The 535,430-nt window shown below is 39.5% G+C and overlaps 10 protein-coding genes across 21 annotated transcripts; 6 read left to right on the plus strand and 4 right to left on the minus strand.

Annotated features, from left to right (window-relative positions):
* Positions 1 to 650: 650 nt before the first annotated feature.
* Positions 651 to 43,982, plus strand: SNX9 (sorting nexin 9). Of its 5 annotated transcripts, none has more exons than XM_083352774.1 (19): positions 651 to 951; positions 1,830 to 2,012; positions 17,607 to 17,693; positions 18,553 to 18,627; positions 20,205 to 20,318; positions 26,153 to 26,306; positions 27,558 to 27,711; positions 28,971 to 29,055; positions 29,626 to 29,751; positions 29,907 to 30,024; positions 34,507 to 34,637; positions 35,438 to 35,541; positions 36,691 to 36,794; positions 37,282 to 37,359; positions 39,104 to 39,180; positions 40,019 to 40,108; positions 40,710 to 40,824; positions 41,088 to 41,179; positions 42,252 to 43,982. In XM_083352774.1, the coding sequence occupies exons 3-19, from the start codon at positions 17,616 to 17,618 to the stop codon at positions 42,297 to 42,299; spliced, it is 1,743 nt and encodes a 580-aa protein (XP_083208900.1). In that variant the 5' UTR covers positions 651 to 951; positions 1,830 to 2,012; positions 17,607 to 17,615; the 3' UTR covers positions 42,300 to 43,982. The 5 variants fall into 5 exon arrangements, with proteins under 5 accessions (XP_083208900.1, XP_083208899.1, XP_083208901.1 ...); XM_083352775.1 differs by having other exon boundaries at positions 931 to 951; positions 1,854 to 2,012; XM_083352773.1 differs by lacking the exon at positions 1,830 to 2,012.
* A 12,742-nt stretch (positions 43,983 to 56,724) lies between these two features.
* On the plus strand, positions 56,725 to 115,283 carry SYNJ2 (synaptojanin 2). Of its 2 annotated transcripts, XM_083350044.1 has the most exons (27): positions 56,725 to 57,406; positions 68,003 to 68,089; positions 70,199 to 70,469; positions 71,860 to 72,085; positions 75,472 to 75,555; positions 76,137 to 76,198; positions 79,697 to 79,793; positions 84,918 to 85,081; positions 85,685 to 85,766; positions 85,913 to 86,062; positions 86,144 to 86,297; positions 86,949 to 87,140; positions 87,401 to 87,482; positions 89,301 to 89,441; positions 92,652 to 92,844; positions 97,130 to 97,288; positions 98,241 to 98,397; positions 99,771 to 99,888; positions 102,595 to 102,813; positions 103,229 to 103,307; positions 104,697 to 104,865; positions 105,073 to 105,252; positions 105,987 to 106,121; positions 106,525 to 106,637; positions 107,472 to 107,580; positions 109,304 to 109,506; positions 111,223 to 115,283. In XM_083350044.1, the coding sequence occupies exons 1-27, from the start codon at positions 57,286 to 57,288 to the stop codon at positions 111,976 to 111,978; spliced, it is 4,503 nt and encodes a 1,500-aa protein (XP_083206170.1). In that variant the 5' UTR covers positions 56,725 to 57,285; the 3' UTR covers positions 111,979 to 115,283. The 2 variants fall into 2 exon arrangements, with proteins under 2 accessions (XP_083206170.1, XP_083206171.1); XM_083350045.1 differs by lacking the exons at positions 56,725 to 57,406; positions 68,003 to 68,089; positions 70,199 to 70,469; ... (1 more) ...; positions 75,472 to 75,555; positions 76,137 to 76,198 and adding an exon at positions 77,279 to 77,488.
* Positions 115,284 to 115,514: 231 nt separating this feature from the next.
* Positions 115,515 to 142,541, minus strand: SERAC1 (serine active site containing 1). Of its 4 annotated transcripts, XM_083350047.1 has the most exons (18): positions 142,341 to 142,481; positions 141,602 to 141,691; positions 140,735 to 140,826; positions 138,796 to 138,832; positions 136,455 to 136,591; positions 135,316 to 135,405; positions 134,089 to 134,220; positions 133,272 to 133,393; positions 131,189 to 131,317; positions 130,362 to 130,475; positions 129,328 to 129,490; positions 128,506 to 128,656; positions 126,488 to 126,635; positions 125,133 to 125,233; positions 123,440 to 123,537; positions 120,848 to 121,030; positions 118,531 to 118,674; positions 115,515 to 116,714 (listed from the first exon to the last, which is right to left on the minus strand). In XM_083350047.1, exons 2-18 carry the CDS (start codon positions 141,637 to 141,639, stop codon positions 116,575 to 116,577), a joined length of 2,019 nt encoding a protein of 672 aa, XP_083206173.1. In that variant the 5' UTR covers positions 141,640 to 141,691; positions 142,341 to 142,481; the 3' UTR covers positions 115,515 to 116,574. The 4 variants fall into 4 exon arrangements, with proteins under 4 accessions (XP_083206173.1, XP_083206174.1, XP_083206175.1 ...); XM_083350048.1 differs by lacking the exon at positions 141,602 to 141,691 and having other exon boundaries at positions 142,475 to 142,541; XM_083350049.1 differs by lacking the exon at positions 141,602 to 141,691 and having other exon boundaries at positions 142,341 to 142,474.
* Positions 142,542 to 142,674: 133 nt separating this feature from the next.
* On the plus strand, positions 142,675 to 150,334 carry GTF2H5 (general transcription factor IIH subunit 5). 3 transcript variants are annotated; one of them, XR_014490925.1, is made up of 4 exons: positions 142,675 to 142,743; positions 143,786 to 143,841; positions 147,822 to 148,093; positions 150,129 to 150,334. XR_014490925.1 is itself a non-coding variant. In XM_083350324.1 (3 exons), exons 2-3 carry the CDS (start codon positions 143,807 to 143,809, stop codon positions 148,000 to 148,002), a joined length of 216 nt encoding a protein of 71 aa, XP_083206450.1. In that variant the 5' UTR covers positions 142,675 to 142,743; positions 143,786 to 143,806; the 3' UTR covers positions 148,003 to 150,086. The 3 variants fall into 3 exon arrangements, 2 of the variants coding, with proteins under 2 accessions (XP_083206450.1, XP_083206451.1); XM_083350324.1 differs by lacking the exon at positions 150,129 to 150,334 and having other exon boundaries at positions 147,822 to 150,086; XM_083350325.1 differs by lacking the exon at positions 150,129 to 150,334 and having other exon boundaries at positions 142,693 to 142,785; positions 147,822 to 150,086.
* A 7,020-nt stretch (positions 150,335 to 157,354) lies between these two features.
* On the plus strand, positions 157,355 to 242,775 carry TULP4 (TUB like protein 4). Its single transcript, XM_083371172.1, has 15 exons — positions 157,355 to 157,538; positions 193,715 to 195,971; positions 214,866 to 214,994; positions 216,534 to 216,695; positions 223,511 to 223,691; positions 226,486 to 226,620; positions 227,398 to 227,564; positions 228,330 to 228,554; positions 229,542 to 229,776; positions 230,610 to 230,754; positions 232,558 to 232,702; positions 233,460 to 233,553; positions 234,120 to 234,263; positions 237,038 to 239,661; positions 241,617 to 242,775. Exons 2-15 carry the CDS (start codon positions 195,720 to 195,722, stop codon positions 241,731 to 241,733), a joined length of 4,755 nt encoding a protein of 1,584 aa, XP_083227298.1. The 5' UTR covers positions 157,355 to 157,538; positions 193,715 to 195,719; the 3' UTR covers positions 241,734 to 242,775.
* Positions 242,776 to 254,008: 11,233 nt separating this feature from the next.
* On the plus strand, positions 254,009 to 290,669 carry TMEM181 (transmembrane protein 181). 2 transcript variants are annotated; one of them, XM_083371194.1, is made up of 17 exons: positions 254,009 to 254,261; positions 261,552 to 261,655; positions 265,066 to 265,121; positions 266,614 to 266,704; positions 268,976 to 269,103; positions 272,679 to 272,792; positions 274,585 to 274,665; positions 275,462 to 275,561; positions 277,223 to 277,353; positions 279,232 to 279,323; positions 279,613 to 279,670; positions 280,454 to 280,556; positions 280,666 to 280,717; positions 281,748 to 281,830; positions 283,071 to 283,160; positions 284,221 to 284,287; positions 285,249 to 290,669. In XM_083371194.1, the coding sequence occupies exons 1-17, from the start codon at positions 254,131 to 254,133 to the stop codon at positions 285,325 to 285,327; spliced, it is 1,560 nt and encodes a 519-aa protein (XP_083227320.1). In that variant the 5' UTR covers positions 254,009 to 254,130; the 3' UTR covers positions 285,328 to 290,669. The 2 variants fall into 2 exon arrangements, with proteins under 2 accessions (XP_083227320.1, XP_083227321.1); XM_083371195.1 differs by lacking the exon at positions 254,009 to 254,261 and adding an exon at positions 259,732 to 259,878.
* Positions 290,670 to 291,037: 368 nt separating this feature from the next.
* On the minus strand, positions 291,038 to 297,729 carry DYNLT1 (dynein light chain Tctex-type 1). The gene is made up of 5 exons (XM_083371228.1): positions 297,542 to 297,729; positions 296,233 to 296,274; positions 292,044 to 292,167; positions 291,766 to 291,843; positions 291,038 to 291,398 (listed from the first exon to the last, which is right to left on the minus strand). The coding sequence occupies exons 1-5, from the start codon at positions 297,566 to 297,568 to the stop codon at positions 291,328 to 291,330; spliced, it is 342 nt and encodes a 113-aa protein (XP_083227354.1). The 5' UTR covers positions 297,569 to 297,729; the 3' UTR covers positions 291,038 to 291,327.
* A 4,748-nt stretch (positions 297,730 to 302,477) lies between these two features.
* Positions 302,478 to 340,478, plus strand: SYTL3 (synaptotagmin like 3). Its single transcript, XM_083371223.1, has 12 exons — positions 302,478 to 302,719; positions 306,514 to 306,811; positions 310,007 to 310,222; positions 311,555 to 311,619; positions 325,339 to 325,390; positions 327,671 to 327,737; positions 330,644 to 330,710; positions 332,621 to 332,748; positions 333,267 to 333,389; positions 334,319 to 334,497; positions 337,232 to 337,334; positions 339,370 to 340,478. The coding sequence occupies exons 2-12, from the start codon at positions 306,702 to 306,704 to the stop codon at positions 339,547 to 339,549; spliced, it is 1,290 nt and encodes a 429-aa protein (XP_083227349.1). The 5' UTR covers positions 302,478 to 302,719; positions 306,514 to 306,701; the 3' UTR covers positions 339,550 to 340,478.
* Positions 340,479 to 346,109: 5,631 nt separating this feature from the next.
* Positions 346,110 to 386,061, minus strand: EZR (ezrin). The gene is made up of 14 exons (XM_083371183.1): positions 385,923 to 386,061; positions 384,199 to 384,295; positions 370,204 to 370,287; positions 365,493 to 365,588; positions 362,596 to 362,870; positions 361,536 to 361,619; positions 361,205 to 361,351; positions 356,394 to 356,490; positions 354,970 to 355,133; positions 354,391 to 354,521; positions 353,339 to 353,499; positions 352,334 to 352,426; positions 347,731 to 347,988; positions 346,110 to 346,707 (listed from the first exon to the last, which is right to left on the minus strand). The coding sequence occupies exons 2-14, from the start codon at positions 384,208 to 384,210 to the stop codon at positions 346,543 to 346,545; spliced, it is 1,767 nt and encodes a 588-aa protein (XP_083227309.1). The 5' UTR covers positions 384,211 to 384,295; positions 385,923 to 386,061; the 3' UTR covers positions 346,110 to 346,542.
* Positions 386,062 to 455,664: 69,603 nt separating this feature from the next.
* On the minus strand, positions 455,665 to 467,115 carry TAGAP (T cell activation RhoGTPase activating protein). Its single transcript, XM_083358803.1, has 10 exons — positions 466,961 to 467,115; positions 466,249 to 466,333; positions 466,089 to 466,142; positions 464,885 to 464,951; positions 463,282 to 463,433; positions 462,581 to 462,742; positions 462,178 to 462,287; positions 460,213 to 460,408; positions 458,360 to 458,465; positions 455,665 to 457,701 (listed from the first exon to the last, which is right to left on the minus strand). The coding sequence occupies exons 2-10, from the start codon at positions 466,273 to 466,275 to the stop codon at positions 456,473 to 456,475; spliced, it is 2,103 nt and encodes a 700-aa protein (XP_083214929.1). The 5' UTR covers positions 466,276 to 466,333; positions 466,961 to 467,115; the 3' UTR covers positions 455,665 to 456,472.
* Positions 467,116 to 535,430: the final 68,315 nt, after the last annotated feature.

The following is a 535,430-nucleotide window of genomic DNA, read 5'->3' on the forward strand; positions in this document are numbered from 1 at the left end:
TCTCCTACCGGATGGTAGGAGAGTAAAGAGATACCGTCCAGGGTGTGAGTCATCCCTGAGAATCTTCCTCGAACTATTAATTCAAAATGAACAGGGCTACTTCCTTCTGGCGCCATCCAAGAGCTTGGGACAACCGCTTCCCTCGCGCCTGTCCGCGGCGCCCGCGGGCAGGGACAGAGACGAGTCGGTGCCCTTTGCACCGGCCTAACGTTTTCCACACTGAGGGAATACTATTATTTCTAAGGCAGGCGGTGAGTTTTAGCGCAGCGTTTCCCAACCTTAGGAACTTGAAGATGCGTGGACTTCAACTCCCAGAATTCCCCAGCCAGCTATGCTGGCTGGGGAATTCTGGGAGTTGAAGTCCACGCATCTTCAAGTTCCTAAGGTTGGGAAACGCTGTTTTAGCGGATGAACGGCGGAGTCGGCGCTCGCGGGATGCCGAGGGGCGAGGAATTGGGAGGCAAGTTCCTTCCCCTCGGCTCCCGCTCCCTTCCTCCGCCAAACCAGCACACGTGCGCCCAGGCGATGCTGGGCTCTCGGCGAGACGGCTCGGGCTCTTTTTCTCCCCTTTTTTTTCCTGCTTTATGTTTCGGGACGCCTTCGTGGAAACCCCGCCCCTGGCTCTGGGCGAAGCGACCAGGAAGAGGCAGGAGGCGAGAGGAAGCGCAGGCGGTGCTGGCAGCCCGGATTCTGCCTGGCCGCCAGTTCGGGAGCTCCTCGCCTTCGGGTGGCTGGAAGTCCGGCGAAGGCAGGGAAGGGGAGGCGGCGGCTGGCCTGAAAACGGAGCAGGAGCCGTGCCGCCGCCGCTGCCGTTGCCGCCGCCGCCTTCCTCCTCCTCCCCCCTCAGCGCCGCCGCGGCCCAGTAGGAGGGAGCCTTAAAAGCAGAGTCGCCAGTCAGGCTCCCTCCGGAGGCGGGGAGACAAGCCGCCGAAGCCCACCATGGCCACTAAGGTGAGGAGACCCCGGCTGGCCTCTGGCCTGGGGAACGCTGGCTCGGCCGCCTCCGCCCACTCGTGGTTTTTTTTTTTTTGTGTGTGTGTGTGTGTCTTTGCGCTTTGAAACAACTCGGGCGTTACGCGGGCAAGTGGGGTGGGAGCGGGTGGGGACGCGGAGCGGTGGGGATGGGGGTTGGCGCCTCTCGAGCTGGGAGAGCGGCGGTTTGTGGCCGCGTCGCATCTCCCGCTCTCGGGCTGGGCGCCGTCCGGGACGGCAGCACGAGGGAGACTTGTCAGGAGGGGGGGGGGAGAGGCGTGTTGGAGGAACAGACCCTCGGCTGAACTGGCGGGGGGGGGGGGAGGAGGCGGTGCCTTGCCCGAGCTGTGCGTTTTATCTTGGCGCCTTTGGTGTACTCTGCCCCTTTGGCTATTCAACAGGGGTCGGCAACCTCGGCTCTTTTATGACTCGTGGACTTCAACTCCCAGAATTCCTGAGCCAGCGTAGCTGGCTCAGGAATTCTGGGAGTTGAAGTCCACGAGTCATAAAAGAGCCGAGGTTGCCGACCCCTGGGCTATTCCAAAGGCAGACCACCACCCCCTCCGCGTGGGCCTTAAGACCTGTTTTCCGGTTAGGGCCAGCCAACCAACCGAAGGCAGAACGCAAACTTTGAAATAGCGCTAGGAAAAAAAAAAGAGAGTTCTCTTCCCAACTAATAATAAGTTCATCAAGCTGGCAAATAGCGATGTGAGTTCTTTTGGGACGGCGGGGGGGGGGAGAGATGTTCGTTTTCCAGTTCAAAGGCTTCTGTGCCCTTTTCTTTATAAACTTAAGTTATTTTCCTACCTGGGCATTTCTCTCCTCTCCTCCCCCCTTCCCTCCCTCTCTCTCCCAAGTTCAGTTTTTTTTTTTTAATGCAGACCTAGGACACGTGAGCTTAAATGGACTCCAGAAGATGGTAGAGGACAGGAAGGCCTGGAGGAACATTGTCCATAGGGTCGCGATGGGTCAGACAGGACTTCGCAACTAACAACAACAAGGACAATATTAGAAGAGTTTAGGCTGGCTCTTGCCCTTTGGTAGGCGTGTTCACATTCAGCACACACCCTCCGTACTCTTCCTTATTTCCAGATGTAAAAATAAAAGGGTCTGTTCCATGCTGCAGTTGTGTCCATGATGCAGTACAAGGGTGTTGTTGTTGTTGTTGTTTTTTAAAAAATAATAAATCTAAAATTGTGGATGTTTACGTGAGAGTATCATTGGGCCTTGCTCGGCTAATGCTTTTAGGCCTGCGAATATTACTTGCAGGAAAACATTTTAATAACATTGCTGGAGATAAAAAGCATTAACGGATCTCAACAACTACAATTTTGATATGTTACTCAGGGGACTGGAAAATAACAGCAAGTTATATTTAAATTTGGCCGTTAAAACTATGTTTTGCTATATTTAATTCTTGAATACAACTGTAAAAACTTGTGAGTATTAGTGGAAGAAATCCTTGTTCTCTTGATCTATAGCATGGGTTCTCAACCAGGGGTGTGAAAATGTGGGTTTTCAAAATTATAGTGTATATGCATAATTCATTGCCGTTATTTTGAACTTCTGTAAGGGGTGCGAGAATATATCAAGCGTTCTAGGGGTGCGGGGTATAGAAAAGGTTGGGAACCACTGATCTATAGGCTTAAAACTGATAGAATTACCAGTGCATGTTTACAATAATTAAGATTTCCAAACTATGTTTGAAATAAAATATGTGTAATCACATGGATCTATTGTTTAGAATTGTAGTTAGTAAGAGCCTTGGTGGAGCAGTGGACTAATGCCTCCTTAAGTAACACCAGCTGCCTGCAATTAGTGCAGGTTCGCATCCCACCAGGCTCAAGGTTGACTCAGCCTTCCATCCTTCCGAGGTAGGTAAAATGAGGACCCAGATTGTTGGGGGCAATTAAGCTGGCTTTGTAATAATGCCGCTTGGGTGTGTGTGTGTGTGTGTGAAAGCCCTAATAAGCAGGCATATACATAGAATGAAGGCTACTGCTAAGCTTGTAAGCCGCCCTGAGTCTTCGGAGAAGGGCGGGATATAAATGGAATTTAAAAAAAAATGCTTTTACAGACTATATATTTTCCATGTTGGTTACTATTCTCCATTGTGATTGAGAAAGTGGTTGAAGTGAATAAACTTCAATGATCATATCATACTGATATTAGCAAAACTGAAGTATTACACCAAATATACATATACACTTATACATACATCAGCCTCAATTTGGTCTAGTGAAAGCATACTGGATTTTAAAGTATTGCCACTGACTACTGTTAATATTGACTGTTTTACACAAGAACAAACTAAAATCTATGTAAAATGGAAACAAATGTTTCTAATATCTCTCAGCTATGCTGAAGGAAAGACAAGAGCACAAGATTTGTTTGCGTATTTTCTGCTGAATGTGTACAAAATTCCTATTCTTTCTACTTCATTTCAAAACAGTTCACACACCCCAAAAATGGAGGCTCTGAGTTCATGTGATCTTTTCTGATAATTGGTTAATTTAACCAGTTTCTTTAGAACTGGATCAAGTTCTTTGAAATATGTCATTTTTCAGTGCTCAGCATTCTGGCAGGAAAGGAAAAAATGACTTAAGTCTTAAGTTTTTTTTAAAACAAATCACAAGGCATTGATGTTGACTAATGCTGTTACTTCATCTGTTGCTGTATAGCTTTTCTCCCTTCTGAAGTAGTTTTATATATAAATTAGAAAATTTGAAATTCAGTGAGAATTTTCAGAGTAGTGGTGAGATTGAATTTCCTTGTTTTCTTTCCCTTTCATTTTGAGACTGGTTATGATTATTTGTGGATCATAACAAACTGTGGCAAGTTCTTAAAGAGATGGGCGTACCAGACCATCTTATTTGTCTCTTGAGAAACCTATATGCGGGCCAAGAAACAACAGTGAGAACTGGACACGGAACCACTGATTGGTTCAAAATTGGGAAAGGAGTCCGGCAAGGCTGTATACTGTCGCCCTGCCTATTTAACTTATATGCAGAGCACATCATGAGAAAGGCAGGGCTTGACGAATCAAAAGTTGGAATTAAAATTGCCGGAAGAAATATCAACAACCGAAGATATGCAGATGATACCACTCTAATGGCAAAAAGTGAAGAGGAACTAAAGAGCCTCTTGTTGCGGGTGAAGAAGGAGAGTGCAAAACATGGGTTGAAACTTAACATTAAGAAAACCAAGATCATGGCATCCGGCCCTCTCAATTCCTGGCAAATAGATGGGGAAGACATGGAGGTAGTGACAGATTTTATTTTCCTGGGCTCCAAGATCACTGCAGATGGGGACTGTAGCCAAGAAATTAAAAGATGCTTGCTCCTTGGGAGGAGAGCCATGGCAAATCTAGACAGCACACTAAAAAGGAGAGACATCACCCTGTCAACAAAAGTGCGTATAGTCAAGGCTATGGTCTTCCCAGTTGCAAAGTATGGCAGTGAAAGTTGGACCATAAAAAAAGGCTGAGCACCAAAGAATTGAGGCTTTGAACTGTGGTGCTGGAGAAGACTCCTGCGAGTCCCTTGGACTGCAAGGCGATCAAACCAGTCAGTCCTAGAGGAGATCAACCCTGACTGCTCTTTAGAAGGCCAGATCCTGGCCTTCAAACTCAAATACTTTGGCCACCTAATGAGAAGGAAGGACTCACTGGAGAAGAGCCTAATGCTAGGAAAGGTTGAGGGCAAGAGAAGAAGGGGACGACAGAGAATGAGGTGGCTGGATGGAGTCACTGAAGCAGTAGGCGTGAGCTTAAATGGACTCCAGAAGATGGTAGAGGACAGGAAGGCCTGGAGGAATGTTGTCCATAGGGTCGCGATGGGTCGGACACGACTTCGCAGCTAACAACAACAACATGATTATTTACAGAAGCAACAGTTTGGAATACTCAGTTATTCTATTTTAGTTGTGAATAATTTGACTTCTGTGTTGCAGCTAAACTTTTTTTGATTACCCTATTGATTGGAGGTGGGTTTTTTTACCTTCAGCCAAATGTCCAAATATCCAAATATGTAATATTAGAGAAAAGAAACCAATTACAAAAATTAAAAGTATGTATTGCAATATTTTATTGTTCAGTAGTTGTGTGTGGCTTAATATGAAATATCCTAATGTATACATATGGAAGGAGATGCCTTTAAGGAGGAAATTATTTTTTGTCTTTATCAGCATTTACTGAAAATCCCTAGTCATACTCTACTGTTTTGCATTTATCATTTCTATTGAGTAAGACTTTTTCTGTCTATTGTTATATGCAGCAAGCAGCTCAAACTGGGCATGAGAGTGAAGATGGAAGAAACTAGTGCTGAAATCTTTGGGGCTCATCCCCTGTATACATACACACACACACACACACACACACACACAGAGAGAGAGAGAGAGAGAGAGAGAGAGAGAGAGAGATTTCTGTGCCCTCATTTACCAATTGGTGGGAATGCAGTTAGGGTAGACTTGGAACAGAAGGCAAAGTTTGAGGTGCATTTTATGCCTTATACCAGGGCTTTTCAACCTTTTCACCCACTGTACCACTTTTAGCATATGGCAACATCTGAGTAGCACCAGTTGCCTAGCAAGGTGTCAAAAACTTGATGACCCACCCCCCAAAAAGGAAAAAGGTGATGAAGTACAGGTAATCCTCGACTTACAACAGTTCACTTAGTGACTGTTCAAAGTTACAATGGCACTGAAAAAAGTGCCCCCCAAGCCACAGCTGAGCAAGATACCTGCCTGCCCATCTGGCGACACTCTTCCTCCTGTCCGAGGTTTTCATTGTGAGCATTTCTGTTGAGGATTGGCAGCGGGGGTGGGGTGGGTTGGTTTGGTTTTTATTCCCCCCCGTCTGCTGGGTAGTTGCAGCAAGTTTTGGTCACTTCACATGACCCTGGGACACTGTGAGCATCATAAATATGAATCAGTTGACAAGCATCTGAATGTAAATCACAAGGCCCGGGAGATGCTGCAACATTCCAGCTGATCGGTGCTTCTGGGCTCAGCAGAAGCACCAGTATCAGCGCCGAGCTCCAGCTGGAGGTTGGCGCTGATCCTGTCACTTCCGCTGAGCCTGACAGCCCCGAAGAAGCGCTGATCCTGGCTCATCCGCTGAGTCCTGACAGCCCTGCAGTTCCAGCCATCTCTCGCTCAGGCTTGTGCGGTGCTGCCTCTGCTTCAGCTCATTCCCCTCCCCCGCTGTCACTTTTCTAGGATGGTCGCATACCACCTGCCAGGTGCCAATGTACCACAGGTGGTACCCGTACCACTGGTTGAAAAGCCCTGCCTTATACATTCTGGACTCAGTCTTATTGAGCTGAAAATGATTTTTTTTATAAGCAATGACTTGCTTAGCTTTTTAAACCAAGCTTTTAAAAATACTCTGATTTTTTTTGAAAGAATATTAAATTTAACAAATTATTGTGATCATAAAAGTGCAATATTTAAATTGTGCAATAATTAAAGAAATATTTTTATTTCCAAAAGACATGACTTTATATACAAAAGATGAAGTGTATTGGTAATTTTTTATGCTTTACAAGATTCAGCTCTGGTATCACTTTGAACTATGTTTCTACGATGGTGCAATGTGAATTTTCTTTGCCAGCTGTTGGAAGCCAAAGCTATTGAAGAATTTTCCATTGAAACAATACTCCAATTAGGGCTGATTTCTGTATCTGGAATAGGCAACTACACAGTGTTCAAAGGAAGTGAAGGGTCATTGTCTCTGTGCCAATGAAATGCAATTTCATTCTGTAAACAGAGGCTTGTGGTATCTTTTATATAACTAGTTTTCTGGAGGGAAATGATAGGCTGGTTTGTTCTTTATTCATATAACATTTAACTGTAAATGATTGACTAAAATTATTCTGAAATTCTGAGGAGTGAGGAGTTTTAAAAACTGGGGAGTTTTGCTTTTATTTTCCAAACACTAGGTTTGAATCCTTGTTGATCCGTGGAATGAGAAAATGGCCCAGAAGTTCATAAACTTATTCCTAAAAATCCACTGCAGTGTTTGAGAACTTGGTGTTCTACGTTGTGTAGGTAATGTAGTAGATGAGTGGTATAAAATTTTGAATGTGAATAAATGTTGCCACTGAATAACCATATTAGGGTTTTATATGAAAAGTATATATTTATATGTTCATACAGGGAGTGCAGAATTATTAGGCAAGTTGTATTTTTGAGGATTAATTTTATTATTGAACAACAACCATGTTCTCAATGAACCCAAAAAACTCATTAATATCAAAGCTGAATATTTTTGGAAGTAGTTTTTAGTTTGTTTTTAGTTATAGCTATTTTAGGGGGATATCTGTGTGTGCAGGTGACTATTACTGTGCATAATTATTAGGCAACTTAACAAAAAACAAATATATACCCATTTCAATTATTTATTTTTACCAGTGAAACCAATATAACATCTCAACATTCACAAATATACATTTCTGACATTCAAAAACATAACAAAAACAAATCAGTGACCAATATAGCCACCTTTCTTTGCAAGGACACTCAAAAGCCTGCCATCCATGGATTCTGTCAGTGTTTTGATCTGTTCACCATCAACATTGCGTGCAGCAGCAACCACAGCCTCCCAGACACTGTTCAGAGAGGTGTACTGTTTTCCCTCCTTGTAAATCTCACATTTGATGATGGACCACAGGTTCTCAATGGGGTTCAGATCAGGTGAACAAGGAGGCCATGTCATTAGATTTCCTGCTTTTATACCCTTTCTTGCCAGCCACGCTGTGGAGTACTTGGACGCGTGTGATGGAGCATTGTCCTGCATGAAAATCATGTTTTTCTTGAGACTTCTTCCTGTACCACTGCTTGAAGAAGGTGTCTTCCAGAAACTGGCAGTAGGACTGGGAGTTGAGCTTGACTCCATCCTCAACCCGAAAAGGCCCCACAAGCTCATCTTTGATGATACCAGCCCAAACCAGTACTCCACCTCCACCTTGCTGGCGTCTGAGTCGGACTGGAGCTCTCTGCCCTTTACCAATCCAGCCACGGGCCCATCCATCTGGCCCATCAAGACTCACTCTCATTTCATCAGTCCATAAAACCTTAGAAAAATCAGTCTTGAGATATTTCTTGGCCCAGTCTTGACGTTTCAGCTTGTGTGTCTTGTTCAGTGGTGGTCGTCTTTCAGCCTTTCTTACCTTGGCCATGTCTCTGAGTATTGCACACCTTGTGCTTTTGGGCACTCCAGTGATGTTGCAGCTCTGAAATATGGCCAAACTGGTGGCAAGTGGCATCTTGGCAGCTGCACGCTTGACTTTTCTCAGTTCATGGGCAGTTATTTTGCGCCTTGGTTTCTCCACACGCTTCTTGCGACCCTGTTGACTATTTTGAATGAAACCCTTGATTGTTCGATGATCACGCTTCAGAAGCTTTGCAATTTTAAGAGTGCTGCATCCCTCTGCAAGATATCTCACTATTTTTGACTTTTCTGAGCCTGTCAAGTCCTTCTTTTGACCCATTTTGCCAAAGGAAAGGAAGTTGCCTAATAATTATGCACACCTGATACAGGGTGTTGATGTCATTAGACCACACCCCTTATCATTACAGAGATGCACATCACCTAATATGCTTAATTGGTAGTAGGCTTTCGAGCCTATACAGCTTGGAGTAAGACAACATGCATAAAGAGGATGATATGGTCAAAATACTCATTTGCCTAATAATTCTGCACTCCCTGTATTCACCTGAGGATATGCTGCAACACTGAGTACACAAGTGTAATATCTATTTTATTGCTAATCCTTCCAAAATGGAAGATCGGACATAAGTAAAGATGACAAAAGCCAGTTCTGCTATTGCTTTGGCAGTGTTTGTAGGATTGATATGGGATTGACTTTCTGCACTATTTGTCCTGCTGTTCAAAAGCAAAAGGTCGGATGATGGTGAATGCATTGTGCAAGTAAAGACATGGTTTAGTGGTTAAAGTTCCAGGCTAGAAACAGGCCACGATTCTAGACCTGCCTTAGACAGAATAGTCAGCCAGTCACTCTCTCAACCCTAAGAAGGAGACAGTGACAAACCACTTCTGAAAACCTTTCCAGTAAAATGGCAGGGATTTGTCCAGGCAATCACCAGGAGTCAACACTGATTGAACAGCTCTCCCCTTCCCCCAAAATAGTGAATAATAAAACAGCTTACACTAAGTGCAGGGATTTTGTCCACGCTCAGATCCTCGGTGTTTCATTTCTAAACTTATGGCACACCATGAAATATGAGGGGCTGAATCCAGTTCTCCCAAGTTTGATTTTCATTTTGGCAATTTGAGTACTTTTTAATTCAGTTCTTCAGATAAAATATCCCCATTTAGTACTTAAAATAATAACTTCCACTTTATGGGAGAAAAAAAAAGGGAAGAAGGCAATGAAAGTTTGGGCACCTACTTTTTGTTTTATTAGGCACACACTATGCATTTGGCTACCTTTTAAGTGCCATGGGTGACTGAAGAAATGGTGCAATGGAATTTTGGAAATAGTCATATCAAATGTATGTAAGGAAAACAATTCTCATTATATATTCAGGCCTATTTTTACCAGTTTTTAATAGTAACAAGCTACTTCTCCCAAATGATTTATTACCACATTAATCCTTTCAGCAACAGTTCCTGCACAGTTTATAGCACAAAAAGTCAACATGGTGCCCACAGATATCTCCCTTGGTATCTGCTAGTCGTCTTGTCAGCAGGGAACTCCCTCCACACACACACATGTATAGAGAGATATACCAATGTTAATTAAATTGGAAGCTGACACGTTCCACAGTAAAGCACAACCTCTAATATTATTTTTATTTGCAAGAATGCCTCTGGGATCTTATGGTCTCATAGACATTTTTCAGTAATAAAAATAAGGGCCCCACTGTTTTGTTTAGAAGTGCACCCACGTTCATCCCACCCCCCCAAAAGAGGGTAAAGTAGAGCAAAGATGCAGAGTTTACCAGTTTGCCTTCTTTATGACTAGCCAGACCCACTATTGACTAGATATATTGTCAGTGCTCAAAGTCAGCTTATGAAAAACTTCAACAGAGCTTGTGATGTATTTTCAAATCCAAAAAGTGGCCACATGCCCCAAATTCGTCTATCCTTTGTAAACTAAATGCTTAGTTTACAAACAACGTAATAAGTATCGGAGACAATAGAAGAGAAAGAACTGGAGAAAACCACAAAATACAAAGACCTGTAAATAGAACAACTGTGACAAAAGAAGTAAAAATAGTACCAATAGTAATAGGCACCTTAGGTTCAATCCAAAACATTTGGAACACTACTTGGACACTTAGCATTGACAAAAATCACAATCGGTCAGTTGTAAAAGGCAGTTTACATCCTGCAGTGATACCTTTAACAAAATAAAACAACTTTTGGGAGGGACTCAAAAGGTAGATAAAAATGATGTTTAGATCGGTCTAAACACCTGGCTGATTGCGTAGCCATGCATAATAATATAACATTAGCAATTCTTAGAGATGTATTATAAATAATATAGAGAAAATTACATTTTCAAAATGCTTTGCAGTTAAGAATTTATTGAAGAGTTATGTCTGCTTAGCAGTATTAGTAATTATTTACTGGATTGGCTTTTGTGTTTATTCCTGAAATTCTCAAGGAAATCTCTAGACAGTAATCAGACCAGTTTTATATGCTAATAATTAATTCCTTATCATTCTATGCTTGTACATTAATAAATATGTACTGTCCATAGAACACTTAAGCCTTTAATGAGGTTTGTGTAGCATTCAAGCAAGAAATGTTGACTGTATCAATTATGAAAAATGTAGGCCTAATTACAGTGTCTGATACTATCCTGCACTGAATATAAATAATATATAAAGAATACTAATTTATTTATTGTAGCAAGATGCCAATTTCAAAAAGTGAAAACCTAAAAGTCCTTTAAATACAGATATAATAGATTTAAAACTGAGATACAACCAAAAGAAAAAAGCTTAATTTATATTAATGCTGGATCAAATATTTCAGTAAAAGATAAAACATTTCTATTACCTTCTTTTAGCATTTTCCCGTATGATGTGCTGCTGGCAATAATTTCACATTGGTGTGTTAATTCTAGCAGTAGTGTACAGCAGAGGTATCAAACTGCCGGCCCGTGGGCCAGATGCGTCATGGCGAAACCATGCCCACACCACTGCCGGCAATGGAAAAAAAGTTGCGATACGTCATGACATGTCACGTGATGTTGCAAGTTTGATACCCCTGGTCTACAGCATACTATTAAGAAACCTATTTTCTAGAGCTTCGACAATTCTGCCAGTAGAGGCATGAAAATAGTATTCAGAAAATTACTAATGATTCCTTATCAAACTTTAGACAGTATTGAGTGGATTGTCATGTCAATCAGAATAGAGCTGGAAGGGACCTTGGAGGTCTTCTAGTCCAACCCCCTGCTCAAGCAGGAGACCCTATGCCATTTCAGATAGGTGGCTATCCAGTCATTTTTTAAAACTCCCCAATGATGAAGCTCCTACAGCATCTGAAGGCAAGGTGTTCCACTAGTTAACTGTCCTCGCTGTTAGGAAGTTTCTCCTTAATTCCAGGTTGCTTCTTTACTTGATTAATATCCATCCATTTTTTCTTGTCTTGCCTTCTGATGCTTTGGAAAATTAAGTTGACCTCTCTTCTTTGTGGCTGCCCCTCAAATATTGGAATACTGCTAGCGTGTCACCTCAGTCCTCCTTTTCTCTAGACCGGCCATACCTAATTCCTGCAACTGTTCTTCATATGTTTTTGTCTCTGGCCCCTTAATCATCTTGCTCTTCTTTGCACTTTTTCCCAAGTCTCAACATCTTTTTGTAATGTGGTGATCAAAATTGGATGTAGTATTCCAGGTGTGGTCTTCCTAAGGATTTATAAAGCAATGCTAATACTTCATGTGTTTTTGATTCTATGCCTCTGTTTATACAACCAAGGATTGTATTAGCTTTTTTGGCTGCTGCTGCATACTGCTGGCTCATGTTTAAGTGATCATCCACTAGGACTCCAAGGTCCGTCTCATAGTTACTGTTTTTGAGCCAGGTTTCGCCTAATCTGTACTCATACCCTTGGTTTTTCCTGCCTACGTTTAAAACCTTGCTTTTCTCCACATTAAATTTGATGTTGTTGGATAGGGCCCATTATTCCAGTCTGTCATGATCTTTTCGTTTCCTGAGCTTGTCTTCTGAGATGTTGGCTATTCCTGCCAGCTTAGTGTCATCTGCAAATCTGATGAGTTCCCGTTTTATTCCCTCATTGAAGTCATTTATGAAGATATTGAAGAATACTGGGCCTAAGACAAAACCATGTGGTACTCCAATACTTACTTCCATGTAGATGTAATATCATTAAGTACTATTCATTGAGTACGGTTTGTCAGCCAGTTAAAAATGCATCTGGTGGTGATGCTGTCTAACCCACATTTTCTAGTTTACCAAGAAGTAGGTTGTGGTCTACTTTGTTGAATGCCTTGCTGAAGTCTAAGTATATTATGTCCACAGCATTTCGCTGGTCTACTAATTTAGTCACTGCAAAGAATGAAATAAGATTGGTTTGGCATGATCTGTTTTTAACAAACCCATGCTGTCTACTGGCTATAACTTTATTTGTTTCTAGATGTTCCCAGATCTGTTTTTTGATTATTTTTTTCAGTATCTTCCCAGGTATTGATGTTAGGCTGATTGGTTTGTAGTTTCCTGGGTCTCTTTTTTCCCCCCTTTTTTGAAGATGGGGACCACATCAGCTCTTTTCCAATCCTGTGGTAGTTCCCTGGTTCTCCGGATTTTTTTAAAAATATATTAACAGTGGTTCTGAGGTAACATCTGGCAGCTCCTTCAGAACTCTGGGATGTAATCCATCAAGTCCTGGTGATTTGTATTCATCAAGATCAGATAGGTGGTCTCTCTAACCCAGACATGTCAAACTCATGATGTCATGTGACATCGCGCAATGTATCAGAGCTTTTTCGCCATTGCTGGCAATGGGATGGCTATGGTTTCCGATGACGCATCCAGCCCATGGGCCGGCAGTTTGACATCACTGCTGTAGCCATTTTCTTGCTTATTTTAATTTTTATTTCTACTCTGTTAATTTTTATTTCTACTCTACTCAGTTATGCTTTTGGTAGGTTGGGCTATAGTTTCTTTTTGCGTTAAGACTGATGCAAAAAATGAGTCAAGCAGCTCTATTTTCTCTCTACTGCCTGCTACTTTCTTGCCATCTTCTCTCTTTAGTGGACCAACTGTTTCCTTGACTTTTTTTCTTGTCATTTATATGTTGAAAGAAAGTTTTTTATTATTATCTTTGACTTTTGTTGCAAGTCTTTGTTCATTCTGAGCCTAATTTAAATGTTGATTATTCACTGTAACTCTTTAAGTTATAAGGTGGAGGGTTGAAGAGATAGGAGGAATGCTAATCAGATTTGTAGATGATACAAAATGTATGTGATAACTACAAGAGAAACTTCAATATGGCATTGATAAGTAAGAGAAATGGGCTGCAGGTAATTATTACATTCAACAGAGACAAAAGCTTAGGATAAGAAAATGCACAGTTATAGGATTTATGTACTTGGCTTGCTAATCATGTTTATGAAAACGTTATTGGAGTAAATTGTTAATTGCTATTCCTTTTGAGTTGTGATGTGGCTAAAAAAAAAGCAAATGTAATTTAAGCTTAGCACAAGCTTAGTTTCCAAATCTAGGAAAATATTTTGCTTTATACTGTATTATTTAGGCCATTTTTTGAGGATTGGATATTCTGAGAAGGATTCAAACAAATGAACAGCTTCAGGGATGGGTGATGAAGATGATCAAGAATACTGTATAGAAAGAGTGAAATAACTGGGGATGTCTAATCTTGAGAAGAGACGTGGTGGCTCAGTGGGTTAGGACACTGAGCTTGTTGATCAGAAGGTTGGCAGTTTGGTGGGTCGAATCCCGAGTGCCGCATAACAGAGTGAGCGCCTGTTACTCGTCCCAGCTTCTGCTAACCTAGCAGTTCAAAAGCACGTAAAAATGCAAGTAAAAAAAAAGGGACCACTACGGTGGGAAGGTAACAGCGTTCCGTGTGCCTTTGGCGTTTAGTCATGCCGGCCACATGACCACAGAAACGTCCTCGGACAAGTGCTGGCTCTTCGGCTTTGAAACGTAGATGAGCACCAGCCCCTAGACTTTGAAACGACTAGCACACGTGTGGGGGAACCTTTACCTTTTACCTTTAATCTTGAGAAGATCACAAAGGGATATGATAGGAATCCTTAAATATCTGAAGATATACTGCACAGAAGAGTCACTCCCTGTTCTGCATTGCTCTACACTTCAAGACACCCAATATTACACTTAAGCTACAGAAAGTCAGATTTTGAATGAATTGAAGAAAACATTTTCTAACAATGTTTGGTGGTAGAACCAATATTTAGAGAAATTGTGGGCTTCCCATTACTAGGATGTGTTCAGGTAAACAACAAGCAAACATCTGTCACTAATGTTTTAATTTGTATTCTTGAATATAGCACAAAGTTAATTTTAATGGCTTTAAATGGCACTTTCTACCAATGTCATTGTATCTTTGAAAATAATTTCCAAATGTCCATTTCCTTAGTCAAAACCTGGCTGGTTATCTATTATCTTCCATGAGTTCCAGTGAAAGATATTTACTTTAATTCTGTATTTGTCTTATTTATAACAGAGGTCCCCAACCTTTTGGGCACCAGGGACTGGTTCCGTGGAGAGAGGTTTTTCCATGGACCGGAGGGGACATGGTTTTGTGTACTGACTGCATCCCGTGGATGGGGCTTTCTTTGTTTGTGCAGACTGCTTGCTGGCATGCTGCAGCCTGGTACTAGTCCATGGACCATGGGTTGAGGACCCCTGATGTATAATAAAGTGCCTGTTTTTGTTTTTATCATGACTGAAACAAACTTTACTGTGCTTCGTTTGTAGCATCAGCATTTCAAAAGAAGATATTTGCTATCCTGCCACCTTTTAATGTGCACTTGAAGTATGAAATATGACTAATGATTACTGTATAACTTGTAGAGTGTGGCATAATTTTAATGTCGGGGAAAAGAAGCTATAATTAGAGCAGATGTTTTACTTAATATTTGGTCACATGCAACATCTAGAGGAAGGATATACATGGGTCGACTCAGAGTTAATTTATATCAGATTAAGTTGAGATTACTGCTAAATGGGTATTGCTGTGTTTGGTGAAATTTTATTGTGCGGTGGGGAAAATAGTTCATCTCTGAAGTGATTGAAATGTTGTTTATCATAATGAAATTCCACTTTAATAAAAATATTCTTATGCATCTAGCTAACAAAGATACAGCAGAAATAATGTTGAATGTGATATTGTAATTAGCTATTGAACGTCAATTTTGGTTCCCATTTTTCCACCTATAATTGTACCAGTAATTAAGCTTAAGCACATTGAAAGAATAACATGTACAGGAGCTGTACAAATCCAGATAAGAGTTAAATGGTGGTAAAGGAATTTGACTCCTCTGCTTCAACCAAGAGGCATATTTTATTTATTTTCATTTGTTTTTATTTTATTTTTTCCTTTTGTGTTAAATTTTGGATCAAAAGCTTCTGGGGCAGTGAGTTGTAAGGCACCATGTACAGTGACAGTAGGATGTAAATAGCGTGTAAATCAATGATCTAAAACACAATTCTTTTCAAATTATGTTTCGCAGAATATCAAGAATTTGATGGGTTTGCCATCTGTTCACTGCCTTGAGTTATATGTAAAACAGTAGGATATAATAATAATAAGACACTAAGAATAAAAAAAAATCAACATAAACAGAGCCATTTTTTTCAAACATTAAGCTTTGTCCCTTGATCAAGGTTCCAGGATTTTTAACTAAGCCTGAAAAGGTTTGAAAATAATATGCACTTATAGTATCTTTTAGAAGAAATAGTCTATTGATGGCTCAATAAATTCCACAGAAGTAATCTGAAAATCAGTATAATACAATGAAAAAAATGAGTGTTCAAATGGGGCTTGACCATGTTTGGAGAGGGGAAGAATAAGAATAGGAATAAAAATAAGAATAGAACAGAACAGAACAGGACCTTGGAGATCTTCTAGTCCAGCCCACCGCTCAAGCAGGAGAACCTATACTATCTCAGACAAACGACTGTCTACTCTCTTCTTAAAAAACCTCCAATGATGGAGTGCCCAACATTTTTGGAGGCAAGCTGTTCCACTGGTTAATTGTCCTGTCAGGAAGTTTCTCCTTAATTCTAGGTTGCTTCTTTCTTTGTTCAGTTTCCAACCATTGTTTCTTGTCCTGCCCTCTGGTGCTTTGGTGAATAATGTGACAGTAGAGTCCACTGTACTTGCATGTACATGGAGGTGGAATACAATTCAGTGTGTTTCTTAAAATATTAGCTTTGAAATATGTTTTAGGAAATTGGAATGGGAGATAAATAGTTTATATCATTGTTTCTTTGGTTTCTTAATTGCTATTTGATTGGGATATATCGGACCATTAAGAGCTCTCTTCTTTCAGTTATTCCTCCAGTATAAGTTTGTTGCTTTAGTATTATGACTTTCATTCATAAAGTATTAAAAGTGTCATTTGGGCAGATCCTGTTCGATCATCCTCTTAATGGATTTAATTTGGATAAGCATGTCAAATCTGGTATGTATTATCATGATCCGTGTTGATAACTAAAGAAAAGCTAATCTCTCATATTTTTGCCTGTTGGTTCTCTTTAGTACTTCTCAGTTGAAAGAGAAAGGTTGAGATGACTTTCTTCTCTCTTTATCCTGGCCAAGATCTGCTAAATGAATGTATAGAGCAGCAGAAAAGCTTCATTCAGAAAATGTATGTGTATTAGGCAGCTATTAAAGCCCTAAAGCAGAGGTCCACCACCTTTTGGACACCAAGGACTGGTTCCGTGGAGAAAAGTTTTTCCATAGACCAGAGGGGGTGTGGTTTTGCATGCTACCTGCATCCCACAGATGAGGCTTCACTTGTTTGCGTGGCCCAGTTTCTGGCATGCCGCAGCACAGTGCTGGTCCATGGACCGGGGTTGGTGACCCCTGCCCTAAAGCAAGAGTGGTGCTAGCATGAGTCATTGCGTGGGTCAGACTGTGGTAGCCTCCTGGAAGAAAAAAAAGGGCAGAGCTGGATTTCCTATTACTGAACCCAGTGATTTAATGAAATATCCATATGTAAAAGCAGGATGTCTCTGACCACCAAGTTCCTGTGAAAAAGAATTGATTTTATGCCCTGCTTGTGAGTCTTGGAAAGTAATAGCTGCATTATGTCATGCAGCATTTATTCTTCAAACGTAGAGGCTTGATAGACTTTTGTGTTTGATTCTACCAATTTAGTTTGTGCCATGTTTAATTATGCAAAGGAAAAAATAAATTTGATTTGATTTGATTAATTGCAGCCAAAAGGTTGGAGATATTGAGAATTGGTTCTTCAGACTTGCCTTACTCGATTCCATTTAAAATATTTTTGGAATTTGAATTTTATTTGGATTTTAGGTATTCATGTTTTCAAAATGCTAATCAATGAATTTCAGATTATGTTGTTTTTCCTCATAAGCTTGAGTTAAACAGGTCATTCACGTAGAATTTTTTGCATACCTTATAGGCTCGAGTGATGTATGACTTTGCTGCTGAACCAGGAAATAATGAGCTAACAGTTAATGAAGGAGAAATCATTACAATTACTAATCCGGTAAGGCACTTTAGTAGGCAAAAATATGTACTATAATATGTCCTAAATAATGTGTACTAATCGTTTTGAAATTTTAATTATGAAAATGTTCATTAATTTTATTGCAAAAAAACCCTAAAGCACATCTTTTTCTCATGCAGATTAATAACAATATGGGCTTTATTTGATATAGGTTTACATATATAAACAAGCTGACTGAGTTCCCTAGGGCAATTTGTTCAACGATTTCTCAAAGTTTCAAATATTTATTGATAAATAGAGTTAAGAAATAAAAAGAATTGGGTTATACCTGAATACCTGGGCTTAAGAGTGAGTCATTGGAATTGGTGGGAATTATTACCAAACAAGTAATAGGATTATTATAAAAATCTAAAGTATTCTATAGTTTTCTCTGTCATTTGATTATCTGTGTTATGAAAAATAGAGGAAATGGTAGGAAAACAAGGAGTTTGAAAGAAGATACTTTGTGGATATCCTATAAACTTCTGCAGGCAATTACAAATAAATAACCTGCAAGAAGCATTAGAGGTTTTATTGATTATGCTTTTTTCTTGTAATACAAATGTTTTGGTCAGAATTAACTATGAAAATATTATTTGCTATCCATGAAATTAGCCCATAAAATAATCTGATTTTATTTCTCGAATGATTCTAAGGGGAAAAAAAATAAGAAAAATACCATTGTGCTTTTCAGGAAGGAAGAAACTAAAATTGGCTATTGAAGGTATAACAATATGTAAAACATAGAGTGTAATTTTATTTTTGAAAATTGAAAATATAATTTCTTTTATAATTTAACTTTTATAATTTCTTTTATAATTCAAAATATGCTAACCCCATATTTTAAAAATTATTTTAGGATGTAGGTGGAGGCTGGCTGGAAGGCAAAAACAGCCAAGGAGAAAAAGGACTGGTTCCTACAGATTATGTTGAAGTAAGATATTATAATAAAACAATATTTATCAATATATAAAATGAAGCTGTCATATAATATATAAGTAGACTTATTGGCAATCTTATATACAGTATTTTATATGGTACACAATTCGGTTATCTAGACTAAACCAAATCACAAAATGTTGATCCTTAAATGTAAAATCATATGATCCCTGAAACAGAAAGTAATACTGTATAATTTATGGAACATACACAAACTGGGTGAGTCATATGTGTTCAGTAAAATTCTTTTTTTGCATATGAGTCTCGAGCTAGACTTTTGGTTAAAGAATCTGCTTTAGATTATTGACTAGGAAGATTTAAAAAATGCTAAATTGGTTACGTGAGAGTTTCATATAGACATCTAATTTTTTTTATTCTTTCCAGCTAAATGGAATTATGAAAATAAACTATGTTGAGAATGTCTATCCATTGGCCTGATTAAGCTCCAAAAAGTGAGCAGAAAAAAACAGCAGCCAAATTTGGTATGGATAGTAGAAATATTTGAAATTAGGGTGGATTGAGTTAGAGAGAAAGAAAATCAGGGCTTTTTTCTCATAGAACGCTCAGAACGGAGTTCCGGCACCTTTTTGGGATGGAACATTGTAGGGTAGGCAAGGCGGGTTGTATGATATGTGTCAGTTCCGGCACCTTTTTCTTTTACAAAAAAAAGCACTGAAGAAAATCCATAAAATTTTCCCTGTTGCAGCCATGGGTAAGCGATTGGGAATGTTGCCAGCTCCTCCATTTCAACTCCTCTGGCCTGGTCATATGACCCAGACAGAAGCTATTTTTAAAGACATAGAAAAATTCAGAACTAGGTTCTGCATGCTTTTCCTGCTTTGTTATTTTTTCTCAGGCCAACAGAATGTTGGAAATAGATTAGCTAAAAGGGATCAGAAAATCTGTTTACGAGCATATAACTCTCCAAAAATGGAATATAACAGGCCAAATTTGGCATAGGGAAAAACTGGCAAAAGAAAGATGGCGTGTCAAAAATGGGCCAGATCGGGTCGGAGGCTGTAGAGACAAAAGTTATAGGGAAAAAAATTCTCATTATATTATGAGAGTGAGTTGTGCGGTAATTCAGATGAATCTTCCATTCTAAGTCACATGACCCATAGTGGAATATATATAGTTCATCCTGGACTTTTCCAGTGAACATATATACACAGAGATGCAAGAGAAAAGGAAAGCAGAAACAGACACTCATATAGTCAGATGCAGCACATTAATTGGTTACACAGAAGCAAACACAGATGCCTTCTATGGGTTCTGCTGGATTAAAAACAAAACCAGAAGCCATGCTTTGCATGTTTTCCGACTTTGTACTGGTCTGTTTTTTCTTGCTGAATATCTGTAGGCATTCAGTTTGCACTCAGAACGCATAAAATAAAATGGAAACTTTTTTAAAAAGTTTTTTTAAAAAAAGTTTGATTAAGTTAGGCACCTGGTCTAAATGGAGAAGATGTATTCCTGAATGTATGTGCTCCATGAAGTTCAAAATTAGATCCTTAATAGAAATAATTATTCTTTGATTTTAGAATGTTTTTTCAGCAACCTTCTGCTTTTCAGATTATACATGAAAGCACCAGAGATGGAATTTTGGTAGCTGATCAAGCCTTTTTTGACAGCTTCTCCTCAAATGCTTCACAGACGAATTCGCAAGCCATGAAAAACAATAGCCAAGTATGTATTTTAATAGTATTCTTGAGTGCTAGAAGCATGGTGAATTGTATAGAATGAAGGAAACTTCATGAAGCCTTTTGAAGTGGGTTATCGAAACAACTATGGAATTATCTTTCCTAATGGGAAATATGTATATGTAAATATATATATTTGATCTGTACTGCTAATACACCTAATACATATCATGAAAAGAATTGATAGTTTTTTCTTTCCTTTTTAACTTTATTTTACTTTTTTGTATGCAAATGGAGACCTAACAGTTGGGAAGCACACTAATTTTTTATTATTATTTTGGTTCCACTGAATGTGATTGTAACTGGATGAACCTATAACTTTAGAACTATATGTTTCTTTGACCAGATTTTTGCAGTTTTCCTAGAATTCGATTAGCATGCTGAAATAGAATAAACGTTTTCTCATAATTTTGAGGTGGGAAATAACTTAAGTCCCGAAATAGTCTTGAAACAGTTTTTGGAATGAACTAAAAATACAACCTCACAAGGCCATTAATAAAGAAATTTGAATTTTAATCCCATAGAACAGAAAAAATCCAACCTGATGAAAAATTAAGTGTGCCTTCCTATGATATGAAACAGCTGCCTGTCTCTGATTTACACAAACAAGATAACTTTTCATGAACAATTGGGAATTTTATATTAGTTTTGCTGTGCCTCTAAACATTAAATCAAATTTTTTCACTAGTTCAGTTGCTAATGTGTAGCTAATGTATTTTACTATTGTGCAGGTAGAAGTTTCTGTGTCTTCTTTAAAATCTGTCGTCAGAATGATTCAATCAGTAGTAATTGCTTGTATATTAGTGATATAGGTATGCTATATCTAAATTATGATTTTTATTTTTGTCAGCCTAACCAGAGGGTTTTCTTTAATTCTTCAATTTATTACTCATTAAGGCCCACAAGTTTCTCTATGTATGTCTAACCCCCATCTGCAACATCAGGTACACTCCAAGATGTCCGTAAAAGCATGGATATTTGAAACATGTAAGTTTGGGTTTTAAAAGGAGAACAGTCCTATTGTATGCATATAAGGTTAAAGACCGGATTGGCTGTGACCTTGGCATAAAGAATATGTGAATTATAGTAAATGGGAATTTTAGACAGTGGAAAAACCTCACTTAAGCTCAGCTGGTGAGTCCCCACAGAGAGAGAGATATTTGGTTATTTCAAGAAAATATATACTCTTCATGCTATGAGTTCTTTTTTGTTCATTTTTTTCAAAGTTTTCTGATACTACCTTCTAGCTCCATTCCTTATTTTGTTTGCCGGATTTCAAGGAATTGTTGCATTAGAAAAAATTATAAGATGCTGATCTAGATAAACTTGTTTCTCTGGATCACTAATTTTTCCAAGGTTCAATAGCTTGTCAAATTTTCCAGATTTCTGTCCTCGCCTAGAAACTTTTTAGTTTTAGGGATCGAAAGAAACTCTGTACATTCAGAACCCAGTAGCAGGCAGGGGACATTTAGGGACTAGTCATTATAAAAATGATTTTTATCAGCTTTCCCATTTCCCTTTACTGCATATTGTAATGTAGATTTGTATCTGTACTGGTTTTATTTCACAATATTTAAATCTTTGTAGTCCATAGGTCAGTAAAGAGCCCCATTTGCTTTTTTGTTTTTTTGCATTAGTAAATACAAATCTATTTGCTCTTGCAAATAGCAAATGTAAAAAAAATGTAAAAAAGTATTGATTAAATACAATAGTACAATAATACAAAATAATTTGATAGCTCAAATTGCTTTGGGTTTTGATTTTATAGTAAGCAAAAACTTAATTAGCAACCATTTTATTAGTAAAAGTGGAGAATAAGATTTGTTCAAATCACTGTGCAGCCATGAAATTTTCCTAGCAATTTCCTATCACATAGGAAATAGGCTAGGTTTACTTGAAGATTAGTTAAAAAAAAAGGATGACATACGGTAGTTCCCGCAAGCACAGAAATTTGATAAGGGTCAGCTGAATTCTAATTTCTCTCCTTCCTCTCACTTATTATTGAGATAATTTGTAAGATGCTGAAAGAGAGGAGAATTAGAATTTTTGCAGACCTAAGGGGATTACTAAATATTGAGACCTATTACATTAAATATTAAATAGGTAATATTAAGTAGGTTTTGTCAAGAGGTACTCTTGACATTATCAAAAAAATATAGTCTGTCCCCCATTTAGAAATTCTCATCACCTTTGTAAACATCACTAATTACCTCATAAAGTATATACTAAGCCACCTTCTAAAATTTATATTTATTTCTTGACCATAAGTGAATTTGTATGTGTGCATGTTTCATAATTTTAATCAAAACCCTAGTCTTCCCTAGTGGAAATTCACTAGAGCACAGGTGTCAAACTCACCACGTCATGTGATGTGACGTATCGTGACTTTTTTTGAGTTGCCGAAGCTGGGGTGGGCATGGCCTCCATATGCTGCAATCGGCTCACAGGCCGGCAGTTTGACACCCCTGCATTAGAGTTTCCAAATGTGTCAGGTTAATACAAACTATTTTCAAAACTATGATCTAAAGATGATTTGTTTTAACAGATCATTACATGAGATTATAATAATCTAAAAACAGAAGTGAAAACTTCGAAATTCTTTACGGCTCACTGCAGTAGCTCATTCTCATAATGCAAAACTGTGGTTCAGTAGTATTTCCATTTGAGATCTTTGTGTAAATATTACATTGCTAATTCTGTTTCATTATATTCCATCTACAGTTAAGCTTTCTCTTTTATTAGTTCAGATTGATTATAGTATAGAACTTGACCATGCCAGTCGATTTTTCTTCAGTTGGCTTACTGTGTCCTCCAGTTAACAAAATCTCTGTAATTTTTGCATTGCTTCTACCATCTCAGTTTAAGCTTCTGGCAAACTGGAGAAACTCAAAAAAGTAATAAAGCTCTAGTAGAACTATGTAACTTTTATTTTATATACAGATAATATCTGCTTAACAGTCTTAGTTGGGACGAGAATTTCCATCGCTAAGCGAAGTAGTTATTAGGCAAAACATCACATGACTGCACCACTTACAAATGGCAGTTCCAGTAATCCTAGTTGCAGATGGTCGACATTGCAGTTGGTAGGCAAGGTACTCACACTACTCCTGTCTTGCCTTACTTGCTTAACCCCCAACTCTGCCTTTTTGGTTGCCCTGCACTCCACCACCACTGCCTGTCCCTGCCATCCCCTGCTGCCTCCCAGCTGACATTTGCTATATTCCTCCTCTCGCTGGGTTATGGGGAATGAGCATCTCTTCTTGTCGAATATTTCAATTGCCTTTAATACTAAGGTATCTTTCTGGGTAAACCAAGGATTATGCTGTGCTAGCTGCAGAGAATATGCTGCCCCTAAGTTACATTGACACCATCTCTCATTGATGTTAAGAATAATGTTAAGTGTTGTGAAGCACTTTTAGAATGATTCAGAATAAGGCATGACGTTAGCATTCCCTAATTTTTGGTACTCTATGCCAGTGCCTACTCAGTCTTAGCCTAAAGCCAGCCCTAGGAGCAATGGTTTTCCTCCTTTCTTAGAGACCAGTTTCTGTTGATTTAGGGAAGAGCTGGCATTCTTGAGATATCTGGTCTAGATTGTCATAGGGCTTGGCCATTCTTCTTCCCCTTCCCCACAGTTATCACTTAGAGGAGATAACTGGGAGAAGTTATCTGTTGGCATGAGGTGATATATTATCAGTCAATGGGTGATACTCAATTATCTCCACCACAGATTGGGCAGAAGATCTCAGTTCCTGGAGGCTCTTAGATTCTGGATGAGGGAAAACTGGCAATGTACAACCTAGAAGATTCACTATGATTAAAGGAATTTGGAGGCAGATCAAAACAATCCAACAAAGAAATTTCAATAAAATTAATAAAAGTTTGCAACTATGACAAACCAGATAGAATGAAGCAAATCTTTAACTCTCCTTTACGAAAGGCCTGGGTGAAGAGACAGATCTTCACAATTCTTCTAAAGAATAGCAGAGTAGGGGGGCCATCTGTATCTTTTTTTTAATTAGTTTTCCAATATTACAATAGTATCTTTAAATTGAAATAGATAGATGATAGATAGATAGATAGATAGATAGATAGATAGATAGATAGATAGATAGATAGATAGATAGATAAAAGCAACATGGTGTCTGGGTTACAATAGTTCCATTTCAGACAAATACATATTATTACAAATCTCCAAATTGTTGTAACCAATACTTCCTCTCTCTTGTTTCTTTTAATACATATTATCTCTTATCTAAATTAACATACTTCTCATTGCTATCCCTCAGTCATTTAATAGTTTTCTTATATTTGTCAATACTTTGGTATATTTTATATTTTAGCATTCTATCTTTAAGATATCAAACACCTTATATATTTTTCCAGCTTTAATTTTACATTGATATTAAAATTAAACGTTTAAAGTTTCTCATTTTCATATTTCTACATAACCTCCTTTCCCTTTATACAATTTTTTCTGATACCTAGTAATGTAAATATACTTCTTATTTATCTCATTTCCATATCAACAACTTAGTAGTACAAAATAAGAACGGTAGTCATTAGGATACCAATTGCAAGGAGGAGAAAGGAAGAGGACAATATAATATTCTTATTTCTCATTTATGGTTTCCACATATTGAAAATTAACCAAAATTTCTCCCGTTTCAACATTTAATACATCCTTTCATGTCACTACATCCAAGTATAATAGTTACATTGTATCATTCTTAACATATATACATCTTAATCCATTTCATTTAAAGAGCTCAATATTTCAATGTTAGTGTTCATAAATCTGTGTTTTGTTTTTTTAATTAGTATTTTTATCTACTCATCAAAACAATCGCTCGTAATCCAAGTACAATCCTGTCTATTTTGGTATTATCTATTTCAGGCCACTTAGGTATGTCCGTATTTCTTCAATCTTATTCTTGCTTTCTTCCTTTGCCATGTCATTTTTCGCTTCTTTGCCTCAGGGTCATCAAACCGGGCCATCTGTATCTTACCTTACAATTGTAGCAACTGTTTCTAATTGCAAATCTAATTTATTAAGACAAATATGTGTCACTAATTTTCCAATGCATTGCAACATTCTTGCCTTTCTCTACTGTAATTGAATCAGGAAGCATCCAATCATCAGTTTTTTCTGAACTGAGAAGTTCTCATTTTCAAGTTTGGAATAAAACAGGATCCTACACCATGATTTGAAGTTTGGTTAGGAAACTTTTTAACTAAGCACTTTCTGATTTAACTACAGTATATCTGTGTTGCAGAGGAGAATAAAGATATTCTGTATACATTAAAATACTTTTCTATGTTTTAGCTCAGTAAGTAAGATAGAATTTTCCATACCTACTATCTTCTTTTTAATTATCAGGAAAATTCTAATTTCTAATGTTGAATTTATGATGTTTTCAAAAATATTGAACTGAACACTGGTATTGCTTGAATTTGGTTATATTTTGAGAGAAATATTATAAACAACTTAATTGGACAATCATATTTTCAGAGTTTTTTAAAATTTTATACTAGCAAGTAAAACTTGCATGATATAATCAATTACATACATTTCTGTTATTACTAGAAATTTGCTTTTTTCCCAAACATACTTGATTTAAATACTAAGAGGAAGCAAAATTTCCAAATCTGTTATTCATTCTTATGTGTTATTTCCTTCTAGAATATAATTTTGATTGTTCTTTGAAAAAAATGTACTTTTAAAAAATGGTGTAGTTTTAAAATTAGTTCCAAATACTTTCACTTTTTTATTAATGCTATTCCCTTAGACTAATGGCTCCTTTATCTTCTTCGTCATAGGTTACCAGTAACGCAAATGATCCCTGGTCAAGTTGGGACAATACAACGGCTGGTGATGCCTGGTCAACAAAACCTGAAGCTAGGCAGAAAAATAGTGCGCCGAACAATTGGGAGGCAGCAGCATTTGGTCATCCTCAAGCTTATCAAGGTCCAGGTCAGTAGAGATTGTCATTGATAATAATTTTTAGGAATGGTGATTGGACTCTTAACTTTAACTTTTGATGAAATGCATAATTCAGAGTTTTCTAAGACTACGTATTAGAGAACCTGAGGCAGAATGTATATATGGTAATCTGTCACATTATATACTGTGTAGATCTATTACTTAAATTCAGTGATGGGCATGTCAGGGAAGATTGAACTATATGGGAAAACAAAAACAATCTTATGTTTTAATATATTTTACTGAAAAGTATTCTTCCATCTGATTAAATACAGAACCATATTTGAGATAGCCACCTAGTTCCCCTCATCTTCAAAACTATTTAGTATAAATAGTAGGGCCTGAAGACCTAACTCTTCCGATTGCCCTGGGGACCAAAAAGGGGAGTACATCAGTGGAGGTGGGTGCTAGATTAACTTGCTGACCCCACCTCTCCCCTGCACTTCCTGCTCCCCCTCCATTCATCTTTTTAACTCCGTATTATTGTACTTCCACTGTTTATTGTTTCATCCCTTTACTATTGTTATTTTTACATTTTTCTATCATTTTTCACTGTTTTATTGTTGTAAGCTGTCCAAAGTAGCCCCACGATCAGATGGGCAGCAGCAAATAAATTTGTCAAATAAATAAAAAATAATCTTTGGTATACATCTAATAAGGGACACGATGGCTCAGTGGGTTAGGACGCTGAGCTTGTCAATCAGAAGATCGGCAGTTTGGTGGGTCAAATCCCGAGTGCCGTGTAGCAGAGTGACCGCCTGTTACTCATCCCAGCTTCTGCCAACCTAGCAGTTTGAAAGCACGTAAAAGTGCAAGTAGAAAAATAGGGACCACTATGGTGGGAAGGTAACAGCGTTCCATGCGCCTTTGGCGTCTAGTCATGCTGGCCACATGACCACAGAGACGTCTTCGGACAAGCACTGGCTCTTCGGCTTTGAAACGGAGATGAGCACCGGCCCCTAGAGTTGGAAACGACTAGCACGCATGTGCGGGGGAACCTTTTTTTTATACATCTAAACTCTTTTAAAACTACAGATGTTTAATCCCCATTTCATTAAATTACAGATTACTGAGATGATAGTAGCTTATTTGCTTGACATTTGAGCAGTCCTTTCAGTTTTCCACAACATGCCACTATACTCTACAACTGTTAGGGGAAGCTAAGCTGGAAAATCCTAGTTAGTTATGTACACTCTTTTTAAAAATTAGCTGCTCACACAGTTGGTGTCCTTTGTTCTTTAGCAGCGGCTGAAGATGATGAGTGGGATGAAGAGTGGGATGAGCCAAAATCAGCAGCTACCCCCTATCCTGGTTATAAAGAGGCAGAACCCTCTGATTCAGCAGGGCTTCAACGTGGGAACAGCCGTGGAACTGCTATGAAATTGCCACTGAACAAGTAGGACATGTAGCATGGCACTATAATGAGAACAGAAATTAAAGAAATATGAATTCCTCTCTTAATAATAATCGCAATCAATAACTGATGCATCCTGTAATTTAAAAAAAAAAGTATGTTTTCTTCAGTTGAAAGGCCTAGCTAAGTACTGTAACAGCATCGAGCTGACTGCAAAAAGCCAAGGAGGAGTAGGCTTAATTGGTATTTGGATAGGAAAGCATCATGACATTCCTGGGCTCTAGGCTAGACTAGGAAGTTTTTTAAAAATCCAGAAGGTACTGGCAGTCTAATCTATTAACTAACTGGCCCAATAATGTAACAGGAATCAAATTCGACTCAAAGGAGATTTTATTTATTTTAGCTGAAGGAGATAGAAAAACGAGAATGGTATTTTCTAAACTTTTAGTCATGTTTTATTCTGAAATAAAAATGTAGAGAGATTCCTTTTTTAACAGTAAACTTACTGTGCCTCTCAGTTGAAATATTTGAATATTTGAAACTGAACAAATATTCAGATGGAATTCTGGCTCACTGGTTATATCATTTGTTCTTCTCATTTTCGGTTGATAACAATGCAGTTAGTTGTTTTAACAGGATAAATTTCATCTCCATTTAATAAATTATATCACTAGTTGACTCTAGCTGCTCTAAGGTTTTAATATTTATCAGTTTACATTCTGCTTGAATTGCTGAAATAACCCTAGGAGGCTTTATATCCTGACTGTCAATAGCTTTCTCTAGTTACCAAACATTGTGCTAAGACTGCTTTTTCATCACTGGAAATCAGTATTCAATAGAGACGTGTGGCTAGATGTAAATGTGGTCTGATTAGAAAGTAAGATGAAAATCCTGCTATAGACAAATCTTTTTCATGCGTTGGGAGTAGAGGTGAGAATCTGTTTGGGATTGGAACAGAGTCTGATTTATCGGAGAGCTGGTTTCCCAAGTGACAGAAGAGAATTCAAGAGCCCAATAGATGGTATTTTGGTGGCAGTTGGTACTAACTGCTGCTATCCACTGTTTGTTCTAATTGGAAGAATTCAGCCAATCACAGCTGGCTTAAAAGTGTATGTAGAGATAGACACTTCAGAGGCAGTTGTTAATTATGTTGAGACTAGATCATTTTGGGCTCAAATATTTTATTAAGAAGGCCATTTATCACACTCGAATGTCAAGCACCTATAAATCATGGCTGGCATTTCTGAATACAACAAAAATACTGTGAAAGAAGATTTGAGTCATTTTATTTCTCTGATTAGATTTCCTGGATTTGCAAAACCTGGAGTGGAACAGTATCTGCTGGCAAAGCAGCTAGTGAAACCCAAAGAGAAAATTCCTATAATTGTAAGTTAATACCAATCTATCTAAAATTTTAACTACTGCGTGAATCATTAAATACTTTAAAAATATGAACCACATTTAAGCAAAGTAGTAAATAGTTAGGGCAGCATGTGGGACAGTGAAACCTCAATTCTTTATTTCTGAAAATATGGAAGCCTATAATTTATTAATTCAGTATTGAACATGGACTTAAATTCTTCTTTAACATCCTATAGCATAATTGATGCCTCTTTTTAAGTTTTAGGGGATTTTTTCCCCCTTGAAATCAACTTTCATGCTGTCCAGTTGAAAGCATATTGCATACAGTACTTTGATTACTTTTTCCAAGTAATGAATAAGGAATCTTTGGGAAATAATTATTCAAGTTGCATTGTCTACCTACTTCAAATCAATATCCATTGTTATATATAATAGTATACCCTACTAAGTAACAGAAAAGTTATTGGAGTTTTATATTTACAAGAGCTAATTGCTTTTAGATAAATCTAGTAAATCATAACAGATCTGGGTAGATATATATAAAAGGTATGTATAGCATTCTTAGAATTAATATATAACTTTGTTATTCTGTAGATTGGAGATTATGGTCCAATGTGGGTTTATCCTACTTCTACATTTGACTGTGTTGTGGCTGATCCAAAAAAAGGTTCTAAAATGTATGGTTTGAAGAGCTACATCGAATATCAGCTTACATGTACAGTAAGTGCGTACCAGGACTCTTATCACAGGATATCTCAGTGTTCCAGTTTATTCAACCCTAAATTTAATAATATTGATTATATAACCCTTGTAATCATTACAGCTTTATGGAATTCATATATATATATAGTAGGTTTTTTTTGTCTGTTTTACAGAAAACCAACCGATCAGTCAATCACAGATATAAACATTTTGACTGGTTATATGAGCGCCTCTTAATTAAGTTTGGAACAGCCATTCCAATTCCATCTCTTCCAGATAAACAGGTTACAGGTAATTTTTTTTAAAATCAAAATCACATGTTTGGCTAATTGTTTATAGTTTATTTTTCAGAAATAGAGAAAGAGTGACTACATTTATTGAGAGTGTTTTCAAGTTACATCACATTAAAAATCCAGAAAAATAGAGAAATAAATTTCATATAATTGTGTGGATAACTGATAAAACTCTTAATTATAATTATTCTGTTTAGTTTTATATTTTATGAAAATATGTAATTATTTTGTTTTTACAGCATTCTGACAATGTCTTTTCATGGAATTTTTAATATGCTAGATTGGACTATCAATGCCATAGTCAAATAATTTTGTTTCTTGGTCTGCTGTTATAAAAATACAAGGAAAAGAAATTATGTCGGTAATTATAGCAATAGCACTTAGACTTATATACCACTTCACAGTGCTTTACAGCCCTCTCTAAGTGGTTTACACAGTCAGCATATTGCCCCTAGCAGTCTGGGTCCTCATTTTACTGATTTGGAAGGATGGAAAGCTGACTCAACCTTGAGCCGGTGAGAATTGAACTGCCAAACTGTTGGCAGAAATAGCCTGCAGTACTGCACTCTAACCACTGTGCTACCATGGCTCTTATAGAATCATTTTAGTCATTTATTGGAATTATAAACCTTTTTATGATGGTTTAAGGAGGGCTGCAACTTTTGCTCTAATTAACTGGCATTTTTCTCCAGTTGTCTTTCCTTGTTTTATTGTAATAATCTTTTAAATAGATAAATTTAAAACAGCCAATAGCAGAGCCAATGCTGTAGCTCTTTGTACTGTTCAAATTGTGAAAAGAAAACAGCGTGGACACACATTTATTTATTATTTAAACTTGTATACCGCCCTATTCCCGTAGGACTCAGGGCGGTTTACAGGGGAAAATTAAAAATACATAACATACAAAGTTAAAATCGATTAAAACTAAGATTAAATTAAGTCCCTGAATTTAAACTAAAACCCCATTAATAAATAATTAAAACCCCTCAGTCTGGGCCAGACAGCTCAAAAAACCAAGTTTTCAAGTCCCTGCGAAATGAGCGAAGGTCGGGGGCAGTTCTAAGCTCTGTGGGAAGTTGGTTCCAAAGGGCCGGCACGCCCACAGAGAACTCCCTTCCCCTGGGGATAACCCGCCGGCATTCCTTGACCGGCGGTACCCTAAGAAGGCCCTCCCTGTGGAAGCGCACTGGACGATGGGAAGTTGATGCCAGCAGCAGGTGTTCCCTTAGATCAGGGGTGTCAAACTCAATTTCACTGAGGGCCACATCAGCGTTATGGTTGCCCTCGGGGCCGGGTGGGCGTGGCCGGGTGGGCGTGGCCAGCTCAATGCTGCTCACTCAGCGCAGCTTACTCGAAATGCCTGGGTCAGGAGAGAACAAGTTGCACCAGCTAATTTGATGTGGGGACATCTCATTCCCCCACAAGCTCTTCACCTCCCCAAACATCTGCAGCCAAGCATGTGCAGAGGATGGAAAGGGCCTTCTTCCCAAGCCCAGGCATGATTGGTAGTTTGTTAGCTCAGATGTAGATAGCCTCCTAGTCTCCAAGCTTGGAGAGAGAGAGAGAGAGAGAGAGAGAGAGAGAGAGAGAGTGAGAGAGAGTGAGAGTGTGAGAGTGTTCCTTCTTCTGCCTTGACAGATCTCTGGAGAGCAAGAGGAGGCAGGGAGCAGCACTTCCCAGTCCTGCATGAGGGAGGCTGGCCCTTCTTGAAAGGGAATCCCCATTTCCACTCATGCGTGGAAAGGATGCTGGCTTGTTGGAGCAGCCTTCCCTCATGCAGCTTCCCTGCCACCTTATGCTCCTCTCCAGAGATCTTCCCTCAGCAGCCCGTGTGTGAAAGAAGCCCAGCAGAGGAGCCCGTGTGTGAAAGAAGCCCGGCAGAGGAGCCGGAGCGGTTCCACTGCTGGGGGCGCGTCTTGGCTGGGCCTTGCAGGATCTGGGCCAAGCACCTCTGCTCGCCCTCAGCAGCTCCCGGCAAAGTAGCTCACACATGAAACAAGCCCGGCAGAGGAGCCGGAGCGGCGAGCAAAGACGCCCGGCCTGGATCCTGCAAGGCCCGGCCGAGACGCGTCCCCAGCAGCGGAGCTGCTCCAGCTCCTCTGCCGGGCTTGTTTTGCATGCGAGCTACTTTGCCTGATGCTGCTGGGGGCGCGTCTCGGCCGGGGCCTTGCAGGATCCGGGCCAGGCACCTCTGCTTGCCCTCAGAAGCACCTGGCCCAGAATTGCATGCGAAAGAAGCCCGGCAGAGGAGCCGGAGCAGCTCTGCTGCTGGGGGTGCGTCTCGGCCGGGCCTTGCAGGATCCGGGCCAGGTGCCTCTGCTCGCCCTCAGCAGCTCCCGGCAAAGTAGCTTGCACATGAAACAAGGCCGGCAGAGGAGCCGGAGCGGCGAGCAAAGACGCCTGGCCTGGATCCTGCAAGGCCCGGCCAAGACGCGTCCCCAGCAGCGGAGCTGCTCCAGCTCCTCTGCCGGGCTTGTTTTGCATGCGAGCTACTTTGGCTGACGCTGCTGGGGGCGCGTCTCGGCCAGGGCCTTGCAGGATCCGGGCCGGCCACCTCTGCTCGCTGCTCTGGCTCCTCTGCCGGGCTTGTTTCGCGTGCGAGCTACTTTGCCGGGAGCTGCTGAGGGCAAGCAGAGGCGCCTGGCCCGGATCCTGCAAGGCCCAGCCAAGACGCGCCCCCAGCAGTGGAGCCGCTCCGGCTCCTCTGCCGGGCTTCTTTCACACACGGGCTCCTCTGCCGGGCTTCTTTCACACACGGGCTCCTCTGCTGGGCTTGTTTTGCGTGCGAGCTACTTTGCTTGGTGCTGCTGGGGGCGCGTTTCGGCCGGGCCTTGCAGGATCCGGGCCGGGCGCCTCTGTTCACCCTCAGCAGCCCCCGGCAAAGTAGCTCGCATGCGAAACAAGCCCGGCAGAGGAGCCGGAGTGGTGAGCAGAGGCGCCCGGCTCGGATCCTGGAAGGCCCCGGCCGAGACGCGCCCCCAGCAGCGGAGCCGCTCCAGCTCCTCTGCCGGGCTTCTTTCGTGTGCGAGCTACTTTGCCGGGCGCTGCTGAGGGCGAGCAGAGGCGCCTGGCCCGGATCCTGCAAGGCCCAGCCAAGATGTGCCCCCAGCAGTGGAGCCACTCCGGCTCCTCTGCCGGGCTTCTTTCACACACGGGCTCCTCTGCCGGGCTTCTTTCACACACGGGCTCCTCTGCTGGGCTTGTTTCTCGTGCGAGCTACTTTGCTTGGTGCTGCTGGGGGCGCGTTTTGGCCGGGCCTTGCAGGATCCAGGCCAGGCGCCTCTGCTCGCCCTCAGCAGCGCCCGGCAAAGTAGCTCGCACACGAAAGAAGCCCGGCAGAGGAGCCCGTGTGTGAAAGAAGCCCGGCAGAGAAACCGGAGTGGCTCCGCTGCTGGGGGCGCATCTCAGCCGGGCCTTGCAAGATCCGGGTCGGGCGCCTCTGCTCACTCTCAGCAGCGCCTGGCAAAGGAGCCCGTGTGCGAAAGAAGCCCGGCAGAGGAGCCATCTGTGGCTCTTTCTCCGGCTACCTCAAGTCTGCCTTCCTGCCTGGGCATCTCTCCCCCTCACCGGCTGGGTGTTGCTCGTCCTCCCCCCCTGCGTCCCACCTCACTCCCTCTTACCTCCTCCTCCTCCACTTTTTTTTTGGAGCCGCAGGAGACTAATGAGGAGACTAATGAGATGCAAATGGTGCTGGGTTCCACCAGCCCACGTGCACTTGCCTCCTACTGAGCAAGTGCTCAGCTGGGCCGGCGCCAAGGTGGTGGGGGCCGGACCTTTGTAATTTCTGGGAGAGTTGTGCGGGCCGGATTCAATCATGTGGCGGGCCGTTTGTGGCCCGCGGGCCTTGTGTTTGACATGTCTGCCTTATATAATCCGGACCCAAGCCATTTAGAGCTTTATAGGTCATTACCAGCACCTTGAATTACCACATACATTTCCGTAATGCTAAGGAAACTGAAAACAGAAAATGTATTTGTTTTCTTTAGCATTATCGAAAGGTATCCTTGGCTACCTGCTCTGCCATTTAAAAGGGATACAGTTATATTCCTAAATGAGGAGATTTAATTTCAAAAATCTGCTGGCTAGAGTATTAGAGAAAGGCAATATTTTTGAAAGGAAATCAAAAGGGAGCTGAGATGGTGAGACAGCTTAGAAGATGGATGGGCTTATTGTATGACCCATATTTGCCTATCGTTCACATACATCTTTTACTTTTTACCACTTCAACATTCTTAAGGGAAAACTAAATATTCTATGTCAGCAATCTTTTGCCTTAAGCTGAAAATACTTGCCATAAAAAATTAAACATTATACAAAATATATAAATTGAGTATTTTCAGTTTGAGGAAAAAAAGAGATAGACATTAGGTGAATTCATGAAATACGCATATTTTCTCAGGCTAGTCAAAATATTTAGTGATTGATCTAAAAAAATACCATCAAAACATGGATGATAGTAGCAGTCCTGTTTTGGCTGCAGGACGCTTTGAAGAAGAATTCATCAAAATGCGGATGGAGAGATTACAAGCTTGGCTGACCAGGATGTGTCGTCACCCAGTTATTTCAGAAAGTGACGTTTTTCAGCAATTCCTTAGTTTCCATGATGAAAAGGTAACATTTTACTTACGTTTTTTTTTGAATGAATTGGTGGATAACTCTTAATAGAAAAAAATGTAACATTTTTCTTGTACAATATTTCTTGTACAAAATGTTTGCTATGAACACTAGTCAACTTCTAAGCTATGCTTTATTTAGATTGTAGTTTAGGGAAGTAGTAAAATAGTGAAACCTGATAGCAAGCCATAATTCACAAACTCTCAAGTGTATCTGCAGAGATTTAAGAGCAGCTCTCTTTCAAATAGCTGCCTCTTAAGCTTCATTAAACCATTTTCTATAGCTCTTTTGTATATTTTTTATTTTTATTTATTTTAATCCCATTTATATCCCGCCCTTCTCCGAAGACTCAGGGCGGCTTACAATTTAAGCACAAACCAATCTGCTTAGCAATAGCCTTCATTCTATGTATATGCCTGCTTGTTAGGGCTTTCGTCCCCCCCCCCCAGCAGCATTATTACAAAGTCAGCTTAATTGCCCCCAACAATCTGGGTCCTCATTTTACCTACCTCGGAAGGATGGAAGGCTGAGTCAACCTTGAGCCTGGTGGGACTCGAACCTGCACTAATTGCAGGCAGCTGGTGTTACTTAAGGAGGCATTAGCCCACTGCTCCACCAAGGCTCTAATATATGGTAGATTGTAGATTATATGGCTCTTATGATCATGGTGATTAGGTATATTTGGTCTGCATATTAGCTGTGAAAGAGCCAGAAGAGCTTTCTAAGTTCCTGCCCTCATCAAGACCATGGGGAAGTGTTCAATACTAGAATGTGCATCCCTTATATCTCATATTTAGGAATGGAAAACTGGTAAAAGGAAGGCAGAAAAAGATGAGATTGTTGGTGTCATGGTATTTTCTACTATGGAACCGGAAGCTCCTGATTTGGATATGATAGAAATGTAAGTTACTGGATTTCCCCATCTCTGTTACAATAGAACAAAAGTGATGAAAAAAGTAGCAAAGTCATACAAGTGTATCTTTAATCTTGCTTTCACTGTTGCCAAACTCTTTTGCTATTTGTTGCGAGGCTCATTTAAACAGGTGTGTATACTAGCAAGCTAATTCTTATTATTTTCCATATTGAGAGCAAATTTTGGACTATTGCCAAAGGCATAAATAGATTTCTATGGGTCCCAAGGCCCTTCCATGAGTTGGGGTCCCCAGCAATGAAAGAGAATGGCAGCAATGAAGGACAGAGGTGAGAAATGGAAAGGGAGACTTGCAGTTGCTTTTTTCCTTACAGCAATTAGAGAAGAGTGAGTGTTCTCCCACTTTCTCAGTCACCCAAACTATCAACTCCCCTCCTGCTTGACCAACTCAGACAATGAGACTCCCTCTCTTCATCTTTGGCCGCCTGAAAGCCTTTTTTTCTCTTATGTCTAACATATCTAGTCTGTGGGAAAACATATTTAGCCTTAAACGTAATTAAGGATTATAAGAGCCAGGCATACTTAAGAGATTCATAATGCTTTTGCTTTACATACTCGCTATTCCTAGTCTCCTTTATGGTGTACTCTCTCTGCTTTCATCCATCGTTAAATATTTTATAGCATTAATTTTAAAAATGGATAATGCCAACTGGATTGTGTAGAATGTTCAGCTTGAACCAGACTGTCTTGTGGATGTTGTGTACAATTATAAAGCAAGCAAAGAGAATTTTTCATGAAAAAAAATGGAATAGTGAAGAGAGCATGCATTCTTCTCACCCATTTTAAAACTTTTCTCCATGCTGAATAATGGCAGCATTGTGACTGCACTGGGCCAAAAAGGCTAAAAAAGTGTTCTTTCTGAGCATGTTCTTTCTCCAAGCAGAATGGACAAATGTTTAATGATTTGAAATTGATTCTTAATGCCAGTAAGCTAATTTATTTATATATAATAGCTTGATAGTATATAATTAAAATTCACGCAGAATTTAAAACTATTTTCAGTGGACAATTGGCAAAAGAAGGGAGAGAGTGTAAATATATAGCCTGCTAGGCAACAGAGAAATTAAAGTTCTCCACTGTCTGATTCAGGATTTTTTTATTATTATTATTTCTACATAGCGAACAGAAGTGTGATGCAGTTGGCAGATTCACTAAAGCCATGGATGATGGAGTTAAGGAGTTGTTAACAGTAGGCCATGAACACTGGAAACGTTGTACAGGACGTAAGTGTTTGTATTTGCTTTAATGATTTAATTTTCATTAAATGAAAATGTATGTTTCACATGTAAACCTTATAACTATCAGTGCAATAATCATACATCAAATATAATGGCTTTGCAAAACATATTCACATAAATATTTGCCATATTAACACTTAAAAACTTAATTTTAGCAAGCTCTTGGGGAAAAGCTGATGGTTTTGTTTGTTATCTGGAATTCAAAATATATAGTTAGAATACATTTTGATCTACATTATATTTTTCTGTCTTGGGTGCTACTGCTAGCCAAAAATAAGCATTACAAACCTGGTAGCAAGAGATACTGAGGAAGTAAAACAAGATAAGGGAAATGAAATAGGGGGAGAATGTGCAAGACTTAAGAACTTTTGTCTTTACACCAATAGGATGTCCAGAAAGTATCTTGTATCTAGTTATTTACTGAAGATGTTTGCCTTTATTCAGATACATTGTAGATGTGTTTTTCTTCCAGCATTACCCAAGGAATATCAGAAAATAGGAAAAGCTTTACAGGGTTTGGCACTGGTTTTCAGTACTAGCAATTATCAAGGTATGTTTCAGTTTGATATATATGCATATTTTCAAAACAGCATTGACCTGTTTCCATTTTGAGCTTCACAAAAAAGTTTGTGTCATCTTTTTGTAATTACTTTAGCATGATTCTATTTGTAGGAATCAGATATCAGGTTCAGAAATTTAAGTCAATAATTGCTACCAGCATATTCTGTTTCAATAATCTAGATATTTCAGTTTACATTTGTGATGTCTACTTATCATAATAAATGCTATCATCAATATATAAAAAATGAATCAGATCACAACAAAATAGGTAACTCAGTAATTTCCATAATTTTGGATTTGGGGGCTAATAAACTTGCCCAAACAGTGAGAACTGGACACGGAACCACTGATTGGTTCAAAATTGGGAAAGGAGTCTGGCAAGGCTGTATACTGTCTCCCTGCCTATATAACATATATGCAGAGCACATCATGAGAAAGGCAGGGCTTGATGAATCAAAAGTTGGAATTAAAATTGCCGGAAGAAATATCAACAACCTAAGATATGCAGATGATACCACTCTAATAGCAGAAAGTGAAGAGGAACTAAAGGGCCTCTTGTTGCGGGTGAAGAAGGAGAGCGCAAAACTTGGGTTGAAACTTAACATTAAGAAAACCAAGATCATGGCATCCGGCCCTCTCAATTCCTGGCAAATAGATGGGGAAGAAATGGAGGTAGTGACAGATTTTATTTTCCTGGGCTCCAGGATCACTGCAGATGGGGACTGTAGCCAAGAAATTAAAAGACGCTTGCTCCTTGGGAGGAAAGCAATGGCAAATCTAGACAGCATACTAAAAAGCAGAGACATCACCCTGTCAACAAAAGTGCGTATAGTCAAGGCTATGGTCTTCCCAGTTGCAATGTATGGCAGTGAAAGTTGGACCATAAGAAAGGCTGAGCGCCAAAGAATTGAGGCCTTTGAACGGTGGTGCTGGAGAAGACTCCTGCGAGTCCCTTGGACTGCAAGGCGATCAAACCGGTCAGTCCTAGAGGAGATCAACCCTGACTGCTCTTTAGAAGGCCAGATCCTGAAGTTGAAACTCAAATACTTTGGCCACCTAATGAAAAGGAAGGACTCAACTGGAGAAGAGTCTAATGCTGGGAAAGATTGAGGGCAATAGAAGAAGGGGACAACAGAGAATGAGGTGGCTGGATGGAGTCACTGAAGCAGTAGGCGTGAACTTAAATGGACTCCAGAAGATGGTAGAGGACAGGAAGGCCTGGAGGAACGTTGTCCATAGGGTTGCGATGGGTCGGACACGACTTTGCAGCTAACAACAACAAAACTTGCCCAATAATAAATAATTGTGGTATTGTAATCTAATACATTTAAGAGGCTACTTATTGCTTATTCCTAAATTTCATGCGCTATAATAAATATACCGTAGCTGTTTTATATTTAATGGGCCCAATAATAAAAAAATGAAAATTACATTCTAATGTCATCATTTCTGATTAATTTTGCTATGTTGACAATTACCGAAATTATTGAAAGCAGATATTTTCCTTGCTGCCCGCATGTTCTACATCTTGACATTTCAATTAACTTATAAGTAGAAGTTTTTATTAAATATTGATGTAAGTTAATGAGTATTCAAAATCTTATTGAACATGATAATAGAAAATTACCCAAGAGCAAATATATCTTAAACTGTGTTTTTAAAATTAAATATTGTTAATAGTTGTCGACTATATAACAAAAAACCTTGCTGAAATATGTCATTGCTGTTTTTAGGAGAGTCTGACCTCAATGAAGCAATAACTGAAGCAGGAAAAACGTATGAAGAAATAGCCAGTCTTGTGGCAGAGCAGGTATATTCTGTCTTATTATGATGAGAAAACTATCTGTGTACACAAAGGGTGGTTTGTGTGCACGCGCTTGTCTTCAATTCCCCCCCCCCCCATTTATTTATCTATTTCTGACTGACTGACTGACTGACTGACTGACTGACTGACTGACTGACTGACTGACTGACTCACTCACTCACTCACTCACTCACTCACTCACGTCAGTTGCCTGGACTAGTCCCTGCAGTTTCCTATTTGCCATTGCTGCTTCCTAGGCTGAAAGAGAGTTACCCAGATGGCTTTGTGCCTAAGCAGGACTAGAACTCATGGTCTCTAGTTTCTAGTCTGATGCCCTAGCTCCTGCGTAAGTTAGTGTTACATAAATTGTTTATTGCTGTCTTTTCTGTTTATTTTTTCTTTACTCTGATGATTACCTTACTTTTTTTCAAGTGACATAACGCACAATGACTATCAGGTTAGCAAAACAGATTTAAAATATAACATGGAAATATTTTAACTTTAAAAGAAAAACAAGCTTCATGTTATTTTTTTAAATAAATACTCATTTAAGTGGTACCTTCCAAATAAAGTAGACTTAAATTCCTAGAATTAAGAGGGGTAGAGTTTCTTAAATATCTGAAGAAAATACATTTGGGAGAGATTGCAAATTATTTTTAAAGGAATACTATAATATGAAACTGTCCAATACATTACACAAATATTTATGCATATTTTGCATCTGGGTTGTCCTTTTGAGCTATCAATATTTAAAAAGTATTTTTCTCTATATTCTGTCATTTTACTTTAACTATGGACTTATTATGGCATGGTATTATAGAATTACTTACTATTTCTTTATTAGCCAAAGAAGGATCTTCATTTTCTGATGGAGACCAATCACGAATACAAAGGATTTCTTGGTTGCTTTCCAGATATAATAGGTGCTCATAAGGTGAGAGACTACGTAGTATGGGTTTTCTAAGAGTGAATGCTAGTTATTTTAGTATCGGTAGAAGTTTTAAAGTCACTCAGTATGAACCCATTCAGTTCAAAATGAGTTTATCAGACGTATTTTATTACAATTTATTTGTACTGACATTACATTTCAGAACAATAAAAAGTTACAAAATCATATTATGGCTTTATATTATGTATAACCTCATAATGAAATAAATACCTATTTGGTCATTTATCAATATCTGAAAAGCCTGTTTTTTTAAAGAAAGAAACGTCTGTTGACCAAACTGATCTTGTTTTAGCTATTTGCTAAGAACCAGAGTAGTTGATAGCTGGAAATGTTCAGATGGGTTGGATGGATAATAGATACTTCACATGTCACACATGCATAAGTATTTTAGTTAATATATGTTTGATTTTATTTATGGTTGCCTGGACCATGATATTTGAAAATATTCAGTATCATTACTGCTCACGCTTAATATCAGGTTTTGCAGGTTAAAACAGTTTTGAAACTACTCAGGGACTGAATAATATTATTGTAGCATTTGAAATAATTTTTTCAATGATGGTTCATGGTATATTTTTCTTAACAGGGGGCAATAGAAAAAGTGAAGGAAAGTGATAAACTGATTGCTACCAGCAAAATTACCCCCCAAGATAAACAAAACATGCTGACACGTGCAAGCACCATGTCTTATGCATTACAAGGTAATGTTTCAGACCAGATCGCAGCATCACAGCAAAATCTTCTGTGATTCTTGGAGTCTGAACAATTAAAAATAAGCACAATATAGGCCATGGCCAAATAATACTAATAATAATAATAATAATAATAATAATAATAATAATAATAATAATAATAATAATAAGCCTTGCACTAAAGTATCTTTTGATTAAATGTCTAAATAATGAATAAAACTGAAGGTTTTAAAAATCAGGATATAATAATGTCACTTGGCTTTCATTAACAGCGGAGATGAATCACTTCCACAGTAATCGAATTTATGATTATAATACTGTGATGCGTCTGTACCTGGAACAGCAGGCACAATTCTATGAAACGGTAAGCTGTACTGAATATAGTGCTCTTTTTATGTCCGTCAGCTACACAGTTACTTGTTCTTCTAAATAGAGTTGAGCTCTTTGTGCTCAAATTTGATTATATACACTTTAAATATTTAAATAGACAGTTAAGTGAATATTTATGGTTTTATCTATTGTTTCATAAATCACTTGTGAAAATCTTCACTTTAAAAATGTAGATGTGTAATTATTTCCCTTTGTTCCCTTAGAAAATGCTGCTTGGCACTGCTAATCCTTCCTGCATTGCACATTTTGCATGAGACTTTTGCAGCTGGCACTTTCTTTTTGGCTAGGATGCACATTGAATTAAACTTGGCAACTCATTAGCAATTCTTTCATTCGTTTCAGAGAAAGGGGAATGGTTAAGATACATGCAGTTATTCTACTTAATTCTCTGTAATTTTACCACCTGAACCCCATACCAAAGAGGCAGAGGAAATGTAGTTTAAATTGCATTTAACTCCTGTCCAAAAGCTACTGCCCATTTAGATGAATATATAATATATATATATATAAACAGACCTGAATAATATTGGTAGCTGGAGATTAATATTGCATTGTTGTTATCAATCAGCTTTTTAATCACCTGTTTGCAATGAACTGCCATTTTAGCCAGCTCTATTATGTCTTTTTTTTCATCTTTGAAATAAATTAGCCAACTTGCAAACTGGTTTTGAAGAACATAGTGAAATGTACCCAGGTTTTATTTTTGTTGTTGTTGTAAAATATATCACATGTCATGGATTTTAGTATCGCAGTCATTAAGTCATTTACAATTTAAAGCACATTGATTTGTGCTTTAAATTGTAAGCCGCCCTGAGTCTTCGGAGAAGGGCAGGATATAAATGGGATTAAAAAAAAAAGTGTGCTAAAGTATGCTTCTGAATAATTACGTTCTTTGAATTATTGTTTGGATTTGTTTCTGATGTCTATTTCATGCCACAGGAACAAATTGTGTAACATTCTTTCTTCCATGATATCAGATTGATGGGGGGGGAGGAATTCTAAGAGCATTCCAGGGTCCTAAGTTTTACATTCCCTGTGTGTTTCAGATTGCACAGAAACTGAGGCAGGCTCTCAGTCGCTTTCCTATGATGTAGCTGAAGGCAGATGAAGAACAACTCCAAAGTACTTTTTTGATTATTGATGGGGGAAGTGCAAATAAAGAAGTGGAAGATTTTGCCATCCAAAAAGCCTTTTTTTAAAAGATAATTTCTAAAAATGAACCTTAGAAAAGAAGAAAAACTTTACATGTTTACTTTGTTAGCCTTATAGCCCTGGATATTTATCATTATTTTTGACCCTACATGTTTTCCTTCTCTAGCTGTTATTGAAATGGAGCTGGAAAGTACTGTATTTGATGAGACTAAATTGCCAAAGTTGGTTTGCCAGATACTTTTTTAAAAAAGATATATTGTTCTAAACTGGAGTGGACAAACATGGATATCTGATTTTTTTTTTTAGTTTAACTACCTTGCCCATGTTAGGTAAGAGTTAAGCATCCTAATCTCTTCAAAAGCATAAAATGATCAGATCTTAAAAGGATAAGAAAGCCAATATTAGGATCTATAGATACATAATTGTTAAACTGCCTTCTAGCTTTCAGATAAGTTCTATGGAAAGGAGAGATTCATCCCATTTCTATTATAGCCATAACATTAATTTTCTGTAATATATATAAATATATATTTATATGGATTACTTCTCCTTAAGGGCTGTTCTTGTACCTCAGATGCCTTCTAAGGCTGTGATATTTTCCTTCCTGGGTTTATATACAGTAGATACAGATATTCTGAACATCTGGAAAAAACTGTTTCATCCAGTGGTCCAAACCATACACACTTAACTAATTATCAATTTATGTGTTAGGGTTCCCTCCCTTTTACATCCTTATATTTAGTAGCACATACCCAATCACAACCAACATGATAGGAAATTTTCTGAGCTCATTACTGTATGTTGAGTCCTTCTGTCATAACATGATATCTTGTACTGTTTTATCAGGAAAATTAAATCGTTCAGATTTAAAATATAGGTTAGGATTAACAGAATAATAGCTACTTAACAATGGACTCTGTGATGTTAGGTTCAATTCATAAATATCAATTTATATATGGGTTAAGATTGAGAAATAAAGAACTTTGCTTTTTTATTATCAAGCAAGTGCTATATGCATTCTAAAAGTTTATCTTAATATGGCATTGTCATTCTGTTCCAGTAATTATGAGATCAATGAAGTATTTGAGTCTGTCAAATGAATAGGCCTATCAAACCAAACGACATCAAACTAGAATGTAATCTTGACACAAATGCTGTTCTTTGTTGTTTTCACTGACATTTTTCCACAAACTTGTTCTATTTTTAATTTAGTTGCCTTCTAAAATTCTATAAAATGTTATATAGCCACTGAAATAAATGTACAAATTGTAAAGAATGTGTATAAATGTTTTACACCAAATGTAAAGATGATTTCATCTTGCATATAGAAACAATTTATAAGTTAACTGCAAAGCACATAGTGAACTTAAGGCACTTTCTTCACTGCACCATTTTTTTCAGCATTTGTATCTATCTTTGTAACTGGTTCTCTGGTGATTATTTTTCATGTGTCTGGGTTAATCCTGATGACAGAGGTTGCAGATTTAACATTTTTTAAACAGGCAAACCGGGCACAAAAGAGCACAAACAATTGTTTCATTGTGAAAACTATTTGGAATTGGCAGGTCTGTAAACTTTCTAGCAAATGAAGTCTTGAAATTGATAATAAATATTTATACAGGTGAGATGCTTTGCTTCCCCCCCCCGTGAGTAATTTACAACTCAATATAAAATCTATTATCTGCAAAAAGTGTTTTGTCTATATTCAGAATTTATTCATTTTTCATATTAAGGAATGTTCTTTCCAGAAAAATACAGAATAACCGTGTGACTGATATGCTATATTTGACTTAGAACCGAATTTTTTCATTTCTGAATTCCCTCTTAATTACTCCATCAAAGAACCTCGGGTCCACCAAATACCAAATTTACTTTCCCCCCCAACAGAAAATTAGGTGTATTGCATTCTCTTGTTATATATTAAACTTATAATAATGCCATTGATAGTTTTCACTGTAGCATATCTACTTGCCCTCCATAGGTCTGGCAGGAAAGGCATGCTGGGAGTCCTGCCTATAAAATATTTCCATCTGAAAGGAACTAAGAGGTGGGCCTTTTCTGCCATGACACCTGCCCTCTGGAACATTATCTTTCTGAACTGAGGTTAGCCCCAATCCTTATGGGGAAAAAAGCCCTCATAATATGTTTTTTTATTAAACCTGGGGATTCCTTTTAATAAGGAGCCTATCCTTTCATTATATTGTATATAAACATCTTTTTTGTTTTATCCTTGTTTATGGTTTTAATGGGTTTTCAAAGAGTTTAATTCCTGGTTTTATTGTATGACATGCAGAGTTACTTTAGGTGAGATATAAATTTGACAGATAAATAGAAATTTAAAAAATCATCATCAGAAAGTGCATGGTAATAATATTTATTACTGAGTAGCCTGGTTGTTACATTTTAATGACTGGCACCCCCACACTCCTAACCTAACCATTACCAAAATGCTGAGTGGATCCTCTACTTATGTCCTGCCAGCCACTTACATGTCTTTACCACTATCCAATACTCAGCTCTCTCCTGTGTGGACCAAAACAAGGTTGTAAGGCAGTGCATCTTCCCCAAAAGCTACACAACGGAAGCTCAGGTATTGTTCCTCATGTGGTATCCATGACCCACAAGCTAGCCTGCTTCCATGTACTTTGGGAAACATTACTTGACCTGTTCCGTTCTTTATTCCCCATACATACAGTGAGGGAAAACAATATTTGATCCCCTGCTGATTTTGTATGATTGCCCACTGACAAAGAAATGATCAGTCTATAATTGTAATGGTAGGTTTATTGTAAAAGGGAGAGACAGAATAACAAAAGTCCAGAAAACGCATTTCAAAAAAGTGATAAATTTTAATGAGTGAAATAAGTACCGGTATTTGCCCCCTTCACAAAACAAGACTTAGTACTTGGTGGCAAAACTCTTGTTGGCAGTCACAGAGGTCAGACGCTTCTTGTAACTGGCCAGCAGGTTTGCACATATCTCAGGAGGGATTTTGTCCCACTTCTCTTTACAGATCCTCTCCAAGTCATTAAGGTTTCAAGGCTGACGTTTGACAGCTTGAACCTTCAGCTCCCTCCACAGACTTTCTATGGAATTAAAGTCTGGAGACTGGCTAGACCACTTCAGGACCTTAATGTGCTGCTTCTTGAGCCACTCCTTTGTTGCCTTGGCCATGTGTTGTAGGTCATTGTCATGCTGGATTACTCATCCAAGATCCATTTTCAATGTCCTGGCTGAGGAAATGAGGTTTCACCTAAGATTTGACGGTACATGGCCCCATCCATCGTCCCTTTGACATGGTGAAGTTGTCTTGCCCCCTTAGCAGAAAAATACCCCATGTTCTGTCCCAGCCTATGTGAGTCCTTGTTGTACTCACAAGGATAAACTCCTCTTCCAAGAAATAGGCAGGAACCGCAAGAAAAACCAATCCCTTTTATTCTCACAGTCCTGGGTCAATGTCCAAGGCAAACAAACACAGTCCACAGACATTTGATCCTTAGCACAAACGGTTGCCTTTGCAACCAGCACCTCCCACACCTCCCCCTTTTATAATTCAGCCAAAGCGTGGCTTCCTAATGCCTTCTCCTTTGCCTTTGGAGCCACCCCATTGCATTCCTTTGTCCCACTCGCTTCTCCTGTCTGCGCATTCACGCATCCGGAATTTGTCCTAGCTGTTCCTCATTAGTGTCCAACTCAGGCTCCCAGCACAGCTGTGTCTCAGCCTGAGCGCAATTAGAGGGGACAGGCTCCTCGTCCGACCATAAGTCTTGGAGCTCTTCAGAGCCTTCCTCTGACTCTAATGTCACTCCAGGCCCCTCTTCCTCATCTGAGTCCTCAGACTCAGCTGCTGGGATCCACTGGCTGGCGAGGAATCACAACACCCCAAAGCATGTTTCCACCTCCATGTCTGACGGTGGGGAGGGTGTTCTTGGGGTCACAGGCAGCATTCCTCCTCCTAACACGGCGAGTTGAGTTGATGCCAAAGAGCTCGATTTTGTCTCATTTGACCACAACGCTTTCACCCAGTTCTCCTCTGAATCATTCAGATGTTCATTGGCAAACTTCAGACGGGCCTGTACATGTGCTTTCTTGAGCAGGGGGACCTTGTGGGCGCTACAGGATTTCAGTCCTTCACGGCGTACTGTGTTAGCAATTGTTTTCTTGGTGACTATGATCCCAGCTGAGATCATTGACAAGATCCTCCCATGTAGTTCTGGGCTGATTCCTCATCGTTCTCATGATCATTGAAACACCACAAGGTGAGATCTTGCATGGAGCCCCAGACCGACAGTTAGTCTCCGTTTCTTCCATTTGTGAATAATTGTCACTTTCTCGCCAATTGTAGCCCATTCCAGCCTTGTGTAGGTCTACAATCTTGTCCCTGACATCCTTGGACAACTCTTTGGTCCTGGTCATGGCGGAGAATTTGGAATCTGATTGCTTGCTTCTGTGGACAGGTGTCTTTTATACAGGTAACAAGCTGAGATTAGGAGCGCTCCTTTTAAGAGAGTGCTCCTAATCTCAGTTCGTTACCTGCATAAAAAACATCTGGGAGCCAGAAATCTTGCTGATTGATAGGGGATTAAATACTTATTTCACTCATTAAATTGCAAATCAATTTATAACTTTTTTGAAATGTGTTTGTTTTTCTGGATTTTTTTGTTGTTATTCTCTCTCTCACTGTTAAAATAAACCTACCATTAGAATTATAGACTGATCATTTCTTTGTCAGTGGGCAAATGTACAAAATCAGGATCAAATAATTTTTTCCCCTCACTGTACAGTAGGTGTGGAAAAGTCTGTTTCATGTCAGTTCTCTCCTTCTCCAGATTGTTCTGAATATCACCATGATATATATAGTAGCGGTTGAGAAACACAAATGCTATATGTGTACTTTGCCTCTACACAGAAAACACTGTTTTATGTTCTGATTGTAATGAATTATTAATTTAAACTGGTTGTATGAATATGTCTGAATCATTTTCGTAATGCTCACTCTTTAGCTTGTAAACATGAGGATCTATGTTGTTTAAGAATTCCAGCAAAGGAAGCATTATTTCCTTACCATGAGAATGAGTCACATTTTACAAGCTTTTTTTTGAAAAAGTTAAAAGTAGTTCCTACCATATGATAGATACTGCCTGTTTGATAAAGCTTGGGTCTTAAGGTTAGAACAGTTTTGCTGTATTCAGAACAGAAATATTTCTTCTTTTAATTCAGATGGAATACTGAAAGTGCTCTTTATACTGTCACATTGTGTGTGTTTGTGTAGTTCTATCCAGTCGCCCTGACTCTACCCCAAATTAAAAGATTAGTCAGAAAAAGGTAGATACACAGACACACACTCATTCTGAATTTAAAATTAATCAGCTTTATAAATCAACTAAAATATGAACTTTTTTGTCTTACTCTGTGCTTTATTTCAGAAAAGAAACAGCACCCTCTGCCCTTCAAAAAAAAAAAAAACAACAACACCTCTCCATCATATGATAACTCACCACAAATAATTAGGTACTGATGAAATCTTCCAGGGATATTTTATTTATTATTTACCATCAAATTTAGACACCATCCATTTTATTATCCAAGTTACTCTGGGCAGTTTACAAATATCTCCATAAAAACCATATGAAAGAGACATAAAAACACAATTAAAATAGAGGGACAGAGTAAAAACAGTTTAAAAAGTCTGGAACATACCCTTCCTGCCATGCCTTACCGTGTGAGATAGATTGATGTAGTGCAGGGGTGTCAAACTCCCAGCCTCTGGGCCGGGTGCATCATCTGAAAGCCAGGGCCACCCCATTGCTGGTAGTGGCAAAACTGTCCCGATACGTTGCGTGGTGTCACATGAGGTTGCGAGTTTGACGTGTGTGATGTAATGGAACAAGGTAGTTCCTCACGTAATCAAGCCTCATGCCATGAAGGGTTTTAAAGGTGATAGCCAACACCTTGAATTGGACCCAGAAGCAAATCGGTACTCAATTCAACTCACAGAGCAAACGTGTTACATGCGCAATCCTTGAGGTTTCCCCAACTGCTTATGTACCCACATTCTGCACCAGCTGCATCTTCCGGATCTAGAGTGCATTGCAATAGTCCATGTGGGGAGATGACCAGGGCACGAGTGACTGAGAGAAGACCCTCCTGATCTAGGAAGGAATGCAACTGGCACACAGCACAAAGTTGAGGAAAGGCCTTCCTAGCCATGACTGCCATCTGCTCCTTGAGCAGGAGTCATAAATCTAGCACAGGGGTAGGCAACCTTGGCTCTTTTATGACTCTGGACTTCAACTCCCAGAATTCCTGAGCCAGCTGGCTCAGGAATTCTGGGAGTTGAAGTCCACGAGTCATAAAAGAGCCAAGGTTGCCTACCCCTGGTCTAGCAGAACTCCCAGACTGAGCACTGGGTCCATCTGGGGCAGTGCAATCCCATCTAAGACCAAGAATGGTACATCCCCAGATAAAGATAAGCCTCCACCCATAGCCAATCTGTCTTACTTGGGTTCAGTTGAAGCCTGTTTGTCCCCAGCCAGACTCCCCCAGCCTCCAGACACCACAAAAGAACATCCAAAACATAAAAATGCTTAGTAATTTTTCATGCAAGTGTAGAGCACTAGCATGGAAACCTGCACACTTTGGTTTCAATAAAATAATTTGTTCTGAGTACCAGCAAGATTATATGATCCACAATAATGTAATACAATAGCTCATTTTGACCATTGCAGGAGGAAAGCGAGACTGCAGTGGTCTGCAGAGTGTCAGTGAATAGATACCTGCTCTTCTCTCACAATAACAGTTACATACATTCTAGTGTACAAAGAGAATTTTACTCTTTCAGTAGAATTGTAACACTGAAAGGGCCCAACCTCCTGCTCAGCATTAGAATAAAAATTAAAGCATTCCGACAAATGGCTGCTCAGCCTTTCCTGTAATACATTAATTAAAGCCTATCACTTCTCTGGACATTTGATTCCACTATTGAACTGCTCTTACAGATACAACCAAAATCCATTAATCCAAGTTCTGTGCTTTGTCAGACTCCTGACATTTTACGAGACATCCTTTCATATATTTAACACTTTAGTATCATATCAGCTCCGAATCAGCTCCACATAGATATCAGAAGTAATTCAGTGATGGGCATGTCATGTTCTACTTGCCAAGATTACTTCTTGAGGAATGTGCTCCATCTCTATACTAAGGTACTGATCAACCAAAGCTAACAATAACAGCCCATGTTCATAAATCTGACGTTCATGAAACACCTAGTGTACAATTCCATAAAGAGGATAAATACATTGATGAAACACAGTGGAAAACAATGTAAGTCTCGTGAGCTGTGCAGTAATAACTTTGTAATCCAGCAAGCAAATTTAAGGCCAAGGTAACAATTTTAATCAGATGCTACTTGGTTTAATTAATATTTTGGACTTTTTATTCGCAGGACCTATATAATGACTAGACAACTCACAACAATCCATAAAGCATAGTTTGGCACCAGATGAAACATCCTCACAGTTCAACCCTCATTCTACCCCAATGTTTGGGGTAAGAGCCAGGTCCTCACAGCCCTTCAGAAGGCTAAAAGGGTAGAGATTCCTCTGATCTCAAGGGAAGAGACTGTTCCAACGCCTGGTCTCCGAAAAAGCATGCCTCGAGGTTCCATTAAGCGGCAACATTTAAGTTACAATTCAGTGAGAGTTGAATAATAATAATAATAATAGAGCAATCTATTAACTAAACAAGAAAACTTTATTCTAACTTGAAGCTTTGCCATTTTGGATTTAATCTTTTCTCAGCACTTGCACCAATATGTACCCTTTTTTATTACTGCAAAAGATTTAGCTTGCTGCTTCGCTTATTGGGTTTTACAAAAACATAATGGCTGAGAATCAGTAAAAGGTTGATGCAAAGCTCTCAGGGATTCTCTGTGGAAGAATATTTCCTTCTCTCTTCACCTCCTCCCTAATCCCATGGTATAATAGTGCTACTTGCATCAGCTCTTGCTTATCTTGATGTTACAGTTAGTATATTCCTTTTGTTAACCAGGCTGCATTATTAAGCAGCCTATCTTTTTCTTCTCAACTCTGAGCATTCAGATTTAGAAAAGAGCAGTTAGGGGAACAAAGACAAAGAAATCCTGAATTGCTTAAAGGCTGTTTACTGGACATTTATTTAATGGAAGGATAACAGATAAGAGCACTATAAGTCCATTGAGATCCTATCTCAAAGACAGGACACAAAGATATTCCATCAAGAAAAGACAGCAAAAATCTGCAGACAAATAGTTTCTCAATATATTAATCTATGTACCCTTCTCTGAATTATTTTACATAAGTACCCATTTGAAAAAGAGGGAGTAGCCTCAGTTAGTCTCTGCTAGCAGGGACAGAATAGTCAGGAAGGGAAGCCAGTAAGTAAGTTTGCATTATAAATCAATCTGATGTTTGTTGAGAAGTCCTTCTGAGGTCTGTTCTTAATTATTTATATAATTTTTACATTGTTTACTACCACTGTTTATACAATTGGCTATTTAATTCTGTGCAATATACAAACATGGTCCTAAAAAAGGTACAATACAAATAGATATGTATATTCTAACATGGAATTTGTGCTTTTTAAAAAAATAGAAAACTTCATATAAGGAGTTACAGATATTGATAACATTCTTCAAAACTTTCCATCAGGACAGTATATAGACAGGACATGCCTTGTCATTTATTATTACAAAATTTGGAATCTGGAGGAAGATAAAAAAGCAAAGTTTGGTTGACTGGTCATTTTTGCTGCCTAAATAAATATGATATAACTCATTCATCTATGCATAGTTTTGCAGTGAAAGCACCTAAGCTCTAAAACAGCTGGTGCTAAAAATAATATTTTATAAGAGAAAAATTCACATCTGCCCCGGTGAATCTGTTTTTGCTAAAGAATTCTTCATGTATGGTATGAAGGAATGGGTGGCACTTTTCACAGTACTTTAGAAGCCAGGTAGAAGACATACATAAATAATTTGAGACACTTGCTTAAGAAATGAAGATTAACAAAAGAGATAACTGGACCATTCTTAACTTATCGTGCCTGTGCTTAAAATTCAACGCTGTTTTTCATTAAAAAAATATATTGGGAAAACTAATGGCTCAAATTTTCCAATTCTATTAAGCCAAGCCCTGTTTTCTCCATTTCATGATTACTCCTTCAAATTTTAGGAAGTCCTTTTCTACATAGTTTTACTGCCAAAAGTTGCAACCATATTGGCTTTGCAGCACAGTATTTATCAACATTTCCTTCTAGCATGTCAGTTTCACACCTGAAGTGGGTGGCATAAAGCCTGAAGGTTACAGTAGATAGGTTTGGGGGACACAGAATCATAGAAGTGGAAGAATCCAGAGAGAACATCAATGCAGGACCCATCAGACCATCTCTGACCCATACAGCTTTTGTTTGAAAACTTCTAGCAAAAGAAAACTCACTGCTTCATGTAAGAACCTTTTCCAATGGCTACAACTCATACAGTTGGCAAATTCCTCCTGGTAGATAGCTTAAACCAACTTCTTTGTGATTTAAATCCTCAGGGGCAATAGATAATAAATCAATTTCCTTTTCTGTGTGACAGCCCTTCTGTTATTTATCTATTATATTGATTTATATAGCCCACTAATCATGAGGCTGAGCAGCAAACACAATAATCCAATATTTTTTTAAAAAAAACTAAGATAACAATGGTAATACAATAACAACACATTGGCTCCTGAGGATAATCCAATCCAACTCATGTAGCAGCAATCATAACGGGACAAAAAAAATCACATTAATGACCTCATATAACCTCCAGGCCCAAGGGAACATCTAGGTCTTCAAGGATTTATTAAATGCCAGCAAGATCAGGACCAAGCAAATTGGGGGCTATGGTATTCTAAACAGCAAGTATTTTGCAATATTTGAAAATCACATATCTCTCTGCTCAGTGGTCTCTTCTGAAGGCTAAATTTCAACCCTAAGGCTTAGTTTACAGAGCTTTACTATCTTGGTAGATTTGTTCTGAAATGCTCCATCCATCCATCCACTCACTCATTCTGTACAGCCACTCACTCAATATATGACATTTACTCTGAGCAGTAAACAAGTAAAAAAAAGCAATAAAAACATTAACAAAGAACCCAAAACACCCTTGGATCCATATGCAGTGAGTCTGCACCTGGGCATTCTGATCCAAACCTGTTGACACGGTTTTTTTTATCCTAGTGGCAAAGAAGAGATCAACTGAATTGTGCCGGAGTTTCAAAAACAGCCCATGAGCAAAGACTTTATAGAGAACTCCAAGGCAATCAAAAAGAGAACTGACTATGACAAGGGATTAACATTTATTTCCCTCACATGCAGATCACACCACTAGTGCCTAAGACAAAAAGTAGATGTATCTGGGTCAGGTCACGCTAGTCCTGAACTAACTTGACACTGGTGGTTTTTGACCCAAAGAAGGCAGGTTGAAGTCGCTGGAAGTCTCTTGGAAACTACTGCTAGCTTGGTGACAGAATCAAGGAGTACAAGGAAGAAAGCTGCCGTGCAGCATGGATGCTGGTGCAGCAGTGGCATTCCTATCTCATCCCTAGAGTCCAATTTCACAAATAAGGTCTCACATCCAGTTATCCGCAGAGCAGCATCTCTGAAGACCACCAGAATCTCCCAAATGACTACAGCCATTGCACCACTCCTGGGTCACAACAGTGCCACACTTGAAACACATTTCTAAGAGAGAACCCCAACCTCCATGTCCAACCAGGGAGCAGATATGCAGCATCAACGTGACACAAAAATCTACCTCCCCCAAGTGTGAGTTGCCCCTTATCTTCCACTGCCTTGGTGGAGCAGTGGGCTAATGCTCCTTAAGTAACACCAGCTGCCTGCAATTAGTGCAGGTTCGCGTCCCACCAGGCTCAAGGTTGACTCAGCCTTCCATCCTTCCGAGGTAGGTAAAATGAGGACCCAGATTGTTGGGGGCAATTAAGCTGACTTTGTAATAATGCCGCTTGGGGTGTGTGTGAAAGCCCTAATAAGCAGGCATATACATAGAATGTAGGCTACTGCTAAGCTTGTAAGCCGCCCTGAGTCTTCGGAGAAGGGCGGGATATAAATGGAATAAAAATAAAAATAAATAAATATTTCTCTCTGTCGTCATCCTACTATCTTGTCTCCCTTTTTGAACAGTGATGTCCAAACCAGACACAGAGCTCCAAGTGGCAGGGCAGAGTAGAATGGAATAATTAATTATTGTGAATGACAGTGAAATATTCTTCATTTTGATGTGTTAGTATACACTTGTGGATTACTCTATCAGCGGGATTCTTGGTACAAATTAAAGCATAAATCCAGTTTCCAGGATTTAACAGTTAATCCTGTTACAGTCAGTGGGTCCTTAGGCATGCGTAAAAAAAAGGAATGCTACAAACAAATGATCTTCCTTTGTAGCTGTAACTAAATATTTCATCTACTTTAACCTCAATTACAGTAGCTTCAATTCTGCTTTGTTTCATCCTGCTGAAACTTCAGTGTATTGTGTAGGCTTACTAATGCATATCATGCACACTGAACGGTTTATACAGCCAAACTCAAGACTAGTTTGTCTTTTTTACATTCAGTAATTATGCAGCAAAAAGAATAGTGGTACTGTATTTTTTAATGACTATGAGTAGTGTTTAAAAGCTACTCAAAATACAGACCAAACGATACTACTGAAAAGCAACAGAAATTCAGATCTGGGGCTGTTTAAGAAATGCCCATGTGCCTGCTAGACTTGAGATCAAGACAGCAAATCTGAAGCAGAGGTTTTCTGAAGTCAGACTTTCCAAGCTATAATACTGGTGTTCCAGTTAAACAAGGGAAGCTAAGGAGCCTTAATAAGTCAGTGGTAATGGGAGTTGTGAAATAAAACTCACAACTATCTTGACTAAGAAAGTAAAGACTCCTTGGATTCAAACTCAATGCCAAGTGACATCATGGGCATATCTATGCAGTTTTCTCGGTAACAATATGGAAGAGGTTGATATTGTCGTCTTCTATAATTTTTTCCCCATTTTCCACCCTATTTTTGTCCGCCCCAGTATTTCCTGGTGGTTTCTCATCCAAGTGCTGACCAAACCTAATTCTGTTTGTTTTTCAAGATCACAGAATGATGGCTAAGTGGTGCCCCTTAACTGGGTGCTATCTTGGATGTGTGTGTGTATGTATGTATGTGCACTGGTGTGCTCTGAAGTCAACGTTGGTCCTTGGCAAGTGCCTGAACTTGTCCCAGCAGTTTTCTTGGCAAGGTTTTTCAGATGTAATTTGCCTAAGGCTGAGAGAGTAACTTGCCCAAGGTCACCCAGCTGGCTTTGTGCCTAGAACTCACCATCTTCTGACTGTCTCCAAATTTAAATGACCAACTTCCTTTATTTTCTCCTTCCATTCTCTTGCCACAGAATTCTCTAATCTCTACTCCATTCTTTCAATTAAAACACCCACTAAGGCAGGGGTCCCCAACCCCGGGTCCATGGACCAGTACCGGGCCGTGGCATGGCAGCAACCAGTCTGCACAAACAAACGAAGCCCCATCCATGGGCTGCACGCAGCACACAAAACTGCACCCCATCCGGTCTGCGGAAAAACCTGTCTCCACATAACCGGTCCCTGGTGCCCCAAAGGTTGGGGACCTCTGCACTAAGGAATAAAAATCTCAACATTATTTCTCGCCTAAAAAACATCAACCAATCCATTTCAACCATTAGGACCCAACCTGACCACCTATAAAGCCCTAAATGGCGAGGGCCCGGGATATTTGAGGGAACACCTGCTGCCAGCATCAAGTTCCCTTCGTCCAGTGCGCTCCCACAGGGAGGGTCTCCTCAGGGTGCCGCCGGTTAAAGATTGCCGGCGGGTAACACCCAGGGGTAGGGCCTTCTCAGTGGGTGCGCCTGCCCTGTGGAACCAGCTGCCTGCGGAGCTTAGGACTGCCCCCACCCTCCGTTCTTTCCGCCGGGACCTGAAGACCTGGCTCTTCAAGCTCTAGGGCCCAGGCTGAGAATATTTTTAATTGTAATTTTAACTGGGTTTTAATTTTCTCAGGGTTCTATTTAATTTCTTTTAATTTGTTTTAACGTTTGTATTGACTGTTTTTTAAATGCCCTGTAAACCGCCCTGAGTCCTTCGGGAAAGGGCGGTATATAAATCTAATAATAATAATAATCTTAACAACTGCAAAAGCACGTGAAATGACCTTAATTGAAGGCACTTTTTATTCTGCCTCAGAGGCAACATTAGCTTGTGCACTCTCTGTTGTGTTCTTTTGAATAAGATAAAAACATCAGAACTGTGCGAAGAAGTAAAAATCCAATTTGATTGTAAATTTGAACAAAATAACTACTACTACTCTATTGGAAATTCTAATAACTAATTATCCTCCTTTCTAATAGCTATTCCAAACGGACTTTTTTTGGGGGGGGCACGGGCGTGTTAATTTTTCCCTCCTCCCGTTCAATCGTGTTAAACATTTTTAACATGCCACGTGTTTCCGGGGAAAGACTGCAGTTTCTGGGCAGCCTTTTCCATCCAAATCTACAATCTGTCTGGTCGACCTCGACATAGAAGGAACTTTCCCACCAGGATCGCCCTACATATAAAACAGCCATATCCAGGCCAAATCCAACAATTGCTTGCAAAAGGCTTTTGGAAAAGCGAACAACGCCGCAAGGGAGGAATAATAATAATAATAATAATAATAATAATAATAATAATAATAATAATAATAATAATAATAATAATAATAATAATAATAATAATAATAATAATAATAATAATAATAATAATAATAATAATAATAAGGCCGATCCAGCTCTTCCCCACATCTCTTCTGGCCGGCCTTTCTGCCTCGGGAGCCCCTCGAGAAATACAGCCCCCCCTTCTCCTGGGGGAGGCGGGGAATTTAACCTCGCCACCCCCTGAGGGAGGGCGCTCACCTGTCCTCCCCCGAGGAGGCGAAAGAGGCGGCGACCCCATTTTGGAGTCCTCCAGAAAGTTTCTACTGTACAGGGGGGAGAAAAGAAAAACGAAGTCCCCGCCCTGGCCAGTCGCGGCAATGAACGCGCAGTTTTCCTATAAGGAACCAGAAAGTCCGGAAATTGTGCAAATACTTGCGAGAAGTGTGTGTGTGTGTAGGGCAGGGGTCGGCAACCTCGGCTCTTTTATGACTCGTGGACTTCAACTCCCAGAATTCCTGAGCCAGCATAGCTGGCTCAGGAATTCTGGGAGTTGAAGTCCACGAGTCATAAAAGAGCCGAGGTTGCCGACCCCTGGTGTAGGGGGAAGCCTTTGCAATTCCCCCTCCACCACCCTCCCGCCGGAGGAACATTCATTCCTTTCCTCCTCCGGGCCTTCCCGGCCGAGCTGGGGACGAGGAGCCAGGCAGGCGTCTGCGAAGGGGCCGATCGGCTGGAATTTAGCCTCGGAAAGGGCGCCGGGGGCAACGCGCCAGCCCCTACCCCCACCCCCACGAGAAGCGGGGCGGGATTGGAAGCCGTCGGCTCGGCCAGCCTTTCTTTTTCCATCGGGGTTATTCCCCGTTTCTTCTTCCTAACTTTTTGGGTTTGGTTTGGGTTTTAGATCAAGTTGAAAGGCGTCTGGCCCTTGCCCACCTTCGCAGCCCACTTCCAGCAGCCGAGGCGGCGGCGGCGGCGGTGGGGAGGTCGCAGTGCGCTTCAGGAACCGGCTGTTTGGCGAAACTTAAAGTTTTTTGTCAGGGCTGCGTGATTTTTATTATTATTATTATTAGTAGTAGTAGTAGTAGTATTTTTGGAGCGGGAGAGAGAACCTCGAAGTGGGGCAGCTGCTCTGGAGCACCTCGCCTCCGCGGGTTTGGCTTCCTCCTGCCCACCCGATGGGCACAAGCCTCCCATGGCTCTGAGCAAAGGGCTGAGGCTGCTGTGGAAGCAGGAACCCACTCCCAGCGCCCTACTGGAGGCCCGCGGCCGCCAGGACTGCCTGCTGCTGGAAGCCGGCACGACGGCCAACCTCAGTAAGTACCTCGCACCAAGGGTCTGTAGGTGTGTGTGTGTGTGTGTGTAGAGGTGTGCCCGAGTGGTTTTCATGGAGGCAACCACCCTTACAGTTGCTTTGCAGGGCACGGCAACTTCGAAGGCAGAAGGCGAGGTCTTAACAGACCAATGGTCCATCCTGTCTGCCTTCCAATTTTCAAGAGGGCCAACCGTGACAGAAGGATTTGGTTGGTTGGTTGGTTGGTTGGTTGGTTGGTTGGTTGGTTGGTTGGTTGGTTGGTAAATAAATCAAATGAGTGTCTGCTCTTATCGACCACATGGATGGGCTTCTTCCAGCATGCTCTGCTCAACCTGGCCTTTTCCATCTCTTGAGTGGCGCTTGGTTTGCTGTTGGTCCTCTTCTTTTTTCCCTCCATTTTTTGCCGACGTTATGGACTTCTCAAGGGAGCTGGGCCTTTGCACAATGTGAGCAAACAAGAGTTTGAGCTTGGTCATTTGTGCCTTGTATCAGAAGTCTGGTTTGATTTACTCTGTGATTTATTTATTTATTTTTTGTCTTTCTTAGTTGTCCACGGTCAGCTAAAAATCCTCTCCAATACCAACTTTCAAAAGTAGTAGCAGTCTTTCTGTCTTGCTTCAGTCCAATTGCAGAAGTCCAATTTTCACATCCACCCAATGTTGCACTGCCTGCACGATCCAATGTACAAACAAAGGTATAGATGTGCATTTGACTTATGCAAAGGCTTTTGTGGTTTTTCTACCAAGTACAGGTCTGTTGCACATTTCTTTCTTTTTATAAATTAATTGTTGGATATTTCTTGGCTGCTAGTTCCTGAACTTTTGATAGTCAATTCTGAAAGGCAAAATTTATCCCTTTCAGTGCCCCCCTGTTGTCATTAGTTTGATCTTCTTTATATTGAATCATAGTCCCATTTTCCCGTTGCTTTCATTACAGTAGGATGTTGTTGTTAGTTGCGAAGTCGTGTCCGACCCATCGCGACCCTATGGACAACGTTCCTCCAGGCCTTCCTGTCCTCTACCATCTTCTGGAGTCCATTTAAGCTCACGCCTACTGCTTCAGTGACTCCATCCAGCCACCTCATTCTCTGTCGTCCCCTTCTTCTCTTGCCCTCAACCTTTCCTAGCATTAGGCTCTTCTCCAGTGAGTCCTTCCTTCTCATTAGGTGGCCAAAGTATTTGAGTTTTAGCTTCAGGATCTGGCCTTCTAAAGAGCAGTCAGGGTTGATCTCCTCTAGGACTGACCGGTTTGATCGCCTTGCAGTCCAAGGGACTCGCAGGAGTCTTCTCCAGCACCACCGTTCAAAGGCCTCAATTCTTTGGTCCAACTTTCACTGCCATACATTGCAACTGGGAAGACCATAGCCTTGACTATACGCACTTTTGTTGACAGGGTGATGTCTCTGCTTTTTAGTATGCTGTCTAGATTTGCCATTGCTTTCCTCCCGAGGAGCAAGCATCTTTTAATTTCTTGGCTACAGTCCCCATCTGCAGTGATCTTGGAGCCCAGGAAAATAAAATCTGTCACTACCTCCATTTCTTCCCCATCTATTTGCGAGGGCCAGATGCCATGATCTTGGTTTTCTTAATGTTAAGTTTCAACCCAAGTTTTGCACTCTCCTTCTTCACTCGCAACAAGAGGCTCTTTAGTTCCTCTTCACTTTCTGCCATTAGAGTGGTATCATCTGCATATCTTAGGTTGTTGATGTTTCTTCCAGCAATCTTAATTCCAACATTTGATTCATCTAGCCCTGCCTTTCTCATGATGTGCTCTGCATATAAGTTAAATAGGCAAGGCGACAGTATACAGCCTTGCCGGACTCCTTTCCCAATTTTGAACCAATCAGTGGTTCCGTGTCCAGTTCTCACTGTTGCTTCTTGGCCCACATATAGGTTTCTCAAGAGACAAATAAGATGGTCTGGTACGCCCATCTCTTTAAGGACTTGCCACAGTTTGTTATGATCCACACAATCAAAGGCTTTAGCATGGTCAATGAAGCAGAAGTAGATGTTTTTCTGGAACTCTCTAGCTTTCTCCATCTCCACCTCAGTAGGATATGAAAGTATAATTTCCATTATTATCAGAAACTTAATTGATTCTTGATTCAATCGTCACTGATTTGGGAGGTTCTGTCAGTTGTATTTTTGGGCAATAGTTGGTGGCCAGTAGTTGTGGCCAGTGGTTGGTGGCCATCTTTTCAAACCATGTAAGCCATGATTACAATCATATCTTATTACAGGAGGAAAGGCTCCACACCTTTCAAGAATGAATAAGAACATATTTCTTCCTCCAGTTTCAGCAATGGTACATAGATACCGTAAGTTTGTACCAGTTCAGGAAATCTCATATGTACTCTTCATGGAGTAATCAACATTAGAAAATTAAATAACCAGTGCTTCAGGACAAACAGTATCAGTAGCCTGAAGCATCCACATTTCTTAATGAATAGCATAGTTCTTCCTTGCCATCATGCGTTTCATTAATTACAGAAGTTGTTTCACAATCCATAAAACGATAAGGTTAGATAGGTGTGAATTTAATATAAAAAGTGGCAGCTCGTCTTCAGAAATTCATTTGCACTATCCTCCCTACAACCAATATGAGAGATGCTGTAGATGCTTCAACTACTTCACACCTTCCTCTTTGATTCAACTGATTGTTGAAAATGAGGTCAACAAAACAAGCAATTAAAACTCTATGAGGCCCACTTACAGCCAGGTGCTAGATAATTCTCCCCTCACTCACTCTACAGCTCTGGCCCAAGGCCAAAACAATGCAAAGCAACATCTCCAGATTTTCATATGTGTTGCCTTTCACAAAGGTAAACAATTAAAATATCAGAATATTACATGACACATGAATTGCAAGGATTGCTACGATCAAAATGTCATATAAACACCTTGGCGTGCATAACTTTTACTTTTATAATGAATAAGATATCGATGATCTATTTTATCAATGAAGCATATATTATTTATATTTTAAAAACTGATATCCCTTTCCCCGGCTGTATATCTCAGGCTGCCCCCCCCCCGGTTCTGACCGCTGTGAGAGAACGGGGATTGTCCCGGGGTTACCCAGCTCTAGTGGCAGAAGAGCTGGGTTTGCAGTCTGGATACTTTCCTTCCATTTTTAAGATCCTCCCATTTATTTATTCGACCTGGGTCTGTTTTGCTGTATTACCCAATTTTACCATGGTCTTGAGGTACTCCAGCACGGTTTTACTTGCTCTCAGGGGTGCCCCCCCATCCTGGGAGCGACCCGCCTTACTTTTTAATCTGCCTCTTGATGACGGGTCCGATTGTTGGGACCCTGAGAGATGGCTGGGCAGAAACAGGGGCCTAAGACATAAATTTAACAAGAGGCCCCTGATTACTTTTTTAGCTAAATTTTTTGTAGGGTTAGGGAGGGGGGAGGGTTGTGGTTGGTTGGAGAGGGGGGGTAATCCGCCAACTGCTGTTCTGACCAGGCCTAGGATAGACCACGTTGAGGGGGAGCCGGGGTCGGTCATCTCTGGAGCTCTGGAGCGGGTCGTGGGATTGCCAATCCCCACGACGATAGGGAATGGCAGCAGGTGTAAGATCAGAGGGCCGTATCGACCTCTGGGAGGGCCTCTCCGCTATTTACAAGCGGTGAGGCGCTCCGACCCTCTGCCTTCGACCCAAGGTTCTGGGAGCGGGGATGTGCAGCCACCTGAGCTCCGACTGGTGTACCTAAATGCCAGGTCCGTTGCTAATAAGGCTCCCCTCGTCCGGGATCTAGTCGAGGGTGAGCAAGCGGACCTGGCTTGCATCACGGAAACCTGGTTGGGCCCAGATGGTGGTATCCCCCTGGTTGACCTTTGCCCACCAGGCTTCCGGGTGCTACACCGGCCTCGGACTCAGGGCAGGGGTGGGGGAGTGGCTGTGGTTATGAGGGAGACCTTATGTCCGCAGGAGGCCACCGTTCCTCAGATAGTCGGGTGTGAATCTCTCTTATTGAGGTTTGGTCCTAGGGCGCAGTTGGGCTTGCTGCTTGCGTACCTTTCGCCTAGTCGCGTAGCAGCAGCCCTGCCTGAGCTTCTCGATATCCTCTCGGGGCTGGTGATTGAGTTTCCCAAACTTATGGTTTTGGGAGACTTCAATCTACCATCCCTGGGAGGAGTATCTGAGTTAGCTCGGGAGTTCATGGCTTCCATGACGGCCATGGACCTGACGCAGGTAATTCATGGACCGACCCATGAGGGAGGTCACACCCTTGACTTGGTTTTCTTATCTGGTCGGTGGTTAGATGATCTTGGTGGGGGCTCCCCAATTGTTATGCCCCTGTCATGGACCGATCATCATCTCCTGCGGCTGGTCTTCCATTTTGCCACTCCCCACCGTGGGGTTGTTGAGCCAACTAGATGGTTCCGCCCTAGGCGCTTAATGGACCCTGAGAGGTTTCAGGCAGCGCTGGGGCCCCCACCTGCCTCCTCAGCTCACAACTCGGCAGATGCCTTAGTGGAAGCCTGGGAAAGGACGGCCACGGAGGCACTTGACCGAGTTGTACCCTTGCGGCCCCTGACCCGGCGCAGATCCCAATGGGCTCCATGGTTTTCCGCGGAGCTCCGGGAGATGAAGCGTCGGAGACGGGGCCTAGAGAGCGTCTGGAGGTCCACCCGATCTGAATCCGACCGATTGCGACTAAGAACCCATATTAGGTCTTATCTCGCTGCGATGAGGGTAGCGAGATCTAACTATTTCGCTGCCCTCATCGCGTCCGCAGATAATCGCCCGGCCGCCCTGTTTAGGGTGACCCGCTCCCTCCTCAACCAGGAGGTCAGTGGGGATCCCTTGCAGGGGCGTGCCGAGGAATTTAGTCAACATCTGTCGGACAAAATCGCTCGGATTCGGACCGGTTTGGACTCCGACTGGGTAGTATCGGACGATCAGGACACGAGTGATCTTGTCGATGTCATCTGGGAGGAGTTCGATCCTGTGACTCCAGAGGAAGTGGACAGGATCATGGGGAGGCTGAGCTCCACCACATGTTTATTGGACCCGTGCCCTTCCTGGCTGGTTTATGCAGCCCGGGAGGGGACACGAGGCTGGTTCCAGGCGGTTATAGCTGCTTCTTTGAGTGAGGGCAGTTTTCCCGCCGCCTTGAAGGAGGCGGTGGTGAGACCTCTCCTCAAGAAGCCTACCTTGGATCCGGCTGTTTTGAATAACTTTCGTCCGGTCTCCAACCTTCGCTTCCTTGCGAAGGTTGTCGAGAGTGTGGTGGCGCATCAGCTCCCTCTGGTCCTGGATGAAGCGGATTATCTAGACCCGTACCAATCGGGCTTCAGACCTGGGTACAGCACGGAGACGGCATTGGTCGCGCTGGTGAATGATCTCTGGAGGGCTCGGGACAGAGGATACTCCTCTGTCCTAGTCCTATTAGACCTCTCAGCGGCTTTCGATACCATCGACCATGGTATCTTGCTGCGGCGTCTCAGGGGATTGGGAGTGGGAGGCACGGTTCTTCAGTGGTTCTCCTCCTATCTCCTGGGACGTTCGCAGTCGGTGTTGACGGGGGGGCAGAGGTCGACCGCGAGGCCTCTCGCTTGTGGAGTCCCTCAGGGGTCGGTCCTCTCGCCCCTTCTGTTCAACATCTATATGAAACCGCTGGGTGAGATCATTCGTGGTTTTGGAGTTGGGTATCATCAGTATGCTGATGATACCCAACTTTTCATTTCGACCCCAAACCACCCCAGTGATGCCCTCGACGTGATGTCCCGGTGCCTGGAGGCGGTCCGGGTCTGGATGGGGAGGAACAGGCTTCGTCTCAACCCCGACAAGATGGAGTGGCTGTGCGTACCGGCATCCCGGGATATTCAGGATATTCCACCCCTCATTATGGGGGGTGAGTCATTACCTCCTGTAGATAGGGCTCGCAACTTGGGAGTCCTCCTAGATTCACAGCTCTCTTTAGAAGACCATATTGTAGCTGTAACTAGGGGGGCGTTCGCCCAGGTTCGCCTGGTGCGCCAGTTGCGGCCCTATCTAGACCGGGATGCCTTGCGCACGGTCACTCATGCGCTCGTGACCTCTCGTCTTGATTACTGCAACGCTCTCTACATGGGGCTACCCTTGAAGACCACTCGGAGGCTCCAGCTGGCACAGAATGCAGCCGCGAGAGTTGTGTCGGGGGTCTCCCGATACTCCCGTGTTACACCTTTGCTCCGCGAGCTGCATTGGTTGCCAGTTGTCTTCCGGGTGAGGTTCAAGGTGTTGGTAATGACCTACAAAGCCCTCCATGGCATGGGTCCAGAATACCTTGGGGAGCACCTGCAGCCGGCGTCAACTTCCCTCCGCCCAGTATGCTCCCACAGAGAGGGCCTCCTCAGGGTGCCGCCGGTCAAAGAATGCCGACTGGTGGCCCCCAGGGGGAGAGCGTTCTCTGTGGGCGCACCGGACTTATGGAATCATCTTCCGGTAGAGCTCCGGATGGCGCCCGACCTCCGCTCCTTCCGGCGCGACCTTAAAACCCATCTTTTTAAGGAAGCGGGCCTGGCCTGATGGGACGGGGTGGGTTTTGTTATTATGACGTTAATTTTAAATCTGTACTATGGGCATTGTTTAATCATGTTTTAATTAATTTTAACTTTTGTATCTGTTTTTTATGTATTGCCCTGTTAACCGCCCTGAGTCTCTTGAGAGAAGGGCGGTATATAAATTAAATAAATAAATAAATAAATAAATAAATAAGAAATTGAGAACATAAGAAAAGCTATGTTAGATTGAAAGCCTATTTATTCTAGCCTCCAGCACCCACAATAAACACCTAAATGCCCCTCACTGCATGGTTTAATGTCTCTTGCATGTGTTCCCCAGCAAACGGGCTCAAGATACTTCTTAAAATACTTTTTTGTTTCTTTGTCCTTCTCTTCCCTTTCTTGAATCCATCATGCTTCACTCTGGAGTCCCTGCAGAATTAGACTCCAATCTTGATTTGCAGCATCATGGTGTGTGTGTGTGTGTGTGTGTGTGTGTGTGTGTGTGTGTGTGTGTGTGTGTGTGGAGAGGAAGGGGTGTTTATCAAAAAAGTAATGATGGTAGCAAGTTCAAAACACCACTCCCTTTGTATACACAAAAGGGTAGGGCAGGCATCACTCCCACATATGATGAGGTAGGACTTCAATCTTGTTGCTATGATCGCTGTTTTGACTCTGTCCCACTTCCTGTGGACATCACTGATCTGCTTCGTTATTATTGCCTTCCTGATCTACTGAAGCTTAGTGTACTATGTTTATTTAGAGACATTAAGCTTTAAAAAGTATCTCAATATTTAGACATTCTTGCACTTTGCTACATCTTGGAAGATTTAAGATGATTTAAACTTCAATAATATAGTTCTATGCATATCTACTTAGAAATAAGCCTATCAGGAAAGTTGAATTCTAATCTGTCCTAACCTTCCTTTGCTAACATGAAGTAACTTTTTACAATTACAGTCCTGTATCATACCTCTGTAATGAGGTGTAATTTGTCATCTGCAACTAACAGTCAGAGAAGGAAATTCCAAATCTCCTTGGGCAGGAGATGTAACTATAGCATGTGTTCTCCCATCATATTAAGAAAGCAAAAACTATGTGAAAAGGTTATTTATAGAATTAATTTAGAGCACAAAAATATCTTTTTGACTTACTGGATAAACAGGAATATTCACCTTCAGTGGTGCTATGCTCCAAGGTATGAAGAAATTATGATGAATACATATTTTTTTTTAAAAAAATACTTATACCATATTTCTACCTATACTTGTTATTTACTTCCTAGTATGATCTGATGCCTGAAGCCAAGGTCTGCTTTCCTTTCTGTAAAATTCGCATTTTTTTCGTAAATTGAAACATTTTTAAAAAAGATTCTGGCTTGATTGGATCCAACACTTAGCTGATTGCTTCTCCCTTCTCTGGAGAACTAACTTAAGTTCACAAAAGATTAAAAATTCTTCCACCTTGTGCAAGATCTGTCATTTAGCCACATGCTAAAGGAAACATCTCTCAATCAGGGAAGCCTGGTTCAGATCTGGAGTTGTGCATTCCTTGGCTGAGAAGGAGATGTTCTTGAGAATGCCAGATAGCCTTATGTCACAAATTTCTTCTGAATTACCCCTTTCCCCTAACAATGGTACCTACAGTAATTTGCTACCCCTGAAACTGCTATTATGACCAGCACATTCATGAGCATCAAGCTTTTGTCTATTAACTGTAATCATATGAATTTTGCCTTGTTTGAAATGTATTTGCATTGGCTCTTCCATTATTTAAATCTTGGTGTTTGGCTTGTTGGTAACATATACTTTTCTTTCTGCAACCAGTGTCACGTTGTTTTAAATATATTTCTGTTTGCTAATGGCAGACTAGGAGAATGAACTTTGGACTCTCAATCCCTTTTCTTCATTAGTTGTGAAATGGCAGCGTTCGAAAATTACTTGCATTCTTAAACTTTGTTTACATTTCTCTAAGTCTGTCTTGCTCACCTTATTTGTACAGTTCCACTGTGGCCTGTGACTACAATAATTTCTTTGTCTAATGAAGAATTAAATATCTTGATTGTGTGATATCAATGTATGTCTGTTGAGTGCACTTTCACAAATATGAAACCTTGCACAGAATTAAAACAATTTATTCTATGAGCTTTGTATTATCTAGAAAGTCCTATTTTCCAGGAAATTCCCCGCTATTACTTTTTGCAGAATTTTTAATTTATCACAGTGAAACCTCAATTTACTGGACCATGGTGTAATGAACTTTGGATGCAACAGGACAAGTTTCCCGCACAATTTAATATCATTTATGTGAAGATGTAATTAATACAGAAACGGTGTGATGTTATCTACATTATGAGGTCATCATGCTAATGATATCATTTGTGTCATTCCAAAAATGACATAATTCACAATATTATACTTTTATATATAGTGGACTTTTGTGAATAACAGACTCTCTTTCTCCGCCCACTTCAAAATAGGGGCCCACTAACATTAGCTCTTTATTAAGTCTATAGTTAATATATCTTCCTAGTGACCCTTGTTAACACTTAAAATAACTAAGCAATTGGCAGAAATTAACAAAATACTGTAACAGAATAGAAGAATTGGAAGGGACCTTGGAGGTCTTCCAGTCCAACCCCCTGCTGAAGCAGGAGATCCTATACCATTCCTGACCAATGGCTGTTTAATCTCTTCTTAAAGGCCTCCAATGATGCAGCACCCACAACTTCTGAATGCAAGCCCTTTCCACTGATTAATTGTTCTCACTGTTAGGAGAATCTTAATTGTCTCTTAACAAATAAAAGAGTTCATCTGCTTGGTACTTGGATGGGAGACTCAGGAAATCCAAGTGCCATAAAAATACTCTAGGCAATTAGAAGAATATCCCCCAAAAAGCCTTTGATAAAACTAGTAATCCATTTTATTGTCCAAGTAGTCTCCTGGAATTGGGTTTAAGTCAAGGGAGTTAACCTTTAACTTTTTATATCCGTTAATGCAATTATTGCCTCTCTAGCATGACTCCCTGATTTTTTTAATTTACCATTAACATTCAACTTTTCAACTAGTGAAATTTCATACCTGGACATTTTGAATAGTTAATGTTCAACAAAATTAATCATTCTATTTATGGCTCTCTTCTCTGTTAAGCTTACTTATGGTTTTCAATATTTCTGTACACTCTTTTCATTTTCCAGTTAAATTCCATCCTTTTATTTGTGACCACAGTTTCTCTGCATTCTTTGAATTCCTAAAATTTAGCTATTCTACAAAAATAACTTCAAGTGATGGGTACTGTAAGACTGAATTTGCACATTGTACTAAGACTTATATGATTTATTTGATTATGTCCTAGTGATACATTTGATGCAGCTTAGTCAGCCAGTGGCTTGGTCATGGTTAATATGTTGATTGCTGTGTGTTTTGCATTTTTTTCTTGTTCTTTATATTTTATTTCTATATAATTTATAAGTTGCTTAGAGCCTTTGGGGAATTGGGTGGCCTACAAGTATCTGTAATAAATAAGTAAGAGACATTTTAATGTAATAGTTAAGCAACCAGGCTAGAAATCAGGAGACTATGTTTTCTAGTCCAACCTTAAGGCTGGAGCCAGTTGGATGAATTTGGGACAGTCATTCTCTGTCAGTGTTAGGAAGAAGACAATGGCAAACCACTTCTGAAAATGTTGCCAAGAAAAATGCAGAGACTTGCCCAGGCAATCCCAAGGAGTCAAAATTGACTCACAGATGTGCAGGCAGGCTGGCCAGCCAGCAAATAAATAAATAAATAACCAACCAAGCATAGGCTTCATTTGGTCTCTGAATCACTTGGAAGAGAGTTTTTGTTGTTTTAACATCACAAGCTAAATGCAACTCCTTGAAGTGCTAAAAGTTGAGCAGGACCAGTTTGAGGTTTTCCCCAAGTCATCTGAACTGGTATGTGCAAATCCAGAACTGTCAAGCAAAGCAAAGAGTGTTTCACTTGCATATTGCATCCCTTCTATTGATTTGCATAGCCCTAAATACAGTATATGCTGATTTTAGTTGGTTTATTACATTGCCATAAAGTGGAGCAAACATTGATGACTTTGTGATTTCCCCAGCATTTGAAGAAAAAGAAGAAATTAAAGGGCAATATGAGAAGCTTATGGATGCTTATGGATGCTTAGGCGAGCTCCAGTTAAAATCTGGTATGTAATCATTTAATTTAATATTGTGCAACAATCAGATCAAAAAGAACCATCAGTACTACTCATTGATGCATTATTACTAATGAAAATGTCAATGTTGTCCTTCGCTAGGTTAAAGAGAAATGATTACAGGTAGTCCTCAACTTACAACCATTCATTTAGTGACCATTCACTCACAGCAGTACTGGGGAAAAAGTGATGTACAGTATGACTATTTTTCACATTTACACCATAGTCATGTGATCAAAATTTGGGCACTTGGCAACAGGCATGTATTTAAAATAGTTGCACTGTTCCGGGGTCGGCTTCCAACAACACAGATTTGCTAAATGATTGCATGAATCCCTTAACAACTGTGGCAAAAATGGTAGTAAAATGGGGCAAAATTCACTTAACAACTGCCATGCTTAGCAATGTAAATTTTGGGCTCAGTGGTGGTTATTAGTCAAGGACTACCAGAGTACAGTATGGAATGATTATTTCATTTTTTTAAACATCAAATTTTCTAATATAAATTTGAAAATAAGATGTGTTTCACCAAAGTTACTGTAGCTTTTGTTTTTGTAACCTACTGCTTTAGCGGGAATAAATTAGAAGATCACCACATCGATGATCTCTCCGCTGTAATATAGCTCCTAGCCCTCTTCACTTATACTTTTGTTTTTATAAGCTCTCAAATGTGCATGTTTTGTTTCTTTTAATGATGTGATAGAAAATAGATGAAAACTCAGCAAGTAGTAGAGGAACACTCTTTGCCCAGGAATTATGAAATACACAGCTTTATAGTCAGAGGTTCCGTGTCTTGATAAAAAAAAGGCAACCCTTTTTCTCAGCATTTTAATGCAACATTGAAGAAATCTGTATTTTTCCATGTTAGTCCTCCATGTTTTTTAAAAGCATAAGACCTCTGCACATAAAATATGGCAAAGCTCAAGAACCTCCCTTCTTAGCCAAGAGCCAGCTGCCAGAAGCATTCTTTTTATGTGGCAGGTTTTATTAATTATAGGTCATAGTTATTGAAGACTTCAACTCTCATTTCAGAATGTGGGCAGCCTCAGGAATAATGACACAATGTCTGCTTTATTTGTCACTGGCATAAGCGACACAAGCATGTATCTGGCAACCTTGCATAGCACATTCTTTATCCTGAAATTTTGTCCTCTTATTGGCTAAGAGACTTAACTATTGCACCAAAAAAGTTTGTAAAATTGGGAGTGGTTACATGGTGACCTGCTTAACAACTGGTTACCATTATGGTGATAAGTTGAGGACTACCTATAAACGCTTGTATTGGAAAGCGTGTGAAAGCACCCTTCTAGTTCTCTGCTGGTTGCTGATTGGAAATGGTAGTAATTTCCACCCCTCCCATTTGATAAAACAGATTTCTAGTTACGTTTCAGACAAAGAGGAATGTTTACCTGATTATATCTTTTCATTTCCTATTGCACTTTGATCTTTGCAGCCTATTTTAATCTGCTTTTGAATGCCAGAAGGAAGAATGTGTGAAGGGAGGACTTGATTTACAATAGTATCTCTATCTTGGAGCTTCAGTGTGGAGTGTCAAATAAAATGAGAAATATGGCTACTAAACAATGACATTTTCAGCGAGAGTTACCTGGTTGGAAAAGGATTCCATTAGAGAGGCTTGTACAAAAATGTTTTCTAGATTTTTTTAGTTCTCTAAAATCCTGATTTTATTTTGGCTTCAGTGGCTGTCTCGAAAAGATTTTTGTTACATTTTATTATGCTATATCATGAAGATTCTGGTTAAGCTTTATTTTCAGTGTTCCTAGAAATGACTAGCTGTTAGAATAGACAGAATCTACTATGTCTATGCTTACAGATAAATGTTCTACTTCTAAAGATTTATAACTTTAATTATGTCTATGTATAATTCTCTCATACCTACAGAAACTTCCAGACAGATAAATATTTTAAATTTAGCCTCTGATTACTAGCCGAATAAGGACCCGTTGTCGTCTTCTGATAAATGTAATGAAAGCATGTAATGTAGGCTGCCTTTGTAGCTAAAAACTAAAGCAGCATAAGCAGATACGTTTGTGTGTTTGTGTGTATAAATATAACTATATTATAAATGTCATTTTGCAGGCAACTCCACTTTGCATTTCCTGGTTCTTGTGACAGGCTGTACATCAGTGGGAAAAATCCTTGATGCTGAAGTTTACAAGATCACAGCAACTGAATTTTTTGCTCTCCAAGAAGAAACTAAAGAAGAAGATCGTGTCTCTGCCTTGAAGAAACTTCTGAATTCTGGGGTTTTCTATTTTTCTTGGCCAAATTCAGGATCAAACTTTGATCTCACTATCCGAGCCCAGAAGAAAGATGATGATAGCTATCAGACTGGAAATTCATTTTTCTGGTTGGTACCAATCTTAGGAGTTTTGCCCAAGCCTTGATTTAAGATGTTTGGGTGGGTCTCTTTGAGTTGGGTTGATATAGTAGGATGTTATCTTGTCCCTCAGATAATTGTTGTTTGTATATAATGTTCCTTTGTCACTGGTGAAGCTGCCCAGAATTGCTAGGCAAGATGAATCTTTACTCCAATCCATCCAGGGTCTTCTTAGATTCTTATGATTTCACATATTGAGTAGCAGGTTTAAATGTATTTTGAATATGTCTAATAGAGACAATTTTCTTTGACTTGTTTACCACAAGTATATTGTACCCCAAGCTAAGTCCCATTGATTTAAACCAGAGAGGTTGAAATGTGTGGTTATATTGTCTCTACTGACTGTATTAAGAGAAAACAATAGGACTCATTAGGACTGATGTTGGTGGAATCTCCACCATTTCTGTGAATGCTGTGCCCTTCTTCCTATGTAAAGCTAGTGAATGAATTAATTATGCTGAATGATTAATAGTTTTCAATCAAAACGTATAAATACATATTCATAATAAAACAATATACAGGTTGAAGTACATATGCAAGGCTGTTATATCCACAGCATTATTTCATAATACTTTTTGCTTTAAATGGTGATGTGAACAGTTGTAGAATAAATACATTAATATAGTAATTGTGCCAAACTGAATACAAACCAGCAACAGTTGAATATTGATCAGAAGGCCCCCAAAACCTGTGTTAGCTGTTCTACCATTTGTGATGCAGAAACACTTAAGTACGTCCTAAATTTAGTTTATGGGTCACGTTACACAGATTTACTGCACCGTATAGGTAATTACAGGTAGTTTTGTGGCATTCATGAGATAATGTGTTATAGTTTAATGGTTCTAACTTAACACTGGTAAGAACCAGATTCCAGTGTCCTCTCAGCCTTGGAAACTCTGTTTCATAGCTCAGCTTACCTGAAAGAGTTATTGTGGGGAAGATTTTAAAGAAAATAGCTATAGCTCCTTGGGGTGGGGCAGCTAAACTATAACTAATGTAAATAAAATATTCTCAGTTTTTAATGCAGAAAAATAGTGAACAACAAACATTTGTAAAAGTTCAGGTCATAACCAACACTTTAAAATCATGCAGTTAAACTTCCTTCCTTTTGTGACTTTCTAACTATCTCTGTTTATCTGCAGTGTTGGGTGTTTTTTTTAGTCTGGTTAGGATATCATTTGTTACCTTATGTACTAGGCTTTAAAATGTGTAAATTGCACAGGGAAAAAACATACTAAAACTAATCTTTGCTAAAGAGAGATATCTAGATTTGGATATACAGATACAGTTATAGATATAAAATGTATAAACGTCTGTTGTACATACATGATCTTTCTTTCTGTCCTGCTGACTCTTACAGGAACCAGCTATTGCATGTCCCTTTTAAACACTATCAGGTGAACTGTTCAGAGTGGCTACTAAAAGTGATTTGTGGTGTGGTGGACATTCGTACTCTTTATGCCTCTCACAAGAAGGCAAAAGCCTGTCTCATCTCCCGGATTAGTTGTGAGCGAGCTGGTGCCCGCTTTCACATACGAGGAGTCAATGATGATGGTCATGTTTCTAACTTTGTTGAGACGGAGCAGGTAAGTGGCAGGAGAAGATCCGTGTCACTAAATAATTAAGTGTGAAATGAAGTATCTTTTAAAGCAGCAAGAGAGAGAAGAGAAGCATGGGCTCGTCAGAGGTTTTCTGACTTCTTGGTCCTTCTAATACAAAGCCCTGGCCAAAACTATTGGTATCCCTACATTTCCCTCTGAGAATCTCATTTGTAGGCGTTGAGTGAAACTTCTTCAATTATATTTTACTTAGTCACCTAAGTAGTCACCGATGGTAGGAATAATTAAGACTTCCATAAAACAAGCCGGCCTGGCCTGATGGGGGATGTGTTGGGGTTTTTATTGTGGTTTTTTTACACTATTATTTATTGTTTTAGCTCAGGCTTATATTTAATTCTCTTTTAACTTTTGTACTTTGTATTTTATATGCCCTTTGTATTTTATATGCCCTGTGCCCTGTTCACCACCCTGAGTCCCTCGGGAGAAGGGCGGTATACAAATATAATAAACTTAAATTTAAAATATGTTGGGCATTGGAAAAATGGTACTTATAACTTGTTCTAAGAGTTCTAGCCATTGTGGCATCCCTGTGGTCATATTTTTTGCGAATTCTGATATCCCCTGCCAGCTTCACACAAGCAAAGTCGATGGAGAAGCTGTCAGGATACGAGATCCTGACCTGGGTGGTCCTTGGGTTATGACTGTCAGAATTGCTGTTGCTAAGTGATGTTGTCATATGGCATTATATTTTACAACCACATTGCTTAGAAATGAAAATTCCAATCCCAGTTGCTCTCATAACTTGAGGACTACTTATATCCTTAGTAATAGATTTGAGGTGATACAAGCCATTGAGAATCACCAACTTAACATTAGCACCTTTCCCTTCTTTATAATAATACATATATAAAAATAGGATTTAACTTAAGAATGGGCTTGAATCCAATTATGTTTGGAATATAAAATATTAGGGCGGTAGAGAAAATGATTTTGCTTTGTTAGCTGACTTGCAGATAATTAGCAATGAAGTAATAACTTGACTGCTTCTAATACAGTGGAAAAAATAGTTCATCATATCATATTGGCTCTGCTCATTCATAAATTAACTATACCCCAGGATTCTAGATATCGTGACCCTCTTACACTGCATGGTTTCCCCTAGTTTAAGGAAGAAAATAAACAATTAGCTTTATCTCCTGGGAGCTCTTCCCGCTGAGGTACACTTTTGATACTTCAGTTTTTCTGTGACTCATTTTTCTCTCTCCCTCCCTCTCCCTCCCTCCTGATGACTCACTGCATAAGCAAAGAAAAACAAAACAATTTGAAGTTTCTTTGCTTTCTAAACTGAAGTCAGCTGTTGATCTTTTAGCTCATTTGCTACAAAAACAATTCAAAGAAGTGCTGGGGATCTGAACAAAATAGCATGCAGAGTGAAAAGTGGGGAGAAGGAATTTTGCAGCAGGAATGAAATTAAAACTTGCATCCCACACAGCTTAATTCTTCATTCAAAATGGCCTTGATACAGCAGTATTAGAACCAGCAGGAATCATCTGAGTTAGCTGTATAAAAATACCCATAATAAATTAATTTTCTTCAAATCAGTGTAATTTGTTTGGCAATCATATGGAAATAACATGATATTGCCTTCTTCTGGGATATTTGCTTAGCTTCCCTATCTAACCTACAGCCCTGAGATTCTTGATGGTTCCTATCCAACTGCTAACCATTTCTGATCCTACTTAGCTTTTTAGAGATCAGCTGATACAGGCTAGGGAATATAAGGCTGAAACTAAGGATGAGCAAAATGAAATATTTTTTTGGGGAAAATATTTTGTTTCTTCTTGGAACATTCTGTTTTTGTTTTTTGCTCCAGAACAGACCAGGCTTAATGTTCTTGGAGTGGGTAATATTTTTTATAATAAAAACTGGCAGTGACAGGGAAAATTGAACATTGCAGGTAAAAACAGCATCCTGGGAAATGTCTATGCAGCTTTGTGTGTGAAGACAACAAAAATCCAAAAGTATTCACCAAACTAGAAAATGGGACATAGAAATGACTAATTTCTTAATTAAGGCTGATTAGCCTTAATTAGTTAATTGAAGATTAGGCCTGGGTCTGGGACCTGAGTATATGCAGAGACTTGTTTCTTGATTACTCTAGCAGTTATGATGTATGACATACTTGGCTGCCATCGTTTTAATTTTTATGTCATTGTGTTTTTATTTTCTTCTGAATTTTGTTGAGATGAGAGAACATACAAACTGAATGAACTAATACATAAATCATATAGTCCAGCATAAGGTGGTATAAAGTATTATGCATTAGACAAAAATCGTATTATCTTTTTAACTAATAGAATAGGAAAGAAATGCTAGCATGATGTATTTATTTCACTTTATGGCACAATCATACTTAAAATATCCTGCACAGTTCTGGTTACTATATCTCAAAGTGACAGTTCTATACAGATTGTCGTTAGATACCAAGTATATATTCAACAGAAGTCAAACATAAAGGATGACACCTTGAAAATGTGATATATAGGCTGGCTCACATTTTTCTATTCTATAATTTATAAACAAAATAATTTTCGTATGAAGTGAGTGCATATCGTTATTGCATAAGTAGAAGTGAACCTGTGAAAAATGGTATATTGAATAAGTTAAGAGCCAAATGTGTTTTTAAAAATATTTTTTAAAGAATACATTTTCTAAGTCTAGTCAGCATCCTAAGCTGCTTAGTGGTGTTATATTAATTTGGTATTTATGAATTGTTATTTTGTGAATTTAAAAATATCTGATAATCCAGATAAATTGATCTCTAGTCAATGTTTAAAACAATTTAATATAGGCACTCTTCTCTTACTGATGGGAATTAAAACCAGGAACTCTGTCACTAAGTCAGGGGTAGGCAACCTTGGCTCTTTTATGACTCGTGGACTTCATCTTGAAGTCCACGAGTCATAAAAGAGCCAAGGTTGCCTACCCCTGCACTAAGTGATGCAGTCATGACAGCACATGACTACTCTGTCTTAGGACAGCAGTTTCAACAGTTCCCAGTTGCTGTTGTTAGGCAGCATCCCACAATGATGTGATCACCATATGTCACCTCCTTCCAGTTTCTCCATTAACTTTATTGGAAGATAGTAGTGAAGGGTACGAACAGAGATCACTTGACTGTGGGATACTGCAGTGTTGCAATTGCAAGCCAAGTCACCAAGCACCCAGATCACAATCACAAGATCATGGGAATATGTAACAGCCACAACTACAAAAACTGCTTGTAAGTAATCTCATTCAGGGGGCACCCGTCCTATTTTCAAAGGGTTGCTGAACCACCAGATGTTAAATGAGCACTACTTATAGTCAAACATTGCATTAATCTAAATATATGCTATTTTTTATCCTTTCAGACTATCTATTTGGACATGGATGTTTCTTCCTTTGTTCAGATCAGAGGTTCAGTTCCATTATTCTGGGAGCAACCTGGATTGCAGGTAATAAGCATAAATCATGAATGTCTAAAGCAATGTTTATCGCTATACTGAAAGCTTCCTTTACATTTGGCATGTAAGCATTCCTGGTGTTAAACTGTAAATAGGACAGGAATTTCCATTCTTTTTGGAGAGACTGATGTAACCTTTCACATGAAATGGATTTGTACATGTGCTTATTTGAGTTTGCACCGATTCAGGAATATAGAAATGGGGAGTGCGTTAGCTACCTTTATAAGTGGTTATATTGTAAATGCGATCATATGCCTTTATACTTTTGTTAATTAATTTTGTGTAATAAAAATTTTAAAATATATAAGCAAAACAATTTTAATCTTATAAAGAAATTGAAAAACATTGGAAAAAAGATTCTGGGCAGATTAATTAATTATGCATCATTATTTTTTCCTCATCCCCATTTTCTAATAACATCTGCCTCCTATGTTCTGTGGCATCATTTGTGGATGCCAAGATGGTTGCTAGGCTATAATAAAGAAACACTTTTCTCTAAATGAAGAAGGGAGACATCTAGTGATTCATGTTAAGAGTATCACTTCCTATTCTTTTTATTGTTATCTTTTTAGGTTGGTTCCCATCATCTGAAGCTTACCAGAGGCCTGGAGGCAAATGCTCCTGCTTTTGATAAGTAGGTTTCATAATTGCAAGATTGCTGATAACTTGCAGCCTAGAACTTGATGTTACAGCTTTCATTGTAGGGTGTTCTAGAATCTTTATGTGCAGCCATGTCTTTTGGTTTTCAAATCCATTTCGCTCTTTTGCATGAATATTCCTGTTTGTCATTTAGGACTACATCTGAAAAGGAAGAAATGTTGAAAGATAGGTGTATGTTTTTGAACAAAGCTGTACCTTTGGGCAATTGCTTTTTCTTAGCCAAATCTACCTCGCTAGGTGATTGTTGTGGGACAAAATGGGAGGACTATGCATGCTCCATTGAGCTCCTGGATGACAGGTGGGATATAAAACAAATAAACAAAGTATGAAAAACATACTATGATTTTTTATAAAAAAACACACACTTTTTCCCCCCCAATCATATGGCTCTAAACTAACGGGGTGGCATTTTGTTACCCATAACAGATAGGAAGGAGTAAACTTCGTTTAGGAGAATTGTCATGTTGTTGATACTGATTTTTAATTCACAAGCGAGAAAGCTGCACTCTAGGAAAGGAGAATTTGACAAGAGTAATAATAATAATAATAATTAATAATAATAATAATAATAATAATAATAATAATAATAATAAGTTGGAAGGGACCTTGGAGGTCATCTAGTCCAACCCCCTGCTCAGGCAGGAAACCCTATACCATTTCAGACAAATGGCTGGCCAGTCTCTTCTTAAAAACTTCCAGTGTTGGAGCATTCACCATTTCTGGAGGCAGGTTGTTCCACTGGTTAGTTCTAATTGTCAGGAAGTTTCTCCTTAGTTCTAGGTTGCTTCTCTCCTTGACTAGTTTCCATCCATTGCTTCTTGTCCTGCTTTCAGGTGCTTTGGAGAATAGCTTGGCTCCCTCTTCTTTGTGGCAGCCCCTGAGATATTGGAACACTGCTATCATGTCACCCCTCACCCTTCTCTTCATTAAACTATAGATACCCAATTCCAGCAACCGTTCCCTATATGTTTTAGCCTCCAGTCCCCCAATCATCTTTGTTGCTTTTCTCTGTACTCCTTCTAGAGTCTTGACATCTTTTTTATATCGTGGTGACCAAAACTGGATGCAGTATTCCAGGTGTGGCCTTACCAAGGCATTGTAAAGTGGTATTAGTACTTCACGTGATCTTGATTCTATCCCTCTGTTAATGCAGCCTAGCACTGTGTTGGCTTTTTTGGCAGCTGCAGCACACTGCTGGCTCATATTTAAGTGATTGTCCACTAGGACTACGAGATCTCTCTCACAGTTACTACTATTGAGCAAGGTACCACCTATACTATACCTGTACATTTGATTTTTCCTGCCTAAATGTAGAACCTTACTTTTTTCACCATTGAATTTCATTTTGTTAGATAGTGCCCAGTGTTCGAGTCTGTCCAGATCCTCCTGTATCTTAAGCCTATCTTCTGGCGTACACAACAGAAATTTCAGTTCCCTTCTATAGGTTTTCCCTCAGCTGGAGTATTTGAGTAGAGGTACCTAGAAAGGGATGCTGATAGCCCCTAGAACTGTAGTTTGATGAGACTTCAACACTAATGCTGAGTTGTTTGGATGTTAAGCTACTCAGAATTTTATAACCAAAAAAATTATATGATTGTTCTAACACGTGTGCAGCCGAATCTTAGGGCAGGACATATTCTGGATGGATTTATTTTATCTAGATGGAGGCTAATCTGAAATGGGAATTAACATCTCATTGTTCCTGTCAAATGCGTTTCTTTTGAAGTTTAGGGATAGCAATAGCTTTTTTTTACTCTGCAAGTGGAGTAATGGGGAATCTTTGAAAACAGTCCATTCTAAGGCCAATACATTCTGATGGATTATAATAATAATAATTTTATTTGTATACCGCCCTTCTCCCGAAGGACTCAGGGCGGTGAACAGGGCAAACATATAAAAATACAAGAATACAAATATTAAAAAAGATTAAACAAGGTGCCCAGAACTAACAACAATAAGTTAAAATGCACTAAAACAATATTATGAAGGGGGACTGGTGCTCTTATTGAAACTCCGCTAAAGTCATTATTTGGTCTTGTATGCTTAAATGCCCTCACCTTTTTAGCAGTCCTTAATTGCTTGAGGTCTCTGTGGTCATGTGGCCGGCATGACTAGACGCCAAAGGCGCACGGAACGCTGTTACCTTCCCACCGTTGTGGTCCCTATTTTTCGGCTTTGAAACGGAGATGAGCACCGGCCCCTAGAGTTGGAAACGACTAGCATGCATGTGCGGGGGAACCTTTACCTTTACCTTTTAATTGCTTGAGGAGAAAATAACTTAAAAAAGTGAGATGACAGCTGCAGAGTCTGCAGGAGGAAGACTCCTGCTGGCTCTGATGGAACACAGGTTAAGCCTAGTCTATGGGGTGTTAATAGTGGCAAACAAAAGAACTGTTTTCTAAAATCCTGAATCAGGTTAATTTCATGCAGCGTCATTATTTGAATTCTGTATTGATTCCTGAGCAATTTGCACTGTCTGGTAGATGTCTTAATATTTCATGTAATATTTGAAATAGCCAAGGAAAGAATCCATTTTCTGGTAAAACTGTAAAAATAAAATAAAATTGCATTTTCACAGCTGAGGGAAGCATCTTAATTTTCAAGATACTATTAAGGTATCTCAATTTGCTCCCTGAAATAAGTAATACTCTGAATCTATTATAATCTATATGAGATTCAAGGTTCTGGTAATGGTCTTTAAGTCCGTACATGGCATGGGTCCAGAGTACCTCGGGGACCACCTACTGCCGGCGTCAACTTCCCTCCGCCCTGTGCGTTCCCACAGAGAGGGCCTCCTCAGGGTGCCCCCGGTCAGAGAATGTCGGCTGGTGGCCCCCAGGGGGAGGGCCTTCTCTGTGGGCGCTCCGGCTCTATGGAACCAGCTGCCGGTTGAGCTCCGGACGGCACCGGACCTTCGCTCCTTCCGGCGCGGTCTGAAGACCCATTTATTTGAACAAGCTGGCCTGGCCTGATGGGGGAAGTTAGGGTTTTTAATTGGGTTTTTATATTGTTACTGTTTTATCTGGGCAATTATTTAATTCTTTTTTAAATTTTTGTATCCTCTATTTATATGTGCCCTGTTCACCGCCCTGAGTCCCTCGGGAGAAGGGCGGTATACAAATTTAATAAATACAAATACAAATAATAAACCAGTGTCCTGATAAACTAAATCACAATTTGTTTACCTATATAGTTTCAATTATTTACACTCCCAACCAGTAACCAATCCAAGTACATTATCAAATGGTGGTGTGTAAGATGTAGTGGTTGATTATTAAAATATGCAACGTGTATTCATTTGGAGCAAAACATAAATTGTAGTAAGGAATCAAGTTCTTCAACTGCTATTCTGAAAAAAAAAACTTGTGCAGTTAGAAGGCCATAACTAACATTGGTCACTTACAGTTTAAGAAGAATTCTAGGTAGCTTCTGTTATTTATGAAATCAAAGCAACCTATTCCTGCTTTTTCAGGCATATGATACTTCTGAAGGAGCAATATGGCAAACAAGTGATCGTTAATTTGCTGAGAAGCAGAGGGGGAGAGGAGGTCCTCAGTAGGGCTTTCAAGGTAAAAACAAAGATCAAAGCCTTTTTGCTAATTTTGTCTTTTTTCAGATTTTTGCTTCTTATGAAAGTAAGAAATACCTTATTAGATAGCCAGCACTCAGCCTGGGAAAAACAGAGATAGTAATTTTCCTTTTACAAATATGTTTTGAGTATCCCCAAATTGGTAAAATTTATATAAATGCTTTTTTTGACAGCCTACTGAAAACAATTGGGTTATAAGTAATTGTGAATACAACTGGATCATTTATCTGAAGTTGATCCCTGTTTCTTAGAGAAATAACTCCACTGAAAGCAAGAGGATGAGAGATTGTACCCCATGGATTTTCTTTTCTTAGAAAAAAATATGCCGTTGCTTTTCCAATAATGCTTATCGGAGGGGAAAAAAAAATAAAGATGTACGAGTGTACTGGAGTTAAGCCTGTAAAGCAGAGGTCCCCAACCTTTTGAGCACCAGAGACCGGTTCCGTGGAGAGGAGGTTTTTTGTGGACCAGAGAGGGCGTGGTTTCATGTAGTGCCTGCATCCCGCGGATGGGGCTTTACTTGTTTGCACGGACCAGTTTCTGGCATGCCGTGGCCTGGTGCCGATCCATGGATCGGGGGTTGGGGACCCCTGCTATAAAGGATATCAGATTTTGTAAAAATTCCTATATGTTGACAAAGAACATGATGAGTTGTGAGGAGCAGCATGTTAATAAATGTTTAGCAGGCAGCTCTGCCACCTCCCGTGCACTGCGCTGCACTGGGGAACTACCAAGTAGCAAATTCAGTGCATTAGGTCTTCTCAGTTATATTTTCTCAAGCTTGCACAAGCAAGTTCTGGCACACCATTAGTTGTAGGTGGCTCCTTCACTTACTGTTGACTTTAATTCTGTGGACTATTGGAGGGGGAGGATCATTAAGGCACCCAAGTGAGTTTGCTCCAAGTTTCAGGGAGACATTTGAAGATGAGGGAAAAACAGGATGGAACAGTGAATTCTGCTGTGATAGTGACAGTGATGTCAGGCACAGGTAACCAGGAACAGGAGCTGAATTCAAAGTAGTAGAAGTTTATTAAAAAGGTAAAGGTTCCCCCGCACATGCATGCTAGTCGTTTCCGACTCTAGGGGCCGGTGCTCATCTCCATTTCAAAGCCGAAGAGCCAGCGTTTGTCCGAGGATGTCTCCGTGGTCATGTGGCTGGCGTGACTAGATGCCAAAGGCGCACGGAACGCTGTTACCTTCCCACCGTAGTGGTCCCTATTTTTCTACTTGCATTTTTTACGTGCTTTCGAACTGCTAGGTTGGCAGAAGCTGGGACGGGTAACAGGCGCTCCTTCTGTTACGCGGCACTCGGGATTCGACCCGCTAAACTGCCGACCTTCTGATTGACAAGCTCGGCGTCCTAGCCCACTGAGCTTATTACATTCTACCTATACACAAAAATCTGACCTACTAAGGGTCAAGGCAAAGTGGTGCTAGATAAGAATTCATGGGTGGGGGAAGAGAGGGCTAGATTTCCATCTCTTGTTGGAATGTAGCAACTCCAAACTGATAGTGTGTTTGACCCTGCTTTAGGGTTCCCCTTGGCCATCTCCTACAAGTATCCAGCAAGGTTGCCTAATCAGGCAGTATTGGGAAGAGGGTTGTTCCATGCAGCCCTGCTTTCAGCTAAGGTGGCTCTTTCTATGGTTACTCGGATTAAAAATGGGGTCCTCCAGCATGTGAAGTAACTCTTCTTTCAGCCAGCTAGGCTTCTGCTGCTGTGTCTTGTGTTTCAGACATGGGACCTAAAATATAGGATGGGATGGAGCGGGGTAGCAGGAGATAAATGCTTACCAGATGGGGAGGAGCACAGTGGGTCACGTGGTTAGCACGCTGGGTTGGAGGTTAGCAAGTGCACATTTGAGACTGAGTGCTGCCACCCTTTGCTCCAGCTCCTGCTGGGGACATGAAAGGAACCTTCAACTGGGTGTCCCCTGGGCAATTGTGATGTCACTGGCTAATCCTTTCACCAGGAAGAGCCTCGGTTCTTCTGAATGAGTGTGATGCAACTGGATGGGGAATCGATGTCATGTATCACCAATCCTCCTAGCCTATAAGAGGGCTTTCTGTCATACCAGGTTAAAATTGTCATTTTTCTGGGCAGGAAACTACAAAGCATTTGCCTACACCCACCTTCCTTCTTTCTTAAAACCTCTTTATATTTAAAGAACCTAGAGGCTTTTGGGGAAACATCAGTAGTGTAGAGAGCATGCTGACTGCCCATTTATTCTCTTTTGAACAATTTAAATGGTCTTTTAAAAACAAAGTTGGGGAGAACAGAAGATCTGGGGCGTACCAAGGGCCCACTGCCCTTCTCAGTAGCATCATTTAGAGGCAATCACTGTGATTCCTCTGTGAGGCTAACAGTTAATACAGCTGCAGAATTGGATAGCATGCTTGGAACAATGACTCATGCTGGGCTGGTAGTGCTTCAGTCATTCCCAAGTAAACTATGAAGCACTGAGGCCTGTAAATAGACAAAGATATGTAGACAGTTAGCAAAGGAGCAGATCCAGTGGTATACACAAGCTGCTGTTGCTCACCTCTTCACCACTTACAGCCTTTACATACACAGTGATTTTTACTTAAATTTACTTTGGATCTTAGCCATTGGAAGTTTTGCAATGAGTTTGATCATATTGCTAGTGAGAGTGAGAAAAATTCCGTAGTAACTTAGCATTAGCACCCCTGCTGTCTGCATACAACACAAGCTTAAAGGGCAGGGTAGAAATTTTCGAAATAACAGCACTAAACAAACAAGCATACGGCTTTGTGAATGGGTGGAGAAATTTCCTACTCATATCACACCTGTTAGTCATGGTCATATTATGCAGTGCAGTTCAGCCAAAGCCAAAAAATTCACATATGGTAAAGGAGGTATGGAGGCAACATATAAGCAACCTTTTGGAGTGGGTAGTTTTCAAACACCATTTCCCCATATATGAGCATGTGTGAAGCCAGAGAGGCTATCTTAGTTATGTTCAACTTGTACTTGTGATCCATTTAATATACTTGTGGTGATACGCTGTCATAATGCATTACGTTACTCCAGTTGCACATTCATTTATGGAGACCTAGAAAACTATATTTTTGATTCAGTCTTCCCACCAAAGTCATGCTCCTGGTCTGCGCTGTTGTAAAACATCATTGAAAAGCCGAGGTGACAAGTGTAGATTGAAATGATAACTGATATATATTACAATATAAGAATATTATTTCTCTGCCTATTGTTCTTTTGATAATGTCTTCTTTTCACTGATTGGTTTTTGAATTGACTCTGCTGATAGAATATTCCATCACTAATTTTTATGATAGTAGCATATTTTGCATGCTAGCAGTCTATTGGGATTTCTGCCAAATTCTGTGGTCTCTTGGCTGGTATTTTTTCAATGTATGCCTCAAATATTCTACTGTAATAATTTATTACATGAGAAATAGATTTTACTATCTTAATGTTTCCAGGAACAAAACATAGTTTTGTTTTTATATATTTCTCTGCCTCCCAACCTGTAATGAAGTTAAATATTCAGACCATGAATACAATAAACAGGCTGCGGTACAGCTATGTCATAAGTATTAACTAGGTTTTCTCAACCTACCCCTTCTAAAGTTTTGGGTATCATTCATGTCATCCCCTACCAACATGATTGTTGGACTAATTCATGTAGAGAATCCTAAAGGATAGATAACTAAACCCAATTAGATCAGAACATGGTGAATCCCACTTTTTTATGATGCCATGTCACAGAAACTTAAGTATAGGTAGTCCTTGACTTAAGACCACAACTGAGTGTGTTTTGCCCCATTTTACAATTTTCTTGCCACAGTTATTAAGTGAATCACTGCAGTTGTTACGTTAGTAACATGGATGTTAAGGGAATCTGGCTTCCCCACTGACTTTGCTTATCAGAAGGTTGCAAAAGGGGATCACATGACCCAAAGACACTGCAACTGTCATAAATATGCAATCAGTTGCCAAGTGGCTGATTTTTGATCACGTAACTGTGGGACTGTTTCTTGTGAAAAACAGTCATACGTCACTTTTTTCAGTGCCATTGGAACTTTGAATGGTCATTAAACGAATGGCTGTAAGTCGAGGACTACCTGTATGCTCTTGATAAGAGGTGGGCATTCAAGTAATTGTATGCAAATATTTAGTTGATTTACTTCTGTTTAACTACACAACTGACTGCATTGTTAGACATACCGTGTTTCCCCGAAAGTAAGTCCCCCCCCCAGAAAGTAAGCCCTAATTTTGGGGCGAAGCACACACCTAAAAATCAAACTAGGGAGGGGGTAGAGGGAGTGATACATGCGCCCCGCACCTGCTTACCTTACCAGTAGGACTGCTACAGCCAGGCCTCCCACACCCCGACATTTGTCATGCTGTATGGCTCGTCATGCCAGTGCTGAGGTTGCACAGCACTTCGGACTGTTGCTACCGCTCGTGGTAAGAAGCTGCATGATGCTTCGGGCCATTTCCGCTGCTCATAGTGGGACGCTGCATAGTGCTTTGGGCCGTTTCCACTGCTTGCAGCAGGATGCTGCATGGCTTTTTGGGCATGGTGCTTCACACCATTGCCATTGTTTGCAACAGGACACTGTGTGACCTTCTGCCACGAGCGACGGCAATGACTTGAAGAGCCGCGCAGCTTCTTGCTGCGAGTGGCAGCAACAGCATGAAGCACCATGAAGGCGTCCTGCGAAGAGCAGCGGAAATGGGCCAAAGCACCATGCGGCTTCTTGCCACCAGCGGCAGCAACGGCATAAAGCACCATGCGACGTCCTGCCATGAGTAGCGGCAATGGCACAATGCGCCACATGGTGTCCAGCCACAAGTGGCGGCAAGTGGCCACTGAAGAAGTCAAGCAGCGGCACAACAGGTGTCGAGGTGTGGGAGACCTGGCTGTGATGGTCTCAAGGTAAGACACCCCCCAAAAAATAAGACCTAGTACCTCTTTTGGAGGCAAAAAAATTATAAGACGATGTCTTATTTTGGGGGAAACACGGTATATATATCATTCACCAGCAATTCACTACATGTTATCGGAAAGACTTTTACAAATGAAGTAACAAAAAAGATTATTCTCTGTTCTTTTATAAGAAATTGCTTTGGGCATCAACTCATGCAGTAGACACACCAATGATTAATTTTGATTACCATCATTTTGCAAAAGATGGGAAACTGGAGAATTTGCTGGGCCCCCAGCTAAAACTTCACTGGGAAGAATTGGGCATCTTTACAAAAAGTGAAAATGCAAGTTCCCGGTGAGTATGGTACTCCTTCGTCTGCAGGTGTTTGTGCTTTTTATTTAACAGTTTTTCATGCTCCAACTTTACATTTGTGGGTATTTTATGCTATCTTGGTTATAAACTATGGGATATTTTTGTGCAAGTGGAATTATTTATATAGCTTTTCATCACTTTTACATATGGAATAGTCTGGAAAGCTGGTGACACTTTTGGACAACTCATATCTATTGCTGATGTTTCAATCTCATCCATTTGCAAAGTAAATTAATATGAATCATGATTCCTGTAATAGTTACAATTAATTGTTCTTACGACGTTGTATGGGAATCAACGTGTAAAATGTGTAGTCTTGCCTTTCCACTCAGAGTTGGGCTATGGTTCTGAGGGAAAACTGATCTAGCCAAATCCAGCATTCCTGATGCAGATCCTTGATCAATTGTGGCAAAGGAGGCCAGCAATGAATAAATTAAATTGTTATAATTTGTGCCTCTGCTTTAAGTCTTGTGCTGTTGTCCGTAGAATCCAAACTTTTTGTGCTTGAATTTCTCAGTAGAATACTCAACCTATAGGGGGAGGCACAGTACTAATTCTTTTAGTTCTTTGACTTGTTTTTTGAAGTCAACAGATGGGTACCATTCGAATGAATTGTCTGGATTGTCTAAATCGAACTAATACTGTCCAAACCTTCATAGCACTTGAGGTGAGTGATAGAGCATTCAGCTTCTGAGAGTTTGAACAAAAGCTTTACAAGAGGAATTATGAGCAAACATTGGATATTATGTGGGTGGGAAATTTGATTGTTGTCCTGTCTCATTCTGCACTGTACTTTTCTTTTTTTCAAATCAGGTTCTCCAAAGTCAACTAGAAAGCCTGGGATTAAATACCAAACCTATAGTTGAACGTTTTTTGGAATCTTACAAAGCAATGTGGGCTCTCAATGGGCACAGTCTAAGCAGAATTTTTACAGGCAGCCGTGCTTTAGAAGGAAAAGCTAAGGTAAAGGAAAAAGTGAGCCTCAGTTATTCTGTGACATTTCAATAACTATGAAATTAAATTATTATTCCTATTTTTATGTAGGCTGGGAAATTCAAAGATGGTGCCCGGTCAGTATCACTGACCATTCAGTCAAACTTTTTTGATAGCGTGAAACAGGAAGCCATTGATTTACTGCTTATGGGTGATTTTTACAATGAAGAAGAGAGAATGCTGCTGGATCATACGGCATTACTGAGTAAGCAAGATCGTTTTATTTCAATAGCTCGGCAGTCTTATCTTTTCTTGTATATTTCTTGGGAGTAATCCACTTAAATAAGCTGCACAAGACTTCATATTAGGGAAAAAAATCAGCATTATGTTTGGGACTTCCCAGTAGGATACTCATCCACTCTCTTCACTGTATTCAAAATCAGTGTCTCACGAGTGAAAGGTTTCATCCGTTAGTGGGAGATTTTAATACAGCAATAGAATCCTACTGACAGAATAAAGGACTTGATGATCTCCACCATTTTTTATTCTTCATCCTCTAATCCATAACGCCAATTCAATCTTCTCTAGACAGTTGGATGATCTTTCAGAACACTGAAGGAGGGTGGAATCTGCAAATACCATGTCCCTATTTTTAAACTATGTACGTACCATCCAAAAATGTTCTCACACTATCCATGTGCCTACTTATGAACTCTCGCTAGTAAGAAACATTATTGCTGTAAGGGCTTCAATATAATTTAACATGCTTATCCTGTAATTAGAGAGTACTTATAAAGGAAATACTTGGAAGCATGATAGCAAAATAATTATAAAGAGATAATTTGTAATCACTGCCATGGCTCATAGTTTAAGGGAAAAAATAGCTTTCCTTCCTCTGTTTCCTCATCTCCATTAGTGACACCAAGCACTTTGAAAATCATGTCAGAGCGTCAATTTGAATTCACAAACTTCAAGAGAATTCGTGTTGCCATGGGGACCTGGAATGTAAATGGAGGCAAACAGTTTAAGAGTAATATCCTTGGTACCAGCGAATTAACAGATTGGTTACTTGATTCCCCTAAACTCTGTGGGGCTTCAGAGTTTCAAGGTAATAAAAAGTACTACAGGTGATATGATAAAAATATGCATCTGTGTGTATTTGTATGTATGCGTGAATATATGAGGATGACATTTGGGACTGCCCAATTCCACTGTAACAAAGTTAGATACTTCTAGTAGGAACTAATTATGTGCATTTGGGCAGGCGAGCTTCATATATTAGTGTTTATCTTCCTTCCTGAAATGGAATAATTAGATTAAGTTGCAAATCAATTCATATGTTTGATTTTTCCCTCCCCATCACAACAGATGATCATTGTCCTGCTGACATATTTGCTGTAGGATTTGAAGAAATGGTAGAATTAAATGCTGGCAATATTGTGAATGCAAGGTACGTTGACACTGAATTGTCGAACTGCATTGTTTCAATTCCTGTCTGAGAGGCTCATTGAATTCATGATAATTTCAGAACTATCATAAGTTTTGTTATTGTCAAAAGTATTTTTAGTTTCCTGAAATGAGTGCGTTCAGTATTTGTTAATTATCTTTTTTCATATGGATATTTTTATACCAGACATATTTATAGTCCAAATAGTTACTTGATGCTCTGTCATTAAAAGGTATTTTAATACTATATGGTATAAACTAGCTAGGGTATAATAATCTTCAGTGGTTTTATATAAACATAATAAATAAAATTACATATCTCTAGATTCTGATTCATACATGCATGTCTGTTAACCGTGGTGGCACAGTGGTTAGAATGCAGTATTGCAAGTGCTATTGCTGTTGCTAACCAGTGACTTGTGTAATCTTCAAGGACCTTCACAATAGACTTGTATCATCTGATACAAGTGCAATACAGGTAGTTCTTGATTTACAACAATTTGTTTAGTGAGTGTTCAAAGTTACGTCACTGAAAAAAGAGACCTGTGACCATTTTTTATATTTACGACAGTTGTAGCATCCCCACTTAACAACTGTGACAGGAAAGATTATAAAATGGGTGTGAAGTACACTTAACAACTGTCTCATTTAACAGCAGAAATTTTGGACTCAATTGTGGTCATAAATTGAGGACTATCAGTGCCTGTACATTTCAGTGGAAATAGTTCACATATTCAGCAGAAAGTTATCAGTTGATATTTACTCATATATGAACCAGTACATTAGAACTGACAATCTTTGTGACACAAAGACCACATTGATTGCTTAGTAATGGGCCAGTGGCTATGAGTGTGGTTATATACCGTGTTTCTCCGAAATAAGGCCTACACCAACAATAAGCCCTAGCTTGATTTTTGGGGTGGGACTAATATAAGCCCTATCCCAAAAATTTAAGCCCTAGTTTGGGGTGAGGCACACAAAAATCAAGCTGTGGTGGGGGTGTGGAGCTGTCCCACCTGCCCTGCACCCACTTACCTTGCAGCCAGGCCTCTCTTTGATGGCCCACTTCTTCTGAGGCCTCTTCTGCAGCCAGGCCTGCATTTCTGAGTCACAGGGCTTTCTGGAAGGCCTGTGGAACCAAGAATCAAGCTATGGATTCAATCTATAGCTCAGTTCTGCAAGACCTCAGCAGCCAAGCACTAAGCTATGGATTGAATCCATAGCTTGGTACTCAGCTGCTTAGGCCTTCTGGAAAGGCCTGACTGCAAAATGCAGACCCAAATGCAGCTGCAGAACTTCAGCCCCAGAAGAAGTGGACCAGCTGGTTGGGGCTGTCAGTGTTGGGGGTGAGATAAGGCCTACCCCAAAAATAAGACCTAGTGCCTTTTTTGGAGGCAAAAAATAAAATATAAGACCCAGTCTTACTTTCTGGGAAACACGGTATATATCATGCTCAGGTACCCACATCTCTCACTTTCAACATGTAGTAATAAAGAGCTTTCTTTCAGTTCACGGCTATAGAAAAAGCAATTATGCTCAACAGGATTGCTGAGAAAGAAGGAGAAGCAATCTTTAGTGACTTTGGTCAAGATTGCTGAGTGTGGGAGGGAAATTTAGTTTCAGTATGAATTTAGCTTCGTCATATAACTTCCAGAATGTCATATTGATTCATGTAATACACATAATTGAATAGTAGCGTACTACTTTAGTCCACATTGGGACTAAAAACCATTTTGCTCAAATCCATAGAATGCTTCATGGAATTTTGTTAAATTATCTGATCAAACAGTATGTTCAAAGACATATAACAATTTTTTTTTAGCACAACCAATAGGAAGATGTGGGGAGAACAGATTCAGAAGGCTCTTTCAAGAACACATCGATATATTCTGTTGACCTCAGCACAGCTTGTGGGTGTTTGCCTCTTCATTTTTGTAAGACCTTTCCATGTTCCCTATATAAGGTAGTTCTTCTTGCTTCTGTTTTTATGTGACATCTTTGTGGAGAGATCATGACCAATTGTACATTTTCTTTAATGGAAATAATAATTAAGGAACAACTCTGTTTATTTCTAATTCTGATTTAAATAGCCTGGAGGAAAATCAAAGTTAGTTGGTTTTGTTGGTTCTTCTCACCAAGGTGGACTGTGATAATTACGTTGTTTTTCAAAATGAAGTTTCTGTATTTCTCAGGTGAATTATAGTTTATCCCTCTCCCCCATTTCTTCAAATAGTTAGGAGCACTTCAAATATTAATTGTTTATGGAAGACAGTCAAATGTTCAGAGGTGGAAACAAGTAATGGTTTTTTATTCTTTTCTATTTTGCATCTGTTCCTGAGTATATATGTCTTGCTGGGAGAGCTGTACACTGTTTATCCATAAACAATAGATTATATGAATTAAGCCCACATTCATACCCTGGGATAATCATGACTATATGTTCATGTCATGGGTAAACCACACAGGCACAAATACTTACAATATTACTTAAGCACTTTTACATCCTCTCATTCTTTCATCAAAGACTCAGCAAAACCTAGGTGTTGATTTTTTTATTCAGAAAATTATATTAGGATTCATAAAAAGTTATTTTATAAAATTATTTTTAATATTTTTGATTGTTCATATTCTGTTGGTAGTGTTACTTTCATTTTATCCCAGGCTATTTTAATGCTTTTATCAGTTTAAGTAATTATTGTACATATATAGTTTCCAAAATACACCATTGCTATGCAATAAAAAAACTACAAGAAATGCCAGAAAGAAAGAGGAGCATGCTCAATAAATTCCTCTCTCTTTGAATTGCGTTCTGCTTGAATAATTCACACAATAAAATGAGTGGGTTTTGAGATCTTTTTTGCAATACACTGAGCCCTCCGTTACAAAACTGTATTTCAGGGCAAGCATAATTGCATGTTCCTTGAAAATAGCTGTCTGCATAGATTGATGTTGGCAGAGTGAAGAATGGCATGCAGAATATATAAAGTTGTTTCTCTCAAGTTGTGACAGCTTATATAACCTTGCAGGTTCAAAATGTTACGCCACACAAGATGTGTATGATATTCAGATCCAAAATAGGAAAAGTCCTTTAGATTTGCCATGGGCAGATTCTCCCTACCTGCTGGTAATTCTTGAAAGACATTTTGCACAGTATCCTCAAGATCCCAGCAAAATAAGTGTTTGAGTTAAGGAAGAAGCACCACCATGTGGACACCTGTACATGGCTTTTTATCACCTCCTTAACAATCCCTTTTAGGGATGCGGTGGCTCAGTGGGTTAAGATGCTGAGCTTGTCAATCAGATGGTCGGCAGTTTGGCAGTTTGAATCCTGAGTGCTGCGTAACAGAGTGAGCGCCTCTTACTCGTCCCAGTTTCTGCCAACCTAGCAGTTCGAAAGCACGTAAAAATGCAAGTAGAAAAATAGGGACCACTACGGTGAGAAGGTAACAGCGTTCTGTGCGCCTTTGGCGTCTAGTCATGCCGGCCACATGACCACGGAGACGTCCTCGGACAAGCGCTGGCTCTTCGGCTTTGAAACGGAGATGAGCACCGGCCCCTAGAGTCGGAAACGACTAGCACGCATGTGCGGGGGAACCTTTACCTTTACCTTTTTTAACAATCCCTTAAATTAAACATATATTTTCTTGGGGTCCCAAAACTACTGGATGAACCGAAGAGAAGATATCTTTTTTTTAGGGAGTCACCACCAAACAGAGTGAATGTGCTCAGGCCAGATCTTAAGCACCTTCTCACTTAAAATCTGAAGAGTACACATTTCTATTCAAAGCTAAACAGAAAATTTTCATTAATAAGGGTCTGTGGTTAACATCTCATATTCAGTTTCCTGGAGAAACTTCCACCAGAGACTTTTATGTGCCAGTTTTAGTTTGAGGATTGAACTGATATATCAAAAAGTAGGCAGAACAGGAAAAATGTGGCTTGTGTACTTTATTTATGAATTATTTTCCCACTCTTTTATCAATTTTAATAATTGCTATTTGGTGAAATGTTTTTTTTGGGGGGGGGCTCTTGAGGTACTCCAGAAGTGTTTGCTTTTATTGTTGCTGTTTTAAGAAAATGTAAGATGTGCACCTCTTGTTGACCAAAAATTACTCTGCAATTTTGCTGGGAGGTTTTTTGTTGCATGAGTTACTCAAATATCTTTCCTATCATGATATGATAAGAATCGATGTAAGGATAGTTTAGTAGTATTAAGTTACGGTCATATACAAATTAGTTAATGTCACTGAGTTCAGCACAAGCTTTCTATATTTCTCTCTTTTGGTATGGCTTGCACCTCAGACCATGTGGAGAGAGACCTGACTTTGATTAGATGATACATTTTTTTCCCCCTGTAAGTTACACCTGTGGTATCACTGAACAAATGATCTTCACAGTATAACACTGTTGTCTGCAATTAGGATTCTGGCTCTACAAGTGTATGCGTCCACATGAACTTAAACTCTTAAATGTAACAAGGAATGTCTGCTGCAGATAGCTGTTCTATACATGTCAATGACCAGATGTTTGTTGACATCTTCAGCATGGGGTTTTTTTGGGGGGGGCGGGGGCGGGAGGGGAAGACCAGCTCGCTGGGGTATTTAATTGGACACTTCTAGTGCTTGGCTTGTCTCAGTGGGGTTTTGCTGGTCTTTTGCTGGAAGGAGGAGATGCAATCTCCAATATCTATATAGGATTTATTTATTTTTTACCAAGAGCATTGCCAGTGCTGGGATAATGTCAATAGGCTGAGCACAACCAACCTTTGTGTTCCTTTTGGGGGCAATTGGAGGGCTTTAAAGGATGTAGTGGTTGTTTCTGCCCCTTAGTTTTGCAGAAAGACACATCACATTGTTGAAGATCAGCATTTTTGTTGTCAGACTTACGGTATATAATCAAGATGAAACCAGAAGCAACGAATGGGTTCTGGGGGACAATATGCAGCCTGCATGCCATAGATAGATTGATCACCTTTGCACCAGAGGCAATTGGAAATGAGAAAAAATGCCACTCGTTCTTCCATCAGGAATCTCCAATGGACCCACATTCCATCCATGAATGGAAATGCTCTGTTTAGAAAGAACTAAGACTAAAGCAAATCGCTTGTTCGGGATTTTCAAATTCTTCCTAAAAGTTTAATTTTTTGCTTTGGGTTTTATCACCTTCTGCCCAGGGATATAGCAGTGGACACAGTAAAGACCGGAATGAGAGGAAAAGCTGGAAACAAAGGAGCAGTTGCCATCCGCTTCCAATTTCATAGCACCAGCTTATGCTTTGTGTGTAGCCACTTGACAGCTGGTCAGTCTCAGATAAAAGAACGGAACGAAGACTATAAAGAGATCACTCAGAAACTGAGTTTTCCAATGGTAAGGTCTGGGGAAAGTTTCATTTACAGTGGTGCTGAATTGGCACATTTTTCAGAATTAAAAATACACATTGGGAAACACCTAAGTGCATGTGATTTTTATTTTACCCAAAGGTACCTTTTTACACTCAGTGTGTTCATGTAAGGTGTGTACCAATAACTTTTTTGCATAGGTCATTTGTTCATCAATTCATTCATTCATTCATTCATTCATTCATTCATTCATTCATTCATTCATTCGGTTCTTTAAAAATTTAGGTCCTGAACAACACATTTTAATAAATAGGTCAATTCCTTACCTACCAACCAGTAGCATAAAACGAATAGAGGCAGTAGGAAAGGTTAGGAATTGGGGGAAAAAGAAGAGAAAGTGTTCTAGAATGCAGCAGTTTAAGTAGCTATTCTTGCCAGTATGATTCCAGATGCAGTTCAAGGTGCTTGCTATCCCCTTTAAAGCACCTTGAGAACTTTTAAGATGTGTGGACTTCAATTCCCAGAATTCTCCACTCAGCATGCTAGATGGGGAGTTCTGGGAATTGAGGTTTACACATCTTAAAGTTGTCAAAATTGAAAAACACTGGTCTAGACATTTGGGGAACTACTTTCTCCCTTTCTGCCTACCTGTAAAAATTAAGAATGGTTCAACCCAGGCCCCTTCCTCTTAGGGAGTGTAATCTACAGCAGGGGTCCCCAACCTATAGGTCGTGGCCCTGGAGCCGGCCGTGGGGTCTTGGCCAGTGGGCTGCAGAAATGGCTGGCCGGTATGGGTAGGCGTGCATTCCCCCCCACTCGTGCTAGCGCCCGCAGCCCCATTTGTGCATGTACACAGGCACAAACCTGGCCGCTAGTGCCAGGCGGATGTGCACGGCCCATTTGCGCATGCTGCATGCATGAACGGGGATGCTAGTGCCACACCAGTGCATGTGGCCCCCTTTGCGTGTGTGTGCACACCAATTTTGAAGCTTCTCTCCTTCCTCCAGGCCACAAGCCCAGAAAGGTTGCAGACCTTTGATTTACAGGGACTTGGAAAGTATGCGTTTTCAGCTGCAGCCTCTTTCTTTGCAGTAGCTTGCCTGCTAACATTAAAATCTCCCTTTCCCTCCTGGTTTTCTGAAGACCCATTAAAATGGGGCTGTACCATCAGGACTGGAATGAAATTATTAGGAAGGATATTTTAATTTTTGATCCATTGATTATGGCATTCCTTTTTAAAAATATTTTTGGCTTTTTTTTTTGGCCATTATTTTATTGCTACTATTGATATTGCTATGTTTAAATCAATAAATGTGTGTTTGTAATTAGATATTTAATATTAATATTTGTATTTTACTGTTTTATTGTGTTGTTAGGTACAAATTTTGCAGTTATTTGTATTTTGCTACTGCTATTTGTATTATATTGTGACACTCAAACTTCATCTGAATTTATGAAGATGGGAATTTTGTACCATTCAGAGTCCACTTGAAAGGTTTATAATTCTTTTAAAATAAGAAATCAGTAATAAATCACGGGAAGGGATTTATGCACTTGGGCCAGGGTTTATACGGCAACTTCAGACTTTCAAGCATGTATTATAAATACATGCTGAGATATATAGAGAATACAGGCTTTGAAATACAGAGATAGTGATAGCAAAAGAGACAAAACATGAAATTAATACAATATGCACTGCCTTGTGTATGGTGCCCTTCTTTAATATTTTTTTACAAAGATTTTGCAGAAAATTAACTCAGAACATTTGATCTTGCCCTTTGTTAATTTGACCCCAGATCAGTTGCTAAATGTTTCATACATTCCTGCTGATTATATCCATAGTATTTGGAACCTGTCAAGATATCAAGAATTGTAAATTTTGGAGGAATGGGGATTAGCCAAAACTAAAATTAAATTACCACACAGCAGTGGAAGCAGAAATCAACACCTGATTTGATAACAGTTAATAATAATAATAATAATAATAATAATAATAATAATAATAATAATAATAATAATAATAATTTGGAAGGGACCTTGGAGGTCATCTAGTCCAACCCCCTGCTCAGGCAGGAAACCCTATACCATTTCAGTCAAATGGCTGGCCAGTCTCTTCTTAAAATCTTCCAGTGTTGGAGCATTCACCACTTCTGGAGGCAGGTTGTTCCACAGGTTAATTGTTCTAACTGTCAGGAAGTTTCTCCTTAGTTCTAGGTTGCTTCTCTCCTTGATTAGTTTCCATCCGTTGCTTCTTGTCCTGCTTTCAGGTGCTTTGGAGAATAGCTTGACTCCCTCAGCTTTGTGGCAGCCCCTTTGTTAACATCCCAATTAATCTTTTTTCAATGAGGCAGCAAAGGAGACTTTGAAGCAACACGATAAAGATTTTAGTGCTGTTTGGTAGAGAAGATGGTTTTGAGGCCTCCCGCTCCCTTAAAAGTGTTATGTTTATCAATGTTAATAATTTAATCCAGTAACGTAATAATGTACCTTTCATTTGTTGATTAACATAAACAAAATAAAACTGTAAAATAGATGCTGAAATTCTAACCATAAGGAGCAAATTACAGAAAACATTTGGTTTTCCTACAGAGCCGTGTTTCCTCTCCCCTCCCCCCAAACATTTTGTAGCGCTCAGAAAGAGGCTTCTTAAGATGATTGTGGCCAGCTGGGTCACAGAAGAAATTTGATAATGTCATTAAGTCAGGTGGTAATGAAAGAAGGAAGTGATGGCTTCATGGTTATGAAAGGAAGTCTACTAAGATTTGGGTTACTATCTTATTTCTCATTAAGCACTGTATATTCACTTGTATTTCTGAAGTCCCTAACTTGTTTTAGTGGTGGAAAGAATGCAGTATTTTTTATAAATTACAAATTTCTCCCATTTCCGCTGAGCATGCTTTTGCCACGCATTGTTATTAATTCTCGGAACTTAGAGCAATGCTATAACCCTTAGAACAGGGGTGTCAAACTCAATTTCATTGAGGGCCGCATCAGCATTGCGGTTGCCCTCAGGGGGCCGGGTGGGTATGGCCAGGGTGGGTGTGGCCTACTGGGTGGGCGTGGCCTACTGGGTGGGCGTGGCTAGAGTGCGTATGACCTACTGGGTGGGCGTGGCCAGCTCTACATCGTTGGCATCAAGGGTGCCTATGGGGGCCCGAGCAGGAGTGGGACAGATCTGAGGGTCTCCGGCAGAAGGAGGGTCTCTGGGCCAGGGCCAAGGCAGTGGGGGCCGTTCCCTCACTTTTTCCAGGATGGCTTTGTGGGCCACATGAAACCACTTCGCGGGCCGGATCTGGCCCCCGGGCCTTGTGTTTGACACGTCTGCCTTAGAACTTTAACATCTCTCTTTCTAAAAGATGACCCTTATCTTATGGCAAAGAAGAGGTTGATTTGCTATCATGACAAGTGGGTACTTCATTAGATTTTTGGTATCTGCACTTTTTCTTCTTCAAACATTTCTTTAAAGATTAAAAGATGTTAGTAGCTAGTGGTATTTTTCTCTGTTTCCAGGATTCAGAGTATAACTCAGACATTAATGTGCTAGAAACCTTAATGCCTTTAAAAGATGCTTTCAATTTTTGCAGAATAATTCTTGTAAATGTCCATACCAATCATTGCCTAATCAAGCAGTTTATATTTGCAAAATTACATTGGCAAATTCACTATTATTATATAGCAGCGCCCTCTAGTGATGCTTTGATTTAGAATTTATTTTCTTTATGGTACCTTTCCAATAATATATGCAGTATCTTTTAGGTTGTTTAGGGCTCTTAGTCTGAGATCACTTAGGGCAGGGGTAGGCAACCTCGGCTCTTTTATGACTCATGGACTTCAACTCCCAGAATTCCTGAGTCAGCATAGCATAGCTGACTCAGGAATTCTGGGAGTTGAAGTCCATGAGTCATAAAAGAGCCGAGGTTGCCTACCCCTGACTTAGGGGTTCATGGATTGATGCTAGAAGCCTATGAACTTGGATTTTAAAAAAAATCTAACTTTATTTCAGTTAACCTCTAACTAAAAAAAAATAGCCAGTTTGGTATAGTCATAGTGGTTAAAAAAAATCAAGCTGGAAATGAGGAGACCTTGAGTTCTAGTTCTAGTTTCTTAGACACAAAGCCAGCTGGGTGACCTTGGGCCAGTCACTTTCTCTCAGCCCTAGGAAGTAGGTAATGCCAAGCCACATTTGAAAAACCTTGCCAAGAAAACTGCAGGGACTTGTCCAGGCAGTGAATGGAAGAAAAAACAATTTATATATATCTGAGTTGATGAAGAATTTTAAAATCTTGTAGTTTAATGATTTTTTCCTCGAACAGGGAAGAAGTATGTTTTCTCATGACTATGTTTTCTGGTGTGGTGATTTCAACTATCGCATTGACTTGACTTACGAAGAAGTATTTTATTTTCTCAAACGACAAGACTGGAAGACTCTCCTGGAATTTGATCAACTGCAGCAACAGAAATCTAGTGGAAAGGTAGAGATGTCACACTTAAACCATGGTTGCAACATCCTGCAGTTATTTGATCAAGATTTGCGACCTTCCCTGCTGGCGTCCCACAAGCAGAATCAATGGGGAAGCCAGCAGGGAAGGTCACAAGTTGCTCAGGTAGTCTCCCCCCCCTGCACAACCTCCCTCTGGCCCTCTACGCTTCAGCCCTGCCTCACCAGCCACAATCACTCCCTTATGTACCTTTCTCAACCTTTCTGCACTCACTCTGCGCCTCCTCTGTACATCCCCCCCAAGCGTTGCTGTACCCGCCACTCACACATCCTCACACATTTTCCTGAACCTCTCTGTGGTTGCGCCATGCCTCCCCTGCCATACACATCCCATACCCAGCTGCAGCCACCTCAAACCCCAATGCACTCACCACCTGTGCACTCTGCCTGAGTTGTGTACTTACTCTACACCTCCCCAACCACTCGTGCCCCTTCCCCGTTGCATAGCAGACACTCTAAGCCCCACCATGTTCAAGCCATGGCTCCCTGGCCACCTGATTGTCATCACTAAGCAATATGACTGCATCACTTAGCAGTGGAAATTCCAGTTCCCATTGCTGTCATTACTTGAGGCAAATGAAAAACACTTGTATTATGGAAACTGAAATATGATCAATATCCACGCTGCTACTTTACAACAGTTTCTTTTCCAAGTTAACTAAAAATGGAAGTGTTTTGGAGGATCTTTAAAGTTTGAAACGATGCTTCTAATTTATTAGTTTGTATATATTACTGAAGTTGAGTTGTTTTTATTTATACTTATAGAGTTAACTATAGCATGTATGTTTTATTGTGCTGTTCTTTTTATGATTGTGCTGTAAACCATTGAAAGCCTTCCCGGTGGATACAGAATGAGATGAGATAAGATGATGTGCATGGCTAGCTCTATAAAACTTATTTTAGATTAACAATATTTTCTTCAATAGATTTTTAAGGACTTTTGTGAAGGAACTATTAATTTTGGTCCCACATATAAGTATGATGTTGGCTCTGAGGCTTATGATACAAGCGATAAATGTAGAACTCCAGCATGGACCGACAGAGTTCTTTGGTGGAGGAAGAAACTTCCAATTGATAAAACAGGTTGGTGGGATCCTTTTTACTCTTTCCTGGGGAATTCTTTAGCTTACAGGGAGGGCCTCCTCAGGGTGCTGCCGGTCAGGGAGTGCCGGCTGGCGGCCCCCAGGGGGAGAGCGTTCTCGGTGGGCGGGCCTGCCCTTTGGAATCAGCTGACTGTGGAACTCCGGATGGCCCCCAGCCTTCGCTCGTTTCAGCAGGACCTAAAAACTTGGCTATTCGAGCTTGCCGGCCTGGACTGAGGGTTTTGGGTTAAGGTTTTAATTTTCAATTATTTTGGGGCTATTTAATTTTATTTTATTTTAACCTGTATATATTGTACTGTTTTAATTTGCCCTGTAAACCGCCCTGAGTCCCTCGGGAAAAGGGCAGTATATAAATCGAAATAAATAAATAAATACATACATACATACATACATACATACATACATACATACATACATACATTAGTGCACACTGGCTGAGGAATTCTGGGAGTTGAAGTCCACAAGTCATAAAAGGGCCAGGTTTGAAGACCCCCTGCATTAGTGTTTCTCAATCTTGGCAGTTTTTAAGATGTTTGAACTTCAACCCCCAGAATTCCCCAGTCAGCATGTTGTTTATTATGTTCAACATAAAATCAGTGCTCAGTTCTGAAACTTCATAGTTTCAGAAGTTTTGCATAGTTTTGCAAAGAACACTTTTTGTTAATGGAATGTAGTTCACACCACTGAGAAAATATTCCTTGGGAAGAGGACATGATACTGATCTAAGAAATAATCCAGTGATTCTCTCATTACTTATAATATTTACTTGTGTGGAGAAAGTTTGATTCTGTAAGAATTTTACTTATTAACTTAAATACTAGGGATAGTTTTATTCTGGTTTCTATCAAACCAACAATTGATTTTTAGTTATATTTCATCCTCAGTTAGATTAAGCATTTTCTGTCCTTGATAATCCCAGAAGGCCTTTTTCTATAAACCCAGATTATTGCTTTAACTTCATGGTCATGTAAACTATGAACTTACAGAAATTGGTATTTATCATATTCTATTGTAACACATTCTATTACTTGTTCTGCTGCAAGACTCCTGTAATATAATTGTGTCAATTTACGTCCTTCCTGTCTATTTGATGCCATATGAATGATGAGCTATCATGTAGGCAACATAGCTAGTCAAAATAATGGTGAGTTTGTTTAGTTTTGATTTAGTGAATGGGTTCGTGCATCTCACATAGTTTTTTAAACCCTGGTTGATGGCTTAAATAAAAAAGAAACAACCTCAGCCATTGTGGTTTGCTGTTACATGTGAATCGGGCACATGGTTCTGGAGCAATGCTTGAAATTTTGCTTTAATTGTTCTTAATTCTAAATGTGTTATTTTGTTTTTTCACAGCAGGACAAGTCAGTCTTCTTGATAGTGATCTCAGCGTTGAAACCAACGTCAGACCCATTTGGTCTCCTGGTGCCTTGATGTATTATGGAAGAGCTGAGCTCCAAGCCAGTGACCACAGGTGCCATCTTCTTTTCTTGAGTGTCATGGAACACATGCTTTGCAGTTATAAATAGCAATAGCATTTAGATTTATATACTGCTTCACAGTGCTTTACAGCCCTCTCTAAGCGGTTTACAGAGTCAGCATATTGCCCCCAAGAATCTGGGTCCTCATTTTACCAACCTCAGAAATATGAAAGATTGAACTCCTGGAGTGAGCAGTGAGTTAGCCTGCATTACTAGATTCTAACCACTGTGCCACCACAGCTCTTAAAACCCAGACGTAAGAGATAGCTTCTCCATTTAAAGTGATCTCTTTTTATGACCCCAGAAAGTCACTACTGAGGAGCAGAATAAATAGAATTGGGCTAGTTGAACCAAAGATTGATTCATTATAAAGCAACTATAAATTATCACAAATATTGACCATTGCTGAGGCTAAAATAACTTCTGAAGTTATGATATTCTTTAGTTCGGATCAGGCTGATTCCTCCGCGAGCTGCATTGGCTACCAGTTGTCTTCCGGGTGAGATTCAAGATTTTGGTAATGGTTTTCAAGGCCCTACATGGCATGGGTCCGGACTACCTCGGGGATCACCTGCTGCCGGCGTCAACTTCCCTCCGCCCTGTGCGTTCCCAGGGTGTGTTCCTCAGGGTGCCACTGGTCAGAGAATGTCGGCTGGTGGCCCCCAGGGGGAGGGCCTTCTCTGTGGGCGCCCCGGCTTTATGGAATCAGCTGCCGGTTGAGCTCCGGATGGCACCTGACCTTCGCTCCTTCTGACGCGGTCTGAAGACCTATCTATTTGAACAAGCCGGCCTGGCCTGATGGGGGATGTGTTGGGGTTTTTATTGTGGATTTTTATATTACTATCTATTGTTTTAGCTCGGGCTCCTATTTAATTCTTTTTTAATTTTTGTACTCTGTATTTTTATATGTGCCCTGTTCACCACCCTGAGTCCTTCGGGAGAAGGGCGGTATACAAATATAATAAATAAATAAACAAACAAACAAATAAATAAATAAATAAATAAATAAATAAACATGACACTGACAGTGTAGATCTGAAGCCTATTTCCTCCACCCCCTTTTAAGTATAAAAATAAGCAAAAATGGTCAAACGTGCAGTGGATACCCCTGTTAAAATGCCAGGCTTTTGAGATATATATAAAAAAATCAAACAAAGATAAATAAATTACTTTAGATAAATTACTTTAGACTTTTTCTATCTTTAAAATAGCATATAAACTGTATGATTCAATTGAAAAACTGGAATATTTTATGGGGGGGGTGTCAAATAACAATTTAATATGCTATGTCAAAGATGGAAAAATTCTAAAGTGATTTATCTTGATCTGATTTTTTTGCATCTCAAAAACCTGACATTTTAACAGGGATGGGTAGATGTTTTTTATATCCCCTGTATATGATGATATCATGGCTTAAACACTGACTTTTTATACCGGTGACCTGACATTAGAAACACAAGGTCACGGGTTCATTGTGAAGTCACAACAACACATTTAATCATTTGTCACAGAGATATCTGTGTCCTCCCTAAACTGTTTATGTGGCTATCAAATTAACTAAAAGACAAGTACTAACAATAATGTGAACTCAATCGGTTATTCTTAGTGATTGTGTGAAGCTGGATAATCATGGATCTTCTGTGATAGATGTACTAGACAATTCTGAATCTATGTTTAGTCCTACTCTAGTTATGCTAGTGTGGTTTTTTTTATTATATGTCGGTAACACACGCCCCAAACCTGATAATTTAAATTCCAAAACAGTACCATCAAAATTGGCAGAGCTTATAGAAAAATAGTCTGTACACATGTTTATATATTTGTGAGGTGGGGCTGGACTCTGCCTTAACAGTTGAATTATCTGTTTAATCTCACAACAATATTGCCATGCTTTGCAACTTTAGAAGGAATTCCAGGGAAGATTCCCATGTTATCTCTTGCACAGTAGCATTCTGCCAAGTTCTTGGGACCATCAAGGCTTTTATAAATCTTATAGATAATGATGTTCCAACATTTCCATACCGCTTTGTGGAATCGCTATATAGAATATTCCTATATCAAAATTCATTTCTTGTTTCTTACGGAAGAAGTTTTGGAGCAGAAATGGTAGACCTGTCACACTGATAAGAGCTGCTGGAAGATTTAGCTAGCAATAGCTGGAGGGCCTAATCCTAACCTGCTGAATGTCATTCTTCATTCTTGTGTATGTATTTTAGTTGCATACGAACCTGGACATATGTAGACACAATCTGAGAACTGGGGGGAAAACTACATTGTATGCAACAAAATACCACTGCCAAATTAAATAATGGAGTAATTGTTAGGATTGTTTTAGCGTGTCTCTGGATTCCTGGAAATTGTGTGGAGTCAACTTGGGTAGATAAATGCGTGGATGTAATCAATAAATAATTTCAAGCCTCCCTGTGATTCATTGTCTTTTCCCCTATTAGGCAATTATTTATAGGATCAGCTATCTTTTCATTATTAAACAGAGATGTAATATGATACATAAATTATGTGGAAAAATAGTTTGAGAAGCCAATCAATCAATCAATAATATTAAGCAGATGTAAATGATTTCAAATAGTTTTGTTACACAACTAATTTTCAATAAACTGTCAGCATTTTATCTCCTGTCCTCTTATCTACTTTCTGTAATCCTTTTTAATTTTTTTTCTTCCCTTGCTATCTCTCTGTAGGCCTGTTTTAGCTATTGTGGAAGTGGAAATTCAAGAAGTTGATGTGTCTGCTAGGGATAATGTTTTCCAGGAAGTATCATCATTTCAGGGACCTCTAGATGCTACAGTGGTGGTGTCTCTATTGTACTGTTCTCCTGAAGAGAAAGATGAATTTCCTGAGGATTGTCAAATGGAGCTTATGCAGATCTTTGAGACTTATGGCACTGTTGTGCTTGTCAGGTAAAATATGACGCTCGTTTTAGAAAATAATCTTTGGATCTTAATTTTGAAGAGAGCTTCCCTCATGGAATGAGACTCTTCGTAAATAAGGAATTGTTCCATTAATATAATTCCAGAAGAAGAGTGGGTTATAAATCTATCAAGCAAACAATAAACTCTTCTTTTATTAATAGGATTTTCTTAAAATTGTGGAGTAAAAAGTTAGGGATCCATGCCAGCAAAATATAATGCTGTTAGAGAACATTGATGGCTGAAAACTTGTTAATGTAATAATAGTTCAATAATGATTAATGAATGTTCAATTATTAACCCACCATTTTTAAGAAGAAACAACTCAGCTTTCCTGTCTACTTATTTGATGGCTGATTAGAAATTACTTCTGTGAAGAGTTTATTTGATCTGTGTCTATTCTTAGGATCCATGGAGATCAAATGTTGGTTACATTTTCAGAAAGCAGATCTGCTCTTCACGTTCTTGATGTGGATGGCATCAAGGTAAGACAAACCAATTAAAGCTGCTTGTACTATTTGGAATATTTGAGTGACCAAGTAAATCCTCTCAAGGTGGCTATTTTGTTGAGAGAAAACCAGCCAACATTAACTGTTGGCCTTGCTGGTGCAAATACAGACATCTTTTTCTTATAGAATTAACATTTTCCTGAACCCCAGCTTGTAGTTTTAGGTGGATCAGCTTTTCAAAATGTTAGCTTTTAAAATGGTTTCCAAAGAATTGATCTGAAAATGTCAAGCTGTTAGACCAGAAAACACCTCTAACCAAGAAAATTCCTTTGAAACTTCAATGAATAAATTCATTTATAATGTAATGAACTTTTATATGGAGATCATGACATAATTTGTTACTTTTAATATGCCACCTTTTGCAGTTACTCCTCAAAAATCCATTTTTGTATTGTTTAGGGATTTGATAAAAACATCTGGAGGTTAATTTTTTTCAAACTACATACTAGGTAAATGGAACACTGTCCCTACTATACTAGAAACTAAATTAGCTGCCTTTTAAGGAGGATTTTATAAAATACAAATTGGGAAATAATTATTTGCTAATTGACCACTAGAGAGAACTTGGCAATTGCTGTCTATTTATAAGTGGTTTTTTTCCTGGCGCATAAGGAAACCTGTTATCCTTCTTCCATTATGAGTAATAATGATACAAATAGAAAAACAGAATTTTTTTTACATATAGAATCCAGGATATTTAGCTTAATTGCTTCCAGTTTTTTTTCTTTAAAAATTGGCATACGAATGAATGACACTGTTAAAACCAATTATTGATACAATAATATATCCCTGAAAAAGTCAAATATCTCTAATCTGCAATAGTACTAATGCTCTTTAAATATATATTAAAGTCTTTTGTCTTCAATTAACTGAACAGACTACAGGTATTCCTTGACTTAAAACAGTTCATTTAGTAACTGTCCAAAGTTACAAGGGCACTGGAAAAAGTGACTTAATGACTGTTTTTCACACTTACGAACATTGCAACATCCCCAGGGTCATGTGATCAAAATTAAGAAGCTTGGCAACTGACTCGAATTTATGACGGCTGCAGTGTCTCAGGGTCATGTGATCACCTTTTGCAACTTTTTTACGTGCAAAATCAGTGGGGAAGCCAGATTCACTTAATAACCATGTTACTAATTTAACAACTTCAGTGCTTCACTTAACAACTATAAGGTCGTAAAACGGGGCAGAATTCATTTAACCAATATTACACTTAGCAACAGAAATGTTGGGCTCAAATGTGGTCGTAAGTTGAGGACTACTCCCGTCGCTTTGCTTTGTGTTAATATCTGGGTCTTGCTTATGAGTAATAGTTCATTTTATTACAGGAAAAATAATGTATTGGGATTTTGTGTCTAGATTAAAGGCAGGATTGTGAAGATTTGTCCTAAAACCAAAGATTGGCTGAAAGGCCTTCAAGAGGAAATTGCTAGGAAACGCGACAGTATTGCTCCTATGTCACCCACAGCAAATTCCTATCTGCTGGAAGAAAATTTTGATTTTTCAAGTTTAGATTATGACTCAGAAGGTACGTGGCCTAAGATGTAGGTAAAAGTATAAGGTTTGGTCAGGAGGGCTCTTTCTCCATGGAGGCTGACTGAAATGGGTTGCTATTCTCTTTGCAGATCAAAATAATTTGTAAAAAAAACCCAATCCCCTTTGTTTTAGCTGAAATGTTGGAAGAAAACAACAATTCTTCAACTTCCTCATTCTGCTGTAACATTTTCCAATTTAGGTGACATCATAGATGAGGAAGATGATTATTTGGATGAAATGTTGCGTCCCGGACCATTTGAAACAGAAACAGTATCGACAATGGAAGAATTGGGAGATGGATCAGAATATGTGAGCATGGTGTCTACCATACATGCAAACAAGTCACATGTTGCTGGAAGAAAACCATGTCAGTATAAAGGTATCCATCCTTTCATGAAGAAAGACAAATGAAGCCATAGTCATAAAAATTGATTGGGTCATTCAAAGAAGGCTTTTTTTTAGTGGAATAAGTAAACCCAATTATGTAGACAAAGTTATCTCTATGTTAAAGCTATTCGGATAATTAATGATATAATAGGTTTTTCCGTTAATGACTGAGACTTTGTGGGACAGGGTGATGTTGCCCTGGAGATATATCGTAATTTAATTTGAGCTCTTCTTAAGGATTAATGAGCAAACTTGATTAGGGTGGTTTAGGTGTGTGAATGTCTATGCCATCCCTAACTTTTGCCTTTACTTCTTTGGGGGCATTTATACGCACTCATATCGGTTTTGGAAATCTCTGTTGTTATGTCAGTCATGTAGCTCAAACTTTGTGCCATCATTCATGGAGGATTAGCAAAACAGGCCAATTGATTTCTGACTAATTTCTGACTAATCTCCCTTATGACTAATTGTTTCACCACTAGGAATAACAGGAGGCAATGACTGGATCAGTTGCTTTAACTCTGATACATTGCTATTTGATAGATGTCAGTAATTGAATGTGGCTCATAGAATCCTTGGGAATTTTCCCCATGAGGCAAGCACATCTTAGGTGTTGTATGGTTATTTCTCAGTTTCCTTTCTTCCTGGTTAATTTCAGTGTCATCAGTTTTTCTCAGTTAGCATTTTGTTTTTCTGTTTTTCCATTCTTTTTGCCATGTTCGCTAGACGATGCTGACTGGGTTGAACTAAAACAAGAGTTTGAAGAAAGTGCAGAGTTCTGTCATCGCTCCCCAAGCAGGTCTCTATCTGTGCCCAGTAGGCCTCGGCAGCCTCAGCCTCCCCAGCGACCTCCCCCACCAGGTCAGAGTTTGTGTTTTTTCTCCAAGAAAGTCTACTCGACGGGGGGGGGGGGGAAATGTCAGGATTTTTGAAATGACACTCCTGAATACACGAGGAAAGCAAGGTTGCAAATACTGTGCACAAGAATATTTCTGCATCTGGTTTCTTCTAAATTCTTTGCCAAGAAAAGCTGAATTTGTGCCCTGTACAAAGAACCATTTCACACTATTGTCCAAATTGTGCTTAAGTGGCAAGGCATGAAATTGATTTGGTCGGTGATAGCTGCATCTGTTTCTATCTGACTTTCAGCTGAGCTGGCTGTTGCATCTGCTTGAACTACGTACAGGTGGTCCTTGATTTACAACCACAACTGAGCCTAAAATTTCCATTTCTAAGCAATGTATTTTATGTGTTTTTCCTACAGCTGCAGTGCCCATTAAAAAATCCCCATCATATGGTTCCATCTCTTCAGGAAGCTGCTCCTTGTCCTCCATCTTGGATACAGCAAAGCTTCTTCCAGGAGCACCACAGCACCCTGTGAGTAGTTCAGTACAATCATTTCAAGTACTGATAAGGGGGGAAAAATCACTTTACTCAGTATAATGTTAAGCTAAGATTCTCTTATGAGAAGCACCAAAGCTGCCTGCAATTAGTGCAGGTTCGCATCCCACCAGGCTCAAGGTTGACTCAGCCTTCCATCCTTCCGAGGTAGGTAAAATGAGGACCCAGATTGTTGGGGGCAATTAAGCTGACTTTCTAATAATGCCGCTTGGGTGTGTGTGTGTGAAAGCCCTAATAAGCAGGCATATACATAGAATGAAGGCTACTGCTAAGCTTGTAAGCCGCCCTGAGTCTTCGGAGAAGGGCGGGATATAAATGGAATTAAAATAAATAAAAATAAAAATACCAAGTTGGTCTTGAGCTCTAAATCACCACTGCCAGCACTCTAAATAGGATTTTTTTGGGGGGGAAATATAAGGCACCAAAACTTTTGGGATTATGTGGACTGCCGTAATCCCCAATGGCCATCTACCTGGGTTGATGGAAACTATAATCCATGTCCAGAGAGCACCAGGCTGGGGGACATTAATCCAATAGCTGCTCTGAATGTGCTTAAGTAGAAAGTAGACAAAGAGTATTTTAATTAATAAATACATGTTTGGTGGCAGCAACTAAGGAAAGGAAAGGAATATATAAGAGGAGATGATCCTCTATATGCCAAAAGTTAAGTTTCATGAAGACATATCCAGTAAAAAAAAAAAGATGATCCTCTGAAAAAAAAACCAAGGCTATTCTTATGTTTATATACTGCTTTATCTTCCCTCTAGACTCTCTTTTTATTTCTCTTTTGTTTTTACATTTTCCTGCAAGCCAAAATCACGAACTGGAATTAGCAAGCCATATAACGTAAAACAGATCAAAACCACCACCCCAGAAGAAGCCGAGGAAGCTATTCGGTGTCTGATGCAAGCAAAAGGAGGTATGGCTGGCTTTCTGTTAGAAGCTTTGATGATATTTTTACTTAGAAAACAAAACAAAAAAATCAAACCCACAAGTATCGGATAGGGGCTACGTAGTTTGGTAATTGTACATGTTGAAAAGATCTGGGAATAGTGATCTGGCTTCAAAAAAAGGCAAATGTAACTAGGTTAAATCAATAGAATCATGGGAATCGTTCCACTTTATTTGGCTTTGATCCATGTCGATTACTGTGTTTGGCTTAGGGCACTACAGTTAAGAAGGATTCAGAGAAATTGGGACAGGTTCAAAGAAAGCCAATGAGAATGGCCCAGGGACTAAAACCTTGGACATACAGAAAGAGATTGAAGAAGATGGTATGATTTAAAAGTGAGGAAGACGGCTGAGCAGGAATACGATAGCACTCTTCCAATATTTGAAAACATGTCACACAGAAGAAAATCACCATCTGTTCCCTCTCATTCAAAAGGCAGGATACAGAAAAATGGACTGGTTACAGATTTGCATTAGGAAAATTCTTATAGGAAGAGCAATTTATCAGCGGAACTTATTCCTCAAAGGACGTTCCTCTTCACTGAATGTGTTTAAATCAAAGCTGGATAGCCACCGTCTGGGATGCTTTGAATTGGAGTTTAAAAAGCTGAGAAGAAAGCCTTGGCATTGACAAGAAAGGGGCAAAATTGGAGTATCGGCTCTAACAGGACACCTACCGTAACTGAGCTCTTGTTGGAGGCACAGATGCTGGTGGAATGCTAGTGACACGCCCAAGTTCTAGCAACACAGTGTGTCCCAACTATGGTCAAGTTCAGAGCATCCCAGAACATTATTCATCACTAGTATTGGTAAAATTCTCAGGCGCTGGAAACTTTAGAAAATATGCCTGAAGACCTAGAGCTCCACCAAGCAGTAACAACAGTCAAGAAGAGACCACTTGAGTCCAGAATCAACCAGTCATAACAAGCCATTCAAAGGCAGAACAGAGAAGGAGAAGGATAGAGTTGTAAATCCGGAAAAAAGAGGCAAGTTAAGCAAAAGTTAAAGCATAATAGGTACACAAGCTTTATTAAAGAAAGTTGGCAAATAGTTTGTATAATGTAAAAAATTAGGATTAGAGAACAAAGTAGGAAATAAAAGGTAGAATAGTAAGGCTTCAAAGATAGTATAGACAAAAATACTCTTTTCCAACAAAATCTTTGCTAATAAATTCCATTTGCACAGGAACCACCATTCTTCCTGTCTCCGTCTGGTAGCATCTCACAATCCTTCTTTTCCTGAATTGAGTAATTAGGATGGATTCCAGATTTAACTGCACCTAACACATTACTTTTAAGTACTCTTTAGTAAAGGTTGATTGTCATTTTAACATGTTGATTTTATTTCACAATATACTGTAGATGTGAACACTTAAAAGTTAGGAACACCAACATATTTCCAACAAGAAAAGCTTTGCAAAACATTTCTTCACATTCTGAATTGAGAAGGAAGAAGCTGATGCTGAGAATGATTTTTCTATGGCAATAAAATGAATCAAAATTCAAACTGTTCTTTATCCTTCCTTGGTTTATCAATTAGTAAGGGTGGTAAAATTAATTTTCTTTGATGTGCATTTTTAGCTAGGTGTTGGCAGGTTTTATACAAGCAGTACTATGTATTGTTAAAAACACATGATACTTTGGATTTATTGAATGCATTAAAGAAACGGAATGCATGCTTTTGCATTTCAGTAACACCCCAGGAATCCTTGGCTTCCATTCCAGCAAGAACTCAGACTGTGACTAAACCTGAATTCATTCCCGGTGGCCCAAAGCCAGCACCTCTTCAAGGCCTCCAGCCGGCCCCAGTTCTCATACCACAGCGTCCCCCACCTAAAGTCCCAGCTGCAAAAAAACCTGCACCTTTGCAGAAGATGGGAGTCAAGCCAGGATGTGTAAGTGTCAGTGTAAGGCTCTTCCCTCTGCGCAGAAAGCGCCCCTTAATACAGATTGTATATTTAGTGTTTGCAAGTAAGTTAACAAGAACTTCAGGGTTTGGGGGTTTTATTTTTTTTTTTGTCTCTGAGATGTATTTGGAAAGACAAAGCTTTAATGTCTTCCCTATAGACCTCCTCTAAAACAAGTGTAAGAAATATGTGGTGCCTAACTGAGAACCGAGGAAAGAACTCTTCAAGTATTTCTTGTGATTTATGCAAGTGTGCATTTTGTTATAGTGAACCCTTAATAGATTGGGGGGGGGGGTGGAAATCTGATTCAAGTAGCGATATTCCAACTCTGGCTAAATCAAAATCTGAACTCTCCTGTGGCTTCATTGGTAATTTGAAATGTGGAGTGACAAGCAATACATTTTAGAAATTCAACATAAAACTCCTCCAGCGTTTGGAGAGGAGGAGAAAACAAGAGATTGTAGTTTATGATGGATTGTTGTAGCTTTGAACCAAGAACTCTCCAACACTGGGCTTTGCTGAAATGAATTTTGAAGTTATGCTAACTCTAACCCTCATGTGGCCAATGCTCTTAGCTTTATCTTTTGATCTCAGGAACGTTAAAATGAATATCTATGGGATTTGGAGGTCATCGCACATTTTGTGGAGGGTTTGGGGCTGTTGTTTTTTCTGAGTTGCACTGATGTGCTGTATTCCATTTACATATTGATTATGAACATTTGCTTGGGGGAGGAAAGGCAGAGGGGGAGAAATGGGAAGCAAATAACTCTCCACTTCCAAACTGTCAAGTCTTCCCTTCTATTAAAAAAAAGCCCATTGCACCTCTGCTCCTAAAATTCTGCAGCATTCTGCATGTCACGCTCCAACAATTGTAGATATAAGACAAAAGATTCTCAGGGTAAAGGAATGGTGTACCTTGGTACCTTTAAAGGTACCAAGCAACTCCTTCTCCAAGTCCTAAAAACATTACCCCAAAATGTCAACAAAAACGTTACAACTCTTTGGTGATTTCCAGGTAGAGATCTAAAGATTTGAATTTCTAATTGGGGGTGGGGGAAAGGAACAGAAGGTTAAAATAATAAGGTTTATTTAATATGAAAACAGTTCTATCAAATACGAGAAATTAATTTAGAAGATTTTCACCCACTTTCAAAAGTTCTTTGACTTACTCTTTGTGTTTTCTGTTTTGCTTACGTGTAGTGGTTTTGAAGGAGACCAAATGTCTGCTAATAAGATACAAATGCTGCGTGCAGAATTATGGTGAAAAAGCATGTGGTGGAGGATAAACAAAATTTGACAAATTAATCTGCCACCAAACAAGATTTGGAAGATTTTTAACTGGGAATTCTGCTTTGTAACATTAAACAGTAGGCTATATTGTAGGATTTTTGTAGCTATTTGTTCTCCATGCTATCCTTTGGCTTAAAAATGGTAAAAAATCCTGCAAAGGTTATCGCTACACATCAGAGGACTATTATGATTTCAAACCACATATATTAAATAGATTCTTCAGATGTATAGTATAGGAACAGCAAACTGCACTGGCATTTGTATTACACATAAACCCTGGAGAACAAGAGAAAAAGGTTTGTTTGCTTTATTAAATTTATGTGCTGCCCATCTGGCCCAGAGGCAACTCTGGGCAGCTTGCTGTTTCTAATGAGAGGTTGGTTGAAAAACAATTAATTATCTCTTTTTTCTCAGCCTCATTCTCCAGAAGAGCAGCTTGAACAAACCTTGGGTCACTTCTCCTCTGCGTCACCAGAATCGTGTCTCGAAACCGCAACTGTTAGTGGTTCTCTTAAGACTGTCCCCATTCCTAAACCAAGGACAATGCATCCTGGCAAAACTGTTGAGAGGAGCAGCAGCAGTGAAAGGCAACCAACCACCTTGTCTCTTTTCGAGGAAAGTTCTCATATTCCTTCTCTGAATTTGACTCAGGCGCCAAGAGTTCCCCCAAGGAGAAAGAAGTCGGCTCCTCCTGATTTTCACCTTCAAGTACTCCAGAACAGCAACAACCTGTTCCTAAAAGAGCTGACGTTCAATTCCAACAATAACAACTTTCCAGCACCGTACTTTTCCACAGTGCAGGATTCTGATGCATTTCCATCTTCTCTGAGTGAACCCTCGCTGCTTGCTACGACAGTGGTGATTAGCTCAAAAGACAATGATGCTAAGCTCTTGAGGCAGACCGATTTAGAATTAAGTGGTGACCAACAGCCAACTCCTCCTTTATGGATTCAGCAACAACAGCAAGCTTCAGACAATCGTTGTCCAATGGAAAACACCAATTTGTTAGATCTGGAAGTAGACTTTGTTGCTTGCCAGCCAGTGGTTCAGCCATTACCAGCGAATCCACCTCCTGCTTCACAAAATTTGAAACCCTCCTGTCCAAGGGATTTCAGCCATTGGGTCACATTTGGAGAAGAAGGCAACAGTAGTACTATATCTCAGGGTTAAGCTCTGATCTCAGTTTAAAATTATGAAGTTATTTTTGTACTTTTTACCTAGAAAAGCACATTCTTTTCTAAACTTTATTATAGAAGGAAGAAAGTTCAGCAAATCATGTACAGCAGTGGTCGCCAACCTTTGCGGCTTAGAGGCTGGGTTGGGGGAGAGGAGAACTGGGCCACACAAGCGGCGGTCCACCATGCACATTGACCCATCACTTGTGTGAATGGAGCTGTGCACGCATGTGCTGGTTCACCACGTACGTGAGTGGAGCTGCACATGTGTGCTGGCCCACCTCTCACATAGTCTGGTTCTAAATAGGCTACAGCCTGGTAGTGGGCCGTGGCACAGGGATTGGGGACCCCAGTTTATGGTATAGCACTCATCTTTCCTCACTCCTTGGTGATTTCTGGTTCAAGTTTAATAGTAAATTCAGTAACAAATATTTATCGTATGCATGTGTGCTATAACAAGGCCTGCTTCAATTACTCTTTACTTACACTGTGCTCATTTCTGAATTCCATGCAACAGGTGGTTGCTTGCCCTAGTTTTATACTGTAAAAAGATGGGACAGTTAATTCTGCTTTATATACTAAGAGGTACTCTGTCATTCTTGAGCCATCTGCATGCTTAGAACCATGGTTCACAGCCTTAAATTATTTTTATCCTTGTTATCAATGTATGCAAAGGAGGAACAAATTTGCATTTCAAAAAGACCTGTTGGTAAGAGCAAAAACGATAATTTGATTCTGTCTAGTAATAGCTGTCATCAATAATATACAGGGAAGCCCAAGGTGGTTTTAGAAGTGGCGTGGTAAACTTGGGGCCGCTCATATCCAAAATACCCATTCAAGTTTAATCTGTGATAGAAAACCTTCTTCTGGATATTAAGAGATATGCCTGTATGAAACATGGAAATATGTACTCTTGAGTAATGTGGTTATAGATCTAGCCTGTTTTGAATAGGAGCCTGAAGGGGTAAAGACAAGAGTTATTCCCTTACAGATCACCTCATTGTTAATTTTCTATTATATAGATAGATCTGATTTATTAATATGAATCTGGATTAATATGAGTAAGTGTATTTTCCATGGAAGAAACTACCTAAATATGATATAGGTAGGAAATAACACAGGTACATATATTCTCATTTTTAGTATTTAAATCTCGAGTATTCTTAGGCTAATGTCCAGTGGATTATTGGGGAAAAAAACACTAATTACTATATGCACTGAAAGGCTAATATTTTTATGCATAATCATTTTACATGATTATGCATGATCTAGCTTTACAGTTCAGGTGAGAAATGAAAATCTAGGATCTGATCTGTAATTTAATAGAGAAAGAATTATGTTTCTTTAGAACACTACTGTCGCAACATATTGTGACTTTTTGCATTGCCGGAGCTGGGGTCAGCACGGCCTCCGCATGATGCAACCGGCCTGTGGGCCGTCAGTTTGACACCCCTGCTTTAGAAGAAGCAACAAAGTTTATGATGTCCTTTCTTCCTGGGGAGGAATGAAACATGTATTCTTGGCTTTTTTTATTGTTAATATTAAAAATGTGGTTTATGAAAAACAAGTCTTGGCCTATTCCTATATAGGCACATATACTATGCATGGCTAAAGGTTAATTAGCTAACATGATGCTATTGTTTTTATTAAACGAACCTTAAAAAAATAAAGTGCCAGATCAGATAGGATATTGTGGTTTCCATTCCCCTGCATTAAGTCAACCATTACGCTATTCTAAGCAACATTTCTGCTGGAGAAGACTCCTGCGAGTCCCTTGGACTGCAAGGCGTTCAAACCCGTCAGTCCTAGAAGAGTTCAACCCTGACTGCTGTTTAGAAGGCCAGATCCTGAAGTTGAAACTCAAATACTTGGCCACCTAATGAGAAGGAAGGACTCACTGGAGAAGAGCCTAATCCTGGGAAAGATTGAGGGCAATAGAAGAAGGGGACGACAGAGAATGAGGTGGCTGGATGGAGTCACTGAAGCAGTAGGCGTGAGCCTAAATGGGATTCCAGAAGATGGTAGGGGACAGGAAGGCCTGGAGGAACTTTGTCCATGGGGTCGCAAAGGGTCGGACATGACTTCACAACTAACAACAAAGCAACATTTCAAAAAGTAAATCAAATAATGAAAAGAAGGGTATGTAGCAGTGACAATTGCTTACTAGAAGACATACTTTTATGCTCTCTAGATGGGTTGCCTGTAACTCCCGTGATCTCCCTCTGGTTGTTGCCTTTGGCATGGGGCAGCTGGTTAGGGAAGATTGCTCTAACCCTCCCCATTAATAAGGAAACCACAAGCGTCACTGGTTATTTATGGCTGGATGTTAAGATGAAAAATGAACACCTATTAAAAGGAAGCCTCGCGTACTGTTACCGACGATATTCTCTGCAACATAGATAATTTAACAGCTTTGTGGCAGGTCATTTACATGCTAATAAAAGCATTAGAAAGCAAGTCAATTTAAGTGACTTTATAAATTGCAAATGAGAGTTATTTTTATTGCTCTACTTGAAGTGGTATCCGGCTTTTGGCACTATATTGTATAACTTGCTGCCTAGCGAGATGCCTCATTAAAACTTGAATCTTTCTGGTAACATACTCTGTGCAATCAATTGCAATTTATGCCACTTACCCTGAGCAAAAATGAAACAGGCAAATGTTGCAATAAATAAGAAAGTCCTGAGCAGTTTTTAAAAACATTTCTTCCACTGAGTAAAATATAACCTCTGAAAATGTTTAATAAAAAATACTGGTTAAATATAGAAAGTCACGGGCAATGTTGGAAAGCAAAGCTGAGTTTCAATTACTTCAATTCAAGACCAAATCAGTCAGTCGACTCAACAGTAGTAGCTTTATGATGGTACTGAGTCATGTATCTATTTAGACACAGTATTCATAGATTTGATATCATGAATAATTCATATTGTTATGCATAAATTGCCTAGTGATAGGTAACTTGTTGGAAAGTTTTATTCTGGAAAAATAATTTATGGTGGTTTTTTAAAAAGCGTAATGTTATAACAGTAGGCAGCAATGTAATGATCATGTCTTTATTTTTTGTTTACGACATGCCCTTTTTTAATCAGTTGCATTAGTAAAAAAATAAAACAAAACAAGATTTGCCTAAAAAGTATACTCAAAATAGTATTTGGTTGATAATCACACACACAAAATATTGCAGTAGGTTAGACTATATGTTACCTGAGGTGGGTGGCAATGGGAATGTATACTTCAGATGGCTCTGACAGTTACAAATGTTTTTGACACAAGGAAATGCAGCCAAGTGAAACGGATAACCATTTCCCCTTTGTCTACAAAAGGAATCTGCTTTGCCGACAAATACAGTGGCTTAATTTATCATTCTATCTAAACCATAGCCAAGGTTTACCAAGGTTCCTTATAACCTCCACACCATGATTTGTAACAGCTGACAATATCAGTTGTGGCTTCCAACTCAAATAATTATGGCAACTGTTTTACCACTGGGATATTATTAAGCAAATGGAACATAAAACAGGACAAGCAATCTTCAGGAAGAATTTTTTTCATTTACATAAAAAAAATGAAGCCATAGTTTGGTTTCATGTTGGAACTGAACAACTACTTTATACATTATATTACTTAAGATTCAAAATACTTAAAATGGCAGCAGCCAAAGGGAAGACTTTCTACCCTCCTGGAGTGTTTCGCATTTTCAGTATTGCAATATATATTTGGCAGGCTATTCAGATTACATTGAGACTGAATTTTATCTTCTGAGTTTTACAAAAATTTAAGTGGTAAAGGCATAATTCTGATTCATCTCAAGTGAGTGCTCCCTTGACTAATCCAGCCTTTTATTACAGACTCAAGCAACAATTCTGAATATTTTTTACTTCATGAGGCATTTTGGTATAAGCTGACCACAGGAAAATCTGTCATGGAATTAAGAAATTGCTCCAGTTCTTTTAGAGTAAATAGTTAGGGGCTTGTACACTATACAATAGCACATTTACAGTATACCCTTGTTTTCCGTTTGCATCCAGCTGCAAATACAAGCTAGGGTGCAGATTCAATTGTCATTACACATATTTTCTATTATATTTAAAATATCAGAATGACCATAAAGAACTTGATATCATGCAATGTGGGTGTATAAGTACATCAGCATGGGAGAGTAGATTTATGGCATAAGTGCATTTGCTCTCCAGTATGCACGGTATATACAGGGTCAAGGGTCCCCGCCCACCTAGTGTCAATGACTGGGCAAAGTAGTATAGGATAATCATTAATGGCATAGCAGCTTGCTTTCTGTATTGAGCAGAGAATCAAGATCTTTTTAGGTAAAACACATGTTTGCAAAGCAGTGAAAAGACCTAGGAGCTCAGGTAACTGTTTCCTTGTTGTTGAGCATTAAATGGGACTCGAAACGAACAAAAATGCTTTGTACAATATACAACACCAGAAGTACACCCACGGTTTGCCATTAGGCGATGTTAAAAATCAGCTTGACTGTAATAAAACAGCTGCCCTGCCAGTAAGGGCTCGGATTCAAAGAAAAGTTGGTGAACTGTTCCACTAAAAGAACAAGTAGGCACAGTGTTGCCGTTCACTGATTTCCCAGCTCCTTTTTTAGAGAATCTTGAATAAACTTTAAGGTGTGTTGATACAGGAAAGAGTCTTTGTTCTTTGGTTTACAAATGTTGAGATGGCTAACTTCTACCTGAATGAGTTCTCCAATGCCTAAATCTGAAACAGACATGAAAACAAAGAGCATTAAAAAATCACAGAAAAGACACAAGTCACATATTTACATTCAAGGGATTTCCCCTGCTGTCTAGGATTTCTAGGTTTCTGACCTATCTCTGAATCACAATCAATAAGAAAAAATGATGTTTGAACCAAGTTCTACAATAAATGACGTAATGATTGCCTGGGGGAGAAATATTGGTCGCACTATAGAATTAGAAGAGTGGGAACAAATTTGGAAGAAAAATATAAAATTAACGTTAGCAACGGCATTTAAAGAAAATATGTACAAAATGTTGTATAGATGGTACTTAGCTCCCGCACGAATTTCAAAAATGTTTCCCAGTGCAAAAGACAAATGTTGGAAATGTGATTCTGCCAGGGGCACTTTCTACCATCAATGGTGGACTTGTCCAAAGGTTAGGCGTTACTGGACCAATATAAAAAATTGGTTACTTCCAATAACAGGATATGATCTTCAATTGGACCCAGCTATTTTCCTCTTGGGGATGAAGCCACAAGAAGTACCAAAAAATGTTTGGTATCTAGTAATACATATTATAACAGTGGCGCGTATGACTTATGCGCAATATTGGAAGACGAAGGAAATCCCAACAGACTATCAAGTAATAGAGAAAGTATTACTATGCGCAGAGTCAGATCGAATGACATATATTCTCAAAGGGAAAAGTGAATCACTTTTTAATAAAAGTTGGGACTCCTGGTATTCATGGTTACAAAATAGAATATTTAATCTCAACGGGGGAAATACCAGATGATTGTGTATTATTATTTGAGGTATAGAATCTGGAGATATATACAATTATAGATTTCTAATATTTGGTAATTAAAGGTTACTTAGCCTGGGATGCACGAGAAAAAGAAATTAGGGGTAGTATTACACTCCCCGGTCTTGTTTAATGTTGTTGTTGTTGTTTTTTGGTGTATAGGGTGTTTTGGTGTTTTTCTATTTGACGCACTTTTCAGTACTTTGTAATAATGTTCTTGTTGTTTTTTATTTAAAATTTGTTTAATAAAAATTAAAAAAAAAGAACCAAGTTCTAGACTGTATAAAAAACACCTAAAGTTTATTTTAGTTGCAGTAATCCATAAGCTGTTTCACAAGATGTCATATGTAATTTATGTCTTAGCTGTTTGGGGAATATGTGCACTGGTTTGAAATAACTATTTTTAAACCCTTTCTACACAATGCATATTAAAAGAAAAACTGCACCTTGTTTTCAGGCCAAACATACAATTACACAACAAAATACAGGTAGTTCTCAACTTATAACCATTCATTTAATGACCAAAAATGTGAAACTGAAAAATGTGAATTATGACAAGTTTTTCATGGTCATGTGATCATGAGACAGTTGGCAACTGGCTCATATTTATGACAGTTGCTGTGTTCTGGGCTGATGTGATCACCTCTTGTGACATTTTGACCAACAACCATCAATGGGGAAGCCAGATTCACTTAACAACCATACTAATTTAAACAACTGCAGTGAGCATATAAAGGAAAAAAAACATGAGATAGCAAGTTACCTTGGGACCTGAGGTGTAACTTCCAGTGTTCCTCAACTGGAAGTTAAATCATTGATTTCCTTGATTTTTTTTTACTTTTACATTAACTCATTTACTTTTCATTAAGATGTCTAATTTGGCCTTCCTTTAAAGACATGTGGACTTCAACTCCCAGAATTCTGAGAATTGAAGTCCACAGTCTTAAAAATTCCTGAAGTTAAGAAACCCTGCTATAAATGAGTAAAGCCAGATAAATTCCCGAAGGGGAATGCTGGGAATGTCAAACCTGCAGATTCCACTGGCACGACATGCAGACTCAGCATTCTGCCAACTCGTGTTGGCAAAGTTTCTGCAAAGCTTAATACTGGAAAGTTCTGATTCTTGGCAAATGAGATGAAGTCATCATTCAGTGCTTTAAGGGCAGGCGAATCTGGAAAAATACCGAAAAATGAAGTGTGGATTTCTTATTTTAGACATTGGATTTCAGGCCGAGGTACACATTTGCATGTATTGTTTTTCATACGGAAGATGGATTTCAGTTCAAAAAGGTGCATCTGCTGTTGAGCACTGATTTTAAAGACTGAGTGCCAGTCTGGTATATGCAAGCAAGCCTCTATTTGTTCTGGTGAAGTACATGTAGCCCTTAACTTAAACCAGGGGTCTTCAAATTTGGCAACTTAAGACTTGTGGACTTCAACTCCCAGAATTCTGGGAATTGAAGTCCACAAGTCTTAAAGTTGCCACGTTTGGAGCCCCCTGGCTTAAACCATTCATTTAGGGACCATTCAAAGTTACATCACTGAAAAGTGACTTACACCCGGTCCTTGCACTTAAAACCGCTGCAGCATCCCCGGTCACATGATCAAAATGTGGATGCTACCCAGCTGGCTTTTGACAAGCAGCCAGCATGCCTGGCTGAGGAATTCTGGGAATTGAAATCCACAAGTCATAAAAGGGCCAAGTTTGAAGACCCCTGAAGTAGATTATGGAGCTCTAGGGCAGAACTTCCTGTAGCCAACGGCGGGTGATGCAAAACCACAGCTGCTCAAAGTTGCCTTGAATTTAAATTTAAATTTAAATAACAGGTAAAGTGTTATGAAATGATTACAGTTCAGCTAAGTTGGAATTGAGGATATGTCTGAACTTAACTAAATTTCTCTTTTGCATTCCTATTTAACATCTCTTTCACACATTTCCTGATGTGGTCTGGGAGCAACTATTGGGGTATCTCAAATGTGAACTGGCAGGTCCTGAAAGTGATGCTGAGGGACTCTGTCAGAGGCTTTTATACTGGCCTCATTTATATTTACATGAACAACAGATTGGGAGTCTACTAGAATCAGATCATGGATGTCCGTCGTACTCTACCTCCCTCTTTCTATAGGAACACTGTAGAGGTTCTGAATGGTGGCTGGAGGCAATAATGACCTATGGGTAAATACGTTAAATTTAATTGAGAAGACTAAAGTGCTTCTCACTCTTGCATTAAAACTCGAGCAGTGCCAGATAGGGTAGAAATTGTCTTGAAAACGCAGTTTCAGAAATTGGAGTCTTCAGATGCCTAATTTTTAACCAGTTTCACATAAATTGGTCTTCATGCACTCACTCCTGTCTTTCTTACAGGCTTCACATTACAGAACTGGCTGTTACTTCACATCTGTGTGACAAGACTTTGGGCACTGTCATCTCCAAAGCACCTGAAAGCAGGACAAGAAGCCACGGATGGAAACTAATCAAGGAGAGAAGCAACCTAGAACTAAGGAGAAACTTCCTGACAGTTAGAACAATTAACCAGTGGAACAACCTGCCACCAGAAGCGGTGAATGCTCCAACACTGGAAGTTTATAAGAAGAGACTGGCCAGCCATTTGTCTGAAATGGTATAGGGTTTCCTGCCTGAGCCGGGGGTTGGACTAGATGACCTCCAAGGTCCCTTCCAAATAATAATAATAATAATAATAATAATAATAATAATAATAATAATAATAATAATAATAATAATAAAAAAGCCCTTTATTGGGATAGCTGAACTAATAAAGGGGTTCATGTTTATTTTTGAGTGAAGTGTACACTTTTCTTCTATATAAATCTGCCATTGCCAAGACTGTTGACAGAGACGTCATGCTATGTTACATAGTCACAGAAGATTACTTCGTTGGGATCAGGACTGAAGGGTTTTCATTTCTCACTGGAGCTCCTTCTCATCACTTGTTGATACAAACGTGTTCTGAATCCTTTTGGCCATTTATTCTACTGATAAAGATGCTGGACTAAAAACAGGCAAAGCTGAGCTGAGTCCTGGCTTAGGCACAAAAGCCAGCTCGGTGACCTTAAGTTCACCCCTTCTCAGTCCTAGGAAGAAAACCACTTCCAAAAATATTGTCTAGAAAACTGCATTTCCATTAAGCTCCATCAAAGGAATAAATAAAAATGAAGTTGTGTTCCTTTGATCAGTGTAAATAATTTGTTAATATTAATTTGTTAAATATTGTTAATATTTATACACACACAAACACACACACGCAGAAAGAGAGTTATAGAAAGCTATTTTTTAAATATACCCACATTCCAGAACTAGATAAAAATTATCCCAAAGAAACAAACCTTTGCTGAGCTCTTTGACTTCCACAGAAGGGAAGAGCAGAAATCGGATATTAACAGAATATTCAGCCAACCGGGAGCCATGGTGAGGAACACTATAAAATACAATTCCCCGGGTGCTGTCCACTATGGAAGCCATTTCAGGGTCCATGGAAGCATCCAGCAGCATTTTCTTGACTAGAAGGCCTGAAAAGAAAAGCAGCCAGGAAATGGGATCAATGCAGGGCTGTGATGCTTACTAGAGAGACACAAGATAGGAAATCACTCCCTCAGAGCTGACTGAAGAAAAAACCTCTGGTTTGCTTTCTTTACAGAAAAGGAGGGTCAGTCGATTTTTCCTCCTCTGCAAAAGGCCTCTTTCTACAAGCCCCAGACTACCCCTATCAAGTGCAAGAGACATCAAATTGACCATCAGCCCTGTTTAGTTATATGCATAGTACCCAGTGCTTTTTTTCTGGGGAAAAAAATGTGCCGGAACTCACACACTTCATACAACCTGCCTTGCCTACCCTACAAGGTTCCATCCAAAAAATGTGCCGGAACTCCGTTCTGGGCATTCTATGACCAAAAAAGCCCTGATAGTACCATACAGTTATTTAGAAGCCTCATATGACCGCCCATCTTAAAACAACTCTGGGCGGGTCAGAGCAACTTTAAAACTAATAAATAAAACAATCATAAAAGCAATAAAAACTGTGAAACAATAAAAACAAAAAAAAAACACTGCAACCTAAGTGTCTCCCACAGCAGGTTCAGCTACCCTTCTTTCATGCGTCCTATTATTACAATCCCAGCAATTCAGTAAAATGGGAGCTCCTTGAAGGAAATGGGAACAAGCCAACAAACAAGCCAAGTCTCAACAAACAAATAAACCAAGTCTTAACAGCCTTCTGAAAGGCTAGAAAGGTGGAGGGCCTGTTGAAACACCAGCAGGAGGGTATTCCACAGGGCAAGGGGCAGCCCTGGCAAAGGCGTGCCTCTGAGGTCCCACAAGATGGCAAGATTTCAGAGAAGGGATTCAGAATGTGCCCAACCCTATCTGATCTAGTGGAATGGGTGGATATTTTTAAAGAGAGGAGGTCCTGCAAATAACCAAATTCCGTGCCATACAAAGTTGATATAATATCTCTGGCACACGATGTATTCCATCTTCTTAAGGGAAGATGGACTATGTGTACAATTGTGATGACTTCTATATATCCCTTCCTGTAAACTGCGGAATGCCAGGAACTAGGATCTTAATATTTTAGGGTAACTCTAAAACGAATGCACTGTTATATACAGTATAGTCTTCTAAAGTGCAAAGGTCGAAGACTTCAATTCCTTGTAGAGAGGGTTCTGAAGGCCATAGAATAAAATCTGGCTCCCTAAATGAGTCCCAGTAAAATGAAATGGGTCACACCGTGTCTCCTGGAAATCAATGTAAGCAGTCACATTTAAAAATAATATAACTTTGTGAATCTCTCTGCTTGCCCTTCAGACAAGCAGATACAAAAGTGCAGAAACAGACTGAGGGGGATGGAGGCACTTTAGGTCACACTGAGAAAGCCAACTGGCACTGTGGAGATAATATGCCATTTTAGATAGAACTATTCCAAGTCAGTGCATGTGAAATTTTAGCTTCTCCATTCATTTTTCAGAGTTGTGGCTTAAAGGAAGAACAAGAGTTTGCTAGAGGGTGATGTCATGTTTTGACAGATATAGGGTGGATGCGTCCTGTGCCAAAAGATAGCGTCAAGGCCCAGAACTTGAAATGTCAAGACTCAGAAGAGTACAAACAAATACACTGAAAGAATTAGTGGGGAAAAGCCACTACTAAAAGTTTTCTCAATTTCCAATGGAATGGATGTGGGAACAAGCAGAGGTTATAGAGAGGTAAACAAATTATTATTTTATTCATTGGTTTATTAAATGGTCAAGGAGGAGCCTAGTTTCTAGATATTGTTTCCCAGTAAACAATAGAGCCCAAGGACACATTAATTCATCATCGCTTTCATTATGCCCCCAGCCCCCCAAAATTTCAGCAGACCCTTTGGAAACTAGAAGAAAGGGCTTAGAGGAGATGAGTAATCAAAGAGATGCTTACCATCCTGTTATGCTTGCAAAGGAAATCTACCAACAAGGTGTATTGGAACACATGAAGGGTCTAGGTTGTGTTAGCAGTGCAGTTAGGAAATAAAAGAGTGCCAAAAATTAAAGGAAGTTGGGCTCATTAAAGTTTGAATACAAACATGCTAAAGAGGCAGAGAGCAACAATGGTGAAGAAGGTCTGTAACTAGTCATCCACATAAGGTTTTTAAGACTGTTTTCTGTTTTCTCACAAGAGTGGCATCCAGAAAATCAGAATTTTCAGGAGGGAACTACTGAAAATCCACAAATAGCACATTGAAAATGCACTACTGGTTGAAAATGCACCACATCTAAACACATATACTATGCACCACCGTTATTATAAATCCACGTATTAGGGATTACTTTCTATGTACTACAATCCTATGAACACTGCCTTCAAATGAAACCAATGTACTATATTTACAGGACTAACAAGCTTGAAATAATTCATTTAAATGTTGATACAGAATACAATGAATTTACCGCCCATGCTATGTGACAGCCATATGAGAGGCCTGTCTCCAATGCCAGCAGCTCTTAGTTTCTTTAGAAGCTCAGTACTTCGATATGCAAGAGATTCTCTGCAGATGAGACAGCAAAGAAAGCATGAGGGGCAAATATAGGAAGGCAGCATATCCCGAAGAATTGTATTATTTCTTGACAGCTTTATTCAAATTTCCTTAAACTCAGCTTGTGTTCCATAGAGTAAGTTATTTTTCCCCATAGCATCCACTTGTTTCAAAATGTTGGAATGTTTTAGGGCAGCAATTCTGAAACTTTTCTTACAAGTGGATCAGTATGCCACATTACTGAAACCTTTAGAATAGTGTTTCCCAACCTTAGCAACTTTAAGACTGTGTTCAAGTTCTAAAATACATAACTATGGCCAGACTATTTGGGAATTCTGGGAGCTGAAGTCCACAGATCTTAAACTTACCAAGTTCAGGAAGTGCTCTTTCTTCTACTACTATCCCCACAAAAATTAGGCGTCAACAACTCATTGCCTAGTGGCACTACAGCGTACTTGAGCTTCCAAACAGAGATTTTATAATTTAATTAAAAACATAAACAATTACTATGGAATCACTAAATATCATCAGGTTTAATCATAGTCAGATTCGGGGTGGGAATGTCAAGATCTGATGAAATGTTATGCAAGAATATAAAAAAAAAACTTGAGAGATTCCACGATCTTGTAGATTCTGGCTGTACAAAATATTTTTTTAATCAAATCTTGCTTAAAACAGTGGTTAGCATCCAAATAATCAGATCAATATGCTGTATTTCATGCGACGTATATATCTTAGAACATGTTTTCTGGTACGCACAGGGAATTTTGGCTGATATGTAAAACAATGTTTAAAACTATGTCACAAACATGGGAAGTAATTATTTAATACTTTAGATCAGACATGTCAAACTCCTGACGTCACGTGACGTTGTGAGATGTATCGGGACTGTTTTGCCATTGCCGGCAATGGGGTGGGCGCGTCTTCCATATGATGAAACTAGCCCGTGGGCCGGCAGTTTGACACCCCTGCTTTAGATTAAGTATCTGTACACAGCTATTTAACATCTCTTTAGATTACTATGGATATCAAAGAATTTCTATTCCAAATACTAAATTAAGCAGCTGCAGTATTATCCAAATCAAATCTCCTTTTGGAGAGGAGGGAGCAAATTTGGCAGCACATAATCACATTAACTGGGACAAAATCACTGTTGCGGGAATATCAAGTTTCCCCACATATTCTTCAGGGAGCAACTACTATCTATGTATGGTTGCATTAGGAGTATATTGAAAATGGTTTGACCGGATAATATGAATTCTGCCAAAGTTTATTCAACATTGTTAAATCAGGTTACATTTTGTTCAACAAAGCATAGATTAATTCAATAACTGAACCCAGGTAAAATATTTTAAGACTGATCTTGATCAATTCTGGCAAGGCTCTTTTAGAGTTTACAGAATAGGATCAATCTGTTATTTTAATCAAATGCAGGTATGAATTTAGATTGTTCAAAACATATCAACATACATAAATGTAGTATTATTAGTGTTGAATATTAAGATCATAATGTGAATATATAAGCAATATATTCACTTCTAAAGTACACGAAATGATGTGTACAGAAACGTAACAGAGTTTCAAGTTTCTGCTCCCCCGTTCTTTACCTGTAGCTCTCTACGGGACATTTTGTTCTCCAGTCACTAAGGTGGGTATCATATTCCACAGAAATAATTCTAAGCGATGGGCAGTCAGATGCTAACCAAGTCTGAATTTAGAATACAAGAAAAACAAGACAGAAAACAATTGCATTCAGATAAGTGTTGAGGCTTCAGGTTATGCAATTAGGATCAGCAACATACTTTCAAGCGAGACGAGTGAATCAGAAGAATAAACTATGATTGCAGGGCATATCATCTGAAATGATTTGCTAGCAGGTTCTATCGGCTTAATTTCAGCAACCCAGCATTAGTCTTATAAACAACTCTTGTGCCTTAAATCCATAAATATAGGGCCAAAGTTTTCATTGGATTCTTCTAGGACATTAATGTTACTATCATTCTGATTGGTTGATCTCTACCAATTAATCAAAGCCTCTGCATTTGGATATGTTAGCAGCCTTCAGAACATTTTAGAAAAGACCAAGCTGTCACTTACGACTTGCTACACGTCTAAGCATAAAGCAGAAATCAAGGAAGTGATACCTTCTCTAGGTACAGGTATAGTAAAAGGAAAAAAGAAATTGCTTCATCAGGAGAGAATCTTGATGTACATGTACAGAAGCAAATAAGTCTGTTGTGGTGGTGATTACATAGGTGCCTCTGAATAAATAGATGTTCACACGAATGCTACTCTCTGTTATTTATGCGGAACAGAGCATAATGTAGAGGAACTGAAGAGGAACAACTGGAAAAGAAGTATGAAATACTGGGACTTACTAACTGAAGTTGAACGGTTATGGAAAAAGAAATGTATTGTTAAAGCAATCGTAATTGGAGCCCTCAGAGCAATATACCTAAAGGACTTTCTCGATATCTGGCAATATTGAATCTATGAAACCTGAATACCCTAACTTCACAAAAAAATACTCACCCTGCTTGAAACTACCTATAGCAGGGGTGTCAAACTCGCCATGTCACGTGACGTGTTGCAATGTATCGCAACTTTTTCCCCATTCTCGGAGCTGGGGTGAGCGTGGTTTCGGCATGACGCATCCGGCCCGCGGGCCAGCAGTTTGACACCCTTGGCCTATATGCTTATATGCAATTTTAATAATCCTTAGGTTCTTGGTTAGGACTTGAGTTATTAAGTTTCTTCCAGTCTTAGACTGTGAATTTAACCATAGATTACCCATACATCATCTAGGTAGTCCTGGGGTGTTAACAGCAACTGGTGACCAGGACTGCCCATTGCTACACTATGCAGTCATAAAAGGTGATGTCATGGGACCTTGCTGCTTAGCAACAGCAATCCTGACAGTCCTGGTTCGTACAATCCAAGAGATGTAGTTAATGATTCTTACTTTTGGCCAACATTCGCTGTAGTCGTCTTCTGCATCCATGTCTTTCTCATCTGTAGAGTGCTCAAGGTCCTGTTGTCTCCATGTTTTAAATGCTGCTCCCAAAAGGCCATGAACGAAAAGGACATCGGCTTTAATGGGCTCACTGGTACTGGAGAGAAGTCATAAAGAAAAATCTATTATTAACAAGAGCATCATTCTAGGGGCCAACGTGCTGGTTGGGAATTCCTGGAATTGTAGTGCACGCATCTTAAAGCTGCCAAGGTTGACAAACAGTAATCGAGGCAAAGGATTCTCTCTCAAATAAATACAATAATTCCTATCCCATCTCTACTTAAATTATTAGTAATGGTAGAGATCAAAACTGATGGAAGTATTCTAAGTTAAATTCCAAACCAGTGAGGAACCAAATGTTGGCTTATAACTCCTCACACACACCCAGTACTGATGACATCATTCTCTCTAATGATCTATTAGAAAGTTCCTTCCAAAAACCTCAGTTTCACTTTATTTTGTCCTCTGCTTTTTGCAAGCTTTTTCTGCAGGCTCCCTTAGCCAATTGAACTCTGGACTTCTTACTATCTATTGTCTGAAACTATTTTGCTGCCGGGAACGAATTCCCATTGCCCAGTACGCTCACACAGAGAAGGCCTCCTCAGGGTACCGTCAGCTAGGCAATGTCGGCTGGCGACCCCCAGGGGGAGGGCCTTCTCTGTGGGAGTGCCAGTCCTATGGAATCAGCTCCCCCCTGAGCTTCGGATGACCCAAAATCTCCAGTCCTTTCGCCGCGGCCTCAAAACACTCCTTTTCCGCCTGGCTGACCTGGACTGACAGGCATTTTAATTATATTTACAATTTTTAATTTATTTTTAATTTTTAATTTTAATTTATTGCACAGATGATTTTAATTTTATTTTTATCTTAATTTCTGTACTTATATGTTTTGTTGTTAGCCGGCCTGAGTCCTTCGGGAGATAGGGCGGGATATAAATCCCATTAATAAATAAATAAATAAATAAATAAATAAATAAATAAATATTTTGTGCCCCTTAGCAAGATGTTAACCTTAGGCAAATTTGCATCTTTCCCTTTTCTCGGTTACTAATTTTCAAAGGCTTAACTGCCACAAGATTGTATAGCCTAGGTCAGGGGTAGGCAACCTCGGCTCTTTTATGACTCATGGACTTCAACTCCCAGAATTCCTGAGTCAGCTATGCTGACTCAGGAATTCTGGGAGTTGAAGTCCATGAGTCATAAAAGAGCCGAGGTTGCCTAACCCTGGCCTAGGTCACTCACACCATACTACTGTCTCGAAGGCTTAAGCATTACGCATAATGTACAGTGTTACCATCCTAAGGCAGTGCACAATATTATAGGTAGTGCTCATTTAGAAACCACAATTAGAACTGGCAACTCGGTCACGAAGAGAAACCCTTGCTAAGTGAAACCACGTCTGGGCTTATGATATTGCTTTACAGATCTGTGAAAGTCGTCAAAATGTGAGGATCGGGTGTAAAGTTACTTTTTCATAAATGTATAATTGCGAACATTTGCTAAACAAGACAGTCACTAAACAAGAACTACTCGTGGTATGTTTATAATTTATAAGGCTACTGAGATTAATGCAAAAGATTGTATCCTGCTTTTAAATCATTTGATCCATGCTGTGCATACCAAGAGCCACCTAAGGTTGAAAACACCCGCTGTCTATGCAGCCAGGCAATATTGAAAATCTGACTCAGTTTATGACAGTTTCCTGAATTTTTTTCCCTTCCATTCAGAATACAGGAAAAGAAAAACTTATCCCTGCACAAATGATTCCTCAGGGCCAAACTGTTGAATATATGGTTACAGCAACGTCTGATGATTCATTGGTCCATTTTTTTACAACTGGATGTGTGAATCAACTCCACTACAAAGGACTGGCTATGTCAGCAAATTAAATCATGCTAAAACTATGGTTAGAAATAAACCTGAATTACAAAACAGGCTTAACGTAAAGAAGACAAGAGATTGCTTACTTGGTTCGATATTGTGGGTGTAAAATGTATACACCATCTGGATACTTTTCTTGCAGCACTTCCCTATCCAGATTAGCCAAGGCTCTTGCAGCATGAGAGGACTCCATGACGCGTGGAGACTTCATCATAGCTGCTAGTACAGAAACCCATCCTAGCATTGAATTAAATAAAACATTTGTATCATTATTACCTACTCATATGTTTTATAAAACAAGGGTATATTTAGTAAGTAATAAATATGTAGGAAACTACTATATACATTGACTGTTTTTCACCACATTTTTTCTGGCAATTCTCTGCAAAATTATTATTTGTTAGCAACTGGAAGTCTAAACATTTAATTTCTCCTGTTCATGTTTGAGAATATGGTGTAAGACTGATTATAACCAATAATTCATGCAGCAATATCAAGAGAGACAGACAGACCATGCCACCCTATAGGTAAAATGCATACTGTCTGCTCAAACCCTCCAGAAAGAAACTGCCATCCTGTCAGGAAAATCTTTTAGTCATTCATCTAGTTTATCCATTAATTCTTTCCCTTTTATAGAAAAATGCACTGCTTCGCAAACTGCAGACATATAAGAAATTTCTGATCAATTCCTTTACTCCAAAGATAAATTCAATTATACACCCACACTATGCTCAGCCAATGAGAAAATATATTTGACAAATTATATGAAATTGCCTGGAATATTAAATAATTAAATCTCAACTATAAAGTATTGATTTCCTAAACCCTATGACTCTTGCAAGGGAACATCACAAGACAAAACCTTTTAATAAATATTTTCAATTAACAACAAATGCATTTGCTACTACCTGCACGTATTATCGATGCATGAAGACGTTCCTCTAGTGCCATATTTCCAATTATGTGAATGATACTTCTTTGTATCTTGTGAGAATCTCTATGGAGGTGATACAGTTTTTGCAAGAGTTGAAGTCCCTTGTTTGCTTCAATTTTATTACAGTGGCTAGGAATCTGAAGTGATAGAGAAATTGCAGTAATCAGCTGTACTTTAACAGTGTGCAAATCAAGTATAAAATTATATCATGCACAGAGAGTCACGGGGGGGGGGGGGGGAGGGAAGGTTGACTATTTATTACCCAGACACCAAAAGAAAATTAAAAATGACTTGAGAATGCCTACACTGTGTACATTAATTAAGCATAGGCAGTACAGTCCTATTTCCTCATAACATGACTAAGTAGAATAGCACTTACACATGTTTTACAATCTATCTTGGGTTTGTAACAAGGCTTGAGCAGGTATTTTCTATTTATGTCTTTACCTTGGGTCTGAGAGGCCTACAAATGGCTGAGTTCAACAGTTTACAAAGTAGCGGCAAGTGTGGGTACAGGCAGAACCCAGAATATAATTGGAATTAATTGGTTTGATTAAAAGGACCGTTCATTTAACAGGAAAATATTTCTTTCATCTATTTTAAAATGAAAATCATATCCTTTTACCATGAAACATAGGAATCGTTTCTAACTCTACGTCTATATCAGGGGTAGGCAACCTTGGCTCTTTTATGACTTGTGGACTTCAACTCCCAGAATTCCTGAGTCAGCATAGCTGACTCAGGAATTCTGGGAGTTGAAGTCCACGAGTCATAAAAGAGCCGAGGTTGCCTACCCCTGGTCTATATTTTTTATTTTATTTTTATTTTAATCCCATTTATATCCCGCCCTTCTCCGAAGACTCAGGGCGGCTTACAATTTAAGCACAAACCAATGTGCTTAGCAATAGCCTTCATTCTATGTATATGCCTGCTTATATTGTTAGCTTGTTTGCGCTACTGAGATCCAAAGAGGGCTCCAGGCCCAGATTGGTGCCTCTGCTACATTACCTTGGAATGTTCCACCAAAGCTTGCAAACAAAAGAGTTCCACTGTCTTTGCAGGTATGGTACTGAGACTTTCACAGTATGGAAGCCCATTACCTCCAAAACACCACAAGCCTCCCTGGAAGAAAAAAAACCACGTTGGAAATTAATTTCAGAACAACAGAATGAACGACGTTAAGTTTGTTTTACGACAACATTTATGCAACAATGTGTAGAGTTTTCCATCTTTAAAAAAAATTAAGCATAAAGAGTACAGCGTAATCTAATGGGTCAAAGGAAACAAGAGACCACTTCCAGTAAGAATTTACTCTTCGTTATCAGTCAGCTCAAGGAACTGATATAACTCAGGGGTCTTCAAACTTGGCCCTTTTATGACTTGTGGACTTTCCCAGAATTCCTCAGCCAGGCATGCCTGGCTGAGGAATTCTGGGAGTTGAAGTCCACAAGTCATAAAAGGGCCAAGTGTGAAGACCCCTGATATAACTGAAATATGTAATCAGCTGGAAGCAAATATTTATTACCATCTTCTCATTTCTGCTGGTTCAGACCAGCCCTCTAAATTAGAAACTTATTGGCAAGACAAAATAACTTCAAATTTACTCACAGACTATGTCACTTTTTATATTGTGGATTTAATAGATTTATCTCTGGCTTCATAGGCCAACAAATCAAAAGACCCAACATGGTGTACAAAGTTAAGACACTGTAAAAATGCGAAGTAAAATGGGAACCAGAAATACAATACATTAAGGAGGAAACACACAAACAGAACACCAATTCTAAGTACCCAGTTGACTAGGATGTTGAACTCTTTAAGTTTTGAGAATATACCTTTTGGGCAGCGATGGTCTGGCTGCTTTCTCTTAAAGCTAAAGAAGTAAAATACTGTACACATTGATCGAGATCTGTTTGAGGTAAAGATGCCAGAAGCAGTCGAAGTTCATCTTCTAAGCAACAAGTCTGAAATATGAAATTACCAACATTTCTGTTACTGTACCTTGTTGATGAATGATTCACATCAAAAAACTAGGATTTGTAAATGTTTTTATGGTATAAAGCAGCAGGAATTTTAGTCTATAAAGTTCCAGATTAGGGATGCAATCCTTTTCTACTGAAACCATATTCCTTCAAGAATAATCTAATTAGGGAAGCACGCCTACGATGGCAGGGCAGAAACCAGAGGAGTACCAACATAAAGTAACTCCTAACAAGCACCTAGCTAACTATTTCTCTCTCTCTTTCTCAAAAATAAGTATTTTGGAAAGCAGCTGCAATCACAGACATGAACTGGGTTTATATTTCCAGTTGTTCCAGAGCACCTCCTCTGAGTTAAATCCAAAGTGTGGCACAGACTGATTGTAGAGGGTTTTCAGAAGGTGAATGGTAGAGCTTGCCTCTCAGTCTTTCATTCCTCCAAATATTGATCTCTTCTATTCCTATGGATGGGAAAGACAATAGTCCTGAGTCCTCCCACTGCAATTCCCATTCTTACACTCCACGAGGTGAAGTCTGGGCTTTTAAGATCATGACTTGTATTGTGTTGCCTCTGGTGCACGCCTCCCCTTCCAGTGACACCTCTGGGCTCTTCCTCACAGCCATATTCATGAGCTTTCCACCCATTCTTGAATCTGGAGGAAACTATACTGGCATACTATAACTTGCACTGCTCCCATAATATATCTCTTTCGCACATCACCAAGGAGGCCAGGCAGGGTCGCTGTCCTGAAATAAACTAGGGCAGGTTAGTTTCAAGACAGCAACTATTGGATGTCTTATGTTGTTTCCCCTCCCACCCAGCATGGGCTACTGGTGGAAAAAAAAACCCAGACACCAACTGCTTTCCTGAACATGTGGCTCTTTGGGGGCTAGAGTTTGGCTTGACTTTTATCCTTTACTTCTGACAGGAGTTATCAACATCCTATGTATTCTGTTCCAGCCTACGACCAGCCCTGTCTGTGTATCAGGGACAACCCCTTTTTCCTTTTTACAGTCAATAGGCTGGAAAAACCCAAACCAAATTTATTTACAGTTCAAAAAAAAGCAATAGAATAAATGAATCAAAATATCAAACAAGAGTTAAACAGAAGTAACAAGAACAGACCAGGACTCTCTCAGAATGTCTTCAAACGGATGCCTTCAGCCACCAGCCCCGCCCACACCTTCCCCTTTTATTATCAGTCCCAAGGCGTGGCTTCTCACTGCCTTCTCCTCCTCTCACTGAGTTGCCTCATTGATTTTCTCCGCTCTGCTCTGCTGGATTGCCTTCTGCTTCTAGCGTCTCTGAACAGATTCAGTTGTGACTCATCTAAATCCAACACCTCATGCTCACACAGCTGGGCCTCATGAGGAACATGACTGGAGGGGCCAGGCTGAGAGTCCTTCAGTGCATCAAAACCTCCCTCCAACACCAAAGGCTCTCCAAACCCCTCCTCCTCCTCCTCCTCCTCAGATTCATCGGACTCAGCTGCTGGGAGCACAGGCTGACACTGGATCACAACACTATGAAATGATTTCATGGCACCTAGAGGGCACTCCGATTACTCGTAGACTGATATACTTACGTAAAACAACCTAACAGTCTCGGGGACTGGCATTCAGAGATTGATCAGAGATACAGAGCAGAGAAGCCCAAATCAGAAGAGAGGCCTCTGGGTTATTGTGCCTCTGGATCTTTCTTGCCTTTCTCCCTCCTGAGGCCAATTTCCCTCAGGACTCCTTTCAGTCAGGCAAATCTTAGGATTTGATTGGGAAAGGTTGAATTTTAAAAAAAGGATTTTAAAAGAATGCCTGTCCATATGGATGCCTTCTGGCAACTGCATTATGCTACCTTGGTTAATTCCCAAGTATTAATTTTCAAGTACCTACATAACAGAAGCTCCCGCAATAAAGGTCGTTCAGATCTTATTATACATACATCTTTTGGTTTCAGTAAAAGATGAGGAGGCAGGAAAAATCGCAGATCAACATCTTTACTCCGAGCTAAAGCAATGGCAGTTCTCTGGTCGCTTGTTTGGGCAACAGTCCTGTATTGATAATCTGTACTAAAACAAATATAAAGTTAGAATTTTCACTAATCTGAAATATATTTTTAATAAAAACTATATAAACAAGCAACACATCTTTGCAATTACAAACACAATTGAGGCTAAGCTACCTGTTTGGAAAGGACTACATGCCTAGGGATGGCAGATATAAACAAATTCCCAATTTTGAAGAACAAAGACAGTGTGTGTGAGTGGGGGGGTTTCAGTTGTAACACTGTTAATAAAACTGTAACACCTGCAGTTTGTATTGTAAGACAAAAGTTGCCAGTTTAATTTCAGACTCCTTTGAATTGCAGTAGCATTCTTAAAGCACAGGTTTCCAATAGGAAGTCTGATTTCTCACTGTAAAACATCCACCCACTGGTTCTTGCTGAAGCAGAGGTCAGAACTGAAAGGATTCTGCTATTTCCAAATAATTGTGAGTATCAAGCACTAGCCCGTATCGTAATTGAAATTCAGCAAAGAAACAAAAACCCTGAGGGTCCTAATCAGTGAAAGGTTCTCCAATACAACTTCCAAGTAAAATGAATGGGTTCTTGTACCGTTCCTGTTAAGTCTGTGGAACTCGTATAAGAAAACTTTCTGATATATTGTGCTGCTATCAGTTGCCTCTCCTTTCCATGGTACTATGTAAGAGATAATAGCCGACAGCAAGAACTCTGTAGCTATCTTAATGGATACCATTACCATGCCAGTAACGATTGGCGGCCAATTCCTGCACAGCTTGTAATCGGACCATTTTATCATTTGATTGACTTCTTTTCACAAGCAGCCACAAGGCATAATCACGCTCTTCTGCATCAAGTGTACTGAAGCGTTCTTTACCAAACATAAAATAGGACAAGATTATTATAGTCACTTTATTCCCATCTTCGTATTATCAGCAGTACTGTAACTAAAGATAGTATTTTTAGAGTAACATTTTAAAGCATACTATTTCCTGGATCCACATTCAGATGACAATACCAAACTTATCTTGTCTAATCCAAAAAGCTAAGCAGGTAAATTCTTGGGATGACAGACCTCCAGAGAACACTAGAGCTATCGTCAAGACTGGGTTACAAAAACTCTCCAAGAATAAGGAAAAAATCTCCTTCAAATCAAACTTGATACTGATGTACAGTTTTCTTGACAACTTTACCAAAGTTGTTTACCAAACTTTGGTAAAGTTGTCAAGAAAACTGTACATCAGTATCAAGTTTGATTTGAAGGAGATTTTTTCTTAATATAAACGAATGACCATTCAATTAGTGTGCTTTGAATCTGGAAACTGGAGTTTAGCGGCCATAACCAATGATTAGGACTTGACTCTACACAAAGATTGTAAAGCAAGAATATATATGGAACTACATTTAAGTATCCAAAAGTCATTTTTGCATCCCAATGAGAACACTGCGCATTCCAGAGTAAGTTGACACTTCTTCAATGCAGGAATCCAAACTAAATCTTTCCTGCCAGATGGCAATCAAGTCTCTGCTTGAATGCATCCAGTGAAGCACATTATTTCACTGAATAATTGGCTCCTACTATTGCACTGATTTTAAGCCTAAATCTCTGAATAAACGCTTGCACAATATTTTATTTATAAAACAGCAATTGGCTTAAGAATAATAAAGCACTTAAGTGTAACTAGCATATTCAGAACCAATTCCAAACATTTAGTCACTGTTCCAGGTAACAAATCTGCCTTCTTAGCCAGATCATGGCACTTTGCATTTTAGTTATGTACATGACAGGCAGAAATTTATTGATTTTCCAATATGCAGAAACAGCAATGGGTGGAGGGAATGGAAAAATCTGCATCTGTTTAGTTTCTGCATGGTTATGAACTATTAAAGGTACAAAGTTTCTGCTTTTTTTAAAAAAAGGAACAGTTTAGATTACAGCGAGTCGACAACGACATTCCAAACCTACCATCAAAGGGCTTCTGGAAAATTCGAGCATGCATTTCTACAATTTTTTTGGCTGCTCGGTGAAGCTTCTTTCTCACTTGATATATGATTCCTACAAAAGCAACAGAGAGTTCATTTTGGTCAAATAATATATATTGTCAAATAATATACATTGTCAGTCCCACACGTAGGACTACGGAGCAGGAAACCAATTCTACAGGAAGAACATGAACTACCGTATTTTCCGGCGTATAAGACGACTGGGCGTATAAGACGACCCCCCAACTTTTGAGGTGATTTTCATGGGTTAAAAAGTCATCTTATACGCCGGAAAATACGGTACATTTTAGTGAGGTAAGCCATAGCAATCAACTTTGCAACTTTGCTTTTGGTTTCTCCTCCCACCCTTTTACGACCAGTCAATCAGGGAAGAGTCAGCCTAAGTCTCTTCTGAATACTGTACTATCTCCCTACCCAGGTAGGTATATAAGTTGGTATATAAGTTCCTGAATATTTGCTTCAAGGCCATCTCCCTGGCTCTCTCCATATATAAATTCCTGTTAGATTCAGCAGAAAGAGAATGTCACTTGCATCTTTCCTAATACTGTAGCCTCACCTTCCAAATAAAACCTTGAGGCCCTGATTGGGAAAAAGTGCACTACTAGCCAAACAGGAATGGTGCTGATACCAAACTAAATACTGATCACCAACTAGGGATTAAGTGTTGACCTGCTCTCAGAAATGTCTGAGGATCACTTAAAATGGGCTATTTGTGGGAACAGGAGAGATATCACCAAATCAAGTTTATGATAGGGATAGCCATACTCTACTAATACAATTTCTTAACAATAGACACAAAAAGGAGAAAAAAATGATTATTCAACTGGATTTAAAAAGAATATAGAAAACATCCTGGTCCCAGCCAAGTAAATTTCCAATAGAAGAGAATATAAAAAAATGAGAAAAATATTATGAGGGGGGGAAAAAAAGAGAAAATAGAAGGGAATATGAGTAAATTTCTTCCATAATCTCCATAGTGTAATGTTCTTCCTTAAACATCAGGATGAATATATCATTGTTCCAATTCTTATGTAGTATTTCTTACATTCAAACTGTGCTTCTAATTCCTTCTACTTTCAACAATAACCTAGTTTTTCTTACCTTGATAGTCACTTTGATCTAAAGAAACTGTTTGTAAGTAGATGTAGGATTTCAGTTTTTCTTGTTGTACCACTTGGGTATCAAAACTGAATAATTTTCTTAAAGTCAAAACTTCGTAAGTAGCAAATACACAACCACTTAAAAAAGCAGAAGACAGATATCAATGTAAGCATTAAAGTACAAGTTTAAACCTGACTGCAGTTACGTAGGAAACGAACCCATCTCTACGTACAGTTTTCTAAAAATTTTAACTTCTGATCCAAGCTGGAAATTCTTGTTCCATAATTTTATCAGCTGAAGAATTAGTGTTCCTCCCCCCCCCCTTGGTGGGGAAAATGTGGACCTCTACATATGCCATCCTGAATTCCTGATGAACATATCAGTCTAACAAACAAAAAGAAAGACCCATTTATTTGAACAAGCTGGCCTGGCCTGATGGGGAGTTACTTAGGGTTTTAATATTTATATATATTTTCTATTGTTTTTACTGTGGGCAATAATTTAATTCTTTTTTAACTTTTGTATTTTTGTAGTTTTATGATATGCCCTGTTCACCGCCCTGAGTCCTTCGGGAGAAGGGTGGTATAAAAATTTAATAAACCTAAACCTAAATGTTCCAAAGGAGGAGAATATTTGTAGCTCAGGGTTGAAATGAGGGATCCTGGGTGGTCTCTGAGCTTGGTTTGTTTTCTTGCAGATGCTTCATTACCAGGTAACATCATCAGTGTTAAGAAGAGAGCAGAGTTTGCTCTCATTTTATATATTATATATTTTACATATTATAAAATGAGCATATAAAAGTGAGAGCAAACCCTACCCCCTTCTAGCACTGATGTAATGAAACATCTGTAAGAAAACAGCTAAGCTCAGAGAGCATGAAGAAGAAATGTCCATTTGCTTCCTTTTGGCCTCTTTCTTCTCTCTCCCTCTCTCATAAGCAGAACTCTCTTTATTCCTCTTGATATCCAAACTAGGCAAATCGGGATATGGTTGTGGGATAGACTTTCCTTGCTACCTTCTAGCCGTGGTCTGTCCCCTAATCATATCCTGATACTAGAAAGTAGCAAGGAAAGAGTATTTCAGATCAGCGCAAGCCACTCAATTATCATCTCACAGTCTTTAATGCTTTACAAGTATAGGTAAAGGTTCCCCCGCACATGCGTGCTGGTCGTTTCCAACTCTAGGGGCTGGTGCTCATCTCCGTTTCAAAGCCGAAGAGCCAGTGCTTGTCCAAGGATGTCTCCGTGGTCATGTGGCCAGCATGACTAGACGCCAAAGGCGCACGGAGCGCTGTTACCTTCCCACCGTAGTGGTCCCTATTTTTCTACTTGCATTTTTACGTGCTTTCAAACTGCTAGGTTGGCAGAAGCTGGGACGAGTAACAGGCGCTCACTCTGTTACGCGGCACTCGGGATTCAACCCGCCAAACTGCCGACCTTCTGATCGACAAGCTCAGCCTCCTAACCCACTGAGCCACCACGTCCCTTTTTAACAGTATAGGTAGCAATAAATAAAACACATGAACTGAGCAGGCAACACAATCTGCTTCTAAATTTAAATTTGAAATAAGGAAAGGCAACACTTGTTTGTGGATTAAAAAACAAGAGAAAAGGAGAGGGAGGAGAGGGGAGGGGAGGGGAAAGGAGAGGAGGCCTGTCAATAGTTTCAAAACTCTCAGTTTCTAACATTTTCAGCAATGACAGATTCACATGGCTCATATTTAAGGCCCAAATTTTAAATGACAAAATAATGCAGGAACTGTTATTATAGACCAGACATGTCAAACACAAGGCCCGGGGGCCAGATCCGGCCCGCGAAGTGGTTTCATGCGGCCCGTGAAGCCATCCTGGAAACAGTGAGGGAACGGCCCCCACTGCCTTGGCCCTGGCCCAGAGACCCTCCTTCTGCCAGAGACCCTCAGATCTGTCCCACTCCTGCACAGGCCCCCATAGCCACCCTTGATGCGAACGATGTAGAGCTGGCCACGCCCACCCAGTAGGCCATACCCACTCTAGCCACGCCCACCCAGTAGGCCACGCCCACCCAGGCCATATCCACCCGGCCCCCTGAGGGCAACTGCAATGCTGATGCGGCCCTCAATGAAGTTGAGTTTGACACCCCTGTTATAGACTATGTAATATATTACATAGGGTCATTCTTAATTTTGCACCAGCTTTCAGTGATAATATTGTCAACATTACTATATACACAGCATTTAAACAGTTACAACATACTATACATATTCACAAGAACAGCTGAAAAAATAATACATTAAACACCTACAAAGTATACTTTATTTTCATGCTAGAAACAAAACTGATGTTTGCTAATAAAAACTTACCCCAGAATAAGTGAGCCAGTTAACTTCACAATTTTTCCTTAAAAATTAAAAGTTTAGTATCACTGCGTGTGCAAAGTATATATTTTAGTACAAACATTATATCAATAATTATATAGAGAGGTTAAGCTAACTGCACTTAAGTTATTATTAAAATAAATACGTGTGAGTCCATTTAACTTCCAATTTAAATATCGCTTATTTATTAACTGTTTTTTATGCCAATACAATAAAAAAAACACTCTTGGAAGTTCTCATAGAAAAATAATGGAATATAAAGCAAGTCCCATGCAAAAAATAAAAGTAATGCTGCAATAATTCAAAGAGAACAAAAAGATGGTAATGCTGAATTAAAATAAATCAGGGGAAGGCTCTAAAAACGAATCCAATCCTTACCAGCTCGTGGAAAATCAGCAAAGAGGGAATCAGACTGATCTCCAGAAAAGCATTGGCTCCTTAACAGTCCCCCTCCCCCCCCCCCCGCAAAGTTCCTGAAAGTGTGGAATGCATACCAGTTTCTCACTGCTACAGCTAGTTGGTTGGACCACAGATGTTGGAGAAAGTGGATCTGAATGTATCCAGGTAACAAGCCATGGAGGGTTTTGTAGATCAAAGCCAGCACCTTTAACTGGACCCCAAAATCAACTGGCAACCAATGCAGGGTCCATAACACTCCAAAAGCTCCCATATTTGGAGCCTAAAGGAGTACATTTTTTGAATATTTATAGCCTACTAGACAGATAAGAGCATGAGGTAGTGTTATCAAGCCTTTACGTCTCAGGTAAGGTCCCAAATAATTAATTGAATGATAATGTAATTAATTTCTATTCAAGGTTATGCAAAACTAAGTCCTACTTCATAGGGAGCAAGTGACAGCTCTGTGTATATGGGTCTAACCACTTAATTTTTTTTCCAGTTGGGAGTATGCCAACTCAATTTGATGAGATTATTTCTGGGAAGCATGCTTCAAATGAGAACACACAATTTGGCAAATTAACCTGGCAACAAACCTCAAGTTGTGAATTTAAAAGAATTTACTTCTGAATAAACTTGTATAAAATTAGATTTACAACATTGGTTTCTTCCATTAGCCTTTTATATATGTATGCTCTTCCTACCATCATCTTGAACAGTTTAAACTATGGAATACATATCATTGTATTCATTAAATATTCTAAACATATTTCATCATTGGAAATCATAGTTTCATTTATATTTATATATTTATATAATCTAAGACTACAGTATTAATTCTTACAGATGACCTTATCAACATTTTTCTATCTAAAATTTCAGTCAAATCTTTTTTAGATGGCTTTTCAACCTTGTGTTTAGGAAAATATTCAACTCATTCTTAAATATGGCATAAATATTTAAAATGTTATGCAGAACAATGTCACTAAGATCTTGCTCAGAGACCTTAACATCAGATAGGCTTTGAATTTTCCTTTGGTGTATATATTTTATAGGGAAAAAAACCCCCAATAAAGTTCTTCATCAGTCCTATGAAATGGTGATAAATATTTCTCCAAAGGCTACTTTCCTAACTGTCCCTAGGAAGAATATAATTTCCACTCCTTATGGACTTTTTGTATAAAAAACAAACAAAAATGATTTATGGTTTTGATGATTAGACAGAAAGACAAGTCAGGAGCTTAAATTTTAATTGTATTTATAACCAATGTGAAGAAAATCAGAAACAAACGCTTCATATCTTTATCCTTTTTTCTATTTTTTTTTGCATTTTAGCCTTTTCTTTTTCATTCTATTTTAGTTTGTATTACCTATTATTCTTAATAAAAAAAATCAAATAGGTATATATAACTTCCCAAGGTAGGCAAAGAAGAGATGTGCAGCAAGCTTCAAATGATGAATTTATCTGGGAAATCATTCAAATAAAATAATGATAGAGTCAGGCTTGTAAATACAAAATTGCACTTACTGATATGTTTCCATGATTGATCAACTTTCCATGTTGAACCTAAAGTTCCTATCTTTCTATAGCAAACCACACAATAAGTAGCCAGAGACATTCTGCAAAGGTACAAAAAACTGATTTAGCACATCAACAGGATTTTTAAAAATTATTTTATATATCAGTTATGCCCTATTTAATTCAGAGGGAGCATACCACTCTTTCCAAAAACATATATTGCAAGTTTAGTACAGGATTTCATGATTGTAAAAAAACCTTCCAGGACCCTTTCAAAGGAAAAATGAATTGTATCTTTTTCCAAACTTTTGACAGGGGAAGCCTTTCCTTTCTGAATTTAAATGAGGGGTGCAATTTGTTTCATAACCCAAAATAATATATTTTGCTTTACTGTATTTTTTATAAGGTAACTATTTTGGCTGTCCATCCTGGAAAAAGAGAGGTTCAGAGACACAATGAACATTTCACTGAAATCTAGTAATTTTGCTGCAACTATAGAATAGGATTGGAACCATAGAAAATTATTGGGTTTTAATGATATTATGTGCAGAGATTCAGTACAAGGAATATAGCAAAGAAACCAATCAAGCTTTTTGGGGGGGTAAGGTGTTCTACTGATATATCATTAATTTTTTTAAAAAAAATCCTGTTTCCTCCTGTTATACCACTAACTAACGCTGTCAATACTTTGCTGCTTATTCCATGGTTACCAGTTTACTCAACTAGCTCAATTTGGTTGGGGCTATATGTTACCCTTTACTAGTTTTGCTCAACAACCCAGGGTAAAATAAGGCAACATAGTCCTTAGTTCAGTAACCACAAAGAATACTACATGTTTGAAAAGAGCTGGGTTTTTTAAAAAAATAAATGACTCACTCAAAATGCCTAAAATGTGCCATATTTGAAGATAACATTTAACGGTATGTTCTAACTTTTTTTTTTCATACACAGTACAGCCGTGGGACCCTAAAAATAAACGGCAGTTGGTTAGCAAACGAAGCTTTTGTTTGTGAAAATGCCATCTGACTTCATGGAAAACAACAAAACTGCCCGACCCTTTCAGTTTTGCAGTGACTTGTAGCTCAACCTTCCAAACCTGATTAACTGCCTTGTAGAGGTTTCTGAAAACGGATCCAAGAGTGTGTGGGAGTGGTGACTAATTTCATAGCTGAATAACAACACACACACACACACACACACACACATATATATATATATATATATATATATACATATACACATACATATACATATATATACATATATACATTATATATATATATATATATATATATATATATATATATATATATATATATATATATATATATATATATATATATATATATATATATATATATTATTCAGAAAACCATTGCGCATCTCCTACCTACACACCTTGAAATAAAACATGCCACAAATTGCAGCAGCCCTGCCTTTAGCCAACGTACAACAGATCGCAAGTTGCAAACAGCACAGAAATGCCCCAGTTCTAATCGCAGGGGTGCGGCACAATAAAAGAGAGAGTACGCTCTAGGAAAACAGACTTGATGGACAGAGCCAAGTCTATCATTGCTGATCACAGCTATCATCATACAATGGACAAATGAGTTACACGAGCTCCGTCGCAATTGTTATTCCTTATTCGGGGATTTCTCCGGCTGGGCAAGGCTGTTCTCCAGCCCCGACTTCACAACCCACGCACCAGGTTGGCCCAAACAGCCGCTCTCCTCCAGCCTCCTCCCCTACCTGCCCATCTCGGATCCCCGTCCCACTGTCAACGACGAAGCCTTTCCGTACCGCCCACGCTCTGACGTCAACGTGAACCACCTTACCTTTCCCCAGAGCGCCGCCCTCGTAGGAGCAAGCCAATCCAAAAACAGGAGAGGAAAGGCGCCTGCGCAGTTGTGGACCTTACGTCCAAGTCGGCTACTCTTTCCGCTCCCACTTCTTCCGGTCGGGTGGGAGAATCAGGAGTAACCTGGTGTGTTCGTCGCCAGGGCAACGTTGCTGGACCGGTGAAGCACAACTCCGTGTTTTGTTTTGTTATCTTGAACTGAGTGGGTTGTGGGTTGTTGTTGTTGTTGTTTTCTTCTTGGAAGGTCTTTCTCTTTTTCCCCCAACTTCTCCCTCGTTTACACCTCGTATCTCTGGCATTAAGGGATTGCCTCTTCTGCAGGGCAATGTAGCCGTCAGGTTTTGCTAATTCCGGGCAGCGTGAATAGTTGCAGCTACTCTCTTTCAGCTTAGTTTTATCCAGGGTGGTTTGCACAGTAAACCTCATCAGTCTGGCCCTTGGGTGATGGGAAAGTACATTTGCAACCTGCCTGGAAGATACAGATAGTAGGGCTGCCAGATGCTTTGGTAAACCATACGGTTTCTTCCCCCCATTAGCCTGAATAGGCTTCTCCAGTGTAGGATTAGGGCAGGAGTAGGCAACCTCGGCTCTTTTATGACTCATGGACTTCAACTCCCAGAATTCCTGAGTCAGCTATGCTGACTCAGGAATTCTGGGAGTTGAAGTCCATGAGTCATAAAAGAGCCGAGGTTGCCTACCCCTGGATTAGGGCTACCAAATCTGGGCTGCAAAAATTCCGAGTACATGATGAGAGTTTTCTCTCTATCTTCGCTGCCATCTAGGCTGCTTGAAATGGTTGAACCCAGATCAACAAAGTGACTTTTGACAAAACACAAATTGACTTTTGAATGAAAGTGGATCTAGTTCTAAACAGGAAGTATAATAAACTAGATGTAAATATGTCAGATTCAAGATAGAAGTAATACATGTTATTGATAGGGTTTTTGTTTTCCTTTTTTTTAAAAAAAGAAATCATATTAAAATATTGAAGTGCATTCAGAATTATAGTGTGTAATTAATGTTAATTAACTGTACAGACCCATTCTCGTTTACTTGAAAATCAGTAAGCCTGAATTCAGCTTACCTTTTGCTCAATTGAGCTGGCTAGGATAGAAGCTTAACCATCACGATGTTTGTATTGATTTTGTTCAGTTTAAGATTGTATCATTTTCTACAAATAGTTTTCCTGTTTTATGTTTTAGGAATCTGACACTGTAAAGAAGATGGTGAATGTTTTGAAAGGAATACTTATAGAATGGTAAGCAAAAATATATTGGCAGTGCAAGTGCTACTCCAAGCTTGTAAGAAATTTGGCAGCGTGAGCAAGAAATGTTTTATGTTGTGACATGGTTACAAAAAACGGAGTTGTGGTTGTAATCAGCAAGTGAAATAGCAAAAATAGCCTACTCTTATTTTAAAAGAACACAATGTTACTGAAATGTAATATGGTGTATTATTCATGTAACCTGTAAACTATGAATATTTGTATGTCTAATTCATATTATAAGGATGGGGATTATTCTGCCAACAGCCTCATTTTCTTATTACACTTAAAATAAAATTTAACTGGCTTAAGTAGCTTGTCAATATTGCCCTTAACTAATTTCTAACTAGGGATGTGGTGGCTGAGTGCGTTAGGATGCTGAGCTTCTCGATCAGAAGGTCGGCAGTTTGGCGGGTCGAATCCCGAGTGCTGCGTAACAGAGTGAGCGCCTGTTACTCGTACCAGCTTCTGCCAACCTAGCAGTTCGAAAGCACGTAAAAATGCAAGTAGAAAAATAGGGACCACTACGGTGGGAAGGTAACAGCGTTCCGTGCGCCTTTGTCTTCTAGTCATGCCAGCCACATGACCACGGAGACGTCCTCGGACAAACGCTGGCTCTTCGGCTTTGAAACAGAGATGAGCACCGTCCCCTAGAGTTGGAAACGACTAGCACACATGTGCGGGGGAACCTTTACCTTTACCTTTAATTTCTAAAGGTGTTACTTGTTTAAATTCCAGATTGTAAAGAATTCACTTAACCAGCACAGAGTGGGCTGAGAGCAATTACTGTCTTCTGCTAGTACTTTCTCTTATGTAAACTGAACAATGCAAATACAGTTTAATATTAATTTTGTGAGCATATTACCAGATTAGAACCATGACAATATGATTCTAAAAATACCAAATCCAAGCTACAGAAATCCAGATAATCACTGGAGGGTAGCATCAAATTAAGGGTTTTTTTGCAACTCTTTGCTGCATCTAATGGTCATCTAAACTTTTTAATCCTGTTTAGGATTCATTAAGAATATACAGCAGCAAAAACAAAACAGAAAAAAATGGATAGGTACTAGGTTTTTTAAAAAGGGATTCGCTTTCAGAAAAAGCAGTGTGTGCATACAAATAATGAGGCAACTAAGATGGAAGTTAAATTTAGAGGGGGGGAAAAAGGCTTTGAAAGAAACCAGAAGCAGGCAATTGTTTTCAGCTCAATTAAATAAATGCCAAATGCAATTCTATCTAGTTACACCCTAGATATCTAAATCCAGGTTTGTTTTTTTCATGCATGTTGGAAAATTTCACTCCACAACTTGGATGAGAGGTTTACATTCCTTTACTTGCTTTCGTACAACCAGCTGCTGTAAGATTCCGGCAAACATCTCAGTTTCAAAGGAAAGGAAGTTGCTTTGGCTCAAAGATTTGGACAGCCATCCTTTTACTCTACTACAGATGGACGTGTATACAGTACAATAGTAGAAATATTCAGAGGATTTTTATGTTTACTATGTGGCTGTGACACAAAAATGAATATATTTCTTAGGCCAGTGATTGCAAAAAGAAATCAAAAGAGATTTCACAAAATGCATTAGCACAAACAATGCACTTTTCTTTGAAGTACTATAGCAGCTGTTTATGCATGTACAAATAGCACTTCTTTGGGGAACATAAGAAAAGTGGCTACACATGCGCATACAGGCAGAGACAAAAATGGACAGCTTTCAAAACAACCATGTGAGCCTTGTTAAGGGTGCAGCTGCCTTAACGCTTCAAAGAAAGAAAGAAAAATGGCTTGGTAGATTTACTTCTCCTTCCCCAGAATCTCTTCCAGATTGAAAAATGTTATTGGAAAAAAAATCTATTCTGAATTGAACTTACACTGAAAACTTTATATATTTGACCATCTATTTCTAAATTTAATTTGTATTTTGATTATATAAAATCTGTGATGAAGTTGGTGACTGTCACAACACAATCCTCTGATAGAATAAATAACATAAGTGAGTTCATCTTTTTTAATGCAATATTTTGGCCTAGTTTCAGAACTGCAAGTGACAAAATTGCCATAGTGAATGAATTTGTGCAATGAAAGGGACAATTGGAACATAGCCCTTGGATTCTTCTTGTGTACATAGTCCCATTTGATAATCATCTGTTGCTTTGCAAGGATTGGGATCCTAATATTAAATTCAAGCTGTTCCTGAAGGATAGGATCCAGAGGATAATACCTGTTGATATTTCTCCTGGGTTTATAGCCAATGGAATCTGCAAGATTCAGTTTTGTGCTTTGCAGTACAGGCAGTCCTAACCCCTTGCTCAGCAACCATTCAAAGTTATGATGGTGTTGAATGAGTGATACTTATAGCCTGACATCAGTTCTGTCAATTCCAGTACTAGCTTGCATTTACAATAGTTGCAGCATTCTGCAATCACATGTTTACTATTTGTAACTTTCCCTCTGGCTTCCCACAAGCAAATGGGAAGCCAGTAGGGAAAGCCAGTACAGAAGGTGGCAAGTCACTCTGGTAAGTCTACTGCACCCAAGAGTAGACAACCCCACACTGCCCTGCTTGCACAACACCAACTTTTTGTGCACCCTGCAGCAACTGCATCAAGTCCAGCTACATATCAGCCTTCCAGCTTGTTTGCAAGCTGGGAGTTGCAACTTGCTGCTGGTTTCTCCACTGATGTTGCTTGCACATCTTCACTTAGTAATCCACAAAATCTCTTGATGATGACAGTGGGGATTGCCTTTGCAAAACATGACTTCATGCTTTATAACTGCCTCGCTTAGTAACAGAGATTATAATCCCAATTACCTTAGTTAACTGAGGACTACCTGTTTTTCATGAAACTTGAAAATTGTGATTCAGACTGAGCTAAAAAGTCATCATTATGCCCTTGATACTTGTATATATGATCTTGAGGACATTGAAAACCACAGGCTATTGTTATCTGGTTGGATGAAACATCTGGTTTGAACATAATCCCAACAGTTTGCACTCAGTTCAAATAGGTTGGATATACTCATTCTATTTGATTGTGGTTTAATGGTTTTAGCCTTCCTTGGATAAGGCTGCATTCCTCTCAAAACATCACTTCTGAAGTTGGCAGTATTCCTTGGCTTGTATTCTCCTGCTGGAATATATCCATGAGAAGGAGCAATCTTTTCTGACCTTGTACTTTAGATTTAACTTGATGACAGGACTTTGTTGCAATTATTCATGGCTTAAATACTTCCTGGATAGAACGTCAGGTTATATACAAAGCTAACCTTGAAAAATATTAGAAATTGCAGTGACTGCAAAGTGTATGGACTAAATCAGGGGTGTCAAACAGCCAGCCCGCAGGCTGGATACATCGTAGCGAAACCGCGCCCACCCTATTGCCGGCAATGGCAAAAAAGTTGTGATATGTCGTGGTATGTCATGTGACGTTGCGAGTTTGACACCCCTGGACTAAAGTAAAATAACCAGAATATGTGCCTATTTTACTAAATTCAGTTGCTGCCAGTCTCTTTCCATCACTGATTAAATTTAACTTTTACAGCCTTAACAGTTTTGGTTTCTAGGAATCTTAACAATGCTACTTCAATGCATTTTGTCGTATGAACACCTGAGTTTTCATCTACCTAAAGCATAACAGATGTCTTTTGAAACATGGTAGCTGTGTATGAAATATCCTCCCAGCTGAAGGTTGCCAGGATGCACACAGTATAACTGGATATTTGGTCAGAATTGGATATTTGGGAGAATCTTGAAAATACTCGATCTCCGTAACATATTAGGATGTTTTCATAATAGTTGTCATTTTTTCAATCTCATCATGTTTTATGAATTTCTGCTTGGTTGCTTTATGACATTCAATGCATTTCATAAATGTGGTTTTATTGTATTGGCATTTGCACTGTAACTATTGCAGTTTAATTCATTGAAGTGTTATGTGAAATTACCATAATTTTATCCTTTTCCCCACAGTGACCCAGCCATGAAGCAGTTCCTGCTATACTTGGATGAATCAAATGCCCTGGGAAAGAAGTTCATCATACAAGACTTAGATGAAACACATGTCTTTGTGTTGGCTGAAATGGTTAACTTCTTGCAAGAGAGAGTGGGAGAATTAATGGACCAGAACTCTTTTCCTATTACACAGAAATAAAAAACGAGGCTGGATTTGGATACATATCGAACTGAAAGCCTGTAAATTTTTCTGTGAATTAATTTAAGGCAGATTGAAGTCACTAAGAGAAGTGAGCTACATACATATCAAGAATTCTCTTTTATTATTTTCAGTTTCATCCTGTCTTAAAAATGCAATTATGCTAATAGTTCATTAAGCCAGTGCAAATTACTATAGGATTGGAGATTCTTAAGATGTTCTTTGCAGAGGTGGGTGCAATGTTAATGCTGATATTCAGTTGCTCTCTGTAATATTCCTATAGAGAAAGCCACCTTAAAATACAGTATGTATGTTTTAATAGAATATGAAGGAGTTGTTTTTTTATATTTCCAAGGAAGACTATTAAATTTTGTAATTTGAGTACTCTTGAAAAAGCATACAGGTAGTCCTTGACTTGCAAGCACAATTGAGCCCAAAATTTCAGTTCTAAACAAGACAGTTAAGTGATTTTTGTCTCATTTTGCAACCTTCCTTGCCTCAGCTGTTAAATGAACCATTGCAGTTGTTAAGTTAGTAACATGGCTGTTAAGTGAATCTAGCTTCCCCATTGAGTTTGCAGGTCAGAAGGTCAAAAAATGTGATCACCTGACCCCAGGACACTGCAACTGTCATAAATATTAATCAGTTGACAAGCATCTGAATTTTGATCATGTGACCCTGGGGATGCTGCAATGGTCATCAGTGTGAAAAATTATTATTATTATTATTAATTTTATTTATATACCGCCCTTCTCCCGGTGGTTATAAATCACTACTGTCTCTGCCATTGTAACTTTGAACTATCCCTAAACAAACTACTGTAATGTGAGGACTACCTGTACATGAATAATGTGCAGACTACATGGTGAATAGAACTGTTTCATAGCCTAGTCATTTTTAATTCACAGTAGTATATTTCACTAGGTTCAGTGAGAATTATTCCTGAATTAACATGTGTAGGACCCAGTTCAATTCAGTTTATTCAATTTAGGCACTGCCCCATTGCAAATGGCTCTTACTAAACAGGACAAAGTAAATAATACAATAAAGATGAAGACAACAATATAGCAAATCTGAACAACAACCTTTAACCATATAAACTTTGCTAATGAGCCTCAGATCATTCAGCCCAAGGCCTGGAGAACAAAATATTTTAAAGGCTTGTTGGGATGCCAACAGGGTGGGAGCAACTCAAACCTCCAGGGGAAGCTGATTCCAGGATGGCAACTAGAATATCATTTTGAGCTGGGCTTTATTTTTAGGTTTTAACTAAATAGTAAAACTTCATAAAGTAAAACTTTAAAACAGTAAAATTTTAACTATTTCCTGTTCAACATTTTATATCATTACTATGAACCGTCTTGAATAAAAACAACTAATTTTAAAACATTCGTCAATGCATGACTGTTCAGACATGCAGTACTGTCCTATGCACACTTTTTCTGTACATCAATGTTATTATTCATGGAATGATACTTCTAAGTAAATTTCCATATGCTTGGATTGGAGATAATATAAATAAATGGCTATTACTTTGGAACTGGGCTAAGAGTTGCCCAAAGAATCTACAGAAATTGCTCTCCCATTTTCTATAGTGAGAGCATACATTCATAGAAAAACTAGTTTTAATCCTATCTTTGCAAATGGTTGGGAACTACTAGGGTATTTTCTGTACCCTTTTAAAAGTTTTAAGTAATTTTCCAAACGTATGTTGATATATAGACTGGATGAAATATTTAGATTTTATGCTTATACAGATGTTAATGTACTAATTTATTAAGTATATTGTTTTCTCTTTCAGTCCCAAAGGTGAAATATTTGTGACATGCAAAAAGGGTTAAATTGAAATAAACAAAAGTACCTGAAAATATATAATTCTGGACAGATGTTAAAATTGACTAATATTTAAAAGTGTTCATGGCCCATAATAACCAAATAATATTTGTAGCAAAGATTTAAAAATACTTGTCGAAGAGTTATAATGTGACATCATAGTTTGTTGTTAATAAATGTCGGGATGTTCAAAAGGTTGTGTATACTATATTACCTGTACATTATACAAAACTCTTAAGCCTTTGTTTCCCTACGTTACCCTTTTCTGTGTTATATGTCCGGCGGTCTCCAAGAACTGGACACGATTGAACTGAAGAAGAAAAAAGATACGGGAAACCTAAGTGAAAGTCCTTCAGCCATGCTGGCTGGTTGAGTAGCTTTAACTGAGGCACTTTTTTTTCACCCCAACCCAACCCAACCTGCAATAAGGGAAACATTCACAATCTGCAGTGTAAGACTCACTTGCAACCCCTCCACAGCAGAGCCTTTTCCAGAAGTTGTAAACAAATTGTAATTATTGTGTTTTTTTCCCCTATTCAGTCATTCTCAGAGACTGCCTGGACAAGTGCCTGCAAGTTTCTTGGCTAGCTTTTTCAGCAGTGCTTTGCCATTGCCTCCAAGGTCATCCAGCTGGCTTTGTGCCCAAGGGTTATTTCGTGTTAGATCATATATAGCTGATAGCACTTGAGCTAAAGGTTTACAAAAATGGTTTGATACAAAACAGATCAACTACAGTATGTCTCCCTTAAGATTGAAACCACAAATTATGATTTGGGATGTTATTTTTAAGGTCATAATTTGGAGTAGCACTTTGGAAAAAAAGCAAAATTCCCAAATTTGAACTGTCTACATGCCTGCAAAACACAGCAGTTTGCATATGGTTCTACACTTGGAAGCAAACCCTCAGACTTCCTATTTAATTCCATCCTAATAATTTGTTTTCTATCTGAACTTATCACCAGCATAATATCAGTTTATGTAAAATCCTCTAGTAGTGCATATTATTACTAAAAACCATAAACCATTGCGAGCTTATTCATTTCATTCTAAATATTCTGAAATAGTTTATGAAAGATAATTATACTCCTTTGTCTTCTCCACCAGGTGCTTGATTTGTTACCTTTAAGTATATTAATTGGCCAGAAATACTGAAAAATAACACTGTGAAAGTTTTGTTGAATGTTGAATTTAGACATAGCAGTTAAACCATAATGTAGTTTGTTTGATCTTGCTTTCCACATTCATGGTCTGTTGATTATAGCTGAATTTTATGAATGTCATATTTATACATTAGAACAAACAATGGATTAATGGAACGTGTGGCTATAAAGAGATAAAAAGGCCTCTAGTTTAAGTTTGCTACCTTTTACTAGAAGCCTACATACTGTTGCACAAAGAGAACCTGGCTGAGATCATTTGGTTTCTTTTAGAGAGGATAAACATTTTCCTGTGGTGATCAGTAGCATAGCACCTGGCACGTATGTTGGGGGTCAAGGGGTGTCCAAAGTTAAGTCTGTACATACAGAATCACTAAATTTCACACAGCCTCTTTTCACATAAGATTTTTAAATACTGTACATATATTTGGCCCTCACTGCATTTTATGTTGGAATTTGCTACCTAAAATTTTTGCTAAATTCTGCTATACCATTTGGAAGAGAGAAAAACTTGGACTCTGGAAACTATTGATTCCTGATTAGAATTATGCTATGTACATAATATCATCTGTGCTTAAACATTTTTAGTAAATCACATGGAATATTACACTGACCACTATATAGCTAATTCCTGAAATCTAAAAAACAACATTTTAAGCCGCTTCTGTAAGCGTAAAAAATATTTTTAAAAAAATTCTTCCACTGTGCCCAAAGATTTTCTTTTAATTTAAAAAGAACACCATTAATCAACTGATTATCATGATCGATTACAGTTCATAATTATAATGCATGAACCACTTTAATATGCTTTATTATCTTTAAGTTTTAGAACAATAACTTAGTCACAAGTGTCCCCATTTTATGGCTGGCAGTCTGAGATTCTGCACTGTGTGTAACTAGCAGCCTATTGGTGACAAGATATTTCAAATAGATTCAAGCCTCATTGCTCTGCTTAATGAATCACATTGCTATTTGCTCTCCTTCCTATAATTTTTCTTTACAATACTTCTGGTCATTTTTGCTTTCACTTCTTACCATGGTTGGAAGAAAAATGAATAACTCTTAAAAGAGAAAAAGAAAACTCTTTTTCTGATATTTGATTCCTTTTTGCTTTATATCCAATCTTTTACATCTGATGTAAGACCTATTTCTAGACATCTTTTAGCCTCAGTCTTGTCACAGGAAACTTACCAGGACAAAAAGCTCTTACCCAATTTATTAAAAGTCGCTGAATATCTGTGAGTCACACATTCATTCTTTTAAAACTCAGGTTATTAGCTGCTTTGGAATGAATGGCAATGTCTATGTAATGTCTATGTTTCTAGCACTATGTAATGCCCATGTTTCTAGTTCTGATAGTTGATTGAGCTGTTAGCATGTCTTTTCTTAACTTAGATAAATTTTGCTTCCAAAATACATGGCACAATAGAATTTGGAGGACAAATAATTTGGTATGAAGAGAGACTCCTTACTTATTATAGGAGAATTGTTTAAAATAGAGCTAGCCATATGATAGGTCATATTGTGGTATGGTATTTTTCCTAGGATTTCTAAATGAGCAATATCTACTTTCCTATCACCAAAGTTCAGGTTTTATTCCTTTGGGTTTTTTTTTCTCCTATGAATTTCTCCCATCTCTCTGTCCCCAAAACCATTTCCACATCTTGATTGGGTTCCGGCACCTATCATTAAAATTAAAATCACTTGCATTTATGAAAACCTCTTACCTCTGTACTGTATCAGATGTTATTAATTTCAAATTTAAATTATATAAATGTGTATCAATACGAGATAATACACCTATGCAAAAAACTACAAATCATTTGTTGCTCTGCCATTGCCACAGAAAAGATAGGAAACAATTGGAAAAGAATGAAAGTCATAGCCATATTCTGTAGCTTTGAAGGCAAAAATGTTTCAACACAAAAGTTTGACTAAAAGTGTTGATAACTTGTGTACATCTATAAAATGTTTCTTTCCTCAGAAGATAGAATCAGTTAACTTAATTGGAAAGTACTTACATTGGACAGTAATGAAATAAAAGATTTCATTTATATTATGCCTGTTTCGTGTTAGAAAATTAGTTAAGACATATATGCAGATTTCACTTAAGCACTTAAGCGTTTGTTTAAACTCTGTGTTTCAAACTTGATGTAATAACATTTAAAGGTAAAGTTTTCTCTGAGTCAAGCTGAATTGGTGACTTCATTTATACATCCATGTGAGTTTCTGGTCACCAATAAATGTTTGTCATCACCATTCAGCCTACTTCTCCTATGATAATTTGTGTAGGCCCTTCCTAAGCCTGATAGATTCAAAGTTTTTCACAAATGAACAAATACAGAAATTTTTAAGATTGTACATTACCTCCAAGAACTTGGTTCATCTCAGGAAGACTATCCATCAACTGGAATAGTATAGACAAGGAAGGAGAAAAGGTTGTGGAATCCATGGTGGCGGAATGCCAAGAAGATATGAAGAATGAAGATAGCATAGTAGTCAACTAGCAGAAAATGCATTCTGGGCAATTTCAACACAAAGTACCTAACTAGTTTGCAGCTCAATCCAATATAGTTATAACATATTCCAAATCCAGTACATAAGGCTATTTATAGATGATTGATTGTGGTATCTTTGATGGAATATCTCCAAGTTATTGCTTTTTACTAGCATATATTAGGTACATTTCTTTAATGCCCTCTTACCTCTAAAGCCAATTTTGCAGGTTTGTCGCAATTCAGGCAATCAATATCTTGTGGAAAAATAGATAAAAAAGACTAGAATAGCAGCATACTAGTGATATATATGTTGATGTAACTTTTAATGAAATAGTTTATTTAAAATATTTAAAATATTTAAATATTAAATACACACACACTGAGAAAAAAAACTGAAAGATGGGGAAACATCTGTTCTTTCAAATAAATAATTAAGGCAATTTTTTATTTCAAAAATGATGTCTTAAGAATACAATTCCCTTGCCTTGAGGAAGAGAGGAATAAGAATTGAAAGGTCTCTGCTATTTGTAGCAATTTCTTAATTTCATCTTTTCACTGTAGAATTCTGGAGGTGCAATCAGATTGGCGTTGGATGGATCCAAAATTACTCCATTTCTTCAGTTGGTCCCAGAATGGCTCCTTCTTACATGGGTCCTACCCCTTTATTCTCCCAGGTGAACACTAGACAGGTATAGCTAATTCTTCCACAAACACTCCTAATAATGAGAAGTATTTCTGAGGGTGGAGGGAATTTATTCATAGCCCTTCTGGATAAACCCCCACATTTTCCAATTTTCATTACAAAATGTACTAGTTTCTATGCTTCCAGAACCAAAGGAACGAAGAAAAACATAATTCTCCTTTGCCTGTTTGTAAGGGGGGAAAAATCTTCCTTTTCAATGAGTTTAAACAATCAATGAATAATTTTATCAATGATGGACATGCACAGTCGAAAGATTTTTAAAAACATGTTTCCTTCAGACAAATGATTGCTTAAAAAAATCCAGAGAGCTGTACATTTATTCCTAAATAAAAGGTAAGTGTATTCCTGATGCAGTTCTTTAAAACTGTTTTTTTGTTTCTGAAATTTTAATATTTTTCCTGTCAATGAAGATAACTATCACAACATCCTACTCATAGCATCGTAGTCCATGAAATGGCATTGTTTTGTCTCCTAGGCTGGTATGGGTGATGGTATGGGGTATGTTTGAGTGTGGTAAGGGTGCCTTTCTTTCTCCTCATCCATCCATCCATCCATCTTACTATATGTGATCTTTTGTGAAGTTAAGTTCTAGGGAACAGATTTATTTATTTGATTTATATACCAGTGTACAGGGCAATAAAAATAAGAATACAGGATACAAGATTTAAAATTAAATGATTGTGCCCGATGCAGTAAGTTAGTTAAAAACAATGTTAAAACTCCAAACCCATCAGACCAGGCCGGCTTGTTCGAATAGATAATGATAGATTTGCCGCTGTTGTAATTACCTTCCTGTTCATTTTATGGCAAGGTTACAGGTAGAATTTCCCAGGGTTATGCAACTGGGGTATTTTAACCTTTGATCTCCAGGTACAGAGTCTGAAGAGGCTCAGGAGTTCATGGTCATGAAGATTTTACCCTAGCCATCAAAAATCCAATACTTCAGGAGTCACACCTTAGGTGTGTTTTATCTTGGAGCACTATATGTAATGGACTGAACTTGGGAAATGTTAATGACTGTCCTCTATCATGGTCAGATCATTAACATAAGTACCTTGGGGAATTCCCTGATACTGTGTTACCCAATTTGACTCACTTGAAATGAGATGACATTGGCTTTCCATCGGACTAAGCTTGTGTGGCCCCCTCCTGTTCATTGATTTCAGGGGATTCCCTGATTTTCAGAATTTTTGGAAACAAAGCAACAGAAAAGATGCCTGGGGTATCGCTGGAGACAGAGAAGGAAATACTTAAAAGTCTATGTTAAGGACCAAATGGCAGCATTAAGAGCAGTAATCTGCAGAGTGCTGGCCAGCAGCCCTGTTCAAAGTGACCTGTCCCTGTTACAGAATGGTCAGAGGAATATCTGCAGGCTGCTGTGACAATTATTTTAGGCAATTGATAAGATAGGGGTCATTTGAATAGAGTTTGAGCTGAATCCGACTTTCATATCTTTTTGAGGTAAGTTGAAGCACTGTCTTGGACTACCCGGAAAAAGCTTTGAGTTTTTAAGTGTGGAGGACAAGTCTGGTACTGATGTGGCCACCAGTTTATTAGATCCAATATGCCTCCTGTGAAGCACTGATTTACTCAACAGCATTGGATAATTTCCAAACTATCTCCAATCTTTTCAGAGAGGATTATAGAGAAGATGGTCAAGGGGCAGCTAAAGGAAGCTCTAAAGGAAACAGATTAACATGATCCCTTTCAGTTGGGTTTCAATCCTGGGCATAGTACTGAGGTGCCATTGATTATACTTGTGGATGACTTCTGTCTGTCTGGTCTGGGATGGTTGTAGCACATTCAACTAAGCATTCTTGATCTCTCAAGTGATTTTGATTCTGATATTCTTCTGAATTGATCCTGGTATTCTGGATTGGCTCAGGTTGGGAATAGGAATGGTTAGTCCTAACCTTGCCGGTATCAATATGGCTCCAAATACCTGGTTCTAGATTCTGGCCCAGCTGTAAATTATATGAGTTGCGTATCTGGCTCACAACATAGTACATTTTATTTCATTGTGCTTTTATCATTTGATCACTTTTCTTTGCATTTAATGTTTTTAATCCTTGTTAGGTACTTAGAGTTGTCCGGTAAGTGGGCGGCTGTATAAACTGGGTGAATTGAGCAAACAATTAAAAAAAACATATATATCCTACCTTTCCTCCAGGATGGCACTCAGAATGACTATTACTTTGATCAGATTTCATCTGATTGATTGACTAAAAGCAACTAGGTCTGACTTAGCCTCCCACACTGCCCTGGAAAAAAAAAATTGTTCACCTACAGAAAACCAGACAGGTATGGAGTAGAATAATTCCATAGACTAGTTCCAGACCTACTGCACAATACAGCTTTGTTTTCCACCACCCATGATGAATTCTGGTGGACATGAATGGGTTCGGGAGCGTCTTAAATTTACTTTTTCCGCTCCTGGAAAAAAAAACACAACACAAGCCAGACTGCCCCCCAATAGCCCAAAAACGTAACGCAAAACTCATTATCTGGGATCTTAGGTGTTCAAGATAATAAACAAGGCTGAATCGCATCGTTTTTGAAGGGTTAATCTTCGATGCACCGATTCGCCATAAAGCAGGGGTCTTCAAACTTGGCCTTTTTATGACTTCTGGACTTCAACTCCCAGAATTCCTCAGCCAGGGATGCTGGCTGAGGAATTCTGGGAGTTGAAGTCCACAAGTCATAAAAGGGCCAAGTTTGAAGACCTCTGCCATAAAGCAACGAAACGGCCTTCTTTCATTTTCAAAACGAAATCGGGCATTCTGAAATGTCGTGCCAGGCACAGGCCTGGAAGGCCGAACCCGATGAGCCGGGCATACGGCCGCTCTCTAGCCCGCCAACCCCCCACGCCCATCACCCAAGCCCCCTCCAGGAAGCGTTTCATGGCGAAGGCCGAGGCAGGAAAACGGCCCCTCTGTACGGGCGTGCAAAAGCCATCGCCGGCCTTGGTGCTTCTGGTCTGAGCCACTGGCTGGCCTGGGAAGGGCACGGGCGTTTGGCTACGTCCGGCTTGCTAGCTCCTTTCTTCGCCTGCTGCAGAACAGGAGAGGAGGGGAGGGGAGAGAGCCGGAGTTGTGGGAGGAAGGGAGGGGGGGAGAAAATAACATGTTGGGTCATGTGGCTGCATCACGTGAAAGGGGTGTCAGGCCCAGCAGCAGCAGCAGCAGCAGCAGCGGCGGCGGCTGCACGACCTGAGCCTGAGACACAGACAGACGCTGGACGCTGGGCTTGCCGGGAGGAGCGACAGGCACGCAGGGAGGGCGGAAGCCTCACCGGACGAGTTCCAGCAGCTACTAGCTGGCGCTGCCTGTCTGGTCTGCTGGCGAGGTAAGGCATTCATTTCTTTCCCCCCCCACCCACCCACCCCCCATCACCACCACCACCAGCACCTTCATTGCAGCTGCCCACTCCTCTTCGGTGTTGCTATATAGGAACTGGGCTCTGTCGCGCTCCTTCCTTCCTTCCTTCCTTCCTTCCTTCCTTCCTTCCTTCCTTCCTTCCTTCCTTCCCTGCCTCTCTCTATCTCATTCCCATCTCCCTCCCTTCCTTCCTCCCTCCCTCCCTCCCTCCCTCCCTCCCTTCCTTCCTTCCTTCCTTCCTTCCTTCCTTCCTTCCTTCCTTCCTCCCTCCCTCCCTCCCTCCCTCCCTCCCTCCCTCCCTTCCTTCCTTCCTTCCTTCCTTCCTTCCTTCCTTCCTTCCTTCCATCCTCCCTCTTTCCCTTCCATTCATCTCATCGTCCCCTTCGGAGGATGCAGGATCCGTGCGTCTGGGCGGGAGACTCTCGGGTGGGAGCCGACGACTCCCCGTCTCCTAATCTTCCCCTCGCCTTTATGTCAGATGCTCCGGCTGTTGGCGAAGGAGGAGCGGCTGTTTTGCTTTCTTGCTTTTTATCGGTGTTTTCTCCCTTTACACCCCTCCCCTCCACCACCCACCACCCCCACGAACCCACGTAATGATTAGGGAAGCGATGTGGGGCAAAAGAGTCCGGGCTAGCGTGGAGTCTTGCAAACGCAGGCTGGCCGGGAGGAGTGGGTGGAAGAAGTGCCTGGGGTCCGGGAGTGGGGGTGGCAGGAAGGATGGGAGGGGGCACAGGTGGCGCGCAGGGAGTCTGGTAGTTTAGGATTTGTGTCCTTTTATGCTGATGGGCTGCCTGATCTCATTCTCCTCTCTTCCCCTCCCGCCCTGTGTGTGTGTGTGTGTGTGTTGTCTACACACCCGGGTCTATTCAATCAGGAGGATATGTTTTTATTTATTTATTTTATTTTAATTCCATTTATATCCCGCCTTCTCCGAAGACTCAGGGCGGCTTACAAGCTTAGCAGTAGCCTTCATTCTATGTATATGCCTGCTTATTAGGGCTTTCACACACACCCCAAGCGGCATTATTACAAAGTCAGCTTAATTGCCCCCAACAATCTGGGTCCTCATTTTACCTACCTCAGAAGGATGGAAGGCTGAGTCAATGTTGAAGAAAAGGCAGCATCTCTAATGGGCCCCCCTTTTTTGAACGGGGAAGGGAAAAGGAAATGAAGAGGGTGGGTGGGGAGAACAGGTTTGCAGCAGAATCCTCTCTTTCTGAAACACCTTGTCTCCGCCTCAGGAAGGTTGAGTCTTAAAACCTACTTTTGGATTTCAGCTTGAGGATGGACGTCCAGTATTGCAAAGTGCTATCTGGCCGCCACCGCTCAATGTATGGAAGTTAAGAGCTTTAGGTGATGTGGGGAGGTGGGGGGGAAAGAAAAGAAACACTTTTGTATCTTTTGTATCTCCTGCAACAGATTTACCCCAAAGCAAGTCATATTTAGATTTAGGTGTCTGTTTATACAGGTAGTCCTCCACTTACGACCACAATTGAGCCTAAAAGTTATGTTGCTAAGTGAAACATTTAAGTGAATTTTGCCCCCATTTTGCAACCTTCCTTGCCACAGTTGTTAAATGAATCGCTGCAGTTGTTAAGTTAGTTACCCGGTTGTTAAGTGAATCTGGCTTCCCCATTGACTTTGCTTGTCAGAGGGTTGCAAAAGTTGATCATATGACCCTGGGACACCACAGCCGTCATAAATATGAACCAGTTGCCAAGCTTCTGAATTTTGATCACATGGCGATCTTTTACTGGGCAGGCTTTTCCCCCCCTCCCTTCTCCCTGACTTTTGTTGTCTGGTGTATTTGCATTGGATCTGTTTTGCAGCCAATAGGAAGGAAAAGGTCATTCAGGGAGAATAGCTGTACTTTTTAGAGGAAAACCACTGTATTAAGCACACTTTTTTAAAAAAAACACACAAACCTGATTATAGCCACCCTCTGATTATAGCCACCGGTCCGTGGAGTGAAAAATCCAGACCGAAAGTTTGATAACATCTCTTTAGCACCAAGCACAATATCATAAGAGATTCTCCAGAATTTAAGCAGTATGATTTAGTTGGGTTAGGAAACTTTATTTTTACCATAATGAATCTTGTTTATTCCAGAAATGTCCTTTCTTGAGCCATATAAGTTTTCTTAAGTGCTTGTATAAGTCAGATTCAATACTCTCCAGATCCATTAGGATACCCTTTCAAAGTCTGACTCATTAAGATTTTAGATTACAAGAGCTTTATATCTCCTTACCCCATCACAGTGTCAGTCCCATTGTAGAATAATGTAAAATAAATAAAACACTTGTCACACTGAAAATGATTACAACATTTTTCTTTTAGCTGTGAAATAATTTGCTTTCCATCTCAGATTAATTTGAATAATAAGCACCTTTGCTAAGGACTTGAATGCTAATCCAGAAGTTTAATTGGTGACCTATGGTTTCTTGGCATTCTGGTATCTTGATTTTGAATTTTTTTTTAGAATACTTATTCTGACAGCTTAACCTTATGCAATTAAGTCCATACGGTTAAAATACTGTTAGCATGGCTGTTGGGAAATTGTAGTCTTTTGATGGTAGTGGTTTATCTGACTTGCTATAGACCTGATCTTCCTTGAAAGTATATATGTTTAGTCACTTAAAAAAAAGTGGCCCCATTTCTTTGATACAGGATTGGAAGCGAAAATGGCTAAAATGATGATGTAATCTTTCCAAATGCTAAGCCATATTTAGTCAAGGTGAACTTTCTTGAAGTTTAATGCATTTTTTCATGATTAGAGGGCAATGTTTCTTTTAATGATTTGAGTGATCTGAAGAACAAAGTCACATGCTGGGAAGCTGAGAAAAAGGCAATCTTTGCGAGATAAATTCTTAATCCCAAACATTACAGTTGAAATTTGGGCAAGAGCACCTTTTTATTTTTAATAGTTCATAAGTCAGCCTCATGTTCAGGCATGGCCAGTCAGCATGTTTTCTCTTTCATGGTGCCCATAAATACGAGAAGACACATTCATCTCTTCAGCCACTGGTTCTCTGCAGCTTCCCTCAACTGGGAGGTAACACTAATCTCAAAATTATTAGATCTTGCTAGACCTGTCCTTCATGAATTTATATATTCCGATCTTAAATGCAACCAAGTTGATGGCCAATCACCATATCTTATAGGAATGCATTCCCAAGGTTAATTATACTCTGTGTATACTTTTCTTATATTATTGGCATTTTATATTTTAACCCTTTCTTAAGGACTCCTATCATGAAGTCTACATTTTACACAATGTGGAATGTACTTAGTCAGCATCTCCACTGTGCTACCCACTGTGATCTAAAGATCTTTTTCCAGTTAATTATAACCTGCTCAGAAGCCATCACTGTATATGTCAAATTAGGTTTTGGGTCTTGGGGGTGGGAAGGACAATATGCTTCATTTTATATTTAACTGATTTTGGCTGCGTTAGCTATTTGGTTAACCATTCACCCAGTGTCAAGGGATGCTTCTAGACCTCTTTAAATAGTATAGTGTGGTCTGCCAATTCTCTGCTTACCCCAGATGAAGATAATTCACAAACATGTTAAAAATCATCTATACCAATTCTTGAGGAACTCTACTTCTTACTTCTATCTTATGAGAAAATAAAATTCATATCAACAAGAAAAACATCCAGTAGGGAGTATATATAGTATATAAATTGGAAATGTATCATGGATGTTCCACAAATTTGTATATCAGCATTTCTTCTGTACCATATAATTTGCTGCTTTATCACTTCCAATTGGGTTGCAACTAACATTTAGGAAAAAAATAACTGTAGCTGCAAAAGCTATTTAAGAATAATGATAATGATTGCAGTAAAGGAATTATGAAGAATAAAAATGAAATTTCTAGTTCTTAAGATCACATTTTTACTACACATTCAGTTATATGAATAGAGGAGAAATGATAAAATTTTCAGGGGCTAAGGGATAAGGTTCAGAAGCACTATTAGATCAAAATCCATCCCTATAATTTGTACAGTTATTAGATGCCTCATTTTTTAGATTTATAAGCCATTTCATAATTATGATACATAATTTCTCTGTGCAATAAATTGGCATGCACAGAAGTGCATATTTGTCCTTTGAGTGTGACACTACTATCAATAGTGTCCCTGGGGTTTTTCTTAGCATTTTCTGTCTAGTATTTTCTAATATCTTGATTTTTTAAAAAAAGATGAATAGTTTGGTTTAACCCTAAGATGAGAGATGGTAACAGCATGATTGAAAATGAGTTGAGCATGATATGAGATATGCTCAGTTCATATCTCACTTCAATCATGAAATCACTCAATAGCTTTAAATAAGTCTGTCACACTCTGAAGACAATATTGCGATCTAATATAGAATTATTGTTAGGATTATATTGGAGATTCTAGCACATAAGGAATTTATTGTATACATATGTTGTGTAAAGATTATCTTAGCAATATACTATAACGAAAAAGAAAGAGCAAAAATTGTTTTTTACATCCGCTTTTTCCACCTACCACCTTAAATCTCCTGAGATCTCTATCCCACAGACTAGGAGGCACAGCCCCATGATGTTCTTCTCACAGTGAGAAGGTGAAACTATAGGAAGTCCTTATTTATCTGAATTTAACCTTATGGCATGATGGAGATGATGGTGATGGTTGCTTTTTAAAAAAATTGATGTAGATAAGGGTTTTCCCCCCCTCAATCTGCATTCTTCAGATATGTTGGACTATAGCTCCCATAATCTCTAGCTGAAATAAATCATTGAACGCTGGATAGTTAAAGTGGAATTTTAGTCTAATCCATTTGGTAGATACAGTACTAGATTACGGAAAATTGATGTTAATACTGAACAGTCCTATTTGCATTTCCCCATACTGTGAGGATGAATTCATTTGAACTTGATCAATGTTGTTTTCAAAATCATGCTTAAATAGGTTTGAGATTAACACCATTTAAAAAGTAGAATCATACATTATGGTCAACTTTGGTTTATTCAGCCATGGTTTATTGAATCAACCACAGTTGGATGAGTTTTGCACAGTATTCTAATCCACACACTTTAATTTACAAGTTTCATTTCATGTAATAAACAAAAGAAAAGTGAAACAAATCTTATAAAGATATCCTGGATAAGATCCTAAAATGGGATTTCTTCCAAGGATGGGTATCCCCTGAGGACTATAAAGAAGGCAAATGCTGGAACACAAACTCAACCCTTTATGTTTAACTTTGTATGCAAATATGAAAGAGTTAAGCTTGTGTTGTTAATCACAACATCCTTCAGCATTAAGTAACCTCTGGGCTAGTTATGGACACATGACTTTTCCTTGGGTTTCTTTCTTGTAAAAGTAAATCCAAGGTGACATTTTCATTTTAAAAAAATCCAAGGAAGTTCAAGTTCCCGGGGTTGAGTAGCACTTTTTTCTCAGGCTTCCCCTGATGGTTCTCACACATGGAAGTCAAGAAAGTCTGCTGATGAAGACAGATGCACTTCTCTTATTTTTTACCCCAGGCTTCTGCTCTTGAATGTTTCTGCTCCTAGCATGTTAGCTGTCAAGTGGGTGTTAGGCAGGGTGTAACTACAAGGACGTTTTTCAGCAGCTGGGTTCCTGCAATTTATTCCACCAGTTGTGTTCTGTGGCAATTACTGTGTTTCCTTCCTTCCTTCCTTCCTTCCTTCCTTCCTTCCTTCCTTCCTTCCTTCCTTCCTTCCTTCTTTCTTTCCCAGCATTTGAACTTCCCACGGGGGTGTAAAGACCAGTGTTACCCAGAATCCACATTAAATTACCTCTGAGGCAGCACTTTCATCTGTGAAGCCATAGGCATCTTGTGTAGATAACCCATCTTGAATTGGTGAATTTTCTTCAACCTCCCTCTCCCAAATCTTTGTGTTACCCATTGGTGCTGAATATGCTGCTTCCATATAAGGCAATATAAAAGCCAATTAAAGTGATTTTTATGTGGGTAGGCTCATAATCTGTTGGTAAACCTGCCTAACTGGGCAGGTAGCCAGCAATTTGGAAAAGAATTTAAATCTTATTTCTGATTTGTTTTGTAAACATTTGGGACCAGACTTGAAATCTCACTTTTACTGATGATGTCAATAAAATATATAATTTATTCTGTGTCCTTGACTTATCATCTTTGTTAACCAACATTCCAAATCAATGGGGAAGCCAATTTTGCTTAACTATGTAATTTGCTTAAAAATTGTGGTGATTCACCATTGCAAAAAAGATAATAAAATCAGGTGTGATTTACTTAATGACTGCATTGCTTAGCAACAGAAGTTCTAGTCTCAATTGTGGTCATAAGTTGAGGACTACCTCTAATAATGGGTGTTTTTCATTTCATATGAAGCAATTTTGAATTGAACAAGTCAGAAAACAATTGGCATTATAGTCCAATTTAACTTCATATAGCTAAAGACATGAAAAAATAATGATAACTGATAATGTCCTTACACTAATTTTTTATGTTGGTTAATTTTTAAAACTGAAATAGAGAATACGTTGCAGTGAGTGTGAAAAAATCTCTGCGGTTTAGGGCCTTTCACTATGTCAAGGATTATATTTTTATCAGGAATCAGAGTTGGAAACAGGGCACACTTATTGCTTTAATTTATTTAGTTTTATATTAAGGTAGATTATACTGATTCTGGTCTTTAGTCTCTGAAACTCAAAACCAAGTGACTCTAAAGCAAGTTTGTTTTTCTTTGAAAACTACATTCAGTTTCTGAGAACATGCTGATGGTGAAATTCTAAAAAATGTTTGGGGGCCCAAAATTCTGTGGTGTAAAGTGGATAATGCATCCTTAATATATAATGTTAAATCTATATTTTACATGTACTTCACATCAACTAATCATTCATTAATGCAATCATTTAAAATTCCATTATAGACTTGAAAATGCATTGGATGTACTAATATTTTTCAATTAATTACACAAAAGTATAATAAATATATTTGTGCAATTAATCCCACATGACCACGGAGACGTCCTCGGACAAGCGCTGGCTCTTACAATTTTCTCTTCTGATTCCACCCGAAGATTATTAATATATTGAAAGAGGCAAACATCTCCATCACTGATTTCTCAACATTCTTAAGAAATTAACTTGCTTTCTATTTTTATGTTTGGCTTTGCCACAAACATATTTGCAAACATAGTGTATTAGCTTACCATTGGAGAATGCAAGACAGTTGTCTTAGGTAGCAAATATTGACCGACAATAGCGGAGTGTTGAGGATAAGAATTATGAGATATGCAGATTTCCTTGTGTGTTCTTCAAGCTACCATATTGTCTTCAGGTGAGGTTTTCCAAATGTGTCTATCTATCAATCATATATATAGCAATTTTATTGTTCTTTTTGTTGTTAACTGCCAAGACAACTCCTTGCAACACTTTTGGAAATGGCATGCCATTACATAAAGTTCTCTGTAAATTTCTCTCTGATGCAGAGAGGTATGTAGTTCTGTTCTGTTCATTAGCCAAATGTGCAGAGGATTTCAAATGAGAAAGGGTTTGTGCCTGTAACCTTGCTCATTATTTTTCCCTGTTCATCTGACCTCTGTATTCCCAGCTGGGAGTACAAAGTTTTGGGTTGAATGTTAATATACCTCCCTGCTCACTTTGAATCTGAATACTATACTTTTAGTGCTGCACGTCTGTAACAAAAACGAGTGTCTTGTCTTGTGGTATTTTAAAGACGAGCAAATTTATTGTATAATAATTAAATAAAGGCAAAGGTTCCCCCGCGCATGCGTGCTAGTCGTTTCCGACTGTAGGGGCCGGTGCTCATCGTTTCAAAGCCGAAGAGCCAGCGCTTGTCCGAGGACGTCTCCGTGGTCATGTGGCCGGCATGACTAGACGCCAAAGGTGCACAGAACGCTGTTACCTTCCCACCGTAGTGGTCCCTATTTTTCTACTTGCATTTTTACGTGCTTTCAAACTGCTAGGTTGGCAGAAGCTGGGACGAGTAACAGGCTCTCACTCTGTTACGCGGCACTCGGGATTCGACCCGCCAAACTGCCGACCTTCTGATCGACAAGCTCAGCGTCCTAACCCACTGAGCCACCACATCCCTTTTAATAATTAAGTAGCCCTTGCCAAATCTGTGATAGAACAGTTTTTCAAGTGGATTTCTCTCCTATAAGAATGGATAATAAAGATTCTCCTCTTTACCTGACCAGAAATAGCTAATGACTTGGAAATGAGATCAGAATTGGCGTGGCCTACTTTTTATATGGCAATTTCCCTCCTTCAGTTGGGGTGGTATTTGAACACATTAAATTAACTTTTTAGTTGTATTTTTAATTTCCAATAGCTTCCAATGTCCCAACAAAGTGTTCGTCAGCCTGAGATGCAAACATCTGTGGTCAAGAAGTTTCAAAATATAATTTTGGTTGGTTTCAAAACACTACTGTTCCAATAATGTGTGTAGCCCAGAACGGAATAAAAACAGTGTAAAGAGATTTATGTTTTCATTTTAATTGGCTGTTTACATATCTCTTCTCCTTGGAAGAAAATAGCTTGTGGTAAAGAGTACAAATATATTGAAGTATAATTTAAATATTAAATCCATTGTAAACAGCAATAACTGCAGCAGTATGCATTGTGTCTGCATGTTGTGCGTGTATAATAGATAAAGCTGGAGATAAAGCTGTGAAGCTTTAATGATCATACATGAAAACTTCCTTCACAGAACACATTGCACCAAAAATCAAGTGACCAACATTGTAGCATGAAGCAGAAAGCATTTATTTATGAAAAAAAATTATATGGCTGCCTATCTGTCAGAGTGATCTTAGGTAACGCATAGCAACCAGTACTTTGGCCACCTAATAAGAAGGAAGGACTCACTGGAGAAGAGCCTAATGCTGGGAAAGATTGAGGCAAACAGAAGAAGGGGATGACAGAGAATGAGGTGGCTGGATGGAGTCACTGAAGCAGTAGACGTGAGCCTAAATGGTCTCCAGAAGATGGTAGAGGACAGGAAGGCCTGGAGGAATGTTGTCCATGGGGTCGCGATGGGTCAGACACGACTTTGCAGCTAACAACAACAAGCAACCAGTAAAAGCACCAGCAGAAAATGCAACATACCCTCCCCACCAAGGCACCATAACAACTCACACAACTGACCCTTAGGGGAATCATCAGTTCAAGTTCAGCACCATGTTGTGGAAGACAACAGTATCTTGAGGATGGCATACAATTAATTGTCGGTTTCAAATTCTCAAGGGTTAATATGGCCGTAGGCAGTACAGTAATGGTAAATTGGAATCTTAGACTGACTGTAGTAAACATGGTTTACTCCACTGAGTCTTATCTTGTAGTCCTGGCAACACTTAGTTTGAGATAATTCACCTGCTTAGCTAACTTGTTTCTCCCTTGGCTTGCATTGTATGCAATTAAGAGTGTGTTTCTATGCTCTCTTTGAACCCCTACTGTTTGCAATAGAATTTGTGTGATGTAGAATTTTCTCTGGAGTCTGTTGTGTTGCACTTGGAAAACTAGCAGATATGTTATAAGCCAGGCAATCAAAGAAGCCAGGAGTGTCAGCCAAATGACCAAGCAAGCGTGAATCTCATCTTTTAACTTGTTTATTTTATCTAACAGGATAAATACTACAATGATCCTCATAAAGAATAAATGGATGTAAATTCATACTTTCTTTAAAAGGTAGCATTCAGAAAAGAAGGTGGAAAAACATGATAGTTCACTTTTCTTATTCTCTGTGCCTTAAGGTAATTTTCAAAGTCACCTTTCCAACAAATTTACTCCAGAGTTTATGAACACTTCTCAGAGAAATTGGCCTGGCAATAATACTTGTTTGTTCTCCGTGGTCTTTTAAACTCTTTAAATTTTTATTAAACACTTTTGTATTATATTTATATTTATCTTGATCTTTTATATTAACAGTATTAAATTCCTAATATATGTTAGAAACTTGGTATTTTATTAGACTGCTTGGTGATTATATTAGGTTTGTTTTTCACTTTTATATTATTAATGTGCTGATTTTATGTTTGACATTATACCATTTTACTTCTCTATATATGATGCTTAGAAAATTTGATTTTATAAGCATCCCACTACTATAGGTTTTCATATGTGTGTATGTATGTATATGTGTGTGTGTATATATATATATATATATATATATATATATATATATATATATGTGTGTGTGTGTGTGTGTGTGTGTGTGTGTGTGTGTGTGTGTGTGTGTGTTTAATAGATTCTTGGTTTTCTGAATTCAATTTCTTAGGTTTCCATCACACATTGAGCTATTCAGTAATCACATTAGTTGGATTTATATGACACAACATATCTTAATGGGGTTTTCCACTTTGTGATCCAGCATATCAAAACGCTGAAAGGCGAGGGTACAGGGTAACATAGGGTTGGTTAACCTTGTTGAGAATTCTGGGAGTTGTGGATTAATACCTCTGGAGGATGCTGGGTTAGGAAATGCTGAGTGCACAGTCATAAGAAATCCTTCATATATTTTATGTACTGGTATTAAAGAGGCAAGAAACAGAAGTTAGCCTGAGGTTAATGATCAGGCAGTTTTTGCCCGACCCCCAGCCCTCATGGTTACACAGCTTCTCTTGCAATCTTGGAAAGAATGACAATTGTTCAAGACAATCAGCATTCTAGTCTGGAGAAGTTAATAATAGCTAACTTCTTTGGATAATGTGTTGTGTGGGGAGATGGGCTAACAGTTTCTAAGTGTCATAAGCAAATTTAGAATCTTTGGTAAAATTGAAGCACCTTTCATTAATGTTCCAACTTTTCTGCAAAATTATCCATTCACCATCCGTTTATCACTACATTTTTAGCTAACTAGAACTCAGTCTCTTTTAAAATGCGAGTGAGTGTCTCGTTGTGAGGCTTCTCATTGCCAAAGACCCTTAGTAGGTTGCAAGTATCTGTATATGTGATTTTAGATAATTATACCTTTCTTGTGCAGCGGGGAAGAGGGGGAGAAAGGAAAAAAAATGACACGTTTCGATGTTTGCTTTGTGTTTTCTGGGTTGTGCAACTGCTTGATCTGATATTTCTTCCGGCAGGGAGAATGTTTGTGGATTACTAGAAAATGTAGCTCTGATTCAAAGTGAGCTTCTACTAGTAATGGATCCTAAAAAAAGGAAGGGTTTCTACTTTTACCTCTCAGGATTTCAGAAGCAAAAATTAAATGGGCAAAGAAGGGGAAAGCTGTATTCTGACGTGTGTGTGTGTGTGTGTGTGTGTGTGTGTGTGTGTGTGTGTGTGTACACATGCAGGGGCATACAAGAACAATAAGAAAGCAGATAGAAATGAAACTATACCTCGTATTATTTCATATTTAAAAAATTCTGCTTTCCTGGGAAGTAAATCACAGCATCCATTGTGACAAGCCCTAGAATTGCTCTTTTTACCAGATTATGGGATGATTTAGTTTAAAACCAAATATAGATGGAACTTGTGAATTTGATTGAAACTTACTCGAAACATATAACGCAGATCTGGATTTCAGATGCCAGTTATCTTTTAAAGTTCTCCCTTTCTTCTTTAGGTATTTTTAATTAACATTGTAACATATAGATAAATTGGTTCTTGTATGATTTGTTACAGAATCACTTTTACAATTACAATAGATTCTTTAAATTGGTAAAGGTATACAACATTTTAACTGTGAGATGAGATATGAATAATGTTGTTAATATTGTTATTTTCTTTGTAGGTATTTATTTTGTTTGTCGTATGGGCTCTTAATCTATAAAACTGCCTTCCCTAACTGGTGACCTTCAAACATTTTAGAATTCAATTACCGGTATCATTGATTGTATACATCTTCTTTAGTATCTGAATTACTTCTTTTTTGATAGAAAACAATGAAATACGGTTTCAGTTTCAGCTGCATATCAAAGTCATCTACAGATTGGACTTTTCCATGTCACAGTTAGGAATAATAGCTTACAAAGGGTGTTGTGCACTTTGCATAAAAAGTAGAAACTTATATAACCACAGTTTCGTCTAGTGGTTAAGGCACCTGGTTAGAAAGTGGATGGCCGTGAGTTCTAGTCTAGCCTTCGCCATGAAAGTCAACTGAGTGATCTTGGGCCAGTCAGTTTTTCTCAGCCCATCTTACTTCGCAGGGTTGTTGTTGTTGGGAAAATAGGAGGAGAAAAGTTGTTGGAGAAAAATAAACAGTTTATGATATACACAAAAAAGAGTGTAAAGTATCAGAATTTGTTGAGAGTAGCAGCTTATAATTGAACAAAGAACAGCTGGATGTACTGGGGGAAGATGGATTTAATCTACATTAAAATTTCAAAAAAAATAATTTTGGGTAGAACATTTAAAGCTTAAAATGGATGTCAGAGTAGAAAAGGTTACTATTGGCTAATGCAGATTAATACTTCAGCTTGTCTGTAACTGTAAACTGTTCACTGAAATACTGTATTCAAAATTTAAAAAGTTGTAATAATAACTTTTGTAGTAAAACCCCTGAGATATAAAATGCAAAAGCTGTATTAATTCTTATTAACTATTTTTTAGCAAAAGCTAGAAAGCTGCCTTTGTTGGCAAGTTCTCAATTATACCAAAGTTGGCAATATGTTTATTTATGTGTTCATACAGCCCATACTTACTACAGATTTGGGTTTAGAACAAAGCTCTATTTAAAAATAAACAAATATATTACATATTTTAAAATACCGATTGGCGATAATAAGATAGTATATTATTACAGTTCAAGTATCTAGTTCAGTCTAATTGATTATTTAAAGGATCACGCAGCATGCTAAACCATAATGTGATTTATTTGGTTTTAGCTTAACACATTGTATCAACCCAGCCTTTATGATATATAAACTCTGGGTTTTAGTTTCGTGTGAATAATAATAATAATAATAATAATAATAATAATAATAATAATAATAATAATAGTAGTAGTAGTAGTAGTAGTAGTTGGAAGGGACCTTGGAGGTCATCTAGTCCAACCCCCTGCTCAGGCAGGAAACCCTATACCATTTCAGACAAATGGCTGGCCAGTCTCTTCTTAAAAACTTCCAGTGTTGGAGCATTCACCACTTCTGGAGGCAGGTTGTTCCACTGGTTAATTGTTCTAACTGTCAGGAAGTTTCTCCTTAGTTCTAGGTTGCTTCTCTCCTTGACTAATTTCTATCCCTTGCTTCTTGTCCTGCTTTCAGGTGCTTTGGAGAATAGCTTGGCTCCCTCTTCTTTGTGGCAGCCCCTGAGATATTGGAACACTGCTATCATGTCACCCCTCGCCCTTCTCTTCGTTAAACTACACATACCCAATTCCAGCAACCGTTCCCTATATGTTTTAGCCTCTAGCCCCCTAATCATCTTTGTTGCTCTTCTCTGTACTCTTTCCAGAGTCTCAACATCTTTTTTACATCCTGGTGACTAAAACTGGATGCAGTATTCCAGGTGTGGCCTTACCAAGGCACTGTAAAGTGGTATTAGTACTTCACTTGATCTTGATTCTATCCCTCTGTTAATGCAGCCTAGCACTGTGTTGGCTTTTTTGGCAGCTGCAGCACACTGCTGGCTCATGTTGAAGTGATTGTCCACTAGGACTCTGAGATCCCTCTCACAGTTACTACTATTGAGCAAGGTACCACCTATACTGTACCTGTGCATTTGATTTTTCCTGTGTAAATGTAGAACCTTGCTTTTTTCACCATTGAATTTCATTTTGTTAGATAGCGCCCAGTGTTCGAGTCTGCCCAGATTCTCCTGTATCTTAAGCCTATCTTCTGGAGTATTGGCTATTCCTGCCAGCTTGGTGTCGTCTGCAAATTTGATGAGTTCCCCATCTATCCCCTCATCCAAATCGTTGATGAAGATGTTGAAGAGCACTGGGCCCAGAACAGAGCCCTGGGACACCCCACTGCACACTTCCTTCCATGTAGATGCAGTGCCATTGAGGACCACACGCTGAGTACGGCCTGTCAGCCAGCTACGAATCCATCTGGTGGTGATGCTATCTAACCCACATTTTTCTATCTTATCAATTAGTAGGTTGTGATCTACTTTATCAAATGCCTTACTGAAGTCCAAGTAAATTATATCTACAGCATTCCTCTGGTCCACTAATTTTGTCACTTGGTCAAAGAATGCAATAAGATTTGTCTGGCATGATCTGTTTTTGACAAACCCATGTTGGCTTTTAGTGATGACTTTGTTTGTATCAAGGTGTTCGCTGATTTGTTGTTTGATTATCTTTTCTAGAATCATCCCAGGTATTGAGGTCACACTAATAGGTCTGTAGTTTCCTGGATCTATTTTTTCCCCTTTTTTGAAGATGGGAACTACATCAGCTCTCTTCCAGTCCTCTGGTAGTTCCCCAGTGCTCCAGGATCTTTGAAAAATATAGTTCAGTGGTTCTGAGATCACATCTGCCAGTTCCTTGAGAACCTTGGAGTGTAATCCATCTGGTCCTGATGATTTGAACTCATCTAGGCTGGACAGGTGCTCACTTACCATTTTCTTGCCTATCTTAAATTTTGTTTCTATTCTGTTTTTTTTATGACACTGTTTTTTGGTAGGTTGGACTGTTTTTTCCCTTTGTGTAAAGACAGATGCAAAAAACAAGTTAAATAGTTCTGCTTTCTCCCTGTTGCTTGTCACCTTTTTGCCACTTTCCCCCACTAATGGACCAATCATTTCCTTAACTTTTTTTGGTTTTTATATGTTGAAAGAAGCTTTTTTGTTATTTTTGACTTTGGTCACAAGCCTTAGTTCATTTTGAGCCTTAGCTTCCCTCACTTCATCTTTGCAAGCAAGGGCTATTTGCTGATATTCTGCCTTAGTTATGTGCCCCTCTTTCCACTTCTTATACTTGTCTTTTTTATCTTTCAATTTGTTTGTTTATGTTTATGTTTATGTTTATGTTTATGTTTTATTTAATTTGTATACCGCCCTTCTCCCTAGGGACTCAGGGCGGTTCACAGGGCATATAAATAACAATACAATACAATACAAAAGTTAAAATAAAGATTAAATCAGTGCCCAGTTGAAAAACAATACTACAATCCTAAAACAACAATTTAAAACAACAATTTAAAACCCAACTCCCCCGTCAGGCCAGACCGGCTAATTCAAATAAATGGGTCTTCAGGCCACGACGGAAAGTTCGGAGGTCTGATGCCATCCGGAGCTCCACCGGCAGTTGGTTCCACAAAGCCGGGGCACCCACAGAGAAGGCTCTCCCCCTGGGGGCCGCCAGTCGGCATTCCCTGACCGGAGGCACCCTGAGGAAGCCCTCTCTGTGGGAACGCACAGGGCGGAGGGGAGTTGAAGCCGGCAGCAGGTGGTCCCCGAGGTAACCTGGACCCATGCCATGTAGGGACTTAAAGATCATAACTAAGACCTTGAACCTCACCCGGAAGACAACTGGTAACCAATGCAGCTCGCGGAGCAAAGGTGTAACATGGGAGTACCGGGAAACTCCCAAGACAACTCTCGCGGCCGCATTCTGTACCAGTTGGAGCCTCCGAGTGGTCTTCACGGGAAGCCCCATGTAGAGAGCATTACAGTAGTCAAGGCGAGAGGTCACGAGCGCATGAGTGACCGTGCACAGGGCATCCCGGTCCAGATAGGGCTGCAACTGGCGCACCAGGCGAACCTGGGCGAAAGCCCCCCTAGTCACGGCCACCACATGATCTTCCAGGGTAAGCCGTGAATCTAGGAGGACTCCCAAGTTGCGAGCCCTATCCACGGGGGGTAAGAGCTCACCCCCCATAGAAAGAGATGGAACATTTTGAATGTCCCGGGATGCCGGAATGCACAGCCACTCAGTCTTGTCAGGGTTGAGTTGAAGTCTGTTCCTCCCCATCCAGACCCGAACCGCCTCCAGGCAACGGGACATCACAGCGAGGGCATCACTGGGGTGGTTTGGGGTTGAAAAGAAAAGTTGGGTATCATCGGCATATTGATGATACCCAACTCCAAAACCACGAATGATCTCACCCAGCGGTTTCATATAGATGTTGAACAGGAGAGGCGAGAGAACTGACCCCTGAGGAACTCCACAAACGAGAGACCTAGGGGCCGATCTCTGCCCCCCTGCCAACACCGACTGCGAACGTCCCAGGAGATAGGAGGAGAACCACCGAAGAACTGTGCCTCCCACTCCCAATCCCCTGAGACGCCGCAGCAAGATACCATGGTCGATGGTATCGAAAGCCGCCGAGAGGTCTAATAGGACTAGGACAGAGGAATATCCCCTGTCCCGAGCCCTCCAGAGATCATTCACCAGAGCGACCAATGCCGTCTCCGTGCTGTACCCGGGCCTGAAACCCGATTGGTAGGGGTCCAAATAATCCGCTTCATCCAGGACCAGAGGGAGCTGATGCACCACCACACTCTCAACAACCTTCGCAAGAAAGCGAAGGTTGGAGACTGGACGAAAGTTGTTCAATACAGCTGGGTCCAAGGCAGGCTTCTTGAGGAGAGGTCTCACCACCGCCTCCTTCAAGACGGTGGGGAAATAACCCTCACTCAAAGAAGCAGATATAACCGCCTGGAGCCAGCCTCGTGTCCTCTCCCTAGCTGCATAAACCAGCCAGGAAGGGCACGGGTCCAACAAACATGTGGAGGAGCTCAGCCTCCCCATAATCCTGTCCACTTCATCAGGGGTCACAGAATCAAACTCTTCCCAGATAACATTGACAAGACCGCTCGTGTCCTGATCGCCAGACTCTGCCCAGTTGGAGTCCAAACCGGTCCGAATCCGAGCGATTTTATCCGACAGATGTTGACTAAATTCCTCGGCACGACCCTGCAAGGGATCCTCCCTCACCTCCTGATTAAGAAGTGAGCGAGTCACCCTAAACAAGGCGGCCGGGCGATTATCTGCGGACGCAATGAGAGAGTTATCAGAGAGTTCTTTATGCAGCCATGATAGTTTCTTTTGAGAGCTGTTATTTTTCTTCTTTGTTGGTATTGTGCTAGACTGGGTCTTTATTATCTCACTTTTCAAAAATTCCCAAGCTTCTTTAGTTGTTTTCCCCTTTAGGATTCTCATCCATGTAATTCTTCCCAAAGTCTCTCTAAGTTTATTGAAATTAGCTGTTTTAAAGTCCAAGACTCTAGTTTGACTGTGTTCTATTGCTTGTGCTTCCAGAATGTTGAATTCCAATATTGCATGATCACTTCCCCCCAAGGTTCCTGTGGCTTCGACACCTTCTATCATTTCATCTCTGTTAGTGAGAATTAAATCCAATATGGCTAATCCCCTAGTTCCCTTCTCTACTTTTTGGGAGAGAAAGTTGTCTACTAGGTTTGTCAGGAATCTGTTTGATCTTCCACTTGGTGCAGAGTTTGTCTCCCAGTTGATATCAGGGTAATTAAAGACCCACATTACTATTGTGATGTGCTTCCTACATACCTTAGTTAGCTGACTAGCAAAACATTCATCTATTTCCTCTGCTTGGTTGGGCGGCCTATAGTATACACCTATGGCAATGTCATTTTCCCCCCTTTTATATTGACCCAAATGCATTCAAGTTTACAGTTTTTGCCATTGTTGTGCTCTATTTCTGTAGAGATAAAGTTATTTCTTATATATAGAGCAACTCCACCTCCTCTTTTGTTTAGTCTGTTTCTTTTAAATAATTTAAATTACTCTAACTATTTGTGGGTTTTGTCCCACCATGTTTCCGTAATGGCAACAATATCATATCCGCCCTTATTTACCTGAATTTCTAGTTCACCCTGCTTACTGTTCATACTCTGTGCATTGGTGTATAGACATTTGAGTTCTTTATGACTGACCCTGTGTTCACTTGCTACATAACTTGTGTGGTGCCTGAGTTCCCCTATTTTCTTAGATTGCCAGGGACAGTGATGTTCTGTATCAATTAACTCACTGTCCCCGTTGTTTAGTTTAAATATTCCTCCAGAAAAGCTGTGAATTTATTGCCAAGTAACTCAGTCCCTTTCTTCAATGGATGCAGAACATCTCTTTTGTACATTTTTTCATTGGACCAGCTACAGACATCGTGACTAATATAACCAAAGCCTTCTCCTTTACACCACTCCTTTAGCCACATATTAAATTCTGCTATACACTGGCCTTTTCCATTTTGCTCCTTATACACTGGTAAGACCTCTGAAAAAGTGAGCCTACAGTCTATTCTGCTGAGTTCCTGCCCCAAGCTCTGGAAATCATTCTGCACACAGGGTACATCCTTTTGGGACAAATCGTTAGTGCCAAGATGTACAGTAACATCCACATCACAGTCATTGGTGGCATTGTTGAAAATATGCTTCTTATCCCTACTGGCAGTAGCACCTGGAAGACACCTGACCTCTTTTGAAACCTCTGTATCCTTTCCTAAATTTACATCCCTTATAATTGAATCACCAACCAGAAGGTGGCTTCTGTTTTGGGGTACCTTTCTTTTCTTGCATGACTGATGTATAATACCTGATTCACACTTCTCCCTGTCAAAAACAAGTTCATCTCGGACCATGGTCCCCTGCTTATTTGAGTTATCATCACAATTACCTTGACCTGTTTCTTTAATGTCCCTATTAAGGTCAGCAAGGGCACTGTATCTGTTATGCAGGGACACAGCGAAAGCTTTGGGTTTATGGTTCACAGCTCTCACCCTGCCAGATCCCACGGTTGTCCACACTGCCCTTCTCCTGCAGGATCTTTGCGGTAGAGGGAGTTGATAGCGCAGAGGCTCAGTAGAGTAGGAGGGCTGAACTGAACACCTAATTTCTGCCTGAAGAGCACAGATTACAGACCCTAGTTGAATAATCTGTCCTTGTAGAGTGATTTGTGTATAGATAGGACACTTTCCCAGTTTGAAAAGAGTGCTGCGAAAGATAGCTGCAAAACAAGTGTTGCACTGAACTAAGCCAGATATGCTGAGATGAAAGGAATCTCAGATGCACTTGCCCTGAATGTACCACCACTATTTTTGATTTTTAGCTATATGTAACGGTGCGCGGGTCGCTACTTTGCTCCTCCACCCACCTTCTCCTTAACTCACAGTATTGTAGCTTTTCCCAGCAGCCTCTGACAGTTTAAAAAGCAAAAAGGGTCCAATCAGCAAGGGCTTAGCTACTTTGCTCCTCCACCCACCTTCTCCTTAACTCACAGTATTAATAACTCACAATTATTCATAACCTAGCATAAAGTGTGAATTAAGTTTATATTTCAGCATTACAGGAGATGAACAGTTGATGAAATAAGTCCTGAGACAATAAGAATAGTCAATTGGACATCAAAAATGCCTAAAATGGAGAGCCTAGAAAAAGAAAAAGCTTAGGACAGGAAAATAATTTTAAAGATTAGACAAGATATTTAGGGCAGAGTTTGAACAAGAAAGGACAGCAGCAGAATTCTTCAAGAGTTGTAGGACCAGAAAACTATCTTATTAAACATACTATGTTTAATTCAGACTTCCTGATATAATGTCTTTCAATTATTTGTTTAATTTATAGGCTGCCTGATTCTCATAGATCTTTGGGGAGCTAACTACCAAAGTATACATAAAGACATATAAAAAATACAACAGGCAAAGAAGAGCAAAGTAATAAAAACTAGATCAAATTAGGACAAACAAAAGAACAAAAATAAAGTTCTACAATCAGCTTGTTCAAAAGGCCTGGGAGAACAACCAGGTCACTAGATTTCTTAATGCCATAAGGGTGAAGTAAGGTTGGATTTCAGATTCAGATAACATTGCCTCTGGTTATGATAGAGATTACAGAAACAGATCTAACATCAGGAGGTATCAGGATTAGAAAGGCTGCTTTATAAAACATCCTTGGCTGCAGAGATTCTAAATTTAACCAGTTTTCATATGGATTGATGTGTGGTTCTTTTAGGTGTCCTCCTTTGAATTGGTGCAGATTCTCAATTTCTCTCTTGTTCAGATGGGCTTTTTAGTCTGAAAAGCACCAGAAACATCTAGCTTGGCTTGGTAAGCCATGCTGAAAATGGTTGCCTCAAGCAGTGAATAGCCCAAAATTGGCATTAGTGTTCCATTTTTAATAGGATAGAAAGTAAAAAATAGGTACAGGTAATCCTTGATTAACAATGATAATAGGGACTGGGAATTCCATCACTAAGTGACAGGGTTATAAAGTGCGACATCACATGACTCTACCAACTTACGATTGCCGTGCCAGTTGAGGTTGTTAAATGAACCCTGTGCAGTCGTCAGGCCAATGTCATTTGATCACCCATTGTGACCTCCTGCCAGCTTCCCATTAACTTCCCTTTGGGAAGCCAGTAAAGAAGATCACAAACGGTAATCACATGACTGCATGATGCTATGGCCATTGTAACCGTGAACCAGTTACCAAGTGCCCAAATAGCGATTATGTGAACGTGGGGACACTAAGATGGCCGCAGCTTCAAGGACTGAGTATAAGTCTTTTCATTGGACACTTTTGTATCTAAATGGTCACTGAATGAATGGTTATTAACCATGGGCTACATATATATGAAGAGGAAGAATATTAAATGTAATAATAATCTTGTGAGCCATCCAGAGTTATGTAGTGGCACCTATATACATTTGCTTAATAAATAATAACTAATAAAATAACCATAATCCAGCCCTTTGGGCCTGCAGATGGGCTCTGCCTATATAAAGAGAGGTTGGCCTCAGCATACCATCCAAGTATTGTCCATTGCTCATGCACATAACCAGTTTTTCACCTTGCCATGACATTGGGTGAATAGTACTTTCTTGGTGGATGAGTAAGATATACAATCTACTTAGAAAACCGCAACAGATGTATATGATACCCTAGCAAAGTGTTTGATGAGCAATGGCAGAGCGATGTGGACTTGCTAGTTGTGTACTCTGAGCAAAAAAATAAAAAGCTTCATAGAGGGTTAATAGGCACTTCTTATCTCTCCCAAACACTTTGTACTGCTCATGTAAATGAAACTTGTCCCAGAATGTGGCCTCTGGGAGTTTTGTGCCCTGTAAAAAAGTGAATATGGGCTCTCCTGACTTCTCCTGAAGGGCTGCTACTGATTGTTATCATATCATTTATGTCAATCCTGGATCAATCCTTTTGATCCAATGGCAGAGTTGCTTTGAAACAGATAAACCTTTTGTTTATCTGTTTCAAAGCAACTCTGCCATTGGATCAAAAGTTTCTAAAGATCTGAGGAATCACTTGTCTTGATACCAACCTGACTGGGGACTGAGATCATCAGGAAAGTCCTCCTAAAGGTGCTTGGATTTCAAAAACCGATATATTAGGCATGCAAGAGAGGTTTTTTTTGCCCATGCACTCCCTCACAGTTGACATTAAAGGGCAAATGGTGGAGCAGTGGGCTAATGCCTCCTTAAGTAACACCAGCTGCCTGCAATTAGTGCAGGTTCGCATCCCACCAGGCTCAAGGTTGACTCAGCCTTCCATCCTTCCGAGGTAGGTAAAATGAGGACCCAGATTGTTGGGGGCAATTAAGCTGACTTTGTAATAATGCCGCTTGGGGGTTGTGTGAAAGCCCTAATAAGCAGGCATATACATAGAATGAAGGCTACTGCTAAGTTTGTAAGCCGCCCTGAGTCTTCGGAGAAGGGCGGGATATAAATGGAATTTAAAAAAAAAATTAAAATAATCCACTGATATGCATCCGTTTTTGAGAGCATTTTGATTATACTTTTCTCAAGCTGGATTTCGTTTTCCATGGAAGTCTTAGTAAAGAGATATAAAATATTTGCCCCAGAACCAATTGTAAAAGGAGGTGTAAACTCCTTTTACTTGATGAATTGGCTGGTCACCAACTTTCAAAAAGTTTTGGATTCCTGCATTGAGCAGAGGAATGGACAGTGGTCTTACTAGCTCCTTTCCAGTTATAGGAATTCTCATCAGCATTACAGAACTTTGAACTGAAAAAAATCATTGGTCTACTTGTGGTATTCAGGAATCATGGGAACATATATTGCTCTCCTTGCTTGCCAGTGGAAATGACAAAGAGCTTGTTATGTTAACAAACTCACATTGTCAGGAAGCATTCCTATTCTTTATCTTCTTTGCTCATGCAAAGAAGCTCTGCTAGCTTGAGATTTTGTTACAGATGACCGGATGGCTTATCAGCCACATATTGTATTCTTCAATCACCCAACTACTTTGTTTTCATATGCAACAGAAAAAGGAGGAGAACCCAGTTCACTGATTGTCTAGTAGCTACTCAATCTAATATACATTCTACCACGATTTCTAAAGAGAATAAAGTGCAAGATTAAGATGGAAAAACAGCTAAGCCAGTCATTATCTAGAGGCCAGGCCTTAGTATTTCTGTGATTATTGCAAACAATGGAGCTTTATTTCAGATTTATCATGAAACTTTGCTCCCCCCCAACATTATGACCACCTGTCTATTCTACCAATGATTAATCAGAACTTGCAAGGTTATAATACTTAAAAGAGTTTCTCAAATTTAGTTTTCACTGTTTATGAGTTGGGATCTTCAATAACTCTTTGCTGATCCAACAGAATGACCCTGGACCATTCTACTAGGGTGTAGATTTGTGCTTATTTGAAAAACATTTTGGGGTACCCCCCACTTAATAAAATGTTGAATTACTGGGAGGCAAATACTATGCTACGATAATCCTAAATAATCTTAGATAGTTATGTGTGGTACATTGTTGGCTGAGCTCCTTGTAAAGTTCATAGTGTGAGGATGGCAAAAGTTCTGACATCATCTGGACCACAGTAATGCCTGAATGATTCCAATAGAAGATGAAATCTTTTCAAGAACAGTTGATTGAAAAAGAGTCAGCCTCCACAGTTTGAAGGCACTATGACTACTGGTCAAAACTAAAAAGTGTGATTCATTTTGTTTATGACATGATAATATTATCATATCTAATTCATAATGTTTTGTATGGAACAAAAACAATATTTGAATCTATAACTTTATTGAAATATATTTTTCTGGATTTTTTTGTTGTTATTCTGTCTCTCCCTGTTAAAATAAACCTACCATTAAAATTATAGACTGATCATTTCTTTGTCAGTGGGCAAACATACAAAATCAGCAGGGGATCAAATAATTTTTCCCCTCACTATATCAAAGACAGGAGAATTAACAGACTGAAAATTATCATATAGCATCACAATTATCATATAGCAAAATAATGCTTATCCTATCAGAATCAGCATCATTCCCCACCATCCAGTCAGAGCTGAAGAAGCTTCTTGGATGAGAAGTGAAATGTTTTCAAAGAAAAACAAGAAAGTCCAGTTGCCTCGTAAAAAAAGCGCCTTGGGGAATCAGCAGTGTGTGTGAGACAAAGTCCACTGAAAGACCAAATTATCTTCTGGAAGTAATATTTTTCCCATTGTAAACTTTTCACATCTGCTATCTGAAAAATAACAGCACCAAATTTGCCATCTATTCTATGCAACATATTTCCATTAACTGATTACCTTATTATTAAGAAAATGTGGAAATGGGTCTGTGTAATCATGAGCATCAATAACAAATCAAGATTATACTAAAATGAAACTACATGCAGAATGATGCCATGAAACAAATGCCACCCATACATACCGGTACTTGCAGTCTGATGCAGATGCATAAGCAACAGTGTTTGTCACGATGCATGTTATATCACTTGTCCCCTGTGATAGTAATTTATGAAACTAAGCATGTCATTTAGAAAAAGTACCATATCTCAGGCATTCTGATTTAATTCCTGGTATGTTACTAGATAACCTTAACACACATGCAAATAGTTTCTCATATATTTTAAATATCTATTAGGGGTTTGCATCTCCTTCATATCATAACTTGATCTAAGAAACCTTATTGATTCTGAAGGTAGTTGCAGAAATAAACCAGGGAGCTTTGAACAAAATCAGTTCTGTGTGTCTAAGCAGTATTGTGAAGGTGTTTTTCATATTTGTTTATTTCAGTGGACAATAAAACAAACCAAGCTATAACATTTGTCACCACAAATTATTCACAGTCACCTTTCTAAGCCTTTGGAGTGAGGCATTTATAAATCTTGTAAACAGCAGTACAGAGCAGCTATTCATAAAAGCAATTCTTAACCCTTCTTTTATGCTTAAAATGTAAGAATTGGATTTGATGTATTTTATCATATGGCACTAGATCCAGACAAAGCAAGCCTCACGGGCCTTAGGCTGATTCATCCAAAGTAAATGTTGATAGTTAACATGTCCTGGAAGCTAGCATGCTAGTTATAGGTTCCAGCTGTTTGGGGGCAGTGAAGATAATTATTTTTCTGAACATAGGGTCATAAAGGTTGTTTCCTTTCAAAAATATTAATCAAAGGGAAAGTTCATAAACACTCTCCCCTTTCTGGCTTACCCAATTTGAAAAAATTAGCTAGAGGAATTTGATGAAGGGAAGACAATATAAAGGTTCTCTTTCTTTTGGATGCATTCAAAGTTCCCCCATTTTGCCTCTATATTTTTCTGAAAATCAGGCATAAGGGGTAGGGTATCTTTTCTTTTTTTCCTTTCTTTTTTTTAAGATCTTGAAGTATTTTCAAAATAAATAGGGTTTTCCTGCTGGGTTAGTTTGGAATGCCTTTGCTGGTCTTGAGTGATTCATTTAAGTTTTCTGAAACGCATAACAGAGAAACATGCTTCCCAGTAGATTCTGACTGGAATATTTCTCATACCGTTTTGTGTTTAGAGTGTTGTATCAAAAACTCTGCTGCTGAGTGCTTCTTTTATGATTGGAAAGTAACTGCTTTTTTAGTGCCCCCCAAAGTGGCATTAATTGTTTATCATGGGCAGATAAGGTCAAGTCTTTTAATCTTCTAAGTGTGAAGTACCTATTCAAATTATCATTAAAAATCCTTGTAATCTATTTGTATTTTAAATGTGCAAAGCCTCCCTTAATTGCTGCTATGGCTAGTCGTCAACTTACAACCATAATTGGGACTGGAAATCCAACTGTAAGTCGTTATGGTTGTAAGTCAAGGCACCCATGTGACCAGAAGTAATTTTCTGGCCTTTATCATGACAGTCATTCAGCAAATGCCATAGTCATTAAGCAAACTCATTCATTTGAAAGGATGGTGTTTTGTTTTGTTTTTTCCATCATAAATTCCAATAGTTGTAAAACAACCAGTTATAAGTCAAGAACTACCTATAATAGGGCCAGTGGGTTTTGTTTTTGTTTTGTTTTTTTAAAAAAATACCATTTTCATGATGGAAAGCTCCTCTTTTTTGGACAAGCAGAATGCATTTTTTATCCACTAGGAAATATGGTTCCCCAAATTCTAAGTTATTATGCTTGTTGGATGGACCAATGTCTTACTAGATATTGTTTATACAGATGGTTCCCTATTTTATGAACATTTGGTTTAAAAATAGTAGGTACTTTATTACTAGGGTAAGAGAATGTGGAATAGCAGTACAATTTTCTCTTATACAATCAGATGATTTGCTTAATACTTAAAGATTTAATGACAGGATATTGCCACAAAACATTATAGGGCTAATTATACTAGAGGTAATATTCTCTGTATCACCAGGACATCTTAGCTTACTAGAGGTTCTCCAGGCATTCTCAGTATTTGCATGGAGATGCTCTCATGGTGCAGTGATACTAAAAAGAAACCTGCTATCTTTGATGATGACATACAGGCCAGAGGGATTGATTAGAAGATTAATCAGCAGAAAGGATATTTCCTTGTCCTCAGGATTGATATCTAAATAATGGTGCTTTATTATCCATGTCATTATTTAAAATCCATAGTCTGCAACATATAATTTTTAACTGCATTTTCAACAAATAGCATAGTACTATTCATGGCTGAGAATATGCTGCATATAAATATGTCAGTTTTCAGTCTATGTAGTGTTGAAGGTTCACTCAGAATGTGGCAATAATTTCCCTCTAGAAACTCAGCTTAGGAGCTAACATTAGAAGAGTCAAGGACAAGACTTGGATAGATCTGTTGCTTTTATTGCAGGCACAAGAAGCCTTAATAATGGGGAAGATAATGAAGATGCTCTACCTCTGCAGAATGAAACAGCCAGGGCATTCTATTTATAACACCCCTAGGGTCTAAATCATATATCTTTTTCTCACTCGTATGTTATAATGGACTTCTTGCCACTCAGTTTAGTCTGGGATGTGCAGTGCACTTTGTAGCATCCAGTAGTTCAAATAGCATTTCCCCCAAACAGGCTGTTGGTTGAGAGACGAGATGATTGGGTACCGGTAGTTTGGGATTCTGAAAACTTGGTGAATAATGGATGGGCTGTCTCAAGTGCAATGGGGAAGGTTGCAACTGGGGATGAAACGAGACATTTAAGAAAAAGATGTACCATCAGTAATATGGTACCCAGGGGCTTGACAGGTAATTACAGTAATAAAGCTCAGAGAAATAATGTCCCAAGATACTTGTGGGGAGGAAAGAAGATGTAGCAGCCTGACCAGTTTGCTGATTAGAGGTTTGGTGCAGTGATGCATGTGGCAGGGAGAAGCAAAGGCCTTGATGTTTGTTCTAATGTGAGGCCATTATAAGTTGCAGAGTTTCAAGTACTTCGAAATGTCCCACTGCCAGCTCTTGTTCCAGAATTCCCTAGAGGGAAGAGGGATACAAAGCTATTGTGTTGTTGTGATGCAATATTCCCTCTTCTTAGGCAAATGGGAACAGGGCCCATAAGGGATTTCCTTGAAGACCATTTTGATGTCCATACATGAGCTTTTATTAAGTAGGCATTTGATCAGTTAGAGTGGGGATGGGGTAGGGGCAGAATGAAGGGAACAAACATTTAAAGTGAAATATTATTTTGCCATCACAGGCTGGGGATATGTTGTTGGTTTTTAAAATTAAAACAAAACAAAACCAAAAATCTATGTGAGGGTGAAGGTTCATTCTCTGAGCTTGTGGGTCGGTTTCTGAAAGTTTCATTACCAGGCTAGGTAACATCTTCAGCTGCATTTAGGAGATACCTTTTTCAGTACTCTTCTGCTGATAAGGGCTTCAGGTGTGGGTGTGTCAAATGAGGGTCTTGTGATGGGTCAGGTGTGAATCATCAGAGAGAGTCTTGGGATGGGGAAAACCTCTGTGTTCATTGAGGCTGGCCCTCTGTGAGGTTGTTAGTAGGTGATAAACCTACTCTTTCAGTCTCTTTGAAATGCATCTTTGATGGCTAAAAGTTCCTTTCTAAAAACATCCTTCTGCTTGGCCAGCAGAAGATGTTTAGAAAGTATGCACACTGGAGCAAGCTCTCTCTAAATTCTGGTATGGATTGTAACAATACAGAAATCAGAAGTTTAGACTTAAAATCTATTTGAGTAGGGGTGTCAAAATTCCTTTTAAAGAAGTCCCTTCTTGATAGGGTGACTGAGCAATCTGAAAAATGCAACAAAATTAGAGACAAAACGTATTAAAATTAGCAAACCCCAGGATATGTTCCATGTCCCGAGGAAATGTAGTAAACCCACTAGTTGAAGACAGGCAGACCATAAATTCGTTTTTTCTAACTTAGCACTGTATGGACAAAGTTAAATAATTGCCTTAAACTGTGCACTATAGATAGCAGGATCATCATACTACTGTAGATCAGTACTTTATCCCAACATATGATTAAAAACTTATTAAAAGGGCCATGAAAGGTAGAAATCATAAATCTTAGGAGAGATTCCAGACATGATGAATAACATGATGGCACAGCAAACCTTCCCATACCGGAAGTCAACTATTCTATACCCTCTGTCATGTGAGCCCGATTTAAGTTCCTCTGAAATCCAGATTTGTGAAAATAGGTGCTTTTTGCATCTATTTTGACAGTGCAGAAATGAGGGGAAGATTTAGTGATCCCTAAGAGTTACAGAACTCAGGAACATATAACAATGGATTCTGTACTACTGGTTAAAGATAGGTTTATTATTACTATTACTATTATTACTATTACTATTGTTGTTATTACATTTGTTTGTCACCCATTTCACAGTTCGAGGTGATTCTGAGAAGATGGTAGGAAACCTTTTTAGCAAAAAAAAAGTAGGAGCACTGTTTGGGGACATAGATAATTGGATGGTGCTCTCTGCAAGTCGTCATCAAGAATTTTTTTAGGCTAACTAATTCTGCTTCTGACGCAGCATTTTCCAGGAATCTGTCCCAGGTTTATGATGCAGTCAGAATTAAAAGCAGAATCTCCTCTCCTTTCCTTCCTAAACAAATCACCACAATCAGCATTCTAAGATGGGAATCCCATGTATGCTGAAATGAGCAGGAAAATGGGACTCCCAGCTGCATAAATTCAATATTTGAAGCTTCTACTGAATGGGCAGGAAGAAGAAGAAATTAATTATAATAGCAGCATTTCCTCTCTCGCATGTACTTTACCACAGTTCTTTGAGTCTTCCATTGATCCCCAAGTAGAATTGGATTAATGCAGTCTCTGAGGTCCTGTTTCATTTAATATCTCCTCTTTAAAGTAGTCAGTTAATCTTTTTTTAAAAAAAATCCAGCCGGCATCTTTAGCTAGCAACTGCAAGTCTAGAAAATATTCTCATGCAAAGTACTTAACCTGTTGTAGGTGACACATTTTGCAGTTGTCTGTCACACGTTTGATGAGATCGTCAAAATTAGAAGAAATTGGCATGGTTATCCAGGTTTGAGCTGTTCTGCGGCAGAGGAGGGATTGTCAGTTCTGCCGCTTCCTCTATCGAGGCCAATTATAAATCCTGCATGACATAGGAATATCCTCAGGTATTTGTGATATGTTCACATCACATTGAGCAAAGAAAGTGGTAAACACATCATGTTTGTCAGACAAGAAGTGTAATTGCTGCTGCCATTATGGCTGCTGGATCTGGAGCAGGGACACAGGAGCCACAGAATAAGTTCACTGGCTGCAAGAACCCACAATAATGAAAATTAGCTTCAGTTTAAAGCTTATGTTTATTTCTTCTACCCTTATATGTGAATGAACATCCTGCCACTCATTTTATAGACAAGGATTTGAAGGGCATCTACATCACACACACACACACACACACACACACACACACACACACTTTTTTTTAAATAACAATCTTTTCTGGTTTTAGGTCCTTGCTACCTTCAACTCTCATATGTGAGTTCCTTGGAGACCAAAACAGGCAACAACCACTTACAAACTGGTCTTTGAAAATAATGAAAGGTAGCTTGACGTAGGACAGCATGGGATAACTGAAATTATTCAGATACGCTCATTTTTTAAAAAATCTTTGATCTAAGTTATGAAGAAATTTTGATGACTAACTATATGGTACAAAATTTCTTCGAAACCTATGTCACGGCATTTTATAAATATGAGCAGGTCTGAAGAATTTCAAAGCTATCCCATCCTGTCTTCACCTTGAACTAGCATAAATAGGTAGGTACAGTGAAAGCTGAAGCTGCCATAATTAAAAATGAAGCAGACATATAAGCAGGTGAGGACAAAAAGCCAGGAATCTTGTCTAAAAGATCCCTTCAGGAGATAAATAAATAAGAAGGAGCTAAGTTGTTAAGGAAACACAGGAAAAAATGTCACTTGAACCAGACAAAAGAAGTTGACCCTAACACTTGGGAAAACCATCCCCAAATCCCATGAACATCTACCAGACTTGAAAACCAACAAGGCAAGAGTACCTGCCAATCTTGTGAATAATCAAAGCAAGGACTTTGGGGGAATAAAAGGGGCCTGGAAGCCTGCCCATTCTTTGAGTCTTTTTTTGAATCCAGACTTGGAGACTTCCATCCCTCTGGCTAGTGCCTGCCAGCCTAGTTGAGAAGGTTGTAGGTAAGTGTGGATGAGTGTGTGTGTGTGTGTGTGTGCGTGCGTGCGCGCGCATGTGTGTGTGCATGTAAAAAAGAGCAAATGTATATTGCAGCCAGTAAAATATTGCTGTTACTTTCAATTCACTGGGTCTCTGTGTATTCCAAAGAATTGGTTGTGCCTCAGTTTTGGTAGAAAGTGAATTAAGTGTGGCTGCTTTCCAGGGCTTTGAGTTTTTGAGACAGTGATCATAAGCCAAACCTGGAAGACCTGAACAGTATCCACCGAAGCAGAAGGGTTAGCTCTAGAATTGATATCAATCAATAATATAAGTGCAACTGGAGCCCCTGAGGTTTCTAAACATTTTCAAATGCTATACTGTATAGCGCATGTTACAGAATACCAACGGAAAGTGCACTATTATGGCTAGTTCTGAACCTCTAGGAATGGATGCGGTTGGCGTACTAAATTTATCAGGCCAGTGCTGAAACTTTAGCTTGCACACCAAGAGTGGACATTTCACTTAAGAAAAATTAAATCCTTATTTTTGTACCTGCTTTCTAGCTAATTTGGAGAACCAGCTGCTGATCATTAGATAGTAGTTTAGAATTAATTATTTTTCCTGGATTTAGATGAAAAGAGCATGTGAGAGAATATGTATGTTGGATGTAATCAATATGATAGCAGTACATGAAAAACCTACAGATGATTCCTCACAGTGTTTTCAGTGAGGGATAAATTGGTATCGAGCAGGACATATTGGGCCAATAGTCACATAAGGATATAAAACACCATATAAGATTTAGTTTTTATAAAAACTATAAAGGTCTTACGGCTTTTGAACCATTTTGAAATCTGTCTGTCTGTCTGTCTGTCTATCTACATCCATCCATCCATCCATCCATCCATCCACCCACCCATCCATCCATCCATTGATTCCATTTGTATAGCTATCCAAGTATGTGACTCTGGGCAGTTCACAGCAACTAAAATAGGAAGAACAATAAAAAAACCCAGTCTGACCACCATATTAAAACCAACATTAAAACTCAATTCAACTTTGTAATATAATCCATTATTTTCAAAATGGAAAAACTGTGTGGATTTTTTGTCCAGTTTCTTATGAGTCTGCCTTTGTTTCTTTTTCTTTTTTAAATTCAATAGAAGATAAGTAGCAACCACTTCTGTTACTTCTATAATGTGGAAAATAGTCTCTTCAGTTAAACCAACATTTATTTTCTATCAATATAATCATATACATATCTATTCTGAAGTAAATCCCATAGAGGTCAGTGCTTAAATGTGTGGCTCTAGAATTGCAACCTAGAACGCTACTATATATTCATCCAATGTTGTATATTAAGGGTAGTGGGATTTGCATCCTTGAACTTTAATAATGCCAATTTATAATAACAATTTATTAAACTTGTTTGCTGCTCAACTCTCAATAATTTCTGGGTGTTTATAACAAATTATTAACAAATGAGATCTCAAGTGCAAACACTGAATAATGTCTTGAATAAACAGTAAGATGTTCTTAAGAAACAATTACCTTTTGAGAAATTAATAAGAATAAGGCACCTGCATATTATTGTTGTGAATCTTTTGACTCCAGGGTAATTTCTAGTTTGCATTTGTGTGTAACTGAGCATGGAATAGGGCACAATACATGAAAGTAGTTAACATTAATATCACATACATTCTCTCCTGGATATCACTAGAGCCTCCCTGTTTATGTGGATTTTTTTTCCTTAGCTTTTGGAAAGAATATACTAGTAGTGGGAAGTACTAATACAATGCAGACACAGCTTTTATTTTGGTTCACATAAATCCCAAGGGCCGCCTGGCTGAGATTTAAGGGAATTGCAATATAAGGCACCTGGAAAGCCTTCCTTAAGACTTTAAAAAGTCTTAAATCTTTCTCAACCCACTTAAAATGTCTCTCTATATAGAGAGACATTTTAAGTGGGTTGAGAAAGATTTAAGACTTTTTAAAGTCTTAAGGAAATTACAGTATAGTTACATTGCCACGTGCCATTTTATGTTATTAGCCGCCTTCAAAATTTTAGGTAACTTTACTGTTACTTTATGTACTAGAATAATTCTTTTATGAATCTGCAGCATATAATGCTTCACATATAATGGTTTATAATGCAGTACCCAAAGAGGTATACTAAAATTCTTAGTAAGAAAGCGGGCGTCCTTCCAAAATCAGTACCTAGGTGTATACCTGATTACAGTGTTTCAAAAGTGCAACTCCAAGTAACATTGCTATTTTAACAGAGTCAGAGTTATTGATGTGCAAGCTTTGCAGCATATAAACTTGGCAATCATGCAAGCTGCCTGGGGAAATATAAAATATCAGTAAATAAGAATTTGGGGGCCGCTGTATAATATACATTGACAGAAGGAGTTAAAGCAAAATAAGAGTTGACTGAACAATGAGATATACGCTCATATTTCAGGACTAAGGATTAACGCTATATTTCTGGATCCTGCTAAAAGCTATTAAGGAAGGAAAAGGGGGATACGACAAGTGGAATTGTTGTAGAAGGCAGGGCACATGAATTTCTTTTGAATTTTTTAGGATCTGCCTCTGTCTGGAAAATCCAATGATTGATAGTCTCTATCTTCTGGGTCAAGAGTTTCCAGGAGATACAATTTGTATTGAATTACAAAGATCATAAGCCTCTCTGGGCTTCCACCATACTTGTCAGGCAAAGAATGAAGGGGATCATAAAATGGTGATTGAAATTGCTTTTGCCACCATTGTTGCTACAATTCCAGATAGAAATGGTGTGACAGTCAGTGGAAGCTAGCTATGATCCATCAGTTGAGCTAGGTCAGGGGTGTCAAACTCAATTTCACTGAGGGCCACATCAGCATTGCGGTTGCCCTCAAGGGGCCGGGTGGGTATGGCCAGGGTGGGCGTGACCTACTGGGTGGGCATGGCTAGAGTGCGTATGGCCTACTGGGTGGGCATGGCCAGCTCTACATTGTTCTCATCAAGGGTGCCTGTGGGGGCCTGGGCAGGAGTGGGACAGATCTGAGGGTCTCTGGCAGAAGGAGGGTCTCTGGGCCTGGGCCAGGGCCAAGGCAGTGGGGGCTGTTCCCTCACTGTTTCCAGGAAAGCTTCGCGGGCCACATAAAACCACTTCACGGGCTGGATCCGGCCCCCGGGCCTTGTGTTTGACATGTCTGAGCTAGGTGGTTCACCATCTGGTTTGATTGGTTCCTTTGTCACCTGGTTCTGGTGCTGTGCCAGTTGGTTTTGATACAGGACCAAGGAATTAGCAACCAGCTCTTAGTGATGCTTCAAAAAAAAGGAATTGCCTGAATCTAGAACCTTGGATTTGTTCCTTCCCCATAAAAGTGTTATTGCTGTAAAATGAAAACCATATTTATAATAGATGCAAGGAACAACACTTTGAGTGGTAGGACCACTGAACATGTGATTATTGCAGTGGATTAGTTTTATCTGTTTCTTTCTCACTTTACTGGAACTATCTCTCACAGTTTCTTGCACCATTAGTCTGCTAGGTGCACATGTATGTGTGTTGGGGATAAGGGACAGGGGTTTTCCAGATTTGTACACAGTTCTTCTAAATTATAGGGAAGTTTATTTGGTACAGTATTTTTAGGTAAATTGTTTGTGTTTATTTCTAATAACTACAGTGGCCTTAGCTATACAGACATCTCTATATTAAGCTTTTTACAGTTTCTTAACTGTCTTGATCCCCCTCTTTCCTCATTCACACTGGTGTTCCTTATCACAACTTTGATACCACTTCAATACTTTTGTATTGTGGGCTTGCCTTTAGCCTAGGGAGAAAAACAAACGGGGAAAACATGAATGCCATGAGCTTCTTGTAATTGTAGCACTCTGTCAAGCTGTCTTCCTTTTCTGAATTGTGCTGTCTGTCAACCATCTGGCTAGCAAACTCAAAATCAAGGAATCTGCAAGTGCCATTAAAGATAAACTTTGTTGATTTGGAACTGAAGAAGCAAAACCAGGTCTGGTGGTTGCCTAGTTAACAATAGTTTTCCTTAACCCACACCCACTGGGTGTTTACCTTGCCCAATCATATATCTTTGATTTGTTATGAAAATGGTCCACTTCTCCATCAGACCTGGATGAGGCTTTGCTTGTTTGTGCAGACCGATTGCTGGCATGCTGCAGCCAGGTACCGGTCCATGGACCCGGGGTTGGCGACCCCTGCTCTAATACCAAGCACATTTCAGCCAATGTATTTGCTGTAATAAAAACTGAGTAGTGTAAGCTACTAATATTGTACAGTCATGGCTGAAATTGTTGGCACCCCAGAAATTTTTCCAGAAAATCAAGTATTTCTCACAGAAAAGTATTGCAGGAACACATGTTTTGCTATACACAGGTTAATTCCCTTTGTGTGTATTGGAACACAACAAAAAAGGGAGGAAAAAAAGCAAATTGGACATAATGTCAAACAAAACTCCAAAAATGGGCCGGACAAAATTATTGGCACCCTTTCAAAATTGTGGGTAAACAAGATTGTTTCAAGCATGTGATGCTCCTTTAAACTCACCTGGGGCAAGTAACAGGTGTGGGCAATATAAAAATCACACCTGAAAGCAGATAAAAAGGACAGAAGTTCACTTAGTCTTTGCATTGTGTGTCTGTGTGTGCCACGCTAAGCATGGACAACAGAAAGAGGAGAAGAGAACTGTCTGAGAACTTGAGAACCAAAATTGTGGACAAATATCAACAATCTCAAGGTTACAAGTCCATCTCCAGAGATCTAGATTTGCCTTTGTCCACAGTACACAACATTATCAAGAAGTTTGCAACCCATGGCACTGTAGCGAATCTCCCTGGTCGTGGACAGAAGAGAAAAATTGATGAAAGGTTGCAATGCAGGATAGTCCGGATGGTGGATAAGCAGCCCCAAACAAGTTCCAAAGGAATGCAAGCTGTCCTGCAGGCTCAGGGAGCATCAGTGTCAGCGCAAACTATTCATCGACATTTAAATGAAATGAAATGCTATGGCAGGAGACCCAGGAGGACCCCACTGCTGACACAGAGACATAAAAAAGCAAGATTACAGTTTGCCAAAATGTACTTGAGTAAGCTAAAATCCTTCTGGGAAAACGTCTTGTGGACATATGAGACCAAGCTAGAGCTTTTTGGTAAAGCACATCATTCTACTGTTTACCGAAAATGAAATGAAGCCTACAAAGAAAAGAACACAGTACCTACAGTGAAATATGGTGGAGGTTCAATGATGTTTTGGGGTTGTTTTGCTGCCTCTGGCACTGGGTGCCTTGAATGTGTGCAAGGCATCATGAAATCTGAGGATTACCAAAGGATTTTGGGTTGCACTGTAGAGCCCAGTGTCAGAAAGCTGGGTTTGCATCCGAGATCTTGGGTCTTCCAGCAGGACAATGACCCCAAACATATGTCAAAAAGCACCCAGAAATGGATGGCAAGAAAGCGCTGGAGAGTTCTGAAGTGGCCAGCAATGAGTCCAGATCTGAATCCCATTGAACACCTGTGGAGACATCTTAAAATTGCTGTTGGGAAAAGGTGCCCTTCCAATAAGAGAGACCTGGAGCAGTTTGCAAAGGAAGAGTGGTCCAAAATTCCGGGTGAGAAGTGTAAGAAGCTTATTGATGGTTATAGGAAGCGACTGATTTCAGTTATTTTTTCCAAAGGTTGTGCAACCAAATATTAAGTTAAGGGTGCCAATAATTTTGTCCGGCCCATTTTTGGAGTTTTGTTTGACATTATGTCCAATTTGCTTTTTTTCCTCCCTTTTTTGTTGTGTTCCAATACACACAAAGGGAATAAACCTGTGTATAGCAAAACATGTGTTCCTGCAATACTTTTCTGTGAGAAATACTTGATTTTCTGGAAAAAATTTCTGGGGTGCCAACAATTTCGGCCATGACTGTATCTAAAGAATAGTTTACTCGATTTTCCAATATTATGCTTAAATTCAAATAATATGGAAATGATTTTAATATTTGGGGAGCTAATGATGAATTTTATGTTAGCAATTCCTCAAATGTATTTTGGAAGGATGGGGAGAAAAGACAAAAATAGGAACTTTTGACCTTTCTTAAATGTTGCATGTTTTTTGCCTAAAAATTATCTGAAAGCTAGTTATATTTCACTGCCTTCACTATTTAATCATACTCCATCCATCTTTCCTTATCCAAAAAAACCAAATTTATGCTCTTTTTTTGTTAAGTGTGTTTGCTATTTTTTGAAATCAGCATGAAATATTGGAGTCACAAAAATCCTAAATTTAGACCTGTGAATATGACTAATCGAGGACTTACTCGATTGGCATTGTCCCCTGATATTTTGACAGGCATGTAATTTATTTATTTATTTTATTTTACAGAATTGAAAGCATCCAGAGAATCCAGACCTTGAGTGAGAAATGACAACTGCCATAGTTAAATGGTGAAGCCAGATCTAGTCCAGTTACCAATTTGAAGGTGTGATTATAATAACATATGTGTCTCTGTGTGGGTCCTTATACACACCTACAAACCTATTGCTGCAACCATTCAAATTGGTTGTTGCAAACGTCAACATTTTTGCGATTTATGAAAGTGATCGCAAGCACCAGCATAGCAACCTGACAGCATGAGGACCAAAAATCCATGAAGTACCATCTGCTGCTAGTGGTCAGCCTCCCAAATGATCTGCAGCAAGTGAAGAAAAGAATTGCAAAAAGTAAACAGAGCTAAACAGTCTCTGAAGAGAGTTAATGGCACCAGAACACCTAAGAAAGTGATAAAGTTTGAGCAGCAAATAGAGTGATATTGTCATTCCCAGAGGAGGAATTATGTGAAATTATCACGTCTTTTGCTGTATTAGAATTGGAGTCACTTGGATTTAATACGTTTGCCAATTAAGAAGCGACAGATAATTTTACAGTAATGATTAAAGAAGAACAAGCTAAGGGGCAGTGGGAAGACTCTCAAGGTTGACCTTCGGTTTTCATGCTTGTATTAAATTTGACAATGGAGCATGCTAGTTTTCCTTATCTGTTCCTTGCTAACATGGTACAAATACAAATAAATATTTGATCATCAACATTACTCAAAGCTTTTGGAACACTTTAAAAATACACTCCACTGCCACAAATGCATTGGTTAGAATGATGCATTTGAGCCCCAAGGAAGCCCAATAAGGAAGGAGCCTGTTGAAGAACCAACGAAGCAACGTGGAGAAGGTTTTTTTTTATTAGCCCAACATTTATTCTGAACTGGCCATTTTGCCTTCTTTTTTTTTTAACACACGATCAGTAAACTAAACAATCTGCTTTTAATTCTGATTCGTGTTTTAGCATTGAGGATATAGACTTTCCATCAAAAGGAGAAAGTCAACAGCCCTCTGTCTTGGAGAAGGCTTCATAAGTCACCCAGGCCAACTTTCTTGCTTTAAAACCTTTAGAAAGGTTTAAAAAAGTTTTAAAAGAAAACACCTGCTAAATGAAAAGACACCTTTGCTTTTATGCCTGTGCGCGGCAACAATTTGTGAGAAAGCAGGCAAGGCAGCTTAATAAATTGGGTCACCTGCGAAGGTGGCAGGAATGCCACCGGCTGCCAAAGAAATGGGACTTCCTTCGGATTGCGAACGGTCTGGGCGGAACGGTGAGCAGCTGAGTTTAGAAAGGGCTTTTCCATCTGGCCTGGCACATTGCTAGCTGCACCGAATTCTGGCTTGTGGTCTTGCACAGTCTGTGTGCCTTTTCTCTCCCCTTTATGCAATCTTTCTCAGCTTTAGCAGCAGATGTTTTGGTCTGGTGGGAATAACATGCCAGAGGGTGGATTTGGGGAAAGATAAATGAATACGCACCATGTTTGCAAGTCCGACTGGAGGAAATCTTTTTAAAGCCTTAAGTTACTTGAAAACCTACACTTCTGCAAACTTTTGTCTCTGGAATTGTGTGATGCTATACTGGAAATCTCAGGCCGCATGGTGGTTCTGTCCAATTGAGCAAAAAGACGGCTCGCCATTTCTTTGAGCTCCTCTGCTGCGGTAGCTGTTTCTCCAAAGGACAAGTGTACCCCCTCACTCCACTGACTCCGAATCAAGATGAGCCTGACTGATTTTCATTTTTTTAAGTGTTACATTTTCTTAGCCAACTGTCATCATATTTTATAAGGAAATTTTTCACTATGCATTTGGTGGATATTTATAAAAACTGATCTTCTCTTCTGCTTCACACACACACACACACACACACACACACCGCCCTCACGTCCCAATTCTGATCTGTCTTAAAACATTTGGTCCTATCAGTAGAAACTACAACTACAAAGAGATCTATTTATATTTGCTGCACTAGACATAGTACTTTCTTAACGTCAAAAGGGAAAAAAATACAACAAAGCATGTACGCAGCAGTGGAACATGGGCCTGTTCTCTTCAGCGATTCCAACATCCTCTGCCTCTCATGGAAAGGCAGGGTTCCAAAAAGTGAAAAGGAGAAACCTGTATGCCGGAGGCGATATTACGAGGAAGGCTGGCTGGCCACAGGAAATGGCAGAGGAGTAGTAGGCGTTACCTTCACTTCCAGCCACTGCAGAAAGGACAGAAACACACCCCAACGAATCAACTTTAATTTAAGAGGCCACAACAGTGAGGTGAGTAAACTCTCAACTGCTAACGTTCAATCTAGGAAGTAGAACACTACCATCAAAAAACACAAGGTGGATAAAGGACAGCACTTGGAATGCCGTTAGGATAGTTACATGGGTTGATGGTTTTCTTTGGCTGTGTTCGCCCATTAAGAGTTATCCCTACATACGAAGTCAAGTACAATTAAATGGGTTCTACTCCTATATTTTTAGGTGTTATAACTTTCTTTTTTTTTTCCAAGAGGGCTGGTTGAAAAGTTAAACTACGTTTAACATTAGAGTAATTATTTAAAACAACTTAAGTTGAAAACCTATTTTCTGGAGTTGGCTTCTTTAACGTATCACGAAGGTTTGCAACACATTGAACTATAGTTAACTAAAAGTGCAAAGGAAATGTCCACTGTAAATGGGATAAGAAGCTGTTACTTGAATTACTGAAAAGTATGTTAAAAGAAGAGGCAACATGAATGAAACCTGGTTGGGTTTTAAGTAATGGAATTTTATTTTTATGGCAATAGGCATATGTTCAACATTCAGATGTGTTCAGACTGGAATTCCTAGGAATTCTGCAAGTTGATATTATAGCAAATCTCAAGGATAGCTAGATGGAAAACTAGAATAAATATGATTATGTGTGTCATGGTTCCGACAGATGAAACTCTTCAAAAGAACTTCAAGGCATTGTTTACCTTAAAGAATCTTTTATTAGAGAAATAACGTATTGCACTACATAGTCGAAACCAAAAACTAAATTCCCCTCCCCTGTATGAAAAGTATCAAAGCACAATTCCCTCCTCCAATAAACAGTCATAAATCACATTTCCCAATTAGCTTCAAGCGTGGGCTTTCTCCCCAGCTCTCTAGCCCGCCAAAACTCTTATCAACTCTGGGCCCAATGACCTTGGATTCCCACGGCTGAGTTATTATTGTTATGACTAGCTGGACTCTCATCCACATTCCCCCTCCCAGCATCAACTAACTCTAAAAGCAATAGAGAAAAACGGCTGCATTTCCATCTTTTGTCAAAGTAAGAACATGCAATGTTAACAGCGTTGACATCATGGTTATATAAGTAGATGTGATTTATATATATGGTTGGTTTAGAGCAGGGGTGTCAAACTTGCAATGTCACTTGACATGTTGCGATGTATCGCGATTTCCCCCCCATTGCCGGCAATGGGGTGGGCGCGGTTTCAGCTTGACGCATCCAGCCTATGGGCTGGCAGTTTGGACACTCCTGGTTTAGAGCTTTTAGTTTATATAGGACTATAGACCCTGCCCAGACATAATGGGAAGCATTGCTTCTTCACTATGTAATATGCACACCTTCTCCTTTCCTCTCAGGCATATCAGACATTTTTGCCTGAGCAGAATTCTAGTTTGTTTAAAACTTGAGACGCAGAAGAAGGGAAGAAACTGAAGCTCATTGTTGCGTATTGACAAAGCTGGCAAGTGGAAGGTGGTGATCTTTATTATATATATAAGATGATGGTTGCTTCGGATGGCAGATTGTCCATGATGCAAACACATTTTATTAATAAGAATGAATTGTAACTGTACAACATGACATTTGAGATTGCAGAAATGGCCAAAGGACAGCACACCGCCAGCGGGCAATTTTCATATAGTTCTGAGAAGCTTCTTTTTCCATTTGTCAGATTTTAACTTGCTTCTTATATCTGAACCTTTGGGCTCACACCCTTGCTGCTGCTTCTGTTAAAATCGCAGCTTGCTTCTGCTTCCTTTTTAAAGGCAAAAAGCGAACAAAAACCATGGTTGCTTGGACTGCTTAAAAAATTCTTGGGAAGAGCCACATTTAGAAAGGAAGTGTCAGATGTGGATGAACAAGGTTGAGTCAAATAAACAGAAGGCAATCAAAATAAGTATGTCAAATTGTAGTCCAGAACCATGGATAGCTCTGGTGAAGTTATATGTTGTATGTTTTCTTAGTAGGAAACAAAAGCCAAGTGGGCAGTTATACCTAATTGATAATAACACCTTATCCAATCCTTCTGGAGAAGCTGAATGATCTTTTAAAGCACCTTTGAATTTTCAGACTTCTAGGAAAGTGGCAAAGTGTGATCTCTATCTAGGATATTCTGCCATTCTTATTAAAGAGACTGGTCTGTGTCTATTGTTGTGAGAATCATGCCCTGCACTTGGAAAGGTATGAGATGCATAACAGCTTATAATACTTGAGAACCTCAGTCTGAAATTGGGCTAAATGGTAAGGATTATGAATTTAATTTAGAGGGACAAAGTTATGAGGAATTTGGTAAGGAAGGCTGAGAATGAGGATAGGTTAAAATGATGGCTGGTTACTCACTAGGGGTACTTGCATTGTGAATAAATAGATATTGTTTATATCTAGGGTTAGGAAGTGCTGGGGACTAGATCAAGAAGCAACATACTGCCTTGGGATGGCTAACTGCACTAGATATAGAGCCTGAACTGTCGTGTTTCAGTGTAATATTGATTTTGTATTAATCATGGTCTATAAGAAATATAATAATCAGGTTTTATAGTTGCTAATCATAGAGAGACTGTGGCATTCTTCTTAGATTTTGGGGGGGAGGGAAGCACATTTGTTTTTTAATATGCCATTTCCCACAATTTAACCACAGTTTTTGTTGATTTCTCTGTGCCTAGAAAATCAATCTGTCAGAGTAAAACGTAGTGTGGGGTTAGGCATATGTCTTCCCAGTGACTCCTGTCTACATGCAGCATATTTTCTAATTTCAGGAATTAAACCAAAATTGTTAGTGTGCTGAGTAAAACAGAAGAACTAATTTGCTTTTAACTTCTGTTCATTTGTTAAAATTGATTTCTGCAGCCATGACTTGGCATTCATTTCTGCAGGATACAATGAGATCCTGGAGAGAGCTAGTGAAGTCTAATTAGTTGGAAATCTGTTGTCTCTCTGTTATGTGTAACTTGTTTGAGATATATATCTTGTCATTTAATGGCAAACATGGAAGAATATAAAGGTCACCAGAATGTCAACTTTAGGTGAAAGTTTAGTACGAAAGCTGAATTTCTCATCTATGTTATATGGAATAGATATTGCCTTGATTAAACTGACTTACATTATAATACATCACTTGAATAGTTAAGGGCCCAAAAATGATTCGCAAAATAACTCCTCACAAACCTGGAATAAATTTATTTTCAGTCATAGGTGAATCTTTTTATAGGATAGGGGTGTGTGTGTGCGTGCGTGTGCGCCTTAGGAAGAAAAAATAAACAAAAAGGTCTTTTCATATTCTGTGTACAAGTAACAATTGGACACTTTGCTCATCTCTTAGGGAGTAACTGGGTGATGCTCGTAAAAGTATAGAAAACAGGATTTTTTTTAAAAAAAGTATGCTATTTCTAGTTCCTTAAAACATGCAGGTGATTTTTGTTTCATCCTGCACTTCCACTTGTGCTGATAGAATGTCCTTCGATTTTGCAAAACAGATTTTTTTTATTTTATAAGAAGATATGAGATACACATAACCATAAATTAGCTCATCTGTACTTCTAAACCTATGTATTTTCTTTAATGTTAAAATAGCAAGTTGACTGGTGTTTGTGTGTCTGTATGTGTGCAGGTATCTTTCCATTGTATTTTAAAACATAAAATAGAATAAAAACTGTGCTTTACAGATTTAAAGTCTAGATTCATACCATAGAAAGCAAATGGAATAAGGGATAAAGACAATAGTTTTGGCTTTGTTTAGTAATGTTATTTTTAACTGATTTTAATGATATCTGTTTTAGTGTTTTCTTGAATGCCAAACGCAGTACAGTTCTTTCAGATGTTTTGTTTTTGTTTTAATCTTTGATTGTTCAAAGATTTATATAGAGTATAAATCAAAAACTCATGGGATAGAGACTAGAGTAGAGTAGTGGAAAAGTAACCTTAAATCTATGCAGTATCTGTGTGATGCTACTTTGAAAACCTTTGTTTAATAGGAAATCACTGTTTACATACAGGCCTACTAGATCTTCTTCGATATAGGCCTATTAAATCTCTATAAAGAATACTCCTCATTTATAGAATATTTTTCCAAATTATTTAATTTTTCAATCATAAAACTCAAACCAAGTAATTGAACCTGTACTTCATTCTCTGTAAATCATAGTTATACTTCATCACAGGGGAAATGCATTAAAACAATGTATTACAAATCTTATTACAATTTAATATATGAAAACAATGTGGCATATTAAAAATCTTCCAAATAAAATAAATACTTTAAATTAAACAATCACCCAATTTCAAATGTAGAAGTGCAGTCTTTGATTTATTGCATATAATCCGGAGGGATATTTTTTTTGTTAAGCTGCTTCAAGAAGATGTTTAAAAATAGGATGAAATATTTTTAATAATGCCACATAAATTCAAATTATATTGGTTATTATTTTGTTTAACAGATTCCCAGTCTTACTGGACAAAAGCCAACATTAATTATTCACCTGCAAATGTTATCACCATAGAGAAATGTGGAAGGATTCAGATAAGTTTATTCAGGAGAGATATCATGAAACAAGATGCAAAACCTGAAAAGCAGACTTGGCTTGAAGGCCTTAGAATAAATTACTCTCAGTAATCCATCCAACACAATCTGGTTTTATAAAACAATATTAAGCATTGCATATTACTAATTAGATCTTTTGCAGCTGCCCCTCTTCAAAAGACTCTGGGTTCCTTGCAAAATATGATTTAAAAGAGTAGCTTTATTATTACCGCCTGCCCTTTCTTCTCCTGCCCTCAGTCTCCTTCCAGACCATAGAACCCATGCTTTCGCACACGCCTCCTAGTCTACCACCAACTCATGGAAGTCCACTCCATTAACCACACTTACTCTTCAGAGCAGATCTCAACACTTCCTCAACTGTTCCTTCCCCAAGTATTCGGGAGCCAGAAGAATGGTTCACCATATGCTACCCATAGCCTGAAGCCCATTTCCATTCCCAGATCCCAACAATTATGGACCCAAGTTCAAAGTAGGTGTCTGATCCCAGTGTGCCTTATGCCAAACTAAACAGAAATCCTAGCCACTGCAAGCTTTGCTGCACTACCCCAAACTCCAGATTAATTCCTTAGTTCTTCACTTCCTACTATACTTTAAAATACAAATATTAAAAATGTGTGCATGCGTGTGAGGGAGAGAGAGGGGAGGAGAGGAAGGGAAGGAGGGAGAGAGGGGGGGAGAGAGAGAGTTTTATCCACATTCTGGACCAAGAGTCTCAGCAAACAATGCCAACAGGAAATAGGTTTCAAAAGAAAGAGGATCTCTTATTTACCCCAAGTTCTGTCAATCTGAAGATTGCCTATACCCAGCAACCTACATCCAGATAAGCAAGGATGAACACCAGACAAACAATCAAGCAGAAAACAATACCCAAGGAACTACCAAGAAGAAAATCACATCCCCACCAACACTAGCAGGGAAAGCTACTGTAGCAGGGCAAGCTACAGGGAACAAACCTCATACTATTTAGCACTGGTGATACCTAGTCAGGTAATGAAATGTATGCAAGCAAACAACCAGGCCCAGAGAGCACCAAGGACTCTACAGACTCCCAATTTTCTTGGCATGTACAGTCCTATCATGGCCAAGCATGGCTTGAAATTCCTACTGGAATTTTTTGGCAGGTGTGTACACATGGCACACTTGGTTTCATGGGCATTTTGTTGTGATAAATTTAACTGCTCATTTTGTTTCTTTTTATTAATCCTAGCTGAAGAAATATTGAAGGATAGCATTTGATTTATGTCATGGAATACCTCTTTAACTTGTTTCACTGTCAGTTTTTCTTCCCTGGAGTTTGAAGAGTTGGAATTATTGATTCTTTTTCATTCTTTTTTTTTCTTTAATTAAATGATAAAAGCCTGCTCTGAAAACATGATTCATTCCATCATTCTATCTCCTATTAAGAATTCCTTTCACAGCTGTGTAGCACTTCAAACATACAGGTGGTCCTTGGCTTATGTCCATTTGTTCAGCAACCATTCAAAGTTATGATGGTGCTGAAAAAAATGGACATATGACTGGTTCCTGAAGTTCCAGCCACCATGGCATCCCTGTGGTCATATGATCACAATATGGGTACTGAGGTGCCTGGCTCACAATTACATCACATTTATTTGTATAACTCCTTTACAGGTTTCATTATGCTTCCATGGTGGCACAGCCATGTCTTTAAGGCCTTGCAAAAGGCCAGTAGAGTTTTGGCTAATTTGACATCTGGAGGGATGATATCCCACAGGGTGGGTATCATGATAGAAAAGGCTCTCTTCTGGATTCCACAGATGCCGTTCTATAGTTGATGGGACCTGAAGCATGTCTCTCCTCCTAAACCAGGGGTAGGCAACCTCAGCTCTTTATGACTCATGGACTTTAACTCCCAGAATTCCTGAGTCAGCTATGCTGACTCAGGAATTCTGGGAGTTAAAGTCCATGGGTCATAAAAGAGCCGAGGTTGCCTACCCCTGTCCTAGACCAAGGGCTCCCAACCTTTTCTATACCCTGCACCCCTAGAATGCTTCTGGTATATTCTCGCACCCCTTAACAAAAGTTGGAAATAACGGCAACAATTTATACATATACACTATAATTTTGAAAACTCAACTTTTCGCACTCCAGGGAACCCCTGTCCTAGAACAAATGCAGATTCTAATCCATTGCAAAGACAAGCATTAATTTTTTTCCATTGATTTTCTTATTTTCTGCATTTGCTCACAAGGCTAAGAAGCTAAGTGGTATGATGAATAATTATATATTTCACATACAATTCTCAATATGAAAAATTGACAAATTATATCCATTCATGTGGTTCAAAACTGCAAATGAAATATGGTAGAATGTGCAATAAAAGAAAAATGTGTTGGCAGAAACAAAACTATTGCAGAACTATTATGGTGTTTTTTTAAAAAAAATTCTTTTCTCATCAGTTTAATAGTAACTCCAGAGGGTAAGTTGATCTACCTTTGTTTCTCCTTTGGCTTGCAAAAGAAATATTAAGGTTTTCATACTATGATGTGGCATCTAACTCACAGTGGGAAACTTACTTTCTTTCACTTGCTAGATTAGTTATTGGATAATGGATTTCAGTTTGTGAATATTCAGGTGCCTAATCACAGAAGGAAATGTGATAAATTGATTAAAGTGAAGATGGACAAAAAGCATGATGTTTCTAACCAAAACTGAAGTGGCTAGAAATTGCAATGTTTCCCCATGATATTTGTTGTTGTTCAGTCACTAAGTCTTGTGCAATTCTTCATGACCTCGTGGACCATAACACGTCAGGCACCCCTGTTCTCCACTGTCTCCCGGCGTTTGCCCAAACTCATGTCCACTGTATCAATGACACTAATCATCTCATCCTCTGCTGTTCCCTTCTCCTTTTACCTTCAGTCTTTCCCAACATCAGGATCTTTTCCAATGAGTCCTTTCTTCTCATTGGATGGTCAGAGTATTTGAGTGTCAGCTTCAGTATCTGTCCTTCCAAAAGACAGCCAAAATCCCCTTTAGGATCCCCATGATATAGCCTTCACCAACTAATCGAGAGTAGAAATTCACAGAATAGGATATGGAAGTTCTGTGGTTAGATTTTTCCCCCATTTCCTTTCGGCTTAAAAACAACAAGGTGTCCCTGACTGAGGTTCCTATTAACGGGGGATACAAGGAGACATCAAACATATATTTTAACCCCCCCCCCACTCCCCAGCTAATAACAGATAGATTGGGAAAAGAGCACAGATATACGTAGGAGTAGCTTCATTCCTACTTGGGTTCCCCTTCATATCTCTTTTTTTTAAATGTACAAAAACATCTAATCACAACTATTCTACCTGACCTCTGGTTTTGTGCTTTCAAAGTTGATTACATATTGTTATTCCTACAGCAGTTGGCAGCACCTAGCTAGCCAATAGTGACTGATTTTGAAAAACTAAATAAGGGTCAGAATTTATTAGTATTTGGGTTAGAGACCAGTAGAAAATCTCAGGACTTCAGATTAGACTGGGAAATTATTATTAAAAAAATTCCAGAAGAAGGAAATGGTAAATAATTTCTTTATTGTTGTCAACCATATGGATGAGTCCATTTAGTCATTAGGAGGCAAACTCAATTCAAGAGAGGTTTGCCTTCATGATTACCTATTGTACTTGTTAGGATACCAAGGATCTAGTTAACTCATCTGGTTACTTGACAAAGGCATCAGATTCTGCTAGAAGGTCTGGTAATGTAGTCCTGCCTTATGTGGGAAAAAGCCAGAGAAGAAATAATTTGGGGAATATTAAAAAGGCAGAATATATTTCCCCAAAGGAATAATGGAGAAGATCTTAAACAAAGACAGAAACCAGCCCCCAGAAATCAGCCCCCAGCCACTAGGCAGAGGCCAGCTTTTAGAAATGCAAACTCAGTAATCCATTCAGGAAGGTTGGAGCCAGGAAGCTAGAAATTAGGAAGACAAAGGCACCTAAAATCCGTATAACCCCACCCAAATTCTATGGATAGGAGACATAATAGGATTAACTCACCAATACCAAAAGGGCACACTCAGACTCAGGTCAAAGTACATGACACAGGAAATACAAAGCCTCAAACAGAAACAGGAAACAACCTCAAGAGCCCCAGAAGGTATAAAAGCCCACCACTCTGCTCCATGTGGTCAGTCAGTTTTTCCAGAGCCATTTTTCTGTCTGGCTCTCCTCTTCAATAAACTACAACCTTCTTTCTAAAGCAGTCTCCATTTTGATTATTCCCGGCTTGGATTGGACCCTGGTGAAGATTTTTCTTCCAACACTTGTTTTTATTATTTTCTGAAATGTTCAGGGTGCTAGGAGTGATGGGAAGACAGCCACCTCTGATATGCCTGCTTCTGTGCTGGTCCAGATCCAGAAATGCTGTTAGATGTCACTTGGAACTTCTTTAGGGCAATGATATTCCCTATTCCTTCAAATGGAGTATCAGATGTGCTGAAACCATCTTGCTTCACACTTACACTATGTGGCTACAGAGGATTTGGTTTAGAAAACACACATGTTTTTCAAAAGCCCAGATGGATGATTACTGGAGTTGTTTGTTTATATTTTAGAGCAAATGGTTAAAGAGCTGCCAGAATCTCAGTCAACATTTGAGGGGGGTGGGTGGGATTATAGTTTAGCAAACAACAGCCATATGGTAGTTACCTCATTTTAGAGATGCTGAAGTATGACTCTTGAATCTAATACTAGTTTTACAAAAAACAGATAGCAAAAAGAAAACTACCCACAAGCAAGCCAGATCTTTTCAGCTGAAAAATTATATATTTGGAAGTTCATTTAGAATCAATTTAATTGCTTTGCTTTGCTTTGCTTTGCTTTGCTTTGCTTTGCTTTGCTTTGCTTTGCTTTGCTTTGCTTTGCTTTGCTTTGCTTTGCTTTGCTTTGCTTTGCTTTGCTTTGCTTTGCTTTGCTTTGCTTTGCTTTGCTTTGCTTTGCTTTGCTTTGCTTGTGGAGAGGCTGCAAGAGAATACACGTTCTATAGTTGTTGGGAAGCAGCATGTTAGTAATACAATTCATTTCCTATTCATTTACATGAAGTAATTAGTTGGACTTTCAACCATTTAAAGAAATCTTGATCAATTGGATTGGTTAGTTTTAGTACAGTTGCAAGAAAAAGTATGTGAACCCTTTGGGATTACATGGAGTTTTGCATGAATTGGCCATAAAATGCGCTCTAAATGTCATGTAAGTCACAACAATAGAAAAACACAGTCTGCTTAAAATAATACTACACAAACATTAGCTGTTGTCATGTATTAATTGAACATAAGACGGAAACATTCACAGTGCAGGGTGGAAAAAGTATGTGAACCTTTGGACTTAATAACTGGTTGACCCTCCTTTGGCAGCAATAACCTCAACCAAACGTTTCCTGTAGTTGCAGATCAGACCTGCACAACGATCTGGAGTAATTTTGGACCACTCCTCTTCACAAAACTGTTTCAGTGTAGCAATATTCTTCGGATGTCTGGTGTGAATCGCTGTCTTAAAGTCATGCCACAGCATTTCAATCGGGTTGAGGTCAGGACTCTGACTATGTCAGTCCAGAAGGCATATTCTGTTCTGTTGAAGCCATTGTTTTGTTGAATTACTTGTATGCTTTGGGTCATTGTCCTGTTGCATCACCCATCCTCTGCGGAGCTTCAGTTGGCGGACAGATGGTCGTACGTTTTCCTGCAAAATGTCCTGATAAATACTGGAATTCATTTTCCCATCAACAATCCGTCCAGGCCCTGAGGCAGCAAAGCAGCCCCAAACCATGATGCTCCCTCCACCATGTTTTGCAGTGGGGATGAGGTTTTGATGTTGGTGTGCTGTGCCTTTTTTTCTCCACACATAGTGTTGTGTGTTTTTCCCAAACAACTCAATTTTGGTTTCATCTGTCCACAGTATATTTTGCCAGTAGTGCTGTGGAACATCCAGGTGCTCTTTTGCAAACTTCAAACGTGCTGCAATATTTTTTTTGGACAGCAATGGCTTCCTCCGTGGTGTCCTCCCATGTACTCCATTCTTGTTTAATGTTTTCCTTATTGTAGATGTGTCAACAAAAATGTTAGCATGTGCCAGAGATTTCTGTAGGTCTTTAGCTGACACTCTAGGATTCTTCTTTACCTCATTTAGCATTATGCGCTGTGCTCTTGCAGTCATTTTTACTAGGGAGAGTAGCAACAGTGCTAAACTTTCTCCATTTGTAGACAGTCTGTCTTACCGTGGACACATGAACATCAAGGCTTTTGGAGATACTTTTGTAACCCTTTCCAGCTTCATGCAAGTCAACAATTCTTGATCGTAGGTCTTCTGAGAGCTCAGACAGTACTTCTTGAGACCAATAAACCCAAAACAGGTGTGTGTTTTTAAAGGGCAGGACAGCTGTCAGCAACACATCCAATATCATCACACTGATTGGACTCAAGGTTGGCTAACTCCTGACTCCAATTAGCTCTTGGACAAGTCATTAGGCTAAGGGTTCACATACTTTTTCCACCCTGCACTGTGAATGTTTCCATCTTATGTTCAATTAAAACATGACAACAGCTAATGTTTGTGTAGTATTATTTTAAGCAGACTGTGTTTTTCTATTGTTGTGACTTACATGACGTTTAGAGTGCATTTTATGGCCAATTTATGCAAAACTCCACGTAATCCCAAAGGGTTCACATACTTTTTCTTGCAACTGTATTCTTTACTCTACCTTCAGATATTCTCCCAATTAGTAGAAATGCTTCTGATTCGACTGAAATTCTGCCTATAACATGCAATTTGAGCTTCATATCTGCTGATTTTCTTTTATATAGCTGTTATTAGCTGCTTTATTATTTCCATGATACACAGACACACACGCACACACACACACACACACTCAAAGCACATAGGGAATATTTATTGTTATGTAAATAGTGCTTCTTCCTCCCTTTCCACCCCTGCCCTCCCCCCCAAAGTGGTTGATTTTTATAAAATAACCTCAATCTAGGTTTGCAGACTATCTTCAAAGCTACTACAAAGCATCAACACAACAAAAAGAAAGAATGATAAAGGCTTGGTCGGAAGCACATGATCAGTTCACTGATCTGTATTCTAACACAAAAAGGTCTAAAGGCTGTCTTTTTTTTTTTTTTTTTTTGAAACCAGTCAGGCATATGTAGGAAAATCATTGCAATATAACCCTGTATGCCCATCCTGAAGAGTTATCTCTAGAGAATCAGCTTTGTTAAGAATTTAACAGCCACTTACAAATATTAAAAGTATAGCTGCTTCTTTTCTTACGATGAAAAGTTAGTATATTTTTACACTAGTCAGTAATACCGTTCAAGAAAAAAATGGCTTGCCTTACACAGAAGTGCAATTAAGGTACTGCTTTGATAATGATGACATGCATTTTATATAATAAAAGCTGTATTTGACTGCACTGACATTTGAAAAAGCAAATAAATTCAGTAGGTTTTCTTGCTCTGGAAGATCATTATTGTAGTAAAAAAAACCTACTTGGCCTGGTTTGATTTTTTTCCCCTTCAAACATCCATACAGTAATAAAGCTGTGACTTCCTGCAGATACCTTTATCTTAAATATTTTCTATAGGTTAATGATTGGTGCTCTGGTAATAGCTTCTACTTCTGAGGGCAATTATCTACTCCACACTCCCTAGCGTAGCTGATGAGTAACATACAGTATAAGCTTACCATACTACCGGTAATGATTCCAGTTTTGAATGCTGCCACCTCCAGTTAAGGCTGGGAAACATGCTTTCTGTGATTCTTTTATAAATAAAAAGAGGCATTTCTGTTGGTGAAACATACAGGATAGGGATGGATGGCTAAAGCAGGGATTAAATTGGCCTCATTGTTTAAAGATATATCACGCAATAAAACTGTTCTGAGAATTTAAAAAAAAATGCAACAAGACATGACTTATACTTTTGTCAGGATTTGTCTGTGTTGCTTTTTAAAAGTCTTTATGAAACACTAACTTACGGACAACGAAAGGCTTAGCAGAATGAAAGAATTTTGCTCTAGGAAAGAGATTTGTGTTTTTGATGTAGCTTGAAATAGTATTCTAGACAATGTCATAAATAAACCCGGGATGTACTATATAAAATGATTATAGCTTAATTATTAATTTATTTAGTATTTTATGCATTTAGCCTTTCCTAGAAGAGGCTTGGGGTTATCTGCTTGGGATTCTCCCATGTTGCCTTAATAACAATAACAGATGGTAATTGCGGTGTTAGCGATGACCTTTATAATTAAAGAGCTCTTTAAATGTTGTTTAACCTTTATTCCTCTTTCTTTCTATAGTGCCACATTGGCTGCAAAATTGAACAGCTTCTGATTTATATTTAATAGATGTAGTAATCTTTACATTGTTGTGACTCAATGATGGTTTTTATAGTTTTCACTTCCTCATTCCACATCCTAGCAATAGGAGTGAGAAAATCTTAAAACACATTTTAAAGCCCATGCAACTTTTAAAAGGACAAGGTCAGTATTTCTCAACAAATAATTAATTTAGCATTTGACTGTAAAAACAAAATGTGCAAGAAGGATCACATGCTTCTGTTATGGTCAACCATGCGTTATGATGTGCCCTGAGTTATTTGTTAAGGAATATTTAATGGGTTAAGACAAAATTGTGTAAGAGTGACAGTAATACTTTTTTTTCCAATGTAATGACCAGAGACAGTAAATTCTTTTGTTTTTAGACTCCTGAAATATTGCATTATCTTTATTTCTTAAGCTGAACTTGCTACTCTGTATTAGAACACAATAGAATTGCCTGTTCCACTATTGAGGTTTCTAGGCTATATTTGGTTGTGTTTAGCACTGATTTTTTTTTCTTAGTCAAGGTAACCTTGAAATATTCCCGGGAGTTCACAAAAAAAGAATGAAAAACATGTGAACAGGTAAAGATGTACATGTGCCTCCCAAGATATTGTTAAGTAATAGCAATTCAATTACTGACAAAAAGCTAGTAAGAAATAGAAATGTCAAGTGTCTGCTCAAATCCATATGTCACAAGTGGGTTACAAGCCACTTGGACAAGTTACAAGCCCTGATAGATGTACCTTTGTTGCCAATGTGATGTGTCTGTACTTAATATTTTGACTAAATCAAACATAGCCTTTTTTCCAAGTAGTAGACTTCTTTTTCTTTCATAACTACAACTACCATCCCTGTGAATAATTAAGTCTGGAAAGATACATTCTTCTTTATCGGAGTTTTATATTTAATCTGCACATGTGAGTCAACACTCACAGCAGGTAACTCCACCTTGCCTTGCCTTGAAAAAAAAACCAAATAGGTTCATATCTGGTCTGCCTTTAGATTGGAGACTACAGCATCAAGAAAATCTTAGGCTAGACTAGAAACTGAAAACCATCATCCTGGTGAAAAGCGGCAGCAAAATGAATGAATGAACCTTTATTGTCAAAGTACAACCATGTATACATTGAGATTGGCCCCCACCCCCAACTTACAGTGACACAAACCCTCCATCTTATTACACCATGTGAGCTAATTGCACAACACACCGGCCTCGCAAGTCAATCATGCATAAAGTTTATAAAATTATTTCCCGTTCAAAAGCCTAACAGCCCATTGAAAGATGGATGTCTACATTAAGCCAAGTCCTAAGCTCAGCTCCAAGAAATTGTTTCCTTCAGAAAGGGAATCTTTAGGAAGTTACACTGGTTGAAACTGTTCTAGGAAGGCAACAGGAAACCTTGAAGAAAAGGAAAGTATTACTCAGCAGCACTGTTTAAAGTGACTAAAAACTGAGCAGGACAGTTGTCTGCTGGACCATAATGATGAATTTACCAAATACTCTACTGGGTAAAATAGCATACATTTGCTTGGGGTTGAATGTATGTATATAATTATAATGAAATATGGGATGATTTTATAAAAACAGTCTTGGTGGAAGGCAAAGGGGATAAACCTGCTCAAGAATATATGTTGTTTTGGAGGGGAAAAGGGCACAATTGAAATATAATATATATTGTTAGTTGTTATGTGAGAAGAAATATAGGCAATAAAAATGGTCTCCAGGGGTGTGGGTGCACTGTAGTAGTTGTACTTTTTTATACTGTTTTTTATACAGATTTATATGTGTTATGTTTGTATTATTTGTATTTGAATAAAATAATTTTGTTTAAAAAATGCCAGCTGGGCAAACCACGCTGAGATGACAGAGCCTTCATCCTGAGAAATTATCTGAGATTGGTTTGTGCCTGTGGATATTGAGGCAATCGATAGGGATCTCAGTGCTGTTAGCTCTGCTACCTAGAGGTTAGATGCCCTACTGATTGGTGAAAGTGGCCATAGAGCTGTCAGGAGTCTGGATGCAGGCAGAGGTAAATGCATTTTTGAGTGAGAGTGATGCTGTCAAGCCCAAAGGTGACAAACCCAAGGAACAACAATCACTCGGATTTCTGGAAAGAACAACGCTAGTAGGGTCATGCAACAGAATTTTGAAAGCCTGTCAAAGCAGTTCTTCAGCTCCCATTATATTTATATCAATTATAAGGCAGAATTGTTCTCTTTATCTGATTTCTCTCCCCTCCCTTGAACTAAAATCTGTAAACGATTAAAATCCCTCCAGTAACATTTTGCTCTCCCCTGCATGTTTTTATTTATTTAAAATGTTTATGTAGCTGCCCATCTTTCAGACAACTCTGGGTGGCTCCCAATAAAATCAAATTATACCCAGGTTATAGACATTCCATCACACTATCTTTCCTTCAGCCTCACCCCCCACCCACCCCCCGCACACCTCTAAAAGCACAGAGAGTGATATTGTCAGAATCCATTTATATCACATTTCATAAATGTCCTCTACTCCCCTGCAAATATGGGCCAGGTATCTCTGCAAGGTCAATAGACAAGTTTGAAATGGAAGACACCACCAAAGCTGGAATGTGGCCCACACTCCCCAGACTTATTTAAGTCTAAAGCAGCAAGTTGTGAGGCAGAGGAATGAGGAACCTTCTTCCTGTTGTTGGAAAGTCTGGCAGTTCAGGGAGACAAAGCTTCTGCAGAAATTTCAAGTGCAACTGGCAAACCACTTTGGGTATGTGTGTACATCTGCCTCTGTTTCACACAATCTCTGTCTAATCTCCTGCATCTAGAACCTAGGATATACCGTACTCCACTTTATATTCCTCTTCCCAATCCACCAGAACTGGGGGTAAGATGGGAGTTGATTAATGCAAGGGACAAGGAGGCCCTACCCATTCAAGGACAGAGTGGTGTACCATCAGTTGTATTTTCATAGAAGCAAGCAATTGTGCCTCAAAGCCCACCTGAATGGATGAAAGGAGAGTGACAGCTTCATGAAATTCTGCTGCCTTCTTGAGCATCAGTTGCCCATTTATATACAGCCTCAGCCAAATCCAGCAGCTCCTGTAACTGGAACTGTGCTCCCTGTCTCTTTTGGAGAAAATTGAGGCTTGAAATGAAATCTTTGTTCGTTTCATTCACTCTTACATCATAAAATCTTATTTCAAGACCCTTGTCGGTGATGAAATGGTTTTCAATTAGAAACATATTTTGGAACTGGCCCAGCGTGAAAACAAATCCCAACCCATGTGCTGGATTCTCCTCTTGCTACACAAGGTTTTTTCATGCTACTGTTGTAGATGCCCTGGATATATGCTGTCAGATTTGATCAAGCATTTCAAGCATTTCATCCAATGGGCAGAGACTGAGTAACACGGAAAAATTATGTTACATAAAGCAATCCAGCATTTGAACTTATTATATACAACTAGAATGGTTTTGTTCAGTCTGCATTTGCAGCCCACTTGCAGAACACTTCATAGGTATAAGGTGTTGCCATAGTTGGTTGGTTTCTCTTGAAAAGAAGGACAGATATAAGTCTGCATAGCTTTCAGTTTCTGACAATTTTGTGAAATCCAATTAATGATATAGCAGGAATACTTTAAGAGTTTTCAAATACAATAAAATGGGGTGGGGGTGTTGAATATGTCACTACATTGAGGCATGCTGTCTAATGCTCTTCAAGTAAAGACTGTGAAACATGAAAGAAGGTGAGGTGCTTGCGAAGTGACTTCTCTTTAAATTAATAACATTCCCCAAAACTCACAAGAAACTTTCCTAGTAAGATGTTAGTACTTTGTTATGAGGAATGCATGTTTGTCAAAGGATGTAAGTGTCAAAGGATATAAGTTTTACATTTCTGCACACACTTCCCCATCCACATCCTGACAGCCTCCAGACACTTGTTCATGTTTTTTCCCCAGCTCTCCCATCTGACCTGGGAAGGAGATGTGTAATTGAATATCATCTGCATATTGAAGATACTGCTTCCTGAATGAATGGATGACCAGGGAAAGGACTGGTCATCTGTAATGAAGTGCTTGTGGGTCTGATCTTCTGTCTTTGCCACAACCATCATCTAGTAATAGCAATAGCACCTAGACTTATATACCACTTCACAATGCTTTACAATCCTCTCTAAGTGGTTTACAGAGTCAGCATATTGTCCCCAGCAATCTGGGTTCTCATTTTACTGACCTTGGAAGGATGGATGGTTGAGTCAACCTTGAGCTGGTGAGAACTGAACTGCCAAACTGCTGGCAGTTGCCAATCAGCAGAATTAGCCTGCAATACTGCATTCTAACCTCTGTGCCACCACAGCTCTTAAATTAAGCTCTTAATCTAGACACACCTGTTCAAGTGGGAGCAATACCATCATTGCACAGTTATCACAGTCAGACTTGCAAGATTCAATTATTAAATTCAATCTCAATATAATAGTTTTCCTGTGGAGATGTTTTCTTGTTCTGGTCTACCTAAAGGGTAGATCCCTAAATGACTGCAACCAGGAGTGCTGGGATTGCAGTTGTTGAGCAGAGAAACTTAACCAAGATTCCAGTCCCAATTATGGTAGTTAAGTGTGGATTATTAATTTGTAAACAAATTAAAGGCCCAGACAAACTTGGAGTAATTGTCAGCTGTCCCGGTTAGGCCAGACGGGAAATACAACTAGATGAACTAATTCTACTTTATGGTAATGCTACATTAACAGAACCTTACAAGTTGGAACGTATAAACTCTCTATTAACACTTTTAAGTGTTTGATCTATTAGTGCAGATCCTTCCTAAGTTTCCTTTTGTACCATTAAGCCACCAGGGGATCTTGACTCTCTTATCTGTTTTCTAGGCAATATCTCTTCCCTGCTTTCCTCACCTTGCTTTACAAATGGAATATTAGGATTTTTGTCGATAGGATTTTGGAAATAATTATATAACTAACACCTTCATGGGAACCCATTTGTGTAGTCTATCCTAAGTCCAAACAGAAAGTTGATGATTTCAGAAATTGAACACTAGAGGGGACTGATGATTCCAGGCTGAAAGGGAAAGGAGAAAAAAATGAAAAGCCTGACGCTTGTCTTTGGTCAGCCTTGGAATTTGCAAAATGACACATTGACTTTTAAAATATTTCAGGAGATTTTTGAAGAATGGGGGACAAAAAACAGTAGCTTTAATCTTAGCAATAATGTATGCTTCTATGAATAGATTATGTCCAAATGATATTAAAGCAGAAATTAGTGATGTCCACGAGAACATCCTGGAAGATTTACAAGGTAAAGAGATAAAACAAATTTTGCCAGAATCAGAAATATCAGAACATAAAGAATTTGCAGAAGTAATGAAAAATGGACTCTGAAGCAGAAAACAACTAAATTGGAAATATGAATAACAAGCTAAGAAATTGACTTGGATAAGGAGCTTTTATTGGACTTAACAAAAGAAGTTGATTAAAGTTCTGAAGAAATAATTGAGATGAGAAAAAGCTACATATTAAAAAAGTTCTTTAGTTTCCATTTTAAAGTGTTGGAGAGAGTTGAACTATATTAAAGGTAAAGGTTCCCCCGCACATGCGTGCTAGTCGTTTCCGACTCTAGGGGCCGGTGCTCATCTCTGTTTCAAAGCCGAAGAGCCAGCGCTTGTCTGAGGACGTCTCTGTGGTCATGTGGACGGCATGACTAGACGCCAAAGGCGCATGGAACGCTGTTACCTTCCTGCCGTAGTGGTCCCTATTTTTCTACTTGCATTTTTACGTGCTTTTGAACTGCTAGGTTGGCAGAAGCTGGGACGAGTAACACACTTACTCTGTTACGCGGCACTCGGGATTCAAACTATATTACACTTGTGTTAATGAATATTCTTAGTTGCTTTTTCACTGGCAGAATTTTTATGGTGAAGATTTATAATTTTTGTAATCCTAATTTAAAACCTAATATTTATTTATTCTTCATAATAACTGAAATTCTAATAAAGTGTCTGTTGGCATCCAAAATAAAATTTGAGGGGGAAAAATGTGTTTTCTGAAATATTAGGTGGTTCTTGTTCGATGGAATGAACCATTCCAGAAGCTGGCAACTTGTGATGCTGATGGTGGAATATTTGTTTGGATTCAGTATGAAGGCAGATGGTCTGTGGAGCTTGTGAATGATCGTGGAGCACAGGTTAGTAAACACCACTTGGTTTGGCCTTGGGAATTGTCTTGACTTTGGGGGAAAAAATAAAGGGGAGAAAAACTGCTTGGAGAAAGTAGGAAAATGGAATTGTTCAGAGAAATGTTTTAACTGAAAAGCATGTAAAATTAGCATATTTTCTATAGCTTTCCCTGAGGCAAGTAGCAAAAGGACAGTATGCTATTTCTGGAATACAATTTGAAACAAATGCTTGTGGGTGAATTACCACAAGGACAAATGGAGCAAGAGACTGAGTGTACTGGAGTCTTATGCTATTTCCACTCTGTCTTTATGGATCTACCTACAAGTCATTGATAACTTTTCTCTAAACAATAATTCAAATGCCAATGAATCCTTTGTTACTTCAATTTTAAATAGTTACTATTCCAAGTAACATTACATGCAACTCTAATGCTAATCCTAGCATATGTTTGTGATTTCTTGGCCAGGAACATAGAGTGAGTTCATAAATTTTATTTCTCATTATGGTATTTAGGCTATAGATTCTAGCATAGTAGAACAACGACTAATTGGTAAACCAAGGCACTAATTATCACCATTTAAATTAATTTATTTATTAAACTTAGTTCTATACTGCCACAATCAAGACTCTCAGTGGCTTACACAGAATATATCATACACCTTAACACATCCATGCTACAATTTTATAATCCAATAATTATATAAATAGTAACAATAAAAGCAGAGCAACAAAACAATCATAATCATAGAAAATAAAAATAGATTCCTGCCTGAGCAGGGGGTGGGACTAGAAGATCTTCAAAGTCCCTTCCAACTCTGTTATTCTGTTATATACTGTTATAGATATAGCAACATCATTCAGCTCTCCAAAATAGTTCAATTTTCAGTAGTTGTTTTTTTAAAAAAACTCAACAATTTAAATAAATCTATGCCATGTAAACTCCCTGGATAAGATACCTATAACGTGAATATAACTGTAATACTTGCTCCCTGAAGGATATAGCGAAGAGCAGGATTTTAATTACCCACTTGAATAGGCTGATGCCCTGAGCTCAGAGCATTGCAGGGATACCTGTCATGTGTCTTGTTAAACCCCAATGTATTCAGTAAATTATGGTTAAACCATAGTTTAGTATAAAATTCAAATTTCATCTTCATTTGTTTAAAAAAGGTAAAGCAATCTAAAATACTTAAATGTTAATCATTTTTAAATCTCATAAATTTCAGTACGAAAGATTAAGTGCACACCTACATATTCTAGTTAGTTCAGATTTTATCTTTGATGAATTTAATCTGGAGAATATGGGTAGATTTTTTTAAAACTTGAATTATAAAATGATATAATATGTTGGCATTGCCAAAATTTTGGGCATTGAAGATCCTTACTTGTGGGGTTTTTTTTGAGAGAAATTTGATGATCTTGTGAACTAGAGATCTCAGAGAATATGGATGCTAATGGATTGAATCTGTATTTATTTTTCTGTGTTGTGCGCTTTTAAAAAAGGCAGAAATACACAGTCAAAATAATATCTAATCTTATATGTTAAGGTGAGCGATTTTACATGGAGCCATGATGGAACACAAGCACTTATATCCTACAGAGACGGATTTGTGCTGGTTGGATCGGTCAGTGGACAAAGACATTGGTCTTCAGAGATTAACCTGGAGAGTCAGATCACCTGTGGCATATGGACACCTGATGATCAACAGGTAATTTTCCCCTAAAAGCAAGAATAGCATCTGTCTTTTATTGTTAACTATTGATTTTTGCTATACATAACACAGGAAAGCATTGGATCTATTTGGGTTCCTCAGGTATATGAAAAAATATTTCGTGATAATACAAGTGGTGTGCTTATAAACCCCCCTGTATACATCAGCTCGATCTGCTTAGAATGTTGGAAGTTGCTTGAGATTTGTGAACATATTTAGTCAAGCCATGGCAATACTATCTTCTTCAGTGTGGCTGACAGTGCACTTCAACCCCTTTGAGCCGAGCAGATTATCTCATAGTTGTAGGCAAATTGGCAAATATATTGGTGGACTCAGACCAGGTGCTATTTTAAAGGCTTTGAAAATCAATTCATACATTCCAAAGTGTACTGTCTACAGTAGATAGCTTAAAGAAGTATAAATACAATACTAGTCATGGGAATCCACAGGGGCAACAAATATAAGGATGTAATGACATGTTTCAAATCCCATGGCTGACATTACAAAAAATGGTGTTAAGACTTTGGGAAAAGTGCAGAGAAGAACAACTCAGATGATCAAAGGCCTGGAGATTAAAACACATGAAGAATGGTTGCAGGATTTGAGTATGCCCAGTCTAGAGAAAAGAAAGATTAAGTTGGAACATGATAGTAGTATGCCAGTAGAGACTGCCACAAGGAAGAGGGGGTCAGTTTGTTTTCCAAAGCACCAAAAGGCAAGACAAGAAACAATGGATGGAACCTAATCAAGCAGAGAAGCAACCTGGAATTAAGAAGAAACTTCCTGACAGTGAGGACAATTAACCAGTGGAACAGCTGGTCTTCAGACATTGTGGGTGCTTCATCACTGGAGGTTTTTAAGAAAAGACAGGACAGCCACTTGTCTGAAATGGTAGAGGTTCTCCTGCTTGAGGAGGGGACGTTACTAGAAGACCTCCAAGGTCCCTTCCAGCTCTATTCTGATTGATTGTGTTCTGATTGATCACAACATAAGTATGTACAGGTAGTCCTCAATAACAGTTCATTTAGTGACAACAGCACTGAAAAAAAAAGTGACTTGTGATTGCTTTTCACACCATTGCAGCCTCCCCATGGTCACATGATCGAAATTCAGACACTTGGCAACTGGTTCATATTTATGACCCAGGGTCATGTGATTCCCTTTTGTGACCTTCTGACCAGCAAAGTCAATGGGGAAGCCAGATTGACTTAATGACCGTGTGAGTCACTTAATCACTGCAGTGATTCACTTAACAACTGTGGCAAGAATGGTCATAGGATGGGGCAAAACTCACTTAACAACTCTTTCCCTTATCAGCAAAAATTTTGGGCTCAATTATAGTCATAAGTCGAGAACCACCTATAATGGCAACAGTTTCATTATGTCTGCAAATGTCATCAAATATTATATTTATATCACTCTTAACAGAGGTATGTTAGCTTTTCACTTTGATGCTGAGACTGAGAAAAAAATTGTTCTCATTTCTTTGGCTGAACCAATTTGTATCTTGTTAGATACAAGATCAGAAAATTCTTGGTGACTTCAGACTTCTGTCTAGATTCAATTCTATCTAGCTCTCAATTGATTGAGAGTGTTAAGCTCAGAACACAAATTTGCTAGCTTGCTTTGGTATTAGTGTCAGATTTAATCAGTGAAATACATCCTTACTTCTCTGGCTCCTGTTACTTTTATACAATATTATCTCTTAAAAATGCGCTGCAGCCTGTATAAATGTAAGAGAAAATTGCTGTTGAAATTTTGACACAAAACCAGATACTTTAGAATAGCCTCTGTGCAACAGATGTTTCAACTTGATCATAGATTAAGGAGCAGTTGAAGATAGAGAAAATGTTATTTTGAGCACAACAGAATTTGGGAAGATTCAAAATGCAGAAGCAGAGTGTGTTGACTTTTCAGAGCTTTAATGAATGAGCAAACTGATGTCTCAATTTCTTAAAATATGTGTTATGTAAAATCTACTATGTCTAAATCGTATATGTAAAATCATTTAATTTTGTTGTTGTGCAAAGGAATGAGGGGTTGCTGTCTAATTTTCCTCATATATTTTCACTATAAGCTTCTCCTTGATAGAGCCTTTAAAATATCATGACCAGTAATATCAGCTAACTGTCCCAAACTTTATATTCCCTTGAGAGACTTTGGACCCTTTTTTGTACTGATAGTAGCAAGAAATGCTGGTTTTCTTCCTATGCTTAAAGCCAGTTTTTAAGCTGCAATTTCAAACATAGTATTTCTTCCAATGTAAATTACAGTGTTTTAATTGTTATGACATAGAATAGCAAATAAACATAGAATAGAAAAAAAGCATTTGTGATGAATTAGACAGTATGCTTAATATGTGTAGAACGGCAGCAAGAGTTTAATTGCTGTAGTAAAGAGCAGTTGTAATGACCAATAATGGATGTGTCTAGAAAGTTCAGTTTTAACAAAAAGACCAACCCACACATAATATTTTGAATTATTATAGAAAGCTTTTGTGTTGTTATCTGTGTCATTTTTCTTATTTCAATATAATGACTTCTGTTTGCTGATGTTCTTTTGTGCATGTATTATTCCAGTGTCTCCTTCTGGACTGGCTACAGGAAATGGTTTTCTTTGTATATTTAGAACGTCGAAACATTTTAACGCTGACTTTTAAATTGTTATGAATTATTGAAACAGAGAACACTCATTCCTTCCGTGCTTGATGTTTATGAGCTTGCACGTTATGATTAATGAAATGAAAAAGAAGTAAAGCTAGTCTAGAGTAGCTTTCTTTTTCCTTAACTGTTTACATTAAACTGTCATTTCTTCAGCTACAAATAGAAGGATGCTATCAGAATGTGAAAACCTCCCTCTATTCCAACTTATCTCAACCTAGTGTATTCCAGGTGTATTGAACTACAATTTGGTGTACTGTTTGAAGGGTGCCAGATTGGGGAATATTTTTATATATTTAGTCCCATTTTTTTCCAAGTAGGTCCTTCCTTCATCTAACTTTCGACGATGAGTGGAATGGCACAAATATACACTGAGTCATACCTGTGCACATTTACTGAGGAATAATTTGCTTGGAGCAGGGTTTCCACCTGAATGAATGTGCATAGCACTGGAGGGTGATTCCAGAAGAATGCTTCTTACTTAATAGACTTGCTCATTGGCCATCCACATTTGCCTGAATCAACAGGTACCCATGTTTGTTTGAAACTGCTGCTCGTTTCAAGTGCAAAATGTGAAGAAAAAGCAGTGGATTTTGAGAGACAGGGATGGCAAATGAGATATTGATAGATGCACTTGGATTGGAACCAGATAAAGCTTATAAAACTTTTTTCTGATCACAGGAGGACAACATTCTCTTGGCTGGGCAAGAACAAATTTAGCTTTTAAAATAATAGCAATTCCAAAATTTCACTGCTTAAGATACCAACATGGCTAGTGCACTTGTTAGTTCAGTAGTTTTCAAATTTCTCTGAGAAATGTTTTCAAGCCAAATAAATGGGTTAGACATATCAACTAATTTATCAAAGAACCACATACTGCAGAGATTTCTGGAATATACTGTAGGTGCACAGAATGGATCTATATTCTCTTGGATTATTGCATATACTAAATGTATCCTGGAATGTCCCACTGGATTATTGATTGAGTAGAGACTTGGAACAGGAAAACCGTCCTGTCCCAACTTTCAACCTGGGCCTTATCCTTTCAGCCACTCCGACTGAAGGAATGCTTTATCTTTTCCTCACCTCTTACTATGGATTTGTGAAATGTGTGAGGAGTCAAGGTTCTAATAAACACTCGGATGGTGAACTGAAGGAAATAGAGATTCCTCTGTAGCAGGGGTGTCAAACTGCCACTCTACGGGCTGGATGCATCCTAGCGAAACTGCGCCCGACCCATTGCCAGCAATGGCAAAAAAGTCGTGATACGTCACGTGACATGCCACGTGACGTTGCGAGTTTGACACCCCGTTCTATAGTTTTTGGCATAGTATCTGTAACCAAACAACAACACAAAAGAAAGGTAATTTAGTGTTTTTCACAAAAAGCCACTTCCCAAATAGAGTTTGATTATGAGCAAAAGCCTTTCTCCCAGCGGTCCTGAATGGGCTTTTCCCACCTCCCCTGGCAGCTGTACTGTACTTCCTGCCTCACATTTGGTGACTTTCTGAGTTAGTACAGTACAGTTAAAAATGATGATTAAAAACCTCTCATGAGTCAGTACCCCCAGTTTAGTGCAGAAGTCACTGAGAAAGTAGAAGCCTTGTTTGAATACACCTCTGTCTACCTATCAGGCTCAAAGAAAGGCAGTTACAATACTGCAAGCATGCTAATTATACAGTACCCTTGTAACAGGGTTAGATGACTCAGAAGGGAACAGAGATGTAGATCCAAAATTATACCTCTCAGGATTGATTCTGGCTAATACCTTTATTAGTTTCTTGCTTTCTAAGGTTGGATAAATGCACAGTGAAACATTTTGCATGTTTACCTAGAAGTAAACCCTATTATTATCACTCCTTCAGAATTACGAACAAGATTACAGTATGTCATTAGGATCGCCAAAATATGAAGTATTGCTTGTTCAAAACATTGCAATAAAACAATCCATCAAAACAATAAGAGCACACAAATCAAGCTAATAATAGCAACAACCAGTGCTTTTTTGTAAAAAAAAAAAAAAAAGGTGCCGGAACTCACACATGTGATACAACCAGCCTTGCCTACCCTACAAGGTCCCATCCAAAAAAGGTGCCGGAACTCCGTTCTGGGCGTTCTATGACAAAAAAAAGCCCTGGCAACAACTATTGATTGATAATTCTTTTTTCTGTGTGTGCCTTTGAGTCTAGGTACTAGCAACTGCCTAGACTAGTGCAGTTTTCTTGGCAAGGTTTTCCAGAAGTGGTTTGCCATTGCTTCTTTCTTAGGATGAGAGAGAGTAACTAGCCCAAGGTCACTCAGCTGACTTCATGCCTAAGATGGGACTAGAACTCATAGTCCCCTAGTTTCTAGCCCGATGCTTAACCACTATACCAGGTTGCCTTTCTAATAATTCTTTGGTGTTGTTAATTGAGCATTGCTAATGACATAACTGATCTTTGAAGAAACCTTCAGCATTTTTAGCAATAAATAATGAATGTTGCTTGTTCTACACTACAGGAAGTATTGAACAGTGTGTTACAATATAGAAGACAGAATACTATCCCTTTAGTTTCCTTGAACAGCCTCTGGAATATATTTAGGTTTCAAAATTCAGTATAACTGAAATCTATATTAGAACCTGTGAAAACTTCTATGAAAGCGGATGATGATGTGACTTAAGTTTGCCTGTGTATTTTTTCCACATGTGACCTCTCTTGTGCAGTATGTTATATATATTCTAAAATCAGTGAAAATGTGCAAATCATAGCTTTCTCAGTGCATTGGAAAACAAAAGAAGCTTGATGGGGACTGCCCCCAACCTCCGTTCATTCCGCCGGGACCTGAAGACCTGGCTCTTCGAGGTCTCTGGCCCAGGCTGAGAATTTTTTTTTAAATTTTAATTTTAACTGGGTTTTTAATTTTCTCAGGGTTTTATTTAATCTTTTTTAATTTATTTTAACGTTTGTATTGACTTTCTTTTAAATGCCCTGTAAACCGCCCTGAGTCCTTCGGGAAAGGGCGATATATACATCTAAATAAATAAATAAATAAATATTGTATGAGGCATGAGGCATATTAATTGCTTTTAAAAAACAAAATAAAAACTGCTTTATCCATTTAGTAACTGTGGATGGGAACTTTTCTTTCTTTATGATTGTTTAGCTTGTAGCTTTCCTATTCCATTCCAGTTTCACTTGATTATTTCCCATAAATTTTCCTGCAGGGAGATGCACAATTGGTTGCTAACTGGTCAAGTTTCTATTGTGCTTAAAAACCAGAATCTATTAATTGCTGCTAAATCAGACATCTTATGTCCAGTTACTTAATATTTTGTTATCAGGCCTCTATTTGCCTAAAGTGTTTAACTATCTTCAATGTAAAGGGATGGACTAAATGTTCAGAAGTACAGAAGCACCACAGAGTATGCCTTTATCTAACTGTTTTGGATTGTTAGATTTTAGATTCCATGCAGGAAGGCTTTTCCAAGTCAAAATGTGGCATCCTGGGAAAAAGGGTACAGGATGGCCAAATCTTGAAATGGAGAGAGAAATGGAACAAAAACAGGATGCTAAATATTGTAGAAACAGGGAGAGAGAAACTTTCTATGGGGAAGAAGACACTTGTGGGGACCTTGTACTAGCACTGATGATGTTACCCAGTGCTTTTTTTGTAAAAGAAAAAGGTGCCGGAACTCACCCATGTCATACAACCCGCCTTGCCTACCCTACAAGGTTCCATCCAAAAAAAGGTGCTGGAACTCCATTCTGAGCGTTCTATGAGAAAAAAAGCCCTGATGTTACCTAGTTTGGTAACATCAAAGTCTTATCTACAGATATTCTCTCCTGAAGGAGACAAACAGTAAAGAGGAAAAAGAATCTTCAGAAGGGGAAATATTAAATGTTTGTGGAAGAGAAATTATCTCTTGGCAACGCAAATTTGTTTATCATAGGATAGACTTGAGTGAGAATATGCATTTTTCAAGTGATGGGTTTATTTGAGGCCAATAAAGATGATTCTTGCAGCACTTCGTTTGAATCCATTAGGAATGTGGACTATTCAGCATTTTACAATCTAAAAATGATTTGAGCTATAAGATTGTCAAAAGTCATTCCAGCCTTTTAAACGTTGGTTCTTTTATACTTTTACTAATGATGGTATATTTTTTCCTAGGTCTTATTTGGTACTGCTGATGGTCAAGTTATTGTTATGGATTGCCATGGCCGAATGCTGGCACATGTTCTTCTTCATGAGTCCGATGGCATCCTTAGTATGTCCTGGAATTACCCAAGTTTCTTGGTGGAAGACAGTAGCGAGAGTGACACAGATTCAGATGATTATTCCCCACCACAAGGTCACTTTTTTTTTCAGTTCGGTATTTGTATATTTTTGTTCTGCTTCTCACTGAGATGGTAAAGCAATGTATTGAGTGCTCCAACATTTATATATTTATATTCACATCCTTGCTGGAGTATTCTCCAAATGCATCTCTTCTAAAGAATTTTTTACTGCAAGAATTGTTTAATTTTAAGTTGCCAATGATGCTAAATTACCATTACATTCTGTATGACTCATCTACCTCCTAGTTGCATATTGTAATGCATTTCTGATTATACAGTGGTATCTTATAGAACAGTCTTCTCCACCTTAATGCCCTCCAAATGTATTGGGACTGTAGTATGCTGGAAATGCTGGAAATTGTGTTTCAACCCTACCAGGAAAGTCCCAGGTTCGGGAAGATTTATAAATTAAAAGTATCTTCTCAAATTTTGCATGTTTGCTTTATCTCTTTCCCCTCCCATGCCTTCTGCAGACATATATACCAATACTTTTTGCACTCTGGCTTCAGTTATAATCCATGGTCACATAGTCAGAGATCAACAAAGCTGAAAAAAGAGATACTGTATAGACCTCTGATTTATTTTCAGGTGTCAACACATCTTCATAACAAGTGAAAAGGTTTCCAAATTCTGTAGAACTCCTTAAGTATATTAGATGAGAAATGTATAAACTATGGAATTTGCTTTCATAAGTATCATTGCCACTAATTTATATGAGTTTAAGGGGGAATAGAATAAACTTGGAGAAGATCAGATTATCAATAGTCACTAATTGGAATCATACTTCTTTGATTCCACCAGGATCAAAGGCTATATGCTGCTGAACATCAGTTACTGAGATATAACATGTAGAGAGTTATTCTTGTTTTTATATTTTTTAATGAAATTCTTACTTATAGTTCACATATCTTCTTATACTTTATATAGTAATATTTTGGCAATCTGATTCCTCTTCTAAATAACTCTAGTGATATAAAAACATTTTTGCATTATTTTTCAAACGAGCATTAAATGTTTTAAGACATCTGCAAACAGAATGGCATAATTTGTATGTTAACTAGATTTTTACATTTCTTCCACAACATTGCTGAGGATTGTATTTGCACATTGTACATTGCGTGCATACTTTGCTTAATTAGGCACATTTTCCAGTCAAAAGCACAAACCTAAGGAATTGTTTGTCTGAAGCTACTGAACAGTAGATTAACTCACATTATCAGTTCTTGCACGATTTTCTATTCTCAGAACCAAGACACAAGACAATAAGCATGAATTTCAAAAGGGCAAGTACTGTACTTATTTCATAAGCAAATCTGAAGCTTGACTGCTATTAATTACCAGATTTCCTTGTTTATCAAAAAGGAAGTAGAAAGAGATAATCTCTAGCTACCAGCCTTCCTTAGACTATTCCAACTTAGTTTCAACCAGGGAAGCAATTAAAGCTGGAGTACGTGCAGCCCCTGAAGCCATGGGTGTGGTCTCAGAATCCTAGCAAAAATTAATGAATAGCAAAATTTAGTCATTTTTAATGTAAGGGTTGGATGATATCATTAGATAGGTGGAAACAATTGTTAGATTCTGCCCCGACTACATGGTTGGTCTTAGCTGGGCTTAAGTTGTGACGTTCTTATCCTGAGAAAAATAGCATATTCCTCAGTTTAAAACAGTTTCTTACTCTTCCTGATACATTTATTTTAAAGGTACCCCAAAGAGGATCTTCCAAAATCTTTGGGACCTTTCTGAAATCAAAGTTTCTTGAGCGAATCATCCCCAGATTACTTTATATTTTGTCCCTTCCAGCTAAGAAGCTATGAGAGGTTATTTTAAGTAATTGCCTTTTAGTACTCAGAATTTTGAAGGGGGTTATATTTTAGCCTGAACCCCTGTCTCTCACCACTATAATAAAGATATCAATTGCATCCTGGTTATATGAATTGGAAAAAGGAGTTGATTGAAACCAAATTTAAAAGATGGCCCTTAGAACTATGCACTTTTTAGAAGAGGTCTACTGAAGTGTCTTGGCAAAATAGTATCCCACTTCTCTTGAGGGGAGGGGAACAAATGCTTCACTTCCATAAACAACAGAGGCTTCCATTTTGAGGTCAGAAGCCTTGTTAGCAAAACAAAGTGGCCAATCAAGACACATCCAATCCACCTCCATGAACTGTCAAGCTGAAAGGACTCTTTTCTGTAAATCAAGGTGCCTTATTTTGCCCATGCCCTATCCAGTAAAAGAAAACAACTTCTCTCCCAAGGCCAAAGAGAAAAAGCAAAACAGAAAAAAAATCCCAAGGATTTAGCTTTCATTTTGAGCATGCAAACTCCAATATTTATGGCATCGCCAGATGAATCTACGAAAACAGGCTTCTGCTCCCAACTTGGTTTGTTTCCCTTCATTGGAAAACTTCTGATTTATAATAAATCAGGACAGGAGGTTCATTCTGGGATTGCTTTACAGTGCCATTTGCCTGCCGTAGAAGAATAAAGCTGGCAAGTGTGTAAGTGATGCTGAGTCAGTCAGCAGTGGGTGAACTTGGTTCAAGCCTACTTCTATTGATTATGCTAATATGACACATTCTTATGAAGCCTTGTGTGTTCCATTGATCTGGTTTTGACTCACACAGAAGAGTAGGAGTAGGTTGCTTGAATTAGCTCCATAGAACAGTGCCAGTTCTATGATACTGGCTTTCAGATCTCCACAACTTAGCAGAATACATCTAGAGCAAGGTTTGAAATCCTATCAGGACTTTAATGTGGAACTGGAAATCTGGTTTCAACATCTGTTTTTCTTTCTAATTTGCCTTGCAGATGGTCCAGCGGTATATCCAGTCCTAGTTCAGAACACCAAACAGCTTCTCACTGTCAGCTTCACATCAGGAGATATTAGCTTAATGAACAACTATGATGACTTATCTCCTACCATCATCCGCTCAGGGTTAAAAGGTACTACAAAAGGGAAGCTTCTTGTTTGCTTTAACTTTGATTGCTTTGACAGCATCTATCCCATGAAGCTCAGCAGCTGTCTGCAAATTTTCTGCTACCGGTAGTGACACCTACCCTGTCAAAGGGAAAACTTAACAATGGGATTCTTTTTCAAGTAAAATGGTCGCTAGTTTTGTTATTGTTTGTACCCCCAACAGTCTGTTGGCTCAATATCCTGGACTCAGCGCAGTTATTCAGACTCTCAAAATCTTTGACTCTATTTTCCTCAGACTATCTAAAGTTGTTAACGAAGGAAATTTCAAAGTGTTAGAAGTGGGAAATATGCAGCTGGAGTATACTCAACATTAGCTGTTTTAATTAACTGTAACTAAGATGAAGTCAAATGTATATCTTTTCCATGATCCTTTTTCTTCATGCTAACATAAGGTCACAATGTGGGGGTGACCTAACCTGATTCATGAACCCAGCTATTGTAGTTTGCCAACCATGACTTATGAATTTGCATGATATCTACAGCCAGCCTTTCTGTCAAGTGAAATACTTTGAAAATTGTCCCACCGAGGCTGAAAGGCTTGCCCCAACACGTAGGATGAAACAGGAAGAATAATTAAGGAGGATGGACAGTTACTGTTATTTTCATAATGTTTATTCATATATTGCTTTGCTTATTTCTTAATTAGTGGCAACCCTATTAAACATTCCTATGGGGAAGAAGGGTCTATGTATGTACCTATGAGAGGAACTGTTTGCTAAATTTCTGCTGTTTTGTGCCTTTAGATGTAGTGGCTCAGTGGTGCACACAAGGAGACTTGCTGGCTGTAGCAGGCATGGAAAAACTAAGCCAACTAGCTGAACTTAACGCTGCTTCTTTTCTGAAAAGTGCACTCGTCAAGTTCTACAATATTCATGGAGAACACATCTACACTCTGGAGACCCCTGTACAGGTAAGAGTTATGCTGAAAAGCATGACATCAGGAAGGTGAAAAAACCCCAAGACATATATTCTCATATAGAAAAATTGCTAGCATGATAGTACAGATAGGAATGAATTCATATAGAATCACTGTGACTTATTTAACTATTGTTAATAAAATAGTGAAGAAAAGATTGAAATGATAAAAAGGCTTCCAGTAGCGGGCTAATATCCTATCCTAGCGACTGAAGATTGGTACAGTTAGGAGTAATAAGGTAAAGGTAAAGGTTCCCCCGCACACGCGTGTTAGTCGTTTCCAACTCTAGGGGCCGGTGCTCATCTCCATTTCAAAGCCGAAGAGCCAGCGCTTGTCCGAGGACGTCTCCATGGTCATGTGGCCGGCATGACTAGACACCAAAGGTGCACGGAACGCTGTTACCTTCCCACCGTAGTGGTCCCTATTTTTCTACTTGCATTTTTATGTGCTTTCGAACTGCTAGGTTGGCAGAAGCTGGGATGAGTAACAGGCGCTCACTCTGTTACGCGGCACTTAGGATTCGACCCGCCAAACTGCCGACCTTCTGATCGACAAGCTCAGCATCCTAACCCACTGAGCCACCGTGTCCCTTATTTAGGAGTAATAGAATCCTAGAAAAACATAGACACTTGAACATGCATCTCAGGCCTGAGTCATGTGGAAAGGCATGTGGATAATAAAATACTTCCTATTGAAAAATCTTTAAAATATGATTGATTGATACAGAAAAGTCTAAAAAATTTTTTTTTTTCCACACAGCGTCCCATAATCTCAATTTGCTGGGGTCATAGAGACTCACGTCTGCTCATGGCTTCTGGCCCTGCCCTTTATGTTGTCCGAATAGAGCACCGAGTGTCCAGTTTACAGCTTCTGTGCCAACAAACAATTGCCAGCTCTTTGCGGGATGACAAAGATATCAGTAAATTAATCCTCCCTCCTCGGCTTTGTTCATATCTAACCACTGCCTTTACACCAACAATCAAGGTAAACAAATGGTGGGGTGATAAACCTGTCAAAATTAGTATGTAGGATGCTTGGTGCGCTCTGAGCTGGGTTGTTTTCTTGCACTTGTTTCAATACTAGTCTAGGTAACATCATCAGTATTATAGTGTGTGTATAGTATAGTATGGAATGGAAGTATAGTATGGAGTGGAAGATAGGTAAAACTTAAACTATAGAAGGAGCTGACATTAAAAAATGAAGTACAGAATTACATTGTAAATTAAGGCAGCAATATTTGACAACACTGGTGGATGACCTACAACTTGTATGCATTTTCCAAGCGGCCATATTGTGACGCTCAGAGCACTCCTGCAATAAGGGGGATCTATTTTTTTTTTTACCTGTTTGCATGTCGGGGAAGGTTTTAAAAAATAATAACCAAGATCGGACTGATTTTTCCCCCCATGGTGTTCAAGTAGCAAGCAAAACTATTTTATGGCTTGAATGAAGACATTGGTTCTACCCCTTAAATGCCCTTTCCCCTCCCCTCCCCCCCAAAAAAAGAAAACAAAAAAACCAGACCAGAAAGTTGACATCCCTGTTATGCAGATATTGTGATGTTACTGGCCATGATTAAATTGCCACTTCTCTTCACTGCCTTTACTTGAGAGAAATTTCCATGAATTCATTGGCCTAGATTCGAAGTCTCATAAGAAGAAATCAAAGCAATGTTTAGTTCAGTAGCCTGCATAAACATTAATGTAGTTCATCTCTTAGCTGAATCATAAAACCTTTGTGCTTGGTTTTTACAGGAACTACTTTAAAAAACTCCACTTATCTAACATCACTGTTGCTTATTACACATAGGCATACAACAAAGCTTTCATTACAACTGAATAATGCTTAATCATATTAGTTTGAAGTACGTGCAAAATTCAGAGTAAAATTGAGCAGGTGTTCTTGGATGATAGATAGGTGGTGGGAGAATGATTGGTATGACTAGTTTTTTTTATTCTACATTTAATCCAGCCTCCTATTCCAGACCCTAACAACATGCGAGATTTTGTTAGCTACCCAACATCTGGCAATGAAAGGCTTCACTGTACAATGAAGCGGACAGAAGATGACCCGGAAGTTGGAGGTCCTTGCTATACATTGTATTTAGAATATTTAGGTGGTCTGGTGCCTATCTTGAAAGGACGTCGAATTAGTAAACTCAGGCCTGAGTTTGTCATCATGGATCCTAAGACAGATGGAAAAGCAGGTACAGAGTTATGAGTTGGCTGTTTTTGTACTCCAGTTCTACTTGATGTGCGACGTTGTGCATGGAAATAGGATAGGACAGGATAGAAACATTATTTGGCCAAATGTAATTAGACACACAAGGCATTTGTCTCTGGTGCATAAGGTCTCAGCGTATATACAAAACAATAATAACAAGTAATAATAATCACAATAGTGATACCAATAAGAGAAAGTAGTAAAAAAGATGAGAAGGATAATAATACAGTCACACCACATGGGAAAATATAAGATAATACTGTGGGATTTAGGTGTTCAGCCAAGTATTATGCAAATATCATGTATTGTATTAGAAATAGCTTGTTTTAAGATGCACAGTAGTTCTACAGTGGGTCTGCTATTGTCTACTACCAAAGAGCCTTAAACTTCATATCTTGTTCACAGAACAAATATTGAGATGTCATACAGAAAAGTGTCTTCTGCTAATCCATAAAACTAGTTCATCTGCTTAAGAATAGTCATGCTATTTATTTCTCCTATCAGCTATTTTAAATTAACTTAAGATAACTGTTATACTTCAATTTGTCTTTTAAATTGTAGTCTATTATAATATTCTATGACCTAACAGAAGGGGCAAGGGCATATCATTAACTGCTCAAAGCATTTTTTTTTTCAATTTTGAAGAGATACTTGCCAATTCAGATAACTGAACACTATTTGTTTGATTTCAGAGTGTTCCGTATTGCAGTTATATAGCAGTTACTACTTATAGAATAAGCTATAGATGACTGAGTTATATTTGTGATCTGATCTGTGAATGCTTCTGTCTTCCTTTTTTCCCCTTTTATATAATAGATGAAGTCTATGGTAACAGCTTGATTTCCACCATGATTGATAGCTGCAACTGCTCTGATTCCAGCGATATTGAACTGAGTGATGACTGGGCTGGGAAAAAATCTCCGAAAATCACTCGTGCTAGTAAATCACCCAAACTTCCCAGGTATTCTTTCTCCCAGCTGTGTATGAATTTTATGTATATGTATATGAATATATTATTCTTATTCATATGCATACGTATCCATCTGTATATGTATTATTATGTATATGAATATGCAAAGATGGTGTCCTATAAAATTAAAATAACAAGAAATATCCCTAGGACATAAGAAACTGGCCATTTAAAAAATGCTGGTTTTTTTTCATATAAAGCTTGCTAAGAACCTTAGAATTCTTTTCTGTGATTAACTACCAGAGTAAAATAGCCTTGATTCCCAGGTTTGTTATCAAACATTCATTAAATCAGTGCCAAGCCTTGCATAAAGTGAATACCAATTTTTTTCCTCTCTCTGATGTTTCAGATGCTTGATGAGACATAAAATGTGACAAGGGACTTGGGAAGTTTTCTGTTCTTTTTCAGACACGTTTCTTTTCTTTTTCTTCCTTTGCTCTTAATTTGACAGATTGATTGCCCACAGTTCATCGTCACTGCCAAAACAGTTTTTATTTCGCTGTTGGTTCCATTCTGTTCCTTGAATAATTTTCTGCCGTGAGAAATTTTCTCCTCTCTGCTTACTGAACTTTATAGTTTTGTTGATCTCTATTGGGCTGAACTGAGTGGTTCTTTGACTGGTTCCAGATCAATTATTTTGAAAAGGACGTTATCCTTCTTGAAAATTCAGTATTTCAGCCATAAAGTTCCTGTTACAGAACACTACCCTACCTAAACCTCTCCTAACCTCTGTTGACCTGAGAATAGTTTTCACAGAGTATTAAATCTGATGCTCATGTTTGATATGTAGAGATAAAACTGTTCTGCATTTGAACCTGAATGTTACCCAGCAAAGAAAAAAAATGCTGTTACGCTATAACTATTTTTTTCACATGAAAAACTCCTGCTAAAGCCAGTAGCACATAATGCAGATTAGCTAGTCCCTTAGGATGTCTGTAAGTAACCTTCCTCCATTTCTTACTGGATCCTGAAAACACATCCATATGTGTATAGAAGCACATGCACAACTTTTTTTCCACTGGAAAAATAAAATAACTGCCTTTTTGCTTCCTGCAGCACAAGGAATGCCCTCTTTTTTTTGGTCTTGAGAGGAACCGGGAAGTTTGGTCATTTTCCCATTCTTTCACTCACTATGGTTTTTCTTCTGTTAAAAGCAGTGAAAATGCACTGATTTTCAACCCCTCGTGCTGATAGAAAATGTGAATCTGTGCTTGTATCCTTTTGCTGGGAGAAAGGAAAGGAGAAAAGAGGAATTTTTGCCCTTCCTTTGCTCCCAGAGACAACTCTTTCCTTGTAACTTGCTGATCACATTAGCAGGCCATAGACCAACCTCCCATCGCCCAGTTCGCTCCCACAGAGTTGGCCTCCTCAGGGTTCTGTCGGCCAGGCAATGCCGGCTGGTGACCCCCAGGGGGAGAGCCTTATTTGTGGGCGCGCCGACCCTCTGGAATGAACTGCCTCTGGAGCTGCAGATGGCCCCTGACCTTCGGTCCTTCCGCCGTGACCTGAAGACATGGTTGTTCCAACAAGCGGGCCTGGACTGACCATGGTTTTTAATTTAGTTTTTATTGTGTTAAATTGTCCCGTATTTCTTATATTCATTGTTTAATTCTTTTTTAATTTTTGTATTTTATGTCTCTTAATTTTTATTGTTGTGAGCCGCCCTGAGTCCTTAGGGAGAAGGGCGGCATATAAATTTAATAAATCCTAATCCTAATCCATACTACTGTGTTGTAAAGAGACAGAGAGCATATCTGCTTGTGCATCAGTAACTTTTTGAAATTTTGTTTACAGAATTAATATAGAAGCTCGCAAGTCTCCAAAGTTGTCACGAGCTGCTCAGGAGATATCACGATCTCCCAGATTGCCAATAAGGAAGCCCTCCATAGGATCACCTAGCTTAACCCGTAGAGAATTTCCTTTGGAAGACATCACTCAGGTATTTCATAGCTTTTTATTACTTACAGCATTATGTCAGCCCAGAGTCCACTGGAGTTGGGTGGCCAATAAGTTAAAATGTTCCTCAAGAAGGCTTAATATTCTGGACTAGAAACAGGAAGACTGAAGTTCTATCCTTTCTTAAACATGGATGCTGGTTAGATGACTTTGGGCCAATCACAACTTTCTCTGGCCTAGACACGGAAGTCCAAAAGCATCTGTCAATCAGCTCAGACTGGGCTAATATGATAAATTAGTCAATAATCTTCCGTGAAGAACCCTGCATTCCCACAAAAAAATGTTCCTTGTTTTGAGCTAGGTCATAGCAGCTGAAATTTATATTTAGATAATGGTTCTAATCTGATATCTGATCTAAAATGTCTTCACCTTCAGTTTAAATAGTGGCCCCATTTTACATTCTGGAAATAATAATTCCAATCAGTCTTATAGGACTGATTGAAATAATTAAACCATTAACAACTGAAAGGCCACACACAACCAAGCACCACATAAATACTATGCATAGAACAACCCAGTGCACACATTTTGGAGTGAGAGGAGTTCTCTGAAGATGGGCTCCAGTACAGGTCCAAAAGCTTGGAAGAATAAATCTCTGATCGCAGTGACTGACTCAGATTGGATCCTGATTAAAATAATGTTTATAAATGCTCTAAAAATTATATATATATTTATTTATAATATAAATAAATAAATAAATATATAAAAATATATATATTTCTTATGTCTTTTCATTGCAGTACAATTACCTTGCTCAGGTCACATCAAATATCTGGGGAACCAAATTTAAAATTGTAGGCTTGGCTGCGTTCCTACCAACCAATCTCGGTGCAGGTAAAATTTAGTCTTGAACTTTTTCCTTCATTTCAGTTCTTTCTAACCATGCAGGTTGGTTGTTGGTGTTTTTTTTTTAGAAAAAACACATACATTTTTTTTTAGAAATAGTAAACGTCTAACTAATGGAACAGGCAACAAAAACATTTTAGAATAGAAGCATCTGGTTGCATTAAAAATTGATAACGTGTTGTCCAGATTTACTCAGGGATTTGTCATGTTCTGTCTTGTCTTATGGTTTGATGCCAGTTGCTATATCTTGGCAGGAAGGGATAATTCTGATAATCACATGTTAGGCGATGAAGTTACTATGAACAGATTTTCACTGTAGTTATTTGGGGAGATGACTAGTCTTGTGAATGATCTGAAATGATTCTTCAAAATCTCTAAAGGCTTCTGGGTGACACGTCAGTTCCTGTTGAATTGTTCACAGGACCGCTTCACCCACATCAGAAGTGTAGTGATTGTTAATTCATTGAGTCTATGGCCTGAAATTTTCAATTTTTTTTCCATCTTTGGGATTTTTGATTTTTATTTTCCTCCCTCTTTTGGTATCCTTTCTGCAGTTATCTATAAAACCAGCTTGTTGCATCTTCAGCCAAGGCAAATGACCATTTATCTCCCAGAAGTGCGGAAGATTTCCACTGATTATATCAACCTACCTGTTTTCAATCCCAATGTTTTTAGTGAAGATGAAGATGATTTGCCAGGTGAGATTGAACTTGAATATTTACCTCCTTTACAGAGTACACCAACTCTGGTTCTGCTGGAAATAAAGAGCTCGGGACACACGATTCTATTAACGTGATTTAAAGCATGCATAAAGGCAGTCATAAAGAGACATTGTGAGCACACTCCTTGCTTTAGAGCAGGGGTGTCAAACTCAATTTCCTTGAGGGCCGCATCAGCATTGTGGTTGCCCTCAGGGGGCCGGGTGGGTGTGGCCAGGGTGGGCATGGCCTACTGGGTGGGCGTGGCTACAGTGCATATGGCCTACTGGGTGGGGGCCTGGGCAGGATTGGGACAGATCTGAGGGTCTCTGGCAGAAGGAGGGTCTCTGGGCCAGGGCCAAGGTAGCGGGGGCCGTTCCCTCACTGTTTCCAGGATGGCTTCGCGGGCCGGATCCGGCCCCCGGGCCTTGTGTTTGACATGTCTGCTTTAGAGTTTGTAACAAGGCCATGGACTCCAAAACTGATAATCTATTTTAGTGCTTCCTTCAGGGACTTAACAGATCCTAAGAAGCCTTTACTGAATCCTGACCAGTGCAGATAATTCCTCCCACTATCAACCTGCTTTATGTTGCTTATTGGGCTGAGAGATCTGATGAAGGCTGAGTGAGGGAAGAGCCTCAGGAGCTGGATGATGTTGCACAAGGCATCTATCAATTATGGAATTTGATAGAATTTGGATTCTTGGCAGTGTCAGTTCTTTCTAGTTTGTCTTGCCAAGATCCTATAAGAAATGTAAAGCTGGAGATATATTCGATAGTGTGGTGGAGCTTCTAGTTCTTATAATATTCTGAAGAATAACATTAAGAACTAACCCAAGAGGGCAAAGAAAGGTTGGCAGGCTATACATGTAAACAAGAAAGTATAATTAATCTCTGTGTTATGTGGGTATGCTATTAATTAATTGATTTAGTTATTTATGCAGGAACTGGATTCCGATGAGATCCAACTATTGTTAATTAGGACTTTTGGGAACTTAACAGCGATTTTGGGAATTTAATCATCACTACTAGGATTACATCATTTGCAAATTTGCAAATTTTCTGAGGCTAGGTTTTAATATGAAACAAAGATTTGCAATAACAATTACTCAGACCTGGAAAAGTTAGTAGCATTTTTTAATGATAAAATCAGTATGCCTTGATTGAATACAACTCTTGCCAAATTATCCGGAGATTAAGCAACAATAATATTGCTAGGAAATTTTAGATTTTTGTGTGTTCATTTTATTTTTCCAAGTTTTAGGAAGACAGATGAATTCTTGCTTTTATAGAAAAATATTTATATGCTGTGTAAATTGGATACCCCATCATTTCAGGTTATTGAAGACCTTATCAAAATGAAACTGAGACTAGGAAGAAAACAAATCAGTATTTTTTTTTCAAATTATATTCAAGTGTCTTTAATGGTAGCATTTTTTCATGTCTAGTACAATTTTATTTTTTTAAAGATTATTGAGATTAAAGTGGTGGATAGGTGCATTTACAATCCTGAGGTTATATTATTATTGTGTTTTCATAATTGCTTGGCTCTAATAATATAAATTACAATTTATTATATGACTACTCACTTTACTAAATTTACAAATTTATCAAAAGAATGCTAAGACCCTAATTTTATCTAAACAGACTGTCTGGCTTCACACCTGCCTGATCTGTAAATCTTGGCTCTTTATTTTTTTTTAAATTCCATTTATATCCCGCCCTTCTTCGAAGACTCAGGGCGGCTTACAAGCTTAGCAGTAGCCTTCATTCTATGTATATGCCTGCTTATTATTAGGGCTTTCGGGGGGGGCCCAAGCGGCATTATTACAAAGTCAGCTTATTGCCCCCAACAATCTGGGTCCTCATTTTACCTACCTCGGAAGGATGGAAGGCTGAGTCAACCTTGAGCCTGGTGGGATGCGAACCAGCAATAATTGCAGGCAGCTGGTGTTACTTAAGGAGGCATTATCCCACTGCTCCACCAAGGCTCTTTAGTCACGTAAGCATTTATTCAAGAATTGGATTATTTGGCAGATGGCTCACAAACATGATTTAGTTTCTTTATTAGATAAATGGAAGCCTTAAACACGTAGATTTCTCCACAGCAGCTCATAGAAATCAAAGCCTTTATGGATGTTTACGCTCCAAGGTTTGAATACTAGAAAGTTTGGTCCCATGTTTATGAGTTGTTAAATACTTAGCATTCTTTTGATGGCTTGGGAAGAAGATATATTGTTTTATTGACATAATGGTTTGCTGCAGCCTGGGAACTACTCATTTCTAGTCAGATTCTTCTTTTCCCCCCCACACTATAAAAGAACAGTAGGTGATTGTTAATAAGGATTTATTTATATTCAGTTCTAGCCTTCTCCTTTGGGCAAATTCACATTATCCTTTTTTCAACCATACTAAGCAGTTAGTACCAAGGTTCAACTGAATTTTAGCCAACCAAGATTCCCTTTAGACCAGGATATTTGGGGGTAAATATGCTTTGCAGGAAGAATGTAAAGCATATTTGCCAGCTATTTGATTTGCCTCTCATGACAAGATGATAATATTACACAGATGCATTCATTTGAGTAACAATGTAAATTCAACGGTGGAGTAAATCAAAGTATTTGCTAAGTGGTAGATTAACAAAATGAATTCTAGAGATGGCAAGGATAGGTTAATCTGTAAACCATACTATAAATCTGATATTATAAGTCTAATATATTTATTGAGAAGAAACACTTTAATATCATAATCTAATACTATCTGTTTATATGACAGTGACTGGAGCATCAGGAGTTCCTGAGAATAATCCTCCTTGCACCGTAAACATCCCAATTGCTCCTATTCACAGTTCAGCACAAGCAATGTCACCAACTCAGAGCATAGGGTTGGTGCAGTCTTTGCTAGCTAATCAGAATGTGCAACTGGATGTCCTTGCAAATCAGACAACAGCTGTGGCAACAGCAGACCACATGGCTGATAATGCAGTCCATTATTCAGTCCCAAGCAGGTACTCAAGCCCAGGCCAAGTAATCTTTGGAGGAGTAGAAATGGGACGTATCCTCCAGGTCCCACCTCAGTTACCCTTGCCACCCCAGAATGCCATCCAGATGGCAATTGTGGACCACAGAGATGGGGACAGAGACCATGAACACTTCCAAAAAGCTAAGGCTTTGCGTCCCATTCCCCAGGTGGCTGAAGGAGACCCAGCTGTTTTCAGCACTGCCCAAGAAATTCAACTGAACAAAATAAACCCTCCTCCTCCGTATCCCGGAACCATACCTGCGGCTCCTACCACAGCTCCACCACCACCTCCTCCTCCAGTACCTCCACAACCTCCTGTAGATCTCTGTTTGAAAAAAGGTGATTTCTCTCTATATTCAGCAGCCCATTACCAGACCCCTCTTGGCTATGAGAGAATCACCACCTTTGACAGCAGTGGGAATGTCGAGGAGGTGTGCCGCCCTCGAACCCGGATGGTGTGTGCCCAGAACACATACACTTTGCCCGGGCCAGGCAGTTCTGCCACTTTGCGGATTACTTCATCAGAGAAGAAGATTCAGCAGCCATGTACTAGTGCCACCTTGAACAGGCTCACAGTTCCTCGTTACTCCATTCCAACAGGGGACCCACCCCCTTATCCAGAAATTGCAGCCCAGCTATCTCAAGGCCGGGGTATCACGCAGAGGTTGGACAATAGCATCATCCATGCTACACTGCGGAGAAATAGTAGGGAGGCAGCCCTGAAAATGGCTCAGTTGGTGGACAGCCAGAGGGCCACCTTGCAGTTCCCACTGAAACTGAAGAGCAACGTCGTGGGAGCCCAGTACCAGCAGCGAGTGCCAACTGCCCTGTACACATGCAGCCAGTGTAGCAGCAACACAAACAGTGGCACCAGCAACACGAACAATGGAAATGGGAACATCAGTAATATCAACGCAAGCAGTGGCACATCAGGCATCAGCACTATGAGGCCTGATGTAACCACAGGGAACAGCTCTCAGCACAATTCAGTCATTGCACACTCAGCCAGTACGTCACCTTTGGCCTCCCAATCCTCTTACAATTTACTGAACCCACTTGACAATTCTCGGGAGCGGACCGATTACGTAAACTCTGCCTTCATGGAGGATGAGGCTCTTTCTCAACACTGCCCCGTAGAGAAATCAGCACGCCACGCCCCTGTAGCCATGGCAGAACCTAACATTGCTGTAAAAAGGCCACCTCCGTATCAATGGGAACCTATGGTGAGCGAGGAGATATGGGTTCCTCAAGAAAGGATAGCTCATAATACTTTGCCCAACCCTGGTAAACCCAACCCTCTAGTCATTGGCCAAGCTCAACATTTGGATATATCCCGAGCAACCTTTGTTTCTCCCAAATCTCCAACCAGTCCCACTGCCACTTTCCAGATGAGTTATGGTGTTGGAGCACCATATTTGGGAAATTATAGTATTCCTCCACCACCACCTCCTCCTCTTCAAGGAATGCAGGTCACCTGTTCTCCCAAAGAAGCTCTGGCCCCATCTCAAATTGCACAACAGGAGCCATCTGTTGTTCTTCAGCCAGCCTATCCCTCAAACCTCTCATACTGCCCTTTGCCTCCCATGTATCCTGGAAATAGTACTTGCTCAAGTTTACAGCTGCCACCAATGGCCTTGCACCCATGGAATTCCTATAGCACATGCCCACCTTCTGTCCAGAGTACCCAGAATGCTCTGCCACCCAAGGCACTTCTTGTGGTGGACAAATCTGTAATGTCTCCACCACCGGTAGAGCCTCCAGGTCATGTGGGCTCTGATGTGATGGCAGAGACAGCAGATAACTTCCAAGAAGTGCTCTCCTTGACTGAAAGTCCCATTCCTCAGAGGACAGACAAGTTTGGGAAGAAGAATCGCAAGCGACTGGATAGCCGGGCAGAGGAAGGAAATATGCAGGCTATCACAGAGGGAAAAGTCAAAAAGGAGGCCAGGACCACATTGACTGACTTCAATTCACTGATAGCCAGCCCAAGATTGGGCAGGGAGAAGAAGAAACTCAAGAGTCAGAAAGATCAGCTGAAGTCAAAAAAACTGAACAAGATGAACGAATTTCAGGACAGCTCAGAAAGTGAGCCCGAATTGTTTATTAGTGGGGATGAACTGATGAATCAGAGCCAAGGCAGTAAAAAGGGATGGAAAACTAAAAGAAACTTGAGGACAGCCAGTGAACTGGATGAATTTAAGTGTCGGAAAGCAAATGAGAAGGAAGATGGGCGGCTGGGAAACCAGGGCTTTGTGTATGTGATGGCAAATAAACAGCCTTTGTGGAATGAGGCAACCCAGGTCTATCAGCTGGACTTTGGAGGGAGAGTGACTCAAGAATCTGCAAAGAATTTCCAAATTGAGCTGGAAGGAAGACAGGTAAGCTAACAAAGAGAAAATGCAAAATCTTTTTTGTGTTTGGTCTTAACATATATGTCAGGGTGAAGCTTCATATGACTGCTCTTGAACAGTTCACCTGTTTTCTTGCAAAGAATGAGACATGTGCACACACACATGTAATGCTGATCCTAGAGTGAGATTTGTACCAGAAGTTTAAGTCCTGATGGGAATAAGTGTGGATCATGGCTAGGGAACCTCTAGCCCTTTAAGATGTAACTGCACCTCAAATTCTGATATCCCTCATGATTAGCCTTGCTAATTAGGGCTACTAAGAATTGTAGTTTATTTATTTTATTAGACTTATATACCGCCCTTCTCCCGTAGGACTCAGGGCGGTTCACAAGGTTTTTTAAAAACAATACAGCAAATTACAAAAATTAAAAACAATTAAAATGATTACATTTACCTTGAAATAAAACCCCCAATTACAATTAAAAATACAATTAAAACCCCAGTTAATACTCTCAGTCCAGGCCAGAAAGCTCAAAGAGCCAGGTCTTCAGGTCTCGGCGGAATGAGCGAAGGTCAGGGGCAGTTCAGCAATAATTTCCCACCTTTACATTTCTGTTTGAGATACCTGCAATTTTTTGGTAGCATGGAAGTCTTAAAACTATTTAAATCTGTTTTGTTCCAGGAGGAGAGTGGAAGGTAAAATAACTGCTTATTTTTTCTGGATATTTTCCGTAATAGAAATTACTAAGCCAAATTACTAGAAACTATTATGGTCTCTGAGTAATACCACAGTGAAATGATAAGCATTGGGAGGAAGACCCTGTGACATCTCTTGCCTTATGATATCATCACACAAATGACATGAATCATGTCATTTGTGTCATATCATATTTATTGATAATACTCAGACTTTATTGTTGCTCCCCTCCAAGCAGAAATCTTTTTTTTTCAAGTAAGAAGATTAAAATAACAAAACATCCTCACATACACAACAGACCCTCATAGGAGCAAGCCAATTACAAAGGAAACTATGATTACTGAGCAATATTAAGCAACCAATCACAACCCATAATGGTGGCTCCCAATTTACAACTTATCTCCTTCCAGGAGTCTCTTTAAAAAGCCAATTGTTTACAGCTTTTCTATAACTCAACAGGAGACAATATGTGACTGATGCAAATTGCATAATTTACATAATGAAGACTTGACACCAGTCTGGCATATAAGCATTTCTGCTACAAAAAAACAACAGTGTGAACTGAAGTGTTAAGAAGGAAGTGTATGATTTGAAATTCTGACTGTTGTTTTTCATCACTTATAAGAGCTGCAATATTACATAATTTAGTAATCGAAAGTACATAAACACCGACACAAAGTGGTTTTCAAAATTAAGCCAGTTTTTTTTTTCTTAAGAGAGAGAAAAATCATACTCTGGCTTTTAAAATGAGTTTCACACTCGGCTGAAATAGAAAACTTTATTGTAAATAGCTTCAAGATTTAAGATTAAAACAAATGAATACAAATAAAATAACTAATATGGCTTGGTTGACTTTGGGCTAATGTGGTATGGGAATCCTGCCCACTTTCCTCATCCAGATATGTAGAATTCAACTCTCAGAATTCTTAGCAGAGGTCACATTGGCTGGGGCATTTCAAATCCACAATCTGGAGATTGGTGAACAATATTTTATGACTTACAAGTATGGATGGTTTGGGCCAATCACTTTTTCTCAGCCCAATCCATCTCATAGGGTTGCTGTCAGGGGAAAAATAGAAGGAGAAAGAAGGAGTATTAGGAATGTTTGCTGCTTCAAGTTACTTATAAACTAAGGCAGGGCAACAATTAAATAAAAATAAACATAATTCATGATAGAAGGCAAAGGATTGTGAGCTGCTTCTTCCTTTATCTGACTTATTTATTCTTTCTCTTTAGCCACTAATTTTATTCTTTTTCTCCTTCCTCCTCTCCCTCAATCTTTCAGGTCATGCAGTTTGGACGGATTGATGGCAATGCCTATATCTTGGACTTTCAATATCCATTTTCAGCGGTGCAGGCTTTTGCAGTAGCTTTGGCTAATGTGACTCAACGTCTGAAATGAAAAGAGAAAAACAGCCTAGAGAGGATTACAAAAAAAAAACACCAACAACACAAAAAAACCCACCCCACCCAATGGAGCTTTCTCATGAGGGCCAGTCCAGGAAATGTCAGAGTGGAGGTCTAATAGAGTTGCACAAAGGAATCTGGGAGGAAAGGTGGAAATGCAACTGGAAAAGTCTACAAGTGCCCGAAGGAAGGCATCATCTTTAAACAATTGGGGGGATGAGGTGGAGACCCTTTGGTTTGGGGTTAAATTTATTTGAATCAATATTTTGCTGATTTTGGGGGGCAAGGGAAGGATGAGATCTATTCAGTATTATGCTGAGAAAATGTGGCTTTTGACTTGTGATGGTTCTTCTGTGTTTGCTGCAAAAAAAATAGCTAATGTAAGATGATAGAGGGATTTTAAAAGATTTTCCTTCCTTCCTTCCTTCCTTCCTTCCTTCCTTCCTTCCTTCCTTCCTTCCTTCCTTCCTTCCTTCCTTCCCTCCCTCCCTCCCTCCCTCCCTGTTTTTTCTTTCTTTTATGCTGTTCTGTTCTGTCTAAAACAGAAATTATGCCCCCTCCCCATGTTGGACTAGTTGGTATTATTTACATCAAATATAACAGCAAAAAAGAACAAGAAAGCTATAATATACTTGAAAACATGTCTTTCTTCCCAGATAGCTGAGCACTGTAGGCATGAAGGAGATTTGTTGGAAATCCATATCTAATTTCTAAAATATTCTTCAAAAGAAAAGCTATTACTTTGAGGGTAGTTTGCAAAAATGCTGTGTTGAAGAAGCTAGTGGGTCCCCCCGCCCCCTTTTTCATTGTGATCTGTGATCTGGATTATGAGTCTGTACCAGACAGTAAAAACTAGGGGGGGGAGGCCAGGGAATGAGGCATGCAGATACATGTTGTTTTGAAATATTTGTATTGATTTTTTGTATGAATGTAGGATACATATGACTTGGTGTGGCATTTAAGTAAGAGCTACATCTGCTGATCCTCACTTAACAATGTTTACAAACTAAATAAATAAAAACGTAACTTTTCAGCAACTGCGAGTTCCACAACATTGTAGTACTAATCCAGAAGACTATTGGCAAAAACTGGAACTTTTTTTTTTGCCAATTATAGGCAATGAGTCAGATTGATTGTTTTGAGCTAATCAAAATCAGATCAGGATCCAGCGTTTGGATTGGGGTAGCTATGTGAGCGAGGGTTAGATTTAAGAATGGATGCACACAAGCAGACTGTAGAAAGGGGTTGTCTAGGGTTTCACTGGAGGAAGGCAAGCTGCGATAAATTAACAATCCAAACAATATTGTGATCACTGTTGAACTGTTACGGGCAAAACTTGATATCTACCAGGATAAGATCAAAGCTAGTGTATTACACTGGAGTAAATTTTCTCTTCTTTTGATATTCTTGCTGTATGAATTCGACTAAGGATGGATGTTAAATTGTAAATCAGAAGGTTCCTGGTTTATATCCAGCTGAATCTGTGCTGGTTGTTCCGCATTATCTCCAGCTTCTGCAGCTTTATCCAGTATTATTTCCATTTTAGAATGAAAAGGCTTAAAATTGCAAAAATAATAGTTCTAGGCTAAAGGGTCATTTCTCAGGATGCTGCATTCTCTACTTAATGCAACCATTTGGGATGATCAGAGTACACAAAAGTATAAATTGGTAACTTCCCATGTTGTACTAGACAATCATGGTATTTGCAAAGTTCTTGGGGAAAAGGTATTTGGAAGTAGTGGTGGTGGGGAATAAGCATATTTCTTTATTGGAACCACTCATTAGACAAAGAAGCAGAACAAAATGACCCAGGGGAAATTTTGCCCATTTCTTCTTTCTGGTACAGGTCCCTGGTGAAAGGGATCTTCTAATACCGGGAGCAGCTGTTCAAGACACAAGAGTGGCTGCATTCTTTGAGCAAAGATCCCAAAGAGATACTTTATTGAAGAATAAAGGTTTCACACGCTCAAATTTTATGTTTCAAGTTGTTCAAAGCTCAGAAGTAAGTCTGATAAAAGAAATAAATGAATGAAACAGTGATCCTCATTCTGACCAATCAAGAGGTTTATGTGTCTCTTCTAACAACTACGGTTTTGTTAGATGTCTGTAGAGCAGATGATTGTTGTTCTTGGAAAAGAGATTTTTTAATAAGGCTTCTGAGTCATATAAAAGTATTTTAGAATGCAATGATATCATAAAAGAATCTAATGATACCATAAGAGAATGTATGACTGTAGAAAGTCCATCTTTCTATATTCATAACTGTAAATAACACCAATTGCAAATCACACATTTTTATTAATAGGAAAACACCATCTTGGCAACAGGTTTTGGTGCAAGAACAGTTTTGTTTCCTAAATGATGGATATTTTTCCTCATATTTGGAGAGAGATTAAGTCAGTTCTCACAAACAATAAAGAGGTTAGTTAGGCAGACTGTAGGTCAGAAATCTATGGTGTATCCAACACTATTAGAATCCAAATCTTATGAATCAGTAAGCAGGATTACCAGTTAAGAATGAAAGACAAGATCCAATAGAAGTTGGAGAGCTGCAGGTTTCATCGCTTTGCTGTCCTGCTCCACTCCCATTTGATGGATCCTTATTCAGTTCTAATTCGAGAGGAGAGATGGGCAACTTCTGATGACTTGAACAGATTAAAAATAAGCTGGAAAGAAGCTTTGACAGGGCAGAGATGCAGTGACATTGAAACAGATTCCCGGAGATTTTTGATCCATGTACATGTGATGCATTAAGCCTAAAACAAGAGTTACATGTTGTTTTAATTGTCCCTTCAAAAATCAGACTCCTCTTCCTTGGCTATTTGCACATTTTGAGAGTGCCATCAAAAAAATAAAAACAGATTTTTTTTTCTGCTCAACCATCTCCCCTCAGCAAACTGCCACAATTTTCCATTCTCCAATAGCATGTTGCTTTTTTTTCTATAGATCAGGGGTGTCAAACTCAATTTCATTGAGGGCCGCATCAGCATTGCGGTTGCCCTCAGGGGGCCGGGTGGGTATGGCCTGGGTGGGCGTGGCCTACTGGGTGGGCATGGCTAGAGTGCGTATGGCCTACTGGGTGGGCGTGGCCAGCTCTACATCATTCGTATCAAGGGTGCCTATGGGGGCCTGGCCAGGAGTGAGACAGATCTGAGGGTCTCTGGCAGAAGGAGGGTCTCTGGGCCAGGGCCAAGGCAGTGGGGGCCGTTCCCTCATTGTTTCCAGGATGGCTTCGCGGGCCACATGAAACCACTTCGCGGGCTGGATCTGGCCCCCGGGCCTTGTGTTTGACATGTCTGCTATAGATCTTTCCATGCCTAAATATTCTCAGTTGATCTATGGCAGTGTCTCCCTATGTAAGCAATTTTATGATATGTGGACTTCAAGAATTCTCCAGTGAACATGCTGGCTGGGGATTTCTGGTTGTTGAAGTCCACACACCTTAAAGTTGCCAAGGTAGAGAAACACTGATTTTGCCCCTGAAGAAATTCCTGAAAGATTTAATGACTGATATTTTCAGTAAAATTCGCCATAATATTCTGGGACTATTTTGAGTACCCTCTCATTTGGATTTACTGACAATGGCCATTCCCCTCTAAGAAACCATCTTCAGTATTACTGCATTTGGATATTGCCCCCAACACTGCTTGGTTTGAAGAAATGCCTAATAAATAAATACAATTACAGTGTATTTTATTTACTGTGTGAAATTGAGGATTGCATTTAGGTCGACAAGAAACCTTTAATTGGAAATGATTATTTTTATTTATATAAATCTTAATGTATATATTATTTTATATGCTGCTCCATTTCTAAAGGCTCTTGTGTTTCTTGACCTGTGGGATTTGGTAGCATCATAGACCATTCATCATGAAAACATATAGCTTCATACAAATACAACAAATACACTGCCCGGAACTCTTTCCTGAGGGAGATGGGTGGTTTAGAATTAGGATGGATGGATGGATAGGTAGGTAGGTAGGTAGGTAGATAACCCAGAAACAATTAGCATATTCAGAACTTGTGTCATCATTTGACATTTTGAGTCATCATCATCCTCATCAGGTCTTGTGCAGAGCTCATTGGGCAGTAAATGATTTGCAGTGATTTTGATCATTCACAACATCTTCAGCTTTGTCCCAAGAGACATTAATAATCTTAAGATCTTTAAGTGTTTGGCATTAGGTTTTCCAAGGCTGGCTAAGTTTCCTCTTTTGTCTAGGACAGGGATAGGGAACCTTGGCTCTTCTATGACTTGTGGACCTCAACACCCAGAATTCCTGAGTCAGCCATGCTGACTCAGGAATTCTGGGAGTTGAGGTCCACAAATCATAAAAGCCAAGGTTCCCTACCCCTCCTCTAGGAGGTATCCATTGTAGTGCAATTTTTGGATGCCAGTCTTTAGGCATGTGTAAAGTATGACCAACAAATTGCATTCAACATTCATCCACAGCACTCAATAAGTGTTCCAAATCTGATCTTGGATTCTATATATAGTTTAAAGTAGCTACTTGTTAATGTCCCACAGTAATTTTGAACTAGCATCACCCTTAGGGCTTGCAGGAAGGGCAAAATCTAGTTAGTCAAACTTACTACTTGAAGTGATGATGAATAAGGCCATTGGGACTTAATGAATGAGGAATAGGCTCACCAGACATTTTTGTTTTAAATATAGAATGAGTTCCTAATACGTTAACTATGAGCCAATCTAATCTCTGGGAATCCCAACTCCCATCCCAAATGAATAAAGCAAATGCAGGACTACTAAAGTCTTTTTTCTATGAGTTGATATTTAAGAAAGAAAAAGAACCACTCCTGCAAAATAAATTATTAACAGCAATGGTTTAATATTACATATATAGTAGCTGAACAGGAACACAGCTTTGTACAAGGCAAAGTTTTATTAGACTGCTACAAGCTTTATAATTTCTTTCTTACTCTACGTAATGTTACAAGAAAATCTGTGATAATTTCCTCCACTTTATTTTGTCAAGTGGATAAGGCACCAGATTAAAAACCAGAAGACTGGGAGTTCTAGTCTTCTATTACGCATGAAAGCTGGCTGGGTGACTTTGGGCCAGTCACTCTCTCTCAGCCCAGCTCTCCTCATAGAGTTGTTATGGGGAAAATAGAAGGAGGAAGGAATAGTAGATACGTTTGCCATCTTGGGTTATTTATACAAATAATAAAGGGATTAAAAATCTGGAAAAAAATCCACATATTTTATATAATATTTATACATTTCCATGAGAATATAGAATCTGAGTTTTATGATAAACATTTTATTGGAAGGAAAGCCTTTGAAAATATACAAAAATTAGAAGTATTTTGGTGTTGTTGTTTTTGTTGTGTTTGTGAAAGTGGAAAGACCAAATATCTTAAAATGGAGCACTGGTAAGGAGATACTTAGAGGAAATCCTTCAGCACTAAGCTCAACTCTTAGGTTTATTTGAGTAACTTTGGTAACTCCATTCATCACTGGATACAAGACTTTTCTTAAATCTAGTGATTTTGAGTCATTTTATTTGCAGTAATGGGTTCTGGTAGAGTTACAATAGATCCCTCTAATCTGACTGACTAGCAAGCTGGCTCAAGACATGCATATACAAGATATTCTTGGGAGTTTGGGAAAATGCCTTTAAACTTGATTGAATCATTCTAGCAGTGAGATAATTATCAAGCATGCAATTAGTGGTCACCTTTGCCAATTACCTAGGGAGATTTAGGTATAAAATAACATGCCTGCACAGTTGGCCATTGCTCATTTTCTCTGTCAAGATTTTTTTCACTATTTATGTAAATACAGACCTTTGTTTGCCAATAATTTTAGTGGCATGGCAGGTAATCACAGACAAGTGAAGTATTTTGTCTGTCCTGTTCACAGTGTTTGGCTGTACACACAAAAAACCCAGCTCTCATGTGCATCTATAAATTTAAAGAAAGAAAAAAAATAACATCAGAATCAGTTTTTGTATCAGGTGACTCCTATGACAGAAATAATATGATAGACAAGAGAAATGGTTGCTACCTCTTCTGTTCCTTCCAGCAATTTAGGACCAATGTACTACTACAATTGTCTTTCTTGCTTGTAGAAAACTTCTATCCAGCGGGCACTCGAACTAAGAAACAGCCAGTTAAATCATTCAGCTGATGGTCCCTGCTTGTTGTAGCAATAGAGCTTGTTGGAAATTCAATGGTATAACAAGAATTTTTCAAGTCAAATGTTTCAAACTACAATTGGAAGAACTGAACCATTAAAACATAATTTTAATGACAACTTTCTATGTTGCAGTTGTGGGCCTTTATTGCATAATATTTCCAAATAATACAGGAGTACAGAGGGAATATAATCTGTTTCAGATCTATATACAGGTACAGTTTGGGTTTTCTAAACCAAATACATTATATGCAACTGATCCCTGACTGAAGTATACTGAAGAGTTAGGAGGATCTTCAAATTATGCGCTCGCTCTCTCTCTCTCTCCACTTTGTGTCCACCCTCTCCCCAGGTTTGTTCTTCCCCTCTTCTTTGTGGTGAAGAATTTTTAAAACTTGCTGTTTGCTGTAGATACAACTTTTGTATTACAGAATTGCATGGGGATATAGTTTGGTTGAGGCACTGTGGTCTTTGTTGAAAAATGCATTTGTTAATAAAATGCATAATTCAGGTACTTTAATTTTGATAAATGTTTTTGAATTTATTTGCTTTATTTTTTTGTGTTGTTATTTGAGGAATGGGGATTTTGTGGATTTTTTTTTTTGCTTCATCTTGGGGTTCAGTTTTCTCCATGTTTTTACAAAAGTACGTGATTAGATAATGTAGATTTCCTAAACATGGGTAACTTGCATGACACTCTCAGTTCTGCAAAGAAATAGAAACATTTCTCTAATGATTGCTGCACCTATGATATTTTTAAATGGCCCTTTGAACTAATTGGTTCATTTTTTTTTAAAAAAATCTTCCATTCAGATCTGCTTTTCATTGTAATTATGAACCATGCCCTGATTTGCCTCTCCTGTTATGTGCTCTGTGTAATAGATTGTGGAGAAGGTACCTAGAAAGCATTAAGTGGTTTTCCCTTCAATAATGTGATTTGTTCCAACTTTTGACTTGTCTACATTGAGATTGGGTTGGTGGCCCTAATATCCTTGATGATTTGAAACTGTAAGAATTGTCCAGGTGTTGCTTATTAAATTTTTTGCAAGCTAGAGAATCTCTGATGTGGTTTTGCCTCTTATTGAGCAGTTTACCTTCATCTTCTGATGCTTTAATGTGGACTGAAAAGTTTGAATGTTTATGCTAGCTAATTAGTCCTAATGACTTAAATGGACTTTCATGGTCCATTCTAACCTCTCCACTGGTCAAACCTGATGACACTCCTGCAAAATTTCAACCTAGAAATTTTATAATGATAATTTGTCATAATCAAATTTTGGATAATGGCCAGTTTCCTTCTCTTACAGAGAGTTGTAACCCTGCATATTTTTAGCTCCTAGGCCAGTATTAGTTCTAAATTTCTTTTTTTAGAATCAGGTTTAATGTCAAGGATCCAAAACTTAACACCTACCCTTAAAAAAATCTTAACAGCAGTTGAAGTGGATCATTTTGCCATATGTTGCTATTGTGGTATAAAAAGTCTTAACATAAATGCAAATCTTATTTGATTTTCTCACCAAAAATAAGACACAGAAAAGAATCCAATCCTGAATTAAATCTACGAATATCACAAAAACCCAAATAATAAAAATGAGAAGTGAAAATGTTTATGATATAATTGGGCAAAGAGATTCCTTGTTTCCAAGTTTCAGCATGTTCAAATAATATTGTAATTTCTTCAAAACATGTATACTTGTAATGGGCATTGTTCAAAAGAGGCAAACTATTGTATAATTCAAGCATATCTAAGAGTACTACATTTTCAAAGAACTTGGTAAATAATAATAAGCATTTTCTTTCAGGGCTTGTCAGAAGTAAAACTTCTTGAAATTATTCTAAGGAAAAAATAATTTTCGTTACAGATTTCTTATAACGAAACTTAGTTTTTGAGGGGAAAAACTCCAACATTTCTATGCCCATGCAATCAAAAAAAGAATCTTGGCAGCTTGCATTGAAAAGATGAAAGTTAAGAATATCTACAGAAGATATAAAACTAAAGCAATACAAAAGTAAAGACTATGCAATATTATAAAAAAGGTAAGATACAGGTAGTCCTTGACTTATAACAATTCACTGAGTGACAGTTCAAAGTTACAACAGAACTGAAAAAAATAACTAATGACCATTTTTCACACTTATGACCGTTGAAGCATCCCCAAGGTCATGTGACTTACATTTGGATGCTTGACGACTGACTCACATTTATGACGGTTGCAGTGTCCCGTAGTCATGTGATCTTTTGCAACCTTCTGACAAACAAAATCAATGGGGAAATATGATTCACTTAACAACCATGTTACTAACTTAAGAACTGCAGTGATTCACTTAACGAATATGGCAAGAGAAGTTGTAAAATGGGGGACAAAACTCACTTAACAAACTCACTTGGCAACAAATTTTGGGCTCAATTGTGGTCGTAGGTTGAGGACTACTTGTAAAGTACAGTTGGTAACTTCGCCTTTAATTAATGTACCAGTGTATCATCAAAAGATTTCTAAAAGCGAGCTACAGTGCAAAATTTAATAGGAGTATAACCAATACAGTTAGGAACGCATATAATAAAAATGACTGGACACTTTGCATTAGAAATTAAGGAGCCTGAAAATCTGCTGTTATTTGCACAGCATTCAATGACATTAAAACAAGTGAATTGTACCTCTGGACATAACCAGATTCACAACAGTGGGGTAAAATCAGTTGTGGTCAGATAGTCCTCGCCTTACACTAATCACTTGTTCAGTGACGATTTGAAATTACAACAGCACACACAAAAAAGTGACCTTTTGATGTTGGGGAAACCTTTTTTCACACTTACAATTGTGGCAGCATCCCCATGGTCATGATCAGATTTTGGACATTTGGCAACTGGCATGCATTTATGGTGGTTGCAGTGTCCCAAGGTCATGTGATCACCTTTGTTGGCAAGCAAAGCCAACGAGAAAACCAGATTCACTTAACAACCATGTTACTCACTTAACAACTGCAGTGATTCACTTAACAACTGGCAAGAAAGGTCATAAAATGGGACAAAACTCACTTAACTGTCTTGTTTAGCAATGGAAATTTTGGGCTCTATGGCAGTCATAAGACAAGGACTACTTGTGATAGGAAATGGAAAATGGAGAAGGGCAGTCTGTTCCTATATAACACTGCAAGATGCAGATTGTGGAACAGACTGAATTATAGCTGTCAAATATCTGAATGAAATTCAGATCAATGAAGAATAGATGCGCCAACAAGACCTGACGTGTAATGCACCCACTCAAAAAATAAGCTGTACATTGCACATTCAGTATACATGCAAAAGGAAATCAGGAAGTTATGGAAAGATCCCACAAGAAGAAGATATAATTATAGAACACTCACTTCCCATGCCAAACAACAAATGGCAAGAAAACGTATTTTAAAATGTCAATAAATACAACATCAAAAAATGAGAACCAAAAATTATTTTAAGAAAATTAATTATTTAAATTATACTGTATTGGATCCCTTTACAAATGGGTTCCTAGAGCAACAGAATCATATTCAGGAAGTGTCCCCAATAGGTACTAAAGGTTCAACAGACAGCTGGCCCTTTGTCAAATATGGCATTTATAGATAAAACACCCTTTGAACTGTTTACAACTGCAAGGGATAGCAGTTAAAGAGCAAATAGCTTCTTGTAAAATGCACACATTCTCTATGGCAGGGGTGTCAAACTGCCAGCCTGCGGGCCGTATGCGTCGTGCCAAAACCGCGCCTAACCCATTGCCGGCAATGGGAAAAAAGTCGCTATACATCGCGACATGTCACGTGATGTCGCAGGTTTGACACCCTTGCTCTATGGAATACAGATTGTAATATATTAGTGTAAGTAATGTAAATGAATGTGTAAATAATTGAGCCATGACACTAATTCCTTACACAATAAAAGTTTAGCTTAAGATCTTATAAAGAAGAATAGAGCCACAGAGGTATAAAGATATGCCATATGATATGGCAGTCTTTTTTTTTTTAAGGGGGGGAAGCACATAAGATGAGCTAATTCAAGGTGGACAATGAAAAACAAGATAATTTAAACTGAAGGCAAACCAGTTCAGAAATCTTGCTAAGAAAACTGCAGACTTGTCCAGGCAGGTTTACCAGACTGACTTAAAGGTGCATACACACAGTTCCTTCCTTGACGCAATGATCAGCTGACAAAAGTTTCCATCTTTTGGACACGAGATCTGACAGCATCTTTTAAAAGAAAACAATGATGTCTGGCGAGTTAAAGGAAATAGGATGGAAGATAATGAGGAAGAGGCGGATGATTACTAACAAGATTACAGCACTCCCCTTGGAATTATTGTTGGAGAGTGGTGCATTAGCTCAGGTAATCACCAAGAGTTGAGCCCATCTTAATTTTTATTTTTATTTATTTTCATTTTAATTCCATTTATATCCCGCCCTTCTCCGAAGACTCAGGGCGGCTTACAGGCTTAGCAGTAGCCTTCATTCTATGTATGTTTATTTATTTATTTATTTATTTTATTTTAATTCCATTTATATCCCGCCCTTCTCCGAAGACTCAGGGCGGCTTACAAGCTTAGCAGTAGCCTTCATTCTATGTATATGCCTGCTTATTAGGGCTTTCACACACACCCCAAGCGGCATTATTACAAAGTCAGCTTAATTGCCCCCAACAATCTGGGTCCTCATTTTACCTACCTCGGAAGGATGGAAGGCTGAGTCAACCTTGAGCCTGGTGGGACTCGAACCTGCACTAATTGCAGGCAGCTGGTGTTACTTAAGGAGGCATTAGCCCACTGCTCCACCAAGGCTCTTTAATGTTACCTAGCTAATTAACCTGTCCATCCTAGTCAGCAACCGAGCCGCCGTCTTTACAGCTAAATTCTGGAAAAGGGCAGGAAGGCACTATCCCAGTTATGGCAGAAACTGCACTTCTTTGGGTAAACCAAACCAAGACTGAAGAACAAACAGGAAACCAGCAACAATTGCCTGAAAAGGCTGCCATGGGAGGTTAATGCTCGTGTGGCTGTGTTTCCAGGGAGGGTGAGGGGCAAACATGGGCGTCCTCCTCTCGACTCTGAAACCCAGTTTCCTCCGCGTCGAGACAGAATTCCCCGGCGCTATCCTTGGTGCTGATCCCTCCCCAATTCTGCCAAGTTCGGGAATCCTAAGGCAGGGGTCTTCAAACTTGGCCCTTTTATGACTTGTGGACTTCAACTCCCAGAATTCCTCAGCCAGCTTTGCTGGCTGAGGAATTCTGGGAGTTGAAGTCCACAAGTCATAAAAGGGCCAAGTTTGAAGACCCCTGATCTAGGTTTTCTCGGGATGTGTGGAGCGGTATAGAGCCCACAAGAGATGCGTTGTTGAAATCTTGTCTTCGGTCTTGCCGAGCTCGGAAGGCGTTTGCGAAACTCCCGGCGTCCAAGGGGAAGTGCGGAGGAATCGCTCGCCCTTCTCCCGAGCTTCTGTTACGCGAAGAAGGTTTCCGAGCGAGGGCCCGCGGTATCTGCCAACGAGCAGATTAGGGGAACCTCCGGATTTTGACAACCATTTTGACAACCACCTGAGGAGGTCGCTTGAAAATAGGGCAGAGAAGAACTAACCCTTTAGTTTCCGTTTGGGGTACAAATAAAAAGGGCCTATTTCTGGTCTTTTCCCCCCCCCCCCTCTCCTTTCCTAATCAGTGATCTTGTATGACAGAGGTCTTCAAACTTGGCAACTTTAAGACTTGTGGACTTCAACTCCCAGAATTCCTCAGCCAGCCTTGGCTGGCTGAGGAATTCTGGGAGTTGAAGTCCACAAGCCTTGAAGTTGCCAAGTTTGAAGACCCCTGTCCTAAGGCTTGAAAGGAAGCGAGAAAGGGGAGCCTCATTTTGCCGGTTCCGTTTTGGCGGCCTTGGCCAGCCTTCCCAAAGTCCCACTCCCCCAGCGACAAATCCGAGCTCCCAAAGGGAGTGCAGATGGAGCGTCAGCTTTCCACGAAACTCCTTTCCGCGCCAGTGGCGGCGCTCTGCTCGTTGAGAAGGAGCGACCCGAGGCAGACGGGAGAAGCACAGAGGGAGGCGGATTTCTTCCAGCGCTACGGTAGTTTCCCGGATCGTCTCCGTGGCCTTCGATGGCCCTGTCGGCAGCCCGGAGAGCTTTGGGGGGCACAGGACTAAAAGGGCTTCATGGCTGAGCGAAGGGAGGGAGGGACGTCAAGGGGCTGGAGCAGGAGAGCTTTCTAATATCAGGGTGCGGAATGGAGGCCGATTATCCGGCTTTTGAAAACCCGCTCTGCGGCGAGTTCAAGCACATTTACCAAAGGATCAAAGAGACCTATAAGGAGATCAAAGAGGATCTCACCCCTTACAAGGATGACCGTTACTACAGGTAAGAGGAGAGAGCGAGGGGACGGTGCTGAGGTAGCTGCATCCCCCGAATCTTCCCGCAGGCTGGCGGAAGGGAAGCAAAAGATGCAAAAGATGCATCCCTCGATTTGGGGCGCCAGATGGGATGGATCATTAACTCTCCGCATCCTGCTCATCTCCACACGTTTGGGGGACACCAGTTCGGTAAAGGCCAGGCTGAGAGCAAGAGCTTTTTAGTGTTCCCTAAGAGGACGGTGCGCATGAGCAGTTGGGCCTGTGGGCCAGGGGGACTGACTAGCCTGACATCAGCGAGCTTCTCAAGCATCAATGGGTGATTTAGGCAAGATCGTATGCTCAGGGAGCTTTTCACATTCTGGGCAGCCTTCCCTCCTCTGTCGGGGTGGGTGGGGGAGTGGAAGATGGCGCCTGCAACAGGGTCCTCATGTAAACCTTAGAAAAGCAGCTTTGGCTTATATAGTATCATGAGAACAATTCCCTTTCGATACAAAATGGCTGTCCGTGGAAGAGCTCTGATTTCTCCCAGCTGAGTTAATCTGTTTTCTTGGGAATGTGGTCTTGAGTGAAGATTTAAAAGATTCCCTTTGTCAGGGAAGGGAAGGCTGCCTTACATTTCTTGAATCCTGATGGTGATTGGAAAAAAAATCTCTTCTTTGTCTAAATGTTTGGATGATAACCCCAGATTAGAGTTCTGTCTGTGCTTGCCTATTCTGAAGGGATGCATATCCTCGAGGCTGGGGTTTAACTTCCCAATAAGTACATAGAAATTATGTGACAGAAAATGATACGGGGAAAACCAGAATTGCTCAACCTGCCTACCATATAGTGTATCCCAATAAGCAATTTCAATTAATATATATAGGATCACAGTTAAGAATGTATCTCTTGAAGAAGCCAACCTTATCCAAAAGTTTCCAAGGTGTCATGATGGAGATAAAGTTCTCTCTTCCTCTTTGGTCTCTCACTGGCATCCAGGGGAGGAATGTTTGATTTGAAGACAAAGTTCCACTTCCATTGGCAAAAATCTCAAATAACCAAATTCATTAACAATCATCTTGGTGGGGACTAAAAGTGAATCAATAGTTATTTTTATGCCTAATCATAAGACCGTAAAATAAAATTTAGCTTATATTAACTTATAATAAAATTTAATTGCTTCCTAGATTTAACTGTGACATGGATTAATTGCACGGTCCTGATTTCCCCACTCAGTGAGCCCCTGATTTTTTTAAAAAAAACAACAAAATCTCGCTATAATATATTTTTTTGAAAATTTTTTATTAGTTTTTATAGAGTTAAGGAGGGGGGTAAGGGGATGGGAATTACGGTTAGGGTAAAGGAAAGGTTGGGGGTGAGGGTTGGGGTTTCCCCCAATAACATTCAAACGCTATAATATTTTTAAGAAAGAAAAAACCCCACAATGCTCAGTCTTGAGAATGTTAATACAGTGAACATCTGTATTGGCTGTTGTATATGTTTACTAGAACTTGTGAGTAATAATGCTGGCCAAAGTATAGTCATGTTTTTAGAAGGACGTACCATGTTTTCCTGAAAGTAAAACCTACCCACAAAATAAGCTCTAGCTTGATTTTGGGGGGTGGATCTAATATAAGCCCTACCACAAAAATCAGCCCTAGTTTTGGAGCAAGGTGCACACCTAAAAATCAAGCTAGGATGGGGGTGGAAGAGTGGAGCTTCCCCATGCACCCCACACCCGTTTACTGTTGCAGTCAGGCTTCTCATGAATCAACACCTGCCTCACCTCACTAGTCCACTTCTTCTGTGGAGCCTCCCAGCCTGCATTTTGCGGTCAGAGGCTGTCCGGAAAGACTTCTGCAGGCCAGAACTGAACTACAGATTCAATCCGTAGCTCGGTTCTTGGCTGCAGAGGCCTTTGCAGGCTGGGGGGGGGGGCACGAGCATCAATCCAGAGCTCCATTCTCAGCTGCAGAGGCATTTCCTTTGGCCATAGAAGAAGTGGGCCAGCTGAGTGGGGCTGTTGGCACCGCCACGAAGTGAAACTGTGAAAAAGACACCTCCTGAAATTAGACCTGATGCCTCTTTTGGAGGCAAATGTTTTTTTTAAAAAAATAAGACCAAGTCTTATTTTGGGGAAAACAGTAGATGCACTTTGCCTGAGATGAAAAAAGGAAGTGGTACCTCAGCCTCCTCTCAGCTAAGTATGCAACAGTATGCAGTACTGGCCGACTTACCTTTTGAGATTAGAAGTCTGATAAGATATCCCAGTCCCTAAAGAGTCTACTTACTTTCTTTCGGCTTCCTCTGAATCAATTATTTTAAGCAGCTATTGCAGAGAGTAAGGAAGCTGACTTTGAGGGATATATGCAAGAACCGTGTCCTAGGCAAAAGAGCCTGAAATATATTTTAAGACTTGATGATATTCAGAAGCAGTTCAGGCTCCTGAATATTATCAAAATCCATTGAAGTACAAGGAGGAGAGGAGACACAACACAATCGGGATCACAAAGGTCTGTTTTTATAGCCCGTCTCAATAACAGTAGCTTTAGCCTTCTTTTAGAGTTGATTTACATTATCATTAAATCACCAGGAGTGAAAATGCGGGAGGTTTTCACACATTAGAGACATGGGACAAGTTTGCAGTGCACTAAACCTTGGCTTAATGATGGTTTATTAAATAACCTCCACTGACATGTTTCACACAGTGTGATAAACAGAAATCATAGTTTACAAAACCCAACAACTAATACATACATCACTCTAAGCCATATCCATATAAAGCAGCAGTGACAAGAGCTTGAAAAAGGACAGGTTGTTAGGGAAAATATGCAAATAATGCTTACATGGTAAACCACTCAGAGAGTGCTGTAAAACACTGTGGGGCAGTATATCAGCCTAAATGCTATTGGTATTGCTATTAATATTGACTTTCTTGATTACAGAAAGGCCTTTGATTGTGTTGACCATATGAAGTTGTGGAAAGTCCTTAGGAAAATAAGAATCCCAAAATATTTAATTTCAACACAGGACAGAAACCATGCCATGTACAGAACATGGCAATAGAGATGGGCTCCAGGTGGCATAGGATTAAAACAAGACTGTATGCATCCCCTTATCTATTCAACATTATATGCTGAATAAAGGTGTCAGGAAGGGCATCCAGCCAGAAAATGCCCAGTTCCATCCAGTAGTCCCAACTCTATTCAGAATTAAGGAACTATATGGTTATAAAAAAATGTTGAATAATATTGAGATCTAGTTCTCTGGAGAAGGCTGTCATGTTGAAAAGGTGGAAGAAAGAGAAGAGGAAAATCAGTGGTAAAGTGATGAATGCATGGTGGATGATATGAAAAAAATCTATTGTTTTGAGGAGTTGACACTGACGTGACGGCATATAATCAAAACTGGAAAAGCACAATTTCAAATTTAGAAGAGGAAACTTAAGTAACATGTACTATATGGTGATGATACTGCTCTGATAGCTGAAAAAAATGCAAATGAACCTCTTTTGATAAAAATCAAGGTGCACACTTGAAATTAAAGGCCAAATTAATGACAAAATTAAAAAAAACAGTCCTAGAATTGACAATGAAGATGCTGACACGATCCTTAACTTCTGCTTTTTTATGATTAGCACTTAGAGTAGCCAAGAAGGCCTTGGAAAAGGTATTCAGAGATAAGTATCATATTTACTTCAGTCACAGACTAACAAAAAGGAATAAAAACAAAACATAGAAGTAATCAAACAGCAACACATTAGAGACAACATCAGTGAATGCTCGGATGTATCTTTATCTACAGAGATGAGAGTCAGGCAGGGAACTGCTTCCCCTGTGAAGCAAAAGTTGGAATAATAATTAATAAATAATAATAATAATAATAATAATAATAATAATAATAATAATAATAATAATAATAATAATAATAATAAGTAGTAGTAGTAGTAGTAGTAGTAGTAGTAGTTGGAAGGGACCTTGGAGGTCATCTAGTCCAACCCCCTGCTCAGGCAGGAAACCCTATACCATTTCAGGCAAATGGCTGTCCAGTCTCTTCTTAAAAACCTCCAGTGTTGGAGCATTCACCACCTCTGGAGGCTGAATTTGAATTTGAAGAATTTGAAGAAGCATCAATGCTTTGGAATTTTGATGTTGGAAAACCCCCGAGAATATCACAAATAGTCAAAACAGGCAAGTGGGTCTCAGGACAAATCAATTCAAAGAGGCACAAATGGCCACACTCAGTTTGTCACACTTTGGGCTCTCTTGAAAAGTAGATTGTAATGATGAGGGAGATGGAAGGGGCAAAAAAAAGGATGACCTATATCAAGTTGGATGGACTCAGGAGCAATGGGTGTGCCATTTGAAGTGCTTGGAGGACTGGGTTGGGTATAGAGTGTCATGGACAAAATGTTTATGTTTATGCTTTATTGAATTTTTATACCGCCCTTCTCCCGAAGGACTCAGGGCGGTGTACAGGGCATATAAATAAAAATACAAAAGTTAAAAAAGATTAAATTATTGCCCAAATTAAAACAATCAAAATATAAAAACATTAAAACCCTACCATTCCCCCATCAGGCCAGGCCAGCTTGTTCAAATAGATGGGTCTTTAACCCGCGCCGGAAGGAGCGAAGATCCGGTGCCATCCGGAGCTCAAACGGCAGTTGGTTCCATAAAGCCGGGGCGCCCACAGAGAAGGCCCTCCCTTCTATCTATCTATCTATCTGGTTGTTAAGAGCTGTCACCCACTTAATAGCATATAATCAATGAAATTAGTCCATCAGTTATGTTTGAGCCTGGTGAGGAGAAATTTCCTGACAGTGAGAACAATTAACCAGTGAAACGGATGACTTGCCTCCGGAAGTTGTGGGTGCTTCATCACTGGAGATTTTTAAAGAAAAGAGTGGACAACCAATTGTCCAGAATAGTGTAGGGTCTCTTGCTTTGAGCAAGAGGGCGATTGGACTAGAAGACCTCCAAGGGTCCCTTGCAACTCTGTAATGCTGTTATTCCGGATTATTTGTTTTGGAATTTAGTGTGGCGTGTGAAACCTTGTGTGATTTTTCAAGGAACGTCAGCCGCCAGAATTTTGCACCAACTCGAGGCGGATTTTATCATTTTAAAGCAGGGGTCTTCAAACTTGGCCCTTTTATGACTTGTGGACTTCAACTCCCAGAATTCCTCAGCCAGCAAAGCTGGCTGAGGAATTCTGGGAGTTGAAGTCCACAAGTCATAAAAGGGCCAAGTTTGAAGACCCCTGCTTTAAAGGCAAAGAAGCAGGAGGAGCCTCGGAAACGAGGATTCCTGAGCTTTGTTTGGAGGTTCGGCAATTCTTTCCGACCCAGTCCCTCAGAGGTTTTCAAAGGGCCCGGCGGAGGCAGCCATGGCAATCTCTCCTGGCAGCGCGCGGCTGCTCCCCCTCCCTTCCTCCAAAGATCGGCGGGGCGGGACTCTCCTCGTCCTGTTCCCTTGGCCAGGAGGCAGGGCTGGGACGCCGGGTGACGCACGCGGAAGTGATATGAGCGGCTCGCGGGCGGTGCCGCCACCGGGCCAGGTGGCAGCGGAGTGGCCCCTCGGCTGAAGGCGAGATGCTGGCAAGGTGAAAGGAGCCTTGGTGCGCATGTGCAGCCTGGACATGGAGCTGTGAGTTGGAGAGGGGCTGCTCTTGGAAAGGGAGCGTGGGGGTGGGGGGGCCTTCCTTGGGAAGCGTGGTGCCTTGACCGCCAAGGGGATATAGTCGAGGGAGGAAGGAGGGGCGATCGCACGGCGCTCGCTTAGCAATTTTGTTCCCATCCTACTGTGCGTAACTCAAGGCAGACTTTGTAAAGCAGGGGTCTTCAAACTTGTCCCTTTTATGACTTGTGGACTTCAACTCCCAGAATTCCTCAGTCCGGCACGCTGGCTGAGGAATTCTGGGAGTTGAAGTCCACAAGTCATAAAAGGGACAAGTTTGAAGACTCCTGTTGTAAAGCCTTTCCCAGCCTGATGTGATCCGGTTACGTTGGAACATACGGCCCGGGGTTGGTGGCCGGTTCCGAGGTTGAGGAGGAAATTAGGCTCAGACCAAGGGTCGGAAAGAGCAGTTTGGTAGCTCCGGTCCAATCTTCCCTCTTTGTGATACTGTCCAGATTGATGGGCTCCCATAATCGATGCTGTAGCAGTGTTTCTCAACTTCAGCAACTTTTAAGATGTCTGGACTTCAGTTCCCAGAATCCATCATGCGGGTTGTGGAGTTCTGGGAGTTGAAGTTCACGCATCTATATAGTACAATTTTGGAGAGCACCAGGTTGAAACAAAGTTGATTTAGCTGATGGAAAGCAGGCTTGTTTCCAACTTCCATATAGGATTTAAACGATAAGACTGAACTGATGTGATGAGATAATCAGAAAGTAATAGCTTTCCTATGTAAAACTGTAACCTGTTGCATTTATAATTGGAATAAGAGCTGCCAAGTCAAGAGATGTAATTTCACTGGGAGTTATGAGGTGTGTCGATTTTAATTTTAGAAACAAGGCCCCAGGAAAGATTTCTCCTCTTCCTGTCTGAAACACTGTGAGCAGCTGTGTTTATGTCTTTATTAAAATTGTTGATGCTTTTAAAAAGTGTTGATTTCCTTTTTTGTATTGGAATGCAGAATGAAACATTGTCACTTCTTGGTCCCAAAGCCATATTAATGTTGGGGATAGGCAAGGTTAGATATAAATGTGTTCTAAATGTTGGCTACATTATAATATCATGCAAGAACCAGCCATTATAATGAAGGCTGAATCTTTTTGCCTTTTACTGAGGCATCTGAAGGCATAGTAAGTGAAGAGATCTAGGATCTTTCAAAATTTCTTGGGTGGGGGTGTCTTCTCAATTTCTCTTCAAGTAAACATCAGCACATTATAAAGGAAATACAGAAACAGAAGTTTGTGTGTTTCTGTGATTTTATGTTGCTTTCTGATTCCTTCAGGAACATCTGAGTATCATTTTCTGATTATGCACAGGGACAATGATAAGGTCACAAAATGGATCATCACTATCTATGTCTTACCATTAAGACATAGCCTGCTTTATGTAAATCAGGAATAAGTTATGCATACACTTCCAAGAAGGTTGACTTACATATTTGATAAGAATATGCTACTGTTTAATACAAACCCTTCCAAAGTGATGTCTAAAAATCTTTTAAAATATGAATTAATGACCACATATATTAGATAGAAATTCTATCTTTTAATTTTGGAATTGTTTGTCTGGAAGAAAAAAGCACCCCCCACCACCGATAACATAAAGTTTACCTGTAACTTATTTTTTTATCTCCTTGTTGACAGACTGGCTCCAATGCGATTATATACTCTGTCCAAGCGCCATTTTGTTTTGGTCTTTGTAGTATTCTTCATTTGTTTTGGCTTGACAGTCTTAATAGGCATTGCAGGTAAGATTTTCACCTTTTCTTCTAGATTTTTTTTACTTGCTTCTTATTCTGTTCCTGGGCTGCATTTGTGATTACTTTACTAACAGTGAAACCACCGAAGGTATTCCTTGTTTGTATCTCGATATAAAAATGGTAAATGAATATTAGGCATCACCGATCATCCTTGACTTAACGACCACAACTGAGCCCAAAATTTCAAATTGCTAAGCAAGACACTTGTCAAGTGAGTTTTTCCCCATTTTACAAGTTTTATTGCCATGGTTGTTAATTTGAATCACTGCAGTTCTTAGGTTAGTGACACAGTTGTTAAGAGAATCTGGCTTTTCCCATTAACTTTGCTTGTCAGAGGGTCACTGTCAGAGCATGCACTGTCTTATTGCGCTGAGGTAACCCAGGAGTAAACACAGTAAACAGTGGTCTATATTAAATGGTGGTTTGTCTTACACTATCTACAATATCGTACACCAGGAACAATATACATACACGTGTTAATACAGCAGGATCCAACACACCACAGTTACAGCAGGAATACAGAAGAGAGAGAATATATCTGCGGAGCCTTCCTTTTTTTATAAAGCTCTTAAAGAGAAACAGACCCTGACTGCTCTTAAAGAGACATAGACCCTGCTGAGTCATTTCCAACATTACATCATACATTATATCAGCTGGTTAGCTTCTAAATCATTACCTTGACAGTCACAAAAGGGGATCACATGACCCCCGGACACTCATCCATCATAAATATGAACCAATTGTCAAGCGTCCAAATCCTGATCACCTGACCTTGGGGGATGCTGCAATGGTCATAAGTGAAAAACAGTCATAAGTCACTTTTTTCAGTGCCCTTGTAACTTTGGTCACTAAATGAATGGTTGTAAGTCGAGGACTACCTGTTCTGAAAGATACTAATGTTTTAAGAGGAGTGATAGTTGATGACCTTCAAGAACAAAGACTGCAAATGTGCTCCCCTGTTTTGAATTTGCACTCCGTACAATCATTCATTTAGTGACAGTTTAAAGTTACAAAAGTTACTGAAAAAAGTGACTGTCATTCTTATGACAGTTGCAGCAACCCCACGGTCACGTGACCAAAATTGGGCGCTTGCAACTAGCATGTATTTACAACAGTTGCAGCATCTGGTGTCCTGCCATTTGCAACCCTGTCAGCTGTCTTCTGAAAGCCAAGTCAATGGGGGAAGCTGGAGTTGCTTAATGTCAACATGATTTACTTCATAACTACAATGGTGTAATTAACTGTGCCAGATACTGTATCCAGTTTTGGTCACCACAATGTAAAAAAGATGTTGAGACTCTAGAAAGAGTACAGAGAAGAATAACAAAGATGATCAGGGGACTGGAGGCTAAAACATATAAGGAATGGTTGCTGGAATTGGGTATGTCTAGTTTAATGAAGAGAAGGACAAGAGCAGACATGATAGCAGTGTTCCAATATCTCAGGGACTGCCACAAAGAAGAGGGAGTCAAGCTATTCTCCAAAGCATCTGAAGGCAGGACAAGAAGCAACAGATAGAAACTAGTCAAGGAGAGAAGCAACCTAGAACTAAGGAGAAATTTAGAACAATTAATACGGTAAGTGGAACAACCTGCCTCCAGAAGTTGTGAATGCTCCAACACTGGAAGTTTTTAAGAAGATACTGGACAGCCATTTATCTGAAATGGTATAGAGTTTCCTGCCTGAGCAGGGGGTTGGACTAGATGACCTCCAAGGTCCCTTCCAACTTTATTATTATTATTATTATTATTATTATTATTATTATTATTATTATTATTATTATTATTATTATTATTATTTATTATTATTATTATTATTATTATTATTATTATTATTATTATTAAATTCAGGAGTGATTTGCTTAACAACTGCCTTGCTTAACAACAGAAATTCTGCTCTTAGTTGTACTTGAATGCCTCTAATGAAGTAGAAACTTGGTGTAGAACAGTCATCACCACAAGTTGTGGTTTGCTTTTTTTTTTTTAGTGGGGAGTTTCAAATGCCCTTTGTGTAGTTGAGAACAGATAGTCCTCAAGTTACAACCATTTGTTTAGCAACCGTTTGAAGTTAACAACAGCACTGAAAAAAAGGGACTCACAACCCTGTCCTCACACTTAGAACTGTCAAAGCATTCCCACGATCACATGATCAAAATTCAGGCACTTGGCAACTAACATGTATTTACAAAAGTCGCAGCATCCCAGGATCACATGATCTTCATTTGTAGCCTTCCCACCTGGCTTCCGACAAGCCAAATCAATGGGGGAGGCCAGACTCACGTAATGACCACATGATTCACTTAACAGAAAGAGTTTCAGCAGCAAACTGAGGATGAACCCGACAGGCTTTACATCTATTTAGAGCAGTTCACTTAGTAACCATGGCCAAAAACTGGTAAAATTGGGCAGGGCTCGTTTAACAACCGCCTTGCTTAGCAATGGAAATTCTGGTGCAGTCGTGGTGGTACATTGTATACTGTAAATCAGAAGTTCCCAACCTTTTGGGCACCAGGTTACGTGGAGAGAGGTTTTTCCGCGGACCAGAGAGTGTGTGGTTTTGTGTGCTGCCAGTATCCTGCGGATGGGGCTTTGCTTGTTTGTGCAGACCAGTTGCTGGCATGCCTTGGCTCAGTACTGGCCCACGGACCAGGGGTTGGGGACACCTGCTGTAAATGTTGTTTGTGACATTGAATAAGAAAATGGTGTCTGAATAAAATGCAAGTACTGTATTTAAATGTAGCCTGTTCACACCCAATTTCTAAACGCAAGTAAAGCATGCAGGGTTCCTCTGCAGTTTGATGGTGAAACTCCTTCAGTATAGTTGCCCTCCAGGGCTACATAGATGATATTTGATGTCACGTTGGAAGGGTGAACCTGACCTTTGTTATCCTGGGGAAGTGGATGCTGATGTAGGCGCTTTACTTTTGCACAATAGCTGGGGCAGATGGATTTGCTGGCATGCCTAAGTGGCTGATGCACACTGTTTGCTTTTACAGGGAGGTGCAAAAGTCTCTCCTTTGGTGAGGCAGACGGGTTTTTCAGGAGCTAGAAAATCTTTCTTCTTCTTCTTCTTCTTCTTCTTCTTCTTCTTCTTCTTCTTCTTCTTCTTCTTCTTCTTCTTCTTCTTCTTCTTCTTCTTCTTCTTTTTTTGCTTTCATGGGAAGTGGATTCAACTGTCCTGCAATTTTAACATACGGTAATATATTCCATGGTCTTATCTGAATGAGGTGTTTGTCTTAAAAGCTTTTGGATTTATTTTTTTTAAAAAAAACCCCAAAACATTTGATAGCTTTAAAGCAATGTTTCTCCACATCATCAGCCTTAAGATGTGTGGACTTCAACTCCCAGAGTTCCACAGCCATTCGTAGATTAAATTCCGTGCCTTTATGTATTGTTCAGGTCCCAGAGTCATTGAATGCATATCAGAAATACCTCCGATGAATAATGGTTCAAAGGTAAGTCTTGTTGTCCTTGGTTTTGGATTTGATGTATTCCAACTTTATAGACAATTTTTAACCGTTCTACAAATATTGTAGATAAAAAGGTATCATTCCAACAATTTCTTATATTCAGAATAATATTAACCATGGTCTCGGGTTTCTCTTGAGTCTACGGCTTGCACAACCGTTCAGTGGTTCAGTAGCAAAAAGGTCAAGGCACTTCCTACTGACTCCCAGACTATAATTCAAGGTAATAGCTGTTACCTTGTTCCTTCTGCTTCCATACCAAATACAGTCCTCCACTTACAGCCATTCATTTAGTGACCATTCAAACAGTGGTCACTAAACAGCACTGAAAAAAGTGACAACCATTCCTGGCATTTAGGATGATCACAACATCCCCATGGTCATGTAATCAAAATTCGGTTGCTTGGCAACCAGCCAATATTTATGATACTTGCAGTGTCTCGGGATCATGTGATTGTCATCGGAGACCTTTTCAGCTGGCTTCTGACAAGCAAAGTCAGTGGGGGAAGCTGGATTCACTTAATGTCTGCATGGCTCACTCAACAACTGCACTGATTTGCTTAACAACCACGGCAAAAGAGATTGTAAAATTAGATCTGACTCAACTTCCTTGCTGGTCTCCATTGTGGTTGTAAGCTAAAGATTATCTGTAAACTGTTAGCCCCTTTCTCTTAATGAAATGCAGATTTTTAAGATTTCTTAGGGATCAGAATATGCTTCGTGGCTAAGGACAAAACAACGAAACCCTTTCATTACATAGAAATGTAAAAAGTTGAGATTTGATTTTAATGTCTGATTTTTACTGCAACAGAGAGCGTCGGCAGTCAATGCCTTTTGTCAATGCCCCCCCCTTTCTCCATACCTTTTTTGTTTTCCCTTTTGCTACTGTTGTCCCCTACCATTTGCTTTTGTAATTTCACATTTTATGTTATAAATGAATAAAACTATTTTTTTAAAAAAAGAAACCTTTTCCAAACTGACAGGGTTATCAATTGCATAGCATAGCACTTGTGTCAGAAGCACCAAAGGGCTTCCAGGTTGAAAGGATTAGCCGGTGACACCACCATTGTCTGGGAGATGCCCAGTAGAGGGGGCTTCTTTCATGTCCCTGGCAGGAGCTGGAGCGAAGGATGGGAGCTCAACCCTGTACCACGGCTCCACTCGGGTCTTGAACATGGGCTTGCTAACGTCCAACTCAGCGTCTTAATCACCCAGCCACTCTGGTCGAGGAAGTGCACAAATAACATATTTTCTTTTAATGAATTACATTTGGATAATGCTATTAATTGTCAGAGGTGTATTTTTAATACATGCTCCTATATTTCTGAAAACATTTCCATGAACTTGGATCGGGTAACATTTGTACTATTAGTACTTAACAGATACGGCTAAAAAGCAAACTAGCTTATGCTTCCACTAGAATGATTTTTTAATGGGAAGATTTCACATGATTGCACCTTTGGCTTCCATTTTGTTCTAGACAAAGTCATTTCCTTTAAGTTCGCCACCAGTATCTACTTATAATCAACAACTCTGGCTTACCTGTACAGTGCACTTGGACCAACGTTCTGGTAAGGATATTTTTTTAGTTTAGTTGTGTATTGCTGTTTTGCTGCATTATCTTACTTACATATATACCTATGAATGGTATATATAGCAGGGATCTGCAACCTTGACAACTTTAAGTACATTAACTGTATTATATATTTTATATGTGGTCCAAGACAATTCCTCTTCATTCAATGCAGCCCCAGCAAGCCAAAAGGTTGGACACCCATGCTATATAGCAGGGGTCTGCAACCTTGACAACTTTAAGATTTGTGTCCATTGGCTGCATTGGATGAAGAAAAATTGTCTTGGGCCACATATAATATATATAATACAGTTAATGTACATAAATCACATAACAATTTAAAAGTTTACTATTTTGTAGGGTTGCATTATTAACTGTCTGGGGCTGCATGTGGCCCATGAACCATGGATTGCACATGCCTGGTATAGAGTGTTTGTGTCCCATTTTGGTTTAGCATGGAGAAAACAGAGTCATATCTGACACATTGGTTTTGTTTCACAGTGTCTTAGGTGCTTGATAATCCTGCCTCCCCCACTGTATATATCAAGAAGCCAATAAAAATGGGGTGTTAGCAAGAAACAGATTGCGGCACATTACCCATTACTGATGTCAAGATATGACTAGTCCAGGGGTAGGCAACCTTGGCGCTTTTATGACTCGTGGACTTCAACTCCCAGAATTCCTGAGCTGGCTATGCTATGCAGGCTCAGGAATTCTGGGAGTTGAAGTCCACGAGTCATAAAAGAGCCAAGGTTACCTACCCCTGGACTAGGCAATGTATGTACCAAGACTTTTTGTAGCTGTGGAACATATATCAGAAAAATCTTCTTACTGAAATCAGTTTGCCAGGAAAAGATGGCTTATATTGCTTCTGCAGTTTGGGTTAACTAAGAAAATATATTTTTCCTTTGAGGAAAATTCCCCTGAAGATGGACTATATTGCAAAACGTTATTTTCTTTTGCTACATCAGGTACATGTAACTGCCAGCATTTGCTGTATGTACCATACACATGCTAGAGTGTGTATCATTATATATATATTAGTTATTAATTTATCAAATTTATATACCTGTTCATCTCACAAATGTTTTTTTAAAAGGCTAAAATAACAAATTTTCACATCATTGTATATTCTTTTAAAAAGTATAGAGGGTAAATAAATCAATAGTAAGTACCGTAGTTACCTGAAGATTAATTTAGTGCTAAAGAGCCAATGGATTAAGCTCCTATAAACAAAACTGGGTGTATTGCTAAAGGAAGTCACCCGTTCTTAGACTGCTTCATACAAAGAAGCAACATTAAAAATATATATTCAAAAGCCCTTCATAAAAAGATTAGGAGAATAGGTATATAAATTAGAAAATGAATAATAGCCATTTGAGATGAAAAGATGTTGACTTATTGCTGCCTTATTACCGTAAGTTCTTTTTTCATGCATCACTTTTGCGACAACAGATTAGGTTTCTGATCTGCCTTATCTAGTTAAGTTTTTTTTTCCTTCTTTAAAAAAATAAGCAAAGTAAATTTCTCCAGATAACAAGTTATGTGACACATTTCATGTATGTAAGATACATTTCCAGATGTCTGAAATGTAAAAGATCCAGTAATAAAAGAGCTGGAATTAACGAGCACATTTGTTGATCTGAAATATGTGAACAGGCTGAACCTTGCTTCCAGAAATATCACACAAATATCAGCTTAACCGAGCCAATTGTTCTCCTAGTGCTGGTTGAATATTACAGGTGTCATCCAACATGCCTGGAAGACATCTATTTGAAGAAAGCTATCGTAAGTCATAGAAGAGGGTTGCTAGTGCCTAAAAAAATATGGTGCCTATTTGGAAGCATATTTCAACATGAACTAGTTTCAGTAGCCTGTGGCTGATTGGATTGATTCTGCTGTTGATATTTCTTGATGTGTTTTCATCCTTCCTGATTTATTTTTCTCTCTTATGTTGCACGATTCCTCCTATAGGAGGGGAACACAGTCTGAGGCCCTGGGTGACGTGCAGCTCTAAAACCCTAGGAAGTGGTTTTCTTAGGAACTCTTAAAGTTGTTAATGAATTGAATCTTTTAACGTAGGAGAAGGGAGAAAGTATTATATACTTGGAAGTCATCTTATTACCTATATTTAATTAAAACAAAAAAAAATAGTTTTTGTCATGGCCTCTCCTAGTTCTTTTCGAGCATCTCCCCATGCAACTGAAAGGGAGAGGTTGTCCATGGTTCAAAATAAGTTCAGTCACAGGTGTTTGATTTAATGTTTCAGATAACAATTTGGATATGAAAATTAGCTTTATTATGTCAGTTACAATACGTGGTGTACTAAAGAATGGAAGTGTACGGTACTATAATAGAGAAACTCACAACCGGACAAGGATATTCAATTGTGCTAAGGTAAGCACAATAAAATTTCTTATTTTTTTAAAAAAATGCTGAAGTAGATGTAAAATAATTTACCTGTTAGAGAAACTCATAAATTAATTATTTCTGTATATGGGTAATCACCCCCTTCATGGATTACTGCCTTGTCGTAGCGAAGGGGCTTGCGTAATTCAATGAAGCTATGAGCTATGCCGTGCAGGGCCACCCAAGACGGACAGGTCATAGCCGAGAGTTCTGACAAAACGTGATCCACTGGAGAAGGAAATGGCAACCCACTCCAGTATCTTTGCCATGAAAACCCTATGGACAGTACCAAAAGGCAAAACGATATGACGCTGGAAGATGAGCCCCTCAGGTCGGAAGGCGTCCAATATGCTACTGGGGAAGAGCAGAGGGCTAGTACTAGTAGCGCCAGAAAGAATGAAGCGACTGGGCCAAAGCCGAAAGGACGCTCAGCTGTGGATGTGTCTGGTGGTGAAAGGAAAGTCCGATGCTGTAAAGATTTTTTCTCCATAGGAACCTGGAATGTAAGATCCATGAATCAAGGAAAGCTGGACGTGGTCAAACAAGAGATGACAAGACTGAACATCGACATCTTAGGTATCAGCGAACTAAAATGGACAGGAATGGGTGAATTTAATTCAGATGACCATCAGGTATACTACTGCGGGCAAGAATCCCTCAGAAGAAATGGAGTAGCCTTGATAGTCAATAAAAGAGTAGGAAAAGCAATACTGGGATACAATCCTCAAAATGACAGAATGATCTCAGTTCGAATCCAAGGCAAACCATTCAATATCACAGTAGTCCAAGTCTATGCCCCAACCACCAGTGCTGAAGAGGATGAAATTGACCAGTTCTATGAAGCCCTACAGCACCTTATAGAACTGACACCAAAAAATGATGTCCTTATCATCATGGGGGATTGGAATGCTAAAGTAGGAAGCCAAAAGATAACTGGAATAACAGGCAAGTTTGGCCTTGGAGTACAAAATGAAGCAGGGCACAGGCTGATAGAATTTTGTCAAGAGAATACGATGGTCATAGCAAACACTCTTTTCCAACAACCCAAGAGACGGCTCTACACATGGACATCACCAGACGGTCAACACAGAAATCAGATTGACTATATGCTCTGCAGCCAAAGATGGAGAAGCTCTATACAGTCAGTAAAAACAAGACCAGGAGCTGACTGTGGCTCAGATCATGAGCTTCTCCTTGCAAAGTTTAAGCTTAAACTGAAGAAAGTAGGGAAAAGCACTAGGCCACTCAGGTATGAATTAAATCATATCCCTGTTGAATATACAGTAGAGGTGACAAATAGATTTAAGGAATTAGATCTGATAGACAGAGTGCCTGAAGAACTATGGACAGAGGTTCGCGACATTGTACAACAGGTAGCAACCAAAACCATCCCAAAGAAAAAGAAATGCAAGAAAGCAAAATGGCTGTCTGAGGAAGCTTTGCAAATAGCTGAGGAAAGGAGGGAAGCAAAAGGCAAGGGAGAAAAACATAGATATGCCCAATTGAATGCAGAATTCCAGAGAATAGCTAGAAGAGATAAGAATGCCTTCTTAAATGAACAGTGCAAAGAAATAGAAGAAAACAATAGAATAGGGAGGACCAGAGATCTTTTCAAGAAAATTGGAGAGATGAAGGGAACGTTTAATGCAAAAATGGGCATGATAAAGGACCAAAATGGCAGGGACCTAACAGAGGCAGAAGAGATTAAGAAGAGGTGGCAAAATTACACAGAAGAACTATACAAGAATGAGCTTAATGTCCCAGATAATCACAATGAGTTGGTCACTGACCTCGAGCCAGACATCCTAGAATGTGAAGTGAAGTGGGCCTTAGAAAAGCTGAGCAACAACAAAGCTAGTGGAGGTGACAGTATTCCAGCTGAGCTATTCAAAATCTTAAAAGACAGTGCAGTAAAAGTGCTACACTCAATTTGCCAGCAAATTTGGAAAACTCAACAGTGGCCACAGGATTGGAAAAGATCAGTTTACATTCCAATTCCAAAGAAAGGCAGTGCCAAAGAATGTTCAAACTATCGCACCATTGCACTCATTTCTCATGCTAGTAAAGTCATGCTTAAAATCCTACAAGCTAGACTTCAGCAGTATGTGGATCGAGAACTACCAGAAGTACAGGCAGGATTTCGAAGAGGCAGAGGAACTAGAGATCAAATTGCCAACATACGCTGGATCATGGAGAAAGCTAGGGAGTTCCAGAAAAACATCTACTTCTGCTTCATTGACTATGCTAAAGCCTTTGATTGTGTGGATCATAACAAACTGTGGCAAGTTCTTAAAGAGATGGGAGTACCAGACCATCTTATTTGTCTCTTGAGAAACCTATATGCGGGTCAAGAAGCAACAGTGAGAACTGGACACGGAACCACTGATTGGTTCAAAATTGGGAAAGGAGTCCGGCAAGGCTGTATACTGTCACCCTGCCTATTTAACTTATATGCAGAGCACATCATGAGAAAGGCAGGGCTAGATGAATCAAAAGTTGGAATTAAGATTGCCGGAAGAAATATCAACAACCTAAGATACGCAGATGATACCACTCTAATGGCAGAAAGTGAAGAAGAACTAAAGAGCCTCTTGTTGCGGGTGAAGAAGGAGAGTGCAAAACTTGGGTTGAAACTTAACATTAAGAAAACCAAGATCATGGCATCCGGCCCTCTCAATTCCTGGCAAATAGATGGGGAAGAAATGGAGGTAGTGACAGATTTTATTTTCCTGGGCTCCAAGATCACTGCAGATGGGGACTGTAGCCAAGAAATTAAAAGACGCTTGCTCCTGGGGAGGAAAGCCATGGCAAATCTAGACAGCACACTAAAAAGCAGAGACATCACCCTGTCAACAAAAGTGCGTATAGTCAAGGCTATGGTCTTCCCAGTTGCAATGTATGGCAGTGAAAGTTGGACCATAAGAAAGGCTGAGCGCCAAAGAATTGAGGCCTTTGAACTATGGTGCTGGAGAAGACTCCTGCGAGTCCCTTGGACTGCAAGGCGATCAAACCGGTCAGTCCTAGAGGAGATAAACCCTGACTGCTCTTTAGAAGGCCAGATCCTGAAGCTAAAACTCAAATACTTTGGCCACCTAATGAGAAGGAAGGACTCACTGGAGAAGAGCCTAATGCTGGGAAAGATCGAGGGCAATAGAAGAAGGGGACAACAGAGAATGAGGTGGCTGGATGGAGTCACTGAAGCTGTAGGCGTGAGCTTAAATGGACTCCAGAAGATGGTAGAGGACAGGAAGGCCTGGAGGAACATTGTCCATAGGGTCGCGATGGGTCGGACACGACTTCGCAGCTAACAACAACAACAATGGGTAATCACAGATTCAACAAGTTGCCTTTCTAGGAGGTGTGATGGCAGTATGTTTGGTAGAAATTCTAAAAAAATATTATTGGTAATTTTATATAGATGAGTTCTTTGTCAGTAACAATTTAAAAAATAAGAGGTTGTACCTAAACGGTATGTGTTTTAGAACTATTCACACATTTCCAAATCAAAATGAAGTTAAGGCTATTATTACTCTACTAACCAGTTTTCATGTCACAATTCACAGGATTGTGATGAAATTATCGTGGTTCATCTTGGTTATCTGAATTTCACTCGTTATAATGTTGTTGTTACCTTTGACAAGTTTCCTGAGATCAAGATCAAGAGTTACAACTTCACAGTAAGTATAAATTGTAAAAGTAAGCAGAAAATATAGGTTCAGTTTTATATGGAAGTCCCTTTGTGTTGATTTTCTACAGAAAATCCTGAAGCAGTTGACAGTAATTATAAAATCTTTCTGAATAAGCTACCAGGCAGAGAATTGCAAATATCTGTCTGGCATTGTTTTTAAGGAGTGGAAGAAATCCCTTTTTAAAAAAACTGAATAGAAGTAGATTACATACTAAACATGATTACAGTTGACTTGATTCTGAATCTGATATGACTTACAGACATATGACTTGCATAAACAAGACAAACTGTAAAGTGCTGATCTGAAGAAAAAAAGTCTTGTGCTAAGTGTAATTACAAAAAAAAAAGTAAATTGGATAAGCTACTGGAGAGCATGGAGAATGGAATTGGAGATTGCAAAGAGGAATTGAGAAAATTATTATCTTTTTCTCTTCTGAAATATGATAAATTCTGACCGATGCAATAAAACAGTTAATTAAAATACATAGAGCAGTAAAGAGAATTGGTTAATCAGATAGATTAGCCTTGTCTAAATAATGATATATTTGCCTCACAGTGAAATGGACTGTAAAAAAGCAGCAAGCAGATCATAGGAAGGAAAGCAGTCCAAAGGTACTACTGGTATATTCAGGGGATTTATTTTTTTTTTTAATTCTCTAGGCACATTTCAGAATTTGGTAGAAAGCGGAAAGAGTCTTTAAGAATCTCATTCCTATTGGGGCCCATTCAGTATTATTATCTATACTTTAATTTTGTGAGCTGTATTTCTGAAGCTTAGTTTGAAATAGGATTGGAGGAGTTAACAAATGGCGGTGAGTTCCCAAATGTTGATGGGACTTTAGATTTTGCCTGTTGTTCAGGAGAAAATTCATTTGCCAGGGATTTGTAATCCACTGCATCTAAAGAACAGTAGACAAGTGAAGGGAAATTAATCCTGTCCACACGATTCAGATGTCCTCAAAATAACATTTGCATTGTAATGTGTGGATTGACATCTTTCTCTCTGTGAAGAAAGCTCCACCTTATTGGTTCATTGTAGCAGATTCTCTCTTGCTGAAGGGAGAATTAACTGTCTTTCTAGATGATGACTCAGCAACTTCGTTGAGATCTGAAAGCCCAAATGGATCAATCTGCCCTACCCAGGAACATTTTAAGAAGGAGTTCTAGAGCTGTCAGACCTGTTTTTTTCAGTACAGTAAGACAACTACACCGCATAACCAGGCCTAAATTCCAGAGGGCACTAACCTTATCATGTTTTAATGTACTTCCTATGGCAGTTCTTAAGGGAAGATAGAAACAAATTCCACATGAACTTAGGTTGTGCCCCTGTGAAGAGGGGCACAGTTCTGGGGACTGAAGTCCACAAGTCTTAAAATTGCCAAGTTTGGAGACCCCTGCCAAAGACCATGCAATATTGTGTACATTTTATAAGGATGCAAGGACCCATTTTTATCTCTTCCCAGTTAATAAAATAACCAGGCAACTCCAATTTTATTCTATGTGCAGCTATTACCAGACTGGAAAGATTCTACTTCTATGAATATGGCCAAGCTTTATTATACTGTTTGTAAAATTAGGTATACTTTGATCACATCAATAAACTAATCACCAACTCTTTTATGTTATTTCATCTGCTATGATTTGTATTCTGATCAATTACCATAATAAAGGTACACATGTACTTGCATTTGAAGGGCACTCAGTGGGAAAAGAATATTGAATGTGCAAAGTATTTTTATTCACAAAGTTTTTGGTTAATATTCTGACATCATTTTTTTCAGTGGAAAACTTATAACCCAGCCTTCTCCCAGGTGGAAATCTGGTTCCGATTTGTCTTTGTGGTTCTTACTTTTATAGTGACAGTGAGTATCAGCTTTCTGCTTAGTTTTTGATAAGATATTTTGGTATGTTTCCCCGTCTTCGACAAATCAGTATCTGTTTAGGTACACCTGCTGTTGGTTTAATTCTCTTGCTTTGCTTTACTATTTATTCTCCTTGATCCAAAAGATTAGAATTGCTTGATGCTGGAAGGTTTTTGTTAAACAATCTTGTGGGAAAATATTTCTTTATCAAGTGAGGGAGGCAAGAAAAATGATCAAAGTTGAAGATGAGACAATATACGTGCAGTAAGAGAAGAAAATAATGTAATAGAAGAAATCTGTTACATCATGTGTGTCATAGATGATGCAGCACATACACTTGACCTGTGTTTCAGCTTAGTGGTTGTTTTGTGGTTACATTTGTGACGTTCAAACAGTACTGAATATTACAAACATCCAGGGCTTTTTTTCTCATAGAACGCTCAGAATGGAGTTCCGGCACCTTTTTTGGATGGTACCTTATAGGGTAGGCAAGGCAGGTTGTATGACATGTGTGAGTTCCGGCACCTTTTTCTTTTACAAAAAAAGCACTGCAAACATCCCTTATTACTGGCCATGTTGGTTGGAGATTTTGGTTATGGGTCTCTCCCATTATCTCCCATTATCCTTAGTAAGATGTAGCCATGAGATTTTATGGTTAGTCATTGCTCTACAATCAGGAATTCTGCTTTGGGTGTATAAGTCACTCATGCTGCACATGTTCTCAAATTGCACCCCTTCTCTTATGCTGAACAGATACCACATAATTGTTACAACTTTCTTCTTCCTTTCTTTGCAGTGTCTCTTTGCTCACTCCCTGCGCAAGTTCTCCATGCGAGATTGGGGGATAGAGCAGAAGTGGATGTCAATCCTCCTCCCCCTGCTATTACTTTATAATGGTATTTATTCAAATCATATTTTGATATGATGGGATTCGGGGGGGGGGGGGTTATCCGACTTTCACATATGAGAGATTGATTGCAAATGAAAATTCCAACTGAAATCATTTGGAAACATAAGGCTTGGCCGATCGGCATAATCTGATGGCATTTTCAGATTTGATAAAAAAAATCTTTTGCATGGTTGTTCCCTCTGTTTAATACTAAAACAATTAAGAGTGTTTGAAGTAGCTGAAAAGCTTTAATATGTGGAACCAAGTTAACCTCTGCTATCGCTCAACAGCAAAAAAGCTGATTAGTGAAATAGGCCACCATCTTATTCTAATTAAAAAGAAGTGTTGGAAGATGGAGGCCTTGGCAAAAAGCCATTTCTTCTAAAATATAATGTTCAGGGAGCCTATGCTCAAATTGGTGATAGCCCTCCATTTCTGGGGTGTCTTCCCATTACAGTTTTGAATTTTTTTTGAAAACATGGCTTCTTAGAAAAACAAGAAAATTTGACCCATCAGAGTTGTAGTTGTTATCAGTGTGGCTATCCCAGGGGTAGGCAACCTCGGCTCTTTTATAACTCATGGACTTCAACTCCCAGAATTCCTGAGTCAGCTGTGCTGACTCAGGAATTCTGGGAGTTGAAGTCCATGAGTCATAAAAGAGCCTAGGTTGCCTACTCCTTCATTTTCAATATTGTTGTACACTGCACAGTGTTTTCTGCAAATGCGCAGAAGTAACAAATAACATACCAATTTGAGTGGAGATTGATGTCTTGCTTAAGAAGGAGTTCTAGAATTCAAGGTAGCTATTAGGAAGTTTCCAGTTTTTCTCCAGGCACAAGCATGGCCTTTGGTGCACGATCATTTCTGCAAAAGGAACCAATAGCGATGATGCATCAGGCAGGTAGCCTTACATATAACTTGAAACAGAGATGACAATCTAACTACCTTACATTCCTTTATTAGTCTTTTATTTGTGTCTGTGCCTTTGAGTCAGTGTTGACTCCTGGTGATTGCATGGACTAGGCCCTGCAGTTTTCTTGGCAAGTTTTTTTGAAAATGGTTTGCCGTTGTCTCCTTTTTAGGCCTGAGAGAAAGTAACTGGGCCAAGGTCACCTAGCTGGCTTTGTACCTAAGTCAGGACTAGAACTCACACACTCCCAATTTCTAGCCTAGTGTCTTAACCACTACACAAAATTGGTCCTCTTTGGTAGTCTTATTCTCCAATATTTGTTTCCATGATTGGTGTCCAATTTTTGAAAATTCCTGCTCAATTCCAATTCCTGGCCATCTTCAGTTGAATTCTGCTGTAATAAGCTGGGAAGTTTAGCAAATGTTTTCTCAGTAAATTGCCTTTAGAATGCACATCTTTAAATCCATAACAAAGTATGTTAGAAATACCATATAGAAAATACTTAGCACATGTTTCACACTCTTTTCTTAGACTATTATGATTGCACAGAGTTCAAATGTGTTGATCTGTATTTTCCAGCATACCTGTCTTGTATGTTGTATTACCTGTATAGCCAATACACCAATATTGGCTACGCTGGCTTGAGCGGATATGGTCTAGTAACATCTAGGTCTTGTGTGCTGTAGAAAAGGCAGAATATTCTTGTGGGTAGGAACAATGATGTCTACTGACTCTCTCCCTCTCCCATTCTGTTACAGACCCATTTTTTCCCCTCTCATTCCTAATCAACAGCTGGTTTCCTGGAATGCTAGATGACCTCTTTCAGTCTTTCTTCTTGTGTGCCTTGCTGCTGTTCTGGCTTTGTGTCTACCACGGGATTAGGGTACAGGTGAGGACTGATTTTGGACTGTGAGTAAAGTTCTGAACTCTGCATTTCAAAACGATGCAACGGTTAAAAAAAATAAAGCAATTAGAGCTTTTTACAATTAATACAATAAAGAAGGATGGGATTAGGAAAGTGGAATGGGTAAAGTGAACAGGATCATTCTTCCTGTAAAATGGTGGGAAACTCAGGAAAGAAATGGAGGAATTACTGAATTACATTGCGTGAAATTAAGCAATAAAATTTACTGCTGCAGATTGTAGTAATAAGCAATCAATTTCATTGCCTTTAAAAGGGAATCGTACATATTCTTGAACAATGTAAGTGAAGATTGCTGGAAAAGTTGGGTCTTTCATCTAGCACAGTTGTTACGACAGGAATAAATAATATTTCAGTGTGGTTTATGCTCTGTGATAATCCTCTTTTTGTTAAACACATACAAAGTATAATTTTTATCTCTTCTACAAACTCTGCAAAGTAACTAGGCTAAGAGATGGCAGTTGGTCTAGAAATATCTACTGATCTTCATGGCTGAACAAGGGTCCTCCTAATCCCAAATCCCAGCCAGTCATTAAAACTTTTCTGTGAAACTTGCTTGTTTCACTTAGCAACATGTGGTACTTAACAGGTGTTGAATGCTGGTCTTTTGCTAATGAAATGAACATTACTGCTGAACAGAATTCTATCCTTAGCTCCTTGTATATTGCCTCTGGGATACTGGGGCAATCTTCAGAATAAGTGTAATAAAAATATGGAATTAGCAATAGAGGAAGAAGAGGAGGATGAAAGCTTCTTTTGCTCAAGAGGAAATCCACTTACACAATTTTGGATTTAGCTCTATGTGGCCAGCAACCCCAAAAGAATTTCCATTATTCATTGGGTAACAAATGATGTGCCTTCTTTTAGTGAAGGAAGGCCTTGAGAGTCTTGGCTGTGTAAATCTGTTGTTTTGGTTCTGCCCTTGGTCAAGTTAATTACATAGTTGATTACTTGCTGATTCCTTCTTCAGAGCTCACACTGAAAACTGTGTGTCATAAATGATAACATTTTTTTTAATCCCATTTATATCCTGCCCTTCTCCCAAGACTCAGGGCGGCTTACAATCTAAAGCACAAATCAATGTGCTTAGCAATAGCCTTCATTTTATGTATATGCCTGCTTATTAGGGCTTTCGGTCTCCCCCAAGCGGCATTATTACAAAGTCAGCTTATTGCCCCCAACAATCTGGGTCCTCATTTTACCTACCTCGGAAGGATGGAAGGCTGAGTCAACCTTGAGCCTGGTGGGACTCGAACCTGCACTAATTGCAGGCAGCTGGTGTTACTTAAGGAGGCATTAGCCCACTGCTCCACCAAGTTTCTATTAGAATATGAAGTACCATAGTCAGGTGGCTGACTACACTGATCACCGTTCTGCAAGTCCTTCTGAAAAAAATACCAAGTTTTACAATCCTGAATCTAAAAAACACATTAAAAGAAAATAAGCGTTGGAATGATTCGATACTTACACTTCTCTCCAAAAAGTATGCAACAATTTGCAGAATTTCTGTGCTCTGCAGAGGAACATCTGCAGCCATAAGTGAGATCTGCCAGATTTTGGAAACATTGGCATTGATTAATTGTGTTTTCCAAAGAAACTGACAGAGATTTGACAGCTGTTCCTCAAAGAGTAATTAAACTTCAGTCTGACCTCTTCCTCTGCTATTAATAGGGAAAAAAGAATTTTTGGGAGGTATATATTCTTCTTGCATTTAACATCAATATAGAAGCAATAGAACTCTTGCTCTCTTTTAAATAAAAATATTTTTATAGAGTTTTAACTGATATTTGTAAAGCAAATCCAATATGGTTGTCACCTTTTCTTTCTCTTTTCCATTTTATTTAGGGAGAAAGGAAATGCATGACCTTTTATTTTCCCAAATTCCTTATTGTTGGTCTCCTGTGGCTGGCTTCTGTTACACTAGGCATATGGCAGACGTAAGTAATTTACTTGTTTTTATTTGTTAGACACCAATTATCCCTTTCCTAATTCAAAACAATTTATAAAATTCAGATTAGAGACAGCAATAATATTGGAATGAATACTAATATACCAATAAATGAAAAAGGGATCTAAAGTATTAATTTTGAAAAGGCCAGAAAGAGATCTTAGAAAATATTTTAAAAGTTTTGGTAGAATAAAAAGCCAACTATATCAAAATCATATCCTTTAGATTGTTACAGATAAATGTTTAGATTAATGATCATGGCATGTTTTGTTTTTTAGGGTCAATGAACTACACGATCCAACATACCAATATGAGATTGACACAAATAACTTTCAGGTGTGTTAGCATAAAGCAGTTTTGGATTTGCATAGGAAATGATTTTGAAAATAGAGCTGTTTTTACCTGTCTATTTAACTGTGTAAAAAAATTGCTTACTCCACATCTAAAATTATTTGTATGTATTAGGGAGAACTGTACCAGAGCTTAAACTTTATTTTCAAAGCTACTACTGCAAAAAAAGATTTTTAAAAATTGGTTTACTTCTCTGGCAGTGCATGCAATCTACTTTGAATATAGCTAAATTGAGCCATGTAAGCATTTTATTTATTTGGATCCTAAATTTATGATTTATTCTCAAGATTTTTCCTTTTTATTTACCCCAGTAAGTTTCTGGTATCTCTAATATATCTTTTGCTTTCTTTTTTCCTTTTTCTCTTATTTATTGCCAGTTATGTTTCCCCCCCAAAAAAATACTATAAGTAAACACCTATGAAAAGAAGTTCTATGAGTTTTTAAGAATTGTGCATTTAACTCCAGAGAACTGCTCAATTTGACAAAGGCAATCGCTATTTTTTTTCATCTTTTCTCCATTTTAAGTCATTCCCAATAACTGAAAATAAAATTTAAAATGGTCAAGATGTCACTGAAGTCCTTGGGGTGGGGTTATTTTAATCTTACAAACTTTGGTGCTTTCCTGAATTTTCAATCATGTAAAAATAAGGATTGGGTTCAATGCCTAATACAGTTGTCAACTCCTGGTAGAACGCACAAATGTGGGAGAAAAGAAGTGTGATGCTATCAAAATAATGCTAAAACAGTTTTAAATGTATTTTGTAACAGGGGATGAAAATCTTCTTCCTTGTGGTGGCGACAGTCTACATTTTGTACCTTTTATTTCTAATAATCCGGGCATGCTCAGAGCTTCGGAATATGCCCTACGTTGGTAAGCTCTATTCTTCACCTGTGATTTTTGATGATGTGTTGTTCTTCTAGAAAGATACTTTCTTCTAGAAAGTTATTTATCAAATAACTCTTTGCTCTTCTTTTCTCAGATCTCAGGTTGAAATTCTTGACTGCGCTGACATTCGTAGTGCTTATCATTAGGTGAGATATTATTCGTTTGAAGATATTATTCAGTTATACCTAAAAGTGTGCAAAATGTTCCATTTGGGGGGATGGACCATGTTTGAAACACAAATTACTTCCTGTTTTGGAAGCTATATGTCTCTAAATTGACTCAACCCCTCCTTACCCACCCACCCCCACTCTTTAATGGCTGGGTCAACTTAGTCTGGAAGGAAAATACAATCTCTTGACATTTATCAGACTAGAGCTTTTTGCACATTCCTAATACTCTGTGAAATATGAAAGATGTTGTGCAAGATATTAGATGCACTTCATTGGATCAACCTCCCTTTTCTGACATAAGCAGATACAGCGGTACCTTGGTACTCAATTGCTTTGAAGCTCATTGAATTTGGTACTCAATGCATTTTGACACAAACATTTTGTCCTGTTTGTACTCATCACACAAGCTACAGGACAAAATGTTCATGTCAAAATGCATTGAGTACCAAATTCAATGAGCTTCAAAGCAATTGAGTACCAAGGTACCACTGTATCTGCTTATGTCAGAAAAGGGAGGTTGCTCCAATGAAGTGTGACTAACTGCATTATTCCTTACAAGGTACCATTGTACTAGAAAGTGCACTTTGGTAATATTTTCTTTTTAAGTGGTGGTATTGGTGGTAAAATGAAGAAACTCAATGAAAAGAATTAAAACAATCTGTCTAGACATTCTTACTGTACAAATTTTACACCACAGCAGTCAGCCGTCAATAATGTAGGTTTTTTTTGTGTGTAAGAAATCCTACAAGATTAAACACAACCTTTTTCCTCCCCATAATTGCCATAAACTATTTTGATGTCTTATATAACTTATTCCTACTTTACTTGGGCAGTTGTATTAATCTTGGAGGCGTATATTTGTAATTGGCCCATTTGCAATTTTCCACAGCTTACTTGGGAAATAGTTTCCTAACATTAATTTTAAATATGGATTTTTATTTAATTGATCTTGGAATTAAAAATCCAGAATAAACTTTGATTGATTTCATTTCTTTTCTTCTTCCAGCATTGCTATATTTTATTTGCGTTTTGGAGCACAGGTTGTTCAGGACAATTTTGTGGCTGAGTTTTCAAGCCATTATCATAATTATATCCTTTTACTGTGACATCCTGCTCAAAGTTTCAGTCAAATGGTAGGGCTTTATAGTCCATTATGTAGTCTCTAAAATCAACAGTGACTAAGCATCCTTATTACCCTGAAGCCCACAGTTAATATTCTCCCGTTCAATGTATGTATCCCAAAGGTGCTGTTCAAAAAGCAATTAGACTGTCTTGTTTTTTTTCCCTTGAAGACATTTCACTTCTCATCCAAGAGGTTTTTTCAGTTCTGGCTGAATGGTGAGGAATGGTTTCTTCAGTTTTCACCCAGGAAAGCTTCTTGAATGACAGGTGAATTTTTTTTTAAGAACCCCCCCCCCACCCAAGAAAGTCCAGTTGCCTTTTGAACAGCTCGTTTGGGACAACAGCTCGTTTGGGACAACTGGATAACTGAGAATCTCCATAGACATTCCACGTATATAAATTTAGATTCTTGTGCAATGTGTCATTTGAGACACTAAAATAATATGAATATTGTTAAGTCTTCCTGATCATTTAGTTCTTACTTGATTTATGTGTTGAATACACTGATTACCCTCAAAATATCTTACTGGCTCAAAGCTTAATTTTAAAAAAAATGTTTAAAATTCAATACAAATTAAAGTTAAAAATTAAAGCATGTCAGATAAAAAGACCGATATGCACAAAGATTAAAACCTAGCAATTCAGGATTGTTTGCTTGCTTATCTGATCTTCATCATGGTGATGAAGATCTTCATACTGAAGGTTAGGGGAATTTCCAAGGTCAGGACTTCCAAAGGCTAGTTACAACTACAGGGAAGACCCTCTGGGCAACACAAACAAATGTAGCTTTAAATGCTGGTGGGAAGTTGGCAAACCTCTGTAAAGCAGCAGCCCTCCACCTTTTGGGCAACAGGGGCAGGTTCCATGGAGAAAGGTTTTTTCCCCAGACTGGAGAGGGTGTGGTTTCATGTGCTGCCGGCATCCCATGGATGGGGCGTCACTTGTTTGCACGGCTTGGTTTCTGGCATGCCGCAGACTGGTGCCGGTCCACGGACCCAGAGTTGTGGACCCTGCTGTAAAAGATCTTAGGAAAGAAATGTGTACAAATGTTTTTATGAGGCTGGCTTTTTACTCAGTGTTTTAATGTGTAAATCACTGTTGGGTGAGGAATATAAAATGGGGCTCATTCAGCTGTTTGAATGGTTCTTTAGATCTTGATGACATGTTGAATTGTTTCATAAGTAATGATATCCTTGACAGTTATCACCTGCAGAATTCTTATCGTTCTATGGCTTATTAAATTTCTATCTATACACGTTAGCCTTTGTGTATTCACCATCAAAAAATGCCCTGTACGGTAAGTTAATTTCTGTTGCTTCTTTTGGCAAAATTCTGTTTTGTTTTTTTGCTTGAAATACAGTTTGACCGACCTATGGATAAGCTATGAAGTTTAGTACCAAATGGTGCAGTGCATAGTAAAATTATATTCTTTGTAGGCATTCATGTTATATCAGGTATTTTTAAATTATACTTTCCAGAACTAAATTTGTTAGGCAACCTGAACTTGGCAGTTTCCAGGTGTTTTGAGATTAGGAATGTGAGGGGGAAAAATGACCCTTTAAAAAAGTAGCACCGTTCTTTGATAACAGATGCAAAATCTGAAACTATCCCTAAAATCTCAGTCCCAACATATGTAGTGTGACCCTCCCCACTCTACAGTAATCAACAAAGGTAAGATGCCCATTTCCCTTTACACCAAATGATTGCCCAATTCCAACCTATAACAATAAATAAATTAAAACTGAAGCAAAGAGAGGAGGATTTAATATTCACTCAGTTGGCACCAAAGAGTGACAAGGAAGAAGAGACCTGAATTTATTTATTTATTGAATTTGTATACCGCCCTATTCCCATAGGACTCAGGGCGGTTTACAAGGCAGTTAAAACCATGAAATACAAAATTTAAAATCAATTAAAGCAATTAATTAAATTCAAGCCCCAAAAGTAAATCTAAAACCCAATTAAAATTAAAACCCCCTAAGTCTGGGCCAAACAGCTCGAAGAGCCAAGTTTTCAGGTCCCGGCAAAATGAGCGAAGGTCGGGGGCAGTCCTAAGTTCCGTAGGTAGTTGGTTCCATAGGGCAGGCGCACCCACAGAGAACGCCCTTCCCCTGGGAATAACCCGCCGGCATTCATTAACCGGCGGTACCCTGAGAAGGCCCCCCCTGTGGGAGCGCACAGGACGATGGGAACATGATGCCGGCAGCAGGTGTTCCTTTAGATAGTCCGGACCCAAGCCATTTAGGGCTTTATAGGTCATTACCAGCACCTTGAATCTCAATGGCTTTTAATAACATGACTGACCTTTGGGGAAGAGAGATGCATTTATTGATTATATCCTTCAAAACATCTTTCAGAGTCTCAGTTGAAAGACAACCCAGCCTTTTCCATGTTGAATGATTCAGATGACGATGTTATCTATGGGTAAGACTTGCAATAATGTCACCAATCCCACTTTGTTTCTGTAATGTTCTATAAAACCTATTGCCACTTTTTTGTCGGACCTCTCCATTTCCTATATTGAAAAAACCTATCCTGTCCCGGAAGTTGTTTTTGTAATAAAAACATGATAAGGAAGTACTTCTGGAATGAATATGTGGCAAAGGTAGGCATAAATTGTTAAACTGCTGTTGTGTGTGGTTTTTTGCCCAAAAAGGAATAAAACTTCTATAAAAAGATGGCAAATCTACGAAGTTCACCAGGCAGCTAGTAAGCCAGTGGAATTATCTCCAAAATTTGTTGACAGCAAAGAACTGTATAAGGCAGAATAGCAATTTTCTTATTTAGATCTGTAAATGTAGCTTGTAAATATTGTAAAATTAAAAAAAAACACTGTACATAGTCAGTTAGATTGGTTGAAAGAAAGGTTTGGGAATTTTATGGCTGATCCTAGTCAGTTTTTAGCCAATCTTAACCTTGATTCTTTTTGGGTTATGCTGATTGGTACCTGATTTTTTTTCTTGTCCCGAGTTTGATATCTTTGAAATTAGCTTTACAAGCTATCCATTTTCAGGCAAGTGCAGTATTCATAGCTGTGGAGTGTATCAGCCCTTTCAAAATTGTGTGGCTCATTTTTTTCAGGATTTTTATTACTCTCCTGGAATCTGTTTTTGATGCATTTTGACTGCTGCAAAATTTGAAATAAATATTGCTTTAAACAAACACCATTAAAATTAAACTGATTATACCATGCTTCTAATACAATTCTAATTTAAAAGCGTCAAAAAAGGGGGTTTCCAAACAGGCTGAAAGCAAATAAAGGAATGTAGTTTGCGTACTTCCCTGGAAAAAGCTCAGCTAGTGAATTCCAGAATTTAAGTGGTATGGAATTGTAATATTTTTGCTGCTTATGTTAAAGTATCATTTCTTCAATATGTTTGGACAGGAGTGACTATGAAGAAATGCCACTTCAGAATGGCCAGGCTATCAGAGCCAAATTCAAAGAGGAATCGGACAGTGATTAAATTTGCACAGGAACAGCCAAGAATATGGAACAAGAGTAATGTTATATTTCCTATAGTCAAGTGAACCTTGCTTTTGGTGGAAGTATGTCCTTTATTCCAGTCATTTTCTGTTTACAAAACTAAAATGGATGGGACTGAGAAATGAATGTTTAGTAACATTTATTTTTAAGACACTTGTGGTTTACCCACTCCCCTCTTGTAAAACTCTTGTAGCAACAGGATGCATTCACGGATGGAATGCTGTGGAATCAGATTATTAAATCAATTATGTTTTGGGGGGAGTCTTAGCTTATTATGGATTAACAACTGAATACCGGATTTCCTAATTCCTTCATTACTAATATAAGAGAATATTTGCAGCTCAGGGTTGAACTGTGGAGTCTTTGATGCTCTCTGAGCTTGCTTTTTTTTCCTTGAAGACATTTCATTGCCCAATTAGATAACATCTTCAGTGCTAAAGGGGAGTGGGGATCTGTTCTGTTTATATATGGCTTGCCCTGTCAGTGTTGGTGGGAGTGTTGTTTTCTTCTTGATTGTTTCTTGATTAGGCTGTTTTAATTACTATGCTTCGTTACTATTTATGACTGTGCTTCGTTACTATTTAAATGGCGGCAATACTTTGCATTTTAAAAATGCCAAAGTAATTTATCTTGTAGTTGCATATTGAGCATCAGGACAATGCACCATCTCCCAACATCTCTAGATTCCAAAGTTAGGTGGAAATTGGGCTGGTCTTCTTGGCTCTCGAGAAAAGAGCAGAATATTACCACAGGCATGCAGAGATGACATACTTCGGAACTCCCAATAATAATTCAATACATAACCAGGGTCTTGAATTCATAAAACAAACATTTATCCCTGTTGTTTTCTGTTGGTGGACCATTGATTACCACAGCAGCTCATTCTCTCTGAGACACCAGTGTAGTTGTGTTGTTTTAGAAAACAAAACAAATTGAGAGAAGGGATTATTTGAAAGCTGATTTATCTTAAAATAATGATAACATTTAAATGCATGGCAATTTTGAATTCAAAGCAAAGGCTTCTGCTGCTAGTATTTTTTAAGGGAACATATATACTTCAATCACATACTCTTCCTTCAGAAAAAATGTTCTGAATATTTTAATAAATCGAACATTATTAAGTACTGTAGTTTAGAAACAAACAGTAAATGTTCAGTATGATGACTAGTAAAATGAGCACTTGCTCATTTTATAACCTGGCAGGATCCAAAATGGTGGTTGATTTATTTTTATTGAACATTCCTTTGGCAGAGTTAGGTAGAACTTTCAGATTTGCACAGAAACAAATGCATTCAGATTACAAAACTCTGGAAGAATTATATGATTAAAATATGGTCAAATGACATTTTCTTAGAATGGCCTTTGCTTCATCGCTGTTTTGTGTGCGGGCTATCATAAGGACTACCATTGTTCCTATTGTACATATAGAATAGGAATGAAGAGCTCTGCAGCAAACAGCAAGTGTCTGGGGATTATGATGTGATTTCTTGATTTGAATTGCAACTGTCTTGAATGGTATTTCTGAAGACTTTTTTAATCTCAGCTTCTAACATAAATAAAATAACCTCTTCTACAACTTTCTGATCCTTGTTAGAAAAATAAACTACTGAACTTCAGTGTGCTAACTGAAATGAGGATACCAGTTAACAGTGCACTAAAAATAACTTTTACTCTTACATCTAGAAGGATTCTATGAATTAATTTCATCAGATTAACCTTATGGATCTCTATTTTCTGTGCTTTCATAGTACATTTTCCTCCTTCTCATTCACTCCAGTAACATTCTTAAACACATGAAGCTCTTATCACCTGCGAAATAAAACCTGAATGATACATAAGAATTAAAGCCTTGTTTAAGCTACAGGTAAAATTAAATGAGGGATGCGGTGGCTCAGTGGGTTAGGACGCTGAGCTTGTCAATCAGATGGTTGGCAGTTTGGCGGGTCGAATCCCGAGTGCCGCATAACAGAGTGAGCGCCTGTTACTCGTCCCAGCTTCTGCCAACTTAGCAGTTCGAAAGCACGTAAAAAATGCAAGTAGAAAAATAGGGACCACTACGGTGGGAAGGTAACAGTGTTCCGTGCGCCTTTGGCCTATAGTCATGCCGGCCACATGACCACGGAGACAAGCGCTGGCTCTTCGGCTTTGAAACGGAGATGAGCACCGGCCCCTAGAGTTGGAAAAAACTAGCATGCATGTGCGGAGGAACCTTTACCTTTTTAAAATTAAATGTGTTCCCAAAGTTCATGTTTTAGTCATTTCTTGCTTTAGGTCTTGTTCTAAGTTTAAGCTTCGGGAGCAGCCTAATGATTTAATTCCAGGGCCTCAATTAAAAAGCACTTCCTTTTGTGCTGAGGGGAGACAATATTCTCCGCTCTATCACTTGCAAATCTGATGGTCCTTCAGTGCACGCAAGGAATTATAGTAAGGGGATGCTTTAATAGGCATGCAGGGACTGGATCCCAGACATACCCAAGAATGTAATAAAAACTGAAATAACCCAAAGCTAGTAATACAATGATAAACTCATTTTTGTAAGTTACTCAAAACAAATATCTAAAAAAGATGAAGTGCGGGTTGCAGTTCAACATCCCACATGTAAAATTATGTGATCAGCTCGGTTCTATACTGTGTACTATTGTAAATCATGTCTTTGGTATATGTGAAAGATCCAGTTTTCCTTTATGGTAATATTTTAACTGTGCCAAGCTTATAGTGTAAAATGATAAAGACAGAATATCTTCCTCTTTTTTTGTATTGCCTACTCATGAAAAGTTGTTGAAGTATATGTTGTTTTATGTTATTTTCAGTTGCTTTTCTAAGGTTTGCATTCAATTTGTGCAAAAGGATAAAAGAAAATCTGTTCCTCCTTCTGTATCCCAGCTTTGCTGTGGAGGTTTCCCTAAATCTCTCTGGGCACATTTGATGACAGGGAAAGCTACAAGTAGACTCTTTCCAGCAATATCTTGCTGACAAATGGCATTAAATTCAACACTAAGATGTCCAAGTTTTATTTAATGTGGTTCGCAAGTTATTTTACCCTGAATTCATTGATGTTTCTCTAGAATTGTATATTCAGTTCAATGCCCCTGAAGTTCATTTGTCCTTGGGAATTTCTGGCAGCTTTGGTTTTTCACTTAGTAATGTAGCTATAAGCTAAATATCACTGAATTTGCTTGCACCACTTCAGCCAGTTGAAAATGTCTAGCAAGCATAATACTATTTCCTAAATGTTTTGATCCTTTTTCCTATTTGCAAAATGTTTGTCTGACCTTTGATTTTTAAGTACATAACTAGAACTTATCCATCCTGGATTTATTACTTTAAGGAGGCATTCTCAGCAAGAAAATCGAGCACTTTCTTAAATCTCTATGAGGGATTAGAATTGTGATACAGGTAGCTTTCAACTTAACACTATTCATTTAATGACTATTCAAAGTTACGACAGCACTAAAAGCTACGACTGGTCCTTGTACTTAGCAACTGTTGCAGTCATCACAATTTGCAATCTTCCCAGCCAGTTTGCAACAAACAAAGCCAATGGGGGAAGCTGGTTTCATTTAACAACTGCATGATTCACTTAAAATCCAGATTCCCTTAACTACGGCAGCAAAAAAAAGATGTCAAAATTGGACACAACTCACTTAATGACCACCCCTTTAGTGACAGACTGCCTGGTCCCAATTGGGGTCGTATGTCAAGGACTACCTGTACGCCATTTATTTTGTACATAATTTCATAAATTGTAAACTTGTATTATGAGTTAAAAGTTTTCTGATGAATTTACGTGGATTGGTTTCTTTAAATAATTTAGTAATTTGCACGGGATGAATTAGGCATCTCTTCCCCTCTGTTTTTGTCTGTATCTTTGAAAAGAGGCAAGTCCAATGGGGATCACTTTAAAACCTTTTGCAAAGAACAAGTGTATTATTGCATATGTGGTATTTTTTAAGTTTTGGAAAGTTCAGAAGGAAACTTCCAGAACATACAGAATGACATCTACCTTGGAAAATCCAACAAAGATGAGTGCTGCTGCTCTTTTTTGTATCTCACTCCTTATTGGAAATTGAGATTATTTTTCAGGCATATTATTAATCACAGAATACTTTTGCATGTGCAGTATATAATGGTGTAATGAGACAGGATCTATTTCACCCTTTTAGTTAAGGGAATAATGGGAGAGAACTACTTCAGTCACTTGGATACCAGTATATTTTCCCAGTAAGAAGCTAGGGAGCTATTAGTAAAAGGAGAGGGTTTTAAATACTACCCTCACTTATAGGTCTCTTGTTGTTTGGGGGGTTAGGGTAGTTCTCATTATAAAATGGCTGCCAAGCATTATGGGAACACGAGACTATCCCTTTAATGTACTCAGTTTTTAGTTGGATTCCAATAATTCTGATGTTAGCAGTAGGAATTTTACCCCCTCCCAAGCCTGGATATTTTGTTTTAAAATGTCCTCTGACAATGCCATGTTTCCTTTAGTGAAAGCAGCTGCTCTTTTAGTAAAGGTTTGGATAGAATAACCTGATTAAACCAGAAAGCAGATTGTATAGGAGAGGGAGATAATGTCATATTACACTGCCATAAAGCCAATCAGATTTAACTTTTGTTATTAGTGAGGCCCATCAAAAAAACATGTTTTCATGGAAATATTTGAAAAGGATAAAACTGAGGCTTTTTCAGTACCAACAAGAGCAGCATAAGTTACCATTATGTATATAACATGCCTGGGAATTGGAAAGGTTAGTAGGTATGCTGAAAAAAAATCAATTATTTTAATGGTGATTTTAATTCTGATTTTGTGCATGTTTATTCAGAAATACATGCTATCAAGCTTTAGGTTCACATTTGATACAAAATTTGAGAAAAAATTACCTGAAATTGTGCAATCATTGCACATTAGCTCTGTGGCTCTTTTGTTGTGTTTGTTGTCTTATGCTCCACTTGTGCCAATATATATATGGAAAAATCCTTTCAGTACTATTTTAAACAGATGTAACAAGGCAAATATAGAAAATTTTATATCAAAGTGTAGCTAGTGCTTTTTCAAAATGGCTATGTTAATGAGTACATTTGTAAATTTAATTTTGCTTGAAGAAGGGATATGCATGGTTTATTGTAATATGTAATCGCCGGGCTTCAGGGAATCTGGCTGCTTGCAATTATGAGGTTTGGAATATGGGATAGAATTTTCCCACAGCATAAAAATAACACTCACTGTAATGTAAAGGTTTTTTTTTTAGTAAGTACTAGAAATAGTGCAAAATTAAAATCATGAAATTCAATTTATTCATAATAAAATTTTATACTGAACTTCTGTATCAATGTCAATTAGCCTTTCTTTGATTTTTCTTTACAGGCTTTAGAGGGGAATGCCAGCCAAAACAAAATACCCAGGAAGCTAATGAGATTAGGGAATAATGATACTCTTTCAGAACTTCAGCATGTTAAAATACTGGACTATTAAGTTAGGATAAAGATACCAAATCAAACTCAGTTCCTGGTGATCACATGTACACACTGGTAGCATTTGTTGTTTTTTTTAAAGGGACTTCCATGGGGGACCCCAAATACTAATCTGGCCCCAATTTGCTTACTTCCAAAACCAGCAAAGGTCAGTCACTGCTGTGCTCATGATATTTTCCTCATTTCTAAATTTTTAAGTTTTAGGAACGAACATACGCATATTCAGAGCTTCAATAATTTAATAACAAACAAATCTAGAGTGAAAATCAGTCTTACCCACACAGGTGGAGTAAAGCTTTAGAACTGCAGCAAATTTCAGGTTTTAGCACCTTGAGAAAGAGTCCTTAAAGTGTTAAGACAGAGTTTGGCTGTGAAGAAGGAATCATGCTTATATAACAGTACTGAAATTTCTGTTTTTCCTCAGAAAGAATGGGGAATTCTTAGTTATTCACTGAATTCACAGTTTTACTGGACTTAAAGCAACGACAAGGTCAGAAGAATTTCAAGGCAATCATATTGCAAGTCCAAAGGCACTGACAATACAGTACATAGTCTTGTTCTCCCATCTTACAGTGCAGGCTCCTACAAAAAACAACAACCAGTTAGGTGAGCTACATAAACACAAGATATAGATTAGTGCATCCATACTTAATCCAGGGATTTACGTCTATGGCAAAACTCTTCATAAGTTTAAGTAGTACTTGTAGACAAACTCTACTGCTATTTAAACTGTTTGGAAGCACACCCATTTACAGTTTACTGTATCACCTATTTTGAACAGTAAGGGAGAGTAAAGTCATCACAGCCATGAGCCATGATCAGGTGAATGCACTGGAATCAAGTTTGTAAATTCAATGCAAATTATTTTACCCAAAAGAAAGAGCTTCCAGAGTTACACAAATTTTCTGTAAAAAAGTTCAGCAACACCAATTTTGAAAGAGTTTTATACCATCAGCGGCATTGTCCCAGAAGCAAGAGTTTGCAGTGTGAAGTCCAGCACCATTTTTTTGCATAATCACACAGGTCACTATAAATTATAGACAAAATACTGTTAGAAAAAAAAGCATTTGTCTATGCAACACAATTATACCTGATTTTGCAAAGGATACAGAGTACACGTGGCATGACCACAAATGTTCAGACTAATTACTATTAGAATCTCCCCACCACTTTAATTTTGTTTGAAAGCATTTCTGAAAAGTACATGATAAGATTGCATTAACTTACCAACGTATTTGAATGGTTTCCCCAGCTTTGTCAACTGACTTAAAATCTGCTCCACGACAGTTGTAGTCCATTGGTTCACTTTGCTGTGCAGATATGCATTGCCGCCTATTGTTCCTTCTATGGCCTACAGATTAAATATAGATAACTAAATTCCTATAGTTCTATTTTAAAATTCACACGTCAGCCTCAGAAATTAGAATTGGTATGCAAACTTTTTCCCAACTAATTCATTTTTGACAAAAAGAGATGAGTAATATCCCTTCCCTACCCATCCAAATATTGATAAGACATACAACCTCGAACTTTTATTGTGAGGATGGACTCTCCATATCCGTGGCATTGGGGTGGGGGGAAACCCATAGAATGATAATATCTTAACAGCACTGCCGTTAAAACTTCGAGAACAAAAATAATTGCAACGTGATTGAAAAAAGCAGGCAAAAATAGTGGATTACCTGGATTCATATAATCATTGCATACCCATCATGCTTATTTAGGCATAAACAATGCTGTACAAAACCAAAAATAGTGGCTCTTCTTTTTTTTCTTTTTCTTTTTAAAAGATGGCCTGAGAGGGGTTTCACCTCTCAATTGATTCCTCAGAGTTTGGTCCCCAGAATTCAGTTGCTCTTTTCCTATTTGGAAAGATAAGTTAAACAACTTTCCTTTAACCCTTCCATTGTCTGCAACTCCTGATGTGGAATTTCCCCACATTCAATTAGGAAGCTTATGCAAGAGATTTTTGTTTTAGAATGCAGTGAGTTATATCCCATTCCACCATCTGGCACTACCTCCCCTAAACAGGCGTCCACTAGTAACAATTCCATTTGTCTGGTTATGAAAGTACCTATATGGCATAGAGTCTGATTATTTGAGTGATTGCTGTCTCCCAAATATATGCCTAGCAATTTGAACACTGTCATCTATAAGGACCCAAGAAGCATGCCCTGTCTGTAGCAGTCCCTGTCCCCAGAATGAGATTCTCCCAAGATCCCAATGGCCCCCACTCTATTGAAGGGGGACAACCCTTGCGTCCTTTCTCTCCCTTCTATCATGCTTGCCATCTCTTTCGTTTTAACTTGTGTGGTGGTAATTCTTTGTTTTGCAACAAACAAGATTAATACATTTTTTTTAAAAAAATCTATTTATCCTTAGCAGGGGGAGAGGGGAAAAAAGCATAACCTATTGCACCAACCCAAATGGGATTATTCTTATTCTCTTCCAATGAAATTAAACCTTTCTATTCTAGTCTCAATGCAGATCAGCCACAATTAATCCCCTCTTAAAATAAAATGGGTCTTGTCAGGGCATGCTTACATAGAGATTATGTCTACGCATTTAGTGTGTAGAGTCTTTGACAGTCATTCACTGCATATTAACAAGCCTTAGTTGGTAGGGGTATTTTTCTCCCTGAAGGATTTTTAAAATTAATAAACTATTACTAAGGAACATTTACATTTGATAAGCCTGGGAAATCACAGAAATGACTGTGTCTGAGATTATTTTCCTAGATTTAGTAAATTATCAACTATAACTTAACTTTAAAAGAGATGCCTTGTGCTTTCTGTACTGTAATGCTTAGCATAACAAGGCATGTTCTCAACTTTCTGAATTGTTAAGGCAGTTGCTACAACAAGGGATTAGCAAATATGACACTGGTACTTTGACAACTATTAGCCAAACTATAATCTGCGCTAAAATAATGAACTACATAGATTCTATACTAACAAAAACTTTGAGGCACAAAAAGGTTCCATTCCAAAGGCATAAACTGGAAGATATAATTTTTACTTTCCATCAACAAAGGTTTAGACTAAACTCTGTCCAAAAGGCTAAGGATTTTATTACGAAATATGAAACTAGAATAAGACTTAATGGATATGGAGGAAAAGGGTTTACACGGACAGCAATAACTTGAAGACACTGAATTGGGAGCCACAGCTAAAAAGTTTGTCAAGCTTTTTGCCTAAGTATGGATTACAAGTTATGACACGGAATATAAATGGAATCAAAGCTCCTAAAAAAAAGATTTGTCATTATCTGAGAAAGCTGAATCATGATGTAATTTGTCTGCAGGAGACACATATGAAGAAAAAAGATTCTATAGTTAAAAGTTGCTAACAATTTTTTTCCTGAAGTTGGAATTAAATAGGGCAAAATAGCCTATTCTGCCTGAGTAAGCCACAAGCATGGAAACCAATTCATTCCTACCACTAGATTCAATAGGTTACAAATTAAGTTAGAGGCCAAGTCTAATTACATGAGACAAAACCCTGAGCTGGATATGCTTAATCATTTCAAACAATAGTAGTATTGTTATGAATGAAGTTCTCTTAGGACATCAAAAGATAAACATTGGCTGGGATTCAGAAAACCTATATAGGTATTTGTCCCTAAAGTTATTTTATGTTAACCAACATTATGCAAGCATCAAAAATAAGTCAGAAAAGCTGCTGTTCAGAAAGCGAACATTTTCCTGACATTTAGAATATTTCCCCTTTTTCACTTATTTTGGGTTGTTGCTGTCTGGCTGTCTCCTCCACAGAAAAGGAGAAGGAAATACAGAGCTTTAAAGTCCACCTAAAATGTTACTAGAAGGTATACCCAAGGGTTCCTATCTCATTGTATGCAGCTCCTTTTAAACCCTGAAAACCCATTCCTGAAGATAAAGGTGCTCCCCAAAGGGGGGAGTTTGATGCAGTTAAAACAGCAGTCCATCTCCATTTGCACATTTTCCACATATATATGAAATATTGTTATGGAATTTTTTTTCATTTAAGAACTCCACAGCATTACTTGAAAGTGGTTTTACAGTTAGGACTACTATGGAGATGTTATAATTTCTTCGAAATGTCTGAAATGAAATAGAAAAAATTGTACCACAATTGGAATAGCATATGGAATATGCTAAAATATAACCTGGACTTTGCTACCATTATGGATGGATTCAGAGTTCGCTGAACAAATGCATTCAATGAATGAACTTTGGTCAGGATCATGTTTCTTCTAAAGGAGGTTATCTGTGACTGGTGGTGGTGGGTTCCTCCAGGCTTATAATTCCTGCTTTAAAAGCAGTGGAAACCATAAACGAGGTCTGTCCAATTCCAGATAGTGTGCAGGTTTCAGTCCTACCTGGAACAAGATGCCCTGATTATGATTTGGCTGGAATGCAAAGCAGCCTTTAGAGATTATCTGGAAGTTGCAGCTTCTTCAAAATGTACGAGCCAAACTACTAGCAAGGCAAACTCACTATTTTTGTCATGTTTATGACAACTGTGAGAGATATCTTGGCGCCCTAGTGGACAATCATTTAAATATGAGGTAGCAGCATGCTGCAGCTGCCAAAAAAGCCAACACAGAGGGATAGAATCAAGATCATTTGAAGTATTAATACCACTTTATAATGTCTTGGTAAGACCACACTTGGAATACTGCATCCAATTTTCGTCACCACGATGGAAAAAAGATATTCAGACTCTAGAAAGAGTGCAGAGAAGAGCAAGAAAGGTGATTGGGGGACTGGAGGCTAAAACATACAAAGAATGGTTGCTGGAATTGGGTATGTCTAGTTTAATAAAGCAGAGTTCCAATATCTCAGGGGTTGCCACAAAGGAGAGGGAGTCAGACTATTCTCCAAAGCACTTGAAGGCAGGACAAGAAGCAACGGATGGAAACTACTCAAGGAGAGAAGCAACCTAGAACTAAGGAGAAACTTCCCGACAGTTAGAACAATTAATCAGTGGAACAACTTGCCTCCAGGAGTTGTGAATGCTCCAACACTGGAAGTTTTTAAGAGACCGGATAACTATTTGTCTGAAATGGTATAGGGTTTCCTGCCTGGGTTGGACTAGATAACACCAAGGTCCCTCCAACTCTGTTATTCTGTTATGTGTGCACATATACACTCATACACTTTACTAAGAAATATTCCTATGATTATGCAAGTTATTATTCCCATTAATAAGTGGTCTTATATTTAAATCCTGGTGAAAGTTATTCTTCATGTTGTAGAAGTGATAAATTTTTCTTTTGAATGGAGACACAGTTGTTTGGCATTATGAAAATATAAGCTATTAATAAAGCCAGTTAACTGGCAGAACCACTTTCTTAAAAACAACTCGGTTGAGGAATACAGGAGATGTAATAATGATGCAAGATCGTGTTCATATATAAGGCCAAATAAGCTTACCTCTTTTATAATGTTGCTTACTTCGTCCACAACAAATGCAGTCTTTTAAAATAAAGCAGAAATATTCAAATTACATGATGCAAAACTGAAAAAGTGCCACTCAAATAAATACTTCACTCAGTTCAATTGAAATAGGATCACAGATCTGAGTACTTACAGCTTATTTTGACTTACTAGGGGCTGTATCACTTTCTTAGCCTCTCCCAAAGAAGCAAGGAGCAAGATGCTCCACGTTTCCTTAAGCATATCAATGACAGATACGGCAATATCTGGGTTTTTTTATTACTTTTAATGTGTTTTAACCTATTGTAAGAGCTGTGGGCATTTGTTTAATCTCTTTTAATTTTTGTATTTTGTCTCTTAACATGTATTGCCCTGTTCACAGCCCTGAGTCCTTCGGGAGAAGGGCGGTATATAAATAAATAAAATAAATAAATAAATAAATAAATAAAACAGCCAACAGAACAATACTTCTCCAGAGGCCTGTGAAGACCCTGTTCTTCTCCCAATCGTTCACCTAGGATGAGGGTTGAGCTGAGAAGATGTTGGCTCTGCCACGGGGAGTGAGGGGGAAAAAAAGCCCCCCAAACCTCTGGTTTTCAGTCCTGTTTTTATGGATTGTTCTGGGCTGCCTAGAAATCATTTTACGAGATGGGCGGCCGTCTTAAAGCCCCGCAAATCAGTTTCAAAATAAATAATCAGACAGCGCAGACAACTGTTCACCGAAAAAGGGCTATTTTTTCTCATTCAAGGAAGAATCGTTTTCTGGCAGGAAACCACGGCTGCAACCCCAACGGGTTCCCGACCGCCTGCATCCCTCCAGCTTAACCCATTGGGAGGGAGGACTTATTTTTAATTTTCTTTAAAAAAAAACACCTCTTGAATTCTAACAGGAGCCGCGCAGAAGGAGTCTGTATCCCAGCGTTTCCCAACCTTAGGAACTTGAAGATGCGTGGACTTCAACTCCCAGAATTCCCCAGCCAGCATAGCTGGCTGGGGAATTCTGGGAGTTGAAGTCCACGCATCTTCAAGTTCCTAAGGTTGGGAAACGCTGCTGTATCCAACCCATCGCCTCCGCGTAAGCCGGGAAAGAGCAGCGCGCAGGCAGGGAAGCCCGGAAACGAACCGGGCTCTTTCTCCGCCGCCTTTGGGAAGGTGGGGAAGAGGAGCAACAATGGGGAAGGGGCGTGTCTCGACCGGAGAAGCCAGCCGGAGCCTCTCTTCCTCCCGAAGGTTTGTTGCAGCCAGGCCTGCCACGAAGCTAAGGTCCCGGGACGTGACAGCCCCTTTGCTCCGGCAGACGCGTTACCTCCTCGGCAGACTGGAGCTCATCCATCGTCCTCCTTTCCTGACTCAGCTCGGCTCCAAGCCCGGCGCGTTCGTTGCCGCTACGCGACCAGCTCCCTCCTCCTATCCTCCTCCTCCTCCTCCTTCTGCGGTTGCGCACTGCGGTTGACACGTCCAGCCAATCACAGGCGAGGCAGACGGGCACGCCCGGAGTGGCTGGGCTAAGCTTTCTGCTCGCGGGTTGCGCCGCGGACACGAGCGGGCTCTGTCACCGCTTCCGGATTGTGACGTGTTGTCTCACGTGGGGTTTTGCAGGCTTTGCTCGCAACCGACGGATAAGTCCAAATAAATAAATAAATAAATAAATAAATAAATAAATAAATAAATAAATAAATAAATAAATAAATAAATAAATAAATAAATAAATATAAATAGATAAATAACCGCCGGATAAGTCCAAATAAATAAATAAATAAATAAATAAATAAATAAATAAATAAATAGATAAATAGATAAATAGATAAATAGATAACTAAATAGATAGATAAATAAATAAATAAATAATAAATAAATAAAAATAAAAATAATAAATAAAAATAATAAATAAATAAAAATAATAAATAAATAAATAATAAAAAATAGTTGGAGGTGATTAAAGGCTTCCTATTTTCACATTCAGTCCTCGTCTTTCCAAGGTGGGAGGGTGGCGGGTGCACAGCCAGGTTTTTCAAACTTTGGCATCTTAAAGGGGTGGTGGTGGACTTTCAACGCTTTGGGAGCTGAAATCCACCCATCTTGAGATTTACCTAGTTTGAAAAACACTGATGTGCAACCATCAGTGAGAAGAGGCGAAGCAAATCCAAAACAGTCGTGGACAAAAAGTGACCAGACTTAAAGGTGGGGAGCATGATTCTCACCGCTGCATTTTGGCGCACTCCTAAGGTCTACAGCTCAAAAGATAGCAGCATTTGCCATCTGAAACGATATTGAAAAAAAGTATATAGAATCAGGCCAGGCTGATACCTAAGTGAAAAAGTCATCAGGAGATCCAAGGGCTGTGGAAGAGATGAAGATATAAAATCTCTCACTGTTGTGACTCAGGGCCAGCCTGTGGGTCCGACAGCCGGCTCCGACGTATCGGAGGACTCAGATGAGGGGGAGGAGGGAGACGAACCGGCTGATGATGGTTTGGAGGCTTTGCAGAGTCCTCAGCCGGGGACCTCTTCTCAGCTGCGTGAGCCCGAGAGTGCGGAGGATGATGACCCACAGCTGGCCCTGTTCAAGGACGCCCGACGCAGGAGGCAGTCGAGCAGGAACAAACAAAGAAAGGCTATGGGACTCCTCGGGAGGAGGCACAGGGAGACCACGCCCTGAGCTCTCTATAAAAGGAGTGTTTGGGGAGGGGCTGGTTGCTGAAAGCAACTTTTCCGCTTGAGAAGACAAGCTCTAGTGTTTTTGTTAACTGCGTAATTAAATCTTGGCAGAAGCCTTTTAGCCTTGGACGCTCTCCAGTCTCTTCTTTCTGATAAGGGGTTTGTTAGAAGAGGGCTGGTTCAGAACACTCACATGCATACCATCTAGGAAGAAAACAAGAAAACAATACTTTATCCATGTAGTCACTAGAAGTTGATTCTAGGTCAGACATGTCAAACACAAGGCCTGGGGGCCGAATCCAGCCGGCAAAGTGGTTTCATGTGGCCCGCGAAGCCATCCTGGAAACAGTGAGGGAACGGCCCCCACTGCCTTGGCCCTGGCCCAGAGACCCTCCTTCTGCCAGAGACCCTCAGATCTGTCCCACTCCTGCCCAGGCCCCCATAGGCACCCTTGATGCGAACGATGTAGAGCTGGCCACGCCCACCCAGTAGGCCATATGCACTCTAGCCACGCCCACCCAGTAGGCCATGCCCACCCTGGCCATACCCACCCAGCCCCCTGAGGGCAACTGCAATGCTGATGCGGCCCTCAATGAAATTGAGTTTGACACCCCTGTTTTAGGTCAAGGTTCTGTATTTATCCTTAGATAATGTACAAAGAAAAAAGTTGCCATGTATTTGGTATCTGTAATAATATTGTTCCTTTAGTGATGTCAAAAACAATCAGCCCCATTTATGGAATTATCAGTGTAATTGCTGCTTGAAAGTTGTGTCTGTTCCAGATCTAGCCGGTTATGCCAGCTTTGTGCCCTCCAGGCATATATTGACTTCTAACTCCCGTAGTCAATGATAATGGGGTGTATTGTTACAGGTGTTAAAAACATTATAGATTGCAACTGAGAAGAGCCAGATTGATGTAGTGGCTAAAGCATCAGGCTGGAAATTGAGAGACCCTGAGTTCTAAGACGTTTGGCATGAAGCAGCTGGGTGACCTTGGGCCAGTCACTCTCTTTCAGCTCTAAGGAGGAGGCAAGGGCAAGCCGTCTCTGCAAAATCTGGCCAACAAAATTTCAGGGATTTGTCCAAGTAGTTGCCAGGAGTCAACAATGACTCAAAGCACAAACACACAAAATGTCCACAACTGTGGAGCAGTAGGTTGGGAAGAGCTGCCGTACTACAGAGCAATTAATCAGTGGAATGACTTGCCTTCAAAAGTTGTGGGTGCTCCATCACTGGAGGTTTTTAACAAGAGATTGGATAATCACTTATCTGAAATGGCATAGGAAGGATCTCCTGCTTGAGCAGGGGATTGGACTAGAAGACCTCCGTGGTCCATTCCAATTCTGTTATTCTATTCTGTACTTTTAATTTTTGTGATTGTTGAATTTAATCTAGTTTTTAGACTCGTGGACTTCAACATGCTGGCTCAGGAATTCTGGGAATTGAAGTCCACAAGTCATAAAAGAGCCAAGGTTGCCTACCCCTGGTCTAGGCAGAGCTAAATGCAAAAAGAGATTGGCACAGTTTAAATAGGAACATGTCATGGGAAAGAATAGTGAGTATATTAGGATCACAGTGGATTTTAGGAGGAGCCCTTCTATTCTACCTCCTTTTACTATAGTTGACAGCACAGTATCAGCAGTAGAATCCTTCAAGTTTTTGGATTCTATAATTTCCCAGGATTTAAAATGGACACCTAACATTAGAACCATCATTTTTTTAAAAAAGCACAACAAATAATGTTCTTCCTGTGTCAATTTAGGAAGTTCAGACTGCTCCAGGAGCTATTGATACAGTTTTACAGAGGAACTGAGTCAGTCATTTGTACCTCTATAACTGTCTGATTTGGTATAGCAACTAAACAGGACAGATACAGACTCCAGCGGATAATTAGGACTGCAGAAAAAAAGCAATTGCAACCAGCCTGCCTTCCATAAAAGATCTGTATATTGCATGGGTTAGAAGGGCTGAGAAAATAAGTACAGATCCCTTACATCTTGGCCATAAACTGTTTCAACTGCTCAAGGCCAAACAACTAGAAACAGGGACAATTTTCCCTTGTGCCATCACTCTGCTGAACACCTAATCCTCACAGTACTGTCTATTCACCCATGTTGTGTGGCTGTATTATTATTATTATTATTATCCTTCTCATCTCCTCTACTAGCCCCTCTTACTGGTATCATTTATTATGATTAGTATTACACTATTGCTTTGCATTTACACTGAGAACTTACCGTATGCACTGGAGACAAATTCCTTGTGTGTTTAATCACACTTGGCCAAATAAAGTATTCTATTCTATTCTATTCTATTCTATTCTATTCTATTCTATTCTATTCTATTCTATTCTATTCTATTCTATTCTACTCTACTCTACTCTACTCTACTCTACTCTACTCTACTCTACTCTACTCTACTCTACTCTATTCTATTCTATTCTATTCTATTCTATTCTATTCTATTCTATTCCATTCCATTCCATTCCATTCCATTCTACAGCATCATAGTAGAAGTGGATGAAGAGTATAACAGAACAGACTGTTTTACAGGAAAAATCTTATTCTGAAATACATTACAATAAAATCTTTCCTGAAGGGACTTGTTCAGCCCTTATCTGGTTCTGGCACTATCTCCTTCAAAAAAACACACAATGCAGGGATATTCCCTACAGAATACCTAGAATTCATAAGTAGATTTTGACTGGATTCAAAACGCTGATCCCAAAGAGATGATAAAGTCCAAGCCTGATTGATAATAGGATGAAGAATAATGTAAACCAGGAAATCCTAAAGTTATAGTCTAGACTGGGAAGTTGAAAAAATAACCCAGAAAGCAATGGCAACCTTCCTCCATCTGGCTGCCAAGAGTATATGGAACGTTTTTTTGCTCTATGAATCACTTTCACCAGCAAAGATGAAAAATATATGACTGGAAATATGAGAGTGAAGAACCAAGAAGTTTATTTTCTGGGAAAGCTGTGATTCTTCATATCAACAAAATGGACCTACAGTCACGGTGGCTCCTTTAATCTCCAGATTCAGTGTGAACTGGCCACTGTGAGAAGCAGAATGCTAGTCTAGATGGATCATTGAGCTAATAAGAGAAATGCTGCAAAAGCTCATTTATTCCAAGGTATTTTCTTTAAACATGGACAGGGTTCTTAAACAGACATATAGGTGATTATAGACACTGAAGATAGAGACTCCAGCTAAGATGCTGCTTGTTCTTGATGAGTGATGAATTTGCTTTTGGTCCTATAACAAAGATAAAATCCTTTTGTCCATTAAAAGTAGGCTATTATGCACATTCACAGCAAAATAAAGCAATTTCTCCTCCACATTAACAATACTGCAATATTGCCTAATTGCCTGACAAGAAACCCCTCCCACCCCCAATCTTTTCTTGTAAATGGCATATTGACATAATTTTATGTTTCTTATTCTGAAGCTTTGCGGAAACTGAGGTTTGCAGTATTGCACACATCTAATATTAGAGAGGAAGAAGGAGGAAACACTGTCAGTATCACATTTAACTGCTATTACTCTTCCTGTTCAGTGACTAGACGTTTCAGATCCATTTTAATGAGAACAGCTGTTTTTCCCCAGAGCGAATGGCTTCTTCCAAAACCTGTTGAGCCTCTCTTTGAGAGCAAATTGTATTAGTAATGGTGATTTCCAGTGCAGATGGCTGAATGACAATCTGGTAAAGCACACAGAGAAAACTCCATGTTAACTCTGGTTCAGCAAGACCGAATCATATGAGAAGGTGGTAACAAGCTCTTATTCAATAAAGCAAGGCTCTCTCTTTTGGTTTGGAAGGAACAGGTAAGTCACTCTTTATTAATGGGGAAAAGTAGTTTCATGGAATTTTTGTCTGATCTGTTTTTATTTTGGGTTTGTTTTTTGGGGGTTGTTTAGTGCTTTCGAGTCAGCTTTGGCTCCTGGTGACTGCCTGCAGTTTTCTTGGCAAGCTTTTTCAGAAGTGGTTTGCACTTGCCTCTTTCCTAGGGCTAAGTGAAAGCACATGGAACATAGAATAATAGGGTCGTAAGGGACCAAGCAGGAGACCTTATACTATTCTGGACAAGTGATTGATCTGAAGTCACCCAGTTGGATTTGGGGTTAAGGCAGACTAGAATTGACAGTCTCCTGGTGCCTTAACCACCATGCCATCAATCTCAGATCTAATGATTTAACATTCAAAATCTAACATAAATATTATTAAAATTTTGGGAGAGCTATTAGTAAATTCAGAAGACAAAATCCCTCAAAGGAAATGTTGTGTACTGGGTTTCTTGTAAGCAGGAGGCGAGACAAGAGAGTTCAAACAGGAACATTGCTTTATTGGATAACAGGAACTGAACTAGTAACCAAGGCTTCTACGCAGCTACTTATACTGCTGGCCACTAGGTGGTGGCCAATAGGTTTGAAGGAACCTATTGCCGCCCTAGAGCCAACCAATGATCGTCCTGGAGACTGCATGTCTGGGAAGTCAGCAAGCATTACACAGGCTCCCTGATTAAGCAATCTCAAGCAACATTCAAAGACACATAGAAACAGCTCAAGTAAAAGGCCCAATACATTACAGGAAATATATTTTCTGTTCGCCATTGCATTATCTCATGTTTTCTTATGAAATTCAGTATGATAGAACTATGCATTTAAAGTATATTGATATCAAGCCTTTGGAAAATGCACTTCATCTAGGGAACTGGTGTGGTATCGTATGGTGTTGGGTACTTAGATGTGAATCAGGAAGTCTTCAGTTCATCAGGGCATCTCTGATGGAAGCCATTTTCTTCTGATTCCTCTGCAGAAGATGTGGAAAATGCACTTCATCTAGGGAACTGGTGTGGTATCGTATGGTGTTGGGTACTTAGATGTGAATCAGGAAGTCTTCAGTTCATCAGGGCATCTCTGATGGAAGCCATTTTCTTCTGATTCCTCTGCAGAAGATGTGGATAAGGCAGGCCATTTTCATGCCAGGACCAGGGGCCACATAACCAAACAGGTTGAGCCTGTAGAGTAGAAGTTTGGAGTTCTCAAGCCTCCTTTCCCAGAATCTCAACGGATCTTCACCCCCTGAACATACCTCCTTCTTTGGGCTAAGAGGCTTGGCAGTGCCACCTACCATTATCTATTTTTTAGGGAGCACCCCAGTGCAAGAGAAAGATTGAGTAAAAGCTGAACTCACAGTATGCTAGTTCAAGGGTCTCCAAACCTGGCAATATTAAGCCTCATGGACTTCAAGTCCCAGAATTCCTCAGCCACCCATGCTAGTTGAGGAATTCTGGAGTTGAAGTCCATAAGGCTTAACTTTGCCAGGTTTGGAGACCCCTGTGCTAGTTGTGCAGAGAAATAAAGGGTAATTAGACTTAATGCAAGAAAATAAATAAAACCACCAATTCCTCATAGAATGTTTTTATATCTACAAGATACAGTTTCTTGGAAATTCCCAAACTTTAATCAGGGCTCCATTCTTTTCCAGTCTCTCTCCGGCCAGAGTACTGTCACCAGTTTTAAAAGGATCAAAGAGGGGCTGAGGTGTCTTGACTCTTTCTGTATGTGACACAGAATTATTTTCCTCTGTGTCTCACCAGCGCAGGTATGACTGGCAGCCTATAGTATTATGAATGTGTAACAAACAAGTACATTCCCATTAGGACCCAGTTAAAGATGCTGGAGGATCCGTTTAAAGAATGAGAGAGCTGGTACTGAAGAAGTAGGTGGGGCCAGCCAGCACAAAAATGAAATCTGATTTTATTTAATTTCAGTTTAAGTTTAGTTAAAATAATGTGACCAAATATGATTACTACCCGTGTATTTAATAAGACACATGGCTAAACTCATTTGCAAAACAAACAAAAAGGAATTTTAGAGATTTGGTCAGCTTCTTGGCATTCCTGAACTAAAGCTAGTGGTAGTATAATAGCTGACAATTATCCAATAACTGAATCACATTCTGCCAATAGAATATAAACCTGGACAAGTTCTGCCTTTTTGTATTCACAAGGATAAGAAACTTGTTAATATTATTTTGAGAGATGTGGGTACAATGCTAGATATTTGATATGGCAAAAAAAAGTCAGCAACCCTTAAACCAGTTCCACTACTAAGAGAATGTGCTTGATTTTTCTATAATAAAATTATAGGATGTACTTGGATATTCAAGTAAAATGTTTGTAAGTGAAAAATTGAGTTCCTGACTTCCAAAGAAAGAGATTCATAATATGAAATTATGCATTAAACAACTTCTGTTCTTTCCTCATTTCCTCTTCATTGTACACTTAACTTTCTAACGTCAATCATGCCTTAATTCTGAATAATCTCATTCATGCCAATGTGGTTATTCTACAGAAAATGGTTTGTAATTCTGGATCAGTTCCTAAAGATTCAGAGACGGGCACTTCTGTCATTGTTAACAATGAGATTCTGCACCTGCTTATGTCTGATGATGGTGTGAATGCTAACTTATCTGCTTAGATTTGGTTGATTTTATTTGTAGGGAGTATTTTTTTTTTAAATTCCATTTATATCCCGCCCTTCTCCGAAGACTCAGGGCGGCTTACAAGCTTAGCAGTAGCCTTCATTCTTTGTATATGCCTGCTTATTAGGGCTTTCACACACCCCCAAGCGGCATTATTACAAAGTCAGCTTAATTGCCCCCAACAATCTGGGTCCTCATTTTACCTACCTCGGAAGGATGGAAGGCTGAGTCAACCTTGAGCCTGGTGGGATGCGAACCTGCACTAATTGCAGGCAGCTGGTGTTACTTAAGGAGGCATTAGCCCACTGCTCCACCAATTTAGACAATCTTTTAAAAAAGTACCAATTTGATTTCTTTGGTCTTCTAGGCAATCAGTGAAGTTATAAGGCTACCTTTTCAGATCAAATGGCATGAAGGTAAAGCTAACTTCTTCCTTTTATCTGAAACACATTGTGCATTTTGCATAAAAAGAGATAATCTCCAACTTGCAAATTCTTAAGCTCCCTAGAAAACATGGTCGCCTGGAGGTTTATTTCTCATATACGCAAACTCCAGGTGAATGGTGATTTTTTTCAGACAGTTCTCCCTCCTTTGATCTCTGTTATTATTTCTTTCTTCAAGTCACATAATTGAAATTTTCCCTGGTTTTTGCTTGACGATGATGGCCGCGGTTTTCCTATTTATTGGACATCAATTCATGAATCAATATCCATGATGCAATATGAGTGCACATTGCTGGAAATAACAAAAGGAGATCCTCTTGATTTTTATGAGAAAGGTGTGGTCAGTCAGAATTGCATATGCAAAGCCATTTTATGTGCCTGTAGAGACATAGGCAAAGCGTAATTCTCTCTCTTCCCCCCTACACACACACACACACACACACAGAGACAGACAGACAAACAGACAGACAGAACATGAAACTAGGAAATAGCCCTTAATTCCATGTACCTTTTATTAGTTTGCTTATTGTAATTGGCTATTAAATACTTTTTTGAAAGCTATCCGTAACAAATTGCACAACGATGTATAAGCAGAGAAACTGAGCAATGATAAACTACATTTCATGCCACACCAGTTTTCTACCAGAATTGTTAATTTATTTCTTTTTTCAATTTAATGTTATCTCCAGAAGATTAGAAGCCTGAATTTCATTTCTTCATGGGAGGAAGCAGACAATTATTAATAAGAAGAGCAGATGTATTAAACAGATAATGAGTTTGTGAAAACAAAGGCTTCTCTGGAATATACACTTACATTTTTTTACCACTTTTAAAAAGAACAATGCATTGCATTGTCTTGTGATTGTCAGAAGAGAAGATGTCCCAAGAATTTAACCTTAACTTACTTAAGGAACTGGAGCAAGAAATTGTTCTAAATGTCCTTTGCCGTGACGAGATGTTGAGAAAACTGGAGGAAGAAAGAGTAAGGTATGTGTGTTTTACCTTGGAATGCAGGCACTTTTGTTTTCTGAGCTGTGAAAGCTAATATACTGTTCAAAATACATAATACAGTATCTTTTGAGAACCAAACAAGATGGTTCATTAAAATGTACAAGTTTAATGTCCAAGCTTCTGTGGTACGATAGCACAAAAACACCCTCTAGTGTTGAAATTTTGAATGGAATCATTTGTAGAAAGAAACCTAAGTAGTTTCGTTGATTAATTAAAAAAATATGGTGATTTGCTTAACAACTGCTGCAAAAAAGTCATAAAAACAGGTCAGTCAAGTGCCCAACCTGTTTTATGTCCTTCATAACTTATGATCATCATCATCATGCTCCATTACTGTCCTGAGATGAGGACTGTATGCCACTTATTTCCAACTCCTATATTTCACTTACTGTAATAAAAATGCTAGCTGATGACTTAGTAACTTCTAATTAGATCAGATAAAACCATCACAGTAAAACTGGTTTCTGTTTAATCAATTTCCTCTTCCCTAAAGACAGAACCAGTCGATCTGCCAATCTGCAGATAACTGGTTCTTTTTCTTCCCCCTTTGTGTAGATTGTTGGAATTACAGGCTCTGCAGCAGTTTGAAGTGGGACAGTGGTTTGTGTGCCTTCTCAACATTTCAAATGGGCAGAAGCAGAGATATTCACAGATCAAGTTCAAAGTATTTTTGTGGGCTTGGGGAGTGAAACTGGTGGCTGAGTGGAAGTGCCGTCATTCATTTCCAGTGGAGTCAGCTGGGCAACTTTAAGAATTTTGGAAAAAGTAGGCTTTTGATGCTTCCATGCTGATTTTCAACATAATATTCCAAAGCAGTTTACAGTATCAGAAATTTAAATGTTAAGAAAGCATATCACTTAGTAAAGCAACAGTAGTAACTAGCCATCAATCTTTAAACATGAAAACAATTCCATGTTCAAAACCAGTACTTTTAAAAAACTCATTAAATTCATAAGCCTCCTTAACTAATGATGGATAGATACTGTACTGGACAAGTGTATTCTTGAAGGCAAAGTTGCACAAATAATGGGATACGAATAAAAATGTTTTATAACTCATAGTAAGATAGATCTTAATGTTTGTGAAATTTTACATGCTTGCAGATAGTTCTTCACTATGGTTGGTTTGATTTACTACAAATATTAGCCCCAAATCATGGAAAACTCCTAGCTGATCTTTCAGAGGAACTGAGACCCCATTTAGAACAGAGTAAACAGGTTCATTCAGATTTATCAGCTTTCTCACCAATTAAACTTTCAATCAATCCCCCCTCATCAAAATGCTTTTTAGAGAATGTTAGAGTTTCATGGTTTCTCAATGATCAATAGATGAAAATGTTAGATAGAAGTTGTTTCTGCATTGATGAGGCTAGCTGAGTTATTTTTGACTTGCACAAGAATAGCACCTAGATTTTACATTAGGATCATGTTGCAAAAATGGGAGGGGTGGTCAGGGCCAAGTTTAGAAAGAGGGTTTAGTAGTTTTAAGAGGTGACATTGTTAGTGTCATTGACACAATTAACATGAATTTGGGCAAACTTTGGGACACAGAGAAGAACAGGGAGCCTGATGTGCTATGATCCATGGGATCGTGAAGAGCCGGATATGACTTAGCAACTGAAGAACAACAAATAGATATCTTGAGTATTTCAAATAGACACTCTAGAGTTTTGCCCTTCAAAATCCCTTCCTTAAACTGGCAAAACTGCTAGAGCAGGACTCCAAATTTGGCTCTAACCATTCTGGGAGGTTTAGGGCTCTCTATAACAGGGCTTTTCAACCAGTGGTACGGGTACCACCTGTGGTACATTGGCATCTGGCAGGTGGTACGCGAGCATCCTAGAAAAGTGGTAGCAGGGGAGGGGAATGAGCTGAACCGCACAAGCCTGAGCGAGAGATGGCTGGAGCTGCAGGGCTGGCAGGGCTCAGCAAAAGCGCCAGTATCAGTGCTTCTTCGGGGCTGTCAGGGCTCAGTGGAAGTGCCAGGATCAGCACCAGGCTCCAGCTGGAGCTCAGCACTGATCCTGGTGCTTCTGAGCCCAGAAAAAGTGCCAATCAGCTGGAATGTTGCAGCATCTCCAGAGTCTTGTGATTTACATTCAGATGCTTGACAACTGATTCATATTTATGACGGTCACAGTGTCCCAGGGTCATGTGAAGTGTTCAAAACCTGCTGCAACCACCCAGCAGACGGGGGGGAGGGGTAAAAACCAAACACCTCCCACCCCACTTCTGCTGGCAATCCTCAACAGAAATGCTCACAATGAAACAATGAAAACCTCAGACAGGAGGAAGAGCGCCGCTGGGTGGGCAGGCAGGTGTCTTGCTCGGCTGTGGCTTGGGGGGCACTTTTTTCAGTGCCACTGTAACTTCAAACAGTCACTAAGCCAACTGTTGTAAGTCAAGGACTACCTGTACTTCATCACTTTTTTCCTTTTTTTTTTGTTCATCAAGTTTTTGATACCTTGCTAGGTGACTGGTGGTACTCCAATATTGCCATATCCTAAAAATGGTACAATGGGTGAAAAGGTTGAAAAGCCCTGCTCTATAAGGAATGCTGTCAAATTGCATTTTTTGAGATCCTTTGGAGCCCAAATCTCCAGATCTCTTCCCCGATCCATTTTATTTAGGGATGTAAGAGGGGTTATAAAACAGAATAGAATCTTGCAATGCCTCATATGTGAAAGCCATTGAGAAATATATAAATAATCTAGGAACAGGAGCAGATTGCCAGATTACCAGCCAGGGCAAATGGGAACCTGCCTAAAGTAATTCAGATCAGTCACGCCATGCAGCTCAAGAATCTATTTTTCATTTCAATCTGTAGGTTGACACCCTTCCTGAGTCTTTTTTTGTGCCCTGAACACATAAGAACCAAATTAAAATAGATCCAACTACTCAGAATCATCCCAAATGGCTTGGAATTAGGATGCTATCATCTTCTCCAAAACTTTATTCAAGAATGGGCCATTAAATATTCTGGGGTAATTTCCCAGATATTTGACATTTTTCATTGGAGGTTTCGAAAAAGGATTCATCTCCACGGAAGTCAGAGTATCACAATTCACAGCTACAGCTTAATAATATTTAGATGACTTAGAATTTGTAGTGCTGGTACATGTCCCACCTGGCAAATGTGTGAATATTTTTATTTCTTTCTGGTCAACTACAGGAAACTGAAAACCCAACTGCAGCAACTTTGGCGTAAGGAAACAAAAAGTGCCAGCTCTGGATCTCAGAAACGGTCTTGTGCCCGTTGTCAGAAGTCGTTTGGAATCCTGTTCGATAGAGGAGCAGTGTGCAAAGGATGCAGCCATTATATATGCTCTCAATGTCGCGTTACTCGAAATGCCTTTCTGTGGAAGTGCACTGTCTGCTATGCTTCTGAGTACGAACCTACCTTACTTTAATGCAGGGATCTTCAAACTTGGCCCTTTTATGACTTGTGCACTTCAACTCCCAGAATTCCTCAGCCAGAGTTGAAGTCTGCAAGTCATAAAAGGGCCAAGTTTGAAGACCCCTGGTTTAATAGATGAATTTTTCACACTTAGGACTGTTGTAGCATCCCCATGGTCACGTGATTTACATTTGGACGCTTGACAAGTGACTCACCTTTATGATGGTTGTAGCTTCCCAGGGTCATGTGAACCCCCTTTTGCAACCTTCTGACAAGCAAAGTCAATTGGGAAACCAGATGCACTTAACAATTTAGGAACTGCAATGATTCACTTAACAAAGGAGCCTTGGTGGAGCAGTGGGCTAATGCCTCCTTAAGTAACACCAGCTGCCTGCAATTAGTGCAGGTTCGAGTCCCACCAGGCTCAAGGTTGACTCAGCCTTCCATCCTTCCGAGGTAGGTAAAATGAGGACCCAGATTGTTGGGGGCAATTAAGCTGACTTTGTAATAATGCCGCTTGGGGTGTGTGTGAAAGCCCTAATAAGCAGGCATATACATAGAATGAAGGCTATTGCTAAGCACATTGGTTTGTGCTTAAATTGTAAGCCGCCCTGAGTCTTTTGAGAAGGGCGGGATATAAATGGGATTAAAATAAAATAAAATAAAATAAATAAAAATGTGGTGAGAAAAGTTGTAAAATGGGGCAAAACTCACTTAACAAATTTCTCACTTAGCAACATAAATTTTGGGCTCAGTTATGGTCGTAAATTAAGGGCCAACTGTGTATACTTGACAGTGGGAACCTCTATTTGGGGAATCAGATTTATAGGAATTTCCAAATAGCCAGCCGCTGAAAATGGCGGAAGGGCTTGAGAAAGTGTAAGTCTGCCATTTCAGAAGGAGGACTTGAAAAACCGTTTCCTGTGGAGGAAAGAAAAAAGGGCTGAGAGTGGGTATATGTATGAGCTGATTTTCAGGAAAAACTACTTTTGTTTCATTTATTGATAAAATTGTTATAGAGCTGGGATGTTGGTGTTTGATGATGTTTGAATGGAGTTTCAAAAATAAATGGCAGCTACAGGGACTCCGGATATGAATTAGCGTAGGATTTGAAAAGAAAAGGGTTTTGTATGCTTGTGCAAAATCACAGAATGGTACATAACTGATTATGCAAGAGCTGACGTTCCACTGCTCTTGATCACTATGATGGAATAGATTTGGTTTGATTTTTAAAAAATAACTAGCCCATTTATGTCTCCAAAAATCCTCCTTGAAAAAGGCATGTATAAAATTCAAATAAATGCTTATTTTGCTTTTTTGCAGGACTATTAAAGTGAAAACAGGTGAATGGTTCTTTGAGGAGCGAGCGAAGAAATTCCCCACTGAAGGTACCCAATGAAAAACAGAAGCATTAAGTCATATGCAAGATAAATTGATTCCTTCGATAAGTTTCTCTTTCTAATTCATGTTTTATCTCAGCAAAAACAGTCTTCTAGAATGTAAATCTATGAATGTGCAATTTTATTGAGCTATAATAGCAGTAATTGAATTTAATTATTTAAATTTACCCAGCCTTAGCTATAAATGTATGCATTTGTCACTTTTTTCTGCTGAATTCATTGATTTTAGTACAGTTACAGTTATGCATATCTATTTATGTTTTGGTTGTCTTTCTTTGCAGTTGTGTCTGGTCTCTTTATGTCATGAATCCCATCACCATTATTTCCAGCAAATTTCTGCATATAGTCAGAAATATTAGAACTACAATATGATATTATGATAGTTTCAGAGAAGTCATTGGTAGGTTGCAGTTCATTTTTATGAGATCAGTCAGCAGCGCTTCTTAAAACTGTCAGAGAGAGCTTTGGATATAGGGAAAAAATGAGTAAGGTAGAAATGATATTATGACTTATTTTTAAATGAGAAGCTATTATTCAGTAATGGGAGTTTTAGAATGAACTCAGAAGAAACATTTACTGAAAATCAAAACCATTCCTTATGGAAATATGGAAGTATTCACTGTTTATGTAAAAGAGAAGCAACAGAAGTGAAAGTAGAGATAAACCCAAGAAAGCCAGCATTGTCCACTGGTGAAGGTGCTGTCACTGGATCAGAGAGCCCCAGATCAGAGTCCCTGACCTGTTCAGCCACAGATCTCCCTGGCCAGATCTCCCTTGCAGGCCAATCTAGCCCATGAGTTGCTGCTGTGAGGTTAGAATATATGCCACCTGTACCTCTCAGAAAAATGGTGGGGCAGAAATTTTAAAAAAATAAATAAGTGAGATGTCAACGCTGCTAACATCAGATGTTCTTACTTTGACAACATGTGGAGAGGCAGCTTTGCTTCTTTAAAACTTGTGTGTTACTTTTAGAGCTAGAATTAGCTGATGCTGGGGGGGAGTAGAAAGAATGTCTCTCAAGGCTGTTTTGAAATAAGAGAAGATAAGAATTTGGCAGGTTGTTTAACAGGAGGGGAAGCTTACAATTCAAACTAATTGGAGAATGTGATTTATGACGGTTAATTAGAGGGAGGAACTGTGCTTTGATACTGTGTGCTTAGGGGAGGGGAATCCAGATTTCGCCTTGACCATGATCTTTTGATTAAAGACTCCTTAAGGTAAACAATGCCTCGAGGTTCTTTGAAGAATTGCATCTGTTGGAACCATGACATGAGGTATCATTAAAATTAAGGAACTTGTTTATTTGCTGCTGACCAGGAGGTCAATTTCCCATTGACTTTCTGCAATAGAAGAAGCAAAAGGTGACCAAGTGTTGTGCCAAGGAAGTTATGATTGCCTCTCAGTAGCCACGTGGCCTCCTTCATAGAAAGTATATTCTTGGAGAGTTATTCCCACACTGCTTTCATCTAGTGCAAGACATTTGCTGAAGGATTTCCTTACCAGGGTGCATCTTTCTCTGGTGGCAAATTCTACCTGGGCAATAGGGCACAATATTTTCCAAAACACAGAACAACAATGATAATCTTGCAGGATCTAGTCTGGGCCAGTTACCAGGAACAGAGGTTTAGTCTTCCGAGCTTTCAGACTTGTGTTGGAAAATTCTCTCTCTCCAGAATAGATGTTTGGGGAATATTCTATGCATAGTATAGCCTGGTTGTATGTGGCTTTTTAGTTGTTGAAGTCGTAATTAATAACCAGTCATCAACACCCCAATCAACAGCTAAAAAGCCATACACAATCAGGCACCACATAAATACGACACATAGAATAACCCAAGGCACATATTCTGGTAGAGAGTAGTTCCCTGATGATGGGCTGCAGCACGAATACAAAAGCTCGGAAGACTAAACCTCTGGTCCCAGTGGCCCACCCAGACTGGATCCTGCAACATTATCCTGGGACGCGTATATTTGCTTTCATTCATAATGATAACCTTGTTGGTTCATGGGTGGAAAATTACAACAGTCATACAAAGGGGTCTCTCTTATGAAGGCATAGAGATTCCAAACTGATAATGCGTTTGACCCCGACGTCAGGCTCACACTAGTCATCTCCTATAGTAATATTACAACAAATTGATTTTTTTTTAAATTTAGCATATCACGTAATTTTACTCTCTGCCTTTCCTCTGGGTTGTTTTCTAAGTCATCTTTAATTTTGCTCTTTGTGAGGCTAGATGCCAATGTGCTTTGGCCTTGACAAGAGACAGATGGGGGACACATGTCCTTTGTGTTTTCAGAAGTGAAATTTTTGAGTTTTGAGTTTTTTAAGAAGAGGCTAAGACAGTCAACTTGTCTAAGATGGTGTAGGTTCTCCTGCTTGAGCAGGGGGCTGGACTAGAAGACCTCCAAGGTCCCTGCCAGCTCTATTCTATTCTAAAAGTGTGAACGTGACTTTAAACAGCAGACTTCATTGACACAAATTGCTTTAAAACACTTTAAATTTGCTTGCTTTGGTCTGACAGAGTTGTGGAGAACGTAAAGGCTTGCACAATATTTGTGCCATTGTGGTTGGCTCATGTTCTGCTTAAATATGGATGTGGGTTGTTTTTCCTCATGGGCCATCGTACCCTTCCTTTTTTTTTTTTTTTTTTATTGAAAAGTTTTACAATACAATTTTCCATTAAAAACCCCCATCCCCCTCCACCCTCCCCTCCCTACCTCCCCCCTACCTCTTCCCTCCCCCCTTACCTCCCCCCTTCCCCCCTCCCTCTTCCCTCCCCTACCTCCCCCCCACCCCCCTCCCCCCCCCGGACTTCCCAGAGCTAAATACAAGGTATATATATATAAAAGCAATCATAAGCAACCATATACTAACAACCATAAATTCTAAAATCCATCACTCTCTAACTTATATAAGAACAAACAAAACTTAACATTATTAAATATATATAAAAAAAATAGGAAAAGAAAAGAAAAAACACGAAGGAAGACTTATTCGAATGCTAGATAAAACTTCTTAACCCTATACTTATTCTGGATAAACTCAATCCACTTTCTCCATTCCATAATATAACGTTCTTGCGAGTGATCTTTCAAATAAGCCGATATCTTCACCATCTCTGCCAGGTCGGAAACCTTTAAAGTCCATTCTTCTATGGTCGGCAGCTCCTCTTTCTTCCAATATTGTCCTATCAAAAGTCTTGCTGCCGTGACTAAATTCAGCATCAACTTAGAGTCCACCACTGTAGCATCAACAATTATTCCCAACAAAAAAAATTGCGGACAAAACTTTATCCTCCTTTTAAAGATCTTCTGTATATTCCACCAGATTTTAATCCAAAAGGCCTTAACCTTTTTACATGTCCACCATATGTGAAAATATGTTGCATCTTCAACCCCGCACCTCCAACACTTAGGCTGATAATTCGGGTACATACTTGCAAGCTTTTTAGGATCTAAATGCCATCTATAAAACATCTTATAAAAATTCTCTCTTAAATTTTGAGCTTGAGTAAATTTCACATTCCTCACCCAGATCTTCTCCCACATGTCCATTGTAATAACTTCCTGAATATTTTGGGCCCATTTTATCATACAGTCCTTAACAAGCTCTGTTTCTGAATCAATCTCTATCAATGCAAGATATATCCGTTTAATGTGTGCAGGTCCCTGATTTCTAATTTGCTTTATCAGATTTTCATCAATCGTTGCAAATCCAATTTTCTGGTCTTCTTTCCACCTGGCCCGTAACTGAGTATATTGAAACCATGTTTGAACAACCTTCTCTTCTCGCAAGAAGCTATATGATTTCAAGCACCAAACATTCCTTTCCAAACTTAAAATTTCCTTGTAGGTAGTCTCATCGTGTTTGAAACCAGCATGTATATTTTCTATTGCGTGTTTTGGAATTGCCCACAATGGTATCTTACAACTTAGCTTATGTCTATACTTCTTCCAAACTCTCAGCAATGCCTGTCTTAAAATATGCGTCCTAAACACAGTACCTACCTTCTTATCATACAACAAATATGCATGCCAGCCAAACAACAAATCATGGCCCTCAAGATTTAATAACCTCGATTGCGTCAAATTGATCCAATCACTTATTCCTACTAATGCAGCAGCTTCATAATATAATTTAAAATTAGGCAATTTAAGGCCACCTCTCTCACGAATATCCTGCATAATCTTAAGTTTAACTCGTGGCTTTTTCCCTGCCCACACAAATTTATTGATACCACGCTGCCATTCCTCCAAATTAGAATCTTTCTTAAGAATCGGTATCATTTGGAATAAAAATAAAAATTTGGGCAGGACATTCATTTTCACTGCTGCAATCCGTCCCAACAAAGTCAATTGCAATTTTTGCCAACTCTCCAATTCTTTTTGAATTTTCCCCCACAATTTTTCATAATTATTTTTATATAGCTTTGTATTCGAGGGCGACAAAATTACCCCCAAATATTTAACCCTTTTAACAATCTCAAATCCAGTTAATCCTTCCAAGAAGGCCTGTCATGTTTCTAGCCAAAATTTTAGTTTTCTGTATGTTTACTTTAAATCCAGAAACCTTCCCATATTGTGTTATTATCTCTATCAGGTCCACAACAGAGTTCTCTGGCTGGGTCACTGTAACAACCAGATCATCTGCAAATGCTCTCAATCTATAGTCCTGATCTCCAACTTGTATCCCCTTAATTTTTTCCGAATTCCGAATCTTGTTCAATAATATCTCTAAAGTTAATACAAATAACAAGGGCGATAACGGACATCCTTGCCTTGTACCCTTCTCAATATTACATACTGCCGTCAGACTATTGTTAACTATGATTCGGGCAGTTTGCTTTTGATATAATGCCCTAATCGGCTGTAAGAAATTTTCCCCAAAATCCATTTTATCTAACATTCTCAACAGAAATTGCCAATTCAATTGATCAAAAGCCTTTTCAGCATCTAAAAAAATTAGCGCTGCAGAGATCTGGTTGTGCCTTTCCAAATACTCTAACACATCAACTATATGTCTAACATTATTTTTCATTTGCCTACCACTAATAAACCCCGTTTGATCCCCATGAATCACCTGTTGCAGAACCCTCATCAGTCTATTAGCCAAAACCTTAGCAAATATCTTATAATCTGTATTTAAAAGCGAAATCGGTCTGTAGTTTTTAACTTGAGTAGCATCCTGATCTTCCTTCGGAATCAATGAGATAAAAGCTGTTCTCCAAGACGGTGGCACCTTTCCCCCCCTCTGGATTGTCTGGAACAGTTCCTTTAACGGTTTTATCATCTCAAATTGTAAATTTTTATAAAAAGCCGCAGACAAGCCATCTGTACCGGGCGCCTTATCAACCTTCAAATCCTTAATTGCTGAAAGGATTTCTTCTTCTGTGATCAGTTGGTTAATCCCCTCTCTTTGTGCTTGCGTAAGGACCGGAATATTAGCATTCTCCAAATATTTATCAATGTCTTTTACCTCAATTTCCTCTTTGGTATATAATTTCGAATAAAAATCCACAAAAGCATCCTTAATAAGATTCTGTTGAAACACGACCCTTCCTTTATATTCAATCTTGTCTATATTAGAGGCCCTTTGTTTCTTCCTCAGTCTATAGGCTAACCATCTGCCTGGTTTATTAGCGTTGCAAAAAGTATTATGCCTAGCAAACCGCAGATTGGTTGCCACTTGGTCTGCCATTAATTTATCAAATTGTCCTCTTAACAGCCTAATAGCCTCTTTAATCTTCACGTCCCCTGGATTCAAAATCAAAGCCCTTTCTTTTTCCTTTATTTCATTCTCCAGTTCTTTCCTTCTGGTTTCCACTACACGTCTACGTCTATTATTCATATATATCAACACACCTCTCATATAGGCCTTACTAGCATCCCAAACCATATCCATAGAGGTACCCTTATTCATATTAATCTCAAAAAAATCCTTCATCCGCTGTTTACATTCTTCCACATTTCTCTGATCTCTAAACAAGTTCTCATTTACGCGCCACGAGCGCCTGTCTCTTTTCTCCTTATCAATCTCCAACCAAACTGGACTGTGGTCTGAAATAGTTCTTGCACATATCTTCACTTTTTTAGTTCTCAAAAAGAAATCATTAGTCAACAAAATAAAATCAATCCTTGAGAAAGATTGGTGTCTGTCAGAGTAAAAAGTATAATCCTTCTCCTGCAGGTGCCTCTCCCGCCAGATATCTCGCAATTCGAGATCATCCTTCAATTCAAAAAAAGTTTTAGGCAGTCTGGCGTGGCTTGGAATACGCTTAAAAGCTCCAGCTTTATCCAAGTGTACATCCAGAACACCATTCCAATCTCCCATAAAAATAAAAGATTTATAATCCAACTGGGTAAGCTTTGTATGAAGTAAGCTAAAAAAATCAGCTTGTTGTTGGTTAGGTGCATATAGTCCAACTAGAAGCATCTTTTTACCTTCTAACAGCAGCTCAATCATAACATATCTTCCATGCTTATCTGCTTCAATTAAATCTGCTGTTAAGGCACTTTTAACATAAACAACTACTCCATTTTTCTTATTCTCTGCAGAGGCAACAAAATGCGTACCCAGTCTCGAGTTCAGTAAATACTTTTGATCCAAAACTCTAATATGCGTTTCTTGCAAACATATAACATCTATCTTAAATTGCTTTAAATATTGAAAAACTTTCTTCCTCTTCTGCGGTGAATTTAGTCCATTAACATTCCAAGTTAAAAATTTAGTTGCCATGCATATCATCCAGAAGCCCTTGGACCACAGCCTTGATAGGACTAACTTCTTTAGGCCGTGCCTCTCCCACAGCTTGACTGTATGTACGTTGCGAAGAAACTGAAGACTTTTGCTGATCTTGTTCTATTATTTTCTTTGCTCGTTTTAAAGCAGCACGCGTCACTCTTTGCTCTCTAGGATCATCCAAAGAAGTTGTAACTTGATCTCCTCCCACACCACTTTCCTCTGTTTCCTCCTCTTGTTGTTCTTCTTCTCCAGATCCTTTTCCAGCTTCCAGGAGCGTTAATGGGGTTGCTTTTAGGACATTATTGTAGAAATCACGCGCTTGCTTCACAGTAATCAACCGGTACCTTTTACCTTCATGCATCACCATCAGCCCCTGAGGAATCTCCCATCTGAACCTTATATCTCTTTGCTTGAGCTCATGCACGAGGAATGTATAATCCTTCCTTCCCCTTAAAATCCTTGGAGGAATTTCTTTTAAAACCAAAACTTCTTGTTCAGCAATCACCACTTTAACATCATAGGCAGCTTGTATAATTTGATCTCTGATCTCTCTTTTTGCAAAATAAACCACCACATCTCTAGGCAACTTCCTCTGTCTAGCAATCCATGAATTCACCCGAAACACTTTATCCATAGCTGCTCTTATTTCAGATGCTGGCAGGTTTAATACTTCTTCAAAAGCCTCAGAGATCAGCTGCTTCAAATCTTCTTTAGTATCCTCTTTTAAGCCTCTGATTCTGACAGCAAACTGCATCTGGTAAAATTGGGCTAAGCTTAAGTCCTTCTCCAGTTTGTCTCTTACATTTTCATTCTCTCTTACTTTAACTTCTAATATAGCATTCCTTTGAGCCAAATCATCCATCTTTTCATCTAATTCTTCCACACATTCCGCCACTTTATGCACTGAAGACAAAATGTCTACCTTCATCACGCTGAGCTTCTGTTCCATCCTCTCTTCCATTCTCTCCTCCAGTTTCTCCAATTTCTCCTCCATCTGCGCAAATTTATCAGCCATTGATTGATTAATTGAGTCCAAAAGTTTATCCACAGCATCTCGAAACTCCTTCGCTGTCAGCGCTTCAGAAGGGTGCAACGCCTGTAAAGATGATTGTTGCACTGGCGAGGATCCACCACTCCGAAGAGTTTTAGGGGGAGGTTTCGCCGCCATCTTTTAATCCTCAAATATGACGCACTTTCACTTAGAGTTTAAAAAGTTCAAGTAGTTAGAGAGTATAATAAAATAAGCCTCTTCACCTTTATCTCTTGTATCGCTCTGCCTGCTCCTTTAAATCATAGTCCTTTCTTCAGGCAGGGATGGTTCGCAGACGCCTGGCTCTGCTCCAAAAAGTTCAGAGCAGACACGCCGGCCAGCTGGGAGCAACCCAGGCTTCGGGGGAGTTCAATCCTTCAGCCGCCCAAGCTCCAAGCTCAGGCGGCCTCGGAGAACTCAACCCCTACCTGGGGCCTCACCCCCTCCTCTTCTCCTGAGGAGGGGGCTTCAATTTCGCCCGAACAGCTGTTCGGCGCTGTTACGGGCGAAAAAACAAACAGCTGAGCCGCGGGCAGCCCGGGAAGGCTGTCTTCGGCGCCGCGACGCCACCGGAAGTCGTACCCTTCCTTTTTAAAAAAAAGCTATCGTGAGAATTTTCTTAAGTGGAAATTTCTATACACACTCTTGTCAAAGCTGCCTATACCATATATTAGTGCTTAGTTGGCTCCCCCCACCCCCCCACCCACCCCAACACCATCATTAATTCCAGGGCAATTCTCTTGGAGAAATACTGGAAAATAGAGGCCAAATTGAGTTCTGTTCTAGTTGCAAAAAAGCGGAATTTATCCAAAGGCATTGCTACTGTTGAGACACAGAAGGTGATGAGAAACTGTTGCATACGTTTTTAGTGTATGTTTTTTAAAAAAATGATAGAAAAGGGAAGAAAGGAAATGGTGAAGGTTTCAGCGTATTTGAAAGACCAATCGCAACAGAGATACATTGTGGAATGGAGGAGATGGATTGATTATATCCAGAACAAATATGGGACTAAAAAGTTTCATTTAGCATTTGAATAAGTAGTGGATCTATATGATGTATAATTAGTTTGTAGTTACTTTATTATTATTCGGACAATTGGGAGTTAAAGTGCAATAGAATTTAATGTTTTATTGTTGTTAGCATATTTTAGATTATGTTTATTTGTATTTTTATACCCTGTATCCATCTCTGGGAAGTCGGGGAGGGGAGGGGAGGGGGGGTTGGGGAGACGGGGGGGTGGAGGGTTTTTTTTCTTTGTACTCAAAATGTATTTTAAAACTTTTCAATAAAAAAGGGAAGAAAGGGAATGCAATTTAAAGGTGGTGAAAGGAAAAGAGGAAATCATGAAAACAAATTAGTTCTATTACCATTTTTTAAAACATAATAGGAAAATAATCTATAAGTGAATTCTAATTACATTGCAAATGCATATGTTAAACAGTGTTTATAGGAACAATACATACCGTATATAAAAATCTAAATCTAAGTATATAATTAAAGTAAAACCCCCCAAAAAAGTCAGTATTATTTTTATTTGTAAATAAATATAACATAATGTCATAAGAACAAAGATGTTGACTTTCACAACTGTCTAAATATGCAGTGACTCATATAATTCCACGTTTTCCTAGAAAAACATTGGACTCCTAGCAGTTTTCAGTGCAAATTATTGAATGAATTCATAAATTATTTTATGAATTCAAACAGTGCCCTCTCTTGGCCCTTTATCATAATGCCAAAAAAATTATTCAGTTTTAATGCAATCGAATGTAATATAATCATTATTATGGTAAAATTTAGGAAAAAACATGTTAAATTATTAAAAGCTTATACTAATCCAGTTCCAAAATGCAGTGTAAAATTAAACTTTCCTGTCAGAGAAAGGACTTCCCTTAGCACAGAACTACCATATCTACAGTATATGTGAACTATAGAAATCCAGACAACCAATAAATAACTCTTTCTATGATGATCTGTTTGCATCTTTACAATCCAGATATAGCAAAGTCATATTAGCAGAATGGACGAAGAAGATTCCTCCTCACATTTGTGCCTTCAAAATCTGCTTCGCAGGTAGGAAGATTCCCTGCAGTAGATTGGGATGGAAGCACAATGGGGTGTGATGGAAAGGAAAGGCAAATTTAGTTGTAAATGTTGAATTCTACTCCTTTAGTCTTGAATATCACCCAGAATTAGAATTCAAATAAACTCAAATGGTCTTGTAGACATGTTTTAACAAACTGATTTCTCAGTCTTGAAAAATGAAGAAAAATGAATGGGAAATAGTATCTCTTGATTAAAAAAAATAATCTAAACTTTGGAACAGTAACCAGAAACTGAATAAATGTAAAAGCTGGTCCAGAAGTAACCTACTATCCATGATTGTGCTTATGTCCCATTGAAATTAGATGATTTCAATATGTTTGGCTGCAGATGTATAAAGAGATAAACCTTAGTTACAACTCTCTTGAAGCCAAAATAATTTAACAGACTAGTAAGTATTAATAATAGCAATAATTATTATCTGTTAATACCTCTTGGGTTCAATTTACAGTATTTATTACTGTACAAGGCCAATAAACTTCTGATATACTTGACACAACGTTAAATATAAGGAACTACAGAAAATAGGATAATAGAACAGTTTCATGTTTTCATGGAAAACTAATCACCTACACTTTCATTTACTGCTTAATCATAAATTAATTTTAAATCTTCAGTACAAATGCCTTTTTATCTAGTGCAATGCTTTGTGGCATTGGCATAGTATTTTTCACATAGTGCAAGAACATTATTTGAAAAACAAGTTACCTATCTGACAGGCATAAATAAATAAGCAAAACAAATGATCTTTTTAGAAGAGATTTCCAGGCTGCGTTTCAATTGACATATGCAACATGACTAACCATGACAAATATAAGAAAATAAATTCAGTCCAGCAACTAATGCTTTGTTGTTGTTTGTTGTTAGCTGCGAAGTCGTGTCCGACCCATCGCGACCCTATGGACAACTTTCCTCCAGGCCTTCCTGTCCTCTACCATCTTCTGGAGTCCATTTAAGCTCACGCCTACTGCTTCAGTGACTCCATCCAGCCACCTCATTCTCTGTCGTCCCCTTCTTCTATTGCCCTCGATCTTCCCCAGCATTAGGCTCTTCTCCAGGGAGTCCTTCCTTCTCATTAGGTGGCCAAAGTACTTGAGTTTTAGCTTCAGGATCTGGCCTTCTAAAGAGCAGTCAGGATTGATCTCCTCTAGGACTGACCGGTTTGATCGCCTTGCAGTCCAAGGGACTCGCAGGAGTCTTCTCCAGCACCACAGTTCAAAGGCCTCAATTCTTTGGCGCTCAGCCTTTCTTATGGTCCAACTTTCACTACCATACATTGCAACTGGAAAGACCATAGCCTTGACTATACGCACTTTTGTTGACAGGGTGATGTCTCTGCTTTTTAGTGTGCTGTCTAGATTTGCCATGGCTTTCCTCCCCAGGAGCAAGCGTCTTTTAATTTCTTGGCTACAGTCCCCATCTGCAGTGATCTTGGAGCCCAGGAAAATAAAACCTGTCACTACCTCCATTTCTTCCCCATCTATTTGCCAGGAATTGAGAGGGCCAGATGCCATGATCTTGGTTTTCTTAATGTTAAGTTTCAACCCAAGTTTTGCACTCTCCTTCTTCACCTGCAACAAGAGGCTCTTTAGTTCTTCTTCACTTTCTGCCATTAGAGTGGTATCATCTGCGTATCTTAGGTTGTTGATATTTCTTCCGGCAATCTTAATTCCAACTTTTGATTCATCTAGCCCTAACTAATGCTAGCCCCACTATTAATATGGAAATTTGGTGAGAGTAGAAGTAAAAAGAAAAAGCTTTAATAAAAGGGCCTGTTCAACAAATTAACAGATAGCTCTAGGTATTCGCAGCCTAGTTGGGAACATTCCAAAATCCAAAATAAAATTATTGAAAATACTATATCACTCTTCGCCATTCCCCGAACTTATGATAATAACTGCTTCACTTCCAAGGCTCAAAAGGAAATTATGAAATTATTTTATGAATGCCAAATTATTGCTTCATTAAATCAATTATTGATTATTCCAACTTTTCACATAATTGGTTATCTGGCATTTAATCTAACATTTTCATACTAATTGGCCATTTTCTCTGTCACTGAGCTAGAACCTCTTCTTAATTTAATAAACTATATAAATACTATGAATAAAAATACTCTTTATTGCTTCGTAAGTACAGTAACTCATCAGAGCTATGATGAAAATAGTAATGATAGAAGGAGAGTAGATTTGATGCACATAATGATGAAAAGATGCTTCACAATGACCATTTTATGGGATTTCCAAATTCAAATGAACAGAAATCTAGGGCATAATATGCTAGCCACTACAATAGTTGAAGAAAAGCTCTATAATGTTTACTTATAAATGTGATGGTATTAAATGACACTAGACTAGCTCAAAAGAAACTGGAAAGGGTTGTAAAATATTTGGACTGAACAACTGAATTACAGAGACAATGGACTAAACCAGCAATATTTTCCCTCATAATTATTGGAACATTAGGAACTATAACAATACAATTGTAAAAACAGCTGACAAAATTTACAAAAAACAAGAACCACACACACATATATTATGGTGATATTTGAACAATTCTTAGGCTTTGGGATAAAGCTTGAATTGACCCTAAATTATCAAGACAGCGTTTTTTCAGAAGAGAAATCATCATCAACCTCATCCTTTATTTGCAGTCTGGCTAACAATTAATCTAAGTATTTAAAAATGCTCCTGCATTTAGCCTTTGGAATGTTAATTCTACTTCCTTTCACAAAAAACCTTTTCTCAACTTTGTAGGTGTGTGAATAGGATCATTTCATTGTTTAAAGCTAAGAAGGGTCTGAATTTTGGGGCTGCTTAGTTTGTGAAGTAAATTTGAAGAAGCCATTTCTGTTGATTTAACTACTGATCAAACTGATTAAAGCTCTCAGTTCTGGTGAGATCTTTTCCTCCAGTAGCTGTTCTTCTTAGGACAACAGAACTTGAGTTTTTCTCGATTCATTCTTCAATGTCCAGTTTTTATGACTCTAGCTCTGGTATTGCAAGTTAGGTTGATTTATATAGAAGCTCTCTTTGTATATGGATTAATGAAAACTGCAGTAGCATCGCTACTGCCAGAAGACTAGCATATACACACTTCCCTGTTTTACTGGCACACATGTTATGAAAGATCACATGATTAACCAGTGTGAGAAAATAATTTTTATTGTCAGCTTGGTTGATTATGCCAAAGAATTATTTTCTATATTGTTAATGATTTACCTGATGCAGAATGATTTTCTTTGTGGACAGATATAAGAACACATTCCAAATGTAATTGTTAATAATCAATGCTTTTATTGCTTCACACCATTCATCATTTGCAACACTGATAGATTGAATCACATGGGTTGACTGTGTTTTAGTTGACTGCCTATCTGTAGTTTTTATAATCAGTGAGATTTTTTTTTCTAGCACTATTTGTACTGAAAAGTTGTACAATATTTAAATGGTGTTACATACGAAAGTTGCTTCTTTTCATTTTATCATCTTGCCTTAATGGTCTTTACTTCTTTTTCATTTTTCCCCTGCTATAGTTGAGGTCTCCATAATCTATTATAATACAGGGGGTTGAACAGAAACAGGAAGAGAACATTTTAAACCACAAACATTTTCTTACTGGCAATATCAAGTAGTAAAAATGCCGGAATTCACACATGTCATACAACCCGCCTTGCCTACCCTACAAGGTTCCATCTAAAAAAGGTGCCGGAACTTCGTTCAGGGCGTTCTATGACAAAAAAAGCCCTGGCTACATCTATTAAAAAAAATTGGCACGCGAGTACAAGTTTATTGCTATCAGTGACCTTGAGTTCTTTTCATTCTTGATAGGTAGATATGAAACTGCTGGAGCAAAACTCTTGAAATCTTATCAGAAATTAAGGTAAGGACAAGGAAGTTGACGTGTCCTACAGACGTTTGATGTAGTACTAAGTGCTTATTAACCTCTGCAGGAAGCCTGTTGAGGCTTCTAGTGCAGTGGTAGGCAACCTTGACTCTTTTATGACTCGTGGACTTCAACTATCAGAATTCCTGAGCCAGCCGTGCTGGCTCAGGAATTCTGGTAGTTGAAGTCCACGAGTCATAAAAGAGCCAAGGTTGCCTACCCCTGTTCTAGTGAACGTGGGTAGAGTATGCATTTCATTGCCATGGATTCTCTTTACATATAGAACTTGAACAACATCAGCCATAGCAGCATTTTACCACTTGGCCTCATTCAGATATATATAAGACTTGCAATTCTTGGAATTTCTAAGTCCAACTTTAGAAAGGCTTAAATATAAGACGTCTGTGGCAAACTGATTCATGAAATCTCCATTTCCAAATATTTACTTGGGGAAATTGCTTCACTTTTCCTTGTGTTACCTTTCGAGCCACTAAAACACTGCCTTTTATTTCAGTGTTGCAGTCTTTAGACGAGCGTTTCGGTGTGGCTCTGTAATTACGGTATAGCTTTTGCTATAGCCACAACTCCAACAACATTGGGGGTAGGGGAGGGATAAAGGGGTGTCTCTTTAACACTGTGACCCTTGATACTGTAGGCTGTTCTTGCAAAGTTGGTAAAGGGGATTAAGTTGTAAAGTTTTGTTTTGGTTTCATTGAAAAAGTTAAAGGTTAAAAAGATTAAAGCTTAAAAATAAATACCAAGGCCAACAGGAGTGTGACTGACAGATCATAAATAGTATTACCTCTTGAATGTTGAAAGTAAACTGGGGAGTTGGCTTTCAGTCACATATTTAGTTTCAGTCCTAAATGTTTCAATTTAAATGCAATGTCGTATTTTACACAGATTAAAACAAGCACGTCTTAAATGAGATTTCCGTGGCATTTCATGTCCTAATGTTTCAGTCACAGACATGATCTCAATGACAAATGTCCTAATTCCTTGTTTCAATCACAGACGTGATCTAAGTGACAAAAGTGACAACTTCCCCCCCAGCCCCAAACCACAGACTCTTTAAATATTCTTTGTAGGCTACATACATGACTTACCAGGAGTCTAGTTTTACCAAAGGCAGAATTTTAAGCATTTCTGATGGGTCTTACCTCTGAATGATTAAGCTATGTTGTATTCAGGTACAGGTAGATGCAGGTAGATGCTTGACAACTGATTTTTATTTATGATGGTTGCAGGGTCCTGGGGTCATGTTATCACCTTTTGTAACTTCCTGACAAGCAAAGTCAACGGGCAAGCCAGATTCACTTAACAGCTGTGTTAATAATTTAACAACTGCAGGGATTCACTTAACAAATATGGCAAGAAAAGTTGACAATTGGAGAAAACTCACTTAACAAATTTCTCACTTAACAACATAAATTCTGGGCTCAGTGATGGTCATAAGCCGAGGAATACCTCTAAATTCACATCATGGGTAGGCAACATTTTAGGCAAGCAGTGGATGGATCTATTGCCAAAGCGAGTGAGAAGCGGTAGCAACTTTCAGGCAGTGGAAGTAGTGGTGAGATTCAGCCAGTTCGCACCACTTCAGCAGAACCGGTAGCTAATTTTTTGTTGCCCAGGCCCAGAATGGACTTCCAGAAGTGGCATCCACGCAAAGTACTGGTTGTTCACATATTTGAATCCCACCAGCATTTTTGAGAAACTGATAATATTAATTTCAAACCATCATGATAATAGGTTCCTTTGCTAATGCCATTGGGGAAGCTGTGAGAAGAAATATTTATCTATCCATGAGTAGATGGACAGATGAACCTATTCCAAACTAAGGTTCCATGTTCCTATAAATCTTAGGTCAATCTTAGCTTATTTCTCATATCAAGAAGTAGTTCTTGCACTTTGTTTGAATTGGGAAGTTACCATGGGCTGAGAAGATTTATCTCCTAAGTTTTACCTTTACTTCATTTTCTTAGTTCTTCCTAATAAGTAAGTGTGGAAACTGGTCAGAAGTCACTTTTTTTAGTGCTGTTATAACTGAACGGTCTCTAAATGGACTGTTGTAAGTTGAGGACTTGCCGTATTGTATTTTATGTGGGTAACTTTTTATTATTCTTCTATTCTAAATATTGGGTGGAATGACTGAATTCCTGAATTCTAAAATTGGGGATAAATAATGAAATATGAAGGAGACAATTCAGGAAATGTAGCAGATATATTTGCCAATCGTTTTGTTTATGTTGTTTTTCCCCCCCTTAAAACTCTTAGCAAAGTATCGGTGATTCCTCCAACTCCTCCACCTTTTGCTGAATCCACCAGTAGAATAAACGTATTGGTAATGTATCACTCTAAAATTCTGTTTGACCAATCACCTACTTACTCAAAAAGCTTTCAGCTATCATTGATTTTGCGCTTAATATGTTTTCTTTAATCTTATACGTCTTTTTGTCTGGTAGTCTCCAGAAACTGATCTCTATGCATGATTAATTTCAACCCCCAGCCTAACATAGTAGGCATAGGTATTAATTTGTATGATCCTCCATGTATTAACAATTAAGTATGAAATAGGGAAGAGACTAGATTTAAAGAACAAAAATAGATAGGAGTCCTCCCTCTCTTCATGCTGTTCATTTTTCTGCCATCCATCTTTTCCAATGTTAATCATGATCAGGTAAAGGAAGTGAATGTCTCTGAGAAGGAGGCTGCAGTAGCAGATAGAGGTCCACTATCACCTGGGAAGCACCTGAAATGCTATCAACCGAGACAACACTGAATAAGCTGTATTTTCTGTAACTATCTCATTGACAACTTCCTATTTGATGTTCAGTTTGACCTTCATTTCATTTATTTACTCTTCTTCTTGTCTTGAACAATAACCATGCTACAGTTGTTTTCTGTAGCAATTTTTCCCCTTAATTTGAAAATGAATTAATTTTGATTGCCTTTTGTTTAGTCTGAGTTTCCTCTTCCACACTCAGAAATATTACAGCACACTCAAGACTGAGTGGCTGTGCGTACCGGCATCTCGGGATATTCAGAATATTCCATCTCTCTCTATGGGGGGTGAGTTATTACCCCCCGTAGATAGGGCTCGCAACCTGGGAGTCCTCTTTGATTCACAGCTTTCTCTAGAAGATCATATAGGAGCTGTGACTAGGGGGGCCCAGGTTCGCCTGGTGCGCCAGTTGCGGCCCTATCTAGACCGGGATGCCTTGCGTACGGTCACTCATGCACTCGTGACCTCTCGTTTAGACTACTGCAACGCTCTCTACATGGGGCTGCCCTTGAGGACCACTCGGAGGCTCCAACTGGTGCAGAATGCAGCTGCGAGAGTTGTGTTGGGAGTCTCCCGATACTCCCATGTTACACCTCTGCTCCGTGAGCTGCATTGGCTTCCAGTTGTTTTCCGGGTGAGATTCAAGGTGCTGGTAATGGTCTTTAAAGCCCTACATGGCATGGGTCCGGAATACCTTAGGGATCACCTACTGCCGGCATCAACTTCCCTCCACCCAGTGCGCTCCCACAGAGAGGGCCTCCTCAGGGTGCCACCGGTCAGAGAATGTCGTCTGGTGGCCCCCAGGGGGAGGTCCTTCTCGGTGGGTGCGCCGGATTTGTGGAACCGTTTACCGGTTGAGCTCCAGATGGTGCCCGACCTTTGCTCCTTCCGACACGATCTAAAGACCTACTTGTTCGAACAAGCCGGCCTGGCCTGATGGGTGATGGGTTTGGTTTTATTATTGTTTTAATGTATTTTAATCTATTGTTGTATTGGGCACTTTGTTTAATCTCTTTTTAATTTTTGTATTCTTGTATTTTAGTATGTATTGCCCTGTTCACCGCCCTGAGTCCTTCGGGAGAAGGGCAGTATACAAATAAAATTATTATTATTATTATTATTATTATTATTATTATTATTATTATTATTATTATTATTATTATTATTATTATTATTTCCCATTGCATAATAGAAGTATTCATGGTTTATTCATCTGTCCCATCTTCATGACAAATTTAATTTAATTAAAATGGGATGACAAAGTTATTTAGTCTGTATTACTTCTCTTCAGTTTCTCAAGATTACCGTGGTTAGCAGTACATACTCTGCAGCCAGTACCCCCCCCGAATATAAGGCAGGGAGCAGTATTTGAAATTCCCATGAGCTAACCCTGAGTCATACTAGTTATAATGTTTGATTACTTATTATTTGTATGGGGTAAATTTTGCCTTTTTTTGTAATTGTGGAGCTTTGATTCCCGTTTTAAGCCTTGCCTGCCAAATAAAAATAAGTGCCTCATTTTGAAAGTGACTAAATATTTAAGTTAAAATGGGTTTAAAATTTTTAATGAAGAGAATAGTGATTAATTTTTCAAGTAAAGTAAGAATGTGATTGAAGTAAAGAAAACTAGAAAGTCAATGGTATGTACTGTGATAGAATTTACTGCATTAGAATTCTTAGATTGAATCATATTTCCAATTTAAATATTTCCAAAAATGAAATATGAAATAATAATCATTTGCTAGAGAAACAACCTAGAACTAAGAAGAAACTTCCTGACAGTTAGAACAATTAACCAGTGGAACAACCTGCCTCCAGAAGCTGTGAATGCTCCAACACTGGAAGTTTTTAAGAGGAGACTGGACAGCCATTTGTCTGAAATGGTATAGGTTTTCCTGCCAGGGGGTTGGACTAGATGACCTCCAAGGTCCCTTCCAACTTTACTATTATGATTATGATCTGAGCAAAAATCCAGATGATCACTAGATGGCAGCAAAGTAACAAAAATACAGTGGTTATTTGGGGTTTTTTTTACAACTCAGATTGGGATATTGGCTGATTTATAAGATTACTATGGTAAACACTGTGATCTTTTAGATACCAAAGGACCAGACAGCATCTGTTTTTTGGCACAAAAGCTGACTGGGTGATTTTTGGGCCAGTCGCTATTTCTCAGACCAACCCAACTCACAGGGTTATTGTACAAAAAATAGGAGGAGGAAGGAATATTAAGGCAGGTTTGTCACCTTGAGTTGGTCAAAATATTTAAAAGGTGGGATAAAATATAATAATAATAATAATGCAAGTATAGATAATTTTCTAAAAGCTTAGACACAGAAATTATAGCTCTGTTTGCAAGTTTGCGGTTGCGTTTCCCTGACAATTTCAAAGAGGTTATATGATCCAGGAAACCTTGAAAAGCTAGCTCCATTCTATTTATTTTTTCTTGTCTCTTTCTCTTTCAGGAACTTAATCCAGGTTTCCACAAGTCTATGGAAAACATTTTTCTGTCTTTTACCACACATTTCAAAAGTAAGGGTCTTTACTATTTTGAAATAAGATGTCATTTTAAAAGGATAGATCTAGTCATCTGGTAGCTAAAAGAACAGTACTATAATTTACTACCTATCTTTTGGCTTCGGGGGATTTAAAGAAAGAGATTCACAACCAGTATCAAAGGTACAGCTGACTGAATCTTAGAATCTGGATTGGAACTTCAAGATTTGCAGTGTACAAGGAACAGTAGCCTTCCTTCCCCTTATCCCCCCCAATGCCATTCCTGAAGAAAATAAGAACTTCTCATCTGACACTTCCCTTCTGAGGTAGAATCCAAGGTGGCCATGACACTGGATTAAAGTGCTTCATCATTCATTAACAACGTGTATTGATAGATTCTAGTGAGGTTAGTGAGACTTCTTAGTTATGCCCCTTCTGATTATAGTTACAGCTTGTGGGACTGAATTATTGACCATACTCCAAAAATATACATGCAGAATATGAGAGGTTAGACCTGCCCATCATGAAGAATTATTCTTATGTCATTTGAAAAAGTTCTACATACTCCCACCCAAGCTAATACAATTTATAGTCACTTTTAATTTCTGCCCTTTGTGACAATATTAATCAAAGAGGTCAATACATTTTTTTAGATTTTGCACTGCTACAACATTCATTCATTCATAGAAAAATTATATGGCTACCTAACTCACTGTCAATGACTCCGGGTGGCTTATCACAATACAAACCCACTAAAACCAACAACAACAAAGACTATAATCCCACCTTCACATCCTGGTGACAGAAATCAAACTAATCATTTGATGGGCCCCATCCCACCTGGGTCCCAGGCTCATTGGCAAAACAAGGTTTTCAGGGCCTTGTGAAAGAGTGTCAAAGTGGGGGCAAATCTTATCTCTGGGGGGGATGATATTCTTGAGACATCTTATGCAATAAAAATTCACATATAATTTGCACCTATGCTTATTTGAGAAATAATTGGAACAGGGATTTTCCCCCTCCCCCTACTTATCAACAAGTTTACTGTTAAGTCAAACGTAGAGCTACATAAGAGAAAATAAAGAGCAAATCATGAAGCATTTTCTAAGTTCTTACTCTCTCCAGTTTGTAACTCATTCTCCGTTCTGTGCCAATGTAGACTGCAGTTTTTACACAACTGCCTGAGAGAAATTTTCAATAAACTGACTAAGAGTCACTCCTTTGAATTCATACTTCTTCTTTGAAACTGTGCTATGGATAATTGTAATAACAGTAGACTCCTGTCAAGAGAGGAAAATAATAGAATAAAAATTGTATCCTGTATGGATGGATACTTACTGAAATTGTTACTTTCAGTTTAGACTATTTTAGGCAGAACTTGCTACCAGGGTGTGTGTGTTTTGATTATATGCATGTTGTAGACTCTCTGTTGTGTGCCTGCTTCCTACATTAAGCCCCATTAACCCAGGATATCTCTAAAACAGGGTTTTTCAATATGTGTTCTATGAAGCACTAAGCTTCTGCAAGAACTCAGTGTGATTGCTTGAGAGACTTTTCCATGGACAAAAAAAGTTTATCCAAATGTAGCCTTTTTTTGTTGTTGTTACTAAAGCTTTGTCTTTTGATCTACGATTGATTGGAAAGATGACTGGTTCAAAATCACCCAGATAGCTTTGTGGCTAAGGTGGGACTAGAATTCCCAGTCTCCAGCTTCTAGCCTGATGCCTCAACCATTACACTGAACTGGTTCTCTAATCTAAGCTATAGTAATATATAATTGATATATTTTAATAGGTCTGTTTTAGTTTCATAAAATGCAAACAAGAATATTATACTTCAAATGCTGAGAGCTCAGCTTTACAAGTATTATAAGAATTATAAATTTCAGACATAATTATGAACAAACTGAATTGACTTTTTAAATTCTCTGACTTTTTTCCCTCTAGAAATCTCAAAGTCACAGAATGATGTGGCCAACGAGAAATACCTTCTCACAGCAAATTATGGGCCACAAACTAATCCAGTGAAGGACAGGAGAAGCCTATCTGATACCGCTATTGATATTTCAACTAGGGTACAGTACTATTTAATTATATTAACTATGCAATATATTAATGGAATGTTGGGTATTCTGTACTTGAATCACAATCAGATTTGCTGAGAAAACACAACAAGTTCTGTGAACTGAATAAATTATGCAAAGAAAGGAGGTTTACAGTATATAATAACTGTAATCGCATTAGTGTATATGTGGGAAATCATAGTTTATCTTTCCTCCCCAATTACAGATGGGAAGGGGAAACATCCACATGGAACTCCCAGATCTTCAGTGTCTCCATTAACCTCAGACTGTCCATGGATTCACATGCAATCCATTGCCAAGTACGGCAGTGAATGGAACTAGCTCAGTTCCTTTTTAAACTGTTCATTTTGCTGGGCATTGTTTTAGTTATCAACTGGTTCACGTTATTGAATCATTCAAGTTTAATCACTGACTGTATCATTCAGCATTTCAGAAGCCCCCTTGTGTTCATTTTATAAAGTAGGATTTTATATATTACGGTATTACCTTTCCTGTTTTTATTAACAAAGAAATGTTCAAGTATCAATGGAGAACAAGATGACAGTAGAGTTGCTTGCATAAAAGCATCAAGTGAAGAAGGCATACCTTCCATTATTACAAATAATACCTTAATTTGTGGAGATAAAAAACGTGTAAGTAGTGATCCTATTTCTCATGTTTCTATTACAGTGCCTGGAAAATGTACAGGATTTTTTTTAATGCTAGGCAGTTTATTAACTATCTTCCCAAAGACATACTATATAATTCTCAAGAACATGTACCAGTTCAGAAAATAATCTGTTTCAGAGACAGAAATAATGATATAAACTTAAATATTTCTTTATCTTTACAATGGGCCTTTCTTTTATTTTGGTTATCAGAATAGAGTGCCACTTCAAATTAGTTGTGTGGGAAATCTTATCTCCTTCGGATATTAAGGTTTATTACAGTTCTGACTTGGGTTGGACAAGTAATAAATGACAGTAAAGAGATGCAAAAAATCCCCCTCTAACCCAGTGCTTTTCAACCTTGATGTCGGGCCTAAGCCCAGAAATGAAACAGTGATATCCAATTGAGTCCATTCCTTTATTTACTTATACCTAATTGATAGAATCTTGCCAAATGACAGCTATGTCTTTCTGACCTACTAGATACTGTATAGCTTGAGCAATTCTAGGTTGTGGCTACCCCTAACTTCTTCCACCTTCCAGTTTGGGACTGCACAGTCTCTTAATCTGGGCCTTTTTCTGGGAAATCTCTCTGTTGCCAAAAGCCTTCCCCACTGCTCCTGCAGGTGTACACTCCATCGCAACTTGGTTACTTTAAGGTGTGTCGTCTTCAACTCTCAGAATTCCCCAGCCATCATAAGATGTATGAACATCATCTTCCCTGTATGCTGGCTGGGGAATTCTATGCGTCGACATCCATACATCTTGAAGTTGCCAAGACTGAGAAATCTTGTTCTAACCCTTCATGCCACCCAGACAGTCTAGACTTTGGGGTCCTAAATTAAACCTAGAAAGCAGACGATTATGCACTTGAGACCCTTTTGTGTATTGTCTTAATTCACTGTTTTACACAGGGTAGTTTATGCAGCATTACCAGCACTTGCAGTGGGGCTGTTGACTTTGAAAAAGCTGATGTCTGTGGTGAAATAGAATTTGCCATTAGATACAATTTCAAATTTGGCTTTTTGGAAGTATGCATCAGTGCCTGCAAGAATCTGGCTTATGGAAAGGAGGAAAAAAAGAAATGCAATCCGTAAGTTTCTTTTGCTTACTTTTTTTTAAAAAAATCTAGGATGTATTTTAATTCTAAAATAATATTATTTGTGAAGATGCATCCCCAAGGGGGGGCCAGGAGGAGATGCATGTGATGAAATGTATACCATGATGCAAACTCTGTCTCTTATGAGCTTGTATGTGATGCTGCAATTGCCCATTTCATTATTTTGATATCATTGCCATTAGGAATGTACATCTGCGGATACATGGGTTGTATAGATTTTTTTTTAACCTAAAACAAAGATCATTAATAAGATTTATAATAGGCTTGCTTTAATTTTTTCTAGTTAGCTTTTATTCACCTCTAAGTCAAATTTTTGAACTATTACAGGACTTGGGTTTCTTGGCTAGAAACATTTCCAGATCCTCTGATCTGCAAAAAGCAGTGGTGACAGTTTTTCACAGAACAAATCTCACTCCTTCTGCCATGGCTATCCCTGCATTTGAGCATGTTTTTTCCCCCCGTTTGCCCTTAGTCTCTCCAGAAGACCAACTGACCAACCTAGAAATACTCCAAGCCTCTCTGTAGGGGAGACCTGTCACTTATGCAACCAACCGGAAAGGCTGTTCAAGCCTCTCTTTCAGGCACCAGCCACACTCATCAAGCTGGCCTTGCCACACTTTCAGGAGTGTGATGATTTTGGATGGGAGTGAACATCTCTGCCATTAAATTGTCCTGCAGGAAAGCTGTAAGGACTGGATCACTCAGGACATTTGTTACTAAGACAAATAAAAACTTGGCTTAATTCCTGAAACAATGCCAATTATGCTGGCAACTATTTATGCAAACTCAGGGATAGCTGAAATCTTAGATGACCATGAAGAAGAGCCAATAAGGAAGCAACATTAGTAATGTTAAAAAAATGGCTAAATGTTTCACTTCTTTGATGCCCTTTGCAACTGACAGGTGTTTTGTTTTCCTTGCTTTAGAAAGAACACACTCATAAGCTACTTTGCTCCCACCTTTGTTTTAACATGGACTAGGCTAATTCTTCATCATGCTCCCTTGTTTCTCCCCCCTCCATGGATTGTAATGCTATAGCAAATGTTAAGTGTTGTGTAAAATCAGAGGGCCGGTTTACCATTCACTGGGGTGAGTCAGGAGTCATAACGATACTTCACTCATAGTAGCAAAGCCAGTTTGGTGGAGTGGTTAAGCCATAAAGCTAGAAACCAGGAGACCATGGCCATGACCATAGTCCTGCCTTAGGGACAAAGCCGCTTGGGTGACTTTGGGGCAATCTCTCTCAGCCCCAGAAAGCAGGCAAGAACAAATTGCTTCCAAACTCTTGTTAAGAAAACTTAAGGGACTTGTCAATACTATTCAGATGGACAGACACACAAACTTACTAGCAAAAGTATTGTTCTTGTTAGTTGCGAAGTCGTGTCCGACCCATCGCGACCGCACGGACAACCTTCCTCCAGGGCTTCCTGTCCTCTACCATCTTCTGGAGTCCATTTAAGCTCACGCCTACTGCTTCAGTGACTCCATCCAGCCACCTCATTCTCTGTCGTAGCAAAAGTATAATAAGATATAATATGCTACATATGTATTTAAAAGAGATATATAGACACTCATATTACAAATCACAGCTCTGGGCACCTGACAAAACACTAAACATTAAAAAAATGAACAAACCATGATAAAATTTCCTAGCACCCCAAGACAGCTTTCTTTCACTATCAGTATGTTGCTTTGCTGGGCTCCAGACTCATTGTCCTCCAATGCTTGCAGGAGGAGCCAGCTCTACAAGACCTTCCAGAAAACTAAAAGGACAGAGGTCTGCCAGATTTCTGGGGAAATCTGGAAAGAGTGTTCCACAGGCCAGGGTCAACAATGGAGAAGGTTTGCTTCCTGAGTCAAATGTTACTAGATGATAACATTTAAGGGAAGGAACTTGAGCACCTAGCCCAGGGGTAGGCAACCTCGGCTCTTTTATGACCCGCGGACTTCAACTCCCAGAATTCCTGAGCCAGCTGTGCTGGCTCAGGAATTCTGGGAGTTGAAGTCCATGGGTCATAAAAGAGCTGAGGTTGCCTACCCCTGACCTAGCCTATCATATAAAACTTACCTGTAGCTAGAAGCTCAGACCCAGATAGCTCAGACCCAGATAGCTCTAGGGCAGTGTCATGGTTTAGGCAGTGTGGTGCCTAAATCTAAAAGCCACACAAGTTGCCGGATACAAGATAGACAGCAAATACTGTAAATTTCACCAATAAAAAAATAAAGATAACTCTGCTATCAGTATTATTGAATTTAATACCTTTGCAAACTCATGATGTAACTACTATGTTTGTTTCTCAGAATTAATGGATTGATTAGATGAAGAACACAGACTCTAGACTGACTGATTGATTAATTATGAGTCATCAAGTCAAAATTAAGAGAGACCAAAATGGAATTTAAAAGTGAATAAGAGAACAGCCTTGTTACAAAAGAAAAGAAAAAGAAAAAGAAAAAATGCTTCTTACAACACAAAATTAAAAAGCAGGAGCCAAGAATCACTGTATTCTTCCTATCTGAATCCTAAGGCCTGTATATGTACGAAACTTATTTCATACATATACTAATCTCATTAGTTTTTTCAGATTTCCAAACTTTATCTGCAGTTGATCTCCAGAGGCATTAATTAATCACCCTCATGTGGCTTTATTTTCCTCCTGCCTTCTTTTCACAAGGGTTAACTGCTGTCTCTATCTTTGATTGAAAGATACGTCAAGACTTACTTGCTGCCTGATAAATCTCTTCAGAGCAAACGGAAGACTTCTGTCAAAAAGAACACGTTGAATCCAATATTCCAAGAAATATTAAAGGTATTCAAAGCAATTCTTGGCCATATTGTGAAGAGTCAAGGAAGAGCACAACATATAGGGTTTTTTTTATTTATGAGCTAAAGTTTTTCTTATGGGTTTATAAAAACAGCTGCAATCAGAATAAAGGGGATAACTCAAAACTATCCTATAAAACTACTGTATAGATTAAAAATAGAGATGGCTGCATTTTGGATTATTATTAGATCTGCAGATTATTAGATCTGCGGTAAAATTGTAACACATGATATTAAAGGGAGGTTCCTGTTCTACTATCTAGAAGAGTATTTGGATTTTTGCAGTCTGTTAATTTCTGGTAACTACAGTATATGACAAGTCCACAAACTTTTTAAGTGATTCGCCATTGCCTTTTTACGAGGCTGAGAAACTGACTGGCCTAAAATCACACATTTGGTTTCCCTATCTAAGTCAGGAAAAGAACTCAGCTTTCCCTGCTTCTAGTCCAGTGCTTTAACGCGTAGAGCAAACTGGATGCCTGCAAGATGGCAATAAAGAGGCCTGTTTGCTATTCTAGGATTTCCACAGCATTTCGCATAGAATGATGGTAGCTGATGTCCAGAAATTGGTACTCTGAATGGGAAGAGTGGAAGTAACTCTCATCAGTGTGATGATCTTGCTAATTTTTGTGGCTTGATAGTAGAGAAAACTGCCTAGTATGGAAATATTCTTAAAGAAGAAATATGTAAGCATATACTTCAGTGGTCCATTGCTTAGAAACAGTGGCGTAGCGTGGGTTGTCAACACCCGGGGCAAGGCAACCGGAAGCGGAAATAGAGGCGCGGGCGGGCGATGACGTCACAGCACCGCCGAAAAGACGCGCCCCGCAGCGGCGTAGACTTTCCAAGAAGAGTCGCGCGCATGCGGGATGCTTTTGGGTCCCTCTCGAGGGCGGATGGGCGGGGCTCCGACCTGCAAGAGCCGCTGCATTCAAGCTCGCACGTGAGCCCTGCTAAATAAAGCCACGCATGCGCACGAAGCTAGGCCGGCCGGCCGGCGGGTCCGTCTTCGCTCGGCCAAGCCTGCCAGGGCGCCTGCGGGGCGCTTGCGGTTGGCCTGAGCCTGGGCTTAGAGTTGGCCGCTTCTATTTATTTTATTCAGTTTATGTGGCCGCCCATCTCACCTGCCGGACTCATTTCGCTTTGCAAGAAAGAGCAGCTCAAGAGCGGAGCCAAGCCAACTCTGTGCAGCCCTTGGGGCTCCCTGAGCAGCTCAGTGCGAGCGCGCCCCCCCCAGATGTTGCGCCCGGTGCGGCCGGCCCCCCCTGCACCCCCCACGCTACGCCACTGCTTAGAAATGTGACTTGCTGCATTTAATAAGATTTCTGAATATAGGCTTTCAAGAATTTTGGATACTGATTTGTAAATACAGGCAGGACTTTACCCTTTTTTAAGGAGGAATGTTTATTAATTTAAAAGATGCTATCATGCTCTCTTTGGATCCACCGAGTTACATAAGAAAGGTTTTACTGAGTCACACACAAGTAAAAGTACCAAAGCATTTTGGAGCTGAAGAAGAAACCTTGTGAAAATCCAACATCTACACTATCTAAAAGCTGGTTTAGATAAAATCTGCAACATTCGGAATGGTTTCAGAAGTAGCGTATATTACAATTTGGGTAATGAGTTGATCTTCTATTATTGATAGGTAATTTATCAAACTTAAAGGAGCTGTTTAATTTAAACTACCTAAATCTAACATAGATTGAAAAGTAGATCCAATGGCAGACATGCAAAGCTCCCATGGGGTTTTTTTATAGAAAGCATTATGTTTCTGGATCAGCTTTGATTGGGATTGGGCAGTCTCACTGTTCAAGAAAGGACATAAAATATAACTTGGTTGAGGATTAAAGGAGTATTAGCCCAACTTCCAATCAGTTGTGGCATAATATCCTTAACGCTAGCTTAGAGAGTGGTCATTTATTGTAGGAGTCTGTGAATGTGCTGTATAATAAGGCTGCATCTGTATAAATTGCATTTGTTAATCTGGCACCAGTCAATAATGCCATTTATCTTTATAGTACAATATTGAATATTCCCAACTGCAAACCCGAGAGCTTCACATATCTGTCTGGCACGCTGGAATTTTCAGACATCCCGTATTCCTCGGAGAAGTGGTGATCGATTTTGGATCCTGGGATTTTGAAAACTACTCTTCTCAGTCGTTCAACTGGTACAAATTGAAAGCCAAAGTGACATGACCGCATTCGATTTACTTATGTTTACTGTATTTGTACATGTTTCCTGTTTCTTCAGATTTTAAGGATAAATGTGCCGTAAGCAGTTCATTTTTTTCAGTGAAGTAGGCGTTAAATGTTTTCATCACTAGAATCATAAAGAGATCATGTAATCCTTTCCCTGTGCCACCTAGGTAAGTTCTCCTTTGAGCTGAACTCGACTCCTGGCAATTTCATAAACACATCCAAGTAGGTTACGTTTGCCAACAGCATGAATGTGCCTTGTTATAACCTTCCAGGATTTTTTGACTTCTTGATCTAGCATCTGACCATGGAATTTCCTGGCTCTTCCACAAAGAGCCTTGGTGGAGCAGTGGGCTAATGCCTCCTTAAGTAACACCAGCTGCCTGCAATTAGTGCAGGTTCGAGTCCCACCAGGCTTCAAGGTTGACTCAGCCTTCCATCCTTCCGAGGTAGGTAAAATGAGGACCCAGATTGTTGGGGGCAATAAGCTGACTTTGTAAAAATGCCACTTGGGGGTGGGGAAAGCCCTAATAAGCAGGCATATACATAGAATGAAGGCTATTGCTAAGCACATTGATTTGTGCTTTAAAATTGTAAGCCGCCCTGAGTCTTCGGAGAAGGGCGGGATATAAATGGGATTTTTTTAAAAAAAAATGTCCCATCCAGAGCATGAACCACGTTTATTCCTGCTATTTTTTTTTAAAGATTTATCGAGGTCAGCAGGTCCCTGCTATTGCCCCTGAGCACTGTTGATGATAGGACTTTATGTTTTGGGGTTGTCATTTTAACCAGAATATAATGGATTATATGTTATCTCTCTATGCTGACTAGCATCCTTGTTGTGAAATGTATGGCTTTATAAACTATTTAAAATAAATAAATCTTCCGCTTAAGATATCTAAATGAAGAAAAACCCGCAGTTTTCAGTGCATTCTGCTTCATCATTCTTTAAATGTTTAATCAAAGTTCCCTTTCACATACCTTTGAACCCACTGGTTTCTATTCTGCCCCTGGAGCAAAGAAAAAAAAAGTCCTATCATATATGCAGTAGTGTTTTAAATATTTGTAGGCGGCCATTGCATCTGCTTTAAAATCTGGTCTGAACACATTCAGAGTATAATGATAGCCATCAGCTTGCATTATATAAGATAATTAAAAATTAGTCCCAAGTTTAGTGGAGTCCTCATATAGAACAGGCTTGTGCTACTGAGGGCATAATGTGGGAGAATAAACAATTGTAGGTAACTATAACTTCCCTGCAATACTTCTGGATTTCTAGTTTGAAAATATTTTATCTGAAAAAAAGGATCTAAGTAAATAATAATAATAATAATAATAATAATAATAATAATAATAATAATAATAATAAGTTGGAAGGGACCTTGGAGGTCATCTAGTCCAACCCCCTGCTCAGGCAGGAAACCCTATACCATTTTAGACATTGACATAAAGTCATTGGCATTTGAATGGATCTATTAAATTCCATTGATTTGATTCAAGAAGTTCATTGTTGTTTTTTTTGTTAGAGAAGATAATTATTCTAGCTAGCCCACACCTCTTGTGTTGATAGTATAGGGGGATATTAGATCACCCACCATGCCAGTGAATATCAGATGTGCAAATGGGTAGTGGAATAACATCAACAATCTCAGTGAATTTTCATGTATGACTTTCATCTTCTTCATCATTACTCTCTACATCTTGGTCTGTTAAGAATTACAACCCAGACTAACTGACAGTAGAAGCCACAGTTGAACTAAGAACTAAGCATGAAAATGAGTCAAATAGTAATGATGGTAGATGGAGATAACTTTATTTCTTAATTGTGTGGGAAAAGCACAACAACATAACAATTATTTTGATATCAGTAGCAAGATATTCCTCAAGCCCGTTTTATTCTCAAAATATAACAAATGAGGATGTCTAGCTTGATTTGCATGAAAGTCAAACCACTTGTCTAATTTCGTACATAGATAAATAAAATATGGTGCTGGCTCCTGTATTATTATTTTGTATATTTACTAGAAGTAAGCTTATATGTAGGTCAGGCAATTATATGACTGGCTCATCAGAAGGGGCTAGTAGCATTTATTATTATTTATTTTTACAATTTTATATCCTATATCTCAGGATATAGGGATCTGAAAACTTGGTTTTTTAATCTATCAGGCCTGGACTGAAGGGGTTTTAGCTTTTAATATTGTTTTAATTGTTGGGCTTATGTAATTTAATCTATTTTAATTTATACTATTTTTATATCATATTTTATGTTGCCCTGTAAACCGCCCTGAGGAATAGGGCGGTATAAAAATTAAATTAAATTAAATTAATTAATTAATTAATTAAAAGAAATAGCAAAATGCTTAACCGCTCTTCTTGAATATCTGTTTTTTTATTATTTTTCCCCCAGTATCTTCCCAGGTATTGATGTTAGGCTAATTGATCTGTAGTTTCCTGGATCTGTTTTTTTTCCCTTTTTTTGAAGATGGGTACCTCATCAGTTTTTTTTCCCAATCCTCTGGTAGTTCCCTGGTGGTCCAGGAGTTTTTAAAGATATGGTATAATGGTTCTGAGACAATATCTGCCAGCTCCTTCAGAACTCTGGGGAGTAATCTATCAGATCCCAGTGATTTATATTCATCAAGGTCACACAGGTGTTCTCTTACCATTTTCTTACTTATTTTAATTTTTATTTCTAGTCTGTCTTTTGCAATTATGTTTTGTAGGTTGGGCTATGGTTTCTTTTTGCATGTTGACTGATACAAGAATGAGCTAAGCAGCTTTGCTTTCTCTCTACCGCCTGTTACTTCCTTGCCATCTTCCCTCTTTAGTGGACTGACTGTTTCCTTGAGTTTTTTCTTGTTATTTGCATGTTGAAAGAAACGTTTTGAAAATAATCTTTGACTTTTGTTGCAAGTCTTGTTCATTCTGAGCCTTTGCTTTTTGACTTCATGTTTGCATATTCAGGCTGCCTGCTGATATTCTGCCTTAGTTATGTATTCTACTTTCCATTTTTTGTACTTATTCTTTTTGTCTTTCAGTTTATCAGAGAGATCTCTGTGCAACCATGCTAGTTTCTTCTTGGATTTCTTGTTTTTCTTTTTCAGTGGTATTGTGTTGAATTGAGCTTTTATGATTACATTTTTTTTAGTGTTTCCCATGCTTCTTGAATTGTTTTCCCCTTTAGAATTTTTATCCATGAAATTTTGTTTGGGCTCTCTCTGTTAAAATCAGCTCTTTTAACATTAAAGACACTGATTGGATTATATTCTATTGCTCGTGTTTGCATTACGGTATATTGAATTCCAGTATTAACCAGGTTCAGATAACACCAAAGACTCCAAAGGGAAGAAGCATCTAATGATTGAATGCACATCAACTTTCCCTGCACATAAGAAACAAGAAAGTTAGAATGAAGGATTCTAACTAAGCCTTCCCAAAGACATATTTGTTATCCATGTATTACATTAAAAACAAAACACACACACAAAAGCATTTGGTGATGTAAGCTTCCACCTTCAATCGGAAATAGTATAGTCCAGATACAGTCATCTCACAATGTTTCAAAGAAATAAGACATTCCTGTAATGGTGCTGATAGATAATACAATCCCTTAATGGAATGATTTCTTCAGTGGGAACTTTTCAACTGATACATCTTCTATCACAGGTATGAAGAATAAGAAATATTTCTTTCTTATGCTCCATTCTCATTTACTATTGCCTTTTCCATTTTGATATTTTATTAGACCTTTCTCTGATTTTTTTTTAAATCAGAAAAGATAATCCACCATAATGCGTATATCTGCTCACATTTTAAACTTGCAAACTTAGGAACCATGTAAATTACTGATCTAGTTGTTGCATGCTGAATTACTTTAATGTCCCCTATTTTGGATTTCCTTGTAATAGCCTTCTCTTTAATAAACAACCCAAGGACCAAAGTTAGCAGCTATGACACAAACAAGAGTAAATTGAATAATTCTCAGCTTGATTTGTATCCTGCTAAACTCTTTCTGTGGCAATCAATTCTTTCCCTATTGCCAAATGATCCATTTACAGTTAAAAGCCAACTGAATGCATAAGGTTGTACAACTGAAACAAATAACTACTCCAAATCCAGTTCAACTGTAAAATAGTTGTGCATGTTTTATTTGATGTTATGCATAGAGGAAATAATAATCCATCTAAGAGTGAAAACTGGGATAAAGTTAACTCAAGAACTGGCCAATATTTTTCCTTTCCTCCTCTTTTTTGGTTTCTAACCAGTTGTGTCAATGTAGAATTCTTATGAACTCTGAAACCTGTATGATTTTAATATTTTTCTCAAAAGTTTTATCCAGTTATGCAGAGATCACTCCATTCCAATCCCCCACCAAACACCAATTTCCTAAGAGAAACCTATTAGTCCCTCTATAAATCCTTTATAGAACAGTACAGGTAGTCCTGTACAGGTAGTCCTCTTGTTAAAACCTAATTTGAGCCTCTGTATCCCCATTATTTCAGTAAACAAAAATGGTAAAACTTTAATAACCTTTTCTCAAATACCTTCGCTAGAATCTTCGGGGATTGCTCTACATCTCATCCCTCTGAATTGCAACAGAGCCAAATTATTTATTGTCTTTTCAATTCTCTGCCTTTAAGTTTTGCCTTATTCTCCAGAATCACCACTTTGTCATTAGTTTTACATCCCCAGAAGCTTATTTTACATAGATTACCACTTTATGGTACTGTATCTCCTTTTTCATCTTTGCAAATCCTTGAGCCATTCTTTTCCAAAATAGTACATATTACCTCAAGATCCTGATAAAGCAGGAATGCAGAATGCTATGCTGGCATTTGAATATATATATGAATGCAGCTGTCCTGCTGAACAAAGGAAGCTCAAAAAAGGATGGGAAAACACCCCCTCCTCTTTTAATTGTAATTATTTCTCATATTCACAAGGCTACAGACAATGCAAACCTATCTAGAACTGAGGTGAAACAAAAACATACATTTACAGGACACAAATCACGTTGGACTTAAGTGGAGTATCTAAACAATGAGTTACCCTGGCTAAGAAGACATGCTTTATGCTTTACTCATAAGATGTAATTATGGCCTGTTAACAGGTTTAGCACAACCTCAGTCTAATGTTTTCCAAACCCAAGCTAGTCTAAAGTTAAACAATCACTAGCCTTCCAAGAAAATGACATGGAATGAAGAAGCCACCAGTTCTTTCATTCCACTTTGATTTTTCATCACCCACAAGTAGGGGTGATCTTTCCTGGGAAACAAATGATAAAGCCTTTCAGATTCCTGAGTGTGGTTGCTCTGATCAGGCTATTGCACTTTCTTTTCAGAAAACAGGAAAGCAAAACAAAACAAACCACCCTTCCTGTGATGTATTATCATGCAGATTGCTGGCTATCTGATCTTGGCAGTGGAGGTGATGGCAGCTGCCATTCCTATTGTTAATACCAGTACTGTTCAATAATCAGCTGGTTCAGACTATGATTAAGGCTAAACATGGGTCACACTATTGAGAAACCTTACCACCGGTTAAGGCTTATAGTTATTAACTTAATTTCCACCTTGCATCCAAGGCAAATGTTTTGCTGTTCTGTGTTATTAGCTTATATATTGAACTTAATTAAAAATTTACCCTCAGTGTTATAATTTCTTCCATAATTATTGTTTTACCTTTCTGTTTTATTATTAATATTCTCTGTCACTTGAACAAATGGGTTGCTTCATAGTTTTTCCAGAAAAAAAGAACTGGAGAAATTTAAGAAAGAAAATGTTGCCTTGCAGATTTTTATTTATGGGTAGATTGCATTCAACAAATAATCCCACCACACTATATCAGGATTCCAGAGGTATAAACTTCAAAATACAAAGCAGCATAGAACATTGTATGTAGAGCAGGACTAGCAACATGCTGTACTCTGACACTGATGATTTCAGAAGCCTAAAATTGGGATCTGGGGGGCTAGGAGGTGGTGGTGGTCAAATGGCGGTTAACAAGGGGGCAGTGAGGCAAATCTATAGCAACTCTCTTCAACAGAGACATTTTAAAAAGCTGATAAAAGTCCCTTCATGGCTGGAGTCTGAAACGGTACCATTTTTTAAAAATTAGAAAATTTGTTAGAAAAAATAGGATTAGTGAAATTATTTATATTGAATTACAGGCATGCATTACAATTTTCTTTCAAGTAAAAAAATCATCTTTACAAATGTTTTCTAGATCATGCCTCACCCAAGAGTTGATTTTTTCCCCAAAATATCATTTGTTTAACAAGTCAAGAAATAATAACAAAATATACAAAGCAAAAAACCCTTTTCAAACTAGAATTATATGTTACTTATATTTTTAACACATATATATTATATATAAATATGATACTACAGCTGACTGGTTAAGCTGCAGTTCAACACTTGAATAATATTGAACATCGACAATTTCCCTCTATTTCTGATATAAGAAAGACATCCAAGCGTGCCTGTCGTTTACTCCCTTTGAGCGATCATCGGGAACCTCTCCGATTCAAGGTGAAAGTTTTTTAGAGTCCTTTTGTGACTTTTTTATAGGAATAACAAGAGATGAGGAGTGACTTAAGACTTAAGAACATTATAAACTTCAAATACGGTGGATGTTTAAGAACAAGAAACCTAGCATATTTCCCTACACCCAAACAAATCTGGATATACTTGTGGTAGTAAAAAGCCTTCTATTAAAGCTGCAGAACTCTTAACGTGTAGGAAAAAAGTGATTGTGAGACATCCTTTAACAATATTTTTTGACACAACATTAATATGATTTCATTACATCTCTGACTGTTCTCTTTGTTATACTTAAATCCTGGTGGCTGCTTTTATTAAATTCAGCTGACACCTGACAGTGTGGGAGTTTTATTTATTTATTTACTGGTATGACTTTGCAAGTGACCTTCCAAGAAGAAATGTCAACATTCAAAATCTGCATTTCCCAGAGTCTTCATTGAAACTTTATTTACATAGCTTCAAATTCATCAATTCTCTGCTTGGTGTTCCCTTGTCGTATCTGCCTTAGTGTCTTGTACTTGTCTCGGCCTTGTCGCATATTCTCTGTGTGGATGAGGTCATTCTGAGTCTTCTTTTCATCATCTCTGGCCTGAGCTAGTTCATCAGTCAGCGTCTACAACATTTAAACACAGTATTACAGACATGCACAAATAATAAATATGTGAAACTTACGTTATGATGAAAACAAAAAAAAACTAACATGAAATTTTGCAAATGCAATCTGAAGGTGTTTTCTACGTATCATTCTTCTAACGTCCAGAAATATGCATAGTTCAGTCTAAGAGACTACAATGGTTAGTGTTAGAAGATAAAAGATCTGGATCATCTAAATTTGCCAACCATTTTTTACCTTCCACTATAAGTTACATGGTAGCAAAGATTTCTAGATTATGTCCTACATCATTATCTTCTTTCTTCATAAAATGTAAAACCTTTCTTAACGCTTTAAAACAGGGGTCTTCAAACTCGGCCCTTTTATGACTCATGGACTTCAACTCCCAGAATTCCTCAGCCAGCATGCCTAGCTGAAGAATTCTAGGAGTTGAAGTCCATGAGTCATAAAAGGGCCGAGTTTGAAGACCCCTGCTTTAAAAGAAAGATACAATTACAATCTTTCTCCTTTCTTGGGCAGATTATAAAATGGTACACAGAATGATAATAAATGCTTTCTTTTTTTTTATTAAAGAGTTTTTCAAAAACAAAATTTTACAATATATCCCCAAATCCCTCCCACCCCAAACCCACCCACTTCCCCCCCCCAACTTCCCAGAGCTAAATACAGGATTATAGTTACAATAATCATATTCTAAATAAAAATTATGCATAATATACAATTAACCAAATTCATAATGTGCTTTAACTCCCCTTTAACATAACTACAAACAAAGTACCAATAACAATATCCCACTAAAATCTACTCATAAGCTAAATGGAACTTTTTAGTCCCATATTTGTTCTGAATATAATTTATCCATCTCCTCCAAACTGAAATATATCTTTCCTGCGAATGATCTTTCAAATAAGCAGAAATCTTAGACATTTCTGCAAGATTCGAAACTTTAAACACCCATTCTTCTATAGTGGGCAAACTATCCTTCTTCCGATAATAAATGCTTTCGTATTACTAACAGATTACCTTCAGTTGTCTTTGGACACGCTCATTCTTTTCGGCTTCAGTAATTCGCTTTTCCTCATTACGATCATTCAGTATGCCTTCACTTGAGAATTCTGCACTGTAGCCAGAGGACTCAATTCCTTCATCTTGAAGATTATCATGGACATGATAGTTCACTGGTTCATATGTAGGTGGAGGTGGAGGTGGAGGAGGTGGAGCAGTCATTACCAGGTGTAATTCTTCCTTTGTTTTCACGAGATCATCTTGGGCTTCTTTAGCCTAGAAAAGGGAAACCAAGAAGAATATGTTTCCAATGTTCAAGTTTCCAGTGAAAGTGTTATTTAAAAAATAGGTGACATAGGACATGACATTTTGTGTGTTCCCCAAATAATCTTAAAATATACAGATTTATGATAATTTAATGCCTCAATAAAGTTAGAATTAAGATTGCCGGAAGAAATATCAACAACCTAAGATATGCAGATGATACCACTCTAATGGCAGAAAGTGAAGAAGAACCAAAGAGCCTCTTGTTGCGGGTGAAGAAGGAGAGTGCAAAACTTGGGTTGAAACTTAACATTAAGTAAACCAAGATCATGGCATCCGGCCCTCTCAATTCCTGGCAAATAGATGGGGAAGAAATAGGGGTAGTGACAGATTTTATTTTCCTGGGCTCCAAGATCACTGCAGATGGGGACTGTAGCCAAGAAATTAAAAGACGCTTGCTCCTTGGGAGGAAAGCCATGGCAAATCTAGACAGCTCACTAAAAAGCAGAGACATCACCCTGTCAACAAAAGTGCGTATAGTCAAGGCTATGGTCTTCCCAGTTGCAATGTATGGCTGTGAAAGTTCGACCATAAAAAAGGCTGAGCGCCAAAGAATTGAGGCCTTTGAACTCTGGTGCTGGAGAAGACTCCTGCGAGTCCCTTGGACTGCAAGGTGATTAAACCGGTCAGTCCTAAAGGAGATCAACCCTGACTGCTCTTTAGAAGGCCAGATCCTGAAGCTAAAACTCAAATACTTTGGCCACCTAATGAGAAGGAAGGACTCACTGGAGAAGAGCCTAATACTGGGAAAGATTGAGGGCAATAGAAGAAGGGGACGACAGAACGAGGTGGTTGGATGGAGTCACTGAAGCAGTAGGCGTGAGCTTAAATGGACTCCAGAAGATGGTAGAGGACAGGAAGGCCTGGAGGAAGGTTGTCCATAGGGTTGCGATGGGTCGGACACGACTTCGCAGCTAACAACAATGCCTCAATTAATAATTTAATTTTTAAGTATGCCGTCATTCTCTTTTCCCAATGACTATGTTCCTGACTCTCAACCTTATCCTCCTTCCGGGCTCAGATGCACTTTTCTATTCACCCATATTGGCAAATGCGGTTTGTGTTCCCCTAAATTATGTAATGTGGCTCAATTGTTTAGCCACCTGGCCAGCTGTTTGATGAGAAACTGTTCCCCAAAGTTTTGACATATTTAACTACGGAATCCTCCATCTCAAAATAGACTTGAATGATTTAAAAGACAATAGTCAAACCTGTGAGTAATAAAGCTATGAGTGTTACTAATTTAGTCACAATGGCTATGCATTAGTTGTACTATTAGATGCAATATGCTTCTCAATACAATATTTGGGAAATACAAGTTGGTATAGTTATATGTTGTAATGTATTACTTGCAAGAATATTAGTGGCTAAAAAGAGCCATCTCTGTGTGAATGGCTCTCTTACCTCTGATGCAACCTGCAAATTATCAATAAAACCTAGCTGTGTACTGAATTTGTCTTTCTTATTATTTATGTCTGTTGTGTAAACATAACATAAAGTTAGAAGTCAACTGAGAAGCTCTGAACAGTGCAGGTGTAATCAACAGTCTCTAGGTTTAGGTTTTGTTAGAATTTTGGAGAAAATGGAAACAAAGGTTTGAGCTTTATGGTGGCTAGCAGGGCCAATAAAAATAATAAGAAATTACAAGCAGTCTTGTTTCAGCTTGTTGATGGAGAGGAGGCAACAGACATATTTAATACATTCTAATTTGAAGAGAAGTTTAATAAGCAGATATTGCAGGTGTTGAGAAATCCGAAACTTGCTATGTACCAAGAAAGGACATTGCATAAGGGAGGAATAAAATTTTTACAAGAAAACAGAGAGACTTATGTAACAGAATTAAAACCTTTAATGCAGTCTTGTGAGTTTGGACAGTTACGTGACTTTAAGTAAGGACTGTGGCCTATATGGAATAAGACCTGAAAGAGTAAGAGTCAGATTGTTAGGGACAGATGATTTAACACTGGAACATGCTGTCAATGTTTGCAGAGCTGAGGAGTAGGTTGTAGGTTGAGCATACCGATAAGGAACTGGTTATTTTGAGAAGTCATGAGAATGCCTCTAGAAAAGTTAAACCCCAGCCATCTGTTGTAATGCCAAAGACCAAAGATTGGAAGCACCCATGTCTGAGATACAGTTTCTCAAAAGCGCATGGGGCAGTGGTTGGAAAAAAAATGCAGAAAATGTGGGTGGCTGAATCTTTTATAAAAAGTGAAGAACTAAGAACAAAAACTGTATATCGTATGAGAAAGAAGCTTCTTCAGAGCTTTGTAATGGACTGATTAAAATGGAAGTTTAGAAGTTGAATGGGCTGTTTGTTTAGTTATTAATGTTGTAAAACTGTAATGTTTAAAATTCATATGGGGGAATAAGTATTAGGTTTATAGCCTGTATAAAGTTGTTCAGAGTTAAAAGCAGTAACTCAGGGGTGTCAAACTCAATTTCATTGAGGGCCGCATCAGCATTGCGGTTGCCCTCAGGGGGCCAGGTGGGTATGGCCAGGGTGGGCGTGGCCTACTGGGTGGGCATGGCTAGAGTGCGTATGGCCTACTGGGTGGGCGTGGCCAGCTCTACATCATTCGCATCAAGGGTGCCTATGGGGGCCTGGGCAGGAGTGGGACAGATCTGAGGGTCTCTGGCAGAAGGAGGGTCTCTGGGCCAGGGTCAAGGCAGTGGGGGCCGTTCCTTCACTGTTTCCAAGATGGCTTTGCGGGCCACATGAAACCACTTCCCGAGCCGGATCTGGCCCCCAGGCCTTGTGTTTGACATGTCTGCAATAACTGATTTAAATCTTGTGTTCATCTGGACTGAGGTAAAGTACGTAGGACATCTGCTAACCTCTAATGACAAGAAACTTGACAAAAACAAAGACTGAAGCCATGGTTAAAATACCAAGAAGAAAACAGATGTACAGTGGTTTTTCAGTATGACCAATTTCCCCCCCCCAGGAGTCCCTAGGGAGAAGGGCGGTATAGAAATCAAATAAATGAAATAAATGAATTACTACTGTGATAATTCCATTAAGTCTATTGTTGTTACATGAGATTTCAGTGGATATCAGTACAAGAAGAAGCAGTTAATATACTGTGTTACTAATGACTGAATCTGCATTCAAATATTATAATGTGACAAAACTACGATGGTGTCAGCGGATGGCAGCATATCTAGTTTAGCTGCAGTACTCCTTCAGTGAGGAGTTCCAATGCCATATACATCTAGAGCCAGGATTTTTTAATTGCTTTCTTTTATGGAGTAGAAGTTTCAGTAGAGCCTGACCACAAACCTTTGAAAGCTATTTTAAGCGAACCATTATACAGAGTGCTTCAATTGTGGTTACTAATGTCAAGTACCTAATGAACCTGGAAAAGAAATAATATTTTTTGAGATCTTGTCTAGAGGTATTTTTTTTAATTTAACAGTCATAAATTTATGTTTTGGATTGCGCTGATGTTACAGCTGATAGGATGGGGTCTTATTATTATCTATGTCTGAGAGGAAACAGAATTTAAATATATTAGATTACATGATAAGTCCTTATCATTATTGAAGACAATTATTTCATTTTGATAAAGAAAGCAAGGTCCAGAAAATATATAAAAATAGTTTAGGAATTATAGACAGTCAAGTACCCAATGGACATTTACTGGTCAATGATGTCATCTTTTGATTAGGGATGCATGCTCCGTAGAGATAATATAAGATTTTTTAGGCTTTCAGGAATTGGAAATGTATCGAATCAATGGAAAAATGAGAATTGCCTATGAAAAATTGCCAATTTTCTTGGCCAAAATAGTTATATATTTGAATTTCAGAAAAACAGATTATCTTGCAATGTAGAATGCAATTCAGACAATTTGCAAAAGTTTGAAATTTTGTGTATACTACTTCCTCTCCATGTTATGCCCCTATCAAACAGAATGATAGAAGAATCATGCAGCTTGCAAAGAGAATGTTAGAAAAGTCAAACGAGGATGGTTCTGAATTTTATCTGGAACGTTCTGATTGTAGAAATACTCCCGAGTTTGTTTTATAAACAAAAATAGCAGACCTACACTACAGCGCTCAATTTATGCACTCTTTATGAGCTTCCTGGAAGCATCCTGTTCGCTGTTGTGGAAAGCAAATATAGAATGTCAGTTCTGATGCAATGTGGCTCATCTTATAGTGTAGCAAATCTTATAGGACAATCAACTGTACCATCTATATTTCCAATGAACCATGTTGCAATCAAGATCCAGGGAAGACCTAAAGTTGCTAAAACCGTGAAAGTAAAACAAAGTGGAACACATTAGCTTACCCTGTGCTGCCATTCTTCAACCTCAGTCTCTTTACGCTTCCTTGCCTCTTCCAGAAGAGAAATCTTGGCTGTATATTCTGCGAGTTCTGCAGCCTTTTTTAAGGGGAAAAAAGGGAAATTACATTAGATAGAAGTACTTTGGGTCAGTAAGACAACTGCTCCCTATTCCTAGAGCCTCCGGTTTTAGACAGGGTGGGACATTCAGATTCTGCTCCTGGGTCAGAAAACGACATGGTAGCAGCTACAAAAAAGTAGAACATAGGGGTGTGTGTGTGTCAAACTTTAGTTATGGGAAGACTAGACTACTAACATCCAACTTTATTAAGTTTGCCTTAAGAGAACTTTCAGAAATTTTATTAAATATCGCCTAAATACAATTTGCCAGTACCAACTCTAAGAAACCCATATGTCTATTCCTGGAATATCAACAGTGGCTATTTTATTTCTAGCTGCAAGTTAGAACATTAAAAAATAGTTTACAGCCAATATAACTTAAGCAAGCTGTTTCCAAACTGGTACCTTCCAGTTATGATGGATCTGCAACTATTAGCATCCTGAGCCAGATTTTACCCATAATGCCTGGAAAGTCTAGGAGCTTAATGCAACATTTCATGAAGGCACAAGTGATGGGAAAAGACAGTTTCTTTCTATAAGATATCACTGACCCCTGCAGGGTTTTCATACCTCATTTCCAGCTCAAATGCAGCTCAACCACTTTCTCTATAGCAGCACGATTGTAGAAATCCCTGTTCTGTAAAAACTGTTGTGCCCTTAAATTTTATTTTGTCATCATGCATTTGATTCAGGAAATATTTGTGGCTTGTGCTGTTTATTTTCTGTACTGTATCCGTTTTAGGTAAGATTTTATCATCTTTACATATTTTAAAATTACTTTGAAAATACACTGTAGATTGCCATGAAGACTTTGAGAACCAAAGGCAAGATTTAAAAAGCTATAAACACTGATGATGCTTGAGGAGCTTCCAAAATGCCTCCGATCCATACCAGCTGCTCCTGACTCTTCATTTGGTCAACAGCCTGCTTCTCCAGCTCTTCCTTCGCTTGCAGAGCCATCAAACGCTCATTCTCCAGACGCTCTGCTTCCTCTTGGGCCCTTGTTCTTTCTTCCTCCAGCTGCCTGGCTTTTTCGATCTGGTCTGAGAGCTCTGGCAAGAAGGAAAAAACAAACAAACCAATCACATATTACTTTAAATGCTGATTTTTTTTTAAACAACAACAACAGCAACCACCACAACCCACTCTTCAGAAATTGCATCAGTCTGGCTTCTTGTGGAACGAGGCGGTAATATTTGTGGAGAAGTAGGACAGTTCCTTCACCTTATCATTTTATGGCTAAATATGACATGCAACTAAGACCTCATGCTTTTGGAATGCTAGTCCTTGTTTTATGCTTAGAATATTCTTTGAAGATAAATAGTTACAGCTTTAGTCACCACAGTTGACAGCACTGGCCGACTTGCAGGAAGTCCCCAGGCTGTTGACTAAGAATGGAAAACATCTTAGAAGAAATGTCTATTCTCATATTGTGATTATAACTATATCTATCAGACCAACTCCAACCAAATCACATACCTGCCAAGATAAATAAGTGATGATTACTTCCGATTTCATTGCATTTGACACCACACAAAGATTACTTCAGTGGTTAATTTTTTCAGTCAACCAAACTATTAACATAGGAGGCTGATATTTTGGGGCTACGCAATAGCCCTGCCAAGCACTGCATCTTGATGGCAACAGCACATCATGATTCCCCGTTACTGCAGGCGAAGTGAAGCCTCCTCCAGCTCCCCACTCTCTTCCTCAGAGCAAGGTCCTGGGAGTTCATTAGGGCGAGACTACTCTTCTCTCAGAAGGATATGTTTACCTGTATGTGTATTTCTATTAATTAGGAAACTCAATCCATAGTACTACTACAATGACATTTTAGGTTGCTATTGCTTGTTAAAGACACTGCTTATCAGATCAGAAGTGGGGAACATAGAAAGATGGATGTGGGTTTCAGCAACTGCTGCCAACAAAATGCAAGGCAGTACCTTTTTCTGCTTTTTGTGTCTTCACTTCATACTCCTGCAGCCTCATCATCAGCTCTTCTTTCTCTCGCATCATCTGCTCTTTTTCCTTCTCAATTGTCTCTCTTTTCTTCTTCTCATTCTCCAACATCTCCCTTTAGATATAAAATTAAATTAGCTTTAGAACTGAACAGACTACAACTTACTTCACTTTCTAGAAACGTTTTCCACTTTCCTGATTTTTTTCATAATAACCAGGACAGAACAATGTGAAAGTATCTGAACACGTGTTTAAATCAAGAGTAGTACTTATTATGTAATGATTGCATTTCTAGTCACTCACGATTGCATTTCTAGTCACTCATGACCTAAACCTTTCTATTAAGGAACCGTGAAGGAAGTAAAAAGGATATAAAGATCTCAAGCAACTCAACCTCTTACCAATCCATACTCACTCTAGATTTAATTTTTGGTAACCCTATGATTGCCACGTACGCTATGGTATGGTAAGGCTATCAATATATCTACATCAGAATGATCACACTTAATGTAGGGGCCTAATTGAGTTATACCATGTTGTAGTTCCTATGCTCCTGCACACACCTTTCTAGCTCTTTCTGGTGCTTCTCTTCACGGGCCTGAGCTTTCATTTGCTGGACCTCAATGGTATCTGGTTTCCTACGGCGCATATACAGCTCATGATTTCCCATGCATAGCTGCAGGATTCTCTTGTTGATTCTTAGGCGAGGAGCATAAAATATAAAGTCCTGTCAAGAAGAGATGAAAAGGTTAAAAAGACACCCATGCACAGGCACACTTGCAGTGCCCTACTTTACAGTTTTGTGTCAAACTTTTCACTGGCTCCCTAATTCTTTGTAATGGAAAATCCAAGCAGTAACAAATTAACCCATTTCATCATTTAGGGCAGGGGTAGGCAACCTCAGCTCTTTTATGACTCATGGACTTCAACTCCCAGAATTCCTGAGTCAGCATAGCTGATATAGGGGTTAGGGCTTCTCCCGCAATTGGCCTATGATTGCTAATTTCAGCACTAAAAATACATTAATAATTTCTGAGCCCGACCAATTTAATAACTGCTATAACAATGCTTCTCTAATAGCATCTTTTGTAATATTCATTGGGCTTTGTGCATGGGTTAGATAAGTAATGGTATGGAAATCATCCAGATTCAAAACTTCTGTCCCTAAATTCTTAATAGCCAAGTATCAGAGCAAGTTCATTTGTAGGGTGGAACAAAGACAGAAGGGAAATTATGAAATAATGGATGGAGAAAATGAGGCTAACATTAAGAAAAAGAACACAATAAAGTTATTCATAATCCCAGGGCTCCAGTGAATATTTGGAACACAAAATTTCAATATGGTTAATGGCTAAATGACTAAATTTTCTCTTTACCTTCAAAGAATAATTCCTCGTAATCAAATATTTAAAGGGGAGGAAGTCATTTCTGAAATTTAAGCAATTTCTGGCGAGACCCATTTATATTATAAAGGAAGGCAAAATAAGATATTTCTTCAATATACCAACCTCTTAAAAAAACTTTACAGAAAGGTTATTTCAAAATTATCAGGAAAATTAAATTCTACAATGCAATGATAGAAGATGTTACAGAATAAGGAAATATTCCTATGGTAATTTTTTTAAAAAGTTATCATTTTAAGACTTCAATTTTAAGACTCCAATTTTGTGCAATATAAGAGGAAGAAAGTGATGCCCATAATATTAATATTCAATAAATACAATAAAATGATTCAACAAACATTCTAACATATTGATGTGGACATGATGAAAGGAAGGGAGAATTCCACATTCTGTTGAAGTAATTTCAATCATTAAGCAGATTTATTTTATAGAAACCAGGGTTTCCACTATTATTCAACTACCAAATGGGCATGCAAATTCATTCTAAGATTTATGCAAATTAACAGGTAGGTCTTTAAAAAATAACAGATAAATAACCATATTCTCTTTCATTAGGAGCAACACTAATTATCAGTTATACTCACTGGTGATTTCTTGTCAATTGGTTTTATAACAAACTTCTTATCATTGAAAGATATGTTTCGAATTTCACTCCAAGGGAAGCCAATTTTAGGGGTTAATCTGGAAACACCAAAGCAGATACAGATAAGGAAACAATATCTACAACACAGATCAAGAAGTTTGGCTCTATTACACTCCAGCTAGTCGAGGTAGTCCTCAGTTTATGACCACAATTACTGGAATTTTGGTCATTAAACAAATCATCATGTGGTGGGACTTAATTCTGCAATATTTTTACTGTGGTTGTTAAACAAATCACATAGTCATTAAGTGAATTATGCAGTTGTTAAGCAAATCTGGCTTCTCCAATTGACTTTGCTTGTCAGAAGCTGGCTGAGAAGGTTGAAATTGGGATCATGTGACCACAAGACACCGAATCATTGTCAATGCGAGCAGGTTGCCAAGTGCCTGAGTTGCGACCACGTGACTGTGGGAGTTGTTGCAATGGCAATAACTTTTGAGGATGGACATGTCACATTTTCCAAGGCCATTGTAACTTCAAACTGTCATTAAATGAACTGACATTAAGTCAAGGATTAAATTGTACTGTGATGCTGAAGCTACCTCCCTGTCTCATTAGATCTTTACAGCAGAACTGGGAGTAAAATAGATCTGGTTCCAGATTTCTGCAATAAGTTGAACAATTGGCATCTAACAAAAGTTACTTCAACCTTCATAAACAGCAGAATATGGCTTTTACAGGAAGGATGCCAAGCAAAAAAAAGACTGATTATTGGATTTAATGTGGTCAAAGAGGCATCGTGACAATATGTGTTTCCCCAAACACAGTTTTGTATCCAGCCTACTAAATAACATTTTTGACCACACAAGCTACATGACTGCCCATCCCCTTCTCTACAGCATCCAATTATCAGATCAATCCGGGATAGAAAAAAAATAATAAATGAAAATCTCTCTCTTTGTACCCTTAAAGTTCTAACACCTGTATTCCTCTTTATATCACAGTTTTTAAAGTGAAACTCTGCCACCTCCCAGAGAGAAAAAGTTCTTCCCCATAAAGGTTTCATCCATTTTAAATCCCCCCATTCTGTGGGGGGGGGGACATCTTCAATGGGCTTTGAATTGTGGGTTAGGGTTGCACAATTCAAAGCGCACTGAAGATGTCCCCCCTGAATGGAGATGAAACATTTACAGCCAAATCGTCAAGCTCAGAGATCAGACTATCAGCTCAATACCAGTGGTGGGATTCAGCCGGTTTGCACCACTTCGGCAGAACTGGAAGCTAATTTTTTGTTGCCCAGAACAGATTTCCGGAAGCAGCATCCACACAGAGAACCGGTTGTTCACATATTTGAATCCCACCACTGCCAACCCGAGCTACTAATATTCAAACAAATCTCAAACACAAGTATATAACTCACACAGAATATTATAACTAGAGCATTGTGAGTTAATGCTTCTCAATATATACAACTACTGTTTTAAAGATACCGATGCAGTAATTAAGTGTTGGAGATTCAAAGGTAGCTTTCATAATGAAAAATAAAAGTGCTGTTATTTATATGCTAAACTCAATATTAGCCATAGGTGTGCCTTACCATATTCCATCCTCCAGCAATTTCTATGCATTCAAGTTGTATTAAAAAAAGGGAAGGGGGAAGCAGCAAGTTAACTTCCATATTATGAAGATTCCATTATGAATCATTAGATGAGCCAATGCTTAATTTACTTTGCACATCCCCCCTTCCCAGATTTTCTTTCAGAAGCAAATGTTTCTTCCTGCAGGCTTTATATAGCTTGTAAAACCAGTTTGAATGACTGTGGCTACACAAAGAGACCTGTCATTCAAGAATCTAGAAGTAGTTTCACTCATGCAATCCTTAAGAGTGACACTCCTTATTTTCTAGGTGTGATAGGTTTGCTAGAAAATTTTTTACGACTTCTTTGGTGATCTTGGTATAATTTTGATTAAAAACGGCAAGGAAGACCTGGCATATAGCCTTTTTCCAATGTTTGCAGCCAATTTCTCCTGTTGGAATGTTTCTACGGCTTAAAGCATGCCTTGGAAACAAATATAAAGCCAAGTTGCTATTTATAAATAATCTACTATGCTTCAAAATAAATTCAAGTTAATTTATGAACTTGTACTTTCTTGGTGTATTGAACAAGTATTATATGAACAGGAACCATTCCTTTTTACATAGTATCATTCAGTTTCTTCTGTCTCATTTCCAGATTACCACTATGCTGTTTCTTCCTCAAATCTCTTCCTTAATAAGGAACTCTAAATGTACTGCCTTAAAATAACAAAGATTGTCAGTCTGGTATTCCAAGAATTCAACTTAACTTTACCTGAGCAGTTTCCAGATAAAAGCCAACTGTTCGCTAAGAATAATTTCACACTAATGGTTCCTAGCATGGAATAAACGATTATAAAAAGCTCTCAACTGAGCATAATGGAGAGTCTCCATTGAGGAGAAAGTTGAGTGAGAATCCTGAATGATTAAGCAAGGTTTCTTACATGGTGGCGATCCTGTGAATATGTTTTGCTCAGACTTGGTTACTCTAATGGAACACAGCTCTCAGAACAGATTCTCCTAGTCTTAACCAAAGATTGTTGTTGTTGTTAGTTGCAAAGTCGTGTCCTACCCATCGCGACCCTATGGACAACGTTCCTCCAGGCCTTCCTGTCCTCTACCGTCTTCTGGAGTCCATTTAAGCTCACGCCTACTGCTTCAGTGACTCCATCCAGCCACCTCATTCTCTGTTGTCCCCTTCTTCTATTGCCCTCAATCTTTCCCAGCATTAGGCTCTTCTCCAGTGAGTCCTTCCTTCTCATTAGGTGGCCAAAGTATTTGAGTTTTAGCTTCAGGATCTGGCCTTCTAAAGAGCAGTCAGGGTTGATCTCCTCTAGGACTGATCGGTTTGATTGCCTTGCAGTCCAAGGGACTTGCAGGAGTCTTCTCCAGCACCATAGTTCAAAGAACCAAAGATTACTGGGATTGAATCTGAGGCTTTCCACACGCAAAATGTGCATTCTTCCCTGACTGTGTAATACATGCACATACAATAAATAACAGGTTATTAAGACTATAACATATGTATCTGTTTGATACTTTGTAATCTTCAATTTGGTGACACAATGCATCACAGGCATCCCAAAGATGCTTTTTCACGAGGAAACTGGACTTTCTTGTTTTTCTTTGAGGACGTTTCACTTCTCATCCAAGAAGCTTCTTCAGCTCTGACTGGATGGCGGGGCTGAAGAAGCTGAAGAAACTTCTTGGATGAGAAGCGAAACGTCTTCAAAGAAAAACATGAAAGTCCAGTTGCCTCGTGAAAATGCATCTTTGGGATAATTATGACCAGGGTGATTGAGAATCTCCATAGACAATGCATCATAAGGCAACAATTTTGGAATCAACATATCTTAACGTATCTCAGGCTAATTTACAAAATGCATCCAAAAATGGGGATCCATGATTAAAATTTGGCAGAGTTGTGGCCGATGGAGCATGTCTTTTGACTATACTTTCCAGAAACTCTTAAGTTATTTGGCACAAGGAAAAATGGGAGGACTTTACCCCCCCCCATCTCTCTTTGGCTCGTGTTCCCAATTGGTTGGACACGGTGGCTCAGTGGGTTAGGACGCTGAGCTTGTCGATCAGAAAGTCGGCAGTTTGGCGGGTCGAATCCCGAGTGCTGCGTAGCAGAGTGAGCGCCTGTTACTCGTCCCAGCTTCTGCCAACCTAGCAGTTCGAAAGCACGTCAAAATGCAAGTAGAAAAATAGGGACCACTACGGTGGGAAGGTAACAGCGTTCTGTGCGCCTTTGGCATCTAGTCATGCTGGCCACATGACCACGGAGACGTCCTCGGACAAGCGCTGGCTCTTCGGCTTTGAAACAGAGATGAGCACCAGCCCCTAGAGTTGGAAACGACTAGCACGCACGTGCGGGGGAACCTTTACCTTTTAAGGACTGACAGGTTGCTTTGGAACGGTGGCTGAAATCTTAAATCTCTTTTAACAGTGGTGGCCGATAAGGGGAGAATGAGTGAGTCAGACGATTGCTGGTAGAGTAGGTCTGGCTGGGGTGTGTTGATGATCAAAGGGTGAGCACTCTTCCTCACTGGAGGGAAGGGTCTTTTGGAGACATGCCAGAATAGGGAGTGTGGGGTGTGGGGTGGGGTGCAGTATCCCTTGTAGCCTGTCACTCCCTTTGTTCCTCCCTCCCCCAACAAAATGGAAGGAAGTTCTGTGGGTCAGCTGAAGTGGTGGAGGAAGTAATTTCATCAGAGCATTCCTGAAGTTTGTGAGGGGAATGCAAACACCACGAGCCTATATTATATATGGAAAGAAAAATGTCCCAACAGGTCATGGATTGTCTACAGTATCCTTTGGCTCATATCTCAATCCTAGTTCCTGCAGATGATTGTTCTTGCTTCTGTCCAATACTTTAACAAGTGAAAAATCGACTTGGCTTCTGATTTTTTTTCTACAAGTATCAATAAGGTATGATACATAATAAAGATAAGCCATGCAGTAATTGTTCCCTGTAGCCCCTTCCTGTCCTTCTGAAACCACATGCCTGTACATGAGCTTAAGGAGAAAAGAGCGCAGTTAAGGGATAAAGCAAGGCAAGTGACATTGAAGTCATATGCACCCCAGCACAATATTATTTAGCATATATTCTGAAAGGCAAGGTGACCTTAGCAGATATGATTGCTATAAAAGTACATATCACAGATGAGATAATTCTTTGGCACAAGAACAGCTCTTTAGTCTGACAAAGGATTATAAATATCTCCACTTACTTGTCGTCCTTTTCATAAATGTTGAGCCCAAGTGCATCTACTCCCAACCAAAGTTCTGTTCCTTTCTTGTTTTTTATTTCAAAATAGTTGATTCCATACATTTCAAGATCCTGAGCAATCTTCAAATATTCCAGCATGGCATTTTCTCTGGTTAATACAAAATAGGAAATGTTAAGACTTGTTTTCAAGACTGATGCAGAACTTTGAGGTGCTGGGAAAATAAAATACTCAGATTGCTAGGTATAACAGAAAAGATCTAATATATAGGACACTTCAAAATAACTAAAACCAATTTTTAAAAGTAAATAAAAAATTCAATGAAATAACTCACTTAAGCATTCCACCATGTTCAGCATGCCATACTTGAATTCGTTCTTCCCACTGTTCTCTGGATAGCTTATGTTGATCCATTACTCTAAAATATAAAGATATATGAGATTTAAATTTCAATTTGTTTTATTTACAAAAATGTCATATACTAGCAAAATTGGGTATATGGAAAAGATGGCACAGAACATTTAAAGTAAAAAAGTTACTTTTTTGAGATTTTTAAAAACATGAATCTTGAACAAGTTCCAACACTAGTCTTTTAATGATTAAACTCTAGCTTTACTACAGTTATTCTTTAAGGATGTGCAAATGTCTGAAAAGATCCCTGTCCCATGAAGTTTGTACCCAAGAGCTCCATGGGTACAAAGTAATGTCTTAAGGCAGTAGTAAGTAGCAGCAATTTATTAGTTTGTTAACTGAAACCAGAAGTGAATGGAGAAATAATATACCTATTCAACTGACACTCTATGTCAGGGGTCTTCAAACTTGGCTCTTTTATGACTTGTGGACTTCAACTCCCAGAATTCCTCAGCCAGTGTGCCTGCTCTATGTTGATAATATTATCCCATTTGTTTGTTCCAACTTTCATTAGGTTTAGATCACATTTTACTTTAGGACCTCAAAGTGGTACACTTAGCTTCTTTAATTTTCCCTATAACAACCATCCTTTTGGGAAGAGAGATAGCAATTGACTCAAAACCTTAAGTATTAGCTTCACTACCATGTTTAGTTGCTAAATATTATGTGCAGTACTAGGACCCCATAAGTAACGAGCATCCCTAATATTCTAAAATAATTTTTAAATCTCAAATTCTGCTAAATTTCATGAAAATTACAACATACTGTAGTTCTTTTGTATTACTGGTATTTCAGCTTTATCAACATTTTGAAAAACAAAACTCATGACTTTTCATTTTATGGTGTTACTCTTTTCTTAATGGATTGGCTATCAGTTGTAACAATTGCAAAAACTGTTCTAGTGTTTTTTACACATCCCACATTCTCATCTGGAAGTTCATTCAATAGAATCGGGGCCTCAGGGTTTCAACAGACGTGCTTACCGCTGGGGGACCAGGCGTTCAGAACTGAGATACCCAGCCTTGTGCAGTTCTTTATTATAATCTCCAAATTTGGCTTGCACAGCGTAAGATCCAAGAAGGACAGCGGTTTCAGGTGGGCAATAGATCTCGTCACTAAGGATTCCTTCTTTCACTTGCAAGAAGAACAGCTTCTGTGTGATGTCCTGGATCAACTCTACAGACACATCTTCAGGAAAAAACTTGGCCCGGAATTTGAACTGGAGTGGGTTCTCTTTCCTGATTTCTTGAGCAGAGACCTAAATAGCGATAGAGTATCAGTAAATTATGAAAACACTAACTTGTTGAATGCAAGATGTTCGTTTATTCAATTTTGATGCTGCCCAACTCCAATCAATAATAAAATTTTACTGTCAAGTTATTAGATATCTTTGAACTTATATGATTGTTTCCAGCTCCAAAAAAAAATCAACTTATTTAAAATCTGTAAAAAGGAACAGCCCCTACTTAAAGTATAAAAAGCTATTCTGTACCCAAAATACCAACGTTAAAACAACTATTTCATTTGCCTTTCTGCTTCCTATCACTTGAGCAATAGTGCTGTTCAGTAATTGTTAGGAAGGCCACGGGAGGTCTTTGGTGCTCTCTGAGCTTGGTTGTTTTCTTCCAGATGTTTCATTACCCAAACTCAATAACATTATCAGTGCTCCTGAGGATCTTACTTAGTTTGGGAAATGAAACATCTGCAAGGGAATAACCAGGCTCAGAGACCACTAAGGACCCTTCAGTTCAACCCCGAGCTATTAATATTCTCCTTTATTTGTAATATGGCTCATATTATAACATGGCTACATCTATGCATGGGGGGAAGGGTTGTTTGAGCAAGGAAATTTCTACATTTCTGAGGTTGTTTTTTCCCTTATGACTCAGCAAACATCAGGATTTGGTAAGCCTAGAAACAGGATGTTTGCACTGTCAGGAGATGTTTAACTTTCAGTGAACATGAATGTATATTCTCATTCATTCTCTCTCTCTCTCTCTCTCTCTCTCTCTCTCTCTCTCTCTCTCTCTCTCTCTCTCTCTCTCTCTCTCTCTCTCTCCCACACACACACACACACAGAGAGAGAGAGAAAGAGAGAGACATACAGACAGACATTTTGCACAGAAGAAAAGGAAATTGCTTTAGTACTTAACAAAAGTGAAATGTCTTTTCAAAAAACCAAAAAGGCTGCTATTTACACATTTGACTTTGTGGTAAGGAAAGCTAGAGACAATTCCTAATATTTAGTCCCTCCATGTGTCAATCAGAGTATGCTTGTTCTTTTTTTTATTTGCTTAATAAGGACCCATCATTATAACTCATCTGGATTACAATAATGAAAAATAAAATGGTGTTGGTATTTTAAACATTATCTTGCTTAGATTATGTTGTGTTCCTGACTGCTTGCAATTTCTCTATCTCAGTATCACAACATAACCTGAGTTTACAGATATGTATAGTCCCTTTAAATTGCTTTTCCTGCATCAGCATTCCTATTATGCACAAAATAAACTGTGTTAAGTATATATTATTAGCAATTTTAAACAGCATCTATTAACTTTGATAGTTGACATAGTTGTTTCAATTGTCAGTTCGATTGAACTGACTGCAAAAACTATAATTATACAGTTTTATAAAATTAAGGGGAGGGAGATGGAAACTGAGCACAATCTGGAAAGATTAGTGAAAGACTAATACACACAGTATGCATGCACACACTGTGAATGCACACTCAGTTTGCCAGCTCACTGGTCCCCACCAGACAGCCAATAATCTTTATTTATACATTTTTAAAAAATGAAATTCCTATACAAGAGGGTATATAAAAACCTGACAGTTACAACATCAACTGCTAGATGTACTGAAAATCTGTTTTAGATGGCTGCTAAGTGCACTTCAAGATATAAATGTCTTCTTGTCCTACATTCCATTGCAGACTATTATTGTCCTAGCACATAGACTTAAGTATGATGTCTGTAGCACATGCCCTTATTATTCAAGTGGGATAGCTGACACATAACTGTGATTAGCTCTTATTTTATTTTATTTTATTTTAATTCCATTTATATCCCGCCCTTCTCCGAAGACTCAGGGCGGCTTTACAAACTTAGCAGTAGCCTTCATTCTATGTATATGCCTGCTTCTTAGGGCTTTCACACACCCCCCCAAGCGGCATTATTACAAAGTCAGCTTAATTGCCCCCAACAATCTGGGTCCTCATTTTACCTACCTCGGAAGGATGGAAGGCTGAGTCAACCTTGAGCCTGGTGGGATGCGAACCTGCACTAATTGCAGGCAGCTGGTGTTACTTAAGGAGGCATTAGCCCACTGCTCCACCAAGGCTCTTCTTATCAATACCCAAGCCTAAACATCATCTCAACAAATTGCTTTACTTTAATAGCACTGGATCCTAAAGAAAGTGGCTAGGGCTAAGGGAATTGTCAAATATCCCATTTTGCTGGTCAATATTTCAACAATTATTTCAGAGCCCTGGTGGTGCAGTGGTTAGGGTGCAGTATCACAGGCTAATTCTGCTGACTAACAGCAGTTTGATTCTGAGTGGCTCAAGGTTGACTCAACCTACCATCCTACCACAACTTTTTGCATATGGCCCCTTTCACTGCCATTATCATCTACTTGCTTGCTTATAAATAAATAGTAATTTTTGCACTGCTTTTGAACTGCTTTGTAGGATTATTTTAAAAGATTTAAATACAAATAAAGCAGTAATAGCAAATAATAATAGCAAATAATAAACACGTTATTTTTCTCTGAAATGTCTGTGATTTGACTTAAAAGATTTAGATGGATCCGATTATCAGTTAAATAGTGCATACCTATGTTTGGATGTTTAACAATCAAAGTTAGCTTATTTCATTACCTTTTTCTCAAGTTTCAGCCAGGTTGGGAAACCTTTATTATCTGTACATTGAAGACCAAAGTACCATACTTCGCGCAAGCCTATGGTTTTCACCACCTGAAAAATTAGGAAAGGCTAAAGCTGAATTTAAAGATGTATTACTTCCTAAGACAATTCATACAGGAAATATTAAATTATTAAAGTTTCGCCATGTCAAGCAAATGACAAAAAGTGTTGCATTGATGCTTAACTTTGTAAACGCAGCTGAGGAAAAAAGAACTGGTTCAAAGACTGAACAAAAGACATACTGTTCATGCTGACAGATTAACATAAAAAATTATTTAGAATTGCATTCAAAATGTTAAAGTAACTAAAACCTAATTGCTGCTTGAAATAAGATCATTTACAACTGTATTGTTATACTATTTATAACAGTAACCCCATTAGGCTTAGAATCTTGCCCAAGGAAAATTCAGTTAGGACTGTATTTTTAAATAATGATAACACTTTAATAAACCCCCCCCCAAAACAGCAACATTGTATGAAGACATCTTTTATAAATCAATGAAGACTAATGCATTATAATTAAATCTGCAAGGTAGAAGATTATTTCTAATGTCAAAAGTTATATTTCTTCATTATGGTTGCTTCCCTTTTGTAGCTATTAGTTATTTTCTATATAAACAATGCCTTTTCCTGAACACAGGTTTAGGAAAATATGTGCTTGAATTAAAGCAGTATTAAGGCAGCAGCAACAGAGGGCAAGCACATGTTGTTGCTTATTCATCAAACTCAAACATATAGCTTCCTGACATTGTGCAGCTGTGTGGCCTAAAAAAAATGTATGGCTTCCGATGTTCCATAGTTTAAATTTTTTTGGGGGGGAATTAACTGGGGCTCCTAACCAGCAACCTAATTCTATAAGAAATTGAAGGAACCTGGTGAAATTGCTATTAACTATTTATATGGGTAGTCCTCAATTTACAACCATTTAAAGTTATGATGGCACTAAAAAGTGACTTATGATTGGCCTTGTCAACAGAAGCAGGAAAATACTGTTCTGTAAGTGGAGGATTTGTGATTGGGTATATGTGAATGACGCTGTGTGTTCCCACCTTCTAGAAATGGTCACCCATAGCAATTTGGCAAGAAACAGAGATGTACATAACTGAGGAACACAGAACTCTTGACCAGAATGCCTCAGAATGAGTCATAAGCATTATTCAAAGAAAAGGAAGAAGAGTGAAGCAGCTTAGCTTTCCTGAAAACAGCCAAAATATAAAGGAGATATTTGTGTGATAGAAGAATGATTCATATTTGTAGAATCTGAAGAATGACAGTAGTGGTGGGATACAAGCAAGAGAGATTTTATATACTGATATGAAAACCTTTGGGGGACTCTTCCTACCTTGAGAAATCAATGGGTACCAGGCTAAAGCAGAAAATCAGGTTCAAAAGAATACATTTCTTTTTTTATTTATTACTAAATTTATATGCTGTCTGTCTTGCTGTTGAAGTTTTATTTTAGCATTATCCATTTATTTTTGTATCAAATGAATATTTGATTGCATTGACAAATGTTCTGACTGCTTACAGTTCATGACAAATGCTTGGCAATTTCTTTTTTCTGACTTGTTCACCCATTTGAAGAAATTGTAGGCTATTGATAGAAAGCTTGACTAACTTGCCTCTAGCGAAATAATAAGTCAGTAGCTGTAGTTTCCCTCTGGTTACTGCATTTAATTTAAGATAAAGTCTCTTCCAACTTCTAAATAGCAGTAATCATCATAAAACAACTATGCAACATGAAGCTATCATGATCCCCATATGTGATAACATGAAAAAGTGCATCGTTTGGTTTCATTTCATGTAGGAAACAGAAAATGATATAAGGAAGGTAAAAATAACTTTATACTGATGTAGAGAAACTAAGTAAAATTACTGGGCATATTTCCTTACAGCAGTAAGATATAAGATATATAGAAGCTTGAATTCCCAAATAAAGATTGTAAAAATTAATGAAAAATAAAATGTTGGGAACTGCTTCCTTAATAGACACATTTCAGGGATAGGTATGATGAACTTGTATGACTTCTCTGATTGTTATTTACTTGGGCTGGAAAATAAATGCACCAGAATTAAAACACTGAGGAAAAGTAGGTAGCTCAGGATAATAAAAATAGTAATTAAACACCCCCATCCCCCCCAAATCCTGCTGAATTTCAAATAGGGGAAGTAAGGCAATTTTTCTAGTTATTGCACTAGCAAGGAAAACCTGTTGTAAAAGAATCTGTAGCAGGTGTTAGTCAGGAAAAGCAGGAAAAATGCAAAAAATAAGGCTGGAAGCTGTGCATATATAACTAATTTAACTTTGCCTGTTTTTGTGGGTGCACACATGTGTATATAAAGAATACGTATGTATACCTAGAAAGGCAAGCAATTGGCCAGACTGGCTTTCCTGAAACCAAACAGTGGGAAAGCACAGCACCAGAATTGTCCAATAGAGAACATGACAGTAGTGTAGACTGAACATCTTGCAAATTGTTGTTAAAGAATCTTAGTCTGGGAAGGATTTGTTGAATCCATTTCAGAGCCAAGCTGCCATGAATACAAGAACTGGGCAGACAACTAAAAACAAGATGTATCAATGTGCAGAATTGCCAATTATATCAGAAATAAAGAAACAGGAAATAACTATGTAACTTCTCAATCTTTCCATTCACAAAGTTGAATATAGTCCACAGAATTCATATCCACCTTTATTCTCTAGCAAAGCACCTTTCCTCAAGATATTTGTATCAAACTATCAATTTAATATGTTGTGGAGAATCATCATTCCTGCTCTATCCTAGCATGCCTGATTGATAGTCTACTTTAGATATTGTTCAGTTATCTGGAAACGTGTTCTATAAGCTTCTTTTAAACAAGCCTGTAAAGTGATTTGTCTACTCATTTCCCTTTATCATTCTGGAACATTTTAGATTGCGTCCACTGGAATTGATTTATTTCCTAACATCTAATAAAATAAACTTGCATTGCTCCGATTACAAAAGAAGAATTATGTGACCTCCGATCCTTCCGTCGCGGGTTGAAGACCCATTTATTTGAACTAGCGGGTCTGGCCTGATGGGGGTACTTGGGTTTTTTATTGGTTTGTTTTAGTATTCTGGTTTTAACTTGGGCATTAATTTAATTATTTTTTAATGTTTGTATTGGTGTTTATATTTATGCCCTGTGAACCGCCCTGAGTCCCTTTGGGAGAAGGGCGGTATAAAAATCTCAATAAATTAAATTAAATTAAAATTAAATAGCAAATTTGATTAATCATCAAATATAACACTTAGTATCTACTCATGTAATCTTCAACCTCACACTAGTGTTTTATTATCCTTATACCAAGGGTGACAAGTTCAATGTTACTATTTAACAGGGGAAAAAAAACCTTGATAGAAGTTTATTAGGGCTAATATCACCAATAATCAATCTGGAGTATTTAATGTCATTGTTATGTCAATATAATTAGAATTCCAAGGAAGAGCATTAGGATTTCTTTCTCAGAATTTTAATCCAGTATTTTCAAACAGACTTAGTAAACGTCCAGTAAACATGCTATCCCACTCCAATGGTGGGAAAAGAAAAGCTAATGCACTATTTTGTAGCAAGAGAATACAGGCAACCAGTGGACTGCATATGGTTCCTAATTCCTTCTACCTTAGTCAAAAATATCAAGAAATAGTGAATATAAGAAAAAAATGAGATACAATTTGAGGTTTGGAAAAATTACAGGAAAATATATAGCTAAGTTAAAGATATTAATGAAGAAGACATGAAGGTGATCTAATAGAAACAAAAGCAAAAAAAACCCTCCATGGTACTATTTTTTTTAATTAAACAAATTTTTGCTTAATATCCTATGAAGAATAATGAAGTTGTATATGGAATAAACAGACAAGTTTCCAAAAATGCAGAGGTATACATGATCAGATAACTAATGTAAGATAGGTAATAAGAAGAACACAAGATATTAAGAGGTTTAAATTTGTTCTGTTCAGTATAACAAAGCCTTTGATTTGCAAAATATTACCAGAATATTGGTTATATTCAGGCTAACAGATGTGTCATAACACATCTGTGTTATGTGTTCTGAGGAACCTTTACAATGAATAAAAAATTGCTACAAGAAATGAGTCTAGAAAAATGAAATGCTTCAGAATAGGAAGGGGAATAAGACAAGGAGATGTCTTTTTATCTATAAGAAATGTATTAAAGGGGATGGCAGAACTTTTGTTAGCTAATAGTAAGAAATGAAAATAAAATGAAAAGTCAAAAATCTAGTTTAATGTTAAATAGAACGACAAATGAAATGTCAACTACCACATTTATTGAACTTGCAGCTGACAGCAGTGTAAGTGGTACTTTTGTTTTCTTTAGCTTAAGAATATTTATATTTATATACCGGTATTTATATTTATTAAATTTTTATACCGCCCTTCTCCCGAAGGACTCAGGGCGGTGTACAGGGCAATAAATATTAAAAAACAAAGTACAAAAGTTAAAAAACAATTAAATATTATGCCCGATAGGTAGAGATGGCCAGTGTGCTGTAGAGATAAAGAGGAGATGAATGCTAATCTGTGGTATTCATGGTTTCAAGTTTTTCTGTTTAATCAGAAATCAAATTCGCACCTGCAATTTCTTTTTTTAAAAAAAATCCATGCATGCTTATACTAACCTGGTCAAACAGTTGTTTCCCTGTAGTATTAGGCTGGATGGCAAACTCTAGTTCTGCATCCATTGTGGTAACTCGAACATTGACCTAGAGGAAAAGATTAAAACAATGTATAAGGAAATAATAGATCCAATAATTTCCCAATTTAGTAGATAATTACAGGAAAGTATGTTAATTTGAAAAGCCAAGCTATAGTTTGTTAGTTTCATACAGCCACTTATCTATAGCAAATGACTCTGGCTAAAATCAATGCATTAGCAAAATATTAAAATTGATAATTCTAAGTTCAAAATATACAATTTTTAGAATATTGATAATATTGAATAGTATTTAGTACTGAATACTGCATATATAAAACAATTAGTCCAAACATTGAAAAACTATTGCCAGGTTTCTTACCTATTCGGAAACCAACAGTAACTTCACATTTACTGAAAATATTGTTATGAAATCAAGGAAGAATGATTGCGATGAAAACAATTAACAATTCCACTGTACAAAACAAATGACTGGCAATTTGTATTGGTCTTTTGTTCTATTACTAGTTATTAATACTGTTGACTGTTTATAACAAAGGACACTAAATTCCACTGCATGTTAACTTTAACTTATTATTTTTTACAATTTTCAATGTTTCTTTCAAACATTATCAACTATAACGTTTAGCCACTTAAAATTATGGGTCTAGTAAAAGATCAATAGATTTACATCAGGACAGCTACATCTTTATCTTTTGATCTGATATATATGGATAATGTGAAAATGTTACTTTGGACATATCCATTTTTTCCCCTATTCTCACTCTGTGAAAAACATACTTTAGAATGATTTGTTCAAAGTTCTTTAATTTCAAGAAGATTGAGGTCTGCTCTTCTATAAATTTAAATGTGCTAGTGGGTGCATAATTAATATATAAGATTGGCCTTTTAAATGCCTCACAATACTACTGGATTACAACTTCCTGTTGGCTAGTAGATGATTAGAGCTCACCAACACATTTTAAGGGCACTAGGTCATTGAAGACTGCATTAAAGGTCACAGAAAGAAATTTTTCATGGCTACCAACATGATAGAGAACATAGCACTGAAAATATAAAACAACAATTAGTGTTGTTGGCAGAGTACAATTATACTTGTCATTGAAAGACTTTTATACTAGTACACAGAAGGATGAGAATATTGTACAGTAGTCCTTGATTTATGACCAAATTGACCCTGGGATTTTGGCTGTAAGTTTTGTAGTCATACGTTGGGTCACCATGTGACTGGACTCAATTTTACAATTGTTTTTACAATGTCTGTTAAGTGAATCACTGGGTTATTAAATGAACCGCATGGTTGTAAGTCTGAATCCAACTTATCATTGGAAAATGGCAAAAAATAAAATAAAATTCCAAAATGTGACCACGTAATCATGGGACACTGCAACCCATTGTAAATGTGAGCTGCTTGCCAAACATCTGAAATGTGATCATGTGACTGCTGGGGTGGTATGGCAGACATAACTTCAAGAAAGGATTGTAACTAACTTTTTTCAAGTCCATTGTAACTTTGAACAGTTGTTAAGTCACTGGCAAGTCAACGACTACCTGTAATACTTTCTTATCATTGCCAGCTTCTTGTATGCTTGTACGCAAATCACAAATCCATGAATGCAGGCAGCTATTAACAAAAACCTGGGGAGCACAAAATAGCAGCTTCCAGTTCTGATTTCCTGGAAACTGACCCAAGCCGGATAACAATTGTGGAAAAGCAAACACTATTATATAAATCAGGGGTCCCCAACCACCGGTCTGTGGACCAGCACTGGGCCGTGACATGCCAGAAACTGGGCTGCACCAACAAGAGAAGCCCCATCCACAGGATGCAGGCAGCACACAAAATCACGCCTCCTTCAGTGTATGGAAAAACCTCTCTTCAGGGAACTGGTCCCTGAGGCCCAAAAGTTTGGGGGCCACTGATATAAATGTATATCCATATAATATCATATAATACTGGACAATGAAAATTGAACGACCACTTGTCTGAAATAGGCTCAAGGTTGACTCAGCCTTCCATCCTTCCGAGGTAGGTAAAATGAGGACCCAGATTGTTGGGGGCAATTAAGCTGACTTTGTAATAATGCCGCTTGGGGTGTGTGTGAAAGCCCTAACAAGCAGGCATATAACATAGAATGAAGGCTACTGCTAAGCTTGTAAGCCGCCCTGAGTCTTCGGAGAAGGGCGGGATATAAATGGAATTAAAATAAATTAAATACATGCACGTAACACTCATTAGCCATAACACAAAACAGTTCCTCCCTCTTATTAGCTTCGATTAATAATACAAATTACGTAATTGCTCCATTGGAAGACCACTACATCTGCCATACTTTTTTTCTTTGCTGAAATTAATTTCTTGGAAAAGAAACAAAATATTTGCCAGTTAAAACACAAAAGAATTACAAGTTCTTTTCTATTTCTTTGGCTTTATTTCCCCCCCTCTATTCTTCGCGATTCAAAATTTGTACTGGTTTTATTGTATTGAAAACCTATTTAACAAAGATACATAGGCAAAAAAGAAAAGAAACTATTTTCCATTTGAAACACAAAAGATTAATAAATCATAAACTTTAGTATTCCTGGCAAATAGATGGGGAAGAAATAGAGCTAGTGACAGATTTTATTTTCCTGGGCTCCAAGATCACTGCAGATGGGGACTGTAGCCAAGAAATTAAAAGACGCTTGCTTCTGGGGAGGAAAGCCATGGCAAATCTAGACAGCACACTAAAAAGCAGAGACATCACCCTGCCAACAAAAGTGCGTATAGTCAAGGCTATGGGCTTCCCAGTTGCAATGTATGGCAGTGAAAGCTGGACCATAAGAAAGGCTGAAGCCTTTGAACTATGGTGCTGGAGAAGACTCCTGCAAGTCCCTTGGACTGCAAGCAATCAAACCGGTCAGTCCTAGAGGAGATCAACCCTGACTACTCTTTAGAAGGCCAGATCCTGAAGCTAAAACTCAAATACATTGGCCACCTAATGAGAAGGAAGGACTCACTGGAGAAGAGCCTAATGCTGGGAAAGATTGAGGGCAATAGAAGAAGGGGACGACAGAGAATGAGGTGGGTGGATGGAGTCACTGAAGCAGTAGGCGTGAGCTTAAATGGACTCCAGAAGAGGGTACAGGACAGGAAGGCCTGCAGGAACATTGTCCATAGGGTTGCGATGGGTCGGACACGACTTCGTAACTAACAACAAACTTTAGTATTAGCACCATTGCAAAGTAGTAAATAGAAAGTCATTTGCAGTGGACACTTGTGAGTTATTATGCAATTTTCCATGTAGCCCATGTGGACCGGCACTGTGCTGCAGCATGCCATAAACTGGGCCGCATAAACAACCAAAGCCCCATCTGTGGGATGCAGGCAGCACACATAACCACGCCCCCTCCGGTCTATGGAAAAACCTTTCTCTACAGAACCGGTCCCTGTTGCCCAAAAGGTTGGGGGACTCTGGTCTAGCCTACAGCTTGTGGATTTCCTAATAATTCCCTCCTGCAGGCTCTAAGCTGGTCTATACAACCCTATCAAATTTGGGGCAACAAGCCAAGTAGCTTGGATGCTGTTATGTACAGAAATCTTTCCAGTAATATGAAACTAAAAATAATTACTTTCCACTCGTGTATTTATAACACATATCCGCTTCTACTAAATTAAACATTACACAATTTTAGAGATCTAGTAGTTGCGCGTAAGACTTTCAAGGATTGCACAGGATTCTGGGATAACAGATTGTTCTCTACTATCAAATCTTACCACAGATAATATAATGGCTGTAAAGCTATTTCATCCCAATAGTGCTTTAAATTCCAAGAATTTGGAGAACTGTGGAGAAAAGGAATAAAATGGTCTAGACTAAGTAGACTCTAACAAGTCATCTGAACACTAGAGTTAAGTGTAGCTAACATATATAAACGTTCTGTGCAAATTTTATACTTGACAAGAATGTTCTCTTTATTTTCACTGAGAATTCCATCTTTATATATTTTATGCACCTTTACTCTGCTACTTGTGATCAGTTCACAATCTCATGATTTCATATGTTTAATCATATGAAGTAATACAAAATTTTAAGAGGAATCATAAAAATATAACCTTGCTGCTTGAGAGTATTTTAATAATCTAAATCTTTTAGCTGCGGAAGTGTTACTTGTATGCTGTGTTCTGTTGTCAGCAGAAAGCAAGCCATATGAGTGTAAAGTCACAAAATACAGTTTGAACCTTGATCTTTATAGCTTAAAAACCCTGGTGTTATTTAGCCCTAGGCCAGCATTTCCCAACCTTAGGAACTTGAAGATGCGTGGACTTCACCTATGCTGGCTGGGGAATTCTGGGAGTTGAAGTCCACGCATCTTCAAGTTCCTAAGGTTGGGAAACGCTGCCCTAGGCAACCAAAGCTGTTTAAACCTTTTACATTTCATATACATTATAACTTAAACTATCATAACTAAAATCTAGAAAATGTTACACACTGTCTAATTTCAAGGTGTATTATTTTAATCTTTTGAAAAAGCAAACAGCCTGAAAAACAAAAACAAAAAACTGTGAACAATAAGAATTGGACCAAAATATCTGCATGACAAGGCAACAGTAATACTTTCCTATCCGCGGTCTGACAGCTGCGGACAGGAAAGTATTACAGAGGGTAGTGAGCACAGCACAAGACATTGTGGGCTGTTCCCTGACACCACTGGATGACATCGCCAGGGCTTGTTGCCTTGGAAGAGTGAGGAAGATTCTCAGGGATGACTCACACCCTGGACGGTATCTCTTTACTCTCCTACCATCCGGTAGGAGATATAGGAATATAGCCAGCCGTACCAACAGGCTGAAGAATAGCTTTTATCCGTGGGCTGTTAGGCTTTTGAATGGGATGTAATCTTTTGCAGAGTTGACTTGGGAGGCCGGTGTGTGGTGTAGTTGGTTCACATAGTGTGGTGGGATGGAGGGTTTGTTGTCACTGTGTGTTGGGGGGAGAGAGCACAGGGGGAGGCTCAGCTAATCTCAATGTACACATGTTGTACTTTGACAATAAAGGTTTATTATTTATTAACAGATTGTGGAAGATTGGCTTAAGCCATATTTAAAGTATTACTACTGTATGTAATAATTTCCACAATGCAATTAAAAATGTATTTTTATTTCCCTATCTTTAAATTTTTCATCTTAAAGAAACTGCTTGCTTCTTTCTAACAGCTCCTATCAAGTTTTCTACTTCCTCTCAGCAAAGTCTTGGATGTGCCTCAATTAATTCCTCAATTTATTATTTGACTTACTTTTACCAAGTAGCAGCTGTAGCATTTGGGGCCATTTTGATAAGGATAGGACAGAGGAGATCTTAAAGAGTCCCCCCACTTTTTAAAATTGTTGTTGACATTGTACTATTTCAGATAATGAGCTACATCCAACATCACATCCTTATGACAGAATAATTTCTCTCATTAGTTTATCCTCCAATTCTTTGGGGCGAGGTTTGGGTGCTTTTGGTTATTGGGCCTTGATTCATAAAGTAGGGCAAGACAGGTTGCAGAACTCACCACAGAATATAAGCAATTAAAGTAATCATGGTTGAATTATGCTGCATATATTTACGCTGATTGGGTTATCACTGTCCAATTAGGGTGACAAATGATTCATGTTTCTATGTCGCAGAGACTGAAAAGGACAAAGAGAAAAGCAGCAGTTGTGCCCCGTCTTCCCAAGCAGATTGCTTTTGTTTTAACAGCTGTATGCAAATTGGCACTTAAGGTATTTTTTAATGATAATGGTACAAAACAGTTGCTCAGCCTCAATAGGTCTAAGTTCCAAAAGCTTACCTACTTGTTAAGGAAATCAGGAAGAAAGGAGAGCAATGTCTGTATCTACTGAATATGGAAATAGGCCAAAGGAATTCATTTTTCGGGTGACACTCAAAGAAAAACTGCTAAGCTTGTAAGCCGCCCTGAGTCTTCGGAGAAGGGCGGGATATAAATGGAATTAAAATAAAAAAATTTAAAAAATTAAAAAGACAATGAACTGCCTTTTTATGAGTGCTCATTTCCAGAAATATAATTGTGTTACTATACAAGCTAAGGATCATATTTAAAATATCACATTTTATCCCAAGGTTCCCCTCCCATCTTTGATCTGAATTCACAGAATAGGGCCTACTTCATGAAATCAGCAAAAAGATGATTAGGCCATAGTGAAGTGAATAGAGCTTACTTGTGTAACTGACATACTGGAAATAGTATTAATTTTCACATATTGTACTAAACAAGCCATAGCAGTTTGGCTTACGCCCACATATTTTATACACACACATTATATGTATATATCTCATGGTCTACAAGCTACAATGTACACATGCTAAATCCAAGGTAAACCAACTGCACGAATATCAATTGTTAGAAATTTCCTCTCCCTTCCAGCTAACTCTGGTGATTTTCTTCTACCTATCTCAACAATGCAATTTTAATACTCAGGGGGAAGGTATATCACAATAAATTTGAGACTGATGGCAAAAATAATGTTAAGAAATATGTTGATATTTTTATATATGTCTCATTCACAATATCATGCAATAACCAATTAGTATGATAAGTCAAATGCTAGAGGACCTGATCCAGAATAAAGTCTGGATTTTTCTAGTGGCATGAAAATTTTAAACTTTGCTCTTACTATGTTAATTTAAACTGGAATTAATTAGATTACTATTCAAATTAATGAAATATTTTTTTCTATTAATAATTCTATGAACTTTTGTATCTTTGGTAGCTTAGCCCTTCATCCTACTTAGATTTGCTGAATTAATAATACACTACAAGTTGAATTGGCCAGCAGGACTGATTAATAAGATTTCCTATCCAATTTCAACTTGCTATTTGTTTCAAAGCAATAGTAACTTAGTGTACATGCACGTGAAGATACACATGACCAATCTATAACAATGTAATCATGCTCCAGCACAAGTCCCAAAAACAAAGCAAGAGAAAAAAATGCCTTTTCTACATTCTTATGAAAAAATTACCCCTTTCCTGTTTCTCTTTTATCTCAATTCAGTTATCACCCGACATCTAAGGATATAAATAGGATTGAATGCAAGCCACAATTCTCTAGAAATGTAGAAAACACTTGTATTATTTTGAATATCATTATTTCTCGACTCAAAAAACTCTTTCATATTCTAAAAGTAAAGCTGTTTTCTCTTATGTGTATTCTTAATAACAACCAAAACTCAAAAATTTTAAGTGGCTGTATGTAAACAATTGGCCTGTGAAGCATGCTGTAAGAGTTCTTGTTACATCCTCGACTAGCAAAATAATTTCTGCAAAACAAGAGATCACACACATCCCCCAATTTCCATAATTTATAAAGAATGCAAATTCTGTGTTACAGAAGCTTGGTGCAAACTTCCGCCATTCCATTTCTCTGTATAATATTCTACCTTCAGTTCCTAAAAGAAAGACAAGATAGTAAAAGAATAGTTTGCAATTTTTGGAAAAAAATTGCAAACTATTCTTTTGTAAGGACCATATACAGCAGACATGTCAAACTTGACGTCACGTGACGTCGTGCAACATATTGGCACGGTTTTACCATTGCTGGCAATGGGGTAGGCGTGGCTTCCGGAAGACACGTCTGGCCTGTGGGCCGGGAGTTTGACACCCCTGATATACAGGTTTCATTTTTTTTTGTCACAATTAGTTTTAAATCTGACTATTTAGACAAAATTTAAAGCTATTCAATAAGAACTGAATATATTCAATCATTAATGACTATCTTTTAAAGACAACCAAGAATTTGTTTTTAAGATTACCAAAGCTGGAATCAGTAACCCTGGGATAGGTACCACAGAGCTGGAAGAAAAAGATAAATGATCCCCATCTTCTCTCTGCTGAAACTAGTAGATGACTAATATGTTTGATCCCCTATGATGGTTCTTTTCCTTTTCTAATTATCCTGTCAAAGAACTGCTTAATTACTAGGTATGTAGAAAACTGAAGCTGGACAGCACGGAAGTTCTCAGCTATGCTTCCAAATCTTAGTACTATCCTCACTAGCACAATAAAAAAAATCAGTGCCTCTAAGTTCTCTTTTTACATTTCAAACCACGTCAGCATTTCGGCTTTCCAGCATTAATTAGCAGCAGAAAGGGGAGGAAAAAAAACTTTTTTCTAAATGTCAGGTGACAAATATAACTCAGGCAGAGTTAAGAACATACTGTAAGCAGCTTTTGTTGATTAGATGAAGGAACTTTTGCTCAGCCCACAGAACATTCTTGTGTAACTTAGACATAAGTCCAGGAGGTCATATTGAAAGAGAACCCTATCACAGTGCCTGATTAGCAAATTCACTGTACTGCTTTATGCTGCTTGATTGGGTAGTGTAGAAAGCCTCAGAATGCAGAAGAGGGTAGTTCTTTTTTAATCAGCGCAGACTGTTCAGGATCAAGAGGTGAAGGAGCAGTGGAAATATATGATGGCAGCAGAAAACAGCAAGAGTGTATTTAAAGGTGCAGCAACTGAACTTGAGAAAGGATGAATAAAGATACAGAATTCAACATTGACTTGAATTACGGTTATAAAAAACATCAAAATACATTACTCCTAGTTCACATTTCAGCCTAGGTAAATAACATCTACTTACTATACTACAGTGAACAGTAAGAAAAATACACCAATTATAAACTTTTCTATAAATTTATTGGAGGCCCATGAGAGTTCACCTACAGATGAGAAAATGAAAGCTGTATTCTGGACCAGAGCAAAGATCTATCTAATCCAGTAACCTATTTTTCCACAATGATTTCTCACAATGATCAGCTGAATCAACTGAAGGTTTATAAAGAATATGTTCATACAAAAAGTTAACTATATGTTGTCTTAAGTACTTCTGTTTGTCAATCATTCAGCCTTATGAAAACCTTAAGTAGGTTCCACATCTAGTATTTTGAGAAAGCAAACCTCTCTAACCGCTTTATCCACAACATGAATAATTTTGAAGAGTTTTATATTACGACCCTTATCATTCCCCCCACCAAATAAAATCCACATGTGTTACATTTTCCCTGTTGTGAAGAATATATGTAACTCAATGCTAGCTCTTGGTATTCTCAATTAGTTTCTCTTTCTGCTGCATTTCATTCCTAGGCTAGATGATATCAATATCATGAGTTCCAATTTTACCAGTTTGATAAATTCGATAAAAGTTGCTTGATAAATTTGATTTTTCTTTGTAACTTTTATCCAGATGCACAATACTCATAAAGGTTTAACAATCAGAAGTCTACATAATACTCCTAATCATTGCAACAAGTAGACCACAGCATTACAGAACTGGCAAAGTTAGTTTTGATTTCAAAACTAATGAACTTAAGGATAATATCTAAGGTCATAACTTGGGTATGTTGGTTGGCTTCCTATGTTCTATTGTCTTTTAAAACCATGGTTTGCTTAGTATCACACAACATTCTCACTACGAATTCATTTCTAAACTACAATTGCAAAAAAGATCCCTTTGTTAACTGATTACCTTGTGTAATGTGGAAATAAAGATTCCTAGAAGATTGCTTAAGAAATAAAACTTACTATGTACTTTAGACTTGGGAATAAAATTAGAGCTTTACGAAAATTGACAAATACAAGATTTAAAAAAGGAAAAAAACACAAATGGAATCCTTAGGCCTTCTAAAAAATAAAATGTAAAAAATTGAGCACTTTAACTTTTTTGTCTCTCAAAGTTAAGGTTCTAACTTGCTAACTATCTATAAAATAACTTCTATGGGTGGAAACACAAAAAAGCAGCAGTTGTGCAAGCATATTAATCTTTTTTCCTCAAGTCATAGCTTTAATTATTACAATCTCCACAGGCCCAGCTTACTGAATCTGTGGATCTATGCTGTACCTATAAAAAAACCCTATAAGCAGGGCTTTTTTTCTCATAGAACGCTCAGAACGGAGTTCCGGCACCTTTTTTGGATGGAACCTTGTAGGACAGGCAAGGTGGGTTGTATGACGTGTGTGAGTTCCGGCACCTTTTTCTTATACAAAAAAAGCACTACCCACAACAGTGGGCTTCCACTGTTATGGGCTTCCTAGCAGCCTTCTGTGGCTCGCTGGTGTTTTTAAAAGTCCCTGCCACTAAACACAGTTGCTGCCAGAAGAATCTGCTGCCACCTCTGTCCCAAATGATAAACTGCTGAGCACCTGCCATGCCTCCAGGCTTCATTGACTTGGCCAGCTCCATTGCTACCCATTGAATAAGCTGATCAGTGCACCAGGTGTTCCTTTGTAGCTCATGATTATTTTTAAGGTATCAATCTGATCCTTTTCCCTCCATGAGTTGTGCTGGCCTTTTGGTTTGCTAACACAAATATAGTTAATAGGTTTTCAGAGTTACTTATAAGTAGTGTGCTTCTAAGAAGTAAACGTTTCACAATGATTTCTTAAAAAAGCAACAAATACTCAGGAATAAACTTTTCAACACTGGAATTCTAGTTTGCTTATGGTCTAATCTTTTTTTTTTTTGCTTTTTAAACTTCCCACTAAATTTAATGTGGCTATAGAAAACCGAAGCCAAGGAAGAAGAGAGTGTTCTGTAGGTTTGTCATAGAGAGGAAAGTTTATAATAACCCCAGAACAGGATAACCAGAACTGCAGTTTGAGCAGCACGATATTTGATATCGAGACTCGTCTCTCTAAACAAGCTGACTAGAATAAAAGAAAGTATGGAATGTTAATAGAGTTTTCCGGCAATCCATTGCACAGCAAGATATTGTGTCTATGCAATGCAGCTCCTTTAAGCCTTAACCACCCAGATGAATTACAGCAATATCTTCTTGGAAGAAACCTACTTTTGTGAAGGTAATGAACTCTGCCATCTTTCCAAATTCCAAGTTCATTATTAAACAGCTTTTTAGATACCGATTTTGCTGGAGAAGCACATTCTTTGCTTCCATGTGACTTGGGGAAAAGTAATTCAGAACATCAGCCATTCAGTGCAAATGCACAGTTCAAGGTCATACGGGGAATGACAGCAGACACTCCTGTTAATCTGCACATATATAAAAAAGTTTACAACTTGAACTATAGGATGAAAAATGTGAAGAACCTACCTTCCAGGGTTTTTTTTTTACAGGTTGTCTTTGACTTGCAACCATTTGAGGTTACGAGGGATCTAACTTGGGGCTACTTATAACCTGGATTTAAAGTTCAATGGCCGCCGCCCCGGTGGTATTCTTGGGTCTCGGCATCACAGCCACACTTACGGTCATTTACAATATCCTGCAGTTACATGATCACATTTTACGATGGTTTCTCTGAAAATAGGCACTTCTGGGTTTTTTTTGGAAAACTACACCAGTAGTAAAGGATTTAACTACTGCGGCATTCGCTTAATGACCACAGTGAACACTTTACAACTGCTGTGTTCATGTAATAACCATTACAAAAAGGTCATAAAATTGGGCCATGTGACCAACTCATTTTAAGACTAACATGACTTTTGACTGTGATGGGCAGGCTCCATTACAGTCATAAATTGAGGATTATCTGTAGTAGGAATGTTTAAAACAATCTGCTCTGGAGATCAAACTTCCGAGGAATTTACAGAATGTTCCATACTTCCTCTTCCTCCATGACAATCCAGCCATTCCTGGTTAGACTGGCAACCTTCTGGAAGTTAATCTTTCAGGACAAGAAATGTACTAGTACATTAGTGTACTAGACATGGAACAGACTATTTTGCACATTATTAATTTCTACTTTTTGTCCGTAAAAGCATTGTGTAAAATTTTTAAACGAAAAGTCAGTTATTAATTGCTTTGTCTTCTGACTTAAGCTAGAATTCTAAAAGCAGCTATTCATGAATCCTATTAAATGAAATAATTTCTTAAAAAATCATATTGCATGACATTTCATGCACAGAAGACGTATGTATTTCAGTGCATATGGCTGGATTGAAAAAGAAACACTTGAATAGTTGAAGCCTTGGTAGGCGTATTATTTGATGTCATCTAGAGAGCTCAAGGTAAGTCTTTAAATGTTAATTCTGGGGAAAAGATGGGACTCCCTCCCCAAACATTTTCAAAATAAACAGAGAAAAACATAGCCAAAGGAACAAAGGGTCTTCTTTCCTGTCAGTCAATAAAGAACAAGAGCTAATGCCACTGATACTTAGGAAGGAGCATGCCAGATACAATTAGTGTAAATTAGTGGAACCGGGCGGGCACTGGAGGGAGAAAGCAAGGTCCAGATTTTTTCAGAGGAATCCATTATTGCATAATTAGTCTTGGGTCCAAAGAATGAACCATATGACATGAACAACCACACCAAAGACAAAGGAAAAAGCATTCTAATAGAGAGAGAAGAATTACAGAAGAAACTGATGAACACATGAAATGTTCTTCAGAATTTCTCAATTTGTTACCTGGAAACAGTGGACTACTTTCACATCAACTTTTTTTTTAAAAAAAAAAAGATCCGAGTTTAGTTTTCTTAAGAAATTTACACAACCTAGGTGCAAGATTTGAACATGCATAAAAGCTATGCAGATTTCAGGATAATTATATGATATGGTGTCCTTATGTTCCTTTACATTTCAACAAGTCAACAGGAAGCCGGACAACAATATATTATAGCTACAATAAGCAGCGCACATATGGACAACCATAGGCGAGAATATCCATGTTCTAATAAACTAAAAAATTAAAACTACACATTAGTCAAATCATAGTATGAAGAAAATTGACTGGAGAAATAAGGAACATGTACTTCAAGTGTAGTCTGCAAAATGGTGCTAACAGTGACACTCAAGGAATTGGAAGTTGAGGGAAAAGATTAATAAGAAAGCCAAAAGTGTGCCACTCCTTTTTACTGTATCAAAGCACTGCAGCCAGCCTGTGTAGGAACTACTAGTAATTATTGTCAGAATCCTGAAGAATCCAAAACTGTACATTTTACCTCCATGTTATTTGTCAGAGCCTCAATCATTAATAACAACACAAGATAATTATATGATATGGTGTCCTTATGTTCCTTTACATTTCAACAAGTCAACAGGAAGCCGGACAACAATATATTATAGCTACAATAAGCAGCGCACATATGGACAACCATAGGCGAGAATATCCATGTTCTAATAAACTAAAAAATTAAAACTACACATTAGTCAAATCATAGTATGAAGAAAATTGACTGGAGAAATAAGGAACATGTACTTCAAGTGTAGTCTGCAAAATGGTGCTAACAGTGACACTCAAGGAATTGGAAGTTGAGGGAAAAGATTAATAAGAAAGCCAAAAGTGTGCCACTCCTTTTTACTGTATCAAAGCACTGCAGCCAGCCTGTGTAGGAACTACTAGTAATTATTGTCAGAATCCTGAAGAATCCAAAACTGTACATTTTACCTCCATGTTATTTGTCAGAGCCTCAATCATTAATAACAACACAAGAGATTTAGATCTCATAAAACATTAGTTTTACTTAGGACCATCAAAATCTAAATTCAACTTTTTTCAAGCCACAAAATATACAAGTACAAAGTGTGTCAGATTTATATAAAATTTGTTGCATTTGCATAGTTTAATTTATTTAGTCTCATATCTACATTATGCCATCCAAATCTTTCTCTCTTTCCCTAGATTTCTTCCCAGGGAAAAAAAAAAAGCATAGCTTTTTGCTATGATGATAATTTTTACAGCTGTCACTTGAGGGTTGTTTTAGTAACGTTAAGGAGGTTTACTCCAATTAAAATGGAACAGATTCAGAATCAGAAGTCAAAAATCCAAGATTAATAGTATAATTTCATTAAATATTAATCAAAGATTATAAATTTCTTTGCATCTTTAGACTCAGAAGACACCTAAAGAACATCTTACACGTAGGTACAGATTTAGAAACGACAATTTCTACAACTCCTATACTAAAGGGAACTTTAATTCGAACAAGCGTAAAAGAAGTAAACTTTTGTTTTGCTTACCGGCTTCGGCATTTTTGCTTCCTGAGGTTTTCCTGTCGATCCAAGACCAACTATTCATACAGCAGTTTATGGATCTTCCTCTTTGCTTCCAGGAGACCTGGTAGAATGGTTTACAGGGAAGACCAACTCAGACGCATGACATAGTTAAGGAGCTTTAGGCAGAGTTAAGCAAGCAAAAATGATTCACCCATGACCAATAATTACTTAGTAACACCACCACTTGACAAAGAAACAGAACCAGCAGCCTCACCCAGTAAGGAAAAAAAAAAGAGTCCAATTGTAAGTAGAGAAGGTCATTTTGCCAGCCACACCCATAAGAGCAGCTATAATTTCAAGATTCTTGAGAGAGAGAGAGAAAGAGGGAGAGACTCTGACTCTCTGGGGGTGGTATCTAAAGCCAGTATCCCAGCAACAAGAGAATCAACGAAACCCCTCAAAAGAAGAAAAAAAATTGTGCTAAGCCTCTCAGGCCACCAGTTGATACCGGTAGCTCGTATTTCTCAAACTCTGCTCCCTTGAAGAAGACAATGGCTGCAATCTGATTAGGACTACATTCCGCGATAAGCAAGCTGCAGGCGCCCATTCTACATAGGGCTTAAAGCCCACAGAGCAGGGGTCTTCAAACTTGGCCCTTTTATGGCTTGTGGACTTCAACTCCCAGAATTCCTCAGCCAGGCACGCTGGCTGAGGAATTCTGGGAGTTGAAGTCCACAAGGCTAAGTTTGAAGACCCCTGCCACAGAGGGTCGATCTTAACCCTGGGGAAGGCGGGGGTGGGGTGGGGTGGGGTGGAAATCGGTAATTGCTCTCTGGTGGACTTCGAGGCTACCGTGAACAAGGAAGGAGACATTTTTGATCCGTTCAAAAGGAAAGCCTTTTCTGCGACTCAAATGTCTTAGGGGAAAGCCTCTTTTGTTCAACGCCCCCACCCCACCCCACCTCCGGGACGCAAATGGCTTCCTTTTGTACCGGAGGGGCCACCTTTTACTTTCACGTCCGCGGAGTTAAGAAGGTCCTTATTTTTTTTTCCTCCTCGCTCCCGCACGAGAAAGGCGAGGTTAAGTTCTTTTTAGCAACTTCGTCCTTCGGTTTTAGTAGCCCGCCCAAAGCGGGCGATGGCTTTTGCTCGCCTACTGTTCGCCTCGTCTTCCGCAAAACGGACCCGAAGAGGAGCGCGATGCCGCCCACGCCTAAATAAAGAGGGGCTTTGTCGCGCGAGGAAGAAAAAAACAAACAAACCAAACCCCCAAAACAAACGTCGTGGCACCAGAGACGTCAGGAAGCGCCAATCTTTCGCACGCTTCCTGGGGTTAAAAAAAAGTTTCGTTGAATTCCGCGGAACTCGGAGAGGGAGAGAGAGAGAGGGAGGGCGGGGAGGGAGGGAAAGACTTCCACTCTCCGCAAACCCGGAAAGCCAAGCGCGAAGTTTGTGCCGAAGGCCCCAAAAGAGGCTGAGGGAGAGAGAAAAAAAAAAGAAGGCGCAAATCCCCGCCCCGAGAAAGCCCCAATTCCCTGTGTGAGAGAGAGAGAAACACAGCGTGGGAATCCCCCGCCTCGGCACCTGTGGCCGAAGCCTTGTCCGCCCCCGGCGCTTCTTCCTCTTTTTCCCGCCTCGGAGGCGAGAGCCTGCCGAAGCTGTTTCGGGTCCTCCGGGGCCCCACCTGCTTTCCGTTTCCCGCCAACGCTGGCAACCCGAGGAGAGAAGGTTCGCTCGGCGGGCCTTACCTCGTTGGCGCGTCCTCTCTCCTCAAGCGAGTCGAGCGGCTTTTGGTGGGGCGCGACTGCTCCAGCCGCTTTGGCTCTTTCCCTGGGCGTGCCCTTCCCGGGCCCTCCCCGGGTGGCCGCCTCAATATGGCTGACGGCGTCGAGAGCCAGAGCGCTGCCGGTCGCTCGCCTCGCTGCCTAAGCCCCTCAGCCGAAGGGCTGGGGAAACCCAGAAACCCAGCCGGCAACGTGCGAAGGCTGCTGCGGCCTCTCGGGTGCTTGTTAATCCGAGGAAAGAAGAACTGGAGGAGAGAGATTTAACACGCCCGCAAGCAGGTGGAAGCCTGGCCAAGTCCTGTGATTTGCAAAGCGCCTGGACAATTATTATTATTATTATTATTATTATTATTATTATTATTATTATTATTATTATTATTATTATTATTATTATTATTATTATTATTATTATTTATTAATTATTATTACGATTACTATTACTATTACTATTATTACTATTATTATTATTCTTTTTCCGAATCGTTAGGGAAGGAAAGAAGGACGCCTGGTCCGTTTCGTGCGTCCTCCCTCGCTCAGAGTCGCCAGGAGCTTTTTGTCCGGACGCAGCCTAAAAAGTTACTTTGCTGGCTTGTGCCTTCTTGAAGGAAAGTGCAGCAATGGTGGTGAAGTAATGGGAAGGTTCTTGAGAAACTAGGACACAAAGCAGCTTGCAGTCGGAATAAGTCCTGGGTACCTGGGAAAGGAACTCATTAGTTTGATAACCCTAAACTAGGGGTGTCCAACCTTGACCACTTTAGGATTTGTGGAATTCAACTCCCAGAATTCCCTAGCCAGCATGGCTAGGGGATTCTGGGAGTTGAAGTCCGCAGATCTTCATGTAACCAAGGTTGGACATCCCTGACTTAAACCATTAGTATCACTGCCACCCCGATGAGGGTGTCTGTCTTAGTCCATTGATCCTCTCCATTGAGGAAAGAAATTCATTTAATGAAACGTGACCAAAGAAGTGTAGCCTGTAGAAGCCTTTAAACTTCCTGAAGCAAAAATGGATCACCTGAGAGAAGCAGGTAGCAGTAAAAAAGGAAGCCCAAGCCACAACCAGAGGGAAGCAAAAGATGGAAGAAAAAGTAGCATTTTTCTTTCTTTTATTCACTGCCTTGCCCTTAAAAGGTAATGGTTTCCCCGCACATGCGTGCTAGTCGTTTCCAACTCTAGGGGCCGGTGCTCATCTCCGTTTCAAAGCCGAAGAGCCAGCGCTTGTCCGAGGACGTCTCCATGGTCATGTGGCCGGCATGACTAGACACCAAAGGCGCACGGAACGCTGTTACCTTCCCACCGTAGTGGTCCCTATTTTTCTACTTGCCTTTTTACGTGCTTTCAAACTGCTAGGTTGGCAGAAGCTGGGACGAGTAACGGGCTCACTCTGTTATGCGGCACTCGGGATTCAACCTGCCAAACTGCCGACCTTCTGATCGACAAGCTCAGTGTCCTAACCCACTGAGCCACCGCGTCCCTTATGAATGTGAAAATGTGCCTCCTACATAATGGGTTTGGTTTGGTTTGAAAAATACACATTATTTTACAAATGCAGCAATAATGTGCTACAAAGCATCTGGTGATATTTTAAAACATTGAGAAAATGGTTATCACATGACTTTCATGAATTACCATTTTCCAGATCAGTAGTGTAGCCATGGGCATTTGCACAGTATCACAATTCAGTATAATGATATATACACGGGCAGCAATTGATTAAAACAATAACTCCTGATAGTACTGAAGCCTATCTGAGATTCATTGAAATCATTCATATTACTTGGACTCGGATCAAGATAAAATCTTGACCTGAGCTCTTTGATGCTTGGGTCCAATTTGTGTGTGTTTCAACACTATGAAAGTAATTTGCTGGTACCTTAATTCTCCATCTAATTACAGCTGTAAGATTACTTCCTGGTCTAGAAATATTCACTATGTATGGTGACGCTTAACTTTTTGACATTATTAATACTGTCAGCTATGGAAAAGCTCACTCAGGGCTCTATTTGTCCCAAGACAGTTCTGTTCCTTGGTTGTATTTCTACCTAAACCAGGGGTGTCAAACTCAATTTCATTGAGGGCCGCATCAGCATTGCAGTTGCCCTCAAGGGGCCGGGTGGCTGTGGCCAGGGTGGGCGTGGCCTACTGGGTGGGCGTGGCCAGAGTGCGTATGGCCTACTGGGTGGGCGTGGCCAGCTCTACATCGTTCGCATCATGGGGGCCTGGGCAGGAGTGGGACAGATCTGGGGGGTCTCTGGCAGAAGGAGGGTCTCTGGGCCAGGGCCAAGGCAGTGGGGGCCGTTCCCTCACTGTTTACAGGATGGCTTCGCGGGCCACATGAAACCACTTTGCGGGCCACATCCAGCCCCCGGGGCCTTGTGTTTCACATGTCTGACCTAAACAGTAACTGAATACAATAGCTTTGTGGCACTTTAATTCTGGAGACATTGTAGCCTCTGCACTCCCGATGAAATCAGGAAGGAGAGTCAGAGAGTTTATCTGAATTTTGGAAGAATCTTTTTAAAGCAGATGGTGCCCTAATATTGGTGTGTTGATGTGGACATCTTATTTATGTTTGACATGCAAATTATTAGTGGGAAAGAAACAGTGAGACAGTGAGACAGTAAGCAACCCCTGGCCTAACACAATGTTACTGATATTCTGAAAATGCTTTATTACTTGTGCTGGTTGGATACCTTGACACGGGTTATTCATTAATATAATCTCTCTTTTTCTTTGCTTTATCTAGTGTCCTAGCAGAAGAGTGGGCAGCTCAAAGAAGAAATGGACAAATAATTGAAAAGTTCATTGATATATATAGCTCCCCATTGTTGCTTTGCTATGTAAATCAAGGGAATGGGACAGCAAATTCTTTGAAGCATGTTTATAATTCCAGCTCTAACTTAAAGCATCTTGTGTTGTAGGCAGCAGATGGCACATGGCACATATCTTCATCAAATGACTCCCATGGACATGATTATACATTCAGACAATGGTTGTAAAATGCCAATCATGAAATACTGCAAAATGCTGCAGTTCTCCTCTATGTTTTCTAATCTTATAGGATGTTTACTACTGTACTGCCTCCTTTTGCCTTTTTATTTGGGGGAGTGGGGCAGGCATGTGTTCATCCTGGCAAACAAAGCATTGAGCTGCAATGACCCACCATTTTAATTTTCTTAAAATGCTTGTATGATAGGCCAGAGACATGCAATCAATGCTAGATGTTTGGGTTTTATTGGATAGCAAGCTGACTTCTCATTTAATTCTTTTTAAAATAACTTTGAAAGAGTGAGGTGGGGCAGAACTAAGGAAAAGATTTGTTGACACACCTGAGCCTTGTTGCCTGTCACTAGAGTTCATGCTTTTGGAGCTTACAATTGTATCCATGTTCTCTGGCTATAAGAAAGGGTGTTTTTGAGACAGGGCATAAGATGCTTGCAGGAAACCAATAAGTGCAAAAACAAATGGTAAGACCTCTTTCAGCCATACTAAAAAGAAATCCTGAAAATAGCAGATGAAGGAAAGATTAGTGTTAAGGGATCAGATAGAGAGAAAAAGAAAAAGACACGGGCTGTTACACACACACCCCATGTGTTTTTTATATGCGTTGTTCAAAAAACCAAGTTTTCTAGGACAACATACAAATGCTAAAAATAGTTACAAATCAAAATTTCTCTCCTTATTTGGGGAAGGAATTCTGGCATACACAGAGCTTGCTTTATAGTGCTTTCAATGTGAGGTTGTACAATTTGCATTGACCTAGGCCAGTGTATCTCAACCTTGACAATTTTAAGATTAATGGACTTCAGTTCCCAGAATTCCCCAGCCCACAATGTGGAAATTGTCAAGATTGAGAAAATCCTGAACTAGGTATTATGAGGATTCTTCAGTCTATCCAATCATGAATACAGTTTCATGTATTGGTGTCTGGTGGGCATGCTACTCAAGAATAGTGTTTACATCCATGCACTTTTTTTTTTAGCATTTCACCTAGGAGGAAATCTAGGTTTACTTATTCTGAGAAGTGAACAAAATACACAGATGATTTCATAATGATTTAATCATGAATTTCCATATATAGACATATGTAAGATAAGTTTCCTGAGGGGGGAAAGACCTTTCAGTTTCCATATTCCACTTCACTGATAGTTGGCTGAAAGGGGCAGAGGAATCCTGGTTGTGATGGCTTGCTTGTTTGTTTCATAAATGGAATGAGAGGAAGTGTAATGCAGAATCAGCTTGCAATGCTTAATTAGGACTAGAGATCAAAAGAAGATGGAGTGGCCTAGATTTTCTGACAAAATAATCCGTGTCAAAGTAGGGACTTAAGTATTTCCAGGAATCAATATTTATGATTCAGGGTCAATATATAACTAGTTTAAATCTAATGACATTTATTGTGGCGTAGGGTTTCATAGATTCCAATTTAGCAGTGAATAGCCTGGTGAATCTATTTTGGTTTTTTCTTCACAGAACTCTGACATTTGGCAAACACACCCAGTCTGTTTGGATGTGAATGTGATGAAGAATGGAGGAGGGATAGTTACAGTGTTTACTGCCATACGCATTCTGTGTTAGTAGAAAGTATGATCCATTATGAAGGAAGTTATTCCTTATATTGAAAATGATGCTATTGGCTGCTCTCAGTATGGATGCCATCATTGTGATTGTGATATTGTGTCCTAGAAGGGGGACAGGACTGTGTCCTAAGTCCATTCTGTTGAGTTTGGAAAGCATTGCAGGCACAGATTAATAATTGCAGTATGAAGACAGCAGACAGAAGAGAAAGAAAAATCACAAAAGTGCCTACAAATAGAACAATTGTGGCAAAAGAAAGCAAAGATTGCAATAGTAATAGGTACAAGGCTGGATGAGATTGGCTCCAATCCAGTGGTGGGATTCAGCCAGTTCGCCCCACTGTGGCCAAACTGGTAGCTACTTTTTTGTTGCCCAGGCCTAGAACGGACTTCCAGAAGTGGCATTCACACAGAGAACGGGCTGTTCACATATTTGAATCCCACCACTGCTCCAATCCCCAAACACTTGGGATTGGCCAATGCCATCAACATTGTCAAAATCACCATTGGTCAATTGCAGAAGGATTTGATAGGTGGATAAAATTCAGTCTAAAAACCTAGCTGACTATGCAACCCACCATAAATTACTGTATATGGCCAACCATAATAATAATCCCAGGTCCTATAGAGGGACTTGATAGATGGACAAAAATGCCAAATCCAGTCTGGATGACATCTGGATGATTGTGAGACTAACCATAATAATTTAAGCCTTTATGCCACCTGACTTTCAATGACTTGGGGAAGCTATATGTATACATAGCCTATATTTTCATGATCAGCTTCAATTCCAAACTCACTAAATCTTTTACATTATTAATTTCCTCCAAATATTTTAGCTACTTAATTTATACAGTTCTTTTAGCTGCTTGGTGATTCCCACTGGGAATCACAAATTGCTGCTGATATATGATAAATCACTTAAAGAACTACACTGGATCTTTATCTTCTGCCCATTTTGTCCATTCCTGCCCACAAAAGCACAATCTGATCGTTTTCAAGCAGCCACAAAACTCCTGTTACTTACCTTTCTAGAAATTCATTGCAGTGTTCTTTTCATTGTACATCCCACGCCTTTCAACTTTTCTACACAAGGTTTCCTGTGCCCCATGAAATCTTTAATACTCATTCTTCCATGCATAGCGCCTTGGCAGGCATAGTAATTCCATTGTGCTGGTGTTATTACTGAATAATGAATGCATATGTTAAGCCACAAGGTATTTAAAATTAAATTTTCTTAGTTCAGTTTTAACTCAACTGAAATTTTAACCTCGAACTGAGACTGCTTTCAGAGAAGTGGCTCCTGATGTTACCAATAAAAAGTCAGTGTGCAGGATACCGGAACAGGAAAAATGCAGAAAAGACCAATGCAAGTACATGGGAGGTCACAAAGTTAATGGGTTACAATTAAACAGTAGTTGACCCACTTTTGAGTCAGCAAAACACTGTACTGGAATGAACTTTGCTGTTCCTCTTGCCAATGCCTACTCTGCCTTTAGAGCATTGGTCCATTATCTGCACTACATGGTTACCAGCATCAAATTTCTGGGTGTGCAGTTAATGAGTAGGCTGGCTTGGTCACTCAACAGCGAGACACTGGTGAAGCGGGCACAGTAGCGCCTGCACATTCTGCATCGCATGAGAAAAGCTCATCTTCCTTCCCCTGTCCTTACCACTTTCTACAGGGGGACGATCAAGAGCATCCTGTCATACAGCATCACAGTCTGGAAGCATCCCTGCTTCAGACATGAAGGCGGTGCAGAGAGTGGTGAGGATAGTAAAAAAGATTATTGGCAGTTCAGTGCTTTCTACCCAGGACATACCCTATAAATGATGGTTGAGCAGGGTCTGCAGGATTGTCTGGGATGCTACACCTCCTCCTCACGACCTTTTTTCCTTGTTACCTTCTGGGAGGCAGCTTCGTGGTATCCGAAGCAGAACATCCAGATTCAGTCACAGTTTTGTTCCATACAGTATTAACCTTGTGAACTCTCAAGAGTTTAGGAGCCTTGGTGGAGCAGTGGGCTAATGCCTCCTTAAGTAACACCAGCTGCCTGCAATTAGTGCAGGTTCGCATCCCACCAGGCTCAAGGTTGACTCAGCCTTCCATCCTTCCGAGGTAGGTAAAATGAGGACCCAGATTGTTGGGGGCAATTAAGCTGACTTTGTAATAATGCCGCTTGGGGGGGTGTATGAAAGCCCTAATAAGCAGGCATATACATAGAATGAAGGCTATCGCTAAGCTTGTAAGCCGCCCTGAGTCTTCGGAGAAGGGCGGGATATAAATGAAATTAAAAAAGAAAGATTCCTCCTTCCATTATATATTCAAGATGGACAGTGTTTAATGTTTATATGTGATTTATATGTAAGGGTGTAGGTTTATATGTATGTTGTATTTGTCCTGTATGTGTGCACTATAGAGACCAAGAAACAAAATTTCATTTTTAATGTGTGCCAATGTGCCCACAGTAAAAAAAAATGACAATAAAGATTATCTGCATGTGCTAACCACAGATCAAGGACTTTTAATCAGGATATCTGATCAGTAGATTTCTATTTGTGTAGATCCTGTTTTGTATTGAAACTGGGCAGCTGCAGTTTTGTTTGGCCTAAAGAAGATATGCACATTCTTTTTTGAAAAGTCTTCACTGAATTCACTGTTTATTTGTATTTGTTAACTAATGTAGATGTTAGCTAGAGACAAGCTATTTTCACTGGTAGTAAGTACAGATTGCATTTCCAATCAAGAATTTTCTTCAGCAATCATCCTGTCTGATTGAAAAATTGTCTCTCACATTGTGCTTCGGTTGTCAAGGGGCTATGATGGATTTTTTTTTCAAGTTGCTTCTTCCATTTTCCTCCTTACACAAACAAAAAATGCTCAAGGAGCAAAAAAGAGTTTCTTGTTTAGTAAAACTAGGAGCTGCCTCTTTGGAAGCACTACATAGAGAAGAGAGTGCTAGAGAGAGCCTTACAGTAGACAATTTAACTCTGTTCTATCTTTCTAATTTGAAAATTGCACTGATTTTTAAAGACAGACCTCTCATATCTTTAGGAAACATAGAACAGGGAATGGAAGTTAAATAGGGTAAAATGTTGGTCTGTACAGCATTAACTCTGAACAGCCAGGTTGCTGCTAATGGTTACACAGTATTCATCCTTTCCTTAATTAATAACAGAACAACAGATTTGGAAGGGACCTAAGAGGTCTTGTAGTCCAACCCCCTGCTTAAGCAGAAGACCCTATACCACGAGTGTCAAACTAGCGACGTCACTTGACGTATTGAGACGTATTGTGACTTTTTTATTTTATTTTTTATTTTAATTCCATTTATATCCCGCCCTTCTCCAAAGACTCAGGGCGGCTTACAAGCTTAGCAGTAGCCTTCATTCTATGTATATGCCTGCTTATTAGGGCTTTCACACACACCCCAAGAGGCATTATTACAAAGTCAGCTTAATTGCCCCCAACAATCTGGGTCCTCATTTTACCTACCTCGGAAGGATGGAAGGCTGAGTCAACCTTGAGCCTGGTGGGACTCAAACCTGCACTAATTGCAGGCAGCTGGGGTTACTTAAGGAGGCATTAGCCCACTGCTCCACCAAAGCTCTTCCCCATTTTCCCCATTGCCGGCAATGGGGTGGACATGGTTATGGTGTGACGCATCTGGCCTGCAGACCAGCAGTTTGACACCCCTGCCCTATACCACTTCAGACAAATGGTTGTCCAATCTCTTCTTTAAAATCTCCAGTGATGGAGCATTCACAACTACTGGAGGCAAGCTGTTCCACTGATTGATTGTTCTATTAGGAAATTTCTCCTTAATTCTGGTTTGGTTCGGTCTTTGATTAGTTTCTATCCGTTGCTTCTTGTCCTGCCTTTAGGTGCTTTGGAGAATAGCTTGACTCCCTCTTCTTTATGGCAGCCCCTGAGATATTGGAATGCTGCTATGATGTCATCCTTTTTTCTTTTCATTAGACTAGACATACCCAATTCCTGCAACTGTTCTTCATATGTTTCAACCTCCAGTCCCCTAATCATGTTTGTTGCTCTTCTCTGCACTTTTTCTAGAGCCTCACAGTGGCGTAGCATGGGGGGTGCAGGGGGGCCCGGCCGCACCGGGTGCAACATCTGGGGGGGCGCGCTCGCACTCGCAGCTCTCTGCCCCTGCCTGGCTCACTCACTCTCTCTCACTGCAGTGCTGGCTGTGCGAATCCGAGCCGCCGGGTCGTCGCCCACTGTGGAGGGGGGGTGCCAGGCGTGCGGTGCGGTTAGGGGGCGCAAATTACTTGCCTTGCCCGGGTGCTGACAACCCACGCTACGCCACTGGAGCCTCAACATCTTTTTTTTGTGGTAACCAAAACTGGATGCAATATTCCATGTCTTACCAAAGCATTATAAAGTGGTACTAAACTTTCATGTGATGTTGATTCTTTTCCTCTGTTAATGCACCCTAAGACTGTCCTGGCTTTTTTAGTGGCTGCAGCACACTGCTGGCTCATATTTAAGGGGTTGTCCACTAACATTCCAAGATCCTTCTCACAATTCTACTATTGAGCCAGGTACATCTAATCTATACTTGTCATTTTGTTTTAGAACCTTGGTTTTCTTACCATTGAATTTCATTGTTAAATAAGACCTTAGATCTCATAAATTCCTTCGGGGCAACACAATGTTCAAGTCTGTTGAGAACCATCTGGATCTTGAGCTTATCTTCTGTAATGTTGGCTGTTCCTGCCAGCTTGATGTTGGTCAGCCAGTTGTGAATCCATCTGGTGGTGATGCTGTCTAACTCACATTCTTCTATATTTTATCAAGTAATAGGTTGTGGTTTACTTTATCAAATGTCTTACTGAAGTCCAGGTAAATTATATCTACACATTTCTCTGGCCCACTAATTCTGAATGCAGTCAGAATTTTTGGCATGATCTGTTTTTGACAAACCCATGTTGGCCTCTGGTCATGACGTTGCTTGCCTCCAGGTGTTTGCATATTTGTTGTTTGATTATCTTTTCCAGAATCTTCCCAGGTATTGATGTCAGGCTGATAGGTCTGTAGTTTCCTGGATACATTTCCCCCTTTTTTGAAGATAGAAACCATATCAGCCCCTTTCCACTCATCTGGTAGTTTTCTGGTGCTCCAGGATCTTTGAAAGATATGATTCAGTGGTTCTCTTTCTCTCTACCCACCCACCCACACCCACCCATACCTGCACACTCCCAACCTACACACACTTTGTATAGTGGAGGGGGATATGTTAAAACAAATATGCTATCACTATTGCCATTATATAAAAAATAGCTGTAAGCCAGCGCAGAATGATAGCTGAGATGTGAATAGTAGAACATCTTCACAGCTGTAAAGGATGCATCTGAATATTGGTCATAGACAACTATGAACACTATGAGATTTTAAAGACTATAGATCAGGGGTCTTCAAACTTGGCCCTTTTATGACTTGTGCAGCTCCCAGAATTCATCAGCCAGTGTGCCTGGCTGAGGAATTCTGGGAGTTGAAGTACACAAGTCATAAAAGGGCCAAGTTTGAAGACCCCTGCTATAGATGAAAGCAAAGGAGAAAAATACTATTGCACACAGGAACGATAATAGCATTGGCGCCCTTGGTACATGCCACAATTACTAACACATTGCCAATGGAAAATCAGAGCACAATCAGAGCACAATCAGAGCATATGTTTGCCACTCAGTCCAGTTAATGGGCTTCTTAGTCTGGATATGTCCCATTTTATGATTTTTTTTAGAACAGTGTTTAGATTTTTATAATTTTGTTTTTTTTATTGAAAGGTTTTACAGTACATTTTATTTTTAACAAAACAAAACAAAACCCCTCCCAACCCCTTCCCCTCTTCCCAGCCCTCCCCAACAGCCCTCTCCTCTTCACCACCACACCTCCAACAGGAAAATTCTTTTTGGGAAGCAGAAACTCAACTGCACGTGTGTAAACATGGTGGGTAAACCATTATTTTCCTACAGCCTTTTCAATAGATGTCATGCAGCGCTGGCACTAGAACATACCATTGTTATCTGTGGTGAAAAATGATCATAGTAGTTTATTTATGTTTAGAACATTTGCAATTTATTAAATTCTGCACAATGATAATACCGCTATCCCAACTTGTCAGCCTGAGACCAGTCTAAATAACTTCGTAAGCAAGATGACATGGGCCAGGAAACACATTCTTGGTCCAGGCTATTACTTGCAAGCCTCCCTACGGAAGCCTATTTTTTTTTTAAAAAAAAAATTGGACCAGCCTAAGAGTTTAGTGGGGAAGTTCTCTTGGGATATTGAATAGTGAACAGTGGCACTGAGAACTAAAGTTTCTGAGCACAAAGGTTGGCGATTACCTTGAAAGCCATAAATGGCTTAGGTCCAAAGTGCTTAAGCCAGAATAGGGAACTTAATATGATTTGAGGGCTAGATCCAGTCCCTCATTTCCTCTAACAGGCTGGATAGTCAGAGGCTTGGAATTTGGGAAGAGGAAGCCCAACCCCTGACCCTTGCATTTTTCTTGTAGAAGGCAGAAGTGAATGACAGTTCCCTGCCGTCCCCCTGCATGAAGGAAACCTTACTCATAAACAGACCGCTGCCCTCAAGCTGGAGCAAAGCAAACCGGGTTCTCCTTTGGCCGACCTTTCTTTTTTTGAATGGGGCAGCCGTGGTTTGGGTGAAAGAACTGTGCTTCCTCACAGTCTACTGGGATAACTGCACATTGTGCTCTCAGTGGTCTTCTGCCGTACTGTGTCTTCTGCTGATGGTGTTGCACAGCTGAGAAGAGAGTAGATGTTCTTCTATTTGGAGGGTAGCTTTTTGCAATCTCAACTTCTCCTTCGATTTATTTATTTTTTATTTTATTTATTAATTTATATACCACCCATTTTCCTATCCAGAATAGCTTTTAGGGAATATATCAAGACTGAGCCATGCTTGAAGATATATCTCATGGGTTTGGGGAATAGATTTCACTAGGTAAACTGGATTTGTGGGCCAGATGCGTCTCCAGACCAAATGTTCTCCACATGTTACTTAAGGGGACACCACAAGTATCGGCTGCTTACTTCATAGGTTATGATAGGGATATATATCCAATATGTAGTGAAGGCACGAATGAGATTAAAAGACTTAATGGCCATCCTCAGATGGTGGACTCCTTTGATCAAAGAAATTGCCCATTTACTTGTTAGCTTCTATCATTGCTGGACTGTTAGAGGTAGTTTTTGTTTCCAGGAAGATGGTGATTTCTGCAGTGGCTCCTTGTAAATTTATTTGCTAATTCTATTTTCAGTTTTGGATTGTTTCTTTTGATTTTTGTAAACTGCTCTAAGCAGTGTAAATATTTTGGAATGATCGGATATAAGCGTTTTGACTAATCAAGAAATGTATTAATGTTTATTTAAAAAATTCAAGATAGGCACGTTAAGTTTTATCATTCATGTTTAATATGCAAGGGATATGTAATATTGATGATTTGAACTCATATCTCTCCAGTTAGCCCCAGACTTCATTGGATAATCTTTGGCCATTTGCCATTCCCACGATTTGATATGGAAATCAAATGAGAAATAAATTACATGATTTGCTTTCAACTTCTTGGAGGAAAAGGGGGTTCCTTTGAAACATATAAATATTATATTGCAGGCAGCCAGCAAATGCTTGAGGTGTAAGTAAAACTGGAGGTTTATTTTCAGTTAGTTAATTATACAAAGGCAGAGGAGTTCCCTTGTGTCATAATTATTATTTTTGTAAACCAAAAGCCCTTTGGGGAGAGGAGGTGTTATTTATATGTTTATAAAATAGTTAGCGATTGTGAATGGCCTACCCTTCCAACTGATTGAATATTTAAGCAGAAGCAACACTAATCAGATGCCTAAGTTCTTATGCAAATCAATGGGAAAAGGTGATAATGACATAAGTATTCCTGAGTGTTTGAAAAGATTTATCCATTGAATATTAAGGAGACTGCCCAGTTTTAACTTTATCTTAATACTGGAAGTTTGTTTGTTTGTTTGTTTTCTATGCCGGCCATCTCACTGTTACTGCGATTCTGCATTGCTAGAAATAGAGGAAAGATTATGAAAAAATAGCTTTATATATCAAAGTATGAATTTCAGTATTACAAAATGCCTGCTTTTCATTGAAATGGCAGAGATGTATGTCAAGGGGAACTTTCCTAACCTTAGGAATTCCATATGTATTGGACTTCAATACCCCACATGTAGAACTCCCATCACTGCTGCAAAAATCCAGGCAACCGGATGACAGCAAAGAGTAGGGTTTTCGGTGTCACTTTGTTGCCATTTTGGCTTTGTCTGGATTTTTTTTACAACTCATATCCTGTAATCCTACCCTGTGGACTACTTCAAAGATTACAAAGGATGGCTCTCAGAAATACAGATTTTTTTAAAAAAATCCATGAATATAGCAAACTTGTAAAAATGAAAACTTGCAGTCTAGTCTTTTTAAAATGCCCGCATCTATATACAGAGTAGATGGGTGTTTAATTAGTTTTTACAGAAGAGCACTCATTAGATATATTCTTCAAGCATCCTTTAGCATATAGCAGTGTGGAACTGAAGCATAGCCTCTTTATTGTGACAGTCTTCCAGAATCTATTGATGTATTATTGTTATTTTTTTAAAAAGCCACTATCATAAAAGGATAAATATAAGCAATCTTGACTGTACATTGGGGTTATATTTATTTTTACCTGCTACCAGAAGCTTATCCACGCCAGTCTGGTATGGTGGCTAAGGTGCTGAACAGGTTGGCCTATATTTAATATTACTTTCAACCATGGGAAATCATTGCTTATCTTAGAGCCACTTGTTATTTTCTCAGTTCAGCCCACCTAAAAAGGGACTTATGGGACAAAAGAGGAAGGCACATTGTGTGCAACTTCCATGAGCTCCTGAATGAAAACCGGGACATAAATTGAATAAATAAATAATCAAGAAGCATTTCATTTCATTTCATTTATTATATTTGTATACCGCCCTTCTCCCGAAGGACTCAGGGCGGTGAACAGGGCACATAAAAATACAGAATACAAAAATTTTAAAAAAAGAATTAAATAAGAGCCCGAGCTAAAAACAGTAGAGTAATAAAAATCCCCAATAAAAACCCCAGCGCATCCCCCATCAGGCCAGGCCGGCTTGCTCAAATAGGTAGGTCTTCAGGCCGCATCAGAAGGAGCGAAGGTCAGGTGCCATCCGAAGCTCAACCGGCAGCTGATTCCATAAAGCCGGGGCGCCCACAGAGAAGGCCCTCCCCCTGGGGGCCACCAGCCGACATTCTCTGACCGGTGGCACTCTGAGGAGGCCCTCTCTGTGGGAATGCACAGGGCGGAGGGAAGTTGACGCCGGCAGCAGGTGGTCCCCGAGGTACTCCGGACCCATGCCATGTAGGGCCAGCCTTATCATTTTTCCTGTTAGATTTTTTATAATGAATCAAGGTTAGAGATATCATGGGAAAAATAAAAGGGCGGGAAAAGTTTACTAATATCTCTTGTACCAGCATCATAATTCTTACCTGACCACAGTAGATCACAACTTCAGGGAGGGGTTGGCAGGACGCAAGAACCATGTGTATAAAGACCTGCTATAGGTTGGAGCCAGGCCGTACCTGCAATCTCATTTAAATCTCACCACTGACTTTCCACACTGATGATGACTTAGCTATTTTTCTGATTGATAGCAGTCTTGAAGAGGTGCTCCTCTTGAAGCAGTGTTCCAATATCTCAGGGGCTGCCACAAAGTAGAGAGGGTCAACCTCTTCTCCAAAGCACCTGAAGGCAGAACAGGAAGCAATGGATGGAAACTAAACAAGGAAAGAACCAACTTAGAACTAAGGAGAAATTTCCTGACAGTTAGAACAATTAATCAATGGAATAACTTGCTTCGTCACTGGAGATTTTAAAGAAGAGGTTGGACAGCCATTCGTCTGCAATGGTATAGGGTTTCCTGTTTGAGCAGGGGGTTCGGCTAGAAGACCTCCGAGATCCCTTCCAACTCTTATTCTGTTATTCTGACAGCTTAGAGAGTTTCCAATTTAGAATAACCAAAGCTTGCTGGGAGTGACAAGGGTGGGGATAGAGATTGGTTTGGATTGAAAAAGAGCCATATACAGTGGAAAAACTGTAGGCTGCATAAATGAGGAAGCTGTTAACAATATCCCATTTGCTTTCAATTATTTGTTCAGACACACAAATCTTTTAAACTACTGTAAAAGACATTTATGAAGCTCAGGAAAAAAAGCTTAGAAGAAAGTAAGTTGCTAATTTTTCCTATGTCTCTCTGCCTGTGTCTGCTTTTTGCTGTCTGCTAACCCTTTTACACTGAAACTTAGCATTTACCTCTTCCCATTATGCAAGCCAACTGCAAACTTCCTGAGTCCAGATTTAAGAGTCAGTGCATTTTACAAGTATGAGCAATTAGAGAAATATTTCACCTCATTTTAAAAATACAGAGAGTACTTTGTACTGAGTAATTGCTTTGGAGAAGAACTGAATTAACTTATGCAATTAAAAGTACTGTAACAATGCTTAAAAAAAACTTAGGTCAAATCTTGCATTCTTAGTTGGGTCAAACATACTGTTGTTCACTAGCCAGGTATTCTCACATGAGTTGGTTAGATCACATGTTAAATGCACATGCTATGCTAAGCCTCCATACAATTTACTATACAATTCATGGAATTGGGAAGAGAATTGAATTAGAAGCAGAGTAGCATAACTTCATATCTGTGCAGAAATAACTTTTGGTGACAAGCACACTGGTGTAATAATATTTAAGCCAACTCAAGCTGTCTTTAAATGATCTCAATAGTTCATGTCAGCTTCAGTCAGGACTCCAAAATTTATCAGAAATTAAGAAAATTACTTCAAAGATGACATTTTAAGAAAAATAGCTATTTGGAAATCACCAGCAAGAGGGGGGTAAGGATTTATCTATGTGTGAGTTGGGCAGCTATGTAAATTTCTTAAATAAATAAAAAATGTTCCTCCTATGCATACAAAGAATTCAGCAGATTATTTCTAATGAAATAATCAAATGACATAGAAGTGAAATAAAAAGGTATAGGAAATATGAAGCCAACAAGCTTACTTTTTAAAAGCTTTTTAAAAAGCTGACTCCCACTCAGTTTGCCATCAGATCTTTGTGTTATGGGAAATAATACCTAGGCATGTATGATGTATTGCATCTATGGGAGTTCCACACTGGTTTTTCATTAGGAGTTTACTACTCTCTGATCAAAGAGTATTAAAGGAGGAGCAGGAATCCAAAAACACACCTACCTTAAAGACACTCTATTTGTTGTGCAATACCACATGCTTGCTAAATTTAGGCCTGGTGCAAGCAAGGGCAGTGTTAGTGAAACACTGACTTTCAATGTACACTTTTGGCATACTCCTCTCTGAAACTGATCCAGTTTCTCTACAGCTCTTAGAGTAGCTTTCTCAATTTGATGTCCTCCATACCACTCCCATCACTTTATCTCAAGGACAGGTAACTTGGGTTGAACTTCCAAGCTCTTGAATTAGAACTCCCACCAACTCAATTGTCATGACAAATGCCATGGGTGCATGGGAGTTATAGTTAAAAAAAAGTTGGAGGAAACTGGATACCTATCCTTTTACAAAGGAACCTTGTCCATATTGCACATGGAGGGAAATAGTGTAGATATGGAGAGTATTGATACAAGAAGCCTGTCATGAGATACCAACAGGATATATCCCAAGGTTTTGAGAAAAAGTTAAAAAGGACAATGTAATAGTTCACTTCCATTCTAAAGCATTTTCAAATATGACCTAAGGTGGTCTGAGAAGCTTGTGAATAGGTTTTTTTCTCCATGGGAGGGAAGTCCTAGCTGTCTCTTCTGGTTCCTGAGTTTCTCCTGCCCTGGCAGGCCCTGTAAATATAGTAAAATGCTAACTTGTCAGTTTCTTATTTCTCTCCTGTAGCCCAATCTAAATAAGCAGAGATGAAAAGGACCATCTCTTTCAATCAGGCACATATGTTCCAGTATGCAAAACATTATGTGGAGCAGCTCGGAGTAATTATTTCTGGTTCTTATTCTCAGTTGTGAGAGACTGTCAGAAGCAGACAGGATCCTGATGCATTGTTTTCAAAATGTTTTGCAGAGGTTCAGAAGTGGAAGCCTCTTGCTATGTAAATGTCTTCAGATGCCTTCAAGGTAGAACCAAGTTTGAGATCAGAGATACAGTACACAAGAAAACAATGAAACTGCCATTCTCCTAGATCCGGACTGCAACTCCATGGTTACTTTTAACTTCTAAAATCTCCAGCCACAGATCTCTGCCATTAGGCGTGAAGCATAAAGAAAATGACCTGTTTTATTGCTTTATTATATAATCTTTATTTTTAAAATCCAGGTATCTAACTTCAGCAGTTCTATTCTTCATTAAAGAATTCCACCCTCCTTGCGCGTTTCACCTGGGTGCTTCCCCCCCCCATAACCCCAGTGTTGGACTGATTCCTATCAAAATCCTGAAGAAAAGATAGATTTTTATTAGTTTTAGGAATACCATGTATTCCCCCCACCTGCCATGTCATATTGCTAGACATGCAGACATTAAGCCACAGAATATTTTTCTGCTTGAAGAGAAAGACTATCTTCGGAATTTCTGCATAACAGGCTGCTTTTGAGACTTAAGTTAAAGCTAAATGTATAAGAACCAGCTGAAATATTTAAAAAGTTCAATATTTAGCTGTTTGAATTGGCCCCTATAAAACCTGCACAGTCAGGCTTCAACACACTGTATTGTCTACCTAAGGAATTCAGGAAGCAGATAATTTGTTGTAGAACTCCTTATCTAGTCAACCTCTGGGACTTTGGGAGTCGAATTTCAGAAGCAAATGAAGCATTATGGAGCCTCAGTGAACTTTGTGGGAGGGAGATTGAAGGAAAAGGCAAAGTCAAGTCTCTCTCTCACACACCTGGCAACATGGAGCACTGAAGTCATCGAAAATGGATGGTTTATTCAGTCTCTCCTTATGACACACCTAGCCTGAGGAACTCCACTGTGGAGGAATTAGCAATGATTCACAAGCAGAACAGTAAACAAAAGATGTTTATTAGCAACTCCTGTCAAAACATTCTGCTAAACCACATTCTGACAGTGACTTCCTTTTCTTGTCTCAATTTCTTTTGGTATTTTAACACATTTTTAATCTGTATTAAAATGCTAATCTTATTCTTAATGTTAATGCATGATACCTTGAATTGCAACTAGGCTGCTTTAAGAACTACACGATATCTGTTGATCTGGAGAATCAATCCTTTCTGAAAGATTTGCATATAGTCCCCAGGACTATCTGATTTGGCTGCAAAAATGTAGATGTCCATTAGATGGTAATAAACTTTAGAGGTTTTTGGTATGTCTTAGTTGCTATCTAGTAGTTGCCTATATTTTTTGCAGGGCTTAATAAGTCAAGGAAGTATATTATTAGGTAGGTAGCCACCTTGTTTGAATACATTTTCCTTCCTTCCTTCCTGCCTGCCTTCTCAGCTATGAGACCAAAGTTGTTTCTGAAAATAACAGTTTAAGAATGGATTGCTGAACAACCTAGTGTGGCCTGGTTTATGCAGCACACTAAGTCAAATCAGGCAAAGTCATATTATGTCCTACTTGACATATGAAGACAATTCAGTTATCTGCTCAACTGCAAAAATCCAGATGACCACTGGATGACAGGCAAGAGACACAAAGTAGATAATGCTATTATTACATGGAGAACTGGCTGATCCATTTTACACAGTGAATTTTATCCAATGGATGGATGAATTTAGTCAATGGCTCTGTACCCAGCTGGGAAGAAGTGCCACGCCTGTATTATTCAACACTTTCATGCATGACTTTGTTGATTGGGGCAAGGGTTCAATTATTAGATCTGCAGCTGATGTAATAAACTAAAATGGCAAACTCTTTAGAGAACACAGTCAAAATTTAGGAGCATTTTGACAAGCTAGAACAGAAAATATAGTCCTCCAATGAATTTCAACAGGGATAAGTGCAAAGTCCTATACTGAGTACAAAAAATTAAAGGTATGAATGTAGGAGTGAGGTGGGGATAAGGAAATCATATTGAGCAGCATTACATGCAAAAAAAAAAAGACCTGGGTGTTTTTATAGATCACATGCCACATGAGCCAATGGTGTGACATGACTGTAATGAAGCAACTTCAATCCCAGTCTGCATCAACCAAAGTAACAATCTGAGGATGGAGAGAAGTTATTGCTTTCTGTATTCTGCACAGTACAGACTACAGTATTGGGTTCAAACTTGTGGGAAAAGTTTAGGAAGCAGATTGACAAACTAAAGCATATTCATAGGAAAGTAACCAGGGTGACAAGGACCTTGAAAGGAAACTCTTCTGAGGAATAGCTAAAATCGTTGATTATATTTAATTGGGGGGGGGGAAGACAGGCCGAAGGTATAATAGCTACTTTCAAGAATCCAAAGGGCTTCCAAGTACATGCTGAATTAGAATTATTCAGAGTTGTTCCAGAAAGTGAGTAAATTAAATTACAAGGAAGTATATTTTAGTTGGACAGTGGGAAACATTTCCTAAAGTGCAGTTTAATAATAGAACAGACTGCCTTGGAAATTGGTAGTCTATCCTTTGCTGGATATGTTTAAGCAGAGGCTAGATGACCATTTGTTAGGCATTCTGAAAAAGTGGCTTCTTGCACAAGGGTTACAGCAGGGGTCTGCAACCTTGACAACTTTTAAGACTTGTGGACTTCAGCTCCCAGAATTCCTCAGCGAGCATAGCTGAAGTCCACAAAAGTTGTCAAAATTGCAGAGCCCTGGGTTACAGGGTTGGACTGCACGATCTCCAAGATATTTCTCAATCAGACTGGAAATGTATCTTATTATATACAAAGTTTCAAAGCCTTGGCTTAGTGGCAGTTTAATCATACATTGTTTACAATCCATGTTTTATGGTTTAGCATCTTATGTGAACCCAGCCAAATGTAGCTTATTCAATAAGTCATGACTGAACAAACTGCCTTAATTGAATGTGTGCAGACTGAGTCACTGTCAGCTGAAATCCATTCCTTTTTTCAGGTTCACAATGCCTTTGGGCTATAAAGATTAGAGAAATAGTATATCCAACAGGGCACGTTTAATGATGTGAAGTACATCACATTTCATCAGCCTACTCCTATGCCATAAGGAGATAGGACTGATGGCTAATGATTGGAAGCTAGCCTTTTACTGGGGTGTTAGAAAACAGTGCTGCCAAATTCTGCAGGCACACTGTGTGTGATCTGTCACTAAACTTTATCCTTTCTCATTCTAGGTAGTCAGTCCCTTCCAAGAGAATGCCCCAAAATGAAGTGTGCGACGTTTTCCAAAGCAGTTCCCCAGGCCTGTGTTAGCATCATTGTTGCCCAAAGTACAGAAAAGGCTCAATTTCTCCTCAAAGTGTTTACATACATGTGCTTACATGCATGCACATATACTGGATACAGAACAGAACAGATTTGGAAGGGACCTTGGAGGTCTTCTACTCCTACCCCCTGCTTAGGCAGGAAACTCTATACCATTTCAGACAAAGGGTTGCCCAATCTCTTCTTTAAAACTTGCAGTGTTTTGGAGCATTCACCACTTCTGGAGGCAGGTTGTTCCACTGATTAAATTGTTCTAACTGTCAGGAAGTTTCTCCTTAGTTCTAGGTTGCTTCTCTCCTTGACTAGTTTCCATCCGTTGCTTCTTGTCCTGCTTTCAGGTGCTTTGGAGAATAGCTTGGCTCCCTCTTCTTTGTGGCAACCTGTTATAGATGTTGATGGGAACAGAGAAGTGGAAAAAAAAGGAAGATTGAGAAAATAATGTATCTTTAAAAAAAAGCAGTGCTTTTCCATACTGAACTGGATCTGATAGAAAATGAAACAGTGTTGCAGAACTGACAACTTCTCCATAGCTACAATTACTGGCAGTGATACTGATACCATAACACAAACAAAATACTTTTTCCTCTGGAAAATAAGGTAGAGAAAATATCCATATCATTTCATTTTTGAGATCTTCTGTACCATCCAACCCTATTAACTTAATTAACAATTAATTATTTAACTCTAGTTAACCCTTAATTAACTCTAGTGAGGAGAAGGAACTAGAGAATAATTAGCAGAAGGGCTGGTTCTTCCATAGCCAATATGAGGTAATATGATTGTACTGGAATGGAGACCTTTATACCAGAGGAAGAAAAATTAAACAATTGCATAACTTCTCTGTTCAAGAAATAGTTCAAATTAAAATTTCAGAGCAGAGCATGATCTGAGCCCCCACCCCCATGGCTCAAAGCCAATCGACAGTTGGAATTTCAATAATGGTTGTTCAGTCATTACCTATATTCTAGAAGTGAGAAACTTAAGGACAGTTACTTTCCAAGATGCCCCATTGGATTATATGAACTATTTAAGAAGACAGAAAAGATTTCTGATCTGTGCTGCCTGTGCAGCTATGATAGCATATAAGAAATTACCACGAGAAACAATTTTTAAGTCACAGTGTCTTGTTATGGGAATTGAATATATCTTTCAACACACCTTTTTTATTTGGCATTCTACTCAGGATGAACGTAAATTGAAAAGTCCCTGATTTTAAAAAAAATGTGGTTGGCTTTATGATGAGGCTTAAAACCCTTGGCATCTAACAGAAAATGTGCTGTTACAAGTTTATTCATTTCTACAACACTTGCCCAACTGTATATACTTGCTTGAGTCTGCACCATGAAAGCAACTCCTACTCGAAACAGTGACACTACTTGTTGCATCATTGTTACACAATACCTGCAAGGCTAGCTTCACATCCCTTTTTTGTGAAGCATATCAAGTTCTGATACGTGGAATCCGGATTTGCCTAAATGAAAACTTACAGGCATCTGCTTGCTTTTTCCTCTCAGGAACTCTTGGGCAAGTTCTTATCCTCACCTACATCCTCTCCTGCATTTGATAAATCCTAATTTGCATAGCTGAAGGAGATCTTCCATCCAAAGAGATACCAATTTGGCACCAACTTGGATTACCCACTCCCTTTTTTTCCCTTCACCTTCCTAACTAACTTGCCAGAGGAAAAGTTCTTGAAACCGAATGCCTACACTGGTATTTGTACAATTTTACTGGGCCTCAGAAAGGTATGGCCTTTAGAGCAGGGGGTCTTCAAACTTGGCCCTTTTATGACTTGTGGACTTCAACTCCCAGAATTCCTCAGCCAGGCACCCTGGCTGAGGAATTCTGGGAGTTGAAGTCCACAAGTCATAAAAGGGCCAAGTTTGAAGACACCCCCCCCCCCTGCTCTAGAGATCTCGGAATCCCCAAGAATCAAGAACCGTTGCAGATAAAGGCGCCAGGCTGTTTTCACGTGGAGCATCTCTTTACCACGGCGGCTTCTCTTGCTCCGTGGATTATTTTGCAACCCGGATACTTTGCAGGAAAATTCTTAACCGCGCGCTCTAAAGTATTCTTACTCAGTGGGAGTCCCCCCAAGCCCCAAGTCTTGTTGCATCGGTCCCTTCCGTTTTACCCAGACCGAAAAGATCACTGAATCTTTCCAATCGACCAAGGCGGGGGAAGTTCCGGGATTAAAACTCCCGACTCAAAATATATTCCGGAAAAGGAAAGCGGAGGCGAGGGGTGGTGGTGGTGGTGGTGGTGGTGGTGGTCAGTTTGGACCTTCCCCCTCCGATTTCTTCTAGGCCGCCGCCAACTCCTCGGAGACCTCAGGGACGGAACTCCTAAACCAGGGGTCTTCAAACTTGGCCCTTTTATGACTTGTGGACTTCAACTCCCAGAATTCCTCAGCCAGCTTTGAAGTCCACAAGTCATAAAAGGGCCAAGTTTGAAGACCCCCTGTGACCTAAACCATCTTGTCCTTGCTCCACGTTGTCAGAGGTGGTGGCGACGGCGCCGCTTGCTGCAAATGCCCAGCCTAACAGTCGATCCGATTAAGTATCTGTACATAAAAAGAATCGCAGACGGAAACTTCCGCCTCTGTAAAACCGATCGCCTACCTCTCCCCGCCTAAGTTTCGTTCTCTCGTGTGTGTGTGTGTGTGTGTGTGTGTGTGTGGTGTGTGTGTGTGGGGGAAAACGAAGGGCGGGCGGTGGAACTTTGCCCTGAGCGCGATTGTGCTGTCATAAAGATCGGCAACCAATGAACGGGAGAGGTTAAAATAGAGCCTTATATATAGTTGAGCTGGCCGGGCCGTGAAGGCGACACGGGGCGTAGTTACCTATCACGTATATCCTGCGGATGGCTGTAAAACTTCACTGGCTCTCTTGATCCGGAAGGCTGCCCCGAATGCATTATGCCTTCAGTCATTATAAAAGGAAGGCTCTAGAACAGGGGTCTTCAAACTTGGCCCTTTTATGACTTGTGGACTTCAACTCCCAGAATTCCTCAGCCAGCTTTGCTGGCTGAGGAATTCTGGGAGTTGAAGTCCACAAGTCATAAAAGGGCCAAGTTTGAAGACCCCTGCTCTAGAAGTTTGCTAAACTCTTGTCCTCCGATATTACCATTTTACCGTAATAGCCCAGGGTTTAATGTGGATAAGAGTACGCCTTTGCAAAGGTGGTTTGGTCAGTAACGAGTTTCATCTAGTTTGTTTTTCTCCTGCCGAGCTGTGACAGAATTTTATTCAGTGGCCTTGGTTTAAATATTTGGAATGTTCTCAAATTATTTTTTCCCCGATTGGCATCCATTATATTTCCTAGCTTTGGTTTGTAGACTGACTTTTTTCTTCTCCGTTAAAGTGTAACTTGCATTCTCCGTTAAGTAGGCATTTTAAGATTTCAAGAAAAAACAAAGTGAATTCCCCTTTGCTGTCTTTCTATAGCTCTGGATAATTTTGTTGTTGTTGTTAGCTGCGAAGTCGTGTCCGACCCATCGCGACCCTATGGACAACATTCCTCCAGGCCTTCCTGTCCTCTACCATCTTCTGGAGTCCATTTAAGCTCACGCCTACTGCTTCAGTGACTCCATCCAGCCACCTCATTCTCTGTCGTCCCCTTCTTCTATTGCCCTCGATCTTTCCCAGCATTAGGCTCTTCTCCAGTGAGTCCTTCCTTCTCATTAGGTGGCCAAAGTACTTGAGTTTTAGCTTCAGGATCTGGCCTTCTAAAGAGCAGTCAGGATTGATCTCCTCTAGGACTGACCGGTTTGATCGCCTTGCGGTCCAAGGGACTCGCAGGAGTCTTCTCCAGCACCACAGTTCAAAGGCCTCAATTCTTTGGCGCTCAGCCTTTCTTATGGTCCAACTTTCACTGCCATACATTGCAACTGGGAAGACCATAGCCTTGACTATACGCACTTTTGTTGACAGGGTGATGTCTCTGCTTTTTAGTGTGCTGTCTAGATTTGCCATGGCTTTCCTCCCCAGGAGCAAGCGTCTTTTGATTTCTTGGCTACAGTCCCCATCTGCAGTGATCTTGGAGCCCAGAAAAATAAAATCTGTCACTACTTCCATTTCTTCCCCGTCTATTTGCCAGGAATTGAGAGGGCCAGATGCCATGATCTTGGTTTTCTTAATGTTAAGTTTCAACCCAAGTTTTGCACTCTCCTTCTTCACCCGCAACAAGAGGCTCTTTAGTTCTTCTTCACTTTCTGCCATTAGAGTGGTATCATCTGCGTATCTCAGGTTGTTGATATTTCTTCCGGCAATCTTAATTCCAACTTTTGATTCATCTAGCCCTGCCTTTCTCATGATGTGCTCTGCATATAAGTTAAATAGGCAGGGCGACAGTATACATCCTTGCCGGACTCCTTTCCCAATTTTGAACCAATCAGTGGTTCCGTGTCCAGTTCTCACTGTTGCTTCTTGACCCGCATATAGGTTTCTCAAGAGACAAATAAGATGGTCTGGTACTCCCATCTCTTTAAGAACTTGCCACAGTTTGTTATGATCCACACAATCAAAGGCTTTAGCATAGTCAATGAAGCAGAAGTAGATGTTTTTCTGGAACTCCCTAGCTTTCTCCATGATCCAGCGTATGTTGGCAATTTGATCTCTAGTTCCTCTGCCTCTTCGAAATCCTGCCTGTACTTCTGGTAGTTCTCGATCCACATACTGCTGAAGTCTAGCTTGTAGGATTTTAAGCATGACTTTACTAGCATGAGAAATGAGTGCAATGGTGCGATAGTTTGAACATTCTTTGGCACTGCCTTTCTTTGGAATTGGAATGTAAACTGATCTTTTCCAATCCTGTGGCCATTGTTGAGTTTTCCAAATTTGCTGGCAAATTGAGTGTAGCACTTTTACTGCATTGTCTTTTAAGATTTTGAATAGCTCAGCTGGAATACTGTCACTTCCACTAGCTTTGTTGTTGCTCAGCTTTTCTAAGGCCCACTTCACTTCACATTCTAGGATGTCTGGCTCGAGGTCAGTGACCACCTCATTGTGATTATCAGGGACGTTAAGCTCATTCTTGTATAGTTCTTCTGTGTAATTTTGCCACCTCTTCTTAATCTCTTCTGCCTCTGTTAGGTCCCTGCCATTTTGGTCCTTTATCATGCCCATTTTTGGATAATTTACAACAGCTTAAAAACAGGAAGACCACAATCAAACTAATGTATAATGGGGGGGGGGGAAACAGACCTCTTTTCTGAATACATGAAACATTTTTTTTGAAATGAAAGTGGTTTTTTTTGTCAAACAGTGCAGGAATAACAGTTGATCTGATGCTGAACTAGTGATCTGCCTTTGAAAAGATTTTTTTAAAGGATAAAAGTATTGTGGAATTGCTATCTGTAGCAATTTGTGGTGTTTCTTGTATATTTATATTTTATTGGTCAATGTAAGAAGCGTACATGAAACTGCCAAACTCATCTCACTGGCTGGGCTATCACAAGACTGCTATGGTTTACCAAGTTTAGGCATTGTACCAAGTTATATTGTGGCTTAGGATGCATGAACTAAAGTTATCCCAAATCTGACCTGCAAAAAACCAGACCAGATGACAGCAAAGGAAAGGAGATTTTTGTTTCTTTTTCTTGCTATCAAGTGGCTGCCTAGATTTTTGCTGCCAGATCTACTAACTCTAGAGTAAACTCAGATGTTATAGCTTGTATGTGATGCTTTCTGGCTTAACCTTATTGCCTGGGTTAATAATCACAAACCATTATTTATGAACCACATTGGCTAGGTTAAAATGTGAAGCCAAATAACTCGTACTCTTATTAAGTCCAATATGAGAATCAGGTCACTGTGTTAATGGTAATGAGATACATAATTCTATTTTCTGCTCACTGAAGGTTTCAATCATCAAGAAAGACAATTGATGACCAGCAGATATAGTTAAAAAAACGTAGTATCCATGAGAGAGATGGTATAAACATCTTTCTAAAGTAGAACAAGCAATTGTCAAAATACAGGTTTTAATCACGTTTGCCTAATTCCATTTGGGATGTGCTAGCTTTTGAATTTGGAACATTTTGTCAAATAATTTTTTTAAAAAATAAAATGTTCATGATATTCCTGGATTGAAGTCAGTACAAATGTGTTAGTCATACTTTGCTGAACAAACCATAACTGGCTAAGATGCAAAACATGGTTTACTAACCACAGAATTTTTAGAATATTACAGAAGAAAATCTTTTCACTATTTCCACTATTAGAATTAGATGGAAATGTACTCTAGATAGCTTACTAATCTAGTTGTATGAAAGCATATATTACCTTACTTATATGAAGTATAAATTTCAGGAGGATTTTTTTTATTTATCCTCTGTGCAAAGTAGGCACACTTCTTGAAGGCATGTTAGATACTGGGCATACAGTCAAAAAGAACATATAAATCTTTGAGAAAAAAATAATCACCAGTAAATGCCCACCAACAATACACTGTTGGTTTCTGCCCAAAGTATGGTAATACTAGGTTAAGCCCAGATCATATGAGTTAATATACATAATTTACAGTAAGATAATTGCAACCACTCATTAGGTTTCCTCTAAGGATTCATTTGCACAAATAAAATTTTATGTTGTGTTAACTTTTTACAATCAAAAGAAATAATGCCCATTTTGAAAGACATTTTTACTTGTATACAAACTGGATAACATGCATCAGTGAATAAATTGACAAGAAACACTCTAAAGTAATGTAAGTTTTTAAAAAATCTGTGAAGGTCTTTAAAACCGTTCTGTTAGAATTAAGTTGATTTAAAGTAAAACAATCATGAAAAATCTTCTTTACCCACAACATAGACTTAACTAGCCATTCTTAAAGTTTGGTTGTCCCATAATATAAATTTTTATTTGATAAAGGATCATTACCTGTGTGACCCATTATTGTCCTGTGTATTTTGCAGCATTTAGTGCAACTATTGTAACCAGTGCTTTTTTTGTAAAAGAAAAAGGTGCCAGAACTCACACATGTCATACAACCCGCCTTGCCTACCCTACAAGGTTCCATCCAAAAAAGGTGCCGGAACTCCGTTCTGAGTGTTCTATGAGAAAAAAAGCCCTGATTGTAACCAAATCTTCAATAAACAAGGATCCCAATATAGTTCTGCCAAAATTTCAGTGGAGTCAAATACTTTAGTCACTTTCAAAGTGAGCTGAAAAAGGAACTGAATTCTGATGTTTCTTATTCCACCTAAAAGGCCAACAGTAGGCCTAAAAGTGTGGAAATTTATATCGTTGTAGGTGATGCAACCAGAATTTCAAAAGTTGTTTTAAAAGTGTAGATTCATGTAATATGGGGCTGCCCTTGAGGACCACTCAGAGGCTTCAACTGGTGCAGAATGCAGCCGAGCGAGTTGTTATGAGTTTCCCAATACTCCCGTGTAACACCTCTTCTCCGTGAGCTGCATTGGCTTCCAGTTGCTCTCCGGGTGAGATTCAAGGTGCTGGTAATGACCTATAAAGCTCTAAATGGCTTGGGTCCGGATTATCTAAGGGAACACCTGCTGCCGGCATCAACTTCCCATCGTCCTGTGCGCTCCCACAGGGAGGGCCTTCTCAGGGTACCGCCAGTTAAGGAATGCCAGCGGGTTATTCCCAGGGGAAGGGCGTTCTCTGTGGGCGCGACGGCCCTATGGAATCAACTTCCCACGGAACTCAGGACTGCCCCCGACCTTCGCTCATTTCGCCGGGACTTGAAAACCTGGTTCTTTGAGCTGTTTGGCCCAGACTGAGGGGTTTTAACTAATTTAATTTAATTGGGTTTTAGTTTAACTTCAGGGACTGTAATTTAATCATAGTTTTAACTGATTTTAATTTGTATGTTATGTATTTTAATTTTCCCTGTAAACCGCCCTGAGTCCTACGGGAATAGGGCGGTATATAAATTTAAATAATAAATAAAATAAATAAATATAATGTGAAGAAATTTAAAAAAAACACAGAATCTTGCTAAATTATGTGGCTTGCAGTTTTAGATGGTTCAATAGTTTATTTAACTGAAATTAGTGCTATTTCAGTGACTGATAGCAGGCATCAGATGAATTAAAATTTCCCTTAATTGCAGTTAGTGAAGAAAGTGGGTTTTAGAGGAAACATTGTATATTTGTTATAGATTGAAATACCAGTGCTAAATATGACTAGGGTACAACAAAAATGTGATTTTGAAATTTGATTGTAATGATATCTTTAGCACACAAAACTCAGACATGATCTGCTCTTATTCTTTATAAAATCAGTGTATAAGTAATATACGTATTCCTGAAACATAATCATATATGGACTAAAATGCAAATAATATCCCCTTCCCACTTTCTCTTAATGTTGTACTGGTTAGCATTATAAGAACTCATTTTACATAAACGAAGAAATGAATGGGCGGCTCTCCCATTGTGTTTTGGGTTAAAGACAAATACAGATCTCTTCCTTTGTTCTCATAGCTTCTTGTCAATTACCAAGGTGTTTTTATGAACAATAAATTCCTGTTTTACAGATTTATCATGATCATTACTTTTCATAAAACAGAAATGGAAAAGTTGAGCAATTCAGTTTAAATGCCATTTGTGTATTTTTGGAATCTATACACTACTAAAACTCTCATCATGAGCTTTAATTGGGTGAAAGAGTGCATCACAGGGCAACAGTTTTTGAACCAAGGTACTCAAAAAGGGCTAATTACAGAATGTGTCCAAAATCCAGGACCCATGGCTCCCTTGGGAATGAAACTTGGCAAGGTTGTTACTGCTTCAGTGCTGGTTGCTGCTGCTTCAGTCATGTGATCTTCATCTTCAATATTCCATGACAGTTTCCCAGCCAGTTTTGCAATCCACTGCTTTATCCCCCAGCAGTATCAGCCACTTCTGGAAAGGAAAGGGAATGGGGAAAGCAGGTAGGCAGGCAGGCAGGCAGGCTTTCCAATGCTCCCTGCCAGATTCCCACAAGGAAACTATGAGGAAACCAGCAGGAAGTCAGAAGTCACTCCTGTTCCCACTACTTTTCTTCCCACCCGTGCTCATCCCATTTCTCTGTTTGAGGAAATATCTCTGAAATGTTCACCCAACCGGTTGTCGAGTTATTTATAAATTGTGTGCCGATCTTCAAAGGGGCACTTAGCTTCACTAAGCTTGGTTCAAAGTGTTCCTTCAAAGTAAGGCAATGCCCTGTTTATCTTCATAGAGGCAGAACAGCTGTACTGCTTTGCTCAGTGATTGTGATTTGTGAAGAACATCAGCAGCATCACCTCAGCTCTTCCTAGAGGTGAACCAATGCAGCACACTGAGATAGAGCCATAAGGCAATCTTCATACTTCTTAAATTTTATATGGCTGACATCTATTCTTGGCTTTCTAGCATTTGGTTGGAAGGCTTCTATGTATCATTGTGGGTGGGGTTATTTTTGGTAGGGCTTTGTGATAAAATTTGACAAGGTCCCAAATCCAGGCATTTTATCAAGCATGACAATGCAGGGAAAAGCCGGTTTGCAGACTAAAAGAAGATTATCCTTCAAACAATTATAAAATCTTTTGCAGATCAATAATTTGCACACGAGTCAGACAGCTACAAAGATAAATTTGTCCTATGCAACTGCTACTTCTGTTACCTCTATTATGTAAGTTATATTTTCACAAGGATGCACTGTTCTCATGGCATTAGAAACACACCCTTTGTATGCAGCATTTTTTCCTTTCCTGAAATGTTTGTTCTGCACAGAAGATTAATGTTGTGATTTTTCTCAGGGTTCAGGTTATTCACCCAGAGGTTAACCCTTTACCATGGTTTAGAAGAAGGAAAGCAAATTAAGAAAAGCTACTAAAACATTATCAACATCTGTCCTCTTTCATTTTAGCAGTTAAATAAGGGCAAAGAAAACTTACATCAAAATAATGCTATTGGGGGAATTGAGTCCCAGCAAAAACAAGATGGCCAAAAAGTAAGCAACATCTACAATCACACTTTTTTTTATTAATGGTGTCTCCCTGATGATTTTCCCCTTTTCTCTCAATACTATTTGCCTGGTTAGGGAAAATTACATGCAGGGAGTGTAAAGAAATTAAATGTATAAATAAGTAGAGAAATGGCAATCTTTTTTAAAAAAATCTCCGTATTCCATCTTTTCCCACACCTTATTACTGCATTAAAACTCAGTATTGAACATAACTATCCAGAAATGATGTCTAGTATAACTTGGAGAATTCTGGAATATGGATCCCTTACAACTCAGGTTTACCACGTAGTTATAAAAAACAGGGTCTTCCCTAAACTAGTATTATTTATATGCAACTTCTTTCAAAACAAGTTCATTCTAGATGAACTGGCCAGTTCATTCTAGATATTTAATGGATGATGGAAAGATTAAGTACTTGTTTAGACTATATTTTTCAAACTTGGTGCCTATGTAGTGATTTTGGACTGGAATGTCCAAAACAGGCAATTATAATTTAGATGTTTTTACACTGCTGACAATGTTTTTGGAACTGATTTTCTGTACCACTCCTGTTATTCCAATGCTTTAACTGAAATACAGATTTACATTTAAAAGCTTTTAAAATAATTATCTCTGGGGATTTACAGATTGGTGACCCACTGTGGAGTAACAATACAAGAAGAAAAATAAGTCAGATCTCTTTGAACGCACAAAGAATTATTTTATATCGTGCTTCTTTTAGCAACACTGCATTCCATATGAATGAACTATTAACAGTGCTCAAAAACTATTCAGATATAATACAAATAGTATAATACAAATAGTCCTCCATTTAGAACAGTTCATTTTGAGACCATTCAAAGTTACAACGGCACTGGAAAAGTGACTTATGACCATTTTTCACACTTACGACTGGTGCAGAATCCCTATGGTCACATGATCAAAATTCAGACAGTTGGCAACTGACTCATATTTGTGATGGTCACAGTGTCCTGGGACCATGTGGTCCCTTTTGCAACCTTCTGACAAGCAAAGTCAATGGGGAAGCCAGTTTCACTTAACAGCCATGTTACTGACTTAGCAACTGCAGTGATTCACTTAACAACTGTGGCAAGAAAGGTCATAAAATGGGGCGAAACTCATTTAATAAAATCTCTCACTTTGCAACTGAAATTTTGAGCTCAATTGTGTTGTACGTCAAGGACTTTCTGTATCCCCTTTTTAAAATATTGGATGTTCACTAGCCAGCGGATCATAAAACATGCACCATTTGAAACCAGGTTGAAAACCTGTCAAGAGAATTTTTATCATCAGAAAACGTTTACCTCATACACCCCGTCACATCATATTTGTTTTTACTGAAGTAATCTGAAAAGTGCAGATAGGATTGCAAACTTAATAAGATTTGTAAATATAAAAGCAACAGAAATGTCCTAGTATCAAAAACATGACCTTGTGGGAATCAAGAGTAGGCTATACTTTTTAGAACTGGTCAAACAGCCATCTTTTTTTTTGTTTTTTCAAGGTCTTGACTTTATATCAAAAAGATAAGCCAAGGGGCATGTCCTGATGTCAAAAAGGAGCTATGGACACTGATGACATGCACCTCTTCTTGATGTTCCAGGTGTCGTAAATGAAATACTGTATATAATATTATGTAATTGCACTCAGTGCATTGCAAGGAATTTGGTTTGACCTGAAACTGTTCCATCAAATGTTTATTCCAGCTGGGGCCAAACAGAGCTAATTTTTTAGTATTAGAGTTTTCAGCATGTCTGCATGCTTTATTTCCCGCATTTATGAAGGATCCCGCATTTCTCATTTCTCATTTTGGTTACAATTTTTACACAATTGGGCAAGCGACCTTGAAATGCTAATGGGAAGTCGGCAGAATAATCCATCTAAATCTTGTTTTTTCTTTCTAACTGACCTTTTGAAAAACAAACCAGCAAACACAGAACCATTGTTGTATTTTCTATAAATATGTGCATACAGTCCACAATTGAATAGAAAATAATAGAAAAAAGTGATGTGAAAATAATTTATTTTACAATAGAAGCATATGCCATAGTATAGCTACAAGCATGTAGTAGATGGCTATCAGTCCATTAGAAAGGAAGATAGCAGTTTTCAGAATAACGTTTAAATGCAATTTAGCTTCATTACAGGATAAAGGCTATATAATCAAGTGAATATTTTTCTCCAGTATATTTTTTTATAAAATGTTAATCTTGTTCCTTAAAAATGGACTTAAACAAAATAAATTAGAATATAATTATTAAAATCAGTAACAGATAAAAATAGTATACTGTATTGAAAGATTAGTATAGATCCAGTGGAAAACATGAGACATAACTAATTAAGCTAATTTAAATTTAGGTCATTTTGATTTTAATGGGTATAATTTAATAGGGCCAACCCCAAATTTCCTCCACATATTGGAAAAGACTTTTTTTACAGGAATAGTACACTGTGTTCCTATATTTCTCTCTCAGTTACAGAAGATTATTATAGAAATTATAACTATAATGACAAGAGTTTAAAACAAAATGCCCAGTTTGAAAACACATGAAAAATAGCATTCAATTTAATGCTTGTCAAGATAACCGCTTTCTTCACAAGTATTCAGTAGATTCTTCCAAATGATTATATAAAATCTTCTTAGATTCTGTGGAGACATAAAACAAACAAAAACATGATTTAACATTGGGCATTATCTATTTCATCTAACAATCTTTTTTTTAAAAAAAAACTATACTTTTTGGGTTACAGTGCAAATAAGGTTTCTGTGGTTTTAATCACTGTTTAAAAGTTCATTATTTAGTTGTTTCTAAACTCTTGAGTTTATATAGTTGGTTAAGAACAAATTAATAGAAAATTTATTTATTTTATTTATTTTAATTCCATTTATATCCTGCCCTTCTCCGAAGACTCAGGGCGGCTTACAAGCTTAGCAGTAGCCTTCATTCTATGTATATGCCTGCTTATTAGGGCTTTCACCCCCCCCCCAGCGGCATTATTACAAAGTCAGCTTAATTGCCCCCAACAATCTGGGTCCTCATTTTACCTACCTCGGAAGGATGGAAGGCTGAGTCAACCTTGAGCCTGGTGGGATGCGAACCTGCACTAATTGCAGGCAGCTGGTGTTACTTAAGGAGGCATTAGCCCACTGCTCCACCAAGGCTCAATGACACCAGAACACATTTTTTTATTTATTTTATTAAACTTATATACCGCCCTTCTCCCATAGGACTCAGGGCGGTTCACAAGGTTCACATAATTAACAGTTCTCTCTCTCTCTCTCTCTCTCTCTCTCTCTCTCTCTCTCTCTCTCTCTTTCTCTCTCTCTGTGTGTGTGTGTATATACAAGATACACAAAGAAGGAACCCCACTCAGACCCATAGTCAGCTCCATAGGCTCACCTCTACAAAATCTAGCCAAATTTCTTGCCAAACAACTACAGCCTTACGCAAATTCCATCACCTCACACGTACAAAACTCATTCCAATTCATAGAGATCATAAGTAAACTAAACTTACAGCCCTGTGACCTACTTGTGAGCTTCGATGTCGTATCCCTCTTCACCCAAGTGCCAATCAAAGAAGCCTTGACAGCTATCCTAAATAAATACAACCCCCCAAAACACATCCTAGATCTGACCAACCACTGCCTATCTAACACATACTTCATCTACAATGGACAAAGATTCAAACAAATGGAAGGAGCACCCATGGGATCACCCCTTTCACCTGTCATTGCAAACCTCTACATGGAACACTTTGAAACCCTCGCTCTAGAAAAATCCAGCCACAAACCCAAACTCTGGCTCAGATACGTAGATGACATCTTCGTAATCTGGCCACACGGCAAAGAAAAACTGGATGACTTCCTCACACACCTCAATAGCCTACACCCCAAAATACAATTCACCATGGAAACAGAAGCTAACAATCAACTTCCCTTCCTTGATGTCTTAGTCTACAAGAAATCCAACGGCTCCCTAGGACACACTATCTACCATAAAAAAACACACACAAACCACTATCTGAACGCACTCTCACACCACCACCCAGCACAGATCAACTCCGTAGCCAAGACACTCATCTCCAGAACAAAACACCTAGCTGACGAACAACACCTAAAAACCGAACTACACACTCTCACTAATGTACTAACAGCCAATGGATTCCAAAGAAACACGATTACCAACTTAATCCGAAGAGAGACACCCACAAAAACCCAAGACAGAGAACAAGAAAATGGCAAAGCCCTCCTCCCATACTTAAAAGGGACCACAGACAGAATCAGCAAGGTCCTCCAAAAACACAACATCAAAACAACATTCTACACAGACAGAAAAATATCCACCATTCTAAGAAACCCCAAGGACATAATTGGGTTAGAAAACCAAGGAGTATACGAAATTCCATACACCACCTGCCCCACCACATACATCGGACAGACCAACAGAAGAATAAGTGCACGCATTGAAGAGCACAAAAACTCACTCAGAAAGGGAGAACAAACTTCATCCCTGGTCCAACACTTTGAAGCCACGGGACATGAAATTGATTTAAAAAAACCCAAAACTATCACCAAAATTGAACATTTTAACAACAGAATAATCAGAGAAGCCATTGAGATAGAAAAACGCCCCCACAGCATGAACAAATGAGATGATACCTCTCGCCTACCAGCATTTGGAAACCTGCCTTGATTGACAGACGAGTCCCAACCACCAAGAATGATACCAGACCCAAACTCATGATAACATCACATGACATCACCACCACACAACCATTCAAAAAGCAAATCCGAACCCACAATGATAACGAGGCACAACCACAAAACAGAAACCTAACTACAGCTGCAACATCAGCCACTTTAAACCCCTCCAAACCACACAATAAGCAAACTGACACCCACTATAAAAACATGGCACCACCACAAACACGAAGCCGAACAAAAGCAGCACAACTCACCAGCTCAGGTCTAAGGCTGGCAGCTGAGACCAGCCCATACACTCAAAACACACCCCACCCAATCAGAACACACCCACCATTCAAAACACATTCCCACCCAATCAGAACACACTTAATCCCCCACCCAATCAGAGCACACCTCCACCCACAGAACACACCCCCTCTGGCAGTTTAAAAAAGAGGAACAAACAGCCACTACCACATGCTTCTCCCAGAAGAAGGAAGCTGAAGCCTCCAGCCTGATGATGACGGATGGGATTCCGTCGAAACATTGCACCTACACCTTTAGTTCTATGCGGGAAGAAACCCGAATGACCGAAGATCCACATATAAACACCCGCGAAAACCTCAGAAAACATATATATATATATATAAACGTTGACAAGATTTTCACTGAGCTCTGTGAAAAAAAGTTAAGTGCTAATTTCTCCTTTAAAAGTTATGTTACAAATTCCTTAACTTTGTCCCGACGGTACTCATATATTATATTGTTTTTACAGAAATATTTATTGGGTAAACATCCCAACTACTTTATTAAACAGAGACAGGATTATTATGGCTGCTGACTATCAAGTAGATTGATGGCTAACAGTTCAAAATGAAGGTTTATGCTTTATTAAGGTGTCCATGATGGTTATATATGAACTATTAATAACTGAGAAACAGTTTTAGGATTGGACAGACAAAACAAACCAGTAATACCTTATCTGGCAAATGGACATCCATATGAATTAACTTTAAAAACACTAACATAAATAGCAATATTGCAGTGTGATGGATTTTCTATCCAGGGTTCAGACTGTTTCATTCAGTGGCTTCCATGAACTGTTTATAATTTTCTGCCCATTAGCCTGCTCAATCACTGCTAAGCTGTTTACTTTTCTTCCTCTCAAATGGTTCTTTTAATATTCCTGCAAGGGCCGAATGGAATTTTCCCCTTGCTGTTCTCTCACTTGGCTGGGCGGTTCTTTTTTGACTATAGAAGTTAGTTTGTCCTCAGCCTTCATCCTAAGGTAGAGGAAAAAGGTTCCCATTTGGAGAAGAAGGGTGGGCCTGCAGAGTCAGCAAAAACAAAAATTTGAAGACTGAAATGGAAAGAATGTGGAGAGCTTCTGGCTATATTTAGTTGCAAGAGGCTAATGGTATCCAACTTTCTAGTAGAGAAGAAGCTGTAAAAGATACTTTTCAGGATTTCAAAGGCAGGAAATCTGTTGGCTTCCAATATATTCTTCCTACATATTTGTAAATAAAGCAAATATTACAAATCTTGCATCTCTTTCTCAGTGACAACCTGACTGGCTGAATTCCTATATCATGTTAAACAATGGTTTGTTTAAAACGGCTTGTATATAGTATGCTAGTATAATACTAGTAGTATAGCAGAAAACTCCACCTGGAAACCAAGTGTACATAGAAACAGCAAGCTCTCAGGTAGTATACATATGACGTATGTATAATAATTAATTTTTAATAATTCACTTTCAGACTTTGGTTTATTAATAGTTAGCAAATTACTCAGAGAGTAGCCTTAGTTGGCATACGAGGTTGAACAAGATGGGACTGTTCATAAGTAGTTAACTATTAAACTATTTTCCTGCAGTGGAATGTAGCCATGTTCTTTTAAGTAGCTATGTTCTTCTTGAACTGCTGGCCTGCCTAGGCATTAGAGCAGTGGCCCCCAACCTTTTGGGCACCAGGGACCGATTCCATGTAGAGACGTTTTTCCGTGGACTGGAAGGGGTGTGGTTTCGTGGATGGGGCTTCACTTGTTTGCGCTGCCAGGTTTCTGGCATGCTGTGCCCAGTGTCGGTCCAAAGGCTACACATAAGAGATTCATATATGTGTATGCAGTTCAGCACTAAGCTCTTATTACTACATGCTACCCATGGAGCTATAGATGCTACTTATATCTTACGTTACCCATATACTATTTTCTTGGTATAACATATAAACAGTACGCTCTAGCTTTATGCCGTTCTGGTGTTTTGTAGTACATCCCTGTTAACTAGCCGATGTGGCCTTTGATCACATTAATTGATGATGGTACTTAGTGCCAGGTCACGGATTACAACCAGAGTTGGTGGTACTCTGAAAATCCACTCAAAATAAAATAAGAGAATTGCATATTCTACCACCTTTCATGAATGTTGTCCATTCATTTTCAGCTAATGCCACCAATGGTGATGTAGGATTTTGGGGGAGGTAGGAGTTGCAATGCAATCAGATTGGTTTTACTTCTGAAAGAAACACACATTGCTCAAAATAGATTTCAGGTAATAATATCAAATGACCAGTACTAAAAGATATTAAAGCTATGTTCCCATAGATTCATGGGACTTGAGTGAGTCTTCTTGGTCTTTGTGAGTAGCTATGCCTAATACATGCATGCTTAAAAATTTATTGCATGCTTAAGAATGTAGAACTATAGTTTGCTTCTAATAATTTTACTGACATCTAGTGGTAACACTTGCAGAAACTCTGAGAAATTATTAATTTAGAATTAGAATTTCATGAAAGGCAAGTTCCAGTCATGATTACAAAACACTAAAATACATTCATTCTTATTCTGTCCCTGCAATACCTTGGATGTTTGCTAAATATCTTAACTTTGTTTCTTCTGTTACTTCTTGATTTTTTCAAATTTTAGTTTTAAAAATCTATCATATATAATCCTCCATTGTTAGCTGCGAAGTTGTGTCCGACCCATCGCGACCCTATGGACAATGTTCCTCCAGGCCTTCCTGTCCTCTACCATCTTCTGGAGTCCATTTAAGCTCACGCCTACTGCTTTTTTTTTTAATTGAAAAGTTTTAACATACAGTTTATCTTTAACAATCCCCCCTCCCTTTAGTGACTCCATCCAGCCACCTCATTCTCTGTCGTCCCCTTCTTCTCTTGCCCTCAATCTTTCCCAGCATTAGGCTCTTCTCCAGTGAGTCCTTCCTTCTCATTAGGTGGCCAAAGTATTTGAGTTTTAGCTTCAGGATCTGGCCTTCTAAAGAGCAGTCAGGGTTGATCTCCTCTAGGACTGACCGGTTTGATCACCTTGCAGTCCAAGGGACTCACAGGAGTGTTCTCCAGCACCATAGTTCAAAGGCCTCTATTCTTTGGCGCTCAGCCTTTTTTATGGTCCAGCTTTCACTGCCATACATTGCAACTGGGAAGACCATAGCCTTGATTATACGCACTTTTGTTGACAGGGTGATGTCTCTGCTTTTTAGTGTGCTGTCTAGATTTGCCATGGCTTTCCTCCCGAAGAGCAAGCGTCTTTTAATTTCTTGGCTACAGTCCCCATCTGCAGTGATTTTGGAGCCCAGGAAAATAAAATCTGTCACTCCCTCCATTTCTTCCTGTAGTGTATGCTCTTAAGCATACACGGAATGTCAGCACAGCAGGGGGCTGGACAGCTCCAGGCTACAACCGCTTTTGGCGGGAAAGCCTGAATAGAGCAAGCTGTTGACAGCCCCAGGGCATGGTCAGCTCTGGTGGGAAGCCAGGGTTTAAATCCATTGGCCACCTGCACTGGCGGGAAGCCCAGGTTTGAATCTATTGGTTGCGATTCACCTGGGCAAGTATAAAGAGACGCCAGGTAACCCCTTAGCCCTAGCTTCATTCCTGATCCAATAAAGAAGTTACTACCCAGCTCCAGTGTCCGTCTCTCTGTGTGACCACGCGACATTGCACTTCCCCATCTATTTGCCAGGAATTGAGAGGGCCGGATGCCATGATCTTGGTTTTCTTAATGTTAAGTTTCAACCCAAGTTTTGCACTCTCCTTCTTAACCCGCAACAAGAGGCTCTTTAGTTCTTCTTCACTTTCTGCCATTAGAGTGGTATCATCTGCATATCTTAGGTTGTTGATATTTCTTCCGGCAATCTTAATTCCAACTTTTGATTCATCTATCCCTGCCTTTTTCATGATGTGCTCTGCATATAAGTTAAATAGGCAGGGCAACAGTACACAGCCTTGCCGGACTCCTTTCCCAATTTTGAACCAATCAGTGGTTCCGTGTCCAGTTTTCACTGTTGCTTCTTGGCCCACATATAGGTTTCTCAAGAGACAAATAAGATGGTCTGGTACGCCCATCTCTTTAAGAACTTGCCACAGTTTGTTATGATCCACACAATCAAATCCTCCATAGCAAATACAATTGGAGGTAGCAAAACTGATCAAGATGAAACATATGAAAGTGTATATGTAGTTTTTGACTTATGACCACTATACAGCTCAGAATTTTGGTCATAAGTCACTGCAGTCATTAAGTTGAGGCACCACATGAGAGGACTTGATTTGACAAACATTTTAATAATGGTCGTAAAATGAGTCATTGTGGTCCTTAAGTGAACCACATGCTTATTAAGCAAATCCATTCTTCTGAATGGGCGTGGTTTTTTTTCCTGGGAACTGGCAAAAAATATCATAAGTTGTGGTCATGTTGGTCATGTGACCGCAGAACACTGCAACTGGTTGTCAATGCGAGTCAGTTACCAAGCACCCAAAATGTGATCACGTGACACAGAATAGTGGCGGTCATAATTTCAAGGATGACTTGTAAGCAGCTTTTTTGAAATCATCATAACTTCGAATGGTCTTTAGCAATAGGTTGTGAGGACTATTAGTAGCATTTTACTGATCTTTCCTTTGTCAGGTTTTTTTATTTTTTTATTTATTTTATTTTAATTCCATTTATATCCCGCCCTTCTCCGAAGACTCAGGGCGGCTTACAAGCTTAGCAGTAGCCTTCATTCTATGTATATGCCTGCTTATTAGGGCTTTCACACACACACCAAGTGGCATTATTACAAAGTCAGCTTAATTGCCCCCAACAATCTGGGTCCTCATTTTACCTACCTCGGAAGGATGGAAGGCTGAGTCAACCTTGAGCCTGGTGGGATGCGAACCTGCACTAATTGCAGGCAGCTGGTGTTACTTAAGGAGGCATTAGCCCACTGGTCCACCAAGGCTCTTTTATTTTCATTTTAATGTCTCAATCGGGGCAGAAATTGCACACACACCCATATCCTTCTGTCTGAAACAGTACCAGATCAAGTTGAAATGTGCCCATACAAGAGATTTTCTTTCCCATCAAATCTACTCAGTATTTTACCTTTTATGAGTTACAAACAAGTGAATTGATTGGATACAAACTTCTAAACCATTTTTTTGTCCCAGGGGTCCTTTCTGGGAGGGCCACTATTGTTACCATGTATGGAGGGTTAGGACATGCTCTGGATCAGGATAAGAAAAACAGTTAGTGGTAGCAGTATAAAAGGGAAGTCGGTTGAAATTTGGGAAGCAAATTAGGGTTTCAAATCAGATGTTGTAGGGGCTTCATCACTGGAGGTTTTTAGGAAAAGACTGGACAGACACCTATCTGAAATGGTATAGGGGAGGGATCTGCAACCTTGACAACTTTAAGACTTGTGGACTTCAGCTATGCTGGCTGAGGAATTCTGGGAGCTGAAGTCCGCAAGTCTTAAAGTTGTCAAGGTTGCAGACCCCTGGTATAGGGTCTCCTGCTTGAGCAGGGGGTTGGACTAGAAGACCTCCAAGGTCCCTTCCAGCTCTAGTCTCATTGATTGATTGGGTGGAAAAAAATCCCACAAAATTATATAGAGAGAATTCTTAAGTCTTTGCTGACATCTGAAGATTATCTGGATTTTTACACTCCAGATCTGGCTGTCCTAATTTAAAAATTCTCAGTTCCATCTTCCAGCAAGGAAAAAGAGTTGGGACCCTCCTCACTCTGCATATGAAAAAGCATTTGCAATAATGACATCTGGCTATTAATAAGGACCATGTGAACAATATGCGATTCCCCCAGCCCAGTTCATTGGCAGCACAAAACTGTTTCTGTTGTGTCTCCAGTTCATTATTTTAGTTGTACTACAGGTAATCTTTGACTTTCAACCATAACTGAGTTCAAAATTTTTGTTGCTAAGCGAGATAATCGTTAAGTGAATTTTTCCCCAATTTATGACCTTTCTTGCCACAGTTGTTAAGTGAATCATTGCAGCTGTTACGTTAGTGACCCAGTTCTTAAATAAATTTGGCTTACCCAGTGACTGCTCGTCAGAAGATTGCAAATGGTGATCACATGATCCTGGGACATGACAACTGTCATAAATGTAAACTCAGCTGTCACACATCTGAATTTGGATCCTGTGACCATGGGGATGTTGCAATGGTCATAAGCGAGAAAAACAGTCATAAATCAGGTTTGTTTCCAGTGCCATTGTAATTTTGAATGGTCCCTAAATGAAGTGTTGTAAGTCAAGGACTAGCTGTGCTTTGTCTGAAATGGATGGTTTTTCATTCCAAATAGTTCAGCAAGATCTCTGTATGGATCCTTCACCAGATAAAACCCCAAGTTCCAATAACCAGGTTCCACAGAGAGGGTCCAGTTGATTTCCAGAGAGCATTAATATTCCTTTATTACATCCCTGGCTGTGATCAAGCATATAATTTACAACATAATAAGCAGAAACAAAATGAATCGAGAATTCATATAAGAGTAAGTCAGAAGATCCAATGTCTTGTTTTGCTTAGATGCAGGGATAGGCAACCTTGGCTCTTTTATGACTCGTGGACTTCAGCTCCCAGAATTCCTGAGCCAGCATGGGGAGTTGAAGTCCATGAGCCAAGGTTGCCTACTCCTGGCTTAGAGCATAGCTGGCTGGGGGATTATGGGAGTTGAAGTCCACCTGTCTTAAAGTTGCCAAGGTTGGGAAAGAAGTGACTTGGAGAATTATGTGTGTTTTGAGAATGACTTACTGTTTTTATTCTCTTTTTAACTGTTAGCTGCCCAGAATTATGCATAGGAGATGGGTGTCCATGCCAAAACAAATAAACTTATTAGCCAGAATATCCATGTAATCTTTCAGCTTGTCTTATTTTGCTAAATATGTAAGGTGGTATTTTTGTCTTAACAGTCTGAAAATACTTCATTTTTTCACATTTCTGTGTGGCCTACCTTCCTCAAAGTGTAAGGCACTGAAGTGTTAACTAGGTAAAGCAACAATTATAGTGCTACATTTTACCAAATAAACAACATGGTTTATATAATTTCTTGGTCATAAGAATGGAATAGCTAATCTAACGATACCCATCCAAAGGGGGCTAATTTGCGGATAGGGCAGCCTTTCATAAAATATAGTGAAGTGACTGCTTCAAGTTTTTTTTATAGAGATAGTAACTGTTTGAACGATGTAGCCCTTCTTGATGAAGGGGTAGTATTGCTTTTGGCTAGCCAGCAGTGCACCAAAGGAGTTCACTGACCCTAGTCAGACTTGGGTGGTGACAGAGAGTATTGAAAGAAATTGATGTTCTTTAGCCCTCGATCTTGTGCAAAGATATGGGAGTTTTAAAATGAAAAAGTAGAGCTTCAAGTGAGCTTGTCAGGACTACAGTATAAACTGGGGTGTCCAACCTCGACTACTTTAAGACTTGTGGACTTCAACTCCCAGAATTCCCCATTCCTCAGCATCACTGGCTAAGGAATTCTGGGAGTTGAAGTCCTCAAGTCTTAAAGTAGTCAAGGTTGGACACTCCTGGTCTAAACTGTGCAAAATCTTCACTAAGGTGATAGCCAAGAAGTATACAGTGGGAAGGGAAGGATACCTTGGTAGGACTATTATTTTTTCTAATTACCTGAATCGTAGACATCCTCCTTACTGTCTCTCCAAAGGTCTTTTGAAATTAGAGCAAGACTTTTGCAGTGATTGATTTTTCTCGTAGCTCTCCAATCTCTTTTTGATGGTCTCATTAATTAAGTCTGCAAAAGTAATTACCTTAAGTTAACATTTACCTGAGTAGATCATCTCTTAGCTATAGAAATAGCTTTAGTTTTGAGATTGCATTTTGTTTCATCAACACAGAATACACATCATTAAGGAAGACGATAGAACTGAATAAAAAAAAAAGACAAGGACATAATTTGAATGCAACCAGGATAGCTGGTTAATGTTGAAGTGTATGTTCAGAAAGGAGTAGATCAGGGGTGTCAAACTCAATTTCATTGAGGGCCGCATCAGCATTGTGGTTGCCCTCAAGGGGCCAGGTGGGTATGGCCTGGGTGGGTGTGGCCTACTGGGTGGGCGTGGCTAGAGTGCATATGGCCTACTGGGTGGGCGTGGCCAGCTCTACATCATTTGCATCAAGGGTGCCTATAGGGGCCCGGGCAGGAGTGGGACAGATCTGAGGGTCTCTGGCAGAAGGAGGGTCTCTGGGCCAGGGCCAAGGCAGTGGGGGCCATTCCCTCACTGTTTCCAGGATGGCTTCGTGGGCCAAATGAAACCACTTCGTGGGCCGGATCCGGCCCCCGGGCCTTGTGTTTGACATGTCTGGAGTAGATAGATGGAAGCTAAATTTGTTGCTCTTGCATCTTCGGGTTCTTTTGTGTTTTCTGAGCAGCGTCACAATAGAGATGTGTAGAATATCTGGCAAGAAGCTCCTTGGAGTTTCACATCACCATTTTCAATCTGGAGGTAACACATCATAAGCAGGCAAGAAACCAAAAACGTCACCTCAAACACGCCACCCGCCAGTTGTTCTACAGCTTCTTTTCCTGGAAAACGGCTTCTTTTCCGCACCTATTTCTCTGCATACAAAAGTCCTCTTTCTGACATTCTCATTCTCCCATGCTTTGATTTCTGTTGGAGTGGTTCAGGATTAGCCACTCTTCTTGCCTCTCAGATCATCATTCAGCCAGCAACAGTAACTGCACCTCAAGAAGTGCAATTAATGGGGGCAGTGTAGTGAAAAAGCAGGTTTATACATGGAGCAGCTTGCAGATCACACCGGTTGTGTTCACTAATAATAGCACTTATATATCGCTTCACAGTGCTTTACAACCCACTCTAAGCAGTTTACAGAGCCATCATGTTGACCCTAACAATCTGGCTCCTTATTTTACCGGCCTTGGAAGAATGGAAGGCTGAGTCAACCTTGAGCCAGTCAGGATCGAATGCCTGGCAGTGAGCAGACTTAGCCTGCAATACTGCATTCTAACCACTATACCACCACATCTCCTGGTTAATAATGTAAGAGAGGTTTAATAATGTAAGAGAGGTTTAATAATGTAAGAGAGGTTTAATAATGTAAGAGAGTCAAGGACATCTTAATGCAGCATTTTATTTCTTACAGGGTGTGACCAAATGCCACAGAATCTTGCTGTTCTCATCAGAATGACAAACACAGCATAGCATCAAGCAGCATCATGCAGCAAAGTCTGGCCCTTTGGGGCATGCATGCAATGTGGTGACGTATGTGGAAGGGCTTGTGCTGAGAAACTGCTGTGCCCATCAGTCTGACCACTGTCCCCTTGCTGCCCCTCAAGCAGAAGATGAAGAATTTAGATTGTTCTGTACAAAGAAAATTCTCCAGGTTCTTTGAAATACTTAGGAGCATGATTATGGTGCCTCTGTAAGCAGAGAGATTTTTTTTTCAGTCTCACCTGGATGCCTGAAAGAAAGATGCAGCTGCTTTAAAGAGATGTTATGTTATGTTCATGCATTCTGAAACTACACTTCTGAAACATTTTCAAAGCATGCAGTGTCTAGGAGAGAGACTGCTCTCCCACCATAAGTCCCCTGCAAGCGGTATTTGGTGGCATGCTCCCTGCCATACAGAGGGAACACTCAGACATCACTTCTAACAGTCTATTAAGCCTGCCTTCCATGGATGTAAAGGCAACTGAGTTAGTGGCCATTGCCATGTCTTGTGGAAATGAGTTTCACAGGTTAATTCTACACAATGCTTAGGTGTTGTTTCTTTCAGCTGTTCTAAATTTCCATCCATTCAGTTTTATTGGATAGCAGTGGCGTAGCGTGGGTTGTCAGCACCCGGGGCAAGGCAAGTAATTTGCGCCCCCTAACCCGTGGATTTTAGCACTCAAGTCTCTTCCACTAGATTAGTTAAAGAAACCCTTACCCCCTAAGCACATGTATTGTTTGTTATGAAAATACTGATGGTTCTCTCCCGCGCTCAGCGCTGTGCTGGGCGGCCGCTGCACTGTCCCTCCCCCAGATAGTCCCTCGCTCTCTCTCCACACCGCACCGCACGCCTGGCACCCCCCCTCCACAGTGGGTAGCGACCCGGCGGCTCGGATCGGATTCGCACAGCCAGCACTGCAGTGAGAGTGAGTGAGCCAGGCAGGGGCAGAGAGCTGCGAGTGCGAGTGCGCCCCCCCCAGATGTTGCGCCCGGTGCGGCCGGCCCCCCCTGCACCCCCACGCTACGCCACTGTTGGATAGTGCCTGATTCTTGTTTTTGAGAGATAAAGAAAAATTTATTTGGACTATTTTATTGATACTATGTATGATTCTATACACTTTGGTCATCTCTCCTTTCAGGTGCCTTGTTTCGTATGTTAAAAAAAAAATCTCAAATCTGCTTTTTTCACCTAAGGGGAATATTTGAGCCCCAGATCAGTTTGGTTACCCTCTTTTGTACATTTTCCAGCTCAAAAGCATCCTTTTTTCAAACGGGTAACCAGATTTGCACGCAGTATTCCTGATAATAATATGCCACAGATGAATATATGGGCATTACACTGTTGGCAGTTTTTCAATAAAGACAATATCATGCAACCCTTTGCACACCCTCTTGGTCTTTAGATCTTGAACATCTTACAGCCAGTTAAAACATGACGTGGTCGTCTGCTACTGCTAAATAACCAAAAATTCACATGTAAACTTTCAGCTATTTCAGATGGATGATTATTAAGTGGTATGCCACTGTCGATCAGAAGGTCGGCAGTTTGGCGGGTCGAATCCCGAGTGCCGCGTAACAGAGTGAGCACCTGTTACTCGTCCTAGCTTCTGCCCACCAAGCAGTTCAAAAGCATGTAAAAATGCAAGTAGAAAAATAGGGACCACTATGGTGGGAAGGTAACAGTGTTCTGTGCGCCTTGGCATCTAGTCATGCCGGCCACATGACCACAGAGACGTCCTCGGACAAGCGCTGGCTCTTCGGCTTTGAAACGGAGATGAGCACCGGCCCCTAGAGTCAGAAACGACTAGCACGCATGTGCGGGGGAACCTTTACCTTTACCTATGCCAAGGATTAAGTGTAAAAAATAATAATTAAATCATGCAGTTTTGCCCAAATGAAATCAACTCAGGACAGTTACTATGATGACCATATATGTGTTTAATACCTTCCCTTTTCTGTCTTATTAAATGGATGACAAAAATATTGGATGGGATTGTGGAAGCTATGACCAAGCCTCTTGGTGGTTCACACAGTTGTGCCTTCCTGCATTAAAGCAAGCATTGAGTTCTGGCCGTTATACTAGTGTGCTTTTGTATAATTCAGACGTTCAAAATGTTGAATGCTTGGGCATCATATTGGTTTGGCTATTCTCTGAGCAGCAGGAGAGAATCCTGGATAGACAGAGCATTTCTGCATACTTACAATCTGTCATTATTCTTCCTAGAAGCTTCTTCTGCAGTCGATTTTCTACACGGCCCATCACATATGGAAGGAATCCTTTCTCAATATCTATGCAAAATACCAAACAAGCATTATACTGTGATTCTTAAATATATAAAAAAAACTCCTGTGTCTGCTAAAGCAGGCTTTTCAATCTTTTCACCAATTGTACCACTTTTAGGATATGGCAAGGATATGGCAATATTAGAGTACCACCTAGGAAGGTGTTAAAAACATGATGACCAAAAAAAGGAAAAAAGTGATAAAGTACAGTAGTCCTCGACTTACAACAATTCGCTTAGTGACTGTTGAAAGTTACAATGGCACTGAAGTGACTTATGACCATTTTTCACACTTGTGACTGTTGCAGCATCCCCAGGGTCATGTGATTTATATTTGGATGTTTGGCAACTGATTCATATTTATGATGGTCACAGTGTCCCAGGGTCATGTGATCCCCTTTTGCAACCTTTTGAAAAGCAAAATCAATGGTAGGGCTGCTGGTGGCCAAATGCTAAGGCATCCCTCCCTTTCATGCCAATCTCCCCCCCTCCTCTCTTCCTTCCTGTTTCCCTCCCTCCCTCCTTCCCTGCCTCCCTCTTTCTTATTCCCATCTCTTTCCTTCTGAAGGAAGAATTTGAAACACCCATCGCCCCATATTTTCCCTCTTCCATATATTTATCAAACAAGGAAAAGCCTCCAGAGCCAGAAAAGGCAAGCCGCTGAGGGAATTAGCTTAAAAAGGTGCATTCCCCTTTAAGAATTAGCTACTGGCTAGAAAGGAAAATTAAGGAGCCGGCAGCACTTAAGGAAAAAAAAATGTAGCAAGTACTGGCTGCTGGCTAAGGCAGCGTCCCCAAATGGCTCCATTCATAAGTAAATGAATACTACAGGCAAAATCCATTCTAGACAAAAATACTTCAAAATCCCTTGCAGCATAACTTATAGCTAACAATAGCAGAGCAATAGAATTAGAACCAGTAAACCCTCACCCGAAAAATCAAACATGAGCCATCAGCCACAATAAAAATTGCCAAACACTCCTTAAGAACAGAAAGCCCCCACATTGCACAAATTTCAAAGTCACAAAATCACACACGAATCCTTCCACTCTCCCAGTTTGTTGTTCAGCTGATCCAGAACCGAACTGCTGAAACGGCACTTCACTTCTGCCAATAAAAAACCTCCTCTTGAGCAGCTGGCCTCCTCTCGCCTATTTCAAATAGCAGTGCTTCGCTTTCCCCCCTTTTCTCTTAAAGTACAGCCTCCCGGCTGGAAAGCAAACACCTGGTTTTTCCTTCCAACACATTCTTCCTTTCCGTTTCCCTCCCTCCCTCCCTCTTGCTCTGTACTACCCTCTTTCTCATTGCTATCTCCTTCCTTCCTTCCTTCCTCCCTCCGTGTCTCACCTCCAGCCGTTGCTGCCTTTCTTCATTCCTCATGGAGGGCGACCCTTCCCCCACTGCGTTTCTTGCCTTTTTGTCACTGCCATCTGTGTGCACGCCTGGCACGGAAGGCTGCCACAGAAGTTGTAGATCAGCTCCCGGCTGGCCTGTTTGATCTCCTCTCCTCTTCTCTCTTCCCTCCCTCTTCCTTTTTTTCCCTTTGGTGCAGCTCCAGCTGATTCCTCTTCCCAAGGCTGCATCTTTTTTCTCTCTCTCCTTCTGACGCCCAAACTGCCTCCTTTTATAGCCTCTCCTGTCTTTGCCCCCCCTCCTTTCTCTTCCAGGTGAGCTGGAAGTGCTGATCTTTGCCTCATCCCAGCCGCCCTGCAACTCCTGAGGACTCCCTCACAGCAAGTCCTGCACTGCACCGCTTTGGCTCGTTCTCTCCCCCGCTACGCTTGGCTGGGCAGGGCCGCGTACCACCTGCCAGGAGCCAACGTACCTATCAACACTGCTAACATTGGATGTTCCCGCTTTGACAACTGATGAAAATGCAGCCATTTTCTCTATTCCTTTAACATGCTTTTTCTTACTTTAGAAATTAGGTGCAGGAAAGAGAAGGGGGGATTGGAATGTAAGTTCAGCTAGCCATAACATAATGCTGTGGTGGGAACCCAAGGACAAGTTACTAACAATTTGGTGGGCTGTGGAGCTAAGGGGAAAGTCTGCGCTTTCAGCTAATTGGGAAATGTGATTTATGACAGTTTATTAGGGGTGGGAATTGCACTTTGTTACTTTATATCAGGGAGAAGGGAATTTAGTTTTTGGGTTCAGCTATGTAGTGCCGATACTTTGTTTCCCAAATAAAAAGATTCTTTAAGGTAAACAATGCCTCAAAGTTCTTTTGAAGGTTTTCATCTATCGGAACCATGACAGTACCACCAGTGGTATGTGTACCACTGGTTGAAAAGCCCTGTGCTAAAGTACAATGTCTGTCTCTTTAGAAATTATAATAAATAAGATTACTATTTAGCAGGTCGGCACTTTTTGTACATAAGGTAGATGATTTTATATGTGAAGCAAAGTAAGAAAAATGAAATATAGCACAACCCTGGATGTAATTACTGAGTGACATATCCATTCTGTTCCATAACATTCTTCCCAAATACATAAGAACTTTTCTAGGATTAGCTAACTATGCTGTGCTATTTCTTTTGCATATGTACTATCTTTTTAAACAATAAATAACTAGAAGAATTTAATGTTTTAAGGAACTTTTAATCTATCCAGAGAACTGACTTGGATTAAAAGTTTAATAGAGCAGCTACTTAATATATAATATTTTAAAAATAGGTTCAGAATCACTGTGGGTTTTTGTATTTATCAGCATAGTCCTTGCATTCAGAAAATATTTCTAACTAAAATACTAAGCACTCTTACTCTGAAAGAAGAGTTAAGCCTAGTACTGATTCAGAAAACATGATTTTTGAAATAGGTCCTGTGGAACTCAGGCGTATTCTATATGGAACTAACATGGGGTTCTGTATGGAACTCTTGACTGAATTCTATAAGAAACTAATGGTTAAAAATAAGTCACTTAAACATAGCTTTTTCTTTGACTCTCAATCAGAGGTTCCAGAGTATTATTACTTTAAAAACAACAACAACAGGTATCACAGTCTGGAAACTTTGAAGTTCTTGCTTTAACAGACAATCCAGTTCTCTTGTCAGGTCCTGCTCCCCCCAGCTTGGCCTAGGATATTTTCTATATCCATCTTGTCTCAGAGAGTTTGTGATTCCTCTCTGAACGTTTTGGGAAACCAACAGCTTTTTGTTTGATTTCTTCTTCTTTCCTTTCCCTTTTTTAATATGCAAAAGCAACAATATGTGGAGACTTTAGGACAGGGGTGTCAAACTCAATTTCATTGAGGGCCGCATCAGCATTGCGGTTGCCCTCAAGGGGCCGGGTGGGTATGGCCAGGGTGGGCGTGGCCTACTGGGTGGGTGTGGCTAGAGTGCATATGGCTTATTGGGTGGGTGTGGCCAGTTCTACATCGTTCGCATCAAGGGTGCCTATGGGGGTCTGGGCAGGAGTAGGGCAGATCTGAGGGTCTCTGGCAGAAGGAGGGTCTCTGGGCCAGGGCCAAGGCAGTGGGGGCCATTCCCTCACTGTTTCCAGGATGGCTTCGCGGACCACATGAAACCACTTCGCGGGCCGGATCCAGCCCCCGGGCCTTGTGTTTGACATGTCTGCTTTCGGATTAACTATTAAGACAGAAAGCTTCAGCATATGATAAATGTTTGTGGTTTATTCATGCCACACTCATCTTTAAATCTAAGTAACCTTATGCTCATCAAATGAATATTTCAGAAATCACGGTTAATATTGATTACAAACCTTTTATTTTTAATGGTTAATTGACTTTAAAATAATAATACTTAGTCAACATTGTGTAAATATCACTGTTGATTATGTACCATCAAGTTGCTTGTGACTCCTAATAACCACATAGATAGATTTTCTCCATGGCAATCTAGTCAAATACCACTGTCTCCCAAAATAATAATAATAATAATAATAATAATAATAATAATAATAATAATAATAATAATAATAATAATAATAATGATAATAATAATAATAATAATAATAATAATAATAATAATAATATAATGGTTTTGGATCAAGCAATATAAATATTTTAACCATCTGAACCTGCTTGCTGCTTAAAAATAAATGACTGAGGCTCGTGGTACTGTACAGATTATCCTTCTCCAGAGATTAGGCAACATGATTAATGGAGTTTAAAGCTCCTTTCATAGGGAACTTTGGCTGCTGCTGTTTTTAGTGTTGTCTAAGTATCAGCTTAAGACACTTCGGCTTTCTCAATAGAGCTTAACCATCAAGGTTCTTGCGTAATTATATTACTTGCCAGTTTAATCTACTCATTAATTCTTACTGTAGGGGGTTTTCTTTTAATCTCATCCACATTATAGAGTTTATCAGGATTGATTTTTTTTACAAAAAACTCTACCCAAGATATTAAAAGGCAGTCATATCTGAACTTATCAAGCAAACACCACGTACAATTTTATTAGCCACCTTGAGAATTTTTTAAAATGTAAAATAAGAAAAAAAATGAAGCAACACACAAACAAGAGAAATACCTTCCTAGCTAAGCCTTTTTAAACATGCTACACATTTGGGCTTGGCACATTTTGGGCGTCAGGTGTTATCACATAGGATGATTTAAGGCAGGCGTGTCAAACTCAATTTCATTGAGGGCCGCATCAGCATTGCGGTTTCCCTCAGGGGGCTGGGTGGGTATGGCCAGGGTGGGCGTGGCCTACTGGGTGGGCGTGGCTAGAGTGCGTATGGCCTACTGGGTGGGCATGGCCAGCTCTACATCGTTCACATCAAGGGTGCCTATGGGGGCCTGGGCAGGAGTGGGACAGATCTGAGGGTCTCTGGCAGAAGGAGGGTCTCTGGGCCAGGGCCAAGGCAGTGGGGGCCGTTTCGTCACTGTTTCCAGGATGGCTTCACGGGCCACATGAAACCACTTTGCGGGCCGGATCCGGCCCCCGGGCCTTGTGTTTGACATGTCTGATTTAAGGGATTACTGATATGGATTTAAAAAATTTATTTTCAGTACAAATGACACTTACCACTTTGTACTTCATCATAGAAAAATCCTTTATTCCGAAGGCTAAAAAAGACTGAAGGAATCAGATCTGCCAGATATTGCAAAGCAAATGCCCGGGATGCCACTTTCTTAGATACCATTGCTCCCTTTGCTTGTATTTCGTATTCCTTTGCCATGCGACGTTCCTTTAAATAAACATCAAATTTTTCCATGTGACTTTTTTAACAGATATTTTTACATAATATATAAAACATGCAGACTTTCCCCCTTCCCCCTTATCTGTAAATATTGAACAATTCATTGATTCCAGAAAAAAAAGTAATAATTACCTTCTGCTGAAAGTGATTGTTGTATTATGACTGTCTTGTTAACATTTGTATGGATCCAGTTACAAGTCATTTCTCCTTTCACAAGTCAAGAAAAGCAAGGGTCTAACAAATAGATAGCTGGGTTACCTATCCCAACGAACCTGTCTACTTTCTCAAGAGCTACAGGACCAAATTCCTTCCAGGTAACCAATTATACTTCTGTCACCTCGACCCAATCTGCCTAGCTGGAATTAAATTCCGATTGAATATCAGCAACGTTGTTGGCTAGGTACTTGGCATATATTAAGAATATGTTGTATGGATAAAGCCATAAAAATCTAGTTTTAACACTGAAGGCAGGACAAAAGGCAATGGATGGAAACTAACCAAGGAGGGAACCAACTAAGAAATGAAGAGAAATTTTTTGACAGAACAATTAATCAGTGGAACGACTTGCCTTCAGAAATTGTGGATGCTCCAACCCTGGAAGTTTTTAAGCAGAGACTGGACAGCCACTTGTCTGAAATGGTATAGGGTTTGCTGCCTGAGCAGGGGGTTGGACTAGATGACCTCCAAGGTCTCTTCCAACTCTGTTATTCTGTTATTTGATGTATTTATACTCCCTGATCCTCATATTTGTATTTAACAGTATCCGTTCGTCTTACTTTACTTGCTATAAAAGAAGCTGTCTTTGGGGGATGATATCTAATTTAAATAAAGTTATTAAATAATAACTTCAAGTCACTGAGAACTTGACTGATTAGAAACTAAGTATGTAAAAATCACTACTTTTTAGGGTGGGATGAAGACAGTTTGATGCTCAAGGCAAAGGACAAGATGCCACCCTGCCTCAATTCCTTGTTTAAAAAATGCTACAGCAAAATACAGAAGCATCAAAGCAAGCCACTAAGTAATGGTTTCTACAACAGTTCTACCTTCTCCTCCTTGTGTCGCCGCTCTTTTTCTTCGAGGCGTTGCACTTCAGCCAACTCTGCATTGCGCAGTTCCTGGAAGGCATATTGGTGTGCCCGAAGATTGCTAAGATCCTCTTCTTCCATGACTTCAAGCAAAGCTTGCTCCAAGGTTTTTCCTACCAACACCTCAAGCATCGGTTTAACTTCAATGTCAAAGTTAAACAGCTGAGGATTAAAAAAGAAGCGAATGAATGCTGTTCAGTATCATTCCAATCCAGGACAGGAAACAAGAAAATATATTCTTCTGATCGGGTCATAGACAAGCTTTTCATTTGTCAAAAGGAGACAATCATTCTTATAAAGGAGAACATTTGTAATTCAGGGTTGAAGTGAAGGGGCCTTGGGTGCTGTCTGAGCTTGATTGTTTCCTTGCAGATGGTTCATTACCTAAACTAGGTAAGGTCATCAGTGCGACCAATTCTAGCAATGAGTGTGGGCACAATTAGGGCAAGCAGCCCTTCAGTCATTGTATCTGAGCATACTCAGATGCTTTAAACATGCTGAGAATGTAAATCCAGCAAATGTTGTTAAGAAAGCAACAATGATTTTTTCTGGAGCATCTGCTAGATGCCTCTTGGTCATATTGTGCCACATGCTGCTTTCCTTGCTTTACTGGATGATTGTTAGGACCTAGAGACAGGTCTTTATGGGCACATCACTGCCCCCTCCAAATTAGCTGACTCCTATTTTCTTGCAAGCACCTCAGTTGAAAAAAAAATAGAAGTGGGGTTCAGAATATCTGGTGTGGTGTTTCACAGTTCCCATACAGTATTGAAGTTTAGCATGCTTGAAAGAACAGAGTATTACAAAATGTTTTAACTTCTAAAGCTTCTAAAATTAGAAGGTTTTAAAGATGTGTTTGGCGTTATCTCTTGGATTATCTAGAATAGCATTGAAATGTTGTCAGTACCTCTCCTTCTTCAATTTGTGTTGCTACGTCAACGCCAGTCTTCTGTGGGATGAACACTGGGCTGGGTAGCCTTTTTATAAAAACATCTGTTTGACACTCCATGTCAACTTCAATAATGCGATCTAAAATCTCTTCCAGGTACAATTCTGAAAAATAAAACACATGGAAGTCTGTCTAGAAAGACTTCATGTTCCTAGGCCAGGGGTAGGCAACCTTGGCTCTTTTATGACTTGTGGACTTGAACTCAGGAATTCTGGGAGTTGAAGTCCACGAGTCATAAAGGAGCCAAGGTTGCCTACCCCTGGCCTAGGCTCTATCTGTGGTTCCTAAAATAGCCACTGAAAAAATATAGATTTCTTTTTTATTTTACTTTATGCAGGGGTACTTGTGGATGGCATTAAAACAACAAAAAATGGACCCTTGATCACACAGTCATGGTCACTAGCTAGATTTGTTTTAATTTCCTCCCTCTTGTGAATATCCATCTTTAGGACATGCTTCTTGCCCAGAATATATGACAATATAAGTACAGTATTGGCAGTACTGTTGTTGGTCTAAGGTCATTTGTTGTTAATTAAAAAGCAAGTACTGAAGCTATTACCATGATTATTATTATTAATAATAAAAAACAAGAACAAATAACATTGTGTATTGAATGTATCCTACAGTGCAGGGGTGTCAAACTGCTGGCCTGCAGGCCAGTTGCATCATGCAGAGGCCACGGCCACCCCAGCTCCGGCAATGCAAAAAAAGTCACAATATGTCACAACACGTCAAGTGACATGGTGAGTTTGACACATGTCCTATAGTGAATATGTTTAGGATATCATCTTGAAAATGATATGCAGTATGTACAGTGGAGAGAATGCTAATAGGAAAGACAAAAACTTTAAACCGGATGGTCCCTGCAAGGTGTTAGAATGGGATGTGTAACAACATATGCCCTGGCAACATGCTCTTTTTATAATGACATGAGAAAAACACGAAAGTATAAAATGTAAGAAAAAAAAGGAAAGTTGAAAAGAAAAAGGAAAAGTCCTTGATGGTCCATCGCTTGGGTGGATATTTGTGCCCGACAGATTATCCTTTGTCTCAGGTCTAGAAGCCATTTGATAATTGGTTGATGTTCTCTGGTGCTTTACCTGTCTGCACATCACTGCGATTTTCAATATCCTTAATGTTGGGTACATGGACCTCATTCTCTTTCTTTCTTTGGTCCTGTTCAAGCATTTTCTTGTGAGCTTCATGTCGCTTCTTGATTTTAGCAGGAGCAGGTTCTGGACTCTGGAGAGGAAGGAGAAGAATTCTCTGCTATTTTACATGGTGTTCTTTCTTATTTTCTTATGTGTAGCTTGCTTTTCATTCATGAGATCATGGGGGCATAGACCATGTTCCCATCTCCTATCTTCCCCATAATCACAACCCTCAGAGGTAGGTTGTGTTGTGTTAGGGAGTGTTAAAGTCTCCCAGGGCTGAGAGTGGACCTGAACCTTGATCCCCTTGCTCCTAATTCAACTACATCACACTGACTCTCATTGGAGACTGAAAACCTTACAGTATAGTCCCCAAGAAACTCTTCAAGCTGCTGACAGTAATATTTTATTGTTTCTTCTTGAACTATCCTACCCTCATTCTTCAGTTGATAACTACTTGAAGTCCAGTCTGTGCTCAACCAAAAATGGCCCTTCATCCAGCCTCCCTTGCTGGCATTTAGCAGGCAATACTGTCCTCTGTGATTTTCCCAAGCAAAGCAAAGGTGCTGGGCAGCTGCTTTTCCACAGATGGGAGAGGAACAACAAGTCACAGATGACTGATAGAATAAGCCAAAGAAAACTAAGCTTTTTCAAACTGGGTGGAGAGCAATGGGACACATAGTGTAAAGCATGTCTGCAAAGAATTAAACCTTGCAGAATTCTTTGGGAGTTATACTTGAGTAAATAAAGCCTTTGAGACTGAAATACAATCACCTTCAAACTATATCCCTTATTTACAGAACATTAGTGACGTCCAGCAAAAGTCAGGGCAGATAAAGCCACCAGGTTTTTATCTTGCTTCATTCATGCATCCATAAATATCCAATCTATCAGATACTGCACTCTTCTCTCAGTCCTCAGGAATGGAATGACTTTCTAGAGCAGAGGTACCCAACCTTTTGGGCATCAGGGACTGGTTCTGTGGAGAAAGGTTTTTTTGCAGACCGGAGAGTGTGTGGTTTTGTGTGCTGCCTGCATCCCACAGATGGGGCTTTGCTTGTTTGTGCAGATTGGTTGCTGGCATGCTGCAGCCCGGTACCAGTCCACAGACTGGGGATTGGGGACCCCTGTTCTAAAGTATGAATATCATAGTATTCCTTGGGATCATGGACAATGTTAGAAGGCCTCATTGCACATTACATTGATTGGACTGAAACAGGGTGGATGCTTTGCATATTAACACAATTTTCATGTTCGTATTCCTTCATTAACTGTCTTAGCCATGTCTACTCACAAGTACCAAGAAGACCCATGAATTCTGAGAATTGATAGGACAAGAGCTTTAGGATATTTCATGCACTGGTTATGTTAGGATTATTGTCATGACACATATTTTGAGCATAAATAGGCATTTATTTCAGAATTAAAGTCTCCCTTCTCCTGGGATCTGAATTTGACCTTTAATTCATGAGTTGCTGACTCCTGAAGTACATCTAATGCATAAGCATGACATTGCTAGTTAAGTTGCTTTATTGCAGATAAAGTAGAACATATATAGCATGTGCACACACACACACACACACACACACACACACACACACAGAGAGAGAGAGAGAGAGAGAGAGAGATCAAGCTCTATATACATATGTCTGCCTCAGCTTTCAAACTCTAGTCTTTTCCTCCTATCTGCTTTTGAATCAATGGACATTCCTCACCTGGAGTTGGGAGATATATTCCAACTTTACACAGTAGTTCTGTGTAGTATGAAAAAGTTGTTTCTCAACTTTAGTCCTTATGGATAACTTTTGAGCACAACCATGCAGGATATTTTGGGCAGTATTATGACAGTAGTTTGCCATTACCAGTTTCTGGAATATTTTTCAACTTCTCAGTCTAGTATACTGAGATTCTCACTAAGAAACCTGACTTTTCTTAGAGGGGTTCAGACAAGTCATCTGAGCACTATCATCTGAAGAGATATTTTGCAATACAAATGTCCTAACTATAATACTCCATTGCATAAACTTTCCATTAGCTATCCAATTTTGATTTATTTTCTAACATCATGAGTATGCTAACCATATGATCATGAAGGCTATTTCCTACAGTGTGCTTTTATAAATCATTTATGAAGATATTGAAAAGTACTGGGCCTAAAACTGAACCTTGGGCACCCCACTACTTACTTCCCTCCATGTGGATGTAATTCTGTTGAGGACTACACATTGAATATGGCTTGTCAGCCAGTTACAAATCCATCTGGTGATGATGCTGTCTATCCCACATTTTTCTGTCTTACCAAAAAGTAGGTTGTGGTCTACTGTGTCGAATACCTTATTGAAGTCTAAGTATACTATATCTGTGGCGTTTTGCTGATCTACTAATTTAGTTACTTTGTCAAAGAATGAAATAAGATTTGTTTGGCATGATCTGTGTTTGATGAACCCATGTTGGATACTGATTATATTTTTTTTTCTAGGTATCTAGAAAGCCAGATATGTATTTGTTTCTAGACCATTTTGATATTATTATAATGATTATATTTAGATATTTGTTTCTGGATATTTGTTTCTAGGTTTCTAAGAAAGCTGGATATTTGAGGATGGAAATGTATTTCTTCAGTGATAAATCTATGCATGAACATCACTCACTGAGCAGCACATGTGAATTAGGTATCACTAAAAGGTAAAGGTAAAGGTTCCCCCGCACATGCATGCTAGTTGTTTCCGACTCTAGGGGCCGGTGCTCATCTCTGTTTCATAGCCGAAGAGCCAGCGCTTGTCCGAGGACGTCTCCGTGGTCATGTGGCCAGCATGACTAGACACCAAAGGCGCACGGAACGCTGTTACCTTCCCACCGTAGTGGTCCCTATTTTTCTACTTGCATTTTTACGTGCTTTCGAACTGCTAGGTGGGCAGAAGCTGGGATGAGTAACAGGCGCTCACTCTGCTACGCGGCACTCGGGATTCGACCCGCCAAACTGCCGACCTTCCGATCGACAAGTTCAGCATCCTAACCCACTGAGCCACCGCGTCCCTTTTGTATCACTACACCCTCATAAATAAGTATATTTCACCAATAACATTCCAGCCTTCCCATAATTAAAAAAGGTAAAAATATTTATAAGAAAGGGAACCTACCGAGGATAACAGCTGCATAGCATACGTGTTTCCTCGAACCACTCTACGATCATACATGAGGTTCCCGTAGTTAAGTGGCCCTTCTCTGTAATTCATAAAATTAAGAAGGGAATATATCAACATCTCAAAAATACTGCCAATCAGGGATTTATGAAAGAGACACAAAAAATATAGACATTTGATCCCATAAATAGAGCTGTGGGATATTGCTAATTGTTTTATGAAATGGGAGTCATTTTAAAATGTAGAATATAGACGGGCTTTGCATCCATTCAGTTTTAGATTGTCTACTTTGACTGTATGTCTTCCTGATCTCAGATGGCAACTTTCCCCACATCTGGATACTGTACCTGGTATTTTCAGAAAAACAGAGATGGAAGAGTGATTTGGGGATCTTCTGCTTGTGAAGCAGCTGCTCTAAACCAAGCTTTGGTACCTCCTATGGAAACAAATTGTAACTTTGGGTTTTAGTGATGGTGGTGTTTCACTTGGTATTTTTCTTCCAAATAAAAAGGTTACACTGGCACAACTCAATAGAATGACTGAGTAACTGGGCAGTGTGGTTTATGAGTGTGGTTTACAAATTCGTCTTGCTAGCAGCAGAAAAGGCACAGACACATTCCCTTTCAAGGATGTGCTCACCTGTAATGCACAATAGGATACATTCGTTAAACGTAACATGAATAAAAGCTAGGTCAATAGAACCCATTGTCCTTTCTTCGGTTTGCAATGCACTGTCCCAAATGATATTTTTTTTCTCAGTAATAAGAAAGACATAAAGACATAAATAAAATTATCAATTGTATAGTGCAGCTGTTATCTGGAATAAGCATTCCAATAAAAGAAAGGATCTGATAATTTTATATACAGTCAAGAGCACTTTAGCAGGATAGATTTAATGCTCATGTGAATGCAAGGTTAGAGTTGGAAAACAGAAGGTAGCCAATTGGAAAGGGGATGGGGGGAAAGAGAAAGAATATAAACTTGATCAGGCTGAGTCAGATTTGTAATGGGGTTAGACGTTGAGTGCAAAATGTAAAGTTAAGTGTCATTACTCACTGCACATTTTTTTCATAATGTTCTTGGTACCGCTTTCTGTTAGGTAGCACTCGGGGATGGCTGCGGTAGGTATAGATTTCTGTAGATGCTCTTGCATCCTCCTGGTTGAGAACCACTGAGGTCATTCTGGGTCTAGGCTACCATGGGTTCCAAGAGAGATTACAAAGCCTTAGTGGCATTGTTGAACAGTCTACCCCACCTACTGTTGTTATGCGATGAGGAATTCCATCCTAACAACAGTTGTCAAGGTAAACTGATCCCAGATCAGGAAGTTGGGTTGATTCACTGGAACTGTTTGAATGTTCCCAATATATATGTTTTCCCGGCATAAAAAGAGCCAGGAGATATTCCATTCCAAAAGGATTTCACTTGACTTAGTCAAGTTGTGGTGCTTGTGGAATTCACATCATGTCTTATGTAGCACCAGGGCTTTTTTTGTCATAGAACGCTCAGAACGGATTTCCGGCACCTTTTTTGGATAGAACCTTGTAGGGTAGGCAAGGCAGGTTGTATGACATTTGTGAGTTCCGGCACCTTTTTGTTTTACAAAAAAAGCACTGTGTAGCACCAAGGAATTATAACTTGTATCTAAACTAAGCTTCCAGAAATAGAAAAATCATATTTCATGCAGAGATAGCAGAGAATTGGACAATGACCAATTGTGATAGTGGAAGGGACGCCAGTTGAGAAAGTGTCCAAACTTGGTAAAAATTTTCCCAAGTAGGAGGACAATATCAGATAATATTCCCAGTACCTCATAAGATGATGTGTTGGTGGTAGCAGTAGTATGATTCTTGTCCTCTCCACCTTCCTTTTGTCTTTCAAATCCTTCAGATATTCTACTTAAATTTCTGATTTTATATCATAAAGCGCCGGAATGTTTCATAAGACACTCTGTCAAAACTCGTCCTGCAGCAAGCAGGGCAGGTGCCGAACACAGGAACGAGAGACTTCTGCTGCAGTCTAGAAGCACTTTATTCTTCAGAGCAACAGCCGCAACAAGAAACAAAGCCAGCGTTGGCCGCTATCCGCAGCCAACGCTATTATATACACACCTGAAACCCCCACCCATACTCCACCCAAACACGCCCACGCCCTCCCATTCCCTATAACTCCCCCACCCCACCCCTACAAGTCCCTTTGCCCGTCGCCCACCCAGGTAAGCCTCCTCCCGTGCGTTGCCGTCACCGTGTTCCACCCCCTCACCACCTCCCTGCCGTGCCCAACTCTGAAACCCCCTGTGGTCATCCACACCCGCAGCTCCTAGCCACCCAGGCACCGTGGCGGGAAGGGGCTTGTCTCCCAACGAACCCGCCGTAGGTCCTGAACCCCCCCAGTCCGCCGTGAGTGGGCCCGAACCTCCGCCGGTCAGCTGTGCGGAAGAAGACGACCGGGGCGGCGGCGCGGCCTCCTGAGCTCTCCGGGCCGCCGACGCGCCGCCAGGCAAAGTCAGCTGTTGTGCGGCGGGGAAGGAGGACGGCTGAAGCAGCGGCGCGGCCTCCCGAGCCTTCCGGGCCACCGACGCGCCGCCAGGCGCAGTCAGCTGTTGTGCGGCGACGGAAGAGGGCGGTCGAAGCGGCGGCGCGGCCCCTGGAGTCTCCCGGGCTGCTACAGAGCCGGCCCCAACCGGCACGATCCCAGGAGCCTCGCAGTCCGCCGGGGAGGCAGGCAGGTCGAGCGGGCGGCAGGGGGGGGGTTGCCGGGGAGGTTGAGGGACCCCCCCTCGAGTGTCGGGCTCCCGAGGCCCGACATGCTGCCCCTTCTCCCAAGGGCCCACCTGGAATGCAAGGAGAGAGAGGTGAGCAGTCTGTAACATGATCAGCAGTTCCCCCCTGGGTCTCCCCCGGCTTCCCCGGGTGTTTCCGGTGGAAAGCGCGGAGAAGGCGTGGTGCACACACATCCCCATCCCGTACCCAGGTGGCCTCCTCCATGGGGTACCCCCTCCAGAGCACCAAGTATTGCACCCGCCCCCTCCGTTTCTGGGAGTCCAGGATCTCCTGTACCTCATAGTGATCGCCGTGCACAGGCCCTGGGCCGCCCTCCCCCGCCGCCACAGAGGCAGTTGAAGCAGGCTTCAGCAGGCTACTGTGGAAGATGGGGTGTATCTTTCCAAGTAGGGGAGGTAGCCGAAGTCTGACGGTGACAGGATTTACTACCTGTATAACCCGGAAGGGTCCGAGATATTTGGGCCCTAGCTTTTTACATGGCACTTGTAGCCGTAGGTATTTCGTGGAGAGGTAGACAAGATCACCTACTTTAGGAGGTGCAAACGGCCGTCTCTTCCTGTCTGCTTGCTCTTTGTAAGACCCTGCAGCTCGCTCTAACGCTTTCTTAGCTATCCCCCACACCTCCTCCAACCGGTGCACCCACTCCCCAGGTGTGCAGGATGCCGGGGCCCCCTGGTCGCACCCCGCGATAGGAACGAACTCGTAACCAGAGACCACTTTAAAGGGGGAGAACCCGGTGCTGCTATGTACTGCATTGTTGTAGGCTACTTCCGCGAAGGATAACAGGTCCACCCATTCGGACTGTTGGTATGATACATAACAACGCAGGTATCGCTCCACCGCCGCGTTTGCACGTTCCGCAGCTCCATTTGTGCTTGGGTGGTATGCCGAGCTCAGGCCCTGTGTTGCTCCAATATAACGCACGAAATCCCTCCAGAACCGGGCCGTGAACTGCACCCCACAGTCGGAGATGATACGTCGTGGCACCCCGTGGAGACGATATATATGTTGGACAAACAGCCAGGCCAGCCGACGGGCTGAAGGCAACCCCTTGCAGGGGATAAAGTGGGCTTGTTTCGAGAACAAATCTACTACTGTCCACAACACGTTATATCCCCTGCTTTCCGGTAGCTCGACCACAAAGTCTATGGCAATGTCCTGCCAAGGTCGTACGGGGTCTGCCACCTGTTGCAGAAGGCCTGCCGGTTTATTAGTAGAGGGCTTAGTGGTTGCGCAAATGCGGCACTTCTGCACGTAGCTTTCAATGTCCCGTCTCATGGTCGGCCACCAGAACTGGCGGCGGGCCAGATGCAGGGTTTTCACGAACCCGTAATGACCTGCCTGCCTAGTGTCATGGCATTGATAGAGCGCTTGATCCCGTGCCGCTGCAGGCACATACAGCCTGGCCCCGTGCCAGGCTAAGCCGTCCCGCAACGAGAGGGTGTCGGGGTGCGCCTGCACCCATTCATCAGTCGCCAGTGCTCCCTTACAGGTCCGCAGGAAACCGTCTGTCACGGCGTTGGCCCTGTGCTCCGTCTCCTCCACCGGGCGGGGCGGCGGTACCAATGCCTGTACTACCTCCTCTTTCCGACAATCGTATTGTGGTAGCCGAGACAAGGCGTCCGCCAGGAAATTTCTTCCCCCGGGCACATACTTGAGGCGGAACCGGAAGCGTTGAAAGTATTGGGCCCACCGTACGTGTTTCGGGGACAGACGGCGGGGTGTTTGCAGGGCTTCCAAGTTTTTATGGTCCGTCCAAACCTCGAACTCCTGGCTAGCCCCCTCCAGAAGGTGTCTCCAAGTCCCCAAGGCCCAGCGGACCGCGAAGGCCTCTTTCTCCCAGATGGCCCAAGCCCTCTCCGCGGTCGTTAGCTTCTTAGAGGCGTAAGCGCAGGGCCGCAATCCTCCCATTGCATGCCGTTGCAGAAGGACAGCCCCAACAGCCACGTCGCTCGCATCAGCCTGTACTACGTAGGGCAGGTCAGGGTTCGGGTGTTGCAGGACGGGCTCCTTAGCAAATTGCGCCTTGAGCGCCTCAAAGGCCCGCTGGCAAGTAGTGGTCCACGCAAGCTTCTGCCCTGGCCGCGGCAATGTTGCCATCTGTTTAGTCCGCAGTAGATCCGTGAGCGGCAGGGCAATGGAAGCGAAATGTGGAATAAATTGTCGATAGAAGTTAGCGAAGCCCAGAAAGCTCTGCAGCTGTTTCCGGGTCCGCGGGGCCTGCCACTGTTGGATAGCCTCCACCTTCCCCGGATCCATCTCCACCCCGTTGGAGGACACCCGATATCCCAAATAGTCCAGTCGGGGCTTGTGAAACTCACATTTAGAGAGCTTCACATATAACTGGGCGTCCCTCAGCTTGGTCAGCACACTCCAAACTAAGACGACATGCTCCTCCAGCGTGGGCGTATATATGAGGATGTCATCAAGATAGACTAGGACCCCCCGGTACAAATGGTCATGCAGGACTTGGTTAATCAACTGCATGAAGACCGCAGGGGCTCCCTGCAGTCCAAACGGCATGACCCTAAACTGAAAGCTCCCCAACGGGCAGTTGAAAGCCGTCTTCCATTCATCACCAGCTTTAATCCGGACACGGTAGTACGCCTCCCTGAGGTCTAACTTGGTGAACACCCAGCCCGTAGCCAAATGAGCTAAAAGGTCCTTCACCAAAGGGAGGGGGTACAAGTGCTCTACACATACCGCGTTAACCCCTCAATAATCAACGCACAGTCTTAGGGTCCCGTCTTTCTTCTCCCTGAACAAGACAGGGGCCGCCATCTTAGATCGAGCGGGCTGGATGAACCCCCTCCGCAGGTTCTTGTCTATGTATTGACGAAGCTCCTGCATCTCCCGGGGTGCCATTGCGTACATGCGGGGTTTCGGCAGTTTTGCCCCTGGCTCCAGTTCAATAGCGCAGTCCGTGGGGCGGTGGGGTGGCAAAGCATCACACTCCTTCTTGTCGAAGACATCTGCGAGATCGCTGTACTCCCGTGGCACCTGTGTCTCAAGCCCAGTACCCACCCCTGCGGCCCCCTCTGGCCCACCAATCTCCTCCGGGCCCATGAAGGAATGCTTTTCAGGAGGCTGGGGCCCTGTCCCGAGGCGGAGATGTCGGCATCCCCCCTCCCACCAAACCGTGGGGCCCCACCTGTCCAACCACGTAAGCCCCAGAATGACCGCCTCCGTCATAGACGGCACCACGACAAACCGGAGAGTCTCCCAGTGTGTACCCAATTCCATTCTCACCGGTGCCGTTACATGCGTAATGGGTGCTCCGCCCAAAAGGGACCCGTCTACCTGCTGAAATCGGATAGGTTTGGGGAGCCGCTGAAGGGGGATACCGGCCTCCCTTGCCATCACCAGGCTAATAAGGCAGCGCGTGCTGCCTGTATCAACCAAAGCCTTACACTCCCTCCTCTCACCTGTTCGTGGGCTTATCAATACCACAGGCAGCACAAAAGGGCACACCGGAGCGCTTACCATCGGGTCCTCCTCGTACTCGTGATCCTCAGACCCATCGGATGTGTCAGTCCGTCCATCCGCCGGGCCCACTGGACGCACCGGTGTCGATGTTCGGGGTGTCTTGTCGGCCACCTGGTACGCTGTTCTGGAGCGTTCTGCAGCTCTCCTGGGGGTCGGGACCCGCGCCACCGGAAGGTTGGGCCCCGGTCGTGGCGGAGGTAGCGGGCAGTCCACTGCCCGATGGCCCGGTTGGTCGCAGCGGAAGCAGCGGATTGTTGGACGGGGTGCCGGTAGGGGGCCGGGTTGTGTCGCCGCCGGCTCGGGCTTCCGGCTCTCGGTCTTCGGCCCCTCCGGGGTCCTCCAGACTCCAGGGCCCACTACTGGCCTGCCCCGGGTGTCCTGCAACCCAATGTCTAGCTCCACCGCCACCCGGAACCAATCCTGAAGCCGTGCAGGAACCCCCCGCACCACACATGCCCGCCGGAGAGCTCCATCAAGACCGGCCCGGAAGTGGTGCACCAACAAGCGCTCGGGCCACGAGCGTAACCTGCCCGCAACCCTTCGGAATTCGAGCACATACTCCTCTGCCGGTCGTCCTCGCTGCCTGATGGCTAACACTTCAGCTTCCGCACGATGTAAGCGGGATACATCCTCGAAGCGGACGCGCAGGGCTTCCAGGAACAGCCCCACGTCCCCGAGCTCACGGGCGTGGTCACTGTAGAGGTCCGCTGCCCAGGTTGCAGCCTCTCCCTGAAGGCACGCGGTGACCGCCACCACCATCGCCCACTGTGATGGATAGGCATGGGCATACCCGTCCAGATGGTTAATCACCTGCCCTAGGAACATGGCCAGGCGGTCGGGATGCCCATCATAGGTTGTGGTGAGCGGGGGGGGGGTCCCCACACCACACCCGGACCCCAATGCCCAACAGGTGGACGGGTCTGAGCCTGGGACACCCCCACTGACCTGGGTGCCGGACGTCCAGGGCCTCGGTCAGGCGTTGGCCAAGCATCACGCCCTCCTTGTGCTCGTGTGGATGGGCCCCGAACGCCTCCCTCCCCAGGCACCTTGAACTTTGGGCTGGCCAGTCGGAAACGGGACGTTGCTGACTGACTGGGTGCCCCCCCAAGAGACCACTGTCCCGTGTCTTCTTCAGGGCCCATGGCCACCCAGGAACCGCCGTCACGTGCCCCGACTTCTCCGAACCTGTCGCGCAGCACGTCCATAGTCTGGCTCCCGGGTGCGGTTGAATAGCTGTATTCCTCGCCGTCGTCATCGGTCAGCCGACGCTCCCTCCAACCCAGTGGAGCCCCACCGGGCCGGCCCGTTCGTCCTTGCTTGAGCCCCGTGCGCCCCAGGATCGAGCTCAGCCACCACTCCCCCCCCTGGGTCTGGCTACTAGCACCCTGGGACTCCACCGCAGGGTCAGTTGGTGGCACTTCCCGCACTTTAGGCCTTACAGCAGGCTGGACGTCCTCCACGTCCCTCTCGGCAGGGGTTGTCGCCTCTGCCCCGGCCACGCCAGCCTCCTCCGATGCAGTCTCCAAAGCGGCCCCTTGCACACCCTCTGCCATGGCGCACAAACGGAACACAGCAGAAAGGCAGTAAGGCCGCAATGCTATGATAACGCTGGCTTTCTGTCAAAACTCGTCCTGCAGCAAGCAGGGCAGGTGCCGAACACAGGAACGAGAGACTTCTGCTGCAGTCTAGAAGCACTTTATTCTTCAGAGCAACAGCCGCAACAAGAAACAAAGCCAGCGTTGGCTGCTATCCGCAGCCAACGCTATTATATACACACCTGAAACCCCCACCCATACTCCACCCAAACACGCCCACGCCCTCCCATTCACTATAACTCCCCCACCCCACCCCTACAAGTCCCTTTGCCCGTCGCCCACCCAGGTAAGCCTCCTCCCGTGCGTTGCCGTCACCGTGTTCCACCCCCTCACCACCTCCCTGCCGTGCCCAACTCTGAAACCCCCTGTGGTCATCCACACCCGCAGCTCCTAGCCACCCAGGCACCGCGGCGGGAAGGGGCTTGTCTCCCAACGAACCCGCCATAGGTCCTGAACCCCCCCAGTCCGCCGTGAGTAGGCCCGAACCTCCGCCGCTCAGCTGTGCGGAAGAAGACGACCGGGGCGGCGGCGCGGCCTCCCGAGCTCTCCGGGCCGCCGACGCGCCGCCAGGCAAAGTCAGCTGTTGTGCGGCGGGGAAGGAGGACGGCTGAAGCGGCGGCGCGGCCTCCCGAGCCTTCCGGGCCGCCGACGCGCCGCCAGGCGCAGTCAGCTGTTGTGCGGCAACGGAAGAGGGCGGTCGAAGCAGCGGCGCGGCCCCTGGAGTCTCCCGGGCTGCTACAGAGCCGGCCCCAACCGGCACGATCCCAGGAGCCTCGCAGTCTGCCGGGGAGGCAGGCAGGTCGAGCGGGCGGCAGGGGGGGTTGCCGGGGAGGTGGAGGGACCCCCCCTCGAGTGTCGGGCTCCCGAGGCCCGACACACTCATTTTAAATACGGTATCTGCTGCTTTTAATTTTTTTTATTGTTATTTTCAAATGCTGTTTTTAATGAACAAGCCTGCTTTGATGGTCATACCAGTTAGGCAGAATGGACATAAAAAATGAGATTATACTAGTGGTTGCATATAGATGGTTACTCGTGAGAATTTAACCACAAGATGTCACTTCTGACCTTGTTGGCATCATTGTCATGTGCCTTGGACTGCCAGCTTTAGATTGCAAGATGCTGAGAAGCAAACCACAGAGCAGATATTGTACTGAAACTGTCACTATATCTGCAAAATAGAAGCAGAAAAGTAAGGACTGTATGATTAACAGGAAAATCAGAATAATGTACAAAGCTTAGCAGTAGCAATATTAAACATAAAAAGCCTGCCATATTACTGGGAAGAAAAGTTTCAATGATGTCATTTCCTGTTAAGATCACATATCTTTTAAACTAGAGATGGGGAATTTATGGGCCAAAATGAAAACAGCCCTTTGGATAGTACAAGGGAGAGTGAAAGAGACTGAACTATAATGATTAGAATAGAATAGAATAGAATAGAATAGAATAGAATAGAATAGAATAGAATAGAATAGAATAGAATAGAATAGAATAGAATAGAATAGAATAGAATAGAATAGCGCTGGAAGGGACCTTGGAGGTCATTGTCCTCACTGTTAGGAAGTTTCTCCTTAATTCCAGATTGCTTCTCTCTTTGATCAGTTTCCAACCATTTTTTCTTGTCCTGCCCTCTGGCGCTTTGGAGAATAATTTGATCCCCTCTTTTATGCGGCAGCCCCTCAAAGACTGGAAAGAAATAGGAATGGGGAGTAAAGAGGAGAAACTTCCCTTTGCAATTAATCAGTTCAATTCTTTGGGAAAAAGGACAAGAAAGATTCAGGAACTAAAATGGACAATGAAATCAAAGAAGGTTGAGTTGGAGAAGAAGACATCTGGTCAGTAGGGTCCTAGCTGGGTATATTACATATATGGGTAATCAGTTTAGACAGCTTTTTCCCAAATACGAGGTGTATAATTTTTCTTATCAGATGACTTCAAAATATTTCTGAAATAGCAAATTCTCTTCATGGAGCTTGAATTCCAATGTGTAATTAGTGATCTCTTAGTTAACTTAAGACTGTTCATATCTGTAATCAGGGATACTCAAGAGTTCTGGTGCAAATAGCTGGAAGACTAGGTTGCCTAGTCTTCGTGTGGCATATACTGTATATGTTCAGAGTTTTGTGTTACTTTTTCTAAGTTTAGCAGAAAGGTTGCACATATTTATAGAAGAAGAAATGAATGAAGTGTAGGGTTAATGTTTTGGACCAGGACTTGTAACACATAGGTTCAAGGCCCATTAGACATAGAAATCAATTTATGAAAACTTGTTTTGGATTAGAAATAATCTATCCATCCATCTTGAATGTACTGGAGAGATTGAACACACAGGGAGGTAAACGCATGGATCGCATCTTGCCATTACTAAATCTTCTCCAAATATTGACTTGATTCTGATTGAATTACGCTGCTGAAAATAGACCTAAAGAAAAATTAACAGAAACCTCAATGATACGAATGATCCACAGAATTCTTTTATGGAATGAAGTTGCAAATTTCCATGCACGTTTTTGTTCATCTAGTTCATCCTTTCCTTTATGTTATTCTGTAAGATGTTATTCTGATCAGAAAATGGTGTAACTAATATCCTATTGTAGTAGAAGACAACTTCACTTTATTCGTGGAAACAAAAGTTCAGAATTGATTGTACCCAACCTGACAGGCGTCATGAGTCATATCATGGCAACTTTGTTTACCTTAAACCCTCAGGAAAACACGGGGAAGGTCTCAAGATCTGTGAACAGATGGAAGCAGTGAGTCATTTTCCTAGAATATAATGGTTGTCATACAGGCACAACAAAACAGACAAAGAAAATATCTGCTGATGAACCCAGAAACTTGCACAAAAAGCGGGGATAGAAATGGCCTGGTAAATAGAAACTGTCTTGTCCTCTGACAGTGAAGCTTAGGAACATCGATTAAGAACATCTAGATTTTAATCTTAATAAGATTAAGAACTCAAGTCCCTGATGAGAGAAAATGCTGACTGGATTTGGAAAAAACTCACCAGCAACAGGAAACAATCTGACTTTGATTTTTAGTTTCCATGTTAATGATTTGCTTTGCATGGAACATAAACAGCTGTGATTTCCAATGCCCCATCTTCTATAGTTTTTAAATGAAACTGTGTGTGTGTATGTTTTCCTCAGCCTGGTTAATAAATACATGTAATATCCATAGATTTCAGTCATATGGGTGGAAAAAGAATCAAACACAATGTATTAACCATACCAGATCCACCTAACTCATTCCCAAATAACCATTTACTTCCATTTAATAAACTATAAAAGGATGCACTGAACATATAGGACCTTGTGAGGTTTTCTGCAACTGACCTTGTGAATATGGGGACCTGTGTGAGACTTTTATGTAAGCTGTATCTGGGCTTGCTAGTTGGATCATATCTTTCATCTGAAAGTATGAAGAACAAGAAGAACAACACCTCCTACTCCTTCTGGAAATATTCACTTTTTGGGTCCTTAAAAAGCATTCATGTAATATGATCTGGTGGTCACAGAGTCTGTGATCAAGCAGCCTCCCCAGCTAAAATCCTCATGGTTCATCAATCCTCATGGGGGATGGAACAGCATCCATTGCATTAACTTCAGGGCTAAATAATTTGTGTGGCTGCTTGAGGGATAGATCAGGAAGATAAGGACCTTAGGAGGTGGCAGAACCATTACATCACCCAGCATTCTTCAGGTACATCCTTGATAGGTCCTGTTTTGATCCCAATATTTCTGCCGAGTCCACAAACCACATTGAAGCCAAACAAATAAACCACATTATGGCATTATACAATGAGTAATATTTATAGTTGTTTGATATAATAAAGTTTATATTCAACACCTTTGATCTGACTTCTGGAATTATGAGGAAACATAAAGCTACACAATGTTGATCTACATGAATATTCAGTCAGGGTTTCTTCAATTTGGCATTTTCCAGATGAGTTAGGGCATCCTTCTGAATTCCCAGATTACACAGCTGAGATTTGCCATTTCAACATTTCTGAAATGTATGAAGTTGGGGAAGACTAAAATAATTTAGAAAGGCTTTCTTATACATTCAGACTATTTCTCTCATGCTCACCCCGGTCCCAGTGCGATATGTTCCAGAAGGAAACTTAGATTATTAGAATTTTCAGGGATAGTATCATGAAACAGAAAGTCTCACTGTTTCTACTGCAAGAACCATTTCACAACATTGAGGTTTAGTTCAGTTGGAAATTCTTTACAAATAGGAAGTGGTGGTGGAAGAAACTGTATCACTTGAGAAACGCAAAACCAGACGAAACAGCAGAGCCAGGTCTGTTGAAAACTATACTTTTGCTTGGTCATATGATAGAGATTGGCTCAAGATCTCTGCAGCATTTCCCCATATCTTTTACTTCTCTATTTCTGTTTATATTGGATCCCTGTCTAGACTTTTAACAGAAAAAGAAGAAATCACTAATTCAGGGGAACAAAGTGAATAAAGCTAAAAGGACGTATTACATTGGTTTTAAAATGTGCTTTTACGTTCATGGGAATAGCCAAGCCCAGATTAGGACATAATTATTTTGTACAAAATGGGCCAAAAAGCAAAACACATTACACAGGTTGCTAGACAAAAAATACAATTTTATGGAAAGTTGGATTTATATCTGCTTAGGCAATAATGTTTGGCAAAAGTCTTGCTTCCGTGCCCAGTATGAAATATATACATTTCTAATGAAATGAGAAAATTAAGTTAAACATAGGATTCTTTTGCATGTTGTAAGTGCTCAAAAGTTATCTGATTGTTCTGTAGTGTCACATATTCTTGTTTGTTCTTTTGATATGACCCAGACATGGTCCTGAGACGGTACACTTGAGGAGTCAAAGGCAAATTTGCCCGTGAATGTATTCCAATAACAAAATCCACAACTGGTGTTTTGTCCTGGGAGTCATTGACCAAAGAGTGTCTATCCTTAAAATGGTTCTCATTTGCTTTGTTTGTGATCTCTTTCTTGAGCCTCAGACATTGAGATGCAGAATCCTGAGGAACCTTGGTAAGCCTCAGAGAATGAGCTCTTAAATTGTTGTGTGAGGAAAATCTATCAGGAGAAAAGTGTTTGGTTGCTTCTTCATAGGAAGGAGGCCTTCTAGGTTTATTTTGATCTACAAGTCGGAACACTTCAACCGCTGACATAAAACGGGATCTTAGTAGACAGCCTGAGGGTTCTGGACTGGGAACAGTCTCATGAGTTGCTTGAACAATTTGACAGGAAAATGGTCTTTCTTTTCTGGGCCCCTTTTTGGCCAGCATCTTCTTGCGGGTTGCCACAGAAAATGACATGGAGTGTTTCTTGAGCTCTGAGACACCACTGTCACTTCCATTTGAAGTTTTGGTAGAGAAGGACCGTGGCCGAGTTAAGACATTGTTCTTGAAGATGGCAGGTGACGAGAGTGGTGAGCTAGTGAAGACAGAAGAGTCCGAGACCGAGGAGGCACTGTCTAGTGAACTGGAAGAAGATGCACTGAGTAAGGAATCACTTGATAATTCTGAGGGCAAGTTGGCTTTGATCCTGAGATTTGATGGTTTTTTGCTCCTGTAGAGACCTGAAGGATGGGATTCTTCAACTGTCTGGGTTCCCGTTCTCAGCTCTCTACCCTTCAGTCCCAATTCCTTCTGCAGAATAAAATTCTCTTCACTTTTGGAAAGTTTTGGAAGTTTCAAACAGCCTTTTTGGCAATTCTTGGAAGACTGCAATTCTGGTTCTGAGGACCTCCTCTCAAGTTTCTTCATTGTTGTTTTAAAACGGGCCAGGGACAAGCCAGAAGGGATCTGGGTCCGTGGCTGTTTGGGGTACAGTTCTGTACTGCTTGGCCTGCTAGTGTGGAATGAGCCCTTGTGTTGAAGGTCACTGAGACTGCATTCCACTTCAAGGTCTGTGCTGTCGTAAGCAGAATCACGATGCTGGTTTGGTGTTGACATTTCTGGAAGAAGGAAAGGAAATGTTGAGACTAATGGACAGAACCACAAATAAGTCAGTGGTCACTAACAGCTATAAAGTATGTGAACATCACTTGCAATTGAGGAATAAAGGCTTCCTGCCCAACATAGTGAAAAGGATTAAAAAAAAAAGAGGATACAAAACTTTAAGGATCAAGTTACATAAAAATAACAAAACTAATAACAAAACTAAACTAAATTGTCCATGAAAAGAAAAATTATAAAAAACAAAAAGAGGAACAAAAAACGAACCATATTTATATGAAACTTAGAAATAATCAATGGTTTTACCAAAAATACCCTATAATGCTATATAATAATTTGATACCTACACATTGGACCCAGTCTCTCTGATAAATCTTCCCAAAACTTTACATATATTATTTCTGTTTCTCTACCCTGGTTTGAAAGGAACCTCAATGATAGGCAATTCTCTTGTGAAACTCTTAAGATATACTGTGGTTAACATTTAGAAATGGCTTACTGTTCTTACTGGTTGGTTATTTTTTGCCACTTCCTTAGTAACTAGAATCAAACATTGTTAAATAGTACTTTCAATGTAATCTAAGCATATTCAGAGAAAAATGATTAGCCAGCCTCTGTTTTAAATATACACTTCAAAGCCATGCAAAATCAGGGTACCTGTCATATCGAGGGAATTATCACTATTCCTACAGAGCAGTGAGTAGATTTCTTCTCCAAATATATCCGAACAATTATTAATGAGGAATTCCACCAGTGCCTTCACCTAAGCAAGCCAAACAAAGAATGTAAATCAGAGATTAACTTGGAGTCATTTCAACATTAAATTATTAGTGGAATCTACAGTATATATGAAGAACTATATATTAAGAATATCTTGATAGGAAATCCACATGTAAATTCCGGCCTTGAAGAGTACAAGCATAAAAACAACACACAGAATTATTGCCTTTTCCTGCCTTGCTTTCCAGTAAGAATAAAATACTTCTGAGATAGCCCCCATTGTTTGTTTGTTTATGTGGGTCTGTTAACCTCTTCATTTGAACCTATGGAAGCTTATCTTCTATGGAATAACTTTGCAATTGTGTTGCTGTGGCTTTAGCTGGTTGCATAATTCTCAAAGCTTATGCCCTGATGCTACTGAACCACAATTGCAGGACTTTTAATGATCACATGTTTTAAACATCAACCAAGAAACCTCTACTTTCCGGTTAAGAGGATCTGAAGTCTGCTCTTTAAAAAATGTTTGGGAGTTTCTTAACCAGCTATAAAAGATGACCAAGATCATTATAAATTTCCAACAAGCTTTTAGTTCAGGGGTGGGGAACTTTTACTTTGAGCTTTAGAGAGTTATATTTCCTTGGGAGCAATTTATGTTTGGGATAAGCAGGCTTGAAACCAACAGTGGATGTAGCCTGCACCATCCTCTTTTTCCCCATGAGATCCTTTGCTTTCTCTTCCTCTCCTCCAGTCTTATACAACATAATGTCGTATGAAGCAACACCATTTGGCTCTATAAAGGTAAAGGTAAAGGTTCCCCCGCACATGCGTGCTAGTCGTTTCCGACTCTAGGGGCCGGTGCTCATCTCCGTTTCAAAGCCGAAGAGCCAGCGCTTGTCCGAGGACGTCTCCATGGTCATGTGGCCGGCATGACTAGACGCCAAAGGCGCATGGAATGCTTTTACCTTCCCACCGTAGTGGTCCCTATTTTTCTACTTGCATTTTTACGTGCTTTCGAACTGCTAGGTTGGCAGAAGCTGGGACGAGTAACAGGCGCTCACTCTGTTACGCGGCACTCGGGATTCGACCCGCCAAACTGCCGACTGACAAGCTCAGTGTCCTAACCCACTGAGCCACCGCGTCTATAGGCTCTACAGGGCTGCCCCAATTCCATTTGTTGGAGTGGTTGCCTTTGAGATACTGCCTCGACCCAGAGAAAGCATGATCCTTAATGCTTGTAATTAAAAAGCCCTGAGGCAGGGTACCTTTCTGTACCCACCCATGTTACTTCTGTAGAAATGTCTTCTGCAAATGGAGATGCAGAAAGTCAAAGGCTTGCAAAGCAGCAAGCTGAAGCAGCACCTTGTTCCACTCTGCTGCATAGAAATGGGACACAGCTTCTTAATATAAGATCAGAGAGGCACTTTATTGAAAGGTGAATCTGAGAAGGGCCCCTTTAAGGCGTCCTAATTAATTCAGGACATTGCAATGCAGCCTACCGCAGGGGTTCTCAATCTCAGCAACTTTAAGATGTGTGGACTCCAACTCCCAGAATTCTGGCTGGGAGATTCTGGGAGTTGAAGTCCACATGTCTTAAAGTTGTCAAGATTGGGAACCTCTGGTCTACGGGATAGGACCACTATTTCAAGTATCAAACTATTTCACTGTGAGTCAGGTTAATGCCAAAGGGATTCATTGCCAGAATGTTGTACTGACTGGTTTCCTTGTAGCTAGAGAAAAAACAGTCAAAGACAAAAGACAATGTGGAACAGGTGAAAAGAAGAGGAAGGTACCTTAATAGCCAATTCTTTTTGGATTTCAAGTGGCAGGCTTTTGTCACAATTTGGACTCAACATTGTTGGTCCAAAACAGATGGCGAGGTTACTAGAATCCATTTTGTTGACTTTTGAGTTTTTGCTGATGTGGTGAAGAAGAGAAAGCAAGTATTTGAGCAAATGAAGATTTAGCTGTGGCAATTTGCTTGCAACCCTGCAAAAATGAACATAAGGGGAGGGGGGGAGTCATCCTCAGATTGTAGCTTCTGGTTTTTTATTTTTAAGATAAACTTTGCATTCACTTATATGAGTAATACTTCCTCTAAAATGTGGAAGTATTGATTTAAAGTGGTTACCCAAAGTTCCCATTCAAAAGTCCCAGTGAGTGAATTCATTGTGAGTTTCTCTGTGCAGGAGATGGGCAGTTCCAAAGCTACTAGCTAGCTAGCTAGATAAATTCATAGCAGGTAGACATAAATGCCTGAGTAGACACCAAGCAGAAATTGTTTTGTCTCCTGGGAAATTATGGGGTAAAATGCTCTTGAATTTATAATTAAATTTGTATAAGATTTGTATAATATGCACATCTGTTTTTTTCATTATGTGATATTCCTTATTCATCAGCTGAGATATTACAGGTATTCCTTGTTTAGCAACACCATTGGGACTGACAATTTGGTTGTTAAAGTAAAGCAGTTGCTAAGTAAAACCATGACTTTCCTTTGCTTTACAGAATTGTGAAAGTCATAAATGTGAGGACTGGTCGCAAAGTTACATTTTCATCACCATTGTAACTGCAAACAGTCACTGAAAGAAGAAGTTGCTAAATAAGGACTATCCATATTCACTGGTTTGATTCATGGGACCCTCTCATTCTATGTATGTAGGTATGTAGGAATGTAAGCATAGTCAGAGTTAAGCACATTTTATTCCTTGCATTGTATTTTGGCATAGCTTCAAATCTGAAATGATGTGATGGCATTGTGTTGTCATGAAGTCAGTCAGATTTGATTATGGGATGATATTACTGCTCTCCCCCACTCATGTTCTCCCAGCCTTTGAAATGGAAGGAAGGGAAAAATGGCATTATTGCAAAAGCCATTTATGGTTTTACTCTCCCCATTGCTAATGTGTGCCTCAGAGATTCATTCTTCCTCCTGTTTGCCCACTATGAATAATTCCCCAACTTTCAATAAAGATGAATAAAAAATATGGAATCCCACACATGTCTAGTCACAAGAAAGTATCTGAAACGGCAACAAAACACAAATCTAACCATGTTTTTTGGGGAAGAAGTTCTATTGAATTCAATGAGAATGACAGACAGAGTGAAAATTGTAGGAGATCTTTTGGTTGGCTACACTATTAGCCAAGCTTACTTGACAGCATGACCCATTAAAAATTAGTGTCATTTAAAGCAGGCAGAGGGTTTCACTTCAATACAGCTTTTTCAATTTTATTTCATTTCAGAATAGATAGGAGATGTTGTAAAACAGGGGTGTCAAACTTGCAATGTCATGTGACATGTCACGATGTATTGCGACTTTTTTCCCATGGCCGGCAATGGGATGGGTGTGGTTTCAGTATGATGTATCCGGCCCATGGGCTGGTAGTTTGACACCCCTGTTGTAAACTTTAATCTGCAGTGTATAGTCTTAGATATCATTTCCTCTGGCATCATTCAACTTTTCCAGATAAAACTTTTACCCTGCTTTGCTTCATTGATGAGATTTTTTTTGCGGGGGGCGGGGGGAGCAGAATGTGGAAAGGAACTGATTATGTCATTTCCCATTCATAATTCTCTCCCATAGCTTTTTTGTTACATGAGTGGGACTAAAGAGGGAATCATGTAATGCTTCCTGATTTCTTGAGTTAAGAGCTATTTGTCTGCAAGCATCCAAGTAAGGATTTCAGAATCTGTATCTATTTGGGTTGCTTATTACAGAACAACAAAAAGCCACCCTTGGAGAGAGGTCCACTTACTCTTTCATGGCTTCAATTTTCTCTTGATGATTCATTTTTTCTAATGCTGTCATCCACTCATTGTAAAGCTCAGTCAGCAACAATTTGTGGGGAATGCTTCGGAGGAAATCCTGCAAGAAACAACCTTTAGTTAAGCCATGGTAGGCAACTTACAGCCAACATGCATCTTGGAACTCTTTCAGTTTGGTTCATACCACAGTTTCCTGGGATTGTGTATCCCAAAGTCAGAGACAGATCATAAGAACAGCAGCTCTGTCTCCTACCATTTTCCATTGGAGGCTAAATACATAAAATGCAACAATAGCAGAATTTATTTCCTAACTGCACTGGTTTTAGGAATATCTCTTCCTAATACTTGAGAAACTGGAACCTATAATAAGAAACCAAATTAACAGATGTATACCTTAAAAACCACCGCTAGCAGATAAACAGATTTTTTCCCTAAGGCAACGTTGTCTCCAGCATTTAATTCCTCTCTCAGCTCCTTGCGTGCCTTCTCATTGGCAGCTTTTCGAAATATCCCTTCAGTAAATGGTCCTTTCTGGAAGAGTATTGTAAGGATGTCCTACAATGTGAACAGGAATAAAAATAATATCACATGTGTTAAGTTCCAGACAGAGAACTGAACTCCATCATTATTCTATGCTCACCTTTTCAGTGACATGTACTGTATTTGGCAGGACAACATTTATATACATTATGATACTGACTTCCTGAGTTACATACAACTGTTCCCTTTTCTTCCTTAATCATTTTTTCCTCCCCATATTTTCCCTAGCTTTTAGACTGTTTGCTTTTTAGCTATCCCAGACTTAAGTAGAAATTCCTTTCTCCCTGCAGAAGGCAAAATTCTTGACACGATATTGTAAAACTTCAGTAATATGCTGTACAACTCATGATTCAGCTTAGCCTTAGAGAAGAGTTTGCTTGGCATAGATTTGAATTATTTTAAATAACATGTTTAATCGTAATTCAACTTCTTCCATATATGACTAGTAGGAGGAAGAAAATCCTCCTGTTGCTTATGTTAGGGATTATCTTATGCAGACAAAGCGCAGAACACTATTCATATAAGATAGATACAATACCCTACTGCTTATTTACCTGTATAGATTTGGGCAGCGTATCTTCAGCACCGCAAATAAGTGACAGAGGGAAATCAAACAGAGGTGGTTTCAACTCAGATTCTGATTCATGGGTAGACCGTCTGAACATAAATGGCAAAGATATTACATTCTTTCTTTTCCTGTGACGATCTGTTGGAAGAACAAAAGGAGTAGGAATAATGTGCAACCAATGAGTGACAGCAGCACTGGATACATGAATATAGGGCTATAGAATTATATGAATCACCTATTATCAACAAAATTATCTTTAGATGCTTTAGACCAGGGGTGTCAAACTGCCGGCCCGCAGGCTGGATGCATCATAGCAAAACTGCGCCCACCCCATTGCTGGCAATGGCAAAAAAGTCGCAATACATTGCGACTCATCACGTGACGTAGCGAGTTTGACACTCCTGCTTTAGACTTTAGCTCCTATTCTGACTAATTGCCAAACTAATTGCCAATCACCCTCTGGGCGGGTGATCCCCAGAGGGAGGGCATTTTCTGTGGGTGCGCCTGCCCTTTGGAATGATTTACCTGTGGAACTCCGGACCGCCCCCGATCTGCGTTCATTTCGCCGGGACCTGAAAACCTGGCTTTTCGATCTATCAGGCCTGGACTGAAGGGGTTTTAGCTTTTTAATATTGTTTAATTATTGGGCTTTAATTAATTTAATTCATTTTCATTTTATATTATCTTTTTATATTGTCTTTTATATGCTGCCCTGTAAACCACCATGAGTCCTTCGGGAATAGGGCGGTATAGAAAACTAATAAAATAAAATAAAATAAACTGGCTAAGCATGGACTGGGGGTAATGAGCTTTGTAGTCTATCGCAAATTGGGGAAAGTTGCTATAATTATACTCCTTATTAAGCATCCAGCAATGCTAGAAGGAACGACCAGATCAATTGAATCTAAACAAATGCAGTTTGCAAAACTGTAAATTAGTAGCAAAAAAGGCCGGCCTAGTTGTTCTTGGTATCAGAGGTAAAAATTGGTTTCTTGTCAAAAGTGATTGAGAATGTTCATTGTGGCAAATATATCACTTTTGAACTGATCCGAAACCTAGCTTAATTAAAATGGGACTTCTGTTCTACTATCAACCCAGTTGTAAATTCTCCACCTCTAACTCTGTTCTTGCTGGAACCATGCATTTTGTATCACTTGCAGATTTACATTTTATCCACAATCCCCTTTTTAAGGAAATCAGCCTGTGTTTCAACCATCAGTGGTGGCAGTTAACCTGTCATCCTATGGTTTGTCCTAGAATAGCCAGCCAGCCAGCCAACCAACCAGTTTACAGCTCTAGACATTTTAGATGTATATATATTGCCACCAGGGGGCAATTTAGAGTCATAAGTTATGATTTAAACCTGAGACCCACCAGCCTGTGACTACTACATAAAAAATGTGGCCATCCTCAGTGCCAGAAGGATAGTCAACTATCCAATCCCTTGACCAAGACAGAACTTGGGACTCATCCTGTCACTTCCTGCATCATCCAAAAGAGCAGGATAAATGCCTCTCACTTGTAGAGAACAAAGTTCAAGGTACGTTGGGCTTAGCAGAATCCCACTGTTCCTGTTCCTGCACACGTACCGATCAGCTGACATGGCTCATCTTCATTATCACATGTCATGAAGAAATGACGTTTTTTGAGATCCTCCTGAAATTTAAAGAAGTCAGTAAAAATCATCAATCCATCGTGTAGTAGAGATTCTTATAAAGCTGTAAAACATCACGTTGCTCAGTTCCTCAAAACAAACAGACAAAACCCACACCCTCGTTACAGGAAAGGATGCATTCAGTTGCAACACTGAATTGCATGGCACTTAACCAAACATTAAACAGAAGCAACAATAAATATTAAAACTGTCCTCAACTATCCTGTTTACTTTGCTGAAAGGAATCCTTAGTGAGCTCTGGAAATAATATAAATCCAAAACATGATAACAAGCAAAACATGGCTGGTTTCAAACCATTGGCCACGGTTACTATTGACATCAATGGGTCTTTTATTATTCAGGACTAACTAGATGTCTACCGATGTTAATGGATTTATTCTAAATTTGAGTGAGTAATGAGGGCCTGCAGGGAAAGGTGGGTGGGTGAGAAGAAAAGTTAAACAGATACATTTCAGACAGGAATTAATGTGTGATAGAGAGGATTGCAGCCAGGAATCTCCCAGGGCAAATGCGAGCTGTTTTATGCGAGCTGCTCTTTGGATGTCAGCCATACATCCAAGTAAGGCTATAAAGTGATTGCTAACTGCACTGGAAACAGGCTCACTGAAATTAATAGGTTTTTGAAGTAACAGGTGTTTAGAATTTGGACATTATAATCCAGACTGCAGCCTTACATATTTCTGTTCTGTACTCTATTATGAGCACAAATCTTGTTCCTTTGGCTTGAACTGTAGCAGGGAGCATAACACACTCATTCATGTTTAAACAGACTTCCTAAAATTGCTAATGAGTGTGGATGGCAGTTCAAGAGTTTTCATTTCATTCAGTCTTTAAGGTGATTTGAATTCAGTAAGGATGAAGACGCAAGCAAAAGATTAAGTGTACTATCATAAAACATTGGCTAGAATTAAAGTTCTATTAAAAATAACTCCATTTTTTTTCTCATAAGCTAAAGCTTAGCAGGAATGATTGACCATGACGTTACAAAAGCATAGCATGTGCTCTACAACTCTGAGTGAGTTTACTCAGAAGTAAGTCTCACGGAGCCCCATAAGAAGTACGCTTACAATCACAAACTCTAATACATAGAAACAGCAAAGGGCTTTATGTGTGTTTACCTCTGATGAGTGTGCAGTTAAAGCCTCCATCTCTTTTGCATTTAAACTTTTGGGCTGTAAAGTAAAACAAAGGAAAAATACAATCAGAAATCATCTAGTTTCAGCAGCACTCATTTGCAGCACTTCTAGAGAGAGGAATATGAAGAGAAAAGGTACTCACTGCATGGCAACTGTTTAGCACCTTCATCAGTAACCAAACTGTTACACCTTTAATGATCTTGCTTTCCTGGGTTTCTCTTTTTTGCCTGTTTCAGAGGACAAGAATGATATTAGCAATATCTGCTAAAGCACACAACTGTACCTTTTCATGTTGCAAAATTAAACTCGATGCAGACTAAGTAATTTAAGATAGAGGTGCTGGCCTAAGTAATTCATTTTTTTCTGTTTATTGTCTTTGATTTCTGATTTTTAAAAATGCCCCAAACAAAAAGGAGGCTTGACCGCTCTATAAACAGCAATTCTACTCTCTGGAGAGAAAAAAAAATAGATTGTAACTTGCCGAAACAAATCTGAATGAGCAAATCCTACAGATAATCCTTCATAGCACGATGTTATAGCAGCTCTGAAAACCACTTGTTAATCACATGCTAAGCTGAACGAATATTCTATGGTTTGAAACAGCAAGGGAGGACATGAATAACTCACTAAAATAAATCAAGTCATACAGTATATGCTAAGAATTTATCAATCAGCCAAGCCTTATCCCAGAGTTCATAATGAACAAGCATTTTGTCAGCAGTACAAGGTAGCTAAGCTGGCTGGGGGATTGGGCTGCAAGCTATCTGAAATCTTTTTTCCTGATTCAACCCCACACCCCCCCCAAAGTACAGGACTGTCCTGATCATTTCCATATGCTTATCTTGCAAACTTACCAGGAAAGGGTCTCTGCCCGAGTTTTTTCACCTTACGCAAACTGCAGAGGAGGAGAGAAGCAGCATAACCGTTTGGCTGTAACCACTGTAACTTGCTGGAGAGAACTGAGGACTCAGCCACTCAGCCCCACATGTGCTGCTGCATTCGGAATGACTGCTGGTGGTTGTAGTGGAGGAGGCAGGTGGAAAGTCACAACGTCAGAACAACAGGAAAAAGCATCACGGAGGGCAGAGCTAAGCGAAGCATTCACTGGCAGATGCCTGCCAGCTCATGGGTTTCCTCTTCCTTTTAGGGCAGCTGTTGTAAGAGAAGAATTTTTCCCACTTCTTACAAAAAAAAAAAAAAAGTCCAGTGTGGTCACTGATAGAAACGTGATGGAACAGATGAGGTGTGTTGCAGGCAGAAGTTCCAAATTACAAGGAGAATCAGGTGGGATGTGTGAAAAACTCTAGTGCTCTCTGTAGGTGGGCTTAAGTGGGCCTACACAGCAATAAAGGGCAACTTACACATCCAGACAGAAATTTCTTATCAAAAGAATGTATCTTTTACATATGATTAGTCTGAAGATATCAAATATGACCACAAGTAAACCTCAGTGGCTTTAAAAGTACAAGTTTAAATCCTCAATTAACCTTTTAAAAAGCACCCGTGCTGTGCACTGAGAGGTGTCGACAAATACATCACATTCCTCTTCTCAAATTTATTATCGTTTTATTGTTTTGATTGTTTCTTTACTTTGGGGATGGCATTTCAATAAAATAGTGGTATTGTATAATGATCAGATTCTTTGTTAAGTTTGCTCCAGTATGCACAGTATACATCTAAAGATCGACATTCCCTCCCTCCCTCCCTCTCTCTCATTCTCTCTCTTTCTCTGTGTAAAATATAGGCGCAATTGTTACATGTGTGATTTTCCAGAATGGTTCTTTGTACTCAGAAGATTTGGGCATCACAGACTTGAATATTCTGAGCTATGCACTCTTAAAGTAAACATTAAACATTCCCTAAGTGTACCACATATAGATCTACTGTCCTATTTTGCAAAGCAACCAGATCACTGTTTTAAAAAAGAAATGCCAGATTAGGAAACGACCTCTATTGAAGTCCCATAAAGTGTAACAGAAATCCACCAAGCTAGTGGAGCAGCTGACGGCAGGCAGGCAGCACCTGGTGGGATTGGGGGGCGGGGGGGGGGGGGAGAGAGATAAAAATGCTCAGTGGCCTGAAATGAACAATGGGCTGGTTGCAGCTGCTGGGGTGGGGTATGCCTTTTGTAAAGACATAGAATCGCTAAACTGGTTTTGCATCTTATAGTGACAGATGGCACACCCAGAGAGGCTTGAAGCCCTACTTCAGCTGCTGAAAGGTTGGGATTCTCTCTTGTTTGAAGACCAAGAGAACTTCAGAAGCTAGCAGGGTGGGGGTGGAATTCCCTCATAGGCTTGGCATGTTCTTAGGCAGCCTGATTCCAGAGATTTGGGGAAATGAGATGATTTGAAGAAAAGGGACATGGTAATCAAGCAGCCTCTTGGTGTGTCCCTTTTCTATATAAGAAAAAAAATTCTTTCCTTTTTTTTCAGGCCAACTTACTTGCACATTTGGAAAGTAGCTTTGGATAAATGTTCCCTTAGAAAACTCCCTGATTTTCTTTATTGCCAAATTCATTGGTTATTTGGATTCCTGAAAAGGGAACCTCTTGGCATCAGTACAGAGATGCCACTATCTGCCTGTGTGTGTGTGTTTATCATATTTCAAACTGAAATTCAGGGAATTCTTAGTCAATATTAAGAATAATTAAAACCTACCAAAATATACTGTGCTACAGACAAGAGAGGGCAAAGACAACTAAAAGGGATCATGGAAGTCAAAAGCTACAGAGGCAAACTGCAGATCTGTTTTTTCTCTCTTCCTCAAGAAGCATACAAATTTGTGTGTTTGTATGTGTGTGTGTGTGTGTGTGCGCGTTCTTCTATGAAACCACGAGAGGGAAAATCCCAAGCATCACAAATGTTGGTCTGTTTTCAACGGAGTTTTAATCAACTGATGACCGTTGCAGACGGGGGTTGCCCGTGAGGAAATGGTGACCAATCTGTGTTTGTTACAGTGTCATGCTAATGAGAAAATGGTAAAGGTTCAGAATGGTTATAGGGACTATAGAATGCCGCTCAGCCAAGGAGCTTTTTCAAGCTGAGTGCACAATGGAGGAAAATAACGGGAGTCTGGAGTGGGCCTCTGGATATTCATATATAGAGTGGATTCCAGCTTTGTCAGAGTTGGCACATTCATCTTCTCCAGGGAAACCACGGAAACACTGGATAAATAGAAAGGGTGCCATTATGTAACCCATGGACAGCAGGCTTTCTTCTCTTTTGTTTTTTTTTAAAAATATTTTGTTCTGCTTAGCCTTGCCAGTAAATCTTTAAAAAACATCCTCTGGTTCCCTCTCCCACGTGGTGTTTTTGACATTCAGAAAGGGGTCTCAAAGAGGAATTAAGGTCCATCATGTAGCTTGATTAGTTTGTCATTTTCAGTTGGCACAGTTTGGAATGGGAGGACGTGCACCGGGTTATCCCTAGACATTTTGCAAGGGAGGACTGCACCCCTTCCATAAAAGCAATCAAATACCAACCCTTACACATAGGAAAGCCTGACGTTCTATAGACAGCCAGCCACTGATAATGAGTAAGCTTCACCTCCAGCCAGTGCTGGCAGGGAATAACAGTGCTGGCACCGAGTGACCACAGAGTTGTATTGTGGCATGATTTCCAGCTCCCAGAAGCACTCTTTGAAAAGCCAAGTTTCGCCTTAGATATGAATGAGTGCTGTTTGATTGTTGGAGTAATGTGCAGGTAATCCTTGACTTACGACCACAACTGAGCCCCAAATCTATGTTGCTAAGTGAGGCATTTGTTAAGTGAGTTTTGCCCCAACTTACGACCTTACTTGCCACAGTTGTTAACCAGACCACTGCAGTTGTTAAGTCAGTACCACACCTGTTAGCTGACTCTGCTTCCCTCACTGACTTTGCTTGTCAGAAGTTCGCAACAGGTGATCACATAACTCTGTGACACTGGAACCGTCATAAACACGAACCAGTTACCAAGCACCTGAATTTTGTTAATAGGGCCATGGGATTGCTGCAGCAGTCATAAGCATGAAACCAGTCATAAATTTTCAGTGCCATTGTAAATTTAAATGGTCACTAAATGAGAAGCTGCAAGTTGCTATTTTTAATTTTGGAAAGCTTTTCGGGCTTGTTTGGAATAGGTGGTCTACAAACACAGCAAACAGTTTTAGATGTACATAATTATTATTTGCCTCTACATAATAATGTTCCTCATTAACATGTCACTTGGTGCCACCAAAGCTGGTATAGAGTGAGCAAAATGTCCCCTGGTCCTCCGGGAACATAGGTAGTATGGTGCTTTTCATAAAGAGCCATAGAAACTACAGCTGCAGGAGACTGATACTGAGAGATCAGTTTGATCCTCCAGTCAACGTGTTCTCTTGTGCATATCCTTGGAAATAAACAGAAAACAATAAAAAGACTAGAAAGTACAGCCACCTCACACTCACTGTTGTCAGAAGCTAGGAAAACCCTATAATTCATTCAGTGGTGAGGAACTAGCAACATATTGCAGGCAGAATCCAGTTGCCTTTTGATTACTTTTCTAGTTTAAATGGACCTTTTATGCAGCACAGGGTTTGGGCTCTTTCACAAAAAGGGCTAAACCTGTGTTTAAAATGTAGATCTCATGTTCTTTCAAATAAGCCTAAACTCATGTCTGTGAGAAATGTATAAGCTCTAAACCAGGGGTGTCAAACTCAATTTCATTGAGGGCCACATCAGCATTGAGGTTGCCCTTAGGGGGCCGGGTGGGTATGGCCAGGGTGGGCGTGGCCTACTGGGTGGGCGTGGCTACAGTGCATATGGCCTACTGGGTGGGCATGGCCAGCTCTACATCATTCGCATCAAGGGTGCCTATGGGGGCCTGGGCAGGAGTGGGACAGATCTGAGGGTCTCTGGCAGAAGGAGGGTCTCTGGGCCAGGGCCAAGGCAGTGGGGGCCGTTCCCTCACTGTTTCCAGGATGGCTTCGCAGGCCATATGAAACCACTTCACGGGCCGGATCTGGCCCCCGGGCCTTGTGTTTGACATGTCTGCTCTAAACAGTGCTGGTGAGCCGTAATGTAGGCAAATGCCTTGCAGAAGTCAGGTGTGTGGTCTCTGCTAGACACAATCCAAAGTGGCAACAGAAGAAAATTCATGGGGAAAAATGGTGTGCCCTCAGCAACTTAAGTGTCCAGTAAAATCCTTGACTATATCAGCAATCAAATGTCAGTGCAACTTGCCAGTTTGTGTCCATAGCAAAACTTGTGTTGAGAGAAGAGGGAAAACAGATCTGGAAAACTGGAACAATTAATGTGACATCATAGCAGTATTCCAATATTTGAGGGAAAGAAGAGAGAGTCAACCTATTCTCCAAGGCACCTGAAGGCAGGACAAGAAGCGACAGATGGAAACTAATCAAGGAGAGAAGCAACCTAGAAATAAGGAGAAATTTCTTAACAGAAAACAGAACAATTGTTAGAACAATTAAACAATGGAATGACTTGCCTTCAGAAGTCGTGAGGTTCCATCACTGGAGATTTTAAAGAAGAGATTAAACAACTACTTATCTGAAAGGGTATATGGGGTCTCCTAGAGAAGGGGGTTGGACTAGAATACATCCAAGGTCGCTTCCAATTCTGTTAATTCTCTGTTAAAGCTTAATTTTAAGCTGCTTCAAAGATGGAATGGGTGAGACAAAGACAACATAGATGTAATAGGACATATGCAGCTGTTATTATCAGACCAGTGTGATTCTGTGCAGGTGGCCAAATCCTGCTGCACCATTTATAAAAGCAGCCACACCTTGATTGCATCGATGATCAAGTCATAAACTGTTTTATTTTGTTCTGTTTGTTGGATTCTGGTTGGTGAGTGTGGTAAGAATATGTATAGGTATATGTAGGTCATGGCAGAAAAAGTGAGTAAATCTGGATAGGTTTGAGGAGTCATTAAGAGCAACAGAAAAAAACAAACACAACCTTGCAGAGATACCGTGTGAGGTAAGAGTTGCTCAAAGAATTCATGAGTCAGACCCATGACAAGCTGTCCTGAACCAGATTTTTTTTTAAAAAAGATCAATTTTAGTATTGACTCTGATTATTTGCAATCATAAATAAGTTGACTCAGATTTCCAAAGCAAATGATAGTGCACGAAATCACACTGGCAGGAAGCTGAGTGTGGAGTGGTCCAAAAACCTTGTGTGGAAGTGTTCGCTATGAATCTGGCTGAAGGAGCCGCATTTTGTGCATATACAAGAGCTCGATGCTGTTAAAAGAAGAAAATAAAAAAGGAGAAAATAAATCCATTAACTCACCGTATGGGACCATTAAAGGATGAATTTCAAAAGGAAGAGCTGGGAAGCCAAACTGTTCCAAATCCTCCTGGGAAGATAGGGGATCTGAGACCTGGATATGCTGCTAATGGAGGTGTGTGAGACATTGAAAACTGACACAATTAGGTTTTTAAATTATCTCTGGGCATTTTTGAATGTTCAGACAATTAATGGACTTGCTGAGCAAACATACAGTCAGCATTTGAGACCTGAAACAACAGAACCATTAAGAAGCAACCTTTTGAAGTCCCCCCCACAAGGCTACAGTAGGTATTTGTGCTTGATGTCCATGCTTCAAACAGATTAATTGAGTGTGATGCTTGGGTGGCAACTGTGTTTGAAGAGATACTACTGCTATGGCATTGCCTTCTACAGAGAAGAGGCTGCACTGACAGTCCTATTCTGTAGCCCAAGGAAACATCACCCAACCTGTTTTTACTGTGTATTTCTTTTCTCCCAGTGTACTATGAGTTCGAATGCACTTTTCTCCTTGAAAGGTGAAAAAACAGAATTATCTTATTTCCTCCCTCCCCCAATTTGGGGAAAAAAAAGTCCCAAATCAATTCCCCAACTATGCAAAGCAAACTCATTAAATTTGTAAAAGTGACCAGAAGGCAAAAGTTTGGCAGCTGTGTGTAAGAGGTTTCCAGAGAGAATGAATTTTTGTACAGTGTGTAATGTATTGGGATTTTACTTGAACTGTTTCACCTGTCTGTTTGAATGCTGCTTAAGGTTGCTCAATTGGTGTGTCTGTGTAGCAGTCACTGACTAGCCAGACTTGCTGTCTCCAAGAGGATCATTGGATGATTTGGGGTGGGAATGGGTTCCTTTAAACCTATTGGCCACCACCTAGTGGCCAACTGTATAAGTAGCTGCGCAGAAGCCTCTGTTCTCAGTTCTGTTCTGTTCTGAATAAAGTAAAGTTCCTGTTTGCAACCTCTCATCTCGCTTATTGCCAGCAAAGAACTCACTACACAACACAGTGTATATGATATTCTATAAACCTGACTATCATAAATTTTAGTTATCTTTCTTATAATCTTCCTTCTCCAAGACCTAACTTGCACAACTAGTACAAGGGTTGCCATGTTTTCTTGGCTAGCTATGACTTGCAGATGTTGGATGAAATCCTCTCCTTGTAATTGTTTCAGGTTTTCTTTTTCCCTCCTGCATTTTAAAATTTGCATTTATGTTTTATTGAGGCTTTTGCATTTGAAATTGTGAATATGGGTAGTTGCATGATTGAAGCCATTTATTTATTTACTTATTTATTTCTATCCTGCCTTTATTATTTTTACAAATAAGTCAAGACAGCAAACCTCTCCAACACACCTTCCTCCTCCTATTTTCCCTGCTACAACAACAACCCTGTGAGGTGGGTTGGGACGAGAGAGAATGACTGGCCCAAAGTCCCCCAGCTGGCTTTCATGGCTAAGGCGGGACTTGAACTCAAAGTTTTCATGCTTTCTAGCCTAGTAGAGGTAGGTAAAATGAGGACCCAGATTGTTGGGGGCAATTAAGCTGACTTTGTAATAATGCCGCTTGGGTGTGTGTGAAAGCCCTAATAAGCAGGCATATACATAGAATGAGGGCTACTGCTAAGCTTGTAAGCCGCCCTGAGTCTTCGGAGAAGGGCGGGATATAAATGGAATTAAAGTAAAAAAATAAAAATAGTGCCTTAACTATTAGACCAAACTGGCTCTCTTTATGTGTCATTGATGAACCTACAACAGCACAGGGCTTCAATCAAGCCATCCTGACTTTTTCGAGCCCTTGTTCCCAAGCCCCTCCAGCCAAAGGAATTTCTGGCCTACTTGCTGTACTTCGCTCTGTCCTGCACAAAAACTTTCATTCAACTGTGCAGTGAGGCTCCCTGCATCTGCCCCCCAGCCTCCCTCTTGCTTGTCAATGCTCATTTCATGCTGGATGCCTGCACAGATGGTTGGACCGTTGTTGTTGTCATTGATGGTGGTGGTGAGGATTGTTTTGTTTGTAGACTCAATAGTGGAAGTGTGACCGTTTGTCTATTTGGTTCTTTCTTTTAACAGGGGGAATTTGAAAATAATTTTGCTCTGTTTCTGCTTCTATCCCAGGTGACAAGGAGAACTGTTGAACTGTGATTTGCTGTTTTAAAAACCAATAGTGAAATGCTGGCTATCATAAATACAATTTTATTTTATTATTTATTTTATTTTATTATTTTATTTTATTTTATTTTATTTTATTATTTTATTTTATTTTATTTTATTTTATTTTATTTTATTTTATTTTATTTTATTATTTTATTTTATTTTATTTTATTTTATTTTATTTTATTTTATTTTTATTTTATTTTATTTTTTTTATTTTATTTTATTATTTTATTTTATTTTATTTTTTTATTTTATTTTATTTTATTATTTTATTATTTTATTTTATTTTATTATTTTATTTTATTTTATGCATTTCTCCCTTCTCCCTCAGTGAGGGACTCTGGGCCGTGCACCATAAAATATCAGAATATAACAGAAGCATATAAAAATTAAAATGTTAAAATCAAAATTTCAAAGTTAAATTTTTTTAGAGAGAGGCAAGCATAATTAAGCTCTGTTAAAAATAGAAGTGAAAAGGTGAATTTTGAAATTTATGGAAATCCCCTCTTCTCACTCAAGAGAGAGGAAGAAGAGTAAAAATATCATTCCCACCCACCCACCCACCCCACCCCGCTTCCAAAAAGATAAGCCTTTGGAGTGGAAAGCCATGGACAGTTGTTTTCCAGGTTGGAGGGCATCAAGGAAGGAGCAGTGGAATCCGCCCATCAAGGGCAGATTAGGCAAAACACCAAGGCTCAACATCCCTGTGACCAGAACCAAGGAAAAGACTGAAATTTGGAAGAGGGACTTCTTCAGTTGGCTTCATTTCCAGCCAGACTCCAGTGAGCTTAAGCATGCTTAGGTCAATATTAGTTTGCACTTTTGCTAGAAACACATTTGGCCTGAGAAAATATGGGACAAAATGTTCTGAAGTAAGAAGATCTCAGCATTCAGATAAATCATGCAGACAAACAAAAACTAAGCATTTTTTAAAAAAATGATATCTATATGCTGTGTTACTGCTGTTAGCCACCAGTACTGTTCCTTTATTGCTTTTTAGCAAACTCTCCAGTTTTTTTTTAAAAAATGTCTTTGTTGTGGTCCTTGCAAGGTTATTTGGGTTCTTCATACTGCACGGACTTTGTGACAAGCAGAGAAGCCCAACTTGGGGTCCAAGAGATAGTCCACAAAGATGTAGTAGAAAAGATAGTTCAAGATGCCCTGGACGATAAGCACCCCATTTTATCTTGTGGTGTTTTGGGTTTTTTGTTTTTATTGAAAACTTCTCATGTTTTTTTTTTAAAAATGCGCATTGTCTGTCTTCATTAAATGTTCTGTTATTTTTAATTACATGTATAAGGCTGCCCAACTGTACAGTGATTCTGGATGGTATATAGTAACAACAATCCAAAATAAAAGAAAATAAAATACATAAAAACTAAAATGTCTAGAACAGAGGTGGAGAACAATGGCCCTTTTATGATTTGTGGACTTCAACTCCCAGAGCAGGCTGGCTCAGGAATTCTGGGAGTTGAAGTCTACAAGTCATAAAAGGGCCATCGTTCCCCACCCCTGGCCTAGAAGAACAACGACCATTAAAATCTAGCCAAGGATTGTCATCTCTTCTAGTTCAAAGCCTGGGAAAAGATCCATGTTTGCAGAGCCCCTTTAAACCCTGCCAGGATAGGGGAATTTGATTCCAGATAACAGGAACTATGACAGAGAAGGTCTGGTTCCTAGGTCTCATCAAGTGATACTGGCTAATGGATGTATTTGGAGCATGCCAGCTGTGCCTGATTATACAGACTGGGCAGAGTCCGGGCAGTCAGTCCTTTAAGTTATCAGGCCCTCTGCCATGAAGAACTTTATCAGTGATCACCAGCACCTTGAAAAGCCTACTGACAACCAGTCAGGTCATGCAACAAAGGTGATGAGGAGGCCTACTCATAATTGCCTGTGTCAACTCTAGTTTTCCAATATTTTCAAGGGCAGCTCCATGCATGGGTAAAAATGTTTTCAGAATTCCTGAGATGGATAAAACATAGTCCATATTGTCACTGAAGCACTATTGCCTTACAAAAAAAACAGTGTAAAGTTTTTGGTATAACAGCTGTGGTGGTGCAGTGGTTAGAATGCAGTATTGCAGATTAACTCTGCTCACTGCCAGAACTTCGATTCTTTCGATCCTGACTGGCTCAAGGTTGACTCATCCTTCCAGCCTTGCGAAGTCAGTAAAATGAGGGCCCAGATTGTTGGGGGGCAATATGCTGATCCTGTAAACCATTTAGAGAGGGCTGTAAAGCACTGTGAAGTGGTATGCAAGTGTGGGAAGTCAGCTCCCCAGAGAAGGAAATATTAAAAGGGCAGAAAAATATATTTCCTAAAAGATACTGAAGAACCAGGAAAGCATGCCCAGATTTCTTAATAGTCTCAGGTCTCCATTCCCTAAGCAGAAAAACCAGTTCTATAGATATGCAAATGTGAACCATCAGGAAGGTTGGAGCTAGAACATTAAGAAGACAAAACCACCTAAAATCTACATACCCCAGCAGGACATGACCTTTGGACATAATAGGATCGACCCATCACCATCAGAATGCCAGAAGAGCACACTCAGACTCAGGTCCAAAGTTCATGACACAGGAAATAGCTTCAAACAGGAACAGGAAGCAACTCTAAACAAAAGGATCCAAAGGGTATAAAAACCTACTCCTTACATGTGGTCAGCCCTTCTTTTCTGCTGGAACCATCTTTCTGTCTGGCTTTCCTCTCCAATAAACTACAACCTTCTTCCCAAAGCAGTTGCCATGTTTATTCCCAGCTTGGATGAACCATAATGAAGACTTTTCTTACAACACAAGTTGAAGTGCTATTGCTATAAAGCACGGGTATCAAACTTGCCACGTCACGTGACGTGTCATGACGTATAGTGATTTTTTTTTTTTGCATTGCTGGAGTTGGGGTGGGCGCAACCTTCATATGATGCAACCGGTGGGCCAGCAGTTTGACACCCCTGCTATAAAGGATTGGCAAATGAACAATGTAGTTCAGCTATAGACATAGAACTATTGAGTTGCAAATGACTTTTAATACCCTGTTATCCAGACTTACTGTATTGCATTGTCATCAATGTCATTTACACTCTTGCAGATGTCCGAGACTTGTTTCAGATTTTAAGGCATTTTATTCTTTTCAGATAATGTCTATGCTTTCTTCCCTATGTCATGGCTTCCTGCATTTTCTACTCTTTTATGATGTCAACTGCTCAATTAGCCGTAATAAAGATAATCAAGACTTGTAAAAGACTAGATAGGCACTGAACTGAACTGCTCATTAACTCCAGGATCCAAATTCATGTCTTTCTAATCTTGGCTTGAAAACACACAGTGAAGGAAAGCTCATCATTTCTTTAGTTAACTGGTTCCACCAGAGTAGTAAAACACCCACATCTCTCAAGATAAACAAAGCTACAAACCACAAATGAAATACAGAGATAAAAAGATATTACTTTGGTTATTAAAACCAATCAAGAACATTTTATAATCTAGTGTTGGGATGTCATTGTGGTGGAAAACATCCCCTTGGAAGGTCCGCAAGTGCCTCAAGCATTCTGGATGCCCTGACATCAAAACATTCCTTCAGGAAGCTGTAGAACTTTTTCTGAAAAGGATTGGAAGGGGCAATGGACCATCAGTAGAAAGCACCACATGATTTAAGTTAAGAATATGTGTGTTCTAATAGGATTATGTACGCTCATGGGTTTATGCATTCTTGAGGGGAAAAGGCACTGCTTACACTAAGTATAATTTAGAACACTTTTTTGCTCATATGAACTAGAGTGAGTCTGTTTAACCACAGCAAAAAGATCGGCGTGTTAAAAATTCCAAACATCTTTTCCTTTTAAAGAACCATTTTGGCTTTTCCTCTCTTCATTTATCATATGAATAAATTAAATTGAGACAATTTTCTCCGAGAACAATGATAGCATGTTCCCTTATAAACAGAACCTTATTTGGTATCTGGTTGAAAGTTTCCATAATGGAGATCTTTACCTTCAGATCTTTCCAAAATATTTAGGAAATCCATACATAAGAGAAGGTATCATTCAGAAGACAACTAAAGTTCAGGTTCAGTTTATAACTTCCAACTTGAATGGTTTAGCAGTTGCAAAGTAACATGGTTTACAAGCTACTCTAGCTCAGCTGCAACATTGTTATGTACTAAACTATGGTATTAAGCCCCTTCATGGATTACTGCCTTGTCGTGGCGAAGGGGCTTGCGTAATTCAATGAAGCTATGAGCTATGCCGTGCAGGGCCACCCAAGACGGACAGGTCATAGCTGAGAGTTCTGACAAAACGTGATCCACTGGAGAAGGAAATGGCAACCCACTCCAGTATCTTTGCCATGAAAACCCTATGGACAGTACCAAAAGGCAAAACGATATGACGCTGGAAGATGAGCCCCTCAGGTCGGAAGGCGTCCAATATGCTACTGGGGAAGAGCAGAGGGCTAGTACTAGTAGCGCCAGAAAGAATGAAGCGACTGGGCCAAAGCCGAAAGGACGCTCAGCTGTGGATATGTCTGGTGGTGAAAGGAAAGTCCGATGCTGTAAAGATTTTTTCTCCATAGGAACCTGGAATGTAAGATCCATGAATCAAGGAAAGCTGGACGTGGTCAAACAAGAGATGACAAGACTGAACATCGACATCTTAGGCATCAGCGAACTAAAATGGACAGGAATGGGTGAATTTAATTCAGATGACCATCAGGTATACTACTGCGGGCAAGAATCCCTCAGAAGAAATGGAGTAGCCTTCATAGTCAATAAAAGAGTAGGAAAAGCAATACTGGGATACAATCCTCAAAATGACAGAATGATCTCAGTTCGAATCCAAGGCAAACCATTCAATATCACAGTAGTCCAAGTCTATGCCCCAACCACCAGTGCTGAAGAGGATGAAATTGACCGGTTCTATGAAGCCCTACAGCACCTTATAGAAGTAACACCAAAAAATGATGTCCTTATCATCATGGGGGATTGGAATGCTAAAGTAGGAAGCCAAAAGATAACTGGAATAACAGGCAAGTTTGGCCTTGGAGTACAAAATGAAGCAGGGCACAGGCTGATAGAATTTTGTCAAGAGAATACGATGGTCATAGCAAACACTCTTTTCCAACAACCCAAGAGACGGCTCTACACATGGACATCACCAGACGGTCAACACAGAAATCAGATTGACTATATGCTCTGCAGCCAAAGATGGAGAAGCTCTATACAGTCGGTAAAAACAAGACCAGGAGCTGACTGTGGCTCAGACCATGAGCTTCTACTTGCAAAGTTTAGGCTTAAACTGAAGAAAGTAGGGAAAAGCACTAGGCCAGTCAGGTATGAATTAAATCATATCCCTGTTGAATATACAGTAGAGGTGACAAATAGATTTAAGGAATTAGATCTGATAGACAGAGTGCCTGAAGAACTATGGACAGAGGTTCGCGACATTGTACAACAGGTAGCAACCAAAACCATCCCAAAGAAAAAGAAATGCAAGAAAGCAAAATGGCTGTCTGAGGAAGCTTTGCAAATAGCTGAGGAAAGGAGGGAAGCGAAAGGCAAGGGAGAAAAACATAGATATGCCCAATTGAATGCAGAATTCCAGAGAATAGCTAGAAGAGATAAGAATGCCTTCTTAAATGAACAGTGCAAAGAAATAGAAGAAAACAATAGAATAGGGAGGACCAGAGATCTTTTCAAGAAAATTGGAGAGATGAAGGGAACGTTTAATGCAAAAATGGGCATGATAAAGGACCAAAATGGCAGGGACCTAACAGAGGCAGAAGAGATTAAGAAGAGGTGGCAAAATTACACAGAAGAACTATACAAGAATGAGCTTAACGTCCCAGATAATCACAATGATGTGGTCACTGACCTCGAGCCAGACATCCTAGAATGTGAGGTGAAGTGGGCCTTAGAAAAGCTGAGCAACAACAAAGCTAGTGGAGGTGATAGTATTCCAGCTGAGCTATTCAAAATCTTAAAAGACAGTGCAGTAAAAGTGCTACACTCAATTTGCCAGCAAATTTGGAAAACTCAACAGTGGCCACAGGATTGGAAAAGATCAGTTTACATTCCAATTCCAAAGAAAGGCAGTGCCAAAGAATGTTCAAACTACCGCACCATTGCACTCATTTCTCATGCTAGTAAAGTCATGCTTAAAATCCTACAAGCTAGACTTCAGCAGTATGTGGATCGAGAACTACCAGAAGTACAGGCAGGATTTCGAAGAGGCAGAGGAACTAGAGATCAAATTGCCAACATACGCTGGATCATGGAGAAAGCTAGGGAGTTCCAGAAAAACATCTACTTCTGCTTCATTGACTATGCTAAAGCCTTTGATTGTGTGGATCATAACAAACTGTGGCAAGTTCTTAAAGAGATGGGAGTACCAGACCATCTTATTTGTCTCTTGAGAAACCTATATGCGGGTCAAGAAGCAACAGTGAGAACTGGACACGGAACCACTGATTGGTTCAAAATTGGGAAAGGAGTCCGGCAAGGCTGTATACTGTCGCCCTGCCTATTTAACTTATATGCAGAGCACATCATGAGAAAGGCAGGGCTAGATGAATCAAAAGTTGGAATTAAGATTGCCGGAAGAAATATCAACAACCTAAGATACGCAGATGATACCACTCTAATGGCAGAAAGTGAAGAAGAACTAAAGAGCCTCTTGTTGCGGGTGAAGAAGGAGAGTGCAAAAGTTGGGTTGAAACTTAACATTAAGAAAACCAAGATCATGGCAACTGGCCCTCTCAATTCCTGGCAAATAGATGGGGAAGAAATGGAGGTAGTGACAGATTTTGTTTTCCTGGGCTCCAAGATCACTGCAGATGGGGACTGTAGCCAAGAAATTAAAAGACGCTTGCTCCTGGGGAGGAAAGCCATGGCAAATCTAGACAGCACACTAAAAAGCAGAGACATCACCCTGTCAACAAAAGTGCGTATAGTCAAGGCTATGGTCTTCCCAGTTGCAATGTATGGCAGTGAAAGTTGGACCATAAGAAAGGCTGAGCGCCAAAGAATTGAGGCCTTTGAACTATGGTGCTGGAGAAGACTCCTGCGAGTCCCTTGGACTGCAAGGCGATCAAACCGGTCAGTCCTAGAGGAGATCAATCCTGACTGCTCTTTAGAAGGCCAGATCCTGAAGCTAAAACTCAAATACTTTGGCCACCTAATGAGAAGGAAGGACTCACTGGAGAAGAGCCTAATGCTGGGAAAGATTGAGGGCAATAGAAGAAGGGGACGACAGAGAATGAGGTGGCTGGATGGAGTCACTGAAGCAGTAGGCGTGAGCTTAAATGGACTCCAGAAGATGGTAGAAGACAGGAAGGCCTGGAGGAATGTTGTCCATAGGGTCGCGATGGGTCGGACACGACTTCGCAGCTAACAACAACAACAACAATGGTATTAAGATTGGAAAGAAGAGCCATATTAGTTCAGACTAATTTACTCCTGCACTCTTTTTATACAGTGGCCCAACAGTTGCCTTTAAGAAGCCCATTAGCATTAGGTAAAGGTAAAGGTTCCCCCGCACATGCGTGCTAGTCATTTCTGACTCTAGAGGCCGGTGCTCATCTCCGTTTCAAAGCCGAAGAGCCAGCGCTTGTCCGAGGACGTCTCTGTGGTCATGTGGCCGGCATGACTAGACGCCAAAGGCGCACGGAATGCTGTTACCTTCCCACCGTAGTGGTCCCTATTTTTCTACTTGCATTTTTACGTGCTTTCGAACTGCTAGGTTGGCAGAAGCTGGGACGAGTAACAGGCGGTCACTCTGTTACGCGGCACTCAGGATTTGACCCGCCAAACTGCCGACCTTCTGATTGACAAGCTCAGTGTCCTAACCCACTGAGCCACCGCATCCCTTTTCCATTAGCATTACTTGAGGGCAATAATATTTTACAGTGTTCTCTGGAAATGCACATTGGATGCCTTTGACTCAGGAAATAGCATGTAATCTTTGCCCTCCTACATGAAACAGTGTAATGCCATTGTGGTGTAGTGGTTAAGATCCTGAACTAGAACTTGGGAGGCCCAGATTCAAGACCACCTACAGCCATGAAAGCTGACTGGTGACTTTGGGACAGTAATGAGGTTGCTCATTGTTGCTGAATGTAAAGATACCATAAGAAGAACCCTGAAGCCCAATACTTCCATATCCTTAAATGCTTCAAAAGATGAAACATATAATGGAACTATTGGAAGGCATCTTGGAGATCATCTAATCTAACCATCTACCCTGTGCATACCTGACAGAGGAACATTCACCTTCCATTTAAATACTTTTAGCAAAAGAGAATTTACTTTCTGAGTCACCATTCCATCGTTAACAAGGAAGTGAGAAATTCAGGATAACTCCTACAATTGAACTTTCCAAAGGTGTCCCATCAGCTAGGAAGATACTGGCCCATGAACAGCAGGACAGGCATGAAATCTCACCACCTCACTTGGAATGAACATCTTGCTTGAGTTCTTTGGGCTTCCAGTGCAATAAACACTGAGGCTGGCCAGCTGAATGTACATAGCCTTCTGCTTGACAGCAGTGAGAAGACACTGAAGGAAATGTTCATCCAGGTTGGAGGTGTATATGACATTACTCATTGTTGGCTGTTTGTGGATACCTTTTATATCACAGAAAGGGCTTGTGCCTAGATCGGCAGTTCAGAGAGCATCAAAACACTCAGGGAGGGACCCAACCTAGAACTAAGGAGAATTTTCCTGACAGTTAGAAAATTAACAATTAATCAGGCAATTAATTGCCATCAGAAGTTGTGGGTGCCCCAACACTGAGGTTTTAAAGAAGAGATTGGACAACCATTTGTCTGGAATGGTATGAGATCTCCTGCTTGAGCAGGGGGTTGGACTAAATAGAAGACCTCCAAGATCCCTTCCAACTCTGTTATTCTGGAAGTTGTACTGCCCTCTGCCCTCTTATTTATTAAATTTATATGCTGCCCATCTCACTGTTGAAGTGACTGTTGAAATGGCTGTTGAAGTGGCTGTTGAGGCTGGGTGCACCAGCATTCATCTGGGAGAAACCAGGTTTCTTCCAGCTCTCAGAGGATGAGGCCAGGGCAGATGCACCTCAAGCAGAGAAGACAGAGTTCCTAGCCTGGCCAGAAGGTCTGGCCTACTTCTGTCGAACTGATTTTCAAACCCTTTTGTGGCTTTTCCTTTTGTCTACCTTTTCTAATAAACAGTCTGATGGCCCTACCTTTGGGAAGCTCTGATTGTTCCAAGCCTCTTATTTTGACAATGGTTAGATCTGTTATCATCCTGATTTTCTCTGATTGAATGGGAACTGACTCTCAAAGTGATGTTGGTTGGGAAAGGAAGGAAAGCCAGGGAATCCATCAAGTGCCACCCTCAAACTGTCTTGCATGAAATCTGTAAGGATAACACCATTTGCTGGCGGTGTTGATGAGGCACAGTGAAGTTTGGCCATATGATATTGATCTACTTTGGAATAAGGATGGCTCAATCTAGAACAGGATCACGTTTTTTAAAATCTCAAATGCTCTGCCAAAAAGCAAAATGGAGGAGGAGGAGAATGAAAAGGGAAAGGGAAAGGGAAAGGGAAAAGGGAAGGGAATAGGTTGGGGCAGTGCTTTTTTTGCAAAAGAAAAGGTGCCGGAACTCACACATGTCATACAACCTGCCTTGCCTACCCTACAAGGTTCCATCCAAAAAAGGTGCCGGAACTCCGTTCTGAGCGTTCTGTGAGGAAAAAAGCCCTGGGTTGGGGTGCTGAAAGACTGCTACATGGGTCTGCTGAACAAGCTGCCAAAATTCTGACATACTACATGAACCAGACTGATTCAGTAGTTAGCAGTTCTATTTGTTCCATCAAAGATGTTTACTGTGAGCTAACAAAATGTTTCAGTCTCAGCTGGGATATCAGAAAAAGGAACTTCTTGACATGAGAGAAATTGGAGCAGGGGAATGACTTATTTATTTAAATATAATTACCTTAATTTGTCTTAATTACATTAAGGAAGGCATTGAGTTCTGTAGGTAAGGCCAGGCTTCTATTAAACATTAAGGAAAAACATCATGAGAAAATTCTACCCATGAGGCCTTTCCATAAAGAGGAATTTTGTCAGTTCTTAAGGACAAGGCCATAATTAAGAGATTTAATGAGTGTTTTTTTTTTCTTTGACGAATTTGGAAAAAAACATCCTCTGTGTAAGTAAGAGCCCTATACAAGATTCAAAGATTTATTTTGGGGAATTGAAGGCAAAAGTTAATGCATTCCACCTAAGTATCACCTTTATGCTAAAATCTAACTTACCCAGGGGTATGAAACTGGCAGTCCATGGGGCAGATGTGTCACGTGTGGGCCACTCCCCCCTGGGTCCACAAAGACAAAAAACTTCACAAAACATCACAATACTTCACATGTTGCGATCAAGTTTGACACCCGTGAACTTACTTCATCTTGTTTTATATGTTATGGTGGATAGAGTGGTATTTTTTAATGCTTCAACTGATTTCTAAATTTAACTGCTATTTATTCTCTATAATGGAGTGTATTTTTTAACTGACATGATCTGATAGTAGATCTACCCTTCTGGGAATAGCTTTTCTTTCCCTGAAATTAAGCAACAATTTGGGAAAGGTGCGTGACACAATGCTAACAGTTTTTCTAATAAAGAGGAAGAGTAAATAGCCTGCATATCTCTGGTGCAGTGACTCAGATAAGTGTTTCACAAATAATAGAATTTAAGAACAATCTGATCTTTTGAAAACTCTTGGGTGTGAGGGCTTTTTTTCAATATTGGGATTCTTAAGAATTATTACAACAGGCATTTTGAGTTTATGAGTCCATGACAAAGCTTTTTAATTAAGAATCTTATCCCTTCTTAACCCAAAAGGGAACTCATTATTAAGCAAACGTATATGAATATTCCATTGAAGCCAGGTTTATGCAGTTGCTTTTTTAATTATCTTTTCTTTAATAAGCCATGATGAGATCACATATTAAGCCATCGTTTCCAAGCTAAAATAGTTGGTTGGCATATTACATAAACCTAAACCCAACAAATCACATTCTGGCTTATTCCAATAACTTAGTCAATATTGTCACAGTGTACATAAGTAGTAAGACCTCTAGTTTGCATTTTGTCAAGATAAACTCATTCTTAATTGGTACTAGAGATAAATTTTTCACAATTCAACCTTGGCTTAGTGTTCCATGGAACTGTTGTGATTCAGGGTCAGCCTGTGGGTTCGGCAGTTGGGTTGGACGATTCAGAGGAGGAGGAGGGGGGTGTTGGAGAGCTTGCTGAGGATAGCCTTGAGCCTCCGCAGAGCCCTCAGCCAGGCCCCTCCCATCTGGTTACAATGCAGACCCAGCTGTGTGAGCCTGACAGCGTGGATGAAGATGACCCACAGCTGGCCCTGTTCAAGGACACCCGACGCAGGAGGCAGTCAAGCAGGAGTAAACAGAGGAAGGCAATGGGGCACCTCGGAAGGAGGCAGAGAGAAGCCACACCTTGAACTGTTTAAAAGGGGAATGTGTGGGAGGGCTGGTTTGCTGAAGGCAACCGTTTGAATAGCTCCTGTTTCATGGTTTGTGTTTTGTTTTGCTCTGTTTGCTTTTGTGTCCATAAATTTGGCAGGCTTAGTTCCAGCCTCTTGCCTTCTTGTTAAGGGGTTGTCCCTGCCTTTTCTGCAGGGCTGGTAGTAGGCTGGTACAGAACAGGAACAATGAAATTCCATCAAATGTTATGGGATAAACTTCAGTAAGCAAATTGTTTACATGCTAAAAGAAGCTCTTTTAAACGTTGAGCGTATGTACCACTTCCTTCTTCTTTCTCTGTGGGTTGAAAAGAACTCCCAACCCTAATTCTTCTCCTAAATTAGGACTTGTGAAGTTGTCTGGATCAAGGAACATGATTCATAACAGATTCTGGTCAGTTTCCAAAGATTGATTGCAGGCACTGGCAATCAATGATGCTGTAAGGTAGAGTTAAGCAGAATTTGTTACAATCCCTCCCAAGCTGTAGTTTCAAGAAAACAGAACTAAGAGCAATAAGAGAGGGAAGGAAAGAGGAAGGCAGATGAGTTCAAGGCTCAGAAAACTTTTCCACCTGATTTTTAATGTAATGCTTTATTTAGTCATGTGATATGTCCCACTAATCTTGTATACTGGGGTTTGAGATGAAAGGTAAAAAAATTCACACTTGCTAGCAATCAGATGCAGTTTCACACCAGCCCTTTAAATATTTTATTAATGTTTTTCCTTCCCCCCCCAAGCAGGACTCTCTCAATTTGCCTCAAATATTTGTTCTAAAAGAAACTCTATAATTATTTAGAGATGTATATGAACTCTTCCAGGTTGACTAATTTTACTCTTCATCATCCTTCTTCTTTCAGGTGTATATGTTACATTAGGCTCATTCTTAATGGGTGGGCAATTAGTGCATATTTGTGAGAAGAAATACTCTTTCCTTGGACTGCTATTTCAAAGTTATTTCTTGGTATACTTTTGATATGTTTTGGTAACCAGGAGTCTCCGATATTTATCTTGGAATATGAGACACTGTGAGGCAGTATAGCAATGAAGTTATAGGAATAAGGACACCCAAGTGCAAGTTGACCCTCAACTACAAATGTTCACCAATGACCTTGGGCCAGTCATTCTCTTTCGGCCTAAACTACTTCACAGGGTAAGAAGAGAAGGAAGGGACGCCATGCACATCATCTTCAGTTCCTGAATTATGGGTGGGATAAAAATCTATCAAATATATAAATAAATACAGAATATGTATCAGTTCATCCTCAAAATATGACGGCGAGGATGCAGTAAGAATTTGATCCAGCTTTGTTATCTAATTTTTTTTTCTTTTAACAACACTGTAATCTCTTGTATAGGGGTGGAGTTGGGGTGACCAAATGGAGCTGAACATGTATGAGGCAGATGCCCTTCCTGATGCCTATGTGCAGCTCACAGCAAGATATTTTTTCCTTTGTGCCCAGAGAAAAAAATATCTGCCGCTACCTTGGATCAAACTCACAAGCCTCCTGATTGTTAGGCGAGAGTTCCACCTCTAGGCCACCATGCCATTCTCGTTATCTAGAATAGTTAAGAGGGCTATATCTATAGCAGCTCCATTCTCCAGTGCCCGAAAGTTGTAAAGGAAAAAGGAAGCACATTCTGTTCTGAAAATAGATTGTTCTTCATGAAAATATCTCCAGCAGTCACTGATTTTTGTTGAGGACACAGTAAGGCTGCTTAAAGCAGGGGTGTTAAAGTTCTGGCCCGCGGGCTGGATGCGTCATAAGGAAACTGCGCCCACTCCATCGCTGGCAATGGGGGAAAAGTTCCGATACGTCGCATGACGTCACATTAAAATAATGAATGAATGAACCTTTATTGTCAAAAGTACAACCATGACGTCACATGACGTTGCAAGTTTGACATGTCTGGCTTAGAGTCTTCTCACAGAGCTCACTGTAGTGCAATGGCGTATGTATCATTATTTTTTTTAAAAAATGTAATTCCCGGTCATCGTAGAAGTTCCAGATTAGGAAGGTTATTTTTATAAGGCTGTCATTTTATACATCTTGGAAACTGTATTAAAGTGACAAACATATTCCTGATGGTGATGCATAATCTATCCTGACAAAATTGCAGTTAATTTCTTTAGTGGAAGAATTGCTAAACGAGAAAATAAGGTTTTTCTTTATATTCTTAGTACAAATTCCTGCAGTTCAGCCAATCTCAATGTATACATGGTTGTACTTTTGACAATGAAGGTTCATTCATTCATTATTTCAATGCTCAGTGATCTAATTCAGCTTGGTGCTTGAACGTTTTTGACTTACTGCATTTTTTTTTGCTTTTTTTTCAGTTGATTAGAAGGATGCTATACAGGTATTCCTTGACTTACAACCCTATGTTTGGTGATCATTCAAAGAGCACTGAAAAATAACCATTTTTCACACTTACGACTGCTGCAGCATCACTATGATCAGTTGATCAAAATTTGGAAACTTGGCATGTGTTTATGATGGTTCTGCGGTCATGTGATTGCCCTCTGTGACATTCTGACAACCAAAGCCAATGGGGAAGCCCGATTCACTTAAAAGCCATCTTACTAACTTAACAACTGCAGCGATTCACTTGATAACTGTGGCAAGAAAAGTTGTAAAATGGGGCAAAACTTGCTTAACAACGGTCTTGCTTAGCAACAGAAATTTTGGGTTCAGTTGTGGTCATAGATCAAGGATTACTTATATATGGTTTCTCTTGCTGGTATTTTACTTCTTTTAATGAAGATTGGACTGAGAATAGGCAACTGGTTTAAGCCTCACAGTTTGTTTTACAGCTGATTGTAGATCTGAAATTTTCATTCCTGTTCAACATTTTAGATCTGCCTTCTCCAATTCACGTAACAGCCGAATGGATCAAATGTTGGCCATACTGGATGAGAATAGCAATAGCAATACCACTTTTGCACAATACTGTCATGACTTATATACCGCTTCACAGTGCTTTACAGCCCTCTCTACATGGTTTTACAGAGTCAGTATATTGCCCCCAACAATCTGGGTCCTCATTTTACCGACCTTGGTAAAATGGAAGGCTGAGTCAACCCTGAGCTGGTCAGAATCGAACTGCTGGCAGTCAGCAGAATTAGCTTGCAATATTGCATTCTAAGCACTGCACCACCACAACTACAAAACTTTTCATCTGTAGAAAACTTGGATGGAGAAGGCTGCTCTAATTACTGTGGCAACAATCCTAGGAGAAATCCTTCCTGATGTTAAGAGACTTTTGTCAGGGCATGGTTTTAGGATTATGCTGTATAACATGATTTTATGCCACATCTGTTGAGTTCCATTCTTTAGTTTCCCCAGTTTGTTACAAACCTCCATTCCAGAGGTCTACTAAGGAAGATACTTTCTTATCAAAGCCAAGCAGCAGAAATTTACTTGCTAGAAATACAGCTCGGTTCTGCAAAGTAACATTATAAGCTAATGGATTCAAATGACTGCTCTGGAGAAGTCACATTTTGGCTTAATTTAAGAAGTTTCTTGTGAAACTTAGTGTTCTTCTAAAAGCATATAACAATTTCTTATCTTCCATGAACTCCTCCTCTTTTGTTATCCACAATGAATAAGAACCTTTCCAGAATTGTGCATGCTATAAATAGAATATATCCTAAATCAGGAATATATTTTGGAGGGTTATATTCTATATTGGCCTTTGAGGGAGACAGAGGCTGTGGTACAAGAAATATATACATGCAGGAAAAGCAGTGAGCATGGACAGATTTTTTTAAAAAAAAACCCCAAATTTGATTTGATGTGCATGTACAATGTACATGGAATTAACAATATGCTATATAAATAGTTAATATAATTGCGGTGGCAGTGATTGACTGATTACGTCTACCAGATGCTCTCAAACTGCCAAGGATTCATTTCCCCATCCCATCACTCAGATGTTGAATAAATCCAAACACATCTGGAGGACATCATACTTGATATTCAATTTATCCTCCTTCTTTCTTCCTCTGACCCCATTGCTTCATTTTAATGCTGTTTTTATTGGGCTTGTAAAACATTTTAGGATGGTGAATTTGGGCCAGTCAGTCTCTCTCAGCCCAGCCTACCTGGCAGGGTTGTTTTTTGTCATGGGGAAAATAGGAGGAAGATCTGTTAAATACATTTGCCACCTTATTTGTAAAAAAATAATAAAGGGATAATAAGAAGCAAAACAGAAACCCCTGTAACAAAATTAATAATAAACCATAGAGTACTAACTATGGTACCTTGCTCACTTGTTTGTCTTACTGGGTTAATTTGTTTGTTTTCCTACTGTATAAGACTATCTTACCTATCTTCTTTTAATAAGCAGAATTCATTCAAATGACCCAAGCCTGGAAGGTTTATAATCCAGTAGATGGTTATATGAAACTTGAAAGTTCTCTTTTTTGTGTGAAAGCAAAACTCCCAGCATTTTGGAACTTCCCATTTCTGACCATTTTAGACACATCACAAAACTTTCTTGCCGTTTTTTTTTAGTTTTTTAAAAAAAGCTAAATAATGAGTAAAATAATGTGGCAGTACAAGTCCAGATTGTAATTGAATTTAGTGTAATTTATTCCTTAGAAAACAGAAATTTCATCATTGATGTTTAATTTCTATGAGGCCTTTTTCTTCTCATTAAACTTATTGACCCGTCTTGTAGAACAACCAATTTCCTTTGTAATAATTAAGATGTATCACAGAGCTACTGAAATTATTCCAGGAAAATTAGTTTCTGGAACAAAATGGAGAAATGATAGAGTCAGAATAGAATTCTGAATATCTCTAGTATAGATTCCAGAGCCCTTGATGCAGGTCTTTTGTATTTTATATTTTATATTATTGTGTAGTGGAGTTGGGGTGAAAATGGGGCCATCTGAGAGGCTTTGCAGTAGCCCTGCTGATTAGTCAGGAAGATGAGGAACTCCGGCAGCTGCCATGAGTCTGGCGGTGGGGCGTGGCTCGGAGGAGGGAATTAAAAGGAGGAGGAAGCCAATGGGAGGAAGAGTGAAGGCTTGGTGGAGCTTGCCAATCTGAGCCAGCTGATCAAAGAGAGAGTAAGAAACTGGGGTTTTCGTGTTTGCTTTGTTTGCTTCGTTTCAGGCAAGTCGGATGAAAGGGGAAGGGATAGAGAGAGTAAGAGTAGTTGCTGGAGTTGATTGCTTGAAGCAGGCCAGAAAGGGAGGGATAAAGGGTGAGAGTAGTTGCTGGAGCCATTTGCTGGAAGCAGGCTAGGCAGAGAGAGAGCTTCCTAGAGCTGTTTACCTGAAGCAGGCCAGACAGAGGGGGGGGGGGGTGAGAGTGGCTGGTTGGAGCTGTTTGCTTGAAGCAGGCCAGGCAGAGAGAGAGAGAGAGAAAGGGAAGGGTGGGGAAAGGTGAAGTTTTACTGTTTCTTTCTCTTTTGTTACAGGCAGGCCAGACAAAGAGAGGGAGAGAGGGTAGTTTGGGGAGTTTTAATTCCTTTTCCTCATTGGAGTAAGTGAGGCGGAGGGCGAGTTAGGGAAGAGTTTGACATACATCTTTTAATGGGAGGTAAGGCGTTTTTTCTTTATAGGATCAGCTGGGGGAGATAAAAAAGGGGTTACATGGAGTGAGGTCAGAGAGGGGCAAGGAGACCAGACAAGGGAGCCCTCTGCTAGTGCCAGAGATTGGTTGCCATTGTCCTGGGCAAGTTGTTGCCACCAGAGACTGGCTAGCATTGCTTTAGGCAAGTTGCTGTCACCAGAGACTGACCGCCATCGTTCTAGGCAAGTTGCCATCACCAGAGGCTGATTAACATCATTCTGGGCAAGTTGTTGTCATTAGAGACCATCTTCCCTGTAAGTTCTTATTGCCTGAGATCAACCACCATCATCCCAAGTGAGTCACCATCGAGAGAGAGCGACCATCACCACCCCATGTGTGTGGCTGCCGATCATGACTGAATACCACCATTATACATGCCCTGTTAGGCAGAAGCACCAATGTGAGAGACCTCTTTGGGCTGGTGGCCATTTGGAGGGGAGGTTAGAGGGCCCGGATTTAGGCAGTCCCTACGGGGGTGGCACTACATGTGGGGACTCATTGGGATGTCTTGTCTGGCCTTCCCCTTTGGAGGAAGGGGGCAGGTGGTCTCACGTAAGGATATGAGCCAGTTAAGCAAAATGGACCCTACCACCATTACTAAGTGGTGTGAGGACCAGAATAGTGAGGTAAAGTCAAGTGTAGTAATTGATGTCCCTGGTGATGTTTGGCCAGAACAGCGAATTCTACAGACATTGAGGACTCTTGTCCTGGACCAGAGGGCATATGTGGTGAACATAAGGGTGGACCAGGACACTGCCCACTTCTATGTTCTGTTGTAGTGGAAGAAAAGTGTTCCGGAGTGCTTTCAGGTAGAGAGCCTTCAATGGACTGAGGATATTAGGGCAGGGGTGATATTCCTGGCTGTATGGGCCACGTTCTTGGCTAAACCATTGGGGCAGAAAAGGGAAACACGTGCTTAGTTTAAAGTAGGGGCACCAGAGGCAGAGTTTGTACAGTATAGGGGACGTCTGACCTTCATACAAAACTTGACTGGCAGTTATTGTGTGGGGGCTGGATATAATAAACTATGTATTTTCTCAGGGATGCAACCAGTACCAGAGGGAGAGGAAGAATATGAAACCTGGATGGAGTAGGCAGTACAAGCAGTCGAAGAGTGAGATATACCAGGTGTGCAAAAAAATGCTGAGAGTCAGAGAAAGGGCCCTGCTGCAGAAGCTATCAGAAGTCTAACGTTGAGCCGAGGGCATTTTACTGTGCACGACTACCTCTCCCTTTTGTATGACAAAATTGGGTTTGCTGAAACAGTTTCCAGCTTACTGTTTTGCTTTGAGCATATGTATCAAAAAAGAGGTGAAAGGCTGTCTGAGTATATAAGACGATTGAACAAATTATTATATCAGGTTGTGGAAAGGGGTGGGCTGGATCCAACTGAAATGGAGCAAGCCCAGATGGAACAACTTTTCCGGGGTGCTTTAGCCTTGGATCCAGTCCGGAATCAAATAAAGACCAAAGCCAAAGGGAACATCTGGTGGTATCATGGTCAGTAGGTCTTATGTGATGGAGAGGTCGTGTCAGATGAGATGTTATCTCCCCATCACAAGACCTACTGACCACACAAAGTCCTAATAAGCAGAAGAATACTAACACTGACATGCCCTAAACTCTACTGAAGATGTTACCCAGCCTGGTAACAAAACCTTTGGAAACCAACCCACAAGCTCAGAGAACGAACCTCCACCCTCATCCTCCACCCGAACTACAGATATTCACCACTATCACAATATTATATGAAGATTTACTGAAGTTCATTTAAAGAATCTCAAATGGGAGAAGGAAATAGAGTGGTATAGTTATGGGCAATCTATAGTAGAATGGCATGTTTTCATTGAGAAAAAGTACAGTAATGCACCTTTCCATCAGTAGGTAAAGATTAAAAATGTACTGTATGTGAGAAAGAGTCAGACCTCCTTAATGCAAGCATGTGTTTTCCTAGGATTGTATAGCACCGTAGTGGAGAACCTATGGCACGCGTGCTGCAGGTGGCACACAGAGCCCTCTCTGTAGGCATGCGTACCCTCACCCCAGTCCTAGGCCTTCAGCTGGGTTTTATAAAACTTTTTCGCTTTAGGCCTCCGCCGCCATGTGCAAAAAAAAAGGTTCAATCAATTAATCAATTTCAACTTCTCACAGGAAGAAAAAAAGATCTCGCACAGTTGGAATTGATTGAACTTTTTTGTCCCACCCAGTCTGCCGTTACCACCACAGACATGCCTGCCCAATGGGCCACACACACACACACACACACACACACACACACACACATTTGGCCACACCCACCCAATGGGCCACACCCACCCGGCATCCAATGATACATAAGTGGGTTTTGGGTTGCAGTTTGGGCACTCAGTCTCCAAAAGGTTCGCCATCACTGGTATACCACCTTTAGAGACAGATGCCCAAGTGCAATGTGTACTCACACTTGATGTGAAGCACCTTTGGATTTAAAGCACAGCACATTCCTTTTAATCAGAAATTATAGCTATTAAGCCTAATGTCAACCAACTCACGATATAAAATTAAACATTATTTAAATTCATGGAAGTTGGGGCTCTTGATGTGTTTAATTACAAATTCCATCATGAACACATAGCAGAGTGGCTGAGGATTCTGGGAATTATACTTTAGTACATCTGAAGAGCTTCAACATACCAGAGATTGTGCTAATCTACAAACATTACAGGCCACATATAATCCTGTTTTTAGTGTCCACCATACTATCCTAGTAAAATTAGTAGTAGTGATGAAAAACAAGTCTTGGGATTACTAAAGCAAATACTGAAATCAAGACTGATATAACAGCAATGAAATCCACTTTCCAAAGCATATTAAAGACATACAATAAAGCTTTTCTGGTAAGTAATCAATAGAATGCTGCACTACTTTACTAGAAGCGTGTAGGAGGAACAGTAAAGGTTAAAATTGTATTAGTGGGCTTGTTGCCCAGAAGAGAATTGCGGTATCTGCTTGTACAGCTTATTTGTGGGAGAAAGTATGAAAAAAAAATGAACCACTGCAACAAAGCTGGAAATTTGGGGGAGTTTTGTTTTGCTTATTGTAAAGAGCAAATGATAAAGAAAAGTAATAATTGCACTCCTTCTTTATATTCCCAGAATGATATAATCTACTTGTTGGGAATTAATGGCAGAGCCAGAGATGATACAGAAGACCTTTTACTTCCAGACAGAAGAGTAGTTGGTGAGAAATCGGGCAGCATATGCCCTTTGGAACTGCAGCATGAGGTGGTTAACATTTTCAGCAGAGAGGCCAGATAAGAATTCAACTGATCTTAGGATTGGGTAGGAAAGAGTGTTCTGGATGAGAAAGCATGGAAAAAATGACTCCAGGAGCCATAATGGTAAGTGGAAAAGCCACTGCTCAGATTGAATGGGAGCTGTGTCTTAAGCAACTTAAATAAAGCACCAGGTAGCTAGATCCAGATATAATTAAATTGTAGAGGCCTGCAATGGAGGGGGGGCAGAATCTGCAGATGGAAACTTATCAAACAGAGGTCCAACCTAGAACTAAGGAGAAATTTCCTGACAGTGAAAACAAGTCACTATTTTGCCTTCAAAAGTTGTGGATGCTCCAACACTGGAGGGTTTTTTTTATTAAAGAGTTTTACAAAAACAAAGTTTTACAATATATCCACAAATCCCCCCACCCCAAACCCGCCCACTCCCCCCCCACTTCCCAGAGCTAAATACAGGATTATAGTTACAATAATCATATTCTAAATAAAAATTATGCATAATATACAATTAACCAAATTCATAACGTGCTTTAACTCCCCTTTAACATAACTACAAACAAAGTACCAATAACAATATCCCACTAAAATCTACTCATAAGCTAAATGGAACTTTTTAGTCCCACTGGAGGTTTTTAAGAAGAGATTGGATAGCCATTTGTCCAGAATGGTATAGAGTCTCCTGCTTGGGCAGGGGGTTGGACTAGAAGACCTCCAAGGTCCCTTCCAACTCTGTTATTCTGTAAGAGTACACATTGTTGAATTACAGTAGATGAAGTAGTTTTGGATATGGACCATCCAACTACCCAAGTGACAGTCAGGGGACACAGCGGACTGCCCTCTGTCTAGAGTGAGCAGAGAGGCAGGCATGTTCCTGCCCTAATTGAGACTCATTCCATGGGCTGCATAAAACCCCTGTCATCTTTTGTAGTCCTCATAGCCATCTAAATATATAGGAGCATGTAATGGATATAGTCCAGTGGTGGGATTCAGCCACTTCGCACCAGTTTGGCAGAACCAGTAGCTAATTTTTTTTCCTCCTTGCCCAGAATGGACTTCCGAAAGCGGCATCCACACAGAGAACCTGTTGTTCACATATTTGAATCCCACCACTGATATAGTCATATTTCTCAAGTCGTCCAGAAGCTTCCTCTACTATAACATGTAACACACACAGGGATTGGAATAAATCTTTGTAGATCAAGCCATCACACGGAAACCCCCTTTAAGTCATCAATGAAACAGTTAATTTTTTCGAAAACAAATTGCTGGGTTTCAACAACTTCTCTTTTTTTCAGTATGAGAAGAAATGAGTGCTGAGCTGAAATTCTTTTTTAAAGAGAACTATTTTTAGCAACTCTACACATTTCCTTATACTCTGTGATATCACTGTATAGCCACAGTTGGATTGGCTATTCATGATACCTTTTTTAATATAATATTTTATTAATTTTCCAATTTCACATTTAAGTATTTAAAAAGCAACATGGTGGCTGGGTTAATCAATAGTTTGATAAAAAAAATCTTTAGTACAAATCTCAAGTTACAACATCAAATATTTCCTCTCTGTTTCCCTTAACATTTACTGTCTCGTATTTAAGCTAATACAGTTCTTATTATATCAACTCAGTAAAAAGATCATTATTACATTTATCAATATTTTTTTAGCTTATACGTATCTTAATTATTTTTTACATTCAATCTTCATAAACAATCCATATCCTGTTATTAATTTTTCTCCAATTTTTAGTTTCCCATCAATATTCCAATTTAACCTTTGATATTTATAATTTTCAGGCTTTAGGTAACCAAGATTTCCCTTATCTCAAAGAATGGTTTCATGTATTGCTTTCAACATGGAAAGGATCTTTTCCTGGTCTTCATCCATCTCTTTCATGTGTTTATAAATAGTCTTTATAGTAGAAGTCATTTGTCAAGCAAGATTTTATAGTCCAAGGTATTTCATCATCCCATATAGTAATCAATATTCCTCAAATAAAGAGATAGGAAGGCAATTCCCCACATATAACTCTGAAAGTCAGTAAAGGTTTACATTCACAGTTTAAGTAGGCCAGTTATGCCGCCCAGCTGTTGTCTTACAGCTGAGTTTCTCACAGATGGTGCCAAGGTCAAAAGAGTCTTATCTAAGGTCTGGGCTTCGAGCCAAGTCTCTGTTAGGAAATAACAAGTTGTAATACCAAACATCATCACAAGATGTCACTCATGCTGTTTAAGGTTTTCTAAGTCCAAAATTATTATAATCCTTTTTCCAATTTTATTTCTTTTTTGTAGATAAAAGCAAAAGTCTTCAATAAAAATAGGAAAATTTTGGTCCCCAAGTTTCAGGAACATATAAATCCAAATAGATTAAAGTTGTTCTTTTAATGCTTTAATTCCCCTGGGTAATCAGTCACCGCTATTCTTAGAGGGTGGGATAGAAATTCCCTTCCCTCTCTCCTCACAGGGGGAAAGATACTTCAGGCAGCTTTTACAGGAAAAGAAAGTACTTAAGGTAAAGAGAAGATCAGATCTCACCCAGTTCCATCTGCGTTGCTTTCGAAGTGCTTGGTGGTAAGTAATATGCAACCTAGTGACAGGTCATATTACTATGGCCGGGTCTTTCCTCCGCTGGTTTGGAGGGCTGCCCCAGATCAAGCAGAAGGGCTGTCACCCTCCTGCGATCAAGTGGAGTTCCCTTCCTTGCTCGTCGCCCCTACAGGGCAACTTTTGACCCTTTCCAGGGTCCCCCAGTGGAGTGAAACCAACCACGGAAGATGGAGCTTGCCTTCCAGCATCTGTCCAATTACTGTATAACTAGTCTGAGATGCACAAAAGCAATGCACCCAAGAGAGAAATGGCACCAAGGCAGATACAGACTTAGAGAAACAATTGTTCGTCATAGAGTTGAGCAGATTTCTTCCCAATTCCCAGTTATTATTATTTTATTATTATTATTTATTCAATTTCTATACTGCCCTTCTCCCGAAGGACTCAGGGCGGTTAACAGGGCATATATAAATAACAATACAAAAATTAAAAAGAAATTAAACAAATGCCCGATTAAAATACAATAACAATAAAAACAGTAAAAAACCCATTAAAAAACCCTAATGTTCCCCATCAGGCCAGACCAGCTAGTTCAAATAAGTGGGTCTTCAGCCCGCGCCGGAAGGAGCGAAGGTCTGATGCCATCTGGAGCTCAACCGGCAGTTGGTTCCAGTTGGTCTGCAGATTTATAGTAGTTGAAATCAAATATATCTGGAGTGATATGGCTGGAGAAATAAAGGAGTAATAGAGGAAAAATTGAATATTCACACATATTAAGGCTTACTTGGAATTCTTTTCCCGGGAAGTAAGGTAAAGGTAAAGGTTCCCCCGCACATGCGTGCTAGTCGTTTCCAACTCTAGGGGCCAGTGCTCATCTCCGTTTCAAAGCCGAAGAGCCAGCGCTTGTCCGAGGACGTCTCCGTGGTCATGTGGCCGGCATGACTAGATGCCAAAGGCGCACGGAACGCTGTTACCTTCCCACCGTAGTGGTCCCTATTTTTCTACTTGCATTTTTAGATGCTTTCGAACTGCTAGGTTGGCAGAAGCTGGGACGAATAACAGGCGCTCACTCTGTTACGTGGCACTTGGGATTCGACCTTCCAAACTGCCGACCTTCTGATCGACAAGCTCAGCATCCTAACCTACTGAGCCACTGCCTCCCTTTCCTGGGAAGTATTTGTCCCCAAATCAGAATGTGCAACTTTAGTAATAATAAAGTCTCTCAGCTTTGTTTCTGGGAAGAGGAAACAAAAACATCTATACATGATTCATGTATTATATTCTAAATAAAGCAGTGGCAAGTTTTATTTTCATTTTGCTTTTTTTAAAAAAAAATCTTCAGAGGAATAGTTTTGCCAGAGTTGATTAACTACAGGAGTTTCCCTGTTTACAAGTACGAAGCTTATAAAAGGTTTTTTTGTTACATCTGTAAGAATTATGATGAAATGCTCAAGATGATCAGTTTCAACATGTATTTTGCACAATGCAAGTATATTACTATTTGTTATAGCTGAATAACAATAAAATGAAAATATATATTTAAAATGGTTTTTTTTACTTTCAACAATTCATGTTAGCAATATTTACCTAAGTGCTCTGATTTAAGATTCATTTTTTATTAAGGTAATTAATTATTATTGTTAAATAATTTGATTTTTAAAAATCAACCAGCATCTGATCCTCACAATTTTATTTCCAGAAATGACCAGCTGCAGGATGAGGTCTTAAATGTTAGAAAGCTAAGGAAAAATATATCCAGTTTGATTTTTGCAAGGCATAATATTTATACATTGTAATCAATACATACAAATTTATTTATTAATAACATTTATATGCTGCTCATCTCACTCTGCAAAGTGACTCTTTTGTTTTTACTAGAATTATATAGCAACAGAATATGTGGCTTATTTGGGGGTTCAACATGTATTCAGATTTTTTTTCATAAACTTGCCAATGCTAGAGAAGAGATCATAAACAATAAGCACATTTTCTAAGATCAGCATGAATTTTGTGCAGGACCTTTTAAGCTACAAATGAAAACACTCATAGATTGTAGATATTTTATGGAAACTTTCAAAAATAAATGTTAAAATCAGTAGAACAGTCTCATGTTACAAATAAAATGTGCTATATTTTATTTATAATGTAATTGTTGCCACAGTGGATTGAGTTAAAAGAAAGGTAGTCAGGCCTTAATTGTTGAAGCCAACACAAGAGGATCACAACTAAGTTTTGAGTCACCAAAGATTTTGAGTCACCATGATATTAGGAATATGGTCTAGTTTCTAACCATTGGATCCAACCCAGTAGTACTAAAATAATTACAAGTGATAAGAACAATGCAGCTCTATGAATAACAAATCACAACTACTTTTATGACTTTAGCTCCCTTTGAACATACACTTGAGAACAAATGGTAGGATGGGAGATATCTGAATCAATACTAGCTTGGGAAAAAGTACAGAAAACTCCCTGATTTGTCTCATAATAGCTTTTCTTCTTAGCAACATGCAAATTTCAAAATAAGATTTCTATTACTTAATCAAGAAATATCTACACATCCTTCCTATGTCCAAAATACCTGAAATTACATGATTGGAAAAAACCCCCACCCATTTCAACATTTATTTATTTATTATTTATTTATTAATTTAATTTATATACCGCCCTTCTCCCGGGGGACTCAGGGCGGTGAACAGGGCAATACATAAAAACTAGGTACAAAAATTAAAATTATTAAAACATAATTAAACAATGCCCATAAAATTAATACAAATTTAAAATTAAAATCGTTTATGTGTGTTGGGCATCTGAAAATGGTTCTTCTAGATCTTCTTCAGATATATTTAAATCATAACTCTATGACTCTGATAAAAAAGGGTTGGAGTACTATTTTGATTTATGTTGTGGGCTTCCCTGAATACTATAATCTTCAGAAAGATAGCATTAAGTGGTTGGATTTGTCAAAAATAAGGACAGTAGAAAAGATCTTGCTTGTGCAGCTAATGAAGTTGCATTTCATTTACATAAATCAGGCACAACATTTAAATCCGTATTTCGTAAGGGACTGCTTTTCATAAGAATATGAGAAATAGCCCTACTAGATCAAGATCAAGCACCAATATAGTTCTGCATCTTACATACTAAAATGGCTAACGAGATGTCTCTGAGTAGCCTATTCTATCCATGCCTCAAGGGCAGAAAAAACATTTCATCAAACGTGCTCAGTAACATTTCAAAGCTTCTAAATATCTTGTAAGTTTGAGCTATATGGCAGTTGGTTTGCTTTGGCCACCATGGAAGAAGATCTAAGGTACACATTTCATGTGGTGAATCTCACGAGATGAGATGAGATGAGCAGGTTTCTGCCACAAATTGTATGCAAATGGTATCTTGAAATATTTTAATTCTACTTGGGGCAGAAAATGGTAGCGATGGGGAATTCTATAACAATTTCTGCATCCTTCCTGATGCCCCAGATCCAATTGGTTATTGTGGAAAAGGAAGTTGACACTGTCTCCCTCTCTCCCTCCCTCCCTCCCCGATAGATAGATAGATAGATAGATAGATAGATAGATAGATAGATAGATAGAGATAGAGATAGAGAGATAGATAGATATAGATATAGATATAGATATATATAGATATATACAGTCATGGCCGAAATTGTTGGCACCCCAGAAATTTTTCCAGAAAATCAAGTATTTCTCACAGAAAAGTATTGCAGGAACACATGTTTTGCTTATACACAGGTTTATTCCCTTTGTGTGTATTGGAACACAACAAAAAAAGGGAGGAAAAAAAGCAAATTGGACATAATGTCAAACAAAACTCCAAAAATGGGCCGGACAAAATTATTGGCACCCTTAACTTAATATTAAGTTAATATTTGGTTGCACACCCTTTGGGAAAAATAACTGAAATCAGTCGCTTCCTATAACCATCAATAAGCTTCTTACACCTCTCACCCAGAATTTTGAACCACTCTTCCTTTGCAAACTGCTCAGGTCTCTCTTATTGGAAGGGCGCCTTTTCCCAACAGCAATTTTAAGATCTCTCTACAGGTGTTCAATGGGATTCAGATCTGGACTCATTGCTGGCCACTTCAGAACTCTCCAGCACTTTCTTGCCATCCATTTCTGGGTGCTTTTTGACGTATGTTTGGGGTCATTGTCCTGCTGGAAGACCCAAGATCTCCGACGCAAACCCAGCTTTCTGACACTGGGCTCTACAGTGCGACCCAAAATCCTTTGGTAATCCTCAGATTTCATGATGCCTTGCACACATTCAAGGCACCCAGTGCCAGAGGCAGCAAAACAACCCCAAAACATCATTGAACCTCCACCACATTTCACTGTAGGTACCGTGTTCTTTTCTTTGTAGGCCTCATTTTGTTTTCGGTAAACAGTAGAATGATGTGCTTTACCAAAAACCTCTATCTTGGTCTCATCTGTCCACAAGACATTTTCCCAGAAGGATTTTGGCTTACTCAAGAACATTTTGGCAAACTGTAATCTTGCTTTTTTATGTCTCTGTGTCAGCAGTGGGGTCCTCCTGGGTCTCCTGCAATAAGCGTTTCATTTCATTTAAATGTCGACGGATAGTTCGTGCTGACATTGATGCTCCCTGAGCCTGCAGGACAGCTTGCATTCCTTTGGAATTTGTTTGGGGCTGCTTATCCACCATCCTGACTATCCTGCATTGCAACCTTTCATCAATTTTTCTCTTCTGTCCACGACCAGGGAGATTTGCTACAGTGCCATGGGTTGCAAACTTCTTGATAATGTTGCGCACTGTGGACAAAGGCAAATCTAGATCTCTGGAGATGGACTTGTAACCTTGAGATTGTTGATATTTGTCTACAATTTTGGTTCTCAAAATCCTCAGACAGTTCTCTTCTCCTCTTTCTGTTGTCCATGCTTCGTGTGGCACACACAGACACACAATGCAAAGACTAAGTGAACTTCTCTCCTTTTTATCTGCTTTCAGGTGTGATTTTTATATTGCCCACACCTTTTACTTGCCTCAGGTGAGTTTAAAGGAGCATCACATGCTTGAAACAATCTTATTTATCCACAATTTTGAAAGGGTGCCAATAATTTTGTCCAGCCCGTTTTTGGAGTTTTGTTTGACATTATGTCCAATTTGCTTTTTTTCCTCCCTTTTTTTGTTGTGTTCCAATACACACAAAGGGATTAAACCTGTGCATAGCAAAACATGTGTTCCTGCAATACTTTTTTGTGAGAAATACTTGATTTTCTGGAAAAATTTCTGGGGTGCCAACAATTTCGGCCATGACTGTATATAGATATATATATAGGGAAAACATCTCAGAAGCTCCCCCACCCCTAATTTTCTGGAAAGGCAGGGGAGAAGCGCTTTCAGATATGTAAAATTCTATTACTGTAACCCCATAACAAAGGTACAGTTAGTATTCATAGTTTTGGTTTCCTGCCTGGACAACCTCACAGGGCTCACATCAAGTAAACCCTGTGTGTGTGTGTGTGTGTGTGTGTGTGTGTGTGTTTTCAATAATTTGGTCCATCACTAGCTGTATTGTTGGGGGAAAAAACTGCACTTGATAGACTTCTCTGTTTCATGATGTCATCAGATTATTATCATATAACAAAGCAGCAACTTTGTTGAAGAGAGGACTACATTTAATGTTAAAAAGTACAAGCTTTGACACATTTTGAAAATATCACAGAGTGATAAATCCATCTCAGTGAACCCTACCAGGGGACACCACGGTGATAAAATACAAAACATAGGGCATATATTTATAGACTTACCTGTATCAATAAATTGCAGCCATTATTTCATTACTATCATCTGTAGCTGATCTACTTTATCAATTCTGCAAAGCACTGAGTAATTGGAGCCATGTGTTTATCTTTCCATTGCTAAACAGGAAGGGGTTTGGGGTTTTTTTTTGGCCACAAGTCCATTTTCTTTGTCCAGATGTCAATTCTCTTTTAATAGGGATAAACTTCAAAGAATATGTTAAATTGTTTCTAAATTTTCATCAATCATGTTTTGCACGAAAGGACCTTGTTTTACAGGAACTGGGTTATACAAGTTGTCTCTGGACAATAAAATAGTAATGTTAATCCATTCATGTCCAATAGTCAGCCTGGGAGGTAACTGCCTGTTCCAGAAAAGTCAAGGGAAATAGTATAATTACAATGGGTGATGTAGTAGAGGAAATTAAAGTTTTATTTTGGTTTTTTTTTAAAAAAAAGTAGGGCTATATGCAGACAGTTTCTCAAAATTATGCGTTCTATGTTAATAAAGAAATGAGGGGAGGAAGGAAATAGATTTTTGGGTGGGGGAAAGGTAGCTCTCATAATGTCTTTTTTTCTTTTTGTTTATTCTTTTATTTTTTAAATTTATTTGCTGCTTGTCTTATCATGGGGCTACTCTCCCTTTCTTTTAGTTCACATGCATATCTAAAAGTATTGTCCGCATAGAAATCCTTTGGTAGACAAAGCTGAAGGCTACAATTAATCACATTATCTTTTAACTATTCAAGTTTTTTTTTTAAATCTTCCCAATCTATGTAATAATGAATAGAATAGCAATCTATACCCAGCTATAACAGAAATATGCTCCTTCAAATTCCTATATACGGGTAGTCCTCAACCTATGACCACAACTGGTCAGAAGGTCACAAAGAAAGATCGCTTGATCCCAGGACACTGCAGCCGTCATAAGTCAGTTGCCAAGCGTCTGAATTTTGATCATGTGACCCTGGGGATGCTGCAACAGTCACAAGTGTGAGAAATGGTCATAAGACACTTTTTTCAGTGCTGTTGTAACTTTGAACAGTCACTAAATGAACTGTTTTAAGTTGAGGACTACATTTATTCATTTTGATTTTAAATATTCCCCAGAATTATAAATACTTTCCCCCAACATAGTGGCAAATTTTATATAATCTGCCTCAGGCAGGTATCTCAAATGGCAAATGTCGAGACTCTAGAAAGAGTACAGAGAAGAGCAACAAAGATGATTGGGGGACTGGAGGCTAAAACATATAGGGAACGGTTGCTGGAATTGGGTATGTGTAGTTTAATGAAGAGAAGGGTGAGGGGTGACATGACAGCAGTGTTCCAATATCTCAGGGGCTGCCACAAAGAAGAGGGAGTCAAGCTATTCTCCAAAGCACCTGAAAGCAGGACAAGAAGCAACGGATGGAAACTAGTCAAGGAGAGAAGCAACCTAGAACTAAGGAGAAACTTCCTGACAGTTAGAACAGTTAACCAATGGAACAACCTGCCTCCAGAAACTGTGACTGCTCCAACACTGGAAGTTTTTAAGAAGAGACTGGACAGCCATTTGTCTGAAATGGTATAGGGTTTCCTGCCTGAGCAGGGGGTTGGACTAGATGACCTCCAAGGTCCCTTCCAAATAATAATAATTGAATAATAATAATAATAATAATAATAATAATAATAATAATAATAACAACAACAACAACAACAACAACAACTATTATTATTATTATTATTATTATTATTATTATTATTATTATTATTATTATTATTATTATTATTATTAAATTCTGGGGACAGAACTGTCCCTCAGTGTTCTTATAGGCATGTCACACATACCTCAGGAAGCAAATATATCCCTCGGACGAGACTGAGGGGGCTATTCCGTTATTAATGTTGCAATAATTTTAGTTCAGCAGGCAGAGGGAATGGCTGTGATACAATCTTTTGCCTTAAGGGGCAAAATGTCTTCCTCTGAACTGGACACAGCTTCTAAATTGGCACATTCAGCAAACATATAGCAAACTTTCTCTCTTTGAGACATGCAGGATTAGATGAACTCTCTCTGATGGAAAATTATGGATATATATAGCTTTGAATGTAGCTTCTAATCTCCACCTTTTTGGGAAGTGGGGGCCCTAATGTTTGATTGTTGCCTTTCCACCATCTTTTACTGTGTGTGCCTTTTGCAGGGATGAGTTGGCTGGGGGAGGGGCAGGGATGAGGATCACTGAGTTGGGAATACTTGGCTTCCAGTTGGGAATCTTTGTTTTAGGATCTCTGGTTGCTGAACTCATTTGGAATCAGAGTATCTATAGTTTTGCTATTTGCCCAATCAAACTGACTTGTTTCACTTATCTGGCCCTCCAAGAAGAAGAGTAAGAGAGAAATAGTAGCTGAAAAAACAAAAATCTCCCTTAGAAAAGTCTTCCAAAGCCTGACAAGAGACATGGCTCTTCCCAGTGACTAGAGCAGACCCTATTTCTCCTTGTGAATTGTCAGCCCTTTAAGGTAGGCCAGGTCAAGAAACAGGAATTTCAGGAATGCTACTTAATTGCTATAGCAGGATTGTACAGGTAATCCTCAATTTACAGCAGTTCACTTAGTGACAGTTCAAAGTTACAACAGCACTGAAAAAAGTGACTTATGACCATTTTCCCACTTATAACATTTGCAACATCCACAAGGTCATGTGATCAAAATTCAAAGGCTCGGCACCTGGCTCATATTTATGACGGTTGCAGTGTCCCCGGGAGTCATGTGATCAACTTTGTGACCTGACAAACAAAGTAAATGAGGAAGTTGGATTTATCTAGCAGCTGTGGTTACTAACACAACAACTGCAATGATTCACTAATAACTGTGGCAAGAAAAGCTGTAAAATGGTGGGGAAAAATTCACTTAACAACTGTCTCACTTAGCAACACTTGGGCTCAGTTGCGTTTGTAAGTCAAGGACTACATGTATTGTAACAGGATCTTGAAAGTCAGTCAGTTTCTCCCTGCCTCATTTGTAGCAGAGATCCAGAGTGGGGTTATTTTGAATTTCTTTCTCACGCTTGTTTCAAACTCTAGACAAGGTTTGAGGGTTCTTTATACCTCCCCAAATAATCTGTCTGTCTGTCTGTCTGTTGTCTGTCTGTCTGTCTGTCTGTCTGTCTATCTACTGTATCTATCTATCTATCATCTATCTATCAACTTCTATAGCCACCCATCTCAGCAAACAACTCTGATATAAATTTCTTTATATCATTGGAAAAGGAGCCGTGCCTGTACTCTCCTGATGCAAGGGTGCACAGGATATGATGAGGAAGTGGAAAGGCATTGTTTTGCATTCAGAAATCTAAAATTCTGATGGAATTTGTATTCACACTGAGATGATTTTTGGCCCAGTTAGCATTTATTATTTATTTATTTATTTATTTATTTATTTATTTATTTATTTATTTATTTATTTATTTATTTATTTAAATTTGTATACCGCCCTTCTCCCAAAGGACTCAGGGCGGTGAACAGGGCAATAAATACTAAAATACAAAAATACAAAAATTAAGAAGAGATTAAACCATAATGCTCAATAAAACAGATAAATTTACATAAAAACATGATAAAATCCCAAAACCCATCAGACCAGGCCGGCTTGTTCAAACAAATAGGTCTTTAGATCACATCTATATGCTGATAGAATTCCAATGAGATTTGACTGGATTAATGGTTGACCTGGTTAAATCTGTTGTGAGAATAGGCCTATAGTATTATAACATGAATAGACTTGTCTAAACCAGGGGTCGGCAACCTAAAAAAGAAAAAGAGCCACTGGGAACCGGTTCCATCACAAATTAAAAAAAGAGGGAGCCGCGTGCGTGTGTCCATGCACGCGCATGCGCAAAAAGGTTTTTTGCGCATGCGCGGACGCACGCGGCTGCCATTTTTAAAAAAATGAGATGGAACCGGTTCCCGGTTGCCCGATGGCGACGGCCCGTCTGCAAAGCTGCCGCTTTCGGCAGCTTTGCAGACGGGCCGTGGCAGCTTCCGCAAAGAGCGGCGCCCCTGCCCATTCCGAGAGGTGCGCGCGCACCTCTCCGAACGACCGGAGGTGCGCGCGTACCTCCGCGCGAATGGGCAGCGGTGCCGCTCTTTCAGGAAGCCCGCCGCGGCCCGTCTGTGAAGCTGCCGAAAGCGGCAGCTTAGCAAACGGGCCGCGGCAGCTTCCGCAAAGAGCGGCACCCCTGCCCATTCCGAGAGGTGCACGCGCACCTCTCCGAACGACCGGAGTTGCGCGCGCACCTCCCCAAACCTTTGGGGAGGTGCGCGCGTACCTCCGTGCGAAGGGGCAGCAGCGCCGCTCTTTCAGGAAGCTGCCGAAAGCGAAGGGGCAGCGGCGCCGCTCTTTCAGGAAGCTGCCGAAAGCGGCAGCTTCCTGAAAGAGCGGCACCGCTGCCCGTTCGCGCGGAGGTACGCGCGCACCTCCCCAAAGGTTTGGGGAGGTGCGCGCGCACCTCCGGTCGTTCAGAGAGGTGCGCGCGCACCTCTCGGAATGGGCAGGGGCGCCGCTCTTTGCGGAAGCTGCCGCGGCCCGTCTGCTAAGCTGCCGCTTTCGGCAGCTTCACAGACGGGCCGAGGCGGGCTTCCTGAAAGAGCGGCACCGCTGCCCATTCGCGCGGAGGTACGCGCGCACCTCTCCAAAGGTTTGGGGAGGTGCGCGCGCACCTCCGCCCATTCGGGGAGGTGCGCGTGCACCTCTCCAAACGGGCGGTGCCACTCTCCATTTGGAGAGGTGCGCGCGCACCACTGCCCGTTGGAAGAGGTGCGCGCGCACCGGGCGGCTGGGAGCCGCAAGAGACGGCTCAAAGAGCCGCATGCGGCTCCGGAGCCGCAGGTTGCCGACCTGTGGTCTAAACATTTAGAAGCTAGAGAAAAACAGAGAGCTTTATGTATTCCAGAAAATGCGTAAACAGGGCTAGATGCTAGTGCCAATAAGAGTTAAAAATACAAGAAAGTTTTTTTTGGGGGGGGTTTCGAAGAATTGAGGGAGAGAGGGGGCGAGCAAGTGTGTGTGAGAGAGTGTATAGGGAGTATTACTGACTCATTACTAACACAATACTTAACAGGTCCTCCCATTGCTGTGCACTTGGGGCTGAGCCAAACCCAAACTCACCTACAGTTTCCAGTTTCAAGTGCAGAGTAGGCAGACTTTTTCATTGCATTATTAATTGCTAATACTGAAGAACTTACAAAAAGTACCAACTTTTGGTATTGTGTACTGTATACCATGGGATTTTAAAATCTTTAATTGGGTGATGCCTTTCCTAAGACCCGCTTCAATCTTACAACATCCATTCTTAACCAAACTCATTCCATCCATAATTGTCAGAAGACCACTTCTAACTCCAATCATAGTAATAAAACTTCTCCACTTTTATTTAACTTCTTCTGTCACCTCTATCTCTATATTAGATCATTCAGACAATTTGCCCAATTAAGAAATGTGCTATCAGACCTGAGGGAAAAGCACTAAGAGATTATTATCCTTTCATGTACCATTTTCTTTGCTCTACAGAGGCAGAGAATTTTTAATGTGTTTTTTTTTGCAACCGCAGGCCACTTTTAGAAGATAAATGAATGTTTACAAACACTGAATAATCTGAAGAGAAATATCCAGTGTTGGTAAGCTTGCATTTGATATTTCTCCTTCTACTTTTGACTGCAGAGCTCTTGAAATGGACTCTATGTCCAAAATGCATTTGGCAACTATAATAAAAAAAAATTAAAAAAAATTATTTCAAAAGTTTCCATCTTTAGATTTTAAACAAACATGAAGAGTCTCTTTGAAGAGTCTGTTTCCTGACGTCATGGCAAATAAGTTTGGAGGAATAGTTGAAATTTAATGAATACCAACTCTGTCAGAATACTACAATTATTGCTCAAATTCAGTGAGAAATCACACCAACAAAGGCCACAGTTTGTTCATCTCTGCGTCACAAAAGCCTAAGCAGGTCTGATAAATGTCATGCACCTCACAACTCTCCTTGTAGAATTAAATAACATAAAATATTTAAACCAGTATTGCTACTTTGCGGCATTTGCCTCATTCTGTCATGCCGCTCAGAAAGAATGCTAGTGAATGGATAAATCACCATCAAATCACATTACTGCCTTGAAAGAACGGGCAAAGTAAATGGAATCTGGTACATATTTTTCCTTGTTCATATTGCTGCCTCTCTACTTTAAAGAGGGAGAACCAGTTTGACATAGTGGTTAAAGGCACAAGAAATTGGGCTAGTAATTGGGAGAGTTTGAAGCTATTTTCCTTTCCTTTTCACAAAGCCCTTCAATAAGATTAATATTTAGCATTTCAGCCAAAAACGTCTTCTCTTGTTGCCCACTTTAAACCCTTAAATGGTTCTTTTTTTAAAGGTACCCATCTATAAGGTAAATGTAAAGGTTCCCCCGCACATGCGTGCTAGTCGTTTCCAAGTCTAGGGATCAGTGCTCATCTCCGTTTCAAAGCCGAAGAGCCAGCACTTGTCCGAGGATGTCTCCATGGTCATGTGGCCGGCATGACTAGATGCCAAAGGCGCACGGAACGCTGTTACCTTCCCACCGTGGTGGTCCCTATTTTTCTACTTGCATTTTTACGTGGTTTTGAACTGCTAGGTTGGCATCTATACCCCTTCCAAATTCTAGGGAAACTTCAGAGGTAGGATCCATGCTGGTTGGCAGAAATGCTGCTCCATTTTGGAAGGTCTCTGAATTAAGTCATTCTAGAAGATGACCTTTCCTGATCTTTACTGTATAACTTTACAAAGGGTAATTTGTTAAATTTAGCACACGTAGCTTCTCAAAGTCTTGCAAAGAGCACAAGTTCATAAAAAATGGATTACAAGTTATCTAATATTGTCTGGAAAGCCAGCTTGGTATACAGTAGTGGCCAAAATGGTGGAAACCTTTTGGGAAACGTGTACAGTAGAAATGCCATCTTTGGTTAAGTTTCCACCAGTTTTTCTTCTAATTTCTTTAATACTGTAGCCTTGTTCACTTAATAATACTATTTTACATCGTTTTCTGGGCAACCAGTCAACTCTTTGCACCATTGCTTTAATTTTATTATGTTTTACAAGCTCACTAAATGAAAGAACATAAAAAAACCCAACCAACTTGATAGCGATCACATAACACACTGACAAATGTCCTCCTCTCAGCTTCAATACATGATATCAATAACTGAATCCTACTGTGATCTGATTGGCTCATTGCCAAAACAAGATGACACCTGATTGGCTCTCCAAACACTCATGCTCATTGGCTACAAGCAGATGAAGGAAAGCTACCTGATATCAACCTAACCAAGTTGTGCTTCCTTTTTCTGGTTATTTGGCTATAACTTTTCATAGAATACAGTACAGATAATCGAACAAACTTTGTTGCATTACATTCTTGATTAAATTATCTTTCCATTGATATATAATTTTATGGTACTACTCCAAAAAAAAAAGTGGTGCTATTAGCCATCAAACCTCAAAAATACACTTTTCCCAAAAGGTTTCTACAATTTTGGCCACTACTGTACAGTTGTAGTTAAAAGCACCAAGTTAGAAACCAGGAGACAGTGAGTTCTAGTCTCTCTTTGGGCATAAAGCCAACTGGGTGACCTTGGGCCAGTCAATCTCTCTCAACCCCAAGAAGAATGCAAGGGCAAATGACTTCCAAAATTTTGTGAAGAAACTTGCAGGAAATTGCCAGGAATGAACAGCGACTCAAAAGACAGGGAAGGAGGGAGGGAGGGAGAGAGAGGGAGAGGGAGAGGGAGAGGGGGGAGAGAAAGGGGCAGAGAGAGAGAGAGGGAGAGAGAGTGTTTTGAAGATGAATAAGGAGGAGGAGGAGGAGGTGGTCCAGATGGCTGAAGCGGGGGGGGGGTGGCTAGCAGAGGATTCCTGCTGAAAGGAACTCAGCCTAAGACTGTTTGGAAACAAAACTAATTTAATCTATTATGAAATGCTGTTGCCCTGAAACCATAAGATAGAATAAACTGGGGCTTAAAAATACGTGTATGGAAAAAGAGATAATGTGCAGGCTTGAATCCTGAGTTCGCCAATCCATATCACAAATGAATCTTAAAGTAACAAGTAAAGAGTTAAATCCATTCCATGTACCACATCCTTTGTCACGACAGATGCATATAGGACAAACAGTTTATTCATTTGTCCTGGCACAGAAAGAGCATGTCCTGTCCAGTGAACCTCATCTGTCCAATTCCACAAGGTACCCATCTTCTTTAATTACCCTTGCTTTGATGCTCATGAAAAAAAGCTTTGAAGAAAATGTTGATTTCTAGCCAATATGTGTCCTTCTAGTTTACTTATTTTGCCAGTTCCAGGCCTCTTTGAAAAGCAGAGAAGAGAGAGACAAAAAAAATGAAGAGTCAGGAGAGGCTGATCAATTTGTATTCAAAGTGAGAATCGAGCAGCAGACATTGTACCAGGGCTTACAACTGAATATTGTGAAATGTTGATGTTCTCCTCCCTGCTGCCCCCCCTGCTGCACGAACGCTTTTGGGGGCTTCCCGATACTCCCATATTACACCTCTCCTCCGTGAGCTGCACTGGCTTCCAGTTACCTTCCGAGTGAAATTCAAGGTGCTAGTGATGACATACAAAGCCCTACATGGCATGGGTCCGGATTACCTACGGGAGCACCTACTGCCAGCGTCAACACCCCTCCGTCCTGTGCGCTCCCACAGAGAGGGCCTCCTCAGGGTGCCACCGGTCAGAGAATGCCGGCTGGTGGCCCCCAGGGGGAGAGCATTCTCAGTGGGGGCACCAACCCTTTGGAACGGCTTGCCTGCCAAAATCCGGATGGCCCCCGACCTTCGCACCTTCCGGCGTGACTTAAAAACCTACCTATTCCAGCAACCCGGCCTGGCCTGATAGATTTTGGGGTTTCATTTGTTTTACTTCTGTTTTACTGTATACTTACCTTGCTCTGTACACCGCCCCGAGTCCTTCGGGAGAAGGGCGGTATATAAAAACAAACAAACAAACAAACAAACAAATAAATAAACAAATAAATAAATAAATAAAATAACTCCTAGGACTGCATATCATCCAGGCTTAGATTCCTGAAGCAGCATAACATTCTAAGGCAAACATGTCAAACTCGTGACACCATGTGACGTCGTGCAATGTATCGGGACAATTTTGCCATTGCCGGCAATGGGGTGTGCGCGGCTTCTAGATGACACGTCCGGCCCGTGGGTCAGCAGTTTGACACACCTGTTCTAAGGCCAAGGTCTCAGACTGCCAAAATCTGGAAGAGTTACAAACTACTTGACTGCATTGTCCTACCAAACATCCAACGTTCTTCTGAAGTTCCTTCCTGAAGAAGGCAGGGTGACTTTGCGCAGTTTCCGGTCAGAACATTTACTTCTCTTTCCACATATGTTTTTCACTTTTTCATCCTTGCAGCTCCTTTTTTTTTTTTAGGTTGGAAGCAAATTTTACCTGAGTTACTTGTGTCTCAACTCTTGTGATCTCAGCATCAGTGTCCTCCAGCTTCCCACTTGGAGGAAAGGATGATGTAAATCAGACATATCAAACACAAGGCCCGGGGCCCAGATCCGGCCCGCGAAGTGGTTTCATGCAGCCCGCGAAGCCATCCTGGAAAGAGTGAGGGAACGGCCCCCACTGCCTTGGCCCTGGCCCAGAGACCCTCCTTCTGCCAGAGACCCCCAGATCTGTCCCACTCCTGCCCAGGCCCCCATAGGCACCCTTGATACGAACGATGTAGAGCTGGCCACGCCCACCCAGTAGGCCATACGCACTCTAGCCACACCCACCCAGTAGGCCATGCCCACCCTGGCCACACCCACCCGGCCCCCTGAGGGCAACCGCAATGCTGATGGGGCCCTCAATGAAATTGAGTTTGACACCCCTGATGTAAATGGCTATATTGATTAAGGATATGTTTGTGTGCTAGCCTGTCTGCTTCATCACAGGGAAGTGTTGCCAAGGCTGATTCTGTCTTCTGCAACTTATAGACATACTTTTGTCTTGATCAGGCAGAAGATTTTTCCTGAATTGTCTGTGGATCGATCTGTTGCTTTGAACTTGCTGTAAGACCCTCAACATGATCGGTAGCATGAATAGAACAAAACTGTGGACGAGACTGTCATTTTTCTTAAATTTTCCTTTTCCTTTTTAGAAAGGTGAATCTATATGTGCTTTACATATATATATCTATTGCAAAAAATGAATTAGGGGGCCACACCCGCGTTAAGTTTGAGCTTCACCTACTTTTTGCAAAAAAGACTTACCCATGCAAGATAATTCATCAGAGACAGTACATGTCTTTCACTAAGTTTAAATCAATTTGAATAAATATCAGCATTTTGGATTATTACTTATTTCTATCCACTGATACAGAATAGAATAAATAGAGTATTCACTGATATTGTACTCTTGTAAATGGATTCTTTGTGATGATCATTGAAGTCTCCCCATTTTGAGACTTCAGATTAGGTATAGTATGAGTGATCTGTATAAGGAGTACAGTTTACTAAATCAGGGCTCCCCAACCCCTGGTCCATGGACCAGTACCGGGCTGCGGCATGCCAGCAACCCGTCCTCACAAACAAGCAAAACCTTATCCGCCGGATGCAGGCAACACACAAAACCACCCACCCTCTGGTCCGCGGAAAAACCTCTCTCCACGGAACCGGTCCCTGGTGCCCAAAAAGTTGGGGACCTCTGTACTAAGTCATGGCAAAGCTGGAACTGAATAGACAAGCTAATTGATTCCCCCTTCTATTTACAGCTTGATAAAGCATCTCTTGCTGATTTGAAAGCATAACGAGGCAAAGCTATTTTCCAGTGAAATATCTATTCTAACCGTATGCCATATAATCTGAAATCTGGAATCTCACTTTTCATTCAGCATCAGATCATATTATTCCACCATTTTCTTACTGTCCAAAATTAAATTTATTGTTTTATAACAAGCAGAAGATAAAAGCTACAAACATAGATACAATGAAAATATAGATGAAGACCTTGTCGACTGAGTGTAGAGGCTAGTTACCAGGAGAGGTGAGGAGATGGATAGATTGCAGGTAAAAATAGCTTATTTACTCATTTAGCTTAGCTGACACATATTAATCCTGCTGATCACATCTTCATATTGGAGGATCTCAAGATGTAAAGCATTCTGCAATCTCTTTGGATCAGATTGAATTAGTTGGACTAAGTGACAAAGGATTTTAGGATTTAAGTAGCTGTGCTGGCTCAGTTACAGCCATTACTCTACATGGGAGAATTATAGGACAGATTAAAGAGTTTGAGTGACATGTAGACAAATAGGTAACTGGGACAAAACAACACTCATGAAGTATTTTTAGTACCAATATGAAAGTTGGTCTGCCACTGACTTCTCCCAGGATGTTTTGCAATGTCCCTGTCTAATCTACAGTCCTGGAACCCCTTGCAATTCTTCATCCAAGTATTGTACAATCTATGCTTGACTCTGCTTAATTTCTGAACACAGACAAAGTGAGGCTTGTACTTTCATCTGCTGTGGTAGAACAGAGGCAATTCATCTGTTGGTTATTGAGTCAATGACCCAGGAGAAGATAGCAAAATTAGCAGCAACAAAAACTTGCACGTGGCTGAAATTCTTCTCATTGAAAGAAATGTTGATGTACAATGAACAACAAAGAAATTGTCCTTCTTAATACTATTGAAAAAAGTGCCAAGGGAATGAACATGAGGATGGGATTCATATTGCCTTAACAATTTTTTTTAATTTTAATTCCATTTATATCCCGCCCTTCTCCGAAGACTCAGGGTGGCTTACAATTTAAGCACAAACCAATGTGCTTAGCAATAGCCTTCATTCTATGTATATGCCTGCTTATTAGGGCTGTTAAGGAATTTGTTGTGCAGAGGTCTCCTTGTGCTACCAAAGAGTTGCACAGACAAGGAAGGGTACTGAGAGCAGCAAGAGTCACACAGTAAGAGTACACTGAGTTGTTAAAAACAAAAAGTATTTTACTTTGAGGTGGTGTAAGAACAAAAATGCACAGTCAAAAATAAACAGTCCAGGTCATAAACAATAGCAACAGTCCAAGGAGTAATCCAAACTACAAAGTCTTCTTACCGGTCCAGAGGTCAATACACAGTTCAGGTTTACAACAGTAGTAAACCAACAGCAGAGCAAAAACAGTAATAGTAGAGAGCAGTGAATTCAGAGAGAGAGAGAAGCTACGTTCCTAGCTTCCTCTTATGGCCATGAGAACACTTACACACCCATTGGCCAATTAACTTCTTAAAGTAATAGCATTATGGTTAATATATTTTCAACCCAACATTGTAGGCGAACACCATATGCCTAACATTCTCCCCTTTGGGTAGAATAATATATAACTCTTACAATCTTATGCACATTCTTTCACAATTAGCATTGTGTTTCACAGCAGTTTGTACCTTCGTAAAATGGTCTGCAATATTTACATCAGATGAACAATACTCTAGCTTTATTAATTTATCTTATATATCTATTTACAACCTATAGCTTGCTCACCAGGTGGCAGTTTTGCTTTCTCATAGACCTTAAGATCCTGCAAAGACTTCAACTCCCTGTTCATTGCAGCTTTCCATGATGCCTGTTCCTTTTCAGGATACATCCTGATCTCATCATAGTTAGAAGGTACTGAACTAACTTGACATATTACACTTGCTTCATAGCGATCAGGTGAACGTCTGATGCGCGTTGAATGCCAAGGAATTACAGGGCTTTGAATTTCTGACTCCTCACCTTCCTCTGATTCATTCTTTATCTCCCCTATCTCCTCTTCATATTTATATTTACAGGAGATGTATTATCATTACTAGTTACGTTATCAGAGGAGTCCTCAAACACTAGAGGATCAGTATTAACGGTTCCTTGCTCTAATCTACCCCAACCAACGTGCTCAAGGAATTTTGCACTAGAACTGGTATATACATTAGTTGTGCCTCGTTCCCAGAAACGATAGGATCTGTGGTTAGCTTCGTAACCTACGAAATATAATTCCCTAGCCCTATGTTGGCCTTTACTCCTGAGTTGTGCAGGAATGTGGACCCAAGCTGGGGTGCCAAACGTGTGCAGGTAATCAAGGTTTGGTCTTCTACCATGCCATATTGTATATGGTATTTTACCAGTAGAAGTATTAACAACTATATTCAGAACATGGTTTGCACATTTTGCTGCCTCCCCCCACAGTCTATCTGTTAAGCCAGAATCTTGTAACATGGTTCTCATCATGGCTTGTAACGTTTGCCCACGTCTCTCAACAAATGCATTATGTTGAGGCCTATAAGGGGATGAACGTTTATGCTCAATGCCAGCAGATTCTAGCATATCAACAAAACGCTTATTTGTAAATTCAGTACCATTATCAGTAATTATGCACTGAACCTTTCTCTTTGTTTTTCTCTCCACGAACTTCAGCCAGTTTGCAAATTGTTGGAAAGTGTCTGCCTTTGACTTAAGCAGATAACAAAATCCATATTGAGAGTAGTGGTCCAATATACTTAACATATAACATGACCCTCCTAAACTTGGTTTCATGGGTCCAATTAAATCAGCAAACACAACTTCCAAAGGTACAGTTGTTTTGAAGCTGTTTATCCTGTTTGCAGGAGTTGCCTTGCTCTTTTCCTGATTACAGGCATTGCAATTCAAATACTTACTACATGGCTTCAGTTTAATTCCCTCTACTAACTCAACTGTTTTACGTAGTGATTTAAAGTTTACATGCCCTAACCGCCTATGCAATAAATGTATACACTCATCGTGTGGCTTCTTGTTCTCACATATTGAGTTAGCTTTAACTGTACTAACCTGGTTACTTGTGATAACGAATAAACCATTTTTCAAATTAGCAGTTACACAGGTTCCATTCCTCTCAATAGTGCATTGCTCCCCTCTGAATGTTACCACAAACCCAACTTTAACCAATTCCCTTACAGATAACAGGTTGAATCTTAGTTTAGGTATATATAACATAGGTAACTGTTCATCAATGCATGGACAATAGGAATTACCTTCACCAGAGGCCTTCATCCTCCAACCGTTTGCCAGTGAAACATATTGGTTGCTGTTTTTCATAGTAATAAACCTCTTTTTCTCTTTAGTAATGCATTGTGAAGCCCCACTATCAACAACCCACAATTCATTATTTCTGGATGTTGATTCACCTGAAATAGCCAAACCAATGCCCTTCTTAGCCTTCCCACTGCTATTTACATTCTGTTTTCTACCCTTTCTACAGAATTTGGCTATATGCCCTCTAGCCCCACAAGAAAAACATTTCTTGACGTTGTAAGCAGTGGTAAATTGCTGCTCCTCTTGTAGCTGTGTCTCTCTCAGCTGGTCTCTGTCACGCCTCCTTCTGGACTCTTCCAGCAGTCTCCCAGTAATGTTAGTCAATGTCAGTTCCTCTCTGGTCAGGACTTCCAAAGAAGAAACATACCCATCATACATACTCTCATCCAAAGATGACAGAATAATGTAGACCTGATGCAACTCTGAAAAAATCAGCTCCTTTTCATGAAGCTCTTGAAAAGTTGCCTTCATGTAATTTAAATGGGTCAGCAGACGAGTCCATTCTTCTGCAGACGAGTCCTAAACAGCTTACGTGTAAGGTGTATATGTGCACCCTCACTGTCTCGAACATAAAGCCTTCGCAAAACGCCCCAACACCTAGCAGCAGACTCCTCACCACGAATATGGACAAGCTGCTGGTCATTCAGTGTTAGTCCAATAATGCAAAGAGCTTTCTCGTTGCTATGTTTAAAGTCGTCTAACTTCTTTGCATCCTCTTCGTCATCTGGATCCCAAGCAGTAGTATCTGGTGGGTTATTTACAACAGACCATAGTCCTTCCTTGCGCAAAAGCAAGCAGCATTTTGTGGACCAGGAAACATAGTTTGTCCCATCCAACCGGGTTATCCAGGAGATGCCTGACAACAGTTCTTGTGCCATTTTACACCAAAACAGCTAACACAAACTCAGCTAGGAATATTGTGTGTACTAACTCTCAGTACAGGCCTGGGCCCATAACCAGTGTTAAGGAATTTGTTGTGCAGAGGTCTCCTTGTGCTACCAAAGAGTTGCACAGACAAGGAAGGGTACTGAGAGCAGCAAGAGTCACACAGTAAGAGTACACTGAGTTGTTAAAAACAAAAAGTATTTTACTTTGAGGTGGTGTAAGAACAAAAATGCACAGTCAAAAATAAACAGTTCAGGTCATAAACAATAGCAACAGTCCAAGGAGTAATCCAAACTACAAAGTCTTCTTACCGGTCCAGAGGTCAATACACAGTTCAGGTTTACAACAGTAGTAAACCAACAGCAGAGCAAAAACAGTAATAGTAGAGAGCAGTGAATTCAGAGAGAGAGAGAAGCTACGTTCCTAGCTTCCTCTTATGGCCATGAGAACACTTACACACCCATTGGCCAATTAACTTCTTAAAGTCATAGCATTATGGTTAATATATTTTCAACCCAACATTGTAGGCTAACACCATATGCCTAACAAGGGCTTTTGCCCCCCCACCAGCGGCATTATTACAAAGTTAGCTTATTGCCCCCAACAATCTGGGTCCTCATTTTACCTACCTCGGAAGGATGGAAGGCTGAGTCAACCTTGAGCCTGGTGGGATGCGAACCTGCACTAATTGCAGGCAGCTGGTGTTACTTAAGGAGGCATTAGCCCACTGCTCCACCAAGGCTCCTTAGTGATGCGAGAACCTGGTATAAGTCACTACAGGAGAGGTATGTAGCTTCCATTTTAGGGAAGATTGTAATGAATGAAATTATAAGAGATGGAGATGATCAGCGGACTGGAGGTTAAAACATATAAAGAACGGTTGCAGTAATTGAGTAAGTCTAGTTTAATGAAAAGAAGGACTAGGAGTGAAATGACAACAGTGTTCCAATATCTCGGGGGTTGCCACAAAGAAGGGGGTGTGTGCTTAACCTATTTTCCAAAGCACCTGAAGGCAGGACAAGAAGCAACGGATGGAAACTAATCAAAGAGAGAAGCAACCTAGAATTAAGGATAAATTTCCTGACAGTTAGAACAATTAATCAGTGGAACCACCTGCCTCCAGAAGTTGTGAATGCTCCAACATTGGAAGTTTTTGGGAAGAAATTGGACAACCATTTGTCTGAAATTGTATAGGGTTTCCTGTCTGAGCAGGGGGTTGGAATAGATGGCCTCCAAGGTCCCTTCCAACTCTGTTATCCTGTAATAGAGATCATCTCTCTGCCTTGTATTATTCTAAGGGAAAGTTTGGAACATGATGAACTGCTGTGAGGTGGCCATTTTTTGCCCATGAGGAAAAAATGTTATAAAATAAAATTGTGTCTTGCCAACAAAACAATCCGCTCTTCCCCAAAAGAGAATGTCAAGTAGATGTTCCTAGTTTTGGTTCTCCTTTCCCAATCCTATCAATAAAACTCAAGGTCAAAGCTGCACATTTCAAGGTTGTATGAGTTTACCCTTCCCCGTCCCCTCATATTGTCCTGAATATCTATGAGGTTATATATACAATACTAAAATTCATACTTTACAAATAAAAAATAGAGGGTTCAGTTTGTTACCTCTTTGTACATTCGATGGATAAATATGTCCTGTTTGCAACTGAAACAACAGACTCTCAGCAGATTCTCAAAAAAGGGGAATTAATTATCTTTGAGCATATATTTTTGGCATAAAGAGAGGACGTGATACTATCTTCTTGTTTACAATAAATAACAACATGCAATCAATTTTTGTAGTCATTCATAAGTGAAGTAATTCGGGTAACAAAATAACCCCACTCCAAGTCCTCTGGATCATGCAACTAGTTTATTACGGGTTGTGGGAGGAGAACCACACATTCCTACTTCAGAGATAGAAATGAAATCCTAGGCTGGCCTCACAAAATGAGGGCATCTCATAAAGCTGTGCTTCACTTTTATTTTGCTTCTACATCCACACTGTGTGTGAGTACATGTGAAAAAGTGATAGAAAAGGTAGACATGGACAAGTCCTGTCAGGCTATCTTTGATTACACCAGGCTGATTGGGCCACTATTTTTTTTTAGACCCCCGATTCCAAACTTTGAGTAAAAGTGCAAGTCAGATGTTCCACCTCTGGAAGTGTTATTCCTCACTACAACTACTCTTTGCTTGATTCCTCACTGCTCAATCTTTCCACTTTGGCTCACTGTTTAATGAAATTTGCTCATTTTTGTATTTTTTTGTGTGGTCAGTTATTGTAATGTTTTCCTCTTATTGCTATTTCCTTTTGTTATCTGATCCTTTTTTTTCCTTTCAGGAATGTTTTCACTGAAAAAAACCCTGTTCTTTTTAGCCCTCTGGCTGGACTTAGCATAACACAGTATGAGTCTGTCACTGCAGGTGGTGGATTTGCAGCACTATTAAGGAAAGGAAATTAAAAAATAGCTCAAATTGGCAGGTGGGGGAGGAACAGATTAGTGTAGGAGTGGGGAAGATAAATTTTCCCTCCACAAAGTAAACAACAGAGCAATTATTTTCTGTTTGTTCCTTCTCTGTATCTGCACATTGTCTTCTGACTATCTATTTTAAACAAGTTCATATTTCTTACCTGTCTTAATAAAATCTTAACTCATTATTATGGCCTTCATTTGTAAGAAATCTGCTTTTGTCCCTTCTCTCATTCTCGTTATGTTTTTCTCTATGGTCCTTCAAGAACCTGAAGAAACTGTGAACTAGATCCTTCAAGCACATTCTGTCTCTTCCTGTCAACTTCTACTAGCTTCAAAACTTCTCCTACTGATTGCTTTTGTAAAGTTGTGGTACAATTTCCATACAACACTGTTCCACAGTGCTAAATATTTTGTGGTCATAGCTGATGAAGCTCAAACATCTGAAGAGGAAGATAGCTCACTTTAAAAGTCTGCGTGTATTGTGTGGGACTTTGCATATGGAAAATGATATCCTCTAATTTACTTGTAAAATAAGCTGCCCAAATGTCAGATGAAATCTGTGCTTCTATTGTTACTTTGATTTCTTTCTGGCCTTGGGAAACTAGTTCTCAGAATTTTATATCATTATTTTATAAACATGACATTCTTAATTCTTGCCACTAACTGTAATCTTGTTTGCCCCTCTTTAACTGTGCGTGATATTTCCGGCATTTATCCCTCATTGCCTCAACACTGTCAAATGATTTATCCCTCTTAATTTGTCTGACTATTGTAGCTAGTTCCTTTCTTTCATGTCTACATTTGTGGTTGAACCACGAAATTCTGGTTCCAGTAATTTTCACTTGCCATGATTTAGCTAGGGACTTCACTAGGGGTTTGAGATTGCTAACCACTTCCTCATACATGGTATGTGCATTTTCTGGATTTTGAATAAGTACAGCTCTCCACTGTGGCATTGTTGGACTATATAATGTTAATCTAACAGCTTTGGCCAAAGGGGCTCTCCACTTCAGTAATTCGTGAATTTTTTTATGATGCCTTTTATATTATGGCTCTCTTATGCTAATTTATTTCCACATATCCACATTAGGTTCAAGCCAAGTGGTAAGTAATCACTCTCTGGACTGCCTATAACACTAAAACACTGTACTAATGGAATCCATGAGGGTGATATGAATCAACAACAGCTTCCCCTCTATGGCTGACTGAGGTATAAGAACTCCTAGATTGATTTCGCTGTGATCCATGTAAACCAGACCTAGGCTTTTTATGGCCCCTGGGCCAAATACAGCTCTTTGGCTGTCCCTGTCTAGTCTGTGTGAGGTCAATCAGAAATTAGAAATCAAATGTAAATAAGACATAGCTTGTATTCTTACCAGTACTGTAGTAGCTAATCAAAACCATATAATTTACTGCTTTTTATAAAGCGATAGAATTCATATTGAGCAGAATTAAATTCAGCCTATTGGTTCAACCCTCCAGAACAGTCCCAGTGTCTCATGTGGTCCCTTTGGAAAATTGCTCACCCTGATGTAAATTGATCATTTGTAATTTATACATTAATTTGGGTAGTTCTACTCTGTGCCTATTTTAGGTCTTATCATGAAATACATGTCCAAGAGGGAAGATGGCCTCCGATTCAAAAAAAAAAAGTATTGATACCAATTCTAGCATTAAATTCCCCACAAATAATTAAATCTACATTTATGGTTTGATGTAACAGGTTACCCCAGGTTACCTGTTGTCTAGGAGGTACATAAATGTTTACACAGATTAAGATTCCTCCCTTTCGATTTCAGCCTCATTATTTAAATTCCATCTATATCATAATTTCTCATATTAATCTCTTCTATTCTCATATCAAGATGTACTGTGGCTAGGCAGTACATTCTATAATTACATTATAAAAATATTCCGCAAGCAAAGATGTAAGGAAATAAAAATAACTAAGTGAAGATGCTTAGAACTGGGTTTCATAATTCAGTTTTGGGCATGCCTAAACCTTTCATAATCTTTTCCTCCATAATTTTACTTATGTGACACAGCAGGTGGTACCATCTATGTAATTAACTTTGGCTGATCTTAAAAAAGCTAGAGTGTTAGCACTGAGTGGGAGATCATCAGAACACCCCAAAACTGTAGACTACAATTAAAAAAAATAAAAATAAAAAGATCATAGAAGAAAGCAGGAAAACAGTATGAAGACCTCTAGGTAGTTCATCAGAATCTGAATTTGACTCAAGAGATACATTCCATTTTTTAATTTTATAATTAGATGTTTCTGGATAGAGCCCCCACCCACCCCAAAAAACCTGCCCTTGCTTTAATTAGAATCTCAAAAGCATTTACTATCTTCTTACTTTATAATCCTTTTCTTCGAGAAATGTCAGAGCCATTCATCTAACAAGGCTATTATTCTGGCCAGGAGCTGCAGGAATGTTGGAACATTTATAACATAAACATGCAAGTCTTGGACTATTACATCAACTTACAAATCTGAAGGTTCTGCTTTAATAAACTGTATGAATGATAGATAAACCTTATGTCATATACTTTTATAGTAATATATCTGGATAAGCAATAGCGTTTTCAGACAGACATATACATATAAACCCTAGGCTGATGGAATTATTCCTTAAGTCATGGGTGTTGGACACTGGGATATCAGTGATGGGGAGCAGAATCCTGTACAGGATTCTATATAACAACTTACTCAATGGGACACAGGCAAACCCTTTATTTCTGCCCAGACAGGCACAATTTCTTTCATGTATTTATTTAGTTTAAGAGCTTATGTGGAAAGAAGCAAGCAAGCAAACCCTGGCATTTCTTTCCCAAAGTTATGTCTAAGATGTGCAGTCCCAGAATGCATCAATTATTACAGTTTTAGCATTTTATCTTATTACTCTGTGAGGTAGAACTTCTCCCGAATAAGTAAGGGGCTGATGACACAAGGAACCCACAATAAGACAGACTCCTTGCAAAATGTTTGCAGGGCATGATGTGTATGTCTTTTGGTCTATTGAATTTAAGAAAACATGTGTGCCATGCCATTTCAATTATCAGAAACAATGTGAGACCTAACAAAATTAGAAAAAAGAAAGAAGAAATAGGTCACCACTTGCTTACGCTGACAGTTAATTGGCACTGACATGCCAATTCAAAGCAAACAGAATTTATTTTATTTCCTGAAGAGAGACAGAATCTTTTCACATTTATTTTGGTGCATGATAGCCCCTATAATAAATCACAATCATTTGTTTTGGAGCAAATGGAAGCTTACATCAAATGAATGAGTCCTAACTCACTGTCTTCTACATCTTTTCCTTCCTTCCTTCCTTCCTTCCTTCCTTCCTTCCTTCCTTCCTTCCTTCCTTCCTTCCTTCCTTCCTTCCTTCCTTCCTTCCTTCCGTATATACTATGTATTTACCTTTGGGGGCCAGTAATAGATCTAAAGCAAAAACACTGTTGTTAGCCAGGTTTGGCCTCATTAACTCAGCAACTGCTGGAATTAGAACACAAAGAAAGGCACAGAAAATTCAAGTTAGTATCACAATATCTTTTAAAAAAAGAAATAAGCAAAACTCTGACCTTCTCCCATCCTGCTGTTTTGTTTCCTAAAGGCCTTCTGCTAAATATGATTGCAGCTTTGCTCTGTAGTAAACTGAAGCTAAATAAATAAATAAATAAATAAATAAATAGATAAATAAATAAATAAATAAATAAATAAATAAATAATAAATAATAAAAAATACAGAGTAGCTGACTGAATAGAGCAGAAAGTCTGGCAAATGTAAGTGTCAGAAAGACAAAAGGAGGGAGAGATTAACTGTGTGTGGAGAGAGAGAGCAATTGAAAGGAGACATGTCTAAGTGAGAGGAGGCAAGGAATGGTATGTATAGTCCACTTTCCCTTAAGCTCTCAGAGATCTGTACTGATGTTACATTATGTGATGTCCCCATATACAAGGTTTTATATGACTTGCATCCTCTCCCTTGGACGGAATTTTATTGTTACAGTACACATCCTGAGCAAATTGCAACATTACTTTGATCACCTGGAGGCAGTATGTGGCTGGTTTCATCCTATTTGGGACTCTTCAGATGTATTGTACATAACCTGATGCTATTCAATGGGGTTTGAAACCCTCTGCTAGGAATTGAACTCATAGACTTACAGAAAGGTAATCTTATCTGAGCCTCTTTGGGGGAAGAGAAGCTGGGTGATAGGCTCTCACCTGAGGTAAGAGATCCTATTTAGATTTATTCTTTGGAAACTGCAGGTTGGGTACCTGTTCTTGAAGATACTCCATAACTCCTAAACTTATGAGGAAAGGTGTGGAACAATATAAACAAAGGTGCAATATAAACAAATGGGTTGGGGGCCAGTTGCTTCAGAAAATGGTTTATGTGGGACTTAGGAATTTCTCCTGAGGGTCTTGGAGAGATAAAAAGAATCTATGAGTTCAGGTGTGTAGATTCCCCAGTAGTCCCTGCGTGAAAGCCTTGCACAGAAGACAATCAAATGCTGGAAACAAGGTCAATGATAACTTCTCTTTATATAATAAGTCAGTTGGCTGGTTGGTTAGTCTTATTTAAAACATGTAGATCTCTATATGGCTTACAACCAATTTTCAATTAGTTCAATTCAGAAGGAGAATATGACATCCAATTTCATGTTTCAAATCTATTTATGTTCTCATTTTTTATTGCAATCATGACTATTTTATTTCAGTGAAGTAATATTTGTATAACATGATTAAAATTATTAACATTCTATTATTTTAAAACCTTAAAATATTGAAAATAAAAAGACAAAAGTATGATTCCCATTGGTGCCTAACTGCCATTAGGATTTTAGTGTTACAAGCACACAATTATATATCCCCTGTCCCCAAAACAGAGAGATAAATATACCCAAAACAGGTGTTAGTATCTCGCTAGACAGGTTTTAGCAAACCCCCTGAGGAAAGAAAACCTGTGTGAAGGCACAGGCTGTAATCTGCAGAGTAGAAGGAGAGAAAATCCATTAACCTAATATTGCCATCAATTGACTTATTTATTTTTCCTGTCCTCTCACTGCAGCTGCAACAGAATGGGCCCTATTCTTCTTAACAAATAGACTAGGAAATTGCAGAGTGGTTAGAAAAGCATCAGATGGGGGTTTTGAAAAACATAATTTTCTTTAAAAATCAATTAAAATAATTATACATTTTTTATTTTTTGTGTATCGTTATTATTGAAGCCATCCAGGTGTCTTGGCTGCACTTGGATGATTTGATATGAACTACTGTTTTCCCCCTTTGCTTCTTTCCATGCATTCCAGAACATCCAAGCAGGGAGCCGGTAATTGATCACAGCTGATCTGAAGCAGGGAATTAAAATAATCAACTTCATTATGCACAAACTTTAATTATTTTACAATAGTTGGCACATTGCGAAACTCCTAAGAGCATGTTATGGGCATACACTTATAAAATGGCTACCCTAGTGAGCAAAGCAAGTCACAAAACACCTGTTCACTAGAAAACAAAGTGTGGGTGCTGGTCCCATCTCTCCTACCAAGATAGCTTCGGTTTCTTCAACTTGCTCCTGTCATTGTAGTGAAGACTTTCCAGCAAAGCCCTAAGTTGCCCCATGTCATTTGTATTTATTATCAATTCTCCTGGGTGTTGATAGCCTCTAAAAGTTCCCACTTGGTTTATCTCAAAAAGCTAAGATAGGTCCAAACTGGTTAACACTTGGATGGAAGACCATCAGGAAACACTTGAGGTTAGAGTGAGAATTAGGAAATATTCTGGATGAAGCCAGTGGCAAAATCACTCACATACTGTTGTCATAAAAACCACAGGACCATGTCCAAATAGTCACATGGAGCTGAGCTCATCTTGGAGGAGACTTTACTATTACTCTTTGAGGCTGGAATATTGCTTTGTAACATGCCAACTTCCCAATTTTTTAATTGAAAGAAGCCTTCAAGATTTTGTGGCTGTTTCAATATTTTGAGAAGGGATGCTTTGTCGGGTTCTTCTGGATTCTTTGCAGAGCCTTAACAACCATAGTTATCCAGTTAAAGCAAAGCCCATGGATAATCAGAAATTTCCTGGTTGACAATGCTTAGGCAATGAATCCATTTCTTTCACTATCTTTTGCCAATTCCACAATGTTCTTTTATTTTTGCAATTTCCCTTTCTCACCTTATCATAAATGATTGATGGATAAATTTATTTGGAACATTTCCTTTATATAGCAACCAAGAGTCATTCATTTCAATAGTTTGCAGTATATGCTGTCAAACTTAACAAAGACATTTAAAGTCTGTGCTAAACATTACTTGAGTCTTCCATTGTTTCCTTTCTATCTGGATTATTCTGCTGATTCAGCTCCAGAACTGAGACTTGGCTGTTAAGTTTTCCCCTTAAACAAAACATAATAATTGATGGAATTTTCCCTGAACAGTTCTATGTTCTTGAACTTATCCCAGCTGTTCATCTTGGATACTTGACTAGTTTAGGAACTGTATATCAGTTCAAGGGCTTAACAGGAATGAAAACAATATTAAAACTTACCGACACATCAGTTTGGATCAGGCAGTCCAAATAAATTAAAGATATTGCCAATTGCATGATGCAAGTCAGAAACAAATGAAAAGTTTGGTATGAATTCATCGAAGTCATAGACAATGCCAGAAAATTAAATCTGTACTTCAAGAAATAAAATTAGGCCTTAGCTCAGTGCTTTGAACTTTCGTTTGATTGCAGTCTGAAGGCTGCAGAAGTCTCTGTCAAGCAATAACATTCGACTAACTTGACAGTCTCTATGTACGCTTTCTCCATTTACCTGTTAGTTTTTACTGTTGGCAATTGGATGTTGCTATACTCTTACAGAAGAGTGAAAATATATTTCCCTGTAATTATTTTTAATGTATTCTTTTTTTAAAAAAATGTATTGCTGCACACAAAGCTTTCAATCTACTAGATAGATATTCATTTTAAAGTTAAAGGAATAGTTATCTACTCCTTTGTCAGGACAAGGTTGTGATAAGAAAGAGGCTTAATCGGACTGAGTGTTTCACGTTAGGGAAAAGGCTCTAATGCTGGAAAAGGCAGAATGAAGGAGAGGATGAGGCAAACCAGCAGCAAGGTGGATGGACTCAGTTTGCAATGTGGGCACCACTGAAAGAAGGACCAAGCTGGGGACAGTTTCTCGTGGAGAAAATCTGTCTTTATGGTTACTAGGAGTAGACTGAATTGAAGGTACATCACCATCATCACTGCCTATATTCTATAAACGTGGATTGAAGCATGATATAAGTGCAGTCACTCAGCCAATTAATCAACCAACCAATAAATCAAAGCTGCTGCAGGAGACTCCAAGTACCTGGATCTGAATCTTGTCCTATTCTAGTCCAATACCAGAATATTGGGATTAAGATTGTCTCTAGTGAGGGCAACCTGCCTTGAAATTTGCTTGCCACCTTCCAGACCACAATTTGAGAAGTCTCCTTAACTACCAGACCACATTGGCTTTCTGCCTCCTGTCCCTCTGTTTTTGTCATTGAAACTCCTGAATTATAATGTAAATTTTGTGATGGAATTACAAAGGCAATATACGAGAAAACAAAATGAAGGATGAAATGTTGGTAAATATAAGCGCACTATGATAGCAATAAAGAAGTTAAATAATTCTATCTTTCTTTTTGGTAGTGAGATATTTTTTTTGATAAACTTTTTATTGCTGGCATGTATTTTTGTGCAATGAATTCTGGACTTATTTTATTGCCCATTTTTTTGTAGCCATCAGAGGGAATTATCGTCAGATTTCGGGAAATCTTTTATATTGGTTTTCTTTCTTTTAATAAGTGTCCTGCCAAACATTATGCCAAAAAATGAGAATAAATAAAGTTTATGTTTTAATTTATTTGGCTTCAGCAGTATTTTATACTAATTGATATAATTTCAATTGAGTTATTCATTATATTTATATACTGTTATAATCAGAAGTGACTTCCAGTTAGTTTAACTGGGTACCCACCAATCATGTATCTGTCTGAAGACACATCTTGCGATACCTCGGGGGCCAAAGACCCTGTTTCCCAAATCCTTATGGTCTGATAAAAAGCATCTATGTCTTTTTTAGGCCAGTTTCAGCACTGTTCCTTGTTGTGTATTTTTTCATTCAAGGCCCTATTAATTTTTGTGGGTTGGAGTGTCCCCTAGTGACAAAGATGTATATGGTTGTTCTTTCTTTCTTTCTTTTAGATATGAATACATTCAGTGTCATCTCTGGGTATAAGCTGGAAAGGTAGTGAAGAGGAATTGAGAAAATGAAAAATGTTGGGAAACTCTTAGAGGGTGCTAAGCACAAGGTAGTCCTTGACTTACAAAAAAATGGGCAATAAAATAAGTCCAGAATTCATTGCACAAAAATACATGCCAGCAATAAAAAGTTTATCCAAAAAAAATATGAGTCAGTTGCCAAGCATATGAATCTTGATCACGTGACGATGGAGATGCCACAATGGCCATAAGTGTGAAAAATGGTCATAAGTCCCTTTTTTCAGTGCCCTTGTAACTTCCAACGATTATTAAACAAACCATTGTAAGTTGAGGACAACCTGTACAGATCTTTAATTTATATCTCTTGGAATGAAGTGCCTCAGTTCCTGATATTATCCAACTCTTTTTATTTCCAGATGAAACAGGTAGGTTTGCAGAATTGTGGCCTGAATATCCTTATAGTCTGGATAAGGGCTATTCCATTAAGTATTAATTCTGTTATGATGGTACTTCATTAATTATTTCACACAGTTTTGATGCTGCCTGACTCCAAGTGATTCTGGGCAGCTCACGAATCATCGAAACAATGTAAAAATAACAACAAAACCATTTCTAGCTTCACCACTGTCAGTTTTCTTGCTAATAGCTTCTGCACCACGTCATTTCTGAATGGGGACTGAGTGGTTGTGGTCCTGTTGCTTATCTCAAGGAAGCCTTAACCCAAGTATGGCAATCAATTTCCCTCTTAGGAATGCAGACTCCTAAACTTTGCAGGAGAAGATTCAAAAATGAATCCTAAATAGGTCAATCACTTCTGGCTGTGGAATTCTGGGAACTGAAGTCCACACATCTTATAGTTGCCAAATTTGAGAAACACTGACCTATAGCAGAATCAAGAAATCTAGCCATACTTATTTGTCAACTCCATGATTAAAGCTGTGGGGTTTTTTTCCTGGTGTTGCAGCTTTTTTTTTTTTGGCTCATTTATCATTTTTGGAGGTTGATGATTTTAGCTGATCTCAAGCTCTTACTTTTTGCTTTGCTGGCATCAACTTTGCAATGAGTTTTATATGTGGCCGCTCACCAAGCAATTCAAAACTTGAAATTTTACATCTCTTTCTCCTGCCTATTCAACCTATCAAACTGAGATCTGGTCACTTTTCTGTAGAGGAAATGGTTAACATTAAGACATTGTTTAGTGTTCTATCCCTGGCTTTTTGATCCTGCTGGTTCCAGCTCTCACATCCGTCCATTTATTATATTATTTATTTAAGGAAGATTATAACTGTCATGACTGATGTGAAGAATGGGCTAGGCATTCATGTTGTTAATATTTTCATAGGAATTGGCTGGATTTGGGAGCTGGAATGCAGTTTTCCTTTGTTTTTCACTTTTCTCTGATTTTGGCATGTTAAAAAGTGCAGGAAAAAAAATCCATATTATTAGGGAGATTACAAAATACTAAGGAAAACAGGGAATAGAAAGGACATGAGTCACTACATAATTAAAACGCACATAATTTTTCATGTAAATTTTAATAAACAAACCCCAGAAATTACATAGGTGGGAAAGAAGTTATGGAAATGAAACAGATTTATTTACTTATGAAATAAATGAAACATTTATCTGTTTGAAGCATGTGCACACCAGCTGTATTATATCATAGGCAGATGAACCTGCATTCTGTGTGTTTCATCTGTTCCTCTTTTTCCTATCCTGTGGCATCTGTCAGCCATTTCCATGGGTCATATATTTATGTATGTGTTCTTTCCATTTCCCCCCATCAGTTCTTATTGCAAAGTTCATTGATCTCCTTTTGTTATTAATTGCCAACATTTTTAAGAGTGAAACACCAATTTATATGCTCTGTGAAAACAATCTGAAAAAATGGTATTTTTAAAATTCATGTCACATTGGCAGGAGATTTCCTGTTAACGCTGAGGCATTGGCAAAAGACTGGTATTCTCCTGATTATTCTCTAATGGATATAATCCCTTAGTCAGCTCCATCAAGAATAGTTTAGTATGCATGCAATTCATTTACCAATTTGCTTTGTGGACAAATTGTAGCTTTATAAACTACAAGACATTTAGTTATTCTGAACTTTAAAGTTGGGCATTGTAACTCGCAAGGGATTTTTTTTTTAAGTCTGCCAATTGTTTTGTTTCGTTTTTTAAAAAACTGCTATCTTAATAGGTAAGAGTTTTTTTAAAGACCTTTTGTGGCACTCCTACTTATTTCTTAAATGGAAATTTGCTGAGAAGCCACTCTTTTGGCACAGATGTGCAGAATTGCACATTGTTTTCCACAGAACTTTCAGCAAATAACTGCTTTTTTTTATCATTCACCCAGAAATATAATTTACAGAAGACTTGGCATCAAACAGCATTGTGTTGCTGTTTTTTGTGTTTGGTTGGCAATTGCTACAAATATGAACCATGCCTTTGGCCTCTGGATCTTCCAAGAATATTCCGTGGTGGAATTCATATAATACCAGACAAACCACTACTTTCCAATGCTGGATTATTTAAAAAGTTTTGTCAATATATTGAACTACCATCGCTATATACTTGCAATGCTTCTTGAGTCCCATGTGGGCAGATTATAGCTCAAGACTTCAGACTTTGCAAAGAAACAATCCCATTTCACTCTGACATGATCTCCAGATAAGAAAGAGAGTATGCCCACCTATTCACTTTCCACTGACCCAGGAGTCATGACATGCCCTTGCATCCTTACATTGCCTTTCTGGTTGTTGTTTTTTAAACCTTCTAGTTTCACTGTGGCACATGAGAAATCCCTGTGAAAATAATTTTGCAATCATAAAATGGGAGCTTGGGGCCAGTGATTCCCTATTGATGGGATATTCTTAGGTACAAAGAATCAGGGTCATTCGTAAAGTTGCAGAATAGAAGATTTATTCAAGCCTCTACACAAGAATCTGGTCAATTAATGGTCAGCACTACGTTGATGCTAGATAAAAGTCAATGAAATTCAAGAGGAAAGGTTGGATTTTGATATCTTGTGGCAATACAAGGATACTAAAGTGATGGCATGTTTAACTCAGCTGCCCAACTCTGCCTCTCTTCTCTTACAGAGTTTTACCTTTGTCCAACCTCCTTAGATACCCTTCTGCCAAATTTATCTTAAGGTTTAAGCTGCTAAAATAAGTAGAGGGTCAACTTTCCACCTTACCTACACAATAAGTAAACTATTGTTATTCTTACATTCCCATGAAAACAAAAGCTGAACAAGATAGGAACCAAGATGGGGTTGCACTGGTTGGATCTAATTTAGGAGTAGGAGTTTCCCTATTGGTTGTCTAGAAAGAATTCAAGTTGCTCATCCAAAGATGGTGTTTTGCTACTACTGGCACTAAGGACAATTCGGAGAATTTCAAGCATGAAATCACCGACAGTACAGAATTATTCTGAGAATAGGTAGTTACTATTAATCAGGTAGTTACTATTAATTACTATTAATAGGTAGTTACTATTAATCAGACGCGGTGGCTCAGTGGGTTAGGACACTGAGCTTGTCGATCAGAAGGTCGGCAGTTTGGCGGGTTGAATCCCAAGTGCTGTGTAACAGAGTGAGCGACTGTTACTTGTCCCAGCTTCTGCCAACCTAGCAATTCGAAAGCACGTAAAAATGCAAGTAGAAAAATAGGGACCACTACGGTGGGAAGGTAACAGTGTTCTGTGCGCCTTTGGCATCTAGTTATGCTGGCCACATGACCACGGAGACGTCCTTGGACAAGCGCTGGCTCTTCAGCTTTGAAACGGAGATGAGCACCGGCCCCTAGAGTCGGAAATGACTAGCACGTATGTGCAGGGGAAACTTTACCTTTTTTACTATTAATCAGGCAATACTGAACTGGGTACACCCATCGTATAATAAAACAACTTCCTATGTGATTGGCAGTCATTCTGCAAGATTTCAGTCTCCCTTTCAGCCTGATGCCTTAACCATTACTCCAAAGTGGCTCTCATTTCTCAGAAGTAAGCCTCACCAAACACAGTAAGGCTAATTTCCACAGAAGCAACTATAGAAAGCAGCCTTAGGACAGTAAATGCCATTTTGAGATACCTTTTAAGAGATGTTCAGCAATGAAATAAAAACTGCTTCAGGGGATGGTAGATTCTTCTTCTATGATGGTGCTGAAACAAAGAGTGGATAACCATCTCTCTGGGAGGTTTCAGTGGTAGATTCCTCTGCTAGGCAGGGGATGGATCCGTTGATTGGCAAGATGTGTTCCAAATCTTGCATTCTATGATCCTTGGAAAGAAAGAGAAAGCCCCCCCCCCCAAAAAAAGCTGTCAATGTTACATGTTAAAAAAAATCAACTGTTTTTCTCCATTGTTAAGGCTAAATTTTCAGATAACCTGCTTCATTTTTTTACAGAAGAAGGTAGTAGCTTGTCCTTTGACCAAGCTGAAATATTTTGCACCAGCCCTAGGAAACTGCCTTGTCAGATCACTTAGCTCAATATCAGCTACATGACAGCAAGAAAAATTAAACAATGGAACCGCTAGCCCCCTGGAATTATGGATACTCCATTGCTGGAGGTTTTCAAGAAAAGTTTAGAAAACCTTTTGTCTGTAATGGCATAAGGACTCCTGCCTTGGGCAAGCCATTGGACTAGAAGACCTCCAAGGTCCCTTCCAGTTCTAGGATTCTACATCAAACAGATGAATGGAGAACTTTCTTGGATCTCCCTACCTGCCTGGAAGCTTCTCCAAACATTAAGCTATGATCTATTATGGACTTTTAACTAAGCTTAGGATTCCCTGTCCAGACGAATTGTCTATACTTTGACCAGATTCAAGGCAATTTGATCAAGAGTAGGTGGTGATGCGGAACAAAATATTTTACAAGAAACAGTGCCTGCATAATCAGATATGAAGAGAGAGACAAACCAGTAAGCAAAGACAGATCCCTCTTGGGACTATGGCCAGAATAACATCCAGAAGGAAGCAGATGTGATGCAAAAGATCAGTGCACAGGCCAAGTGTTACTGCCTAAGAGCATACATGAATTTCTGTTGGGGGGAAAAAAGTGGAGCATTTTCACAGGCTCTAAAAAGGTTATATGAGCAGCCATATTAGCAGAACTGGGATACTGTACTACTTACATTGCAATGATAAGCTTAGTTATGTACAGAATCAATAAAGAGGGGGGCCAGTAGAGCCAGAAAATAGTGCCAAAATGAGAATCCATCTTGGAGGTGATGCCAGTTTTAGATGAAGCATGTAAATTATGCATATACTTTGATGCTGTATCCTCCATCACCCACCCACCCCCACCCTTTTGGCAAAAGTTAATGTAACAGAGCAAAACAGATTACACATAGCCATGGATACAAGTTTGGGCTTATTGAAACATTGCACACCATCTAATTTACTGTTTCCATTCTGTGAGGAATTCCATTTTTTCATTTTCCTTTCCCACATAAACGTTCCCTGAAGGTGCAAAGCTTGTAGAGATAAGCAGATGTAAAGGAAGCCTGCAGCTCTTTTGTTTTCCACGGCCATTTGTTTCCTCGATACCTTTGCAGTTTCCTTTGAGAAATATCAAGGAAATATATTTCCAGTGCTTTTTTTGTAAAAGGTGCCGGAACTCACACATGTCATACAACCCACCTTGCCTACCCTACAAGGTTCCATCCAAACAGTGGCGTAGCGTGGGTTGTCAGCACCCGGGGCAAGGCAAGTGACGTCACGGCACCGCTGAAAAGACGCGCCCCGCAGCGGCGTAGACTTTCCAAGAAGAGTCGCGCACATGCGGGATGCTTCCGGGTCCCTCTCGAGGGCGGCTGGGCGGGGCTCCGACCTGCAAGAGCCACTGCATTCAAGCTTGCACGTGAACCCCGCTAAATAAAGCCACGCATGCGCACAAAGCTAGTCCATCTTCGCTCGGCCAAGCCTGCCAGGGCGCCTGCGGGGCGCTTGCGGCTGGCCTGAGCCTGGGCAGAGAGTTGGGCGCTTCTATTTATTTTATTCAGTTTATGTGGCCGCCCATCTCACCTGCCGGACTCGTTTCGCTTTGCAAGAAAGAGCAGCTCGAGAGCGGAGCCAAGCCGACTCTGTGCAGCCCCTGGGGCTCCCTGAGCAGCTCAGTGTGAGCGCCCCCCCAGATGTTGCGCCCGGTGCGGCCGGCCCCCCCTGCACCCCCCACGCTACGCCACTGCATCCAAAAAAGGTGCCGGAACTCCGTTCTGAGCGTTCTATGAGAAAAAAAGCCCTGTATATTTCATTTTCCTCTTTGCTCTGTCCAGCTCTTGCAGGGACAGAGAAGAAGATGTTCACTGGGGTGGAGAAAAATATTGTGGTTCATCAGCCTGAATAACTCAAGAAGCAGCTCTTCTGTTGACTTCCACTACAATTTGGTCTGCCAGGTTGCAAGAATATCACATGCCTTAAGCAGATGGTCACAGG

The sequence above is a fragment of the Vipera ursinii genome (assembly GCF_947247035.1).
Source record: "Vipera ursinii genome assembly, chromosome: 1".
NCBI classification, from domain to species: domain Eukaryota; kingdom Metazoa; phylum Chordata; class Lepidosauria; order Squamata; family Viperidae; genus Vipera; species Vipera ursinii.

Bases quoted from the DNA above. Each gene is read 5' to 3' on its own strand.
- TULP4 (XM_083371172.1), top strand. From the start codon at position 195,720: ATGTACGCAGCAGTGGAACATGGGCCTGTTCTCTTCAGCGATTCCAAC. The intron at 195,972-214,865 runs GTGAGTAAACTC...CTGAAATATTAG, and splicing joins TAAGAGGCCACAACAGTGAG to GTGGTTCTTGTTCGATGGAA. The intron at 239,662-241,616 runs GTAAGCTAACAA...TCAATCTTTCAG, and splicing joins TTGAGCTGGAAGGAAGACAG to GTCATGCAGTTTGGACGGAT.
- SERAC1 (XM_083350046.1), bottom strand. From the start codon at position 142,320: ATGATGATAGCTGTGATCAGCAATGATAGACTTGGCTCTGTCCATCAA. The intron at 136,592-138,795 runs GTAAGTTTTTAT...TGCTTTTTTAAG, and splicing joins ACTGGCTCACTTATTCTGGG to TGGTTGTGTATTTGCTACTT. The intron at 133,394-134,088 runs GTAATGGTATCC...GTTTTAGTACAG, and splicing joins CGCCAATCGTTACTGGCATG to ATTATCAATACAGGACTGTT.
- DYNLT1 (XM_083371228.1), bottom strand. From the start codon at position 297,568: ATGGATGAGCTCCAGTCTGCCGAGGAG. The intron at 296,275-297,541 runs GTAACGCGTCTG...TTATTTTAAAAG, and splicing joins AGCTCCAGTCTGCCGAGGAG to ACTGCATTTGTTGTGGACGA. The intron at 291,844-292,043 runs GTAAGTTAATGC...TATAATTTATAG, and splicing joins GAAACCATTCAAATACGTTG to TGACCTGTGTGATTATGCAA.
- SYNJ2 (XM_083350044.1), top strand. From the start codon at position 57,286: ATGGCTCTGAGCAAAGGGCTGAGGCTGCTGTGGAAGCAGGAACCCACT. The intron at 92,845-97,129 runs GTAAGGTCTGGG...TTCCTCGAACAG, and splicing joins AGAAACTGAGTTTTCCAATG to GGAAGAAGTATGTTTTCTCA. The intron at 105,253-105,986 runs GTATCCATCCTT...CATGTTCGCTAG, and splicing joins AAAACCATGTCAGTATAAAG to ACGATGCTGACTGGGTTGAA.
- GTF2H5 (XM_083350324.1), top strand. From the start codon at position 143,807: ATGGTGAATGTTTTGAAAGGAATACTTATAGAATG. The intron at 143,842-147,821 runs GTAAGCAAAAAT...TTTTCCCCACAG, and splicing joins AAAGGAATACTTATAGAATG to TGACCCAGCCATGAAGCAGT.
- EZR (XM_083371183.1), bottom strand. The intron at 356,491-361,204 runs GTAAGTGGAGAT...TGGTGTTTCCAG, and splicing joins ATTTATGAAAAGGACGACAA to ATTAACCCCTAAAATTGGCT. The intron at 353,500-354,390 runs GTACTGCCTTGC...CCTTCTTGCCAG, and splicing joins GACACAAAAAGCAGAAAAAG to AGCTCTCAGACCAGATCGAA.
- TAGAP (XM_083358803.1), bottom strand. From the start codon at position 466,275: ATGAAGGTGCTAAACAGTTGCCATGCA. The intron at 462,288-462,580 runs GTATACATCTGT...TGTTTCTTGCAG, and splicing joins TGCTAGCGGTGGTTTTTAAG to GATTTCCTCCGAAGCATTCC. The intron at 460,409-462,177 runs GTAAGTGGACCT...TCATTTTTGCAG, and splicing joins AAAATTGAAGCCATGAAAGA to GGTTGCAAGCAAATTGCCAC.
- SYTL3 (XM_083371223.1), top strand. From the start codon at position 306,702: ATGTCCCAAGAATTTAACCTTAACTTACTTAAGGAACTGGAGCAAGAA. The intron at 330,711-332,620 runs GTAAGGGTCTTT...TTTTCCCTCTAG, and splicing joins TTTTACCACACATTTCAAAA to AAATCTCAAAGTCACAGAAT. The intron at 337,335-339,369 runs GTATTCAAAGCA...TTATCTTTATAG, and splicing joins TATTCCAAGAAATATTAAAG to TACAATATTGAATATTCCCA.
- SNX9 (XM_083352773.1), top strand. The intron at 26,307-27,557 runs GTCAGTAGAGAT...TTTGTTCTTTAG, and splicing joins TCAAGCTTATCAAGGTCCAG to CAGCGGCTGAAGATGATGAG. The intron at 34,638-35,437 runs GTAACATTTTAC...TCTCATATTTAG, and splicing joins TTAGTTTCCATGATGAAAAG to GAATGGAAAACTGGTAAAAG.
- TMEM181 (XM_083371194.1), top strand. From the start codon at position 254,131: ATGGAGGCCGATTATCCGGCTTTTGAAAACCCGCTCTGCGGCGAGTTC. The intron at 254,262-261,551 runs GTAAGAGGAGAG...CCTTGTTGACAG, and splicing joins AAGGATGACCGTTACTACAG to ACTGGCTCCAATGCGATTAT. The intron at 265,122-266,613 runs GTAAGTCTTGTT...ATTTTGTTCTAG, and splicing joins CGATGAATAATGGTTCAAAG to ACAAAGTCATTTCCTTTAAG.